Source organism: Sturnira hondurensis, unplaced genomic scaffold (genome assembly GCF_014824575.4).
Source record: "Sturnira hondurensis isolate 20B ecotype Veracruz unplaced genomic scaffold, ASM1482457v3 Scaffold0009125, whole genome shotgun sequence".
Classification (NCBI taxonomy): domain Eukaryota; kingdom Metazoa; phylum Chordata; class Mammalia; order Chiroptera; family Phyllostomidae; genus Sturnira; species Sturnira hondurensis.
Genome location: NW_028081756.1, coordinates 1,749,277 through 2,208,351, shown reverse-complemented (window position 1 = coordinate 2,208,351; position 459,075 = coordinate 1,749,277). Strand labels below are relative to the sequence as shown.

General features: G+C 41.5%; 2 protein-coding genes and 1 pseudogene across 5 annotated transcripts; 2 read left to right on the top strand and 1 right to left on the bottom strand.

Annotated features, from left to right (window-relative positions):
• Positions 1–24,171: 24,171 nt before the first annotated feature.
• WDFY4 (WDFY family member 4) lies at positions 24,172–394,387 on the bottom strand. 4 transcript variants are annotated; one of them, XM_037056671.1, is made up of 62 exons: positions 394,256–394,387; positions 373,419–373,669; positions 351,718–351,832; positions 350,787–350,893; positions 347,524–347,658; positions 344,597–344,786; positions 341,825–342,014; positions 339,816–339,973; positions 337,815–338,267; positions 335,404–335,508; positions 333,481–333,671; positions 302,556–303,136; positions 279,585–279,678; positions 261,208–261,422; positions 259,929–260,023; positions 258,786–259,023; positions 258,299–258,375; positions 257,343–257,564; positions 256,498–256,676; positions 248,293–248,527; positions 246,996–247,141; positions 245,852–245,963; positions 244,991–245,181; positions 238,722–238,874; positions 233,185–233,258; positions 230,984–231,145; positions 230,566–230,657; positions 228,707–228,806; positions 226,575–226,780; positions 225,579–225,748; positions 223,127–223,252; positions 215,053–215,217; positions 211,895–212,098; positions 211,094–211,208; positions 209,705–209,865; positions 206,904–207,142; positions 204,964–205,085; positions 203,326–203,511; positions 201,446–201,582; positions 151,514–151,591; positions 145,545–145,751; positions 144,135–144,186; positions 141,185–141,351; positions 128,178–128,326; positions 120,681–120,801; positions 118,390–118,475; positions 116,481–116,543; positions 78,958–79,000; positions 77,726–77,845; positions 75,715–75,832; positions 74,771–74,880; positions 56,754–56,907; positions 54,110–54,201; positions 41,922–42,134; positions 39,062–39,209; positions 37,840–38,024; positions 37,448–37,606; positions 33,621–33,800; positions 31,519–31,701; positions 29,057–29,141; positions 25,343–25,454; positions 24,172–24,605 (listed from the first exon to the last, which is right to left on the bottom strand). In XM_037056671.1, exons 2-62 carry the CDS (start codon positions 373,650–373,652, stop codon positions 24,539–24,541), a joined length of 9,567 nt encoding a protein of 3,188 aa, XP_036912566.1. In that variant the 5' UTR covers positions 373,653–373,669; positions 394,256–394,387; the 3' UTR covers positions 24,172–24,538. The 4 variants fall into 4 exon arrangements, with proteins under 4 accessions (XP_036912566.1, XP_036912569.1, XP_036912568.1 ...); XM_037056674.1 differs by having other exon boundaries at positions 37,840–38,003; XM_037056673.1 differs by having other exon boundaries at positions 248,293–248,524.
• On the top strand, positions 105,043–109,228 carry LRRC18 (leucine rich repeat containing 18). Its single transcript, XM_037056675.1, has 2 exons — positions 105,043–105,895; positions 109,143–109,228. Exons 1-2 carry the CDS (start codon positions 105,132–105,134, stop codon positions 109,162–109,164), a joined length of 786 nt encoding a protein of 261 aa, XP_036912570.1. The 5' UTR covers positions 105,043–105,131; the 3' UTR covers positions 109,165–109,228.
• Positions 394,388–422,628: 28,241 nt separating the features above from the next.
• LOC118994097 (lupus La protein homolog) lies at positions 422,629–424,147 on the top strand (annotated as a pseudogene).
• The last annotated feature ends 34,928 nt before the right edge of the window (positions 424,148–459,075 follow it).

Genomic DNA, 459,075 nt, shown 5'->3' with positions numbered 1-459,075 from the left:
TCTGAGGTGGGTCTCCTGTAGGCAGCATATGTGTGGGCCATGCTTTCTTATCCATTCAGCTATTCTATGTCTTTTGATTGGAGCATTTAATCCATTTACGTTTAAGGTTATTATTGAAAGGTACTTATTCATTTCCATTTGTGTACCTGTGTTCCTCTCTCTCTCTCTCTTTTCCTTCCTTTCCTTAAAGCAGCCCTTTTAGTATTTTTTGTAGAGCTGGTTTGGTGGAGGCATATTCTTTTAGACTTCTTTGGTCTTGGAAGCTCTTTATTTGGCCTTCTATCTTGATTGAGAGCCTTGCTGGATAAAGTAGCCTTGGTTGCAGGCCTCTGCTTCTCATTACTTGAAATATGTCTTGCCATTCTCTTCTTACTTGGAACATTTCCATTGAGAAGTCAGTAGCTAACCTTATTGGGGCTCCCTTATATGTTACTTCCTTTTTCTCCCTTGCTGCCCTTAAGATTCTCTCTTTGTCTTGGAATTTTGCCATTTTAATGATGATGTGTCTTGAAGTGGGCCTCTTTGGGTTCTTCTTGAATGGGACTCTCTGTGATTCCTGGATTCGTGTAACTTTTTCTCTCATCAAATTAGGAAAATTTTCCATCATTACTCTTTCAAATAGGTTTTCTATCCCTTGTTCTTCTTCTTCTCCTTCTGGTATTCCTATTATTCAGATATTATTACGTTGCATATTGTCTTGCATTTCTCTTAATCCCTCTTCATTCCTTCTGAGCCTCTTTTCCCTTTCTTGATCTTTCTGGGAGATTCTTTATACTGTGTCCTTCAAGTCACTGATCCGATCTTCTGCCTCATCGATCCTGCTTTTCATTCCTTCTACTGTGTTCTTCAGTTCCGAAATTGTATTCTTCATTTCCTCTTGGCCTTTGGTGATAGTTTCTATTTCCTTTTTCATGTTGGTATCTTTTGCGGAGAGCTCATTGTAGCTTCCCTCTAGTTTCTGGTAGTTCATTGTGATCTCTTTGAATTTCCTGATAACTAGTGCTTTGAATTTAATATCTGATAGCTGATTTGCCTCTCTTTCATGTAACATTATTTCTGAGACTTCCACCTTTTCTTTCATTTGGGCATTGTTTCTTTGTCTTCTCATTGTTTATGAGATTCTTCTTGTTAGTCTCAGCTTCTTAAATTGATCTGTTCTGACTCTGTGGGTTTATAGTGTGAACTTCTGTGGTAGAATACCTGTGAAATTCGGTGATGCAGTCTCCTGCAGGTATCTTGATGTTCTCCACTTCCACCTACTCCTTTCTTTGTGTGTATGTGATCAGCTGGAGGGGGAGGCAAAATCGTTTATGACAGCAGGAGAGTACTTTGTGATATTTACAGTTACAGATGGTAGAGAAGAGATAGAAGATCTTTAGGCTCTATATAGTGTTAACTGTAATCTTCAACCTAATTTGCCACTTTTAAGAAAGGATAGACCAAAGATAAGTCTCTTGTTGAGGAGGGAGGGCTTGTGAGTTGTATCTAGAAAGCAGTGAGGTTGCGGGTGGTCAGATTTTGAGGTAAGGTGAGAGTAAAGAATAGTAAATAGGCAGAGCGTGTGAGCAAATAGAGTTAATCACTACAGTAATAGATTTCAGGAACCTGTAAAGTGGGCTAAGACCTGAGAGATGTGTTGTGAAGTATTTACAGTGGTATAGAAAGCAACAAACAAACAAGCATATACACAAAAAAAGGCAGAAGTGAGGAAAAAGCAGTAAGTTTGGGATGAAAGGAAGAAGGACTAAAACAGGAAAAAAGAAAGGAGAGGAACAAAGTACTGAAAGAAACAGCAACAATAAAATTTAAAAAATATACAATTACTGAAAAAAAAGTTAACAAAATGTTTTTTTAAAAAAACCTCCCTTGTTGGTTTCAAACTGTCCAATCCGGTTTTTCTGGTTTCAGCAGGACACCTCTGTGGGTAGCAGGACCCCTCTGTGGGCTGGGTTGTAGGACCAGGTGCACACCCTTGCCCCAGCTCGGCTACCAGACTGGGGTGCGGGTGCCTGCCCACCCAACAGGCTGCCTGGGCCCCACGGGATCTGGTACTGGTCCTTCCCAGTCCTCTGGCTGGGTGAGAAGCAAGTCAAGCTACCTTCGCAGGAGAAGACCTCAGTCCACTTTCCAATAAAAACTTCTCCAGAAAGCCTGCCTCTCAGCCCAGCCAAATCCCCAGCCCAACCAGTTAGGACAATGCTCCTCTCAAATTCCCCGGGCTGGCGGGCTGGTGGGCTGGCAACCACAGAGATTGCAACTGAACATGGCCCCCTGTCCTTGCCACCCTCCCTGCAAACCTAGGCAGACAGGTCTCTGTCTCCCACCCTCCCCACCCAATCCCACCTAGATGGGGAGGGAGGGAGCCAGCTCTCTTCCCAGGAGCCAGCTCTCTTCCCAGCTCCCGATGAGTCCTCCATGGCAGACGCCCTTGATGCTGGCCACAGTGGGAAGCCTCTACACCCCTAATGCGGTGGCAGCATCTGCTCCAAGGCCGTTATGGGCTTGCCAAGGGCAGCCGGCCCTGTCACCGCTGCTTTTTTCTTTATTCACAGGTGCCGGGCTCCCATTGAGTCCTTTGTGGCAGACACCCCTGTCACTGGGCACAGAGGGAAGCCTCTGGGTCCCAACCGCTGTGGCAGCAGCAGCTCCAACATCTTTACGCACCGGCCAAGGGCTGCTGGCCCGGCCACCTCCATCCTTACTTGTGTCCCTGAGACCCCACCATCCTGTAGCTGTCTGGTCCATCACTATCTCTGATCTCTTATTTTAATAAATGCTGGGGAATGGTTGGTTGGGGAATTGTTGGTTAGGGAATTGATTGCGCTGTTCCTCGGTAGATCTGCCAGGATTTTCTCCCAGGGGTACGAGAACTGGAGTCGCTCCATCCTACTCTGCCGCCATTTTCCTCTATTACCCCACTTATGCAATAAAATAAAATCTTTAAGAAAACATCCAAACTGGTGAGTTTCTGTGTAGCCATTTTAATATATAAGGTGGAAGAATATAAGCAACATTTTTGTGTGTATTATGCTTTATTATTTCCAGAAAGGTAAAAATGCTGTGAAGCACACAAAACATGATTTGTGTAGTGTATGGAGAAGGTGCTGCAACTGACTGAATGTGTCGGAAGCGGTTTGGGAAGTTGTGTCCTGGAGATTTCTTGTTAGACAATGCCCCACAGTTAGGTAGATCAGTTGAAGTTGGTAGTGATCAAATCAAGACATTAATTGAGAATAAGCAACATTAGACAATGCATAAGATAGACAACATACTCAAAATATCCAAATCAATAAAGTTACTGGTGAAAATAAAAAACATGTCTCTTATTTTACTGAAAAAATACACGTGAGCTTTTTGGCCAACCCAATACTTCCAAGCTATTCTCTTGGGTGCCAGGGTCAGGATCAGAATCTAGCATTATTTCTCTTTACATACAGTTTGTTTCCTTTTGCTGTTGTTTCATTTTTTCTCAATCAGTAACATGAGTAGAAGGACTTAGGGCAGAGTTAGAATATCTGATCCAAATCCTGGGTCTGCCTTTTAATTGTTTCATGACTTTGAGAAGCTCATTAAACTCTCTGACCTGCAGTGTCTTCGTGTGAAAAATGGCCAGTGCCAACAGGATTTAGAGTTACTTTCCCATGTGGAGCCATGTTCACTTGTGGCATTGAGGATAATGATGTGCTCCTAATTCCCACCCCTGGGCATGAGCCTCAGAAGACATCAAGAGATGAACAGACATCTGTAGGGCTTCCAGTGTGTTGGGGGAGAAGGTAGTGGCTGCCCTGCCCCCACTACCTCCCCAGGAGCCACCCCACAAGCCTAGGACTGGAATGCTTATGCTAAGTAAGAGGTCTAGCCCTCAGGGCTGGCTCTCCTGCTAGCTTGTTCTCAGCCTACCTAGGGATAAAGAATCTGCTGGTATTTGTATGGCCTGTGTGAATGCCTAGAATGCTGGGCCTGGTGTAGAGAAAATTCTCTTGGACCTTCCATGAGCCTTACAACCAGTCTCCAGGTCTGATTCTTCTTCTCTAACACATGTCATTTCTCTCAGGCAGCTTTCTTGGGAAACAAGGCAATTAAATGGTGACTTTTTTTTTTCCATAGGGACAGTGAGTCCCATTGAGGGTAGGCCCCTTTCTGCTTTGTCACCATGCTGTTCCTACAGAGTGTCATTCAGCTGAGTACCCACCTGCTTCTCAATACTTAGGACAAAAGTGAAGGACTGGGAAGGTGCTTTGAAAACTAAAAAAGCCCACAGTCCACATAGAAGGGATTTTTTTCCTATAGATTTTGTTCCTCTCTGAACACCTCAAAATCTTCTGCTTCAAACCACATTATCCATAGCTTCCACAGTCAGCAAAAAGACACTGCTGTATTTATCCTGTTCTGTCAAAGACCAGCCTGAAATAATATGCCTGTCTGGGGTGACAAGGCCACAGTTGCTGGCAACACCCTCTGGCTGTGGTAAGGCCTGGTAGGGAGGCTTGATGAGAATCCTGGGATGTCTAGCACTTCATGCTCCTGCAGAGGTTCCTCTCTGGGGACAAGAAGGGGCTGGTGTGTTGTTCTGAGCAGCACTGTATGGTGGCACACCTGGATCCCGGCTCAGGGCTTGCCCCACAGGCTCGAACTCACAACTGCATCTGAGACCACCACATTCAGAAGACCATAGCTGAGGTCTGAGGTCTGAAAGACAAGTTGTCAACCTCCAAGGAAAGTACCTGGGCACAGTATCGAAGCAGTTCCAGACCAATCTGTAGAAACTGAGGCAATATTTTATTTCCCAACTCTGGAACAGCTAATGAGAGTGGCTTATGGTTGTAAGTTGCTCACACTTTGCAAAGGGTGTTTCTGGTGTGTTATTTTTCGTCTGCAAATTCAACACATCTTTTTGGTACCCTCTCTGAAAAATGGCCAGGGATTGTTTTAATTTCCTACCACTCCAGCACTCCCCTGCTGCTTAAGAAAATCAGGGTGTCTCCCATTGCCTCCCTGCACCCTCAGCCTCCTCATCTCTCTCATGTTCCTTGTCTGTGTCAAATTGCCTTTCATACCCCAGTGATGCCATGTCCCCACCTACTCTGCTGCTTCTTATGTTCAGCCAGTCTCAGTTCTCCCCTGAGAAGCTCAGTATGACTCTACAGCTCACAAAATTACATCTTGCAACAGAGAAAAACAGAATATTTAGCCACTGATGAGTCCAAATGGACAAACATAAAATGACTTAGTTTGTGTCTGTCATTTGAGCTGTCATGTGTCATCTGCAGTATGGCTCATCCCCACTAGAAGGCATGTTTCTTTGCTTTTTAAAATTGTGATAAAATATGCATAACATAAGATTTACCACCTTAACCATTTTCAAGTGTACCGTTCAGTAGCAGTAAGTGGATTCACAGTGTTGTGCAACCATCACCACCATCTTCAGGACTTTTTCACCTTCCCACACTGAAACTCTGTACTTGCTAAACACTAACTCCCCAATACCCCATTCTCCAGCCCCCTAGAAACCACCATTTTACTTTTTGCGTCTCTGAATTTGACTACTCCAGGTACATTACATAAGTGGAATTATACAGTATTTGTCTTTTTCTGAGTGGCTTACTACACTTAGCATAATGTCCTCAAGCTTCATTCATGTTGTAGCAAGTATCAAAATTTCCTTCCTTTTTGAGGCTGAATAATAATCCATTGTATGTAGAGACACAATTTTGCTTATCCATGTATATGTCAATGTACACTAGGTCGTCTCTACCTTTCTACTATTGTAAATAGTGCTGCTATGAATGTGGTGTGCAAATACCTGTTGAGAAAGCATTTGAAGCCCTGGCTGGCGTAGCTCAGTGGATTGAGCGCGGGCCTGCGAACCAGACGATTGGGGTTCGATTCCCAGTCAGGGCACATGCCTGGGTTGCAAACCGGTTCCTTGCAGGCTAACTACCAGCAGGGGATGCACAAAAGGCAACCATACATTGATGTTTCTCTCCCTCTTTCCTTCCCCTCTAAAAATAAATAAAAATAAATAAAATCTTTAAAAAAAGCATTTGATAAAATCAAGCACCCATTCATAATAAAAACTCTCAGCAAACTAAACATGATAAAGACCATATGTGACAAACCTAGTGCCAGCACCTTACTCAATAGGCAAAAACGGCAAGTGTTCCCCTTAAGATTAGGAATAAGACAGGGATGTCTGCTTTCACCTCTCTTCTTCAACACAGTACTGGGAGTCCTAACCATAGCAATCAAATAAAAGAATAAACAAAAGGCATCCAAACTGGAAAGGAAGGAGTAAAACTGTCTTTATTTGCAGATGACATGATACTGTACATAGAAAACCCTAAAATGTTTCACCAAGAAAAACTACAACTGATAAATGAATCCAATGAAGTAGCAGGAAACAAAATTAATATCAGAAATCAGTTGCATTTTTATATGGCAGTAATGAACTCTCAGAAAGGGAGATTAAGAAAACAATTCCATTCACAGTTGCTTCAAAAAGAATTAAATACCTTGGAATAAATCTGACCAAGGATATAAAAAACCTGTACTTGGAAAATTATAAGAAACTGAAGAAGGAAATTGAACAAGATACAAGTAAGTGAAAGCACATACCGTGTTCATGGAGAGGAAGAACTGACATCATTACAATGTCTATACTACCCAAAGCAATCTATATATTCAATGCAATTCCTATCAAGATACAAATGACATGTTCCACAGAACTAGAACAGATATTTCAAAAATTTCTATGGAACCACAAAAGGCCCCAAATAGCAACAGCAATCCTGAGAAAGAAGAACAAAGTGGGAGGAATTATGCTACCTGATATCAAAATATATTTATAAGGCCACAGTAATCAAAACAACATGATACTGGCATAAAAAAAAACACCTAGATCAATGAAACAGAATAAAGAACCCAGAAATAAACCCATACCTTTATAGTCAATTAATATTTCACAGAGGAAACAAGCACACACAATGAGCTAAAGATAGTTTATTCAATAAATCATGTTGGAAAAATTGGTCACATACATGCAGAAAAATGAAACTAGACCATCTTTTTATGCCACACATAAGAATAAATTAAAAATGGATTAAAGACCTGAATGTTAGATACAAAACCATAAAAATCCTAGAAGAAAACATAGGTAGTAAAATCTTGGGCATTGCTCATAGCAATATTTTTTCTGATATCTCCTCCGGCAAGGGGAACAAAAGAAAAATAGGACTACATCAAACTGAAAACTTTTTTGCACAGCAAAAGAAACCATCAACAAAATAAAGAGACATCCCACAGAATGAGAGAACATATTCACCAATATATCTGCTATGGGGTTAATATCCAAAATTTATAAAGAACTTATAAAACTCCACACCATAAAAACAAACAACCCAATTAAAAATGGGCAAAAGACCTGAATAGATACTTCTTCATAAAGGACATACAGATGGCCAATAGACATATGGAAACATGCTCAATGTCACTAATCATCAGAGAAATACAAATTAAAACCACAATGACATACTATCTCACACTTGTCAGAATGGCTATCATCAATAAATCAACAAACAAGAAGTGCTGGTGAAAATGTGGAGAGAGGTAACTCTAGTGCACTGTTGGGAGTGCAGATTGATTCAGCCACTGTGGAATGTGGTATGGAGAGACCTCAAAAAATTAAAAATAGAACTGCCTTATGACCCAGTGATTCCACTTTTGGGAATTTATCTGAAGAAACCCAAAACACTAATTCAAAAAGCATAAGCACCCCTATGTTCACTGCAGCATTATTTACAATCACCAAGATATGGAAGCAGCCCAAGTGTCCATCAGTAGATAGGTGGATAAAACAACTATGGAACATTTACAGAATGGAATGCTACTTGGCCATAAAAAAGAAAAATGTACTTTTTGTGTAATTTTTTCAGCATGGATGGACCTGGAAAACACCATGCTAGGTGAAATAAGCCAGTCAGAGAAAGACAAATACCATATGATTTCACTCATATGTGGAATCCAATGAACAAACTGAACTAACAAGTGAAATAGAGACAGACTCATAGATAGAGAGCAGGCTGACACCTCTGGCAGGGGAGGGGGCAGTTAAGAAGTAGAGGAGTTGAGCAAAAAAAGGAAAAAGGACTCATGGACATGGACAACAGTGTGGTGATTGCAGGTAATGGTGTATTAAGGGGACAAATGATAATGGGAAAATACAATAAAAAAGACCTTGCTTTCAAGGGATGCATTTTTTAGGGATTTTTAAAAATCATTGCCCAGCATAAGGCCTCACACGGATGGATTGCCCAGTACATGAGCACTAGTTGCCTTGTTGCCACTATATCCATCCTGGAGCAGGAGTCCCATACTGTTGAGATGAAGATGCCTTTGGAAGTCAAGGTTATCTTTGAGGGACATTTAGAAATTGTGATGTAGTCAATTAATAATAACCAAAGATATAATTTAGTACTAAATTAGGTATCTAATTTGTACTTAAGAGTATTCTCATTTAACTCAACAATGTGGGGAGTGGTGAAGTATCTTGAATGAGATTTGGGGCAACATTGGAGTCTTTGGTTTTTATAATGGAACATTCTAGAAGTCACGTTTGCCAAGCACCACCTGAGATCTGTATTGATTTGTATCCTCACAGGATGTCAGTGATTGATGAGAATGGGTAGGCTCACAGGTGTGAAAGTGGCCAGCTCTCTCACCGGGCAGCGTCTCCATTCAGGAACCACTGGTCTAAATTGAGCTACTCACACAGCTCAGCTGAAGCAACTTCTGTTTCTGTTCTTTAAGGGGAACCATAAGGGCATGAGGACCAGCAGGCTGGGGAACTTAGGGCATGGCAGAGAGAGGCCAGCACTGTCGGAGTCACTGGGGCAGAGCTGGGTGCCGGGTGACAACTCTTCATTTTCGTTTTGTCTCAAAGCATTACCCAGCCTCTTCTTGCTGTTTTCAGCTTCTGAACCTCTTCAATACTCAGCTTCTCATCTATAAAATGGAGATATTTCTCCTTGGGATGGTTGCAACCTTAAAGAAGCCAGTACAGTAACAGAACAGCAGATTCCTTAAGGTGCTCATTTCTTAATAAACAGGCACAATGCTGTTCAGCCTTCCAGGCCCACAAGCCACACCTCTGCTTCCTCACTTCAGCTGCCCTCAGGTCTGCATTTCCTAGGTTCTGCCATCACTGGTGTCCTGGAAGACCTTTTGCGAAAATGAGACAAAATTGCACAAAAAAATTGCTCTGCCAGGAAAGGTGAATGGTAGATGCTGAGTTTATGGTGATGGCTCTCTGGGGACTGGCAGTGATTCTGGGTGACACAGGCTTTTCTTTGGTTTCCTCACACTCCATGTGTCTTAATGGCTACCTTGGGCCTCTGGCGGGGGCCGCGGGTGGGAGTCCCCAGCAGGCCTCTGCTCAAGCGATACTAATTGTGCCAGGGAGAACGGCTCACTAGAGTGGAAAATAGTCTTCATATATCTAGCTGAAGATGATAATGACCTTTTAAATAACAGAAGCAATTTTATTTCAATACCTCGATTACTCTGAACTCTCAAATGTCAAAGTGCTCAGCACTTTCAAAATAGCTTAATGTAAACATTTATAGCACTTAGACACAGCTAGTTTCTTATCTAACCTAATTATGTGTTGTACAGGAAATGGCGAGGCTCACCATCTGTGTGATTTTTCAGTGAGCCCCACGTGTGGCCTGGAGCTTGGCTTGGAGTCTGGCAGTTGGAATTTCTCCCCAGCTGAGGATGTGCTGTTCTGGGAGAAAAAAGAGTGGGTCCGTGTCAGGACCTGGCTTCAGCCAAATGGGGAAAGGGGATTTGATGTGGACCTCCCAGTTTGGTTCATGTCCATAACACTGTGTCTGGACCTTAAGGACAACTTCTGCATGTGTGTGATGCCAGGGCCACTGACTGGAAGGAATGGCCAAGAAGTGGGTCGGTGGGATTGGTGGCAGGGGCAGCACTCTGCCTCGTAGGGCAAAGCCAGAATATGGGTGGTGTGAAGCCAGGATCACCTGGCTTGGCAGGACTGGCACATTCTGATGCTATTTTTTATTTTTATTAAAAAAAGATGGAGGCATAGGTGGAAACACTGTGCCTTCTCCCACAACCAAGTTTGAATACAACAAAGGTTTGGAGAACAAAGACACAGCCAAAGAACAGAAAATTGAATTATACGGAAGTCCGACAACAACGAACTGTTCAACAGGGACGGTAAGAGGGGCGGAGCCAGCAGCAGAGCAGGGCCAGGCAGGAAAGATCCCCCAACCTAGGCACGCAGGTAGCCTGGACCCAGTCAGGGTGTGGGGCAGACTGACCATGGTCGCACATTCCCGCACAGTGAGACGGACCACGCAGGCCCCCGGGGGCGAACCCAGTGGTGGAGGGCTGACGGCAGTGGCACACTCTCGTGCAGTGGGAAAAACGCGTGGGCCCCAGTGACGGTGGCAGCTGTGGCACCTGTGGCCTCAGCAGCGGGAGGCAGCAGATGGGACGCCATTGCTTCTCTTTGACCCCGCCCCCGCATACAGCCTCACAACCCAGCTCTGAGTTGCCCTGCTCTGGTGAACACCTAGGGCTCCGATCCTGCTACATAACAGGAATGAACAGCCCAAAAGATGGCACAAGGAGAACTCAAAGTCCCAGAGCCCATAACTCTAAGCGACCGAGAAATTGCCAGCCTCTCAGATGCACAGTTCAAGACACTGTTTATCAGGATGCTCACAGAACTGGTTGATTTTAGTCACAAATTAGAGGAACATATGAAGGCTAAACTAATTGAAATAAAGGGAGATGCACAGGAAACCAATAGTGATGGAAAGGAAACTGGGACTCAAATCAATGGAATGGACCAGAAGGAAGAACGAAACATCCAACCAGAAAGGAATGAAAAAATGAAAATTCAAAAAAATGAGGAGAGGCTTAGGAACCTCCAGGACATCTTTAAACGTTCCAACATCCGAATTATAGGGGTACCAGAAGGGGGAAAGAAACAGCCATGAGTGGAAAACGTATTTGAACAAATAATAAAGGAGAACTTCCCCAGTCTGGCAAAGGAAATAGACTTCCAGGAAATCCAGGAAGCTCAGAGAGTCCCAAAGAAGTTGGACCCAAGAAGGAACACACCAAGGCACATCATAATTACATTAGCCAAGATGAAAATGAAGGAGAGAATCCTAGAAGCAGCAGGAGATAGGGGGACAGTCACCTACAAAGGAGTTCCCATCAGACTGTCAGCGGATTTCTCAAAAGAGACCTTACAGGCAAGAAGGGGCTGGAAAGAAGTATTACAAGTCATGAAATCCAAAGACCTACAGCCAATATTGCTTTATCCAGCAAAGCTTTCATTTATAATGGAAGGGCAGATAAAGTGCTTCTCAGATAAGGGCAAGTTCAAGGAGTTCATCATCGCTGAGCCCTTATTATATGAAATGCTAAAGGGACTTCTCTAAGAAAAAGAAGGTAAAAATATTAACAGTGAAAGGACAGCAAACTCACAGTTATTAACAACCACATCTAAAACAAAAGCAAACCAAGAGGACAGCTAGATCAGGAGTGGAACCATAGAAATGAAGAACATATGGAGGGTTAGCAACAGGGGAGTGGGAGGAGGAGAAGGGGGGAGAAGGTACAGAAAATAGCATAGACAGTAGGTAGAAAATATATAGGGGGGAGGGCAAGAATAGTAGGGGAAATATAGAATCTAAAGAACTTGAACCACGTGGTTATAAACTAAGGGGGGGAGAATGGTGTGGGAGGGAGTGTGCGGGTGGAGGGGAATGAAGGGAGGAATAGAACAACTGTAATGGTATAATCAATAATATATATATATACCGGGTGGAAATGGGAGGGAGATGGGGAGGGCTGGGATGGGAGTAAAAGAAAGCTACTTGAACAATTAAAATAAAATAAAATATATATATATACTTACAAAAAAATTGTACCCTCAGCCAAGGGCATGCTTACTGATTTTAGAGAGAGGGAAAGGGAGAAACATTAATTAGTTACCTCCAGCATGTGCCTCGACTGGTGACCAAATCCACAATTTGCACATGTGTCCTGACCAGGAATTGAAACTGTGGGTTTTTGGTTTACAGGATGATGCTCCAACCAACTGAGCCATGCCAAGCAAGGCCTGTTGCTATTTTTTAGAAGTTGCCCTCCCTTCTCCATGTCTGCAGTTCCCAGACTCCAGGACTCCCTGTGATTCTCCTCCCATTTGTACTCTGATCCTGCCCCTGGTCTTTCCATCCCTCTGCCCCACTCAGTCACCCCTCAGCTGTTTCTCAGGGCAGCTTGCCTCTGCTTCAGGGACCTGCCCTTGCTTATCCCTGTGCTGGAATTTTCTGCCCTAACACCCACATGGCTCACTCCCCTTGTGTGCTTCAACTCTCGTATGTCACCTTACTTGAAAGGCTATCCTGGGTACCCTGTCACATGCTTCTCTTCCTCATACTTTCTTACCTCCTCCCAGTTTTTTTTTCTTTTCTTTCTCCTTAGAGCAATATGTTACTTGCTAGGCATTTTTCTTATGTATCTACTGTTCATCTTCCCACAGAGAATGAATGCTCCTTGAAGGCTGGGGTTTTCATTTATTAGTCACTACTCTGTGTCCACTGCCTTGACCAGAGCTGGACACACAGCAATCGCTTAATGAACAGTTTTCCACATACAATGAATGAGTGAGTGGGTGAAGAGACAGGAAGACAGGGCCAGCTCCAGGTGAGATATCCATGGAGGGGTCAGGCTAGGCTGGTTGACAATATGGTCTGATAGGCCAGCTTCGCCACTTACTATTGTGCCAGGAGCCTGGCAAAGGGAATGCATGCTTTGTACGTTATTCATTTGAACCCCCAATAGGATTTGTATGAGCATTGACATTCTACACATTTGGAAGTTGAGGCTTTGAAAGGTTATGCAAGGTTCCTGGCATTCCTCAGATGGGCATGGGCAGAACTGGGGTGTAAGCCACAACCTATTCTGCTCTAAAGACACATCTTGGCCAGTTCAGTGTCCCCATAGTCAGCAGCTGCAGTGAGACTGCCAATCTTGAGAAAATTCAACTGTGTTTGCTGATTACCAGGCATTCTGCTCCCTACATAGGCCCTGTCTCAAAGAGGGAGCCTGATGCATGAGGCAGCCCCTTGCACCCAGTATATCCTGTCTTTCTCTTTGTTTCTCTTTCTCCACTTCACTTCTTTTTGATTATACATATCTAGCTCCCGCTTTTTAAAAATATTTTATTTATTTATCTTTAGAGAGGAAGGGAAGGAGAGGAGAGAAATATCAATGTATGGTTGCCTCTCGTGAGTCCCCTGCTGGGAACTGGCCTGCAACCCAGGCATGTGCCCTGATTGGGAATTGAACCATGATCGTGTTGTTCGCAGGCTCGCGCTCAATCCACTGAGCTACACCAGCCAGGGCTAGCTCCCACTTTCTTAATCCCAAACCAAGCACCTGCTGGCCCTAGGAAAGGCAGCGCATGGGCAGGTAGGTGGTCCTCCTGTCCTTCCACCACAGCAGTGCTCTCTGCATTGTTTGTTATGCTCTTGGCATAACACATTCACAAAACACTTTGGCAGAACTTTTGAGGCCGCCTTTTAGTTCATCATTCCTTCATTTATCCACTTACCCATTCATCATGACTTTATGGAGTACCCATGTGGGACCAGCCCCTCTAGGCAGTACAGAAAGAGATAAACAGAAACTTGTCTTTGATCTTGAGATCCTCACAAGGGCTTAGAGGGATGACTGGAAATGGGAAATTTCAGTTCAGAATGTTGGGCTGGCATATGAGCAGCACAGGATTAGAGGAGTCAGGAAGGGGTCTAGCTAGTTGCTTGTTGGTACTTTGGCACAAGGTCTCCTCTCTTTGGAATCTTCTTATCTTGCAACCCAGATGGAATAAAGAGTCATCCTTAGGGTCTTCATGGGAAGAAGAGGGGCAGATTCATGTCCTCCACCCCTGCTGAGAAGGGGATACCTCTCCCACTGGCAAGGCACTCTGAGCAAGCCTGGGCTCTTTCAAAGTAGCTTCTGCCCTGCACAGGCCATGGGCTTGGCACTTGTGCTCTGACAGGAAGTAGTAAGGGCCTCCTGTCTTACTGATTGCATAGCACAGGGGCAGGCAAACTGCAAATAGAAAGGAACTCATCCTTGGCAGGGTTTCGTGCTGTTGGCAGGTTTCTAGACAAGAAGTCCTGCAGCTCTTCCTGTGGTGCAGTGTGGAGCATTGAGAGAGACTGAATGGAATCCAGGCCACTGCAGCTGGACTGTCCCTCAGCCTCTCCAAGCATTGCCTTGAATGAGGATTACATGAGATAACACATACCTGGATCCCTCTCAACATCGATTCTCTGGAGAGTTCCTCACTACCCTACCTTGAGCATCTTTTGATGTCCCATCTCACAGGACACAGCTCCTGTTCAGCTGAGATATTCTCATTTTTAAAAAGATTTTATTAATTTATCTTCAGAAGGGAAGGGAAGAAGAGAGGGAGAGAAATATCAATGTATAGTTGCTTCTCATTCATCCCCTGCTGGGAACTGGCCTGCAACCCAGGCATGTGCCCTGACTGGGAATTGAACTGCAACCCTTCGGTTCGCAGGTCTGAGATCTTCTCATTTTTTTGTTGCCTGTCAATGAGTAAACTGTAAATTTTCTGAGCTCAGAGATCTTATCTGCCTCTTTCACCATTGTATCCTGGCACCTAGAAGAGTTATAAGTGAATGTGGAATGAATTGGAAGGTGCTGGCAGAGTTAGTCACCCCAGAAAACTGTTTAGAAATCCTTGCAAACCACTAACTGACTTGAAGTGGCCTGGAGTCTGGGGGCAGTTGGCCATGCATAGCAGGCTGGAGGCACCTGCACATTCCCCAAGCCCTGGCTCTGTCCCAAGGTGCTGGCCCAGTAGCAAGAAATTGAAATGAGTCTGGGAACCATCTACAATGTGAATGCCTGAAGCAGCAGGCAAAACAAAGCATTAAGAAATGGTGGGGTCTGCTGCAAAATGAAAGGCTAAACCACCTCTCCAAGGCAGTCAAATGATTAGCACTGCATGACCTTAACAGAAGACACCTGCAGGCTCTGCCTGATCCCCAAACCACCAGTCTGTGACCCTACTTTGGCCAGTACGGAGACGGGGAGGCCAAGTGACCCTTCACCAGGACTGATGTAGGTACCTACTCATGATGTAGGTAATCACGAGTCACAAGGTACACCACTAGCCGGTCCTTTGGTCATTCCACATGAAACTGGAAAAGATACCAGAGCTCATGCTGCCTGTCACTACCAAACCAAATAAGCAGAGACAGAGATTGAATCTTTATGGGTGCTTTATTCAGATGGCTGGCAATCTGAGAGGATGGCTAGTTTGCACCCTAACAGACTGTTTTACATTTTCTTTCTAGTCCAGACTTTTATAACAGAGAACAGAGTGTGGTGAGGGGTTTTGAAATTCAGGGAAAATTATATTAAAAACTATAATATTCTTGCCCTGAGCAGTTAGCTGTTCCCAGGGGCGGGTGGTCATCTGTCTCTCCCTGGAACACAATGGCCCAGATGCCTTCACTTCTCCCCAGGTGGTGATCTTTAGTGGTGTCCCAGGAAGTTGGCTGTTTCTCCTAGGAGCCAGGATGGGCCACATCTGTAGTTTCTGAAACAAAAGCTTTAACATATGCATTACTTTCCAGACTTATAACTATTTACCTTAAACTAAAATTTTCCAACTCTTGAGTCCCCTATCACACGCTCCTGAAGAGCTGAGGCCCCTAACACTGGTGAGGCAGGCCTTGCTCACTGCATCTTGGGACCCAAATGTCTCCAGGTTTCTCCAGCCCGTGGTTCATGTGAGAAGTGGGAATGTCCCACCTTTGTGGTCTGTGTTCCCCACTGCACAATGGTAGGCCCTTTAGATGGGAACCTTCAGTTATTTTAGGCAGTCACCTGAGGGTACACTGTGCCCACAGGATTGGATCTCCCAGGATGCTTCTGCTCCAGCTTTCCCATGGGTCACCCCCAACACCTTGAGGGCTGCTTGTTTCCCTGTCAACCTTGCTTCCTGAACCCCCAGTGCTGTGCCTCTCAGCTTTGTTGAACTCCAATTGCACTGAATTTCATGTTCAATGGGGAGAGGATGTCCTCCCAATTAGGGTCTGCTTTGCTGCCTTGGTCTCCCATCAGGGCCCTTACACCTGAGGTCTCTCCTGCTCCTCACAAAACTAACTGCCCCAGGTACTTATGCAAGAGCAGCGCAGAAAACTGCAGACTTGTTTTGATGAAGCCAGCTAGTTAAGAATGAGTTGAATATTTTAAACTGAAATGAATCAAAAGAAGAATAATATTCTGTGATGTGAAAACTGTATGAAACTTACATTTCAATGTCCATAAATAAAGTCGTATTGGCACAAAGTCATACTCATTTTTGTATTTTTATATTGTATATGGCTGGTTTCACCCTGCAAGGGAGAGTTTGTCTGTCTAGAAACTGCCAAACTGTTTTTCAAAGTGGTGTGTCACTTTATATTTCTATTACTATGTGTAAGTTTCTATTTCTCCACATCCTTGTCAATGCTTGGTATGAATAGTCTTTTAGCCATTTTTATAGTATAGTGACCTATCATTTGGTTTTAATTTGTGTTTGCCTAATGACAATGAGAATATTTTCATGTGCCTAATTTACTGTCCAGATATCTTCTATAGTGAAGTATCTGTCAAACATTTTTCACATTTTTTACTGGGTTGTTTTCTGATTATTGAATATTGGAGGGTTTAACATATAATCTGGATACAAGTTCTTGGTCATATACATGATTTGCAAATATTTTTTCTCAATCTGTGATTTGTCTTTTATTTTGTTAACATTATATTTCAAAGAACAGAAGATGTTCAATTTAACCAGTCCAATTTATCCACATTTTCCTTAATGGATCATACTTTGGTATTGTATCATTGAATAATCCAAGGTTACAAAGAATTTTTCCTACCTTTTTTCTAGAAGCTTTGTGATTTTAGGCTTCATGTTCAGGTCTATGAGTCATTTGAAATTATTTTTACTTTATAGTGTCAAATGCATAGGATGGGCTTTTCAGGGGCATATGAATATCCAGTGTTTGAGCTCCATTTTATGAAAAAAACTATTGTTAATGCAAATCACATCCAACAATACATCAAAAAGATCACAAACAAAGCAATAAAAAACAAATGTTGGAGAGGGTGTGGGGAAAAGGGGATTCTGGTCCACTGTTGGTGGGATTGCAGACTGGTACAACCATTATGGAAAACAGTATGGAATTTTCTCAGAAAACTAAAATTGGACCTGTCTTTTGACCCAGCAATTCCACTGCTAGGATTGTATCCTAAGAACCCTAAAACACCAATCCCAAAGAACATATGCACTCCAATGTTCATAGCAGCACAATTTACAATAGCCAAGTGTTGGAAGCAACCTAGGTGCCCGTCAGTAAATGAATGGATCAAAAAACTATGGTACATTTACACAATGGAATTCTATGCTGCAGAAAGGAAGAAGGAGCTCCTACCCTTTGGAAGACCATGAATGGAACTGGAAAGTATTATGCTGAGTGAAATAAGCCAGGCGGTGAAAGACAAATACCATATGATATCACCGTTGACAGGAATCTAAACAACAAAACAAACAAGCAAGCAAAATATAACCAAAGACACTGAAATAGAGAACAGGCTGACCAGAGGGGAGAGGGGAGGGAATTTCAGGGGCAATAGGGGAGGGATTTAGAGGAACATGTATAAAGGATACATGAACAACAACTGAGAAGGGTGGAAATGGGAGGGAGGGGGGAGCACAGGAGGTGGGATGAGATGGGAGTAATAGACAGAAAACTGTACTTGAAAAAGAATTAAATAAATTTTTAAAAAAGAAAAAACTATTATTTACCCACTGAATTGCCTTCACAGCTTTGTTGAAAACCTTATGCAGGTTTCTGGACTCTCTTCTGTCCCATCAATTTGTCTATTGTGATGTTCATAGAACACTACCTAAATTACTGTAGCTTTCTAATAAATGTTGATATCAAGTAGTGTAAGCCCTTTGACTTTGTTTTTTGTTCAACATGTTTGAGTTATTCTAGGTCCTTTGCATTTTCATGGAATTTTAGAGTCAGCTTGTCAGTTTCTACCAAAAAAAAAAGTTCCTTCTATGACTCTGATAGGGATTGTGTTGAATCTGTAGATCAGTTTTGGGACAATTAACACCTTATCGGGGTTGAGTCTTTTGATCCCTGGCTACAGGGTCATCTCTCCATGTATTTAGGCCTTTAATTTCCCTCAGTAACGCTTTTGTTGTACTTTTCAGATCTTCCACATCTTTTATCATATCTATCCTAAGTATTTCATGTTTTTAATGAGACTCGAAGTGGTGCTGACATTTTAGTTTTAATTTCTGATTGTCTGTTAGAGCTGAGACAATTTCCTAAGAGACTAGGTATTGAGTGTGAGGGAGGAGTATACTCAAAGATGTCCCAGAGGGTTTTGACCCAAGCTACTAGTAGGATAGCATCCTGTCCATGATGCTGTCCAAGAAGAGACTGGATGTTAATAATAACACAACTTTTTTTATCACTATTATAATTGCTGAGAACATTCCATGTTCCTGATACTGAATTTCTTACCTCACATAAATACTTTTTAGAAATTCTTACAGGCATCCTGTATGGTAGGTTCTATAATAAGATTCTTGTTTTACAGAAGAAAACACCAAGATACAAGAGCATTAACCAGCTTCTCCAAAGTTATCCAGAATGTGAGATGAAGACAGGTCTTGAACTCAGAGGTCTGCCTGCAGATGGGAACCACAGCCCTGTGACTCCTCCTCTCAGGGCACAATAAAAGGCACTTCTTGGGAGGTGGGAATGAAGGTTAGGCCCTCCCCACTTTACTAATCCAGGGTGGGTAAACATGCCCAGGGCTTCTCTGGGCCAGCTGCTCCCTGAGCAAAACACAGTACCCGTCCCAAACCCTGGGTAAGAACAGTGTTTCCTAAAATGTGCCTCTGGGACCTCAAGACCATAAGGTGATTATAAGGGGTGCAAGGACGAGGGTTGTTTTTTCCATATTTTTTGTGTACCTGGAAAAAATGACTGTACATACAAACTGTGATTTCAAAGACATTACAACAAATGAGTGAAATTAAAGACAATATGAAGGTACTTATAATTGATACAAGTCAGGTAGAAAAACCATGAAGGTGGTAAGGGACTGAGAAAACTCATCTTAGGAGTTAAGTTTCAGGCATCTGTGTCCAGACTTAGCCTCTCTCCATCAGGCCTAGCCTGGCTTAGAACACTCAGTGAATCCTTGGGAAATGCTAGTGACTGAATGACTGGATGTATGAATGAATGAATGATTGCATGAATTGACAGTTAACAAAAGTCACCACACTGATGTCAGTGCCTGATGCCTGTGTGGCAACTGCAGGGCTGCCATGTGTGCTCTCCACAGCACTGGGGCATCGAGTACTCTGAATCTTTAGCTGAGTGATTTATTTATGACAAAGCATTTTTGGCAAATGGTAGTGAAGGGTCTTGGACAAAGGGTGTCCCTGTATCAATTAGTTTGGGGGCAGAAAGAGATCTCAGTGCAGGGCAACGGAGTGTTCTTAGAGCTTTCAGAGATATGGGGGAAGGAGACAATTTGGAGAACCCTGTTTACTAAAATGTCTATGAAGGTACTGAAGCAACAGCCTATAACAGTGAAATGGAAACCACATACTCTTATGTGAGCACACACACACCAGATCCTGGCCTGTCATGTGTACCTAGAACTTACTAAAGCAAAACTGGTTTGGGCTGAGAGAGATTTGATTTTATGCTAAACAAATCTCATCAAGATTTTCATATGAAGAGCTCTATTTCTCCTTAAATGTACTCTGCTTGGCTACATGTTAATGTACTCAAATCCAATCTCAAGTTCTCTGCCTCTTTGCAGGAGGCAGTTGTCCTGAGTGGAACAGGGGGCCTGGATTTCTCTCCCTGGAGCTCAGAGCACAGAGAGAGGCCAGGGTAAGCATTGTCATGATGGATGGGCGGGAAAGAAGCACTTGTTTGGATGAAGAAAGCTGAGACTTCCCAGGGTGGGAGCAAGGTCTACGGCATTGTTGGTGGAGGCAAGACGGGGGATGCTCAGCCATCCTAGTGGTGGGGTCAGAGTAGGAACTAGCCTCACGGTTATTAAGAAGATATGATAGGAAGAAGCTCAGCTGGGAGAGAGCTGGGCCTGGCTGCTGTTTCAGGCTGAGCTCATGGAAGTGAGTGGAATTGGGGTCCCTGATCCTTGAAGCCAGGAAAGCCCATCATGAGTCACCTGTCCTGAGACTGTAGGGTGGGCAGCAGTAGGCAAATAATTTCATCCTCATGCTGTCCTGTCACCATCCACTCCAAAGTACCTCTAAGTAAGGATCCTGGAGCTTGTATCAGCACCACCTAAAAAATGGTTCCACATGCAGGCTGTGGCTTCTGCTCTAGCCAGTGGGTCCAGAGTCTGGGGCATCAGGAGTCTAAGACTGGACTTGTATTCTAGATGTTCCAAAAGCAGTACCATCCCTATGTGAGCATTCCTGCTCTAGTCTGGTATAGTTCTAGGCACAAAAGCATGCCTCCTCTCATGTTTTGTCTGTGCCTCTCCCCAGCCCAGGTAGAGAACTTTTCCAAGCACAGCACATGTTTCTCTGTCCCCAGAGCCTGCCAAAGGGCCTGGATCTGCAAGATAAAACACTGGTGAGTGAATGAGTAAGTGATTTGTTGAAGGCTACATAGTGTCAGGGATAGTCAGTGTGTCGTTGGCTTCATCCTTCCATAAAATAAACAGATATGACTATAATTTCATGACAAACCATCAGGTAGACTCTGGAATTCAATTTTATACGTGTGGAAAGTGAGGCTAATATTGGCAGGAAGTGAGGACATAGGGAATGGGGCTCAGGTTGCCTGGCTATCAGACCTTGCTCTTATTCTTGACCCTCATTGCAGACACCAGTCCTGACATTCACTCTCTGGACCAAGCTGTGGTTGGACAGCTTTGCACGGACCCAGCTCTGGGGTCTTCTGGTCCCCGCTGGATTTGGGATTCTGGCATGCCTGGATCCACGTGGCCCTTGCAGCTTGGCCCAAGAAGCCAGAGCACCTGACCTTTGATCCAGTCTGTTCTTCTGCTGGGGGCCTTGGCGTAGAGCCTGCTCTCTCCCTCCCCTCCCTTACCCTCAGGCCTCTGCCCTGGACTGCTCTCAATCACTGACAACCATCAAAGACTCCTGTCCTGGCTGGCCAGCTTCTGAAATACTGAGACCAGCAGAAACCAACTATTCCCTTACTTGCCAAGAAACTTTAGTCTCAGCACTAAAAGACCTAGACCCTGGGCCTGGTCTCCATGCCCCCATCCCAGGCCTGCTCTGTTTGTCTCCCCAGCAGACTCTGTTTCTAACCCCACTGGAGCCTACAGTATGACCAGGTCTGCAGTGAAGGCCCTGGGTGTCCCCCGTTCCCTCTGGATTTGTGTGTGGAGCACCTTCCTCCTCCAGGTATCAGAAAACTGGTCCTGGAGGTTTGCGCCATAGGCCCTAGTGAAATGCCAGGATCTCGCTTTAGTGCCGCACAGAAAGAGGCTGCTCCCAGTCAGTCACCTGACTCATACCTGACAGATGCAGGAGGGCCCTGACAGTGAACCTGTCTTCTGCAATCCTCCTTTGCCTCCTTCTCTGAGCACATTCTGCCTAATGCCCTCTCCTCTCCCCATGGTTGCCTCTTATGCTCCGAGCTCCATGGATGGCACTAGTTTACTCTCCAGCTGCTGGCATCATCCCCTGCAACATCCTGGTCCCAGACTATGACACCCCACCAGTTTCCTTGAGTCTCTCCCCACTTTCTTCACTCCATTCTGCTTTACCCCACTATGAAAGGCTTGCTGCCTGGACCTGCCATCACTCAGAGATACTTTTTTACTCCCAGAATCACCAGCTTTGGAATGTCTGTGACCACGGCTCATTCATTCATCTGCATATTCATATACTAAAGCAACACTTGTGGAGCATCTTCTATGAGCTGGGCACTGGGAATATAGTTCTATGGGGTGGATGGTCTATCTTTTCCCATCACTCCCACTCACCTTGCCCCATCACCTGCCTCCACCCCCCAAAGCCTCAGAGCAATAGCCTCTCCTGATGCCAGCCTCCACCTGGCCCTCCATCTTTGCCCATTTGCTCATTCTACTTCTAGCCCCTTGTGCCCTGTGTGTTTGTCAATGCTGTCTCTTCTTCCTGTAATGCCTTACTCTTCATCCTAACAAGGCCAAGTTATATCTGTTCTCCCAGGTCTTGTTCTAGGGCTACCCCCTTCAGTCAGTGTTATAAAGTGAATTGTGTCTCTAGAATTTGTATGTTGATGTCCTAATCCCCAGTATTTCAGAATGTGACCGTATTTGGAGATAGCATCTTTAAGGAGGTAATTAAGTTAAAATGACATCATTAGGGTGGGACCCAATCCATTCTGACTGATGTCTTTATAAAAAGAAGAAATCTGGACACAGTTACAAAGGGAAGACCCTTTGTGAGGGCACAGGGAAAAGACAAAGATAGAGAAAAGGAAATAACCCTGCTGACACCTTAGGTGTCTAGCCTCCAGAATAGTGAGACAACTCCATTGTTTAAAGTGCCCAGCCTTTGGTCCATGACAGACAAGTGAAAGAAGACAGCTAGAATGCCACCTGTGTCTCCCCTAGGGCATGAGATATCTCTCCCTGTAGCTTCTCCACCTGAAGTCAAGTCTTGTTTGCACAGACTCCAGCAACAAGACCTAAGAGTGTCCCCCCCATCTTCCCATGGTATTGGGAAGCAAAAGGCAGGACTCAGGAAATGCTTGTTGAATGAATGTGCCCAAGAGAAGCTATGGACCAGCAGACCATTCAGCCTTGGACAAATGCTGCAAATTGTGTTTTGGAACAGGTGTGAAACATGACAGCGGGCCCATCCTTGATGTTTATGGCCCCTCCTGGCCTTCCTGGGGAGTTGTGCTCTCCACTCTTCAATTTATGATCTTCTGATGTAGCTCCAGATGGACGAGGAGATTGCAAATGGCTTGTCTGCTAATAGTGCAGGCAGATAGTGCAGGGGGTGGCTCTCCTTGGCCTGGGGTCAGCCCTTCTCACCCAGAGTCAGTGCCCTGAACTTGACAGGTGTCTCTTCCTCCACCTTCCCCTTTTCAAATACCTGAAAGTTTACAGATAGGCCCCTATTTTCTAATAGTCCCTTACTCTCTATTTTAGACATAGCTTCTTTCCCATTTTTCTTTAAATTAACCCCGGCCATAAGACACCAACTCCATTTTATTGCCATTCCCAGGCATATGCTAGATTGGGTGGTATCAGCCTGTGGGGCCTCTACATGGCTAGAAGGATATGGGGATGATTTGGATTCCCCAGAGGAAAAGTCTCAGGGAGGGTAGATGATGCTGAGGAGCCGAGCCACCCAAGTCCCTCTGCACCGGCCAGGGCTTGATATGGAGAGGCAGGTAAATTTCCTTCAAGGAGTTCTGAGGCCTGGGGTGGGAAGAAGACATCAGAGAGAGGGTGAGTCCTTCAATGCCCAGCAACTGAGTTGAGGGTGACCCAAACACTGGAGGGTACTAAATTCCTCAGAGGGACTAACTACCTATTTGCCATGAATTTTCACATGTAGAACAAAAATTACATAGCTGTCAGATTTTCCCAGGATGAGCTCCAGCTCAAAATCAACATGTGGGCTATGGCCCTTAACTTCCATGTAAGTATTTGTTCTGGGAAGAGCCTGCCAAGCAAGGGCCTGGCCAGGACTCACCACCTGCTATGGGTGCAGAGACAAGGCAGGCAGGCCTAGGTGTTGTGCCGCTCCAAGCTGACTTCCCTGTGCTTGCAGTGGGCAGTGTCATTAACCCCTGTGCCTTAGCCACAGAAGCATGTTGAGAGTGGCCGCTCACTCTCCGTGAGGCTCTGCATGATGGGCAAGACCACTCTGGAGAAGCCAAATTCCAAGGGTTGAGGAATGCTGAAGAAGGGTGGTGTTTCCCTGGGGCCTTCCTGCCTATCTCAGAATAAAGATGCAAATACCTAACTGGAAAAGGGTGGCAACTTTAAACTCAAGAGCTCTTTATATTGGAAAATAGTTGTTTTAATAACACCAAGACAATACAATATTTTCCCATAGTTTCCAGTAAGCAATACATTTTTTTTTTCAGTGCAATAAGCTCTTTGGAAAGGTGAGACCTATGTGCTTTCGTGTGCAGGTGGCATCCAAGAATCTGGGCTTCCAGTGTACTGCTCCCCGGAACCCCCAAACAAGCTCTCATTTGTTTGTAAATGCGCATCCTTGTACCATCCAAGGTCGTAGCCCCACTGGCCCTTCTTCAGTGGTCATACGGAGTGGAAACCCTGAGGTTTCCCCTGCGCCCAGGCACTGCGTCATCCTAGCAGCTGCCATGGCTGCCAGGCCAGGGCCACCACCATCTCCTTCTTCCTACCCTTCTGCAGACCAGCAAAATATTCTCCCCTTCTCGTCACCTACAAGGAGTTTGGTCTGGTTTCTGAGGAAGAAAAAGAATAGGCAGGAGTGTTAGAGTCAAGCCTGTGGTTCCGCTCATCCCAGTGGGCAATCAGGAAATTGCCAACATGGAAGTTTCAGTCAGGGACACCTGGAGCCTGCACCTGGCCTCCACCTGAAGCAGTGGAGAGAGCAGGAAGACTGGAGAATGTTTTGACTCTGTGGGGTAATGGGAGGTACTTTTGAACTAAGAGGGTTGTGGCTCCCAAAGCACAGGGGGATTATCCAAGAAGCTTGGGCCCCAGGGAGCAAGCCCTGGCTTTTTCTTTCCAATACTTCCAGCTGCCTCCTGTACTGTCCTGTGAGAGGCCCTGCTCCACCAGGACCCTGTGGTGCGTCTGATACTGGCTGTTCCACATTTGTTTAGAGCCCTGGAAAGGCATTTTCTGTAATATAGGATAATTATCACCTCAAATATTACAATTGGCAGTGGCCCTCAAGAAAAATTTCCTCTTTAGGAAAGCAATATACTTTAATCTTTGGATTTCTTTATGATTTCATGGATATTCAGTGAGAGAGGGCAGAAACATGCATGTGTTAAGAGACAATTCCTATAGCCATACATGGTCACCTGGCCTGAATCCTGTGCATGGCCCGCCCACCTGATCTGCTGTTCTGAGGCTACTTCTCAGGATAAGGCTCCTGAGCAGAAACACAGACTTTCCTAGGGTGGCCACAGCACCCTCTGCTGGAGGACTCAAGGAGGCAAGCTGTGGTTACCTGGACATGGCCAGAGCTGTCACAGCAGTGCTGGTCTTGCTGGGCTTTCCAGTCAAAGCAACACTGATGTCCAGCTCTCTGCACAGGGCAAGATTCTTCTCCCACCTGTGGCCTGTGGGGATCACATGAGAATGTAGTTAGAAAACCCAAGTGGCTTCACACACATACATGTGTACATCTGTGTACACAGAGGGCCACAAACACATACACACATATTTATATTTGTGGTCAGCAACTTGTTAAATTGAGGGGGAAAATATACTTAATCTTGGCCTGTGCTGTTGCAAAAAGGGCCGCCCCAATTTAATTTGCAGGCTGTGATAGTTACATGTGCTGACGTGCTGTGGTATCCATTGTGTACCAAATTGGATTTGTGTATTATTGCTTTCTAAATTGCATGCCTAGTTCAGCAAAATTGTTCATCAGTGTTTACTGGCTTTATGCTTAATAACATGCCCCACAATACCTTGCTGTCGGGAGGTAATGCAGCCCATAATTGCCTAGTGAAAATAAATTACATAAAGTTGACTTTATCAACTTATCTAAATCCTCTCACACCACCGCCGATAATTAAATGCCGAGAATGTTTTTTCAAAAGTATAACTCAATGATTGTTACTTTACTCATTTTAATGGCCACATTTGGGGGCAGACAGTAATTCCTTCAATGTGGAGAGTGAGATGGGAAGACATGAGCTGGATCTGTCCCTGCGCAGTCACTTGGCAGGAGTCAGGGAAGGATGATGCAGCTGCCCCAGCTGTCCCCAGTCAGGGGTGGAGGATGGCTCCTTGTGCATGCAGATAGGCCTGTGCACCAGGAAATGCACGTGCCCTGTTTGTGTTTGTGGAAAAGTCCAAACAACCAACTTTCCCTGAGCACTTTTTATATACCAGATTGAATAAAAATCTATGAGGTATTCCCTAAATAAATTGTGCTGAACTGGGTTCTTCCTGCTGCCAATGGCAAAGAAGTGAATTCCAGACAGAAGTTAGATTATATGTGCACACACACAGTTCCTTTAATATCTTCAAGGATCTCCTTTTTTTCCCCCTTTTGACATTTGAGGAATATAGTAATATACACAACAGGAGAACACATATGCAAATATTTATGTGTCATACCCAGTACTGGTCCTTTCCAGCAAAACAGTTTTGAACAATGTTATAAGAACAACAAGACCTCCATTGGCTTAGGTTAGTAGATTTGCACATGGGTTTGCTAACTCTAAATTGTAGCTCAGCCTGATTTTTATGACTATCTCTGTGCCCTCCTGTTATTTTATCCTAATCCTCCTGTGAACTGTAACCACATCTTGGCACTTAAATCTATGGGGAAGTGTTGACCACACATCAGGTTAAACAACAAGAAAAGTACATGGACCCACTGGCCTGAAGCCAGCTTGTAAGTTCCCTAATGTCATCAGCTGGTATATTATGGGAACAGTTTCTTAGAGGTCTGAGAAAATGACAGTAATTACCTACATTTTGTTGAGTAGGTTCTTGTTTATGTCTATAATTTTTTGTGTCTTCATCTCTATGCAAGTTAGGATATACAGAAAATACCTCCACTTGACAGAAAGGGAAATTGAGGGCCAGAGAAAGGTAGGTCTAGAAGCTACTTTCCTGCTTCTCATCTCAGTAGTCCTCATTACCAATAAACACAGCCTCACCCCAACTCTTGATCCTGAGTAGAAACCCATGAATCCACCGGCACTTTGAGAACCAATGTAGTGTCTCTGAGGTGCCCTTTGTTCATCTGCCCTTCCACCAACTCATCCAGCCAGCATTCTTGCCTGGACATCCATTTATCAACCATCAGCTGAGCTTAGCTTACTGGGCCTTGATAGCTTCAGAAGAGGACAGTAGAGCTGTAGACTAGAGTGGCATGCTCTCATCCAGGTACACCACAGAACTGCTTCTCAAGCAGTCTAGAGAAGAAGAACCTTGTGCTTTATCCCTTCCAAACAGGTGGAAATAGGGGAGAATGTTTGCTGGCTGCTCTCCAAAGAAGAGCTGAGAGTTCCTTGCCTAAGCCTCACCTGTCTTTTGTGAGATAGGCTGATTCCTTGTGGGCCTGAAGGGCCTTAGAGATACTAGGACTAGTGAACTGAATCTGATTGTGAATCCTTTTGAGGTCACTACTCTGGGTCAGCCCAGATTGTTGATGAGGGCTCCCAGATAGTATTATTTTGAAGCAAATTATTCCCATGCACAGCCTAGAACCTAGTAGGAGCTGAGTAATATCTGTGAGCTTGTGTGAAGAAAGAATACATAAATCTACAACTAAATTAATCAAGGAAGTACAGAGTACATTTTAGAAATAAACTAATTGAATATGGCTACTCTTTTCCAAAGGCAACCCTCAGCAATCTGGAAAATTCTCTCCAGCGGTTAGTTATGGGTCTGGGTGCAGAACAAATCAGCAGGCCTCATAACGACAGAATTCTCACTTCCTAGTAGAATGTCTCCTTCCATCAAAGGCACCAAGAAAGATGTCTCTGTTCTGGGCCAGAATCTTTGATGAGCACAGTTCTAGGAAAGGTAGGCTTCATAGGATTAGGTGGCAGTGGGGCCACTGGGAGGTGATAGCTGTGACAGTGAGGCCTGTGCTTGTACTCATTTTAGAGAGAAAGTCTGGTGGTGGTGGTTACATAGTAGTCACTACCTGTGCTGATATTAACTGGCAGAGGTCACATCTGCTCTGGTGGCAGCACAAGTGAGAATGATAGTACTCATATGCTTCTGAGTAACTTTGGACAAGTTACTGAACCCCTGTGTGCCTTAGTTTCTTTATCTCTCATATGGCTGCTATAGTAATATCTACCTCATAGGACTGCCATGAGAAGTGAGAGAATGCATGGCAAGTGTACACAGTGAAACTGCTTGTGGTCAGCTCTCACCCTCACAGCTCTGTAATGATGGTGACAACAGAGCCAGTGGTCATGACAGCAGAAGGTAGAGCAGATTTTCTTACTTCAGTCACCTCCACTGCAACTCAAAGAGGGCTCTCTTCCAGAAGAGTAGTTCTCTCACTTTGGTGCACTTTGGGGACTTGATAGACACAGAAGGTCTAACAAATCCAATCTTTCCCCAGGAGTTGGGTTAAGAACAGAACCTGGTCTATGTCTTAATAAACCTCCTGAGTGATGCAGGTGCAGACAACCCTCAGAGCCAAGTTGAGGAATTTGTCATGGGGAATGTGTTGGCTTGAACCAGAATTAAAAGGGCAGGCTGGGGCCTACGGAACTACTCCCTCTCCCTGTGGATAAGGCAAGGTCCCTCCCTGCTCTTGTCTGTAGCCTGGCTCTCCAGGCAAGTAGACAACTGGACCCAGGCCCTGGGCAAGGAGTTTGACATTGAAGAGTCCTCCAGGCAGATGGATATCATCAGATTAAGCTCTGTGAGTTGTGTCCTTCTCCTGATGCTCAGGAGGCCCTGACCATTGCCACCACCACTGTTCACATATCCAAGCAGCACCCCAGAGCTCAGTGGTTCCTGCAAGATGAGGTAGGAACTCAACAGAGCTTCTCCATGCAGCTTCACTTTCCACCAGCATGTCACAGTAAACTGTGTTTCTGTCTCCCCAGCCTTTGGCAATGGCTTCCCTTGGCTCTGAAAGCCTGGGTGGAGCCACAACCCTCAGGCTGAGGAGGGGAGAGATGGAGGCCTGAGCAAGGCAAAGGCACCTTGCATGCACCCCTAGCAGGTCAGTTACCTCTCAGGCTGGCAGGCTGAGCTGAGGGCTCCTGTGGGGCTACCAGCCCAGGAACAGACATCTTCACGTCCTCAGTCTTCCAAATCTGCCCAGAAAACAGATAACACCATGGGCTGGGGAAATGATCCTGTCTGCAGGCCCAGGGCCCTTCTCATCCTTTCATACCTGGGGATCCTTCAGGGAAGGGGAAAATGCATGGCTCCTTTTCACCTCTGATAGTAATGGATTCTTGGCAAAAAGGTTACTTGGGCTCCAGCTTCCATGTGCAAAGGGTTAGCCAAATATGGTTGCAGCTTGAACGAGTTTACTCTCCACCTCATGTGCATAGTATATTTCCCCCCAACCCTTTACCTGCTGGGACTCAGCAGCTAGTTTATTATCATTTTACATGGCTAATGCCATCTTGTCCCTCTGCCACCATCTCTGAAGGCCTCCTCCACCACTCAGCCACCGGGCCTCCCTGTCCTCTGTATCTAGCCCTCAGTCCCAAAGTGTGCTGCCTGGCCTTTATTCCCTCAGGCTGACCACATATGGCTTCTCATTTTGCTGAGTCTGGACTTTCTGCTGCTGAAGGATAAGGACCAGCTTCCATTTAAATGCTGCTGTGCCATATCAAGAGCTCAGTTACCAAGCAAAATGAGTGGTGGGCCCATGGAAAAAATGTACTTCATGCTCAGCCAGCCAGGCTTCTCTGATTGACCCATGGTGTGGACCATACCCCACTTCACATTCCAGCCAGCTCATGATACCCTGATCTCTGCACAGATTCTGTGCCCCTCACAGCCCACTGGGGTCCTGTAGAGGGTCTTCTCAGGGAACACTCCTCAGCCTTGTCTCCTGTTCATACACACTGGCCCCTCATCCAGCATGGCCTTCTCCATATTCTCTGAATTTTTCTTATCCTCAGAAATTGGTTGAAATGCCCCCTTCTCTGATGTCTCTGTTGGAGATAAGTCCATTCTCCTGTTGCTATGTCCACCATGTTATCCATTCTGCTTCTTGAAGCATCATCTCCATGATTACTCTGAGACTGAGGAGGGCCTCAGAGGGCAAGACCAGGTTGGCACACAGAGAGCTCTCAGAAATGCTTGTAGAATTCAATGGGCATTTTGTTGAATATCTTGTAGTATTTGATTAATATTTCCTTTCATAAACTGTTAAATTCAATTGAGAGTTTTTTGAGTAAGCCTCTTAGTTGTTTATCTTTACTCATTCCTTCATCTCTTCTTTCAGTCTCATAAAAATCACCTATATTTTGTTTTTTCCCCATCCATTTCTTTCCACCTCAGTGTTTCTCTTTCTTTCTCAGTTCCATGATGGTCTCCCTCTTCATGGCTCTCCTCAGAGGATCCATGGCACATTTTGATTATCTTAATTACAGGATAAGCCACATACATGTATTTTCTGTTTGTCTACACTTCTAGAATTTGAGCATCTTGAAGACAATGACATATTTATCATTACTCTCTGTGTGTCCTATGGCTTGTATAAAGTGATTGGCACAGAGCCAGAGTTCAATAACTGTTATGTAGATGAATAGATAAATGGATGGATAGATGAATGAGTAGTTGGACAAATAGTTGAGTGGGTGAATAGATTCATGGATGTATGGATGGAAGGATAGATGAAAGGACAGAAAGATGTATGAAAAGAAAAAGGTAGGGAGGCAGGAAGGAAAGAAGGAAGGATGGAAGGAAGCAGAGATAAAAGGGTAGGTGGGTGGATCTTTTATTCGATGAACAAATGGCTGGCTAGATGAATAGATGAGTAAGGAGAGAGATAAAAAGTTGGATGGGTAGATTAATTAGTGAATGGATGGGAAACTGAGTAAATGGATTAATAGATAGTCCAAATATCTCTTTTTGTCACTGGGCTTTGTTCTTGTGCATCTGAGCATTCAACTATCATACCTTGTATAAATATTTACTTCATTATATGAGTGTATATATGTATAAAATTATATATATGTATATATGTATATATATGTATGTATGTATGTATGTATTTACTCATCCCTTCATCTTTTCTGTTGGCCTCAGAAAAATCATCTATAATTTGTTTTCCCCATTCTGTTCTTTTCACCTCAGTATTTTTATTTCCCTCTCAGTTTCTTGATGGTCTCCCTCTCTTTCTCTCTCTATATTTTTTTCTTGGTGATCTCCATATATATACATATATATGATATGTATATTATATATTCTCCCCTCTCTCTCTCTCTATATATATATGTATTATATATAGTTTCTTGATTATCTCCCTCTATATATATTATATATATAATTTTTAAATTTATTTAACTGTTGGCCTGAAAAGAGCCTTGTCCTTGCCCTCACTTGCTACAGGAACCTGGTCCAGAACGGTCTTAAATGCAGCTGCAGATTCAGACCTTTGGAGGAAGTGAGCCAAATAAAGATGAACACATTTCTTTTATGATGCCCTCATTCTGCCCAGGCCACACCTACCCGGACTATGCCATCTCGACTTCCAGTGATGATGACATGGGTTGAGTCCCAGGCTGGCTCCTCCACTATGCAGCAGCAGGTTATAGCTCCTTCTGGGCCCCAGGCTGTGGTGATGTTGGCCAGGGGCTGTCCATTGACATTCCACAGGGACAAATGGGTTCCAGCACAGGAGACAATGGTGCCCTGTAGCAGTGAGATTTGGCATCATTCCATGCTGGATTGCTGCCTGCCCATCACACACTTGTCCAGCTTCTCAGCTTGTACATCAAGCACCCTCACCCTACTGTCCTTTGAAGACTAATCAAGGGACCTCCAGACCTGCTAAGACATTTACTTCTTCTCAGCTGACTCACAGGCATGTTCTGCTTCCCTATAACTGTAAATTCCTAGCTTTTCGTACCCTGTAACCATATGTTTGGGTACTGCTTTCCCTGCACGATTGACCGGCTCACTTTTTGGACTCCTCTCACAACTCTCTCCCTGGCAGTGTCTACCTCTGGCTCTGGACACCGGGCTTACACCTGGTTGGCCAACCCTATCCCCAAGAAGTTTTGGACATTACCTGAGATAGAGCAGAATACAAATGTTCAAATGACTGCATGTGGCTCATAAAATTTAGTATCTACCTGGAGAGAATTTCTGAGGAGCAATTTTCTCACTGCAGCTTCTAAAATGTTTCTATCCTGTGTGTTTGCTCTTCAGGTGCTTGTCTACTTTTGTGTCTAGTAGAGCAGTCACAGGGACTCAAAGAATCATGACTTTGAGCCTTGCATTATTACCCACAGAAGGGATACAGGCAGCTTTGTGCCCTCCATAGCCTCCCTGAGCTGGGCTTCATTGTGTCCCTGTCTCAATGGTTTGCTATGCTCTTCCTGAGGCCAGGGACCATGTCTGCCCAGCACTGAGCACTAGGACCAGCAGGTAATTAGTAAACTAAGTTGGATCCTGGACAAGTTGAGTTCAATAATTTGTCCTGGTAAGTCTTTTCTGATGTCTGGCACATCACTCATTATGGGTTTTGTCACTTATTACAGATCAAGGCTGGCTCCTTCCCAATACACCTACCCATTCAGCTATTTACCCAGTGTCCTTCCACCCTTCTATCCATCCATTCCATCCATCCATCCATCCATCCATCCATCCACCTATCCATTCATTTATCTATCCTCCATCTGTCCATGTGACATTCATTTTGGATTCAAGCCTACCTGGGGAATCATTTTTAGCCAAAGTTGGACCAGAAATCTCCTCTTTCATCTTTCCTCCCCTATGTCTCCCTTTCCTACTGTATCCATGTCCTAGGGCCCTGGGGTTTTCTATAGCAGATGTAGAGCCTCTGTATTTTCAGGGAACTCTATACCCTATGACAGGGGTGTCAAGCTCATTTTCACCAGGACCCATATCAGCCTCACAGTTGCTTTCAAAGGGCTGAATGTAATTTCAACTCCTTAACAGTTAAGGAGTAGTTATATTTATAGAATCCTAAAATTATTTCAGCCCTTTGAAGGCAACTGCAAGGCTGATGTGGCCCCTGGTGAAAAGGAATTTGACACCACTGCCCTATGATGTGGATTCAAGCTTGGGAGAAACTCCCCACCGAGATGTACATATGTATTTATCTACCTCTATCTCTCATACATACACATACACACAACTCTTGACAAGTCTGTCTTTGGTGGCCAGCATAGAGAGACAGGCATAAGCACTTCCTGCCATGGAAACCAGGGGCACCAGTTGAGTCAACACTGATTTGCAGTCAATGAGCTGAATTAGTTAAGTCCATTGGACCCCTCACCAAAGCCAACTTCTTGCCCCAACTTCCTGGTGCCCGTGCCAGAACAGAAACTTCCCACTACCCTTACTGTGCTGAGGGAGAAAAATATGAAAGCAAAAAGTAAACTCTAGACCAAGATGCTACACATGTTAATGACTCCATTTCTGCCTGTGTAGAGAATGGTCTACACATTTTGGGCCCTATCAGCATGTTGGGGTGGTCAGCATTTCTCTGCCCCTGGATTTTCTCTAGGGGAAGCATCTACCATGCAAGCATCCAGGCTCACAGAAATGTCAAGGACATAGACATTATGAAAGAGGGGCCATACCGAGATGTCACTGATGGCCATGGCAGATATGCCTTCCTGGTGGGCAGGCAGGCGAGCCACATGAGTGAGGTGGTCTAGGTCCCACAGGATGCAGGTGCAGTCTTGGGAGCCACTCACGAGGATGCTGAAGGTGACTGATGCTGCCAGGCATGTGACAGCCTGTGTGTGTCCGTACAATGCCTAGAGACACATGGCAGAAACACAGATTGTGAAAAGGACCAGCAATCCAGCTACTTGGTGAGATGCTCCACCCTCCCTTTTACTGTTGGGCCCTAGATGAAGAAAGAGATTTGGAATGATTCAGTGATTCCAAAGCCTGTAGGATGTGTGTGCATGTGTGTGTCTATGCATCTGTGGCAGCCCCCTCAGTTCCATCTGTCTCCAGCATTGAGGTCCAGCTGGGAGGATTGGTATCATAACCCAAGCAGACACTGAAAGGAGCCTTATGTTCCGTATTGCCCATGTTTGTCTCTCATCCTAAAGCAGCACGTGCTACTATTAATACACAAGGGTGCTGATTTATGATGTGTGCATTCCAACCAGCAGCATAAACATCACTTGGGAACTTGTTAGAAATGTAAATTCTTGGATCCTAACCCAGACCTACTGAATTAAAAACTCTGGGGGTGGAGCCCCAAAACTCAGGTTTTCACAAACCTTCTGGAGAATTTTCACACACATTCAAGTTTGCATGGAAAAAAAAGGGACCTCAAAAATGCATGCAACCCTGGAATCTAAACTTGAAAGAAAGCAGAGAACTCAGGTCATGGTTAAAATGATATGACTTTTCAAGTCCAATGGATCCAGGTTCATAGCCAGTCTGGCCATGTGGCAGTGGGTGACTCAGGGCCTCAGTCTTAGCTCCTCAGAATGGCCTGTGCAGGGTCTGGCCTGGCTCATGGAAGGTTTATGTCTATATCAGGCCAGAGGGTTTGTTCCCTAAGAGCTTGTTCCTGGGGGGTTGGGAACTGCTACTGGCAATGGTGTGTTTGCCACCAGAACTGTCCCAAAGGCTCCGGGTAAGCCTGATGTGAACTGCTTTTCACACACATGCTTTCTGCCCTCTGAAGTCAGACAGAGAAGTGTGGAGGTGGCTGCCTGAAATGTGGTAAACCCCCATCTTCTGCACAGACCACCTCTCATTCACTTGGGTCAAAACTGTCACTTTGCCTAGTCACAACAATGAAAGGTTCTGCCTCAGATTTCTGTTTGTCCTCGGTAGAATCTAACACGGCACAACCAGATGGTACTGGAAAGGTTCTGGCCAATACCCACAAAAGAACATTGGGTCATCTCGGGAAAATGGAAACTGTCTGGATGAATAGAAGAAAGCAGAGGATTTAACAGGAGCTTTCTCGTTGTCTTTTCAGAATGAGCTAAGTGTGGCGACTAAGTTCTAACCATAGGGGACAGTGACTCCAAAGAGTGAAGGCCAGGCAGCCCAGGAATAGGGCTGGGGGTTCAGAATGAGGAGCTCTGAGCCTGTTGTTTGTTAATAGAGCCACATCTGCTGCTCTCTGAAGGGAAGCTGCAGAGTGAAGAACCAGCCTGCATACATGGGCCCTGACCACCAACACAAGGCTTGTTGCCTAACTGAAGCACTAGGAGGCAGCCAGCGCCACCCCATGTAGAAAGGTCAGGGAAATCAGAGAAAGTGGACGGCAGTTTTAAATGTGTCCTCATTCAGTTCCTGTTGTTCCTCAGAATAATACTTCTCTACATGGTCAGTTACAATAACTTCATTGCATCGTAGGTAGAATTAAAGTAGCAAAAGTTAAATAAAATAAAAACCTCTTAAAATAATTCTTTTTGCTAGATATGGTGAGGTAAGATGGGGCTTCCTAATTAAGGGTTGGAGGAGGTACCATAAATCTCTAAAATTATTAAAGAAAGCATGATGTTACTGCTCCCTTAAAAATTTGTTTTAAGGAAGCAATCAGAAGCAAACAGCAATCTACATAGGATATTTGCTGTGGCACTGTTCAAAATAGTTAAAGCTTGGTAACAATTGTTTAGTTTTAAAAGAAATAGTTTATGGAACTGTGGTACATTGACATAAAACAATTGAAATGTAATTTTATGCAAATAAAATAATATGGAACAAATGAAATATAAATTATAGAGACTGTAGAAAAGTGGAAATGATTTGACAGGCTGGGTGAAAATGGAATAAACATATGTACACAATGGTATCTGCAGAATGGTATAAATGTGTACATCTGGAGTGGTAGTATGCAACAATGAAAACTTCTATAAGGATTATAGAAAATTGTTTTACTTGGAAGTAAATTTGAAATTTGTCTTTAATGGTGTAATATCTTTTAAAATAACACACTTTCAAAAACTATGAAACTATTTAATGAAGACTTCTCTGTTTATAACTTGGGGGCAGGCCCCCAATGCCCAGCAGCTGGTAGTGTAGGGGATCCCCAATTCCATGTCAGCCTCTGTAGGCACATAATAAAGGATTTTATTTTGCCTAGGAAATAGGAACGTGCAGGACTCCTATACTTCTTTTCTCTTGTTTTAGAACAAGGAGAGCATGATAAGTCACATTTTATGTTGTCAATGCTGGGCTTGTGCAGGGTATCTTCACCAGTGAACAAGACCTTGGAGCAGTGGTGCAAAGGTTGCTTCCCTGGCTCCTGAGGCTGGTGGCTGGGAAAGGAGAGCAATCTACAGAGTGATACATGCACAGTGTCTTCACTTAGGTCCGGAATAAAAACCCAGACCTCTGACATAGCAGTGGATAAAATGGAGAAACATGAAAATGTAAAAGGGCGGGAGCTCCAAGGTTGGCTTTGGGGGACTCCTCTGAGAGTCAAGGAAAGGCAGCCTGCACTTGACCTGCACAGCTGCTTCTCAGCAGGTGCTGCTACCTCTGCAGGACTGATGAACTCCCTCGTGGTTACTGTGTGCCCAGTGTGCACTACACATGTGCTGGGGTGACCTGGGAACACCCACAGAAACCCAGGATTAGTTCCAGTGAAACATGTTCAGTTTAGGAAATCTGGTAAATTGTCTGTTTTGTATGATTACTTTTGGTTTTTGTTACTTTAGAGCTATATGGTTACTTCAAAACAGATATAAAAAGGCATTCCATTTTAGAGTTGGAAATGCAACCTAGTGATATTCTCGGGCAGGGTCAAGCGTACACAGGGAAAAAGCATGGGCTTAGAGTTAGACAAACCTAGATTAAATGCAAACTTGACCTTTCTGAGTATCAGTTCTGAAAGTAGAATAATAATGCCTGCTTTTCAAATTGGATTAATGTGTGGAGCCTTCCACAAACAGTGAAGAGCATTCTGCTTATCACTAGGAGTAGAGCTGTTTATGAGATGAGACCACCCCGCTGCCCAGCTGCTTTTCTCTCCTGCCACCACCACTCTTGTCTTTCATTTCCTGGCTCTGTGATTTTGGATGAGTCATTTACCTTCCTTGCACCTGTTTTTTCCCCTATTAGTAATATAGGAATGACAATGGTACCTACTTTACAGAGCTGTTGAGGGGATGAAGTGAGGTTACCTACAAATGTAAGTGAAGGTTACCTATAAATGTGCCCATGGCAAATGCTCAAACATGTTCTCTAGTGCAAAGAAACGAGTCTCACTGGCACTGAGGTGTGGAGGCACCTGCCCTGTGCACCTGCATGGGCATGAAATGGTGCCCTGACAACACAGAGCTGTATACCACCCTCTGTGCCTCACTTCATTCTCTGCTTCTGAAGTCAGGAAGCTGGGGCCTGTGAGAACACTGTACCTGCCCAAGGTACACTTGTGCTACGTACTATACCTGCCGAAGCCACCATACCTGCCCAGGCACTGTACCTGCTTGAGGTGTAGGCCTCTTGGGCGGCCTTTGGCCACATCGAGCTCCCATACACACACCACAGTGCTGGCCCCTGAGGTGATGATTGTCGTGGGGGATGGGCACACTGCACACAAACAGCGGCCCCAGGCAGCCAGGTTCTCAAATGTCACCAGGATCTGTGGAAGACAAATAGGATAGACTTCCTTGGAATGGGTTTGGAGGCTCGGCCCACAAGTGCCCTTGGCACAGTCACATGAACCCTCTGACTCCCAGGCTGGGGGCAGAGCTACATGGAAGATATGGGCCATGGGTGACTGCTTACTTTAGGCTCACCCATCTCCTGACCACTTTTGCCCCATCCAGAAGGAGGCTGAGACCTGTGGTTGCCCTGGTTCACTGGCCTACTCACCTTGTCAGAGCCATAGTTCCCCAGGCAGCAGCTGAAGTCATCAAAGCCCCAGTTGAATGTCCTGTTCCAGAGAGGAGGCAGCAGCACCTTGTTCTTCTCTACCGCCAGGATTGTCTTCTCAGTGGGGACGATGTGGCCAATGGCACCTTTGGGGGACTCAGAGCCTAGAGAAAAAAGGTACATATCTGCCCCCCAGTTAGTATGGTGGGGCTCATAGTCAAAGGACAATATCCCCTTTAGCTGGGCCCAGAAAGGAGCCAGGTACAGGAAACCTGGACTCAGCAACGAAGGAACCGAGGCAGGAATGACTGGCAAGGCACCTCAACCCAAGGCCTTACTCAAGGGGATGCATTAGATCCTGGCCCCCAAGAAGCTCCATGGCCCTGAGGCTACCTTCTGGTCCCAGGTTCTATCCCTGACATAGTAAATACCTTCAGTATGTGGCCACATGGGTCTTCAGTGTCTCTTAAGGGATGATGGTAGAGAAGGAGGGGACAAGGTTGTAGAGGCAGATCGCACAAAACAATAGGAGCCATGGGGGGTTCTGTCCTTCCTGCCTTTCCCAAGCACCATGTCTAGCAGGACTGTATGTTCCAAGGACACTTGGCACATTTTTGGACTTCAGAGCAAAAAACAACAACAAACTTGACTTTATACTCCTCAGAACCAGAATGTTCCATGCAATGGGATTTCCCAAAATCAGTGCACATCCCAGGGTGGCATAGATATCAGAATTCACCCACCCACAGCTTCTCTAAGAAGTGACAGGGCTGGAACTCATACCCAGGCCATCTTCCCAAGGGCACATGCTCTTGTTAACTGGTTGTAGGCCCACCTGGTTACTCAGGAGAAGCAGAAACTTCAGGTACAAAGGACAGGAGGCTGCAGCCCTCCCTTGAGAAACCTGAGACTTGACTATTCAGCTTTGAAGGTAAGGAGGGGTGTATGTTTGCATGAAATGGAGAGAAAGAGAAAAATAAGAGAAAGAGAAATAGGGGGGGTGTATGTATGCGTCTCAGATAGACAGACACACAGGGTCTGACGAAATTCATCCTGGACACTGTCAGAGCAGAGGCCTTTCCAGATTCCTTCTAGACCTAGATACACAGTTGGACCCAAAGCCCCTGCCAAAGTCTGTGCCCCCGAAGCTCCAGAAGAATGCCAGTCACTGATGGGGCAACTCTGGAGCAGAGAGCCAAACTAAGCAGGGCCAGATACTCACCTTTGACTGTGACTTGGGAGGGCCGCAGTGACTGCAGGCTGTAGAAAAAGGGCTGTGGGTGGCTAGGCAGGCTCAAAGATGTGGAGACATCCTTTCCAGATGAAGGCTTCCCCATAGCTGTCCTGGCTGGGTGGGGTTTAGTAAAGAGCTGGAGAGACAAGATGACAGGCATACATGTTTTAGGGGAAGACAGGTAGACAGGGGCAGACAGTCAGAGGAGCTGTGTGCATGCAAGTTGCAGCTGCCTGGGCTGAGTTTGTTCCTGACCTGGGTGGACATAATTAGCATAAGCAGAACCATCTGGTTAAAACCTTGGATGTCAGAAATGAAAGCTTGGGGATCAGAGAGGAGAAACTACTTGCTCAGGGTCACAATGTAGGATTGGCAGGCATAACTTCCCTGGCTGCCAAATTTGTCTTCTTCACCAAGCTTCTTAGGAAAAGCATGACGTCACTGAGGAGCCTCTGGTCCCCAGAACAGTTGTCTTTCTCATTATGGGGTCAGAATGGCCCTCTCCCATCCCAGATCAGTGTCTCTCTTCATTCACTGATACTGTTTCTCATATTTTCCCTTTCCTTACACAGTCTCTGCAGGTGTGTCCATCTGGATGCAGAATTTTTTAATAGCTTCTATTTAAGTATTTCAGAGAGCACAGGCAAACCCCATTACCTTCTTATTTTGATTTTTCATAGATCTCTATTGTCAAATTGTCCCTAATGCCAAACTTTTTGCATAACCAGGCAAAGGAGGAAGTGAAGTCTGTGCTGCCTGGCAGAATCCTTGCTGCTAGGCCAGATAGAGTGGGAGAGGCCAGCTGTAGTCTTCCACATTCCCTCACTTCATAACTGAGTTCCTAATAGGAAGCTTTCCTTAGCCAGTGGGCACATTCCTGGGTACCATAATGGAGGTGCTGATGGGGGAGCTGGCCTCAGCTGGGCACAGACAGAGGCGGGGCTCTGTGAGCCAAGGCCTCAGAACAGCCTTGGCTCAGTGATAGCCCTCCATCATATGCTGACTACCTAGTAAAGCTAGGTGGGTAGCAATATAAACAGAAATCAGTGATGATCTTTATATGAGCATTAGGAAAAGAACATTCCCTTGCACAGCAGAATGAATAAAGCACTGAGTCACTGTCTCAGCTTTGGCAGGCACAGCCTCTTGATGGAACAGTTCACAGTCCTGAACCATTTTTTAAAGATTTTATTCATTTTACTTTTAGAGAAAGGGAAAGGGAGAGAGAAAAAGAGGGAGAGAAACATCAATGTATGGTTGCCTCTTGCACACCCCCAACTGGGGACCTGGCCCACAGCCCAGGCATGTGACCTGACTTGGAATTGAGCCAGCAACCCTTTGGTCCACAGGCTGACCCTCAATCCACTGAGCCACACCAGCCAAGGGCTGAACCACTTTAACTTTGTCTTCAGGCTGAGACCACTTGAAGAATTCTAATTCTGATAATTATTTATAAATATTTTTAAGAGCTCACATGATATATCATTAAGTAAAATCAGAATCTAAAATTGTGTGTACTACATGATCACATGATGTGAAAATATTTTTCCTTATGAAAAGGATTATGAGTATATACACAGTACACAGATGATAGTGACTAATATTTTAAATTATTTATTTGCTTTATCTATATTATTCTATTTTTAAAATGAGATAAATAAAACCATTAGGCTGCCCAAGCTTCTTTCCTAAAATTCTCTCCTTTCTACCAAGCCTTCCCTGAGAAAACCCACATTCAAATGTGCCATCTATTCTTCAAGTCACCCTCAGGACCTGGACCTTCCATTGTACCCTTATGAGAGCTAAGTAAACACAAGCATGTCACCTAAGACCAGGCAGAAAAGATGTTATCAGTTTTGCATTAACTGAGTTGATCCTGTCCACTTCTCATGCAAGGAAGGCTGTTGCCTAGGATGGTCCTGGAATTAGCTAGTCATATGCATTCATTTCTCAGTGTGACTCCTGATTGCCCACGCTAGGACCATAGCTGGGGGCCTATGCTTCTAAATCCAGATGGCTGTGCCATGGATAAAATTCCTCTACACTAAACTAGAGTTTGAGGATCAACAGAGCCAGAATCAATTAAGTGAATATTCCACTCTCCTGCACACCATTCATCGGCGTGTCAACATGAATGCACAGCTTCACATTGCTACATGACTATCCTGGCAGGGAATGGAGCCAGTAATAGGCTCATGTGAGATCCCTGTGATCTCACCAGGGGCCCAGGGGGGCAGAACTGAGGTGCTCTCCTATGGTGGCAATATGACATAGATTTGGGAGTCAGCCACATATGGCTGGAGCTCTACTTCTGTCCCCTGCTAATGATGCAATTATGGGCAAATTATTTATTGAGCCTCTTTGTGCCTCAATTTCCTAATCTATAAAAGAGTAAAAGGAAAAGGAAAAGGAAAAATTATTTTTACACAGAGCTTATGAGAGAATTCAATGAGGTAACCACACTAGTAGCTAACATTTGTTGAATGCTAATTGTATTTCAGGTACTTTTGAGTACTTCATATCTTAACTCATTGGATCTTCACAACTCTAGAGAGTGGATATATATAAAGAATTACATCCTGTGGATTTATCATTGCATCATCAAGTACATCAGAGATGAATGTAGTCTTCATCATTATCATGAATAATGTCATCACTTTCCTCAACACCTGATGATAACTGAAGGTTAGCTTTGATATTGAAGGCACAGGCAGATGATCAGAGACCATTTTGCCTGTTCAAACCTCCCTCTTGCTCCCATCCTAAGAGCAAGTTCTCTCTCTCTCTCCTGCCCCTCAAACCCAAGCTCATTAATTTGATAAAGGAAGACAAAGAATATGGCATGTACCTGTTTGGGAACCTGTCCAAAGTTGCTGACAAACCCCAAGATGGTGTTCCTGATCAGAGGGTCACCGATGCTGCTGAGGTCCATTTTGTCACCATAGAAGTAGGGGTGGAAGGTATTAACAGCCTCCACAGCAGCTGATCCCTGCTGCTTATACCCAAAAATGAGGTCTATCCAGTGGTGGAGGTTGGCACTGACGAAGTCACTTTCCAAAGCCTGGAACCAAAACCCAAAGAGCACGTAAAATGCAGGCCTCTCAGAGACTCATTGCACATATCAGGAAGGGCAAATGGTTCCGGGATCTGCACAGGAAATGAGTGATGACTCCCTGGACTTGACGAGTTCTGAGTTGGCAGATGTGCAGGACACCCAAGGACTACCCAGTTCCTGCCCCCAGCTAGTGGCAAAACAGATCTGACTGTTCCTACTACCCTAGCTCATCCACTCCATAAAATAACCATGAGGGCCAGAATATCTTGAGAATGACAGCCAAAGGGAAGAGTCCAGACTGAAAATAAAGTCTTGGGGTCCTGCTGAGATTTGACACAGAAGAAATGAGAGCTGATTCTGACCAGAGAATGTTGGGAGGCTGAGACTAAATGTTACAGTTAGGAGAACATGCTCTGGAGAGGATTGGACCCTAGCACTGCCACTTATGTTCCTTAACATCTCTGTTTCTTAGTTTCTTCATCTGCAAAATAGGGATAATAATTGTACCTTCTTTATGGGTTTATGGGCAGGTTAGTTTGTGTTCATGCCTGGTACATGGTTATCTCCATGTAGTATTAGCTACAATTATTACACTGAGCATCCACTGGGTACCAGATATGGCTTGGGGTTTTATGTGTGCTGTCTCTGCTCATTAGCACCATCTTTTGCTGGCATGAAAAATGCAACATTCTTAGTGATTTCAATCTCTCACCTTTGTGTTCCTTTATTTTCATTTCTACAATGACTTTTACCTCCATTCAACCTAGTCACCCACTCCCACAGACACACCTTCACCCATGCCAGTATCTGTAACTACCGTTCCTTCAAAATCACTCACTCAATCATTCCATTGGTGAAAGCCACATCTTCACCTTACTGGTTGTTTAACTACTTTCTAAAATTATTCTTTCACCTTATTACTACATACAGTCTCTTGCCCCCCTACTTATTTTAGTTATTAATCTATCAAGACTCTCGAGTCTTTAGCCACATCTTGATCCAGCTCAAATTTAGTGGGCAAATATTTCAATAACACTATGGCCTATATCTCATTTTATGAATCATATGTACTTCCATCTTTTCATAACATTCTGAGTAAATTCAAATATTTTCTGTCTTCATGCCTATACCAGAGTAGCTGAAGAACATCACACAAGTGGGAACATTGATCAATCTATAATTTTTGGTCATTAATTTCAAATGGACAATGAGCACTGCCAGATAACCCAGATATGTTTCTCTGGTCAACTCATGCTAAATTGTTTTACATGACTATTTCCCATTTTCTGTAATCTCCTCAGTTCTGACCCTTGCAGTCTGTCCACTTTCAGCAGTTAACCATACCTCCCACTTTACAGAGGAAAATAGAAGCCAATTAGGAACTCATACATCTTTCTGAAAACCCATAAATCTACCTCCATCTGCTACCTGCTGACTTCCTTCCCTCATATTTAAATCAAGAAGCTATCTAATCTCTTACACAAAGTTTAACCCTCTACCTTTGATTTGAATTCCAATTCCTCCTGCTTTCTCATGAAGTTATTAATTCTTCCCTCTTATATTCAACATCCCTTTCCCACTGTCTCTTAAACACGCTTTTAAAACATTTAGATACAAAGCCTTAACATTTCCTTAAACTGTCATCTCATCCAGGTACTAGTCTCTCTGTGTTACCCATCCTTACCCTCTCCATTTCCTCATCATCATTCACTTCCTTTATTTTTATGTGTATTTGACTTATTGTCGTGTGTCCTTTTCAGGATGAATAACTGCCTTTAATATTTCTCACACAGCAGGCCTGCTAGTGATAAATATCTGGGAATGTCTTAATAGATTTCTTCTTCAGTTTTGAAGAATATTTTTTGCTGGACATAGAATTCATGGTTGGCAGTCTTTTAGCACTTTGAATATGTCATGCCTTCTGGACTCCTGGTTTCTAAAAGAATATTAACGTTAATCTTATTGAAAATAAATTTTAGGTGATGACTTCACTCTTGTTGTTTTCATAATTCTTCTTTTGACGTATCTCTTTTTAAAATTTATTTTTCAACTACAGGTTACATTTAATATTATGTTGTATTACATTCATGCATACAGCATATTGGTTAGACAATGATATATTCTGCAAGGTATTCTCCCAATATTTCAAGTACCCACGTGGTATCATACATAGTTATTACAATACTATTGACCACATTCCCTCTGCTGTCTGTACTTTACATCCCCATGACATTTTGTGAGTATCAATTTGTAGTTCTTCATCCCTTTACGTTTTTACCCAGCTTCCCAACCCCTCTCCCTTCTGGAAATTGTCAAAATGTTCTCTGTATCTATGAGTCTATTTCTATTTTGTTTATTTTGCTCATTAGATTACACATGCAAGGTCTAGCACAAATGACATCCTTTTATATTACAAAATATTTTATTACAAAATCATGAGCATGTAATTCTGTGACATAACAGTATCACAATCTAGCATACCATATGACATTTTAGGTGAAATGTTCACATTAAAACTGTAAATTATTACACTCATATTGTTACCCTAACAACCATACTCACATAGGTGATACTTCTGCTGGATCCTGTGTAATCAAAATCATGAAGTATTTGTCTTTTTCTGTCTGACTTATTTTTTTTTATCCTGAAACACTCTAGGTCCATCAATACAGTTGCAAATGGTAAGATTTCATTTTTTTTTTATGGTGCAGTAACAGTCCATTGTATATGTATATACTATCGGTTTTTTATTTTTTATCCATTTGTCTATTGATGGGCACTTGGACTGCTTCCATATCTTGGCTATTGTAAATATCACTGCAATGAACATAATGGTGCATATATTCTTTCAAATTAGTGTTTGAAATTTCTTCAAACATATACCCAGAACTGAAATTGCTGGTTCATAAGGAAGTCCTATTTTTAATTTTTTGAGGGATGTCCATACTGTTTTCCATAGTGACTGCACCAGACTGCATTCTCACTAACAATGCACAAAGATTCCTTTTTCTCCACAGCATTGCCAACATTTGTTGCTGGTTGATTTATTGATGATAGCCATTCTGGCAGGTGTGAGTTTGTATTTCATTGTGGTCTTAATTTGTATTTCTATGATTATTAGTGACTTCGAGCTTCTTTCATATCTCTATTGGTTATCTGCATGTCCTCTCTGGAGAAGGGTCAGTTCAAACCTTTGCCCACTTTTAAATTAGATTGTTTGCTTTTTGGTGTTGAATTGTATGAGTTGTTTATAAAATTTGGATATTAACACCCTTACCAGATGTATCATTGGTGAATATTCAGTTCTTCCATTCAGTGAGTTGTCATTTCATTTTGTTGATGGTTTTCTTTGTCGTGCAAAAACTTTTTAGTATGAGTTCTGATTGATGTAGCCCAGTTGGTTGGGCATCATCCCAAAAAGTGAAAAATCACTGGTTTGATTCCCAGTCAGGGTATGTGTGAGAGGCAACAAATTGATGTTTCTCTCCCTTTCTCCCTCCTTTTCCCTCTCTCCAAGAATAAGTAAAAGTTAAAAAATCTCTAAAAAGTAAGGTATTCTTTTTAGTTTGATGTAGTCCCATTTGTTAGTTCTATTTTTTCGCATCCCCAGAAATATCCCTCATTTCTGGGGATATTTTAGAAAAATATTTCTAAGAAAAATGGCAGAGATTTTACTACTTAAGTTTTCTTATAGGAGTTTTAGAGTTTGAGTCTTTTACATTTAAGTCTTCAATTTATTTTGACTTTATTTTTGTATATGATACAAGAAAGTCATCTAGTTTTATTTTTGCATGTATTTGTCTATTTTTCCCAATACCATTTATTGACCAGAGTGTTTTTATCTCATTGTATGTTCTTGCCTCCTTTGTTACATATTAATTGACCAAATAGGTGTGGATTTATTTCTGGGCTCTCTATTTTGTTCCATTGATCTTTTTGTTGGTTTTTATGCCAGTACCGTGCTGTTTTGATTACTATAACCTTGTAGTATAGTTTGATATCTGGTAGCATGATATACATCCAAATTTGTACTTCTTTCTTAAGATTGCTATGACTATTCAGGGTCTTTTGTGATTCTATATAAACTTATGGATTATTAGTTCCAGTTCTGTAAATAAGGCCATTAGTATTTTAATTAGAATTTTGCTGAATCTATAGATTGTTTTGGGTAGTATGGACATTTTCATGATATTAATTCTTCCTATTCATGAACACAGTATATGTTCCACGTATTTGTATCTTCTATATATTTTTTCAGTGTTTTAATTTTCTGAATACAGGTCTTTTACCTTGGTGAAACTTATTCCTAGATGTTTTTTGGATGCAATTGTGAGTTTTCTTAGTTTCCCTTTCTGATAGTTTGGTTTTGGTGTATAAAAGCAAACAATTTCTGAATATTTATCCTTCTACTTTGAGTTCATTTACCAGTCCTAGTAATTTTTTGGTGGACTCTTTAGAGAGGGCTCGCTATGTATGTCATCTGCAAGTAATGACAGTTTTACTTTATTTCCAATTTAGATGCTTTTTATTTCTTCTTCGTATCTGATAGTTATGGCTAGTACTTCCTGTTGTATGTTAAGTAAGAATGGTGAAAGCAGACATCCCTGTAATTGTCTTTATCTCTAGCAAAACACTTTTAGCTTCTTCACACTGAGTATGATGTTGGCTGTAGGTTTGTCATATTGCCTTTATTATGTTAAGGTTTGTTCCCTTTATTCCTACATTGCTGAAAGTTTTTATCATAAACAGGTGCTGAATTTTGCCAAATGCTTTTTCTGAATCGATTGATATGATCATATAATTTTTAGCCTTAATTTTGTTTATGTGGTGTATCATGTTAAGTGATTTGCAGATATTGAAACAATGTTGCAGCTCATGAATAAAGTCCGCCTTTATAATCTTATTAATGTATTACTGAATTGGGTTTTCTAATATTTTGTTGAGAATTTTTGCATCTAGGCTCATCAGGGATACTGGGCTATAATTTTCTTCCTTTGTAGTCCTTTGTAGTGTCTTTTTCTGGTTTTGGTATCAGGATAATGCTGGAATAATGAAATGATGTTGAAAGTTTTCCTTCCCTTAACTTTTCTTTTAAGGCATATTTTTTTAAATATTTTATTTATTTATGTATCTTTAGAGGGGAAGGAGAGAGGGAGAGAAACATCAATGTATGGTTGCCTTTTGTGCATCCCCTGCTGGGAGTTGGCCTACAGGGAACCAGCCTGCAACCCAGGAATGTGCCCTGACTGGGAATTGAACCTTTATCCTCTGGTTCACAGGCCTGCGCTCAATCCACTGAGCTACACCAGCCAGGGCTTCCTTCCCTTAACTTTTTAAGAAAGTCTTGAGAAGAGTAGGTGTTCATTCTTCTTTGAATGTTTGGTAAAATGATCCATGTTAAACCATCTTATCCCAGATGTTTGTTCAATGGGAGTTTTTTGATTACTGAATTGATTTCATTGGTTGTAATTGATCTGTTAAGATTTTCTGTTTCTTCTTGATTCACCCTTGGAAGGGTTCATGCTTCTATAAATGTATCCATTTTTTTAAGCTTCTCCAATTTGTTGGTATATCCTTGTTCATAATATTTTCTTCTAATCCTGTTTATTTCTGTGGTGTCATTTGTTACTTCACATCTTCATTTCTGATTTTATTTATTTATGTCCTCTCTTTTTTTCTTGATGAGTCTGGTTAAAGTTTTATCAATCTTGTTCATCTCTTATAAAAACATGCTATTGGCTGAATTTTGTCTTGCCTTTAGACTTTATTTTATTTATTTCTAATTTTACTTTATATTTTCTTCTTTCCACTCACTTTGGGCTTTTTGTTGTTGTTTTTCTAGTTCCTTTAGGTGTAAGGAAAGATTGTTTATTTGAGAGTTCTCTCATTTCTTGAGGTAAGCCTGTATTGCATGAATCTGCCTTGTAGAACTGCTTTTACTGTGCACCATAGATTTTGGGGTTGTGTTTTTATTTTCATTTGTCCTGAGGTATCTCATGATTTCTTCCTTGATCTCATTGTTAACTCATTCATCATTTTAGTAACATGTTTTTAGACTCCATGTGTTTTGTTTTTTTAAGTTTTTTTCTTATAAATAATTTTTTGTTTCATATCATTATGGTCAGAGAAGATGTTTGATATGATTTCAGTCTTTTTAAGTTCATTGAGACGTGTCCTATATTGGAAAATGTTCCATGTGCACTTGAAAAAAATGTATATTCGGCTGCTTTGGAATGACATGCTCTAAAGTATTATTTAAATCTATCTGGTCTACTGTGTCATTAAGTCCACTGTTTCTTTGTTGATTTTCTGTCTGAAAGACCTATCCATTGATCTCAATGGAGCATTAAAGTCCTTTATTATTACTGGTTTGTTGTCATTCTCTCACTTTATGTCCATTAATTTCTGCTTTGTGTATTTAGGTGGTTCTATTTTGGGTGCATAAATGTTTATGAAGGTTATATCCTTTTGTCAAATTGATCTCTTTTTCATTATGTAATGTTTTTCTTCTTCTCTTATTGTGGTGTTTATTTTAAAGTTCATTTTCTCTGATTCAAGTATTGCTACCCCATATTTAAATTTTTTTCATTTCCATCCATTTTTTTCAGCCTGTATATTTCTTTTTATCTGAGTGATTTTGACCTTTTGTAGACAAAATTGTATATGGGATGTGTGTCTTGTTTTCTTATATATTCAGCTATCCTATGTCCTTTGATCAGAGCATTTAATTCTCTTAGATTTAAAATGACTGTACATATTTATTCCCACTGTACATTTTATGTTTCTCTTTTTCTTATTTTTTTTACTTTAGTATTTCTTATAATATTGGGTTGGTGTTAACAAACTTTAGCTTTTTTTTATCCAGAAAGTTCTTTATTTCTCCTTCAATTTTAAATGATAGCTTTCCTGGTTAGTTTGTCCATGTTTTTAATCAGTTTATTTATTTTGTACCAGTCTCTTCTGGCCTGAAATACTTCTACTGAAAATAAGCTGTCTTATGTGATCTTCCTGTCTTTAACTAAATGTCTTGTTCTTACTGCTTACAATTCTTTTGATTTGTTTTGTTTTGTTTTTAACCTTTGTCATTTTAATTTTTATGTATCATAGTGTGGGCCTCTTTGGGTTCATCTTGTTTGGGGCTGTTGGAACTTCCTGGACTTGTGTACCTTTTTTCTTCACCAGGTTAGGAAACTTTTCAGTCTGGGTAGGAATGATGGTGTCAGCTGGGTCACACAGAAAAAAATGGTCCCTGCCTAAAAGACACACAACTCAGTCTCTCCCTGTGTCTTCCACAGCTCCCAAGTCTGCCCAGACCTCTTTGAGAGCCTTCCAAGAAAGATTGCTTGGGACCAGTCTGGCTGCAGTTAGGAGAATCCTCTGAATGTTTCAAACTTGGCAGGGCAGAGCCACAGGTAATAGCAAGGGTGGGGCTGATGCATCTGCCCAGGCCAATGCTGTGGGGAGGGGGTATGGTGCCCGCTGGGCACTGGGGAAGAAGGAAGAACAGCCCTTCTCTAAAGCTGCTTCATTCAGTTTTCCTCTATGCATCTCTGACAACACCGAGTCTTCTTGGACCTCCTTGAGAACAAGCCCAACCTGGCTACAGCTAGCTGATTCCTCTGCTGGGCACGAGTATGGCAGGCAGGACAATTGGTAGTCAGGATGGTGGAGCTAGTGCATTTCCTCCCAGGCTGAATTAATATAGAGGGGAGTGGTCAACTCAGGATTGATGGTATCTGTGGGCAGTGTGGGAGAGGGTCTCAGCACAGAGACAATGGTGGCTGTCCCTTCAGCTCTATATCCAGAGCCACACTGTCCATTCTTTCCCTGCATGATTCCAGTCTACCCCGAGCTGTCTTTCCTGGGCTGGAGCCCAGGATGAGTGTCTGCAAATACAGTTTTTTTGTGTTAGGCTTTTAAAAGAGTGCCAGAGTGTCTATTGCTTTCTGCCTCACACTGGCAGACAGAATCTTCACTGATTTCTACAGCAAGATATTATATAGGCTTCTCTTCCTAGCACTGGTGTTCTGGTTTGGGGAGCTCTGCATGGAGTTGGGATACTTCGCTTCTTAGGAGCAATTTTTGCAGCTGAGATATTCCTACAGTTTCTCAACTGCTGTACATGGATGCAGGTCCAGACTTTTTTACATCTCTGCCTTTTCTATCAGTCTTTTGTATATCTTTGGTTATAAGACTTTTGTTCAGCTAGTCTCTAATTGGTTATTCAGGTTGATTGTTTTATAATTTAATTGTCATTTTGACTTGGTTCTGGGAGGAGGTGAGTATAACTTTCACCTAATTCATCACCAGCTTGAATCTCTTGACTTTATCTTTTAATAGTTTATGTTGTTCCTGAGTGCAGATCTCTGAGTTTCTCTTTCTTGGAGTTTCTTTAGTGTTATGGATGTATAAATTAATGTTTTGCAACAAATTTGGGATATTTTTGGACATTATTTTCTCAAATATTCTTTTTGTCCCTTTTTCTCTTCTGTTTTTGGTACTTCCTTATGTGTATGCTTGATGGTGTTACACAGGTCTCTAGGTCCTGTTTACTTTTCTTCATTAATTTCTCTTTTTTTCCTTAGACTTGATCATCTTAATTGATTTATCTTTCAAGTTTGCTGATTCTCTCTTCCACCTGCTCAAACCTATTAATTTCCTCTACTGAAATTTTCATTTTAGTTACTGTAATTTTTTAAATTTTATTTATTTATCTTTAGAGGGGAAGGGAAGGAGAGAGGGAGAGAAATATCAATGTATGGTTGCCTCTCATGTGTCCCCTGCTGGGAACTGGCCTGCAACCCAGGCATGTGCCTTGACTGGGAATCAAACCACAATTGTGTGGTTCACAGGCCCACGCTCAATCCACTGAGGTACACCAGCCAGGGCTAGTTACTGTAATTTTTAACGTCACAATTTCTATTTGGCTCCTTTCTACAATTTTTATCTTTTTATTGCTATTTTCTATTGATGAGATGTAATTATCACTGTGTCCCTTAATACTTGAGACATGGTTTTATTTAGTTTTGGAAACATTTACAATAGTTGTTGTAAAGATTTTGTCTAGTAAGTTTAGGCTTCCTCAGGTATGGTTTTATTGACTGTCTCCCCCACCACATCCCACTTTGTATGATCCATACTTTCTTTCTCTTTGCCTGCTGTATACCTTTTATGGAACATGGAACATTTTAAGGAATGTAATGTGGCAATTTTGGGAATCAATTTCTCCCCTGTCCCCAGAACTTGTTGTGGTTGTTTGTCTAGTAACTATTCTGAACTAGCTCTGTAATGTCTGTTTTTGTTGTTGTTGTTGTTGCTGTTGTTGTATGTGGCCACTGAAGTTTCTACTCTGCTAGTTTAATGATCAGCTGTGGGTGGGTAAAGATTTCTTTGTATGCTTGAAACCAGTAAGTTTCTCAGTCTTTGCCAAAGAGCTTTCTGTGCATGATAGGGCATGGTTTCCATATTCAGCCAGGCAACTAAAACTCTACCTTTGCCTTCAAATCCTACTTGCCCTGAGACTCAATGTCAACTAGAAGTGAGAGCATAAGGCCTTTTTGTGTCTTTCTGGAGTGTAAGCACAACCTTGTGCATAAAGCAGCCCTTCAGATATTTGTCCCTCTAGGTTGCGGGGGATATTTTTAAGTTTTTCAAGGCCTCCTATAAACACCTGATTTGCCAGTTTTTCCTTAAGCTTTATAGTTGGCCTAAAATATTGTCTGCCAATTATTATCTACTGCCTCTAACAGCCACTGTGTTATTTTTTCCTGATCGTTTTTAACAAATGCTGCTGAAGAAAAGGCTATTTGCACTAGGCAGACTCCAAGTGTGGTCTCTCAGGGAACACCAGACAGATCAAATAATGACAGTTCTCTGGGTCTGGGTCTTTGAAGAAGTTCCAACACCGTTCTTCCCCCGACCGGTGATTGCCAGGCTGTTGGTTTTTACTGTGATTGTAGGCTGTTGGTTTTCAAAACTACTATGGAGCTGGTGAGCAGAACTGGAAATAGTGCAAGTTAAAACACCACAAGTCTTTCTATTCTTACCAAGATTCAGCCATTTTCCTTGATGGAACATTCCACTGATTGTTACAAGCCTTTGGCAAATTCCCAGGGGTCAAAAGTTTGATATGACATTTTTTATTTTTATTGCTTTTATGGAGTAGAGTATTTTAAGAAGTATATATTCTGATGTTTTCACAGACATTGATCATTAACATCCTAATTCACTCCAATTCAATCTTCATTCCTCCAAAAGAGTTCCTGCCATTGTTATCATTACTATTCAGTTTTCCTAGATCATATCTCTAACCTATATTTCATGGCACTCTCTGTGTAACCTTTCTAGCATTTTCAGATACGGTTTCCCTACTATTCTGTGGTTGTTTGGTTATCTGGCTTCCCACTACACCATTGTCATCTCCAGTCATGCCTGTAGAGTGAGCTTTCTCACTCATCCCAGGCCAAGAACTTGTCTGAGAACATCTGAGTAGAGGACTGCTGCCACCTGAAGGTCAAGTTCATCTCTGGCCCAAGTGCTAAACACCAGTGGACTCTATGAGGGATGATGGCTGTTACTAAATTTTCAGAGGCAAGGCAGAGTTAAACCAGGGGAGAATTTTGTTTTTGGAAATCAGGACAGAGAAAAAGCACAGCTTTGTTGTTAGTAGTCAGGCCTTCCATAGCTTTTTTTTTTAGGTATAATTTACATATAATACAATTCACTTATATTAAATAGACACTTCAGTGTATCCTGAAAAATGTATGCAGTCATGTACCCAAGACCATAATCAAAATATAGTACATTTACATAAACTCAAAAGTTCTGTACTCCTTTGCTGTCACCCCTACGCTAGACCTTAGTAATCAGTGACCTGAGCTCTGTCCCTACAGTTTTACTTTTCACAGAATACTACATAAATATGATTTTATAGTACATACCTTTGGGTTTGGCCTTTTTTTCTGCTTAAAACAGTGCTTTTGAGAATCATCATGTTGCTCCATGTATTAGTAATCTGTTCCTTTTTATTGCTAAATACGATCCCATTGGTATATATGTATTATTTGGTTCTTTTACTGATTATAAACATTTGTGTTGTTTTCAATTTTTTGACTAAGATGAATAAAACTGATGAATTTTTATGTACAGACTTTCTATGGAGCCATTTTCATTTCTCCTGTGCAAATAGTTACAAGTAAAATTTCTGGGTGATATGACATGTTAAGTGCATTTTCAACTTCATAAGAAACTACCAACATTTTTTGTTTTTTGTTTTTTTCAAAGTGGCTATGCTATTTTGCTTTTCCTACCAGCAATGTCTGATAAATTCTGGTTGTTCCACACTCTTTCTTACCTACTCTTGGTTTTATTTACAATTTAAATTTTACCCAATCTTGTTGAGTGTGTAGGAGCATTTCATTGTAGTTTTAATGTATATTTCCCCAATGACTAATGATATTGAACATATTTTCATGTGTTCATGCTAACACAGGTACTTGATCCCAAAATGGGGTATATGTATCCCAAAATGGACTCTGCTTTCCATCTACATGAGCCTGTCTGGGTAATAAGACAAGTCTTTCCCAATCCTGGTAGATCCTTTGATCCCTGGGGATCTCTTAGAAGCTGGAGTCCAGGGTGTAGCCCAGGGTATGGTTCTGCCTTTAGAGCTGACTAAGGATACTGACTTGCCCTTCAGGGCATCCAACAAGAATCCGAATTTACTTCCTTAAGTGATTTACACAGAAAATTGGCATAAGGGCAAAGCCTAACGCAGCTCTTAAAAAGCCCAGAATATAAGCACTTTCTTGCCAACAGGGAGCATAGAGCCCAGCCTTTTCTCTGGGCTCTCTAGACAGAAGAAGCTCAGAAGTGTTTGTTGGTAGCCTCCAATTACACAGAAAGTCTTCCCGGAGATTGAGGGGATGCTGAGGTCTTTACTCAGGATTCCAGGCACTTTGTCATGACCTTGATCAACTCACCTGTCTGTGCAGGCTGATGAATTTTTGAGGATCCTCATCAGCCCAGGGAGGGAGTTGCACATCCCCCAGTGCTGTCCCGTCCTGCATGCAGCCTGAGTAGGGTGAGAAACAGCAGGGTGTTGTGTAAATGGGAGCCAAAATTGGGCTAGGAATTAGGGCATGTGACAATGTGCTGTCCAGGACTACTTATTCCATGCAGATCAAGCTGCAGTCTGTGTCCTATGTGGACTGCACTGTTTCTTGCTTCCTTTGTTTGGAATGTCCCATGCTCTAACCCTTTAAACCTCTGACCCCTCCCTAAAGCACCCCCTTGCTTCCCAGGCAGTATCTGTGCTTGATCTACAAGTTGTATAACATGACTGTAGTGTCATTATTACTTGTACTTTTCTTTCCCACCACTCTATGCTTTCTCATCGGGGTGCTTACCATACAGTGCTAAAACAAGGGGATAATGACAATAAAAATGAAAGCTGCTGTATTTTGAGCACCTAATTTGATGCCAGGTCACTATACTAGGTGCTTGGCACACATAGTCCTATTGAATCTTTATTCAGTTCTATAATTCATGCATTCTCTCTCCATTTTTAGAGTGAGGACAACTTGGTTTTCAGAGGAAGCCTCCCCAGATACAGGGGTGTCCAACCAATGGCTCACTGGCCCAGAATGGCTATGAATGTGGCCCAACACAAAATCACAAATTTACTTAAAGCATTATGAGGGGTTTTTTTGTGATTATGTGTCACAATGTATTGAATGTATGGCTCGAGAAAGCTCTTCTCTTTCCAGTATGGCCCAGAGACACCAAAAGGTTGGACACCCCTGCTTAATAAAAGCAGAGTAGATTCAAATCTGAGTTTCTCTCCTGCCTATTAGCTGCACAGCCTTGAGCAAGTTACTTAATGGCTTTGGGATTCACTTTCCTTACCTATTACCTCCCTTGGCTGGTATAGGATTAAAAGAGAAAATACACGTAACATCAGAATAATTTCCAGGCATATGAAAGTGGCTCAACAAACATTAGCTATAGTCATGCTTAAACCCTCCAGAGCCTTCATGGTACAACTGAAATAAAACCTTCCCCTCCTCTCTGTGGGCTACAGGGTTGTGCCTGGCCTGGCCTGGCTTTTCTTGTCATTCAGTCTCAGCTCACCTGTTACCTCCTTAAGCAGGTCCTTCCTGGGGGTCAGAATTAACACAGGGACCTCTGAGTCACTCTCAAACCATTTTCCTACTTTCTTAGCATCAAACAGTATTTCATTTATTTATTTTTGTTTATTTTCCATCCCTTTCCCCCATTTCTACACAGAATATAAACACCTTCAGGGCAAGCTATTCCAGGAGACCCAACTAAATCCCTAGTACCTAAAAAAGTTCCTTCATAAATTAGGTGCTCAATAACCCCCTTTTTTTTACCTTCTTGGGGACACCCAATCTTTGGCATGTGCACCATTTCTATAGCTAAGTCCACTTCTGCATAGAGCCTCACCTTCCTTTCCAAAGCAGAATGAGTACTGTTGCCCAGCACTCCCCTCACAAGGGTGGCTGGTCACCCCTCTCTTGGATTCCATTATCCCTGGTTCCCTTACTTCTTTCTTGGATCACCCCCACCACAATACCTCATAGGAACTGGCCTTTGCACTTTCCCATTCTCATCCCTAGTGTACATGAATATGTGAGAACCTGAACATGGCAAAGCCCACCAAGTTCCATGAGATCAGACTCACTGGGAACAAGCATGTTCTAAATATTTCACAGGTATTTTGGCTGCAAACAATAGGTTAGTGCCTGGAGCAGGGGCTGGATCATTTCACCTGTGTCCCCTAGGACTATATCTGGCTTCATTTGAGGTGTATGTTGGAATGTGCTATTTGGAGGAAGAAGGACATGGAGGAAGGGGAGTTCTGGGCCACTAGCTGTGTGCTGGTAACATTCATAAGTATCCTTCACAGGGCCTGTGATTCTATCTCTGTCTTGGGTGGAGTTGCCCATGCCCTGCTTTAGGCTCTGCCCTCATAACCACTATAAAAGTCACCCTGACATTTGCAGTGGAGGCTCCTGAAGTATACACACAGTCACAAGGGGACTTGCTCACTGGGCCTTCTAATATAAAATGAGCCTCAAGCAATCAGTGAAAAGGTATGGTTCATCCTGGGGTGAGGCCTGAGGAAAAAGGAGGAGTCACCAGGGTGCCTTTACAACTGCCCTTGGATGCCACCCAGCAATGTATCTTGACTGCATCTCTGTGTCTCACTCACAGAGTCCAAGTTAACACCTATGTGGGACACAGAGGGAAACAGCACCAGAGGTGGTCATGGTCTTGCCCCAGGTCACACAGTAGAGCAGTGCCAGACCTGGCTGTTAGCAGGTCTGTTGCACCCCAGCCACTCCTCGCTGCAGATGAAGGGCTGGAGGGGTCATGGGTGGGACTGTGGCTCAGAGCAGTTCTGGTAGCCTGGGCCCAGCGTGCTTCCTCAGCTCCCACCTCTTCATTGGGTGCTGCCACCCAGTGGAGGCCTCTCACAACTGCTAAGGTCTTATAAAGTACCTGTGTAGTTAGTTGCTCAGCCAAGATACTGACTGACGAAGTTAGTCCTGAACTGTGAGAAAGAGAACCTATGCTGGCCTCACCCAGGGCTCCACTCACCAAACTCCACTGCATTGCAGTTGGTTAGAAACTCAGGCAGGTAGAAGAACTCTGGTATCAGCTCCCTGACATCACTCATGTTCTCTCTGGAGGCTGACTCCCATGCATTCTTTACGCTGTGGAACATTCTATCTGCCACATCGAAGCTTCCACCCTGTGAGGAAAAGGGACCAACATAATCAGGTGCTTGTGGTGAGAACTCAGGCTGTGGGGCACCCAAGTTCAAGCTTGTGTGGGCCTCCATTTGTCCCTTCAGTCACTGAGAAAAGGGTCCTGCCATGCATTCTTTACACTGTGGAACATTCTATCTGCCACATCAAAGCTTCCACCCTGTGAGGAAAAGGAGCCAACATGATCAGCTGCTTAGTGAGAACTCAGGCTGTGTCGCACCCAAGTTCAAGCTTGCGTGGGCCTCCATTTGTCCCTTCAGTCACTGAGAAAAGAAACAGTCATTGGCCCTCATTCATCCCCCCACACATGTTTATTCATTGGCCCATGCATGCATGTGATAGTTTCTTCAGACATTTGTCCACTCAACCACTTTCTGGAAACTTACACTAAGAAATTCCACAGAGAATGCATAAATAATCACTGCAATAAAAGAGACAGATCAGAGAGGAAAACCTTGGTCATTTCTTTGACCAATCCCCACATTTACTAAGGGCCACCTCTACAGGACCAAAGGTGCTGGTCCTACAGAATCAGAAACAAAGATAGGGTCCAAAGAACCAACTGCAGGACCAAGAGTAGTTCAGACATTTTACATGAAGGTCAAGGGAAATTTCCTGGAGAAGTGGACTCCTGGTGAATCTGCAAGCCTGGTGACAGAGAAGAAGTTAGTGTTCTCAGCAAAGGTCAAGGATCAGAGGCGGAAGAAAGCAGATTAGCTCAGGGTCATCTAACCTAGCTTGGTGATATTTAACATAGCAGCCTTGAGAAGAGAGACCATGTCTGAGGATGGAGAGCCTGAGGAAGGCCAACCTTCCAGAGATGGGACCCTGCTGTATGAAGATGTCTGCAGCACTAGCCAAGGGCAGCCCAAATGGTCCTTAATTCCAAGGACCATTTCCACACGTCTCGATGCAGTCCTGAACTTGGCAACTTCAACTGGAACGGGTAAGACAAGGCAAATTTTTTGATTCCCTGCTCTACTCATTCATCTAGTGGTCATGGTGACCAGAGAGGGCAGAGAGGTTCCAGTGGAGTAGTGAAGACACTGGGGGCAGAGAGGCTCCAGGAAAGAGTTTCTGAAACTGGGCTTTGGGTCTACTCAAGCTTAGGAACACCCTAGGAAAACCTTGATGTACCATGAAAGCTGGGCCTTTGTTCAACCAGGACTTGTTTTTGTTCTATCAGCTTCTGCAGAGTGCACATATGGCTTTAAGAACAGAGGGGTAGAGCACAAAAAGTCAGTCCCTCCTTCACTCCCGTTAGATCCCTTCACTTTTTAGTGGTCTGGGTTTTCTTCTCAGCATATAGTGTAAGACAAAAGTAGGTTTATAGTTGTAAAAACATGAAACAGTTTATTCCTGTATTATTACTAATTATTATATTGTTTTCCATATGAACAACTGTAAACCTACTTTTTCCCTTTCCCTGTGTACCTAAGTTAAATGTGGGCAGTTGCACACGGACAAAGGGTAAAGAAGGCAGTACTCTTGTCTATGCTGGCACACTGTACACATAGAAATGCTTTCTCTCAGTCCTCACAGCAGGTACATTAGAAAAGAATTAATGCTGTCATTTGGCAGACCAGAAAACAGGCTCCTCAAAGTTTACTGACAGTAGTAAGTGGCAGAACTGGGGTTGAATCCATAGTTGCAACTTCAAAGGCCATACTTTGTCATGTTCCAGTTTACTGGGGGAACCCTTGAGACTGGGCAAACCTAATCTATTATACGTGGGACAAGGGGACTCAGTTGTTTCTGAAAAGGGAGACCTTGCCACACACCTGAGATGGGCCACTCCTGGGCATCATGGAGACTGGTCAATTTTTCAAGTCAGACTTGAGGATCCACTAAGATCCATGTGTCATTCTCTGCATAGGGACAGGGACACCAAGAGACTCAGTTACTTCTCCCTGGTGTCCCAATTAAACACAATACATGGGCAGCTTAAAGATGTGGCTTTTCTCTAAGGTCACTCTGCTTTGGTTGACATCAGAGGGACGGTAATGTAATCAAAATGGAGGTAGAGTGTTTTTAAATAAACTTGCACCTAACAAGTCACTCATTGAAACATATTAAGAGCTTTGCATGTTTAATCTGCAGCTCAAGCCTCACACTGGAGGAGATTGATGCCTCCTCGTCATCCCATTTTCCTTTTGCAGCTTTTGTGAGTACTGATGGTAATCTCCTGAGACACAATATGATTTGGTAATAAAAAGATTACCTGTATTAAATAAAAATAATATATACATAGGAAATATTGTTAGAGCTACAAACCTGGTTAAAGATATTACCACAAAGAAAAATGTTATTTTTTCACAGCTGTCTAATGCATTTTAGCAAAAGTAATATCTTTAAAACTTAAGCCTGTATTATTTATAAAGGAAGCAATAACTGATTTTCCTATTTCCTATATTAATAAATATATTTGCATACATCTGTTTCAAAATTAATGGGTTTTCTCACTTCTGCAATGCAAAAGAAACACCAATTCCCTGGAACAAAAGAGTGGAGCTGCTTTTTTACAGGCACCAAATGCCTGTGGGCAACACAAAGGCTGCTGGCTGCTGGCAGTGAGGCCCCACCAGGACTTGACTCTCAGGACAGGATGGGAAAAAGGGAGAGAAAGAGTGAGGCAGAGAGGCACAATTGAGGTCTATAAAATGCCTATATAAAGAAAAGCCAAAACAAACAAACAAACAAAAAAAAACAGCAAATGAAGTCTAGAGATTAGATGGAAGCAAAGTGATCAGAGAGAATTACTGAACCAAGATTTACTCCTAACTTTATTCTGCAGATAATCTTGATTATCAAGAAAACTGAAATCTATGTGTATCCAAACAGACCAAAGAATAGTAGCAGGATTATTATAATCAGTGAAGGAACAGCCTGTTCTTAGCAGCAGACTTTTCCCAAGTGACACTGAAACTAGGAGCCAAGAGAGCCAACTCTAGAGGTTCTAAAGCAAAGGGCACAGTATGGGTCGTGTGGCTGTCTGGCTAAGACCTTGATCATATGTAAAGACTCCAGAAACATATTTTGAATATTTAAGAGTTCATATCTAGACCACCTTATTATACCACACACAAGAATAAACTCAGAATTGATTAAAGACTTAAATGTTAGACTCAAAAAATAAAAATCATAGAAGAGAACATAGGCAGTAAAACCTCAGACATTTATTATAGTGATATTTTTTCTGATATTTACCTCCAGAGGAAGAGAAACAAAAGAAAAAATAAACAATGGGACTACATCAAACTAAAAAGTTTTGTACAGAAGAGGAAACCATCAACAAAATAAAAATTCAACCAACTGAATGGGGGAGCATATTAACCAATGATATATCTGATAAGGGGTTAACATCCAAAATTTATAAAGAACATATAAAACTCAAAAGTAAAAAACAATCAGTCCAATTAAAAAATGGTCAAAGGACCTGAACAGACACTTTTCCAAAGAGGACATGCAGAGGGCCCATAGGCTTTTGAAAAAAGGCTCAACATCACAGATGTGCCATTGGTAACTATGTTCTCTCTCTCATTCAGTGGAAGGTCTTCATTTTGTTGATGATTTCCTCTGCTGTGCAAGGTCATCAGAGAAGTACACTGTGATATCACCTCACACCTCTGAGAATGGTTATATCAGTAAATCAACAAACAACAAGTGTTGACAAGATTGTGGAGAAGAGGGAATCCTCATGCACTGTTAATAGGAATGCAGACTGGTGCAGCCACTGCAGAAAGCAGTATTGAGTTTCCTGAAAATTAAAAACAGAACTGCCTTAGCTCTGACTGGTGTAGCTCAGCGGATTGAGTGCAGGCCTGTGAACCACACGATCATGGTTCGATTCCCAGTCAGGGCGCATGCCTGGGTTGCAGGCCAGTTCCCGGTGGGGGACTCACGAGAAGCAACCATACATTGATATTTCTCTCCTTCTCTCCTTCCCTTCCCCTCTAAAGATAAATAAATAAAATATAAAAAAACAACAACAACAGAACTGTCTTGTTACCCAGCGATTCTACTTCTGGGAATACATCTGAAAAAACCTGAGACACTGTTTCAAAAGAATATAAGCATGCCTATGTTCATTGTAGTGTCATTTACAATAGTCAAGATTTGGAAACAGCCCAAGTACCCATCAGTAGATGAGTGGATAAAAAAGCTGTGGTGAATTTACATAATAGAATGCTACTTGGTCATAAATAAGAATGAAATCTTATCTTTTGTGACAGCATGGATAGACCTGGAAAGCATTATGCTAAATGATATAATCTAGTCAAAAAAAGACAAATACCATATGATTTCACTTGTATGTGGAATCTAATGAACAAAATTAACTAGCAAACAAAATACAAATACTCATATATAGAAAACAGACTGACAGCTATCATGGGGGAGAAGGGTTGTGGGGCTGAGTGAAAAAGATTAAGGGATTAAACAAAACAAAACAAACTCATAGACACAGAAAACAGCAAAGTGGTTATAAGAGAGGAAGCGGGGAAGGCAGAAGAGGGTAAAGGGGAATAAAAATTTATGGAAGGAGACTTGACTTGGAGTGATGAACATACAATACAATATAAAGATGATGTACTATAGAATTGTACATTTGACCCATAAATCTTATTAACATTTAATAAGATTTATGTACATTTAAACTCATATAATCTTATTAACAAATGTCACCCCAATAAATTAAGACAATGAAATACTACCATACTAGGTATCCCCCCTCAATTAAAATATTTTAAGAAGTGCTTGACTTTGCTAAGATGAAACAAAATTAAAAGCAAAATAATGATGGAAGATGTGACCAATAAAGTCTATTGTTGAACATTGACTTGAGTTAAAAACCAGAGGAGGACTAAGGAGAAGATGGCAGCAAGGTAGGAGGGAGTGTATTCCACTTCCCCCTACACATGGGAGAAAGACCTAACCAATCTATGGAGAAACAGAGCAAAGAGCCAATAGTACCCCAGCATATATGAGGATAGAAGACCAAAAATTGTACAGGATATTGAAAAACCAGACAGTAAAGAAAGTGCTTCAGGACAATAAGGTCCCTGGGACCAGTGCAGGGACCAGGGCAGCAGCAGCCCCAAACCTGGCACCAGCTGGAGACAGCCAGTTCAACAGCTCCCTCTTCTGCCAAACATGGTTTGAACAGCACTGGGAGAGACCTGATTGCTTGAAATTGCAGAGAGGGGAATAAGGACTAAGTGGCAAACACACAGGGGCTGTGAACACCCATGGAGCCTGTGGACACTGGCTGGGGAGAGTTGAGAGTTGGGCCTTGATGGGCCCTGACCCCGATAATCCCTGGTCTGGTTGGAGAATTGGGCTGTTTGAGAGACCAGGCCTCTCTGTACGAAGTAGCAGGCTTGAGTAGGAGGAATTTCTCAAAAAGAAAAAGTGAAAAAAGACATTGTTTGGGGCATTCTCCTGCAGCAGCTGCTCCAGCCTCTTCCCCACTGGGGGCATGGCATGGAAGGCCCTGCACACCCCCATAGCCCTGGGAAGAGTGAACACCTGAACCTGAAGGACTGGGGGTGGCCTGGTGGAGCACGCAACCCCACAACCCAGAGAGAGTGCGCTCTGTGGGAGGCCCAGAGCCCACATCCTTAACCCTGGGAAGAATGCTCTCTGAGGAAGGCCTGGCTACCACACTCAAAGCCTCTGAGAGAGGCACCCAGCTAGCCCTGGAGAGAGTGCACATCTGAGCTGTAGAACTTGAGGGGTCAGAGGCTGCTGGGGAGCAGAGCTGGAGGCTGACTGACTGCTGATTAGGAAGGGAGAAAAGTGAAACCAATCACCCCTCAGCCTGCTGCAGCCAGGAGGACCAGCAAAACCAGTTTGGCCAGATTGAAGCCAGCAAGAGGCTTTTTCTTTTTTTTTTTTTAAGTAATTCTTTATTTTTTTTATTTTTTTATATTTCAAGTCCTTTTTCCTCTCTTTCCTTCTTTTTTGTTTTATTCTTCCTTCCTTCCTTTCTCATTTTGTCTCTTCTTCCTTCTCTTATTCTCCTTCTCCTTTTTCCTCCTCTTTAATTCCCACAACTGAGACAAAAAATCCTGGAACTGTGTAAAGACCAGAGTTGGACTCAAACAGGGGTCATCCCAATAGCTGAGACAGTGAGACAAATTACACTTTACTACTACAAAGTAGGTGCAAGTTGTTGCATATTTGTATTGTTATTTTTCACTATTCTTACATCTTTTATTTTATTAGTATTTTTGTATTCCTCTTCTTTCCGTTTAGTCTTCTTTGCTTGGCTGGTTAAATTGTATTGTTTGGAAGGTTTTTCTTGGTCTCTTTCATAGTGTATTGTTAATTTACTGTCCTCCACGTCACTTGTGTCCCATTAGCACACTACTCAAGGTCCTATACATCCTATTCTTCTTATCCAAATCCCATAGATTCTGTAATATGATTGTTGCTCCATTATTATTGTGAATAATAGCTGTTCCATACAATTGTAAATACTACACAAGACCCTTCCCAGATCTTAGCCCACTTCACAGTTTCCTGAAAGCTACTACTGTAGTTTTTAAGTCTATTTTCTCACACACTACATCTATTTATGATCCTTTACTCTCACCTTACCTCAGAATCTGACCTCCCACAATGTCACTGTTTACTAGATCCAACTCACAATTCTTCCCTCCCCAACAAGAGTCTTATCTCCTCTTCATCCTTTCTAAAAAGTGGTCAGTTGGGTGGAATATCATGATTAACACTATGCACAGCCAAAGGATCTCCCCTCTCTTCTCTACTAGCTGCTACTGTAAATATCATAGAATACTATGTTGCTGTCTTAAACCATTTTGCCTTCTGCCTCCAACTGATGATGAAAAAAGAGTAGGTGGAAGCAGTGAACACCAGGGTACCCACTGGAAGAGGAAACCCAACAACAAAGGAACCACCAACAGTTAACAACAGAATAAGGTGAAAGAGGAAGTGGAAGCCACACTAACCTCAATTTAGGACCTATCTGGAAATACAACTCAGTAGTGGAGAAATTACCCAAAACAAACAACTGAACAAGAGCAAGAGACAATCCTCAAAACCTTGTACACATGAAGAAACAATTTCAACACAACCTGCCCACACCAAGACAACAAAATACAAAAGGTGGTGGATAGAGTGACCCTCAGTTAACAAGCTGGTAGGAAGGACCCACCAAGAAGAACCCAACAACAATCAAAACCCAAAGACAGAAACAGAGCCAACATAGATGACAGCGCTAGACCAGTGAGCTTGAAAGATTAAGCAGATGGAACCACTGAATCTCACAGGTATTCTACCATAGACATTCACAGCATAAAACCAGGGAGTCAGAATAGATAAATTTAAGAAGCTGAGGCTAACAAGAAGAGTCTCACAAACAATGGGAAGACAAAGAACAATCCCCAAATGAAAGAAAAGGAGGAAGCCTCAGAAAGAATGTTAAATGAAATAGAGAAAACTCAATTATCAAATAGTTCAGTTTCAAAGCATTGGTTATCAGGAAGCTCAATGAGCTCACAGAGAATTACCAGAAACTACAGGGAAACTACAATGAACTCAGTGCATACAATACCAACATGGAAAAAGAAACAGAAACTATCAACAATGCCCAAGAAGAAATGAGGAACACAATTTCTGAACTGAAGAACACAGTAGAAGAAATCAAAAGCAGGATCGATGAAGCAGAAAAATGGATCAGTGAGTTGGAGGACAAAGTAGAAAAAATACCCAGAAAAAGCAAAAAAAAAGGGGGGGGGAAGCTCAGGAAGAATGAACAGGGATTAGAAGAAATGCAAGATAATATAAAATATAATAATATCCATATAATAGAGATACAAGAAGGAGAAGGAGAAGGGCAAGGGATAGAAAACCTATTTGAAAAAGTAATGATGGAAAACTTGTCTAATTTGATGAGAGAAAAAGTCACACAAATCCAGGAAATGCAGAGTCCCAATCAACAGGAACACAAAGAGGCCCACTTCAAGACACATATTAATTAAAATGACTAAATTCCAAGACAAAGGAAGAAGAATCTTAAAGGCAACAAGGGAGAAAAAGGAAATAATATATAAGGGAGCCCTGATAAGGTTAGCAGCTGACTTCCCAATGAAAATTCTCCAAGCCAGAAGAAAACGGCAAGAAATATTCCAAGTAATGAGAACAGGAGGCATGCAACCAAGGCTACTTTACCCAGCAAGGCTCTCAATCAAGATAGAAGGCCAAATAAAGAGCTTCCAAGACAAAAGAAGTCTAAAAGAATATGCCTCCACCAAACCAGCTCCACAAGAATTACTAAAAGGGCTGCTTTAAGGAAAGGCAGGAAAAGAGAGAGAGAGAGAGGAACACAGGTATGAAAATGGCAATGAATAAGTACCTATCAATAATAACTTTAAATGTAAATGGATTAAATGCTCTAATCAAAAGACATAGAATAGCTGAATGGATAAGAAAGTATGACCCACACATATGCTGCCTACAAGAGACCCACCTCAGGACAAAAGACCTACACAGATTGAAAGTTAAGGGCTGGAAGCAAATTTTCCAAGCAAACAGAAATGGAAAACAGCCAGGGTAGCAATACTCATATCAGCCAACATAGACTTCAAAAAAGGGGCCATAAAGACAGATCCAGAGGGTCACTTCATAATACTCAAGTGAAGAATTCACCAAGAAGACATAAACATTGTAAATATATATGCACCCAACACAGAGGCACCCAAATACATAAAGAAAATCTTGGAGGACTTCAAGAAAGGTATTAACAGCAATACAATAATAGTAGGGGATTTTAACACCCCGCTGTCAAAAATGGACAGATCTTCCAAACAAAATATCAACAAACATATTGCGGCATTGAAAAATGCCCTAGATGAAATGGACTTAACTGATATATAGAGAGTCCTGTATCCCAAAGAAGCTAAATATACATTCTTTTCAAATGCACATGGAACATTTTCAAAAATCAACCACATGATAGGACACAAAACAAGCCTCAACAAACTCAAGAAAACTGAAATCATACCAAGCATTTTCTCCAACCACAGGGACTAAAACTAGAAACCAACCCCAAGGGAAAAAAACCCAAACATTCAAAATTATGGAGATTGAATAGCATGCTATTAAACAATGAATGGGTCAAGAATGAAATCAGAGAAAACATCAAAAAGTTTATGGAAACAAATGAAAATGAACTCATCACAACCCCAAACTTTTGGGACACAGAGAAGGCAGGCCTACCTAAAAAAGGATAGAAACATTTCAAACTAACAACCTAACCCCATGCCGACAAGAACTCTAGGAATAACAAGAAAGACAGCCCAGAGCAAGTAGAATGAGGGAAATAACCATGATCAGAGGAGAATTAATGATGTAGACATGAAAAGCACAATTCTAAGGATCAATGAATCCAGGAGCTGGTTTTCTGAAAAGATAAACAAAATTGACAAGCCTTTAAATAGGCTCATCAAGAAAAACAGAGAGGATCCAAATGAACACAATCAGAAATGAAAGAGGAGAGATCACAACTGCCACCACAGAAATAGAAAGGATTGTAAGAAATTATGAAGAACCGAACGCCAAAAAAATTTGAATACCTGGGTAAAATGGACAAATTTCTAGAAAAACATAATCTCCCAAAACTGAATGAAGAAGAAACAGAAAGCCTGAACAGACCAATAACAGCAGATGAAATTGAAGCAGTAATAAAAAATCTCCAACACACAAAAGCTCTGAAATGGATGGTTTCACAGGAGAATTCTACAAAGCATTTAAGGAAGAGCTAACCTCTATCATTCACAGATTATTCCAAAAAACCCCAAATGATAAAACAGTCTCAAACTCTTTTTATGAAGCCAGCATCATCCTAATCTTAAAACCAGATAAGAACACAATAAAGAAAGAAAACTTCAGGCCAATATTGCTGATGAACATAAACACTAAAATCCTCAAAAAAATATTGGCAAACCGCATCCAACAATACATCAAAAAGATCACACACTATGACCAAGTGGGTGGGATTCATCCCAGGGATGCAAGGATGGTACAATGTTTGCAAATCAGTGAATGTAATACATCACATAACCAAATGCAAAGGCAAAAATCACATGATCATATCAACAGATGTGGAAAAAGCATTTGATAAGGCACAGAACCTGTTCATGATAAAAACACTCAGCAAAGTGAGAATAGAGGGAGCATTCCTCAACAAAATAAAGGTCATATATGACAAACCAACAAACAACATCATACTCAGTGGGCATAAACTGAAAGCTTTTCCACTAAGATCAGGAACAAGACAAGGTTGTCAATTTCACTACTTCTATTCAACATAGTATTGGAAGTTTTAGCCACAGCAATTAGACAAGAAAAGGAAATAAAAGGCATCCAAAATCAGAAAGGAGAAAACAAAACTATCATTATTTGTAGATGACATGATAGTATATGTAGAAAATTCTATAGATTTAGCCAAAAAGGTGCTCAAACTGATAAATGAATTTGGCAAAACAGAGGGATACAAAGTCAAGATCCAGAAATCAAAGGCATTTTTGTATGCCAACAATGAAACAGCAGAAGCAGAAATCAAGAAAAAAAATCCCATTTGATATATCAAAAAATAATAAAATACCTAGGAATAAACCTAACCATGGAGGAAAAAGACCTGTACTCAGAAAACTACACAACACTCAAGAAAGAAATCAACGAAGACACAAACAAATGGAAAAATATACCGTGTTCATGGATTGGAAGAATTAACATCATCAAAATGTTCATACTACCCAAAGCAATTTATAGATTCAATGCAATAACTATTAAAGTACCAATGGCATATTTCACAGACATAGAACAAATACTTCAAAAACTTATATGGAACCATAAACGACCCCAAATAGCAGCTGCAACTTTGAGAAAGAAGAACAAAGTAGGAGGGCTCACAATACCTGATACCAAACTGTATTACAAGGCCACTGTAATCAGAACAGCCTGGTACTGGCACAAAAACAGGCACATAGACCAATGGAACAGAACAGAGAGCCCAGAAATGAACCCAAGTCTTTATGGGCAATTAATATTCGACAAAGGGGTCAGTAACATAAAATGGAGTAAAAATAGCCTCTTCAATCAATGGTCTTGGGAGAACTGGACAGCTACGTGCAATAAAATGAAACTTGGGCATCAACTTACACCATACACCAAATTAAATTCAAGGTGGATAAAAGACTTAAATATAAGCCATGACACCATTAAAGTCCTAGAGGAGAACATTGGCAGGAAAATATCAGATATTTCACACAGCAACATTTTTACTGATATGTCCCCTAGAGCAAGGAATATAAAGGAAAGCATAAAAAAATGGGATTTTATAAAAATAAAAAGCTTCTGCACAGCTAAAGAAAACAGCATTAAAATAAAAAGACAACCAACTGTATGGAAAAACATATTTGCCAATGATACCTCAGACAAAGGCTTAATCTCCAAAATATACAAAGAACTCAACATGACTTCACTCTAAGAAGACAAGCAACCCAATTAAACAATGGGCAAAGGACTTGAACAGACACTTCTCCAAGGAGGACATACAGAGGATCCAGAGACACATGAAAAGATGCTCAATATCACTAGCTATCAGAGAGATGCAAATTAAAACCACAATGAGATACCACTTTACACCAGTCAGAATGGTCATCATAAACAAAGCAACAAACAAATCTTGGAGAGGTTGTGGAGAAAAGGGGACCCTAGTCCACTGTTGGTAGGATTGCAGACTGGTACAACCATTATGGAAAACAGTATGGAATTTTCTAAGAAAACTAAAAATGAATATGCCTTTTGACCCAGCAATTCCACTGCTAGGATTATATCCTAAGAACCCTGAAACACCAATCCCAAAGAACCTATGCACCCCAATATTCATAGCAGCACAATTTACAGCAGCCAAGTGTTGGAAGCAACCTAGGTGCCCATCAGTAACTGAATGAATCAAAAAACTATGGTACATTTAGACAGTGGGATTCTATGCAGCAGGAAGAAAGAAGGAGCTCCTACCCTTTGCAACAGCATGGATGGAACTGGAAAGCATTGTGCTAAGCAAAATAAACCAGGTGGTGAAATACAAATACCACATGATCTCACCTTTAACAGGAATCTAATCAACAAAACAAACAAGCAAAATATAACCACACACACTGAAATTAAGAACAGGCTGACAGTGACCAGAGGGAATAGGGGAGGGAATTTCAGGGAAAGTGGGGAAGGGTTTACAGGAACTAGTATAAAGGACGCAAAGACAATAACAAGGAGGGGGTGGAGATAGGAGGAAGGAGGGGAGGGCTGGGATGGGGGTAAAGGGCAGAAAACTGTACTTGAACAATAATTAAAATAAAAAAACAAAGAAAATTTCATAATTATGGAATATTGATTAAAACAAGAAACATTCTTAAAAGGAACGTTCTATAATAAAGGTTCTACCTGTATGTGGATAAAGTCTATGTACACCTGGGTCCCTGGGTATCTATTTCAATTGTGACTTTCTGAAATCCTAATCCAGTATGGGTAGGAAAACTGTATTGAAAAAGAACATTCAAATTTTAATCCATACCCACAAGAACGTCAGCAACTGCATGTGCTTGAGGACATTCAGGCACACAAATATTTTTATAATGCGTGCTAGAAAGTCTATTTCCTCTTCCCAGTGGTACTGACCTAGATCAACCCACTGCCACATCTAAATAATGGGATTTTGTTTGTGTGAGATGGCTGACAGCCTGCTCTCTTAAGAGATATTTTTTCTAGTCATTTAAAAACATTCTGTGTGAATGGTTTCCTTACAGCACCCTGTAGGTACATCAGCTGATCTCAGCTGCTGTTCTTTGTCCACCAAAGAGACAGTGTGTGGTGAAAAGGATCTCAGCTTTGGAACCAAGCCAACGTGAATGGGAATTTCAGCACCCACTGCAGTGTGAACTTGAGGGAGTTCCTCAAACCCTTTCATTTTCCATGGTCTCCTCTGCAAGCCTGAATGATTGTTGTGGATGTGAAAACAATGTGTGTATTAGTGTGTGAGAGTGTGAGTGAGTGAAAATGTCAATGTGGGTGAGTGTGGGTGTGTGTCAGTGTGCAGGTGAGTGTGAAGTGTGTAAGGGTGAGTGTAAATGTGTGTGTATACCCATGTGTGTGACATACCTTGGGCAGTGCCAAGCCCACAGGGAAAGGTGTGGGATGAGCACAGCTTCTGTGTCCCTTTCTTGTCATAGACTAGAACTGGGGAGCAATTCTGGGTATGGGCCTTAATCTCAGTGTACACAGGAAAGGTAGCCAGAGGCTCAAAAAAGAAAAAGGACTTAGAAATTATTGGAAGTAGAAGGTGGAGTGTAGGGGGAAGTGAAGAGGATTAGGAATCTGGGATGGGTTGGGGGTAGGGAAGACTAAATGCCTATCGGATGGGAATGGGAGATGGTTTATGCATCATTGGGGCAGTTTTGTAGTGGAGAGTAGGACTTGGCTTTCTGTCAGCTTCCACAGAAAATGCAGGCTCCAATACCTGACTCAGAAAGCTAAGAGGTAGGGGTCCAACATTGGATCTGCAAAGCCCATGGACCAGTTCAGCTACTTTGTCAGTCTTGCTCTTCTTGACTGAGGACAGCTGACTCCAGAGTAGCTATCAGCTTTCCTTCCTGTAGGGTATGGCCTTTAACACAACAGATAAAACCCATAAAGGGATTTGGAAAAACTGCTTCCTACTTTTAAGGGGTGGAGAGCAGGCATATATGGAACACCAAAAAATAGCCAAGTAGTTCACACACTGTATTTCACTTAAGTCTTACCAGCAGCTGAGTCAAAAGAAACTGAAGATCAGTTGTTCAACACTATACCAATTAGAAAGTTCTACAGCCAGGACTTCGTCCCCAGTCTGTCTGACTCTATTACAGTGCATTTTTAACATGTCTCACTGAGTCAGTATAATAATAATTATACCTTTATTTCCGACATTACTCTGCCCAGACCTGTGACTGGCACGAGAGAAGCTCCCAGATGAATAGCCTGGGCTGGTCAAGAGCTACCTGTGGCTCTCAGCTTTCTCTGTGCTACCACATATGTCTTACACAAAAAACAGTCATCTCGCTTCAGGAGGTTCGAAACATCCCCACTGCTGGTAACAGCAGACTTCATACAGGCTGTGACTTAATTAACACAGCACTTTATTTCTGCTTCTTATTAAATGCAGCAGCACCACCACAACTGAGCCCTCACTGGGGCGCTGGCTGTCTCACTCTGTCCCACCCAGGCTGTGTCTGAGCTCAGGCCTGGAAGTATCTGGTGCTCTCACCGGGGCAGAAACAGGGACCTGGCTGTGTCCCCAGCAGCAGCGTGGCCTCCAAGTTGCTCACAGACACCAGCTCCTCCAGGCAAGCGAGGTCCCTGAGAGTTACAGCATCCTGCAGGCAACCCTCAGTCCAGCAGGCAGCTTTATCATACCTCCAAGGGAATGGGGCCAACAGAGCATAGATGGCTCCTGTTTGGGTCACCCTGCCTGTGTGTGTCACCTGTTCAGGTCATACTGCACATAGCCATATATTCTAGATTTAAGAGTCTATCATTGTAATAAATGGTTTGAGGCAGAAAAACACACACACATGGCATCAATTCTAGGACCTACTCAAACTTAACAAGGTATAAATGGGAGGGAGGTGGGGAGCACTGGGGGGGGCAGGGCTGAGAATACAAGACAGAAAACTGTACTTGAACAAGAATTAAACAAAAGAATTTAAAAATATGAAGGGAATAAAGCACAACTGACACCCAGGAGTTATAAAATGCCTCACTGCAATTCTTAGGCTGCATGTGACAGCCTTCATGCTGGCCACATCTCTGCGTGGTGCCCAGGGGCAGGCTACAGTGTCCAAAGAACTCTGTGCTTGGCTCTCAGTACATCAGCTCACACTGGGTGCACCACATAGGCACACAACTCTACATCAAAGGTACCTCCACGGCCAAGCCATCCTGCAAAAAAATAACTCTGGCTCACTCACAATAATAGCAAACAGGCAGAGCTTGCTTACTGCAGAATGGAAGTGTGCACTTTTTTATACTGATGCTTGCAGGTACATATGGCTCTAGAACCACCCAACATTCTCCCTTTGCCACTCCCCAGATAAATGAGGAAGACCTCAATGCCTGGATTCTGCTCCCTCTCTGCCATTTTTATTCTTTCCTGCTCTACTTTCCACATTGGGTTTGGGAGTCTCAGACTGTTGAGAATATAGAGGCTTTTTTCCTTATTACCACACAAGGGTGAGGCAAAGGTTTCTTGAAAAGAAATGGTCCTGCCCACTAGAAGGGCAGATCCTGAGCTCAGAAAGATGCCAGAACATTCCTAAGAAGTCCTGTGCAGTCCCCAGGACTTCAAAGGAGACCTGGGCATGTTCCCCCTAGATGTATTCTTTGTACCCATTCCCTCGAGAGCTAAAATTCATCCATTATTTAAGGGAAAAAAGCAGATGATTGGTTCTTCTGCTAGTTCCAAAGGCTTGAACCAGTTATGAACCATTAGAAAAGGCAGTTAAAAATTGTTGAAAGCAATTTAGAAGTAAATATGGAGAGCCCAATGTGGCTTAGATGGATCAATAAACCTGAAAAAAACAGAGTCATATAAGACTTCAACGTGGGAGAGAAAGGCTCAAACTAATGGTTCCAGATAGGCCATTATAAAAGTATATAATATTGGCTCTGACATTCTCATAGTGCTTTATACCATCTCAAATCAGTTTGGACTGGTCACCAATGGACCAAACTGACTAAAATAAGATCAAACTATTTGTGACTAGTTTCAAAGTGGCATTAACCCAGTATCCTTCTAGATTCTTAGCACACTCTTTCTTCTGGCTCAGGCCACATTGCAGTACTTTGATGCCATCGAGGCTGTTTTGAATTAGCTTAAAAGGGGATGAGGAGGAAGGGGCAGCCAGAATAAGTTTAGGCTTGCTCAGATTATGCCTACCCTGATTGCAGCAGGAAGAAGAAAACTAACAATGATAAAATAAAGTCTCTGGCTCAGGGCTATACACTACATAGAAGGACACTAAGTGTGTAGTGTACAGCCCTGAGCTAGGGACTTTACCCACAATGTGTCATTTAATCTCAATAGCCTGGTGAGGTGGGCATAATTAACTCATATTTTCTGAGGTATTACAATAAGGTGTGGAAGATTTTGTATCTATTGAATGGCAGAGCTGGAATGCAAATCTCATGGCTGATACTCTTTCTACTTCACTCTGCCCTCTCTCCATGTGAAAGATTCTGAGTAACAGGTAGAAATGGACTTTAATAGATTAGACCATAGGACAAGAGGAAAACTTAAGGCTCCAGAACTCCCTAAATGGAAAGTCTTAACAAAATGCATCACCCTCCTCATCAATGGTGATCACCATTTCTTGTGGATTAATGAGCAAAAGCTGGACAGGATACCTGGCATGGAGTATAGCTCCGGGACCAACTCTGTTCCAAACCAAATATACTTAAAATGCTGGATGCCTGAGAAAGGCTCAGGGGAAGCACATTTGTTATTTTTGAGTGAATTTCCAGGGAGAGAGGTTATACAATGTCTAGACAAGCTATTCTGTCAAGAAGAGAGAAGATTGTGCCAGGAAACAGAACACAGGAAGGTTTTTGCCCATTGGAGAAAGCAACTTGACCTTGCCTACCCATTCCTGCCTGGGACACAGGAGGTATCTTCAGTGCTGACCTTGACTTACTCAGAGGAGTCATCACAAAGAGTGACCTTGCTTGTGAGGCAGACCAAAAAACACAAATTTTGGGACACTCATACTTTCCTTTGGCAAGGCTTTATTGTCAGTGCAAGCCTGTGTATGTTCCATGGCCTGTTACCCACTGCAGTCATGCCTTGCTCTCCATAGGTCCTTGGCAAGGCCTGAATTAGGGCAGGTCCTAAATTTGAGCATGTGCTGTATTTGCTGTGGAGTTGGCCAAACCTGCGGGCTGCAGCTTGGCAATTTGGTGGTTGTCCCCAGTCAAAAGCTATGCCCCTGGACAACCAGAGAAACAGGATCCCAGTGATGAGGTCATAAGGGCATGAGAGAAAAAAATCTCTGCTGCTCCCAAGGGACTGTCCAGCAATCCCACGTGCATTGAACACCTCTGTCCATTCAGACTTGCTCACTTCCTGCTCATATAAGGTGGCCAGGGAAAAAACAGGAGGGCAAGCTACCCTTGAATTTCAGATAAACACAATTTTTTAGCATAAATCATTATCTATCTGAAATTCAAATTTACCTGAACAAGGTGTAGTTTTATTTGCAAAATCTGGCAACCCTAAGCTGGCATGTTTGTCTGTTCATTCATGAGTAAGCACGGTGATTATCTTCTTTATCTGGTTTAGCTGTTCATTTCAGTATTCAAATATTTTGCTTCTCCCTTGAAGCCCCTCGGCTTGTATTTAGAGTAGCTTTATGTAGTCTGATATCATGAGTGATATACTTTTTATTCTTCCTTCTTTATTTTTATAATTTTTAAATACCTACCTTTAAGAAAGTCTTTAAGCATCCTGCTTTTCCTTTTCTACTAAAACCTGTTTAAAAATTTTCTGCATATCTCTCATTCCTTATATTTCGGAGTCTTTCTGTGAGACTGTTGGGTGGACATACAGGTATGACTGGTAAAGAGCAGTGTGCCTACCAGACAGCCAGGAGACTGAAGCCAGTCAAGTGAGACTCACTGGCTAGAGACTGGATTTCTAGTAGGGTGGGCCCTTGCCCAATCTAAGCCCAGCTGTTAGTCTGTGAGATATGCCTGTGTGTGTTTGCATGTGTGGAAGGGAGTGAGGGAGCTCACCTGTAGAGAGCAGAAGGCCTGGGTAAAGGGTGGCATCCGGACCAGGTAGGAAGCAACGATGATGGCTGAGGAGTAGTGAGTACAGTAGTGACACTGGACAGTCATGTCTCCTGCAATGAAAGGAATTGCCTGGGTGGCTTTCCACATGTGCTGGGGCAGGCTTCAGACACATGGACTGTATGGTGCTCAAGGATGAGCGGCAAACCTGAGTCCTGCTTCAGAGAGAATCTACAGGTCAGTGGAGCCTCAGTGTTCTGCTCATAGATGTCATAATTTGGCCAATGGCCACCACTGGTAAAAAGCGCATTCAAGACTCTGAGCTGCAACATCCCCCATGTTAAACATATGATATAAAACATTCTTATTAAAACATATTTATTAAATTTTAAGTGACTAGACCTAAAAAAAAAACTGTGAAGGCAGTAAGAGCACAGTGGCACATGAATAGGCAAAATTTGTAAAGGTTGTGTGCAGATGACCAAAGTTTGAGCCCTGAGATTTAAAGGTTATTCTCTTGAATAAGTTGCTTGAACTCTCTGAGTTTCAATTTCCTTTTTGAAATGGTCTATTGTTTGCATGAATGCAGGTTGGCCTGTGCTTGGAATACAGAAAGCATTGCACAAACATTCATTTCCTCTGCCTTTCCTGTACCTAGGTATGGAGGTATGAACTGTTAGCACAATAGTTCTCAGTCCTGGCTGCACTTCACCACAGACTTATTCCAGTCAGAATTTCTAGAGATGGGGCCACATCATTAGTATATTTTAAAAGCTCTCCAAGTGATTCTTACATGCAGCCAGGGTGTAGACTATGGGATTAAAGAGCTCTCTGTTGAAGTGTAATTATTTGTAGGTTAAGTAATGGTCTAAATAGTTATCAATTATCATTTCAATGCATTCAGATGAAGAGCATTGCAGAAAAAAGTCAAGCAGGAATCTACCCACCTTCAGTCTTCTCAACTTCTTTAAACCTCTGGATAAATTTCAGCTTTCTTTCCTTGTTCTGGGCTCCCATGGGCTTTGAAAGGTCCCGAAAAGTCTTGGGATTTGTCAGGTTCAATGTCTAAAAGGCAGATGTGCAGCTGGAGTTAACTCCCCTAGGCCCTCATATGCCCCAGTGAGACTTCAGGAGCCATGCTCTTTAGTTTTATGGTTTTCTTTATTGGTTTAGTATCATTTGGTCTGACCCTTCTGGTGATTAGCAGGTGTGCTGAGGTTTTATGGCCCTGGAATCAGTGATCCACAAAGACTTAATAGGAGGGAGATGAAAAATGAGAGGAGGGGAAGATAGAGTTCACACTGAATCTGTTCCAAGTTGACCCAAATCAGAACATCACCACCAGTTACCGAAAAGTTGTGTTCAAAAGAATTCCTGTTGTCTGTGAAGTACTTGACACAGCCTTCCTGGAGCAGTTTGCTTCAATAGTTCAAGGTCCCAGTTTAAAATCAAACTGGTTTTCTAAGAAGTGAGAAATCATCTATTTGGGGAGGAAAGTAGAGGGGCAGCCTCACTTCCTGGTGGAACCACTCCCTTCTGCAAAATGGAGGCATGGAAGGTTGCTCCTTTCTCTGCCCTCAGGAACACACAACAATGGGGCCCTGGACAGTTTTCAGGGCCAGGTGTCCAGAGTATTTTAGTCTATTGAGATGTTCTCTGTGTTAGCAGAGGGGCCGCATGTTCCCCAGGTTTCAATGTGTGTATAGAAGGAGGGGTTTATACCCTGCTTCATTGTTACTAGCAATTTCCCAGGGGCCAGCGCCTGTCACCACCTCACACCTGCAGAAGTCAGGAGTGGGCAAGGGAGAAGCAGGCTCTCTACGACCCCCAGGTGCCACCATGTGTGGAGACACACACCCAGCCATGGCTGATTTTGCCAGGGCAGAACAGGGTTCCTAGCTGTAAGATCTCCTGATTCTTCAAAAGATAATGGAAATCTGTATTTGGGGGAGAAATCTCTGTTTTTAAATGCTGATAAGTGATCAGAATTTGAGGCTAGACCAAAGAGGCTGGTAAGCCAGCACTTTGTAAAATGTGAGCTAAAACTTCAATTTGCAAGTTCTATTTTTGAAATACCTCATATGGCTGGTAAGAAAAGTTGTTCTGTGTTAACTGCCTTAAGTGGGGATAGGAAGTTACAAGAAATGGAGGCCCCCTTTCCCTAAGGATCAGCCATCTAAGCAGCCCCAGGCAGGACTGGCTGGGGCTGGTCTAAACCAGTACCCAGACACTTCTTCCCCTTACACACACAAACACACCTCCTGACAGTCAGCCAAGTGATGGAGAAACTGCTGCATAACCTGGCCTTCCTTGTGTGACACCACCTTGGTCCAACTGTGTCAGTTCTCCTCCTTATCCCACCCCTGCTGAGGCCCAAGACTAGAAGCCAAGAAAGTAAATTATCTGGACTTGTAGTCATCCTCCCCTATTGCTACAAGTCCCACTCCAGACACTGGGCCAAGTGTACAGACCATCACTTTAGGCTAAAGTTGGGCTACAGTGGAGTAGTTCATTCTTTCTTTGTCTCTGTGTCTCTTACTCTTGTCCTTACTTTCCACAACACCCCACTCCAACACACACATACCATTGATTCTAAAAAAAATTCTATGGCTCACTTCATGTGAAGGACCATGTTGGTCCACAACACTGTCTCAGCCAATGAGTGTCATTTGCCCTCAGTGCAGTAAGCCAGGAAGCCCTCTGGGGCGCATGTTAGCTATTGTCCTAGCCATGTTGATAAGTTTACAGGTAGGGTCACCTTCCAACAGGTGGGGCTGGACAGGAACCCAGGCAGCTGGACTCAAAACCCTCCCCCAGGGTGAAGAGCTGACAGGGAGCAGCCATGTGCCCAGGTGGACTGAACCTTATAGCAGAGGCTGTGTGCTGATTTAGGACACTTTGGGAGTGAGAGTCAAAATGCCTCAGGAAGCCTGCATAGTGTCCATATGAATGTCATACCTGTGAGGTGTAGTCAGCCAGGACCCAGGGAAATACTGGATATTGCATGTAGTCATTGTAGGTCCTCCCAGCCATGGTGTTGAGGTGCATGAGATATTCAAAATTGCTGATGTCCCTTTTCTACCAGAAGAGACAAAGAAAGGATAAAGAAAACACAGTTGGCATCTTCCTGAGCACCATGGGGTCTAACTCCCAGCCTTCTGCAGGAGACCCTCACTGTGCAGGTGAGAGCAGGCAGCAGCCACTGCCACTGTTCACCATGCACCTGTGCATTAGCCATGTCAGCTCAGGGAGACAAGGCTCATTCCAACATGGACAGAAGCAAATATAGTCTGGAAGCAGAGCCTGCCTGAAAGGAAGTATAGCTCAGTAGCTTGAAGCCTAGGGCAAAGGGTTCCTTTGTGTTAACTGTTGAGTGTGATACTCAAAGTTGGTTAAAATAATAGCATCAATGTCATGTGGGTAAACTTACTGCTAACCTCATTATGATTTAAAAAATAAGTTTGGAGGACTTTGCAGTCACAGAGGAAGAGGCCATCACCAGTGGGCTAATTGATCTGTCCTCTTAGACTTTAGAAAATTTTTCCCTGTCTTTGAGATAAGACTCACTCTTAGAGCCCTAAAATGTACAGTTACAGATGGAGAAAGGGACTACACTTGGGAAAATTTCATCAAGGGAAACTGGTGAATGAGCAGTCCTTTAGAGTCCCACATCATCTCTCACATGGAACTTGCATGCTGTGGGCTCTTTCTTTACCCAGCTCCTGAGTGACGAAGAATTACTTTCTTGTTGCCATGTAACCTCTAGGATGGGTTCTCTTGGGGTCCCTTCTTTTCACTGAGAACCCTAGGCTCAAGCCAACTCATCACGGCTAGAAGTCAGGTATATCTCCCCAGGACAAGAAGTGAATGGCATGTGCTCCTGAGCTACCTCCATTGATACGTATGTGTACACCTTCATGGACAGAGCATGCATGGGCGTGCGCACGTGCACACACACACACACACACACACACACTCCATAGCTTCGACTCTGGGGCTCAAGAATCACCTTCAATCACTGAGATCTTTTCAGGAGATTATTTGGGACATTTTGGTAAATTAGAAAAACAAGATCCTTTCTGATTCATTCACATGCTTTCTCTTTCCATCACTGGGGCCTGAACTATTTTCTGACTTACAGTCCCAGTGGGCTTCCTCAAACCCAGAGTCCTCTAGGGGGGTCACTGTACCTGCCACCTCTGCAGCATGGTCCTGTCAGAGCCAGGATATTTCCTGTGGGACAGAAAAAACTGTCAGTGACCAAATATCCTAAGGCATAAGCATTAGAAGATGTGAGGCTTCCAGGATTTTGTAGGGATAGGACTTGCAGGAGAAGATAGACTTCTAGAGCACACAGCAGCTTTTCCACATTATTAGCAGCCAAGGCAACAGATTATTATCTTCATGACCCCACCCCATCATGTTGAAGATGAGGTTCTTGCAGTCACTGCCACACTTATGTGACACTTATGCTAGAATATGCCACTGCCTTAAGTGTGGTGCATGTAGAGTCTCAGAGTTATGCTGAAGCAAGCTCGGGGCACATCGATTTCCCACAAACACATATCAGCCTTCTTCACCATTGTGAATATAATATAGGTCACATATATTAAGTGAACATAATATATGTATGTGGTTAAGAATGCAAACAATATAAAACACAAATATAAAATACGAGTTTCTGGACTACCTTTCCCATTTAGGAATAGCCACAGTTAACAAGTTTCCAGATGAGTTTTTCCCACATGCCTGTCTATATGCTCATATAGTTTTTAACTGATGATGAATGGGCTTGTCTCATCTGTGCAGGCCTCTACCTGCTTCACATCTAATAGCACCTTGGGGCATATTCACTCCTCCAGCAGCAGACACCACCATACAAGCGGGTTCAAACTGGGTGAGCCTGCCTCTGTTGTGGGCTTTGTCTTAGCAAATCATATTTCCTGACCACCTTCAAACATGAATCTCTGAATACTCTGTGTCTCCATGAGATAAATTTCTGACTGGAGTACCACTGGCCTAAAAAGTCAATACTTTTGTTTTCTATATATATTACCAAATTGTCCTCTTAAAAGGCTATGTTCACTTGTTTCTACAAATGCAATGAAGAAATACAAATTGAACCAAAGAAATTCCACCTTTGACCAATCTGGCAGTGGAGGGTTAGAAGTGTTTCAAGATCCCATGTTGGGAGGATGTGGGGAGGAAACTTCTCCATGTGAAGTGTCCCTCCTGCTCAGCAGGGATTTGCCAAACAGTCCAGTTTCTGGGCCTCTGTTTTGTCCCTTGCTCCTTTTCCATTTTGCTTCTTTCCCCTCTGTGTCCTTGAGACTCTCTCTCTACTCCCAAGACCAGGTCTTTGCTCAGATGCTCCACCAAACCAAGCCAAATCACGTTGCTTTCCAGACATGTCCTCTGCCTCAGTGCTGTTCAGGCACCCACAGCACCCCCCTCCCCCCATGTGCATTCTATGTCCACCCACATGGACTAGGCGAGGGTCCCAGGCCTCTGCCTAGACAAGCCTGGCTGCCCAAGCTCCCCAGCAGGGGCAGAGTCTCATGCCCCCTCACAGCACAGCTGTCACATCACCTGTCCCAGGCTCCCAAGCCCTCCTTATTCAATTCTTTCCTAATGGTTTTCTAGAAGCAGAAAGCAACTCTCAGGCTGGCATTCACTTCCTCCCCACTATAGAGAAATCATTTATTTGGTCTATTTTATCCAGGTAAAGAACAGAAAAAAAACCTCTTTTATTTCAGTCTGCAAAGACTCAAGTGAAGATCTGGTTCTCCTGCTTTGCTTATGAGCTTGTCTCTTACCCCATCCCAAATGTCAGGGCAATTTGAAGGTTATCAACAAGAGCAGAGCCTGGAATGGAGACAGTAGGGTCAACTCCTTGAAAAGGATGTGTGCTGAGCCTTCCTGAGGATGTGGAGTTGATAAAGCAAACACCAACTGCTCATCTTGCTACTTTATTTTAGAAGTTTGAGAGTGGAGAGTGGGTAACAGAGCACAATGTTCCTGTTAGGGAGAATGGTTCTGTCATTTTCTCTTTCAGAAAGGGTTCTAGAATTTTACTTGTGGTCTTTTGTGACATTGCCACCAGGTAGAATGGTGTGCAGAAGATAAAGGCATTTTACCATCCCATTCCTCATTTCATCTGCTATGAGCTCCAAGGAAGATCCATCACTTTGTTACCATCAAAAAAAGGACGCTATTGCCAGCAGTGCCAAGACACCTAACTGAAGGTGAGCTCTTTTTCTTTTAAAGTCATATTAATCTGAAGGCAATCACAGAATTACTAGTATAGTTTATGCAAATTTTTCAAATTCCTAGTGATTAAAGTATTTCTTTGACAATAGATAAACTGCATTATTTCATCAATATAGTATAATTTTCATATTAAACAAGGTGCCAGAGATGGCTCTTGACTTTCCAACCCCCCCCCCCCCCACCTACTGTCCGGGGCAGGCAGTGTGGGAAAGTGTACTGGCTTTGGAGTCAGCAGAACCTGAGTCCAAGTCTTGCTCCCACTACTTGGCTGCTCTGAACTGCTTTTACCTCATCCTTTGAACATGCAGATCACATCTGTCAAACCTGTGTGCTGAGTATGGGGGACAAGTGTGATCATAGCAATGGAAAAGACTATCACAGGTCAAAGATGTGGGCACAGGGCTCCCTCAACTGGGCAGGGTTCCAGTGGCTGCTGATGCTACTTCAGAGCAGGGTTGATTCTCTCCTACTTTGAAAGGAAGAAATGTGTGGTATAAGAGTGAAGACTTACTTCTGGTCAGACCTGTCTGGTTCTGCCAACAGCTTTCTGTATGATCGTAGACTTATTGTGCCACTTGTAAATTAGATAATACTATTATGTGGCCTCAGGGCCCTCCCACTCCTGTGCCCCTGGTTTGCCTCATCATCTTGCACTGACTCCACTACCTTGGACTAGCTCCACCCAACTCATACCTCCACTCCACTTTCTACTCCACTGTGAGCCTGGCCCCCAGAGAGAGACAGAGTTATGGCCCAGAAACACCTCCTTCCTAGAAAAGCTGGCAGAGAACCCTGGAGGGGCCTTCAGAGCATGGGTTAGCCCAGCCAAAGAGTCTCTGCCGAGGGACTCATCTGGTTGGAGACTGCACACTCTCAGTCCAGGAAGAGATGGGATCTGGGGCCTCTGCCTATCCTCCTTATCTCTGGGACTAGGGGACAAGGGCTAATCCTTAGTCACTGAGGGAAAAAAAAACACAGATATTCAAGGCAGGCTCACCAGGAAACTGGGGCTCCTGAGCTAAAGTGGACAGATTTGAAACTCCTGCCTTCTCTCCAAATTCTTCTGTGTGTCTCCCATCTGTGAGATAGCTATGAGGACATGGTGAAATGGGTTAATGAGGAACTGAGAGGGATCAAGAAAACATAAGCCAGCCCTGACTAGTGTGGCTTAGCAGATTGAGCACTGGCCTGTGAACCAAAGGGTCCCTGGTTTGATTCCCAGAAGGGGCACGTGCCTGGGTTGCAGGCCAGGTCCTCTGCAGAAGGCGCTGAGGAGGCAAGCACACATTGATGTCTCTCCCTCTCTTTCTCCCACCCTTCTTTTTTATCTAAAAATAAATAAAAAATAAATAAATAAATAAATAAATCCTTTTTTAAAAAAGAAAAGAAAACATAGACCACATGAGAAGAAAAGCCACTTGTGTTGGCAAACTGGACATTTGCCTGATAAGGGGTTCGGTTTCTGTCCCAGAACAGGACAAGTGTCTCGAGTGTCCTGTCCATCCTCCCACCTGAGCAAGGCTCCAGAATGGGGAACATATTTGCTTTGCTGAATAATTCTTGGGAGACAGTCTGTGGCATAAGAAAGTTTTCCATGAGTAGTCCAGAGACTAGTCATACAGACACACTCCTTCTACTCTTTTTCTCCTGAGAAGCAAATTTGGGTTAGCCTAGTTTTCAGATCCAGGTTATAGGTCAATAGGAATCCATGAAAAGACAGACATATTTGCAAACCAGAGATTTTCCCCTGTATTCAAAGGATATCTACCCTTTTTGTTATAGTTTCCTGACTTTCTTCATTTCTCTAATGCATAGAAATCTTACATATGGTCCTAGACATAATAATAATAATGATAATAATAATAATAATAATTGCCTAAGGCATTACAGATTCCAGTCCCTGTCATCTAATTTTTACAAAGACTCATGCAGTAGCATTCTCTCCATTTACAGATGAGGAAATGGAACCAAGGTGAGGGAGAGAGTGGACTAGGGAAATCTAAATGGCTGGCTGGAGCCACCCCAAGGCCTAGTGCAGGGCAGGTACCCGTGCACTTTATCTCAGGCTGTGCAGGGCACCTGCAGGAACCAAACCTTGACCCTAGAACCTGAGTCCAAAGACAAGCTCTTTCCTCTGAAGAAGAAAAAAAATACATATATAGGAAGTCACAGAGAGGGGAGTAAGGACTGAGTGGCAAACACACAGGGGCTGTGAGCACCCACGCATAACCCTGGAAAGAGTGTGCGCCCGAGACTGTGTGACCAGAGGCGGCCTAGCCAGGCACAAGCGCCCACAACCCAGGAAAAGAGAGCTTTGTGGAACACCCAGGGACCACACTTGTGGACCTGGACAGAGTTTGCATGCCTCAGGAGACCCAGAGCCCACATCTGTAAACCTGCCTCTCCACCTGCTGCAGCCAGCAGAAACAGAAACCAGTTTGGACAGTTTGAAACCAGCAAGACGTTTATTTTTGTTTTGTTTGTGTGTGTGTGTGTGTTTGTTTGATTTTTTAAAGTAATTTTTCACTTTTTAAATTTTATTATTTTTTATCTCTTAATTCCTTTTACTTCTACTTCCTTCTATTTCCTTTCATTTTATTCCTTCTTTTCTTTCCAATTTTATCTCTTCTACCTTCCTTAGTCTGCTTTTTTAAAAAATATCCACAAATGAGACAAAAAAAACCCAAACTATGAAAAGACAGTTGGACCCAATGAGAGGGCATTCCAACAGCTGAGACGGAGAGACAAATTTCACTTTGCTATTACACAGAACCTGCAAGATATTGATGTTTGTATTATAATTTTCATTATTCTTACATCTTTTATTGGAATAATATTTTTGTATTCCTCTTCTTTCTGTATAATCTTCTTTGCTTGGCTGGTTATATTGTATCATTACACAGGTTTCCCCTGTTCTGTCATTCATAGTGTATTGCTAATTTACTGTCTTTCACTTGACCTGTGTTCCATTAGCACACTACTCGTGGTCTGATACTCTCTATTCTTCATATCTAGATCTCATAGATTCTGTTATATGATTGTTGCTCTAATATTATTGTAAAAAATAGCTGTTTCATACTATTGTAAATACTACACAACACCTCTCCCAGATCTTAGCCCACTTCACAGTCTCCTGAAATCTATTACTGAAGTGGTTAACTCTATTCTCTCACACACTGCACCTATTTACTATCCTCTACTCTCACCTCACCTCAGATTCTGACCTCCCACAACCTCACTGATTTCTAAATCCAACTCACAATCCTACCCTCCCCACAAGAGTCCTATCTTCTTTCCATCCTTATTAAAAAGTGGCTTCTTGAGTGAAATATCACAGTTAATACTATAAATAGCCAAAGGATCTCCTATCTCTTCTCTACTGGCTGCTACTGTAAATAGCATAGAATACTCCTTGTTGTCTTAAACTATTTTGCCTTCCCCCCCCCAACTGATCACAAAAAAAGAGTAGGTGGAAGCTGTAAACACCAGAATACCCAAAAAGGACTACACCATTGAATCTCACAGGTATTCTACAACAGAGGTTCACACCATAAATCCAGGGAGCTAAAACAGATCAATTTAAGAAGCTGAGGCTAACAAAAAGAGTCTCACAAACAAGGGAAAGAAAAACAAACAGTTCCCAAATAAAAGGAAAGCAGGAAACCTTAGAAAGAAAGCTCAATGAAATGGAGGCAACTAAACTATCAGATATTTAGTTCAAAGCAATGGTGATAAGGAAATTCAATGAGCTCACAGAGAATTACCAGAAACTACAGGGAAACTACAATGAATTCACTGCAAACTATATCAACATGAAAAAGACAATAGAAACTATCAACAAGGGCAAAGAGGAAATGAAGAATATAATTTCTGAACTGAAGAACACAGCAGAAGGAATCAAAAGCAGAAAATAAAGCAGAAAATTGGATCAGTGAGCTGGAGGACAAAGTAGAAAAAAACACCCAGAAAGAGCAAGAAAAGGAAAAGAGGCTCAGGAAAAAATGAAGAGAGATTAGCAGAAATACAATACAATATGAAACTTAGTAATATCAGAATAATATGGACACCAGAAGGAGAAGAAGAAGAGCAAGGGATGGAAAACCTATTTGAAAAAGTAATGACGGAAAACTTGTCTAATTTGCTGAGAGAAAGAGTCACACAAATCCAGGAGTCACAGAGAGTCCCAATAAGGAGGAAACCAAAGAGGCCCACTTCAAGATACATCATCATTAAAATGGCAAAATTCCAAGACAAAGAGAGAATCTTAAAGGCAGCAAGGAAGAAATGGAATATAACATACAAGGGAGCCCCAATAAGGCTAGAAGCTGACTTCTCAATGGAACTGCCCCAACCCAGAAGAGAATGGCAAGAAATATTCCAAGTAATGAGAACCAGAGGCCTGCAACCAAGGCTGCTTTACCCAGCAAGGCTCTCAATCAAGAGAGAAGGCCAAATAAGGAGCTTTCCAGCCAAAAGAAATCTCAAAGAATACGCCTCCACCAAACCAGATCTGCAAGACATGCTAAAGAAATTGCTTTAAGGAAAGGAAGGAAAAGAGAGAGAAAGACAGAGAGAAACACAGGTTTGAAAATGGCAATGAATAAGCCCCTATCAATAATAACTTTAAATGTAAATGGATTAAATGCTCAAATTAAAAGACATAGAATAGCTGAATGGATAAGAAAGCATGACCCACACATTTGATGCCTACAAGAAACCCTTGTTAGGACAAAAGATATAAGCAGATTGAAAGCAAAGGGCTGGAAACAAATTTTCCAAGCAAACAGAAATGGAAAACAAGCCAGGGTAGGAATACTCATATCAGCCAAAATAGACTTCAGAAAAAGGGCCATAAAGAGAGACCCGGGTGGTTACTTCATAATACTCAACTGAAGAATCCACCAAGAAGACATAAACATAGTAAATATATATGCACCCAACATAGGAGCACCCCAATATGTAAAGAAAATCTTAGAGGAATTCAAGAAAGATATTGACAGCAACACAATTATAGTTGGGGATTTTAACATCCCACTGTCAAAAATGGACAGATCTTCCAAACAAAATATCAACAAACACATTGTGGAATTGAACAACGTCCTAGATAAAATGAACTTAACTGATATATATAGAACGCTTCATCCCAAAGGAGCTAAATACACATTCTTTTCAAATATGCATGGAACATTTTCAAAGATAGACCACATGATAGATGCAAAACGAGCCTCAAAAAATTTAAGAATATTGAAACCATCCTGAGCATTTTCTCTGTTCACAAGGGACTGAAACTGTAAACCAACCACAAGAGAAAAGACCCAAAACATTCAAAATAATGAAGATTGAATAGCATGCTATTAAACAATGAATGGGTCAAGAATGAAATTAGGGAAGAAATCAATAAGTTTTTGGAAACAAATGAAAATGAACTAACCACAACCCAAAACTTATGGGGCACCGTGAAGGCAGTCCTGAGAGGGAAGTTCATAGCAATACAGGCCTAACTAAAAACCACATAAACATTGCAAACAAATAACCTAATGCTATGCCTACAAGAACTTGAGGAACAATAACAAAAACAGCCTGGAGCAAGTAGAAGGAAGGAAATAACCAAAATCATAACAAAATTAAATGGCAGAGAGACTAAAAGCACAATTCTAAGGATCAATGAATCCAGGAGCTGTTTTTTTGAAAATATAAAATAGACAAGCCTTTAAGCAGGCTCATCAAGAAAAAAAGAACAAGAACCCAAATAAACACAATCAGAAATGGAAGAAGAGAGATTACAACTGACTGCACAGAAATACAAAGGATTGTAAGAAATTACTATGAAGAACTGTATGCCAAGAAATTTGAAAACTTAGGAGAAATGGACATATTTTTAGAAAAATATAATCTTCCAAAACTCAATGAAGAAGCAGCAGAATGCCTGAACAGACTAATAACAGAAGATGAAATTGAAGCAATAATAAAATCTCCTGAAGCACAATAGCCCTGGCCCAGATGGTTTCACAGGAGAATTCCTCAAAGCATTTAAGGAAGAGCTAACCCCTATTCTTCACAGGCTATTCCAAAAATTTCAAAATGTTGGAAGAATCCCAAGCTCTTTTTATGAAGCCAGCATCATCCTAATCCCAAAACCAGATAAAGATACAAGAAAGAAAACTTCAGGCCAATTTCACTCATGAACATAGACACTAAAATCCTCAACAAAATATGGCAAACTGCATCCAACAATACATTAAAAAGATCATTCACCATGACCAGGTAGGATTCATCCCAGGGATGCAAGGATGGTTCAATATTCGCAAATCAGTAAATGTAATGCATCATATAAACAAAAGCAAAGACAAAAATCACATGATTATATCAATAGATGCTAAAAAAGCTTTTGATAAGGTACAACACACATTTATGATAAAGGTACTCAGCAAAGTGGGAATAGAGGGAGCATTCCTCAATATAATAAAGGCCATATATGAGAAACCCACAGCCAACATCATACTCAATGGGAAAAAACTAAAATCTTTTCTACTAAGATCAGGAACAAGACAAAGTTGTGCACTTTCACCACTTCTATTTAATATAGTATTGGAAGTTTTAGCCACAGTGATCAGACAAGAAAAGGAAATAAAAGGCATCCAAATTGGAAAGGAGGAAACAAAACTATCATTGTTTGCAGATGGCATAGTAGTGTACATGGAAAATTCTATAGACTACCAAAAAACTGCTCAAACTAATAAATGAATTTGGCAAAACTGCAGGATACAAAGTCAATATCCAGAAATCAAAGGCATTTTTGTATACTAACAATGAATCAGCAGAAGCAGAAATCAAGACAAAAATCCCATTTGATATACCAAAAAATAATAAAATACCTAGGAATAAACCTAACCATGGAGGAAAAAGACCTGTACTCAGAAAACTACACAACACTCAAGAAAGAAATCAACGAAGACACAAACAAATGGAAACATATACCATGTTCATGGATTGGAAGAATTAACATCATCAAAATGTCCATACTACCCAAAGCTATTTACAGAGTTAATGCAATACCTATTAAAGTACCAATGGCATATTTCACAGACATAGAACAAACACTTCAAAAATTTATATGGAACATAAACAACCCTGAATAGCAGCTGCAATTTTGAGAAATAAGAACAAAGTAGGAGGGGTCACCATACCTGATACCAAACTCTATTACAAGGCCACTGTAATCAAAACAGCCTGGTACTGGAATAAAAACAGGCACATAGACCAATGGAACAGAACAGAGAGCCAAGAAATGAACCCAAGTCTCTACAGGCAATTAATATTTGACAAAGGGGGCAGCAAAATAAAATGGAGTAAAAATAGCCTCTTCAACCAATGGTCTTGTGAGAACTGGACAGCTATGTGCAATAAAATGAAACTTGGGCATCGACTTTCACCATACACCAAATTAAATTCAAGGTGGATAAAAGACTTAAATATAAGCCACGACACCATTAAAGTCCTAGAGGAGAACATTGGCAGGAAAATCTCAGATATTTCACGTAGCAACATTTTTACCAACATGTTCCCTAGAGCAAGGAATATAAAGGAAAGAATAAACAAATGGGATCTCATCAAAATAAAAAGCTTCTGCACAGCTAAAGAAAACAGCATTAAAATAAAAAGACAACCAACTGTATGGAAAAACATATTTGCTAGTGATTCCTCAGACAAGGGTTTATCTCCAAAATATATAAAGAACTTACATGACTATGCTCCAAGAAGACAAGCAACATAATTAGGACTTCAATAGACACTTCCCTAAGGAGGACATACAGAGGATCCAGAGACACATGAAAAGATGCTCAACGTCACTAGCTATCAGAGAGATGCAAGTTAAAGCCACAATGAAATACCACTTTACAGCAGTCAAAATGATCATCATAAACAAAGCAACAAACAACAAGTGTTGGAGAGGTTGTTGAGAAAAGGGAACACTAATGTACTGTTGGTGGGATTGCAGACTGGTACAACCACTATGAGAAAAAGTATGGAATTTTCTCAGAAAACTAAAAATAGATTTGCTTTTTGATCTGGCAATTCCACTGAAACTTGACCTCCAAGTTCCACAGTTGGTTGAAATCTAGATGCCCATCGGTAAATGACTGGATCAAAAACCTATGGTACATATACACAATGGAATTCTATGCTGCAGAAAGGAAGAAGGAGCTCCTACCTTTTGCAACATCATGGATGGAACTTGAAAGCATTATGCTGAGTGAAATAAGCCAGGTGGTGAAATATGAATGCCACATGATCTCACCTTTAACAGGAACTTAAACAACAAAACAATCAAACAAGCAAAATATATCCAAAGACACTGAAATAGAGAACCGGTGACACTGTCCAGAGGGGAGAGGGGAGGGAACTTCAGGGGAAAAGGGAAAGGGTTGACAGGAACAAGTATAAAAGACACATAGACAGAAAAACAAGGTGGGCTGGAAATGGGAGGGAGTGGGGAGGGCTGGGTAGGTGGGCTGAGATGGGAGTAAAAGACATAAAACTGTACTTGAACAATTAAAATTTAAAAAAATGAAAAATAAAATAAAAGCAAATAAAAAGTGACACACAAAAATCTGAGTTTTATATTTACCTGAGAAACTACTAATTTGTGTATATTTGGAGTTAAATTAGCATTAAAAAATAACCAAATTATTACTGCATATCTCTGCCATAACATAAAATTGTGCATGTATTAAAAGTCTGGAAGGTTATACAACATGAAGTTACCTCTAGATGCTGAAACTGTGTTGCTTTAATTTTTATTAGATTTGCATATCTGTATTTTAAAATGTATTTATTGTCTCATGTATTTTCTTCCTTAAAATATTGACTTATTTTTTATTATGTGCATTTTATAATTTTATATTATGTATTTCTTGATTTAAAGTATGTACTTTTATGAATATTCTAATTAGAAATACACTATATCACAGTATTTCAGGTAATTAACAATTATCTATTTATCTTACTTTGTTAATTATTTTAAATTTATTTATTGCCTAAATTAAATGAAGTATTTTATTTTAGTTTTTATTAAATAATACAGTGGTGGGAACATATACATAAATTTTTCATGTATTTAAAATTAATACATTTAATTTTTTATTATTAACTGTATTTCTAATTTAATAATTTATTATATCTTATTTTGTGATTTAAACTAGTTCATTTTGCTTTTTGAACTTTCTAAAATTTTTATTTCTTAGATTAATTTTGCATTCCAAATTATTTACTTGATAATTATTTTTCTAATTCTATCTAGGTAGTACCATTTAGAGTATTTTTATTTTTATTTATATATATACATTTTCTAATTTTTCTACAATGTTATTTTATTATTTGTATACTAATTTTAATATTTTTATCCTTTTTCAACAACTTTCTCCATTTCTAGAAGTTGAGTTTTAAAAAAACCTGAACAAAGACTATAAGTGCACACAAATTTATTCACTGCAGACTTCTTCATAGTAGTGCCAAATTGGAAGCAACAGGAGAAGCAAAATCCACAGGATTCAGTATTACACATTCATTCAAAATGTAGATTTAATTATATATAAAGGGTACAGAGAGAAAAATGCAAGAAATAATTAGATTTAAATAAATAAACAGATAAAATGCAGCCTTTTTGAAAACCAAAGAGTAGAAAAATGCTACCTGGACAAATTACAAGGAAGTGTAATGATATTTCATGGGACTCGGTGCTATTAAAGTAAGCTACTTGTCCCTTGAAAGGGACAAAGGCGTCTTTTTCCCTGTTAGCCATGCCCACTTGGGTTGTCCTGTGGAAAGTTGTTCTGTCCTGGAGCTGTACCCCTCCCACTGCACTGCTAGGATGGGGCAAGAGTAACCCCACTGTAGGAGTCCTGTCAGCCCCAGCCCAGGAAGGAAAGTTTGGTTGTCCTGGATACCCTTTCTTTCAGTCATTGCATTCTTCCACTTTGCAGACTAGCGTCAAGACTATGCTAATTAACTCCAGAAGAGTCTCTCGTTGCCTGGTGATGAAGTTGCACAGTTGAGGAGGAAGAACTGGAACAACGAGGTAAGTTTTTCTGTGGTGGTGGTGCTGCATTTATAGATTTTTTTTTGACAAACTGCTTCAAACTCTGCTTTTTCTCTCTTCCTCTGAGTTAGTAGCTTTGGAAACGCTGGTTCTCCCAGTGCTTTATTTAACAGACCCCAGCTGTGAGCACATTCATTATTTAGGAGAGGGACAAGCTAGCCCTCGGCCCTGGGCAGGCAGAGCAACTAGCTGAGAACCCAACTGGGCTCTCAGGTGCCCAGCTGTGAGGCCAGCTTGAAAAGGATGGGGTGCGAGTCCATGGGGCTTTGGGGTCATGCCTGATTCTTTTTCCAAAGTCTGAGTCTCCTTGAGCATTTTGTGGTTACACAAGCAGGTAGAGACTAGTGTTTGAAGTCCTTCTTCTCCCAATCAGTTACCACTTTAAGGAAACTGCAGTGTGAATAATGGTTCACTCAGGAGGCTTGAGCTTGGTAAGGTAACTTAAAGCAGACTTCACTTTATTTCTGCTACCTGTGGTGAGCATTGGAGCACAACTCATCCTTTGAGAAATCTGGAGGCAAACCCCTCTCACAAACTCTGCCAAGCACTGGAACTTATTAACAAGTGGTTACTCTGAGGCTGAGCAGGGCCTTTCAAGGATAGATTCTTCATGGGAGACAGTAGAACACATATTTCATGATCCTATTTCCACAGCAGGTATAATGGGAAAATGCCAGAGCCCTTATTTCAAATCTGTGTGATTGTGGACAAGTTACTTGGCCTCTGCACCTATGTTGCCATATCTGTCCAGTGGAGATAAAAATTAATACATCAAGTGGTTATGAGAGTTATGTGTAATATCTAGACCTGAGCCTTAGCCTGGAAGGGTAGAAGGGAGGTGCTAAGACTGCCACTGTCCTCTCTGTAGAGTGCCTCACCTCCATAGTTGTCTAGAGACTGATTTTTAGGGCCAGGTACTTAATGGCTCCAGCTTCATCTTCCCAGTGCTCCATGGCTAGCAATGCTGAGGAGAGGGGACAGTGACCATGCTTTGATCTCCCCCCATCATCTGGGTGATGGGGAGGCCAAAGACAAATGTGTCCTGGTCCCTGGTACCCCCAGAACACAAGGTGTACAACTGAACCACACCTCCCCAAACAGGCATAATGGACTACCATCACAAGCTTTTAGTTCATTACCAATTCAATTAATTACCAATTTTTAATTTTCAAGCTCTTTACTCGTGTCACACAATAGAACTCATCTCAACTCCCAGAGCTGGCTCTGATAACACATGAATGCTTTCTTTCCTGTGAGGGATGAGCCTTAAAAATGGGGCTTAGCCTGTACCAGGATTAAAGTTCCCAAAAGATCCAGCTCACTTTAGGCTAGTGTTCAGAAAACATGATGAGTCAGCAGCTTCCTTGTTATCCCAGAGAGACAAATTTATCACAGGATGTCATAACATCAAACTTTTATAGAAAAGCTCAAATGGCAGTTAAACCCACAGGCAAGGTAACTAACCTGATGCAGGCTCTGCTTGTATAGTGTGTGACTTTGACAAGGGATATGCTCTGGAGGCTCGGTGCTCTATCTGTAAAGTAGGCTCAATACAAAATATATTCAAAACACCAGGTCCACTAGAAATTGCCTGCTCTGGCATCTGTATGGCATTTTTGACCCATATATGCAACCAGAAGACTGTTCAATCAGTTCTGCTTTAGTCACATATCTTGATTATGTACTGTTGTTCTCTGCCTCCCCTGCCCCTCAGTACATGCTCCCTTCTTTTTCTGCTTGCAACCAGCCTGTCTTCATCTACTCTACCCTCCCTATTTCTGTTGCCTTTCTGCAGCCAGGGTAACCCTCCTAAACTTCCCCCCAACTCTACCTATATCTTCTACCTTCTTTCTTGCAGCTCTGTGCTCTGACCACTCCACCCCCCAACACCACATTTTCTTTTTTTTAAACACCTCAAGCATCTCCCTACTGTGAGGGCTTTGCACCTGCTATGCCCCCTTCCTGAGGCATTCTTCTGCAGATCCTCCTGTGTGGCTCAAAGACCACTTCAGAGAGGACTTCCCTAACCATTTCATCCTAAATTAGCTCCCCCACCCCCAGCTAGTCTCTTCCTGACTCTTGGCATTCCTTTCCATACAACCAGATTTTATTTTCTGAATTCTTGAGTCTTTTTGTTTTGTTTTTATTGCTTGATTTGTTTTCTCCTAAAATAGGAGTTTCATGAGAAACATGACAATATTTGTCTCATTCACTGCCTATCTTCTGACTGGACCTGACCAACAGGTCAGAATGATACAAATACCAATTGTTGAATGAATGCATGCATGAATGAATGAATGAGAAAGTGAGTAGCTTGGGCTGTAGTGAGCTTTAGAGGTTAAAAGTGGATAAAGATGCCCTGGCTGGTGTAGCTCAGTGGATTGAGTGCAGGCTGAGAACCAAAGGGTCGCCGGTTTGATTCCCAGTCAGGGCACATGCCTCGGTTGTGGGCCAGGTCCCCAGTGGGGGCAATGTGAAAGGCAACCACACATTGATGTTTCTCTCCCTCTCTTTCTCCTTCCTTCCCCTCTCTCTAAAAATAAATACATAAAAGTGGATAAAGATATCACCATATCTATAAGTTACTATCATTATATTTATGTTTATTGTTATTAATACTATTATTAATAATCTGTGTTTTTTGGTGGCAAAGAATTTTGTGCTTGGGAATCAGCAAAGATTGTTCCACAAAGTCCTACATCTGGGGTTAATGACCAGAGGGGAGTGTCCTGGACTGCTGATTTGAGGGAGGCAATCATGACAGTGCTGTTTGATGAACCTACCAGCATTATGTATCATCCAAAGGCAATGACCACAGAAGCGAGATCACTGGATACCCACTATCTTAGTCACTTAAGATACAGTCATCACCTCAATACTCTTCATAACAACCTGCAATTTTCTAACCCATTTTGCATATCTGTAAATTGAGCTCATGATTAAAAGCAGGTTGGCAGTGAAGGTGGGGTTTGAAGCCTAGTTCCATTGTCCTCAAAACCCATTTGTTGCTTGCTGCCCATGTGCCTGCCTTCTACTGAGCACTTTTATATACATAGAAAATGAACAGACTTAACAGAATTATCTAATCAAAAAGGAAGTGGAACTGGGAGTATGTGAGTGCATGTTTGTAACTACGTGATATCACCAAGGAATCGAGTGTATATCAGCAAGGCAAGTATAGATAGAAGAGGAGCAGGTGAGTTGGCCAAGGCCTCAGGGAGTACATAGAAGAGGTAGCTTCCAATCCAGCCTGGTCTACTCCCTTCCGTGTCTGGGCTACTTCTATTACCCCAAGGTACACTCCCTCTGGGGGCTAGATTATGGAGTCAGCACATGGTAGCTCCCTGGTGGACTCCAGACCCTATTTGAGAGCACACAGCTCAGAGTAGGGCCAGCCAAGTTCAATTCAATGGCTATTGAATGCTAGCCTCATGGCTGGGTTTCCTCCTACCTCAGGTAGAACTCAGAAGAGAGAGGTCACAATCCTGTCTGTGACAACCTTGGGAGAAGTGCAAACATTGGCCTTTTCCCCTTGGTTTGACATGCCCTGGGGATTCTTCTGACAACAGTTAGAGGGCCATTTGAAAAATAGGCCGGATCATGTCTGCCCTCATTTTGTTTTTCTAAATTATGCCCTGACCTTCCTTTCTTCCTCCTGTTTGTCTTTCTTTCCCTCCATCCTTTTCTCCTTCCTTCCATCTTCTCACCTCTTCCTCTTCCTCCACTTGCCTTTCCATTTGATGTTTCCTCTGTCTGGAACACCCTCTCTTGCTCCCTGAATCCTCATTTCCCTCAGGATCTGCTCAGCTGTTCTTCCTGGTAAGCCTCCCCTAAGAGGTACATCTCCCCAGTGCCACTATTTCCTTTGTCCTCCTTCTTTCTCTAGCCTTATTGCCACCTGGCCTTATATGTCTGTTGCTTTTGTTCATTTTCCTCTAGAAGGTGAGCAGAGCCTTCATTTTCCTAAGAACCATTGAAAGTTAAGTTGTTCCCTTATAGCCAATCTTCAGGGCTTCCCTTCAAAGTATCTCTCAGCTTTACAGGTTGATGAATTTACAGAAAAGCCTTCCTTAGAGATGGGGGGGTTTACCTAACAGCAGAGGGGATACCACACCTGGGTACCTGCCAGTATACACCAGGGTCTGTGCCATGCCTATTTTCAATAAGTTCTCAGTGGGGCCACATGCAGTTGTGGGCAGAATACACACGCCGCAGGGTATGAAAATAACTGCCCACACTCTGATTCTGGAGGGCTTGCGCCTCAAATAAGGTATGACCCCTTGTCCTCCAGGATAAAGTAATCCAAAGTCTTCACAGAGGAGGCAGTTGTACCCCAGTAAACAAGGACTCGGGTATAGACTCTGAACCTGGTTTCTCCCTGGTAGAATCCCTAAGAGTGGTTCCACCATGAATCAGCTATGCCACATAGCTCCTCCCCCAACTCCCTTTACACAAAGTTCCAATGGAGGTGTTCAAGATCTCCACTCACACTCTCCTTGTTCTTCAGAAGCAGCTGCTTCTAGTATCCTATCTACAGAAGGAGACCTAAAGTTCAGTGAGGTCAGGAGGCTGTCCAGGGTCTCCTGGATGGTACATGGGGAGCAGAAAGCAGCCCATGTGGGTCAAAACCCTGTGTTTTCTCCCTGCCAAGTGACTTCTATGAACTCCAGTTTCCATATATGTAAGGGAGGCCATGGCTATGAGGAGAAAGCAGTGACAATGTGGTTTTAAGAAACAGCACTTAAACTCTGTTGTTGAAATTGAATTATTGCTCTCCTCATGGAGATTAAAGGTGCCAGGACTGACTGTGGTTTCTATACTTTCCTGTGTGTCGAGATTCATTTATGTGTTTTGAATGTGTTTGTTGATGAACAGGGCATTCCTAGTCTGTTAAATTAATAATCTTAATATTTTATTTTAATTGTAAGGCACCTATTCCCTTTTGTTCTGTTAACAGATGCAATTAAAACAGGACACATTCAGAATTACAGAATGGATGCTATTAAACCAATAAGAAATCATCGTCTCTTGTTATTGGGCCATGTGACCCCCTGGGAACGTTTGCTCCAAATGAAAGTTGACTTTTTTATTCTCAACTGGGGTAAAGGAGGTAGTTTAACAGATAACAGCTACCCCAGAAACCCATGTGCAGAGTTTCACTAGCGATGGAGAAGCAAATACTGTTAGGGTTAGACAAAGCTACACATGTATATTCTCCAAGAAGGTGCTCAAAAACCATCGACATGGCTTTTTGAGCACCTTCAAATTAGCCTGATAACTGCCAAAGGACATGAACCCAACAATTTCCATATAAACAGCCTGCTTGCTGAAGCTGAGATATCATGGAAAATGTTCTGTCCAGAAATTCTGGGACAAAGCAAGCTGTATGAGTGTATAAGTTGCTCTCCCAACCACAGCACCACCAGCATCCTTATTTCTGGGTGGGGAGACTATTCCTGCCTCAAAGGAGAGCTGTGGTGACAGAATGAAATGGTAAGTGGGAGGTTGCTCTGTGAAGAGAAGGCTTGAGGTGCCTCCAGGGGGTGGTGTGAAGAATGTGTGTTGGGGCAGGGGCAGGGGCCAGAGGCCAGGGAATAGCATCAAAGGATGGACACACAGACACATGGGGGGAGGCTGTTTGAGAATAGTGGAAGTGCATGGTACAGCAGTTAGACTTTAAAGGGAGTTTACATGGTGAATGTTTGACTTCTGGTGGCCTATATGCAGCCTTTCAGGGCCACCACACAGACCACAACTTCCAGGGCAGAGGAGGGTCCTGCTGCTCTGAGCACCTGGGAATGAGTGGGCTAATGTTTCAGGCCAGACTGCATGAAAAACCTGTATCTTTACACTCACCGAGAGGCCCATGGGGACTGGAAGGGCTGAGTAACAACAGATACCTGTCTCCATCATTGCCCACTTGAGGCACATGCTTAGTAAATGAACTGACTGGTGGCATGGTATGTACCTTTTAAACTGCTTCTCTCTCTCTCTCCCCCTTCACTCTCTTTCTACCACTCCCTTCTACCTTTCCTCCCTCTCACTGCTGATCTCCAAGCTCTTACAGTGAAATGACTCTATTAATGCTATTACAATTTCCTTAAACTTCACATTATGTAGATGTATTTAGATATATGCATGCATATATGTTTCTACAAAAATGAGCTCCCCACATATTAACCCTTAGGTAGTGGAGTGAACAGGTATTGGGTGCAGCTGAAATGGTTTCTTTGGGAACCCTGATTTGGATGTGGTCCCTTCAGAAAGTCAGTGGGGCATCTACATTAGTTATCCCTGCAGGGACTTTGGACAGAGATCACATTTCCTTCTCCTCACTGTCCATAAGGTCGACCAGCTACCTCAGCTGAGAGCACTCCAGTCCCCTTAGGTGGCCTGTGGTGAATGATTCCTCAGGTCCCTGGCTAGCCCATGCCAAACTAGAATGAACCCAAGCAAGCAACTGGTCACTCAGAGAACTCTGACTCTCCTTAGTTCCAATGTCAGAGAGCCCATGGGTGACCCAAAATAGCATACACCTAAAAAGGGACATGTGGGGCAGGCAGCCATAATATTTTGTCAGAGAGGTAGCATTTGCTGTGGGAGTGCTAGTGCTCTGGATTACCTGCTGCTTCTTGGAGTCCTTGGGGCCAGCACTGAGTCCCCCATGCCAAGGCATTTTCTACTGCTTGGGCAACAGCAACAGAAGGCAGAGAAGAGAGAGGCAGAAAAATGTACTGACAAGATCATTGCTTAGGTATCAGACACATCTGTGGCTGTGCTGTGTTGTCTGTGTGATCTTGAGGAAGTCACTTGACTTCTCTGAGCTTCAATTCTCTTATTAAAAAAAAAGATTGACACTCGGCATAGATGCTATGGAGATTAGAGATGCAGGAAGAGCCCAGCAGCATGCTTGCAGCAGTTACTCTGATACACGTCACCTAACTGAATGATGGTAAATGGCTTTTGACATTATGTAACACATTGCAAATTAATGTTGGGAGACCCTTATCAGGCAGGGCCTTTGTAAGACTCCACTCCTGCTGTCTGTATTTCTTTCCAACCTATTTTTGTCATCTCCATCAATTCTTCCAAGTGTGTCTGGTGCAGCTCTCCTGGGAGCACAACAGAAGTCTTTCTGCCTCTAGGTCATCCCTGTCCTAGCAATCTCTCCTGCCCACAGGCAAAGGGACTTATCATAATACTGTGGGGCAGGAGTACAAAAAAATAAAAGCACTTCATGTTTATATTCCCAGTGAAAAACCAGATAACACTGTAGAGCAAGTAGCAGAGCACACAGCTCCTAACCCAAGCAGTTATTCTTTCTCCCCATGAAGACTTTGCCCGAGTCAAACATTAATGCCTATTGTAGAGGCCTGGCCAGAGGTTCCAGACATACCCACTCCACAGAGGGCTCTGTGGTGATCACTCCACATCTCCACCTGCCATGTGGCTTCTTGTGTGAACATACAGCTCATTCTAGGAGGCATGGAGGACACAATGAATGATTTGGAGCCATGAAGGAAGTCACAGCAGATGTGAAGCTGGTCTGTCACACGTCTAGTGAATGGGTCTCAGGAGAATTGTGGGAAAGAATAAATGCAATGACTTTTGAATGAGTGACTTTATAGAGTGAGGTTTGCATCATTTTCCCTTAAGAGATGGCTCATAAGCAAATGGTAATTCTCATCCATATGGCTTGAACCTTGCATGAAATTAGTCCCAAGTATTGATGATGAGAAAGCAATTTTGAGGTTTCAGTTCTGCAGTGTGTCTATCCTGTGTCTCAATGCATCAGTCAAAAGAATGAAATTATTATGAGGTCACATTAGTAAGATGTTTAAAAATATCATATATGTCTAAAACTGTTTTACTTAAAAACATAATGATACATGAGCATAAAGCATCAGATAAATTCTATTATCATAGTGATGATAATGATCTTACAACTGGAATGCTTGCAAATATTTTGATGGCATTAAAACATAGATTTCCATTACATTTTTAATTTAGATATCCATGGGGTGTCCTACCATGCTGTTTGATTCACAATGACTAGATCAAAAAATTAATTAGAAATTAAAGTTAAACCAACTGGCTCAGTTTTTCCAAAGTATAAAAACAAATTGTACAAGACAAGAAGACATTGTACATCTAGAAACTTCTCATATTTGGCTTCCTGAGCTGTTCATGTGAAATGTAATCTATTATTTGCTTATCCATCCATTCAGCCATCCTTTGGTCTGCCCATCCATTCATCCAGCAATCTATTTACATCTCTTCTGTCTATAATCATCAGCTTCCCTTATGTAGGTTGGCTCCACACTTAAGGATTCTGTGAATTGATAATAGGCCATCTAACTAGTGTAAGTTGTTTTAAAAGATCATCTCTTTCATACTTCTTTTGCCAGCAGGCCTGGGCAGGATGCTGACCATTGGGAGTTGAATGAGAGAAGGGATGTCTTGTCAGTGGGCTGCTTCTAGTAGTGTTCAATAGCTTGGGGGTCCAGGATGGATACTGAACAACACAACACACCTTGCCCTCCATAACCAAATGCAAGGGGCCCAGTCAGGTAGGGTGGCCCTTAGGAGAAGCATGGAGGGATGGGGGATGATCATATTCCATCTTACCTAGGGCTTTCTGGAGACCAAAACACATTGGGGAGGAGGTGAAGGGCATTATTCCAGCCAGCCCTTACTTAGCTGTGGAGGTGAGTATTGAACAGATTCACAGCCAAAGCTCCTGTTGGAGAGAAGCTCCTTAATGGAGAAGTACTCTGCAGACAGCTCCATGCTACTTCCTCCCAATCATTCATCAGAACTGATAGGGCTTCATATCATGGTGCAGATGGGCTGTGAGGAGGAGGCTCAGCTAGACTGAATGGACTGAATATCCAGTCTCCTGGAAACAGTCTTCCTATACACAGCCCCTCTAACCCTTGCTTGACATGTTTGGCCTCCTAGATCTAAACTTTGTGTTAAATATAAAAGACACAAAGGACAGCCCAGGATTTTGGGTGCTCAGGAAATTGGTGGCCAGAATCAGTAACAATCTAGATTTTAGCTCTTTGAACTTGGGGACCAGCCATGTTTATTGCTCATCTGTGCAACACAGAGTCTTGATGTATAGTAGGCTCTCAATATATTTACTGAATGAGTGAACAAACAAAGGAATGCAGGAATAAGCACTGACTTGGCTCAAATTAGTTCCAAAGGACTAATTAGGGCCATGGACAAAGGAAACTTTATTAGTTGTTCAGGCTCATGGGATAGAATTGCCAATTATTATAAAATACAGAGCTATGCAATGTATGAGACATGCATACTAAAAACTGCCTATTGCTATCTCAAGCTCAAATGTAACTGGGAATTTTGTGATTTTATTTGCTAAATCTGGCAACCCACCATGAGGAGAAGTCATTGGTAAACATATGATCAGAACACAGGCTCCCCCAATCAGTCCATCCTTTTTTAAATTAAATTTTAACTTAAGTGCAGTAAGACAGTTTTTCTGACATATCACCTTGTGCAGCTATTTCCTGAAGTGTGCACATGTGCACACACATGGTAGACATGCATACACACCATGGCAGTGCCCACATGGTATACATTCGGATGACCTTTACAAGGCAAAACAGGGCTGAAGGGTGGGTGGTATGAAAAAGTCACAGACCTCCACATTGGGCTGAGCAAGCAACTGAGGTTAGAGAGACAGAAATAGACTATCGAGTCCCAGATATTTTTAAGTTTTTTAAAAAAAACTTAAATTTACCTACAATAAAACTGCCTTTTGCGTGTAGACAGTTCTTTGAGCTCTAATATATGTGTGGCTTCACCTAACCACCACCACAGTGAACACATAGGTAGTTTAGGTAGTTCTAGCACTCCAGATACTCAAACAGCTACTCCCTTCCCTTCAAACCTTCCCCACCCCCATCCCTGACAACCACTGATCTGTGATCTGTGATCTGTACCTACGGTTGTGGCTTCTTCAGTATGTCATATAAATACAGTTATCCATTATGTGCACTTTTGAGACTGGTTTGTTTGCCTCAGCAAAATGCTTTTGAGATGTATTCACATTGTTACACATATCAGTAGATTTTTCCTCTTCATGCTTAAAAACATGCCATTATGAGATGTGCCACAGTTTCTTTTTTAACTGCTTTTTAGAGATTTTATTTACTTATTTTTAGAGAGAAAGGAATGGAGAGAGAATGACAGGGAGAAACATCAATGTGTGGTTGCCTCTCATGTGCCCACTACTATGAGCATGGTCTGTAACCCAGGTCCTGTACCCTGACTGAGAATCAAAACAGGGACCCATTGGTTAGCAGTCCAGCACTCAATCCACTGAGCCACACCAGCCAGGGAGAGGTGTGCCACAATTTCTTTATCCAGCTACCCACTTAAAGATCTCTGGATTTTTTTCCTATTTTTACAATTATGAGTAGAGCAGCTATAAGCATACATGAATGAGTTTTTTGTATGAACCTAAGTTTTTGTTGTTTTAGGGTAAATACCTGGTTGGAGAAATGCTGGGTTTTGTGCACTGATTAATTTTATAAGAAATTGCCACAGTTTTTCAGAGTAAATACATTGTTTCAAATTCTCATAAACAATATGAGCACTCTTAGTTGTTCCACATCCTTGCCAAATCTTCTTCGTATTACTGGTTTTTCTGTTTTCTTTTTATTTTTGGAACTTCTAATAACTGTAGTATCTGATTGTGATTTTAATTAGCATTTTCCTCGTGATTAATAATACAGAGCAACTCTCTGTGGGCTCATCTGCCAACCATTTAACTTCTACAGTAAAATGTTTTATTAAGTCTTTTGGGCACTTTTTAATTGCATTGTTTGCTTTCTTACTATTGACCTTGAGTTCTTTATAGATTCTGGATACTAGTGCTTTGTTGGATATGAGATTTGCACATATTTTTTTATAGTTTATACTTTGTTTTTCATTCTCAACAGTTGTTTTCTTTTTACAGGGCAAAAATTTTAAGTTTTGCTTAAGTCCAAATTGCAAATATTTTCTTTACAGATTGTACTTTTGTCTAACTCAAAGTCATGAAGATTTTCTCCTATGTTTTCTTTGAAAAGTTTTATGGCTTCATATTTTATATTCATATCTATCATTAATTTTGAGTTAATCTGAGGCAACTTCACTAGGTTAAGATTCAATTTTGTTTGCATATCAGTAACCAACTGTTCCAGCACCATTTGTTGAAACTTTACTGTTTCTCCATTGAATTTTCTCTGAACTTTTTCAAAAACTAATTGACTATATTAGCCACAGTTATGTGAATCTGTTTCTGGATTCTACTTTCTGTTTCACTGATCTAGATATCTGTCCCTTTGCCAATATCACATATTGTAATAACACAATAAGTTTTAAAATTGGGAAGCATGAATCCTCCAATTTTATTTTTCTTTTTAAAAAATGCTTGGATTTATAGTTCCTTTCCTTTCAACATAAATTTTAGAATCTATTTATTCATATACATGCATAATCCTGTTGGGATTTTGATTGGAATTACATTGATCTTTAGACCAATTTGGGAAGAGCTGACATCAACCATACTGAGTCTTCCAACTCATGGTCATGGTATGTTTCTACATTTAATAGATTTTTACTTTCTTTCATCAATATTTTATAATTTTTACCCCAGTAATCCTGAATATTTTTGTTACTTATGTGAAATACACAAGTGTTTTAATTCCTAAAGCATTGTTATTTTTCGAATTTCAGCATTCAGTTATTTATTACTAGGATATAAAAATTCAGTGGGGTTTTGTGTGTTAATCTTGTATCCTGCAACCTTGCTAAACTCATTACATAGTTTCAAGAGTATTTCTTTAAATTCTGTAGGATTCTTTATGTGGACAAATCAGGTAATCTGTGAGTAGGGACATTTTTATTTCAATTTTTCCTATCTGTATGTCTTTTATTTTTCTTACATTATTGCCCTGGCTACAATTTCCATTGTAATATTGAAAAGGAAGAATAAGAGTTTACCTTCTTGCTCAGTTCCTAAACTTAGAGAGAAAAGCATTTATTCTGTCACCAAGCATGATTTGGTTGTGGTGTGTGTGTGTGTGTGTGTGTGTGTGTGTGTGTGTGTGCATGAAAGAGACAGGGGCAGAGGACAGGAAGAGAGAAAGTCCTTTATCAGATTAAGAAAACGCCTTTATATTACTGGTTTGCTGAGTTTTTGTCATGAATAAATATTACATTTTGTCATATTTTTTCAGCATTAGTTGATATGATCATGTACTTTTTTCTTTTGAACCTAATATGCCATATTACACTGATTACTGAATAATGAATCAATTTGCATTCCCACTTGGTTGTTGTGTATTTTATTTTTACATATTGCTGGATTCAATTTACCATTTTGTTGAAGTATGTTGTGTCTATATTCATCGGGAATATTGGCCTGTAATTTTCTTTATTTATATTGTCTATGTGTAATTTTAGTATCAGGGTAAGCTGGCCTTAGAAAATAAGTTAAGAATTGCTCCTTCTTCTATTTACTGGAAAAGATCATGTTAAAAGTGTTATTGTCATCTTTAAATGTTTGGTAAAATTTACCAATAAATCCATTTGGCCCTAGAGTTTTGAGGGGAAGCTTCTTAACTATAAATTCAGTCTCTTTAAAATATATAGGTCTTTATGGCCTATTTGTTCATGAGTGAGATTTTAGTTTGTGAGAACTTTATAGTTAAATAGTTTACACTCCCTGGAACCCTGTAAGAGGGGTGTTTCCACAACTGAGTAAACTGAAGCCCTGAAACCTAAAAAAAGTTGTTTGTGACAGAGCTGGACTTCTAAGCCAGGATCTGAGGCCAAATCCACCCCTTACTCTGTGCATTCTACTTCTTCATATGGTAACAGTCATAAACATCAGACTACCTTTCAGTGCACTGGTGTCTACAGTTGAATTTCACTATGAAGAATAGGAACAGATTTAATGTGGGGGGCAGGAGGTAAAAAAAAAAAAAGCATTCTCTTTTAAGTTCAGTCCTGGCCCCTCCATGCTAACAGGCATGGTGTAGGCCAATCTTCTTACTTGTGGGCTGAGCAAAAGACTTTTATGCATTGCTTCCAGTGCATGGCAGTTAGAGTAGCCACAGCTTGACTAGTTTCTCTGGGTCCTGAAGATGAAGAGAGATGTAAGTACAGAAACTGCAGGGTGCTTAAGTCACTCTCAACTCCCATCCTATTGCTTCATATCCACACTATGGTAGTTCTGAGAACTCAGCAGTGCCACACTAGGAACATTTACATAACTCTAAGGAAAGACTAGATTTATGTGAGAGTCTGTTAAATGGCTGATATCCAAGAAAACACACAAACATACATAACATGGACCCTGGGCACAGAGAGAGGTGATATTTGAAAGTTCAGAACAATGGAAAGATTCATAAGTCAGGAATGGCACAGCCAGATGGGCACTGAGCATCCTTCAGGCCAAACCTGCACCTCTCACTTTACATCTGGAAACACTGAGAAGAGAGGATTCAATTTGCTGAAGGTCTTTGTCTAGATTACTTCTGCTGATGCCCTATTCTCTCCACTCTCCTCTTTACTTTTTAAAAAGATTTTATTTATTTATTATTAGAGAGGGGGAAAGGTGGGGAGAAAGAAGAAGAAAAACATCAATGTGTGGCTGCCTCTTGTGTGTTCCCCAATGGGGATCTGGCCCACAACCCAGGCATGTGCCTTGACTGGGAATTGAACCAATGACCCTTCCGTTTCTAGGCTGGCATTTAATCCACTGAGTCACACCAGCTGGGGCTCTTATTTTAAATTATTAAAGAGAAAAACATTATGATTTCAGGGGAATCCAATGCCCTCAGGTAATCTCTTAACCTGATATTTTTTTCCTCTTATTAGAGTATATCTTCTAGTAGTTTCATGTGATCTTTTCCTCAAACTGATCACCAACCAACCAGAACAACATACTTCGTACATACTCCTTTACTAAAGAACATGGCCAAGGGTGGAAAAGGCCCCAAGGGCAAGAAGATCACCCTCAATGTGGCCAAGAATTGTATCAAAATCACATTTGATGGGAGAAAACGCCTTGACTTGAGCAAGATGGGAATTACCAACTTCCCCAAGTGTATTCTGAGACTGAACGATATAGATGAGCTTGATCTTAGCCGGAATATGATCAAGAAGATCCCTGATTCAATCTCTAAGTTCCAGAACCTACGGTGGTTGGACCTGCACAGCAACTACATTGACAAGCTTCCTGAGTCCATTGGCCAGATGAGTACTCTGCTGTACCTCAATGTCAGCAACAACAGGCTGACCACCAACGGGCTACCTGTGGAACTTAACCAGCTCAAGAACATTCGCACTGTGAATTTAGGTTTGAACCACCTGGAAAGTGTGCCCACCACGCTGGGTGCTCTAAAGGAGCTCCATGAGGTAGGACTCCATGACAACCTGCTCAACAACATCCCCAACAGCATCTCCAAGCTGCCCAAGCTAAAAAAGCTCAACACAAAGCGAAACCCCTTCCCCATGGCAGAGGAGTCTGACGCATTCATAGACTCCATCAAGAGGCTGGAAAACTTATATCTGGTCGAGGCCAAGGATCTATGTGGGCCTTGCCTGAGAAAATGTCAGCAGGCCCGAGACAAGCTGAACAAAATCAAGAGCATGGCTGTGACAACACCAAGAAAAGCCATCTTCAGTAATTTGGTCTCACCCAACTCCATGGCCAAGGAGTCTCAGGAAGATTGGAGGTGACCTTGGACCCTGACCCTGAGGCAGAAAGGAAAAACAGAGGGAGGGTAGATGACAATGGGCTGCATCCACAGAAAATTGAGAGATTGCCTTATTACTGCAATAGTTACTCCAGCCAAGCCCATAAAATACCTTTCCCTACCATGTTGGTTTGTGATTTTCTTGATTGAAAGGCTTTTAGTTCTTTGTCATTGTCTTCTCCACATGTGCACACCCACACATGAGTAAAGAAAGGGCTTTCTGTCTCACTTCTGTTTCGTAACTCCCCTGCCTGCAGCCCCATGGTCTGAGCAGTTAATGTTGTTAGCACACTCTTAGTCTCATTATCATACATTTCAGAACTGACCACCAGCTTTTGAAAATGGAGCTTGTCCTATGGATCTGTTTGGGGCAGAACTTCAAATTCCAGGGATCTCAGAGCATGGGTGCTAGGAGCAGGTGGGCATTTAGCCTTGGATGGGAACAAAACTAGGACACAGAGATGGGCAGGTATTACCATTAAGTATTGGCAGGTAACATATTGGGCTCAAAGTAGTGCCATCTTTTCTCTTATCTGTGTTTGCATAATATGCTCTAGGTGCTTTATGCAGACTAAACCTCAAGAACTTAACTATGAATGAGAGAGGTTTCAGTCCTATCTTCTTCTGTCCAGTTCTTTTCCAGACTTTTGTAGGAGTAGGGAAAGAAAGGCTACAGGTCTGAGTTGGCACAGTCAATAAATAAATAACCTTTCTAGGCACTGTGCTTGATGCAGAAACTGTGTCCAATGGGGAAAAGCTTGGCCTATCCTGTGCAGCCTGTAGGGAAGACCCCTTGAAAGCAGACAGACAGAATGCCATTATCTGAGGAAATTAGGAGATTAGGACCACATAGTGCCTAGGACTGGCTTGGCAGAGAGAAAGTCGAAGACTCAGCAGTTGGCCAGATGTAGGTTCAGGACAGCTGTTCTTCTTGCCATTTTCTTGAGCATCTCACTTAAATTTGGTTCCCTCATCTGTAAGGTAGGAATAATTCAGCCCCAAATCCAAGGTCATTATGTGTCTAAAGCAAACACCACACAGTGTAAGTACTCAATAGAAGTTAATTCTCTCTAAGAACTGGAGCTTTGTGAATTTCAAGACTGAGGTACTACTTTGGACACTGTCCCTCTTTATACCAGATATTCAGACAGAAAAGACAAGGGTAGAGTCAGTCCTCACAATAGCAGAGAACTTTTCACTGTACCGCTCACTCAAACTTCCATACTGCATAAAAGGATCAAGAAAAATATCTTTAGAAAAGCTTTAAAAATTAATGAAGAATTTTCTGTGTTGGCAGCCAGTTCTGTCAAATGAAAGCACTGAGAATTATGCTGGGTTCAGTGGGACTATTTCTTTTTTCACATTATAAACCACAGCAGACTGTGTGCTTCACTTCTTTACTTCTCATTGCTTATTTTCCTTTATAATTCTTAGCCATTGTCTTTCTAAAATATAGATTAAAAATTCCCTTCTCAGTGTTCCCTTTATTAAATGTTTTCCATTATAAAAGTGACAAAGACACACTATAATTTTAAACATAACAGCTTTTAAGTAGACACAATTCTACAGTGTAAGCCAGATATAATATTGACAGAGTTCCTTACTAGTTATTCTGCTGTGTGTATTTTTATGTAGTTAAAATTACAGCATTCACCTCATTTTCATCTTTCCTTGAAATCTGTGTTGTTACATGATCTTAATGACCATAATTTCAAACATCTGCAAGATAAACATAAATATACATAACTATACGTTACTATTGAGCATTTATGTGTTTCCAGTTTTTCACTAATAGAAACAGTTTTGTGATGAAAGCCTGAATGACTAAGATTTTTGAAATATGTTGCATTATTTCCTTGGTATAGCTCCAGTACTGCAAATATTGTGTTGAAGGGCATGTTTTTTAAATGTTTGATACATGCTATCAATTACCTTATAAAAAGTTTTTGCATATTCATATATCTACCAGTAATATTTTAGAGAATCCATTTTACTGTGTCCTTGCCAGCATTAAATAGCATCCTTTATACTTTTCCCTTTGTTTAATGTTGGATAAAATTAAAAGCCCTTTTGAAGATTAATGGAGCAGTTTTGTCTATGATGTACATAGTGAGATGTCATGCCAGGAGCCAGTACTAGTACGTCAGGCCTTGAACATGACCTTATGGTAGACTTTCTGTTACGTCAGCTACTTCATCTCTGAGCCAAGAAGTATAGAATCTCCTTAGAATCAGTGTTCCCTTCTTATTTATTTAAAAGTATCAGCAAAGAACCAGGAATTAGGTAAAAAGATGTCCCTTTGCCCCTAGGAAGGATCTTGGCCTGCACCACAGATTTCCCCCTCTATTTGCTCTCCGCCCTATTGCAGCACAGTCTTTCACTTTGCCTGTCTCAAAATTCTTCTCCAAAGTACCACTCTGGATTTGCTACCAACTGAATGGTTGGTGTGCAAGATGACATTTATTTGCCAGCTTTGATATAGGTGCTTTTTTAAGCTTTCTTTCTCACAGCCATATCTTAGGAAGAGTATTTTTTAAAATCTTCACCCAAGGGTATGTTTATAGCTTTTAAAGAGAGAGGAAGGGTGAGAGAGAGGGAAACATCAATGTAACAAACATCAATTGGTTTTCTCCCATACATGCCCCAACCATGGATTGAACCCACAAACCCGGGTATGTGCCCTGACTAGGAATGGAATCCACATTTGGTATATGAGATGATGCTCCTACCTATCCAAGCCACCCAGCCAGGGTGGGAAGAGGTTTTAAGTGTATTTAGTTTCACCAACATTGAGATATCAATGGATAGAGGGCTTTGGTTTTCCATTAGCCCTTAGATATCTTAGGTAACATTAGATACCTTGTTAGCCAGGAAACCCTGGCTGTAGGATGAAGCCCTCCATGTAAAGAATGGAGGTAGAAATCATTTTCTATATTTTGTTTCTTTTTCTGTCAAAGAAAATGTTTGTTGTTGATGTTTCTTCATGCTCTAAAATACCACATTAATCTTTAGCCCCTGGAAGTTGTAGTAAGCCTAAAAACACTTGATAGGAAAACCATGGGGTTTCTCTTTCCTCAAACAGAATGAAAGCTTATTCCACTAACCTACTCATCACCCTCTCTGAAAGCCAGGTGTAACCTAGGTGACCCATGCATGACCTCTGTCCTTGTGTTTTGCATCTGTGATCTGGAGTAATTGCTTCTGCCTCTTGTGTCTCTGTTCCCAGGATAGGCTCACCATTTCCCTAGAGTAGCTTATGGCAAAAACTTGAAGACTGATCAGCTAATATGAATAATCAACTCTGAAGAAGAAAAGCACTCAGAAGGAGAAAGTGAAAGGGTATATTCCAGAAGCCAAGCTCCCCGGTGCTCTCTAAGCCACGGACTTGCTTCTTAAATTCACTATGCTTCTCTTTGCTTCAGATCATCTATGTGTGAAAATGACTTTGGAAATATTTTTCAAATATTTCTCATGTATATAAAGAGAATATTAAAGAAAATAATAGATATAAATTATAGACAATTAAAAATTTTGAAGAAGACATTAAGACTTAAAAGACTTATGGTCTCTACACTTTACTCAACCTGGTAAAATTTTGACACCAGTTGCCTGTCATGATTTATGTATATATAATGTAATACCCCAAGCAACTAAAATGTATACAAAAAATTCATACAGAGAAATACACTAAAATGCTATAGGTAAATCAAAGTAGAATTTTAACAAATCTTTCAGTGATGCACAGGTAGGAAGGAAAAAGAAAACACATGTGAACAACGGGGAAAAGAATAAGAAACTAGAAATAAAATGGCAGACTTCTGTTCTAACATTTTAATAATTACATTAAATGTAAATAGTCATCTTTATTTGTTATGATAAAACTATAAAACTATAGTTTTATAGTTTTATCATTAAAAAAAGTTTTATCACTGTTTATCAAACTATAAACAACTAAATTTCCCTGAATAGACAAATGGGTAAACACTATGGTACATCCATAGCATAGAATACTCATCAGCAATAAAAAGGAACATAGTATTGAAACATTCAAGAACTCAGATAGATCTCAATGACATTATTCTGAGTAAAACTGGCCCGTCTCCAAAAGTCACACACTCTATGATTCCATATGGAGAACATTTCCTAAATGATAAAAAAGATAGAAATGAAAAACAAATCAGAGGTTGCCAGGCTTTTAGGTTGATGGGGTGTGGTAGAGGGTGGGCTTGACCACGAAGTGGTAGCACAAGACATAGCTTTGCAGAAATAAAAATAATTGCATGTGGTGGTGGTGGTGGTTACACAAAACTACATGATAAAATGACAAAAAATTGTGCACACATATTGTACCTTGTCAATTTACCACTTTTGAAATTGTACTATAGTTACATAAAGTTCAACTACTGGCAGAAATTAAATGAAGGCTGTGTGGAAACTCCACGTATTATTTTTGCAACTTCCTGTGAATCTGTAGTTAATTTAAAATAAAAAATTAAACACAATCTTACAACCCAGATGCAGCAATAAATGGATCTTTGTACATGTGTCATGTGTTAATTTCTGAGTAACCATGGGGAAGATTATCTGCTAAGAGCATCCCAAACAGTTAAGGCATTTCAGGACAAAGAGCGCCTTCACCTCAGTTCACCAAACTAATCTAAATTATCCATTGTACATCATGTCCTTGAAGGTCCCTGAGAAAGATGCTGAAACAAAAGAAAACACCTGGCTTCTTTACTTTTGTCCCAGGCTTTTTGGAAGAGGCTAGGCCCAAAAGCAAATGAGTGAGTGGGCTTTGAATCAGTGAATTTCTGCCCTTACAGTTCTGGGTTTCTGTACCCCTGTCCCTAACCCCATGGAAGCATCCCACCAGGTTGTTCAGTTCACTCTGGTTCCATCGATCCTACTCTGGACCCAGGTCTGAGCTGGGTAGTCTCTGCAATCACACTTCCAGGGCTGTGCTGTACCAGGAAGCCTATGAGCATGTTTCTGCACTTGGTGAAAAAGCTGCAGCTCTCTTCATCCAAGTAATTGTGTGCATCATAGACACATAGACACACAGTTGGTCAGCCATGTCAGTCTCTAGAGAGCAGGTTTGAGGATCAGATTGGGGAGGAAGAGGACTTCAATTATAACTTCCACACTGCCAGCAGTGGTGCCTCTGGTCTGTTACTGACTCTCTTGGAAGGTCATCTTCTTACAGGTATTTACAGCTTCTTAGGGTTTGATTTTTAAGTTCTTTGTCTTTCATTATTTTTCAAAGATAATCTATAAAAGGAAATTCTGACAACACTGAAATATAGAACTTTGTGCCAAAAATGCATTTCATTCCAAACATTATTAAGTAAGCTATGCAATTGAGAGAACACTTCAGAATTTATAGACACCCAGATATGATAGGGTCCCAAATATAAACACTGTCTCACACCCAACAGCTTCCTCTAAGCCCAGGACACTTCTGACTTGATGACACATCAAATGAGTATTTTACTTGGTCAGAGACCACAGCTACAGAAGAAGGCCTTTAGCATATTTGAAGATTTGTGCTGTGTGAGCGTGGAAGAGGCAGATAGACATCCTAATCTTGTATCTGAGTTTTTTCTAAATTGATTTTCTAAACTGTCCAGCCAATATGAACTGAGATCAGTGAGAAGCAATGCATCTGAGCTAGATTATGCTAGCTTCCCAAAGAAATGTCTGTATACAAAAAAATCCAAATGTTAGGGCCCTACTTTTTCAGAGAAACAAAATAGAGAATTATATTCTGCAGTGCTCTTTCTTCAAATTTTATAAAAACAAAATTAACTTCTTTGGTACCCACTACCCTTTAGGCAAGGGCACACTTGATATTCAGTGACAAAAGAAAATATATTTTGTGGAGAGAAATATAAAAATTCCCCTGATTCTTGTTGTTTGTCACTGGAAAATGATATAACCTAGCAGAACAGCTTTGTTCTTTTATAGTTTCAGGACAATTACAATAACTGGATGACTTCAGGTTCATGATCAGATTTACTTTTTTTCTCCTTTAAAGGAGTTCTGGGGTAATGTTTAAAAGATCATTGCACCTTATATTTAATTTTGAAGCTTTTTGCAGACCTTTTTGGAAGGGCACAGATAACTGTAATTGTAAGAGTATATGTTTATTCTCATTGATATTCCAAACTAAGCTGTCCTTTCCCTATAACTTCAGCTATTCCTGCTGTTTTCTGGCTGGTCCCCTCACCTCTCAGCAGAGCCTGCCTGGGTCTACCATGGAGGAGTTTTCTGGCTGTCAGACTTATCCAAGGGGTCTAGCTAGTTTTAGAGTAGAAACCCCTGTCAGCTTGCAGAGCCCAGCAGCCCACAGATGTTCGATTATGCTGCCATGCTGCTTTCAGAATGGTCTAGTCTTGTACCATGGGGAGATGCAGATGGATTACAGATCCTAAGTTCATCCAAACTTTGCAAGTATTTTCTCCTCAGGATCCAGGCTCACAAAGCTCCTTGGAATTCAATTAGGAAAGCTGCCATGACCACTGGAATTCTAGGCAAATCTCTGGTACTCAAAGACTCTGTTTTCCTGTGTGTGGGGGATGGCTTCTATTGGGGCTAAGTCAGTCACCAAGAGCTGGAGGCTGGAGGTATGAAAACCTATAGAACAAACCAAGCATCTTGGGCCAGTTGAAAACTCTCAGAACCTTATTAAATGCAGAGAAGCTCATGATCACTAGTGTCCAAAACACAGCTTGTCATTTTTAAAGACTAATAGTATGAACTGGGCATTGCCCTTAGAAGTCAAATTTAAACATGTCAGAAACAATGGCCAGCCTAAGGCTGGGAGCTACCACTGCCTCCCCATCCTGAAGTTCTGAAAGTACACGGAGGCTCTTGAGAGAGGGCAGGAAAGGAGGGAGGCCAAAGAGCAAACAGTATAGAAGCTGCCTGTTTTTAATCAATCACTCCATAAACATGCCCCCAAAATACAGTAGGTGATTCTTAAACTAAGCAAAGAAATTACAATCTATTGAGTACCTACTCTGAGTCCAAATTGACTTGATCCCAGAGGTCACGGCTGGCTGTTGCTGCACAGCCTCACCATGTGCCCAGGCTGCATGCATGGTCTCAAAGCCTAGCACCAACAATTTGGCTGGGGCTTCCTTATTTTGTCAAAGCTCCCCTCTGCTATTTCTTGGAATACTATGCATTGTTCCCAACTGACCTTAGCAGCTTACCCATTTTATATTTTCTGAGCACCTCCATGCTTGGAGGGAGCTACGCTGGTGTTCTGCCAGGGAAGCACAGAGTGGCCCTGGAACATCCTGCTCCAATAGGCTCAGATGGCCATGATGAAAAAAATTAACACAGTGAAAATAAAATCCACACACTGCCCAACTGTCCCACAGGTGCAAAGTGGTACACAGGTTGGTGTCTAGGGTTATCCCTATGGATGGGTGAGAAGTAATTTCTGCACATTTGACTCATTCCCCACAGCAAGAATGATCTGTTCCACTAGGCAGTCATTTCTGTATAGACAACCAATATAGTGGCCATAGCCATAGTTTAGCTCCTATGTTCCTCATCTATATCTATGCTCTCTCCCCCTGGGGTAGAAATTTGGACCATTATCTGTGTGGATGAAGGTACACATTGTTGGGGCAAAGCACCTCTAAGACCCTGAGGACAATAAAATAGAAATGAATAGGGTACTGATAACAGCTGTAGGGACAGCTTCATGATCACTGAGAGATATTACACACTTAATACTTTATAAGAGGGTAATCTGCAGGGACAAATGGGGTTCAGTGAAGTGACATGTTTCAAAGCTGATGCAAAAAAAGAGAACTTTAAGGAATGAGAAAATGGACATCTAACCCATGAGTGCTGTGGTCCCTGGGGGAGGAGCTCTCTGGTTGGAGCAGAGGATGGCCATCTGCTTTTGTTGACACTTCAGCATTCACCCATCTTATGGTAACAGCACCTGGATCTTCTTGGGAAACCTCCATCTCCTCAGTGTGGCCTCTATCATTGCATGGAACTGACTCCCCAAGCTGGGTGGACACAAGCTTCTGACCTGGCCTATGAAAGCACTTGATTGCTTCTGGAATGGGCAGCTAACCTGACTTGAGCAGATGAAAATCACCTTTAGGGACTTTTGCTGATATTACTGGGACAGAGCATTCCTTGTGTGGCAGAATTCCTATGTAATTGATTGTCAGCCTGATGCTTTTGGGGGGCAGTGATGCCCTTCTGCTAAGATAGCCTGCTGAAAAGGGAGCTAATCCAGAGGAAATTCTCACTGTGAGATGGAGAGCAACAGTTTCCTGAGGATTTATTGACCCCAGAAAATTCGCATGCCTGGACCAAGACCTATTTTGGCCTTTAGGTATGTGAGGTGATGAATCTTCTTTTCTGCTTCAGTTAGTTTGAAATGTCTTTTCACCACTTGCATTGAAACATTGCAGAGTAATCCAAGTATGGAAATTAAGGTTTATATGAAACAATATGAGATCACCAGGGCTAATATTCATTTTATATCTACAATTAGGTTTCTACTATTATCAAACTATTGAAATACATCCAGTACAGTTGGTAAACAGCTACTCCACCTCTGGTGGCTTCCTGCTACCCAGGTCTCCTAGACCATTGCCGAGTATGTCCTAGACTTCTCCATAATCTACCAAGTAAAGAGGTATTGCCTGAAACCACAGGGAGCTTCTTCTGGCAGTCACTCAAATGGATCTCCTGAAGGTCATTAGTGACCCCCATGTTGCAATCAATGGTCATTTCTCAGTTCTTATCTTACTTGGCCTACCAACAACACTTGATGAGTAGCACAGTTGACCACTCCTTCCTCTCTCTGCTCATTCCTCCCCAGGTCTTTAACTACTAAAGGCTGATGTGCCTCAGGGACAAACCTCTTGTCTGTGTGTACTCATTCTCTTGGCAATCTTACCCAGTCTCATGCTTTAAATACTATTTCAAACTTACCTCTCACCTGGACCTCTCCATGAACTCGAAGTTCATTTATCCTTTGACCAACATGATACATCTACCTCGATGCCTGGCAGGCATCTCAAAGTTAACGTGTCCCAAACAAGATTCCTATCATTATCACACCCCCAAAATAATTCTTCCGGTATTCTTCCCCATTTCATTTTCCAACTCAAACTTAAATCTTTGGGCTTATCCTTAAGTCCTTTCTCTCACAGGCACACGGTCCACACTTGATTTGTCAACAAATGACATCAGAGGTACCTTCAAATCATTTCAATAATACGAGCACTTTGCCTCATCTTTGTGATCACCCTCTGGTTCTAAGACATCGTCTCTCACCTGGATCACAGAAAAGCCTCCTAACTAGCCTCTCAGCTCTGCCTTTATCTCCCTGTGATCTTCTCTCCAACAGCAGACAGGTGAGTCTTTCAAAATATAAGTTGGTCATGCCATTCCTCCAATATGCCAACACAGTTACCATGAGCCCCAAGGCTTATGTGACCTAGCCCTATTATCTCTCTCACCTCTCTTACCACTGACTCCCAGCTATCAACCACTCTGGCCCCAGCCATGCCACCATGCTGTCCCTGCTTTGCTCTTCCCTTGACCTGAAATGCTCTTCCCCTAGTTATCTGCACAACTGGTCTCCCCATTTTGTTCAGGCCTTAAATTAAATAGTGCTTCTTGCTGAGGTCTCCCCTTACTATCCTGTCTAAGATTTCAGTCCCTATTTCTATCTACTGTATATTTTATACTTATTATCTAATATGCTTTGTATTTTATTTATTTAAATTGTTTTCTATCTTCCTCAAGAGAATATGAGGGCAGAGAAGAGCTTCAATATTTTGCTTGTTGCTCCGTCAAGTAGCAAACATCACATATAACCATCAATAAATAATTTTGAATGATTTGGTGGTCCCCATTCCATAGTCAGTACAGTTATATTGAATACCACTCCTGGGGAAATCCCTGCCTCCCGTATCCCCACACACTTCTGGAGAAAACTAGCAAGTGAAATCTATCTTCCTTTATTCTCATTCTTAAATGACCCACTGATTGCCAACTGGCTTTCTGGAAAACTGAGTACTTGTAAGGGGTGCCTTGGGAAGGGGCTGTAAGCATTCATTGCCTGGGAAATATGCTCCCTACCAAAAATTCATAAATTAAACTTGATTCACACACCAGCATACATGAATTTAGCTTCTGAGCTTTCCGAGAGCCTCATATAGGAAGGGCAGTCCTGGGACTGCTCAGAGCCCTGCCTGAGGGCCTGTTGCCAAGATTGCCCTGGGATGGCACTTCTTTGGCAACCTGCTCCCACCCACCACAGGCAGAGGGCTGCTCCCTGCCACTGTGGTCTGAAAAAGCCACAAAGTATATGGGACATCCTGTCTGGTTTAGAGGTTTAATTGGCAGAAGGAACTTCAGGAGCAGAATGAGAAAGTCTGGGGTGGGAGAGAGAAAGATAAGGAGAAGGTGGGTTGGCATGTTCTTTTACGTGACAACTTTACAGTGGGATCAGGCAAATGAAATTGGGGGCTAACACCATGCCCCCAGAGCAGGGCTGCACCTCTCCCCACACCATTACCTTAGATTGATGGGTTCCTCCATAGTGCTTTTCCCCTTCAAGCTGGGTTGAAAAGAGCAGAAGCTAAACAAGCAAACAAATTAAAAAGGATCATTTTATCAGCATAGATGAGACCCTTCCACCACCAGGGAGATATTTTCAGAGCTAGGCTAGAGCTTGGGTGCTTGACCCTCCAGCCCCATCCTATATCCAGGCTGTGAGCACTGAGCACCAGGCCTCGGTACAGGTCCGAAGCACACACAACACCTTCAAACCTTGCACACACATTCAAAGCTTTACACATTCAAGCCTTGATAATACCAATCATAACAATAAAACAACAGCTACAATTTTAAAAAAACATATGTTTTAGATACCTCCTCTGGGCCAGGCACTTTACATTTCCATTGCCAATTTCACAAAATACTGCTGTGTTCAGGAGGAAAATGCAATCTTAATTGAAATCTCCTTGAGTAGGGTGGGATGCAGGTGGGCAAGGTTCACTAAATGGGCTACGGATGCATGACTTCTAGGTTAACTGTAAAAAACTTTTAACACCCAGATATCACAAGGGAAAATGAGCATGATATTCAACATGGCATGTCTGCTCCTTGAGTGTAGTCTAAAATGGAGCTTGAAAAAAACCTTAGAGGCAGTGTAACAGTTGCTCTTGAAAGAACCTCAAAGGGAAGTTCATAGCTAATGGAGATGTGCCCAGACTGGTGCACACAGACTCTCTGTAGGAGTTTTCTCTACTCTGGCCCTGCCTTGTGCACATTGCAGCTAGTCCTGGTGCCAGTGACTAGCCAGGGCCAACAGGAAGGCAAGGCTAGAACCTCTGAGCACAAAATGACCTGGGACGTTCAGGTCAGGGATGTTAAATCTTGCTTCACAACTTCCTGCCCAAAGTGGAGCCAAACATCGCTGCCCCAACTTCTGTGTGGTCTGCTTATAGCTAGGAACTTACCTTTCTTCTGTCCCTTCTATATTCTCTCTATAAATTTCTAATTATTTATAAATTTAAGAATAATAAAAATAAATACATATTAGTATGAAATGTTTTGGCTTACACTTCTTAGATTGATTAATCTATTTGGAGAAGAAAAGCTAAACTAAAACGGCAGACTTCTGTCTTTAAGAAAAAAGACTCTTATGCAGAAGTGGAAAATCAGGGTTTGGAATTCTTTCCAATGAGATATAAAATTAGAACAACCTAAAATTGGCAACTGGATTCAAAAGAAACTTTAAGCCAAGAAAAATTACTTGGAAAGTTACAATATAAAGCCAGAAAATTCTGGAAAGCCCATTGAACAGCTAGTTTCTTAAGTCTGTTGTGTCTGCACATTTTTTCCCACTCTTTAGGAATTACTGTCCTAAATTACTATATTTTGCCATGTGTAATGTGCACCCATGTTTTTGGCATGTACTTCTAGGAAAAAATCTTCCATTTTAATTCAATTTTTATTTATTTATATTTAGAAACAAAACCAATTATTGTATTCCAAGGTATTATTTTGCATACAGATATCATTATTGTTTTCTACAGTTATACCTTTAAAGCATAAGCATAAATAAAAGAATAAATGACGTTTATATAAGTACAGAATTAGTACTACCCATGTATAATGCACATCCTTATTTTTCCCTGAAAAATTTGGGCAAAAATTGTGCATTGTATGCAGCAAAATATGGTACTTCAGTCCATGAAAAGGAGCTGTTTCCCAGGACTTAGAAAAGGTGATTCTCTAGTTTCCTGTATACTTTGTTCCACAATTCAACAGCTCTGTGGGTCAGTAATCTTTTCCTTGTGTCTAGCCTACATCCTCTTCACTGTGGGTTTGAATAGTTCTCCTGAGAATGAGCTGAGCAGGCTCTGTTCTTCTGCTCTCAGCTCTGGGTCAACTTCCTCCAAGGGTTTTCAGATGCTTACCTTTTAAAGACTTTACTCCGATCACTGTTGTGGAAGACAAAAAACTTGGAATATCCATTTTGGAAAAAGATCTCCAGGGCAATGTCCTACAAAGAGAAACCCGTGTACTTATCCTGAAGTTTCCTCAATGGCGATACCCTCAGTCAGCAGAGCTATTGGCAATAGATCATTGGGTCTCTGTATCAAGTGTGAAAGAATTTCAATCTAAAATGGAACCAGAGGATATGAAATGAAGACTCTCATGCATGCACCCTCAGAAGAATGGGACTTAAAAACTGAGAGACTGATTTCCCATAAGTGCCTGATTTATAGAAGATTGAGACTTATGTCCTGACCAGTGAACATCCACTGGGTAGGGTGGGTCAGGGTCAGATTCAGAGATGGTGCTGAATCCAACAACACAGTCTGGTCCTGCTTTTGCCTGGCTGCAATGGAGTTCTCAAAGTTCAGTTCACTGGGCTCCTGAGTAGAGGGAAAGTATTGGTAACGATTAGGCAAACCACTGTCCTCTACAGGTGCACACAAGAGCCTCCGATTTTTTTCTATAAACAGAAATATAAATAATGCGCAAATAGATGATGAATACAGAATCTATAGAGGCTGTGGCTTGCCCAGCAACCTTGAGCGCCCATGCTCAGACCTCCTCCTGGGAGAATGCAGGGCTGGACACGTGATGGCTTTGTGCAGACAGCTCCCTGTGCCCCTGGTTGTGCACACACCACTCCCAAATCTGGCTTCCACCACTCTCAAGCTAGCCAACCATCTGGAAACAGTCACCCGTTTGCTGGAGAAAAGAAGCTCACTTACTGATACCTATTTGCTACTATGTATTATCTGTGAGGTAGATATATAATCATTACTAATACTTTTGATTCTTAGTATATGCCCCCAAAATGTGTTAGGTCCTATATATGTAATGGTAGAAAAGACAAGATGTGGTCCCCTGCTTACTAGAGGGAAAGAGGAGCCCAGAGAGGTGCCCCATTGTGCCTAGGTGGTGGAGCTGTGGTCAGGACTAGGTCCATGCTGGCCACACTGCCCTGAACCTTTAGGGCAGGACCTTTGCAACTCATCCCCTTCTCATTCAGCTCTTGATGAAGAGGTGCAAGAAGATCAGGCAAAATGAGAACCAGCACTTTGTGGGCAAAAGCAGTGGAGTGGCGGGAAGAGAGAGAGAGAGCTGGTCAGATGCCAGCAGCTTGCTGGACCTTTGTCATTTCTGATGCTTTTTAAAGTAGGCCTCACAGAAAGACCTCCCTGAGTTGTAGTTCCAGAGAATAATAAGGACACCTCAAGAGGATCACAGGCTAAATCATACAACCAAAGAAATTTATGAATGAAGGTCATTCTTATTCTCTCCTTAGGGCAAAGCATTGCCCCCTTGTTGGACTTTGTAGAACAAACACCCACAGAGAGGGCAGGGGGTGAGGATCTGGCCTTTCTTTTTCTATAGGGTGGATCCTGATCTTCCCCTGCCTGCTGCCCAGGAGGCCCCTGGGTATGAGTGCAGCTCTGCTATTGCAAAGGTTGGGCTGGTGAAGGTCAGATATGTCTAAAGCCACTGGGAGCCCCACAGTTCTTCCTCCCTTTGCCACTGAGCTGATGCTTCTAAACCAAGTCATTTATACCTTAAGTGGGACCAGAACAATAGGCTGTGACTAGCTGACAGCAGAGCTTTGCCCCTAAAAGGAATCTGCTCTGTTTAGTTTGTGGGTGACTCCTTTGAAGACTCCCTGAGTGTGTCTCTGGGACACTTGCTGGAAGGAACAATCAGTACATGTCTAAACTGCTTGGGCCCGTAAATTACCAAGAGCTTGGAGATAGGTAAGACTGTGTGTGGGGAGGGTGGATGGAGGGTGGCAGCCAGCTGAGAGGTCCATAGGATCAAAACAGGGCAGGGCAGACCGGCATTCAACTCTCAGGCATCAGCTCTGCCATGGGGCAATGGAGCTGCCATGTTTGGTATTCCTGAACATCTAAGGAAGATCTGGGCATGTTAAGGAGAAAATAAAACAAATAGGCTGGATCCTAGATGACACAGAGCAACAAGCTCCTGATAGTCAAGTGTCAGGGGCTAGGGTGAGAGGGAAGAAATAAGAACCCTGAGCCAGGGAACCAGACCCAACATAAGCCAGGGGAATGCACAGGTATGTCCCATAGGTTCCTGGGCTATGCATAGGCAGGAAGGGGTCATGGGCATGTGTGCCTCACATTCAGATGGGGCATTGATGGCGCCTGGACCACCAGTCTAATGGCAAGATGGTCTTCCCCTTCCCCCTCCTGGGGCATACCTGCAGGAGAAAGCGTGCCTGCCGGAGCTCCCTGAGGTCACCATAGCAGTGGCGCTGGCATGAGTAATGGTCGGAGGACCTGTCTTTGCTGCACAGGTTGAAAATGAATGGATCGCTGATGCTGAAAAGAAAATAACACATGAAGTGAGAGGGTATCTAGTGGGCTTGTCCCCCTTCTGTCTTCCTGACATAAGCTTCCTGACACAGCCCTACCTGATTTTCTAGGACATACTTGGGGTGCTACAGTCACTGCTGACCAGGGTATCAGTACCCACTGACCTAATAAACCCTAAGCACCTGTCCTCATTCACCCTGCCCTGAGGTGTAGGATGGGGCATCAGCCTCACCAGGTGAGCGGGCATCAAGGGGACAAATTCCAGGACTGACAGTGGCACTGAATGAAGAGCAGAAGAGCATGCATGTACAAAATCTCTCTCAGTTCAGTGGTCCAAGTGGATTGAGGGGGTAGGAGAAGACTGAAGGAGATACCCTAGTCATATTTGGAGAAAGTTCAGGCTCTGGATAGGGCAGAAATATGACAAGCCTCAATAAAAAAGTTCAAGTTAGGCATGACCTCAGGTGGCATGGGGCCTGGTATGGTGACATCTAGTATAGCCTGGGAAAAGTCGCAGAGAACATTGAGCCTCCACAAGGGTGTGCAGCAGGTGTGAGATGCCAGTGGGCTGGGGAACAATGACCACAGCCTCAGAAATGGCCTCCAGAGCACATGCCCAGAGCCAGAGACCAGGCACGTGGCAGCAGAGGCCAGACCAGGGAAGTTCCCAGAACTGAATAACTCCCCTTGGGAAGAAAGGAAGAAGAAGGGTAGGGAGAATCATAAGTTTGATTAGTACTTACCCTAAAAAGAACAATTTCTGCACTGGAAGTAACTGAAATACCTTTAGGTAACCATATGAATCTTTTACCACCAATACAAAGGGGACTTGAGAAATAAAGTGATTTCAGTTATGGACAGTTACATTTCTGAATATCTGAGTTATGTGGTAGTTTTAGATTGTGTACATGACCACAGAAGATCTGAAAGAATGCCCTTTTAGGACCTGAGAAATGAAGGGCCTCAAAAGCCCCTCAGCCCCTAAGAAGCATGAGTACCAATTGTAGCTCCAAAGAATCAAAAGCTGAAAGAGTCCCACACACCAGTACACAATGGCATAATAGGTGAGAAGATTGTGTTTCACCCCTTCCCCATCCCAGCTCCAACTACAGCTCTTAATGGCTAGCCTACAGACCATGCTTCCAAGGGAAACCAAGAAAGAGATCAGGCCCTCAGGCCAGATCTGTAGGACTTCTTCAGCCAGTGGTCAGGGGTGGTGGCCCAGCACCTGTCATACTAACAGCTTGGACTTATTACTGTGCTTAATGGCCACTGCTGGGTAGAAGGGAAGGCTGCTCACAAGGGGCACAGCCTGATCCATTGTTTAGCCCCCTGCGTAGCCAGACCTCAAGGGGATGGATTCCAGCCCTCTGCATCTCCCCCTGCCCCTTCTTGGTACAATCCTCTCAGGCCTCCTGCTTTGAGCGATGTTGCTACAGGACTGATCAAATACAAGTGTGGCTCTTATTCTGGATGCTTCTGCCTAGAGGCTTTAATTCAAACCAACTGCCAGCTGAGGCCTTTGTTCATTATTAGTGCCTCCCTCTGGGGCTAAGATCAGTTTCCTGTAAACTTGTCTGACTCCCAGGGAGGCCATAGAGGTAATTATAGCTCCTACCCTTGGCTTAGGTCAAACAGCATCACAGGTCAAGGCATTGGCGAGAATGACAATGACACCTTCATTATCCAATTATTATTATCACCCAATGTTTAATTGTTGTCAGAATTTATACCTAAAATTCATACCTAGAATCATCCACTAGATCACAAACTCTTTACCAGAATCATCCCACATCTGACTCACTTTTTTGTATCTATGGAGTCTATCACAGTGCCTGGTACAAGACAGATTTTCAATGAGCATTTTATAAATTAAACTAAATGGATAAATGATGTCCTAAAATGCTGACTGATAGGGAGAAAATATCTGATTAAAAGCACCCTGTTTCAAAGAGCTGATTGGATGGTTTGGGTTTCTACCGAGTTAACTTTTGAACATGACTGACAATATTATGATTTAAATGATTTCCTCCCAAAGAGGTATTTTGAAGTCCTACCCCACAAATACCTCACTATGAGACTTTATTCAACAAAATGAATGAGCAAGCAAAGTATAGCTTAAGACATTGAAATTGAGAACAGGCTGACAGTGATGATAGGGGAGAGGGGAGCGGGTAATGGGGGCAAAGGGTGAAGGGTTTGCAGGAACAACTATAAAGTATATATGGACAACAACAATGGGGGTGGAAATGGAGGAAGGAGGCAGAAAGGGCTGGGTGGTGGGGAGGGGTGGGAGGAAAAGACAGAAAACTATACTTGAACAACAATAAAATTTTTTCTAAAAAAGATAAAATAAATTAAAATTGGTAAATACCAGAGGTAATAAAATCAAAATGAAGCTATTAAGATAGGCTCTCATCCAATATCATTAGTCTCCTTATGGGAAACTTGGACACAGAGATAGGCATGCACTAAGGAAAGATCATGTGAAGACACACAGAGAGAAGATGGCCAATGACTGGAGTGATGCATCTACAAGCAAATGAACACCAAGGGTGTCCAGGAAACATCAGAGGCCAAAAGAGGCAAGAAAGGATCCTCCTCTAGAGCTATAGAAGTGGAGTGGCCCTGCCCATACTGCTGTCTGACTTCTGGCCTCCAGGACTGTGAGACAATAAATATCTGTTTTTTAAAGTCACACAGCTTTTGATATTTTGTTACAGCAGTCCTAGTGACCTAGTGGAGTCATCCTATTCAGCTAAAAAGAGATACTATGAAAACAAACTAAAACCTTCTAGAAAGGTTCTTGGTTTCTAAGAAAAGTTCCAAAGTACAAACTCCAATCTCTGCTGGAGAATATGCAGCGTTCTTGAGTTTATTTCGATATTTTTATGGTACATCAGAGAGCCTCTTTCAAGGTCTAATGTTCAGCTGAACTCAATTTGATGGCAGTCTTTTGGAGAAACATTTCAGGGTTGACTTAGCTTTATTTTTAACTGGCTTGTTTATGTATCTTCCTTAGTCTCCATGGTCAAAACAAGACTTGATCCCCATTGATCTGACATGATCTATAGCCTGTCTGTCTCTGAAAACTGCCTCCACATGAGTGCTAGCAGTTTCTTAGGGCAGTAGATAAGATCTGAGAGAGAAAGCACTGTCTGGGTTAACAAATACTTCTTTGAGGTATGGTGAATGAAATTACCTATGAAATCCCCAAGTGACATTCCAGGGTTTAATTAGTTTTCCCTATACTCTTATGTGCATTCTAGAAAAGTACATTTCCAGATATGGTAATCCCCCTTTTCATTCCAAATCAAGTGAGTACATACAATCTGAAAACTGGGTTTTTATTAAAAACACAGATAGAGTCAATTTGATCATTATTCGATGCAGCTCATAAACACAATTTTTCTAATCAATAAGATCTTGTGTAACACTAATGAAATTTAACCCAGAGGTGAAGAGGGAAGCAATGGATTGTGCCAGTTATCACATGTGCCCACCATGAATTTAGGTACAGTAGAAAGCTTTCATCAGCTTTCAGAAAGGCAAGTTGGCAGATGCATTGTCCATACTGATCAGTATCAATAAAACATGAACAATAAGATGAGATGTGTGTGCCAAGTATTAATTATGCTCTCCTGCCTTGGAAAAGCACAGAGGACTCCCAGCAATCGGTAAACATTTGGTATGAATAAAAGATGAAACTCAGCAGAAAGAAAAATGCCAAGCATTTTAAAGCAAATCTAAATCAAAGGAGGGTGGGCTGACATCTACTTTTCCACACTCTTTTTTTATTTCTTTTTAATTTTTTTTTTATTTAATTTTTGTTCAAGTACAGTTTTCTGTCTTTTACTCCCATCCCAGCCCACCCCTCAACAGTGCTCCCCACCAACCTTTCCATATTCTTTAAAGTCCTGCTTCCTGACATAAGCTGGAAATAATATGGCAACTGAGAAAAAAATTCTTAGTTACTGGGGGTGGGGAGTGGGGGGTGGGCTGGAATGGGAGTAAATGACAGAAAACTATACTTGAACAACAAATAAAAATTTTTTAAAGCTCTTCAATCAATGTCAGGTGGCAAGGATCAAACAATAGATAACATTTCAAAGAAATGTGAGGGTTTAATCTGAATCAGTGTCTGTCAGGTAAGGGGGTTGCAAAAACTTTGGGAGACATATTCATTTCCTGCTCGTACACTTATCATATGAATGAAAGCATTCTTAGCAAAGCAGGCTTCACAGGATTTTGCCAATTTTTTCTTATCCCCGATCAGCAAGGAACCCACTCTAGCTGGCAGAGGGCTGCACCGCCTTCCCAGTCATAGGTTGTTCTTTTTAAAACATATTTTATTGATTAAGCCATTACAGTTGTCCCATTTCCCCTGCCTTCATTGGCCTCCACCCTGCACTCCCCCTCTCCCATCATTCCCCTCCTTTAGTTTATGTCCATGTGTCACAAGTTCTTTAGATTCTATATTTCCCATACTATTCTTGCCCTGCCCCTGTCTATTTTCTACCTACCTTCTATACTACTTATTCTCTGTACCTTCTCCCCCTTCTCCTCCTCGCACTCCCCTGTTGCTAACCCTCCATGTGATCTCCATTTCTGTGGTTCCACTCCTGATCTAGCTGTCCTCTTAGTTTGCTTTTGTTTTAGGTGTGCTTGTTAATAACTGTGAGTTTGCTGTCCTTCCACTGTTCATATTTTTATCTTCTTTTTCTTAGATAAGTCCCTTTAACATTTCATATAATAAGGACTGGGTGGTGATGAACTCCTTGAACTTGACCTTATCTGAGAAGCACTTTATCTGTCCTTCCATTCTAAATGAAAGCTGTGCTGGATAGAGCAATCTTGGATGTAGGTCCTTGCCTTTCATGACTTAGTAAACTTCTTTCCAGCTCCTTCTTGCCTGTAAGGTCTCTTTTGAGAAATCAGCTGACAGTCTGATGGGAACTCCTTTGTAGGTGACTGTCCCCCTATCTCCTGATGCTTCTAGGATTCTCTCCTTCATTTTAATCTTGGCTAATGTAATTATGATGTGCCTTGGTGTGTTCCTTCTAGGGTCCAACTTCTTTGGGACTCTCTGAGCTTCCTGGATTTCCTGGAAGTCTATTTCTTTTGGCAGATTGGGGAAGTTCTCCTTTATTATTTTTTCAAATAACTTTCCTCCACTTGTTGCTGTTCCTCTTCCCCTTCTGGTACCCCTATAAATTGGATGTTGGAATGTTTAAAGATGTCCTGGAGGTTCCTAAGCCTCTCCTCACTTTCTTGAATTCTTGTTTCTTCATTCTTTTCTCTTTGTTTGTTTGTTTCTGTCTTCCTTCTGGTCAACTCCCTTGATTTGAGTCCCAGTTTCCTTCCCATCACTACTGGATCCCTATGCATTTTCCTTCATTTAACTTATTTTAGCCTTCATTTGTTCTTCTAATCTGTGACTAAAATCAACCAGTTCTGCGAGTATCCTGATCACCAGTATTCAGAACTGTGCATCTGATAGGTTGGCTATCTCTTGGTCGCTTAGAAGTATTAGCTCTGGGGCCTTGAGCTGTTCTTCTTGAGCTATAATGTTTTGGTCTGTTCTCGACTGTTATGTATGAGGGGTGGAGCCTTAGGTGTTCACCAGGGTGGGGTGATCCAGTCACTGGGTTGTGACGCTGTGTGTGGGGGCGGGGTCAGAGAGGGGCAATGGCGTTTGATCCTTTCTCTCTGAGATTTTGGTCCCCTCTGCCACTTCCCACAAGCAGATTGGGTCCTTCTGGTGCTTGTTCCTGGGTGTGTGAGCTTGTGCATCCTCTAGGACCCTGTTGGTCTCTCCAACAAACTCTCTGTGAGCCTGGGAGCTTCTCCTGGCACCCCAACCCCAAAAGTTTTTCCAATTGATGCTTTTAGGCTTTAATTCCTGTCGCTGGAGCCCTAGCCTGTGCTGCCTGTCTCACTGCTCACTCCTTCGCCTGGTTTATCTGCCTGTGGATGTGTGACCGTGGTCAACCAGCCACCTTGCACCCCCACTGGGTCCATCCATTGCCACCCCACACCTGGGATCTGCCAACTGCCGCCTGTGCACCTGGGTCGGTCGGCCACTTTTTCCAGCATGGCCCTACTCCACCAGCTGCTGACTCTGCCCCTCTTACTGGTCTGGCTGAATGGTTCGTTGTTGTCAGACTTCCTTACAGTTCAATTTTCTGTGTTTTGATTGTGTTTTTGTTACTAAAACTTTGCTGTCTTTAAACTTGGTTGTGTGAGGAGGCACAGTGTTTCCACCTACGCCTCCATCTTGGCCAGAAGTCCCAATTAAATAAATTTTAAAAAATTCTTAGTTATTGGCAGGTAACACTCTGACTCCTCTGTCAATAGTTCTCAAAATAGTTCTCAAAGTGTAGCCTCCAGCCCAGTGGCATCAGCAGCAGCAAAGAACTTGTTAAAATCTCAGCCCTTACCCCAGGTCTGCCAAATTAGAAACTGGGATAAAAGTGAGCCCCCTAAAATCTGTTTCAACCAGGCTTCCAGGTGACTCAGTGTAAGTTAATTTGAGAAACTCTGGACTAACAGGTCATCATTTGAGCCTTAGAAAAGTCCAGGCTCATCTCTGGATGAAGAAATCCTCATCCAAATCCTTTCAAAAGCAATGACCAACTGAAAACATACAACCTAACAACTGAACTTCTAGCAAAAGTGCAAACATAGTCAACTTGATTTTAAATGGTCATAGTCTATAAGCACGAGAGAATTAATCAATAAGAGCTTGATTGAACCAAATGGATCAAATACATTTGATCATAAAAAGTAACCTTGGAATTTCCTGCCAGAGACCTCTGGTATTAGTTGGTATAAAGTAACTCTTCAAATTTCTACCCAAATCCTTTAAGATTCAGGTCTTAGCCCATTTTCTTTTGCCATCTCTTCAAGTGTGAACTCCAAAGGATCCTCCCATATTACGTATTTTGCCTCATGATGCTAGTGTGCCCCAAACTCTTTCCAAAGGAACCTCCCATGCTGCTATTTGCACTTGCTGGGCATGAAAGGACAGTGCCTGACGTCTCATATAAGAATGAGTAATCAACAAGCTGTTGAATGAGTAAACTCATGGGACTGCATTTTATTACCCAAATAACCTAAGGAATGACCCCTTTGTCCTGTGGTGGACTCCACATCAGGAGAAGCATGAGGAGCTGTCACAGTTATCCATTCCAAATTTTAGCTTTGGGGAACCAGAATCAAGAAAGCCTGTGCTTTACATTTCTTCAGTTTTATCTCATGGTTCATTTCAGGCTCAAACCTAAGTCCATAGTAAGAGCAAAGTGGGAGGGGTAGTAGTGAGAGTAGCTGAGAAGGAAAATTGGGGCTCAGAGGAGAATCTGCTGGAGGAAGTGGAGACTCACTTGGATAAGCAGTGGCGAGTGCAATAGACATCACCCACAGGAGAGAGTGTGAAGTTCTCGCAGATGTAGAAGTGCTGGTGGCCAAAGAGCAGCAGCCCTTCGCAGATTAGGTGGCCTTGTACAATCACCAGGGAGTACTTCTGTGTCACCTGGAGGGAAAAAGCACCACAGTCAGGCCATGGGCAAGTGAAGCATGTCTGTCATTTTTATGAAGGGCAGGAGGACAGTGACTTGTCACCCACTGGGCACTCAGAGGTAAAAGTAGCACCTGCAAGAATAGCAGCCATTGTTGCAGAGCTGCACTGCTCATCACAGTGTAAGCGGCTGTTCTATACCAACACCCTGTTTAGTTACTTGATGTACCTACTATCCATGGCCACCCCCACCCTCACTGGAGACTTCATCACAGCCCCACTTCTCCCTCTGCCCAGTCCTGTAACCCTCACTCCCAAGAAACTTCCTGGCTTACAGTGGCTTTCCAGGGATCCTGACCTGGGACCACGTCTTGGTGTGACCCAGACATGAAGCAAGGACTTAGTGGGTCCGTACATGGAATAAATTTCTGAAGAAATAAGTATAGGAATAAGTAAATTCTAGGTATAGCCCAAATGAACCAAGAATAATTCAAAGGACAACATTTTTTCAGGATAATACTGGCTTAATTCCTGTTACACAAAAAAAGAACTGACATTTTCTGACCATCTACCATATGATGATTGTAAATATTTTACACACACTAACCAATATAATTTTTACAATTGGGCAAGGGAGGTTTTACTACTCTAATTAGAAATAAAACATTAAAGAGGGGTTCCAGAGGTAAGACTCTCACCAAAGATTGAAACTAAGTTTCCTGTTCACCATTGGGAGCAAGGATGAGGGCACAGCAGTGAAATCTGGAGAGCAGGCCCTGAGTGAGTTGTCTATAACTTCCATTTCAAATGGAATTACTCAAAGTGAGATTCGGGGCCATCAAAGACTTGTTCCAAGATAAGTACTCACCACTACAATCCAGGATAAGTCATTACTGAACTATTTTTCCTAACTGAGGATACTTAGTTCCTATAACCCAGGCTGCTGCAGACAGCTGGCTCCTGGTCTCTTCTGCATCTACTGGAGTAGGCCCTAAAACCACCCTCAGAGCCACTTTCAACATGGACTCATTTACAACTTCATTCATTTGGTGACATCTTTCAATTCAACAGTTGTGGATTCCACAGTGACTCCATGCCAGGCCCTGAGCCAGGCTTTGAGCATAAAGGGAGGAACAAGATAAGCAAGAATATTATTCCCATGGCACTTAATGCCCAGTATAAGTAGATGAATAGTAGACAACCACATCAACCAATAAACTATTACAAATTATAATATGTGCTGAGAGCAAAAAATAAAACAGGGTGATGACAAGGCAGAGAGAAACTTGGGGGTATTATTTTAGAAAACCCTGAGAACTGAAGGGTGGAAATGGAGCAGCATGAAAAATCTGGGATAAAAGATTTCAGAGAAAAGAAAGGTTGGCTCAAAGCCTAGAGGCAGGGAGGAGAGTCAGTCATACAGATCAGTATGACTGACACAAAGTTGGAAAGTAGGAGTGCTCAGAACAACAGGGCCTTAGATGCCTTGGTAGGGCTATTGGGGTTTGTTCTGTTTACAATAGAAAGCAAGGAAAGGTCATTTCTCAAAGATGACACTGGCTGCTGGCTGGATAGTAGGTTGCAAAGGGCCAAGAGTGGCAGGAGAGTGATCATTCATGTGGCCACCTCAGTGGTCCTGTTGAGGGGTGATGACTTTGGATGGGTGGCAGAAGAAAGTGGGAGGCCAGGGAGATATAATTGAATCTAAACAAGAGGAGGTAGAATTGACAGGAACTACTACTAGACAAGCTGTGGAAAATAAAAATGAAAAAAAGTGAAACACTGAGAATAAAGGAATCATTAAACATTGAGACTGAGGCATCGCATGAAGTCCCCAGCCTTGCCCAGAGGCAGCCACCATAACCATGGGCTTGTATCAAGGAGTGCCGGATATGTGCCCCTAAACATGCCACCTTGGCATGGGAATTACTTTGAGTTAAAGACGCTTGAAAAATAAGGTACAAATAGGGTACTTGGGCTTCTCCTTTTCTTCCTGAAAGCAGGCAATAACACTCCCATATGAAAGATGGCCACCCTGTGTCAGGAGGAAAAGAGCATCCTTATCACCAGATATAAGGAGGCAAGGCTGAGAGAAATCTGTACGGACAAACCTTAGTAAACTACCCTTATCCTCCTTTAGCCACCCTATATATTTTAGTTGCTTTTCATAATTACTACTCTTTGTTCAGCCTAGTATATAAACACTTAAACCTAACCACTTTTAAGGTTTTCATTTTCCTGTGAAGGCTACCAAGTACATGTGAAAATAAAATCTGTTTGCTTTTCTCCTGTTAATCTGTATTCTGTCAACTCAATTCTCAGACCTAGCTGGACACTCTAATAAGAGGGTAGAGCGGAGATTTTGCTTTTCCTATAATACATCCTTCTGAAGAGATTCTATAAATAATGCATAAGCCTGCTTTATACATAGTCTCTTTGTTTACACAAACAACATATTCCTGTACTTACTGTTTTGCATCTAGTTTTTTTTTCCTTTAACAGTCCATCTTGGAGACCCTTCCAAGTAAGTCACTTCTTATAGAATTGTCCCACCCTTATCAATAGATTCAGCCTGTGCACTTGCACAGTTGTACTACGAGTTACTGGAGCAATCCCCTCTTAATTAGCGTTGTTTTCAAATGTTTTGACATGACAAATGATGCTACAGTGACCACCCTGGACATATGCCCCTTTGAATACACAAGTAAATCTATAGGTTAAAATCCTAGAAATAGAAGTTTCAGTCCAGGGTGTGAGCATTTTAAACTCTGGTAACTATTGCCCGATTGCCCCCTCACAGGTGGCACCAGTTCACACTGCCATCATCACTGATAGGAGGACTATGCCAGGCTGTTCAAACCTTTTTTCAAGTCCACCTGGTGAGATGTGGAATGGCAGCACCAGTTCTGCGTTATGTACATCCAAAACCCCTCCCACCACAGAGGGTCCCACCTTCACCCAAACCCTGTGGCCTCCACAGCGGGGGCTGGAGTACGTTCACATGGTGTTCTGGTGCTTTCCTTTGGGAAGAACTAAGTAACAATGAGAACAAACCAAACTACAAGAAAAATGTCTAATGAGAGCAGGGTTAATAGCTTAAGCATTGATTGTGCTAGAAAAGAATGGCATTATAAAAACTAGCAAATGAACCCAAGTGAACTATTACCCCCTCTTCCATTTAAATCAGTCCTGGGAGGGCCCCAGCCCCAGTTTACTCATGCTTAAGAAATCTCTTATGCCCGAGTCTATTGATCATTGTAGAAAGAGTGGAATTTCTGCTTCGTAAGTAGAATTTCTTTACGATCAGCTGGATGAGATGTTATCACCCCTGACTAGGTAAATAACTAAGATGCGCTGACACCTGGACCTGTGTGTGAGGAACAGTGTGTCTGGAAATCCAAAATGCTGGAGCGGAAGTTAGAGGAGCATTCTATGGCAGCCCATGACAGTAGGTCCTGCAGGAGTCAGGTCTCAGGGTGCACATCTGCAAAAGGAGATCAGCAACAGGTGCCCAAATTTTTTCCCATACTACTCACCTGCAACTGAGTGTAACACTCTGATATCATCAGTGGGAAAATAGAGGTGCAGAGCAGTCACATGGGGTATGCAGAATAGAGCTAATATGTCCATTCACTTATATTTGTGCAAAATCGACCAGGGAATGCTTTAGCCTGCTCACATGTAGCATGCATGCCTTTCTGTACATCTCCTGCTTGCCTACACCTTGCTATTGATACAGTCTACTATGCTGGCATATAGAATGAGTATGCTCATTTTTCAAAATTGCACAGATTGTTGAGGAAAAGTGGGGTATCAAAAAGGAAAGAAATTATATGAATTACATTTATATTGGCTACCTATGCAGTGTGGCATCTACTCTTGCTACCTTGAACATTATTATATAAAGCATTCTGTCACACTAGTAATCAATAAAAGTATATTAAAATGATAAGGACATACTGTGCTTTACATACCAATTTGGTAAATCTGAGAAGACAGTGTGAGGATCTCTTTGTATCAGCTCATCTCTTTAGGCAGATACAGAGCAGGAAAGCCCCCTGCCTGCCTGCATGTGCCACTGCCACAAGCAAGCCCACGGTCAGGCACGCCTCCAGCCCTGCCTCATCGAGGAAACTAGGTGGGAAAGGATGGAAACTACACCAGCACACAGCCAATGTTTTACAATTCTGAAGATTGTTCAAAGCGCAGTGTCTGGCCGAAGCTGCATTTACTAAGTATCTGCTTGATGGTGACTAATTGAAACAGAAACATGTTTCTCACTGGGGTGCCTCTGAATATTGTGAAACCTGGACTTTTGGATCTCAGGCACTTATTCAAAAAGTTGATGGATATAAGAATCACCTGGATGTTTGTTGAAATTCATATTCTCAGGCCACATACCCAGAGGTTTCCATTTAGGAGGTGCAGGACAAGCCCTTGAATCTGCATTTTAATGAACAGCCCAGATGACTTGGATGTAGGTTATCTGAAGACTGTACTTTGAGAAACTGACCTATGAACACCTGTGAGGCTATGAAAGCATATTTCTCATCACTCATTCATTTTTTCATGCATCCCTCTAAGAGATAATTATTGAATGTTTGGTGTGTACTCCACACACTGTTAAGCACAAAGGGACATAAGGCCTTCATGGTGCTCATGGTCTAACAGGAGAGATGGAAGAGTATAGACTGTCCCGGGCATAGCATGGCAGGGACACTGCAGGGATACAGCACAGGGAGCAGGCCAGACAAGGGTGAGAGAAGGGGCAGAAGGGAGACCAGATAAGCGGTTCTCACAGAGGTGACCCCAAGGGGTAAGGAGGTAAGAAGATAAACACAAGGAAGGGCAATCCAGGGCATGAAGTCTAGAGCCAGGAGGACATGTTTGGAGATTACAAATAATTCTGTATAATTAGAGCAGAAACTCTGGAGTGTGTGCATATGTGTGTGTGCATGTATGTGTGTGCATAAAGGTGAGGGAGGCCAGTCCAGAGAAGGGCAGGGCCAGCTCAAAAGTGGTCTTGTGTACAAAATATGCCAAAGAGGGTCTCAAAAGGTGTTAAGTAGGGATGACATATGCAACTCTATGTTTTCGAAAGTCAGTCATGACAACTCACATAGAGGGCAAGTTAAAACCTGGAAAGGTTAATATACTTCTTCATGTTCTACCCACAAAAAATACCTGGAAAGAGCTTGGTACTATACTTTGCTGTCCAGAGCAAAACTCTTTCCCTTTGAGCTGATTTTATTCCAAGGTCTAAATAATATTTTACAGTGAGTTTTCATAAAAAATAACTACTGTTTAGTTTTCAATGTAATTAATGAGACACTGGTAGCAAAACAACCCTTACTTGACTTCTGACTGGACTAGGTCTGAGCCTCACCTCTCAGAGCCTCTGCATGGAAGGCACAAGGGACTGTCCCCAACACCACAGTGGCTGACTCAGGCTTACTGTGAACACGCATTAAATAAACTACTCTCCACGTCAAGTGGAGCTGTCAGGAGAGAAATGTGTTTGCGGTTTAGGGAATCATTAATCAATGACACCAAGGTGACACAGAATAATTACTGTCCCAGAAACCTCGCTGGAGGCAATCAAAGCTCCCTTGTGCACACAGAGAAGTGAGTTAAACTGCTCCCATCCTGCAGCCCCAGGCCACCTGCCGCCCCAGAGGCCTTCTGTGGGTGGGCCATCCAGAAGCCTGAAAGGCTGTTACACTCTGGAGTCCCCTGCACCATGCATGGCAAAAGCCATGAAAGCTTATATTTCTGAGATGGCAGGAGACGAGGAGCCAGGGCTGCCTTCCCACCTTAGTGACAGCCACTGGAAGGTAGATGCTCCTAGGTGTTCTGAGCATGGGACACACCCGCCACCCACACCACCTTGTGGGTGTACTTTTCTTTAGAGAAAGCACAAGGCCCTCAGGCTTTATGAAATTATCTGAATTAGGGGAATTCCCAGTTTGTATCTAATACTTGCTACAAAATGTCTTAACACAAGCCGAAAGTATCAGCCCAGGAAATGCAGAAAACACCTCCCTACACATCCACACACATACACCCCTGCTGCATACGAACTTTCTGCACTTTTGTTTGAACACATTTATGGTTCAAAGGTCACTGCAATAATCCTTCCTTCTTCAACTTCCAGATCTGTCCAAACGGAAAGTCTAGTGGACAGGGATGACAGCCATGGCAAACCGGTGCTAAGGCATGTGCAGGCAAGCAGGTTGACATGTGCTTGATGTGCTATGTCTCAGGCAGAGATGCCATGGGTGCTGAGGGACCTGGAGGGCCACCTGCCTGCTAACTGGAAAGGTCATACAGGAAGCACTGTAGGACCTGGAGCCAACACTACCAAGCCCAACATGGGAAGGTTGTTGAAGGACAGGGTGGTGGAGAGTTTACATAACTTGCCCAGTACAGTAGGTTGGGAGATAGCAGAAAGAGTGAAAAATCATGTGAACTTAGAGTAAGACAGGCCTGAGATGAAATCCCAGCGATTCCAGTTAGTAGCCCACCCAGGCTGTTTTTGCCATCTTTGAAATGGAAATGGAGAGCCACCATTGCAGGACCACAGTGAGATCAGAGGACATGCCTTCAGAAGAGCACACAGAGCAGAGGCTCCAGGTGTCTGGGCACTGACATTTTTGCCAGTGATGGAAACAAACAGAACAGAATGAAGCTTTCAGTCTGTCTGAACACCTTCCCAGCAAGAAGCTGCCCCCTGGCGCTGACTGCTGGCAACTGCCTCCCTGGTAACAGTGGTGGAAGAGTTGCCATGGTGACAAGCCTTTGCCAAACTATGTCCCACCTGCTCCCAGAGAGACTCCCCTGTGAGACGGGTCCACCCAGGACCTGCCGCCCCTTGACCAGAGTCCCCAGGCACTCAAGGGCAGACCGAAGTTGAAGCTTTAAGCAGGTTGCCCACTCTTCAAGCCCCACCCTGCCCTTCTGCATACCTGCTGGCTCCCTGCACATGGCTTCCTGACCTAGCTATGCTTTCCAAATCTTCCCAGAGCACGAATGCTGTGTGTCATGAAAGAGAGAGACAAGGATGAACCCAAGCCTGTCTCTGCCTTTCAAGAAATTACAGTCAGACACAGAAACAATTACAGAGCCATGAAATGAGAGAGGTGCTGGCAGCAGAGTGAGTAGGGTGCTGTGGAAGGTGCAGGGTGCTGTGGGAAATCCAGGACTTTGAGTGCATTGTGGATGGAGACACCAGGACAGGTTCGCTCAGGCTGGAGGCCTCAGCTGCAGGGGGTTGGTAAGCAGGTGGGCATCAGGCTGTAAGGATCTGAGTGGTGAGATGTATAGGGGCTGGTTACAGAGGCCTCATTAGCCCACCAGTCAGTTGGGGCTGATCCACAAAGAGTTCCCTAGTCTAGATGTGACTCTTCTCTTCTGACCCAAGGATGTTCTTGAGCTCTGGGGCCTACCTCCCTGCACTTCTCCCTACCTCATGCTTTAAATTCAGGGGCCTCCTCAGTTTAACCACACATCAATCCACACCACAAACCCAGCAACTTTCCTCTTTTCCATAAAATTTTGCATTTTGTAAGGGGCACAGAACTCCTAGAGGGGCCCCATCCCAGCAGGTCAGGCCTCTCATGGGCTCTACTCTGACCCACTGTCTCATCATCCACCATCTCAGAAGGACAACAGGCCCATTTAGACTCCTGAGTCCCCCATTCTGCCCAAGCTCTCACCACAGCATTTCCCTAACTTCTGAAGTTCCTTGGCTCACAGGAGAACCCAGAGGCTGGCTGGGAACAGCTTTGAACTAGAGTACATTATTGTTTGCACTGACAGGACTTTTCCTACTTCCTCAGAGCCGTGGCCTAGAGACCAGGGTTGGTACTCCACTCCTCCTTCCTTCTTGGAATGAGAGAACATATCCTAAGGGACCGCTAAAAAAAAGAGCAATGGCCACAGTGACCAACAGCAGACACAACCCACTGAGTTCTCCCCCAGTGCTGGGCACAGAGATTTGGACAGAAATACACAGCACCTCTTTGATCTTTGACACAAAATGGTGAGTCAAAGAGTATAGTCCCATTTTTAAAAATAAATGAAATGAGGCTCAGGAGTGGTTCTGCTACCTACCCAAAGTCACTAGACGTATTAATGGTGGAGGTGTGATTAGGCAGGTGGGGTCTATATAACATTTGCCTATGGCATCTGCACACCCTACCCCAGGGAGTCTGTTCCCTGTGACCTTGGCCTTTCTCTTTCCATACTTGCTTCTTCAGGGAACAGGTGTGTCTGGTGGTTCGGTTCCTCTGACAGTGTAGAAACTCAGGCTGAACCAGGAAACAATTTCTCCCACAATTTACCAGGAAATAGAAGTAACACGTACAACCCAACGAAAGGAATGAGATCAACTCATGAAAAAAACACAGGTCCAGACAATAGCAAAAGTCACCTTGCCCTGGCCGCTGCTCAATCTCCTGTTCAGGGGGCTGACACTCATTTGAGCTCCCAACCCGGACTGGCCCCTTCTGGCAGGCAAGGGGGACACCAGTGCTAATTGGAAGCTCCTGCTCTCTGCCCCTGATGGCTTCTGCTCACTACTGTCTGCACAGCCTGGCATTCCTGCTACCACAACAAGCCACGTGTGGCACTTCTGACAGCTTCCTGCTGTGCTACATGGAGACTGAGTAAGACTGAAGTTTAAGTACAAGACAGGGGAGGATGGGAGAACAGCCTCTTCCTGGTTCCGCCTCTCAGGAGCTGAGAATGTAAGTCACCTGTGGGCTTCAGTCTCTTGCTCCCCAACAAAGCTCCTGAGGGAAATGTTACTGGGTGAGACAATCAGCAAAAACAAGACTCTCTGAGACCAACACAAGTACCATCTGCCAAACAGTTGGGGCTGAGACTAGTTCTTAGCTGTGACTATAAACTCCAGACTTTGCCCAGAAACCAATCCAGTCAGGGCTGGAATCAGCAGTCAGGCTTTGGGAAGCTCATGGGAACTGGGCCATCTGCAGAAGCTCTCCTTGGAAGAGCAAAGAGAAAGAACATAGATGAGGATCTGGGATATGGACCCTGAATGATAGCAAGTGTGGCAGGCAGTATTCCAAAGATGTCCTGCAAGAGCCTTCTTCCTGGTTATCCCATCAAACTCTCACCTAGGCAGTGCTTAAAGGGACTTGGTAGATGAAATTAAGGTTATGAATAAATGGGCCTTAACATAGGGAACTTATTCTGGATTATCTGGAGGATCCAATGTAATATCATGACCCCTTTGCATCAGAAGAGGAAGGCAGAAGTGTAGGTAGGAGAGATGCAATGGAAGGGTGAGGGGGGGGGATGTGGAGCAGAAAGGGGTCAGAGAGATTGGAAGGGTAAGAAGGACTCCACCTGCTGAAGCCTGCTCTGAACATGGAGGGAGGGATCCACAGGGCAAGGTTTTGGGTAGCCTTTAGAACCTAAGCATTAGCCTTGTTTGGCAGCAGGCAAAGAAACTGGGACATCAGTCCTACAGAAAATTGGACCTGAATTCTGCCAACACCTGAATGAGCTAGGAAACAAACTCATTCCCAGAGCCTCTAGAAAGAAATGCATCCCAGCCAATGCATTGGCGTCAGCCCTGTGAGACTCTAAACAAAGAAGCAGGTGAAACATGTTGTATCCAGACTTTTAAGATTATTAATGTATGTTGTTTTAAGTCTCTATATTTATAATAATTTGTTTAGGCAGCAATAGAAAATTAACACGCCAAACAAAACCAAAGCACTTCTATTGATGTCTTCTTATCAAAATGATTAAAAGATCCAATATGGAACAACAAATAACCCAACATTTCCTTAGTCGGGCAGGACTTGAGATCTGTTTAATATGTGTTCTTCATGTCAGGGTATCTCACCTTGGCACTATAAACATTTTGGGCTGAATAATTATTTTTTGGTAAAGGGTGGGGCTTTCTTGAGCTTTGTAGGATGCCTGGCAAATCCCTGGTCTCTGCCCAAAAGATGCCAGAAGCACCCATAACCCCAAGTTACAACAACTAAAGATGTTTCCAGATGTTGGCAAATATATTCCAGGGGTAAAATTGCCCCCTGTTGAGAATCACTGTTTTATTTAACCTTTAAGGTTAAGACAAAGAAAAGTTATTCTAGTAAGGAAGCATAGATCTCAGCTGTTTCTTTTCAGTTTACTAAACATCTACTAAATATCCATTTATCTATATGAACATATTAACATATGACACATCCAAACTGTTATCTGCTGTTAGCTCTCAGCAGCTATGGATACTATATATACATACACACATATATATTTATATGTGTATGTGTTTTATATGTTTTTAAATCTACTTTTAAAATTTTATAGCGGACATATATTTCTTCCATAATCAAAATAAAATGAGCCCTGCTGGTGTAGCTCAGTAGATTGAGCACAGGCCTGTGAAGCAAAGGGTCACTGGTTGGATTCCCAGTCGGAGCACCTGCCTGGGTTTCAGGCCAGGTCCCCAGTAGGGGACACATGAGAGGCAACCACACATTGATGTTTCTCTCCCACTTTCTCCTTCCCTTCCCCTCTCTCTAAAAATAAAATAAATAAAATATTAAAAAATAAAATGAATATAGATTTAATAAATCTTCATTTGTTAGCATTTAATGAATGACTTCTCCAGGCAGTGAGAGAGGCAGATAAGTGATGTGGTGATGGTTGGCCTGGGTGCCAAGACCATGGAAAGGAGGTGATGCAGAAGGCAGTGGAGACAGCAACAAAGGAGAGACTAGTTTCCCAGGTCTCAGAGCAGGCAGTGGTCAAGATCAGCAACCCAAGTACATCGATGAGTAGATAAAAAAGCTGTGGTACATATATGCAATGGAATATTACTTGGCCATAAAAAAGTACGAAATCTTACCATTTGCAACAGTACCAATAGACTTAGAAGGTATTATGCTGAGTGAAATAAGTCAGTCAGAGAAAGACAAATAACATATTATTTCACTTCCATGTGGAATCTAAAGAACAAAATAAATGAATAAACAAAATTGAAACAGGCTCATAGATACAGACAACATAGTGATGGTAGCTATAGGGAAAGGAATTTGGGTGAAAAAGATGAATGGATTAAAAAGTACAAATTGGTAATTACAAAATAGTCATGAGGATGTAAATAAAGTACAACATAGGGAATATAGTCAATACTATTTTTGTAATAACTCTGTATGGTGCCAGGTGGGTACTGGAAATATTGAGGGAAACACTTGTAAAGTGTATGATTGTCTGAACACTATGTTGTACACCTGAAACCAATACAAAATAATACCGAATGTAAACTGTAATTGAAAAATAAAATTAAAAAATATATAAGCTTCAGAGAGTCAGATGCTGAGATTCCAGTGGGAAGGGTACCACAGTTAGATGAACCAGTGTGAGCAAAGACAGTAAAAGGCAGGAGGAAGACCTGCCAATGTGCTCTAAGCCCGAAAGCTTTGGGTTAAGCAGGTATAAGAAGGACATGTTGTTACAGGACTGTGTTGCTTGAACTGTTATCCAAATCTGAAAGTAGCTAAGCAACTTGCTGAAAATTTTGCAGCTATCCATTTGGCCAATTCACTTTAAGCCAGCTCTTCTATCCAACCCCTTGAAGGAGCAAGTCCCAGCTTAACACCCTCCAGGAGTCTCTGCAAGAAAGCTGCTCCTAGAAAGGACATGCTTTAGTTTCTGTACCTTGCTCATGTTCATCACAGGCTCTCTAAGCTTATCTCCTACTCCTGGAAATCCAAGCTGCTTACTTTGTAGCCTTTAGTTCAGATCTACTTCCATGCACTCTGAGGCTCAACTGGCCCTCAGCTCTCACACACTTATCTCTGTATGGCACCTGCTTGGCTTGCTGAATTTCTGTTTTGCTGAAGCATCTCCTTCACCTGCATCTGGTACTGAGGAGTTGATGGATAAGAACCTGAAATCCACCTAGCCCTTAAAACCAACCACTCAGCCTTTGGAAAGGGAAGGAATAGTTTTCAATGAGCAACCTCATATGTGTCTAGCTCTGGGCCAGTCTCTGTATTCCATTTAAGCCTTACAAGAATCTTGTGATGTGGTTGGTATAAATTCCATACTGAAAATAAGAAAAATTAGGGCTCCCAAATGTTAGGTGACACGCCATGTAGTATGTGGCTACTCTGGGATTTGAGCTCAGGTCTGTTCTGCTCTAAGACATGTGCTTCACAATTTCCACACCTTTCTCAGACTTGGGTAAGAGGAGCCCTGTGATGGGCTCAGACTTCAGGGAGACCCCTCTGGCCCTCCTGCAGTCATATGAAAGGGACATGAACCAGCTCCAGGCATCCCAAATGTAGACTTCCCTATTAATTGCTCTAGCCTACCTCCTGGTCCTGCACATTTTATCTCCAAGTTCACACTTCTGAGGGTTGACAGTGGCAAAAGTGTACTTATATGCCAAGGCTTGAGAGGTGTAGAGTGTGGGAGCAACTTGGACATATGGGTCAGGGTGTCCAAACACATCCACCAAAGCCCCTCAATATGGGAGCACTTATGGAAGCACTATCTTCTCATTGTACTCTTCAGAGTGGTCAGTCTGCAGGCAGGGGCCAAGATGACAAACTACAAGGTCAAGAATTCTACATTTAAAACTGGTTTCCCAGGTATTATAAAGGCTAGAGCATATTTCATTTAACTGTTTGTTACCTTCATTTTTCACCTTTAAAATACTTTGAGGCAGGTGTGCAGTTCCATCTGCATGCCTACCCTGGGCACACAAATGCAGGAGCATGTGCATTGATTTTTTTATAGTGTGGGGAGCTATCTCCTTCCATGTGAGTGAAGAAAAGTTAGTTCTTTCATGTCTGATTACCTTGAAAGAACAGTCATGATGGGCTATATTACCTTTTCATGATCAAGAAGTTCTTGTAAAATAACTTGTCTTTCCTGACACAGTTCCAAGAAATCTTCAGAATGCTGACTTTCATGTAAGGCAGGGAAGAAGGTAAGCTGGGCGCAATCTGCTGCCACCTCACCTCTCTCACTCTCAGCTTCTTTTGGCATCAGCTCATCTGTAGTGGCATAAAGCAACACAGTTTTGGCATGAGTCACCTGACACCACAAGGCATGGTATGTAGTCTGGGCCTGCATTGTTGCGAAGAACTGCAAGGTTTCAGGAAAGACATGAATGGTGTGCATCTCATTGTGTCCCTCACTGTTTCTGAAAGTTGACACCATCCCTCCAACCCTGTGGTGTGCTCAACACACCCTTGGGTTGATTCCCTCCAGATGATGTGCCCAGGCATGGCTGCTCCATCAGGGTTCACTTTATCTGAATTTCACTTTGTTTACTCTTTGAAAACAATGTTTTTTAAAAAACAAGTTATGGAAGCACTGTCTTCTTATTGTACAGTTTTTTTAAACTTTAAAAAAAACATAAAATTATGAGAAATAAAACAAATATTCATGTACCCAGAGATAGTGTAAATAATAGCAGATCCCATCTGGTAAGCATGTTCTCTGTGCTGGGTACTTTTAATAACATTTTTCATCCAGTCCTACCAGTTGTGGATTCTGCCTATCCTCAGTTTACAAATGGGAAAATTGAAAGTGGCTAACTACTTTGCTCAAGGCATTTTGATTGCTGTAATAGAAGCAGACTCTTAGTCCCTCTGAGTCCAGAGTATAAGCTTTTCAACTCTAGGCTGTTTTTCTTCACTGTCCACAATTTGGTTTATTTACTTCTGATATCTTTACTTCTGTATAAGTGCACACATATATAATTTTTGACATGATAGGAATTATACTGCATTTATAGTTTTTTCCTAATTTTTTACTCAAGATTGTATTATGAGCATTTACCCATTTCATTAGAAGTTCTTTGAAAACAATATTCTATTGTGTGGCTTTTTCATAATCACCCTACCCACCTCCTATTTTTTTGAGATACAGGTGGTTTGTGTATCTGTATCTGTACTTCTGTGAATGTACTATGCTGCAGTCATTCATGTGCACATCTACACTTATTTTCTAAGGATGTGCTCCTGGGCATGGGTGTTTGAGTGCCAGCTAGGAACATACCTATGTGGATTTCTAGATTCTACTCCTCCATCCTGTCCTGGGTGCCCATCTGCCTGGAGCAGGCATATTGCACAAGGCTGTGAAGTCAAGCGGTTGCCAGACATTTTCTTTAAGCCAAGATGATCACCTCTGTGACCTCATTCCCACCTGGGTCTCTCACAAATGGATGAGCAAAAGTTCTCCCTGCAGGCTTTTTCCAGCAGGGAGAACACTATGTAGTTGTAGGCACCCAGGAAGTCATGTTGGAGACCCACAGGCCCTTTCTTCCCCACTGATTGAGCTCCCTAGGGACCAGAGGACTCAGTAGTCCGGGACTGTAGTTCAGCTCACACTTTCCATCACTGCACTCTCTGTAGCCACCCACCCCCTCTGAAAGAGAGAGTGGGCAGATTCTCATTTTGATCTTAAGCTGTGGGCCTTGGGGTGGAGAGAAGAGAAGTAAATGGATGTTACAATGTTATCATAAGTCCTATACCACCGTGGGACTCCCAGATCAAACTGGGATTCAGAGCCCAGGATTCCCAGTTTAGGGAAATACTACAGACTGGTAAGATATCCAGCTCAAAAGAAAATCCAGTACTAAGATCTTAAATGAGACAACATGATCAACACTAAGAAGTTGTAATGTGGTTAAAACGATGACACTATCTGCAGCCTAGGAAATAGTGAAAGTAATAGGTAGGGAGTGCCCAAAGCAAAAGGCAGTTTCTGGTAGAAACACACAAACCCTGAAATATAGTGTGTACATCTGTGTGTCTGTGTGTATCAATGTGTTCTTGGCAAAACTGACCTCTGAAAATGAAACCCAAATTTTCAGCAAATCAATTCAATCAAATTCCTCCATGAAAATGATACAAATAAAACATAAGTATACACATAAAATGGGATCCAAAGTATTTTTTATGTTTGGGAAGTACTAAACTTATCTGTGGTTTCACTTGCCCCAGTTTCAGTTCCCTGTAGTTAAACACAGTTCAAAAATATTAAATGGAAAATTCCAGAAATAAACAATTCATAAGTTTTAAATTGTGTGTTGTTCTGAGTAGCATAATGAAAACTCCAGCAATCTTGCTCCACCCCATTCAGAAAGTGCTTCTCCCTTCATCCAGCGTCTCCACGCTGTGTGTGTTGCCCATCTGTTAGTCACTCAGTAGTGCCTCAGTCCTCAGATTGATTGTCAAGGTATCACAGTGCTTATGCTTATTTTACTTAATAATGATCCCAGAGCATCATAGTGCTTTCTTTAAGTGAAAAGGTGTGAATGTACAGGAAAAACATAGTATGGTCTTGCAATATATCCCTCATGGATTGGGGGGACTACTGTAATAATGACTATTTTATCTGTAACTTTTACAATCAGAGTTAAGTGTAAGAACTATTAAATATCTATTCTATCCATTTTTACTCTAAAACAGTCTGTTATTTTCCTCCTACGTGTTTGGGATCACATACTATTGAACAGGTATTTATACTATGTGGGGCACTTTTCAGGCTTCCCTGATACAGCAAATTGGCAAGATAGTTTCCCTGAAAAAAAATTATTGTTTCAGTGTTACATAGAATTCTCCCCCTAAAGGAGCTCTGGGGCCTGCAGTAGGCTTCTTAATTTTGGGGAGCATAGTAAGGAAAAGAGTCTTAGCACTACGTACTCTAGACCTGCAGTATTTTCTTCCTCCAAAATATTAATTTTGTATCTTTAATGAGATATTAAATAAAACCAAGGATTGGTTGAATTTTTAAATTAAAAAAATGGGTAAATTGATAAACTGAGTACCTTTGTTTTCAGCACTTGTTTGAGAAATATCGCCATTTCTGTCTTGGCTTTCCTGAAATAAAACCAGAGAAATTAAGTCCTGGATACTACCTATATGCAGACACTCATTGTACAAATTCACATATGCATGAATGTGATCACGTCAAACAAATCACATACATCAGAGTCAGATGCCAGAAGAGAAAATGCTAAATCCTAAAGGGCCACAATAAAATGCAAGTATTAATGTTCTTGAGTCAAAGGGGAAAAACCCACAATCTTCCATTAAGTAGAATTACAGTAATCACCAAAAATGATGGTGAAATGAGATTAGATAGCATCTTGGATCTGTGGTGTAGACCACCCTGGAGGGGGGTCGGGGACAGACTTGGCTTTGCAGCCAGCCTCTTGCTTGTTCATCAGCACAATGTGTGGGCTACTTATTTCTCCTGCCCCATTTCCCAAGAAATATATTAAGGGAAATATACTATATACCACAAGATGTTCATTGACGATACATTCAAATTTCAAGTGTCTACTGCATAAATGAATTTCAATGTTCCCATTAGGCTTTACAAAGGATTTAATGTGGATAAAAGATTCTGAAGTTGCAGACTAGAAAATAGACATATTTTCTAGTGTTCCAGTATTTGGAAGGCTGGTTTTTAGACTTTCTTAAATCGGGAATTGTTCAATGAAGAAACAAAAATCTATTAACAGATTTTTCTAAATCCACTACCAATCCTACTGGCTCCTAGTCCTTTAAAAGGTAAAAATGTAAGTCTGATGACAGAGTTCAAGCTTTATTACAGCAAACCCCTGAGGTCTGCCCAGATTCCATTCCTTATGGATTCAGTACAGCTTCAATGTCATTCAAACTAAGTGGGTCACTGACTTGAACTTGCAGAAATAGGTGAATTCAAGATGCTACCGCTGTAAAACCTGCTATGAGATTTGCTTGTACAATTATGCCCAGAGCAGTGCTGGTCATGACTGCTCTGCAACAAGTAACTGATGCAAGCTGACAGTGATCATCATGTGGCTCTTTCCCAACAATGGCAATTAGATTATTCCACTGGACTTTTGTGGATGTCAGTGTGGTCTAGGTCAGTGGTATAGATATGAACCATTTCCCTATTCATTCACTCACTCGTTGGTTCATCCATTTAGGCTGTGGTTACAGCATCTCTCCTCTGTTACCTGGGAAGGTAAGTCATTCTTTTTTTCTGTTAAATTAGCATCAGGAGTAAATCAGGGCAATCCTTCCTTAACTACATACATTCTCTCTCTGACCTGCCCATATCAAAGCTCTTGCAAAATACACTGGGAAGAGTTCTGATGAAAAAACAAAATGAGATGGAAAAGCTGAGGACACTGCACCCTACTCTTCCTGCACTGAAGCATCATTGCCTTGCTGCGTGGAGCTCTTACCTTGAGGCTTTCTGCACTCAGGGCCTCCAGTGGAGATAAGCATCTAAGGCGCTTCCTCATGCGAGCAGGTCCTTCTCTCCTGTCCAGTTCCCACTGGGAACAGGATATGGCTTCTGCTGGATGGCACCACAAGCCCAGCTCCCCAAAGAGCTGCTCCTGGATCCGGGCCCAGGCTTTGGCTGCCTTGATGTTGCCACATCTCCGCCTCTGGAAAACAGAAGGGCAGTGTAACCCCTGGACATTTCACTCACAAGCCTGACTCTAAATTTCTTGGGATAAACAGACCAAGTCCCTCATAATTGTCTAAGAAAACTGGCCCCTAATAGGCATCCCCAACTACCCTCAGAATGTGCAGTGTATCCAAGACCTGGCCCAGAGAAGAAATTGGTTTCTCAGTTTTGAGAACAGTTAATCCTGGAGAAGGGAGAAAAAAACCGTCAGCCCTTTAGGATTCAGAGACATGTGACTGCTGGGTGTTGGGCAGAGAGTGACAGGTCCCAAAGATCCTGCTGCTAATCATCAGAGTGGATTGGGCATCTATGTTATAAAATAGAGAATTTCACCTAGCCCATACAATTAAAAATGGACAGGAAATTTTACCATACCCCTACCCTTCCAAAATGATGCTGAAAACACATCTTTTGGTCCTCTAGTGTGGCATTGTGGTAGGAATTAGCAGACTAGCCTACAATGGGTTGAGTTAAGCAAGTTATTTCTGTCCTTGGACATCTCCAACTGTGAAATGAGAGGTTTCGCCTGGATGATATCGAAGGGTCTTTTAAATCCTAATATATGTTTCTAGAATGTTCAAGGATTCTAGAATGTGTTCCGAAGCTAAAACCTTTGGTGTTAATGAAATCCTCATAGTTTGTGCCTATGGCACTTGACTATCACACGTTCTGCTAGAGTATACCTCAAACCTTTACAGTGACACCCTTAAACTGCTTTCGTACGCCACATTCAAGCTTCATACATCACCTGCCAAGGAAACATTTCAATTCAGTTTGGGCAGTTGAGTCAACTTTGCTTGCAGGAAAAATGTGCAATTATGCAAATATTTTATGACATTTGCCCTAAACTTTAATTTAAATTTTCAGAAACTGAAAGGTAAAACAAGAAGCACAGGTGGCATAAACTTAATGTAAAAAGAAAAGAAATGAATTATCATGTGTTAAGCTGATCCCCTCATCTATTGTGTCTCACTCCCTCTACTCAGTGGTTCTATGAGTGAAACTTACACATGTAAGACTTCTATTATTCTCATAGTAGAAATTTCCTTGGCTTAAGGAAACCAAGTCTAGGAGAGGAGAAGTGATTTCTCCAAGAACCACCAGGTGACCAAGCTGAAATTTAAACCCAGCTGTCTAATTCCAAAACCTTTGCTCAAGCCTGTGGGATAGATTCTTTTCCTGGGAGCCTAGTTTCATTTTATTAACTCATGGTTTCTGCCAGTATTACATCAAAGACCATTTTAAACAGGTCCATTATTCTCAGAACTTTAAAATTTGCATGAAAATATCAAAGGTAGTATAGTAGGTAGAACTTGGTCTTTGGCATCAGATGAACCTGGTTGTCACCCAGTTTTTACCATTCATGAGCTATTTAAACTGAAGGACGTTTAGCTTCCCATCAGTCAAATGTAATTAATATTATTACCATAATAATAAAACCATGGGATTATGTAAGCAATAAATCAAGAGTTTTATACGGTGCCTCACCCAGTTTAGTATTAATGTGCATTGACAAATTCCTATTTTGAAGCAAGATTACTTTGTTTCTCCACAGTTCTTACATTAATATCCAAAACAATTATAGCATTTTATACTATACTCTAACTGCTTAATAAGGAACTCCAGAAAAATAATGACTATCCAAAGCCTTTTACAGGGATTTGATTATATGAAACGAACACTTGTTTGGGGAAAATTATTCAGCTCCCTGGAAATCTCTGCTGTGTTTGCAGTAACGTACTGAGCTTCACAGATTATGAACAATCGTGAGCTACTGAGTTGTCCACCCTGGACTTCAAATTAGTCTTTTAGGAACATCTTCTTCATCCCAAGGCTCCACCAGTGTAATTGTGATCCATGGCTCCCTGAGTCTTCATCACAGGCAAAGCGAGTTGTCTGGAGTTCCTGCAGCCACACAGCTGCATGTCAGCAGTGAGGCCACTCAGAGATGAATGACTGCTCAACCACAATAAAAAGCATCATGTGGTAATTGGGCAGAGGACATGAGGTGACTAAATAGCAAAAGCCTTGAGTTCCCACGTCTGCAAAATCCTCTGTCATGTCCATGTTTCTGCACAATGCAAGGTCCTCTTTCAGTCTAAAACTCAAGTGGGTCCAGTGCCACCCCAGAGACTCAAAGGCAGGGGGTTCTGGCATGTTAGAGGCAGCTACAATTTTTGGCCAAAATGAAACTCTTGGATAGCATCATTGAGACTTTCCTCTAGGTGACCTTCCCTGCTTTCAGTCTCCGGTGCTTTGGTAGGGCTGACTCTAGCCCTGGCTTTGGGGTTTAACATGTCACCCAAGACTGGGAAAACTAAGTGGTACTGTATAGTTATTGATGGACTGTTGTGCATCATTCCCCAGGGTGGAAATGGTGCTCCAGCGCCCATACCGAAGAGACAGTGCAGAGAGGTAGATGTGTAGATATATATCCAGGCCACTCACCACAGTCCCAGGACACCTTTAAGTGCATCAGGAAAAGTGGCCCCTCAGACAGATACAGCATAGAGCCTTGCAACTTTGCAAGGAGACAGTGGCTTTATGCAAGTTAGAAAATGGTTCCCCATGAACACTGCCTCATTCTAGGATGTGCAACCCAGGGAGTAGAACATGAGTTCCCCTCACACTCACATTCTCTCTCGTTCATGTGCCCTGGTGTCTCAAAAGCCTTAGTAACTCATGAATTTGTGTGTATTTATGTAAATGTGTGTACATGTAAGAGAGAGAAGAGAAAGGGAGAGAAGACAGATTCCTTAGAGTGGGGCTTGAATGCCTAGACCCTGAGGCCTGTGCTTTCCCTGGACATTTTAATAGCACAGAACATTTCATTTGTTACCTGAGTCAGTTTGAGTTGACTTTCTAATACTTGTATCTGATGGACAAAACTTAATGTACATAAAGATACCGAGCAAGAAGTAGCAATAGCCTATTGGCCCCTAGAGAGCTCAGAATAGAGTGTAACAGCACAGTGCACCCCACTACTGAGAGAAAGGCCATTTCCAAGGTGGAAGGCATCTAGTGATGAGCTTCAACCAGTAAAGATTGCAGTGTTATAAAAACAGCATAGGCATGACGAGGCATTTCTATACATTACAATGAGGACTTGATATAAGAAAGGGTGGTCTGTGCACATAACATGGTAGAACCAGAATGCCTAGACCACAGAAAAAGGAACAAATAGAATTTGAAAAGCAAAGGCAACTCTGAGCAGGGCCAGAGGACAGGCAACTATTTTTGCCAGGACTTTGAGAGCGATGAAAAATTTGGGAGATTAAATATTAGAATTGCTCAACTTGCTGTTGATAGAATGAGGAGGAACAATGATGCTTGGGTTAACTTCCAGAGCAATGTGTATCAGTCATGTTATTTTGTCTTGCTGTGGGCTCCCACCATCTCCAGTGACTTCTTAGTTGTGGGTAAAATGCCATGTTAGAGAAATTTTGCCCAATCTATGACTGAGAGCCCTGTGAGCTGAGGCCCCTGAGTCTCATTATCACCATCCTCTTGGGAGGACCTCACTGAATGCATCTGCAAGAAGCAATACTTGAAGAACGTGGTAAGCTTGACAAGCCTGATTTCTTTCTAGATTTTGGGACTGACTTTGCTGAAAGTGAAATGGGCCCTGCATTAAGAAAATGTTGCCCCTCAAAAAATGTGGGCAAGTGCTCCAGACCTGGTTATCTCTGACAGACAATGATTATTTCTGTGTTCCTTTAAACATGGAAACAATCGTCTGAAATATTTAAACACTTGGAAAGCATTTAAAGTATGGATTATCCTCAGAATGCGGACTTTCTTGAGTATACCTCACTCAACAGTGAAACTGCATCTTTCTCGACTCTCCAAACCCCAGTCAGGCCTGCTGATAAAAATGAGCAAGGCCACCTGCTAGAAAGCTGGATCTTTTCTTTCTTGTCCTGGAGACTCTGCTGAGTTCTGCCCTTCCCACATTCACTTGACACCCCAAAACTGCTCTCCCACCCCTGACATGTCTGACAATCTGCAAACTCATAAGACAGCCTGGGGGCTGTGCTGCCAGACTGTGTTCCTGTAGTGTGCTGCACATCTCATAAGCCCCCATTACCAGGGCATGTGGTGGACCCCCGAAGGAGCTTATGTGGAGGGAATCAGAACATGTTACTTGGCTTAAATTGATCAGAGCCTATTTTGTTTCTCCTGCCCTTGGGCACCACTGTTTTACCACTCACTGATCCCTCACCCCACCCCAATACCCCTGATGTCTCCTCATACCCCACTGTTTCTCTCCTAAGGCAGAACATCCTAGTATTGGCCTCATCACCCTGTTTGTGGTTATTTGTTTACTTTGTCTACTTATTAAGTTTTAAGAACCCTCAATATAGAACAGCGCCATTATAATCTTTGTAATTCTTAAACCTAGCACAAGCTCTAGAACAGAGAAATTATAAAGTAAATAATATAATTAGTAATTCCATGTGCTATGTTCTATTATTAGCAATTTTTTTTTAAGTTTAACAACAATGCCCTAGCTGGTGTACCTCAGTGAATTGAGTGTGGGCCTGTGAAACAAAGGATTGCGGCTCGACTCCCAGTGTGGGGCACATGCCTGGGTCGCAGGCCAGTTCCCAGCAGGGGATGCACAAGAGGCAACCATACACTGGTATTTCTCTCCCTCTCTCCTTCCCTTCCCCTCTAAAGATAACTAAATAAAATCCTTTTAAAAAAGCCATTTTGCCACAAATAAGTAAATAAATAAATAAAGTTTAACAACAAAACCAAATAAAAATAACTTCTAAGCCATTCCATTACCACATATGGGTCATTTCCTGCCAGCCACCATCTAGGTGCTTTATAGTTGTTCTTTAACCTTTACAGGAAGTATCAGCCCGTCTTAAAGATCAGGGGCCTGAGGCTCAGACTGCAGGCTTAAGTAGAAGCAGACCGAAGATATAAACAGCAGTCTTACTGGCTTAACAGCCAGTGCTCTTTACCTAGATCACAGAAATATCATGCCTAGAGAGGTGTTTTGAATATCTAAACCTGCCCTCATCGGTGGCAACCCACTGCACTTTAAAAAAAAAAATCAGCATTCCTAATGCAGGGACAAGCACTGGCTGCTCCCACCGGGCCTCACCCTCACCCTGCCCAGCTCAGGGCAGTCAGTCACTTCTAGTCTTTCCAGGTAATTGATGACACCCAGCTTTTTCCTGACTCAGGACCTTCATACATGCCCTCCCCTTAGCCAAAATAACTTATTCAGAAACACTTCAGCCCATATTTCTCCTTCTTCAGATCTCAACTTACAGATAGCCTCCTCTGAGAGAGCTTCTGACCTGCCCAAATTAAATTCTTTCTCCTGTTGTAATCTCTTATTGTATCTGTACTTCCTGTACCTATTGTTCATCACAAGTTATAATGATCTATTTATTTCTGCAGTTATTTAATGTATATTTCTCCTTTTTAGTAAAGCTGTCTGAGAGTGAGGCCCATGTCTGCTGTGTTTACAGATGTGGCCCTAGCTCCTAGCAAAGGAGTCTGGACACCCTGAGTAGATGAGTGGATAGACTCATTGCCTGTCTCCTCAGTTGCTGACAGTATGGATTCAAACTCCTTCCACAGTTCATGCAAGTTGGATTGACTTGATGGTTGAGTTAAGCAGTCTAGGATTTAAACCAAAGGCTCTGCTGATTCTTTATTTCAGATTCAGGGAGGTTTCCACCCTATTATATAGAGAAAGGACCTGTTTTGTTTTTTTACCTGTATATGATCTTTGTATAAATATGCATAGAGCTCTTGTCCTCTTCTTCTGTAGTTTTCAATACATGACACAAAATCCTAGAAAACAGAGGCAAGTTACAGCTTAATGATAGTTTTAGATAAGAACTTCTCTACTCTGACCAATTACTAAAGAAAATAACACAGAATTTGTTAGTTAAACTAATCACAACCTCATGAATAAAGACTTCACCTATGCTGATACACTCACAAACATACATACATGTTTGTGTGTTACTTCCACTTCCAGCTTGTAGTGATAAATCTTTCTCCCAGCAAAAACTAGAAAACTGGATTTGAATCATCTACTTTAAGACAGTAGAGAGCTATCAAGAGAGCCAAGATTTAAGGAGCCAAGATATTGGAGAGAGAAATAAAACCTCTCTGAGATGTTCTCAATGTGTAATATCTGATTTTTTATTTTCCCTTGAGATATTTACATGTTTGAAAATACCACAAGAGGCTGAAAAGCTAAACAGCAAGTGGTGGCTAGGAAGCAGGGAAGATTAACAGAGTTTTGAAAGACTCAGGTGGCTAAGGAGACAAAAATTGAAGTTCAGACTGACTAAGGTACCCAGAACATAATGGAACAGGAGCCCAAAATAAGACAATAAAGAAAAATAAGCCCAGCTTTCTACACTGATATTTCCCTTTAAGGAGTTGCCAATTCATGAGCAGTGTGGGGCTGAGAGGCTAAGAAAATAAGTAAAGCTCCCAGCAGTTTCAGTTTGTAGACACCAGCAGAATTAGGCTTTAAGGTGGGATCTCTGAAGGGCAGCACCACAGGAATCAGGGCAGGCTGTAAACAGACCAGTCCTTACAATGATGAAACCCAATTTCTAAGACCTCAACCTCTGAGTACATTATGGTGATCACCCCACAGCAAATACATTCCAGAAGACAAAGGAAGTCCTCTTTGGATAAAGATCACATCACCTGAGCTTCTAATATAGAATTTTCATGCAAGAGGTTCAGCAGTCAAGTAGAAATTACTAGACAGGCCCATAGAAATGACCAATAGAAAAATAAACAGTAAAATTATGCCCACATGTAAACAGATATTAGAGTTATCAGATCTTAACCTTAAAGTAATGCAGAAAATATGGTGCAAAATGCGATATGAAGAATTTTTTAAGAAACATGCAATCTATGGAAAATAACCAAATGAAAATTATAAATTTGTAAAATGAATTAAATGAAATAAGAACTCTATAGGTGAGTTTAGCAGAATAGGAGATGAATAAACCTAAAGAAATATCCTTGCTAAAATATGATGAGATTAAAGTGTGGGAAATATAAAGAAGATAAAGATAGTTAGGTACATGTGTAATTTGAAGAAAGCATTTAGCTTATGTGGAATGAAGTCTCAAAAGAGGAGGAGAGAAAGACAGGATTAAAAACAATAAAAAACAATATGAAAAGTTAATGAGAATTTTCTGAAATAGGTGAAAGGCCATAGCTACAGATCTGACAAATCCTACAAACCTAAAAGAAAAATAATATTTTAAAAACCACATATAAGCCCATCATAGTAAAACTACAAAAGTGATTAAAATATTGAAAAACACAGAGGAAAAAAAGTCATATTATCTTTTTAAAATGAACAATGAGAATGGTACAATCCAGAAGACAATGAAACATGTTCATGTCCTGACAGAAAATATGTCAAACTTAAATTCTCTATTCATTAAAAACCTTTCAAAACTAAAACATTTCAATTGAATAATCACCAACAGTACTACACCAATTGAAACACCGAAGAACTTTGTAAGTAATACAAAAATGATTCCAAACTGAAGCATGAAATTTTGGAATGAATAAAAAGCTATGGAAATAATAAATATGTTAGCATATGTAAGTGAATATTGGCTGTTGGAAAATAATAATAACAACAATAAATTCTTATGGAATTTGAAAAAATGAGGAGTTATAATACTTGAAAAAATAAAAGATGAATGGAGTAAATAAAATAAAGTATTCTAACTTTCTTTCAATTTTTTTTAAAAGGGGGGGACTTAAAATTTACACTTTACACTAGATGCTAATAAAGCAAATGTGTATATTCTAATTTCTATAGTAACCACTAAAAACATAATAAAAGAATATGTAACATCCGGCTAATAATAATGGAAGTGAAGTGAAATAATTTAAAACACTTGATAATGTGTTGAAAGAGAAAAGGGGGAACAAACAACAGATATTACAAATGGAAAATAAACGTTTAGATTGATTTGAACTAAATATATCATTAATTACATTAAATGTAAATGCACTATGCTCTAAAAAAAAGATAAACATGTCACACTGGATCAAAAGCAAAAACCTTGTCCAGGAGCATGTATAAAGGACCCATGGACAAAGACATGGGGGGTGGAGAATTGAATGTGGGATGTGGAGGTGGGTAGGGTGGAGGAAAGTAATGGGGGTAAAATGGGGACAACTGTAATTAAATGATAAAAAAATCCATATTAAAACTATAAGTAAATTCTTTTGAAAAAATCAAAAACCTAAGTAAATACTGCATCTAAAAAACTCTTGATGAAAATAAGGCCATAGAAAGTTGAAAGTACAAGGCTGAAAAAAGATGAACCATATAAACACCAACCAAAAGAAATCTGGTAAAAATATTCAAATATTTTATAAAGTAGCCATAATGCAAGAATCGTTACTAGACAAGAAGGAGGATATTTCATAATGATAAAAGGGTCAGTACACCAACCAGGAAAGTATAAGTTCTAAGTGTGAAACATCTAAGAACTTAGCTTCAAAATATATACAATGTAAAATAACAAAACTAAATGGAAAAACAAATTTATAATAAGACAGGAAGATGGTAATTCATTTCTTTGTAACTAAATAGAATAATCTAACAAGAAAGATAGAGATGTAGAATATCTGAGGAACATAATAAGAAAACTTGACCTAATAAATTAAAACAAAATGCAGAAAATCAAAAATTGCAGAATATACAATGAAATCACTACTAAAACTTACCATATAATGAAAGATGAAGCAAGTTTAAGAAAATTGCAAATAACTGTTGGTGGGATTGCAGACTGGTACAACCATTATGGAAAACAGTATGGAATTTTCTCAGAAAACTAAAATTGGACTTGCCTTTTGACCCAGCAATTCCACTGCTGGGATTGTATCCTAAGAACCCCAAAACGCCAATCCCAAAGAACCTATGCACCCCAATGTTCATAGCAGCACAATTTACAATAGCCAAGACTTGGAAGCAACCTAGGTGCCCGTCAGTAAATGAATGGATCAAAAAACTATGGTACATATACACAATGGAATTTTATGCTGCAGAAAGAAAGAAGGAGCTCCTACCTTTTGCAACAACATGGATGGAACTGGAAAGCATTATGCTGAGTGAAATAAGCCAGGTGGTGAAGGACAAATACCATATGATCTCACCTCTAACAGGAAGCTAAACAACAAAGCAAACAAGCAAGCAAAATATAACCAAAGACACTGAAATAGAGAACAGGCTGACAGTGACCAGAGGGGAGAGGGGAGGGAATTTCAGGGGAAATAAGGGAGGGATTTAGAGGAACCTATATAAAGGATACATGGACAACAACTGAGAAGGGTGGAAATGGGAGGGAGGGGGGAGGATGGGGGGTGGGATGGGATGGGAGTAATAGACAGAAAACTGTACTTGAAAAATAATTAAATAAAAAAATTGAAAAAAAAAAGAAAATTGCAAATAACTAAAACTATATTTTTTTCTGAACATGGTGGCATGAAGCTATAAGTAAATATCAAAAAGAAAATTCCCGAATATTTAGAAATGAAGTAGTAATAGTCTAAGTAACTCATGGGTCGAAGAAGAAATCAAAGTGGAAATTAAAATATACTATAACATATACTTGAAATTTGCTAAGAAGGGAGATCTTAAGTGGTTCCCTTGCCAAAAAAAAAAGTAACTATGTGAGGTAATGGATATGTTCATTACCTTGGCTATGGTGATTATTTCACAAGGTATATGTGCATCAAAATATTGAGCTGTGTCTTATATAACTGGTACATCTGTGGTTTTTAATCTGTGCTAGACCTCAAAACTGTGATCCTGTTATTGCATGCAACCCTGAACTCCACCACTGCAGAGGTTCCTCTGTGATTAAATAGGTTATAATTATAAGCAAAATTCAGAGTAACTGAGTACTTATGTAAAAAGATTAACTTTGGCAGGAGGTAAGCTGCACTGAAACTTGACAACAAAATGTCTCTGGACAAGTAGAGTGAGAGAAGAGAAACAAAAAGACACTAATTCATCTATAATTTACTGTTGGTCAGCCTAGCAGTAAAAAGGACATTAGTCAATTTCTCTAACCCTAATGAATTTATAAACTTAGATTGTTGTTGTTTATGCTTGCAGATACTAACTGAAAAAGTTATATATGCATAAACCTTGGATTTGGCATATAAATATATATATATATATATATATATATATATATATAATTATATTAAAATGGTTCTAGCACAAAAAGATATTAAGCTGTGCATCTTATAGATAATTTTACCTTTTAAAAATAAAATTTTTGTAATTTTAAAAAATTTAAATGACGTAACTTAAAAATATTTGTGTCATAGAGACTCTAATGAAAAAGAAAAAGTCCTCAAATCAAGAATCTAAACTCCCATTCAAGAAATTGGGGGGGGGGAAGAAAATAAACCCAAGGCAAGAAAAGAAAGGAAATTACGAAGAGAAGAAATCAATGAAATTTAGAACTGATGAACATAGAGTAAATCATTGAAACAAGCTAGTTCTTTGAAAAGACTGATAAATTTTACAAACCCTGTAGGAACACTGACAAAGAAAAAGAGAGAAGACAAAAATTCCCAAATTCAAGAATGAAATAGAGGCTCTCACTACAGACCTTGCAGACATCAAAAAAAGATAACAAGGAAACTGTACAAACAACTGTACATGCATAAATGTGACAACTTATTTAGATAAAAATGGACAAATTGTTAACAAAACACAAATTACCTCAACTTACCCAATATAAAATAGATCATTGGAATAGCCTGATCACAGTTAAGGGCATTAAATTATTTATTTATTTATTTTTATTTCTTAATTACATGGGACTAAATGGTGATGAAAGAAATACAATTAAAAAAAAGAAAACACATTGTCTGAAAAAAAGTAAAAATAAAAATTCTGTTTTAGTGTCTAAATGGTAAGATCAACAGATACAGTCTACCTAGATAATAGCTCTTCTGGGTCCTCAATAATTTTTAAGAGGGTAACGGGATTCTGAGATCAAAAAAGTTTAACAATTCTATGAAAAATGTTGCTCTACCACTAGGACATAAATGAACTTTATCCAATTACATGGATAAATTTTGCATACTAGTTTGGAGTGAAATAAACCAGATAGAAAAGTATATACTATGTTATTTCATTTATATAAAAGTAAAAGTGTGGAAAATTAATGTATGAGATTAAATGTCAGGGGCATGGCTACTTTGGGGGAAGGAAGAGCCAGAGACTAGAATGGAGGCAGGGAATGGGGGCTGCTTCTGGGGTGCCATTAATGTTGTAATTTTTTATCTGGGTAGTGGTCACATACTTATGCAGTTAAAATTCTTAAGTCTGTATATTTGTTATTTGAACACTTTTCTATGTATGTTATACTTTAACAAAATAAAAAAGTATCAGCAAAAGTTCAAAAATGCTAATCTACTACTCTTTTGGAATGGTGGGAATAGGGTGATTTTGTTTTCTTTTTCTTTTCTATCCTTTTTGCTGTTGTTGTTTGAAAAAATTTCTTTAATATTTCTATCACATGTTTATATGCATTTATAAGTAAAGCAATCATGAGCATGGCAAGTGACATGAAATGCTGACAAATTTGGTTAATTTTACATCCAAGGAAAAAACCAAGACTTCTTTCTAATATGATGCTTTGGAGACAGGCAACAGGGGAATAGAACTCTTGGGGAGAACTGGGACCCAAAGCAGTTCCCATGAAATAGCAAATGTGCCATTTTGCCAGAGAGGGATTAAGTAAAACCAGGATAGGGAGTTTCAGGCAGGCAGGCAGACCTCAGCAGGATATAGGAAAAGATATTCAGACTTCCATGTTCTTCTGAGTGTTGTTGAATGACAGTGTGGTAGGTAGAAACAGTAGAACTCCAGGCACCTTGGTTCTTTGCCTTTAATGGCCACATTTCATAGCAAATAAATAATATTTCTGAAATTTGATTTATCATCTACAACATGAGGTTAACAGCAACCCCTGGATTTGCTGTTCATAACATACTCTGAAGAGATGTTATGAAGATAGGATGAGATAGCAGAATACTTCATAAGCTGAAAATTTCACCCACTTTCCAACCACTTTTGGTGCAAGTACTGAATAAGAACAGTTGAAAACAATTGGCCTTGATAGTTGCTTCAAAATTAATGGGGATAGAAAATACTATATGAGTTCAGTTATAAATCATCTTTACTTTTCAAATACTCTGTCTATAATAGCTACATCCCAGGGTTGTTGATACTCTTGCTCAGATACTCCATTTCTATCTTCATATTTACTCTCTGTTGTTATTTCAACAAACATTCACTGTCCACCTACTATTTTTTAGCCCTGGTGTACAAAGATGAACTCATGTCTGATTATACAGAGCTTGATGAAACATACAGATGGTTAAGAGCTGGCTTGACCAATGCTGAGACAGAGATATGCATAGAGTAACCACAGGACCCAGCACAGGGTGACACAGGATGCAACACATGGAATAGGGAACTTTGATGTGGATCATGTCCTGAGAAGTCTCCCTGAGCAAGATGTTGCTTTAGCTGATTCTTAAATGAGAGGTTTTAAATAGAAGCCTGACATGGTCCCATTAGCACTGTTGATAACTCATTCTGGTAGCAATTTGAAGGGTGGAATTAATAAAGCAATACTGGAAGTAGACACTATAAAAACAGTGAGATGAGAGTTCATCACGAACAAGAGAATTAGAAGAGCCAAATTCAAGAACTATATGAAAAGTATAGTTGGTAGGAAATGGTGATTGAATGAGACGATAAGAATTACTCCAAAATTTTTTGTTTACCTGATGGAGTAAATTAAATTAGATAAACTGAAAAAAGGACAGATCACAAAAACAAGAGAAAAAACAAGTTTAAGTGATATGAGGACCTATTGAATTTGAAGTGTCAATAAAACTAAGGTGGAAGGTCCAAGACCAATAAAAAGCAATAGGTGATAGGCATCATGAGCAATCAGGTGATAGGATAAACCCTGAGGAGTGCTAAGCTCTCTCATGAATAGTAAGTACCAAGAGGAGATTGAGACAAGGTCAGAAACCTAGAGAACACAGAGAAATTTAGGCCAGGAGAAGGAAGGTTAGAGAAGTTTAAGAAAAATCAGAAAAAGAAGTGTCATGGAAACCAAGGGCCATTTTAAACACAGCAAATGCATCAGAAAAATCCTGTAAGATGAGACCTTAACATGACCATTGAATTTGTCTGATGAAATTAGTCCTTGGAGATTTCTGCAAGACTTATTTCACAGGAATGATTAAACAGCATAGATGTCAACTGGAAATTTGGAGGTAAGGAAATGGAGACAGTGAATATAGACAACTTAACAAATGTGACTCTGAAGAAGAGAAAAAAGCAATGGGAGCAGGGCCATATAGTGTAAGAGGAAGGAGAAGAATTCGGTGTATGGGTAGGCTGAGGGCAGCATGGTAGTAGATGTAAGAGGTTTGAAAGCAAATTAAAAAAAAAACACTACTGCTGGGACAGGTTATATGGGGTAAGAGAAATAAGAATGGGATCAGTAGCCTATGAGCAATAGGGAAAGTAGAGGCTCCTCATTCTCTGAGTCTCAAGGAAGGGACTTGAGGATGGTGCAGAGGTGAAACAGTGGGAAGTGAGTTGGTTCACACCTGGTAGGGGTAGGTTGTTCTGCTTCCTCTGAGAGCAGAGCAGGGGTATGATCAGAATGGTGAAGACTTGAGTAGTGGATTAGGAAGATGGGAGAAGAAAGTGACCAAGGCCATATTGATGGATTATCTAAGGGTGTTGATCATCCAAAAAGTTGTTATCTGTTGTCACCAAGGGATATCTGTTATCTGTTTGGTCTGTTCCCTCAATATTACATCCAGGTAACTAATAATGAACAAAGCACTTTGGAGCCCACAAAAGAGTTTCCTTGCGTATAATCACATTTAATATTTAGCCTCCTGACAAATCTCTATTTATTATTCCCATTTTACAGAAAAGGAAACCAAGGACAAGGGAGGATAAGTGACTACAAGAATACAGAAAGTGGAACATCCGGCCAAGATGGAGGTGTAGGTAGATACACTGCGCACAACAAAAATAAGGACAAGAACAATTTACAAACAAAATAACAACCAGAACTGACAGAAAACTGACCTGTATGGAAGTTGGAAAACCAAGGAGTTAAAATAGACACATTCATCCAGACCAGTAGAAGGGATAGAGTCGGGCAGCCTGCAGAGAGGGGTCATGGCAAAAAAAAAAAAAAAAAAAAAAAAAAAAAGTGGTGGCACCAGGTGCACAAGGCAGCAGCTGACAAATCCTGCTGTAAGATGGCAGCAGATGGATCCTGGGCACGCAGGTGGTGGCCGGCAGACCCCAGGCTCAGGGTAGCAACAGGCAGACAGCGAGGTGGCAATTGTGAAGTGGGGCATCGTGTGCAAGGCAGCCGACCCAGTGGTCCCACAATTGTTTGCAGATAAACCAGGCGAAACTGGGCAGTGAGGCAGACTGTGCAACCCAGGGTCGCAGCATGGGGAAATAAAACTTCAAAACACCAATTGAAAACACCTGTGGGGGTTGAGGTGCCAGGAGAGGCTCCAAGCCTGACAGAAGAGTTTGTTGGGGAGACCTACAGGGTTCTAGAACCTACACAAGCCCACCGGCATGGAAATCAGCCCCAGAAAAGGCCCAGTTTGCTGGGGAGAAGCAGCAGAAGGGACTGATATCCAACAGAGAGTGGAGCAAGTGCCATTGTTCCCTCTCAGACCTCTTCCCCACATACAGCACACAACCCAGCTGCTGGGTTGCTGTGCCCAGGTGAATACCTAAGGCTCTGACCCTCACTACATAACAGGCACGTAGAGATTTTTTTTAAAAATGGCCCAAACAAGAACAGATCAAAGCTCCAGAAAAAATGCAACTAAGCGACACAGATAGCCAACCTATCAGATGCACAATTCAAAATACTGGTGATCAGGATGCTCACAGAATTGGTTGAATTTGGTCGCAAATTAGATGAAAAAAATAAAGGCTATGCTAAGTGAAATGAAGGAAAATTCACAGGGAAACAATAGTGATGGGAGGAAAACTGGAACTCAAATCAATGGAGTGGACCAGAAGGAAGAAACAAACAACCAAACAGAAAAGAAGGAAGAAACAAGAATTCAAAAAAAATGAGGAGAGACTTAGGAACCTCCAGGACATCTTTAAATGTTTCAACATCTGAATTATAGGGGTACCAGAAGGGGAAGAGGTAGAGCAACAGGTGGAAAGCGTATTTAAACAAATAATAAAGAAAAACTTCCCCAATCTGGCAAAGGAAATAGGTTTCCAGGAAGTCCAGGAAGCTCAGAGAGTCACAAAGAAGTTGGAACCAAGGAGGAACACACTAAGGAACATCAGAATTACATTACCCAAGATTCAAATGAAGGAGAGAATCCTCGAAGCCACAAGAGATAATGACACAGTTACCTACAAAGGAGTTCCCATCAGTCTCTCAGCTGATTTCTCAAAAGAGACCTTGCAGGCAAAAAGGGGCTGGAAAGAAGTATTCCAGGTCATAAAAGGCAAGGACCTACATCTAAGATTGCTCTATCCAGCAAAGCTTTCATTTAGAATGGAAGGGCAGATAAAGTGCTTCTCAGATAAGGTCAAGTTCAAGGAGTTCATCATCACCCAGCCCTTATTACATGAAATGTTGAAAGGACTCATCTAAGAAAAAGAAGGTGAAAAAACATGTATAATAGAATGACAGCAAACTAGCAATTATTAACAACCACACCTAAAACAAAAACAAAAACAAAAACAAACTAAGCAAACAACCACAACAGGAACAGAACCACAGAAACAAAACCACATGGAGGGTTAGCAACAGTGGAGTGGGAGGAGGAGAGAAGGTACAGAGAATAAGTAGCATTGATGGTAGGTAGAAAATAGGGGGAGGTCAAGAATAGTATGGGAAATGTAGAAGCTAAAGAACTTATGACACATGGACATGAACTAAAGGGGGGAAATGTGGGCAGGAGGGCATGTGCAGGGTGGAAGGGAATGAACAGGGAGAATGGGACAACTGCAATAGCATAATCAATAAAATATATTTTAAATAAATAAACAAAAGAGTACAGAAAGTGGTAGTGCCAGGAAGTGAGGTCTCAGACTCTGTTAGCACGTGCATCTCTTCTTTGTGCATTTCCACATTGTACATCTCAGTGCAAAGCAAATACTACTCTCTTATTGGGCTTTGAGACCTTTCATGCCCTGGAAACTTGTCATACTTAGAATGTGGAAACAGGAGGAGGGCACGTTGGGTCAGCTCAAGGGCAGAGGCCCATCTGCCTGGGCATCAGTGAATGTGCCATATTGATCAGGGACAAATTCAGAGCAGAGCTCTGCATGGCTTATGGGAGATAAATAGATTTTGTTTAGCAACTGCCTGTGCATGAAAGAGTTTGAGAACCTTTGAAGCAGAACAAAGGGCCTATGAAGGCTATTTGGAGATTTGAGAGGAAAAGCAGATCTGGATTAAAGGACCTGTGCTGTGCTCTGCTCTCTCCCAGTACCCCCTTAAAGGAAGGGTTTGCTTAGAGGGTACAGATCAGATCTGGGAATGGGGAATTAGGCAAATCCTACCCAGAGGGTCACCATTAAGTGAGCTGACCCCAACTTTGCCAGGGGCACCCCTAGGGCAGACCAGCTGCTGGGGACCCTCCTGCCCAAGCTGTCCCATAAGAAATGTCTGCTGTCTACTGATGACCGTCATTACACTTGTTTGTTTAAAGCATCATTAGTCTTGTATTTACAGTTGTGTGGCCTTGCAGAAATGAGAAAGGCCGACATCTGAAGGCAGCTTCTCAGATTCTGCTCAGACACTTGGTGCCAAGATTAGTTATAAACCTCTCTGGTCAAACACCACACATGCCAGGTCTGGGACTAAACTCAGTAGTGAGAAATGGCAAGTCTTTGTGTGCACTTTATCTACCATGTGCTGATACCTTTGCATCTCATTTCAATCTTTCAACTCACCATTTCACTGCTAGTAATTTATTCCAAGGAAACATTAAAATATATGCACAGAAATTTCCTGGGCAACATTGTTCACCATCCTATTTATAGTAGCACAAAATGAAACAACTTAAATATGAGCATATACTTATCTTAAAGTATTAGGCAGTCACCACAAGTCATCACAAGGGGCCACCACTAGCCCATAAAACATCTGTGCATTCCTTTGGGCAGACACAATCCTAGACCTGAATAAATGACTTGAATAATGGAGCAAAGGCTACATTTAAGTTTCCTTTTCTCATTCTGGCCAGATATCCTTGCGCACAGCCTACACAACTGTTTGCTGAAGCCTTGGTGCCAAAAAAAATTTAAGGATATGAGACCAAGTTTATGATGTATCAAAATATTTAAATGAAGTTAGAAAACAGTATACTAACAATAGCAATAGTTATATCTGTATAGATTTACATAGAAAAACTGAAAGAAAATACAGTGTTCTAGTATTAGTGCTGTTTGTCAAATATTTCTAGTTCTCTTCTTCTGTGTGGACATAGCATTGGTCACCTTCCTGCCACCACTGAGTGAGGTGAGGCCAGGGAGAAGCATGCAGAAGATTAAAGGGCACATGAGCAATCTGCTAAGCTCTTTTTCAACTGTCCCCACAATAGTCAATGTCCTAGATAAGGCTGCTTCCTGAGCCAATGTTGCTGAATGAGGAAAAGATACCAGGAGCTTCCCTGACAATGCACAATGCACTTGTAGCACAGTGAGAAATAAATCTTTGCTAATTTTAGGGTAATTAGATGTGGGAGTATCTGATACTGCAACATAACCTAACTTTTCCTGAATGATACACACATAAAAAATGTTGATAAGAGTTATAGTACACTGGCATTAAATCACATAACATTCATGTGGAATTTTATTTGTGATCAGTGCAAAAATGATCAAGAGCAGTACAGTGAAAACATTGCTCTAGTTAAATACTAGAGCAATATGGTGAAACAATTCGAGCAACAACAATGGTAAAATAACAGGCTTAATGGCCCTGGCTGGTATGGCTCAGTGGATTGAGTGCCAGCTTGAGAACCAAAGAGTTACCAGTTGGATTTCCAATTGGGGAACATGCCTGGGTTGTGGACCAGGTCCCTAGTAGGGGCAACAGGAGAGCAGCCGCACATTGATATTTCTCTCCCTTTTTCCTCCCTCCCTTCCTCTCTGTCTAAAAATAAATAAATAAAATCATTAAAAAATTACAGGCATAAACAGACCAATAACAGCTGACAAAATCAAAGCCATAATCAAAAAACACCCAGCACACAAAAGCTCTGGTCCAGACAGTTTCACAGACTATTCCAAAAAATTCAAGAAGATGGAAGATTCCCAAATTCTTTCTATAAAGCTAGCATCATCCTAATGCCAAAACCAGATAAAGACACAACAAAGAAAGAAAACTACAGGCTAATGGCTAATCTATGGCTAATATGGCTAATGAACATAGATGCTAAAATCCTTAACAAAATATTGGAAAACAGCATCCAGCAATACATTACAAAGATCGCACACCATGATCAAGTGGGATTCAGCCCAGGGATGCAAGAATGGTACAACATTTGCAAATCAGTAATTGTAATACATCACATAAACAAATGCAAAGACACAAATCACATGATCATATCAATAGATGAGGAAAAAGCATTTGATGAGGTACAGCACCCATTTATGATTAAAAAAAACCTCAGTAAAGTGGGAATAGAGGGCTAATTCCTCAACATAATAAAGTCCACATACAAGAGACCTACAGCCAACATCATACTCAAAGGGCAAAAACTAAAAGCTTTCCCACTAAGATCAGAAACAAAACAAGGTTGTCTGCTTTCAGCACAGTATTGCAAGTCCTAGCCACAGCAATCAGATGAGAAAAAGAAATAAAGGTATCCAAATTGGAAAGGAGGAGGCAAAACTGTCATTGTTTGCAGATCACATGATAGTATACAGAAAATCCTATAGACTCCACCAAAAAACTACTTGACCTAATAAGTGAATTTGGGAAAACATAGAAATACAAACTCAATATTCAGAAATCAAAGGTATTTTTGTACACTAACAATGAAATATCAGAAACAGAAATCAGGGGAAAAATCCCATTTGATATACCAAGAAGAGAAATAAAGTACCTAGGAATAAACCTAACCAAGGAGGTAAAAGACCTGTACTCAGAAAACTACACAACACTCAAGAAAGACATTAAGGAAGACACAAACAAATGGAAGCCTGTACCATGTTCACGGATTAGAAGAATTAACATAATCAAAATGTCTGTACTACCCAAAGCAATTTATAAATTCAATGCAATCCCTATTAAAGTACCAATGGCATATTTCACAGATATGGAACAAACACTTCAGAAATTTATATGGAACCATAAATGGCCCTGAATAGCTACTGCAATTTTGAGAAAGAAGAACAAAGTAGGAGAGATCACAATACCTGACACCAAACTGTGTTACAAGGCCACTATAATCAAAACAGCCTGGTGGTGGCATAAGAACAGACACATAGACCAATGGAACAGATCAGAGAGCTCAGAAATAAACCCAAGCCTCCCTGGTCAATTAATATTTGATAAAGGGGGCAGAAGCATAAAATGAAGTAAAACTAGCCTCTTCAACAAATGGTGTTGGGAGAGCTGGACAGCTACATGCAAAAAAATGAAACTCGATCGTCAACTTACACCATACACCAAAATAAATTCAAGGTGGATAAAAGACTTAAGTATAAGTCATGACACCATAAGAGTCCTAGAGGAAAACATATGCAGGAAAATATCAGAAATTTCATGCAGCAATATTTTCACTGATATGTCCTCTAGAACAAGGGACATAAAGGGAAGAGTAAACAAATGGGATCTCATCAAAGTAAAAATTTCTGCATGGCTAAAGAAAACAGCATTAAAATAAAAAGAGAACTAAGTGTATGGGAAAACATATTTGCCAATGAAACCTCAGACTAGGGTTTGATCTCCAAAATATATAAAGAACTCATATGACTCCACTCTAGGAAGACAAACCAGTTAAAAAATGGGCAAAGGACTTGAGCAGACACTTCTTTAAGGAGGACATACAGAGAGTCCAGAGACATATGAAAAGATGTTCTGCATCACTAGCCATCAGAGAGATACAAAGTGAAACCACGATGAGATACCACTTTACACTGGTAAGAATGGCCAAGTGTTGGAGAGGTTGTGGAGAAAAGGGAACCCTAGTGCACTGTTGGTGAGAATGCAGACTAGTGCAGCCACTGTGGAAAACAGTATGGAATTTCCTCAGAAAACTAAAAATGAAACTGCCTTTTGATATGGCAATTCCACTGCTGGGATGATACCCTAAGACCCCTAAAACACCAGTTCAAAAGATCCTGTGCATCCCAATGTTCATAGCAGCACAATTTACAGTAGCCAAGTGCTGGAAGCAACCTACATGCCCATCAGTAAATGAATGGATCTAAAAGCTATGGTACATTTTACATGACGGAATACTACACAGCAGAAAGAAGGAGCTCCTATCCTTTGAGACAGCATGGATGTAACTGGATAGCATTGTGCTAAGTGAAATAAGCCAGGAACTGAAAGACAAATACCATATGGTTTCACCTTTACGTGGAACCTAATCAACAAAACAAACAAGAAAGCAAAATATAACCAGAGACACTGAAATTAAGAACAAACTGACAGAGGGGAGGTGGGAGAGGATGAAGATGGGGAAAAGGGGGGAGGGTTTTCAAGAACATCTGTGAAGGACACTTGGACAAAACCAAAAGGGAATAGGATGAAGGGTGGGAGGCAGGGATGCCTGAGGGGATCATTAGGAGGAAATAGAGACAATTGTACTTGAATAACAATAACATAAAATTTTAAAAAATAACAGACTTAATGGAACACAATCCAAATTACACATACAGATTTGTTCCTACTGGTATAAATAACATTGAATAAATAAATTGGTAGGAAGAAAAGAGACAAACTTTCCTTACAGAAGTACTTAAAATAATATACATACATACATTTCCTACCAAGGGCCAGAACTTAATCACTTACCTTACTTAAGCATGGGCTGGACTTAATGATTTGCTTCCAAAGTCACGTATGGAAAGGGAAAAATAGTAACTATGTAGTGGAAAAATCAGCCAGACACCATGTGACCATATGATGAAGGTTGACAACACTAGTGATAGTGTCACATGGGTGCTGTGTATCCCTGAGCTTATATGATGTGACAAGAAGGGCACTTCTGCTCCCGGTCTTTGTTCCACAAATTCACAACCCCAGGCTAATTATGAGAAAATTATTAAACAAACCCAAATTGAGGCATATTCTATAAAATATTTGACCACTACTTCTCAAAATGGTAGGGGCATGAAAACAAGATAACTCTGTCTTGGCTGGGTAGCTCAGTTGGTTTGAGTATCATCCCATAAACCAAAACATTGTATTCTATCCCAGTTCAGGGCATACGCTTAGGTTGTGAGTTCAATTCCCAGTTAGGGCACATATGGGAAGCAACAGACTTACATTTCTCTCTCACATCAATGTTTCTCTCCCTCTCTCTCTAAAAATCAATAAACATATCCTTGGGTGAGGATTTTCAAAAGAATTTTTAAAGGTAAGTCTGAGAAATTGTCACAGAGTAGAAGAGACTAAGGAGATCTGATAACTAAAATGTAATATGGTGCCTTGGACTGGATCCTGGGTTAGTAAGAAAACTGGTGAAGAAAATAAAGTCTAGAGTTTAGTTCCTAGTAATATACCAGTCAATATCAGTTTTTCAGCTTTGACAAATGTACATGGTATTGTAAGATGTCAATCACATGGGAAATTGGGAGGCATATATGGCAGTAGTGAATATCCGAAATCTGTCCACAAAAAGTCCATCCATTATTAATATAATAAAAATGGCTTGCACAAGAATGATGTAACCTGGCAGCCAAGGAGGGTGGACTGGAATGTGCATGTGTGAACAGTGGTGACTTCACTGTACTAGTCAGTGGGAGCAGTAGATGCTGTTGAGTGAGGATGTGTACTGTGTGGCTGCTGCATTCAAAATGACTGATCAAGTAGAACAATGAATTTGCATCACATTTTGCGTTAAGCTTGAATGTTCCTCCATGGAAACTGTTCAGATGATTCAGAAGTCCGCAGCTATGGGCAACTGGTGATTGGCAGCTTCATCACAACAATGTGCCTGCTCATGTATCACATCTTATGCAGAGTTTTCTGACAAAACACCAGTCCCCCTGACTCAGTCAGACTCAGTCTGACTCAGTACCTCGGCAGCCCAGATTTGGTACCCTATGACTCCTGGCTTTTCCCAAAACTAACATCACCTTTGAAAGAAAAGAGATCTCAGACTTTTGATGAAATGCAAGAAAATATAGTGGGGCAGTTGATTGCAACTGGGAGAACTGTGTGAGGTCCCAAGGTGCCTACTTTGAAAGGGACTGATGTGTCATTGTCCTGTATACAATGTTTCTTATATCTTGTATCTTCTTCAATAAACATCTCTATTTTTCATATTACATGGCTTAATACTTTCTGGACAGGCCTTGTAAAAAATGAAAAGTATATAAAAGGTATTCTAAAATAAAAAGTATATTGAAAAATACAACAGAATTCTCACAATCTTCCTCCTAAGCTCCATCATGAGACTGAAATGGAAGATGAGTCATAGTTGGACATAGTCCCATATTTCTCTTGGGTGTATAAAATTTGCTGTATAGAGTAAAAGTCTCATATTTAAAGACCAATAATTTTTGGTAAATCTTGTTACAAATTGCACAAGCCAACCACTTCATCAGACACTTAACAAAGAAATAGTAACTGACCTCCAAATGATGGAAAATCTTCCTGGTGGGTGTTTAGAAGGCTGGTACAGAGTTCAAAAACCACAAATGTAATCATTATTAATGAATTATTTAAGGGAATTTTAAGAGCATTGTTGTCAACTTGATTTCCATTTCATGAATATATTTTGAAACATAACACCATATAATGTGACTTCACTATGGGCAGTATTTTTCATAGTTATTTCAGATTTCTAAATATTCATTAATAATTCTATAAAAAGCAATAACTATCTGTGTGATTTTAGTGACATATCTACATTTCTTTAACATCTGGCTTTCTTTGGCCAAAGAAATGAGTGACATGTTCAAGTTCAACTCAAGTGACCTCTCATTCATCAAGGCTGGAGTGAAACTTCAGATGTGAAGGAGATGTGTGCCCCATGTGTCCCACTTCTCATTGATCACTCTCATTGGTCACACTGGTCACTTGTTGGTCACCTCTCCTCCACTGGAGGGGGCTGAGAAAATGAGGCAGTTTAATAACTGTGCCATGTTGCTGGGTAGCAGTGAGTAGAGAGGGTATCATATCTGTGCCAGCAGTGTGGTTATTGTGTAACCAGTGATTATTATTACTGCCCTCCTCTTTCCAGCAACCCTCCTCAGGGTTCCTGCCATATAGCATAAATGTTCCATTACAGCAGCTGGGTTCCCCACCAGCCTCCTCCCACTATAATCTCCTTGAGAATACCACCCATTTCTGCCCCCAAAGGCCTGAAAAATGGAGGCAACTATAAAAGTTTGAGATACTGCCCTGGCTGGTGTAGCTCAGTGGATTGAGCATGGGCCTGCGAACCAGATGATCATGGTTCGATTCCCAGCCAGGGCACATGCCTGGGTTGCAGGCCAGTTCCCAGCAGGGGACACACCAGAGGCAACCATACATTGATATTTCTTTCTCTCTCTCTCCTTCCCTTCCCCTCTAAAAATAAATAAATAAAATCTTTTTAAAAACTTTGAGATACTAAAATGAAGCTCATAGACCCTCCTCACTCCTCTGAGCCAAAGTGTCTGCAGCTGGTCTTTCTCTTCCCAGAATGAAAGATTCATGTGCTCAGGATTAATGAGCCCCAAAGGGTCAGTTGACAACACTTCAGGTCTGCAAAGGATGAGGGTCAGGAGCTGGAGCAGTTCTGGCTGTCATTACCACTGCCACATTTAAACCTATCTGAAATTTAGTGTTTTCTTGTTGCAAAACAGTCAACAAATAGAGTATCTACACAGTTTTTCTATTATGCCTTCTGTAAAGCAGAAATATCTGCCTTTGAAGCTAAGTCCTTAGTGGCAACCTGGTTTGGGTTAGATGAGGAACAATGAGGAGACAATGAAATGCTTTCCCTGTTTGCTGAAAAAATATATACAGTATCTACAAGTGCACCCTCAAAATGAAGAAGATACAATGTGTGCCAAGTGACACAACAGCCTGGCTTTGAATCAAGTCATGGTCAGGTCATGGTCAAGGGGCCTTTGGGGATATCTATTTGGATGACTCAGGTCAGGAAATTGTTTTTTTCTAAGAGTTCAATAATTGCACTTTTGTCTTTGTGGAGACATAGCCCCTGGATTCTTAATAAATGTCAAGCAATATCAGAGTAATAATCATATTTCCAGCAATAATGACAAACAACTGGGGCTTGGAGTGGGTGAAGAGGGACCAGATCACCACAGTGCAATTCATCTCTTGTTAAATTCACTCACAGATTAATTTCTAAGATGAACGGTGTTTTCCAATTTGTCTTTTTTGAACTGTGATGTTTTTATTAAATTCAATTGTCATGAGTACATGGAGAAAAATTACTTAAGAAAAAAACACTTTGGTGTAGCCAAGGACAAAAACTTCAGAACTGCAAGTGTAGGGACTTCTCAAAGAGCCTCCCTCACTGGTTTCTGTCTCTGGGCCTCTGTCTTGGGCTTAAGGGCCTCCATTAGGCTCTGACAGATGGGAAGTGTTGCCATGCTACCCTTCCCTGAACTCAGCCCAGTCTCACTGGGTTTCTGTCAGTCTTGTCCTCACAGGTAAAGCGCATGGATGTACATACCTCATCAGGCAAGGACAGAAGTTTAGGAATTATGGAAGGGGTCTGTGTGGGAGATAAATGTAAGGATCTATCCCAAGGGTTTGAAATCCATGGAAATATCTTCCCCTAAACATGTGTTGATATTTGAGGTGCTTTTGTGAACTAAATTTTGTTCTCTGAACTGTACACATTGAAGCTTAACTTCTAATACCTCAGAACATGACTGAGGCACTTAGAGATAGGGCTTTTAAAGAGGTGATTAGATTAAATAAGACCCTCAGAGTAGGTCCTAATCTAGTCTGGTTGGTACCTTCACAAGAAGAGGAAGAGAAACCAGGGATGCTTGCAGAAAGAAGATTGCTGTCTATATAGGTCAAGGAGAGAGGCCTCCAGAGAAGCCAAACCTGCCAACACCTTGATCTCAGATTTCCAGCCTCTGGAACTGAAAGTAAATGTCTGTTGGTGAAGCCCCCTACCTACGGGACTTGTCATGGCAGCTTCAGCAAACTGATACAGCTCCTTTTACTCCAGATAATACCTGTACTGAGGCAGCTCTGCAGATGACATCTCAGAGAGACAGCAAATGGGCAATAGACTTTATGGGGAGAATTCCTCCTTTAGGCTGTATGGAGAGCTTCAAGGCCATTTTGTCTAAGACAGCCCTGTGACCACCCATCCCCAGAGCAGAAACCTTGGTCTGAGCTCTCAGGCCAGTGCAGACAGCAGTCTGGATCCACACAAGGAGTGCCCAGAGGGCCACCCTGACCACATCTTGCCCTCAAGGACACTGCACACACCTGCTTACCTTTACACTCTCAGGGGGTACACTGGGACTTGCCAGTAGGTTCCTACAGTCGGGCTTCATGTGGCTCACAGGCAACCTAATCAATACCAACCCCTCCCCTCTTCCTTGGGCTAAGCTTTCACAGATGTAGCCACTGTGTGAAAATAGGTCTGATTTCTTTCTTTAGTCTTTTCTCAGCTAACACTTCCTGACACCTGTTCTAGTCTAGGCCCTGTGCTAGCCCTATGGCTTTGAAGATGATTAGGGCATGCAGTTTGCCCTCCAAAAACTTAAAAGTCTACCCAGGGAGATAAATAAGATAATCATACTCCCATGGAATGGGCCAGGTGGCTGTGGCCACTCAGGGTCACAGCCAGGCTGGGGAGGGATTGGCAGGCATTCAGAGGGGCAGTGTTCCTGAAGTACATGAGAAAGCTCAGGGAGCATATAGATGCTTGACTAAGTCTTCAGAGACCACACATTTATGATCTTAATTCACCAGGAATTGACTTTCTCCTTTTATTATTATTGTTCCTGATCTAATTTCTTCATTTTATTTCATGCATCCTTATCTATAGTTACCATAAATGCCCTGGGGAATGAGCTAGATATAAATAAATAGATGACATTAGAAGAAACTGGATATGATTCTTCAGTAATACCAAACCAGCAGCTGACCTGCAGGTATATGGCCACAGCTATCTCTCTGAACCTGGAAGGGCTCCTCTCTCATCCCCAGTCTTTCCTCACACCCTCCTCTTCTGTGACTCAGCTGAAACTCTTCCAAGAAGCCCAACTTAGGCCTGCCCTCTTTCGGGCACCCTTTGAGCCTTACACTTCATGTTACATTGTAGTTGTCTCATCAGCCTAGAAGGTGGTCCCAGCAGGCCAGTGACTGTGACTTTTATTGTCTACAAGAAATGTGGAGCATACTGAAGACTGGTATTACCTGGTCTTCACCCAGGGGTCTTGGATATGATAGGAAATCAATAAATGACTGTGGAATGTTGAAGGAGGGACCATTCAGAGCAGAAAGTGTTTCATAGATGAAAGAGATATATAGATATAGATACAGATGGAGTCATGGACATAGAGGTATTTTCTGGACTGTTAGAGAACTTGGAATATGCTTGGCAACTGGTTCCGTTCCCCCTCCTCCTGGACCACACCTCTATTTAATCTGCACTCCACCAACATGAGCCTCTTTTTCAGTTCTCAGATATACAAACTCATGACCACCCTCGAGCCTTGACACAAACTGGGTCTTTTTTAGGTCACCCCCAGATGTTGGATGGCTACTTGTCCCTCTCAGCTTCATTGTCACTTCCTTGGAGAGGTATTCTGTGACCTGCCAACTCACAAGCAATCACAAGGCATGCTCCAGGCTATGGTCAATTTCCTTCTGATAATGTTACATTCTCTGAATTTTCTTTTCTATTCCCTTTGCTTACATTGTTTCCCCAGACAGCAGAGGCCTGTGCCCCAGTCCACGCATAGTTTCTAGCACAGAAGTCCAAGAGTCAGAGCTACTGCAACAACCACTTGAATGAACATATGCTCATTGAACTGCACTTTTGTTACCCAAGGACCTCAGCCACACCCTTTATCACTCCCAGTTACACCCATACATAAATTAGCACCCAAGGGTTCTGAGCCTTACCCTCAGGTCAGCCAGGATGGTGTCCCTACTCTCTCCTCTCCACAGTCAGTCTCCCTTCTTTGCTATGACAAAGAGCCAAGTTTTCACCAACCCCCATCAACAATAGCAAAGAGAAGGAAACTTCAGAACTTTCTGTTCTGAGACTTTGAAAGAATTTTTTAATTAACCAAAATTGTTTCTCATAATAGATGGGTCCCAGGGTGAGAGCGCACTGTAGCTTGTGCGGCAGGCGCCTGGTGGCCAAGTGGTGCAAGGGGGGCCTTGCGGGTTGTGAATGGCAGCAGCACCTCAGGAGGGCCCCAGCCTGATTCTCCACACTGTGACCATCTGCCGTTTCATTATTTATGTAGTTGGGAACACTTCTGTGTGTGAAGTCTAAAGCATTTTTTGCACTGATGAGTATGTTAAGTATTCAAGTTTAGAGGAATAAACAAATGTATGTTTCCCCTATCCATAAGTCATATTAAAATTTTTTTAAACATTTCCTGAGATGATGATACCTTCCCCTGACCACAATGTTAGTTTTTGGAATGCACGTATACTTCACATTAGGAAATCCAATATACAAAAATCTGAACCTCAAAAAAAACTTCCTGGGTATAATTAGCCTGTTAAGTAAGGGACTATACTCAGTTTTCAAAAAGGATTCAACCCAAGATTAATATGTTTTAGTTCACAAAATATTGGTCATTTTTCAAAACCCCATTTATAATGATTCTTTTTAGATTCTATAAACTAGGGAGATAAATAACCAGATTACAAGGACTATTTGCATATAAAGACTATATGTTATTCATTTCTATATTCTTACCAAGTAATGTTATGTCTCATCAAAATTCATGTGTTGTTTAATTGCATATGATACAGCATTTATGTACATTAAAATATTGTGGGTTGAGCTATATACTTGAATTTTAGGCTACTTTGAAAAATTCCCTAATGACAGTCATTATACATGGCATACAAATACAGTTTGCCTTATTTGTTAATAAAATAAAATATTATAGGATATAGAAGAAAGAAAATCAGTAAATAATTAGAAGAAAGTGAGAAGTTCTAGCTAACATTTTCAGACTAGACATTTCTATTGAGAGAAGTCTTTGGAGAAGGAAATAAGCATTATATCCCTAAGGAGTTTTCAAAACGTGACTTAGATTCAACATGTCTTTCAAAGGACAATGACTGTGACCTTATGTTGAGAATATTGCATTGATGCATAGAACTTACATAACTGGATGCCTAGTCTCTTGGAGGGGCTTCAAGCTATCATCTTGCTACCAAAAGAAAAACAACTTTAGTCTCATTTTTTATGAGGTCAAATGCTCAAAAGAGTGCTCAAGGAGGTAGCTTTGAGCTGCTCTCCAGTGGCAGAGCCCATGGCATCATGAGCTTTTGTGGAGCATGGTGGTAGATCCATGCCTTAGCGCCAAGCATAGGAGAGGAAGTGTGTGACTAGCAGGAGGCAAAACTACAAGCAACCCATGGGATGAAATGAGTTCTGTCAGTATAGATTATTCACTTCTTGTGTGAACTTTGCATTCTGGTAAGTTGTAATATAGTAGAGCATGTTTTAAGATAAGTTTTAAGAATAAACAGTTGAGAGGAAAATTCTGGTAAGGAAAATTCAATCAGCTAACTAAGGTAAGTACTTGCTGTATGTCAGAAAAAGGTTGCCCTTCTCTGATTTTGCCAGCAGGATCCCTTGGTCATTTAAGGCTATCTGCTAACCTAGCCACAGTCTTACACATGAATTAGAAGAAGGAGCCTCTCTGAAGGGACAAATGAGAATAAGGAACCCTTCTTCTGGTGGATACAGTGGTCTGGTGAACTACAGACCACTGCTTGCTAGGAGAGCTCAGACAGAAGTCAGGAGGGCCCAGACAATAAATTTTCCATCTCTGTGTGAGCCCTGTTCAGGTTCCTTTCCTCTACATGAGGCTACTGATCACTGCAGCCCAGCCAGGTCCACAACCACCACCAGTCACTATGCAAAGATGCCTGTCCCCTGTTTAAACTAGGATCCCAACCTCTCTCTGCTCAGACTATGGGGATATCTGCCTATACTCACAGTGATGAGCACTTAGTAGTTCAGTGGGCTCTATGCAGGGTGAAGCCTTGGCATTGATATTTAGAGGGCTTAAAGAACAGGCTCTGTTAGGCTATTGTATTCTCTCTGCATTTACCTGAAATCTTGTTCACATTAAATTGGCAGGCCTGGAACTGGAACCACCTAAATCCATCCCTGAAAAACCATTCAACAGGTTGAGGAGGTTCAATACCATGAGTGGAACCTCTCCTCCTTATGGGACAGGTAACAGCGCAATGCTCACACAACCCAGGGATCTTCATGACAGAAGAGGACAGAGGTGAGTATCATGTCTACTGAGCTCTCACAATAAACTGTGAGCTTCAGTGGAAGATTGGCATTACAGAACTCAGTTCGGATTGTTTAAGGAATAAAAATTGTGGGACTTTGAGCACTATGGCTTCTATCTTGGAAGCTCCTCCAGCAAATGTGATGTTCCAGGAAAGATTCTAATCTGATGAGGTTACTGTATTTAGCAGTACAACATGCTCGTGCCAGATATAGTATGTCATCAGAAACCAAGGGGTTTCTCACCAGAAAAAAAAAGTGAATCCCACTTGGTCATGGTGAATGATGTTTTTTTAATGTATTGTTGGATGCAGTTTGCCAATATTTTGTTGAGGATTTTCGGGATGCAAGGATGGTTCAATATTCGCAAATCAGTAAATGTAATACATTACATAAACAAAAGCAAAGACAAAAATCACATGATCATATCAATAAATGTGGAAAAAGATTTTGATAAGGTACAACACCCATTCATGATAAAAAACAGCAAAGTGGGAATAGAGGGAGCATTCCTCAATATCATAAAGGCCGTATATAAGAGACCTACAGCCAACCTCATATTCAATGGGCAAAAACTAAAAGCTTCTCCACCAAGATCAGGAACAAGAAAAGGTTGTCCACTTTCACCGCTTCTATTCAATATAGTATTGGAAGTTTTAGCCAAAGCGATCAGACAAGAAAAGGAGATAAAAGGCATCCAAATTGGAAAGGAGGAAACAAAATTGGCATTGTTTGCAGATGACATGATAGTGTACATGGGAAATCCTATAGACTCTATCCAAAAACTGCTCGATATAATAAATGAATTTGGAAAACATCAGGATACAAAGTCAATATCCAGAAATCAAGGGCATTTTTGTGCACTAACAATGAAAAAGCAGAAGCGGAAATCAATAAAAAAAATCCCATTCGATATAGCAAAAAGAAAAATAAAATATCTGGGAATAAACTTAACCAAGGAGGTAAAAGACCTGTATGCAGAAAACTACACAACACTCAAGAAAGAAATCAAGGAAGACACAAACAAATGCAAACATATACCACGTTCATGGACTGGAAGAATTAACATGATCAAAATGTCCATACTACCCAAAGCAATTTACAGATTCAATGCAATACCTATTAAAGTACCAATGGTATATTTCACAGACATGGAACAAGCACTTCAAAAAGTTATATGGAACCATAAATGACCCTGAATAGCAGCCACAATTTTGAGAAAGAAGGACAAAGTAGGAGGGATTACAATACCTGATACTAAAACTGAATTACAAGGCCACTGTAATCAAAACAGCCTGGTACTGGCATAAAAACAGGCACATAGACCATTGGAACAGAACAGAAAGCCCAGAAATAAACCCAAATCTCTATAGCCAATTAATATTTGACAAAGGGGGCAGCAACATAAAATGGAGTAATAATAGCCTCTTCAACAAATGGTGTTAGGAGAACTGGACAGCTACATGCAAAAAAATGAAACTCAAGCACCAACTTACACCATACACCAAAATAAATTCAAGGTGGATAAAAGACTTAAATACAAGCCGTGGCACCATTAAAATCCTAGAGGAGAACACTGGCAGGAAAATCTCAGATATTTCACTCAGCAACATTTTTACTGATATGTCCCCTAGAGCAAGGGACATAAAGTAAAGAATAAAAAAATGGGATCTCATCAAAATTAAAAGCTTCTGCATGGCCAAGGAAAACAGTATCAAGATAAAAAGAGAAGGAACAGCTTGGGAAAACATTTGCCAATGACACCTCAGACAAAGATTTAATCTCAAAAATATACAAAGAACTCACCGACTCCACTCAAAGAAGACAAGCAACCCAATTAAAAAATGGGCAAAGGACTTGAAAAGACATTTCTCCAAGGAGGACATACAGAGGATCCAGAGACATATGAAAAGATGCTCAATATTGCTAGCTATCAGAGAGATGCAAATCAAAACCACAATGAAATACCACTTCACACCAGTCAGAATGGCCATCATAAAGAAAGAAACAAACAACATGTGTTGGAGAGGTTGTGGGGAAAAGGGGACCCTAGTTCACTGTTGGTGGGATTGTAGACTGGTACAGCCACTATGGAAAGCAGTATGGAATTTTCTAAGAAAACTAAAAATGGACCTGCCTTTTGACCCAGCGATTCCACTGCTGGGATTATATCCTAAGAACCCTAAAACCTATGAGAAGTTTTAGAACCCTAAAACCAATCCAAAAGAACCTATGCACCCCAATGTTCATAGCAGCACAATGTACAATAGCCAAGAGCTGGAAGCAACCTAGGTGCCTGTCAGTAAATGAATGGATCAAAAAATTATGGTACATATACACAATGGAATTCTATGCAGCAGAAAGAAGGAGCTACTACCCTTTGCAACAGCATGGATGGGACTGGAAAGCATTATGCTGAGTGAAATAAGCCAGGTGGTGAAAGACAAATACCATATGATCTCACCTTTAATAGGAAGCTAGCAACAAAACAAACAAGTAAGCAAAATAAAAACAAATACACAAATAGAGAACAGGGGGACAGTGACCAGAGGGGAGAGGGGAGGGAATTTCAGGAGAAAAAGGGGAAGGATTTATGGGAACTAGTATAAAGGAAAGATGAACACCAACTAAGGGGGGTGGAAATTGGAGGGTGGTGGGGAGCACTGGGGAGGTGGGCTAGGATGGGAGTAAAAGACAGAAAACTGTACTTGAACAATAATTAAATTTAAAAATTTTTAAAGTGAAAAAATGTGAACTTGACACTGAGGACATTGGACCACAAGTTTGATCTTTGCAGCTTCTAGCTTTCCTGTATATGTCACCTGCTGTCAGCAAGTCATTGATTACATTCTTCAAACCTAATCTGACAGAAAGGACACATTAAAAGATTTTTCTTAAGGTGCTTTTAAAGGGTAAACACAACTAGAGAATTTAAGTTGCAAGAATTTTTCAGGAAAAATATCAGTTATAATATTTTTAACACAAAGGATATAAGCATAAATGAACATATTATATAAAATGACCAAATAAAAACAAAAGCACAAATTACAGTAGCAAATACACTAACTAAACACTCTGTGTCACGTTATGCCATAACCTTGCTGTGATGCAAAAACATCGAACCACAGAATGCCAACTTTAATATATACCCCTAATAGCAAAATGTCTGATTTTATTGAAGAAAAAAACAAAAACTATATTGCTCTAAGCAGTTTTGAAATGAATATCTGATTCAAAACTTCCCCTGTGCATATAATTGCATGCTAATTTACATTTTAATTACTTCCTAAGAAATCAAAAGCGTTTGTTGACAATAGAACATAATGTCAACTTCACAGTGCACTGTTGGTGAATACTTAATGAACTTAATTAAATAATTAGTGATGTTAATTATCCTTCTATTACATAGATAAAGATGTCTCACAAATGATGCACTTGGTAAAGAAACATCAGTAAAGGTATCTGTGTTTCCTTTGTTCACTTATTTCCATTTTTCAAATTCCCATAACAGGCACGTGTGATAGACTAGTAATATTTATACTTCCTTAAAATGGAAAAATAAAAGCCACTGGGTCCATCAGCCCATAATTGTGCTTGCCCATTATTCTGAATACTAACATTATGTTGGTGACGCTGCTTTGTCAAATCCTCTGCTGTCAGGACCTATTGACTGTGTTCAGTTATGGTATATAGTTCCTTGTTCGAAGGAATTACTTCCCACTCAATTCTCACTGATGTGATGGACAGGTTCTAACATCAATTGATTGCGGAATGGTGGTGGTAGGGGGGGGTGTATGATCAAGGGAAGAGAGTGCCCTAGTTTAGTGCCCAGACTACCAGAAGAAAGCCTTGAGGGCCAATGTACCCCTCTCTGCTTCCTGCCTGTCTACATGGCTCCAACTGCCCCAGGACACCTTGCTGCTGTGAGATCAGTTCTGGGTGCAGTGTTGGAGCACAGCTGCCTGCAAGACCAAGGGCTAAGACACATGCTGCAGTTAAAGTGAAAAAGGAAACTTCAGAGTTTTAAGAAATGATACTATTGGACTTAATAATAATTTTTCTCTTTCTTACTCCCAAATTCCACCACAACGAAAGCATAATGAAAGTTCTTTCTGGAAATGACTCTAATCCAGACATATCTCAAAAATGTCTAAGGCAAGGATGAGTAGAGTGGCATAAGTTTTAGGGTCAGTTATCTCAGGAAAAGCATTAAGAGAAAATAAGTCATTTGCAGTCTTGCCCAGTACAATTAAGGAAACCATAAGCACATCAGCAGGGTGGTTTACAGTTTTCAGTCTTTTGTTAAAACCACACTTTCATTTGTTTGTGAGTGGTTTTATTCACCAAACAGCTAATTACTTGCTGGTGTTTAATTACTCACTCACAAGACTTTTCCACATCAAATACAAATTGTGATTTTTCATAAAGTTTGTGATTTCAGGTTTTCCGAATCACTCCTCTTTCCTACAGTTTTCAATGGTGTTGTCTCTCCAGCCCACTTCCTACCTGATTTGCTGACACAGGTTGCTCTCATTGCTCTTCTTCCATGGCAGTAAGAATGGATCGTCAAGATTTCTTGGTCCACTTCAATTTGAGAAATCCTCCTGTGTCTTATTTTTCCCCAAACTTTAGCCACTTGTTTTTAAACATCTCTCTTACAGGCATATTCACCTCCTGCAAAAGTTCTCTCTTTTGCCCACAAACACCATTCTGAATTCACTACAAGTTTAAGTAAAAGTATTCTATATGACAACCTTCTGAATTTCAGATTTTTTAAATTTCCTACAACCTCTTAAGGAAGTTGGACTTTGCTTCTTTTTACAGAACTTCCCTGAGAATTCTAACTTTCATTTTCACAAATGTGTTTTCACTTCCTCAGCTCTTACCCTAGGCTCTTTGGCTTATTTCCCTCCCATTCATTTCAAAGCCCATTTCTTTCTATTTTCACAGTCTTTTCTCAGATTGGACTCTCCTGAGCTGTGAGCTCTTTTCCTAGCCAAGCGCACTCTGAGGCTTCCTCCTCCAGTGTTGTTCACCCACTGAACACTGAACTCACAAGCACATGTGTCCCCCATCAGACCTCACCCTCCTTCCTGAAACAGGGGTGTAAGTTTCCATGAGGCTCCCCATGCATTCAGCCTCAGCAAGACCATCATCATTCAGCAGCAAAAGACAAATACAAACACACTGAAAAGTAAGACCAGAAATTGCTGAATCACTCCCACAGTGACTGCTAAAGCCTTCCAATTCTACCCACTTGTTTTCTTTTCTGCAATTTTTATTTGGATTCCATGATTTCTTTAAAGAAAAAGTAAGGATACAGAAACATTTATACATGATGTCTGGGATGTAGTTTCAAAATTATTTTGTGCAGAGGGGAAAGAGGGTAGTGGTGGAGATGAAATAAGACTGGTAATGAGATGATATTGTGGAAATGATGGATAGATACATTGGAATTCATTTTATTATTTTTCTACTTCTGTATATGTTTGAATTTTAAACAATGATTTTTAAAAGAGATAATGGGTAAAGTGCTTAGAATGGATGGTCAAAATGTCCTGTCCCTGCCAGGGACCCAAGCCAGAAATGCTTTTCATATAGCCATCACCCAGCTAGTCTCAGGCAGCATCTCTGCCAGGGACACAGCAGCACACCAGCGGGGGGTGGGACACAGTGGGCCTGTGCACGCATTCGGGAAAGCAGACCATAGTAGGTCCATTGCCACCTCCCCACACAGGTGTCCAGTCTCAGAGATCTTCAAGGCCCCCATGTGTGGGAACTGCTGGCCTTACAGGTGTCTGGGTGGGAAGGGCGCTTGTCCACAGGCAGCCTATAGAGGACCCCAGGGGGCCTTGGAGCAAATGCCCAGTGCTTTTGTGTCCTTGCCAGGGCAGACAGATTTCAGTGTGCCACTCTCTGGCTTTTGGTACCTTTCCATCCACTTCTGTTACTTCTCATACAGCCCTTGCTTCCCTACGTGGGCAATTTACACTTTGAAAACAGCAACTGAAATCTTACTCAACTATCTCCAAAAGTCATGAAATGTGAAAAACACAGCCCACCCCTGCGCCATGGGGTTTGCTCCTCTATAAGCCCCTAATTTTTGCACCAGTGGGGCCTACCTGGCTCCTGTATGAGATAATGTTTAATTGATCCCAGGAGGAAAGTGAGATGAAATCCAAATGACACTTTGCCAAACCAGTCACAGGTCAGGCAGCTGCACTCACCCAGAGGGTCTCCCACTATAGTCTCAACCTTTCTCCTTTGGCTTTTTCCTCTCTGTTCTCTGCAGAGCCAGTAGAACTACCTCTCATGCCTGGACACCCCCATTTCTCATGGCCTGGTTCCTTTGTCTTTTGTGGGTCCCTTCTTTTCTCATCTCAGCCTTGGTTAAACAGAATTCTCTGGTGTGTTCTTCAATTCCTGCAGCTCTGACTACTGCTGCTGTGGCCCCCATCGCGTCCCACCTGAATGATGATGCCATAGTCTCCAGACTGGCTCTGACCTCCAGGTCCCTAATGTCCAGTCTAACCTGTACATACAGAAACATTCTGCTTCCCTGCTCAGCCCCCACCTATGGGCTACGACATCCCCCAACCTGACCCCATGCTCATCTGGCACCTGCCACAGCCCCAGCCGCCCCTCTGCTCTGTCCAGGCCCAGGAGCCTCTCATCTGCTCAGCCCTGTCCCTCCCAGTCCCCAGCTCCCACATCCAGTATATCCATTTCTACTTGCTAATACTTTAAAAAGAACATATGATGACAGTTAAACTTTATATTTTGGAATAATTTGGATTTACAGAAAAGTTCTAAAGATAATACAGAGTTCTTATCAAGCCCTTACCTGGTTTCTCATATGTTAACATAATTTTGACTGACACCATCACCATGCTGTGCCTGTCAAAACTAAGAAACTAAAGATCAAAAAATAAAAATAAATAAAATAAGAAACTGATAATGGGTATTGATGTTTATTCAACTTTTTTTAGAACAAAAAAATTCTTACACTGAACAGATAAGCAAATCATGACTACTGCTGTAAAGAGAAATGGCTGACCATATTGGGCTGGAATGATGAAGTGGCTTCCAGGACACCCTGAGTTGGCTTTTGGTGGCCCTAAGGGAGCTCAAGATCCCAGCCTCTGTCCAATAGGCTGATACCACAGGACTTTGCCCTGGTGGAGACAATCACTTTACAACTAGATCCCAGAATGGACTCTAAGGGCTTCAGAGGAATGAAAAGAAGAAAGAGCATCTCTTATATCAGTCTTGCCTCAAAGGCTCACCTGCCAAGGAGACAACATTTTCTACTAAAGATGAAGGTAGGTAAAAGGAATTAGGACTTGTACACTGTGTGTTTGGCTCCAAGGAACAATTTATCAGTGCTGCAGAGCTGTCAGAGGCTGACATGATAAGGAATAACACGAAATGAATAATGTTTCCCCCAAAACCAACTCCTTTAATTATAAGCCTCTCCTTTCCAGAAGAGAGACAGAAGATGCAGAAACACCAATTTCATGCACTTGTGCCTGAATAATGTCTCCATGCTGCTCTTTCCAGATGGCGACCTTCTCACTGGAGAGACTAATGATGTGGGCATATTTAGGGGAAAACCAATAACAGAGTCTTTAACCTTCAACAACAAAAAGTGTGTTATACAAAATGTTCCTTGGGATACATTAGAAAATATCAATTACATTGCTCACTGAGGTGTAATCAGCTGTAATAATCAAAATTAATTTTTAAAAATAATTAAACAGACCCCAGGGCAAATAGTTGATACTCTTATGCTATGACATCACAGTGTACATATGTACCTGAGAAGTTCTGCCTTCTGTTAGCAACAAAGGCATCTCGTGAGGATATGTGATGAATGCGGGGGCCGAGGCTGGTGAGTTCCACTCCAGCCAAAGGACAAGGAGCCCCACATAGTTCCCTACACATTCTTTAAGAAACTTCTATGTAACAGGCACTGTGCCCAGCCCAGACTGAGGTACTGGAATAGAATGCTTCTAAGCAAAGACAGTTAATTTTTTAAAGTTAAAACATATTCTACTTTGTTTCAAAAATAATTTGGCTTTAAAAAATGCACAAGCTATTAAGTTGTAGAAAGGACAAACAAATCACATTTAAGAATAAACAAGTGAGACTCAAGTAGAAAGGAAGAAGCCATGGGCAGGAGTATGTGCACATGCATGTGTGTGTATGTGTACATGTTTTACAGAAGTTTATCCCACTAGGTATGTACAGTTATAAGAATTGGGACATGCTTATCTCTTCAAGCACCTAAGTGCCCCGATCAAAGAGGAAAACAGCAGTGACAGAGTCCTGCTGGGTCACAAGGTACTGTGGGAAAGCACAGATCTTCTTGGGAGTAACAGTGAGGGTGCAGTCCCTGGCAGCTGTCCTCTCTCCACTTTAGTCCAGACACACTGGCTGTTCCTGCCATAGGACACCCGCACACATGCCTGCCTCAGTGCCTAGGCCTGGCAGTCCTCTGTGCCTGACCACTCTTTCCTGAAGAGTAAGAAGGCATGTGTCCTTCCTTGTTTCTCTACTCTAATGCCTCCTGCCGGAGAGGGCATCTGACCACTTCCACCTAAACAGTCTGGCACCTCTCTCGCCATCCTCTTCAGACACCCTGCTCTATTTTTCCTCATCGCAATTAGCAGTCCCTACATTTATTGTCAAGCTTCATCCCCTGGAAAGCAACCTTTATTAAAATAGAGAATAGATTAGTTTTTCTCTCTTCTGTAATCTCAGTGCTTAAAGCAATAGGTAGAGTCAGCACTTAATGAACATTTGTTGAGTAAATGAATAAATGAATGACACCTGAGTTGACGTAGTAACATCTGCAACAGCCTGCCTTCGCAAAATGACAGAGCCAATTTCAAATATTCTTATTTCCAGGTCTCTGAATGAGTCAAGAGTGAACATGAAAAGAGTGAACATGTATTTAGTGAACATGTATCACTCTCTGCCTGGTGTTGCCTGGCCTTGCTTAGATGGGGAGTGAACAATGACAAGCCATTTGTGAACCTACATAACTCAAACATTGCAGCCTATTCAAGCTTCATTTAGATGAGCTAGTTTCTCACCCATCTCTTTAGGACTCAAAGACAGCTGAGCTGAGACAATGGTGGTGTCCTGGAAGAAAGTGTTTCACTGGCAAGAGATAGCACCAATAGCCTGCATGTCCACATCCAGCATCCCAGTCATCCCTTCCCTAGCTCCAAAACAGACAGACCTGACTTCCCATGGACAGTACTGATTTGGTCAAGGAATATAAGGTAAAGGGTGAACCCAAGGGAAGAGGGGAAGGATCTCTCCTGCCACAAATGTCATTTGTCAAGGGCAAGTGCCTGGGAAAGTAGGAATGCTCCACCTCCCAGGGCATAGTGCAGCAACATCTTGTGTGGAATGACCATTCCCTTGGTAAAGAAAGCTATATAGAAAATGGCGACGGAGTAGGACGGAGTGGATTTCATTTCCTGTGCACATGGAAGAAAATCCTGGCAGATCTACTGAGGAACAGCGCAATCGACCAACAGTTCCCCAGCATTTATGAAAATAAGTGACCAGAGATTGTGATGGATGCTGAAGAACCAGACAGCTACAGGTCAGTGAGGTCACAGGGACCTGAGTAAAGACAAGAGCAGCGGCAGCAGAAGCCAGTGCCCTCAGCCAGTGCCTAATGGCCTCATTGCCACCACTATGTCAGGGTCCAGAGGCCCTGGTCTGCAACCAGCACCAGGGGCGTCTGCCACGGACTCTTCGGGAGCTGGTACCCAGTGGGTCTATGGCAGACTCTTTGGGAGCCTTGGGCCTGCTGAAGGGTCCTTGGGAGAGAGCTGGATCATCAGCTCCCTCCCTCCCCATCTAAGCAAGGCCAGGCAACACCAGGCAGAGACCTGTCTGCTTGAGTTTACAAAGAGGGTAATAAGGACAAAGGGCCGTGTTCAACTGCGGACTCTGTGGTTGCCAGCCCAGGAGAATTGAGAGGCGCATTGTTGTCACTGGTCTGGTTGGGGATTGGGCTGGGCTGAGAGGCAGGATTTCTGGGGAAGTTTTTATTGGAAACTGGACTGAGGTGTTCTCCTGCGACAGCAGCTTGGCTTGCTTCCCTTGCAGCCTGGCAGCGATCCAGAGGATGGGTGGAAGCACTTGAGTTCCGCCACAGAACTGGGAAGGACTGTGCCAGATCCCGCAGGACCTAGGCAGCCTGGTGAGCACACAGGTGCCCGCACCACGGTCCAGCAGCCTGGCTAGCACGCGCGCGCCTGCACCCTAGCCCACAGAGAGGACCCCCGGGGAAGGTGCTCTGAAAAGAACCTAGATCCCCTTCGTGGAGCACTGGAGAGAGGCTAGCTCTTGGGAGAGCACTCTCAGAAAGACCACAGCAATGGACCCGCAGCCTGCTGAAACCAGAAAAACCGACTTGGACAGTTTGGAACCAACAAAAGCTTTTTGGGTTTTTTCCCTTTAGTAAGCTTTTTTTTTTTTTAGTATTCTTATATCTTTATATTTTATTATTGTTTTATCTTTCAATACTTCTTTCCTCTCCTTTCTTCTTTCATATTTGAGTCCTTCTTCCTTTCTTTCCAAACTTATTTCTTTTTCCTCCCTCTCCTGTTTTTTTTGTTTGTTTGTTTGTTTGCTGCTTTGTTTTACCCACAAGGGATACAAGCAACTGGGAATCACAAAATGACCAGAGTGGGATCTAAAGAGGGGGGAACCCCAACAGTAGAGACAGAGAGACAAATTTCACTTTGTGATAGCAGAGAAGCCACAAGTTGCTGCATAGTGTATTATTTTTTCATTATTCTCACCTCTTTTCTATTTTAATAGCATCTTTGTATTCCTCCTCTTTCTACATAGGCTTCTTAGTCTTGGCTGGTTATATTGTATTATTTGACAGGTTTCCACTGTTCTTTCCACCACAGTGTATTGCTAACTTTCTATACTTCACGGTTCTATACCACCTATTCAGACAGATCACATAGATTCTGCTCTAATATTGTTGCTCTAATATTATTGTAAATAATAGTTGTTCTATACAACTGTAAATACTTCACAACACATCTCCCAGATCTTAGCCCACTTTACAGGTTTCTGAATTCTATTACTGTAGTGATTAACTCTATTTGCTCACACACTATACCTATTTACTATTCTTTACTCTCACTTTACCTCAAAATCTGACCACCTGCAACCTCACTGCTTTCTAGATCCAACTCACAAGGCTTCCCTCCCCAACAAGAGACTTATCTTTTGTCCACCCTTTCTTAAAAGTGGCAAGTTGGGTTGAAGATTATGGTTAACAATACATATAGCTTAAAGATCTTCTACCTATTCTCTACCGGTTGTGACTGTAAATATGATAAAATACTCTTCTGCTGTCATAAACAATTTTGCTTCCCCCTCCAACTGATCACACACACACAAAGAAAGGAGTAGGTGGAAGAGGAGAACATCAAGATACCTGAAAGAGATTGCACCACTGAATTTCACAGGTATTCTACCACAGAAGTTCATACCATAAACCCAGGGAGTCATAACAGATCAATTTAAGAAGCTGAGGATAACAAGAAGAGTCTCACAAACAATGGGAAGAGAAAGAAACACTCCCCAAATGAAAGGAAAGGAGGAAGCCTCAGAAAGAATGTTATATGAAATAGAGGCAAGTCAACTATCAGATATTGAATTCAAAGCACTGGTTATCAGGGAATTCAATGAGCTCACAGAGAATTGCAAGAAAACACAGGGAAATTATAATGAACTCGCTGCAAACTATATCAACATGAAAAAAAAGAAACTATAAACAAGGGCCAAGAGCAAATGAAAAATGTAGTTTCTGAACTGAAGAACATAGTAGAAGGAATCAAAAGCAGGATCAATGAACCAAAAAACTGGATCAGTGAGCTGGAGGACAAAGTAGAAAAAAACACCCAGAAAGAGCAAGAAAAGGGAAAGAGGCTCAGAAAGAATGAAGAGAGATTAAGAGAAAATGCAAGAAAATACAAAACGTAAAAATATCCAAATAATAGGAATACCAGAAGGAGAAGAAGAAGAACAAGGGATAGAAAACCTATTTGAAAAAGTAATAATGGAACACTTCCCTAATTTGATGAGAGAAAAAGTTACACAAATCCAGGAATCAAAGACAGTTCCAATCAAGAGGAACCTCAAGAGGCCCACTTCAAGACACATCATCATTAAAATGGCAAAAGTTCAAGACAAACAGAGAATCTTAAAAGCAACAAGGAAGAAAGAGGAAGTAACATACAAGGGAGCCCCAATAAGGTTAGCTACTGACTTCTCAATGGAAACACTTCAAGGAAGAAGACAATGGCAAGAAATATTTCAAGTAATGAGAACCAGAGGCCTACAAGTAAGGCTACTGTGCCCAGGAAGGCTCTCAATCAAGATAGAAGGCCAAATAAAGAGCTTCCAAGACAAAAGAAGTCTAAAAGAATACGCTTCCACAAAACCAGCTCTACAAGAATTAATAAAAGGGCTGTTTTAAGGAAAGGAAGGAAAAGAGAGAGACGGAGAGGAACACAGGTACATAAATGACAATGAATAAGTACCTTTCAATAATAACCTTAAATGTAAATGGATTAAATACACCAATTAAAAGACATAGAATAGCTGAATGGGTAAGAAAGCATGAACCACACATATGCTGCCTACAAGAGACCCACCTCAGGACAAAAGACCATCACAGACTAAAAGGGAAAGGATGGAAACAAATTTTCCAAGCAAATGAACAAGAAAAAGGGCAGGGTAGGAATTCTCATATCAGACCAAATAGACTTCAAAAAAAGGGCCATAAAGAGAGACCCAGAAGGTCACTTTATAATACTCAAGGGAAGAATATACCAAGAAGACATTAACACCTTAAATATATATGCACCCAACACAGGAGCACACAAATATATAAAGAAAATCTTAGAGGACTTCAATAAAGATATAGACAACAACACAATTATAATAGGGAATTTTAATACCCTACTGTCAAAAATGGAAAGATCTTCCAAACAAAATATCAACAAAGATATTGTGGCATTAAACAATGTCCTAAATGAAATGGACTTCATTAATATATAGAGAGTCCTTAATCCCAAAGAAGCTAAATACACATTCTTTTCAAAGGCACATGGAATATTTTCAACGATAGACCACATCATAGGACACAAAGCGAGCCTCAACAAATTCAAGAAAATTGACATTATTCCAAGAATTTTCTCTGACAACAAGGGACTGAAACTAGAAAACAACCCCAAGGGGTGGGGGGAAACACCCAAAAGCATGGAGACTGAATGGTATGCTATTAAACAATGAATCGATCAAGATTGAAATTAGGGAAGAAATCAAAAAGTTTCTGGAAACAAAACAAAATGAACTCACAACAACCCAAAACTTATGGGACACAGTGAAGGCAGTCCTGAGAGGGAAGTTCATGGCAATACAGGCCTATCTAAAACACATAGAAACATTTCAAACAAATAACTCAACCCTGTGCCTACAAGAACTCGAGGAACAACAACAAAGACAGCCCAGAGGAAGTAGAAGGAAGGAAATAACCAAGATCCCAGTAGAATTAGATGACATAGAGACTAAAAGCACAACTCTAAGGATCAATGAATCCAGGAGCTGTTTTTTTCAAAAGATAAACAAAATCGACAAGCCATTAAGTAGGCTAATCAAGAAAAGAAGAGAGAAGACACAAATAAACACAATAAAAAATGGAAGAAGAGAGATTACAACTGACACCACAGAAATAGAAGGAATTGTAAGACATTACTATGAAGAACTGTATGCCAAGAAATTTGAAAACCTAGGTGAAATGGACAGATTTGTAGAAAAATATGATCTTCCAAAACTCAATGAAGAAGAAGCAGAAAGCCTGAACAGACCAATAACAGCAAATGAAATTGAATCAGTAATCAAAAAACTCCCATCACACAAACCCTGGACCATATGGTTTCACAGGAGAATTCTACAAAGCATTTAAGGAAGAGCTAACCCCTATCCTTCACAGACTATTCCAAAAAATCCAAAATGATTAAAGACCCCCAAACTCTTTTAATGAAGCCAGCATCTTCCTAATTCCAAAACCAGATAATGTTACAACAAAGAAAGAGAACTTCAGGCCAATATCGCTGATGAACATAGACACTAAAATCCTCAATAAAATATTGGCAAGTCGCATCCAACAATATATCAAAAAGATCATACACCACGACCAAGTGGGTTTCATCCCAGGGATGCAAGGATGGTTCAATATTCATAAATCAGTAAATGTAATACACCACATAAACAAGAGCAAACACAAAAGCCACATGATCATATCAATAGAGGAGGAAAAAGCTTTTGATAAGGTACAACACCCATTTATGATAAAGGTACTCAGCAAGGTGGGAATAGAGGGAGCATTCCTCCAGATAATAAAGGCCATATATGAAAGACCTACAGCCAACATCATACTCAATGCACAAAAACTAAAAGCTTTTCCACTAAGATCAGGAACAAGACAAGGTTGTCTACTTTCACCACTTCTATTCAACATAGTATTGGAAGTTCTAGCCACAGCAATCAGACAAGAAAAGGAAATAAAAGGCATCCAAATCGGAAAGGAGGAAACAAAACTGTCATTGTTTGCAGATGACATGATAGTGTACATGGAAAATCCTATAGCCTCTACCAAAAAACTGCTGGAACTAATAAATGAATTTGGCAAAACAGCGGGATACAAAGTCAATATCCAGAAATCAAAGGCATTTTTGTATACCAACAATGAAACAGCAGAAGCAGAAATCAAAAAAAAAATCCCATTCCATATAGCAAAAACAAAAATAAAATATCTGGGAATAAACCTAACCAAGGAGGTTAAAGACCTGTATGCAGAAAACTACACAACACTGAAGAAAGAAATCAAGGAAGACACAAACAAATGGAAACATATACCGTGCTCATGGATTGGAAGAATTAACATGATCAAAATGTCCATACTACCCAAAGCAATTTACAGATTCAATGCAATACCTATTAAAGTACCAATGGTATATTTCATAGACATAGAACAAACACTTCAAAAATTTATATGGAACCACAAAAGACCCCGAATAACAGCTACACTTTTGAGAAAGAAGAACAAAGTAGGAGGGATTACAATACCTGATATTAAACTGTATTACAAGGCCAATGTACTCAAAACAGCCTGGTACTGGCATAAAAACAGGCACATAGACCAAAGGAATGGAACAGAGAGTCCAGAAATAAAGCCAAATGTCTACAGTCAATTAAAAATCGACAAAGGGGGCAGTAAATTAAAATCGAGTAAGGATAACCTCTTCAACAAATGGTGTTGGGAGAACTGGACAGCTATGTACAAAAAAATGAAACTCGAGCACCAACTTACATCATACACTAAAATAAATTCAAGGTGGATAAAAGACTTAAATACAAGCCGTGAAACCATTAAAGCCCTAGAGGAGAGCATTGGGAGGAAAGTCTCAGATATTCCATGCAGCAATATTTTTACTGATATATCCCCTAGAGCAAGGGACATAAAGGAAAGAATAAACAAATGGGATCTCATCAAAATTAAAAGCTTCTGCATGGCCAAGGAAAACAGTATCAAGATAAAAAGAGAAACAACAGTTTGGGAAAACATATTTGCCAATGATACCTCAGACAAAGATTTAATCTCAAAAATATACAAAGAACTCACCGACTCCACTCAAAGAAGATGAGCAACCCAATTAAAAAATGGACAAAGGACTTGAACAGACACTTCGCCAAGGAGGACATACAGAGGATCCAGAGACACATGAAAAGATGCTCGCTATCAGAGAGATGCAAATCAAAACCACAATGAGATACCACTTCACACCAGTCAGAATGGCTACCATAAACAAAGAAGCAAACAACAAGTGTTGGAGAGGTTGTGGGGTAAAGGGGACCCTAGTTCACTGTTGGTGAGATTGCAGACTGGTACAACCACTATGGAAAGCAGTATGGAATTTTCTAAGAAAACTGAAAATGGATGTGCCTTTTGACCCAGCAATTCCACTGTCAGGAGTATATCCCTAGAACGCTGAAACACCAATCCAAAAGAACCTATGCACCCCGATGTTCATAGCAGCACCATTTACGATAGCCAAGAGTTGGAAGCAACCTAGATGCCCATCGGTCAATGACTGGGTCAAAAAACTATGGTACATTTACACGATGGAATTCTATGCTGCAGAAAGGAAGAAGGAGCTCCTACCCTTTGCATCATCATGGATGGAACTGGAAAGCATTATGCTGAGCGAAACAAGCCAGGCAGTGAAAGACAAATACCATATGATATCATCTTTAACAGGAATCTAAACAACAAAACAAACAAGCAAGCAAAATGTAACCAAAGACACTGAAATACAGAATGTGCTGACAGGGTCCAGAGGGAAGAGAATCACAGGGGAAAAGGGGAAGGACTCACATGAACATGTATAAAGGACACATGGACAATAACTAAGGGTGGGGGTGGAAATGGGAGGGAGGTGGGGAGCACTGGTGGGGGGTGTAAGGTTACGACAAAATGGAAAATGCAACAAGGTGTAAAGCAGGATGTTATTGCTTAAGGCTGTACTCCCCGCCCCCAGAATGTTCCAGGAAGATGGGATGAGTGGTTAGCCAAGTAAATAGCCAAATAAGGTAAATATGTGGAGCAAGGCAGACCCCCAGAATCTGCCCGCCAACGAGTAACCCCGCCAATCAAAAGAAAAAGCTGTGTTCAATTGCACCAATTGCTAACAGCCACATCTGCTTCTGGATACTGCTTGCTTGCTGCGCTCTATAAAACCCCTGTAGTCTGTAAGCCAGGCGCGACTTCCATATTGCAGCTCTGAGGAGCTACGTGACTCCGGTCACAGTTGGGGAAGTTCGCCCCTGCGCAGGTAAAAGCTTTTGGCGAATAAATAACATCACGAGCTCTAAGTGCCTGGACATTTGGTTTCTCTCCATTCGACTACAACAGGGGGCAGGGCTGGGAGTACAAGACAGATAACTGTACTTGAACAAGAATTAAATAAATTTTTTTTAGAAAAGAAAGCTATACAGTACAAGAGATCCAAGATAGATGGAGAATATCTGGAAACTCTGTCCCATTGCTCCCAGACTTGGACTGCTCTCATAGCTAAACCACAAAGCAATCAACTCTAAAACCCAGTGGAGAGTGAGTGACAGCATATGTAAGTGAGTGCATACACAGACAAGAGTATGGAGCATGTGCATGTTTTGGCAAGAGTCTGCCTTCCTGCAGGGCATTCAGGATCAGGCAGTATGGGCTCTCCTAGTGGAGTAACTGCTGCCCAAACCAGCACTTCTGGCCACACAGACAAGGGGTGGCTGCAGAATGAATCATAAACCACAAGCTCTGGGGGCAGAGAGAGGTGCCTGGGGAGTTCTTGGCTGTAGAAACAGCATAGCAGGGAGTAGGCCTGGCCAAGGATGAGAACCTTTGGAGGAAGTGGGCACAGTACCCCACCATAGCCCTGTGATACAATATCACTCCTGGACTTTTCCCAGAGCCATCTAGGGGAGATACAGAGATAAACCTTATCTAAAACTGTCAGAGACTTGGCAGGTGGTACCCAGCCTTGATGGAGAGACACTGTGATTTATAGGGAAGGGGAGAACGTGGAGAACAGGCTGCCCCAAGTCTTGGTGCTGCAGCATGGGGGCCACACAGAAACTCTTAAAAGGGGAGCTGAGGCAAGACACAAGCCACAGCAGGGACCCAGTTTTCATGTGCATGAGCATGCATATGTAGCAACTCTGCTAACAAAGAATTCAGAGAGATACAGCCACCCTGAAGGGACTGTAGGACCCAACCCAGCATGGCTGGGAAGCAAGGGACTGAACAGGGTAGAGAGTTTGAGCTTGAGCCTCCAACAAGAGAACAGTAGTCTAGAGACTGGCCAGCCAGAGCCAGAACAACTGTGATTAGCTACAGCCCGGCAGGCCCCCACACAGACAGGTGAGCCCAATTCCAATCTGTGGTGTTACAGGCTCTGCAGATCAGTGAGGCCTGACTCAGGAGCCCCCTACTGGGCCCATTTCCACAGGGGAAGGAATTAAAATCAGGCTAGATGAAGCAGAGGATCAAATTAGTAAGCTGGAGGATGGGTACAAAAAACTTCCAGACAGAGCAACAAAATGAAAAAAGGCCCAAAAAGAATGAAGAGGGTTTGAGGGAGGTGTAAGACAACATGAAATGTAATAATATTCATATTATAGGGATACCAAAAAGAGAAGAAGAGGAGCAAGGGATACAAAACTTATTTGAAAAAGAACTAACAGAAAACTACTCTAACTTGATGAGGGGAAAAGTCACCCAAGTCCAGGAAGCACAGAGGGTCCCTTCCAATCAAGATGAACCCAAAGAGGCCTGCTCCAAGACCCAACATAATTAAAATGGCAAAATTCCAAGATGAAGAGAGGATCTTAAAGGCAGAAATGGAGAAATAGCTAGTACCATGCAAGGGATCTCTGATACAGATAGCAGCTCATTTCTCAAACAAAATACCACAAGTCAAAAGGGAATGGCAAGAAGTATTCTAAGTAATGCAAAGCAAAGGCCTGCAAACTACTCTAACCAGAAAGGTTTTCCATTAAAATGGAAGGTGAAATAAGGAGTTTCCCAGACAAAACATGAGTAAAAGAACACACATCCACCAAACCAGCACTGCAAGATATGCTAAAGGGACTTTTTAAGAAGAAGAAAAAAAAGAATGAGATGGGGAGTACACAGGTATGAAGGGAAAATATGGCAATGAATAAGTACCTATCAATAATAACATTAAATGTAAATGTATTACATGCTCCAATCAAAAGACATGAGGTTTAAAGTCCTAGAGGAAAACATTGGCAGGAAAATCTCAGATATTTCACGCAGCAACATTTTTACTGATATGTCCTCTAGAGCAAGGACTATAAAGGAAAGAATAAACAAATGGGATCTCATCAAAATAAAAAGCTTCTGCGCAGCTAAAGAAAACAGCATTAAAATAAAAAGACAACCAACTGTATGGGAAAACATATTTGCCAATGATACCTCAGACAAAGGTTTAATCTCCAAAATATACAAAGAACTCACACGACTCCACTCTAAGAAGACAACTAACCCAATTAAAAAATGGACAAAGGACTTGAACAGACACTTTTGCAAGGAGGGCATACAGAGGATCCAGAGACACATGAAAAGATGCTCGATATCACTAGCTATCAGAGAGATGCAAATTAAAACTACAATGAGATATCACTTTACACCGGTGAGAATGGCTATCATAAACAAAGCAATAAACAACAAATGTTGGAGAGGCTGTGGGGAAAAGGGGACTCTGGTCCACTGTTGGTGGGATTGCAGACTGGTACAACCATTATGGAAAACAGTATGGAATTTTCTCAGAAAACTAAAATTGGACTTGCCTTTTGACCCAGCAATTCCACTGCTGGGATTGTATCCTAAGAACCCTAAAACACCAATCCCAAAGAACATATGCACCCCAATGTTCATAGCAGCACAATTTACAATAGCCAAGACTTGGAAGCAACCTAGGTGCCCGTCAGTAAATGAATGGATCAAAAAACTATGGTACATATACACAATGGAATTTTATGCTGCAGAAAGAAAGAAGGAGCTCCTACCTTTTGCAACAACATGGATGGAACTGGAAAGCATTATGCTGAGTGAAATAAGCCAGGTGGTGAAGGACAAATACCATATGATCTCACCTCTAACAGGAAGCTAAACAACAAAACAAACAAGCAAGCAAAATGTAACCAAAGACACTGAAATAGAGAACAGGCTGACAGTGATCAGAGGGGAGAGGGGAGGGAATTTCAGGGGAAATAAGGGAGGGATTTAGAGGAACCTATATAAAGGATACATGGACAACAACTGAGAAGGGTGGAAATGGGAGGGAGGGGGGAGGATGGGGGGTGGGATGGGATGGGAGTAATAGACTGAAAACTGTACTTGAAAAATAATTAAATAAAAAAATTGAAAAATGAAAAAAAAAAAGACATGAGGTAACAGAATGGATAAGAAAACATGATGTGCACATATGCTACCTACAAATGACCCACCTCAGAACAAAAGATCTACACAGATTGAAAATGAATGATTAGAAAAAAATATTCCAAACAAATGGACAGCTAAAGAAAAGATGGGGTACTAATACTTGTATCAGACAACATAGACTTCAAAACAAAGGCCATAAAAAGAGACACAGAAAGACACTCCATAATTCTCAAGGGAAGAATTCATCAAGAAGACATAAATATTATGAACATATATGCATCCAACATAGGAGCGCCCAAATATATAATGAAAATCTTGGAGGACTTGAAGAAAGATATAGACAGCAACACACTTATGCTAGGGGATTTTAACAACTCACTATCAAAAATGGACAGATCTTCCAAACAAAATATCAACAAGGATATTGTGGCATTGAACAATGCCCTAGATAATATAGACTTAACTGATATATATAGTACCTTTCATCCCAGAGAAGCAAAATACACATTCTTTTCAAATACACAGGGAACATTTCAAAGATAGACATGATAAGACTAAAATTTAAGAAATATGAAATCATATCAAGCATTTCCTCAAACCACAAGGGCCTGAAACTAGAAATAAACCTCAAGGATAAAACTCAAAATTACTCAAATTTGTGTAGATTGAATAGCATGTTATTAAACAACAAATGGTTTAAGAATAAGATCAAGGAAGAAATCAAAAAGCTTCTGGAAACAAAGAAAAATGAACACGCAACTGCCCAAAACCTCATGGGACACAGCAAAGGCAGTCTTGAGAGGGAAGTTCATAGCAATACAGGTATACCTTAAAAAGATAGAAACATTTCAAAAAAACAACCTAAGGCTGCACCTTCAAGAACTGAAAGAACAACAACATACAAAGCCCAGACCAAGTAGAGGAAGGAAATAACCAAGATTAGAGCAGAAATAAATGACATAGAGACTAAAAGAACAATTCAAAGATCAATAAATCCAGAAACTGGTTCTTTAAAAACATAAACAAAATTGACAAGCCTTTAAGCAGATTCATCAAGGAAAAGAGAGAGAGGAGTCACATAAATAAAATGAGAAATGAAGAGGATAAATTACAACTTATACCTCAGAAATACAAAGGATTGTAAGAAATTACTATAAAGAACAGTATGTCATGATATTTGAAAACCTGGATGGTGTGGTAAAATTTTTAGAAAAATATAATCTTCCTAAACTGAATGAAGAAGAAGCAGAAAGTCTGAATAGAACAATAACAGCAGAAGAAATTGAAGCAGTAATCAAAAAACTCCCAGCACACAAAGCCCTGGACCAGAGGGTTTCACAGGAGAATTTTACAAAACATTTCAGGAAGAATTAACCCCCATCCTTCACAGACTATTAGAAAAAATTCAAGAAGATGGAAAACTCCCAAACTCTTTTTAAGAAGCCAGCATCATCCTATTCTCAAAACCAGATAAAGACCCAACAAAGAAAGAAAACTATAGGCAAATATCACTGATGAACATAGATGCTAAAGTCCTCAAAATATTGGCAAATCACATCCAGCAATACATTAAAAAGATTATACACCATGATCAAGTGGGATTCATCCCAGGGATGCAAGGATGGAACAATATTCACAAATCAATGAATATAATACATTGCATAAACAAAAGGAAAGACAAAAATCACATGATCATATCAATAGCTGTAGAAAAACCATTTGATAAGGTACAGTACCCATTTGTGATAAAAAAAAAACCCACTCATCAAAATGGGAATAGAGGGAGCATTCGTCAACAAAATATAGGCCATATGTAAGACACCTACAGCCAACATACTCAATGGGCAAAAACTAAAAGCTTTCCCACAAAAATCAGGAATAAGACAAGGATACACACTTTTACCCACCACTTCTCTTCAACATAGTATTGGAAGTCCTGGATACATACAGTTATCAGACAGGAAAGAAAAATAAAGCCATCTGAATTGCAAAAAAAGGAAGTGAAACCATCATGTTTTGCAGATGACATAATAGTGTATGTAGAAAATCTTATAGACTTCACCAAAAAAGCTACTTTACTTAATAAGTGAATTTGGGAAAATAGAGCGATACAAAGTCAATATTTAGAAATCAAAGGCATTTTTGTACACCAACAGTGAAATATCAGAAACAGAAATCAGGGAAAAAAATTCCATTTGATATACCAACAAGAGAAATAAAGTACCTATGAATAAACCTAACCAAGGAGGTAAAGACCTGTGCTCAGAAAACCAGACAACACTGAAGATAGAAATTAAGAAAAACACAAATAAATGGAAGCATATACCATATTCATGAACTGAAAGAATTAACATCATCAAAGTGTCCATACTATCTAAAGCAATTTATATTCAACACAATACCTATTAAAATACCAATGATGTATTTTACCGATATAGAACAAACACTTCAGAAACATATATGGAACCAAAAACACCCTGAATTGCCACAGCAATTTTGAGTAAGAAGAACAAGGTAGGAAGGATCACAGTACCTGATGTCAAACTATATTACAAGGCCACAGTAATCAAAAGAGTCTTGTACTGGCATAAGAACAGACATATAGATCAGTGGAACAGATTAGAGAGCCCAGAAATAAAGCCATGTCTCTGTGGTCAATTGCTATTTGACAAAGGAGCCATGAGCATACCATGGAGTAAAGATAGCCTCTTCAATAAAGTGTTGGGAGAAATAGACTGGTACATGCAAAAAAATGAAACTGGAGCACCAACTTACACCATACACCAGAATAAACTCAAAGTGAACAAGAGACTTAAATATAAATCATGACCCATAAAAGTCCTAGAAGAAAACATAGGCAATAAATTTTCAAATATCCCACATAGCAATATTTTTGCCAATATATCTCCCTAGGTCAAGGGAAATAAAGGGAAAAATAAACAAATAGGATGACATCAAACTAAAATCCTTCTGCATGGCTAAATAAACCGTCATGAAAATCAAAAGGGAACAGATTGTATGGGTGGATGTATTTGCTAATCATATATTGGACAAGGGTTAAAGAACTCACACAACTCCACACCAGGAAGACAAACAATCCAATTAAAAATGGGCAAAGGGTCTGAACAGACACTGCTCCAAGGAGGACATACAGATGGCCCATAAACATATGAAAAGATGCTCAACATCACTAGCCATCAGAGAGATACAAATAAAAACCATAATAAGATATTACCTCAAACCTGGCAGAATGGTCAACATTAATAAATCAACAAACAAGTGCTGGTGAGGATGTGGGGAAAAGGGAACCCTAGTGCACTGTCAGTGGGAATGCAGACTGGTGCAACCACTTTGGAAAACTGTATGGAATTTCCTTAAAAAACTGAAAATGGAACTGCCTTTTGACCCAGAAATTCCCCTGCTAGGAATGTACCTTAGGGATTCTAAATCACCTATTTAAAAGAACTTATACACCCCAATGCTCATAGCAGCACTGTTTACAATATCAAGTGCTAGAAATAATCTAAGAGCTCATCAGTAGATTAGCAGATCAAAAACCTGTGGTACATTTATACAATGGAATACTATGCAGCAGAAGGAAGGAAGGAACTCCTACCTTTTGTGATAGTATAAATGGAAGTGGAGAATATCATGCTAAGTGAAGTAAGCCAGTTAATGAAAGACAAATACCACATGATTTCATGTGCAAGATCAATCTAAAGAGCAAAATAAACTAATAAATAAAATAAACTACAGGCATGGAAACATGGAACCAATTGAAAGTGATTGGAGAGGAGACAGGAGTCAGATAATGCTAGAAAGAAAGAGAAGGGAGGGGACCTGACAAAGAACAAGTATGAATGACTTGTGGATATGGACACAGTGGAAAGGAATGAACTGCAGATGTGGGGATTGGGATAGGTGGAGGAGAGCAAAGGGGAAAAATGGGACAGCTGTAATAAATAACAAAAATGATTTTTAAAAAGCTATATGGTAAAATAGAATTTTGTAAACTGTCTTCTATTTCTAAAGCACTTGCAGTTTCCAAGTGTTTCCCTACATTCTAGTGTAAACAGAGCACATTCTCAGTTGTGTGTTCCGGAATCAAGGGTCTGAGAGGTTATGAAAGGGCCAGGTCATGCATGGCAGTACAGAGGTAGGAAATTATACCTTCACTCTGCTACCTCCTGGCTGCAAAGCCCTTGCCATTTTTTAGATCCAGTTTCCATATCTATAAAATGGAGCTTATAATTGCTGTGTGACACAGGTGATATGAAATCAGTTATGCATTCACTCACTGAGCCAATAAGTCTGTCCACACACTTACTGATCATTGTCTTCCACAATCCCAAGTGCTGAAGACACAGGCTATCCTGGTTCTGAACTAGGAGGCCAGCCAGTCCAGGCAAGCTCACTTCCTGTCTTTCCTTCTATGATTAGGCTTTCTCCATATATCCTAAGGCCTCTTGTTTTGGTAGCTTAGAATGAAGAAACTCCTAACCTTGGCAGCCTGGGTGGTTTCAAGAAGCTCTTCACTTCTCTCCAGCATGTGATGATACTGCATTAGTTACTAACCACAGTGGACACATGGGGACAGCAAGGCCCAGATTTTGAGCAAGTGGAATTCGAAGTCAATCTCACTTTCCAAAGTTAAATGGGCAAAGAGCTCAAATTGTGTGGTGTGTCTATTAACCACCCACTCTCCCTCCTTGGGGAGTCCTTTCTCAGTCTCTCACAGTTATTTGTTTCAGTGTGGAGGTAAGAAGATAAAGACTGGGGGAAGGTAAATAAACTGCCTAAGGCCTCCTCACCCTAAGGTTATATCCATTCAATGATCATAGTCTGCCTCTGTAGATAAATCAGTGACTCCAACATTAAAACACATGACAGATTGTGTTTTCCAAAAACAGCCTATATGCTCTTGCAGAATCTTGACACTCCCTCTCCAAAAATTAGGATATATTTTCTTGTCCTTGAACCTGGGCAGAACTTTGTGCCTATCTCAACCCAAAGAACACAACAGAGGTGATGCTGCATAGCTTCGAAGCAAGGTTATGGAAGGCAAGGCAATGTGGCTTCTGCCTGGTTCTGTCTGTCTATCTCTCTCATCCTTTTTCTCCCTAGGGACACTGGTCCATGAAGCCCTGTCACCAGGTTGTAAAGAAGCCCAGCTGTGTATAGGTGTTCCAACTAATGTCTCAGTAAGGTCTCAGACTAAAGTCAGCAGCAACCATCAGATGTGTGAGTAAAAGAGACTTCCACTGATTCTAGAAAAGGCCCAGACATCTTGGAGTAGAACCATACCCCCAAACCTGCTATTCTCCAAATTCCTTCCCACAGTATCTATGATCACAGAAAATCATTGTTGGTGCCATTGAGTTTTAGGATCATTTCTTATGCAGCTTTAGAGAAACAAATTAGAAAACCCCAACATCAAATTCCTACCTAGTCAAGAGGATCTAACAGTATTTCTTCCAGTAACAGCACCAGCATTTCTTCCCCCTTTGCTGAGCTCACACACCCAGCTCCTACTGAGGTGTGAGCTAGTGCTCACTGAGTACATCTGATCAAAAGGAGAATGGGTCAAGGATCCCATTCTTGGTTTTTAATGCCATAATTAACACCTGGTCTTGGCACTCAAGGGGAGCTGATAGTCACTTTAAGTTAAAACTAGCCTAAGACCTGACTCCTCTAGATGTAGCCTCAACTGCAAAGCCACATGAATACCCTTAAAAGTTCAGAATAACATGGAACTGGATTTGTCTAGTGACAACAGAAAGAAAAGATACAACTCACGGGGTTTGAAGAAAATTCCTGATGGAAAAGTGTCCTGGGCTCACCTCTGTCTTACACTCAGGGTCCTTGGCCTGCCGCCCAGGGATCAGTCTCATGGCTGAGGACAAACTTCCACTCCATGAAGTGACTTTGCTATGGTGTCCAACACTCAAGCGACTAGCCAGAGATTTTTTCTCAGATGCTGGGGACAAAAAAGCAAAGACTGTCAGAGGAGAAATGGAAAGAAAAACACACACTATTTCTGTAGCTGGCTTGGCTTTCAAATGGCCAGCTAGAGGCTTCAGCCCAGTGTGCCTGCCTCCAATAGGGGAAATAGCCCAGGCTACCAGCTCCTGGCTTAGACTCCTAGCTTCACAGATCACTGACTGTTGGACAAGTTAGCTAAAGTTCCTAAGCCTCAGTGTTTTCATCCAATAAAACTGGAATAACAGTATCTAACCTCACTATGGTATCATGGAGAGTAAATAAGACTATGTGATTAAAACACTGGATGTGAAATATAAATTTGCAAAATATGGTTTTTTGCAAAAAAATAGCCATTTTTAGCTTAAAGTCCATCTCAATGTTATACACACACACACACACACACACACACACAAGAGGGGATGCCCCCAAAAGGAAATTATCTTCTAGAGAGTGGGGCCCTTGTAGTATACACTTCCCTGCTAGATGAGTATTCTAGGAACCCATCTGTATCAGTGTACCATCATTATATCAGTTGCATTGTTGTGAGAAGCTGCGTTTAACTTCAGTGAATTTTTGTTGAAGACTCTCAACATGTTTGCTCATTTTATAATGGGTGATTTACAAGGGCACCTGCCCACACAGTGTTGAGTTTTTGAGCAAAAAATGCCATGAGCCCCTGTCCCCCATACTCCCTATTCACCTGGTCTTGTCCCAAGCAATTTTTTTCTGTTTTCCCAGAAGAAAAAAATTCCTCAAAGGGAAATATATTGCCTATGTGGAAGAGGTGAAACAAAAAATGGCAGAAATGCTAAAAGGTATCAAAATTGATGAGTCCAAAAACTGTTTTGAGCAGTGGAAAAAACCTCTTTATAGGTGTATTGCATCAAATGGAGAGTACATTGAAGGTAACTGAAGTTTAAACATGTAAGAATAAATAAACAACTTTTTATTAAAAATTCTGTCATTTGGGGAATCCCCCTTGAATATGGGTATATATGCCTTATTTTATTGAATTTTTCCCTGAAATGGAATGTGACATCTTGAGTTTAAATTCCTCATGCATGTAGATATATATTTGTGAGGGCTAATTTGGGAAACCAAGAAAATAAAAAGTGCTATACCACTAAGTAGTCTGGGACAACATAGATGGAAATAACTGCCTCTCAAATAACTGTGAATTTCATGATGCTGATACTTACAAGTACATGAGCCAGAATTTTAGAGCAATGACCCCTTTAAAAACAAATTTAATACATCATTCTCACAGCTGCAAAGATTAATATGCAGGTAAAAATGTTGAGTCATTGATAGAATGCAAGAGACATTAATATTTTGGGGATGAAGACTTTTGCTTGAAACATGAAGAAACTGAGGCTCCAGGTCACTACATAACTTGGTGCAAGGTTTCAAGACTGGTAGGTGAATATCAGGGCAGGACCTAGAACTTCAAACTCCAGAGCCCGGGATGGAGTTCTGATATGGTGGCCCTTCAAACTAAGAAGTTTCTAAAATCTGCTTGCTTGGTTGACACCTCTGGCCTTCCTTTCACCTAAGATGCAAAGCAGCATTTATTCTTTGGAGCAAAGATTTATGAGGTTTCATTGATATAAATCCCACCCCTAAGGAATGAGAAAGAAGCTCTGGGTGTGAAAGGCTCTGAGCCCTGTGTGGAACCCTGGGAAAGTCTGGCTCTATGAGACGCAGAAGTTCTATTCTTTGGAGCCACATGGACAGAGACCTAGGTAATGCTGCCAGGCCTTGAGCATTGTCTCCTCCCAGAGTGGAGTGACCTCTTCAATCTTCACTTCTCTTTCCCCAGGTTTTACAGAGAGATCAATCTTGAAGGTGTCCTCCAGCTCTTGCCGCCTCTGTGCCATGAGCTGCTGCCAGAGCATCTGCACCATCTTCTGGATGCTGTGCTGGACTGAGAGGAAGAGCACATCATATGATCAGGAGGGCCTCCATGCTCCTCCCAGAGAGAAAAAGAGATGGCATGTTGTGGCTGCTTTTATTGACATCTATTTTGAACATCATCCTAGATTTGCAATGCTAACAACATCAATGGGAGCTGGCTTTTACCCTGCTTCTAGCTTCCCACCACCAAATCCTGCCTGCCTCACACATTGAAAGCTAGGAATCATGATTAATGGGGTTAGGGAACTTCTTTCTCTCACCTCCCAATTCTGCTAGATGCCACACTGGGAGAAGCTTGTGAAGGTTCTAGGTAACCAAATAGCTTCCCCCTAAGAGCTCCTTCCAAGCTATCTTTTATGTTAGCCCTTCAGAAAAATAAAATAAAACTAAGATTGTGCCCATGAAACCAGGACCAAAGCCAGAACTCTTTCCTGGCACTGGATCAAGCTTCCCACCAGCCATCCAGCTCAGTATTCTTCATTTGCCCAGATGTGGACAAATCTACCAAGCCATTCTGCCTGCTATGCCCCACAACTATAATCCCATGACCAGGACCTAAATTCTCTCTAATCTTGGACCACTAAGTCCCTCTTTGATACCAGCCTCTATAGTCTGTTTTATCACCCTAGGAGTATGCATGTGGCAGTCCACACTACCATATTGCTCAGTCCACACTACCACCAAGTCCCCAAATGCTAATGTTCGTGTTGTAATCAGTATTGTCAGGGTAAAATTTAAATTCAAAGGATTTTTGAGCACTGGTTTTGAGTACTATCTGACCAGAAAGCAGGCTCTGACACTCACCATCTAGTATCACAAACTCTCATATGGTAACTGGCAGCAAACTGAAGTGGTCTGCTGAAGCCTTCTGGACCAAAGAGAGCAATCTCTCAGACACATAGATCCAAATTCTTTTTTTGTTTTTACAAATTGCCAATCCCTTTATCCTCACTTGATATTAGCAAATCCAAGAATAAACTCTATTAGGCTAAAAAAAGAAATTAGTTTATTAACTCCATTCCTGTTTCCTAGGGAAGAAAGCTAAAGGGACAGCTATATAATGGTTTCAACTGAGATGGTATCTAGTGGTCCAAAGGAAAAATTCAAGAGACTAACTGAGAAGTAAAATCAACTTACAGTGAGGTCCCCTGAAATTTTGGTAAGAACACCAAGTTCTTAGTCTAAACAAGTTTCACAGAGCTCTCTCTTCTTCCACCCATCCATCCATCATCCCACTCCATGTTTAATATGCAAAGATCACTGCAATTTTATTCTTATTTAGGTTACCTTGCTATACTGCTATGTTATTCTGGGATTTTCTAGAGCTTCTTCTGCCCTTTGAATATCTTTTTAGTAGTATTTGTTTCCTTATCTTGGTAAAGATAAACTGAAGAATGCAACCCTAGCGGTTATCACCGCACTATCCATCTACTCCCCCAAAATAACAATGGATAAAATGTACCATCACTCAGACTTGGGAAGTCATCCACTCTTTTTTCTCTCACTCCTTCATTTGGAGAAAGAAACACTTGATGATGAGGAGTCATTCTAGGCTTGGGCTCCAATCCAAATCCTTCTGGATAACTAGTAGACAAGAGATTTTTCACTATAAAATCTAATTTATTTGTGAGTATGCCATTGTTCTTTATTACAAATGATTATCCTCCAAACTCAATACACATCAATATGGAAAAACTGTTTAATCAAGTTCAAGCAAACAGCTTACGACAATGTCTATGACAAATATTATATAATAGCATCCTGAGAAATAAAAAAATACCTTTTTTGTTCCTATCTTATTAAATATAATCCATGCTCCTAGCAGACCACCCAAACCCTCTCTAATTACAATGGTTTCTCCACCATTGTAATGAGTCATTTCTTTTTGCAGACTTCCAAAGCACTGAACTCTGTCTATGTTTGGCTTGAATATCACTCTTCCTGGAATGGGGCTAGGGCCAGCTCCATGGGCCTCTGACCTGTGCAATATTACAGAGTCCATATTCAGAAAGGCACCAGGCTTGGGCTCTTCTGTTATCATCTTGAAATTCATAGTTATTTTTGAACAAGAGACCCTCATTTGTACTTTGCCAGGGCCCACACATCCCATAGTTAGTTCTAAGTGAGGTATTTGGTTCTAACATAGTAGGTTCCCCATGAACTGTGTGCTCTAGGACTTCTAGTCATGTGAATATATATGTGTCCCTTCTCTGGGCCCCCTCGGCCAACCAAGCAGAATATGCACTCAGTACATGTTTGTGATTGAACTAAAAAATGACAAACAAGAAAATGAAAAAAATATAGCAGCATATGAATACACCCATTCTTAAAATTTCTAGCATTGGAGTGCCTTTGGATTTTGGAGTCCACTTTCCCAAACAGAGGAATGTGATGAGAGTGGAACTTTGAGCACACAAACCAATCTGCATTTTGTTCTGTTTACCTTTACTCTCAGTATGGATAAGACCTAATTCTTGAAATACAGAAAATATAATTAAATTCACAAACTGAAAATGAATTCTTTTATTTCAAACAAATAAAAAGCAAGTGCTTCCTTTGGGTTAGGGGGCTAGGAGTATTTTTCTGGTGCTTCCCAGAGAGTTACTCTAGTGTTTGTAATGCTTAATAGTCAACTCAACAGGATTTGGGGGACTTTTTTTCCAGGAATGAAACATAATTTGTACTGGGATAAATAAAATTATCCCATAGTCCTCTCTTCCTCTCCACTCAGCATAGCTCCCTATTAATGAGATAATATTCACAGGCAGTATGACACCAAGGCCCTGGTGGCGCGTGATATATACACATTGCCATACCCAGACAAGGGAAGTACACACACACACACACACGCACACACACACACACACAGAAATGTAATATTTTCAAAATTATAACTCCAAGAAAAGAATTTAAAGTGGGTTAATTTTTTGTTATTAGTATTTCTATCCACAAGTATATTATGGGTATTATTTCATTTCATAAATTGTCTATATATTGTTTCTGTAAGCAAAATTATTTTTCACTTGCATAATATATTTTATGTTTTTTCATTCTATGGTTGTATTTATCAGAGGTTAATATTTCTGAAGTCTACCTACATCATAAAATCAATGCACATATTTAAAGTTGGAGTTTTCTACCCCTAAAATTAAATCAATGAGGAATTTTAACTGAGAATTGTGGAAATTGGGTAAATTTTTATTTTATGATGATTCTAGATGCTCAGTCATATGGGCAGGGTTGAGGAAGACCTACCATGTTATCAAACACTGTACATAATTTGGAAAACCAGATAAAAAAGAATTCTATCATTTATATTGATCTCAGTCAAGTATTCCTCTGAATGGTCTGTTCTGCATTGACTACTGGTGGGCAAGAAAACAAAAAATGGGCATCTCTTACCTTCTTGCACTAAGCAGAAACAGACAATGCATGATACACAGTAGGAAACTGGAGTTGGAGTTATAGGTGGCAAAGATAATATCCCAGTGTTCCTGCAGGAATTCCAGAATGCTGAGAAGGCTGAGGCATTCGGAGAGAGACTGCTGGGGCTTGGAGAGGCAATAAAGAATGACTTTATTTAAACTGCTATATAAAGCACTGATGACAGTGTCCCTTTGTGAAGATGCATTCTCCATGACCTGTGTAATAAAATAAACACACACATACACAAACATACTTGTGAACACTTTATGATTTTAGAACTGACCTACTTAACTGTAAAGATGATACAATCTCAGCCTTTTCCATATTTCAAAGAGTGGCATGATCTAAAATTCAAATAGGACTATTTTCTCTACTTTTGAGCTTCTATTTAAGTGAATGATCAATTTGAGGCAATTCAAACTGTTGGATTTACCAAAAATTAGTGGAAGGAAATTTAAATTTACCACAGCCATATTATAGAAAGTAGACAGGGGAACCAGAGACTTCTGAAATATAGGTAAAATGATTAACCTTCAGAATATAAGAACATGTTATTAATAATGTTTAATTAAAATATGTTCCTAACTGTACATATTAGTTATCAAGCACAGAATTTTTATAATATTACGGGTACATACTAAGCATTTTTACATGAAATTACATATATTATCTCACTTAAGCATCCTAACAACATGATGAAATGAACATTAAGGTTGTCTCACTTTAGAGATAAGAAGGATGAGGGTCAAAGAGGTTCACTGGGCAGCAAGGGTTGAACCCATACCAGACATCTGAACCATGCTCAGATAGCATCCAAGGAAGACAGGAGTCCAGTAAATTTTAGCACATTAGAAACTTAGATGGGGAAGTCAGAAGGTCCAGATTTATAGCCTTAACACTAATCAGTCCACCTATTTATTTGGCTTCATCAAAAAGAATCCACAGAACAAAAATTACATGCAAAAATTCTCAATCTAATAGAAAGGTCATTTATTAGTTATAGCTTGTTCTCTTAGAATCTATGGGTACTGCAAATATTTATACTAATGAAGTTAATTTAAGTATGCTGTAATTTGGGGTTTGTATTTTTATCACTGTCTTCTCCTGCTCCTCCGACTGGTCACATCTTTCAAACTGAGGTTGAGTTATGAGTCATAAACAGGAGAGAAGGATGACAAATGTGGATAGAGCTGAGAGTCCTTGGTCCTGGAACCCCTGAAGGTACATAAAGCCCAGCAGGCACCCACTTTTTAGTACTAGCTCTAGTTTTTGCTTTGACCATTAGAATTTGTGATGGCTTAATGTATGTGTTCTCTCCCAAATTTCATATGTTTAAACTCTAATACTCAATGCAATGGTATTTGGTCATAGGGTCTTTGGGAAGTGATTAGGTCATGAGGATATAGCCCTCATGATGGGATTTCTAAAAGGATAGGAAGAGACCAGAGAGAGACTTTTTTCCTTTTTCTTTATAATATGAAGATACAGTAAGAAGATAGCCATCTGAAAACCAGAAAGAGAGTCCTCACCAGACACTAGATCTGTCAGTACATTGATCTTGGACTTCCCAGCCTCCAGCACAATGAAAAGTAAATGTTTGTTGTTAAGCTCCCCAGTCCATGGCATTCTATGACAGCAGCCTGAATGAAATCAGGAGCTCCACAACTACTTTCATTATCAATACAACTTCCCAGGAATCTAAGTTTAATCTTCTCAGAGATGACAAGGGATATTTCTCTCCTCTGAAAGTTTTTCTTGAAAGCATCTGATTACATTATTTTGGGGCTTGCCTAGAACTGTGTTTCAGGAAGACTATCACTCTAGGAATTGTCCTGGGGTCTACAGTAACTCCAGAGACAGAAGGGTGCTTGTGGTGCCAATGTCACTCTCCCTATGAAGCATAAAGAGGAAGGACAGTGGTTCCTCTAGGTTCTGCTGAAGAAGACATGCCAAGAGCAGCTGGCAGGAGTTGCTGGAGGTAGAGTTCCACTGAGTAAGAGAAAGCACTCTCTAACAATCACAGTTGTCCCAATGGCTGGGACCACCTTGACCTACAGTGAACTTCTCATGTAGGGAAGTTTTGAGGAAAGAACAAATGGCCACTTGATAGAAAAGATTTCCAGAATAAAATGGGTGACAAGAAGCAGGAAAAAAAATAGTTCAACTCTAAAATTTTGAGATTGTATGATTGTGTGTGTATATACATGTACAATAAAGACCCTGTCTGTACACATGTATATACTCTTATACCTAAGGATGTATCTATAGGCACGGCCACCTGTGGGTATGTCTGTGGATCTGTCTGAAGAGAGAGAGCACATGCAAGAATAGAACTAGCTCAAACGTGGCAAATGGTGGTGAACACTAAAGAAGAAAATTAAATAGGTCTTTTGGGGATAAAGACCTTTTTGGCCCTTTCTCTGTTGATGAAGAATAACAACAATTAAGATAAAAACAACAATCATAATAAAAACCCAAAGGAAGTGTGCAGAGTCTAGGAGACAAAGCTCAAGTGCTGGCACAGGGGACCCCAGCTCTGAACCACTGAAGTGGATCTCAGGTGGTCTGAGGTGAGAGCTCTGCAGGGTACTCAACAACAACCAGGTATTGGCTACGCCATAAAGGTCTCCCTCCTTTTGCCCACCCACCCCAGATCCTGTTTCCATGAAGGACAGCTAGTTAATCTGGATGAACTGCATAGCCAGCAGCATGTCATATAGACACTTAGTCAGTCAGCAGAACTTTCCATACAACCATTGCCAGCCTGGGGTTCTTACCACCATGATGTGTTCTGTGATGAAGAGAAGGATGTGTCTTGGGTCTGCTGAGAACATCCCACTATACAGCTTCTCTACCAGCTTCTGGGTGAAATGGAATATGTTCAGGAGTGAAGCAGCAGCAGCAGCAGCTTCTGTGTTTGGCTGAGGCTCTTTATTGCCTAAGGTGAATTGAGGAGACAGACTGAGTTTGAGAAATCATCAGAGTCTGAATGGCCTTCTTTCCACAACAATCTCCAGTCACTCTTGGCAACCACCTCTTCCACCCACCTCTTTTTATCCCATTGTAGCTCACTGTGTTGTTCCCCATTGCTCTGAAGATGGAGTCTTAAAACACAGGTGCCCAATGAAGACCCATGCATTCAAAATAAATTGGCCTTGAACAATCTAGTCAGTGATATAAACCAAGTGGAGAGGAAGCCAGTGTGGGGTACTAATTCTTCCAGTGGCCATTTGAAATAAGGGTGGAGGAAAATTTAGGAATAAAATAAATAGGAAGACTGTCATGGTGACCCGAGGCCCTGCTGCTATGTCATACAGAGGATGAAGCTGTAATGTGGATTATCTGTCCCAGGCAAGGATGCTTGGATGTCAGCTAATCCTATTAACAATCTTCTGTGTTAGCCACTCTAGTTGTCTTCAATACCAGATTCAGTCTAGAGTCACACCACCACCCAGTGACAGAGCCAAGATCATATCGGGGACTCTCAAGATCACACTTTCACTGCTCTGCTCTACCACATTTCATATAGCTCAATAGCCAGAGTTTCTGCATTGTGGAGCAAGGAGGAGTCCATAAGATGAGTCATGTCACTAAGGATTTCATGGCTCAGAAACCACAGAAAGGATTTCGTTTAATCTTGTTGGGAAGGTACAGCTGCCCTGGAACTAAGTCTTCTGAATGAAGCATTAGTCTGAACTTCTTAGGGGCAATGGCAACATCTTCATCCAGATTCATTTGTTTAAGAAACATTTGTTGTGCCCAGGTATAGGTACAAAGAATAAGATGCTGAGCAGAAGAATGCTGAATTCTAGATGACATCTTGAATTCCTTCATGAGCAAGAGGACACAATTCTACTGAAGGTAGAGGAGAACTGGTTGTAGCTAAAAAGGCAGAAGAACTTTCTGTCTCCAAGTGGCCCAATGATAGCAGGGGTGTCATGGAAGAAGCAAGTATGCCTTCCCTGGGGCCTCTAGTTAGGGTCAGTGACCTCCTACTGCATATTTGTTGAGAGCATCTTCCCAAGGCCCCAAGAGCATCTTGCAGCACTAAGACCCAGACCTCCTTTAGGAAACTGGGGTCCGTGACTGGTGGGCATGTTGGTTTTCCTACTCAGCCGTCAGCAGCTCTGTGTCATAACAGTGAGAAGCAAGTCTTCTCCACTCACCTCTGAGCATTGACATGTCACTTCCACTCATCACATGAAATATTTCCATGGTGGAGAGCAGGATCTCAGACTGGAATTCTTGCTTCTGTTGATTAGTGGCATTATCTGGAGAAGCCTGGAAGCATACCCAGAATTCAAACAGTAGCCATGTGACCATCATGTCCACTCAGTGCCTACTGGGTCCCCTTACCTGGTCTCTATTCTGGTACAACAGCTGCTGTGATTGTGGGCTGCCAACATCTCATACCTACCCCTTCTCCAAAGCATTGCCTTCTGCTGACCAAGTTGCTTCATCTGAAATTGATGCCCACTTCCTGGGGCAAGAAGGCAAGTGGCATGTGGTGGCCCACAGACAATGACTGCCTGGCAGATGCCTTAGGTGGTGCCAACTCTGGGATACAGATAGCATACCTGTGCTCCCCTTGGGGCCAAGGCTGTGGCTGAGATCATTTTCTGACTAGCTTCTCCCTCATCTTCCTTGCACCCCTTCTCTGCCTCCCCTAAGAACACAGCCTGTAATAACTCACTTCTCTACAATCCCTGTATCAGGTTCTGCTTCTAGGAACCTGGCTAAGACCTGCCCCTCATTCATCTCTTTACTCACTGCTGGTATGCTCCCTGCTCTGCCAGGGCATGTGGTTCCTGGAGCACTCTCCCTCTATATCACTAAAGTCCCAGATGTTCTAGACTATGAGCTGGTTCTGACAATAGATCAGCCCTGAGGTCTCCCTGAACACACCACACCCTTGCAGAGCTCATGCCCTCTGGCAACAGATGGCCCAGCAGCCCCTATGCACTCACCTCCAGCAGCACCTCCAGAGGCAAACCCTGCTTGGTACTGGGAGCTGCGATCAAGAGCTCCCTCAACAGTAGCTTCAGAAACACCCTTAGCTGTTTCTGTGTGGGATGTGACTTGGCAGACATCTGCAGACCCTCCGCAATGCTGTCACCTTCACCCTCAGTCCCAGGGCTGCTGGCATTCTGGGCAGACTCAGTCGTGACCCCCTCAAAGTCAAGAGAACACTGAATGAGTGGTCTGCACTGCCTCAAAGTACACTCCTATTTACTGCTGAGATGTGCATGGGTGAGATTCTGATCAAAGCTATTAACATGTAAAGGAATGAGGGTCCACTGAAGTAGGTGACTTGCCCAGAGTCTCATGGCTCATAAGGGTACATGTTATGGTCCCTGAATCCAAGGTGGGTGGAAGTCATGGAAAGAAGCTGAGCATGGAGCAACAGGGGCCTGCGACACTCATCAGGGAAGCCCAGAACACAACCTGGGTAAGTTTTTTCCTCCTCAGAGCTATAGCTCTCATCAATCAAATGGAAATACAGAAAGGGACATCACAGAGAAGTGTGAGAACAAATGCAAGAACAGTGCATCCCACAGTGTCTGGCCCTGGTATACGGTCAGGAAAGCTGGTTCCTACCTTCTGGAGGAACCCTCACATTTACTGCCTCCCATGCTCTTTGCTGATTATGACAAGTAGGATCCTCAAGTGAAAAGAGGAGCTATGACTTCAGCAAGTCCTGGCATCCAAGTCCCTGAAGCACTTTGCCCTTCACATTCTCATTTTTATATATGTAGAAATATACAGAGATAAATGAGGCAGCATCATTAGCCCAGCAACATCCAGAAAATCACAGAGATTCTGTGAGGCTGAATGACATGCCCAAGGATATACAGCCAGGGACTCCTAACTCCCAGCCAGTGAAATGTCCATGGGCATTCATTGGTTGGCACATCCCTTTGCTCATTCATAAAATTCATGCAGCTGTTCTTAATTAAGCCATAAAATGAATTTAATGAACCCTAGGGAGGTGGTGACTGCATTAATTAGCTCTTTGTGGCCTTGACTGGAAAGTTGCCATATAAATTCACAGCAAACCAAAGCCTTCTGGCCCGCAGATTTCTGCATGAAGATGATCTGTCACATTTTCTGTACAATGAAGGTCTTTTGGAGCTGACTCGAAGTTGGGACAAGGAAAGGAGGTATGGTGATAAGTGCTGTGGAACTGGAAGCAGGGGCCCCAAGGCAAGGCCTGGCTCATATGAATTTGCCTTGGAGATGATGCTGGTCCTGCCCCTCCCCCAGGCAGAAAGTGTTGAGCATGGAGAGGAAGAGGCCTGGGTCAGTGTGCCCCCATTGCCTTTGGGAAGCCAGATGGAACCCCGACTCAGCAAATGGTGAGCCTAGCCCACTGTGCAGGGGCTTAGGTGGGGATCTAGGCTAAAAATGTCAGGACTTCAGGGTTTTGGCCACCTCCGGAGGCCCTGCTTAGAGGGATGGTAAAGGTCAGCCCGTAGGACTGCCCTTCCTCCCTACCTGGCCTCTGTGTGTATGTGGGGGTGCCATTCCCCCCTCTTGTGTATCCTTTTCCTTAGTCTCACTTTTCTAGCATGTTTCTTTAGTTAATATTAGCCCAATAGAACATTTGATCTTTTTACAAATCTTCTAGTCTTTATACTTAACTCTTTTCATTAAAACGAATTATGGTACTCTTAAATTTTATTTGGCCAGCCCTGGCTGGTGTAGCTCAGTGGATTAAGCGCAGGCCTACAAACCAAAGTATCATGGTTTGATTCCCAGTCAGGGCACATGCCTGGGCTGCAGGCCAGTTCCCAGCAGGGGACACATGAGAGGCAACCATACATTGATATTTCTCTCCCCCTCTCTTTCCCTTCCCCTCTAAAGATAAATAAATAAGATCTTTAAAAAAATTTTTTTAAATTTACTTGGCTACTTGATTTTATTTTAAACTGACAGTAATGGAAAGAATATGGATCTTAGAGTGAGTGTTAGGCATAGGGAGGGGCCTATGGGAAGAGATGGGTGAGGTTTAATTCTTGGCTCTGCCACTCATTAATAACATAAACCTGGGTCTATTTTACTCTCTCAACCATTTTGTAAGATAGGTGCTAGGTTGTGACTAAATCCAGAGGATACTGGTCAGTGCCATTCGCTGCTGTGAGTCTCCCTTTTCCCAACTAACACACGCTGCCTGTGCAGGGTGCCAATTAGGGTGACATGAAGCACTAGGCTCAAGTCTGCTGTAGGCATTCAGTAGATGGAGGCTGTCACCATGAATACACTTCTAGAGAAGATTAGCTGAAAGAGCACATCATTCATTCATTTGGTTATTTAGCAGATAATTATGGATCCTGCACTGTGCTTGGCCTGGTTTCTAACCTCTCTCCTTACCATTCTTTGTCTTGTAGCATGCTCCTTCAACTGTGGTTACAGACTTGCAAACAGGTGTCACTAGCTCATGTTTCCTGTCTTGGTCTCAGTTTCCTACACTACCAATGAGGGGTGATGCATAGGTTTACCAGACAGATTTTGCCCTTCACACTAACTGAGTCCCCTTGACCTATCGAGACTAGCTTTCAGTCCCAAACTCACTCATATCTTTTCCTGTAGCCCCAACTCTACTCCACACCCACACCTTACCCTCCAGACCCAGCTGGTCCCTCTGCTCTCCCAGTCACCCACTGACTTCAAAGAGTCCTGAGTCATGGCCTACAAACAAGACTAGGGTCCTGAGAATAAAAAGTAGAGCAAGTCATTTTTCCAGCTCCCTGCCCTCCACCCACCCACCCACCTTGGTCTGGGTCACAGCCACAGGCACCCTGTGATGAAATTTGTTGGGAATTTGTCTCATATTATCAATGGGAGGAGATTCCATATACAATTGAACTTGATCTGCCATCAAATTACCAAGATTACTAACAACTGAAAAAAATTACTGAAACTCAGTTGAAAATGACCTCAAGCTGCAGCTCAGCTAAGAAAGAAAAATTACTCAAGTTTTTACTTATTGCTTCAGTCAAGTTGCCTCAAAATGTATCATAATTGGAGGTAGGGGGGTGTGGCAGAGAGGAATTCTGTCCTTTGCTCTTGAAGGATAACACCACTTGCCCCTGTTTCACTGGGGCAAGATTGTGGCATGTCCTACCTTGTGGGTTTGCAGGGGGAAGGTGATGGTAGCCAAGATCTGGAGGAACTCTGGTGCCCGCCAGGCTGGATCCTGTGGGTAGGTGCTGTGCACAAGGCTGAGGAACTGCAGCACACTGGCTGGGAAGGTTTGCTCCCAGGGACCATCTCCATGCCCTGTCAAGGGCTGAAAACACATAATGAGAGGCATACATGGAAGGTAGAGGATTTGAAAACTAAGAAGACCTGCTTTCAGTGACTGTCCCCCAGGCATTTCATTGCAAGACCTCTAAGACTGTGGATTGGCTTGGGATACTGGTCTTCAGCTACAGAAAAGTTTCATGCACATAGGCATTACTCAACAGGCTTCACACATACTCCTCTTTCCACCTCATAACAACCCTCTGAGGTAGGTCCTATTTTTACCCTTATTTTACAGATGGGACAACAAAGCACAGAGAGGTTAAATAGCTTGCCAAAGGTCATGTAGTAGGGAAGGAGCAGATCCAGGAGTTGACTGAGTCCAAGCAATATGGCTATAAAGTCTGCCTATCTTTCCCATATTGTGATATTGCCTCTATATGACTTGACATGGCCTTTGTACTCAAGGAACTTGCAAATCAGGGTCAACGCCAGCCTTTCACAGCCCACTGCTTTTGCTCCCACCTCTAGACCCTGCCTTGGCTTATATATGTCCAGGCCTCTTAGAGCTTGAGGAACCCCATCCCTTCCAGCCAGGGATCTGGAGTGGATCATGTTGTACTTAGCTGATATCCAGTACCCTGAGGGGACTTGGGCACATGTCCATCCCCATACCAAAACCTAGCCTCAGTCACATGGTTGAGTCTCCATCCTGGCTGCACACTAGTGTCCCCCTGAAGCTCAGCTGTCTTAATTAGCTGTGCCATGTCACTCTCTCTGGAGATTGACTATAGCCCCAGTGTGTCCAGCTATTGCCTGAGGTCCTGCTCTATCTGATAGACAGCCTGGAACTTGAAAATTGGACCACCTTGGATAACCACATGAACAACCAGATGGAGTGATGCTTTGACTACTCCTATGAGTGAATATCAGGTCTTCCTTTGGCTAATTATTATGTTTTGCTGTGTATAATGAGTAGCCACATTTTGACCCAAACTTTCAGGGGAAAAAATTTGTTTAAATTTTTAATTAATTTTTATTCATATTTAGATACTTGTTTTTATATTATAAAGAAATCTTATGTTAAAAATAAATGCCTTTTATTTTTTAACATATTATTGTATAAGAAATTTATAAGAATTTTATGTCAAAAATAAATGCTTTTTATTTTTGAACATATTATCATATAAGAAATTTTATGTAACAAATAATTACAAAACACAAGAACACATGCAAGGTATTTCAGTTATTACCCATGTATTATGTGCACCCTTATTTTTCCTGAAAAATTTTGGGCAAAAAAAGTGTGCATTATACATGGCAAAATACAGTACTCAGCCGCAGCCTCTCCCATCCATGGCTTCCTCATTTCCCCACCAGTCTGCTTCAAGTCCCAGCCCCACATTTTGGATCCAGATGTGGGGGAACATCTGATACTGAGTTCCCAGAACTGAATCTCATACTAGAATACTCAAACCCATTACTGAAAGAAAGGCTCTGTGCATGGAACAGCTAGGAAGCAGATTTTAAAGTGTATCCTTCAAGGGTTTGGTATGGGCTGAGCAGACAGGCAGAGACTGATTCTGACTTCTCTACCAGGTGTTTACAGCACAAGATTAGATTTCAGGGGGAATACCAGAGGTTGGAGTTCAGAGAATGTTTTTTGGAGTTACTCTGCCTGGTTTGAATCCTGCATCTGCCTCTTGTTGACTATGCATCCCTCAGAAGGTTGGAACAATTTCTCAATCCCCCCACACCTCCAGTCCCAACTCTGTAAAACAAGGATTATAATACAACCTATTTCATTTGATTATTGTAAGGACTGAATGAGACATTTTAGCCCTTCAGGCTTATTTTCATAGTGGCTAACACAGGGTACATACAGAAAAAACTGGAAGACAAGATCAGATAGACAGGACCTGAACTTTTGGAAGAGAAACTTGAATTTCATACATTGAGCAACCAGAACCCCCCGAAGACTTTTAAGCATGGTGGTGATCAAAAATGTAATGCTGATGACTGGACACAGGTACATCCACCATGCTCTTGCTCCATGAACTTGCTTAAGGGAGTCAACCTTCATAGCTACAGCTTCTACATTTGCACAATAGAGATAATGAGGTCTGATTCAAAGAATTGTTGAACACAGTGAAATGACTAACATCTACAAGACCAACAATGCAATACATTGGAAAGAACTTGGAGAAATAAGAACCTTCCAACTAGAATAAGAGCTTGTGAGAGCATAAGTTGGCACTTCACTTTGGAGATCCATCTGGCTATTTCTACTAAAGCAAGTCATGTGTATAACTAATGACCCACAATTTCACTCCTGGGCATATTTCTTTCTAACAGAAAAAAATATGTATCCCCAGCCAAAATATGTACAAAGCAGTTTTATTCATAATATTTCCAGATGGAAACAACCAAGAATAGTTAAATAAATTATGATAGGTTATCATAGTAAGATACTACTCAATAAAACAAAAATGAATTACTGACATATACAACATCATAAATGAACTCCTTAAATATAAGGATGAGTGAAAGAAGCCACACGTGATAGATTATATACTGTATGATTCCATTTATATCAAATTCACAAACAAGCAAATTAATTTGTGGTAGGTTAGTTACCACTGGGCAAGGGAATAACATCAAACCAAGTAAGTTCTGAGCAAACAACAATATAAATAAGACACAATAAAAGAAAATAAATCATTTGAGAAAGGTATATTAGAGTTATTTGCTACAATTAACTTTCTGGTCTTTTTCTCTTATCCTTCCAGTTTTTATTTTTATATTTTGATACTGGTCTACTGCACATAGTAGATTATACTTTTATGACAGATATCTTCATTGGACCAACACAACCTTTGAGTGACTTTGCTTTTATTATGTTTGTTAGATATCAGAATGTTGGGCCTTGTTTATTGACCTATCTGAGTGTCTCACTCATAATATACCAGTTCACCATTTTGTGTTTGATATTATAATGTAAATGTTTCATTTTATTTTTATTTTTGTCAGCATACTATATAGTTTCTTTATTTTAAATACATTCATGTTACTCCTCAGTTTTAAAAAATAACATTAATTTGTTAGAAAGGTAACAGTCTTCTTATTCTGCAAATAGAAAAATATATAATTTCTCAGGTATCCCAAAATTAATTTCAACATTAGGTCTATGATGGTACTATGAATAAGTTTCTCAAAGATGTAAAGTGTACAGATAACATGCTCTGACTAGGACAGAGCAAAATTGAAAATGGTTAACAACAATAAAAGAAACAAAAAGTTCAACCACATGGACATGGTAAAATATAAATCAAAAAGTCTTTAAAACTGCAATCACACAAACTCTAGAAGACAAAAAAAAAAAGGTGCCAAACATCAAAATCTTAGAACTAGCCAGAAAAAATATCATGAGAATGATAAATGTGTCCTAAGGTGGTTCTTTAAATAAATCTGCAGGTCCTGAGCTTCTTAAATAATGGAAGTGGTGGGGCAAAGAGAGAGTATAAGCTTATAAATTAAGAATTATAAAGGGAAAATAATCACACAAAATTTAAATAATTTTAAAAAGTACTCAGAAAACTATATAACACTGAAGAAAGAAATCAAGGAAGACACAAACAAATGGAAACATATACCAGATTCATGGATTGGAAGAATTAACATCATCAAAATGTTCATACTACCCAAAATGATTTATAGATTCAATGCAATTCCTATTAAAGTACCAATGGCATATTTCACAGATATAGAACCAACATTTCAGAAATTTATATGGAACCATAAACAACACTGAATAGCTACAGCAATTTTGAGAAAGAAGAACCAAGTGTGAGGTATCAAAATACCTGATATCAAACTGTATTACAAAGCTACTGTAATCAAAACAGCCTGGTAGTGGCATAAAAACAGGCACATGGATCAATAGAACAGAACAGAGAGCCCAGAAATAAATCAAGTCTCTATGGTCAATTAATATTTGACAAAGGGGAAAGAAGAATAAAATAGAGTAAAAATAGTCTCTTCAACAAATGGTGTTGGGAGAACTGGACAGCTACATACAAAAAAATGAAACTCGATCACCAACTTACACCATACACAAAAATAAATTGAAGGTGGGTAAAATACTTAAATATAAGTTGTGACACCATAAAAGTCCAAGAGAAAAACATCAACAGGAAATTCTCAGACATCCCATGCAGCAACATTTTCACTGATATGTTCCCTAAAGCAAGGGACATAAAGGAAAGAGTAAACAAATGAAATCTCATCAAAATAAAAAGCTTCAGCATGGCTAAAGAAAACAGCATTAAAACAAAAATAGAACCAACTACATGGGAAAACATATCTCAGATATGTTGCCAATGATATCTCAGACAAGGGTTTGATCTCCAATACATATAAAGAACTCACATGACTCCACTTTAGGAAGACAAAAAAAACAATTGAAAAATGGACAAAAGACTTGAACAGACACTTCTCCAAGGAGGACATACAGAGGGCATAGACACCTATGAAAGGATGTTAAATATCACTAGCCATCAGAAGATACAAATTAAGGACTTCTGCCAAGATGGAGGCGTAGATAGAAACGCTGTGCCTTCCCCCACAACCAAGTTTAAAGACAACAAAGGTTTAGTAAACAAAAATGCAGCTAAAACACAGAAAATTGAACTATACAGAAGTCTGACAACAACAAACCGTTCAACTGGACCAGTAAGGGGGCAAAGCCAGCAGCGGAGCAGGGTTGGGTAGGAAAGATCCCCCAACCCAGGTGCCCAGGCAGCTATGGGCGGATCCCAGGTGTCAGGTAGCAACAGGTGGACCCAGTGAGGGCGCAAGGTGGCAGGCTGACCTCGGTCACACATTTGCATGCAGATAAACCAGGTGAAGGAGCAAGCAGTGAGACAGACTGTGCAGGCCTCAGCTACAGAAAGCAGCAGAGGGGACCGTCAGTGCTCTCCTTTGGCCCCACCCCCACACACAGCGTCACAACCCAGTGACTGAGTTGCCCAACCCTGGTGAACACCCAGGGCTCCACTCCTCATACGTAACAGGCACAGACAGTCCAAAATATGGTTCAAGAACTCAAAGCCCCAGAGCCAATAACTCTAAGTGACCAAGAAATAGCCAACCTCTCAGATGCACAGTTCAAAATACTGGTGATCAGGATGCTCACAAAACGGGTTAGTTTTAGTCATAAATTAGAGGAACATATGAAGGCTAAACTAATTGAAATGGAGGGAACTGCACAGGAAACCAATTGTGATGGAAAGGAAACTGGAACTCAAATCAAGGGAGTGGACCAGAAGGAAGAAAGAAACAACCAAACAGAAGGAAGAAACAAGAATTCAAAAAAATGAGGAGAGGCTTAGGAACCTCCAGGATATCTTTAAACGTTCCAACATCTGAATTATAGGGGTACCAGAAGGGGAAGAGGAACAGCAACAAGTGGAAAACTTACTTGGACAAATAACAAAGGAGAACTTCCCCAGTCTGGCAAAGGAAATAGACTTCCAGGAAATCCAGGAAGCTCAGAGAGTCCCAAAGAAGTTGGACCCAAGAAGGAACACACCAAGGCAAATCATAATTACATTAGCCAAGATTAAAATGATGGACAGAATCCTAGAAGTAGCAAGAAATAAGGGGACAGTCACCTACAAAGGAGTTCCCATCAGACTGTTAGTGGATTAAAGAGACCTTACAGGCAAGAAGGAGCTGAAAAGAAGTATTACAAGTCATGAAATCCGAAGACCTACATCCAAGATTGCTCTATCCAACAAAGCTTTCATTTAGACTGGAAGGACAGATGAAATGCTTCTCATTTTAGATAAGATCAAATACCAGGAGTTCATCATCACCAAGCCCTTATTATGTAAAAAGTTAGAGGGACTTATCTAAGAAAAAGAAGATAAAAAACATGAACAGTGAAAGGACAGCAAACTCACAGTTATTAACAACCTCACCTAAAACAAAAGCAAACCAAGAGGACAGCTAGATCAGGAGCAGAACCACAGAAATGAAGATCACATGGAAGCTTAGCAACAGGGGAGTGGGAGGAGAAGAAGGAGGGAGAAGGTACAGAAAATAAGTAGCATAGACGGTAGGTAGAAAATAGTTAGGGCAAGGGCAAGAATAGTAGGGGAAATATAGAATCTAAAGAACTTGAGACACATGGTCATAAACTAAAGGGGGGGAATAATGGGAGAGGGGGAGTGCAGGGTGGAGGGGAATGAAGAGGGGGAATAGAACAACTGTAATGGCATAATCAATAAAATATATTTTAAAATAGAAGATACAAATTAAAACCACAATGAGATACCATTCCATACCAGTCAGAATGGCCATCATTAACAAATCAACAAACAACAAGTCCTGGTGAGGATGTGGAGAAAAGGGAACCCTAATTCACTGTTGATGGGAATGTAGACTGGTGCAGTCACTGTGGAAAACAGTATGGAATTCCCAGAAAGAACTAAAGATGGTACTGCCTTTTGATCCAGCAATTCCACTGCTAGCATTATACCATAATAATCCTGAATCACCAATTCAAAAGAACCTATGTACCCAAATGTTCATAACAGCATTATTTGCAATAGCCACATTCTAGAAAGAGCATAAATGTCCACCAGTAAATGAGTGGATCAAAAACCTGTGGTACATTTACACAATGGAGTATTACGCAGCATAAAGAATGAAGGAACTCCTACTCTTCACAACAGCACAGACGGAAATGGAGAGCACTATGCTAAGTAAAATAAGCCAGGCAGTGGAAGTATAATACCATATGATCTCACCTATAAGTGGAACCTAATCAACAAAACAAACAAATGAGCAAAAAAGAACCAGAGCCATGGAAATAAAGAACACATTGACAGGGACCCAAGGGTAGGGTGACAGGGATAACAAGGGAAAAAGGGGGAACATATACAAAGGATCTATGGACGAGGACAATTGGGAGAGGATAGTCTTAGGGAACTGGGGTCAGATGAGGCAGGGGAGAGCAATGGGGGGAGAATGGGGACAACTGTATCTGAACAACAATTTTTAAAAAATCAGTAGCAACTGCAATAACAACAATAAACTACAGATAAGAGACTTGGAAATTAAATCAAAACATATCACCAAAACTTCAGCTTGAAACCCTGAACAGAAAAGTCCTAACATAACTTTTAAAAGCATTCTTTTTCCATTTTAAGTTATTTTAAATTTAAAGTATATTCACTTCTGACCATCTAAAATATTAAAAAGGACACAAGAATTGAAACTTACATTAGGGATCAAATATTTTGCCCCAGATTTAATGCTTTTCATCATTCAAAAGATAAAATTTTATTAATGTGTTGGAGTGATTTTTTTTTGTTTCAGCTTTTACACTATCTGGTATCATAGTTTTCTAGAGGCAGAGGGAATCTTTTATATAAGGGAAAGCCCCAACTGTGCATGTGGATTAAATATTATGCATATAAGTTGTAACCTAAGCTTTCAAAATATGGAATCATAGAAAACAAAATAGAACCAAAATAGAACCAAAGCATCAGCAACAAGGAAGGGAAGGGAAGGGAAGGGGAGGGGAGGGGAGGGGAGGGGAGGGGAGGGGAAAGGAAAGGAAAGAACCCTAGTGCACTGTTGGTGGGAATGCAAACTGGTGCAGCCATTGTGGAAAACAGTATGGAATTTCCACAAAAAACTAATGAGAGAACTGCCTTTTGATCCAGAAGTCTTTTGGCAAGAATGGATAAATGGCACTGGAGCCATTTAAGCTGGTTTTTCCTTTTGTGCACCTGAGTTATCACCAGGAACCGGCCTTGCCTCTTTTACCAAGTATTCTAAATAACACTTGCTAATTACTGGCATTACTTGGAAACTACTGGCAAAAGTCAAGGTGACCCTTCCAGACTTGTCTGACCCTCATTGTGGCATTGGGGAATGGGACTCACCTGGCTCATTGTGGCCTTCAGCATATGCAGGAGAAGCAGGGCACCCTCAGTGCACAGCCCAACCCGAAGGACTTCCTCTCTGTGGTGCTTCTGCAGGATCCACTGCAGTGCAGCATCCAGGCTGTCCTGAAAGAGAAGGCCGAGCCTGCAATGATGCCTGCACCTGGCAACACACCGGGATGGCTCCTTTTTCAGCCGGGATGTTGAATTCCCTAAAGGGCCCCATTAAGGAAGGCAGAACAGCATAGTAACACCCTGGCTGGCTGGCCCATATGGGGAATTCTAGCCCACTTAGTGCATAAGGGTAATATACACCTCCAAGAAGGCACTGGAGACCCCACTAACAACTTGGGTTGAATGTAGTCCTTTTAGTCCGACATCAAAAATAGTATCCCAATCAACTTTAATGAACCTTTGTGAATGACATTATAGAAAGATGACAAATTCACTTCAGGGAAAGTTTATACGGTAATGGATAGAGCACTGGTTGACAAGCAGGATGATCTGATTTTGCCTCTTTAAAAGTTGAATTTAAGCATGCTGTTCACTGGATCCATCCATGCTGTTGCAAAGGGTAGGAGCTCCTTCTTCCTTTCTGCAGCGTAGAATTCCATTGTGTAAGCATACCATTGTTTTTTAATCCATTCATTTACTGATGGGCACTTAGGTTGCTTCCAGCACTTGGCTATTGTAAATCGTGCTGCTATGAATATTGGGGTGCATAGGTTCTTTGGAATTGGTGTTTCAGCATTCTTAGGATATAATCCCAGCAGTGGAATTGCCTGGTCAGACAAATACTGTATGATCTTATCTGTAAGTGGAACCTAATCAACAAGACAAACAAGCAAGCAAAATATAACCAGAAACATTGAAATTAAGAACAAACTGACAGTAACCAAAGGGGAGGTGGGAGGGGATAATGGGGGTAAAGGGGGAAGGGTTTTCAGGAACATCTATAAAGGACACATGGACAAAACCAAAGAAGGGTAGGATCAAGGGTGAGAAATAGGGGTGGCTGGGGTTCGGAGGGAGTGGGGGGTCAGAAATGGAGACAACTATACTTAAACAACAATAAAAAATGTGAAAAAAATCCTGAAAAAAAAGGCATGTTGTTCAGCCTCTTAGCAGTTTAGTTTCTCTCTCTGTGAAATAAAAATTGTGTTATCTACTCCATGGAATTGTCATAAATATCAAGTAAAATAAAATATGTAAAATATTTATCATGGGTCCTGATATCCAGTACATATGTGTTTCCTAGATACATTCTGAGAGAAATAAAAATACAGGATTTTGATTAATTTAGCTCAGGACACAGAACACTTTATTTTGAAGTGAAATTTATACTCTTCAATTACATATCAAGATTTAAATCTGTCAAATATAGTAATGAGCAGCCCTGACCAGTGTGACTGAGTGGGTTGTGTGTTGCACTACAAACTAAAGGATCACCGGTTCAATTCCTGGTCAGGACACATGCCTGGGTTGCAGGCCAAGTTCCCAGTTAGGAATGTGAGAGAAGTGACCAATTGTGCATTGATGTTTCTCTCTCTCTCTTTCTTCCTCCCTTCCCCTTTCTCTAAGGATAAATAAATAAAATCTTTTTTAAAAATACATAATGATGTGCAAAGGAAGTGCACTTTTTAGCCTTCTATTTGCAAACTATGACCCCACCCCATTTCAATTCAGTGCAGTTTAATTCAATTCAATCAAGATAAAAAAAACAATGTTTGATTCTGCTGTCAGGAGCCCAACAAAGTGAGTAACAGGTGGTTCTATTCCTGAGGTGCTCGGCACCTAAAGAGAAAGGCAGATATGTAAGCATGTTCGTGCTACATAAGACAAAGGTATGCTAGGGCACAAAGGAAGGATGGCTCCCTCTGTCCAGAGGGTCTAAGCAGGAGGTGGCATCTGAGGCAGGTGATTGTGAGAGAAGAAGATCATCAAAGGCACAGAGTGGCCAAGCACACCCTGTGGAGGTGACTCAGGAAGACCACAGCATGAAGGGCTGGCAAGTATAGAAGGTGGGCAATTGTGGAGCACAAGACTCAACACATACAAGGTTTATATGAGAATATAGGGGAATAACAGTAGTATTACTAAAGTGAAGGCCTAAACTGAGGCTCTGCGCCTTTGGTGGCAGCTATGCGCCTCCCCACACCACCTGCCACCATCACAGAATTCTCTAGCTATGCCCAAAAGCAGAAAATCTAAAAGTGGGACTGATAAAAACGTAGAGCTGCTGGGGAAGGTGACGGGAGCCAGAGGTGGAGGAAGTCAGGGATATTTGAAGAGCCAGCCAAGGCATGTGGATTGATTGCTAGGGAAAGAAATAGGTCAGGACAAGAGACTCTGGAAGAAGTAGGTCAGGGTAAGGGTGGAGAGTCTTAGGGAGTCATATGGAGTCAGAAAACCAAGTGTGTCACTTTGTCCCTGGGGTGCCCCCAGAACCTACTTTTGGTCCACCTGTCAGTTCTGTAAGTGGTGTCTGCAGAAAGAAGGTGGACACGATGAGGTAGACATCTGGAATATGAACATGGTGGGCCAGAAATTCATTCAGAACACGGAATCCAGGAAGGAGGCAGGGGCTCTGGTCAGGCATGGGAACGTGGCTCTTCAGGTTATCTATTGAACAGGAATGGGCACAAAATCCAACTGAGAACAACTGCAATTGATTCTGGCTGAGGTGAGGATTGGTCACATGAGGGAATTCCCTGCCCCTCACTCATCCCATAGAAATTCTAGGTAGAAATATACACATGGGCACAAGAAAATTCTCAACAATAATTCCTTTCCCTATTCCTGAAATGCTCATTCATTCATTCAAACACAAATATTTAGTGCCTACAACCTTGAAGTCCACAAAGTAACTTTGTATTAGGCAACAAGGACATAATGTTCCCACAAAATGTACAGAACCCCAGGCCCTCACCAAGTATCTACAATAGTGGAAGGGCCAGGCACGAAGTGATTAAATATCAACTAAGTATATGCTTATATTTATAAATAAATAAGCATATTTATGTGCTTATAAATACACTATAAAGGACAATAATAGGGGCAGAGAGAATATAATAGAGGTGCCCTAATTCAAGTGGGACCCGCCTTTCCTAGAGAGAGTGCTATTTGAACTGAGACCTTGAGGGTGAATCCACATCAGCCAGGAGATGCCTGCTGGTGTTGTGGGTTGGGAGAACATCCTAGGAACAGGGAAAGAGCTAAGGAGCCTTTGAGAAGTAGAAAGAAGTCCCCAGTATCTGGAGAGCAGTGAGGCTCTTGGGGATCCTAAAAGGGAAATCAGAGAGGGCTAGGCTGATTGGGAACCAGGGGTCAAGGTGATACTACTGCACAGGAGTCCTGCAGGTCCCAAGCAGAGAGGAAGAAACAGGCAGACCCCACACCCCACTTGAGGAGTTGGTGTCCACCCTCGTGAAGATAGGCACACACTCACCCATCATGATATCCATGCCTTTGGAGCTGCATTGCACCCAGGATCCTGCAGACAGGCCATCTTTGAATCGCATGAGAAGGTTAGGGCTTGACAGAAAGTGCAGCAGCAGCTTCAATCCCAGCACAGTGGTGCTGGGGTGTAGGTGGCCTTGCAGGAGCAGCAGAAACCAGTCAGGCCCTAGGCTCAGGAACACCTCCTCTTTCATCCTAGGTGGCCAGTAAATGCAATGAATTATCTCATTGTATGTGCAAATGGAATATTCAGAAAATACGAATAATGGCCAGCCTCACCTGTCATCTTGGAAAGGCAAGCTAAGGTTAACATTCGGATATCACTCAGCAAAATACATATTGCATTTTAAAAGAATGGTAAACAAAATGCTAGCAAAATTGCTAAGAAAATAGATGAATTTATTTACTTTTCTTAAAGATTTTATTTCTTTTTAGAGAGAGGGGAAGGGAGGAAAAAAGAGTGAGAGAAACACCAATTTGTGCTTGCCTCTCACATGCCCCCAACTGGCCCACAACCCACGCATGTGCCCTGACTGTGATTCAAACCAGCAACCTTTTGGTTAGCAAGCTGGCACTCAGTCCACTGAGCCACAGAAGCCAGGGCTGAATTTGTTTATTAATGGCTGAAGTAGAAGTTCGTGGAAGGTTTTCAAAACAATTGGAAACTGTATATCAATTGCTATAAAACATGCAGGCCCCATGATAGCCCTACTCCACTGATATTCACACTCACACAGTGTCTGATAACCACCCATCTAATCTCAACAATATAGCTGTATAAGACACAAATGGTTATTTACTTCCTTTTTGACCATACACTGGTCGAAACTAATCTAAACAGAATAGTCCAAAGTTTCTGCATCTTTATCACTTTAGAAAAAAATTCATGATTTACTGTCACTTTCAAAAATGAATTTTAAAGTGATGGGACTGGAGAACACAGACTTGCTGGAGAGAAGTGGAAGACAGGGAGGTGGGTGGTGTCTTCTAGTCCTGTCTCTTGATCAAAGACAATGACCTTGTCAGAACTCTTGATGTACTCTGGTCATTTTCCCCAATGATGGTGGTGTGGTGGTGATGGTGATGATAATGACAGCAGTTAGCTTATAAAATATTTATATTATCTTAGGCACCACACTCCAGGCTATCACATATTAATTTTTGCTAAGGCAAGTACTCCTTTTAGTCTCACATAGATGAGTAGAGAGTTTAAGTTACCTCCCCTTGGAACATAGCTGGGATTTGAACCCAGAAGTTCTTACAACTGAGCCCAGTGTTTAAGCACTACACTACATTCGTTTCCAAAAATAATGCAAAGCAAAGGTTGAGACTAGCATATCTCCAAGTTTTCCAGTTCTACCATGTTTTGATTTTAACAGCGTGAAGACTTAAGGGCTGGCAAATTTTTAAGCACTGTTTGCAAAGCTGTTTTTCTAAGGGGTAATACATACTCCTTCTCCAAACACACATGAACCATAAAATGTCAATTTGGCAAGAGAAAGGATCTGAATTGACTTGCTCAGCACCGCATTCTTGCATCAAGGAACAGTGTCTGGCACATAGTAGGTGTTCAACAAATAGTTGTTAAATAAATGACTCTAGGGTTGGACGTCAAGCAGACAGTGGGAGAGTTAATGGAATTTTATGATTACACGTGGTGTTGAAAGTTGATTAAAGGCAGATATTTCTATTTTCCTAAAATTCGGGAAAATAACTAAATAACCAACAGTAAATAGCAGAGGAATTTGGCAAGCCTTTGCCTTGATAGATGTTATTTACGCTAATCATTTGTCTGCAAAGTAAAGGACATGAAATCAGCAATTGTCACAACTGCCAAAACAATAAAAAATATACTAGAGCAATGGTGACAAAAGAAGCTTATTGTAATTATACCAAATCTGTGTCTAGCTACTATGCCCATTAAACATTTTCACTAGACTATCTTAGGGCAAGGTCTACTTTTTGGGGTGAGGAGAATATAATTTTCTTTTTGACTAGAGCAGGAAACATATTGCAGAAAGCCAACTCTGAGATGCTAAACTTTTCATTAAGAAAATATTTTAACCCCACACCCTACATGAGGCAGCCTCATTCCAAATCACTCTTCCTTGAGCTACTTACTCAGAGGACAGATGAAGCTGGGAGGAAGACATTACACTGAGCAGCATCTCCAGCAACTGGTTCCTGAGCCAGATTGTCTTTCCAGATGTTTGGCTTCCAGCTACAAAAGAGAAAATTTAGATTTGAGAGTGAATGCTGTAAAGAGACATATTTTCTGCAGTAAGCAATCATGTTCACAAAATGCTCATTTCATTCAGGACTTAGGGCATGGGTGAAACTCCAAATTTTGCCATTCAATTCTAGACTTTAATACAATGCTTTAAAAAAATTCCAGAAGTATTCTTCAACTTCTCTTTAACTAGAGATGTTTTTAATCTCCCTATCTTCAGAAAAATACATCTTCCAATAGAAATTTTTTAAAAAAATTGTCGTAAACTGCAACATTTCTTGAGCATCCACTAGCTGCTGGGTATTATGCCAGGTATTGGGGGTAGAGTGTGAAGACTGTGGTAGTCAGTATTGGTTTCTGCTATCAACCAGCCTCTAACCTAGGCCTTTGGTATGTTGATACTGCAATAAAAATAGAGCTTGAGTTAAAGCAAGAGGTATATAGATCCAGTGGGAAAAGGAACCTTACTTCTGAATGTTATTATAGCCCTGAAAGACGTGTGAACACTGTGGCAATAAAAGACATCTTTACAAAAGTTTTAGAATGGAGTCCATGTAAGAAGGAGGGTTAGCTAAGCAAGCTCACTGTTAGCCCATTATCCATTCATTCATACCCTTGGTTAGCCAGTTGTTTTGCAATTAACTCAGGGTACAGACACCAAACTATAGAAATAGAACTAATGAAGCAGCTTAAGAAAGTGGAGTCAGGTTCCTCTCTATTTGGATTCTTGCTCAATTTCTTATTAAAGTCCTAATATCTATGAGCCTCAGTTTCCTCATCTGCAAAATGGGAATAGTGATTCCTACTTTTCAGTCCTGCTCTAAAGAGAAGAGAGAATTAATTTAGATTTAGTAAAGCTATCCAGGAGACTCTTTTGCAATGATAAAAATGTTCTATATCTGCCTGTCTATGTGGTAACCACTAGCCTCCTGTAGCTATCAAGCACTTGCAATGTGGCTAATGAGACTGAGGAATGAAATTTTTAATTGCATTTCAATTAATTACAATAAAATGGCTGCATGTATTTGGAGGCTCCCATCTTGGAAAGCATAGATCTGGAGGGCCCAGGACAAAATGGACAGTAATTGTTCCCTCACACCAGCCCTAGCAGAGGGAATGTGGAACACAACATAGCTGCTATTCTATTTGGTTAGAGAGAGACACACTCAAAAAACAAACCAATCACAAACCTGTGCAATAGAGTAAGTCCAAGGGCTTTAGAAGCCTAGAGGACGTGACTTAACATGACTTGGTGAGACTAGAAATGGCTAATCTAGAGGGATGAGGTAGAGGATGGGAATACGGGAGGACAGATAGTCCTACAGAGGGAATAGCATGTGCAAAGTATTAACAGAGGACAGATCCTCACACATTAGGACCTTCAAGGGCTTCAGAGTGCTGAAATTGGGGTTCACCAGAAGAGCAAGGGTGGGAAGATTCAACCAGGAAGGTAGGCATGGGCTGGGCATTGAAAGATCCCACCTGCTGGTTTACAGAAAATGGAGTTTTATCCTGGAAGTCATTTGAGGTTGTAAAGAAAGAATATACAGTTTAATTTGGTTTGTGACCCTAATCATAAAACTATGACCTCGCAAATCACTATTTGGGAACAACTTCTTAGCTGTGGATGCCATCACCTTCCTTTGTCTTAGCCCTTCCCTCTGCAAAATAGCCCACAATGTGTGGCTGTCAGGCACTCTGTGAGAGTCATCTGCAGCCTCAGGCTATCTTCTGGGAAAGGTCTTCTCACCAGGCCCAGAGGACCCCAGGTCTCCATCCATGCAGATCTGCCTCTCATCCACCGATGAAGGCTTGAGAGTGTACACGACAAATACTGCAACCCTTAATATAGAGAAAGAAGGATACATTCAACATGGGGCTCAGTCGCATCTGCTGAAGACATGTGAAGGTTTTCTATATAAACCCCCTGAAATGAAGCTTGAAATGTGAACACACAGCCCTGCTGGAGGGTCTCACACATTTACCCCTTTCTTCAACTCTTGGGCCTGATCAGAAATCTCCTTGAAAGTTCCAAGGAATAGAATCTGCCAGTGCATTGAAGGGTAGTGATGCTGGGCTGAGTGTGCTCAGGAGAGAGCTGGGGCCTATATTCCCTCATGAAATAGTCTGAGGCCCTGCCCTTTCCCCTGGGAAGTTTGGTGTCGTACCTCAGCAAGTCCTGTATACTGAAGTGGCCCCTCAGCTGGCAGTGCAGGATGGCTGTGATGGTGGATATCTTGGAGGGGGTGAGGCTTGGCTCATTGAAGAGGAAGATGAGCTTGGGTATAAGCTGGACCTGATGAGCAACTTCAGCATTCCGGGGTCCTTCCCTGGTGAGCCCAGGAGAGAAGCAGTAAAAGCTTTTACCGGAATGAACCAAATTTGCTGTGTTTCTGCTAAAAAGGTTTTCCAGGCTTGGCTTACTCTGTGGTCCTCTGATTCCAATGCTCACTTGGCAACTAATCAAACTGCTGTCAGACACCCATTGAATAAGTGTCTGCCAAGTGCCAGGGCCACTGGGGACAAGACTTCCACACCTTTCCACTGTTCCCCCCTCCAGAAACTGCCTTCAAAGACAACCCCCAATATTGACTTTTAAATTCCAATCTTCAGGGAAAACTAATGGTGGTCTCAGAAAACTCAGAGCAAAGACAGCAGACTTGAGTGTGACTGTGAGCACTTCCCAACAGCCAGGGGCATGGGGCCCTTGGCGAGCCTGTCTGGTGTGTGCTCTTCCTGCCACCCCAAAACCACAAAGTGGATGAACACACCACTGAAAGTCAAAGGGGAACCAGACAGAATTCAAGCATCTACATTCCCCTCCTTGGGCTAATCACAATGTAATTTCCAGTAAATTCTACTCCCTCCCAAGAAAACAGCTACCAGAGTAAATGCCTACCTCTTAGAAAACAACAGGTACAGAGAGAAAGTGGAAAATGGGAAAGACAAAGAGGTGAAAGAGGGATAATTTTGGTGAATTCTTCCTTCTTGAACTTCCATTTAGTTCTAACATGCTAAATTCTGCAGGGCTTCACATCCCTGATACATGAGAGGCAGAGCAGCCCAGTTCTGTGTGTGATGTGTCTGTTGCTTATAAGCCTCAGTGTCTTTCACAAGCTTTCTCATCACATCACTGAGCACACCATTTTTTCTGTATTTCTTTTCCCTGGGACTGTATTGCTCTTCTCTAAACTTGCAGCACCAAGGAGCCATATGAAATGGAATGCTCATATGTTGGCTTCCCTGCCTCTCTTCTCCCTTATTCTGATCACAACCTTTGGTTTTCTTTAGTAAACACTTCTTTTAACTCCCCTCCACCTACCCCAGAGGTGAAGTCATGCTCCCAGCTGGGCCAAGTGACCCCAGGTGGCCCTGTGAGACTTCATCCTATTGCTAGGGGTAAAAAGAAACCCTCTCTGGGACTGTGCTGAGCATAGGATGTGCTCTGAGGAGCCCAGCAGCCACCTTGCTGCCACAGAAGGCCTGCGGAAATGACACCAGGAAGAAAGAAAGCCAGGACAACATCAGTGACAGATCTCAGAAAAGGTGCTATGAATGCTTCAGCCATAGCTGAAGATCTGCCCCATTCAATTGTATAAGCAATGAATTCCTTCTTTCTCAACTCCCTTTCTCTCTCCCTTTCTTTATCCCCTAAGTTGCTTGAAGTGTAGTTTTGCCACTTGCAACCAAAAGAGCCCTGACTAGTTCAAAAAGTGACTTGGAGAGGTCACTTAGAGGGACAGTGGGTCGGGTGGCAGATGGGTTCTCTTTTACTGGCCCCACTTACTGAGCCCTGAGAAGGTGCTAATTGCCAGGGCTATAAAGCTGCCTTCTAAGGCCCCCAAACAGCAGGGGAGACAGATGTGCCCCAGATACACGAACCACTGGGAAGGGTGTTGCTACAAACTGAATGTTTGTGACCCCCCTAAGTTCTTGTGTTGAAGACTTACCCTCAGTGGTAGGGCCTTGGGAGGTTATTAGGTCATGAGGATGATGCCCCATGAATGGGATTAGTGCCATCATAAAGGAGGCACTAGAGAGCTCCCATGTCCCTTTTAACAGGTTGAAGTTATAGTGATAAGACAGACATCTATGAACCAGGAAGTGGGGTCCTTGCCAGACACCAAATCTGTCAACCTCCAGAACTGTGAGAAATAAATTTATGTTGTTCATAAGTCACCCAGTCCATGGTATTTTGTTATAGAAGCCTGGACAGTTTAAAACAGACATGATGCCATAAGGAGACTCAGTTCTCTGGAAATGGGCAGGGACCGTGGTTGCTCAGCCAATGGCCATCCTGCTCTCTCAGTCCCTTTTCTTGGCATGGAGCCTTTGGCTCTAAGGCCTAGGCTGCCAAAGCCGAACCTACCTTGGTGATTGAAGGATTTCCACAAGATGGGAAAAGAGGGAGAGCTCCAGGTTGTCCGCAGTATTCATCCAGAGCTAGAAGACAGCAAATCACACAGTGAAACCAAGGCATGTGTGGGAAAAAAAAAGGGTTTCCAGGAAGTTTGAACAGATAATGTGCTAGATATAGTCTTCTTTCACTTGGCATCACTAACACAATTTTTCACCTCTGGAATCAGACCAAATCTCTTGTTGACAGAATGTAAAAGGCTCCAACCCTGGGGGAAAGCTCAAACATCATTTCTTTTCTCCTCATCTCTGTTGCTGCCTGGCACTTCACTATGGGTTTAGATTCCAACCAAGGACACCTGTGCTAACCAATGCCTGCCCAGCCTTGGGCCCTGAAGCTCAGTGTGTCCATACACCAAACTCATCTCATCCTGCAAGGAAAATGCCAGTGTTCCCACTTTAGAGATGAAAAAATAGAGGCTGAGACAGACCAGCTGCTTGATGAGTCCCACTCACCACCACAAAGTGGTAGGACTGTAATTAGAAGTCGAGTCTCACTTTTCTGGTTTTATGATATAGCAAGTACACACCCAGTTTGTGCATGCAACACTTTCTTCATAAAACCTTAGCACAGCCCACTTTCCCTTCTGTACAACAGAACTTCGAGTGACACAGATGTGAAATGCACTAAGACTCCCAGAGTAAAGGTTATCACTCAGGTTGTTTTCATTCATAGTAAACAAAATGCAGCTGCTAACTATCCTCTAGGACCAAGTTGATGGTGAGCCTTCATGTTTCATTTCTAGACCCCTTTTAGAGAGCTCTATTATTTTGTATCTCTAAATACTGAAAATGTAGAAGATTCAGATGTGGGATTATACAGGGCATTCATCTAACACCAAAAAGAGCTCACACTTACAAATTATATCATTTGTGGGAGGCAAGAAGTGTCACACAAAGTCCTAAAATGATATCTGCATTTAGTAGATGAGAAAATTGAGGCTCAGAGACACTAAGTAACTTGCTTGGCAACCATTTATCAATTGGCACATTTATCAAATCCTGGTCTGTCTAACCATGGAGCCCATCCTCTTGCCCCCTCACTGTGTTCCCCAATGGGCTATCTGTAGAGTGTAACCCATAGAGTCAATAATCATCCTCACTTGAGTGAAGCAGGTGGCCATGGCTATGCTCTTAGGAGGAAAAACAGAAGAGTCTTAGTGGACCCAAGTTTATCAGGAGGCCCATGAAGGCTGAGACCACCCCCTGCAATCCCCAGGGCCTAGCATCACATCTACCTCAGGGTGAACACTTAGTAAGAACTCATTAATTTTTTTAAAGAGTGAATGCAAGGAAGATCAAGATGAAATAAGTTCATTGCTCTAAGCCAGAAACAAGCTGACAGATTTCCATCCCTTATTAGCACAGTCATTGCTCAGAGCACACAAAGGTAGGGCAGCTGCCATGGGAGAGCTTGTGTGGCTGATGTGGCTCAAGTGGGGGAGGGGTGACAGTCATGGCACCTCAAGGTACACATCAGTAGGATGCCAAGAGCCCTTCATACTTAGAATTCACAAAGGGAGTTACAGAGCACATGGCACACCAGGCTCCATGTTGAGAACTGAGAGACAGAAAAACATGAACCTACCAATCTAGTATGCTGCTGGGCTCCTTCCCCTTCCCACCACAGCACAGCCCTGATTTGCTTTCCAGAGCATTAGAACACTGACATTGCCACAGCGCATTTGATGCTGATAGCTCTTTTAGAAATTACTTCACATAATACCAAGTATCTAAATTTTGGGAAATGAAGGTAATTGAATCTTTTGCTTGTTTTCCTGTCACATAACCTGTTTACTAAGCACTTTATTGAGATGTCTGATTTACTTAAATATCAAATAAGTAATGTGTCTCAGCGTGCCTTCTCCCCACCTGAGATCACCTCACAGGCCACAATGCGCCAGCCTGCCCCTTCTTCAAAGAACCAAAAGCCTAAGGCTTGAATGCCCTCAACTTCATGTCTCTCCTCCCGCTCAGCTGTCTGTCCCAGTCATTGAGGACTCCACCCTTTCTCTTGTCACCCCTTTACTTGTCTCCAACCCCTCCCTCTTCTTTAAGGACTTGTGCCATCAATCATAGTTTCTCCCTCTTGGTATTTTAACCACCCCTTTCCCACTGCTTTCTACTCCTCAGCCTACAACCAGACTCAGCTTCTATCTTAGGTCCTGAAACTCCTTCCCTCTATTTTCTTTTCTTCTTAGAAAGACTGTCTCTGATTCCATACTCCTCCGCACTCTTCACCTGACTTCTGATCCTATTATTTACTTTTCATTAGGCTTGTCACTGACTTCCAAATGCAATGTACACATCTCTGCCCTTATTTTACTTGATGTAGAAATACATTTGGGAAACTCTTCCTTTTCAATATTTTCTCAAAATTTTATTTTACCTTATTTCATTTTGCTTTACTTGTTTTTTTATTCTTAACCTCAGCTTTAAAAGCACCAGCTCACCCAAAGAAATAGTTTACTCAGAGAGGGTGATGCCCATTGTCATTTCAGGAGCAGGCAGTGGGAGCCTGTATGAGGGTTCTTGTATGAGTCATTTTTGTGCCAGGCTGGTGGCAGGGGTACCATGATGCCTCAGCCTGAACAAAGCATTTTGGACCAGACATGCTGTCCACTTATTCTTGTAGCAGAGCCACTTATGCACATCTCTTTTCCTGTTGTGCACATACCAGGCCATGTTATTTTCCCTCACAATCCTAAGTTTATCTTCAGATCCAAGGCCAGTTGAACTTCTCTGCAGTCCTGGGCCTAGATTTTAATTATTTATTTTAAGAGAGAGGGGAAGGGAGGGAGAAAGAGAGGGAGAGAAACACCAATGTGTGATTGTCTCTCACATGTTCCTTACTGGGGACCTGGCCTGTAACCCAGGCATGTGCCTTGATTGGGAATTGAACCTGCAACCCTTTGGTTCGCAGGCCAGCACTTAATTCACTGAGCCATATCAGCCAGGGCTTCCTGTCTTCTTTCTATTAGAACCAGTCACTAGCTTCAATGATCTTTTCTTTGTTTGTTTCTTTCCTATTTAAATAAATAATGTTCTCATCTTTATTATTCCTTCTTTCTTTCTTAGAAATCTGTTTTGGTTCATTTTTTGTTTGGGGTTTTTGTAGTTTTTGTTTTGTTCTGTTTTTTTTTTTTTTCCGGTTGTTTTAACATCTCTATATGAAGCCCCTGTTCATTAATTTAAAGTGTTCTCTTTTTTAATATGGACATTGATGACTATAAATTTTCTTCTATCTCCAGTTTTCAGCAGTGCCCCCACAGTGTTTTGATATATAGTATTTTCCTTGTTATTCAGTTCTATAGAAACCAATTCTAATTTGAATTATGATCCTCAGTAATCCTTTTTATCTCACTGCTTTTGTGGCAATTCGTGTTTCAAAAGTACCCACCTGGGTTTCTGTAACAATCTCATGAACCATCTCCCTGCCTGGGGTTCTTGCCACCTGAATAATAGACCTAATTTTTTTTTGATTCTCTAAATAACATCCTTAGGTAGCTGAAGTTTAGCAAAACTTATCAACAATCTCTAATTTATTATATTTTTGAAACAAGCCAGGCATTGAAAGACAAATACCACCATATGATGTCACCTATAAGTGGCACCTAATCAACAAAGCAAGTGAGCAAAATATAACCAGAGACATGGAAATAAAGAACAAACTGACAGTGGCAGAGGGAAGTGGAGAGAGAGATAATGGGGGAAAGAATTGGAAGGGTCGTCAAGGAAAATGTATAAAGGACCCATGGACAAAGACAAGGGTGGGGGAAGGGTTAAATGAGGAGGGCTGCATGGACAAGACAGGAAAGAGTAATGGGGAAAAAATAGGGACAGCTGTAATTGAACAACAATAAAAAATTATAATAAAAGCCTTTATTCTAGTAATTCTAAGGAATTTTTACATAGGGGGAATATACACAAAAAATATTATGTATAACAGTATTCAATCATAAAAACAATATGTAGAAATAATTGAAGAATTTGACAGTAGGGGAATTATGAAGAAACCAGATACAACACAGATTATATTCTGACCTCAGAACAATGCTTATAAAAGTTTGTAATAATATTTTAAATGTTTATGTTATATGGCAAAAGGTGGGACTAATAATATCTACACTAAGATTATGACTATGATAAAAATATAGTTGTATGCATAGAGAGTTAAGAAATGATACATTCAAGGTTGACAACAATTGTCTGGATCTCAGAAATATGAGTTTTCCCCCCACTTTTCTCTTATTTAAAGTATTCTGTAATAAGACGACATTATCTTTAACTTAGAAAGCAGTTTTTAAAATACTTCCATGGACTCCAGCACATTCTCATATATTGATTATAATTCATGTCCTGCAGCTTAGCATCTTCAACCTGTCTTCTCACCCTCCCCCTCCAGCCTCAGGTCTATTTTCAACAACTCCCTGACAGGTACTCTTCAAGCCACTTGCTCTCAGTCCCCCTGGCTGCTTTTATCCCTGCATGTGTGCAAATAACATGCACTCTGCCTTGAATGTCCTCCACTGCATGAACTCTGCTAGGCTCAGCCCCAGGGTCCCCAATCTGCAAATCTGACTGAGTGTTCTCTCACTCCCACCCTCCAGAAGCCCTGTGCCTGTCCCCCTCACACTCAGCACATTGTATGTCACCTTTGTTGTGTCTCAAGCCCAGAAAGCTGTATGGAGAGGCTGCATCCCTGTTATCACCATGACTCCAGGATACCTCCATACCTGATCCCAGTGTGCACTCACTAAACGATGCCACCTGAATGGATCTATCTACCTAAAGTTTTGTGCAAAACTCCTCTCTGGGCCTGAGGCATGCCTTCAGCGTTTCTCAGTCATTCCTTCAAAAGAGCCCTTGTGAACAGCAAGACACCATTTAAACCATTTAAATATTACACAAACACACACACACACACATGTTTTAATTCTGACCTAAGGATATACTTTGTTTTTTTATTGATTTTAAAGAAAGGAAGGGAGAGAAAGAGAAAGAGAGAGAAAAATTGATGTAAGAGAGAAACATAGATTGATTGCCTCCTATATGCACCCAACTGGGGATCAAACCTGCAATCCTTTGGTGTAAGGGGTGACACTCCAACCAACTAAGCCACCTGGCCAGGGCAGAATATATATTTTTAAACATATAAATTATACTACAGTTTTAAAATTCTTTCTCAGATACTACCTAATTTGACATGCACACTAGCCTGTAAAGGGAGATGATGGTCTTTATTTCATGCTTGAGAAAACTGTTACTCAGAGAAGTCAAGAGACTTTTTCAAGGCCACACAATCCATTGGTGTTAGGATTTCATTATTTATAATGACCTCAGGACCTCTATGCTCCAAAGTCTTTGACATTTTCCCTCTTATAACCATCATAACTATTGAGGAAGCCAACATGCTAGGTTTAAAGGAAGCTCCAGACTTTTTTAACCACCTCACATTCCTTTACGATTCAAATCCTGTCTCCAGTTTACCTCAAAATCACAGAGAATGTGCTGAAAAACCCCAACATTGGTGATGGCAGATGACCCAAAGCCCAGTTCTGCAGTGCCAGCAATGGAGAGGATCAGCTGAAAAACTCGATGGTTTAGAAGAGAGGTGTTCTTCCTCAGGAGGAATGCCAGTATCTGGAAAGATTAAAACAAGAAGCAGTCTCCACATGAGTGTAGTGTCAGGACTCTGTTCCCCACCTGCTTGTCCCATCTTTGGTCAGCCTGGTCTGAACCCCTCTGCTCTTCAGGGCTGCCTCCTTGTTCCTGTGGGCTCAGAAGAAAAAAACATATGCCAACTCCTGTGGTTGCTTCCCCAACAGTGGCCACCATTCTGTACCTGTGTGACTTGCCCTCTCAGTAGGGGGCCATGCTTCTTTCTAAATCTCTTCCTCTGTGTTCCTGAATGTCTCAATGCCTCCCCCCCTCTCTCAGTCTCCTCCACCATTTCTGTGTTCCTTCTCATGTACCTAAATGGATCCTCTATTCATGACCATCCCATAAGTGCTGCTATATCACCAGGAAGTTACCAACAACCCATGAACTCAGTCACACCCAATATCACTCCAGTTGCAGCCACCAGATGTGTCATTCTGCTGTGCAGACCCTGGGAAACCAGCACCATGCAGGCACCCATACAGGAGAGAGGCTCTGGAATCCCCATGGCCCAGACCAGTCTCAGAAGCTAGTAAGGTGGATCACTCTGGGCCTCCTGTTTCTGTTGGCCTCAGTCACAAAAGTCAGGCTATACAACCATCCACTGGTAACTGGGTTCTCACCCATCCCATCTGGATTCTCAGCTCAGCTTTCCCACAGCTCAGTTCTCTATGCATGGGTATGACACAGAGCACCCTTCTCCCTATCCTCTCAGACACACTCTTTCAATGTGCCATTGGGAAGTCCTGTTAGTTATCATGGACTGAATGTTTGTGTCGCCCAAAACCTGTAGGTTGAAACTTTTACCCCACATAATGATGATATTTGGAGGTGGGTCCTTTGTGATGTAGTTAGGATTAGATGAGGCCAAGATGGTAGAGCCTTCACAAATGGGATTAGTGTCCTTACAAGAGACCTTGCTTCCTCTCTCTGCTCTCTGCTATGTGAGCACTCAGTGAGAAACTGGCCATCTGGAATCCAGAAGAGGCCCTTCACCCAAACCTGACCATGCTGGCACCTGATCGTGACTTTCCACCCTCTAGAACTATGAGAACATTAATGTCTGTTGTTCATAAGTTACCCAGTCTATGGTATTCTGTTATAGCAGTCCACACTTGCTAAGACAATTGTGATAATTAAATACTCAATATCTTATATTGTTCTTGTCAACTTTTTAACATATCTGAAATTTGACCACTCCCTCCTCCCCCATCAGAATATAATTAGGATGGCTGAAAATTGCTTCAGAAAAATCACATTCAAGCTGGCTGGTTTTATTTTACATTATTAGTGTCAAATATCAAATGGGTACTCAATTTGTCCTGGCAGTCTAAATCTATTTTTCTAGCAAGCTGGTTTTCCTTGCCCTAAAGTCAATGATTTCATCTCTTCTTCCCTCCTCAACCTTCCTTCCCTTCTACTACTTTACTTCATACTCTGCTGAGAAGATGAAACTGTCAGACATTGCCACTCTCACCTTACAAACTATATCAATAAAGGCCTGTATTGCATTGCTTCCTCTCACAAGCAAGGTCTGCTATCTGGCCTCTAGACCCCACTCCTCACTTTCTCAAGGACACTGTTTCTTGACCTAACTCTCCTCTTTTATCTTTACCCATCTCTCTCTCTCTCTCTCTCTCTCTCTCTCCATCACTTCCACCAACATATGTGCTCTAGTATTTCTCTTCTTAAAATATTTCTCCCTTGATCCCTAATCTCTCTAGCTCTCACCCCATTTTGCTACTCTTCTTCATTAGCAAATTTCTAGAAAACACTATGGCCACACTGATTCTATATCCTCACCTTACTTTCTCTCTTCAACCCCCTTCACCTGGTTGCTGCCTCCACCTGTCCATCTGCCTTAGAAAGGTCATCAGTGACTTCCAGGTGCCAAGTCCAATGGAGATATCTCTTTCCTTAGTTTGCTTTGTTCTGTTAACCACATTGGCTTTCTCAAAATACTTTCTTCTTTCAGATTCTTTGGCAAAATTTTCTTTAGTTTCTCTTAGCTCATTCTTCTCAATCTCCTTCATTTGGGTTTTAATCATTTCTAACCTCTACATGATTAGTTTTTTGTTTCTTTTTCTTTAGTTCTCTTCTTTATTCCCTCTACTCCTCTTGACTATTTCATCAATTTTCTAGAATTAAATAGCATCATGATGATATTAATAACTCACATTCATACCTCCAGCCTAGCTTGCCCCTCTGAGCTTGAGCCAGTAAAACATCCCACTTGATATTTTACTTCTGATGTCTCACACAGCCCCAGCTGCTTCCCTTTGCTGTCTTCCCAGACTCTATCAGGGTCCCAGTCTCTCCATGATGCAGTTTCCACAACATATAGTGTTCTGTCTTGGTCTCCTGCTCAAATCTCCCCCTCAGACCCATCCTCCACACTGAGGTCAAAAGTCATTCTAAAGCACTAATCATTCCATTTCCTTGTCCCAAATCTTCCTATAATTACTCATCATTTCCAAATTAAAACTCCTTGCTTCCTGGAGTGTCAGATTTCTGGTCCTTCTCTCCCTCTCTCCCCAAACATGAGGAAGAACTTCAAGTGTATTTTTTATGTGAATCTGGAATGCCAGACTTCTTATTTACCATGCTATGAAAATCTATCTTATAAAACTCAGGATGTCACCTACTCTGAGAAGAGGATAATAAATAAGTTTGATAGAAATAACAAATAGAAAAAATTATCCTCTCACTGTCCTCTCACATCCAGTCAACAAATCAGCAAATAAATACAAAGTACAAATCTAAAAAATTATTAAATCCACTCCTGAGCAAACTGTTTAATTGAAGACCTTTATTATAATTCTCTGATTAATTGCACAAATCTTTATTAAAACCTGCTGCCTACCATGTGCTCTTCAGGTGCAACAATGAGCAAGCAGACCAGTCCTACCCTCAGGGAGCCTGTGTCTATGGGGCAAAACAGACCACAAGCACATATAGATCATGCCAACTAGACATGAATGTTATGCAGAAAAAGAAAGTAAGAAAATGTGTCTAAAAAAGGATGAGGTAGGATGTGGGCGCTGCTTATAAAGAGGCAAGAGAAACAAAAGAAATAATGATAATCTTGTTTCTTTATGTAAACCTGGGATTCCCTCCACCACCACTGCCTAGCCTCTCCTTCTGCTTTTCCATGAAAACATAGATATTTTAAATGTTTCTTTTTAAGCCATAAGAATATTTTATAAATTTCCTTCTTCTGCACCATGTGTAAAGGTACAATAAATCCCTGGATCTGATGGGTTCTTTACTCAAATGAAGTATTTGGAAGTCTTTGTCTCATGATAATAATATTTTTCTGTCTGTCCCATTATACAGTGCTGTAAAATGAATGTTTATGCCCCTGCAAAATTCATATGTTGAAACCTAATTCACAATGTGATGGTATTAGGAGATGGGACCTTTGGGAGGTAATTAGGTCATGAGAGTGGAGCCTTTAGTGGGATTAGTGCCCTTATAAAGAACTCCCTTGCCTCTTTCACCTGGTGAGGCCATCTATGAACCAGGAAGTAGGTTCTCACTAGACACTGAATTTGCCAGCAACTTGATCTTGGACTTCCCAGCCTACAGGACAGTGAAAAACAAATTTTTGTTGTTTGTAAGCCACACAGTTTGTGGTGATTTTGTTATAACAGCCTGAATAGACTAAGACAGTAAGTTCCACAGAAGAAGAAAATAAACCCATGTTGTTCACTTGTCTCCCTGAGCCTAGCACAGTGCCAGGATCTTAGGTAATAGTCAGTCAACATGAGCTGAGCAGGTAAATCTGTGGACTGCTCCTTGCCTCTACTATCTCCTCCATGAACTCAGCTAACCCAGTGCCCTGGTCCTCCTCCAACTGCCTTTCTTTTTAATGAACATTCTTTGGCATCCCACCTTTATGTGACATCAGCCACCTTTGCAGCTCTGTGGTACATTCTTTCTCTCAAGGCACTGTGTTCATGTGACAAGCATTTGTGAAGAACATACAATATGTCAGGTTCTATACTTGGCAGTAAGGAGACAGCAGTGAGCACAAAGGGTCCCAGCTCTGTACAGTACTCAGACTTTCTGGAAAGATGGCTGTGTTACCACTGAGTCACAGAGTGTGATGGTCTTGAAGATACTCTGGTACACATTCAGTTTATACTAAAATTATCTTGGTATTTGTCCAGTTCCATCATTCTTGATATACCCATGACAACAGAAATTGCTTTGTAACTTTTTGGAAATGCTCATAATAATTATTAAAATCCCCAGCCACAGCCAATATCTAAGTGCTAAATTGGGACAAATCCTATTACCTTTAATAATAAAAAAAACTTGCATATACCAAAAATCCCAAATCTTCAGTTCTAATATAAACCCAAATATACCCATTCACTTACTAATGAAATATTTACAGAGTATCTGTTTGGTCTCAGCAATACTCTGACAACACATAAGAAATGCCCAGGAATTTATTTATTTTTATTTATTTATTTAACTGTTGTTCAAGCACAATTTTCTGTATTTTACTCCCATCCCAGCCCACCCACCTCCGTGCTCCCCACCTCCCTCCCATTTCCGCCCCCCTAGTTTTTGTCCAGGTGTCCCTCATACTAATTCCTGTAAATGCCCAGGACTTTAGATGATCACAGTCTAGTGGAGAAGAGCACTGTGTGAGCATGGTTAGCACTGGGTATCACACAGAGCCACAGGAGGCCACAGATGGCCACACAATCAGCTCAGGGGCTGGGAACACTAGCCTGGGAAGATATAAATGAATGTACCTGAGAAAGAGAAGGAGTGGCACTCCAAACCCAGGGTACAGTACACCAAGTCACACGGTACGTTTAACTAAATGTAACTGTGCAAGATTTTGGAGGTAGAAGTGCAGGGTGGGAAATGTTGGCAGGGTTGGGGGTGGGTTGATGGACAGGTTGGCAGGCAGTTTTGAAGGCCTTTAGAAACTAATCCTGAGCCTGGAATGTTGTTTTAGCTGTTGATGCCTATGAAGAATGCACAAAGGGGAGAAGTATCACCAGGTCTGCACTGCAGACTGTGCCTGGTGTCAGTGGCTTTGAAGAGCAGCAGGAAGAAGGAGCCTCTGTCCAGCTATGCAGAAGTCCAGGGGAGAAGAATGTACCTGAAGTGACATCACACTGCTTTCTTCTGCTCAGACCCTGGCCTAGGAGCCAAAAAGTAAGGATGCTCTTTTCCAACCCCCTGCGCCAGGAAGACACACTGTGGCCTTTGTGCCCCTGACCTTGTCTAGACTTGCACCCTAGGCCTGCCCCTGGTGATTTCTTGCATGGTTACCTCCCAGCCATGTACAAAGGTGCTCCAGGGCTGTGACCAGTGTCATCTGACTTTGTGAACAGTAAATAGCAATAATAGTCACAGTGAACACAAACAGCAGACACTCTGAGCAGACACTTTTCTAAGCACTCAGCACATATTAACTCAATTATCACAACACTACACAATAGGTGCTATTATGATCCCCATTTTACATATGGGAACCCTGAGAAACAGAGAGATTAAAGACTAAAGGTGTTGAACATTTACAGGGCACTTATTCTGGACCAGACATAATTCTAAGTCCTCCACTTGCATTAAATCATTTAGTCCTCCCTGCAGCCCCATGATACAGGAGGCATGAGAGTCTGTATCATAGAGGTGGGGAAACAGAGAGAGAGAGGCTGAGTAACTCATCCAGAATTAAATAGCAAGTTAAAGGGTAAGGCGGGTTCAAACCTCACACTTTGGCTCCATGGCCTAGCCTCTTTGGCCATCATGCTAGACACATTGGAGGACAATGAATGATTCTTGAATTCGTTAGTAAAACTTGCTGGTAGACAATGAATGATTCTTGAATTCGTTAGTAAAAGTTGCTGGTAGATACAGACATATATGCATCCCCATCTAGATCAAAGTGTCTTCCTGGCTGGCTATCACCTGACCCTCTTCTGTGGGCCAGAGTCTCCAGAGTCTCAGGACCCAAGAGCTTTAGGCTTCCCTTCTCCAGAAGTCACTGTGAAGGGAATATCCACTGAAGCAAGAGAAGCTCCTCCCTTTTCCTTGGGGAGTCAGAGACTGAGATGGAAATGCTGGATTACCTGGTACCCAAAGATGTGCTGCATCAGGTGGTCACACATGACGTTGCTGGTCAAGACTAAGTGCAGGACTTTCACAGCTGCATACATGGTGTGGTCATCTCTCGCTAAGGAAATGAGGCCCAGGAGGATGGAAGGCCCACCAATGAAGTCCAGGCTGCAGGCAGCAGGGCTAGAATGGAACACTCTTACCCCTGTGTGGGACAAAGGAGCATTCCATCAGTAGTCAGAGCTTCATTGCAATGAAAAGTTCCCAATAGCATGCTGGGTAAATGATCTTCCAGAGCTACTCACCACTCTTAGCAAAGGAGCCCATGCACATGGGACAGACTGGAAAGAAGGGGCGGGGGGCTACTCTGAGTCCTTCCTGTGTCACCAGAGGCTGAAATACCGCAGGGGATTTCAGACCACTCTCCTCCATCTCAGTCCAAAGTGTCGGAGGAGCGAGATGCTTTAGATGCCATCTGACCCTCAGTTCCTGCTGGCTCTTCTGACACCTGTTGCTCTATAGATCCTGTGGGGCTGGGTACTTGCACTAGCTCACTGCTTTGATAGTCACTGGCTATTGTTTTCACTCCAACAACCACTGCTTCTGTATAAGACCCTACTGTGCTCACTAGATGGGTTCCATTGTTCATAGATGCCAGTCTTGCTAGTAGCTGAGTTCACCACCAACTGTCACAAGCAGCAAAGTGAGCTGACATCATTCAGTGTGGGAAGCCAACTCTCCAGCAGGGTTATCTTACCAACTCTGCCCTCACTAACCTCTGATTTGACTGCCACTCAGAATTCCAGGCTGCACAAGTCATGACATCTTCAAGCCCTTCTACCCAAATAGCAGGAAAAGTTGATGGCCTGACATACCCAATTGGCCCACAGCCACGGCTCCAATGGTTCGAAGAGAACCCGAGAGATGGCTAGCACAGTTTCTTAGCAAGAACACGGGCATGGCATTGTCACGGGATGAAATGTTCATCTAGAGAAATTAGTAACAGTTAGTCCTGAAATTCTTTCCTGTAAAGGAAGAGGTCTTATTTATAATACCCTGGAGGTGAAGCACCCCAAGTCCTGGCCCAGTGCTAGTGCTCAGTAAATGAATAATAATAGATCCAATGTCAGGCAGACTGAAACCAGAATTCAGATTCTTGTGTTGTGTCTCTTAAGCTGTGGCTTAATTGTGGGAGCAGCTTTGGTTATAATTGTGCCATCAGTGTCCAACACACTCATAATGAGGAGCTAACAGGGACAAGAGGGATCCTAGGACACCTGGAGGTAGACAGTGCTACAAAGGCCAGTACTGCCTTATTCCCAGGGTAGGGTTGTCCAGTCTCTGCAAGCCCCAGCCTATCTGATTTCAGAGAGCCGGTGAAATGAGAATCCTGGTTTTCTCCACCAGTAGGAACTCTCCCAGGAAGGCACTTCTTTGGTGCTCAAAAGAACTTAACTTCTGACCCTTTGTCTTTAGTAAAGGGAGGTGGCCCTCTGTCTGGGAAGGTGGAGAGAATGGAAAGACATCAGCTCAAATTCATCAGCAGTAAGCAAAGGGTTCTTACACAGGAATTAGGGAATAGTACATCTAATGGCATCTTCACTTACAGACATGTCTGCTTGCTGTTTCACAAGTTCATTGTTTAAAATAAACAGAGCAATTCACAGGACAGTCTGCTGTATAAGTGTGCGGGGGTTGGTAGCAATCCAAAAAGGGAAGCTACCTAATGCTCTCCATGCCACAAAGGTTTTTAAATATTCTGTTTGTTCTAGCTCTACCATGAAGAGTGAAGAGCATCTATTTTCTTCTCTAAGCAATTACAAATAAAAGGTTAGTCTTGGGGGAAGTTAATGGGCGAGGAGTCATAGAATACTTTTAAAAAGTGAAGTAGGAAGCACTCCTGTATGTATTCACCTCCACATATGCGAACATGAATTACCATTTACTCAGTCATGAAAAACTGAACACCAAGCCATGGGACCATGATTCTGGGGGCAGCAAATGATGTTGAAGGCATACCTCTTTGGCAATCAGGCGGCTGTCCACCTCATTGTACGTGTTTCTGATGTCCACAGCACTGGTAGTACAGGAGCTGGCTACATGAAGGCCAAAGGAAACTCTTTCCTCTGCAACCAGGGGTGCTGCTTCTGTGCCAGTGCCCTCACCTAAATCAACACATCTTCAATTATTTCTACTCTCACTGTACAGAGAAGAAAATTAACCCTCAGAAAAGTAAATATCTACTGATATATGGCAAAGTAATCATCCAGAGAATATTGGTATCTTGTTGTATTGTATATTGCTATGTGGTTATAGGTTTTTACTTTGTATGCTTGTGTGTTGAATGTTCATATATCTCATGTTTTGCCCCTACTTATGCTTCCTTGACACTTATGAAAAAATCATGGGAAAACCTCACAATGCTGACCCTACCATAATTATAGAGGCATTCCAAGACTCTAGTATGAGGCTTATTAACAGACTCGAAACACCTATCAAGGAGGTAATCTCGCTCCCCAAACCAAAATGACAAGTGATAAGAAAGCTTACTTATAAAAATTGAGAAACAGGCTGGACTGAAACTCCTAAGATTTCAGTGAGCTGAATGTCCATGGGAAACATCCCACTTGGAATTAGCACTCTGGTCCCTGCATCAAGGAGAGCCACAGATGTGACTGGAGAAGCATGGTAAGACCAGAGAGTCAGTGAAACTTTGGTAATAGACTTCACCTGTCACACTGTTCTGACCAGTGCAACTTGCCAGAGGAAATGAAGCTCAAAAAAGACCTGGGACCTATAGAAACACTCAACAGCTCTTCATCACTCTTCACCACACACAAGACTTCTTACATAGATGCATTTATCATTTTTCCCACATGGGCGCTGACCCCCTTAACTTGATGGAGCACAAAGAGCAATGGTCCCTGCTTGAGCAGCCAACAATCAATAATGAAAATGTGGATGTTTTGTCTGCCTGTTTAATAATTGAAAACAACAGTATACTTTAGTTAAAAAGCTCCTTCATTAAAAGGAATATAACTTATTTATCTCATTCTTTTCTCTTTCTTTGCTGATGGCATTACCCACCCACTCTTCTCTATTATGTGCTCTGAAGCTGAAATATGAAGGATATTGTCAGTTCCCCTTTTTGTGACATTTTCTGTTGTGTTGTAAATGTATAATGATTCAATTACAGAGGTCTTCCCCAATAACTGACCTGTGTTGAGTTTATTCTTTATAAATGTGCTATGAATAAATGGGTGTCTAGTTTTAAAATAAAATCAGCAAGATAATTATAAATCAAAACACTCCACACCTTGGACATGCACAGCTTGGAAATTGCTACAGTATCTTGGGCCAAGTTTGTTAATCACTTCCAGAGTTTCCACTGAGATGGCTTCTTCAAAGAGGTATGTAGGGCCAAGTCGCCATATTAATGATGACTTCTGTTTCCAGACTTGAGGGGTAGCGATATATCCATAAACATCCACAAATGATGATGGATCCATTGAAAGGAAAGGTCCTGGTAAGGCCTGAATGTATAACATCTGTTAAAATAAAAAGGATGGAAGGTGGTTAAATTGGGAATTAATCAAAGAAATACATATGGACATAAAATGATGTACCTTATATTTCCTTCAAAGTAAAAACTTATTTCACCTAAAATAAAAAGATGACTCTCAAAGCTGAGAAAAAACTGTACCAAAAACAGTTATAAAATGGTGGGAGTAAAAGAGTGACACTATGCCTTTGGGAACAAATTTGAAAAGAACACGGAAAGCCCCTGAAACATTCATAGTTTTTTTTCCAGTCATCCAAGAAGAACCTGCATTCCAGCATTGACATTAATTTTATGTACTGGAAATAATTACAGATATATAGATAGAAAAGAAAGAAATAAAACTCTCCCTTTGTAAATGACACATCCATGTAGAAAGTGCCAGGAATATACCAAAAACAAAAACAAAAAGGAAACGAAAAACTAAAATCCCAGAACTAAGAAGTCAATTCAGCAAGGCCACAGGATACATGATCAACACACAAAAATCAGCTGCATTCTAAGTCTGACAATGAACATGCAGAAACTACAATTAAAAACAACACAATTTACAACTGCTTAAAATAAAATGAAATATTTAATAATATCTGTATCCTGAAAATTCCAAAAGAATGATAAAATAAATCAGAGAAGACCTACATAAGTGAAGAAACATGCCATATTCCTGGATAAGAAGACTTAACATAATAGAGGTGTCCTTTCCCCCCCAAAATGATCTACAGGGTTAATGAAATTCTATCAAAATCTCAGAAGACTTTTTGTAGACAGACAAGCTAATTCTAAAATTTACATGAAAATATACAGGCCCTAAAATGGCTTAAATAAATAATTTTTTAAAAAGAGAAACTAAGTGCTAAATACCAGCCTACCCAATATTAAGGCTTATTATGTAACTATAATATTTAAGAGAGTATGCTATTGGTAAGAGGATAGTCATGCAGATCAATGGACTAAAATAGAGAATCCAGAAATGAACCTACAGAAATATGCCTAATTCCCTGGCTGGTGTGGCTCAGTGGATTGAGCACTAGCCTGTGAACCAAAGGGTCACCAGTTCGAATCCTAGTGTGGCCTGGGTTGTGGGCCAGGTCTCCAGTAGGGGGCACTTTAGAGGCAACCACACATTGATGTTTCTCTCTATCTCTTTCTCCCTCTTTTCCCCTCTGCCTAAAAATAAATAAACAAACAAAAATCTAAAAAAGAAAAGAAATATGCCTAATTGATTTTTAACAAAGGTTCAAAAATAATCCAATGGTGGAGGAGTGGCATCTTTAGCAAACAGTGCTGGTAAAACTGGACATTCATAGGTAAAGAAATAAACACAAACCTAAAAGTCATGCTTTACACAAAAATTAATGCAAAATTTACCAGAAATGTAAATATAAAATTTAAAACTGAAAAATGCTTTTAAAAGCATAGTAGAAAATCTTCAGGCTCAGAGTTTTTAGACTTGACACCAAAAGAAGGAACTGTAAGAGAAAAACTGATAAATTATATTTGATTAAAATAAAATTTTGGCTTTGAGAAATTCAGTGTGAAAGAGGATTAAAACCAAGCTATATACATTAGCAAAAATTATTTGCAAATTACATAGTTAAAGAACTGGTATATCTAGGATATATATTTTTAAAGATTTTATTTATTTATTTTATTTATTAATTTTTTTACATATTTCTTTTATTTTTTATATTTTAACAGTATTTTTACTTATTTAATAAATATTTATTTACTTATAAAATAAAGATTTTATTTATTTATTTTATTCACAAGCCCACCCCTCCCCTACTGAGGACCTGGCCTGCAACCTAGGCATGTGCCCTGATGGGGAATCAAACCAGTGACCCTTTGGTTCACAAGCTGGCATTCAGTCCACTGAATCACACCAGCCTGGGCTAGAATATATATTTTAAAAACGCTTAAACCTCAACAGTAAAAAACAAACAATCCAATTAGAAAATGAGCAAAATAGAAAATGGGCAAACTGAAACAGGCATCACTGAAGAGTATATGCAGATGGCAAAAAAAAATGTGGAATCTTTGATCTCTTTAGCCACTAAGGAAATGCAAATCAAAAACACTCCAGGAAAATATAACATTGTTAAAATGTCCATTCTAGCCTAAGCAATCTATAGATTTCATACAATCCCTATCAAAATGCCAATGATGCATTTCACAGTACTAGAACAAATAATTCAAACATTTATATGGAACCACAAAAGACCCCAAATTGCCAGGAAGTTGAAAGAATCATGCTACCTGTTGAAATTGAAGAAATCATGGTATCAAACCATACTACAAGGCCATGGTAATCAAAACAGCATGATACTAGCATGAAAACAGACATATAGATCAATGGAATGGAATGGAGAACCCCAAAATAAATCCATGCTTCTATGGTCAATTAATATTTGACAAAGGAGGCAAGAACATACAGTGGGGTAAAGAGAGTCTATTCAACAAATGATATTGGGAAAATCAGACAGATATTTGCAAAAAAAAAATGAAACTAGACCACCTTCTTACACCATATACAAGAGTAAACTCAAAATAGGTTAAAGACTTAAATGTAAGACTTGATACCATTAAAACCCTAGAATAAAACATAGGCTGTAAAATCTCTGACATTTCCCTTCATATTTTTTTTCAGATATATCTCCTCAGGCAAGGGCAACAAAAGAGAAAATAAACAAATAAGACTACATCAAACTAAAAAGTTTTTACACAAAAAAGGAAACCATCATCAAAATGAAAAGACAACCCACTGAATGGGAGAACATATTCACCAATAGTACATATGACAAGTGGTTAATACCCAAAATTCATTAAGAATTTATCCAACTCAACATCAAAAAACAAACAATTTAATTTAAAAATGGCAAAGGGCCTGAACAGACACTTCCCAAAGGAAGACATACAGATGGTCAATGGACATATGAGAAGATGCTCAATATCACTAATCTTCAGAGAAGTGTAATTTAAACCACAATGAGATATCACCTCACATGTGTTAGAATGGCTATCATCAATAAACAAACAAACAAACAAAAATCCATTGGCAAGGATGTAGAGCAAAGGGAACCCTCATGCACTGTTGGTAGGAATGCAGATTGATGCAGCCACTGTAGAAAACAGTAGGAAACTGGCTCAAAAAATTAAAAATAAAACTGTTTTATGACCCAGCAATTTCACTTATGGGTACATATTTGAAGAAACCCAAAACATTAACTTGAAAGAATGTATGCTCTTGTATATTCATTACAGCATTATTTACAACAGCGATCTATGGAAGCAATCCAAGTGCCCATCAGCAGATGAGTGGATAAAAAAGCTGTGGCACATAGATACAATGGAATATTCCTTGGCCATAAAAAAGAATAAAATTCTACCATTTTCAACAGCATGGATGGACCTAGAGCGTATTATGCTAAGTGAAATAAGTCAGAGAAAGACAAATGACTTATGATTTCACTTATATGTGGAATCTGAAGAACAATATAAATAAACAAAACAGAAACATACTCATAGATAGAGGGAACAGACTGATGGTTATCAGAGTGGGGGATTAATGGGGAACTGGGTAAAAAGTTAAAGGATTGAGAAGTACAGACTCATAGTTAAAAAATAGTCATGGGAATGTAAAGTGCAGCACAGGAAATTATTATAATTATGGTACCAGTTGAGTACCGAAAATATCAGAGGGAATACTTTGAATAGTATATGCTTGTCTAACCACTATGCCCTACACCTGAACCTAATATAAAATAATATTTAATGTAAATTTTTATTGAAAAAAATTAAATCAAAGTAAAACACCACTACACACTTATCGGACTAGTTTAAAAAATAGTGACAACACCAAATGCAGAGAAACTGAATCACTCCTTTATTGCTGGTGGGAATGTAAAATGTTATAGTCACTCTGGAAAATAATTTGGCAGTTTCTTATAAAACTAAATGTGTAATTACCATGAAACCAAGCAATTGGACTCTCAGGTATTTATTTCAGAGAAATGAAGAATTAAGTTCACACAAAAAAACTATATATAAATGTTTTTTAAAGATTTTATTTATTTATTTATCTTTAGAGGGGAAGGAGAGAGGGAGAGAAACATCAATGTATGGTTGCCTTTCATGTGTCCCCTGCTGGGAGTTGGCCTGCAGGGAACCGACCTGCAACCCAGGCATGTGCCCTGACTGGGAATTGAACCGCCATCCTCTGGTTCACAGGCCCGCGCTCAATCCACTGAGCTACACCAGCCAGGGCTATATAAATGTTTATAGTAGCTTTATTTGTAATAGCCAAGAACTAGAAACAATGTAGATGTTCTTCAATGGTTATGTACCTGTATCACAGAACACTTAGTTCTCAGCAATAAAAAGAAATGAAATGTTGACACGTGCAACAACTTAGATGAATTTCCTGAGAGTTATGTTGAATGAAAAATCTAATCCTAAAAGATCCCATAGATATAACGTCTTGAAATGACATTTTTAGATATTGGTTGCCAAGGTTAGGAACAGGGATAGTGGAGGGGGTGTGGGTGGGATGTGACTGTGGTTATAATTTTTTTATTGTTGTTCAAATACAGTTGTCTCCATTTATACAGCTACTGTGGAAAACAGTTGGAATTTTCTCAGAAAACTCAAAATAGAACTGCCTTTTGACCCAGCAATTCCACTGCTGGGATTATACCCTGAGAACCCTGAAACACCAATCCAAAAGAACCTACACACCCCAATGTTCATAGCAGCACAATTTACAATAGCCAAGTGCTGGAAGCAACCTAAGTGTGGTTATAACTTTTATGAAAGGACAACATCAGGACCCTTGTGGTGACAGAAATGGCCTGTATTTTAGCAGTAGTAGTAGATGTAGGAACCTATGCATATGATAATATTATAGTACTAAATACACAGATACAAATACAAGTAGAACTGGTGAATTATGAATAAATTAGTACATTATAGCAATATCAATATTTTGGTTGTGATATTGTCCTCTAATTTTGCAAGGTATTATCATCAGATGAAACTGGATAAAAGGTACCAAGGTTTCTAGCTATTATTTGTTACATTTTAGCTTATAATTATCTCAATAAAAAGTTCAATAAAATAAAAGAAATGTAATTAACTTATCACAAATTTAAAAAATAATAACTCAAAGTCCATGTAGATAATTTTAAAATAATACTATAAGTTAACTAACTAGTATATAAAATTTTTTGTATAATGAAGTTACAACTATTTTTTAAAGGGAGAAAACTGAAAGAAACTACAAACTATGGTAAGATAGAAGGAATATAGGTAATCTTTCTTCTTTTCTTTATTTTTCAGTTATTTGAAAATATGTTGATATTATTTTTATGAGGACTATAAAATCACTACCTCTATTAATATGTGTATAAATAAATACTTTTATAAGTGAGAGGTCATATATTTTTCATAAATATTTTCCCTACCAATTCAATGAGATTTTCAAATAAAAACAAACCAGTGTCCAGCCAGCAGACCTTCCTAGAGTGGGTCCACAGGGCTCCCTCTTTCCTTCCCCATCCTGCCAGGCAGAGACTTCTCTGTCTCTCACACTGAAGCTCCGCTCCATCCCTCCAATCCAGCTTGCCCCTTTCTTCCTAAATTCCTACTGTGAATTCTTATTGCATCATTCAGAATACCTTATAAAATTAAGATGTTTTAAATTGCTCCCACATTATTTTGTTCAATTCAGGCTGTCACCTTTCTAAATTTAGCTTATCTTTCCTTAGAAATTAAATCAAAGGCTCTTATATTTGAGAATAATTGTTAAGCTGCATCAGTCCCAGCCCAAGCTCTCCCATATTATCCTTGCCCAGCAGATATTTGCATCTAAACACAGGCCTTTATATTTATCTCAGATATCACTACCAATTTCTTGAGATCACCTTGGAAAGTCAAGTCCATCAGCCTTGGGCCTTGGCCACTCTCCATAGAATATTTTGGCATATTTGGTGTATACCATGGTGTCAGATCACTCCCAACCATCCTGCTGACTGACTCTGGTTCAGCTTGTCCTGTGAGGTATGATGTTCATTCGTGTATCAATTCAGTCAAATACAGTATGAGCCTGTCCATGTTATACCTTATGGCTGTAAATTCAGTGAAATCCCCCAAGTGTTTATTGCACGTTTACTGTGTGCCAGACCCTGGCTAGATGCAAGGCAGGTCCAAATACCAACAGGACACACCTATTAGACTCAAGGTACATGAACTATTTTACAGAATAGCAACTTATCTGCTGGGGAAAAAGACAAAAGCAAGCCCACTCCATAATCATGCCTAAACAGGCAAAAAAAGACACCATGCTGGCTAAGGGGAGTATAGCTTCCTCTCCAATGATAGCTCCAGCCCTGCTCCATGTCCCTCATTCCCTAGGTAAAGTGCTGAACATACACAGACACCAAATTGCCTCTCTTTCTGATAGCACCCATTCAGAATCCTCCCAAAAAATCACCTAAAAGAAGCCAAAATCCTATGTAAATCTCTTTTAACTCCTTGTAATCTATCAGGTAAGGAATCTCTTGCTACAGCAACCTCAATAAATCTAACTTTTGTTTTGTACTATATGCACAGTTCTGGAAGTATTTGACTGGTTGGCATGGACAGTTCCTGGCACCTAGACCAATACTTAACACATAATCATAACTGCTCAATAGATAAGTAATGAGGGAGGAAAGGAAGATAGGAAGGACTAGCACAGTTAGTGATTGGAAATAAAAGCTAACTCTGTTTTGGAGAACCTGTTTTTCTTATTCTCTTGCCAAATCATTCCAATTACCAGTGACATTTGTTTTTATAACATAATTTTACCAAAAGATAGCATCAAATTTATCTTTAGGTATTCTATAGAATTTAGGTTGCTATAACTTAATAAGTCTCAACCTGGGTGATTTTGCCTCATCCCGCCCCTAAAGCAGACATCTGAAAACATCTGGAGATATTTTTCATAGTCACAGCTGGGAAGAGGGACATGCTATGGCATCTAAGGAAGCCCACAGATGTTGCTAAATGTTCTAATATATATAGAATGGGACCCCACAACAAAAAATTATCCGTCCTCATGTGTCAGTACTATTGATATAGAGATACCTTATTAATCTAAGCTTCTCCATTCTGGCTGCATATTAGAATCGTCCAGGAAACCTTGAAAACACCACAACATTACCCCACCCACAGAGGTTCTGCAGTAACTGATCTGGGATGTAGTCTGAGAGACTTTCCATGTGACTCAAAAATGCAGCCTAGGTTAAGACACTCTTTCTGGAACCTGCCCTCTGTGGTCTTCTGAACCCTTACCTCTCTGGTTTCTCTGCCAGTGGCTGTGGGAGCACAACTGTCAGGCCCCTCATCTCCTAGCTTCTTCTCCCTCATACCTCAGGACTTCAGGTGTCTAAACGCTAGTGATGAGAAGCTTCCTGCAAATATGTGTTCACACTCCATTTCCTTCTCTAAGCAGGGGATTTGTCCTTTCCTGATCATTCTTTCTCTAAATCTGGCAAGATGTGTTGGTGTCTTTATATCTCACTCTTACATGTAGTGCAAAATTCAGACCAGCTGCATTAGACTCACCAGGAAATCTTTTATAAAAGTCAACCTTTGGCCTTGCTCAGACCTCCCTGGGGAATTCATATCTTAAAATGTAAAAATTTGTGGGTGTGTGTCTGTGTGTGTGTTTTACTCTGGAGACATATTATCTTATGACTATTCTTGTTTCTGCATTTTAACTTCTGCCCCGGTTGTGTGACCTTTATTACATTTTTTAAAGATGTCCTTTTTGTTCCTGAGTTCAGTCATGTGTTCTGGACAACAAAGGGATTTCACTGGGTACAAACCCCACTGCCAGGAAAACACATAGCTGAAGTAAGGCCACCCAGCAGGTGTGGCCCAGAGGCACGGTGAGGAGCAAGCACAGCTGGGGAACCACCTCACCTTGGCTGAGCCAATGACCTGTCCATCCAGGTAGGTGGAAATGGTACAATTCCTTTTTATTTCCTTGGTGACAACCACAGCCAGGTGATGCCACTGACCACAAGCCAGGAGCTGGCCACACCTGACCCGAAGCTGGCGTCCCGCAGAGGGCTCAGAAACATCTTCAGGTTCCATGACATCTGAAAAAGAAAAGAAACTCCAGACTCATGTGTAACTTCATGCTGTGGCAACCAGGAGAATGGCGCCTCATGCCAGGGGAGCCATGGCTATGTCCCTACTTAAAAATGATGACAGTAGTTATCATTGCTGAGGTCATGCTTTGTCTAGGACAAAGCATGTAAGCTCTGACATTACTTTCAGGTTTGTTACAACTATTAGCTCATTTCATTTCCATGACAACACTGAGTTATAGAGAGGTTAGGTAACTTGCCCAAGGTCACACAGCCGGGGTTCAAACTCCAGGTCTACCCCACACCAGACTGCCTCCATAGTGATGCACATTTGCTGGCAAAGTCCTTGTGGTGAGGAAACGACAGGCGTGCTGTGTGCCAAAACGCCAAGCTATCCTCTGGACCTTCTCATGTTTCACTGTGAAACAGTGACACTTTCAGGGCCCACTAGAAGGACAGGTATGGCTGGGATACACTGAGCTAGGCCATCTCAGGCCACTTAAGGTCATCACAGGCCAGAGAGCTTAGAGAGCCAGGCTGTGACAGCAGCACTGGGACTTGCCTCTAACACTACTGGAGGAGAGTAAGGTTCCCAGGCTCTTGTGCCAAGAGCTGTGGACTTAGCCTCGTGTCCCCAAGTGTGAGAGATACTAACTATGGTTCCCACTGACTTACCTAGTGGCTGAAATTCTTTCTCTTCTGTGGACACAACCAAGGAGAGATCTTCTGGGCAGAGGCTGACAGAGAAGCAGACAAAGGGTTGTTCTGTCCTGGCCAGGTGGCGCACCAAGGTTAGGAAGCGCAGTGGGTGACCCTCAGTGACCCTGCCATGTCTGCTGATGAGGAACCAGCAGGAAAAGGTCAGGCCCCCTGGTGGAGGGAAGGACCTGGCAGCACCTATGGTCAGAACACAAGCACGTGCTTAGGGTTCGTCCTGTTGTGGAAGATTGTCTAGATAAGCTATGGCTCTGATTTCACCCAGGGTGGTCCTTCTGTGCCTCCCTGACTCATGCCCACTTTACATTGACTGTACCCAGTAGGATGCTCTTGTGTCATTACTTATACACTTGGGAAAAGTCCTTTTCTCACCAGGACATGAGCCTAGATCCTCAAACACTCTTCCCAACTGTGTCCTATCCATTACTCCATGCTGCCTTGCAAAGGGAGTGGAGAGGGAACACAACCCTGAGACCTGCCACCATTTGGCTCACTGGTCAGCTGATCTAAAACAAGACAGTATGTTACACTGGGCAGAGAGCTAAACCTTGCAGGAAGAATGCTCCACTCTAAGGAAATCCATGCCCTCCCACCTCAGAAAAAGGTTGGCAGTACAGGCAGGGCCTGCTGTCCTCAGTGAAGGAGCAAAATCAGATTTGGTGCCCCACAGTGATGTGCCCTGAATAGAATGGCTCCTCAGCACTCATGTTCCCATAGAAACCCTGGTTCTCCTAACAGAGAGTGCTTGGTTGTCAGCGAAGACAACATTGCAAAGCATACCGAGGCTTGTGCTGATCCTTACATGAGCCAAGGCCAAGCTTGTTTCTGAATGGCTATCAATGCAGAACTCATGTTTATTCCCCCTGGCAGAAGTGAGGAAGCTCAGCAGAGCTAAACCCCTGGGAAGCACCCACCTGTCCCAATCCCTCCAGAGATGGAGTACTCAGTGCTGGTTCCCATAACTGTAGACAGGGTTGGAATAAATAAACACCTGGAAACAGAAAAGTGTCTCAGATTATTGATGCTCAAGCCAACCTCTGTTTTCTGACAACTCCTCTCTCTTTTGGCAGAGGCCTCACTTGCTCTTGGACCATGAGACTCCAGCAACAGAAAGTGGCTGATATTTGTACCATGGCCCTAGAAAAGGAATCCAAACTGGAAGCTGGAAGAGAGAACATTCCAGAATGCAGACTTGCCTGGGGAAGGAGAGGGTCCTGATCCTACACAGCTGAGGACACTGTCCCTGAGAAGCCACTGAGTAGATGGGGTGTGCACAACCCAGACATAGTTCACTGCTGAGTATGAGAGCTGATGGGAACTACAATTTTATAATCAACACAACTCATCTGATGCATTGGGAAATTAGTATAGTATATTTCAAGTATACAAAGACTGTCATACCCATAGCCTTCCACAGACATATCAAATTCCACGAACGATGGAGCCAGGGCAGCCCTGTGAGGCTGCAGGTTGCGCGGAGAGGTCATGGAGATGAGACTCAGCGCTGTCTGAAGGGCAGTGGTGGAGCTCTGAAACAGCCCTGAGGGCCGGTGGGCCTGTGCAACTGCTAGACATGGGCTGGCATCCCGAGTGGCTCCTGCAGGACCTTCAGCAGTCGCTGGTGCCACTGGCCGTGACCCTAAGGCAGAAAGCCAGAGAAGAGACGTGTCTTTGTTCAAAGCATTTGCACCCCTCTTCTGACAACAGGCCTGACATTTCTGCCACTGGGAAGGAGGGCCCTGCAGAGTCACTATGCATTTATTTCCTAGTCCCAGGGAGGGGAGTTCTCCTGGGTCCTCCCAGCTGGGCTCTCTGCTGATTCTGATAACATTAAGCCAAGGTGAAAATGTGCTTCTCCTAGAAACTTCTCCCTTTAATTCCATATGTCCCCTCTTCCTGTTTCTGTGATTGGCTTGCTCCAATGGTAGTCACTCACTGAGGCTTTGTCCTGGCTCACCGACTTTCACATTCTTTTTCACAATAGCCTGTTTCCTTGAAAGCTCTTGTCTCCCACCTCGGGCTGCCAGCCCAAGCCTCACTCCATTTGCACTCTCTAGTTGGGACTCCTTGCCTTAATGTTCTATATGACCTTACAGTAGTGCACAGAGAGCTTTCTTTTCTCCACATTTCCCTTGACCAGCATCCTTCCAGGTGTCAGGACTGATTCTAGGGGATACACCCAGTGCTTTGGCCTCCTGACAACCACACCCTCTGAGCTGTGAGTTATGCAGAAATCCATTGCTGTTCACCTTTGCCCAGAAGCTGCACTGGGTACTCCATCTGTTCTGTGATCTGGGCCCAAAGGGCTCAAGTGCATGCTCACCCTCACCTACCTTATATGGTGGTGATAGGGTTGTCCTTCTCCTTAGAAATCTGGTCTCTTTTGGGGGACCTCTGCTTTTCCTCATTTGCTCCATTGAGCAGCAGGCAAAATCATTTTCAAAATTTGTCTGCTTCCCATTTGTTGTAAATGGGACCTTACAAGGAATGCATATGTTCTTTCAATGTACATTAACCTACCTCTGTTCTTTTCTCTGTCCTCACCTGAGCATCCAGAGTCCCCTCCATGTACAGAAGAAGAATTGGGTATTTTCATCACAGCTGATGGGGGTTGTGGGATTCCAAGACCTAGAAACTGTCTGAATACCATAACATATGAGAAAAACAAATGAAGAAGATATTTCATGGGCAGTCTTCTCCAGCTTCGTCTGAGTACTTTTGTGCATCCCAGTGCTTCTGATCCCCCAACCCAGCTTTCTTCTCCTTTGCTGGAAACCCTTCCCCAGCACCCAGCCTGGACAGCTGACGAGTTTTTAATTTTTAGATGTTTTGACACAACCAGTGACCAGCTAGGGCCCTCAAACTAGACCCTGAGAGGAAAATAAATTTGTTGAAAAATAACTTGGACAGGCATTCTTTATAAATTTCTAATTAAATTTACTAAACATCCAAATTAAGCATGGTAGCATTGTCTGGCAGTGGGCATATCAGAGGCAGGAAGAGGCTGGCCTGGCCCGAGTCCCATGTTTGCCAACTAGAAGAGTTATCTTCCTTCCCCTCTATACTTGGTCCTGTGTACCAGTGGAGGCCCGGGAGGCGTGTGACCCTTGAACACTGTCCTCCCTGCACTATGGTGCCTGGGTGGGGTGGCCCAGGCACAGATACTCAGGAGACTATTGACCTCCCTCCTGTAGCCTTTCTTTCCTTTGTTTTTTTGTCTTCTGTGTCTGCTCTGCCTCGTGCCTCTTCCCTCCCTACTGTGGCTCTCCAGAAAAGCTGTGGTTCATGGAGGGGCTGCCAGCAGGAAGGCTTCCATAGGCTACAATGGCACAGCCTTTCTCATCCTCCTTGTCAGGATCCCAGCCTCTGCGCTGTACACCAGCTGAACTCCCTGCAGTCTAGCCTCTCTCAGCCGTACCCACTCACAGAATGTTTTCCCATGCTGGGTCCCCTTCTCTCCTGGTCTCAGGGCTCACCAGTGGGCTTCCTTGAAGCCCCACCTCTTTACTCCTAATCTCCCAATAATAGTTCTCCCAGTTCCAAGCAGCTCCAGCATTTCCACCAAGCCTTCCTGCAGCACTACTCTATTGTCACAGGACCCTTTGACTATTGTCCCCTCTCCCCGAGACCAGAAGCTCATGGGAGGGCCTCTGTCTGCTTTGTAGGCCCTTATACATGGTCTCACTAAACAGTCCCACATGGTCCCAAGGCTTCTCCCTGGATGGTGGAGGGGAATGGGACACCTGTCCTGTACACTCCTCCTGCCAACTGTGTGTGAGCACAGCCGTCAGGCACTCAGCATTTTATGCACAGCACATGATACCTTAACACATCTGGTTCGATGGCCTGAGAAGCAAGCTTTTCAAAAATCCTGATGAGGCCTGAGTGCAGGGAGCTGCTGCTGGTGGTCAGGGCCTGGTGGCAAGAGGTCATGAGGGTCCTCAGCATCCCCGCCTCACACATGACCTGACGGTTCTTCTCTGACTTCACCAGGGACTGGATGTGACTGGCCATGGAGCACTGGATTTCCTTGGAAAGCTAAGAACCAAAGCCTGTGTTAAGTCCTTGAGGACAGAATGTTTGGTGGGCAACTTTGACAGGCTCCCAAATAGGCCTTGAATTGGTTGTGGGGCCCAGAGAATGCACCCACCACAGCTTGTTTTCACTGTACTCCCGTCTGTCTCTGATATCCTCAGATGTGCCCTCCTCACATGCAGCAGTAAGCCCTGGACCCTGGACACCACAGTTTATAGTAGGAGAGGAGCCACCGGGATCAGATACCACAGAGGCAGATGTCCTAAAACAGAGACTGCAAACAGGCAGGTGAAGTTGCACATCTGCTCCAGAGATGAGTGGTTGTCAACCCATATAATGTTGAAGTAATTTCTGAATTCATTGCTAAAATTTATAAGTCTGGAGATTTCACATAAAAATCTAGACATGTGGCCTCTTGCAAAAGTTAGAAAGCACCCGGTGGGGCAGGTTGGTAGTCTTGCATCTGTCAAGAAGCATGGGAGCTGGGCAGAGGCTGTATCCTCCAGTGGGCTTCACATCCCCACCCCCAGCTGGTTGGCCTCACTAAACAGTCCTGCATTTGAGTTTGCACCCCCTGTTCTTGAAAGTGGCATTGGCCTGGCAGTGCAGGCCTCAGGAAATATCACCCATGTCCTGCTGGCCATGGCAGACCAGCCCTTTGTCATCACATAAGAAACATGCACAGTGTGTGCAGGCCAGCTGGACTCATGGCTCCAGGGGAAGCCATTGGTGACACCCCCACATCCTCCCCAGGTGTCATCTCCCTCCCCACCAGCCTCCAACTGTCCTTTGTCCTGCTCTCCATTTTAAGCACTTCCTGATATACAGACAGACATGTTCTTATCTTCCCCTTACTAGATTTCAAGTCACTTTACTATCTTTACATCTTGGAAGCTCACAGAACAGAGTGCAAGAGTCGGCTCAGTAAACATTCGAGCCAAGTAGAATACTTTATTTGACAATGTTCATTCATAAAAAGATAAATATCTGGAATCCCCAGATATCCCTAGATATACAAATGGTGGTAGAAAGTGGGGGAATTTTCTTTACAAAACTTCTGAGGACATCCACATTCTTTTACTGTTGTCTAAAATATTAACTGAAGTGAGAGGGATACCAGTTAGATCTTAATGGAATTTTCCTGCAGTGGATATTGTGCGGGTCCCACCGAGACCCACTTTCTGGGTAAGCATCCCATTCAGAAGCTGTCCCTTCTCTGCAGGAATGCCCTTCCCTCAGTGAGTGGTGCTTTGCCCATGGTCTGTGTACTCACCCCATACATTTGTTCATACACACACACACACCTCAGACTATAGACAATGAGTTTGTGCCCTTTAGCCTCTGTGGTATAATTCTGAGCCTCCATGGGCTCAAGCTGAAGTTTTATTTCAGCTGACAGCACATCTCCACTCAGCTCTTTCTCCTGCACCATCCTGTTTTCCCCTACCCTTCCTCTGTATTCCTCCTTCCATGAATCTCATCACTTGTACCCTTGTCTTGGGCTCCACCCCCAGGGAACCCAAAGTGAGGCACTAGCATGGTTTTCATATGGCACACCTTTGCCCTAGATTGTGGTTTCAAGAAAAAAAATATCTAGGACAATGACTTCTAGGTTAATCCACCAACATAAAGCCAGGGATAACCATATAGGTGCTTATTGAATAATCTTTAAAAATTTTGTTCGAGTACAGTTGTCTCCATTTTCCCACCACCAGTTTCCCCCACTCCACCCTCTCCCACCCTCAGTCCTACCCTTCTTTGGTTTTGTCCACGGGTCCTTTATACATGGACCTTGATGACCCTTCCCTGAATAACCTTTATCTAATGAGGGTGGGCTTCTGGTCTCTTCGAGTTCCAGACCATCTTTCATCCACATGTGTCCCCCGTGAAAGCTTTCTTGAAGTTTTTCCCTGCTTCCTTTACTTCCTCTTCTTCCTCAAACAAGCATTAATTGCCTCTTCAATGCCAGATCTGGGCAAAGTTTTTGGCATTTCAAGATGAACATGTCCTTGCTTTCAAGGTAATCATGGACTCAAGGCAAGACAAGTGAAAGATAATCTCACACTGTGGGAGACATGTTCTAGCAGAGAATTTATGGAGCCTGGGAGGAAAGGGGTTCTCACACAGCCCTTTGCACAGGGAGTGTGCAAAGAAGTTCTTGGAGTTGTAAGGAAGTCTAGGCCTAGACCTATTTTGGGGACCAAATTTTACCCTGTGATGGAAATATTTAAGATATGCCAGGCCCTAGATGAAGCATGTTGTGATGTATACATTAGACAATCCCTGTGAGGAGCCCTATAAGGGAGATATTGTACTACTACTTTACCCATTTTACAGATGAGAACATTGAGCCCAGAGAAGTCAGTTGTCCAGGTCACATGGTAAGGCCAAAGCCTAGCTCAGGATCACCTCACCCTACCATCTCTGGGGGCATCCTGTCCAGAGACAGTCAAGAAAATGTACCACTAAGGAACAGAAATTAATAAGATGGCATTCTTCCACAGGCCATGAACACAGTTTTGTAGCACATATGTTTTAAGGATTAAATTGTGTGATAAAACATATTTACATTGTTAATCATCAGTTTCTAGATTTTTTGTCCTCTTTCTTTATTATTATTATTATTATTATTATTAAATTATTTTATTGTTGTTCAATTACATTTCTCTGCATTGACCCCTGACCACTAACCCCCAACCCCAGCCATCCCAACCTCCCACTTTCAATCATACTCTCCCTTGGTTTTGTCCATGTACCCTTTAATTTCTGAAAATACTTCCCCATCCCCATTATCCACTCTGGTTACTGTCACATTGTTCTTAATTTTAATGTTTCTATTTATATTTTGCTCGCTTGTTTCTTTTGTCTAGATTTTTTTAATGAGTGTCACCCAGCTCACCCTCCTGTCTTCCCACCTGCCTTCCAGAAGCACATCACCCACAGCTCCTGCCTCAGACTGATGGCGTTCAGTGAAATTCCATTTTTACCAAACTTTCAGTAAAATTTCAGATTTAAAACTTTAGACTCTTTAATTTTAGTTTAAAATTTAACTAAATCATAATGGCTTTTCAGGGGGACTGCTCCCAGGCAAGATTTTGGCATTCTGAAATGTCATTTTGCCAACAACACTGATGTCAAAAAGAAATCTAATCACTCCAAAACGATGGTCTTGTAATGAACTGAATGTGTGTTCCCCCAAATACATATGTTCAAACTTAAGCCCCAATGTGATAATATTAGGAGGTGGGGCATTTGGAGGTGATTACATCATGAAGTGGAACTCTCATAAATGGGATTTGTGTCCCTATAAAAAAGACTCCAGAAAGCCCCCTTCTCTCTTACACCATTTGAGGACAGTGTAAGAAGGGGGCCATCACCCTGCTTGGTGTGGCTCAGTGCACTGAGTGCCAGCCTACAAACCAAAGAGTCACTGGTTTCATTCCCAGTCTAGGGCACATGCCTAGGTTGCTGGCCAGGTCCCGAGTAGGGAGTGCATGAGAGGCTACCACACATTGATGTTTCTCTCCCTCTCTTTCTCCCTCCTTTGCCCTCTCTAAAAATAAATAAATAAAATCTTTAAAAAATGAAGAAGGAGGCCATCAATGTCTCACCAGATACCAAATCTGCCAGTATTGTGATCTTCAACTTCTCCATCTCTAAAACTGTGAAAAATAAATTTCTGTTGTTTATAAGCCACCTAGTCTGTGGTATTTTGTCATAGCAGCCTGAGTGAACTGAGATAACCCCTCCCCTGTGATTTGTACACAGCCAGCCTGAACTGGTAAAGGGACAATCTTTCTCCTGATGCTCAGAGTGTCCCTTCCTGCATCCAACAGAACCTGCTCTTCTGCCTTCATCTCCATTCTTCTCAAAATAGAAAAGGAGCTTCCACCCTGGCTGGTGTAGCTCAGTGAATTGAGCACAGGCCTGCGAACCAAAGGCTTGCAGTTCAATTCCCAGTCAGGGCACTTGCCTGGGTTGCAGGCCGGTTCCCAGCAGGGGATGCATGAGAGGCAACCCCACATGGATGTTTCTCTCTCTCTCTCCTTCCCTTCCCCTCTAAAGATAAATAAATAAACCCTTTAAAAAAAGAAAAGGAGCTTCCACCCTCTGGACTTGAACTTTCCAACACCAAGAACTTGGTATTTGGTTAACTGCTGTCGTTTAATTGCAGGGAGAGTCGGGAAGTCTTAGAGTAAGTGGAAGAATTGTATGAAGCAGATGGAAAAATAATATCACAATGTATTATTATTAAGAATTAAAAAGTATGTCTACAATCTCCTGTTTTTATTACTAACACTTCATTTATTACTTCAGGGACTTTCTGGTTTTTCTGTTTATTAGTTTATTAGTTTTTCTTCCTCCCCCTGCCCCACCACTCTACCACCCCACCCTCGACCCCTGCTGGCAGGAATACTTAAAATCTAAATACACCAAAAAAAGAAAGAAAAAATAAAAAGTTTTCAAAAAGAAGAAATGCTGATCTTGCCTAATGATGCCACACATTTACTCCAAAATTGCTCAATATCCCATAATGGAGGAGGGAAAATTGATCGTCCTCATTATCACTGCAGCTCTGTCAATACCAATATTGCCTTGTTTTGAATAAAATGTGCTGGTTTTTTTCAATGTTGGTTCCAGTAAAATGGGGTTTTAGTGAAAATATGAGCACTAGCAGGAAACCAGCCTCCTCCTACAAATGGATTGATTTTCTTAACACATATTACTTCCAGTGCAGAAAAGGGGATGATGGTTCCATTAGAACTCAGTGGTAAGCACACAGAGACTGGGTGATAGGCTGGGCTTTCTAGGCATATTATTATAGAACAGGGGTGTCAACTCATTTTTACCAGGAGCCACATCAGCCTCACGGTTGCCTTCAAAGGGCAGAATATAATTTCAGAACTATGTAAATGTAACTACTCCTTAACAGTTAAGTTAGAGCTTGGTGCTGCTGCTGAGTAGAAACAAGGTGCCAAGCCGGATAAAACAAGTCGTAGGGCCAGATTTGGCCTGCAAGCCTTGTTTTTGCCACCGGTGTCATAGAGCAATTTCTATGATGGCCTTCTAAGGAGTTTCTGCTTTCTCCACTTAATAGTTGAACTTTCAAGTCTGTCCTTGTCCAGAAATAGCTTTGGGTACTTCATCAGTTCACATTGTGTCTTCTAGACATGAACCATGTTGTCCTGACATAGATGTAAAAACCATCAAATGACCAGCACCTGTTTCCTCAAAACATTTAAAAAGCATTCTGCTAAGTGAAATAAGCCAGGCAGTGAAAGACAAATACCATATGATCTCACCTTTAACAGGAATCTAATCAACAAAACAAACACACAAGCAAAATATAACCAAAGACACCGAAACTGAGAACAGGCTGACAGTGACCAGCGGGGAGAGGGGAGGGGATAATGGAGGAAAAGTGTGAAGCATTTGCAGGAACAATTATAAAGAACACATGGACAATAACGGAGGTGGGGTGAAAAAAGATAAGGGAGGTGGGGAAGACTGGGGTGTTGGGGAAGGGTGGGGGGAAAAGACAGCAAACTATACTTGAGCAATAATTAAAAATGTTAAAACTAAAAAAACCTGGAAATTTCTATTGACCTCTGAAACTTGTAATAGTTGCTTATTCCGATTTGGTTGACATATGCTTTATCTGATGATTTCAGAAGAGAAAATGGTACAATTAAAGTGACCTCAGCTCAAAGATCAAATATTGTAAATAGGATGCATACAGATTTGTTTAATTGACAAGCTATTTTAGTTTTTATCTTTGCTTACTTAGTTCTCTCTTTGTAAGGGTATAAACTTTCCATTTTGCCACAGTCCCTAGGAGTCTGATACACTCGTTTGTGGTGCCTACACTGCCTTGTATGCGCAGAAGTTTGTGATCCTGGTTGAAGTGCAAGAGGGTCAAAACACCATGGCTTCCTTGACGCAGTTGTATAGATTTGCAACTAAGACCAAGATGCACGTGAGTGACTGCTCCAAATCTTTTTTTTTAAACGAATTACACATATATGATGGCCAGTGTTTCCTGGTAACTGCAGCTGAGGATTGTCTGTTTATAAAGTATTTGTCTTTTTCCAACTTTATTTTTCATCCTCCCCTTGGTCCACCCAGTACTCCAGCCCTAGTAACACTCTCACCCTTTACTGAATACATCATGCATTTGGGCATTTAATGCCCAAAGTTGGGAAAGAATTCTTCAATCCCATCCTTTGGTGAGCATCTACTTGTTAGTCAAGACATAAGTCACATGTTTTCTCATCTAAGAAAACTTTTTTGACTTTCCCAATCAACTTGCACTCTCTCTCTCTTGCTTTTACTCTCACTCTCTCCACACCCCACTCAATCCCCACCACACTGTGAGCTGCTGCCTAAGGTCAGAACTCTTTTCCCTTGTTTCCCTAGCACCTATCTCTGTGCCTCAGATGCAATAGCTGCCTAGTAAGTGCAAGGACAAGGTGCAGGATGTTCCAGGACACAGGAGGTGCATCTAACCCAGAGAGGGCTGAGAGGGCAGTCAGAAAAAAGTGATGTTCCAGTGAAGTGTTAAAAGATAATGAAGGGAGAACCAGGCCATCAGGGGAAATGGTCTTTCTGGGAGAGGGTATTACAGCATGCACACAAGCATCAGAGGGTAAGAGTGAGCATGACCTTTCAGGGAAAGACTAGGGGTCATTGGCAGTTGTCAACCTGGCTCTTTCACCCCAGCACCCATACCCCTATCCTGCAGTGAGCCTGTGGTCAACCCTGAGATACAGCATGAGAATATCACCAGGGGAACCAGCTTGAAACACCCAGACAGGAGGATGCCTATGCAGCCTGGAACCTGAAACACCTGTAGAGAGTTTCCATCACCTTGGACACACCCCTCAGTATGAGACAACTGGATCAGGTGAACAGTGTAGTCCAGTGGAGGTCCAGTGGAGGGCTCCCAGAGACCTATAACCATCTTCCAGCCTCCAGCCAGAACCCCTCTCTCTTGTGGCTGGGGCATTCTCCTGAAGGCGGGAAGAAAGGCATTCACTTACTCTTAGTTTCTCTGTTGATCTGGTACAGAGTAAACTGCTGACACAACTCTTTTGTTAAGAGGTATTTTAAAAACAGAGTTGTGTTAACAGAATTTCATTCATGGCTGTCTGGAGAAGGTTCTTTGAACAAGGCTGTAGAGAACACAACTTCTTGCATAAAAGAGGGATCTATTCATAAACAAATTGTGGCACAAGGGCTGATACACTGCTTCCAAGCTTCCAAATAGACATTCACCCTTCTTTCATCTTTAGGCACAGGCACACACATAAAAATACCTACTCAGAAGTAGGTTCTAATGCTGATTGGACACTAACTAATAGGCTAACTTCGACTAGTTACTTTCTCTAAGCCTGTTTCCTTAGCTTAAATATGTATATAATAAAAATATCTATTTCACAGTATATTGTATGTTTTTTTGTGGGAGTTAATAAAACCAGCATGTATAAGAGCATTTCTGCTTGTAGGATAAAAGTGTTTGGAGGATATTACCCCCTACCCTGATTTCAGTCTTTTCTCGCCTACTGTCAATATGATTTTTCCCAACTGAGTGGCTAGTGTGCACAACCACTGCATGGTGTGCCAGCTCAGAACAGGAAAAGTGCACACTGGCCTTGTCCTCGGGTCCCACCACTGGGATTGGCAGCTAAAGTCACTGTGCACTTACTCTTTGCAAGCATTCTTCTAAGTGCTTTTGTGTACTAGCTTGTTTGAACCTCAGGTAAGAAACATCTGCTAGGTGCTATTATTACCCATTTTATAGATAAGGGTACTGAGACCCAAAGACATCATGACTTGCTGAGGTTACCTGGTGAGTGAAGAGATAGTAATTCAAACTCGGAGGCCCAGTCCAGAGGTCACTTCATTGATGCAATCACTGCCTCTCAGTCTGCTGGAAACTGAAGCTCTCAGAGCATCAGATAATTAGCTCCAGTTTTTAGAGCTGCCTTTACCTTGCATGTTCTGTGAGCAGCAGTATCCCCAACCTCTTGTAGGTCATGGACGTTGTGGGAACTGTATCAGCCTGAGCTGAATCCATGCAAAGTTGAAACTGCTGATGCTGATGCTGTTTCAACGTTGGGCACTGGAAACCCTTCCCATCCTGTTTAAGGCCAACCCTTCAAACCTTATAGGAAAAACTAAGTGCTCATGGCTCTGCCCCATACAAAAGTTACCTGAATTTAGTAATGGGCACACAAAGTTGGCCATAAAGCACACCTAAACAAGTATGGCTGTTTTCACCACCTTGAGAGGCCAGGTGGGTATCTAAAATAAATGTATGCTCCTCAGCTACATTCTCAGTCCATGGGCTCTCAGAACCAGGCAGGATTATAGGGTCACCAAGGCCAACCTTCATTTTGGGTCTGGATTCTCTCCATCTCAAACTTAACACCTGCTTGGAATAACCAGTGCAGAGTTGCTTACTACCTCCACAGCTGTACATCAAATTTCTGCAAGTGTTTCCTTGTATTGAGCCTAAATCTTTCACTGTTTAACTAACTGGTCCTTGTCTGTCTTTTATTGTCTTACCACCAAACAAGCAGCAAGTATTTTCCCAGCTCTCATTCTCTCAGTCTTTTCTCTTGAGCTACACACCCTGCATTCTGTTCACTATTCCTCCCATGACCAGGAATATTTTTCAGGCGCCTCATCATCCTAGTTTCTTGCCTCTGGACAAATGCAGGGGTGGTGTGTTTCAGAGATCAGTGAGACCATTACCTTTTTTTGGCTGGCCACTATACTTCTGTATATATAGCTGACAATAAAATTCATGATAGTGATGTCCTTAACCCACTTGGGATTATTATTGAACTTGCACTAAACTCCCCCAGGACTCTTTCACACACGCTCATCTCTTCCTCCTTACCCAGTACGTACATGTCTGTGCGTAGTAAAGTATAAGCACCAGCATGATTATCTCTGCTGAATTTTGACTCAATAGGTTTTGGTCCATGGATTAAGCTGAGAGAGATCCTTTGCATCCCCCCTCTGCCATCTTCCATTTGAGCTTCACTCAGATCACTGATCAAATGCAGAAAAGGCAGAGGAGAGAACCCATCTTTTAGTTCATAAGTAGATATTTACACATAGTTCAATATCAATTGTCTGCTTCTAATTTATCAATAGTAAAATGCCTGTTGGAAATACATCTAAAATGTATTAACTTTCATTTAAAATTTCCAACACTTTATGTATCATGGCTGAACCCTAGTAACGCAGAGTGCCCAAGCTGGAAGAGAAGATGGGAGTATGAAGGAGCCAGCATCTGATGAGCAACACACTGTATGTCAGGTGACGAACTGAGTATTTTACAACTATATTCTCCACTACTCTTCTCAGTAGGAAAACAATGTGAGACACTGAGACTTGAAAAGATTACATTGTTTCCTAAGGTCACACAGCTATGGAGCGGCAGAACCAGTACCCCAACCCAGGCCTTACTCCAAAGCCCATAATTTGAACACTGCATTGTGCACTCATAAGGGAACTTGGTATTTCGTAAGGGTCATAAACTGATAGTCTATATAAATGTTTTATTTGGTGGACATAGTTTGGCTTTGTTTATGTTTTATTTCCTTCTAGTTAGATATGAATACTTTAAGCAGGGCAAGTACCCTTTTCTACAGCCACAGGCCTTACCACTCCCTATTGTTGACACCTGACTTAATTTACACTTTTCCTTTACCTCTCTGGCCCCAAAACATTGATTCTGAAACTCCTCTAACCTAGGCCAAATGTGAGTAGCTGAAATTGAGATGGTAAAAGAGAGTAGGAGGAAGGTTATCTGATAATTGGAGCAGAGCTCATCCTATCCAATTTTAATTTTCACTACATCATTCTATGCCCATTGTAACTTGCTTTTGATCCTTCTTGTCTCTATGTAAGGTTATTTCTATTTGCTCTATTTAGGAGACTATCCTAAGAAGTTGCCTGGGGTCTGACTAGGGTCTATTTTCTACTTATAAACAATAAAAATATTTTGGGGATAGGTATAAAGGACACATGGACAAAGCCAAAGCAGGGTGGGATTGAGGGTGGGAGTTTGGGATGGCTGTGGTTGGGGGAAGTGGTAGAGGGGAAATGGAGACAACTGTACTTGAACAACAATAAAAAAAGGGTATAAAGACAAAAACTCATATTTGAAATAAAATATGCTGTGGAATTATTTAAAAAATATTTTGTGGAAGCATTTAAAAATATTTTGGGGAATGAAAGAGCATGAGAAACTTAGAAACTCAACGTATTTGGAATTTCTAATGTGTTATAATTTAATGAATCAAGACTCCTACTTTACCAATTTCCTTGTTGGAGGAAGTAGCTCTTTTTAAAACAGCCTGCCCTTACACAGTGCTATCCAGGACTATTAATGCTGTTGATACTTTGGTTATTTGCAACTCATATGATTAGTTCAATATGTTTGAGATACAGGCTAATTCCCCAAAATGGCATCCATTTCTGAATTGAGGAGGAATAAATGAGTTTATGGACAAATGTAGCTCCCAGCCCTACTTCTTTCTGTCCCATCAGACCATGCAGGAGGTTGCAGTAGACTCTGAAATATACTGAACAATGATGTGAGGTCAGAATGATCATGTTGTTGCTTCCAATAAACTCTCATGGGTACCACTTCTTTACAGGAAAGGCAACTTGGCACAGAGGCAGGAGGTCTGGGAGCCTTCCATCAGGGATGTCCACTACCTGGCTATGATATTAGCTTTGTCATTTAATTGCTACAGGTTTCAAGTCCTCACCTGCCAAGTGAGTATATTGATATCCACCTTGTAGACTTATAAAGATTGCATGACAAAATAATAATATTTGTAGAGTTATGAACAACTGAAGCAGTAACTACACCACTTAGCAAGTGTATTTGATGCTGCAGTGTGTGTCTGCTCACCATGTGAAGCACTCATACATTACTTCATTTACTCTTTATGGTAATGCCCCAAGGGAGATGATATTATCCCCATATGACGACAAAAAAAGCTAAGGATCAAAGAGGTTATGAAATTTCCCATGGTTCTGTGACTGTTGAGTGGCAGAGCTTAGATGTGACCAAAATCTTCTGTCTTCAGAGTCTGAACTCTGCTTTCACATAGTAGATGCTCATTAAAAATCTGGTGGTGACAGTGATGATGATGATGATGATGACAATGACAAAGGATTATAACCCATTGAAGTTCCATTCTCTCAACACAGTATTCAAGGCCCTTCATAATGTGGCTTCAGCTAACCTGTTCAGCTCATTACTGCTTTCCTACCCAGATGGTCTATCCTAGTGGGCATCTCCTTTGTGCCTCTCTCTGTGTCTGAGCTTTCTTGCCTTCCTCCTCTACCTAATGTGGCATGGGCACATCTTTTCTTTAAAGCTTAGCTTCAGTGTCTCCACCTCTCTGGCTTTCCCTTCGTTCTGTCCCAGGGTCTATGGACAAACATTTGTTGCAGCCATTAGAACATTGTCCTACTGTTTTCTACATCATCCTCTGCCTACCTATTCTTAAACTCAGACTTTGAGTTCCTATAACATTCATTTCTGAATTCCCAATGGTACCTTATAGGGGGTTACCAATTATTCCTAAAAGCAGACCCATTTACAGCAAGACCCACATGGCTGCAGAGTATTCTGGAAAGGGAATATATCTTTATTCCCAATTAGTTATTTGTTTCTGGGGCCAACTCAGCTTCAAGAGAACTTGAGCTAAACACCATTTTTGCCTTGTGCTTAGGACAGCAACATTCACAGTAAAATTTCCACAGTCCACCTTTAATGCTGGTGATGACACAAGAAGAAAACAAAATCAGTTGGATTATCTGTTTCCAAGAGCAGCTTGCAGTGCTAGTATTTTGGAAAGGGGAAGAAAAACACCTCCTGGTTTTCAGCCGAGCAAATTTAATGTGGCCACAATAAGAAATAAATTGGATAACGCATAAATGCAGTTATTTAGGTTGTTCCTTCTGAAATGGACCTGGGAAAGCCATCAATTTCTCACACACAAGGTAGAAAGAGCAACTGGTGGTGTAAAGTGGGTAAGAGCTAAGGGAAGCTGGGAGCCGTCAGATCTAAAGAGAGATGAGTAGAAACTCACATCCCATTTTTTTAATAACACTGCCCTCTGCTGAAACTTGCTGCTCCTTTTTCTGCAACAAAATACACAGACTTGCAGTCAGTTTCCTTTCAGCACTTTCTTGTGTGGCCTTAGTTCTCTATTCTACTTGTTGTTTTGAGGTTTACACCTCCCCTTTCAGAAGTTAATTACTGCAACTGTCCAACTTTGAATAGCTGCTGATTTGGCATCTGCAGAAAAAAAAAAACTACACCACTACCTTTCATATTCATATTTGACAAAGGGGAGAAATTAGACTTTTCCTAAATTACTTATTGTAACCTAAATAGAGAAAAAGTATCCTTAAATGGAATTTCCATTTTCATACTTAATTTGTCTAATTACCATCACAGAATGAAAGGCAGTTCTCTTCCATGTGCTAATGTGACAGCACATGGAGTTTATCTCAAGCTCATCCACAGTTTCCCTGCACTGGGAGCAGGAAGGACAGGCCACTGTCTGTTCTGAGTCACTGCATCAACACGTGTCATGGTGGAGTTTGCACAATACATCCACAAAAAGCCATTTGAGTGATAAGAACATCCAAACCATTGGCTTCATTCTCATTCCAAGTCCATTGCACAATACAAAATAGAGTCAACAAAGCCAGACATCCTCAAAATGAGGCAGCTGCAGCTGGAAAATGTGCAATGTCCAAACTGCATGACTTGCATCCTTAAATAGCTGCAAAGATAAGAGACCTGTTTATAAAATACCTTTTGACCTTCCGCCTGGGAAAGTTTCATATCTCTCCTCAGCAGCCCCAAGACCTTAGGAAGTTGAACAATGTTCCTGAGTCTCACACATCGGCAAAATGGGAAGATTCTTATGTACTTTACAATGAGCAGTTGTGAATGTTGATAGAATAACATTCCTGGCATAGAAGAATGTATGCTCCAGGTAGGCCCTATCTTGAATGCCAAGGTAAAGAAATGAGACTTCTGGCCAAGATGGAGGCATAGGTAGACACACTGTGCCTCCTCACACAACCAAAATTAAGGACAACAAAAATTTAGAAACAAATAAACAAAAAAAACAACCAAAACTGACAGAAAATTGAACTGTACAGAAGTCCGACAACCATTCATCCAGAAAAGTAAGAGGGGCAGAGTCGCTGGCCAGTGAACAGGAATGCTGGTAGAAAAAAGCAGTGGCTGGTGGATCTGAATATGCAAGTGGCAGTTGGCAGACCCCAGGTATGGGGAAGCAACAAGCAGACCCAGTGAGGCACAGACCCAGTGAGGTGCACAAGGTGGATGGCTGACTGTGGTTGCATCCACTCACAAATAAACCAGATAAAAATGGGCAGTAAGATGGAGCGCCTAAGCCAGAGCTCTAGCACTGGGAAATAAAGCCTAAACACACTGATTGAAAAACACTTGTGGGAGTTTAGGTGCCAAAACAGACGCCCAGCCTCACAGGAGAGTTCGTTAGAGAGACCCACAGGGTGCTAGAATATACACAAGCCCACCCACCTGAGAACCAGCATCAGAAGGGCCCAACGTACTTATGGGAACTGGCAGAAGGGACTGAAATCTGAGACAGAGCAGAGCAAGTACGACTGTTCCCTCTCTGACCCTGCCACCACATATCACCCTGTCACAACCCAGCAACTGGGTTTCCCTGCCCTGGTGAACACCTAAGGCTCCTCCCCTCAATGTAACAGGTGAGACAAGACCAAAAAAAATTTAAAAATGGCCCAAACAAAAGAACATATCAAAGCTCCAGAAAAAATGCAACTGACAAAGAGATAGCCAACCTATCAGATGCACAGTTCTGAATACTGGTGATCAGGATGCTCGCAGAACTGGTTGATTTTGGCCCCAAATTAGATGAAAAAATAAAGACTACACTAAGTGAAATGAAGGAAAATGCAGAGGGACCCAATAGTGTTGGGAAGGAAACTGGGACTCAAATCAACAGAGTGGACTAGAAGGAAGAAAGAAACAAACAAACAGAAAAGAATGAAGAAACAAGAATTCAAAAAAATGAGGACAGGCTTAGGAACCTGCAGGACATCTTTAAATGTTCTAACATCTGAACTATAGGGGTACCAGAAGAAGAAGAGGAAAAGCAACAAGTGGGAAAGTTATTTGAACAAATAATAAAAGCGAACTTCCCCAATCTGCCAAAGGAAATAGACTTCCAGGAAATCCAGGAAGCTCAGAAAGTCCCAAACAAGTTGGACCCAAGGAGGAACACACCAAGGCACATCAGAATTACATTACCCAAGATTAAAATGAAAGAGAGAATTCTAGAAGCAGCAAGAGATAAGGAGATAGTCACGTACAAAGGAGTTCCCATCAGACTGTCAGCTGATTTCTCAAAAGAGACCTTACAGGCAAGAAGGGACTGGAAAGAAGTATTCCATGTCATGAAAGGCAAGGACCTACATCCAAGATTGCTTTATCCAGCAAAGCTTTCATTTAGCATGGAAGGGCAGATAAAGTGCTTCCCAGATCAGGTCAAGTTAAAAGAGTTCATCATCACCAAGCCCTTATTATATGAAATGTTAGAGGGATTTATCTAAGAAAAAGAAGATAAAAATATGAACAGCAAAATGACAGTAAACTCACAGTTATTAACAACCACACTAAAAAAAAGCAAACTAAGTAAACAACCAGAACAGGAACAAAACCACAGAAATAAAGATCACATGGAGGGTTAGCAACAGGGGAGTGGGAGGAGGGGAGAGAGGGAAAAGATACAGAGAGTAAGTAGCATAGATAGTAGGTAGAAAATAGACAGGGGGAGGGCAAGGATAGTATGGGAAATGTAGAAACCAAAGAACTTATTATGACACATTGAAATGAACTAAAGTGGGGGAATGTGGGTTGGAGCAGGTATGCAGGGTGAAGGGGAATGAAGGGGGGAAAATGGGACAACTGTAATAGCATAATCAATAAAATACATTAAAAAAGAAATGAGAATCCCCGGGTTTACATAATTATATAATTAAAAGACATTTGGTTTAGGAGTCAAATATTTTTGTCTATCAGATGGATGCTTAAGGTAAGTATGGCATCTGGCGTTTCATGGTGGCCCCAAACAGTTCCCTTTCTCCTGTACACAATGCTACCTCACATGTTAGTAGAGGAAAAACATATATTCCCTTCCCATTGAGTCTAAGCTGAACCTGTCACTTGCTTTGACCAACAGAAGACTGCCGAGGCAATGCTGACTTGTTCCTGGCCTAAGCCTTCAGAAGGCCTGGCAGTTTCTGCTTTTGTGCCTTTGAGGGCCCTGAATTGCTATGTGGCCTATTGGAGAATCCACATGGAGGGACACAGGTAGAACTCAGGCTCCTACCAAAAGCTCAAACCAATCCCCCAGACATCTGATCCAGTTGGCCAGCCCAGGAACCCTGGGCCATTTGAGCAGCATTGTTAGGTGCCAGCATTGTTAGGTGCCAGTTTTGTGAGTAAAAAAGCCAACTTGGGCCCTGGCTGGTGTAGATCAGTGGATTGAGTGAGGGCCTGCAATCCAAACCACAGTTCGATTCCCAGTCAGGGCACATGCCTGGGTTGCAGGCCAGTTCCCAGCAGGGGATGCATGAGAGGCAACCATACATTGGTATTTCTCTCCCTCTCTCCTCCCCTTCCCCTCTAAAGATAAATAATAAAATAAAAATCTTTTTTAAAAAAGAAGCCAACTTGGATGCTTCAGTCCAGCCAATACCACATGGGGCAGAGATGAGCTGTCTCTTCTGTGCCTGTCTAAACTCCTGACCCACAGAGCGATGAGAAAGGATGAAAGGCATTGTTACTAAGCAGCATTTGTTACATAGTGATGAATAACTCAATGAGCACTCTAAGTCATCTTATACCAGTCTACTGCTTTTCCACAAATGTTGAAAACTATAAAGTGCATTAATTTCACTATTAGACGTATCCCTGTTCATTGGTTTGAACATCATCTTATTGTCACTTGTAAGGAGAGGAACAGGAATAAGAAAAGGATTCCAGTTTCAAAGGGACAAGTAGAGATGACAGTGTTAGTCCTTTTTTTTAAACTCCTGTAGCAAATACTACAGAATTTCATGAGTGAAAACAATTCCCTTCTCTACACATCAAGGCATTTTCTTCTCTACTCCACTTCTCTAGCTGACTTTAGAGGGTTTGCAATATTTGTATTAAGTCATTGTTAGTTTCAGGCTGTGATTAATAATCCTACTAGTTGTCTTTCTTCTTAAGATGTATCACCTGCCTTTAAATGCCCAGAGTGCCTCCCACCCCCATTATTTCTCTAGAAGCCACTGCTGTGCAGGGGAAAGACCACAAGACTTGCCAGCAGGTAGGGCCACATTCAATACCAAGTCTACCAACTGGGAATCCTTAAAAATTATTTAAATTATATGAGCCCCTACCCCCCACTTGTTAAAATGAAGATAATAATATGTCCCCCAAAACTGCTATGAGGATGAATAAACAGCAGAAGGGCCAGCACCATGCCAAGCACACAGCTGTGCATTTCAATTTATTTCCTTTCTCTGCTATTGATAAATCTAAAGTGTGCATTTGCTGGGTCTTCTTCAACTCTTCTAGCTTCTCCCTCAGAACTTCTGAAGTACTGACTTTCTAAGTTGAGAGTGCTTTCTCATGATTTGCCTCATTCTCTCACTCAGCACTGTCACCCATTCAAGTGTTTCATCTTGCACTGGAGGTTTTCATTCTACCCTCTTCCTACTACCTGCACCTTGTTCACCTCAGGGCCTGTGATTCTATCTCTGATGAGTCCCTTGACTCCTTTCTCGTCATCTTTTCCGACAAACACCATAATCGAGCAACACCATGTGTTACTTGGACTGTAGATATGGCTTCCTAACCACTCCACTTGCCTCTTCCACATGGCCCCAGTCCCAGGCCATCCTTCACAAAGCACCCATAGACATGTTTTTAATACAAAAACCTGAGAGTGTCATGTCACATTCACTTGAGAGAGTTGCTTGTTTCCCAGGAACAACTCTACATTTTAGGCAAGGCTCCCACCTCCCTCTGCCTGCCCAACCTCATGCGTTTCCCACTCTCCCCCTGGCTGCCCTCACCCAAGCCACCTGCAGCAGGTGCCTGCCCAGCTGATTAATTTATACACATCTTTCAGGGTTCTGTTTAAATGTCACCATGTAAGAGATGGCTTCCCTGACCTTCTCTCCTTTGTCTAAGTTAGATTTAATTAAGTCTTCCTCCCACTTCCATTCCCATTATTCTCTCTCAGCACCCTGGATTTTTCCCTTGTATCATTTGTCATGATTTATAATTGGATATCCACTGTTGAACGTATTTATTTAGTCTGTCTGTACTATCACTACCTTCTGGTCCCCACTGTAGATGCAGGTTCCACGAACAGTGTCCATCTTGTAAGCCCAGCACATTCTGCACAGAGCACAAAGCCAGGATTTTGGCCACACCCGTGAGGGAGATGAATACACAGAGAGCGAGGGACTTTTGGTCCCATCAATTCCCAATGCTGTCCTTAGCATCCTGGACTTGCCTCACAAAGGTGAAATCATTTCAGTTGAGTTTTGTTTGGCTCTTGTGTTTTACAGGGTCACTACACCAACAGAAGTGGTCTGTTTTCAATGGTCTTGAGAGGTGGACAGAACTTACTCAAGGGTCTCAGATACATTGACACTCCCCTGCATAAGGCACTTGGCAAGAATGGCTCTGCTCATTCAGGGTACTGAGAATAAAGGCAAAAGGGCAAATCAAATCTCCAATCAGAAGGAGCTTAAAAGATCAATCATGTGAAGCCCTGGCTGGTGTAGCTGAGTGGATTGAGCACAGACTATGAACCAAAGGGTCACCAGTTTGATTTCCACTCAGGGCACATGGCTGAGTTGTGGACTAGGTCCCAGTGGGGGCCACATGAGAGGCAACCACACATTGATGTTTCTCTCCCTCTCTTTCTACCTTCCTTCCCTTCTCTCTAAAAATAAATAAATAAAATTTTTTAAAAAGAGACCTTAAAAAAAAAGATCAGGCATGTGGAAAAAAGACAAATAGGTGTTGTTACCAACAAATACCTGAGGGTGATCTTCATGGTACAACCGAGGCAGCAGCCTAACCATGATGCACAGGATCCCAGGATGCATGATCACAGCATCACTTTCATCCATCCTGCAGACAGAAGGGAAGCAGGATATCAGTCCTCTATTTTCCTTGGTTTTTCACAGACCTTTCTGAATCTTTCTAATAAAGACCATGATACACATTTTCAATCTGACATTTGTTATCTATATTACCTTGAATTTCTCCATTTGAGCCTACTTTCCCTGAACTATACAATGAAGCTAACAATACTATACTTTCCTCACAGAGGTATAGAATAACGGTTTTGTACACTAAGGCACAATGCCTGGCACATAGTTGATGCTCAATGGAAGTCAGTTCCCTGGTCCTCTCCCCTTCTCTCCAGATATGTGAGAGATGGTGAAGTCCTAATTTTATGTTAAACACTCCCACACACATGCACATGCACACACATGAACTTCCAGATCCCTTCAAAATGGTGTAAGCACACCCTACTCTTCTATCCACTGAATGCAACTAAAAACCCAGAGAGAATGCATGAGCATCTCTCTAAGAACTCTGAAAAGTAAATGATAGCAGAGAAAGAAACCAAATCCAAAGCACCATGCAACTGCCAGTGAGGTTCCTGGGCTTTCCCCTCCAGCATCCCCTGGTATGGACTCACAGGGAGCCTGAAACCCAGCACTGTGCACCAGGTATGGACTGGGCACAAAATCTAGAAGCAGTGCTCTGTTCCTGCTCTGAGGAGCAGGAAATGAAGTGCCTCCAGAGAATGAGGGAGAACTCCGGGAACATTTATTTTTATTTCTCCATTCTTTCTCACTCTAGTCATCAGGCAGTCTCTCAATAGAAACAGTGGCCAGACAGTCATCTGAAACTCATGGAGAGGAGAGTCATTTTCTTCTGACTAGAGGTCCCAAAAGTGTAGGCAAAATCCCCCTTGTTTTTGTCTCTCTTTTTCCTCTCCCAGCTTGGCCCCAAAGACAGGTGCAGTTATGGGAAATGTGTGGCAGAGCAGAGACACAAAAGCTGTAACTTTCTAGACAGAGGAAAAGCAAAGAGGCCCTGGAAGCTAGAAAGTATTGGGGAGATGGTAAAGAGAAAAAGGCTTAAAAAAATGACACCATTGAGTTCTGCATCAAATTCCGGGCTAAATTCTGAGCTGCAAATGTGCAGATCTGACCCTAAACCACATTCTAAAGGCTTTGAGAACTGACCTTGGTGGCAGACCGCCACCCAAGACTGGGTACCACATTGGGCAAGTACAGAATAGATCAAAACACCCTGTGAATTCTTTGAAAACTAAACTCATACAGAAACTGGGTAAAAACTTGTAGCCTGAACCCCAAATGGGTCAACTGCCTGGAAAAAGAAAATAATTAAAATTCTTCAGAAGATATTAACAAGAGCCAGAATTCATAACATTCACAATATCTGGGATTCAATCTGAAATTACTCAGCATAGAATTAAACAGGTAAGTCTCAGTATCTTGCCCAGGAAAATGGAATCAGCAGGTACTAAATCTGAAATGACACAGATGTTTAATTATTGAACAAAAACTTTCAAGCAGCTATTATTAACCAGTCTCCAAGAAGGGTTAGTATTATTGAAATGAATGAAATACTAGCATTATTGAAATGTTAGTATTATTGAAATGAATGAAAAAAGTCTCAGTAAAGAAACAGAATCAGAGAAAATAATCCAAAAATTTAAAAACTGAAAATTACAATAACAGAAACTTTAAAATCTCACTGAATGAGAACAATAGATGAGATAAGTAAAGAAAGGCTGCATGAATTTGAAGTTACATCAGTAGAAATTGCCCAATATGAATAAAAATGAAGAAAGCCTAAAGGTCATGTCATGATACCAAAGAATCTCTTATTGGATTTCCAGAAAGAGAGAAGGAAGTATGAGTTATACAAATAAAAAAAAATGTTCAGGGAGATTTTAGCTAGTATTTCTTCAAATCTGGTGAAATACATAACCGTAAAGGTTCAAGAATCTTAGCTAAACCCAAACAAAATCAATGGTAACAACAACAACAAAATCCATGCTCAGACATGTTATAATCAACTGTTGAATCTTCAAGACAATGAAAAAAATCTTGAAAGCAGCCAGAGAAAAAAACACACATACATAGGGAAACAACAATATGAGTGACTGTGGATTTTCTCATGAGAAATCAAAAGGGAGGGGAAAATGTTTTTGAATTACTAAAGAGAAACTCACAGATGTTCATATCCAGCAAAAATATCTTTCAGGAACAAAGACAAAAATAAATATATTTTCAGAGAAAGGGAAGCAAAGATAATTTCTTGTCATCAGATTTTAAAAAAATACTAAAAGAAGTTTTTCGGATCAGAAGAAATAATAACAGGAAGGACCTTGGATATTCAGAAATGGCAAAAGAACAACAGAAATGATAAATGTTTGGGTAAATATAATAGACTATTTTGTCTATTAGGTTCTTAAAACATGTCTAATGGTTGAAAGCAAATTGTAGATATAATTCATATGACAGCTATAACAGAAATAGGCAAAGATAAAGGGACCTGCATAAAGGTAAATTTTCTGTATTTCATTCAAAGTAGCAAAGCATGAATTCTAAGTAGACTGTTAAAAATTAAGGATGTATATTGTAATTCTTAGAGCAAGCATGAAAGAAACCTAACAAAAATTCAGTAGATAAATTCAAATAAAATAATAAAATACAGTAAATTCAAATAATCCATGAAAAAGTAGGAAAAGAGATATAAAAGAACAAAAAAAGAGGGAACAAAGAGTAAACAAATAAGATGGTAGACTTAAAGTCAACCACATCAAAAATTACACTGAATAAAAATGGTTTACATATACAAATTAATAGACACATATCATCAGAATAAAAAAAACAAAAAGAACAAACTATATGCTACCTACAAGAAACCCACTTTAAATATAATGATATAGGTAGGTGAAAAATAGAAAACAAAAGCCTTATACCATACTAACATTAGTCTGAAGAAAGCTAGCTGTGGCTCTATTAATTTAATTTAATTTTTTCCAGCAGGGGTCTGATTTCATTTATTTATTTATTTTCTTCTATAATTTTTGTTCAAGTACAGTTGTCTCCATCCCACCCCCAACTCCCCCTATTAATTTTAAAGAAAGAGAAATTCAGAACAAGAAATATTGCCAAGAAAAAACAGGTTTTATTGCATAATAATTAAAGGAGGCAGGGAGAGGAAGAAGATGGTGGCGGAGTAGGACAAAGGATTTCACTTCCCTTCATGCACCGGAGAAAAACCGGGCTGCTCTGCAAAGGAGCACAGCAAACACCCAACAGGGACCCAGCATATGGAATGGCAGGACCCCAGAAAGTATAGCAGACACTGAATGACCAGAGGTTGAGGAGAGGAGATGGACCTCAGATCAACAAGGTACGAGGGAACAGCGCAGAGGCTGCAGGCCCTCCTCTGGGCAGCACCAGGGTCCTGGCTGGGCCGCCTTGAACTCTGAGAGCCGAGGGCAGGCAACAACAACAACCCTGGGAGAGAACTAGTCACCAGCACCCTCTCTAACCAGCAGGGCACAGATTGGAAAACACCAGGAGAGATCAGTTTGCCTGTAGTGGCAGAGAGAGGAGTGGGCATTGGGAAGCAAACCAGAGAGCTCTGATAACCCCTGGAGTCAGACTGTAGTTGCCAGTTTGGGGAACTGAGCAGCTCCGGCATTCCCAGTAGCCTGAGCAGGCGCTCCCACAGTCTCGGGGAGCGTCGGGATACTGGCCGTGTCCCTGGAAGAGCGCCAGTCACCAGCTCCCTCCCTACCCAGCTGGGCAAAGACTGAGAAGCACCAGGAGTCTGGTTGTGGTTACCGGCTTGGAGCTCTAGGAGTCCCATGCATTCCCAGTAGCGTGCATTCCCAGTGGTGCGCATTCCCGATAGCGGGGCCATCCCTACCCAGCTGGGCTCACACTGAGAAGCACCTGGAGTCAGGCTGCGGCTGCCAGCTTGGAAGAATTGTGAGTTGCCCTGTGTGTGCAGCCACAGCACTGGGAGAGATCCAAGCCCAAGCCTGTGAGACCAGGAAAGCCTGGCTGGGAGTGCGTACCCTCACGCCAGGCCAGAGCTGGGAAGTCTGGGGCAAAACCTGCTCTCAGCGGGGCACAGGAGAGCGGCGCCATTCTGGATCTTGGGAGGGCACTGGCGAAACCAGCTAAGTTCACCGAGATGAGAGAAAGGCCACACTAATAGCCCCTCTGGCTGCTGCAGCTAGGGAGACCAGAAGAAAAGATTTGACCAGCTGAAAACCAACAAGAGGAGTAGGTGGAAGTGGAGAACACCAAGATACCTGCAGGAGACTGCACCACTGAATCTCACAGGCATCCTACCACAGAAGTTCACACCATAAACCCAGGAAACCAGAACAGACCACTTTAAGAAGCTGAGGCCAACAAGAAGAGCAACACAAACAATGGGAAGACAAAGAAACAATCCCCAAATGAAAGAAAAGGAGGAAGTCTCAGAAAGAATGTTAGATGAAATAGAGGCAAGCCAACTATCAGATATTGAATTCAAAGCACTGGTTATCAGGAAATTCAAAGAGCTTACAACGAGCTACCAGAAACTACAGGGGAGCTACAGTGAACTCTCTGCAAACTACACCAACATGAAAAATGAAATAGAAGTCATCAGTAAAGGCCAAGAGGAAATGAAGAATACAATTTCTGAACTGAAGAACACAGTAGAAGTTATGAAGAATAGAATTGATATGGCGGAAGATCGCATAAGTGAGATCAGAGACAGGATAGAAAGAATCTCCCAGACAGACCAAATAATGGAAAAGAGGATCAAAAAAAATGAGGAGAATTTAAGAGAAATGCAAGACAACGTGAAACGTAATAATATCCGAATAATAGGAATACCAGAAGGAGAAGAAGAAAAAGGGATAGAAAACCTACTTGAAAGAGTAATAATGGAAAACTTTCTCTTTCCTGAGGAGAGAGAAAGTCACATGGATTCAGGAATCACAGAGAGTCCCAATCAGATGGAACCCAAAGAGGCCTACTGCAAGACACATCATCATTAAAATGGCAAACCTATAAGACAAAGAGAAAATCCTAAAGGCAGCAAGGGAGAAAAAGGAAGTAACATACAAGGGGGTCCCAATAAGGTTGGCTACAGACGTCTCAATGGAAACATCCCAAGCAAGAAGAGAATGGCAAGAAATATTCCAACTAATGAGAAACAGAGGCCTACAACCAAGGCTACTGTACCCAGCAAGGCTCTCAATCAAGATAGAAGGCCAAATAAAGAGCTTCCAAGACAAAAGAAGTCTAAAAGAATATGCCTCTGACAAACCAGCTTTACAAGAATTACTAAAAGGACTGCTTTAGGAAAGGAAGGAAAAGAGAGAGATAGAGAGGAACTGTGGTACAAAAATGGCAATGAATAAATACCTTTCAATAATAACCTTAAACGTAAATGGATTAAATGCACCAATTAAAAGACATAGAATAGCTGAATGGATAAGAAAGCATGATCCACACATATGCTGCCAACAAGAGACCCACCTCAGGTTAAAAGACCATCACTGACTAAAAGTGAAAGGATGGAAACAAATTTTCCAAGCAAATGGTCAAGAAGAAAAAAAGCCGGGGTAGCAATTCTCATATCAGACAAAATAGACTTCAAAAAAAGGGCCATAAAGAGAGACCCAGATGGTCAAGTCATAATATTCAAGGGAAGAATCCACCAAGAAGACATTAACAGTGTAAATATATATGCACCCAACACAGGAGAACCCAAATATATAAAGAAAATCCTAAAGGACCTCAAGAAAGATATTGACAGCAACACAATTATAGTAGGGGATTTTAACACCCCACTGTCAAAAATGTTCAGATATTCCAAACAAAATATCAACAAAGATATAGCAACATTAAACGACATTCTAGAAGAAATAGACATATAGATATACATAGAGCCCTCCATCCCAAAGAAGCTAGATACACTTTCTTTTCATATGCAAATGGAACATTTTCAAAGATAGACCACATGATAGGACACAAAACAAGTCTCAGTAAATTCAGGAAAATAGAAATCATACCAAGCATTTTCTCTGAACACAAGGGACTGAAATAGGAAACCAACCCCACAGGAAAAAACCCAAAACACCCAAAAGCATGGAGACTGAATGGTATGCTATTAAACAACAAATGGGTCAAGATTGAAATTAGGGAAGAAATCAGAAAGCTTCTAGAAACAAATGAACTCACATCAACCCAAAACTTATGGGACACAGTGAAGGCAGTCCTGAGAGGGAAGTTCATAGCAATACAGGCTTACCTAAAGAAGATAGAAACATTTCAAACAAACAACCTAACCCGACACCTGCAAGAACTCGATGAACAACAACAAAGACAGCCCAGAGCAAGTGGAAGGAAGGAAATAACCAAGATCAGAGCAGAATTAAATTACATAGAGACTAAAAGCACAATTCTAAGGATCAATGAATCGAGGAGTTAGTTTTTTTTTTTTAAAGATAAACAAAATAGACAAACCTTTAAGTAGGCTCATCAAGAAAAGAAGAGAGAGGACCCAAATAAACACAATCAGAAATGGAAGAAGAGAAATTACAACTGACACCACAGAAATAGAAGGAATTGTAAGACATTACTACGAAGAACTAACTGTATGCCAAGAAATTTGAAAACCTAAGTGAAATGGACAAATTTCTAGAAAAATATAATCTTCCAAAACTCAGTGAAAAAGAAGCAGAAAACCAGAACAGGCCAATAAGAGCAGATGAAATTGAAGCAGTAATCAAAAAACTCCCATCACACAAAAGCCCTGCACCAGATGGTTTCACAGGAGAATTCTACAAAGCTTTTAAGGAAGAGCTGACCCCTATTCTTCACAGACTATTCCAAAAAATCCAAAAGGAGGGAAAACTCCCCAACTCTTTTTATGAAGCCAGCATCACCCTAATTCCAAAGCCAGATAGAGACACAACAGAGAAAGAAAATTACAGGCCAATATCGCTGATGAACATAGAGGCTAAAATCCTCAATAAAATATTGACAAATCGCATCCAACAATACATCAAAAAGATCATACACCACGACCAAGTGGGATTCATCCCAGGGATGCAAGAATGGTTCAATATATGCAAATCAATAAATGTAATACACCACATAAACAAAAGCAAAGACAAAAACCACATGGTCATATCAATAGATGCTGAAAAAGCTTTTGATAAGGTTCAACACCCATTCATGAAAAAGGTACCCGGAAAAATGGGAATAGAGGAAGCATTCCTCAATATAATAAAGGCCATACATGAAAGACCTACAGCCAACATCATACTCAATGGGCAAAAACTAAAAGCTTTTCCACTAAGATCAGGAGCAAGACAAGGTTGCCCACTTTCACCACTTCTATTCAAGATAGTATTGGAAGTCCCAGCCACACCAATCAGACAAGAAAAGGAAATAAAAGGCATCCAAATCAGAAAGGAGGAAACAAAACTGGCATTGTTTGCAGATGACATGATACTGTACCTGGAAAACCCTATAGCCTCTACCAAAAAACTGCTGGAACTAATAAATGAATTTGGCACAACAGTGGGGTACAAAGTCAATATTCAGAAATCAAAGGCATTTTTGTATACCAACAATGAAGCAGCAGAAGCAGAAATCAAAAAGAAAATCGCATTCGATATAGCAAAAGCAAAAATAAAACATCTGGGAATAAACCTAACCAAGGAGGTAAAAGACCTGTATGCAGAAAACTACACCACCCTGAAGAAAGAAATCAAGGAAGACACAAATAAATGGAAACATATACCGTGTTCATGGATTGGAAAAATTAACATCATCAAAATGTCCATACTACCCAAAGCAATTTACAGATTCAATGCAATACCTATTAAAGTACCAATGGCATATTTCACAGACATAGAACAAACACTTCAAAAATTTATATGGAACCAGAAAAGACCCTGAATAGCTGCTGCAATTTTGAGAAAGAAGAACAAAGTCGGAGGGATGACAATACCTGATATCAAACTGTATTACAAGGCCACTGTAATCAAAACAGCCTGGTACTGGCAAAAAAACAGGCACATAGACCAATAGAATAGAACAGAGAGCCCAGGAATAAACCCAACTCTCTACAGTCAATTAATATTCGACAAAGGGGGCAATAACATAAAATTGAGTAAAGACAGCCTTTTCAACAAATGGTGTTGGGAGAACTGGACAGCTACATGCAAAAAAAATGAAACTTGAGCACCAACTTACACCACACACCAAAATAAATTCAAAGTGGATAAAAGACTTAAATATAAGCTGTGAAACCATTAAAGTCCTAGAGGAGAGCATTGGTAAGAAAATCTCAGATAGTCCACGCAGCAATATTTTTACTGATACCTCCCCTAGAGCAAGGGATATAAAGAAAAGAATAAACAAATGGGATCTCATCAAAATTAAAAGCTTCTGCATGGCTAAGGAAAACAGTATCAAGATACAAAGAGAAGCAACATCTTGGGAAAACATATTTGCCAATGATACCTCAGACAAAGGTTTAATCTCCAAAATATACAAAGAACTCACTCGACTCCACTCAAGGAAGACAAGCAACCCAATTAAAAAATTGGCAGAGGACTTGAACAGACATTTCTCCTAGGAGGACATACAGAGGATCCAGAGACACATGAAAAGATGCTCAATATCGCTAGCTATCAGAGAGATGCAAATTAAAACCACAATGAGATACCACTTAACACCAGTCAGAATGGCTATCATAAACAAAGAAACAAACAAGTGCTGGAGAGGTTGTGGGGAAAAGGGGACCCTAGTTCACTGTTGGTGGGATTGCAGACTGGTACAACCACTATGGAAAATAGTATGGAATTTTCTAAGAAAACTAAAAATGAAAATGCCTTTTGACCCAGCAATTCCACTCTTAGGAGTATATCCTAAGAACCCTGAAACACCAATCCAAAAGAACCTATGCATCCTAATGTTCATAGCAGCACAATTCACGATAGCCAAGAGTTGGAAGCAACCTAGATGCCCATCAGTAAATGATTGGATCAAAAAACTATGGTACATTTACACAATTGAATTCTATGCTGCAGAAAGGAAGAAGGAACTACTACCCGTTGCAACATCATGGATGGAACTGGAAAGCATTATGCTGAGCGAAATAAGCCAGGCAGTGAAAGACAAATACCATATCATATCACCATTAACAGGGATCTAAACAAAACAAACAAGCAAGCAAAATATGACCAATGACACTCAAATACGGAGCAGGCTGACAGGGTCCAGAGGGGAGAGGGGAGAGAATCATAGGGAAAAAGGGGATGGACTCACATGAACAAGTATAAAGAACACATGGACAATAACTAAGGGTGGAGGGTGGAAATGGGAGGGAGGCAGGGAGCATAGGGCGGGGGGCAGGCAGGGTTGGGAATATAAGACAGAAAGCTGTACTTGAACAAGAATTAAATAAAAAAATTATTTAAAAAATAATCAAAGGAGGCATAAGATCCAAAATTTGTAGGCACTTCATGAAAGAGCATCAAAATTCATTAAGAAAAACTGATAAAAGTAAAAGGAGAAATAGACAAATCTTCACTTATACGTATAATTCAACACCACTTTCTCAGTAATTGATTTAAAAAATAGAGAGAAAATCATCAAAGATAGAACTGAACACCATAAGCCAACTGATGTAATTGACATTTATAGGACACACCACCAAACAACTGCAGAATACACATTATTTTCAAATTTTCATGGAACATTTGTCAAAAATCAGATGTATTTTGCTATGAATATTGGGGTACATAGGTTGGATGGATCTGGAGAGCATTATACTAAGTGAAATAATCCAGGTGGTGAAAGACAAATACCATATGATCTCACCTATAAGTGGAACCTAATCAACAAAACAAACAAGCAAAATATAACCAGAGACATTGAAATTAAGAACAAACTGACAGTAACACCAGAGGGGAGGTGGGAGAGGATAATGGGGAAGGGGAAAGGGTTGTCAAGGAACATGTATGAGGAACACATGGACAAAGCAAAAAGGAGGGTAGGATAGAGGGTGGGAGGTGGGGATGGCTGAGGTGGGGGTTAGTGGTGAGGGAAAATAGAGATAACTGTACTTGAATAACAATAAAAAGTATGAAAAAAGATGTGTTCTGGGTCATAAAACAAACCTTAACACATTTCAAATAGATGAATTCATGCAAGGCACATTCTCTAAACATAACAAAATTAAAGGTACATAATAAAAAGAAAACAGGGCTTCTGGCCCAGAAGAAGGCATAGGAAGATATGCTTCACTTCCTTGCACAACCAAAAGAATGATAATAACCAATTTATTTTTTATTTTTTTAAACATTTTATTTATTTATTTATCTTTAGAGGGGAAGGAGAGAGGGAGAGAAACATCAATGTATGGTTGCCTTTTGTGCATCCCCTGCTGGTAGTTGGCCTGCAAGGAACCGGCCTGCAACCCAGGCATGTGCCCTGACTGGGAATTGAACCGCGATCCTCTGGTTCGCAGGCCCGCGCTCAATCCACTGAGCTACACCAGCCAGGGCTATGATAATAACCAATTTAAAAACAAAACCAACCAACCAACCAACCAGAAAATTGAACTATATGGAAGTCCAACAACTGAGAAGTTGAAGAAACATTCATCCAGACTTCTGGGAGGGGCAGAGACAGAAAGCGAGGGCTGTGAGAATATGTGACAATGCGACTGCTGGAGGTCTGGGAGGTCCCACATTCGTGTGCAGATAAACCAGGAAGAACAACTAGGGAGCAAGACAGACTAAAATGCAGGTTCCAGCACAAGAAACTAAAGCCTCAAAAACTTCTGACTGTAAGAACTCTGGGAGTTGCAGTGGCAAGAGAAACTCCCAGTCTCACAAGAGAGACCATTGGAGAGACCCACAAGATCCTAGAACATACACAAAATCACCCACCTGAGAATCAGCACCAGAAATGGCACAGTCTGCTTTTGCAAAGCAAGGGACATGACTGAAAGTGGAGTAAAAGCCAAGCAAGCAGCAATGGTCCCTTTCTGACACCTCCCCCACATACAGCACCAGAACATAGCAAAGTACATGGACCCACCCTAGTGAACACCTAAGGTTCCACTCCTTAAAATGTAGCAGATTCGCAGAAACAAAGAAATATGGCCTAAGTTAAAGAACAGATCAAAATGCCATAAATAGAACTAAGCAATGAAGACACAGCCAACCTATCAGATGCAGAGTTCAAAACATTGGTAATAAGGAGGCTCACAGAAATGGTTGAGTATGGTTGCAAAATAGAGGAAGAAATGAAGGCTATGGAAAGTGAAATAAAGAAAAATACACAGGGATTGAGCGCAAGCCTGCAAACCAAAGGATCGAGGTTTGATTCCCAGTCAGGGCACATATCTGGGTTGCAGGCCAGTTCCCGGCAGGATACACATGAGAGGCAACCATGCATTGATATTTCCCTCCCTCTCTCCTTCCCTTTCCCTCTAAAGATAAATAAACAAAGTCTTAAAAAAGATTTAAAAAATATACAGGGAACCAATGGTGAAAGGAAGGAAACCAGGACTCAAATCAATGGTTTGGATCAGAAGGAAGAAAGAAACATTCAGCCAGAACAGAATCAAGAAACAAGAATTCAAAAAAATGAGGAGAGGCTTAGGAGGCTCTGGAACGACTTTAAATGTTCCAACATCTAAATCATAGGGGTGCCAGAAGTAGAAGAGGAAGAACAAGAAATTTAAAATGTATTTGAAAAAATAATGAAGGAGAACTTCCCCGATCTGGCAAAGAAAATAGACTTCCAGGTAGTCTAGGAAGCTCAAAGAGTCCCAAAGAAGTTGGACCCAAGGAAGCATACACCAAAGGACCTTACAATTGCATTACTCGATATTAAAAATAAAGAATCTTAAAAGCAGCAAGAGAAAAGGAGACAGTTACCTACAAAGGAGTCCCCATACGACTATTAGCTCATTTCTCAAAAGAGACCTTGCAGGCAAGAAGGGGCTGGAAAGAAGTTTCCAAGTCATGAAAGGCAAGGACCTACATTCAAGATTACTCTATTCAGAAAAGCTATCATTTATAATAGAAGGGCAGATAAAGTGCTTTCCGGATAAGGTCAAGTTAAAGGAGTTCATCATCACCAAGCCCTTATTATGTGAAATGTTAAAGGGACATATCTAAGAAAAAGAAGATCAAAAATAGGAGCAGTACAATGACGACAAACTCACAACTATAAACAACTGAACCTAAAAGAAACAGAAACAAACTAAGCAAACAACTAGAACAACTATTTACAGCAATGTAGATCACATGGAGGTGAGTGGGAGGAGGAGAGAGAGAGAGAAGGTACAGGGAGAAAGTACCATAAGTGGTAGGTAGAAAAAAGACAAGGGGAGATTAAGAATAGTATAAGAAATGTAGAAGCCAAAGAACTTATATGTATGACCCATGGACATGAACTAAGGAGAAGGGGTGAGGGTGTGAGGAGGAGTGCAGGGTGGAGGGGAATAAAGCAGAGAAAATAGACAAACTGTAACAGCATAAACAATAAAATATATTTTTAAAAGTTAAAAAAACAATTTATCAAAATTGGTGAATTTTTGTGTAGCCATTTTAATATTGAAGATAGAAGAAAATAGGCAATATTTTCAGCATGTTATGCTTTATTTTTTTAAGAAAAGTAAAAACACAAAAAAAGATTTGTGTTTTTGGAGTGTATGGAGAAGGAGCTGTGACTGATTTAAATTGTCAAAAGTGATTTGTGAAGTTTTGTGCTGGAGATATCTCACTGGATGCTCCATGGTTGAGAAGACCAGTTGGAGTTGATAGCAATCAAATTGTGATATTGATTGAAAACAATAAATATTATACCACATGGGAGATAGGTGGCATACTCAAGATATCCAAATCAATAAAGTTATTGGTGAAAATGAAAAATGTTTCTTTTATTTTATGGAAAAAAATAAATGAAATGTTTGGCCTACAAAATTATCTGTATCTGTAGGAGCCCATTGAGGGGATGGGGAAAGAGGAAAGCTTGGCCAAAATTTGGAAAGCAAGAATAATGTTATTTCACCCAAAGAACCCTACAGGCCTGTGGGGGCATCTGAACCAGTGAGACCTTATCACCTCACACAGTGCCTGTGCTTAGCCTTCACAGCCTGACCGTCTTCCTGTTCTCCTAGTAACCCAGCATCACTAGATGGTAGCTAAGATCCTGGCATATTTCCTGCTTAGGTGTGGAAATCAGGCTATGCCTTATCTGAACTCTATGCAAATTCAGGGGGCAGGATTAAGATTCTCTATATCCTCTTACAAAGGCTTGTGGATAACCAAGTGTCTAGTTTAAAAATTGAAAGTAATATGGATACATTTCGTCAATTCACATCACTTGTTCTAGACAGCCACTATCTTCTTTCAAACCACATCTTTCTCTAATGCCTCTCTTAGAGCCTGTGGCCAGGCACTCCCACTCCCACCCTCATCTAATTGGTTATCAAGGCCTGGAAATGCTATGTCCTAAACGTCTTTTTTAAAAAATGTATCTTATTGATTATGCCATTACAATCGTCCCATTCCCATCTTCATTCCCCTCCACCCTACACACCTTCTTCCACTGACCTTACCCCCCTTTAGTTCATGTCCATGTGTCATAAGTTTTTTAGATTCTACATTTCCCACACTACTCTTGCCCTCCCCCTGCCTATTTTCTTCTCACTGTCTACGCTACTTGTTCTCTGTACCTTCTCTCCTCCTCTCACTCCCCTGTTGCTAACTCAACGAGTGATCTCCATTTCTGTGCCTCCACTCCTGAGCTATCTGCTCAGTTTGCTTTTGTTTTAGGTGTGGTTGTTAATAACTGTGAGTTTGCTCTCCTTTCACTGTTCATATTTTTATCTTCTTTTTCTTAAATAAGTCCCTTTAACATTTCATATACTAAGGGCTTAGTGATGATGAACTCCTTTAACTTGACCTGATCTGGGAAGCACTTTATCTGCCCCTCTATTATAAATTGTAGCTTTGCTGGATAGAGCAATCTTGGATGTAGGTCCTTGCCTTTCATGACATGGAATACTTCTTTCCAGCTCCTTCTTGCCTGTAAGGTCTCTTTTTGAGAAATCAGCTGACAGTCTGATGGGAACTTCTTTGTAGGTGACTGTCCCCTTATCTCTGGCTGCTTCTAGGATTCTCTCCTTCATTTTAATCTTGGCTAATGTAATTATGATGTGCCTTGGTGTGTTCCTTCTTGGGTCCAACTTCTTTGGGATTCTCTGAGCGTCCTGGATTTCCTGGAAGTCTATTTCCTTTGGCAGATTGGGGAAGTTCGCTTTTATTATTTGTTCAAATAACTTTTGCACTTGTTGCTCTTCCTCTTCCCCTTCCGATACCCCTATAGTTCAGATGATGGAACATTTGAAGATGGCCTGGAAGTTCCTAAGCCTGTCCTCACTTTTTTGAATTCTTGTTTCTTCTTTTTTTTCTGTTTGTTTGTTTTTTCTTCCTTCCTTCTAGTCCACTCCATTTATTTGAGTCCCAGTTTCCTTCCCATCACTATTGGATCCCTGTACATTTTCCTTCATTTCACTTAGTATGCCTTCATTTTTTCACCTAATTTGCAACCAAAATCAACCAGTTCTGTGAGCATCCTGATCACCAGTGTTTTGAACTGAGCATCTGATAGGTTGGCTATCTCTTGGTTGCTTAAAAGTATTGGCTCTGGGGCTTTGATTTGTTCTTCTGATTGAGCCATTTTTGGTGAGGTCATGCTGTTATGTAGGGAGAGGCGGAGCCTTAGGTGTTCACCAGGGTGGAGCAACCCACATTGCTAGGTTGTGATGCTGTATGTGGGGGCTGGGTCACAGAGGGAGCAATGACACTTATTCTTTGCTCTCTCGGATTTCCATACCCTCTTCTGTTTCCCACAAGGAAATTGGGCCCTTCTGATGCTGGTTCTCAGGTGGGTGAGCTTGTGTACATTCTAGGACCCTGTGGGTCTCTCCAATGAACTCTTCTGTGAGGCTGGGAGTCTCTTTTGACACCTCAACCCCCACAAGTGTTTTCAATCAGTGCTTTTAGGTATTAATTCCCATCACTGAGGCCCTGGGTTGCACAGTCTGTCTCACTGACCTTTTTTTGCCTGGTTCATTGTGCATGAATCTGTGTTTGTGTTCATCCAACTGCCTTGCAAGTCTCACTGAGTTGTCTCAATGGCTCCCCACACCCAGTTCTGCTAACCACTGCCTCTTCCTACCAAGACCCCTCTCTGCCAGCTGCCAACTCTGCCCTTCTTACCAGTCTGGATGAATAGTTTGTTGTTGTAGGACTTCAGTACAGTTCAATTTTCTGTCTGTTCTGATTGTGTTTTGTTTCTAAATCTTTGTCGTCCTTAAATTTGGTTGTGCGGGGAGGCACAGTGTCTCCAACTACACCTCCATGTTGGCCAGAAGTCCTGCTAAATATGTCTTAAAACATTCTTTTACTAGCAGTGCCACTGTCTTATTCAAGCCATTGCCATCTCTAGGACAGACTAACATCTTCTGCACTCCTCTCCTCTCCATTCTTGTTTCTACCCATCCATCCTCCCAATACACACTCATACACTAGAGTGGATTCTGTAACATGCATGCCTGCTCCCCTGAACGTGCTCCTCAGGAAACAACAGTTGGCAAGGCCATTCATGCCTGAATACCCACTTCTGGACTCAGGACCCTGTGTTGAGCTCCAGTCTAAGGCTCTAAGTCTCAGCATTCCCCCCGAAGGCCAGAGCCTTCCTCACTCAGCATGATTTAATTTTTTTAGTTTCTCCTCGAGGCCTTAGAATGCCTTTCCCAACCCATCTTAACTCAGGTAGCTCTCTCCCTTTTATCACAGCTTAATTCTGTGATGCCCATATCCTTGAAGGCCTTCCTAATTCACCCTGAGACTGTATTGGACACACTACTCTGTCCCCCCTTAATTTCTGTAGCTTCCCTATCATGGAACCCATATGGGTGTAATGATTAAACCACATATTTGATTCACTCATGCGAGGGTGCAGGGCTGGGCAGGCATCATTTTTCCTCTCCTCCCAAGTGCTAACCAGTGCCTTGCTATGAGCTGGCTTTCCCTGAGTGCTTATTGAAAATCCCAGACCACCAGTAAATTAGTGGATCAAAAAAACTTTGGTACATTTACATGACAGAATACTATCAGAAGAAAAAAAGAAGGAGCTTCTACCCTTTGCAACAGCATGGTTGGAATTGGAGAGCACTATGCTAAGTGAAGTAGGCCAGGCAGTGAAAGACAAATACCATATGACCTAACCTATAAGTTGAACCTAATCAACAAAACAAACAGGCAAGCAAACTATAACCAGACATTGAAATAAAGAACAAACCCCCTCCCGGGGAGGGGGAGGGGGAAAAGAGGGGAAAGAAAGGGAAGGATTGTCAAGGAACACATATAAAGGACCCATAAACAAAGCCAAAGGGGGCTAGGATTGAGGGTGGGAGTTGGGTAGGGCAGGGGAGAGTGGTGGTGGGAAAATGGAGACAATTGTACTTGAAAAACAGTAAAAAAAAGAAAAAGAAAAAGAAAATCCCAGACCAAAGCTATCGGGACTCAGACGGCTGTACTGGGAAGAAATGGTGTACTTTAAGTACGGCTGTACTTTAAGAATGGTGCATGCAGGGGCACCTGCCTGAGGAGAAGCAGGACCAGCACATACTGGAAAGCTTAGGGACATCAGCTGGAGCAGTCGCTCTGCAACAGGGAAGAGACTGGCTCCATATCGGGCTATGTGGCAGTTGAAATAGTCTGAGCTCCACTAATCACAAAAGCTACCACAGGGTAACTGCCATCTAAGAGAAAGGACCCTGAGAGGCCAGGGCTCTACAGATGGAGAACAGAAGTGAGGCAGATGCCTCCTGCTAAGCAGGATCTTCATATCTGAGAAGCATGTTCAACTGCCAATGTACTAAAAACACTAGCACACACATGTACCCACACATGTGCACACACACATACACACATATCCTATACTCAATCCATGGCCATCCAGAGGAACATGGAAAATCCAGCCCAATTTGAAGGCAAAATGTGATAGAGCAAGACCCACACGGGAGGTGACTACTCAGGGAACTGTGGCCTATTCAGCAGGGAGGCAGCCAGAACATCCTCTAAGGACACCTAAGATCTAGATCCAGGGATGCTCAGCCATAGATTCTTAGAGAATGGGGTGCTGATGTCATGGAGGACCAAGGGGGGGACCAGCCTCAAAGGGACACCCTCCAATCTGCCTCCATCTTAGTGCCCACAGGCTTCAGAGGGAGCTGCAAAAAGTCAGACACAAATGCAGCCTGGTGTGTGAAGCTTCTAATTCCAGCAAATGCCAAGATTACCCTGCAGGCATGGGCAGGTGGCAATGTTTGCACCTTAGCTACCATGCAAAAGGCAAAAGGTTTGAGTGCTTCACCTGTACAGTTTACCAAGCACTTCCACTGGGTCCTTCCAATTGACAACATAGTATATGTGCATCCAGAAAGTCCAATCTTACTAGGTTATGAACCTGTGATATTTCTTGAGTGATTACTAAGTCCTATTCCAGATGTTTTATAATATTCAAGCCATAAAGTTCCTAAACAGCATAGATATTGATTATCCCATTTTACAGAAAACAGCTTCAGAGAGCTTAAGTAAAGTGCTTAATGTCATTTAAAGTTAAGGAAAGTCTCCAGCTCTGAGAGGCTCCGTTGTTTCTCTGACCCCGCTGTCTCTATTGAGGCTGCAGATCTGCACTTTAGGAAGCCACCTGTCAGCACAAATGCTGGCTTCTCAGCCAGCGTCAAGCTGGCTTACCCAAGTGTCAGTGGAGGGAAGAGCTGAGCCCCATGTCATCTACTCCCAGCCCACTGCCCTGCCCTTTACCTGCCTCTCAGGACTGGCCGAGTTTCACTTCTCTAACCCTTAGGGAATGTCAAGGGTGGCATATGTCCTTTAATGAGAAAAAATTCTCTATTTATGAAATTTTACTTTTATACATTTAAAAAATCCTCATTGTGAAACCAGGATGACATTTGACACATTTGACACAGAAATTATTAGTAAAGAATTAGGCTGAAGCTATCTATAGGTTAGAAACCAAACCTTAAATTACTATGCAAAATGTTTGGCAAATCATCATCATTACTGTAGGAGTATCTAGAGAAAGCAGGAAGAACACACAGACATGTGCATGCACACACACACAGGCTTTGGTAGGCAAACCTGAGTTCAAACACTGGCTCTATCAGTTACTAAATGTGTGACCTTTGGCCATGTTATTTTGCCTTTCTCCAGCTTGGTTTCTTCATCAGTAATATTCTAGGACTGGAGAGGAAAGTAAATGAAAATGAGTGTTTAGTGCTCAGACTCCAGAGACATTCATCACCCAGTACCACTTACTAAGTGCCCTTTGGTGCTGACAAATATTTCTTTGCCCTCTAGGAGCTTGTGGAATGAGTTGAACAAGGTTCAACAATGAGATCCTAAGTTAACCTTCACATGTCCAGGTGGTCAGGCACAGTCCTCCTCAGTCACCCACCCCACACAAACACGACTGACCAGCACAGACAGACCAGGGAAATGGAATTCTTTCCAAAGTCAAAGTAAGAAAAAAAAAGGCCTGAAATCTGGGCAAGGCTTAGCTCACACAGGTAGCTACAGACTCACTAAATTCATCCTCATGTTTGCAGAAAGAGAGGCTGGTCAGAGTAAGAAGGATGAGCTTCAGAGAACCTGGGATAAGAGAAGTTTTGGAGCAAAAATCAATGTCAACAATCATAAATCACACAAAGAAATAAGAATTAGACTCTTAAAAGACACGGAAAAAAAGAATTATGATTCTGATTCATATATTTGAAGAAATAAAAAAGAGAAAAATATGGGTGAGGAAAAAAGCTATAAAATCATCAAGTTCATTTGAAAAAGAACCAAACGGTATCTAGAAACATGAAATATGATAATTAAAAGTAAAAAATTCAAAACCTAAACACGTAGATTAAATAGCCTTAAACCCAACTAATAGAAGATCCAGTGAATTGGAAAAGAGATTAAAAAGATATTGTATAGAACACAGCACAAAGAGACAAAGACATGGGAAATGTGAAAGAGAAGTAGATAAAATGGAGGATAGAATAAAAAAGTAAAGTGTTCATATCATTGGTGTTCTAGAAAACTGTAATAGAGCAAAGATGGAGAAGAGGTAGCAAACTAAGGTGAGTATCTAAAATTGATGAAAGACACCTGATATCAAATTCAGGAATTCCAATAAATTTCAAGAAGAATAAATTTCAAAAATAATCTAATAAATACACATTTTAGTAAAACTCTAAACAAGAATGTGGAAATTTTTAAAAGCAGCCACAGAAAAATGACAGATTATCTTCAAAGGAAGGGCAATAAAAATGTAGGTTATTTCTTGATGGCATCAGTAGAAGCTTTTGACTCCCATTCTGTGCTGTCAGACAATAACTGTCAATCAAGAATGTATACCCAGAACAACTATCTCTCAGTAATTAGGAAAGAAATAAAGACATTTTTAGAAAAAAAAACAACAGTTTACCATAAACAGACCCTCAGTAAAAAAAAAGGCCTAACACAGGTGTTGCTTGCAGATGGAAAATGAGCCACATAGAAGGTATAGATTTGAGAATGCTGTGCACAGATATTGAAAAATATGTAGGTAAATTTAAATATATATTGTGTAAAACAATAATGATAAATATCTTATTTGATGGTTTAACTAAAATTAGAATGAAAATATTGGACAACAGTAATATATATGTTAAGAAACAGTAATGATATTCAATGTCTATGGTTTTTACATATTAACTGGAAGGAGGATAAACATAAACACTAAAGTACACAGTAAATAGTTAAACATTATGAGGATTCCCATTAAGTTATTTTAGAGTACCCACTTAAAGACTAATTAGAGCATAAGCTGTAAACTAGTACATAGAAAAAATTCAATTTAAAAACTCAATTCAAAAGAAAGAAGATAAAGGTCAAAAGAGACAGAGACAAATAGCAAACAAGAAGGAAAAGTAAAGTCATGCAAAATATACTAATATTTATGAAAAATATAAACAAAACCCATGTTTCAGTAAAATAATAAAGGCACTATTTTAAAAACATAAAACAACAAAAATAGGTTTTCAGGAGCAACTATAAAAGTCACATGGACAAGACTAAGGGGGGCTGGAATCAGGGAAGGGAGATAGGAATGGCTGGAGTGGTGGGGAAGAGGTGGAGAGAAAAGGCAGACAACTGTACTGAACAACAATGCAATTTTTAAAAGTGGAAAAAAATAGCTCTTTACTGTTTGTTTACAAGGACACAGAAAACACAAGGACACAGAAAACTTAAGACAAAGAATAAAACAGTTCCAGGCATTCACTAACCAAAAGAAACCTGGTATAGACCTATTATTATTAGACATTATTGTTATAGCAAAAAATAAAGGTCACTATATAATAAAATTTTGATTCTACCAGATGACATAAAATTATAAGTATGTGTGATTCTAATAAATTCTGATATATATGCCCAAAATAATAGTAATTGATAAATCTACCATTATAATAGAAGATATTTAATATACTTAGTAACTGATATGTCAAGCATATTAAGAAATAATAAAGTTGAACAGGACAATTGAAACAATTGATCTAAAAGACATAAATAGAACAATGAACTTAACTAGAAAATATTCATTTCTTTAAGGACACATAAAACATCTATGAAAATTTATCACATTCAGGCACTAAGTCAAACTCAATTTCAGAAGACTAGCATCATAAATCTACCATGTCTCATTAATATAATAAGAAGTCGATGACAAAAAGATGACCAAAAATACTCCATAACTTTGGAATTTGTAATTTAAATAAAGTTCAAGAATAAAGCTCACCTTTAACAGGAACCTAAACAACAAAACAAATAAACAAGCAAAATATAACCAAAGAAACTGAAATAGACAACAGGCTGACAGAGACCAGAGGGGAGAGGGGAGGGAATTTCAGGGGAAAAGGGGAAGGGTTTACATGAACAAGTATAAAAGACACATGGACAAAAACTGGGGGAGATGGAAATGGAGGGAAAGTCAGGAGGGCTGGGGGCATTGGCTGGGATGAGAGTAAAAGACAGAAAACTGTACTCAAACAACAATTAATTTTTTTTAAAAAGAGAAAATAAAAATAAATGATAAGTCATAAGGGAAATTAGGAAATATTTAGAACTGAGTTATATTGAAAATACAATATAAAATTTGTGTGATACAGCTAAATTAGCAATTACAGAGAAATTTATATTTTAAAAACAGGACTGAAAAGTAATCTAATCAATTAAATTAAGAAAAAGAATACTAGAATAAATAAACTCAAAGAAAGTAGAAGGAAATAATAAGGACTAAAAAAAGTCATAGAAATTTATTTATGAGTGACAGAAAATGCTGAAAGTTGGTTCATAGAACACACCAATTATAAACCTCTGCCAAGAATGTTGGAGTGCTGGGGGACAGACAGAACATACAAATCAAAATGTTAAGAATAAAATGTAAAAATTATATTGTAAACTGCCTATGTCAATCAATTAAAACTTAGATGAAATGGGAAAATAAGCTTGCAAATTAACTTATTAAGAATGATTTGAGAATAAATCTCACACACACAAAAAATCAGGTCATGAGGTTTTACTGGCAAAGGCCTATCTGGTACCTGATAGAAAGATGAGGGGACACAACCCAACTCATGCTACGAGGCTAGCATAAATTTGATAGTCAAGAAGGGGATGTAAAAAGCCAAATTTTCTCATAAGCAATAATTCTTTTAAAAATTAGCAAATCAAATCCAGCAATAATTATATAATGAGCAAATTGTACAGGAATAAAAAATTAGAGAACAACTAATTTACCAGATTAACCAACAGAACCAATCATTGTAGTTGGAAATTTGACATCTACCCTCTTCACAACCAACAGCCAACATTAAAATCTGGCCCACAAGAATTTTCTTTGGTTAAAATTATGTAATGTCTTCCAGAAGAGTGCCCTATAATGTTAAGGCAAGATGACAGAGATGTGGTAGGCAGGGTAGTTTATCACAATATTAATTTGTGTTTTGTCATTGCTGCTTTGGAGGAATGAAGAAAGGTACAAACTATTATTGTTTTGTCCTTTTGTTTTCCCCCTCTGGCTTCAAGGGTCATGGGGGTGGAGAATGGGGGTGAAGGATGGGGGTCTCTACCCTCCCTAGCTCTAGTGAGATTCTGTGTTACAGAAATGAAAGTAAAAAGTGGTTTAGGGAAGTCTGAACTCATTGAAGAGATTGGCCTACAGAAGTAAAGGAGTGATTGCTCTTCCTAGGAGAATTGGAAACAGCAGGTAAGAACAGGAAGAGGTCCATGATTGGGAAGGATAATGTAGTTTGTGTTCTACATGTCAAATGGCCTCACTGGCAGTGAAGGCCATTCTTGAACTCCTGGCAGTGCTCTGAGGGGCAGAGAATACAAGGCAAAGGCTGTCAGCACATAAAGGAGGCTGGGTACAGGCACCAAAGCTTCAAGGAGCAGCAAAGAGGCCAAAGGAGAAGGTGAGCTTATCTACAGAGTTTTGTACCCGGTTTCTAAGACTGGAAAGCTTCCCTGGTTCTTGTGGGACCCAACAGCATCCCCCCACCCTGAATTGACTCAGACTGGTTTCCCCTTAGCTTCCATAGTAGAGAAGCTTGGTGTCAGAGTTAACTTGATTTAAAGAAATGGAAGTTGTGTGACATTTCTGCACACCCAGCTTGCAGCCTAGGCTTTCTATCCACTTACACATGTGGGGTGTTTGGAGAGGAAACCAGAGACAGACACATTGATGACCCCACTGCAGAAGCAGATAGCAAAGTTCTACCTGTCCTCCAGGTCTGGCCACTGCTCAAAGTTGCCTTGGGAGTCACTGGTAGCTTCTCCCTTCTGGTCATCCACAGGTGCTTCCTGCCCCACTCCCAGGGGCTCCTTCAGGTCTCTACATAGGTGGAGGGTTCCACTGGCCATGCTGTCCAGGAAACTGAGGATCTGGAGGCAGCTCTGTATCTTGGGTGGGAATAGGCTGGCAGAGGAAAAGGCTAGACTCAGTAACTCAGCAAATGGCCTGGCCTTTGTGTTCTCCCAGGAGTGCAGAGGAGCTCCTTCTTCCTCCATGGCCCCAAAACAGCCCAACAAACAGAGGTCCTCAGTCAGCTTCTCAAAGAGTCCATTCCTCGTGAAAAAGTCACTGTTCACAGGGTCTAGGTGCAGTGCTGCAGACACAGCACAGAGGGTGTGCAGGACAAGATCCAGAGTCTGGCTGTGGGACACTGGCCCCCACATCTGCAGTGGAGGCTCCTGGAGAGAACCCTCCAGGTCAGCGAGCAGGGACAACAGTCCATTGAACCCACTGGAGACTCTGAAAGCAGCACGGCCTTTGGGGGTCTCCAAAATCCGGAGTAGAGACTGAAACATCAAGAAGATAAAAATAAGTAAAGTCTAGGAGGCAAAATTTTAACACCAAGCTCCTGCACATCCCTGCCAAAGTGTTGGCGGTGCTCTTACTTGCTCAAGCATAGGAACAGCTAGCTACCTGAAGGGCAATTGTGAAACATCAGGAGCTAAATACTGTCCCTCTTAATTTTAGTTTTAGGTTGGCCCCCAGAGCCTTCTTGCAAATGGCCTCTTATAAATAACATGACAACTTATAGGGTTGATTTACTGCTCTATGTCTTTACTTACATGGATCTTCCTCCAGAAAGCTTTTCCTGACCCCTAGTTCACACTTATCCCAGGCTGAGTGCTTGCACAGCCTCCTCTAACTCCTTGATCAAAGCTTTCATCACACTGGCTTACAGTTACCTGACAACTGTCTCAGCCCTCTACCAGAGCCATGAAATCAAGCTCTCTCACTGCTGTGGAACACAGCACACACTTAATAAGTATTCACTAAACAAATGATATGAACCATTTCTTCTATTGCAAAGGAAGCTCACAGTGAAATCTACATAAAGTAATTTATTATTAATATCTCTTCTGTGCTATCATGGGTACCACTATTAAATTAGGAATTATAGTAAAATAAATCTACTTAAAATCTGCTGTGAGAATATGAGGGAATCAAGGTACAGAAGAAAAAACTTTAATGCAAGGTAACCCATAGGTGTAGCATACAGAAGACACTATGTTGAAGTTTAGGCTACTATACACAGTAAAATCTGCCCTCTCCATATTACTGAGGTTTTACTGGTCACCCAAACTTTTAATTCCTTCTAAAGAAAAACATTTATTTATTTTTAAAATATATTTCATTGATTATGCTATTACACTTGTCCCATTTTCCCCTCTTTATTCCCCTCCACCCTGCACACTTCCTCCCACCTACATTCTCTCCCTTTAGTTCATGTCCATGGGTCATACATGTAAGTTCTTTGACTTCTACATTTCCTATACTATTCCTAATTTCCCCTTGTCTATTTTCTACTTATCATTTATGCTACTTATTCTCTGTACCTTTTCCTTCTCTCTCCCCTTCCCACTCCCCTGCTGATAACCCTCCATATGATCTCCATTTCTGTGATCTGTTCTTGTTCTAGTTGTTTGCTTAGTTTGTTTTTCTCTTCGTTTTAGTTTTTTAGGTTCAGTTGTTAATAGCTGTGAGTTTGTTGTCATTTTACTATTCAGACTTTATCTTCTTTTTCTTAGATAAGTTCCTTTAACATTTCATATGATAACGGCTTGGCGATAATGAACTCCTTTAACTTGATCTCATCTGGGAAGCACTTTATCTGCCCTTCCATTCTAGATGATAGCTTTTCTGGACAGAGTAATCTTGAATGTAGGTCCTTGCCTTTCATGACTTGGACTACTTCTTTCCAGCCCCTTCTTGCCTGTAAGGTCTCTTTTTGAGAAATCAGCTGATGGTCTTGTGGGAACTCCTTTGTAGGTGACTGTCCCCTTATCTCTTGCTGCTTCTAGGATTTTCTCCTTCATTTTAATCTTGGGCAATGGAATTCTGATGTGCCTTGGTGTGTTCCTCCTTGGGTCCAACTTGTTTGGGACTATCTGAGCTTCCTGGATTTCCTGGAAGCCTATTTCCTTTGCCAGATTGGGGCAGTTCTCCATTATTTTTTCAAATAAGTTTTGAATTTCTTGTTCTTCCTCTTCTTCTGGCACCCTTATGATTTGGATGTTGGAGCATTTAAAGATATCCGGGAGGTTCCTAAGCCTCTCCTCATTTTTTTGAATTCTTGTTTCTTGATTCTGTTCTGGTTGAATGTTTCTTTCTTCCTTGTGGTCCAAATTGTTGATTTGAGTCCCAGTTTTTCTTCTGTCACTGTTGGTTACCTGTACATTTTCCTTTATTTCACTTTTTTCTATATTTTGCAACCATATTCAACCAATTCAGTGAGCATCCTGATTACCAGTGTTTTGCATTGTTAATCTGATAAATTGGCTATCTCTTTGTCACTTACTTGTATTTTTTCTGGAGCTTTGATCTGTTCTTTCCTTTGAGCCATTTTTTTTATCTTGGCACACCTGTTATGTAGTAAGGGGTGGAGCCTTAGGGTGGGGCAACCCACATGGCTGGGTTGTGGTGCTATATGTGGGAGACAGGTCCAAGAGGCAACAGTGTCACTTGTTCCACCCTCTTCCAGTTTTTAGTCATTTCCTCTGCTACCCTCCATCAAATTGGGCCCTTCTGGTGCTGATTCCCAGGTGGTTGGGTCAGTGTATGCTCTAGGACCCTGTGTGTCTCTCCCACAAACTCTCCTGTGAGGCTGGAAGTTTCTCCTGCTGTCACCTCAACCCTCACAGGTGTTGTCAGTCAGAGGCTTAGAGGCTTTATTTTCCTGTACTGGAACCCTGGGTTGAGCAGTCTATCCTGATCCCTAGTTGTTCCTCCCAGTTTATGCACAAGCAAAAGTGGAACCACCCAGTCGGCCAGCTGCCACCTTGCCCTCTGCCACTGCCTGGCCCCGAGTCCTCTCCACCCTGGCTGCCTGTCTCCGCCCCTCCTACCAGTCTGGATGAATGTTTCTTCTTTAACTCCTTGATTGTTGGACTTCCATACAGTTTGATTTTTTGTCATTTCTGGTGTTTTTTTTTTTTTTTTTTGCTTTTAAAATTGTCATTGTCCTTCTTTTGGTTATGCAAGGAGGCACAGTTTGTCTACGTATGCCTCCATTGAGGCCAGCACAAAACAGTTCTTCAGCACTTACATTGTGTCATTCATTGAGCCCAGTGCATGGTATACACTTAATAAATGGTGTATATTTAATAAATGTTTTAGAAGGAAGGAGTGAATTGAAGAAGCTCTTATTATGTGCTGAAGCTTCATGCCTAAAAGTGAGAAATGTGTGGATGATATTTAGTTATTTGCTCATTACAAAAATTGCATGGGACTCCATCAAAGACCCAGGCATCTTATGCGTATTTCCAAGAAAATGGCCAGTCAATGAAATTTGGTTAGTAGGCTCTGAAGGGAGATTTAAATTATTTTTTTCTTTCAGATATTTACTGCTCTAGTGACACAGGGAAAATGATTGTCTGGGCAGGCCCAATTTAGAGTCAATTCCAGGATGCCTGAAACAAGGTTCAAAGAGAAAAAAATAAATTCCCAATTTGGGAGGTATGGAGTGATATTGTCTCTTAAATGCATAGTTTAGGATAACAATCAATAGTATAATGCTCAAAGTTAATAGACAAAGGGAAATTGTATGGCATATTTTTAAAAGGAGGGAAGAAACTAAATAAAAACATATAGAGAGTGTCAAATAGGTACTCAGTAAAATGACTGGTAATTAGGTAACTATGAATTATGGAGTCATGCACTTAAGAGGGATAAAAGTAATTTTTTAGCTTTATCCTTAAAATACTAGTAATCCTAAACTAACACTAGTGTTTACCTGAAACAATATGTATGCCCCTAACACACAAATGTTGTTATTTAATATTATATTCTCTACAAGAAAAACTGCTTAGTGGGCAGTAGATTTCCTACTTGGCTAGGAGAACACAGAATGAGCCAGGAATAAGTGAATGTGCACAGGTGAGGACTTTCCAAGTGACAAGCTATGATGACCAAGGAGCTGATGAAAGGGTTCCACTGCCCCATCAATGACATTTTGAAAAATTAGAGAACAAAACAAGACAAAGATTGTAGTAACTAGGAAAATCTATGAAAGGCTAAAGTTCACCATTATGTTCAAAATGGATATATGATGGACCTGGGGGACATTATGCTAAGTTAAATAAGCCAGTCAGAGAAAGAAAAATACCCTATGATTTTACTCATATGTAGAAGATAATGAGCAAACTGAACTAAGAAGCAAAACAAAGATAGACTTATAGACAGAGAGTAGGGTGACAGCTCTGGGGATACAGGGATGGAGAGAATGAGCAAAAAAGAAACAACTCAGGGACAGCAGTGTGGTGATTGTGGGTGGGAATGGAGGAGGGGAGGGGAAAAGGGGTATGGGGGGATAAATGATGACAGAACAAAATTAATTTAAATTGAAAAAATAAAAATAAAGCAGACATTTAAAAAATAATAAATTGCTTTACATACAAAAATGGGCAAATTATAAAGTGAAATAGAAATCTGATTATTTTCCTGGCTATAGAAAAAGAAAAATGCATGACTTCTGGTGGTTAAATCAATGCTTGTCCACCAGAACTCAGGGAGACAATTGTGGAGAAATTGAATCGTCATTTTGTTCCTTAACAGAAACTCAGTATCAGGACCATCATCTAATGAGAGATGAAATCAGTGTGGTGGAATAGACTTCAGAGAGAAGGACACAGAAAAGAAATATTAAGGACTAAGCAATAACTACTGCTTTCTCCTGCTGGGTAAAGATATGGCCTGTTTCTTTAGTAGCAATCAGTCCATTCAGATTTTCTGATTCTTCTTGATTTTATGTTTCCAAAAATTTATCCATATCTTCCAGATTTGTCCAGTTTGTTGGCATATAGTTGTTTATAGTATTTTCTAATAATCCTTTGTATTTTTGTAGTGTCAGTTGTTACTTCTCTTTCATTTCTGGTTTAATTTATTTAGATCCTCTTTTTTTTCTTGACAACTCTGGTTAATCAACTTTCCTTGATGACTCTGGTTTATCAATTTTGTTTGTCTTTTCAAAGAACCAGCTCTTGGTTTCACTTATTTTTGTATTTTTTTAGACTCTATTTCATTTATCTCTACCTGATTTGTATTATTTCCTTCCCTCTACTCACTTTGGGCTTTTAATTTGTCATTCTTGTTCTAGCTCCTTAAGGTGTAAGGTTAAGTTGTTTATTTGATATGAACAATTATGAGGTTTGTCCAGAAAGTATCCATCCATGCAATATGAAAAATAGAGACATTTATTGAAGAAGTTGTGAGATATAAAAAACATTGTACATAGGACAATGACACCTCAGTCCCCTTCAAATAAGCACCTTGGGAGTTCACACAGCTCTCCCAATCGCCATCAGCTGCCCTGTCAGATTTTCCTGAATCTCATTGATGGTCTGAAATCTCCCTTTCAAAGGTGATTTTAATTTGGGGGAAAGCCAGAAGTCACAGGGCCTTAAATCTGGGCTGTAGTGGGGCTGAGTCACCTGGGTGATCTGATGTTTTGCTAAAAAAGACTGCACAAAACATGATGCATGAGTAGACACATTGTCATGCTGAAGCTGCCAATCACCAGTTGACCATAGCTCTGGCCTTCTGAATCATCCAAATAGTTTCCACAGAAGAATGTTCAAACTTAATGCAAAATCTGATGCAGCTTCATTGCTATACTTGCTCAGTCTTTTTTAATGTGATGCTTACACAGTAGACATGCTCACTCAACTAGTCTGCCAACCCCACTGACTAGTGCAGTGACGTTCTCACTGTTCATGCATGCACACTCCAGTTCACTCTCTTTGGCACCAGGTTACACCAATGTCATGCAAACTGTTTTTTTTATAATAACAATGGCTGGACTTTTTCTGCACAGAACTCATATATGCCAACACATTGGTCAATCTGAGAGAAATTGATAAATCCCTAGGAACATACACTCTTCCAAGACTCAATCAAGAAGTGAGAGAAAACATAAATATACTGATTAAAACCAATGAAATAGAAGCAGTAATCAAAATACATTCAATAAGCAAAAGTCCTGGACTGGATAGATTCACAGGTAAATTTCACTAAACATTCAGGGAAGAATTAACACCCATCTTCTCAAATGATTCCAAAAAATTTAAGAGGAGGGAAAGCTCCTAAGCTCATTTTACAAGGCCAGTGTAATCCTAATTCAGAAACCAGATAAAGACACTTCAAAGAAATAAAATTATAGGCCAATATCCCTGATGAATGTAGTCACTAAAATCCTCAACAAAATATTAGCAATCTGAATTCAGCAATACTTTAAAAAGATCATACTCCATGACTAAATGATATTTATTCTTGGGATGCAAGGTTAATACAATACTCACAAACCAACTAATGTGATATACAACATAAACAAATGAGGGATGAAAATCATATGATGACATCAATAAATACAGAAAAAAGCATTTGATACAATCTAGCACCTATTTATGGTAAATTATCTCAGCAGAGTGGGAATAGAGAAAACATACCACAACATAATTAACACCATGAATGACAATCCCACAACCAACATCATACTCAATGGGAAAAAGCTAAAAGCATTTCTCTTAAGATCAGAAAAAAACAGGGATTTCAAACTTTACCACTTTTATTGAACATAGTACTGAAAGTCTAGCCATGGTAATCAGACAAATTAAAAAGAAAGAAGTATGGCCAAGATGGAAGCGTAGGTGGGAACACTGTGCCTCCTCGCACAACTAAGTTTAAAGACAACAAAGTTTTAGTAACAAAAGCGCGACCAAAATACAGAAAATGGAACTGTACAGAAGTCTGACAACAATGAACCATTCAGCCAGACCAGTAAGAGAGGCAGAGTCAGCAGCTGGCAGAGCAGGGTTGCTCAGGAAAAATCGGCCGCATGGAACAAAGATTGCAGGCAATGGTTGGTGGATCCCAGGCATGGGGTGACAAAGGGAAGACCCAGTGAGGGTGCAAGGCGGCTGGCTGACCATGGTCACACGGACAAACCAGGCAAAGGAGGCACACGGACAAACCAGGCAAAGGAGGGAGCAGTAAGACAGACCGCACAGGCTAGTGCCCCAGTGACAGGAATTAAAGCCTAAAAGCACCAATTGGAAAAACGTTCAGGGTCAAGGTGCCGGGAGAAGCTTCCAGGCTCACAGAGAGTTTGTTGGAGAGACCAACAGGGTCCTGGAGAGTGCACAGGTCTACATACCCAGGAACCAGCCCCACAAGGGCCCAATCTGCTTGCAGGGAAGCAGCAGAGAGGACCAAAATCCAAGAGAGCAGAACAAACACCATTGCCCCTCTCTGAGCCCGCCCCCACATACAGCGTCACAACCCAGTGACTGGGTTACCCTGCCCTGGTGAACACCTAAGGCTCTGCCCCTCATACATAACAGTCAAAAACAACAAACATTATGGCTCAAGAAGAACAGCTCACAGCCCCAGAGCCAATACTTCTAAGCGACCAAGAGATAGCCAACCTATCAGATGCACAGTTCAAAATACTGGTGATCAGGATGCTCACAGAACTGGTTGATTTTAGTCACAAATTAGAGAAACAAATGAAGGCTACACTAAGTTAAATGAAGGAAAATGCATAGGGATCCAATAGTGATGGGAAGTAAACTGGGACTCAAATCAATAGAGTTGACCAGAAGGAAGAAAGAAACAACCAAACAGAAAAGAAGGAAGAAAAAAGAATTCAAAAAAAATGAGGACAGGCTTAGGAACCTCCAGGATATCTTTAAACATACCAACATCCGAATTATAGGGGTACCAGAAGGGGAAGGGGAAGAGCGACAAGTGGAAAACTTATTTGAACAAATAATAAAGGAGACCTTCCCCAATCTGGCAAAGGAAATAGGCTTCCAGGAAATCCAGGAAGCTCAGAGAGTCCCAAAGAAGTTGGACCCAAGGAGGAACACACCAAGGCATGTCAGAATTACATTAGCCAAGATTAAAATGAAGGAGAGAATCCTAGATGCAGCGAGAGATAAGGGGACAGTCACATACAAAAGAGTTCCCATCAGACTGTCAGCTGATTTCTCAAAAGACACCTTACAGGCAAGAAGGGGCTGGAAAGAAGTATTTCAAGTCATGAAATCCAAAGACCTACATCCAAGATTGCTCTATCCAGTGAACCTTTCATTTAGAATGGAAGGGCAGATAAAGTGCTTCTCAGAAAAGTTCAAATTCAAGGAGTTCATCATCACCAAGCCCATATTATATGAAATGTTAAAGGGGCTTATCTATGAAAAAGAAGATAAAAAATATGAACAGTAGCCCTGGCTGGTGTAGCTCAATGGATTGAGCGCGGGCCTGCGAACCAGACGATCGCGGTTCGATTCCCAGTCAGGGCACATGCCTGGGTTGCTGGTAAGTTCCCAGCAGGGGATGCCCAAGAGGCAACCATACATTGATCTTTCTCTCCTGTCTTTCCCTTCCCCTCTAATAAATAAATAAAATTATTAAAAATATGAACAGTGAAACGACAGCAAACTCACAGTTGTTAACAACCACACCTAAAAAAACAAAAGCAAACTAAGAGGACAGCTAGATCTGGAGTGGAACCATAGAAATGGAGATCACATGGAGGGTTAACAACAGGGGAGTGGGAGGAGGAGAAGGGGGGAGAAGGTACAGAGAATAAGTAGCATACATGGTAGGTAGAAAATAGACAGGGAGGAGGGCAAGAATAGTATGGGAAATATAGAATCTAAAGAATTTGTGACACATGGATATAAACTAAAGGGGGGAATGGTGGGGGAGGAGGTGTGCAGGGTGGAGGGGAATGAAGGGGGAGAAATAGAACAACTGTAATGGCACAATCAATAATATATATATATATTTTTTTTTAAATGTAACAAAAAAAAGAAGCAAAACTGTCCTTTCTTGCAGATGACATGATACTATAGACAAAGGAGCCTATAGATTTCACACAGAAAAAGTTAGAACTGATAAATGAATTCAGTAAAGTAGCAGGTTGCAGAACAAATATTCATAAATCAGTTGCATTTCTATACACCAAAAATGAATTATCAGGACAAAAAACTAATAAAACTATCCCACTTACAATCACTTTAAAAAATAACTGGGAATGAATGTATCCAAGAAGGTAAAAGACCTATACTCAGAAAATTATAAGATACTGAATAAAGAAATTAAAAAAGATACAAATAAATGGAAGCTTTTACTGTGTTCATGAATAGGAACTAACTTCACTAAAATGCCCATACTCACCAAAGCAATCTATAGATTCAAGGCAATTCCTGTTGAAATACCAATAGCATTTTTGTAGAACTAAATTAAATAATCCCAAAATTTATATGGAACCACAAAAGACACCAAAAACACTCAGCAATCTTAAGAAAGAACAAAGTTGGAGGTATACTACCTATTATCAAACTATACTACAAGGCCATAGTAATCAAAAATAGTATAATACTGATATAAAAACAGACACACAGATCAATGAAACAGAATAGAGAGCCAGAAATAACCTAGAGTTATATGGTCAGTTATTGTAATACATGACAAAGGAGGCAAGAACATACAATGAGAAAAGACAGTCTATTCAGTAAATGGTGTTAGGAAAATTGGAAAGATGCATACATGCAAATAATGAAAACTGGAGTACTTCTTTACACTATATACAAGAATAAACTCAAAATAAATTAAAGACTTACTGTAAGACTTGTAAAACTCCTAGAAGAAAACTTAAGATGTAAAACCTTTGACATTGCCCTTAGCAATATTTTTTCTGATATCTCCTTGGGCAAGGGTAACAAAAAAATGAGTAAACAAGTGGAACTACATCAAACTAAAAAGTTTTTGCACAGCAAAGGAAATTATTGATAAAGTGAAAAGACAACCTACCCATTGAGAGAAGATATTCACCAATGATATATTCAATAAGGGGTTAATATTCAAAATGTATTAAGTACTCATACAAGCAATATCAAAAACACAAATAATCCAATTAAAAAATGGGCAGAGGACCTTCACAAACAGTTCTCCAAAGAGGACATGAAAATGGCCAATGGACATATGAAAAGATATTCAATGCCACTAATCATCAGAGAAATGCAAATTAAAACCACAATGAGATATTACTTCTCACATGTCAGAATGGCTACCATCATCAGTCAAGATGGAGTCATAGGTAAACACACTTCGCCTCCTTGCATGACCACAGAAAGAATTACAACTAGACCTCAAAACAAATAACACCTAGAACCATCAGAAAGTTAGCTGTATGGAAGTGTGACAACCAAGGATTTAGAGAAGCCACATTCATTCAGATGGATAGGAGGGGCAGAGATGAAGAGATGTATGGAGAGGTGCAGAGATGTGGAGTGGTGCAGAGAGGCAGCAGCAGCAAAATGGGCAGTCCCACGTTCATGTGTGGTGGATAAAAATTGGGAGGGATACCTTGGGAGTGAGTGATCCCAGCCGCAGACCAAACCATGCAGCCCAGGATTCCAGCACCAGGAAGATAAATACCCATAACTTCTGGCTGTAAAAACCAATGGGCACTGGGACAGTGAAAGAAACTTCCAGATTTTCAGAAGACACTGCTTAAAGGGCCCACATGGACTTAAAACCTCTAGGCTTCAGCACCAAGGTAACAGATGGAAGGGCACCAGTCACACAAGGTGAGTGCTGGGCAAACCTCCAGAAGCCAGACAGTGATACTGTCCCCTCTGAGAGCCTTACCCCCACAAGAGCCACAAAGTGGTAGTAAGGCTGGTTGCCCTGCCCTGGCAATTACCTAGGCCTCCACCCCACACAGTTCAAAGGTGCTTTTGCTAAAATAGGCCATGCTCCTAAGACAGGGACTCAAAGCAGCTCTACCTAATACACAGAAGCAAATACTTGGAGGCTGCCAAATTGAGAAGACAAAGAAATATGACCCAAATGAAATAACAGAACAAAACCCCAGGAAAAGAACTAAATGAAACAGAAATAATCAACCTATCAGATTCAGAGATTAAAACACTGATGATCAATATGCCTAAAGAAATAATTGCAACAAAATAAAAAAGACTCAGGAAGAAATGAAGGTTACACTAATTGAAATAAAGAAAAATCTACAGGGAACTAACAATGGAGGGAATGAAGCCAGGATTAAAATTCATGATATGGAGCATAAGGAAGAAATAAGCATTCAACCAGAACAGCAAGAAGAAAAAAGAATGAAGAAAGACGAGGATACTATAAAGTGCCTCTGGGACATATCCAAACACAGCAACATCCAAATTATAGGGATTCCAGAAGGAGAAGACTAAGAGCAAGGAATTGAACACTTATTGGAAACAAAATAATGAAAGAAAACTTCCCTAATTTGGTGAAGGAAGTAGACATACAAGTCCAGAAGACACAGAGAGTCCCAAACAGATAACTTGACCTTATCTGGGAAGCATTTTATCTGCCCTTCAGTCTAAATTATAGCTTTGCTGGATAGAGTAATCTAGGTTGTAGGTCCTTCCTTTTCCATCACTTTGAATACTTCTTGCCCTGGTTAGTGTGGCTCAGTGGATTGAGCACCAGCCCAGAAGCCAAAGGATCATGGGTTCGATTCCTAGTCAAGGCACAAGCCTGAGTTGTGGGCCAGGTCCCTAGTTGGGAGTGTGTGAGAGAGAATCATGCATTGACATTTCTACCTCTCTTTCTCCCTCCCTTCCCCTCTGTAAAATTAAATAAATAAAATCTTTTAAAAAAGAAACCATGAATACTTCTTGCCAGTCCCTTCTTGCCTACAAAGTATTTTTTGAGAAATCAGCTGACAATATTATGGGAATTCATTTGTAGGTAACTCTCTGTTTTTCTCTTCCTTCTTTTAAGATTCTCTCTTTGTCTTTAACCTTTGGCATCTTAATCCTAATGTGTCTTGGTATGGTCCGCTTTGGATTCAACTTCACCAAGCCATTACTACATGAAAAGTTAGAGGGACTTATTTTTTAAAAAGATCAAAACTATAAATATCAAAATAGCAACAAATTTACAATTACCAACAACTGAATCTTAAAACAAAACAAAACTACACAAACAACCAGAATAGGAACAGAATCACAGATATGGTGATCATTTTGGAAGATTACCAGCTGAGAGAGGGAAGGGGGAGGATGGAGGAAAATGTACAGGGAATAAGAACCATAATTGGTAGGTAAAAAATAGACATGGGGGTGTTAAGAAGAGTACAGAAAATAGAGAAGCCAACGAACTTACGCATGACCCATGGACATGAACTAAAGGGGCGTTGCTGGAGGTAATGAGAGTACTGGGCAAAAGGTGGCAAAGAGGGAAAATAGGGATGACTTTAATTGCATAGTCAATACAATAAATTTAAATAAAAAATAAGATTAGTGAACATCCTCAGGTGAGGATTTAAAAAATTAGAATGGCTATCACCAATAAACCAACAAAAACATGTGTTGTCAGGGTCCTAAACAAAAGGGAACCCTCTTGCACTGTTGCTGACAATGCAGATTAGAACAGCCACTGTGAAAAAACAGTATGGAGGTACCTCAAAAATTTAAAATGAAACTGCCTTATGACCCAGTGATTTCATTCTGGGTGTATATCTAAAGAAATCAAAACCCCTAATTTGAAAGGATATATGCACTCCTATGTTCATTACAGTGTTATTTATAATAGCCAACATATGGAAGCAGACCAAGTACTGATCAACAGACAAGTGGATAAAGCACTTGTGTTGTGGTACATATATACATGGGATATTAATTGACCATATAAAAATGAAATCCTAACATTTGTGACAACATGGATGAGCCTAGAAGTTAGAAGCTAAGTAAAATAAGTCAATCAAAGAAAAATACCATATTATTTTACTTATATGTGGAATCTAAAGAGCCAAATAAGTGAACAATCAAAATAGAAACACACTCATAGATTCAGAAAACAGACTGATGGTAGCTGGAGTGGAGAGGTGTTAGGGAACAGGCAAAATGTGAAGGGATTAAGAAGTACACATTCACTTTCTTCCTACTTCACCCTCTTTCCAGGAATGCCTTCTATGCCCTCCCTTTTCACATTAAACCTTCATTAAAGAGAATTTCTTGATTTCACTGCAAAATAAAGTACACATTAGTAGTTAAAAAATAGTCGAGATGTAAAGTAGGAAATTAGTCAACATTACTGTAACATATATGTATACTACCAGGTGCATCCTGGAAATATTGGGGGAATGCTTTGTAAAGTATATCATTGTATAATCACTATGCTGTACACATAAAACATACACAAAATAATATTGAATATAAACTGTAGGTGAAATATGAAATTTTTGTGTACAAAGAAAGAGAAAGAAAAATACCCCCAAATGCAAGGGCAACAATGAGTTTTAGATGGAAAAAGAAACCTAGAAAAAAAAGCAGTTACACATGGCCCATTGAAATACACAATATAAGGAAATGTAGAGAGCTAAATTACATCAATTTCATGAAACTGCAAGAGTGAAGGAGTCATCTTCTTTGATAAATCTAGGTATTACTAAACCAGGCAATGTACTCAACATGTATCTAGCTTAGCTCTCCAAATGATGGAGAAATAAGAGACTACAAGAAAATGTATTCTGTGAGATTGTTTGAGATTTTTTTTTGGTAGACCTGTATTACTATAAATTTCCCTCTTAGGACTGCCTTTGCTGGGTCCCATTGATTTGGAGTAGTCATGTTTTCATTTTCACTTATATCAAGATATGTTTTCATTTCCTACTTAATCTTACTGTTAGCCCATCAATTGTTTAGCAGCATGTTACATAAGACTCCATGTGCTTGTGTGTTTTTCAGTTTCTTTTCATGCGAATGATTTCTGGTTTCATGCTATTGTGGCTAGAGAAGATGCTTGATATTATTTCAATCTTCTTGATTTTTTAAAAATTTAATTCTTTTTCAAGTACAGTTTTCCATCCCCCACTCCCATCCCAGCCAACCCCTGTGCTCCTCACCTCCCTCCCATTGCCACCCCCAGTTAGTTGTTCTCCATGTGTCCTTTATGCTAGTTTCTGTGAATCCTTCCCCGTTTCCCATGAAGTTCCCTCTCCTCTCCCCTCTGGTCCCTGTCAGCCTGTTTTGAATTTCTGTGTCTTTGGTCATATTTTGCTAGCCTGTTTGTTTTGTTGTTTATGTTCCTGTTAAAGGTGAGATAATATGGTATTTGTCTTTCACCGCCTGGCTTATTTCACTCAGCATAATGCTTTTCAGTTCCATCCATGCTGTTGCAAACGGTAGTAGCTCCTTCTTTCTTTCTGCTGCATACAATTCCATTGTGTAAATGTACCATAGCTTTTTGATCCATTCATTTACCAATGGGCATCTAGGTTTCTTTCAACTCTTGGCTATTGTACATTGTGCTGCTATGAACATTGGGGTATATAGGTTGTTTTGGATTGGTGTTTTAGGGTTCTTAGGATATAATCCCAGCAGTGAGAATTGCTGGGTCAAAAGGCACATTCATTTTTAGTTTTCTTAGAAAACTCCATACTGTTTTCCACAGTGGTTGTACCAGTCTGCAATCCCACCAACAGTGAACTAGGGTCCCCTTTTCCCCACAACCTCTCCAACATTTGTTGTATTTTGCTTTGTTTATGATGGCCATTCTGACTGCTGTAAGGTGGTATCTTGTTGTGGTTTTAATTTGCAGCCCTCTGATAGCTAGTAATATTGTGCATCTTTTCGTGTGTCTCTGGATCCTCTGTATGTCCTCCTTGGAGAAGTGTCTGTTAAAGTCTTTGCCCATTTTTTAATTGGGTTGCTTGCCTTCTTAGAGTGGAGTCAAGTAAGTTCTTTGTATATTTTGGAGATTAAACCTTTGTCTGAGGTATCATTGGCAAATATGTTTTCCCAAACAGTTGGTTCTCTCTTTATCTTAATGCTATTTTCTTTAGCTGTGCAGAAGCTTTTTATTTTTGATGAGATTTCATTTGTTTATTCTTTCCTTTATATTCCTTGCTCTAGGGGAAATATCAGTAAAAATGTTGCTGCGTGGAATATCTGAGATTTTCCTGCCAATGTTCTCCTCTAGGAATTTAATGGTTTCACGGCTTATATTTAAGTCTTTAATCCACCTTGAATTAATTTTGGTGTATGGTGTAAGTTGATGCTTGAGTTTCATTTTTGTTTTTGCGTGTAGGTGTCCAATTCACCCAGCACCATTTGTTGAAGAGGCTATTTTTACTCCATTTTATGTCATTGCCCCCTTTGTTGAATATTAATTGACTGTAGAGAGTTGGGTTTAATTCTGGGCTCTTTATTCTGTTCCCTTGGTCTATGTGCCTATTTCTATGACAGTACCAGGCTGTTTTGATTAGAGTGGCCTTGTAATACAGTTTGATGTCAGGTATTTTAATCCCTCCTACTTTCTCTTTCTTTCTCAAAATTGTGCTGCTATTTGCAGTCATTTATGGTTCCATATAAATTTTTGAAGTGTTTGTTCTATGTCTGTGAAATATGCCATTGGTACTTTAATAGGTATTGTATTGAATCTGTAAATTGCTTTGGGTAGTATGGACATTTTCATGATATTAATTCTGCTAATCCATGAACGTGGTATATGTTTCCATTTGTTTGTGTCTTCCTTGATTTCTTTCTTCAGTGCTGTGTAGTTTTCTGCATACAGGTCTTTAACCTCCTTGGTTAGATTTATTCCCAGATATTTCATTTTTGTTTTTGCTATATCGAGTGTGATTTTTTTCTTGATTTCTGCTTCTGGTGTTTCATTGTTAGTATATAAAAATGCCTTTGACTTATGAATATTGACTTTGTATCTCACCATTTGCCAAATTCATTTATTAGTTCCAGCAGTTTTTGGGTAGAGTCTATAGGATTTTCCATGTGCACTATCCTGTCATCTGCAAACAATGACAGTTTTGTTTCCTCCTTTCTGATTTGGATGCCTTTTATTTCCTTTTCTTGTCTGATTGCTCTGGCTAAAACTTCCAATACTATATTGAATAGAAGTGGTGAAAGTGAACAATCTTGTCTTGTTCCTGATCTTAGTTGAAAAGCTTTTAGTTTTTGCCCATTGAGTATGATGTTGACTGTAGGTCTCTCATATATGGCCTTTATTATATTGAGGAATGCTCCCTCTATTCCCACTTTGTTGAGTGTTTTTATCATAAATGGTTGTTGTATCTTATCAAAACATTTTTCTGCATCTATTGATATGATCATATGATTTTTGTCTTTGCTTTTGTTTATGTGATGTATTACATTTACTGATTTGTGAATATTGAACCATCCTTGCATTTCTGGGATGAATCCCACTTGGTCATGGTGTATGATCTTTATAATGTGCTGTTGGATGCAATTTGCCATTATTTTGTTGAGGATTTTAGCATCTATGTTCATCAACAATATTGGCATGAAGTTTTCTTTCTTTGTTGTGTCTCTATCTGGCTTTGGAATTAGGATGATGCTGGCTTCATAAAAAGTGTGGGGGAGGTTTCCATCATTTTGGATTTTTTTGAATAGTCTGTGAAGAATAGGGGTTAGGTCTTCCTTAAAAGCTTTGTAGAATTCTCCTGTGAAACCATCTGGTGCAGGGCTTTTGTGTGACGGGAGTTTTTTGATTACTGCTTCAATTTTATTTGCTGTTATTGGTCTGTTCAGGCTTTCTGCTTCTTCTTCATTGAGTTTTGGAAGATCATATTTTTCTACAAATCTGTCCATTTCACCTAGGTTTTCAAATTTCTTGGCATACAGTTCTTCGTAGTAATGTCTTACAATTCCTTCTATTTCTGTGGTGTCAGTTGTAATCTCTCTTCTTCCATTTCTGATTGTGTTTATTTGGGTCCTCTCCCTTCTTTTCTTGATTAGCCTACTTAATGGCTTGTCGATTTTGTTTATCTTTAAAAAAAAAACAGCTCCTGGATTCATTGATCCTTAGAATTGTGCTTTTAGTTTCTATGTCATCTAATTCTGCTCTGATCTTGGTTATTTCCTTCCTTCCACTTGCTCTGGGCTGTCTTTGTTGTTGTTCCTCGAGTTCTTGTAGGCATAGGGTTAAGTTATTTTTTTGAAATGTTTCTATCTGTTTTAGATAGGCCTGTATTGCTATGAACTTCCCTCTCAGGACTGCCTTCACTGTGTCCCATAAGTTTTGGGTTGTTGTGAGTTCATTTTCTTTTGTTTCCAGAAACTTTTTGATTTCTTCCCTAATTTCATTCTTGATCCATTCATTGTTTAATAGCATACCATTCAGTCTCCATGCTTTTGGGTGTGCTTTCCCCCCCCCCTCGAGGTTGTTTTCTAGTTTCAGTCCCTTGTGGTCAGAGAAAATTCTTGGTATAATGTCAATTTTCTTGAATTTGTTGAGGCTAGTTTTGTGCTCTATCATGTGGTCTATATTTAAAAATGTTCCATGTGCATTTGAAAATAATTTGTATTTAGCTTCTTTGGGATAAAGGGCCCTATATATATCAGTTAAGTCCGTTTCATCTAGGGCATCGTTCAATGCCACAATATCTTTGTTGATATTTTGTTTGGAATATCTGTCCATTTTTGATAGTGGGGTATTAAAATCCCCTACTATTATTGTGTTACTGTCAATATCTTTCTTGAAATCCTCTAAGATTTTCTGTATATATTTGTTTGCTCCTATGTTGGATGCATATATATTTATGATGTTAATGTCTTCTTGGTGGATTCTTCCCTTGAGTATTATGAAGTGACCTTCTGGGTCTCTCTTTTGGCCCTTTTTTTGAAGTCTACTTAGTCTGATGTGAGTATTGGTACCCTGACTTTTTTTTTTCTTGTCTCTTTGCTTGGAAAATTTGTTTCCAGCCCTTCACTTTTGGCCTGTGCAGGTCTTTTGTCCTGAGGTGGGTTTCTTGTAGACAGCATATGTGTGGGTCATTCTTTCTTATCCATTCAGCTATTCTATATGTTTTGATTGGAACATTTAATCCATTTACATTTAATGTTATTATTGATAGATACTTATTCATTGCCATTTTTGTACCTGTGTTCCTCTCTGTCTCTTTTTCTTCCTTTCCTTACAGCAGTCCTTTTAGCATCTCTTGCAGAGCTGGTTTGGTGGAGGCATATTCTTTTAGACTTCTTTTGTCTTGGAAGCTCTTTTTTGGCCTTCTATCTTGATTGAAAGCCTTGCTGGGTAAAGTAGCCTTGGTTGTAGGCCTCTGTTTCTCATTACTTGGAATATTTCTTCCATTCTTTTCTTGCTTGGAGCTTTTCCATTGAGAAGTCAGTAGTTAGCCTTATTGGGGCTCCCTTGTATGTTAATTCGATTTTCTCCCTTGCTGCCTTTGTCTTGGAATTTTGCCATTTTAATGATGATGTGTCTTGAAGTGGGCCTCTTTGAGTTCCTCTTGATTGGGCCTCTCTGTGTTTCCTGGATTTGTGTGAATTTTTCTCTCACCAAATTAGGGAAATATTCCCTCATTATTTTTTTCAAACAGGTTTTCTATCCCTGTTCTTCCTCTTCTCCTGCTGGTATTCCTATTATTCGGATATCATTACGTTTCATATTTTCTTGCATTTCTCTTAATCCCTCCTCATTCTTTCTCAGCCTCTTTTGCTTTTCTTGCTCTGTCTGGGAGATTCTTTCTACTCTGTCCTGTAGCTCACTGTAGTGATCTTCTGCTTCATCGATCCTGCTTTTGATTTCTTCCACTGTGTTCTTCAGTTCAGAACTTGAGACACGTGGTTATAAACTAAGGGGGGCAGAATGGTGGGGGAGGGAGGGTGCGGGTGGAAGGGATTGAAGGGGGGAATAGAACAACTGTAATGGCATAATCAATAAAATATATTAAAAAAAGAGAGAAAAAAAAGAAATTGTGTTCTTAATTTCCTCTTGTCCTTTACCGATGGTTTCTATTTCCTTTTTCATGTTGATATAGTTTGCGGTGAGTTCATTGTAGCTCCACTGTAGTTTCTTTTAGCTCGTTGTAAGCTCTTTGAATTTCCTGATAACCAGTGCTTTGAATTCAATATCTGATAGTTGACTTGCCTCTATTTCATCTAACATTCTTTCTGTGGCTTCCTCCTTTCCTTTCATTTGGGGGTTGTTTTTTAGTCTTCCCATTGTTTGTGAGCCTCTTCTTGTTATCCTCAGCTTCTTAAATTGATCTGTTTTTACTCCTTGGGTTATGGTGTGAACTTGTGTGGTGGAATGCCTGTGAAATTCCATGGTGCAGACTCCTTCAGTTATCCTGGTGTGCTCTGCTTCCACCTACTTCTTTTTTTTGTTTTGGTTTGGTTTTTTTGTGATCAGTTGGAGGGGGAGGCAAGGTGGTTTATGACAGCAGGAGACTATTCTGTGATATTTACAGAAACAGCCAGTAGAGAAATGATACATGATCCCCTGGCTATGTGCAGAGATAACCATAATCTTCAACCCCACTAGTCCCTTTTTAGAAAAAATGGAAGGAAGACAAAGCTCTTGTTGGGGAGGGAAGGTTTGTGATTTGGATCTAGAAAGGAGTGAGGTCAGATTCTGAGGTAAGGTGAGAATAAAGGATAGTAAATATGTGTAGTGTGAGAGAGAATAGAGTTAATCACTACAGAATTATAGTTCAGGCAACAATGTAGTTGGCTAAGAACTGGTGGGGGGTGTTGTGTAGTATTTACAATAGTATGTAATAGCTATTATTTACAATAATATTAGAGGAACAATCATATGACAGAAGCTATGATATACCAAGATTAGGGAGTACTGGACCTTCGGGCAAGGGGAATTAAAGGACAGTAAATTAACAATACAATATGATTGAGGGGAGAGGGAAACCTGTCAAGTAACACAACATATCCAGACAAGGGAAAAAAGACTATACAGAAAGAGGGGGGAATACAGAGATACCATTAAAATATAAGATGTAAGAATAATGACAAAATAAGTAAAAAATACAAATATGCAGTAACTTGTAGTTTTTCTATTATAGCAAAGTAAATTTTGTCTCTGTTTCTACTGTTGTGATGCCCCCTCTTTGAGTCCAACTCTGGTCTTTTCGCCTTTCCAAGTCTTTTGTCTCACTTCAGGGGGAGAGGGGAAAAAGAAAGAAAAAGAGGAAAAAGAAAAAAAGGGGGCAACAGATGGGAGGAAAAAGCAGTAGGTTTGGAAAGAAAGGAAGAAGAAATAAAACAAGAAAGCAGAAGAGAGAGGGTAAAAGTAAAGAAAGATAAGAGAATAATAAAGTTAAAGAAATAAAAGATTATTTAAAAACAAAAAACCCAAAAAATAAAAATAAAAAATAAAAACAAAAAAAACAAACAAAAAAAACACCTCTTGTTGGTTTCCAGCTGATCAAACCTTTTCTTCTGGTTTCACTAGCTGCAGCAGCCTGAGGAGCTATTAGTGTGGCCTTCCTCGCTTCTCAGTGAACTCGACCAGTCTCACCAGTGCCCTCACATGATCCAGACTGGCGTCACTCTCCAGTGCCCCACTGAGAGCAGATTTTCCCCCAGGATTACCAGTCCTGGCCTGGAGTGAGGGCGCATGCTCCTAGCCAGGCTTTCCTGGTCTTGCAGGCTTGGGCATGGACCTTTCCCAGTGCTAGGGCAGAACGCACAGGGCAACTCTCAATTCTCCCAAGCTGGCAACCACAGCCTGACTCCCGGCGTTTTTCAGTCTGCGCCCGGCTAGGTAGGGAGGGAGCTGATGACTGGCTCTATTCCAGGGGCCTTGCTAGCAGCCCAAGGCTCCCCAAGACTGTGGCAGACTCGGGTCAGACCCCATGCTACAGGGAATGCATGGGCGACTCTCAGTTCTCCCAATCTAGCAACCACAGCCTGACCCCATGGGTTATCAGAGCTCTCTGGTTTGCTTCCTAGTGCCCACTCCTCTCTCTGCCAGTACAGGCACACCAATCTCTCCTGGTGTTTTCCAATCTGTGCCCGGCTGGGTAGGGAGGGTGCTGATGAGTGGCTCTCTCCCAGGGTCTTTGTTTCCCACCCTCGGCTCTCAGAGACCAAGGCTGCCTGGCCAGGGCCTTGGCGGGTCCCAGCAGAGGGCCTGCAGCCTCTGCGCTGTTCCCTCATACCTTGTTGACCTGTGGTTTCTCCTCTCCTCAACCTCTGGTCACTCAGTGTCCACTACACTTTCTGGAGTCCTTCCTTCCTATACGTTGGGTCCCTGTTGGCTATCCACTGTGCTCCTCCACAGATCAGCCCAGTTTTTCTCCGGTGGGTGGGGGGAAGTGAAATCCTTTGTCCTACTCCGCTGCCATCTTCGGCTCATAGCTCTTCTTAATTTTATAGAGACTCATTTTCTGTCCTAATATGTTATCTAGCCTAGAAAATGTTCCACATGCAACTTGAAAAACTGTATATTCTGCTCCCTTGGGATGAAATGCTTTAAAAATATAAATTTAATTTATCTAGTCAAGGGTGTCATTTAAGGCCATCGTTTCCTTGTTGATTTTCTGTCTGGAAAATCTATCTATTGATATTAATGAGCTGTTAAAGTCCTCTGCTATGACTTTATTACTGCCTGTCTCCTCAATGCCCATCAAAATTTGCTTTATATATGTAGGTGCTTCTATGCTGGGTGTATAACTGTTTACAAGGGTAAAATCCTCTTGTTGGACTGATCCCTCTATCATTATGCAGTGTCCTTTGTTTCCTATTATGGCCTTTGTTCTAAAGTCTATTGTGTCTGATATAAGTATTGTCACCCAGCTTCTTTTTTGTTTCCATTTACTAAAATATTTTTCCATCCCTTTATTTTCAGTTTGTGTCTTTCAATCTGAAGTGGGTTTCTTTCAGACAGCAGTTTTATTTATCTCATTTTCTTATCCACTCAGCTACTCTATGTCTTTAATTAGAACATTTATATCCATTTGCATTTAAGGTGCTTACTTAATAGGAATATAGTTATCACCATTTTATTATTCACATTTATGTTCTTTTTTTTTCATCTGCTACTTCTTAAAGAAGCCCCTTTAACATTTCTTGGGACACTGGTTTAGGAAAGACAAAGTCCTCTAGCTTTTTCTTCTCTTGGGAGCTCATTATTTCTCCTTCAATTTTAAATTATAGCAGTGCAGGTCAGGTAGTCTTGGTTGTAGGTCCTTGGTTTTCATATCTATGAGTATTTTGTGGCAATCACTTCTGGCCTCAAAAGTTCTTGTTGAGAAATCAGCTGACAGTATTATGACAGCTCCTGTGTAGGTAATTTTCTCTCACTGCTTTTAAGATGCTCTCTTTGGAAGATCATCTGGAGTTCCAATCAAGATGGAGGCATAGGTAGAAATGCTTCACTTCCTCAAACAACCAAAAGAAGGATAACAACCAATTTAAAAACAATAAACAACCATAACTGCCAGAATAGTAAACTGCATGGAACTCTGATAACCAAGCAGTTAAATACACATTCATCCAGACCAGTAGGAGGAGCCAGAGACAGGTAGCCAGACAGGAGGAAAGAACCCACGGAAAGGGCAGTGGTCCATGCAAGTAAGGAGGGGCTGACTCACCAGGAAACCAAAGACTCAAAATCTCTAGCAGTAAAATACTATTTGGGTTGTGAAGGCATGAGAAACTCCATTTCACAGGATAGTTGGAAAGTGGGGCTAGAGAAGAGTGAGCCAGAAGCATTGTTCCCTCTCTGACCCCTCCCTCACAGACAGCACCACAACACAGGAAAGAGGGTTGCCCTGCTCTGGCCAGTACCTAAGGCTCCACCCCCTTACAACTTAATAGGTATGCTGAAACAAAGAAACATGGTCCAAGTAAAATAACAGATCAAAACTCCAGAAAAAGAGCTAAGTGACAGGGAGATAGACAATATGTCTGACACACAGTTCGAAATACTGGTAATCAGGATGCTCACAGAATTGATTGAGCTCTGTTGCAAAATGGAGGAAGAAATGAAGGCTACACAAAGTGAGATAAAGCAAACTATACAAGGCACCAACAGTGAAAGGAAGAAAATCAGGACTCAAATCAACAATTTTGAACAAAAGGAAGAAATAAATACCCAACCAGAACAGAATGAAGAAATAAGAATTTTTTAAAATGAGGAGAGGTTTAGGAACCTCTGAGACAACTTTAAGCACTCCAACATCAAAATCATGGGGCTGCCAGAAAGAGAAAGGGAAGAACAAGAAATTGAAAACTTCTTTAAAACAATAATGAAGGAAAACTTTCTCATTTTGGCAAAGGAAATAGACTTCCAGGAAATACAGGAAGCTCAGAGAGCCCCAAAGAAACCGTACCCAAGGAGGAACACACCAAGGCACATCATAATTACATTACCCAAGATTAAAATGAAGGAGAGAATTCTAGAAGCAGCAAGAGATAAGGGGACAGTCACCTACAAAGGAGTGCCCATCAGACTTAACAGCTCATTTCTCAAAGGAAACCTTACAGGCAAGAAGGGGTTGGAAAGAAGTATTCAAAGTCATGAAAGGCAAGGGCCTATGTCTAAGATTACTCTACCCAGAAAAGCTATCATTTAGAATGGAAGGGCAGATAAAGTGCTTCCAAGATAAGATAAAGTTAGAGGAATTCATCATCACCAAATCCTTATTATATGAAATGTTAAAGGGACTTATCTAAGAAATGGAAGAAGATCAGAATCTATGAACAATAAAATGACAACTTAAAACTATCAATAACTTACCCTTAAAAATCAAAAACAAACTAAGCAAACAACTAGAATAGGAACAGATTCACAGAAATGAAGATTACATGGAGGGTTATCAATAGGGAGGGAGAGGGGGAGAAATGGGAAGAAATGTACAGGGACTAAGAAGCATAATTAATAGGCATAAAATAGACAGGGGAGGTTAAGAATAATATAGGAAATGGAGAATCCAAAGGACTTATATGTACAACCCATGGGTGAGGGGTATGCTGGAGGGTGAGGGGGTGCAAGGTAGAGTGAGGAGAAAGGGGAGAAAAAGTTGGAGCAACTATAATGACATAGTCAATAAAATATACTTTTAAAAAAAGATGTTCTCTTTGTCTCTAACCTCTATCCTTTAAATTATGATGTGTCTTGGGGTGGGCTTCTTTGGGTTCTGCACTTCATGGACTTGTATGTCTATTTCCTTCACCAGGTTAGGGAAGTTTTCAGTCATTATTTCTTCACACAGGTTTTTAATCCTTTGTTCTCTCTTCTCCCTCTGGTACCCCTATGATGCAATGTTGATGTTTTCCCAGATCAACTGGGAAACTACTCTCACTTTTTATTCTCTTTTTATTTTTGCTGTTCCAGTTAAGTATTGTCTGCTACCTGGTCTGTCAAGTTGTTGATTGGATCCTCTGCTTCATCTCATCTGCTATTGATTCGTTGCAGTGTATTCTACATTTCAGTTATTGTATTCTTCATTTCTGACTGGTTCTTTTTCATTGTTTTGATGTTCTATCTTTCATTTTTAGTATCTTTTTGCTGAAGTTCTCATTAAGTTTCTTGAGCATCCTTATAACTACTATTTTTTAACTCTGTATCTGGTAGATTGCTTGCCTACATTTTATTTCCTTTTCTTATATAGTTTTCTTGTGTTCTTTCATTTGAGACTTTTCTTTGCTCATTTTGGCTGCCTCCATGTGTTTGCTTCTCTGTGTATTAGGTAGGTCTGCTACATCTTCCAGTCTTCACCAGGTGGCCTTATGTAGCAGGTGACCTGTGGGCACAGTGGTACACTTTCCCTGATATTGGACCTGTGTGGTCCAGAAGTTTCCCTTCTATGGGTGGTGTGTGCCCTCCTGTTGTAGTTGAGCCTCAACTGCTATTGTCACATCAGTGGGTGGAATTGACTTTCAGGCTGAGTGGCTGTGAGTGTTCACCACAATAACAGTGTATAGGCTGCTGTACTGGGCTAACCACCATGGAGTGGGATTTGCCCCAGGGGGCTTTGGTATCTGCTAAGTCACTTGAAGATCTAATCTGGTGGTGCTTGTTTTGGTCTGAAGTGACCACTGGGTATGTTGGTTCTTGGTCCTTTTTGGAGGGGCTCTGATGCAGGTCAAGGTTAGCTGCTGCCTGTGACTGGCCCAAGGCTACTGGTAAAAGTAATCCATGGTTGGAAATGGCCTGTTCTGGGCCTAGATGACTGGGGAAGATTTCAAATTGTGAACTAAGGCTATTTTCTGCCAGTACCTGGCCTGAGAACACTCAGCAAAAGGCACAGAACACCCCAAGGCCTGCCATCACCTGCCAGCTGCCCATAAGCCTCAGCCCCTGAAAGAACCTCAAACTATATGCAAATTTTGGTGAGGCAGGGTCTCATGGAGTCACCAGAGTGGGGAAAATGTTCATTAGGTCAATGCAGGTTCAGACCTGCCCCCAGTGACAAGTCTGGGGCCACTTAGCAAAGGCACAGGATTCAGTGAGGCCAGCTGCTGCCTGTCTACAGACCTTTGAGAGTTTCTCAGATCATAGCTAAGAAAGATCATAGCTAAGCCTAGATCAGATTCCTGCTGCTAAAAGAACATCTGGCAGTATGGGAACTGGTTGAGGTGGGTCCTCAGGGGGTCATTGGGGTGGGGTGAGTGGTGTTCACAGGCTACTGCAGATTCAGATTTGGCAATGCAGTAGAAGGGCTCAACACAGGAAAGATGGTGCTTGTCTGTCAGATGGGTCAGAAAAAAGCTCAATACAAGAACAATGGCTACTGTCTCTGCAGCCCTCGCTCTGAAGCCGTGTATTTCAGTTTCTCCCTGTGTATCTCTGGCAACCTCTGAGCTGCTGTCCCTTCACCCAACCTAGGGTGAGTGATTTCGAAAGAATGAGTCTGTGTGTGAGCCCTTTAAGAGGATGCCTAGGTTTCCAGCAGCCTTTCATCTCACCCAGACTAATGGAATCCCCACTGATTTTTATAGGTGTTGTAGGGTCTTCTCTTCCCAGCACTGGAGAGCCTGATATGGATCTGGTATCTCTTACTCCTCAGGAGGACAGCTGGAGCTGAGATATTCCTCCTGATCCTCAATTGCCACACATGACTGTGGGGCCAGAACGTTTGTGGACTCCTCCCCTTCCACCAGTCATTACATGTCTTCTTCTGTATATCTATAGTTATAGAACTTCTGTACAGCCAGTCTTCAGATGAATCCCCAGGCTGATTGTTCTATCATTTATTTGTAATTTTTACAGTCATCAGAGGAATCAAGCACAGGATTTACCCCACCCCCCATCATTTTGACCTAACTACTTCTGAATTTGGCTCAAAACAAGGAAAGGTTGATATTTGTAGTCATGTCCTTAAGGAGAAGCACATAAATTATTAGAGCAGGTTCTCTAAACTAGTGATGTTCAGTGAATGTGAAAGCTTGGCATAGCAACACTGAGCTGTCTAGACTGGGAAAAGCCTGTCTCTCTGTAGCAGCATCACCAAAGCTGCCTACCCCTACCACTAACCCTGGGGACTCTACGGTCAGGAGACACCACAGACAAATATCCTGTGTCTGGGCCTGCCTTGTATGAGAAACTCACTCCTGATGATATTATTTCTTTATCTGAATTGGAAATACACTCCAGCCTTTAAATATGTGTGGTGGTGCCTTCTTCCTGCCCCTGAAAACCCACAGAAAAGACTAAAGTTTAGCCACTAATCACTGGTGTGTGTTACAGCATGCATTGCATGATCTAGACCTGACCTTCTCATTGCTGGTCACATGACTCCTGCCCTGAACAATAAATAAATCATAAAGACATTGGGAAATCTTACGCTCTAGGGTATTAAGTCATCCAAATTTATGTGAGAAATTTCGGTGGCTCCTAAACCTTAGAAAGTTATTGAAAATAAATGAAATGGATGGAACTCTTCTGTTTATCATACAACAAAACAAATAACAAAAAGAGGAAATGATTTAAAAACAAAATAATCAGACTATTGACAATCATCTTAACACAGATAACCACTAAAATTTCCTCTTCCCTCAAGAAACCACCTTCCACTTTTGTCTAATTTGACACCAGCTATTGCTCAAAAGGACTGGTCCATCATTCAAGATGGAAAGAGACATGAGTTGGCATAGTAAACACACAATACAATATAAAGGTAATGTATTATAAACTTGTATACCTGAAACCTATATTAACCAATGTAACCCCAATAAATTCAATTAAAATTTGTCATTCCTCACATAAAAAAATAGAGCAATTACAAATATTCTATAATAACAAAAAGGCAAAGAGTATTTAGAACAGATATTTTTTAAAGAGAAGCAACCCAATACCAGTTCTCCTTATGATCTCTGTCTCTCAGAATGTCTGTTCCCTGTCATTTCTAGATGGCTCTTTTTTCCTCCTGTTAGGAGTGGGGAGGAGAAAGGGATGGTTGTCCTTAATTATTGCTTTGTTTGATTTATTAAATTCAGAGTAATTATCTAAAATGGGGTAATCTCATTAGAACTTAGACTGCTCTATTATTTCTGGGGATGGGGTTAATTTCATATTTGCAGAGTCATAAACTAAAGAGTTCAAAATCCAATTACAAAGGCTTAATTTCATAGCAACTAAAAAGAAACATTTCTGTCATAAAGGAAAATAAATACTGTGCTACTTCAGGAAAATTTGTCAGGAACTGGGGGCCTAGGAGAAGGGTCTCCATTACTGTCATTCAACTCTGCGTGATAATGCATCACCAAGGCTGGTGAGTCTGCGGAAGGGAGTAAATTTAATCAGCTAAAGTCGAAGTAATCAGGCTAGGGTTGACACATTTCAAGAAAGGTCAGCATTAAGCCCATTTTCTTCTCCTTAACTCAGTTACCATGTCATCGTCTTTGAGTTAGTATTCCTCCAGCCTGAACCTATAAAATGAATGTCTGCTGCAAAGCGCTAACTATGTTAGAACTAACAGGATTTATTTCACATCCTATTATTCGTTATTTCTCATAATTTTCCATGTGTCATGCTGGAAGACTGGTGAGGTAATATGATTAAGCTCAGAGTTGAATAGCTAAATATATATTAGCAAATCAATCTGAATTTGTGCATAACCCAATCATGGCCCCACCTGCTATGGAGAGGAAATTCATTTGCTTACATTCCTCTTCAACTCAGTTATCATTTGCCAGAATTAGGTGGTGAAGTCACATGTGCTTCTGTGTTGGTATGAAAGCACCACTGGGATTTGGAAACAACTTCCCTAAATTGGGTGTTTCTGGCTGATTCTGCCTCAAGGAAGGGAGATGAGGATGATACCATGATGTGAATGCACTTCAGAGATGGCAAATCTTTATAGGTGGCAGGGAGAACTGACTTTTAGTTCCCCCTACTTCATAACTTCCCCCTCATTCTAAATCTGACCCATTTTGTAGGCATAGTGCCTCAGGTAGCATCCACTTACAACTTCTAAAAAGGGAGTCCGGCCAGAAAGATCTAATTTTACATCTTTGTTTCTAAAGTTCCAAGGGGTTCCCAAGGTGACTGAGAAAAAATAGAAATCCCACATCAAATTTCAACAAATGTTGGATAGGTGTTCACATGATTCAGTGGTGGCCGAATCTGGAAAAGACACTTGGGCCCCATCCCTCCCCATCACACACTAGAACAGCAATATTTTGACAGTGTTGGTCCTGGGAGAGCAATAGCACCTCTAGGTGCCCTCCTGACTGCCCAGGGAAAAGACAGCACATTGAGCCCAGGGTTTGACTTTGTTAAATAAGCTTACACAGTATTTACCCCTGACGTGCTTTCTTGATAGTGTGATTCTGAAATGATATTGAATCTGTAAAACACCATAATGGCTTTACATTGCTAATTTTAGAAATTCATACTATTACCCAAGGGCCAGCACTCCAATAAGGTGCCTCTAGGCTACAGAATAAATAAGATTAACTTTTCCATGAGCAAAAAAGAGCTCTTTTCTACAATGAACACAGAAACACTCACACTCTCCAAGCAAAGTAAAAATGTAACATTCTTCTCTGTAGGTCTGTTTGACTTTCCATATCAGAAACAAATGGAGATTCCAATTATTCACCCAGTAGAGAACCAAAGTCCTGACTACTTTGGCCCATGCCTTCTCTGGTCCTTAACACAATAAGGGGCATGCAAGTCAAGCAGAATATGGATATAATAGAAAAAATGCAGCAAATAGTATGATGAAGAGGAAAGACCACTAGATTTTAAGTCACTAGTCTTAGGTTCAAACTCAACTTCATCATTTAGTAATAGAAGCTCTTAGACATGTGTACTGGAATATTAAGACTGGCAGGGCTGGGAATATAAGACAGAAACCTGTACTTGAACAAGAATTAAATAAAAATTAAAATTAAAAAAAGACTGGACCAAAGGAAGCTAAGGTCCTTCCCAGCTGTAAATTGTCAGTAATTCTTGATATTTCTCTCCCTTACTCTCTTCATTATGTGCTCCCTTCAGTTCCTTCACTTCACATAATCATGAGACTCTACTGTCTTTCAAATTGTATTAACTTTCCTTTTTTGTCCATATAAATCGCCATCAATAATTTTTTGGCCCTGTAATTAAATTACTCTCTGGTTCTTGTCATCTGTGAAATCCATGATAGTTATGGGCATAATGTCACTTTCAGATGCACCTCTCAAGATGCTTTGGCCATGCCTACCACCCGCAGGCTTAGACTACATGATAACAGTAACACAGCTACTTCAATATCTGCTATGGGTACTATACAGAGAAAAAGTAGTTAAAATAAACCAAACACTATGCTCTAACTTTTTTTGTAAATGGTCATTGATAATTGAGGTTGATGGTTTAATTTTGGAAGTCAGAGCAACTTCATATTTTCTTTAGTTCTCCATTGTGGTGTGTTACTGACACAAGAGCATGTGTTTTACATGGGACTGTGTTGCACATATTTGTGAGGGGTCCTGAGCTCAGTTACCTGGGGGATATCTGAATTTACATCTGTTCTTCTTTTAAACAGCATATAACCAAAGGAAGAAGATATTCCTTAAGGCATGAACCCAGAAAAAACAAAAGAAACTAAAGAGCAGGAACAGCAACAAAATTGTGAATCCTAACCAGCAGAAAAGCTGATGACAGTGACACTAGCTATCTTTAACTGTTTTAAGATAATTTAATTAAAAAATTTACTCCTTTTTGCTGCCTAAAGTTGACACCCACTGCTCACTTTGGCCTTTTCCCCCTTTTTCTATCTCAGATATTCTCTGTGCACCTTCCCAAACCATGGCCAGCAGCTCCCAGATGGTGAGGGCTGTGTGTCACCCACTGGGTGTCAGAGGCACTATGCATCAGACCTGGTAATTGCTAGGTGCTCACTGAGTGTTGGCCCAGTGAATGAGGCAGCTGCTTGGGGACAAATGACTAAGGTTCCTCTTCTGTGATTTACAGGGTCACTGGGAAATAGCTGTCCAGCCAGGGACTACGTGTCCTGTCACTCATGTTCAACGTGAGTCCTGTTCAAAGTTGTACCTGAAGAAAATTGCACGAAGGCTACCATATGCCAGTTGTAGGTCTGAACAAAGATGCGTTATGTAACTCTCCATGTTTTCCATTCCTCTGCCTTCTGGCTGGATTAGATGCCCAAGTGACAGCTGTCCCTGGAGGACACCCTTCTCCAATCATTGATTGGACTGTACACAAGAAAGAAACTTCTGGGTCAGGCTCCTGAGGATGTGGGGTTTATTTGTTATTGCAACTACTACTAACTTATCTGTATAATACAGTGACCAAATGAATGAATGATCAACATTGGCCTGTGCCAATGTTGATCACCTGCTATGTATCCATGGACAAACCCATCACAAAGAGGACTTGACATCACCTTTAGGAGATCCAGTTTCAGATGCAGTTCCCCTCGAGTGGATGAACACAAAGCACCCACAATGATGCTCATGTATTCCTCAGTATTGATGACTGAGAGCTGTTCCAAGATGCTGAGTGAGGCTCCCCGGTACCATTCGTCATCCAGGAAGATCTTGATGAAGGGCACCATGCCATGGTCTTTCAGGACAACTGCAGACCAGACAGACAGTATGGGCTAGAGTGATGGAGGCTTCTGCATGTCAGTGCCAATTATAAGAAAGCTTTTCCTTACAATATCCAAATTTTGTTTTGCTACACTTTTATGTGCCTCTTTTGGCCATTATATATTTTTTCTAATTCTATACACACTGTTAAAATGAGAAGAGGAAAAGAGAAACTTTACAGTAGAGAATTAAAAGAAAAAATTTTTCTCCAGTGAGAATTCTGTTTTGGGAAAAAAACATTTTTTTAAATTTGGAAACCTAAGTAATACAAACATTAATTAGATATACCTATCCTGTTTATTTCTATATAATTCCCTAATCCAAGGCAGAGGCAATTCTCTCTTTCTCTCTCTCTCTCTCTCTGTCTCTCTCTCTCCCTCTCTCTCTCTCTCTCTTGCCAAAATTATCAGTGAAAGCAAACTAGAATTGAAGTTAAGAACATACTTAATTCTTTGGCATTTTCTTGAAAAAAGGGGAGATTAAAGAAACTTGGTGGGTAGTATGTTTTTGCTTCAAAGTAATTCTAAGAATTTCTTCCCCATGATTAATATTTGGAGTGATCATGTGGAATGAAAGCTAGGAAGTATCTGGATTATTCAAATGGCATGATTTGGATTTGACTGGTCAACTCCACAGGCAGGAGTGGCCAGGTGCTCCCTACATGGAAATTGCCTTTTTAAAAGTAGATTCCTGAGCTCTATGTTGGCCTGCTGCTAATTAAACCTCTGGGAGGGAGCCTAGAAATATGCACTTTAACCAGCACCACCAGGGACTTTTTAATAATTTAGCATTAGAGACCCTCTGTCATAGGAAATTGTCATTCATATTTGGTATAGGTGATCTATGAGGGCTTCAGATAAAGACACCCCAAATCACCAAATTCACTGCTGTCACTTTTTCAATGCACTGCTTCATAGTATAATATATATGTATGCATATTCTGTGCACATATTTTTTAAAGAAACAACATAGAAGGTTCATAATCTTAGGAAATTAAAAAAATTTTGGGTGGATGAAACTACTAAGTCCATCATAGGCTGGAAGCACATCAAATTAATTCTCTTAAAAAGTAAAATCTTTTTTGACTGTATTTTACAATTTGGCTTTTTTATTGTTGTTCAAGTATAGTTGTCTCCATTTTACCACCACCACTCCCTACCACCCCACCCATCCCCACCTCCTACCCTTGATCCTATCCCCCTTTGGCTTTGTCCATGTGTTCTGTATATATGTTCCTTGATGACCCTTCCCTTTTTTATTTCCTGGTAACCCACTCCCCTCTGGTTACTGTCATTTTGTTCTTTATTTCAGTGTCTCTGGTTCTATTTTGCTTGCTTGTTTGTTATCTTGCTGCACTGACTGTATCCCTTAAAAAAAATTCTAATAAACAAGTAGAATTCTTTTTAAAGCAAACAGTCAGCACAGCAAGATATTAACAGATTTTACATGAAAGCATGAGGTGGGGGATACTCTTTGATCTCTTAAATTTAGGATATATTTTTTATTCATAAACTTATTTATCAGCTTGAAAAGTAAGAGGTGTCAACCAAGGTGTCTACCAATTTACTCATAAACATTGAATATAAACCAGAAAATAGTTATTAACCACACATTCGTGCTGGTCATTCCTTGTATATAACCTTTGATCATTGACATAAATTACTTAAAACAGTTCATGTTTTCCCAAGCAATGATAAGCAAATTTGGTGCATCTTTACCTGCATTCCGAACTGAGCCTTTCAGAAGCGTGACTACAGTTTTCAGCATCACACAGGTCAATTCTCTTTCTGGATCCTGAATGCCAAGAGAGGACTCTTTGTTTCCTGCCACATTTAAAGAGCAATAAAAACATTTTAAATGCACATTGTATGATCTCAAATTTCTGATTCCCTTAGTTTTCTGTCCTCTTAAGGAAATGTGAATATAATGCTTCCATTATAAGAGAGTGTGCATTCAATTTATAAGATGTAACTCTACTACACCTTAGAGCAGTGGTTCTCCAACTGAACCACATTAAAACCTCCCAGAGGGCCCATTGTTAAAATCCAGAAGCTGGTTCCCTTCCCCAGTGTTTCTGACTTAGGAGGTCTTAGGTAGATTCCCTATAATTGCATTTCTAACAAGTTCCCATTTGATGCTGACAGGCAGGTCGGAGGCCCACACTTGGAGAATCACTCTTCTAAACAATCTCTGAGGCCCTGCCTTCTTGACTTTCCTTTGGACACAGCTAGTTTGGCATTCATGCTGGGAGAGGGACTGCCAACTCACACCATAGGCATGAGACGCTTGAGAGATTATGGAGTAGATAGGTGTCACCATTAGATCCATGAGGGAAAACCATGCCTACATGTTCACCATTGAATTCCTGGGGCCAGAAACTGCCTGACACAAGAGGGAAGTTCAGTAAATTTGGGGGGAATGAAAGAATGAGTGATTAAAGGTAGAGTCTGTCAATCAGAAGACAACATACCCAAGAAACAGCAAGAAACACATAAGACTAGAGGCACAAAGATCAGATGCATCAGTTCACACACCAAAAAAAGGCTCCAATTCTCTTGGGAATGGTAATAGGTCTTTGACTGGGTTTAAAAGTAAATTCAATGTCAGGCTGCTGAAAAGCAATACACAGTTAAGATAACACACAAACATTAAACAAAAAGGCTAAGCAAAGAACAATAGAAAGAAGCACATAAAAAGGACTCTAAGACCTGGCTTCAGGCCCAGCTATGCCAAGATGAGAGCAACTAATCCTAAACCCTGTCACTCCCAGGGAGGCAGGGGTCCTTCCTGGACTGCAACAGGGGTGTGAAAGCTTCTCCTCACGTGTTTATCTCAGTCTTCTGTGCTGTAGCTCAGGGTACATAGGAACAAGATGATTAACATTCTCAAGAACCTATTATATACCAAGCACAACAATGGATACTTTTTGGATATTTCCTCATTGAATTTTCACTATGTATGTATCTCCATTTTACAGAGGGAAAGGGCTCATAAAAGTGAAGCAATTTGCTTGGGATAACTCAGCTTGTGAGCAGCACAGCCAGGATTCAGCCCAGGGCTGGCTGGCCCCAGTGCTCATGCTAACCCTTTTGGCTTCTTCACATACAGAGACCCAGAATGCAGACAGACTGACAGCTTTAGCTTGAGACTGAGCAGAATATAAAAGGGGCCAATGGCCAGAGAGCCCAAGCTCCCTCCCAGTCAGTATAGTAGGAGAAGGAGAAAAGGCCAAAAGGTTAGTAACTGAGTCTTGTTCTGGTGTCCCTCCAGACTGAAGTCCCAGAGGGTCAGGTGTAGCCAGATTGATGAAAAGCCAGAGGAACTGAAAGGATTTTTTATGCTCTGATCCTATTTGAAAGTTGGTGGAGATGGAGTTTCAGACTACCATGTAGAGTGGCCCCACATTGAGTGGGTGTGGTCAGGCAGTGAGCAAACTCAGGCCAGCACTCCTGAGTGTACTCCCACTGGACAAAGGAACCCTGAAGTCCCATGGGGGAGTGCAGAGACTGTTGATGTTGAGAGTGCAGGGGCTGAGGCAGGAGTGAAGGGATAATGACGGGGAGCCATAAGTATATGGCCCAGCAGGCTACACAACAGTGTAGCCAAAATTCAGAGGTGACAAGCTGACAGCAATGATCCCTGCTCCAAATGGGAGACCACTGGACAACATCAAGTGAGCAAGACGGCCATATCCCAGATTACCCAGACAGATGCACCACCAGAGCCCCAGCTTCTTTGAGCCCCCATTACCCTTTGTATTACTGAAGACCTGCCCCCCCCACCCCCCGCTCCACTGATGTTGCCCCATTTACATACTCAGACAATACTTAAGGCAGGAACTGACTGAAAGCTGAGAATTCATTGGCCTGAGTTAGCTCCATGAGTCTTTAAAGTTATATCTATGCCCCTCATCTCTCCATGGGAAAGATCAGGCCAGTTATAGAAAATGGGGAGGCTGCTGCTCTGTGAAGTCATATGCCCTAGGGATAACTTCTCTGAGAACAGAGTGACATGGGTATGCTCACTTTCTCTGTTAGGTTGATTAGTGGCAGGGTGGGCTGGCAGAGCAGGTTCAGCTAAAAAAGGGTCCCACCCTGTTCCCCCTTCCACCTCTGAGGCTTACACACACCTGACTTCCTTAGGATCTTGGCCTGCTTCCGCAGCTGGGCTAGCAGCAGGCCCAGGAGTCCTGAGTCCCTGAAAATGTCTGTGAAGAGTGGGTCTGCACCAGCTATCCTGAGGACACTCTGCAGGGCTACAAGGGTGCAGAGTGGCTCAGGGCTCTCCTTGATCAAGCGCTGCACCTTCCCCAGGATCTCATGGGGCACATAATGCAGCTCAAACACCAGGGCCTCCAGCATCTGGAAGAAATGCACCTGCACTTGGGCTGGCTTCGAGGATATGATCTCTACAAACTGCGAGATGGGCTGTAGGGTCCACTCCAACAGAAAGAAGTTTCGAGCATTCCAGTCCCACATGGTCCTGATGGCCAACAGGACTCGCGTGCAGAGGATGGAGTCTTTAGCTTTGTGGAACACATTTTGCAGGACTTGGAAGGCCTGAAGATTCTTAATGGTTGCCCCTGAAAATGAAAGAAAAAATAACCCTACAAGTCATTTTTCCTGCCTATGCCTAGAAATAATGATTGCATTATCGTCAAGAAATATCATTTACAGTCTCCATTTTCTGGCTTCTATGGGTAGACGTCTATCAGAAATTCAGAAATCCAGCTGCCCAGAATGTAAGACCAGAACTGCATTGCCCAAGATGTGGTGGCTAATTGAGCCCTTGAAATGTCATTCTGAACTGAGATGTTTCATGAGTATAAAAATGCACGCTGGATTTCCAAAATGTAGCACAAAGAAAATAATGCCAAAAAAGTCATTAACAATTATTTGTAGTGATCACCTGTTGAGATAATGATAGTTTAGATATTCAATAGTATATTGGGTTAAACAGAACTATTATGAAAAATAATTTAAGGTACTTTTAAAAAATATGGTTTCTAGAACATTTAAAATTAGGTAATATGACCCATCATATTTCCATTGGGTAGCATTAGGCTGAAGGATTGGTTTCAATCAATTAAAATAAAATGATTTTAAAAATTACTAAGCCAGGTTCATACCCCTCTCTCCTTTCTCTCCAGCTTCAAGGTTATCTCATTCTCTCTTGCTCAAGAGACACTTCGTGTGAAAACTCCTTCCCTCCAACCCTCTCTGTTTCAGACACCTGAGATGTTTCTGGAAATTCTCTCTGATCCAGACACTTCCTTGTAAGACTGCTAGAGACCCATTCAATGGCTCTTCCTAGACTGACCCCCAAGCTCTGAAGCCTCTGCATTCTGATCTGCTCAGGTCTCTGTGCCCATTTCCCAAGACTCAACCAGATGTTTTCAGTCACCACTTATTTCCTCAGGCTGTACTTTCTGTCCTTAAATTTATTCTTCCTTTCTACCTGGACAACCCACACTTGGCCTTGAAACCTCACATTTTGTGCAGGGCTTCTTGACTGACACAGAGAGCTGGCCCACCTGCCTAGTGTAGCTACTGTGCCTGATACTTTTATCAGTGAGGTTTTGTACATTATTTTACAGAATATATTATGGTTCAGTGTATGTGAGATAGTCTCTTCAGAGAATATTCAGAGAGCAGACACCTGGTACCCAGCATGGGGCAAAGTGGCTGTTGCCCAGTGCACCAGTACATGTTGATTGAGTTCATCAATAATTCAATCAGTATCTCAAAGAATTGAGGAGGCACTGACTCAAAGACTTGGGGACTGTTTCAGGGCTATCTCCTCATTACATAAGCAAATGTCACAGAGTACATCATACCAGAGATGATGGTGGTAAACCGAGCCTCCCTCCATTCTTTGAGAGTCTTCACCTTTATTAAGCAAACTCTAATTACTCTAGTTCCCACCCAAAACACCTAGAAAAATGTATGAAGGAGAGATTTTAAATTCATAAGCAATCTCCCTAAAGGCATGACAGAATTGGACCCTACTGTGTCACTAATGGGTGACAAGCATTTATTTCTTTACAAATAATTGGGAAAAAACCTGTGTAGCCTTGTCAGGGAACAGCACTAACTACTGCTAGGCCCCCAGAAGACAAAGAATGACCCACCAGAAGCCTCATTATGGAACTTGAAGCCTTCCAGCTGAGGGTAAGTGACGCTGTCAAACACCTTCAGCTCTGACCTCCCACAGGTCGTCAGCCACACCACCAGCCTGAGGAGCTCATCCAGGTGGGGATCCACTTCGCTCTGGGTCAGTGCATCATACCTACAGAGACAGATGAGGCAAGTTCCCTGGATTCTTAGACAAAGCAGACACATTTGTCTTTGGTGCTCCTCAGTGGGGTGCAGAGGCAATGCAGACTGAGATGCTGGGAAAGACCCCAAAGGTCTCCACTGAGTTAGCACTAAAAGGCAAAGGAAGTGCCCTGGGGTAAAAGTCACTTTGTTTGCAAAGATCAGCCTTAGATCTAAACGTGCAATCGAAATACAGAGAAACCTGGGAAGAGCAATAGTGTCTGCTCATGAAAAGGCTGCTTTCCATAGCTGGGCCTCCCAAAAGGCATGTGCTTTTGGAAGGGGTACCTCCAAAATCAGAGATTTAACATTTCCAAAGAGCAACAGTAACAACAACAAAAAAACATCATGAGAAATAATCCCACCTTATTAGACTTTCTTATGTTTGTTTCAAAGTTGAGTATTATTTCTATTTTTTAGCTACTTATGTGTAGGTGGGCTACGCTGCTCTCCTTGTGGAAAAGGATCTCTCAAGTCTTATTCCAGCTGTCATGTCAAGAGTAAAAGTGTTTGCAGTATGACTTTAGTTAAGGTAAAAAGGAAAACCAATAAGCTGCAATGGATCCTTCCTGACATTCTCCTGAACAGGCTCATTTCCCTCTCCTGACTCCCACAAGAAGTCTGGGGAAAACCAACCACCCATTTAACAAAAAAAAAAAAAAAAAAGAAAAGAAAATCAAGAACTGCGATGCCATAGACCTTCACATTAGCAATAGCCAGTTAGTCATAGTTCAGACTAATGTAAAATGTGGTATCACCATAGGGACATTTATTGATATGTCTTTTTGGAGGAAGGCCATCAGGATTGTCATTTAGTCACATCTTTACTCCCTCACCTAAGCTCACCTAAGTCACCCCTCTAGACTAGAACCCTAGCTTGAAGTGAAGTCCATGAAGCACAGTATAGGCTGAATCTCACAGGGAAAGGGGCTTCTCCTATTCACAGCAGAGCCCAAGGAAATATACATGGCCTCTCCCTAAAGTAGCTTCCCTAAGATCAATGGAAGAGGTTGGAAAATTCAAAATTTCTTTGATTTCCATCTTTTGGCTTATCCAATCTCTGGACCCAACCTGAGGATGGCATGGCCAATCAGAATAGAACAAGTTGGAAGAATCAGTCCTGACCCAACTACAGAGTGTCTACATTTGGATTCTCATGGGTCACAAATTTGATGGAGAGAGGGTAGTTTTTGAGTATTTTTTAGCTGATCTGAAAACACAAGTAGGGAAGATGCTCTGTGAGACAGAGAAGGGAAAGGAGCCAGTTTAGAGCATTATCAAGTACATGCCTCATCAGGCAACTGGAGGTTAATCCTTGGGGACTCTGGGAGGCAGGTAGAGTTCACCCATCCCCCACCCACAAGGGGAAACTTTCTGGGTATTTCTCCATCAGCTTCTACCAATAATTGGTTGAGGGCTGCCCCTCCGGGTTGTTGATTTCTTTGCACTTCCGGCCCTCAAGCATACAGGTAGAGCCCATTACAGCAGTCCCAGAAACCCCTCCAACACAGCAATGTGGGTTCTGACAGGTATCTGCCAGGCTGCCAGGCATGAGAGTGGTGCCTACCACCAAAGGGATTTAGTAAAATTAGTACACAACCACCCACTTGTTCTCTAAAGGAGTGGCTCTGGCTCCCAAGCCCAATGCACGTTGAATTACCTTTGCAATAAAAGTCTCTCTGTCCATGGTCTATATACAGAGATTTGTATTTCAGAAGACACTCTGAGAAGCCTCCATATGTGTGTTTCTCTAAACACCCCAAATGATTCTGAGAAGGACCTAGGTTTGGAGGTTTCTCCCCTACCAAACACATCCACTTACCGGAGTAACACTTTGAGTAGCAGAGGGTAGCCCTCTGCATTCTCAAACTCCATGAGCAGAGCCGAGGAGACAGAGTAGGAGTCTTTCACAAAACCCAAGATGAGGCTCATAGCCTCTCCCAGCTCTGGAGCAAGGAGAGAGTCCGTAAGCCTGGAGAGGTTTTGGAGGGAGATCTTGACACAATCCATTGCTGAGAGGAAAAAGACACCACTGTTTGCTCAGAAGCAATAGCTTTTCTGCCACAATCATTCCCTCCCACCCCACCCCCTTTAAGCTTGGATCAAGAAGACTTCTCCCTTCCCTGGCTGTTGTGGCTCAGTGGGTTGAGCACTGGCCAGCAACCCCCCCCAAAAAGTCAACCCACCCCCCCTTGGAAAGTGCTATCCTGAAAGCCCTGCTCTGCAGGTTTAGGTGGGGAGCAGGTGAACCAGGAAGAAGAAAGCCTCTCAGACCTCTCTTCCTAATTCCCAGCAGGTGGAGCTTCTCAGTTCACTGAGTAACAAGATGCATGACCCAAGCAAGACCCAAGCACTGTGGAAGGCCTTAAGGAAACAGCACTGGAGGTGAGCATAAATTAGCTTGATGAAGAGTGTAGAGAATATATGCATGCATGAAGGTGAGGCAGTGAAAAGATAATATGTCTCAGTTACTAAAGAATCAGGAGTCTGGGGCCCTTCTGTGGAACACAGGAAGGTGGGGGAAAGATCCAACTCATGTGAGAAATGGCCATGGTGGTACTCCAGAGCTGAGAAGCCAGAGGAAATTTGAGTCAGAAGAGGAATGTCATTAGATTTGCTTTTTGATTTGTGGCCATTTTTAGGGCTCTTTCATTGGGAAGTCTCTTCTGAGTACTGAGGAAGTCAGGAAACATGCCTGCTTGGAACCTGAGATAACTATGCCCAGTCCCTCAATGGTGAGGCTGAGATGTGTGGAGTCTTCATGCCAGACAGGGCAGCCCTAGAGTTCAGAGCTTGGCAGGTGACTTCCAGTCCAGCCCTTACTTTCTAACCTTCTCCTCAACCCATATTCCCACAAAAACTACTCATTTCTCTAAGAGGACACAGTGCTCAGGTGGCAGGCTTCTCAGTGAGATGGAATTTTTCATTTCCAGTTGAGAATAATGGCACAATGAGGGCCTTTTACCACTAATGCACACAGCCTTTTCTTAGGGGTCTCCAACTCTAGCCTGTGAGCAGCGGTGGGGGGTGGAGGGGATCCGAGCTATAAAACGCCTCAGGCCCAGTCGACCCTAGACTATTAACACTGGGTCCTGGCTTCTCCAGGAATGTAAATCCTTCAGCTGGTTCTTCTACTTCATCTGGGCTCCATTGTAACAACAGGGTAGGCTGGTCACCCTGGCCAGTATGGCTCAGTTGGTTGGAGTATTGTCCCATAAACTGGAAGGTTGTGGGTTCAAACCCTGGTCAGGGCACATGCCTAGGCTGTGGGTTTGATCTCCAATCTGGGAATATTCAAGAGGCAACCAATCCATGTATCGCTCTCACATCAACATTTTTCTTCCTCTCTTCCCCTACTCCCTTCCTTTCTCTCTACGAAAGCAATGAAAAAATCTTCTCAGGTAAGGATTTAAAAAAAAAAAAGAAGAGGGAGGGCGCATTGAGAGTTCCCAGCTCTCACCAGCTGATTCCCTCTACTATAAGAATACCCAGAAAGAAGACAGATCACAGGGCCAGTGTTTGTGGACAAGCAGCTCACACTGGAAGGCTCTGACTTAATTCCAAAAAGACTTCATACCTCAAGGTCAGCCCAAGGGATGGACTGCTGTGCTCCCACGAGGTACTTTAGCTATGAGGCTAAGGAAATGCTGCAGAGTGGGTATGGCAGTCAGCTGTAGTGAACCTCTGTCAGCATGCACCCCTTGAGTCAGCTTTGCAGAGTCTCCCTTCTGGCCCCCTGATGGCCCAGTTGCTGAGAGGAGGCCAAAACAGTTTCCCAAAACAGTGTGAGCCATGACACCCAGTGTGATCTGTGTTCTTGGGAAGAGGCAAGAGAGGCTGAAGGAGCCCCTGGTCCTGCCAATGGAGTTGGCACCCTTAGCACCTTGCCTTGACCCCACCAGGTATTGATGCTGTGATGTTGACAGCTGTGGGGAATCCACCCTGTGCCAAGCACTGCCTAAGCACTTCAAATATGTCAATTCACCAAAGCCTCACAACAGTCCAATGAGATCAGCAGGATTCTTATCCCCATTTTATAGACAAAAAAACTGGGACACCCAGTCAGTTAAGTGCCCAAAGCCACTCAACTATAAGGGCAGAGCTGGTTCAGAACTGATGACCTTAACCCCTATATGTCCTGACCAGAGCAGAACCTAAGGCACTGGAATCAGGCACCTCCAATTTTAAATTTGATTCTCTTCTTGGAAAGCTGGGGAGACTTGGCAAATTCTTCATCAAACTAATCTGTTTCCCACTGCAAAATGGTAATAATCTTTAATATCTATCTCAAAAAAACAAATGAGATGACACACAAATGGGTCCAGCACAGTTTCTGTTTAACAGTATGCAGGTAGCAAATGAGTTCCCCTTTACCTCTCTCCTTCAATGGAGCATCAAAATGAACAATACAAGCACTTTCATGAATGGAATCAAGCAATATAGGGTCATCTACTGGGCATAACCAGGCCTCGATATAAACCTTGTTTGTCCACATCTTTTTTTGTCCCAGAAATCTATCCTGACTCTGCAAGAGCATAACAGGGTCTTGTGGAAAGTGGGCCCAGAACCCACCCTTGGTCCCCTGAGGACTTACCCTGCAGGTATTGGATGATGCTGAGGTTCTGGGCCTTGGAGATTGCCCTCAGCACACAGAAGGTGGGCTCCTTCCAAAAGCGGCAGCTGTGCTCCCGAAGACAGGTTGTGGCAATCACTAAAGACTGGAGCTCATTCCCTGAGAGAAGCCCCTCCAGCCCCTGAGACTCACTGCAAATGTTGAGCAACATCTGAAAGAGAGAGAGAAAGAGAGAGAGAGAGAGAGAGAGAGAGAGAGAGAGAGAAGGGAGGGAAGGGGAGGGAGGAGGCGAGGAAGGAAGGAAGGAAGGGCCAAGAAGACTCTAATTAGGAAGCCTCCTTCCTGCAATAGACTTTTTCCCTAACTTTCAAGAACACTGATGGGCATGTGTCAGCACAAAAGATGGAGTTGTATGTTGCCACTCTCTGCCCCACACCATCATGGTCAAAAGTGCCACCTAAAAAAGGTTAAAAGGCTTTGGCTGTCTGAACTCATAACCCCTGTAAAAACAGTAGTTATCCCTTCCAAGTCAGAATAAGAAAGAAATATTTAACTTGGATGTCTTTTTTATAGAAATGCCAGGATAATGCCATCAACTGTTAAGCATTGAATTAACAGGACTCAGTGCTATTTAAAAAGCAAGATGTATTCCTGAATCCCTGGTCAGCATTCAAACTCTGCTCCTCCATAAGATCATGCATGCTATCCTGTAACCTCCTGAGGTCCTCGTTTCTTCCAATTCAGTCTCCCTGTGAACTTCAGGCACAGTCTATCCACTTGGGCTGAATAACGGCACTCAGAGCTCGTCAGGGACTTGCCCTGCCTCCTTTCTCTTTGGCTCTTGATGGTTTAATTTTGCATATTTTCCAGTTTAGAAGTTATGGAAAGCTCCTTCCACCTGAACCTGAACTTCCAGCACCACAAGAGAGTCCCAACTGGACAGCCCTGGGATTGGCCACAGGTCCCTGCATGTGGATGTGAACCACACCCCTTGGTTCAGATGGCTGTTTCTGCTCCTGGCCCTCCTCTTCCCCATCACAGCTCTACCCCAACCTTCAGCTCTGGTTCAACGCCATCTCCTCAAAACAGCCTCTTTTATGCTCTACTGTAAAACAGGTCTCCTCTCCTCACTTCCTAGCACACCTTTGACTTCTCCTTCAGAGCACTTGAAAATTGGACATGCTGATTTATTTATGTGACTATTTCCCCCACTTGGCTTCCATATCTTCTTTCTTTTTAAAAAAATATGTTTTATTGATTATGCCATTACAGTTATCCCATTCCCCCCCCCCTTCATTCCCATCCACCCAGCACACCCTCTCCCCCAACATTCCCCTGCTTTAGTTCAGGTCCATGTGTCATAAGTTCTTTAGCTTCTACATTTCCCATACTATTCTTGCCCTCCCCCTGTCTATTTTCTCCCTACTGTCTATGCCACTTATTCTCTGTACCTCCTACCCCCTTCTCCTTCTCCCACTCCCCTGTTGCTAACCCTACAATTGATCTCCATTTCTATGGTTCTGGTCCTGATCTAGCTGTTCTCTTAGTTTGCTTTTGTTTTAGGTGTGGTTGTCAATAACATCCTCTTTCTGTCATGTATATGAGAAAGAGGACTGTGATCACTGAAGGAACCATCAGTCTGGCATACAGCCACACCCAGAAGGAGCTTCATATTTTTTGTGGAATGAATTAAGTAAAATCTTGGTGAACACAGGTGAGTTCTATCATTGTGGTTTGCACTCTGTCCATCCTTGGAGAAAACGGTAAAGATGGAGCCACACTCACTCCCTGAAGAACATGTAACAAATACAGGATAAATATTTGTTTACATGCCCAGCACTGTGTCCTGGCCACCATTTGGGATATGATTATATACAGGTAAATGAAGCCTAAATTTCCGACAAATGCAGTTTAGGGGATAACCCACCACAAGTGAAAATCCACCAGAACTTGTTTGATACTCTCTGGTAATGATGACTCTGGCTTAAGAATTAGTCTAAAATAGATGTTAATCTACATGTAGATGTCCAACAGACAGCTGCACTTGAAAATTCCCAAATGGTCCCAAGTACCTGCTTGTGTGAGACACTGCCCAGGCCCTGGACACATAAACATGAGTAAGACACACAGCCCTCTTTACCCTCCCTCACCCTCAAAGGTCAGAGAAGCAGAAGGGGTTTTCTGTAGACCTCAGCCTCCCAGAAGATGGGAAAGTGAAACATGTCAGTGAGGGGCAGGGGAAGGAGTAAGGAGTTACGTTAAAAATTGCTGCTGGCAGTCAGAGAGGATAGGAGAGATGGGAAATGACAAGAGGAAACCACATGTAGTACTCAGTAGTCTGAGATGGTTAAAAGCCTGACTGTGAGCGAGCTCGAAGCCAGACTCCTAGAGTTCTACCCAGCCCCTGAGCTCATGTTTATCCACTGTGCCTTAGTTTGCATAGAATCAGGAACACAGTACTATACATGCCCCAAGATGGAAGACAGGACTCTTGGAGGTGACAGAGGAGAGGTCATGGAGCAAGGTATATAGCAAGTATTTAGAAAATAGGGGCTACAATTACGCAAGTGGAGTTAGATGCTTGTTCTGAAAGGGAAAGTGGACATAGATGGAAGATTCCCAATGCTGCGGAGGGCCAGCAGGACCTGTCAACACAGACTGGAGAAGGAACTGGTGGGGCCAAGTGGAAAAAAAGAAGCTCATCTTTCTGGGAAAATAAAAACAAGCAGAGTATTGATAGAGAGATACAGTGAGATAGAAGAGAAGAAGAAAATCCATTTTCCCAATACACAGGCTTCCTGGTATTTGCAGAACACGGTGACAGAGGGGTGAGCTGGGATCTTTCGGAAAACAGAGAAGCTCCAGAACTAGGGCCAAAAAAAGATAAGAGCACCCCTGAGAAGCAGAGTGCAACTTTGGCCCAAAGTTCAACCCCTCCTCTCACTCACCTGCACAAACATCCTCTGAACTTGAAGATCGTTCTCAAAAAACTCATCCTTTTCCAGAGGAAAGACAAAAAAGAGGTAGAGACACTGCAGAAGCAGAGCGGGGAGCCCAGATTCAGCAACTCTGCCCAGCGTCTCCTGCAAGGGAAGAGAGAGGCAAAGTGACCGACAGGGCAGAACTGGCCACCCTAGTTCAGACCCATGCTGTTGGTATGTGCAGCCATTGTAGCTGGAACATGTGTAAGTCATTGCTCTCTCTGGGCAACACACTCTCCAGTAAGAATGGAGACAGTCATAGGACCTACCTAGGGTGACTGTGCAGTTTTAGCTTCGATAAAGTGTATGCTGCATGCTCAACAAATGTTATGTCTTTTGTAAGATAGAGAGTTGATAGGGAGGAAAGCAGGGAGGGAGGGAAAGAGGGAGAGAGTGATGCAAAGCAAAAAACAAGGGCTTCCTTAGAAAACCACACCACTGACTTGGTAGATTACCTCCTGATTAGGGGACTGGGAACTCAGTCAGAAAGGGATAGTTGATAACAAGGGCAAACAACTGAATTAAGGTTCTGATCAGCATCCTTCCCATCCCCTCATTCAGATCTAAAAACCCCACTGTGACCTATAGGCAAAGACCACTAACTAAAGCCACAAGACAGAGGAGAGAAGACAGGCTGCTGGAGGAGTGACTCACCTGAGTGCAGAGCTCCTGGGGGCCTCTCTTCCATGGACTCTGCCTACAGCTCCGCCAGGATTATTATGGCAACCCTCTTTGTGTGTGTGCATATGTGTATGTGCAAGTATGCAAGCACATATGGGGTTCATCTAAAGTATATTGTCCACACAATCTCCACCTGATTGACTAATCTGACAGACATGGTGGTTGAATTAGAAAAAACAAAAAGGAACAATGCACAGTCCAGGCTAGGCCAGGAATATCACGCAGTACACTGGGTGTACCTTGCCCCTAGAAGCTCCTAATGCCAGTGCTTTCCACCCCTTTCCTTGACACCTGGCTCTACAGTGACCCTGCTCAGGGTAGCTATCTTTGTCCCCCCTGCTCCACTGGCTCCACTGAAAGCCAGCTGCTTACCTTTCTCACTGCTTTTGGGTTTAGCCGCTCACAGTGGAGGACCAGTTTTTAGGTTAATGTTTTACTACTCAGACTGTAAACAATCCTGTGCTTCAGGCTGCTCACCTGACAGTGCTCCAGGCAGTTCACACAGAAGAATAGTCAGGTGGCCCTCCCTCTGGATGACATATGCAGCTCTGCTCCACTCACCCCCACTTACTATTTCCAAAGTCTCATCTGATGTCTGTGTTGCCATTAGACTGCTCTGTGCTAGATCCATCACAATGGGCACTCCCTACAGGTGAGGGACAAATGAGTCTCTGGGACCACCCTGCATGGAGTTTCTGGCCATTTCTACTGATGGCCACAGATGCCAGGACTGCTTCTGTCTGAGAGGACAACAGCCATTAGCAAACCACTCAGAAGAAAGCACCAGGTCCTCTTTTCACAGTGGGAGTGATACACGGTGCAGCCAAGGGGCGGGGGCGCAAAAAAAGATTTGGAATGGTGTCCAGAACTCAAAGTGTATAAGAATATTGGAGAAAATATTATTAAGATGTCCTTGGGCCCCTGCCCCCCCCCCCCACCACAGGTGTCAGTTGAGGAAAGGGACAAATGGAGCAGGGCCATTGAGAGTTGTTTTGCATAGCAACAGTTTTGCAGCTAACCTCTGGAATGGTCATTTAACATATCTATAACCTCTAACTGGTTTCATAGATATGTTAAATAGCTGTGGCCAAGTTTGGGGCCAGGGAGAAGTGAGTGGCTACTACCCAGGATGGAATTGGGGGCTGCTTCTCTGAGTGCCTGCGGGAGAGCCATGTGGCTTTAGCAGAGTGAGGACCCCCTCTTGGCCAGGTGAGGGGGAGAGCCACGCTGTTTTGGAAAGATGTAGACCCCTGTAGCCATTAGGAGGGAGAGCCATGCGATTTCAGCAGAGTGCAGACCCCCTCTTGGCCAGGTGAAAGGGAAGACCACGCAGCTTTGCCAGAATGGAGATCCCTTTGGCCAGGTGAAGAAAAAAGACGCGCCTTTTGTGAAGTGTGGCTTTGGTAGAAGAAGCCCACGCGGCTTTGGCGTGCTCCCTTTGGCTGAGTGGCCTGGAAAGCAGGAGAGACTTTGACTGGAAGTTGGTACAAAGAACTCTTGCCAGTGGAAGGTGCCTCATGACTTTGGATTAGTTGGAGATCCTGCCTGGACAGGCGACACAGCTCACAGTGCCAGCAACCTGAAAAAATGGACGTGTGCTCTTTTCCTGATTTACAGTACCTGGAGTTGGGACAGTGGGAGAAGGGAGTGCTGTGTGTTTGTGTGTGTGTGTGTGTGTGTGTGTGTGTGTGTAGGTGTATACCCTTAAAGACTTTAATATTTTAATGAAGGCATTAGGCCTGAATAGCATTAAATAAACATTTTGTTTCCTTTTCACAAATCTCTGGCATTGAGAGATGTCTTTCCAATTGGCGGAGGACAGAAGAGCCCAATAGGTATTAGTATACAGTCCCTGGGTGGGTCAGGTATTGCCCCCTCCCAACCCTTGTTCAGTAACAGGAAGATATGAGTACAGCCAGATGGGGTGCAGGAAGGAAGAAAAGGGGGAGAGGCCTCCTTTGTGCACTGTCTCTGGACTGGTATACATGAACGGGTGACTGCAGTTGTGGCTCCTACAGTCTGAGTTTGATAGGAGGCAAAAAAAGAGAAGCAACTCAGAGCATGGGCCCTAACTGAGTCAGACAGACTGCAGTTACACAACATGGGTAAACTTGATTGCTCACCACTAATGTGATATCACCATAATTCAACTCCTAGGGTTTGGAAGGATTAATGAGCACAGTGCATGGGACACACCCAGTCCTGCTCTGACACACAGGGACATCAGCCATTTTCAATCTTCACAGCTACCCTAGAATTGGGGCATTATCACCCTAAATTCTAAAATTAGCAACACAACAGGGTCATAGAGAGGTAACACAATTTGCTTGAGGTTACACAGTTTGTAAACTGAAAAACAATATTCAAACACAAATTTCAGAGTTGCAGAAGTCCATGTTCTATAACAAAGGGGAAATAAGGAAGGAGAAACAAGAAATCAGTTTCATGGAAAGAAAGACTCTTGAGACATGTCACTGCCCTGTGCTGAGACTTCCCTGTGCATGTGGGTGAGGAATGCCAGGGCTGGGCCAGTGGGTCCTGGCACTTACCGAGTCTGTCCCTGTGAGCACGAACACTGACTTGAGCAGCAGGTAGCCATCCTGATCCGTATCTCCCTTCCACCTCAGCAACTGCCCAGCTGCTGCCCGTGCTTGCTCTGATGACAACACAAGAAGGGGAAAAGGTGCCACCAGTAGAATGACACAGTGACTTGTTCACCCAGTTCCCTGTCCACTTGGGCTCCTTACACTGGGAGATGCACCTTAGCATCTTTAAGGCACTCCTGCCTTCCTCAGAAGGCCACCCTGAATCTACACCAAACTTGCATACACAGCCAGATTAATCTCCTGGAAGGACAGTTGTTAGCATGCAATCATCCCTGTTCAACAACCATCAATGACTCCTTATTGCCAAATGATGAGCAAGTTCTTCAGTGATAAACTTCCCACAATCCAGAGTCTTCCCCTCACTTTCTGAATCAGGCAGACCTTTATGTTACAGGGACACCTGCAATCTATACCGTGCTCACACTATTTCTTCCCCCTGGAATTTCCTCCATAGCCAAGCCACCAGAGTCCAGCTCTCTGAGTGGCAGGATGCAAGTCAGGGACCCCGCAACAAAAAATATGCTTTGACCTCTGTGTCCTTTCTGCATCAAACTCCTCATTAAATACTCAATTGCCTGTTTTATTCTAGCACTTCCTCGCAGAACCCCTGGTTGTGTGTGTGTGTCTGCCTCTCTGTCTGTCTGTCCCTCCCAGGAGCGACAGAGTTCCCTAAGTCCCCTTTCTCTGATGCTCTGCTAGCCTTTCCCTTTGTTCCCAAGGTACTCAGTGGCAGAACTGGGCCCACTGGTCTGTTTGGAAAGCACTATTCTAACTCCACTAGAAAGGAAAGAGGGACAGAGCAGGAGGCCTGGGAGGAGTCTTCAGAGCTGCTTTGTTCTCCCATAAGTTTTCTCCAGGACCTCTCTTCTCTTACCTGCAGGCTTTCCCACAAGCACTTTCTGTATTTCTTGGGCTAGTTGGTTGGAAACTTCTTCAGCCAGCTTTTGGAGACTGGGAAAGCAGATGATTCCCACGGAGTGTTCCCAGGCCTGATGCAAACAACAGGATTTGGTCAGACATGTCACAGCTACAAAGCAAAGCCAGAGAGTCACCTCCCCGTCTCCTTGTCAACCCTAACCAATGGTTCAACTCACTTTCTCCGGTGTCCAGAGGCCACTACATTACCTGCCCTCGGGCTTCTACTGTATCCCTAACCTCATGCCTGTTGAATTCTGACGAGCTCCAAACTCACAGCCACCTGGGCCCTGGACATCTCCCCTGAACTTGTGCTCTTGAAACATCAAACACACATCACTGAATTCGTTGCCTTCCTCCAAACCTGTTGCATCTTATCTCAGCAAATGGCCTTGTAGGAGGGTGCCTCCTGGGGACCCCCAAAAGAAGGATTTGTAATGGGGCCAGAACTCAGGGTGTCCAGGAAATATTAAAAATATGGGATGTCCTCACCACCACAAGTCTGAGCTGGGGGGTGGGATATATGGAGCAGGGCCCTTGAGTTGTTTTGCATAGCAACAGCTTTGCAGATAACTTCTAGAACGGTCATTTAACATCTATAACCTTTAACTGGTTTCATAGATATGCTAAATAGCTGTGGCAAAGCTTTGAGCCAGGGAGAAGGGAGTGACTTCCACCCCAGATGTAGCTGGGAGGCAACTCCCCCTGGTTACAGCACCTGCATGAGAGCTTGGAGATGATTGGCTCCACTCTGCAGTACCACACCTGCCCAGACTCACTATGGCAGCACAGTAAAGCTGGAAGGATATGGGAGTGCTGGCAAGTGTCGCCGATTGTGGGAGGAGTTGGAAATGGGACTGCAGAGGAAGATTGGTGGGGGGATTTAAACCCAGACACAGCAGGCATTGAAGAGAGAACTGCACACTTTTGGCAGACTGGGGACCTCCACAGCCTTGGTGAGGGAGAACCATGCAGCTTTGTCCAGAGTGGGAGACCCCTTCCCCCTCCCCCACCACAGCCATGAGAAGAATAATCATGCAGCTTTAACAGAGAACTGACACATGACTTTAGCAAAGAATCACCATGTGGCTTTCTATTTCTTTTCCTGAGATACAGTACCTCAGACTGGGCAAAGTGGGGAAGGAAGGACTGTGTGTTTTTGTGGATGTTTTAAAGGACTTTGGGATTTTGACAAAGACATTAAATCATTACTCTTAAGTCTGTATAACTTGAATAAATAATTCCTTTCCTTTCTACCAATCTCTGACATGGAGAGCTATAATTCTCTGGCGATGATAAAGGTGAACCTAGTACTAGGGGGACCCCCTTTTCTGGCAGCCAATCAGGGAAAATGATGGGAGACCATATGTGCAATAGCTTTAAAGTAATACAACTATTTGCATATGTGCAGTAAAATCATGCCAAAACTAGCCAGGAAGGATCTGCCCTATAAGAATAGAGTCCCTCCAGCCCATGATGTCAATCTCTGCTTGGAGTTGGCCTGCTCCCATGTTCTCTGCTATAAACTCTGGGTGTTTGGTTCAATTCTTTGTCCCAATCACCAACAACCTGGTTACCTGTGCCCACCTGTAACAACCTTGCCAAGCACCCAGTTGCCCTTGTGGGAAATTCCAAGAGTGATTCACTAGGTCTCCCTCTCCCTCACTTTCCTTACCCCATCAATTGCTATATCTTACCAATTCTCCTCTTTTCAGAATTTCCCCTGGCTTCTGTAGTAATACTGTTCCTAGTTTTGCTTTTCATCTGAGTCTTTTCCCTTGAAAAGGGATCTGAAAGATCTGACTAAAATTCTTCTTCTAGAAAAGGTGAAAAAGACATCAAATTCTGAAAAGAAATCATTTCAGTGTATTTCCTTGCTAGAGATACTATATTTGTTAAAAAGTAAAAAAAAAACCTTTAAAAATCTTTATACTAAAGATGCTGTATACAAAATGAAGAAGCAGGCCACAGATTGGTAGAAAATATTTGCAATGCATATAACTGACAAAGGAATTATATCAAGACTGCTACAAACTAATAAGATAAAGACAAACAACCTGATTTTTTAAAAACAGGCAAATGAAACAAGTAACTAATAACAGATGAAATAAATATAAAATTACTGATAATAAGGAAAATGAAAATTAAAACCACAATGAAATATTTTATACCTTTCAACTTGGTAATAATAAAAATCCTGACAACACATGAGTGAATGTGAGGTGTAGGAGATGGTTCTACGTGGCATGGGCCCAGCTCCCACTTGGAGAAGCACAGGACTCATGCCCATGGATAGGTTCTCCCATGGGGAATCAGGCCTGCAATGTGCCTAAGCCATTTTGCTATTTGCTTTTGCTAAAACTCCCTCACCCTGAGTTGAGACAGAAAGTGCTTACTGTAACTTCCTAAAATCCATGCTAAAACTCCCCAGTATGAAGTGTAACTGATTCAACCACTTTTCCCTTTTCATTTGCTAATATCCTTCTGTGATGTGATTAGCAGCATCAGCTCCTTTGTTTTCTGTAAGAGGTACCTCCTAAAGTGAACCTGTGTACAGAAAAGGAGGACCATCATGTAATGTGAGCAGAAACCCGATAAAGTCCTGTCATGGTGGAGGCCAGGGCTTTTACTCCTCTTGAGAGAAAAGCCATACCTGCCCTTTCCCTCCACAGGACTTGGTAGTCCATGTGAATGTCTCATGTCTCATCCAGAACATGGCAGACCCCACAAACCAGGGTCCGCATCAGTGAGGGGCCGCACAACCCCCGTGCAGTCTGATGCGTGTCCTCTACTGATGGAGTATCACTTGGAAGAACTTCTTTGAAGAGCATTTAACCAATCCAAGAATGCTAAAGGGGGGCATGTGCTACAGCCAAGAAATTCCACTACCAGGTTCTCTAAGGAAAGTCAACACATGCACATGGTGATGTGGACAAGAAATATGACTGCAGCATTATTCGTGATTGTGAAAAATGGGAAAAGCTTAATGTTCATCAGTAGGACCATGAGTAAACAATTTGTGGCATATTTATATAAGAATACCAATAGAACTGAAAAAGAAATAGAGCTTCAGATAAACCCCAGAAATAAAATGTTGAGTGAAAAAAGCAAGTTGCAGAAGTACATTACAATATGAGCCTATGAAAACCTGTAGAACTATGTATGTGTGTGCAGGTATACATATTTCTGATAATTCAGCAGATAAGAATTACTAATGTAGGAGGATGGAGGGTGGATGAGCTGTAGAATGCATGCATGGGTGACTTCAGTTTACCTGAAATGTATGATTTACTTTACATGGGTGGGGAGTACCTGGGTATTCATTTCGTTTTGAAAAAAAACCTTTTTTTTCTGAAACTTATTTTTATTTTCTCTCCTATAAATCAAGTTGTCCCTTTCCTTCATATGTAAGAAAGCAGTGCATCAGAACTTTGCTAAAACTACAAAAAAAGCTAGATAAATTTTAAACACTATTGTACATTGTAGACCTTCAACAAATATTTGATAGGTGAACACATGATCATGAAAGCCCCAATATGCAGAACAATAGCCAAGTGTATTTTGTGCTGGTATTGAGCTAAATACTGGGCCAAACACTTACATGCATTTTTCCCATTAATCCTCACAACATCTGGTATTAATATTATTCCTACTTTACAGAAACTGAAGCTGAGCCAAAGGATAAGCCCAGAGAATCAGCTAAGCCACAGAGTGGGAAGCTGAATTACTTCATGCGTATCTAAGTAGCATGTGCATGTCTAGAAAATTTATGGCAACCACAGGGAAATTAGCTATCACTCAGAAACTTTAATCTCTGGGAAGAAAAAGTCAATCCTTTGGCTGGGAACTTGTGTGGTAAGATTATTTCCTTCCCCAGGAATGAGAACTCTGCTATGAAGTCTTCCTAACAAATTCTATGCCCCCCCACCCCACTGCACTGGCAAACCCCTCAAAGACCAATTTGCAGGCAACTGACTCAGAAGCATCTAGATCATCTTTGAGCTGTGAGACTCCAGGAGGCACTCTACAATAAAGCAAATTGGGCCACTGTGAGTTGAACAGTAATTGTACACTCAGCCAGATCCTCCCATGGCTCACACTCCTTCCTGGGACCTCAGTGGGCACTTCTGGAAGCTGTGTTAACTCTTTCAGGCCACTGGGGTGCTGTTTGATGCACAGAGGCAATCATTTATGGAATGATACCATGGAGACCCCAAAGAGTTAAGGCAACTTCCAAAAGGACTTAATTTTTTTCCCAAACTGGGACTTGCATGCTGGAATATTGCTTAATATTTTTAAAAAATTTTATTTACTCACATTATCTAAGCTGTACCATTATGCATTGTGGCTCTCCCCTCACATGGAAGAGAGAAAAAGAAAATGATACTGTGCTCTCCAGTGGAAAATAAGGAATGACAAAAGCTCTTGAGGAGATGGGAGAAAACCCTAACTTTGAATGACAGAGAACGTAGTTGGTTTCCAAGCACGACAGCAAAATTACTACTTCTTCATTACTGCAGAGTTTGGTGGTTTGGTCTTAAGTGAACTCAAAACACTTTTGAGACTTTATATGAATTTCCCCTGCTAGCGTGACACTGTTGAATCTCTCCTTTGTAAATAAAATAGTGATGCATCAAAATTTTTGTTAGCACAACAAAAATGTCTTTTTCCCAAAATGGGAATAAATCATGTTGCAGCTCCACTTTGACAGGACAGAGTCAAGGATGGACAAGGAGGGGTGTTGACTATCACCACCCTCTCTGGACACCACACCTGGAAATGATCATTGGTTACTCTTGTTAGTATACTTAACATTACTTATTGCTCATCCCTCAGTTGGGTCTCTGCATGTTTTTTTAAATATTTTATTTATTTATTTTTTAGAGAGAGGGGAAAAGAGGGAGAAAGAGAAGGGGAGAAACATCAATGTGTGGTTGCCTCTCAAGCATCCCCTACTGGGGACCGGGCCTGCAACCCAGGCATGTGCACTGACTGGGAATCAAACTGGCGACCCTTTGCTTCTCAATATGGTGCTCAATACACTAAGCCACACCAGCCAGGGCCCCTGCATGGTTTTTACGACAACGATTAACCACACTTAATGGCATAAAGTCTGCACCACTGGCCAGTCACTTAGCCTAAATTGCATGCCTGTGTACACACACATGAGTGCACATACATGCACATATTTATACATGTGCACATGCACACTCACAAACACTCACTTCTAAGTACAACCGAGTGTTGATTGCAATCCTTCCATACTAAAAAATGAATAAATTTCTCCCCAGGTTATCCACTGCTCTGGTTATCTGTTACTATAAAACAAACTACCCCAAAACTGAGTGGCTTAAAATAATAGCAATCATTTTTTTTCATGGATATGCAATTTGGGCAGAGCTCATCAGGCAGAGATTTTTCTGCTTTCCTCAGCTGGGGCAGCTAATGGGGGCTAAGAGATCCACTTCCAAGATGGTGCACTCACATGGCTGGTAAGTCAGTGCTAGCCATCAGCAACACTGGCAGCTGCAAGATCAGGGGCTTTGGTTCCCATCCACATAGGCTTTTACATAGGGCTGCTGGGTCTCCCTCACAACATGGCAGCAGGGTGTTAAGAGTGAATGTTCCAACAGACATGAAGAAGCTTCAAATTTCTGGAGACCTGTGCATGGAAATGTCACTACTGCCTTATTCCATTAGCCACATCATCACAAACACACTCAGATTCAAAGGAAGGGAACATAGCCACTTCCTCTCAAAGGCAGCAGTGTAAACTCATTTATAGCCTCTCTAATCTACCATGTCTATAGCTCTCCTTTTTTCTCCCACATTGTCCTACCCTCTGTCCATCCCAGACAGTGAGGAATTTTACACTAATTGCTGGGGATTCCCTATCTCACTGCCTGCTTTATCTCAAAGCATATATTCTAAGAATAATCTTCAATAGCTCTAGCTTCCCCCATATCTACTATCATGAAGTATCTATGCAACATGAGTACCTGATGCAGTTTCCTTTGCCTCAAAGCAAACTCAACTAAAAGCTAGCAGGATCTGCCTATGCTTGCTAGAGGAACACCTTCTACTCTGGGTGTGAAATCCCATAACAGGAAAAGTTCTAGAAATAACAGGCATAAACAATAGTGTCATCTGATGGTGACAAGGTAGATGAGAGCAGACCCTTACTTCCCCTGTTGGACAGGTGGAACATCCAGCCAATCTTCTGAGGAACAGAGTGAACAGGCCGTGGTATCCCAGCCTATATGAAGGCTGGAAACCAAAAGTTGTAGAGGACATTGAAAAATAGATGGTAAAGAGATTGCTTTGGGATAGTAAGGTCCCTGGGACCAGAGGAGGAGCCAGGGCTTCTGCAGCCTCAGGAATCCTTCTGCATCTTGCTGCAGGATTCATGCACCAGAGCTAAATAAACAGTCCCCTCCCTTACCAAGCAGAGAGGATAGAACAGCACCAGGATGGGCCTGGAGGCTTGAAGTTGCTGGGGGGAATAAACATGAAGTGGAAGACGGACAAGGGTGGTGTTCACCCACTGAGACTGTGGACACTGGCTGGGTCATTACCAGAGAAATAGGGGAGCTGGGTGATGCCTGGAGAAGGGAGAAGAGTTGGGCAGTGTTGGACCCTGACCCGGATAGTCTCCAGTCTGGTTGGATGGTTGTGCTGTGTGAGAGGCTGAGCTCTTGTTAGGAGTGGCAGGCTTGAACAGGAGGATTTTGTTCAAAAAGGCTCTTGGTGGCTGTTTAGGGTACTCTCCCACAGTGGCCGCACCCCAACCCCCATAGCCCCGGCAGCCAGGGCCCCACCACCACCCCTGCCACCCCACAGCTGGCTGTGCCCATACCCCTGCACCTAAGCAGTGGAGGCCATGCCTCTGTCCCCACCACCACAGCCTCAGCTTCATGCCCAACCCCATGGGCAAGGCTATGGCCCTGGTGGCTGTGCCCCTGCTGCGGCACCCCTGGCTGGCTTGCTAAGAGGAAGGAGGAGGCTCACCCCTGGCAGAGGAGAGCAGCAGGGCTCAGGGAGATAGCAGTCCTCAGAAAGAATTAATTCAGTGGGGGAGCTGAACTATCCTGAAGAGACTTTGAGAGTGCCTAGCACCTAGGACAGCAAAAAGGGAGAAAGTTGTGAGTGAGTTTTCCCTAATTAGTGCACCTCAAGGAAAGCATGACTGGTAGATTGAAGGTACCAGACTGGCTCAAATGGGCAGTAGGGGCCTGGCAGCAAGTGGAGGAACTGGGCTGGAGGCTGTGCAGCTGTGAAGATTATGGCCCAGACTAGGCACCCATACTCCCAAAACCAAAGGAAGGGAGAAAGCAAAGCCCAACATGCCTCAGCATACTACAGCCAGGAAGATGAGCAGAACTTGCTTGGTGGGTTTAAAGTCAGCAGGAAGCTTTTTCCTTTTTTTGTTTTTTTTTCTCCCCCCCTGCCCCGCCCAAATGAGGCAATAAGAAATGGAGCTGTGAGAGGGAGGTCACAAGGCTAAATCTCAACAACTGAGAAACTGAGACAAATTTCACTTTGCTATTCCAGAGAACTTGCATGTTATTGTTTATTTGTATTGTTATTATAATTATTATTATTTTCATTATTTTTACTTCTTTTCTTTTATTAGTATTTTTTATTTCTCTTCTTTCTGTTTAATTTTCTTCATTTTATTTGTTTGTTTAATTGCATTGTTTGGCTGGTTTTCCTGTTTTTTCCCTTTCACAGTGTATTTTAATTTTTTTCTTTAACTTCACTTGTGTTCCAATAGCACACTAGTCTAGATCATTACTTACTATTCTTGTTATTCAGATCATATAGTTTCTGTCATATGATTGTAGTTCCAGTCTTATTGTAAATAATAGTTGTTCCATGTGATGGAAAGTACTACACAGCACGCCCACAGCCATATTTTAGCCCATTTCACTATCTTCCAGAACTTTATTATGGTTGTGGTTAACTCTATTCTCTCATACAGTACTCCTATTTTCTATCCTTTACTCTTGCTACATCTCATAATCTGACCTCCCACAAACTCTCTGTTTTCTGGACTCAATTCACAATCCTTCTCCCCTCTAACAAGAGTCTTATCTCTTTTCCACCCTTCCTAAAAAGTGGCTAGTTGGATGAAATATCACAGTTAACACTATACTTATCCAAAGGATCTCCTATCTCTTCTCTATGGGTTGGTACTTTAAATACCATAGAATACACTCCTGCTTTCTTAATCCATTTTGCCTTCACCCTCCAACTGATCACATAAAAGAGGAGGTTGGAGCTGTGAACACCAATACACATGCTGGAAGAGGAACTCACCAACAAAGGAACCACCAGAAGATGGTAAAGGAAGATGGTGGAGGAGACAGTGAAACCTGGAGTGTGGCTAACACTGGAGACAACCTGGAGACAGGTTAGCCACACTAACCTCCACCCAGAACCACTCTGAAACTGCAACTAAATGGAGAAATTATTTGGATCAAACAATTAAGTAAAAGAGAGAGAAGCCTCAAAACCTTGGACAGAGAGAAGAAGCAGCTTCAACAGAACCTGTCCACACCTGCACAACACCATACAAAACACAGTGGGTGGAGTGACCCTCAGTTAACCAGCTGGAGGGAAGGACCCACCAAAGAAAGACCCAACAACAACCAAAACCCAAACACATCCAGAGAACCAACATAAACAACAGCCCATGAGCAGTAGGTTCAGGATATCCTGAAGACTGCACCACTGAATCTCAAAGGTATCCTACTATAGAGGTTCACACCACAGAAAGAGGAAGTAAGAACAGATCAATTTAATAAGCAGAGGCTAACAAGAGTCTCACAAAAAGAGAAGACAAACAATCTCCAAATGAAAGGAAAGGAGGAAGCCTCAGAAAGAATGTTAGGTGAAATAGAGGCAACTCAACTATCAGATATTGAGAACAAAGCAATGGCTATAAGGAAGCTCAATGAGCTCACAGAGAATTACCAAAAAATATAGGGAAAATGCGATGAACTCACTGCAAATTATATCAACATGAAAAAGGAAATAGAAACTATCAACAAGGGCCAAGAGGAAATGAAGAATACTGTTGAGAACCACTCTGCCTGGTCTCAGGAGTTGTAACTGCTGTCCATGGCTAAGGCTCAGTGAGCAACCCCTGGATGTGAGCCACCAAGGAGACAAAGCTTATCTCTGGCAGCAGCACTGCTTCTGCTTCATCCCCTGCCCACAACACTTGGTCAGTTAGTCAGAGACAGGTAGGACCCCTCAGAGTGGGGGCAACCTAAGCCAGACATGATCACTTGGAAGGCCCTCAAGGAAGGACTTGGGGGGGCTGCAGCAAAGAAGGTGTGATGTACCCTCACCCTCTGACTATTCTAACATAGCCTGAGTCCCCATTTCCATCTGGGAGAAGTGCTTCCTGGCTCTGATCCACTTAAGGCTAAAAACCTATGACTGGGAAATCAGTGCAGCTCTTTGCTGGCTAGAGCAGGTTCTGGAAAGAGTGATCCGGCATAAGAGAGAGTTCACAAAGTTCTGTGAAGCCTGCTTTACTTATAGTGCTTTCATTCATATGATAAGGGTCCGAACAGGAAATGAGTATGTCTCCCAAAGTTTCTGCAACCCCCTTACTTGACAGACACTGACTCAGACTAAGCCCTCAGATTTCTTTGAAATGTTATCTACTATTTGATCCTTGCCTCCTGACATTGATTGATGACCTTTACCTGTATTCCTATGTATTACAACCTAATAAAATCCATGGAAGAAGAGGTTCCGAGTCTTTCTCCTCTGAAAGATTGACCACCTCTCCTCCCCAAGCAGATGATGTCTTGGTAGTTTTACTTTCATCTGCGGCAGATGGGGTGACTTGCTGGCAATGTTGCCCCCACAGAATACAATTTCTGAACTGAAGAACACAATGGAAGGCTTGGTGAAGCAGAGGATCAAATCAGCAAGCTGGAGGACAAGGTAGAAAAAAACACCCACATAGGGCAAGAAAGAGAAAGAGAGACTCAGAAAGAAGGAAGAGGTGTCAAGGGAACTACAGGACAACACGATATGGAATAATATCTGTATAATAGGAATACCAGAAGCAGAAGAAGAAGAAGACATAGAAAACCTCTTTGAAAAAGTAATGATGGAAAACATCCTTAATTTGATGAGAGAAAAAGCCACACAAATCCAAGAATCACAGACATTCCCAATTAAGAGGACCCCAAAGAGGCCCACTTCAAGATACATCAAAATTACAATGAAAAAATTCCGAGACAAAGACAAAGAAAGAATCTTAAAGGCAGCAAAGGAGAAACAGGAAGTAATATACAAGGGAGCCCCGATAAGACTGGCAGCTGACTACTCAATGGAAACATTTATTTTTTTTTAATATATTTTATTGATTATACCATTACAGTTGTTCTATTCCCCCCCTTCATTCCCCTCCACCCGCACCCTCCCTCCCCCACCATTCTCCCCCCCTTAGTTTATAACCACGTGTCTCAAGTTCTTTGGATTCTATATTTCCCCCACTATTCTCGCCCTCCCCTCTATCTATTTTCTACCTACCCTCTATGCTATTTTCTGTGCCTTCTCCCCCCTTCTCCCCCTCCCACCCCCCTATTTCTAACCCTCCATGTGTTCTTCATTTCTATGGTTCCACTCCTGATCTAGCTGTCCTCTTGGTTTGCTTTTGTTTTAGGTGTGGTTGTTAATAACTGTGTGTTTGCTGTCCTTTCACTGTTAATATTTTTCATCTTCTTTTTCTTATATAAGTCCCTTTAGCATTTCATATAATAAGGGCTTGGTGATGATGAACTCCTTGAACTTGACCTTATCTGAGAAGCACTTTATCTGTCCTTCCATTCTAAATGAAAGCTTTGCTGGATAAAGCAATCTTGGCTGTAGGTCTTTGGATTTCATGACTTGGAATACTTCTTTCCAGCCCCTTCTTGCCTGTAAGGTCTCTTTTGAGAAATCCGCTGACAGTCTGATGGGTACTCCTTTGTAGGTGACTGTCCCCTTATCCCTTGATGCTTCTAGGATTCTCTCCTTCATTTTGGTCTTGGCTAATGTAATTATGATGTGCCTTGGTGTGTTCCTTCTTGGGTCCAACTTCTTTGGCACTCTCTGAGCTTCCTGGATTTCCTGGAAGTCTATTTCCTTTGCCAGACTGGGGAAGTTCTCCTTTATTATTTGTTCAAATAAGTTTTCCACTCGTGGCTGTTTCTTTCCCCCTTCTGGTACCCCTATAATTCGAATGTTGGAACATTTCAAGATGTCCTGGAGGTTCCTAAGCCTCTCCTCATTTTTTTGAATTCTCATTTCTTCCTTCCTTTCTGGTGGGATGTTTTGTTCTTCCTTCTGGTCCATTCCATTGATTTGAGTCCCAGTTTCCTTTCCATCACTATTGGTTTCCTGTGCATCTCCCTTCATTTCAATTAGTTTAGCCTTCATAAGTTCCTCTAATTTGTGACTTTGTTCCTCTAATTTGTGACTATAATCTACCAGTTCTGTGAGCATCCTGATAAATAGTGTCCTGAATTGTGCTTCTGAGAGGCTGGCAATTTCTTGGTCGCTGAGAGTTATTGGCTCTGGGACTTTGAGTTCTTCTCGCGCCATCTTTTGGGTTGTTTGTGCCTGTTCCATAGCAGGATCAGAGCCCTAAAGTGTTCACTAGAACAGGGCAACTAAGTCGCTGGGTTGTGACATTGTATGTGGGGGCGGGGTCAAAGAGGGACTATGGCGTCCTGTCCGCCACCTGCCGCCACAGCCCTCACTGGTGCCGCAGTTGCTGCCGTCACCGGGCCCAGGCATTTCGTCCCACTGCACGCGAGTGTGCCACCGCCATCAGCCCTCACCCCCTGGGGCCTGCGTGGTCTGTCTCACTGTGTGCGAATATGCGCCCGCGGTCTGCCCCACACCCCAACTGGTTCCCGTCTGCCTGCGCGCCTGGGTCGGGGGTCCTGTCCTGCCGGACCCTGCTCGCTGCTGGCTCCGCCCCTCTTACCATCCCCGTTGAACGGTTAGATGTAGTCGGACTTCCGTATAATTCAATTTTCTGTCCTTTGGTTGTGTCTTTGTTTCTCCAAATCTTTGTTGTATTCAAACTTGGTTGTGGGAGAAGGCACAGTGTTTCCACCTATGCCTCCAACTTGGTGGAAGTTCAATGGAAACATTTAAATCCTGAAGAGAATGGCAAGAAACATTCCTAGTAATGAAATCCAGAAGACTGAAACCAAGATTACTCTACCCAGCAAGGCTCTCAATTAAAATGGAAGGTCAAATAATGAGTTTACCAGACAAAAGAAGTCTAAAAAAATACACCTCCACCAAACCAGCTCTGGAAGACAAGTTTTGGAGACTGCTTTAAGAAAGGGGGGGAAAGTGAGAAAGAGAGAAACACAGGTATGAAAAATGGCAATGAATAAGTACCTGTCAATAATTACCTTAAACATAAACAGATTGAGTGCTCCAATCAAAAGACATGGAGTAGCTGAATGGATAAGAAAGCATAACCCACACACATGCTGCTTACAAGAGACCCACCTCAGAACAAAAGACCTACACAGACTTAAAGTGAAGAGCTAGAAATAAATATTCCAAGCAAAGAGACAGGAAAAAAAGCCAGCATAGCAATACTCGTGTCAGACAAAACAGACTTCAAAAGTAGGGCCATAAAAAGAGATCCAGAGGTCACTTCACAATACTCAAAAGAAGAATACATCAAGAAGACATAAACATTGTAAATATGTATCCACCCAACACAGGTGGAGGACTTCAGAAAAGATATTGACAGCAATGCAATTATAGTAGTGGATTTAAACACCCCACTGTCAAAAATGGATAGATCTTCCAAACAAAATATCAACAAAGATACTGTGACATTGAACGATGTCCTGGGTCAAATGAGCTTAACTGATATATATAGAGCCTTTCCTCCCAAGGGAGGAAAATACACATTCTTTTCAAATGCACATGGAACATTTTCAAAGACCACATGATAGGCACCAAACAAGCCTCAACAAATTCAGGAAAATTGAAATTATATCAAGTATTTTCTCTGAAACAAAAGACGGAAACGAGAAACCAACCTCATGGAAAAACCTCAAAAACACTCAAACTCATCAAAATTGATTACCATGCTATTAAACAATGAATGGGTCAAGAATGAGATGAAGGAAGGAATCAAAAAGTTTCTGGAAACAAATGAAAATGAACTTACAAGAACCCAAAATTTATGAGCACTGCAAAAGCACTCCTGAGAGGAAAGTTCATAGTAATACAGGCCTACCTAAAAACATAGAAACATATTGAATGAACAACCTAACCCTACACCTACAAGAACTCAAAGAACAGCAAAGACAGCCCAGAGCAAGTAGAAGGAAGGAAATAACCAAGATCAGAGCAGAATTAAATGCCATAAAGACTAAAAGCACAATTCAAAGTATCAAAGAATACAGGAGCTGGTTCTTTGAAGATGACAAAATTGACATGCTGTTAAGCAGATTCATCAAGAAAAAGAGACAGCACCCAAATAAACATGATCAGAAATGAAATGAGAAATTACAACTGACACCACAGAAATGCAAAAGATTATAAGATTACTACAAAGAACTATATGATAAGAAACATGAAAACCTAAGAGAAATGGACAAATTTCTAGAAAAATATAATCTTCCAAATCTCAGTGAAGAAGCAGCAGCTGTTATTGGCCTGAATAGACCAATAACAGCTGATGTTATTGAGCCAGTAATCAAAAATCTCCCAACACACAAATGCCTTAGACCAGACAGTTTCACAGGAGAATTCTACAAAGCATTTAAGGGAAAGCTAACCCCTATCCTTCACAGACTATTAAAAAAATTTCAAGAAGATGAAAGACTCTCAAACTCTTTTTATGAAGCCAGCATTATCCTAATCCCTAAACCAGATAAAGGGGCAACAAACAAAGAAAACGTCAGGTCTACATCACTGATGAACATAGACGCTAATATCCTCAGCAAAATATTGGGAAACCACATCCAGCAATACATTAAAAAGATAATATACCATGACCAAGTGGGATTCATCCCAGGGATGCAAGAATAGTACAATATTCCCAAATCAATAAACATAATACATCACATAAACAAAAGCAAAGACAAAAATCACATGATCATATCAGTAGTTGTGGAAAAAGCATTTGATAAGGTACAGCACCCATGCATGATCAAAACATTCAGCAAAGTGGGAATAGAGGGACCATTCCTCAACATAATAAAGACCACATATGAGAGACCCAGTCATCATCATACACAATGGGCAAAAACTAAAAGCTTTTCCAATGAGATCAGGAGCAAGAAAAGGTTGTCCAGTTTCACCACTTCTATTCAACATAGTATTGGAAGTCCTAGCCACAGCAATTGACAACAACAACAACAAGAAACAACAGCCATTCAAATTGGAAAAGAGGAAACAAAACTGGCATTGTTTGCAGATGACATGACAGTGTACATAGAAAATTCTGTAGATTCCACCAAAAAAACTGCTCAACCTAATAAATGAATTTGACAAAACAGTGGGATACAAAGTCAATAACCAGAAATCAAAGGCATTTTTATATACCAACAATGAAACATCAGAAACAGAAATCAGGAAAAAAATACCATTTCATATAACAACAAGAAAAATAAAATACTTAGGAATAAACCTAACCAAGGAGGTAGAAGACCTGTACTGAGAAAACTACACAACACCAAAGACAGAAATTAAGGAAGATATAAACAAATGGAAACGTATACTATGTTCATGGATCAGGAGAATTAACATGATCAAAACATCCATATTACCAAAATTAATTTATAGATTCAATGCAATACCTATTAAAGTACCAATGGCATATTTCACAGACATAGAACAAATATTTCAGAAATTTATATGGAACCATAAATGACTCTGAATAGCTACAGCAATTTTGAGAAAGAAGAGCAAAGTAGGTGGGATCACAATACTTAAAATCAAACTGTATTACAAGGCCACCATCATCAAAACAACCTGTTACTGGCATAAGAACAGACACATGGACACATGGAAGAGAATGGAGAGCCCAGAAATAAACCCAAGTATCTATGTTCAATTAATTTTTGAAAAAGGGGGCAGCAACATTAAATGGAGCAAAAATAGCCTCTTCAATAAATGGTGTTGGGAGAGCTGGACAGCTACATGCAAAAAATGAAACTCGATCACCAACTTACACCATACACAGAAATAAATTCAAGGTGGATAAAAGATTTAAAAATAAGTTGTGACAGCCCTGGCTGGCATAGCTCAGTGGATTGAGCACGAGCCTGCGAACCAGAGGATCGCGATTCGATTCCCAGTCAGGGCACATGCTTGGGTTGCAGGTTGGTTCCCTGCAGGCCAACTCCCTGCACGGGACGCACGAAAGGCAACCATACATTGATATTTCTCTCCCTCTCTCCTTCCCCTCTAAAGATAAATAAATAAAAAATCTAAAAAATTTTTTAAAAACAACAATTAGTTTAAATATTTGGAAAAAAATAAGTTGTGACACCATTGAAGTCCTAGAGGAGAACATAGGCAGGAAAATCTCACATATTCCACGCAGCAATATTTTCACTGATATGTCCCAGAGCAAGGGCCATAAAGAAAAAAATAAACAAATGGGACCTTATTAAAATAAAAAGCTTCTGCACGGCTAAAGAAAAGAGCATTAAAATGAAAAGAGAACCAACTATGTGGGAAAACACATTTGCCAATGATACCTCAGACAAAGATTTGATCTCCAAAAATATGTAAAAAACTCACACAACTCCACTCTAAGACAAGCATCCCAATTAAAAAATGGGCAAAGGACTTGAACAGATACTTCTCTAAGGGGGACATACATAGGGTCCAGAGACTTATGAAAAGATGTTCAGTATGGCTGAACAGTATGTTCAGTATGGCTGAAAAGATGTTCAGTATGGCTGTCTCTGAACAGCCATACTGAACATCTTGCATCAGATGCAAGATGCTTCAGATTTGCATCAGAGAGATGCAAAATAAAACCACAATGAGATACCACTTCACACCAGTGAGAATGGCCATCTAAAGAAAGCAACAAACACTGTTGGAGCATCGTGGAGAAAATGGAACCCTAGTGTACTGTTGGTGGGATTGCAGACTGGTGCAACCACTGTAGAAAACAGTATGGAATTTTCTCAGAAAACTAAAAATGGAGCTGCCTTTTGACCCAGCAATTCCGCTGCTAGGATTATATCCTAAGAACCCTGAAACATCAATCCAAAAGAACCTATGCACCCCAATGTCATAGCAGCAGAATTTACAATAGCCAAGTGCTGGAAGCAACCTAAGTGCCCATCAGTAAATGAATGGATCAAAAAACTATGGTACACTTACTCAATGGAATACTACACAGCAGAAAGAAAGAAGGAGCTTCTATCCGTTGGGACTGCATGGATAAAACTGGAGAGCATTATGCTAAGTGAAATATGCCAGGCAGTGAGGGGCAAATACCATATGATCTCACCTTTAACTGGAACATAATCAACAAAGGAAAAAAGCAAGCAAAATATAACCAGAGACACTGAAAGTAAGAACAATATGCTGCAGAAAGGAAGAAGGAACTACTACCCTTTGCAACATCATGGATGGAACTGGAAAGCATTATGCTGAGTGAAATAAGCCAGGTAGTGAAAGACAAATACCACATGATATCATAGTTAACAGGAATCTAAACAACAAAACAAACAAGCAAGCAAAATATGACCAATGACACTCAAATACAGAACAGGCTGACAGGGTCCAGAGGGGAGAGGGGAGAGAATCATAGGGGAAAAGGGGATGGACTCACATGAACAAGTATAAAGGACACATGGACTATAACTAAGGGTGGGGGGCAGAAATGGGAGGGAGGTGGGGAGTGTCAGGTCTGGGAATATAAGACAGAAAACTGTACTTGAACAAGAATTAAATAAAAATAAAAATTAAAAAAAAGAAAGTAAGAACAATCTGACAGTAACCAGAGGGAAGATGGGAGGGGATAATGGGGGGAAAGGTTTTCAGGAACTACTATAAAGGACACATGGACAAAACAAAGGGGGTGTGGAATCAGGGGAGGGAGGTGGAGGTGGCTGGTGTGGCAGGAAAGAGTTAAGGGAAAATGTAGACAACTGTACTTGAACAACTTAAGATAATTTTTTTAAAGAATTAGAAGTTCCAGGAAGAGTATAGCCCAAGGTGCTTGGCAGGGAAATATAACAGTCAATTGAATCCTTCCTAAAAGCACTGCTCTGCACAGGGAGAAGTTATTGGCTCTCTGCTGCTTCCTATGTGATGCAATAAAACCTCCTCTATGTCTAAAACCTTTTGGAGTCAGATATCCAGAAGTAGTACCTATTTATGCACAAAGGGAATGTAGGTGCTAGTCAGTCAAAGCCATTGTCCAGTGAATCATGGAGTAGGAACCAAAATCAGATGTGCTGTGTTCTATGGACTCCAGCGCTGCCTGAGTGAGCCTAGTGGTTAATGACAGGGGGCCCAGGCAGACCGCCCGGGTTAAGTTCTGCTTTCCACTAACAACTTGGTAACTTTGGCCATGTTTTATAACATCTCTAAACCTCCCTTCATTTATAAAGCTGGGATAAAAAAAACCCTCACTTCACAGAGTAACTGTAAGGGTTTGTAAACACTAAACAAAATGCCTGTTTTAGTTAGAGCTTGGTGAGTAACACACTCTAACAGCAGTGAAAGTAACTACTTGTTCTGGCTAAGATTGCTCCTCTTCAACCTATGAAGGGGAGAAGAAGAGTGATGGAGCCTACTGGAGGAAGAGAACCTGCAGTTCTGAATGAGAACTTTGTTTCTGACTCATCCCCTAGGGGCAGCTCCCTGCTATGGCTCCAGTGCCCAGAGACTCCATTAGGCAATTCTTTATTGCGAAGACAGCAAACAAAATGCTGAGTAGGTTCACTCCTTAACACCCTACAGTTTACTTTAACTGTGGAGATGAGACAATGGAGCTAGAATTTCATATGGAACCAACCATGCTCTTCTTTGGACTTGCCTAGCAGTTAATGCAGATGTATGTATAAACAATGACAAGGGTCAGGAGGAAATGTGCCCTCTGCTGTGGTTTGCAGGAATCAGATATGAGAAAAAGCCAAAGAGGAAGTTCTTTGTGGAGAAGATGCCAAAGAAGCTCTTCCAAGGGAGTCTGCTATGCAAGACAACATCAATTATCAAATCTCAAGACTGACTGGGATGGGGCACACACTGTCATCAACCTTTGCTAAAGTTCTAAGCACACATGGGTCACCCTTTCCATGCTGGGTCTGACTGAGAGTCTGGCCCAGTTACACAAGACTCCACTACTCAGGGACATAACTCTTTCTAAGCAGGGGCCACAATTCAAAATCTCTTGTCTTAGAATAAAGAATGTTTCAGATCATCTTAATTTTCTTTGAGCCCCAAATGCAAAAAGCCAGGTATAGAGAATTTAGAGCTACCAAACAAAGCATTCCAGGACTCTTAAATGTGCTCAGAAGTCTCCTAGCCCAGCTGGGCCATGGTTTCCATGACAACCAGTACATGAATAAGGCTTTGATGTTAATGGCCACATTCCACAGGATACGGTAAAACTTTTTAGTCTTGGTATTTCCAAGGGACTTCTTTATATACGACCTTGAAGAACATTGTTTTGTGGTTATAAAATCCAGAACAGAGTGGTTACAAGCTTGATTTCTTCCACAAGGACCTATATTCCAATGGATATTTTCAGTCTTCATCTATTGCTCAGATTTTATCTTCACTACATGTGAAAAAAAAGAACCTTCTCCCTTCCCCATGTTTCTTTCCACTACCAACTTTTAATGAAGAAGCCCAAGGGCTCTGGCTGTGGCAGGGTTTTATTAGTCACAACAGAAACATAGAAATAATATGTTTATAGACATGTAAGACTTAATAAAATGTAGATTTTACCAAATGATTAAAAGCCTGTAATATTCTGCTTCTCCAGAGTTGATCAGAGGTGGACTCCAAGGATCCAAAACATAGGTTGTATCGGTAGTTTGGGGGATCATGGGGACAGGATCTTAAACCGCATGTTTCTGGTTAGTAACCTGGAAGCTAGTGAGAAGGTTATAGGGACACTGTCTGCTTTCCGTGTACCCTGGATTTCACAATCATCATCTTATCTCACCCTCACAGTCTCCTAGCAAAGTGTTATTGATTATACTTTACAGATGAGAAACTGAAGTTCAGTAATACTTAGTAACTTGCTCAAGGACACACAGCTAATAAACAATAGATTCAGGGCTTAGCCCCAGCTGACTTCAACCTGAAGGCCCATGCATGGACCGTTAATGCCTTCAATCACTGGGACAAGGCCTGGGACACAGGAATCAATATCAAGGTCCACTTGTAATATGAACTGCATGCTTACCCATGGGATCACAAGCTCAGATCCCTATAGGTCAAATAACATAAATGAGTAAGCTACATGGGGTAAAAGATATTAGGAGATACAGGACTGGGGTAAAATAAGAGACTAAGACCATTTTCTGTCTGAAAGGGGTGCCTCTAAACATCATACAACTGTTGGCATTACAGCTATCAAAATTTTCAAGAAACTGGACATTTGATTTTCATTTTGAAAAAATGGCCAGTAACCCCTGGCTTCATTTTTACCCCCTATAAGCCAAAGAAAATGTATTCTGGGTGCTATTCAATATCCTCTGCTTTTGGACTGAACAGCTATAAGGGTAAAACCTCTGTCTTCTTTACTCTTATAGATTCAGGCCCTAGAACAGTGTATAAATGCTTAATAAATTTTTATACAAGTGAAGAAATTCTCAGATAAACACTCTGGAAAGAGGTGAAGAAGTATAGAGCCCTGGCTCTCAGATGCAAAGTACTTTCATCACAGCCAGGCTACCCAGGTTAGTGGGAAAGATACAAAATAGCAGATGGATCCATAAATATTCCCTGTGAATTTCAGTCAGGGTGGGAGGCAGCTCACATCTTTCCTTTGGGAAGAACAAAGTTGATCTGAGAACTGGGTGAGGCTAAGCTAGCTCCCAAATACTGGGACTGTAAGGGAGGGAGGCTAGAAATAAAAAACCTGAACCATGTCTCCTAGCCTAGTTCTTCTTTTCCAGTATATTCCCTATGTTCCAGTTATCCAGTCTGTGAAATGGAATGAATGGGGTATACAAGTCCAAATCACGGAGGAAAATAATGACTCAATGAACCATAAGTTATTTGGCATTTTTTAACAACAAAAAAAAAAACATGCCTAAGTATTCAATGTCTCTTATAAATATGATCCCAAGAAGGTTCTGAGTCATCTTTGGTGCCCATCAGTAAATGAATGGATCAAAAAACTATGGTACATATACACAATGGAATTCTATGCCACAGAAAGAAAAAAGGAGCTCCTACCTTTTGCAACAACATGGATGGAACTGGAAAGCATTATGCTGAGTGAAATAAGCCAGGTGTTGAAGGACAAATACCATATGATCTCACCTTTAACAGGAAGCTAAACAACAAAACAAACAAGCAAGCAAAATATAACCAAAGACACTGAAATAAAGAACAGGCTGACAGTGACCAGAAGGGAGAGGGGAGGGAATTTCAGGGGAAATAGGGGAGGGATTTAAAGGAACATACATAAAGGATACATGGACAACAACTGAGAAGGGTGGAAATGGGAGGGAGGGGGGAGCACGGAGTGTGGGATAGGATGGGAGTAATAGACAGAAAACTGTACTTGAAAAATAATTAAATAAATTTTAAAAATTTTTAAAAAAGAAAAAAGAAAGTTCATAAATATCTCTGGTTAGTAAGTCAGATGAAACATTAACAAAGGGGTTTCCCAATAAAGATCTGCCTAAGCTTCCATCTGTCTTAGACTATTTTCAATGTGAAAAGTATCTCCTATTATCTGTTCTTTGATTGTAGGTATGTTTTTGGAATAATAAGTCAAAATTAATAGCCAAGCAAAAACTAAGTCCTCATAAAAAGATACATTTCCAACTGTATGACTAGCTTTCAATATATTCAGCTCTTAAGCAGACCTCACTGTCAGGAGTTTTGTTCCAGGACAACAAGGAAAATCACTTGTACCTATGCTTTCACCACCTGCCGCTAGCCATATTGTTGGCCCAGGAGACAGGCTAAACTTCTCTCACATGCCTGTAAGCAGGGAAGGGAACGCTGCTTTAACGCTCACCACAGATTATACCTCAGTTTGCACTACTGGCACAATTTGACGTTCTGGCTCTCCCAGGCCCCGGTGTTTGCATGAGCGAAGCTTAAGATTGCCAGTCATCCCAGTGCCTCGTGTCTCAAGACACATACTCCTTTTCTAGCTCCCAAAGAAGTTGATCTCTTCCCTGCCTTTTAAGCTAAGGCTATGGCCAAACAATATATCTTTTTAAAACTAAAGAGACAGTATTACCCCTCACTCAATAGTTCATTCATCCCCAGCCCTTCCTCATCCTGGAGAATAGTTTTGCTTGTCATCTTTATTAAATAATACAACATTCTGCTCTAAGCAACCACAGACCACTTGTAATATTAAAACCAACCAACTCCATCTTCCAATCATTCCAGAAGTATCCCCAGAACACTGTATGATACAACTTCAAGAATAAGAATGCCAACCTTTAAGAACAGTGGGAGAAGACTCAACAGGCTCCTCTGACGCTCAGCTGGGCTCCTGTGATCCAACTGCTGATATTCCAGAAACTTCTTTTCTACCTTCTCCCAGAGAGGTGTGAGACCCTGGAACTGCCCTCCATGTGGGAAGTCAGGCTGAACAACATCAGACTGGCCTTCATTCTTGGAACCTGGATCCTTAGCTCTGTCTTCAGACTTTGAAACATCTTCTGCCTCCATGCCTTAGCAAAGCAGCTCTAAATTCAGAACAAAAAAAAAAACAAAAATGAAAAGTCCTTTCACAGAACTTCCTGATGAATCTGGTTGTGGGGCAAGGTGCTGTATGCACTCAGTCCAGTTCCTATTAAAGATGGTTCCTCTAAGAATCTGAAACCAACTAAAATAGGAAGACTTTGTAAAATAAGAGATTCAGATTTACAGTTACTCACAGATATTGACAATCTAACATGTGATGGGCTTTTAACACAGACTCTCATGAGAGACACATGTATTCTGAATTTCTCTACATGGTTAGCAAACCAACTGGGCCAAAGCTATAGGAGCAGCTAGATGTCCAGTTGAAATGCAAATCTTTAACACCAAAGCCCATTTTCTTATTTCCTGGTGCTGTACCTCTTTTAAAAGACTGTTAATAGGAAAGACATGTGGAAATCATCTTACCAATATTTGTAGAAGCAAGTAATTCTGTGTATTCAATTATAACTTCCTTCTACTCCATGAGTCTAGAGGATATAGGTTTTTCATTCTCAGCATTATTTGATTCACATTCAGTATTTTCTAGAGGACTTTGTCCTCAAAATGACTTCCTAACCCTCCACGCTAACTTGGAAGCCCTTCTCTATTACTGCAATCAGTGCAGTTTGTGCAAGCTGGAGGCCTTGGGTCAGTAGTCATAAGGACAAAAACTTGTGCAATTAAAATAGCCGAAGACTGATTTGTCAGATAGGTAACCCTGAGAAGGTACCTTTATCTTTGCCCTTGACTTTTCGATTGCCATAATCTTTAGGTGGGTCATGACTGACTCGGCACAAGAAAGGTTTCTTTATTGTTTATTTGTCAAGAATGCAGGAAGCTCCAAGGAGGGACCAGACTGTCCAGGCTCTCTGAAAGAAGCCCTCCACCCCAACCACAGTGTCACGAGATAGCAATCCATCCTGGAATCTGGCCAGCAAACAACAATCACTAACCACAGGATAGCAACCAGGCAGATGGACACATGCAGTGGGTTTAACAGTGTTTTACTCTGGGTTGCAGCAATGGAGGGGGTGCACCCTGCTTTATTTTTAGCCCAAACACACATATACACACATCTTGCTGGCTGGAGTGGGTATTAACTAAGGATCACATGGCTGGACTAACCATCCCCTCCTTGAAACTTTCCCACTCTTTACATGCAAAATTCCATGTGTCCCTGGCTTTTCTTCTATCACATATACTTATTACTCAAAATGATTTCTCAAACTCCATTTTCAGAAATCATTTTATTTTTACAAAAGCCATGTAAGTGCAGTATTGAAAAGTGGGAAGATGTCAGGAAGAACATCAAGCTTGCCTATACTCAGAGAAATGACTGCTCATATTCCTGCTTCCATCTATGAATACACAGTTTAATAAAAACACACTAATGACATTGTTAGGGCAAACTTTTTATCTATATTTTTTCTTTTTTTGGTTGGTTTGCTGGAGATTTGTGGGAGCTTATTTGTTTCCTTTTGGGGACTGACCCTTAGGAGCAGGTGGTAGAGTGCCTCATGTTCCTCAGTCTCAGCATAGTCTCTTCTCTGACCTAGGCCAGTCTTTTTTCTGGCTTTGTTAGTTTATTCATGTATTCTTGGACCTCCATTGTCACTCCCATTCCCCTCTCCACACCCCTTCCCACTGCACCTACTTGATAGCATGGGTTTCTAATAAAATATGGCCCAAATGTGAGACTTATGAATGCCTGCATTGGAAGGTGCCTGACTGACCTTCTGCATCTTTTCTCCAGCTCACTTTTTCACTCAGCATTATGTCTTCAGACCTAACTGTGCAACTCTTTGTTGACTTCATTTCCTCTAACTGCTGTCTCCTAATACAAAGTGGGCAGGCATCAGGTGCTATTTGACTTGTTCACTCTGTAGTGACCATGGCTACTTCCCAACAACATCCTGTACTTCTCTTGATCCTGTCCTGACACACCAAGGCAGGTTTCCTCAGGTGCTGCATGTTTCTGGTTCTGGGTATGAACACAGGGGCAGAAATGCTGAACAAGGGAATATACCTGTTCGATTCAACTGTGTATCAGCAGCTAAGATGCTTCCAGAAACCTGGCAGCAGACCGACCATACTCCACCCATGGAGCACATGACAGCTCCTCTACCATCTCATCCATACCCTTGCTTCCCACCACCCAATTTCTAATGTTTGCTAATCTGAATGGAGTAAAGTGATTCCTTGTCATTTTCATTTGTATTTCTCTAAGCTAATAATGAGTCTGAGCATCTCTATATGACTATTAACCTTTCAGATTGCTTCTTTTGCAAACTGACTGTTCATAACCTCTACTTATTTTTCCTTGCCTATCTTGTTCTTGTCGCTTTGCAGGAGTTTATTCTAGAAACTATTCCTCTGTTGGTTTTAAAAATTGCAAATTCCTCTCTCAATCCATTTTTAATAAATTAGTTCATAAGTTTCTTTTTGTCACAAAAACATTATCATGAATATTTTCAATGTTGCTAAAGATCTTCATTTTTAATGGCTGTGTGGTGGCTGTAGAGCCATATTGATCATTAATTTAACTAACCTCCTATACCTACACGTTCAAGTGGTTTTCCAATTATTTGCAACTATCAGCAACACTGTAACATCAGCTTTGTGTTATGGCTGTCCACATATTCATGATTAAATAGCAGATCATAACACATTCCTAAATTTCTGAAAGAAAATAGCTGGACCTAAAGGCAAGTAAATTTTCCAGGCTCTTGACACGTTTCTAAACCGTTTCTCCAAACACCCTCTCAGTGTACAATCCTACCAAGAGTGTACTGTTGGGAAACGCCCTGCCTGCTTTCAGGAGCTGTAACCCTCCCATGGCTAAGGATGAGTGAGTGACCTTTGGACCATAAGACACTAAGGAGACAAAGCTTATCTCCCTGGCAGGAGCTCCACTTCTGCTCCTTTTTTCAAAACTGGCCTCCAATGCTTGGTCAGTTAGCCAATGAAGGATAAGATTCCCCGAGGGGGGAACAACCTAAGAGACGCATGATCACATGGAGGCCCCAAGGAAGGACTTGGGGGCTATGGAGAAAGGGGGTGGTGGACCCTTGTCCCTCAGTTTTGACAAAGCCTGAGTCCTCATTTCTCCTAATTCCTTGGCTATCTTGCCTCCTCTGCCTGGCTTAAGCTTGAAACAATGGTAGAGGGTGGTGCAACCCTGTGCTGGAAAGGGCAGGCTCCCTGGGTGATCAGGCCTGAGAAAGGATATGTAAAATCCTGTGAAGCCTGCTTTGCTAAGAATGCTCTTAGTTAAATGATAAAGGCTCAAGCAGGAAATGAGTTTGTTTTCCAAAGTTTTGTAGCCCTTTAGCTAATAGACCCTGCCTCAGAATAGGCCCTTGTAGTTCTTTGTATGTTATCTATTGTTTGATCCTTACTGACTAACAATGATTAATGAATGTTACCTGTATTCCTCTGCTAATTGAACTCAATGAAAGCTCTCCCCTTGAGAGAGTGGCCAAGCCGTTCTGAGGCACTCTCCCCTCGAGGGAGTAGCAGTGCTGTCCCTTTTCCTCCACAGGACTCGGTAGTCCATGTCAATTTGTCTCATATCTCATCCATGACCCCACGGACACTGCAGGTGGGTGCCCATGTCAGTGTACAAGAGTTTACATTTCCTTAGTTACTGTTTGTTTTTTTTTTTAAATCTAGCTGATTTGGTAGGTTAAAAAATAAATGCATCTCTGTTGTTTCTTACTCATGTTTTGTTATAATGTGAGGAGCTGAGCATACTTCTGTCTGTCCACAGCTCTGTCTCCTTCGGGAAGCCCAGCAGTGGCTCTTTGGGTCAGACCCTCCTCGACTGACCAATTCATTCAATGAACCATGTCCAGGGCCTCCCCAACACACTACATTTTTAGGATAAGTGGTAAGAGGACAAGTTCAGCATCAGGTCAGAATGTGAAAATACAGTCCTGGGGACCTGTAGGAGAGTTCAGCTCCTCCCCCATGCCTTTGGTTGCCCCTGGGAACCACATATCCACTAAATGTTAGCTCTGTGAAGGAAAACCATTTTGCCTATATCAGCAGTTGACACAGTGAAGATGCTCAATGAAATGTCATTAAATAAGTAAACAAATAAACCTGTATGCTGATGGCACCCAAATCTCTCTCTCTGCCCAAACCCCTCTTCCAAACAAGCCCTTTTTTTCTCATTCAAAGATTTGTACTTGAATTTCCTGCAGACTCTGAAAGTCACTATGTCCCAATCAAACCACCACCCCTGTCATCTGCAGAGACAACCCTGTCAGGCTGGGCATCCCCACTCACAGATGGCTGTTAGAGTGTCACTAAGTATCATCTCTTATCATACAAATGTCATTTTGTGACCACACCTGCAGGTACTCCTGAACAATTCATGCATTGAACCATGTCCCAGGCCTCACCAACACTCCACATTTTTAAGATAAGCAGGTCAGAGGACAAGTTCAACATCAGGTCAGAATGTGAAAATACAGTCCTGGGGACCACTGCTGGGTACCCAGGGGAAATAACAGAAACAGCCTCAGTTCTTCTGAAGTTAAGAAGCCTTGTTTACTAGAGTGAAAAGATTAAGTAGCCAGAGAGTTTTTGAGAAACAAGAATTTCTAACGAGTGGAGAATCTGTGAAATCCCATGGAGAAATGGTATGACTCCAATGTCAAGCTGTGTCCCCCTCCTGTGCTCTCCCATCGCCCTTGGCCTGCTTGGGTTTTATTTGTAAAAAGGAAGAAAACAAGGAGTAGTCTCTCAGAATTGTGTGAAGAACAGCATGAAGAAATCATTCTAACTCACTTCATTGTCAAACATTCCCTCTGTGAGTGCCAGCACCTTCTCATCCACAGTAAAAAGGGATGTGTTGGCAGAGGGTTACTTGGGAGACTAGGGCAGGGCTGGAATTAGGGTGAGGCAAGTGGGGCACTCATCTCAGGCCCAAGATTTAAGTGGGGGTCACTAAAAATCTCAGTAACCAGGTTAAATAACATTAGAATGCAATATTTTCAAAAATCTATTAATGCCAAAAATGCATAATGAACAAAATATCAAAAATTTAAAAGCCACATCCTGGCCTAGACTTCTGTGGATTCTACTTTAATACACAGTGTAGTGGCCATGAGCTGAAGTTTTGGGCCAAATCTAATGGACTGATCATAAGACCAAGAGATGAAACTCATCCCCGACTCAGTGTCCTCATCTGTGAACAGGACAATAATAGAACCCTCAGAGGGTGCCAAGCCAATTCAGTCAATTGCATGAGGCAGCAAGAGACAGCCACACAGGAACCTGCACACTCACGTAGCCTCGAAGCAGAGGGTTGACGTGGGCCGGGGTGGCAGTCAGAGGACAGGATTCATGCCCAGCTTGGCCATTTCAATACCTTAACCAAGTTACTTCCCCTCTCTGAAATTAGATTTCCCCTGATCAAAACAGCCCTGGTTAGCTCAGCTCCACCCTCTGGCCTCTATGCATTGACATTGGGAAAGATGCATGACAGTGAGTCAGGGCAGAATGGCTGGAAACGCCCGAGTGGGCTGAGAGTCTGTGGGTTCTGTGTGCTGAAGGGCATTGTGTACAAAGAACCAGATATGTCTGTCTGACCCACAAGGGTTTCCTATGACCTCAGTGGCACCAGAGCTAGGAGTGGCCATGTGGGCCCCAGCCCTCTGGTGTCACAGCCCATTTTTGCTCTGGCCTCCATCCCACACCCACACCCAACCCCAGTACAGATTTGTGTCACCTACATAGCTCTGCTTCAGAATGTTTCAAAGCACCCAAGGCATCCTGCTTGCAGCTGCCACACTGTAGGGTGATGTCTGGAGCCTGAGAAAACGTTGAGTTGCTGATGTTTGTACTGCGAAGCCAACATTCTGATTGACAGTTTCATCCCTGACTTTTTGTGGAGCTTAGAGCTGCTGAGGAATTGCTATGATAAAAATCAAGATGAAAGTCACCCCCCGCCCCACTTTCTTGTCAGTGTGAGTGGCTGTTCCCCTTTCTGGACTGAATGCCCTGGTGCAGAGGCAGACCTGTTTGCCATCTAAGTCATCGGCCATGGTTCCCAGACCCCAGGGCTGGGGAAGCCTCTAAACCAGATGATATAGAACAGAACAGCAACTTCCTCTGTTTCCCTTTCCATTCTAAAGCCAGTTCCTCACTGCACATCAGCAGATCCAAACACTCTTGCCCCTGTGTCAGCAAGGACCTGGCCTTGACCAGAAGCTATCAGAAAAAAACAACACAGCACTCTTGTTCCAAAAATTTGTGCAGGGTGGGGCTAGGCCTTCTTCCCTCTTCCCTACTGTTTCCTATTAATAGGAGAGTTTGCAAGTTGAAAGTAAATTGAAAAGGAGTCGGGTGAAAAAACAGAAGTTGTAGTAACAAGGAAGCTTTGTTTACATCTCTACTCCAAAGCTCTTTGTAGTTAATCAGAAATACCTAGGGGACAACAACATTCTCATTAGGGAATTGCTAGTTAAATCCACACCAAGACACCAGGGCGTACCTATTAGAATGTCTTTAAAAACAAACAAACAAAACCCAGGAAGTGCTGGCAAGGATACAGAGCAACTACAGCTCTCAACCTGGCTGGTGGAAATGCCAGTGGTACAGCCACCCATGAAGACATCTGGGCACTTTCTGAGAAAATTATACGTATATCCAGCAATTCTGCCCCTAATGTAATTTAACTTAGAAAAATAAAAACTTATGTTCCTACAAAACCTACAAATGAATGTTCATATTAGGTCTACTTATAGCAGTCCAAACCTGGAAATAACCCAAATGTCCCTCCGTGGTGAATGGAAAAGTTCTTCACAGAAAGGAGCCCACTGACCCACATAGCAACCTGGATGAATTTCAAAGTCCTTAGGGCAAGTGACAGGAGCCAGTTTCAATGGCCACTGTTCTCTCAATTTGTTTATTTCATGTTCTAAAAAAGGCAAAATTGCAGGGACAAAAAATAGATCAATGGTTGCCAGGGACTGGGGATAGAAAGGTGGCCATAAGAGGATGAAAGGGACTTTTTCTACATAAAAAAAAAAAAAAACAAGCATTCTGAGGTTGAAAGTGTGTCAATAGAAAAGCTAGAGACAGAAGTATTAGTCCTTACACCTGTTTTCAGTCAGTATCAAGGGGATACAACTACACAGTGAACTACGGAAATAACTCCGCCTGTGGAGCGCATACTTCATTGTGGTTCTGCATCCTTATGTCTGCATTATCTCACTTCATCTTCACAACAACACTCCACAAGGAAGCAAAGAGCAGCAGTATTTTACAGGTGCTGAAAGCAAGGTTCAGAGAGATTTAATCTTCCCCAAATGGCCACAATGTAAATCCTGTGTGTCCCACTCTAAAACTCACATGATCCTCCTTATCCTCACCTCCATCTTCCTAGGATGTCACAAGTTAGGGAGAGAATCAAAGCTCCTGTGAACTTAAGGCACCCTAGGGGTTCACTCAATGGCCTAGCCTTTGTGTTGGTAAAGTGTGGGGACTGCTCCCTAAGTTCAAGTTCACTTTTCCATCCAATTAAAAAAACAGTATTTATAAATAATGATGTTGCCAAATTGGCTGAACTAATGGACAAGGTGAGTCAATTACAAACAGTAAAATAATAACCAAAAGAATTAAAAGCAGAAGACCAACAGATTATTTACAATGACAAGAAGGTGGAAACAATTCAAATTTTCATCAACAGATATAAGGATAAACAAAATATGATCTGTCCATACAATGGAACATTATTTAGCTTTAAAAGGAATTAAATTCTGACACATGCTACAACTGGGATGGAACTTGAGGACTAAGTGAAATAAGCCAGTTACAAAAGGGCAGATAATGTATTTTCGCACTTATATGAGCTACCTAGAATAACCAAATTCATCCAGACAGAAAGCTGATTGGTGATTGCCAAGGGTTGGAGGTATGAAAGAATGAGGAGTTAACATTTAATGGGAACAGAGTTCTAGTTTTGCAAGATAAAAAGAGTTCTGGAAATGAATGGTGTCACAGCAATTTGAAAAAGCCACTAAATTGTGCACTTGAAATGAAAAATTTTATGTAATGTTTATTTTTCCACAACAAGTACATAGATAATGTATGTTTAAAGAGGAGGATGTAATTCCGCCAGTTTGATGACTATAGTGAAGTAATAAAAATAATACCATCTATTGAGTTCATACTCTGCCCTGAGCTCTGTACACAATGCTTCACATATGTAACTAATTTAAATCTCCCTGAGTCCTGTGGAACAGGGACTCTAGTGTCTGCTCTGATCTCCCTTACGGATGAGGAAACAGTCACCATTGAGTTTCAGCAGCATTCCCAGTGTAACACACCTGGTGTTTTCAAAGGTGGGACAGAAATACTGCTTTGGCCCAAGACATCAGTAAACATTTGCTACACACACAGCTGTTCTGAATGAAGGAAGAAGAACTAATTACAGAGGCTCTGTGTCCACATTTGAGTTAGATCTGAAACAAGAGGACTGACATAGCATAGAAGGGGAGATGAAAATGAGACAGCAACAAGGTTAGAGGAAATAGGAAACAGAAGTGGCTTGAACAAAATAGGCCCCCCAAATTTATAGAAAGCAGGCAAGTGCATTGAATTCCTATAGGATAGGGCCCAAGAGCACAGTCCATAGAACACTCAAAGGAAAGGAGTAGAGGGTAAACTTGCAGACTAACATGAGAGTCTTGAGATTTCCATGGGGGTTTGTGAGGAGTTCACAGAAGGTCAAAATAGTCTGAGAATTTACTTTGACAGGCCTTGCCTAGCATGGCAGCCAGCATTCATTTGGTGCTGGAAGGCCAACGGTCAAGACCTTCAGCCTACAACCTGCCCTCTAAGAGAAGAAATTTCTGAAGACAGTTGTCTTGATGCTATAACGTATATCAGCTTTGACTGAAAAGATTATTAAAACCCATGTTTCTGTACCCTACCCTCACAACTTCTGATTCAGTAGGTCTAGGGTAAGATCCAAGATTTTTAAAAAAATATATTTTATTGATTATGCTATTACATTTGTCCCATTTCCCCCCTTCATTCCCCTCCACCCTACACACCCACTCCCACCCACCTTCCCCCCCACCTTTAGTTCATGCCCATGGATCATAAGTTCTTTAGCTTCTATATTTCCCATATTATTCTTGCCTTCCCTCTGCCTATTTTCTACCTACCATCTATGCTACTTATTCTCTGTACCTTTTCCCCAGCCCTCCTCCTCCCACTCCCCTGTTGATAACCCTCCATGTGATCTCCATTTCTGTGGTTCTGTTCCTGTTCTAGTTGTTTGCTTAGTCTGCTTTTGTTCTTGTTTTAGGTGTGGTTGTTAATAGTTATGAGTTTTCTGTTATTTTACTATACATGTTTTCTATTTTCTTTTTCTTAGATAAATCCCTTTAACATTTCATATAATAAGGGCTTGGTGATGATGAACTCCTTGAACTTGACCTTATCTGAGAAGCACTTTATCTGTCCTTCCATTCTAAATGATAGCTTTGCTGGATAGAGCAATCTTGGATGGGGGTCTTTGGATTTCATGACTTGGAATACTTCTTTCCAGCCCCTTTTTGCCTGCAAGGTCTCTTTTGAGAAGTCAGGGGACAGTCTGATGGGAACTCCTTTGTAGGTGACTATCCCCTTATATCTTGCTGCTTCTGGGATTCTCTCCTTCATTTTAATCTTGGGTAATGTAATTACAATGCATCTTGGTGTGTTCCTTCTTGGGTCCAACGTCTTTGGGACTCTGAGCTTCCTGGATTTCCTGAAAGTCTATTTCCTTTGCCAAACTGGGGAAGTTCTCCTTTATTATTTGTTCGAGTAAGTTTTCCACTTGTTGCTCTTCCTCTTCCCCTCCCAGTACCCCTATGATTCGAATGTTGGAATATTTAAAGATGTCCTGTAGGTTCCTAAGCCTCTCCTCATTTTTTTGAATTCTTATTTCTTCCTTCTTTTCTGTTTCTTTCTTTCTTTCTTCCTTCTTGTCCACTCCATTGATTTGAGCCCCAATTTTCTTTTCATCACTATTGGATCCATGTGCATTTTTCTTTATCTCACTTAGTATAGCCTTCATTTTTTCATCTAATTTGAAACCAAAATCAACCAGTTCTGTGGACATCCTGATCACCAGTGCTTTGAACTATGCATCTGATAGGTTGGCTATCTCTTCATTGCTGAGTTGCATTTGATCTGTTCTTCCATTTGGGCCATTTTTTGTCTTGTCACACCTATTACATTAAGGGGCAGAGCCTTAGGTGTTCACCAGGGAGGGGCAACCCAGTCACTGGGTTGTGATGCTGTGATGTTTCCTGTGACCCAAAGGGTCTGAGAGGAAACAATGGCACTTGCTCCACTCTCTGTCAGATTTCAGTCCTTTCCACCACCGTGAGCAAACTGGGCCTTTCTTGTGCTGATTCCCATGTGGCTGGGCTTGTGTACATTCTAGGACCCTATGGGTCTCTCCAACAAACTCTTCTGTGAGGCTGGGAGTCTCTTTCAGCACCTCAACCCCCACAGGTATTTTCAATCAGAGTTTTGAGGCTTTACTTCCCCGTGCTGGGATCCTGGTTTGTGCAGCTTCTCTCACTCCCCAGTTTCACTGGGTTTATCTGTGCACAAATGTGGGACTGCCTGGTCAGCCAGCCACCCTGGATGCCATGCCCCACTTCCCAATGGCCACCTCGCTGAGTTTGCCTGTTGCCACCCTGAGCCCAGGGTCTTCCAGACACCACCTGCAGGCCCAGGGTTTGCCCACTGCCATCCTGTGTGCCCAGGGTTTGTCAGCTGCTGCCTTGCGTGCCCAGTGTCACCACTTTGTTTTTGCTAAGACCCGACTCTGGCCTTTATGCTCATCTAGATGAACGTGTCTGTTTTAACTCCTTGGTTGTCAGACTTCCATATAGTTCAAATTTCTGTCATTTCTGGTTGTTATTTTGTTTCTAAATTGTTTTTGTCCTTATTTTGGTTGTGCGAGGAGGCACAGTGTATCTACCTACACCTCCATCTTGGCTGGAAGTCAAGATCCAAGAATTTGTATCTAACAAGTTTCTATGTGGTTCCAAAGCAACTAGTACAAGGGCCATACCTTGAGGACCACCAAGGGCCACATCTTGGGAACCACAAGAAATCATGCCCTGAGAACAAACAGTGAACACACCTTGAGGACTTCCTGGGGACACACCTTGGGGAACTACCAGGGGCCACATCTGAGAGACCACCAACCCCTGAACTACCAGGGTCCATGCTTTGAGGACCACCACCCAGAGATGCCTTGGAGAGGGCATTGGGAATTAGAAATGTCTTGTCTACTTTTTGTCTAGCAGTACTACAAGCCCCAAGTAGGAATGCTGTTCTTAGGAGCTATGCTCCAGGACAAGAACAAGAGCATATGCAGAGGACAGTATGGCAGGGGCAATCAGGAAGACAGCAGCCCCGCAGATGGGGTCTGTGAAGAAAGAGGAATGCTCAGTGCCAAAGGTGCTCCAATGCATGGCTCTAGGACAAGAACCAGGGCTTGGCCAGAAATCACCTTGGTGTTACCCCAAACCCACCCCAGTTAGAAGTGTCCCAACCTCCTGCATCAGCCAAGGGCTGAGTGCTTGCAGGCAGACAACAGTAGAGCCCAGTGCCTCATATCCTGCCTGAAATGACTCAAGAGAGAAAGAGACAGCTCAGGGTTTTTTCCAGAAGTTCAGAAATTCCCCTGAAGACTAAGATGGGAACTGCAATTGTCAGGAACCAGGTAGATTGAGCGGCACCTCCCATGACCCTCAACACTTCCTTTTTCTGTTTCCCATCCACGTACTCCTGGCAGGCACACACCTCTGTGGTTTTTGCAACACTAACAGAATGCAGGAACTCACAGTGGCCTGCAGAACAGAGCCAGTTTTATATCTCAGAATGTGTAGCAACTTCCACATTGCCAAAAATGTTCAGGGAGCAGTTCCCCTGGGCAGATCCTTGAAGCTCAGCTACAACTGTGCTATCACCATCAACATTAGGACATGGGCTTGTGACAACACAGATAACAGGAAACCCAGCTCCAATAACTGCGACTCTCCAGTGTGGGAGCCAATGCATGACTCATTCTCCAGTAAGGAAATGCTGCTTGTGTGAGAATGGCCACAACCACGTTATAAAGTATGTGATCGTCTACTGTGCTATACACCTGAGATTAGTGCAAAATAATATTGTAATAATGCAAACTGTAATCAAACAATTTTAAAAAACAATGGCCATAACTAAATGACAATCTATTAGCAGAGCCATCAATGTTCTCTAATCTTACAAAACTTACAGCAGGCATCACTGTTCCCATTATACAGATGAAAAAGCAAGACTTGAAGAAACTGAGATTCAGAGAAAAGAGGTTAGTTATCTGAAATCAAACTGCTAATAAGCCTCAGAATCAAGGTCAAACCCAGACTTTTTTGACTCCACAGCTCCACACCCCCTTCACAACTCCTGCTTGGTTTGATACATGTGGTAAGAATAAACCCCAGGAAGCACTGTAGGGGGCCCTGGCTGGTCTTATAAAGTTATTACTAACCCCTGGCAGTAGGAGGTGAAGAGTCTGACCTGCTTTCTGGCCCTAGTTCACACCACAAACAAGCAGTAATAGAACAGGACCCTGTGGCCTTGTCTTTCCCCAGGGGAAGAGCTGATACCTGAGGGCTACCGAGCCAAGGGTTTGTTAATCTGGGCACAAAGTAGACACCAGCTGACCAGTCACCCCTGGGCTGACACCAGCAGCATACCCAGCGTTAGTCACTCATCCTCCAGGGCTCCTCATCCTCCAATCCCAGGAGAACTGAAACGACTGGGGACTTTGCAGCATCCTTTACACTTCGCAGGCCACTTATTAAGATGTGAGAAATAAAAAAAAAGATTTACAGCATTGGTTAGTTGACACAGTTGTCCTGTTTACCATATTAAATTTCAAGTATAATTTGGTCAGAATATATACACAAAAATCACTAAACTTTATATTGTATCTAGAAGAATATATTCCTGGCTTTTAAGGAATCAAGCATCTCCTAATTCCTGTGGAATTAATTACTAAATCAAAGAATTAACTCTTAATTCTCACAGACCACAGAAAACCTAACAAAGTGAGAACACAAGCCACCTGTATCACACTTAAAGAGAAACAGTCTTCTTGCATTCCTCTCCTATGCCAGGCAGAACTAGATCCAAAAGCTCTGCTTTGGGGTTAATTAGAAAAGAGACACTTTCAGAGGCAACTTTGTACATGGTGTTTTTCACAAAAGTGCAGAGCAAGGCAACAGTTGGAGGCAGGTCCACTAGCCCCTGAGCTGAGTCTCTGCCTCTCTGTGACTCAGTTCCCACCTGTAACATCAGGCTCCTTAAGGGTCTGTCCACAAGTGAAGGTCTACTTTCCAAATAGACTGAAGTTCAGAGCCTTCAAGCTTTTCCCCTGAGACCTAAATATTTGTTTAACCAGAATGAATCTTGGCAAAACTCTTGATGTGTCAGGAATATTTTTAACCCAGACCTAATTCCTCTACGTGACTGGGAGATGGGAAGTGGCACCCAAGGAAACTCAGAAGGAGGCAAGGAGCCTCAGCATACTACACAAGTGAGTGAAGCAGGTTCTCTAGGTGCCTGCCTTCTGTGGGGGTAGGACAAGTGCCACCCCCACTGCTTCTTCATCTTTCTCCCAGCCTTGCTATGAATGCCTCTCTGCCTCCAATCTACACTGCCTCCCACCCCACTCACATTTGTCACTCCCTTGCTGAAATGTCTTCAAAAGCTACCCATGTGCTCAAGGAACATTCCCACATTTTTGGCCCTGAATGATGTGTCCCCCTCTTCCTTGCCAAATCTCTCACTGCACCCCCAGTGGTGTCTGGCCGATTTAATTGTTCACTTATGCTCTGACCCTTTGCCCTTACTCAGGTGACTCTTCTTCCTGAGATGCTCTCCTTTGGCTTCACATGTCCACATACTGCTGCCTTCAAAATACAGCTCCAGGCTGCCTCCTGGGCACAGCTTCCTGATGTCCCAACCAATAAGGTGACACTCATCTCTCCAGCTCCCAAATTCCCACCACCACTGGCCCCATCTGTGATTAGAAAGCAGCCACTACCAGCATGTGACAGCATTTTGCAGTTTTCCAAGCTGCATGCAAACTTGATCTCAGTAATTACACCAGGGTGCACAGGGTTCTCATCATCCCCGTGCGCAGGTGAAGAGGGGAGCCTGGGAGTTAAAGTCACCTGTGCTCAGACACGGTCTGTGGAGTCAGGCAGAGTGAAAGTGTGTATTTTGTAATTCCCAAATTTACCATTTTTCTCCAATAACTGCCCTATAACTGTGGCAATCATCACTTTCTTCACATTATTATTATTCATGAACATGCTTTTTCTTTCTCATTCTTCTAGTTCCTCAGTTCCAAGTGTTGATCATTTATAAAATGCTACTACTGTTTAATAAGGTGTGTGTGGGGGGGGGTGGCGTATCATAACATTAAACACGTCAAAAATGAACTATTCTGACACATTAAATTATGTGAGGAAATAGTATTTCTTGCACCAAAGGTGATATTTTATGTGGGTGATGCAAGGGGGACCCCTTTTTGAAAAGGGTAGTAGGATGACGGTAGGGTAACTATCCCTCGGTTCTCCTGTCCCAAGACAAAACTATGGCCCCATTTCAGTTATCCCGACACATGTCATTTATATATGAAATGTTTCCTGAGACTAGTGCATGAGAGCAAAAACTAAGATAAACTAAGATTTGGTATTTTTTTTTCTGGTTAAAGAGTAGTGCCCTGGTGTGTGTGTGCGTGTGTGTGTGTGTGTGTGGGCGCGCGCGCGCGCGCGCGTCCTCTTTTGAATACCTAGACATTTCCTCATTCTGATGCTCCCAGCTCTTTCCTCACCCCAGCACTTCTCAGACAGCAGCTACAACCCCCACGCAACGGCTGCGCATGCGTTGGATGCCCTGCACCCTGGCGGGAGACTGGCGCCTGCGGAAGAGGGGAGCGCCAATAGTTTACTCCTCCCCCTTTAGGGCTGCTGCTCCCTCTTCGTAGCTGTGCTCCTCCCGTTCCTGCAGGATCCTCACTCTCAAGGCAGAGACGATGTTTTACGTCTCTCGTCCCACTGCCTTCTGCACACGAAGCCACTTTCTCCTTGATCAAGAGGCCCAGATTTACAGCCTAATGTAGGGGAAAGCCCTATATTAACTCCCAGTATGCTTTGACTAAGTATATAACTCACTTTTTCACATGTACGTATCTTTATTCATTTTTGTATGTATCTTATAATATGTGCATGTCCTTTGAAAATCTGATATTGGACCGTTACTTGGGAAAATTTATTATTACATTGAAAACACAAAAATCAAAAAAGTATCCCCCCTTTCTTGCATACTACTTTTACATCCAAGCATACTTTATTTATAATTGATATATAAACAATTTTATTGGATGAATCACCCATCATCATATGATAAACATATTCCATGTTGTCCTTTTCCTTAAATTATCAGATTTAATCATCATAAAGCATCTCTTGGTCTGACATAATTGACTTACTCCCTAATAAACTGGATGTTGAGGGTATCTCTCCATTGCTCTTATGGGTGATGCTGGGGAAAGGACACCCACTCAATCATTTAGTTTCCTGTGAATCATCTGTGAAGATGAATTCTCAAAAGAAAGATTAATAATTGGTCCAAAAGGGCAGTTTTTGCACTAGTGCCAAACATTGACTATTGATATTCAGAAGTAGTTCCTCAACTTGTTAGTAGAAGTGTTGCCAATTGCAAAGGGCATAGGCTTTAACATCAGGTGGAATCAGTTCAAACTTCAGCTTAGGCACTTACTGTCTGAGGGATTAAGGACCTTACCTCTCTGAGCCTCCATAGTATCACCTGTAAAATGCCAGTAGTGAAACTGATCTCATTGAGTAGATTAAATGAGTTTGTAAATAGCGGCACCCTACCCAGTGCCTGGTTTACTGTAGGAACTAAATCCACTCTTTTTGCCCTCCACGCTTTATTTCTCCTTGAAATTATCTGAGACATGAGACCTTTCACTTCTTTACCTTCCCATCTTTCTTGAACCATGTTTCCCACAAAAGCCTCTGGCCATAATACAAAACATCTTTCTCTGATGGGTGCTGCTCAACAGAAACATAAAGCCAGCCACAGATTCAAGCCACATGTGTAATTTTAAATTTTCTGGTAGCCACATAATAAATAGGCCACATTAATTAAACCTGTTTATTTAAATACATTTTAAAATATTTTATTTAACCCAATATATCTCAAATACTATATTTTTGATATGAAATCAATGTTCTCTAACTATTAATGAGATATTTCATATTTATTTTTATTGTTTGTAATATCTTTGAACTCACTTATATGTTTTACACCCACAGCACATCTCACTTCAGGCTGTTTACATTTCAGGTTGGGCTACAGGCTACTATCTGAGGAGCCCACATCTAGACTTTGAGATTTATGCTTTTAAAAGGTATGTGGATTCTTCAAATGGGACTATCAGCTAAGGATTTAGGAACGTTGTCTGGAGACATCATCTCAAAGGCAAAATGCAGGAACATTTTGATGGTTTGCAGCACTTGAGGGGAGATAAATGCAAGGGTCTAGTTGTACATAAAAGGGGTAGCAACTCTGTAGTGTGGCTCAAAGAACTCTGAGGAGCCCATCTTCCTCCTTTCCCTCCTGCACAAAACATCTCCCTCCCCAGTGGCCAAGCTGACTTTCCTTTCTACCATGAAGGTCCCTTGGGGGCATGAGGAGCCAAGATTTCACTTCTCCCTTAATGTCTAATACATATCACCACCTTTGTGTGTTCAAACCTATATTCTGTAATAACCACTACCTTGTGTATATGCTTCTTCACCTTGACCCAGCTCAGTAAATGACAACTCTATTCTCTCTGTTGCTCTAGAGTCATCTTCAACTTTTCTCTCCCACAACCTATATTTAAAACATCATCAACTCTGCCCTGACTAGTGTGACTCAGTAGATTGACTACCAGCCTATGAACCAAAGGGTCACCAGTTTGATTTCCAGTCAGGGCACATGCCTGGGTTGCAGGCCAGGTCCCCAGTAGGGGGCACTTGAGAGGCAACCACACATTGATGTTTCTCTCCCTTTCTCCTATCCTTACCCTCTCTGTAAAAATAAATTAATTCAATCTTTAAAATATCACCAAATCTGATTATCAGAAAGTATCTAGAATCTAACCACTCTGACCATGTATTGTTATCTCTATTACTATCACTTTTAGACAAGCCACCCTTTCCTCTAGCCTGGTTATTACAACAGCCTCTTGACTGATAGCCTTGCTTCTTTCTTTGCTACTCATTGAGAAACTAGAGTGATTCTTTTTTAAAATGTAAATATAAATCAGAAAGTAAAAAATGTATTTTAATGACAACTGAAAAAATATAAAAATATAAAATTCTTAGTGATAAGTCTAGGCAAAATATATACTATTTTATGAAGAAAAATTATTAAGTTTTATTTAAATACTTTGAAGAAAACCTAAATGAGTGTGGAGACAAACCTTTTCCATAAATTGGAGGAGTCATTTTCACAAAGATATCACCTCTTTCCAAATTATATTTCCAATCAAATCTGAACATATCTTTCTTGTTGAACCTGAAAAGCTGGTCCTAAAATTCATATGAAGGAAGAATATACCAAGAATGTGAAGGCAGAATGGAAGAAAGAAAAAAAAAGAGGAGACTTTTCCCAGATATCAAAATTTATTATAAGCCTATAGTTAATATTATGTAGCATAGTATTGGCAAAGGGTTTTTGTCAAACAAATTGACAGCTTAGAAAAACAGACTCAAATATACACAAAAACCTGATTTACAACAGAACCGTTGTAGATGAGTTGGGTAAAGGATGGCTCCTGATTACCCACACAGGAAAATCAGAATAAAACAAAATGTCTCCCATATCACACCACACAGAAAAATTATTTCCAGGTGAGAGTAAAGACTTAAATGTGGAAATCAAAATTATTTCTAAATTTTAAAAATAATGTAAGAGAATAATTTTGTTACTTTATAATGAAGTATTTCTTAGACAATGCCTAAGAATATGTCATAAAGGAATATGTGGATAAATAAACTCATTTAGAATTAAGATGCTTGCTCATTAATAGAAATCACAAAGAATGTAAGGATACAAGGCACAAACAAGAGAAAAATATTTACAACACACATAAATGATAAAGGATTAGTACTGAATATGTACTGGGTTACAGTAAATCAACAGAATAAAAGACAGATGACCTCATAAAGAAATGGGAAAAAATTAGAACCCCCCCTAAAAAGGAACACTGAATGACCAATAAACATATAAAAAATGTTCAAACTTAGTAATTGAGGAAATGCAAATTTAAACATAATTTGATAGTTTTTCATTTTCACTGGATTGGCAAAAATTAAAACTTTAATGTCAAATGTTGGTGAAGATGTGGAGCAACAGAAACTTTTACACATTGCTGATGGGTGGGGGGAAAAATATCATGCTGGTCCCTGGCTGGTTTAGCTCAGTGGATTGAGCACAGGCCTGCGGACTAAATAATCTCAGTTCGATTCCCAGTCAGAGCACATGCCTGGGTTGCAGGCCAGTTCCCAGCAGGGGACCTATGAGAAGCAACCATACATTGATATTTCTCTCTCTCTCTCTCTCCTTCCTTTTCCCCCTAAAAATAAATAAATAAAATCTTAAAATATATATATCATTCTGGTATTTTCCAGTCAGGTTGAAGATATATATATGACCCACCAATTGCACTTCTAGCGCATGTAGCCTAGAGAATTCTTGCACACGTGCCCTAGGATACATGTGCAAGGAGAGTCCTAGCAGCACATACAAGTGCTACAGCACCTAGCAGCTTATAATAGGAAAATAAAAACCTAGAAACATCTCAAGTTTCCATCAGCAGTAACTTGGAGAACTATACTGATATATATATCTATATAATAGAATACTATACAGCTATAAATATCAATGAATTAGAGGCTTATGCAACAACATGAAGAAATTCCAAAACGTAATTTTGAGCAAATTAAGTCTTAAAAGAATATGTAATTCCAATTAACAAAGTTCAAAAATATGCAAGATGAAGTAACATATATTAGCAATTTAAATGTATGAGGTAAGTCTACAAACAAAATCAAGGGAACGATAAGCCCTACATTTAGGACCACAGTTTTCTGTGACAAGAGAGGGAGAGGGTCAAGCATGGGACTGCGTCAAAGGTGCTGATAATCTCTAAAAACACACTAAGGTGGCAGCACACAGGGTCCGTGACATGTTTATTCCTTATACCCTATATAGTTTTCCTAACTTTTCTTTTCTATCTAGCCAACATTTAAAAGCTTCCAGGATCAGGAGGAATATAACCAAAATTCTCCCACTGAGGAAGGCCCTTCATGACCTGAGCCTGGCTGACCCCTCTCTAGCTGGTCACTGCATGCCGCACAACCCTCCACTATGCTGACCTCCACCAGGCCTCCACTTCTGTACCTGGGCCTTCTGCATTCACCTGCCAGAGATCTCTTTTCAGAAACCCACAGTGCTCAGCCCTTCCCTTCCTTCCAGTCTCCACTCATCAGGCACATACATTCCCAACCTCCTGACCCCCACTCCCCACCTCCAGCTCTCCATCCCACTGTAGCCCATGGCACCAAGCACCACCCGCTTATCCTTGACCCCATGGTCTTTAACAGTGCCTGGCAGGAGGTAGTTTTTAATAAATATTTGTTGAACAATGAAATGGATGATTACGTAGAAAATCATATTAAAATTAAAATGCTCCATGGAAAGGCTAATAACACAGGAAATTCTTAGTAACCAGATTAGCTACTCATCACTTCAGAGAGGTTGGGACAAAGGATTGGTTCAGTGTTCTCAAAGGTGGGGTTTCAGGGGAGGGGAAGAGAGCGAGTCCTGCTCATTTAGAAAATGTTGGCATTTCTAAGGTTTAATGCAGTTATTCAGATGAGGAAAGGGAAGCCCAAACAGGCACCTACTTACCAGACTCTCAGGAGTGACCACAGGGCCAGGACAGAGCCAGCTCTCTTGGTGATCAGTCAGAAGTGAGCCTTACGGCTCATCAACCTTCAGAGGCCTACTTAGGGGCTGGGCAAGGGAGTCTCACAGTCAGCCCACCTCCCCACCCCTGGACAGTTGGTACCACCTCCCTAAGTGTGGCAGGCCTTCTTCCTTAGCAGAATCATGAGGAAAGACCTGACCTGGAGTCAGAGGGTGAGCATTGGTGCTAGAGTCTGTCCTGTCCCGGCAGGCCCCAGAAGTGACAGACACCACAACAGACCCAGGCATCAGAGTGGCCCTAACCACAGGTGCTGCCCATCCTGCAAAAAATTCCTGCTCCTCAGCTCACCTCCTTTCCCATATCCACAAACCCAGACCAGGCACTGGCAGCCACATGTGTTCCCATGCTTAGCTTTCCAGGAGGCAGCCAGTAGGCCCCACCCTGACAGATAGGAACCCTATACCCACCTCTGCGTTAGCCTGGCATGGCCAAGAGCAAGGTAACCTACCCAGAGGTGTGTCAGTCAGGACCTGCACACATCAGATGGCATGGGTGCCCCCACATTCAGTCAGAACCCCCCAGGCTTGAGGGAAGAGGACCGGGCCCGGCATCATCAGCCTTCAACGGCGTTTCACTATGAGTCACTCAAGCTAGGCCTCTGCTCATTTCCTGGAGAAAGGAGAAGTGGGGAATCTGCAAATGACTGATTCTGCCCACTCCCCAGCCATCAACAAAACTGCAAGAGTTCTTGTGGGTGACTCGGGCCCTGCAGAGAGGGCCCTTAGGGTAGTATAGCTCAGTGGTCAGGCAGTGCTGATGAGGGCAAGGACAAAGAGGAAAAGCTTGTGAATGGTGGGCTCAATGTTATCAGGCTGGACTTCTCCTGTTCCTCAGCCCCACCTATCTTCTCTGAGCCTCCAGTAAAATGACAATGATGATGGTATTTATGTGAATTTAATTAGAGGTGTTTCTAAAGATCCTCCGTGGACACTGCATGGGCCTGCTTTCTGCCAGGCCAGAGAGAGCTTTACATTTACATCCCTTTCTCCATCCTCAGACCTAACTTGTACAACTGATCAAGATGGAAAAAAAGTTTAAATAATAGGATGAAGTTCTCTGGATCTCAGTATCAATATTCTTCTTCTTCTGAGTTTATTAGTTTGAATCATTCCTATCATCTATTCATAACACCATTTATGTAGGACCAGCCAGCATGTCTATTCAAACACAACACCTCCCTGTGCCACATGAGCATGAGAAATTGGAATGATTGCCTAACGCTTAAAGCTATCTCCTCAGCTGTTTCTACCTATAACCAACTGACCACTTTTGGTTAACTATTAATGAAAGGCAACATCACCTGTTATGGGATGCAAAAAGTTGAGATTTGTTTAAAGATGAAAACACCATTTGTAATCAAACTTCAACTCTTACCAATGCGAACTTGCCAGTAAACAGTGGCCAGAATCAGACCTGTCTGATTGAGGACCTGGGCCATATGCTCATACTGACTCCATGGGCAAAGGTTCCAATATTTCTGCTCAGGTTTCCATTTCTCATTCCACTCTCCTTGAGTCAAAAGGAAGTGAGAATGGAAGGTGGAAGTGTGCAAAGCACAATAGGGCACTGCAGAGCATCCTGAGACATGCAGTGAGTGTGTGCAGCAGCACAAGTATGACATTGTCAAGTCTCCAGTACACTTAAAGCAACAAATTAAAACTCATGGTTATACCAGTTCCAAGATCCACTGTGCTACAGTGTGTACCATTATAGAAAAAAATGTTAATTTTCTTGGCAGTTTTAGAACAATACTCTACATCAAAAGCCAGAAACTAGGAACCAGTTCCGAATTTCAATAGACTAGTCCTAACAAAGAATAAAAGCAAGCCTGACAGAACCAAAGGAATATTCCATAACTTTAACTGCCAATCGGAACAAAGATCGTCACTCTTTAAAGAAAGAAAACATAATGCAGGATCCATTCCATGTAACATCCACACTGTCCAGCTTGTAGCCAAAATTAGGAATACAAACAGAAAAATGTAATATTTAAGAAGAAAAATAACTATCAACTGGAACAGATCCCAAGAGGAACCAACTGTTAAAATTATCATACAAAGATTTTAAAACACCTATTAGAAATATTTTCAAAGATTTAAAAACTATTTTTTTTACTGACTTTATTTTTTTCATGTTTTAATTTAATTCTTGTTCAAGTACAGTTTTCTGTCTTTTATTCCCAGCCCTGCCCCCTCCAGTGCTCCCCACCTCCCTCCCGTTTCCACCCCCCACCTTACTTATTGTCCATGTGTCCTTTATACTTGTTCCTGTGAGTCCTTCCCCTTTTCCCCTGTGATTCTCTCCCCTCTCCCCTCTGGACCCTGTCAGCCTGTTCCATATTTGAGTGTCATTGGTCATATTTTGCTTGCTTGTTTGGTTTGATGTTTAGATTCCTATACGGCGATATCATATGGTATTTGTCTTTCACCACCTGGCTTATTTTGCTCAGCATAATGCTTTCCAGTTCCATCCATGATATTGCAAAAAGTAGGAGCTCCTTCTTCCTTTCTGCAGCATAGAAATCCATTGTGTAAATGTACCATAGCTTTTTGATCCAGTCATTTACCAATGGGCATCTAGGTTGCTTCCAACTCTTGGCTATTGTAAATTGTGCTGCTATGAACATCGGAATGCATAGGATTGGTGTTTAGGGTTCTTAGGATATACTCCTAACAGTGAAATTGCAGGGTCAAAAGGCATGTTCATTTTTAGTTTTCTTAGAAAGTTCCATACTGTTTTTCCATAGTGGTTGTACCAGTCTGCAATCCCACCAACAGTGAACTAGGGTCCCCTTTTCCCCACAACCTCTCCAGCACTTGTTTGTTTCTTTGTTTATGATAGCCATTCTGACAGGTGTTAAGTAGTATCTCATTGTGGTTTTGATTTGCATCTCTCTGATAGCTAGCGATATTGAGCATCTTTTCATGTGTCTCTGGATCCTCTGTATGTCCTACTTGGAGAAGTGTCTGTTCAAGTACTTTGCCCATTTTTTAATTGGGTTGCTCATCTTCTTTGAGTGGAGTCAAGTGAGTTCTTTGTATATTTTGGAGATTAAAACTTTGTCTGAGGTATCATTGGCAAATATGTTTTCCCAAACAGTTGCTTCTCTTTTTATCATGATACTGTTTTCCTTAGCCATGCAGAAGCTTTTGATTTTGATGAGATCGCATTTGTTTATTCTTTCTTTTATATTCCTTGCTCTATGGGATGTATCAGTAAAAATATTGCTGCATGGAATATCTGAGATTTTCCGGCCAATGCTCTCCTCTAGGACTTTAATGGTTTCACAGCTTATATTTAAGTCTTTTATCCACCTTGAATTTATTTTGGTGTATGGTGTAAGTTGGTGCTCAAGTTTCATTTTTTTGCATGTAGCTGTCCAGTTCTCCCAACACCATTTGTTGAAAAGGCTGTCTTTACTCCATTTTATGTTATTGCCCCCTTTGTCGAATATTAATTGACTGTAGAGAGTTGGGTTTATTTCTGGGCTCTCTGTTCTATTCCATTGGTCTATGTGCCTGTTTTTGTGCCAGTACCAGGCTGTTTTGATTACAGTGGCCTTGTAATACAGTTTGATATCAGGTATTGTGATCCCTCCTACTTTGTTCTTCTTTCTCAAAATTGCAGCAGCTATTCGGGGTCTTTTATGGTTCCATATAAATTTTTGAAGCGTTTGTTCTATGTCTGTGAAATATGCCATTGGTAATTTAATAGGTATTGCATTGAATCTGTAAATTGCTTTGGGTAGTTTGGACATTTTGAAGATGTTAATTCTTCCAATCCATGAACACGGTATATGTTTCCATTTATTTGTGTCTTCCTTGATTTTTTTCTTCAGTGTTGTGTAGTTTTCTGCATACAGGTCTTTTACCTCCTTGGTTAGGTTTATTCCCAGATATTTTATTTTTGTTTTTGCTATATTGAATGGAATTTTTTTCTTGATTTCTGCTTCTACTGTTTCATTGTTGGTATACAAAAATGTCTTTGATTTCTGGATATTGACTATGTACCCGCTGTTTTGCCAAATTCATTTATTAGTTCCAGCAGTTTTTTGGTAGAGGATATAGGATTTCCCATGTACTCTATCATGCCATCTGCAAACAATGCCAGTTTTGTTTCCTCCTTTCCGATTTGGATGCCTTTTATTTCCTTTTCTTGTATGATTGCTGTGGCTGGGACTTCCAATACTATGTTGAATAGAAGTGGTGAAAGTGGGCAACCTTGTCTTGTTCCTGATCTTAGTGGAAAAGCTTTTAGTTTTTGTCCATTGAGTATGAAGTTGGCTGTAGGTCATTCATATATGACCTTTATTATATTGAGGAATGCTCCCTCTATTCCCATTTTTCTGAGTACCTTTATCATAAATGGGTGTTGTACCTTATCAAAAGCTTTTTCCATGTCTATTGATATGATAATGTGCTTTTTGTATTTCCTTTTGTTTATGTGGTGTATTACATTTACTGATTTACAAATATTTTTTTTAATATTTTATTTATTTATCTTTAGAAAGGAAGGGAAGGAGAGAGGAAGAGAAACATCAATGTATGGTTGCTTCTCGTGCATCCCCTGCTGGGAGTTGGCCTGCAGGGAACTGGCCTGCAACCCAGGCATGTGCCCTGACTGGGAATCCAACTGTGATCGTCTGGTTCACAGGCCCGCAATCAATCCACTGAGCTACACCAGCCAGGGCTGATTTACGAATATTGAACCATCCTTGCATCCCTGGGATGAATCACACTCGATTGTGGTGTATGATCTTTTCGATGTATTGTTGGATGCGATTTGTCAATATTTTATTGAGGATTTTAGCGTCTATATTCATCAGTGATATGGGCCTGTAGTTTTCTTTCTTTCTTGTGTCTCTATCTGGCTTGGAACTAGGATGATGCTGGCTTCATAAAAAGAGTTGAGGAGTTTTCCCTCCTTTTGGATTTTTTGGAAAAGTCTGTGAAGAATGGGAGTTTGCTCTTCCTTAAAAGCTTTGTAGAATTTTTCTGTGAAACCATCTGATTCAGCGCTTTGGTGTGGTGGGTGATTTTTTATTACTGCTTCAATTTCATCTGCTGTTATTGACCTGTTCAGGTTTTCTGCTTCTTTTTCATTGAGTTTTGGGAGATTATATTTTTCTATAAATTTGTCCATTTCACTTAGGTTTTCAAATTTCTTGGCAGACAGTTCTGCATAGTAATTTCTTACAATCCCTCCTATTTCTGTGGTAATAGTTGTAATCTCTCCTCTTTCATTTCTGATTGTGTTTATTTGGGTCATCTCTCTTCTTTTCTTGATGAGCCTACTTAAAGACTTGTATGTTTTGTTTATCTTTTCAAAAAACCCGCTCCTGCATTCATTGATCCTTAGAATTGGGCTTTTAGTCTCTATGTCATTTAATTCTGCTCTGATCTTGGTTATTTCCTTCCTTCTACTTGCTCTTGGCTGTCTTTGTTGTTGTTCCTCAAGTTCTTGCAGGCATCGGGTTAGGTTGTTTGTTTGAAATGTTTCTATTTTCTTTAGCTAAGCCTGTATTGCTATGAACTTCCCTCTCAGGACTGCCTTCACTGTGTCCCATAAGTTTTGGGTTGTTGTGAGTTCATTTTCTTTTATTTCCAGAAACTTTTTTATTTCTTCCCTAATTTCAGTCTTGACCCATTTGTTGTTTAATAGCATACCATTCACTCTCCATGATTTTGGATGTTTTGGGTCTTTTCCTATGTGGTTAGTTTCCAATTTCAGTCCCTTGTCATCGGAGAAAATGCTTGGTATGATTTCTATTTTCCTGAATTTGTTGAAACTCGTTTTCTGTCCTATCATATGGTCTATCTTTGACAATGTTCCTTGTGTGTTTGAAAATAATGTGTATTTAGCTTCTTTGGGATGAAGGGCTCTATATATATCAGTCAAGTCCATTTCATCTAGGGTGTTGCTTAGTGCAGCTGTATATTTGTTGATATTTTGTTTGGAAGATCTGTCCATTTTCGACGGTGGGGTGTTAAAATCCCCTACTATAATTGTGTTGCTGTCAATATCTTTCTTGAGGTCCTCTAGGATTTTCTTTATATATTTGGGTGCTCCTCTGTGGGTGCATATATATTTACGATGTTAATATCTTCTTGGTGGATTCTTCCTTTGAGTATTATGAAGTGACCTTCTAGGTCTCTCTTTATGGCCCCTTTTTTGAAGCCTATTTTGTCTGATATGAGAATTATTACCCCAGCTTTTTTTCCTTGTCCATTTGCTTTGAAAATTTGTTTCTAGCCCTTTACTTTTAGTCTGTGTAGGTCTTTTGTCTTGAGGTGGGTCTCTTGTAGGCAGCATATGTGTGGGTCATGTTTTGTTATCTATTCACCTATTCTATGTCTTTTAATTGGTGCATTTAATCCATTTACATTTAAGGTTATTATTGAAAGGTACTTATTCATTGCCATTTGTGTACCTGTATTCCTCTCTATCTCTCTTTTCCTTCCTTTCTTAAAGCAGTCGTTTTAGTAATTCTTGTAGAGCTAGTTTGGTGGAAGGGTATTCTTTTAGACTTCTTTTGTCTTGGAAGCTCTTTATTTGGCCTTCTATCTTGATTGAGAGCCTTGCTGGGTACTGTAGCCTTGGTTGTAGGCCTCTGTTTCTCATTACTTGGAATATTTCTTGCCATTCTCTTCTTGCTTGGAATGTTTCCATTGAGAAGTCAGTAGCCAACCTTATTGGGACTCCCTTGTATGTTACTTCCTTTTTCTCTTTTGCTGTGTTTAGGATTCTCTCTTTGTTTTGGAGTTTTGCCATTTTAATGATGATGTGTCTTTTTGTAGGCCTCTTTGGGTTCCACCTGATAGGGACTCTCTGTAATTCTTGGATTTCTGTGACTTTTTGTGTCATCACATTAGAAAATTTTTCCGTTATTACTCTTTCAAGTAGATTTTCTATCCCTTGTTCTTCTTCTTCTCCTTCTGGCATTCCTATTATTCGGATGTTATTATGTTTCCTATTGTCTTGCATTTCTCTTAAACCCTCCTCATTCTTTCTTTTTCTCTTTTCCATTACTTGCTCTTTCTCAGATGTTCTTTCTATCCTGTCCTCTAGCTCACTGATGTGGTCTCCTGACTCATTGATCGTACTTTTCATACCTTCTACTGTGTTCTTCCGTTCAGAAATTGTATTTTTCATTTCTCCTTGGCCTTTGCTGATGGTTTCTATTTCCTTTTTCATGTTGATATAGTTTGTGGAGCATTCAGTTTTTCTCCTCTGTAATTTCTGGTAGCTCATTGTAAGCTCTTCCTGATAACCAGTGCTTTGAATTCAATATCTGATAGTTGGCTTGCCTCTATTTCATCTAGCATTCTTTTTGATAATTCCTCCTTTTTTTTTCATTTAGGGATTGTTTCTTTGTCTTCCCATTGTTTGTGATGCTCTTCTTGTTGGCCTCAGCTTCTTAAATTGATCTGTTTGGGTTCCCTGGGTTTATGGTGTGAACTTCTGTGGTAGGATACCTGTGAAATTCAGTGGTGCAGTCTGCAGGTATCTTGGTGTTCTCTGCTTCCACCTACTCCTCTTGTTGGTTTCCAGCTGGTCAAACCTTTTCTTCTGGTCTCACTAGCTGCAGCAGCCTGAGGAGTTATTAGTGTGGCCTTCCTCGCTTCTCAGTGAACTCAACCAGTCTCGCCAGTGCCCTCCCAAGATCCAGAATGGCGCCGCTCTCCAGTGCCCTACTGAGAGCAGATTTTTCCCCAGGATTCCCAGTCCTGGCCTGGAGTGAGGGCACGTGCTCCCAGCCAGGCTTTCCTGGTCTCGCAGGCTTGGGCATGGACCTTTCCCAGTGCTAGGGCAGAACGTACAGGGCAACTCTCAATTCTCCCAAGCTGGCAACCACAGCCTGACTCCCGGCGTTTTTCAGTCTGCGCCCGGCTAGGTAGGGAGGGAGCTGATGACTGGCTCTATTCCAGAGGCCTTGCTAGAAGCCCAAGGCTCCCCAAGACTGTGGCAGACTCGGGTCAGACCCCATGCTACAGGGAATGCATGGGCGACTCTCAGTTCTCCCAAGCCAGCAACCACAGCCTGACTCCACGGTTTATCAGAGCTCTCTGGTTTGCTTCCTAATGCCCACTCCTCTCTCTGCCACTACAGGCACACCAATCTCTCCTGGTGTTTTCCAATCTGTGCCTGGCTGGGTAGGGAGGGTGCTGATGAGTGGCTCTCTCCCAGGGTCTTTGTTTCCCACCCTCGGCTCTCAGAGACCAAGGCTGCCCGGCCAGGGTCTTGGCAGGTCCCGGCAGAGGGCCTGCAGCCTCTGCGCTGTTCCCTCATACCTTGTTGACCTGTGGTCGTCTCCTCTCCTCAACCTCTGGTCATTCAGTGTCAGCTACACTTTCTGGAATCCTTCCTTCCTATACGCTGGGTCCCTGTTGCCTATCCACTGTACTCCTCTGCAGATCAGCCCGTTTTTTCTCCAGTGCATAGAGGGAGGTGAAATCCTTTGTCCTACTCTGCAGCCATCTTCCCAGCTCCCCAACAAAGAGTTAAAAACTATTTATAGTAATTGAAAGGTGGTAAATTTCAGCAAATAAATGAAAAATATAAGAAGATATAAGTGTGGGAGGGGGTTGGGGAGATAATCCCTATTAAGTACAAATTGGTTGTTGGAGAATAGTCATGGGGATGTAGAGTACAGTACGGGAAATACAGTCAATAATATTGTGATATTGATAACTATGTATGGTGCCAGGTGGGTACTGGCAATGCCAAGGGGAACATTTTGTAAAGTATATGATTGTCTAAGCCCTATGCTATGCACCTGAAACCAATATAAAACAATATTATATGTAAATTTTAATTGAAAAAATTTAAGATTAGAATGTAAATTCTAGAACTGAAAAGTATATCTACAGCGAAAATTTTTCTGGTGAGCTGATAGCAGATTGTTGATCTAAAAAACAAAAACAGACATAAAAACCCCATCACCGAAGCTTGAAGACCAATCAATAGGAATTATTCAATCTGAAAGACAGAAAGAAAATTGAATGAAAATAAACATGCACTCAGTTGCATTTGGAACAATACCAAATAGTATGCTCTGTGTGTAACAGGTGTCACAGAGAGGTAAAAGAGAAAGAAGAGAGCAGGAAAAAGTATTTGAAGAAATAATATTAAATTCCTAAAGTTTGCTGAAAAACAGCAAATTGCAGATCCAATAAACTTAGTAAACTCCAAGAAGAACAAAAGGGAAAGAAAACCACATCTGGGTACATGATAGTTAAATTCATGAACATCAAAAATGAAAAGTTAATCTTAAAAGTAGTCAACAGAAACACAACCTTAGGCAAACGCTTTATCAGAAACAATGGAAGTCATAAGACACTGGAAAGATATCTCTAACATGCTAAAAGAAAAAACAAAAACTGTCAACTCATAACACTTTAACCAATGATATCCTTGAAAAAATGAAGATGTAATAAAGTGATTTCCAGATAATGACAGCTGAAAACATTCATCTCCAGATGACTTGTACTACAGGATATTCTAAAGAAAGTTTTTGTGGTTGAAGGGGAAAGACTTCAGATAGAAACTTGGATCTACAGAAGGGAAAGAAAACTACTATTAATGCCTAATGTATAACTAAATATGAACAAACTATGTACTTTTCCTTAGTTTAATTTCTTTAAAAAGCCTATGACTATTTAAATTAAAAAAATTTGGAGTTTATATCACATGTAGATAAAATACATATGACAATGATTGCACCAAAGATGAGGGAATAAATGGAAGCACACTGTTGCAAGCTTGCCTCATTTTACATTAAATGAAATAGCATTTTATTAACTATGAGTAATAATAAAGCTGTGATAAGTTAAGGACACATTTTATTTATAGCTTTGTGAAAAAGGTATCAGGGAAAGTCATTGTTCAGTTCTATTGAACAAACCCACACTGAGCATCTATTCCTTGCCAGATTCCAGGTAGACCCTAGAGAAACAGAAATGAACAAGGCAAATTGTCTGGGTCATTTTCTACAGCAGTTGTTCAAAGTGGGAAGGTAGTTCTCACTTATACAGTCATTTAGAAACACAAAGTTGGCCCTGGCTGGTGTAGCTCAGTGGATTGAGTGCAGGCCTGCAAAGCACACGATCGCGGTTCGATTCCCAGCCAGGGCATGTGCCTGGGTTGCAGGCCTGTTCCTGGTTCCCAGCAGGGGATGCAGGAGAGGCAACCATACATTGATATTTCTCTCCCTCTCTCCTTCCCTTCCCCTCTAAAGATAAATAAAAATAAATAAAATATTTTTAAAAAGAAAGAAACACAAAGTCCTTTGTCCCTATTTGTTATCCACATCCAATCAGCAAAAGGGTGAAGAAGGTGTATAAGACAGACTTCCACTCATAAAAGCCCAGCCGGTAAGTGGCATGCATCACTTTGCATCACTTTGATTCACATTTCATTGTAACTGCACAGACGTATCTAATGTCAAGGAAAGAAGGGAAGTACAGTCCAGCCATGTGCTGCCTTGATCTGCAATTAGGAGACGATGCATTGTGGTAGGCTGTCAGTCTCTTCCATATTCTTTTCAGAGAGCTTATGATCTATATAAAAGACAATATATTAAAAAGTTAATAATACTTCCCAGACATTTAAAATAAATCATTTTAATTTTGTATATGATGCAAAAAATATAAGTAATAAAATGGAAATCAGTCCTGGCTGGTGTGGCTCAGTGGATTGAGTGAGTGTTGGCCTGCAAACCTGAGTCATGGATTCAATTCCGAGTCAGGGCACATGCCTGGGTTACAGGACGAGTGCCCAGTAGGAGGCATGTGAAAGGCAACTACACATTGATGTTTCTCTTCCTCTTTTTCTCTCTCCCTTTCCCTCCCTTTAAAAATATGAATAAGTAAAATCTTTTAAAAAAGAAAAGAAAAGCTATAAAAGAAAATGAAAATCACTAATACCCTAACAGCTAAACAATAACTATGTGAAAATAGAATTTCATTCTTTTTTCTATGTTTACCAAAGTATATTTTGGATCTTATTTTTTTAACAATTTAGAATCATGCCATAAATTTTGCTTCATAATCTGTTGGGGTTTTTATTCACTGACTTCATCATAAAAATGTTCCCATTGCATTATTACAATGCATTCTAATATATTTTATTGATTATGCTATTACAGTTGTCCCATTTTTCCCCTTTTATTTCCCTCCACCCTGCACACGCCCACCCACCCACATCCCCCCCCCCTTTATTTCATGTCTATGGGTTGTACATATAATTTATTTGGCTTCTACTTTTCCTATACTATCCTTAACCTCCCCATGTCTCTTTTCTACCTACCATTTATGCTTCTTATTCCCTGTACCTTTTCCCCCATTCTCCTCCTCCCACTTCCCCATTGATAACCCTCCATGTGATCTCCATTTCTGTAATTCTGTTCCTGTTCTAGTTGTTTGCTTACTTCATTTTTTGTTTTCTTAGGTTGGTTGCTGATAGTTTGTTGTCATTTTACTGTTTGTATTTTTTTATCTTCTTTTACTTAGATAAGTGGCTTTAACAATTCATATAATAAGGGCTTGGTGATGATGAACTCCTTTAACTTGGCCTTATCTGGGAAGCACTTTATCTGCCCTTCCATTCTAAATGATAGCTTTGCTGGATAGAGCAATCTTGGATGTAGATCCTTGCCTTTCATGACTTGGAATACTTTTCAGCTCCTTCTTGCCTGCAAGGTTTTTTGTTTTTGTTTTTGTTTTTGTTTTTCCAGAAATGATCTGTTAGTCTTATGGGAACTCCTTCGTAGGTAATTGTCTCCTTTTCTTTTGCTGCTTTTAAGATTCTCTCCTTCATTTGAGTCTTGGCTAATGTAATTATAATGTGCTTTGGCATGTGCTTCCTTGGGTCCAACTTCTTTAGGACTCTCTGAGCTTTCTGGACTTCCTGGAAGTTTCCCTTGCCAGATTGGGGAATTTCTTCTTCATTATATTTTCAAATAAGTTTTCAATTTCTTGTTCTCCCTCTTCTCCTTCTGGCACCCTTATGATTCAGATGTAAAAATGTTTAAAGATGTTCTGGAGGTTCCTGAACCTCTCCTCAGTTTTTTGAATTTTTGTTTCTTAATTCTGTTCTGGTTGAATGTTTCTTTCTTCCTTCTGCTCCAAACCATTGACTTGAGTCCTGGTTTCCTTCCCATCACTGTTGGCTTGCTATACATTTTCTTTATTTCCCTTTTTGTAGCCATCACTTTTTCCTCTATTTTGTGACTATATTCAACCAACTGTCTGAGCATCCTAATTACCAGTGTTTTGAACTTTGCATCTGATAGTTTGGCTACCTCTTTGTCACGTTGTTATATTTTTTCTGGAACTTTGATCTGCTCTTTCATTTGGCCTTTTATTTATTTATTTGTTTTAATTTTCTGGTCTGGGCACTCCTGTTATCTAGGGAGGAGCCTCAGGTATTCACCAGGGTGGGGCAACCCACTTTGAGCGTTGTGGTGCTGTACATGCAGAAGGGGTCTGAGAAGGAACAGTCCTGTGTGTTCAGCTCTCTGCTAGCTTTCAGTCACTTCCTCCACTACCCACAATCAAATTGGGCCATTCTGGTGCTGATTCTCTGCTGGGTGGGTTTGTGTATGTTCTAGGACCCTGTGGGTCTCTCCAAAAAACTCTCCTATGAGGCTGGGAGTTTCTCCAGCTGCCGCCTCAACCCTCACAAGTGTTTTCAGTCAGAGGCTTAGAGGCTTTGTGTCCCTGTACTGTAACCCTGGGTTATGCAGTCTATCTCACTCCCGTTGTTCCTCCCAGTTTATCTGCATTTGAATGTGGGATCACCCAGTACACCAGCCACTGCTTTGCTGTAAGTCCTCTCCACCCAGCTGCCTGTTTCTGCCCTTCCTACCAGTCTGGATGAATATTTCTTCTTTAACTTTTTGGTTGTCGGACTTCCATACAGTTTGATTTTCCATCAGTTCTGGTTGTTTATTGTTGTTAAATTTGTTGTTCTTTTTTTTGGTTGTGCAAGGAGGGACAATGTGTCTACTTATGCCTCCATGTTGGCCAGAATTCTAAAATATATTTTTAATACCAATTGGGATCAAGAGGAAGGAAGGTTGTGTACACAGCAATATTTTTTAAACCTCAAGAGAAAGCTTTAGTTTAATTCTGAGTGCTTTTATGCCCTTACACCACTGCTGTGGCATTTCTGACAGTTGGCAGAAATTAGTTTCTCAACTTTGGGGAAGACCTCATGGAACCAAAGTGAGGATATCAATATGTAGCAGGCCTTGAAGAATGGGGTGCAGCCCCATTCTTCCCTGCAATAAGGCAGGTGAGGAATTGTTTTGAAAAAAATATTCATGGGAAGCATATGGCATTGGAACAACACAGACATCCATGATGAAAATAAATCAATACCAATCTCTACCTACCTCACACCATATACAAAAAAATCCACATGTTTTTCAGATCAAAATGAAAGAGCTAAAGCTATAATGACCCTAGAAGAAAAAATAGGAGAATATCTAGGCAATTTGAAAGTAAGAAAAGGTTTTTTGGACAGAACCCAGAAAGCAATAACCATTTTAAAAACTGACAAATTAAACTTTATCAAAGTTTAAAAACTTCTTATGATTTTCCTAAAAGACGCTATTAGAAATGAAAAAACAAGTCAAAAAATAGTCATGAAGTGTATATATAAACAAGAAAGTATTTAGAACATATAAAGATCACCAATAAATCACTAACTGAAAGATAAACAACCCAATAAGAAATGGACTTAGACACCAGAAAACAAAATATGCACACACACATTATTGACCCCCTTTTGACCATTTGTATATACATGTGTGTATATATACATATACATATATACACATATATACAAATGGCCAAAAAGTACATTAAAATATGCTTAATATTGTTAATTATCAGGTAAAGATAAATTAAAACCCTTTGAGACACCTCAGCACACCCACTAGAATAGCTGAAATTTAAAAGATCATTGATGCCCGACAGTGAGGATGTAAAGCCACTGGAATGCTCCTACATTGCGGTTAAGAATGTGTAGTGATAGAACTACTTTTGAAAACAGTTTAGCAGATTCTAATAAAGTTAAGCATACACATAGCATGTGCCCCAGCAATTCCACTCCCATGACCTTACCCAAGATAAATGAAAACACATGTTCACATAAAGATTATACATGAATATTCATAACAACTTTATTCATGACAGCTGAAAAACAGAAACAAACCAAATTTCATCAACTGAATAATAAATAAACAAATGATGGTATATATATATACACAGTGGAATTCTACTCAACAATAAAAATATCCAACTATTGATACATCTTTCAACATGAATAAATTGCATAGATGTTACTGAGAGAAGCTGCACACAAAAAATGCATTCTGTGATTCCATTTACACACAAAATCAATCTATGCTGGAAAAACATTAGAATGGTGGTTGCCTCTGGGAAGGAGGTAGTGTAGTGAGTGGGAAGGGGCACAAAGGAATTTTGTGGAGTGATGTATTTTATGTCTTGATAGAGGTGTGGGTTACACAAGTGAAACAATTTTTTAAAATCATGCAGTTAAGATTTGTACATTTAGATATATATAATAGTTTACATTAAAATCTATAAAAATAATTAAGTACGGGATGGGAGGAGGTATAAATAAAACAAAATGGCAAGATGCTGATTAGGTTGAAGGCTGGACCATGGGTACATGGGTTCATTGTATCATTATGTTTACTTTATACATGTTCAAGTTATGCCATAATAAAACAGTTAAAATAAGAATAAAAACAGAAAGCTACTTTTACCAGAAATTAAAATACATTCCATATTTTTCATCATAAAAACAATGTTCACATAGATAAACAAAACAATAGAACAATATAAAATATCAAGAAATAACCTCAATTACATATAAAAATTTAGTATACTCAAAGGTGACATCTCAAATTAGTAGGAAAAGAAAGATGGATTATTAATACATGGATATACATATATGAAAAATAAAATTAAATAATCTCTCACAACTCAATAAAATCCAAGTGAATGCACTGTTTACATGTCAAAAACAAAATTAAACAAATGCTAATGAAAAAATAAAAAAATTCACATAACATCTGACAGGGACTAGTAGGGACATTTTTCTGCAGAAGTGGCCGCCAAGTAGGTCAGCCCCAAGGAGATGCCAGGCTTTGAGCCAGGGCACCAGACTATGAGTGAGAGCCTGAGTGTAGGCCAGTGTGGAAAGCCAGGAGGAAGAGCTAAGTACTGGTGCATGTGGCCCCAGAGGCTGCTTACAGGCCCAGGGAAACCAAATCAAACCATGAGTTCATTTCACAAGTGCATGGGACTTTGCCATGAAAGGATTGGGCTGGTCACACCAAATCAACAATGTCTGTAGCAGCTGCTTTGTGAGGAGTAGGGGAAGGACAGGGAATGTAGACAGGAGAAGAACATACTGCATGTATAGTGCCAGGAACAACTATGGCAGGCCCCAACAGAGTCCTGGACAAAAATGGCAGCAGAAGGATGCCATCTATAGCAAGGCCACTGGGGAGAAGGGTTAAGACCTTCGGATGGTGAGCCTTCTAAAATTCTTCCTAATCCAGGAGAGGCTCCTCACTCACCATTTCCAAAGGCCATATTCAGAATGGAATAGGTATAGAGAACTCTCCCACAGGGACAACCTGAGAAGAATTTATCTCCAAATGGGAGAAAGGAAACACTAACAGCATCAAGCACCTTGAAGACAGTTGGCAATACCTTCCCCTACCACAGAAAATGGTAAGGGCTGAGATATGACTCCTGGAAGCACAGAAATCAGAGGGCCACAGAGACACCTGAGGAAGCCTGCTGGAGGCCAACTTGAAGCATGTAGGCAAGCTGACAGTGAATGGAAAGTGCTGCATGGTGATGCTCAGCTCTCCTAGGTTGAAACCAGAAAGACAAAATAGAAAAAGTGGCACCCAAAGGCCTGCTATGCATCCTCGAGAGTCCTGGCTGTGAAGTAAAATTGACTCCCTAGGCAAGCCTTGAATGAGCAACCCCGAAGATGCTGTTCCTCTTGTCCCTGAATCCCACTGTCTGCATCATCCTGTGTGTAGGTCTCTCCCAGCTCCACCCCGGTTCACAGCACTTAAGGCAGAACACAGCCAGCCTGACTCCTGAGAGTTCCCTGTCACATGAGGTCTAGCCTCCCACAGAAAGTTGTTTTCTACTCTCACACCCCTATCTGGATCAGTGAACACCTTAACCAACCAAATGTGGCCTGGACAGGACCTGGGAAGTGACTATAACTGAGTCACTATAGGTCAGTATGGGTTGGTCCCCCAATCAGAATAATCACTGGTGGCAGGATGTGGCTCACACTGAGCAAAACTGGCTCTTCTGACTGCAACCACATCAAGGGTTGGTGGTAGAAGAGGCACAAAGGGTGTCTCGTCCTATAGCCTGGCCAGGTGCTCATGCTCCAGAGAGGGCATCTTGCAGTGGTCAATGACTGACAGCTAGGCATGTCCTCTGCTTGAGCTGAAGGAGACAAAAGAAATGAGGACATGTTAGAGATGTCCTCAATCATTCTTAACTCTGGAGGAAGGTATATTCTATATCTTTCATCATGGAAACAGTGTTCACTGTTCATACAGATAAACAAAACAATGGAACAATATAAAATATCAAGAAATAACCTCAATTACATATACAAATTTCTAAGGGAGCCTGGGGTTGGTGGGTTTAAAGACCTAAGAGGTTTAGTAGACCTCCCATGGGAACAGCACAAACAGGCAAGGTGACAGAGTGGCCTAACTTTCGTTCTTGCATGCATGTATGAGCTTGGCCAAGGTTAACTGCCTCTCGGTGGAGGAGCCTCCCTCTCAACTCCTGCCAAGATGTACTGAGATGCTGTAAAGGAAGGAAAACACCTTTTTCCTTGTGCAAGGTCATTCACAGGTTCAGGCTCCTCCTCAGCCATCCTGGGGGCAACTTTGCTTTCGCACAACTCCCTCCAGATATCAGCGTTTGGTTACAAGGGAAGTAGGTGGGGCTCCACCCTTCACTACCCACCTTGGCATCTGACACATGGCCCCCATGGGCCTCCGCTCAGCCATGGTTCCTGGACATGCCCTGCCAAAAGAGACAGTGCCAGAGATCAATGTTAGCTCTGAACACCAACAGCAATAGGGCCACCTTGGTTCCCACAGAAGCACTGAGCCCATGTGGTCAGAGAAAAGGCTATGGGATTTTGCCATCTTGCCTCCTGAGAGCACTATTTCCAGCCACCATGAGGCCTGACAAAGGAAGAACAGTTAGAGGACCATCCACATCTTGCTGGAGGGTGGTGGGTGGGGAGCAGGTCTGGGAGAGTGGGGACAGCAGAGGGAAAAGGGTCATCTTGGGCACATTTCACAGGAATTTTGTTTTAATGAGAATTAAAGCTGGCAGGTCAGAGTGCCTTCCTCTTCTCATCACAGCCCTGCCTGGAAGCACACCAGTGACTTTCTGCAGTTTGAGGGACCTCGAGGAGCAGACAAGGTGATGCCTTCCCACCCTTTTCTGCCCCTGAGCTACTAGGAAGGAAAGTCCCCATCTGCAGGCTGCAGACTCCCCCTCTACTTTGAAGAGGGTATGAGACATGAGGATCTCTACAATGGGAGCCGTAGGCACTGACTTCTTACTTGGGGAAGCCATACACTTCCTGGGGAGGATAATGCTCTGGCCAGTACTGGTTTAGCTATCTTAAAGGTTCTCTGTACCTTTTGCTACAGAGAACAGGACCTGCCACTACACTGTAGGGCTCTTGAGGATGTCATCTAGCCACCCTGAACCTTCCTTTTCATATAGATAAATTTAGGATAACGAGGATTAAATAATAAGAATGTACTGTGGACTCTGAGAAAGAAGATACTTACAGAAAAGGGCTCCTGCTGGCTAACTGGTCTCAAATTTAAAAAACAGAACTTAGCAGCCATTTCCAAACAGGCCAGTTACACACGCCGTACTTCAGGGAGAAGCCTTAATAAGCCTCCCTCCTGCATTGCCTGCCTGCACTGTGTTTCTGTCAGCTGAACCAGACCTTACAAAGGGTTTCCAGATTAGTATTTCAACTGAGGATTGAGGCTTTCCCATCCAATTGGAGCTGCACAGGTATATCTCCATCTTCCCTGACCAATCAGGACAAGTAGTTTTCGGACAAATCAAACTTTGAGAATGTGGAGTCCTCATTCACATGAGCACAGACTAATCAGGGACCTGTGGTGGGGACATCTTTCTATATAAAGTAGCTCTCCAGGGACTCAAAGAGTGTACTTTCCCTTTCCACCAAAGACGGAAGACTCTGTTTCCCCAAATGGAGCTGAAACACAGAAGATGTCTGCCAGCCAACCAGCCAGAGGGGAGGCCTGGCCCCAGGGCTACCTCACCGCCATGCTGTCATGCTTCATAATTGAGCTGTGTGATACTGAGCTGCTCCACAGCAGTGCCACACTGTATCACACCTTAGCTATTTGCACTTAACAAAGTTTTCTTCTTCACTGCACTACAAACTGGGAATTCCTGTTGCCATTGAATTGACGCCAACAACCATCAGTTAACAGTACCATATAGCAGAGTGCAATGTTCAGAACATTGTTGGTGGTGTAAACAAGCATGAAATATGACCACTCTCACTGTAACTGCAAAATTCCCCTGGCTGAGAGAGGGAAGGGGGAGGGCCATGGGAGCTGGAAATAGAAATTAAATGTGACTTCACACCTTTCAGAATGTTTGCACATGTGCTCAAAAGCACATACTATAAAGGAATTACTGCAAAATATATGGGGTCTGGGCTGCAGAAAGCAGTTGCTTTTTAACAGTTTTTATTTTTTAACTTACAAAATTATACCTGCATATGGAAGCAAAATTCAGTGTATCAGAACATAAAAAGTAGCTTCCCTTTTGGCCATGGTCATTTACTTTTTGGCCAAATAATCACTAAGGGTGATTATTTTTAGATTTCCTGCTGGTTACAATTAAAGCTGTACTTTTATACTTCTATTTTAGGATTAATTTGAAATAGTACCCTTACACATTCAGAAATGAAAAATAAACATAATTATTGCTTATATTATTTTCCTCTGTCTCTCCCATACTCCCTGATTTGTAATTATATTTTATTTTTGTAAATGTTGCCTTTCCTACTTTGTTCAAGATATTTTTATACTTCCTTCCAGTAACTGCTTTATGCCTTTAAATAGTATATTCATTCAAATATGTACTAAAATAAGGTAATATTTGCTACTCTAAAAGATAAGGATACTAGTGTAGTTATTCTCCCTTCCTCTTTCTTCTCCCTGTTTTTGTTCTTTATATTATTGTTCTTATATCATTGTGGTTTAAAATGTTTTTGTTAGTAAACTAAAAGTCTCTTACTTGCTTTTCAATGGGTTAACTATAAAAACTAGAAAACTAATAAATGGCATTGACAATATGGTGGTCTCAAAGATAATAATCACTGTAGAACCAAGAAACATGATTGACCCAGAGAAAAGAACAGTACTTCTGCATCAATAAAACTTTAAAATTTAACTAAATAAGTTTATTATTGAGTAAACTATATTAAAACAAGGTAATAAGTGCTCAAAATAACTCATTATTTTGTTACATTTACCCTTGTGTTCTTGAGGTTACAAAGACCTACTGTGTCTGTGTGGGGAAAACACTAGGTAATGACATGCTACTGCACATCTTCCAGCTCTGCATCTGGTGACTGCACATTGGTGGGAGAATTTATCACACCACAGAAAATGGGAAAAGGTACAAAAAGGACTTAAGAAGTGGTGGAGAAACTGTTTATAATGTAGATTAAATTTTAGCTGTGCTGTGTTTGCAGCCATTACATTGTGACCAGCACAAAAAAATTGAAATATTTCTCCAATTTGAAAATGATAATCCAATTCAACAAAGTTACTCACACCACTAAAAACTGAGTGTAGTTCTGACATCCATGGTGTGAAAATTGAACATGGTTTCAGTTAAAAGAATGTCATCTGTATGAGGATAAGAAACACTTTAACAGTAGATTACATATTAAATTTAATGACTAGAAATTATTGGGTAAAGTATTGTGGGTCAGGATGCAACTCCATTTGTCAAACTTAAATTGAAACTATAGGTTGGCTCCGGATTCAAGAATATGGCTAAAGGTGAGAAAACATTCTGTAAGAATCAACTGGCTGCTTAGAATTTACAACAGAGAATTGTATTTTATTATTTGTAAATCACATGCTACACATAATTTATGTCAGTAAAATTTGTAATACACTTAGGTAGATGGAGGGTGGAAGGGAGCAAGGGAAGGGGAGAGGATACATGCAATTTTGAAAGCCAGTTGTTGTCACTTACCAGCACACCATTGTTTCAGAGGCAGATTGCATTTACCAGCACATCACGTAGTGAATTTGGAGAAAATGGAGAGAAATGGGGTTGTTAGACTCATCAGGTGGATAATTAGGACTCATCATCGAGGAAACAAAAGCAAAAGCTGGGAAACAGCATGGCCGATGGCACAGGTCACTCCTCTGAGCCTTCTCACGCATGTCTAAAAAGGGGGCTGCTGATTCCTCCCCACAGCCTCATGGTGGCAGTTGTGAGACTCAAGACCATATCATGGCTACATGCCCATAGCAACACTTGCTCCTTAAGAGAGATGCCCCTGTCCCCACCAACAATTACCAACAGAACTATTGCTCCATCAAAACATGGTCACCTACTCTCAGGCTTACCCTGGGAATTGTCAGCACAGGAGCCAATGCAGGGGCCAGCCTGACTCTGAAGTAAGAGGAAGGGGCAGGGAGATGAAACCACTTCTGCTTTCTGCTCATATCTGCTGAGGTACTAGCCCAGCACATATGAATAATCCTAAAGCCTCAGTCACAGGTTCACTTCAAGTTTTGAGGGAAAACGTCCTGGCAGTTTCACTATAACTCAGTATGGCTGGCTCCTTTACAGAAGTATCTCTCTGTGCATCCAGAGAACTATGAAATGTGAGAATAACTGCTGTAACTGTGGGTGGATGTGACTTTCACCCACAGAAGTTGATTGCCTTTTTGCTCCAGACATTTCTTGTAGTAAACCTAAATTTAAAGTGCTCATTTACCCTCTGTGAATCTATCCTAAGAAAATGAGCCAGAAGCTGGGTGAAAAGTGTTAAGAGATTAGAAAGCACAGAGTGGTAGCTTCAAAATAGTCACAGAGATGTAAAGTAGAGTATAGGAAATGTCAATAATATTGCAATAACTGTATATGGTACCAAGTGGGTACTAGACTTATCAGGGTGATCACTCCATATATTATATAAATGTCTAACCACTATGCTATATAGTACTAAATGCCAACTGTAATTCAAAAACACTTTTATATTTTATTGATTATGCTCTTGCAGTTGTCCCATTTTCCCCTTTATGCCCCTCCACTCATCACCCTGCTCCCACCCACCCTCTGCCACCACCTTAGTTCATGTCCATAGGTTGTATATAAATTATTCGATTTCTACATTTCTGACACTATTCTTAGCCTCCCCCAGTCTATTTTCTACCTACTATTTATGCTTCTTGTTCCCTGTCCCTTTTCCCCCATTCTCCCTCTCCCCATCCCCTTCCCTGCTGATAACCCTCTATGTGATCTCCATTTCTGTGATTCTGTTCCTGTTCTAGCTGTTTGCTTAGTTTGGTTTTGTTTATTTAGGTTCAGTTGTTGACAGTTCCAAGTTTAGTGTCATTTTACTGTTCATAGTTTTTATCTTCTTTTTCTTAGGTAAGTCCCTTTAACATTTCATATAATAACAGTTTGGTGATGATGAACTCTTTCAACTTGACCTTATCTGAGAAGCACTTTATCTACCCTTCCATTCTAAATGAAAGCTTTGCTGGATAGAGCAATCGTGGATGTAAATCCTTGCTTTTCATGACTTGGAATACTTCTTTCCAGCCCCTTCTTGCCTGCAAGGTTCCTTTTCAGAAATGAGCTGTTAGTCTTATGGGGACTCCTTTGTAGATAACTGTGTCCTTTTCTCTTGATGCTTTTAAGATTCTCTCCTTAATCTTTAATCTTGGGTAATATAATTATAATATACCTTGGTGTGCTCCTCCTTGGGTCCAACTTCTTTAGGACTCTCTGAGCTTTCTGGACTTCCTGGAAGTCTATTTCCTTTGCCAGATTGGGGAAGTTCTCCTTCATTATTTTTTCAAATAAGTTTTCAATTTTTTGTTCTTCTTCTCTTTTTGGCACCCCTATACTCAGATATTAGGACATTCAAAGTTTTCCCACAGGTTCCAAAGCCTCTCTTCATATTTTTGAACTCGTTTCTTCATTCTGTTCTGGTTGAATGTTTATTTCTTCTTTCTGGTCTGAACTGTTGATTTGAGTCCCAGTTTCCTTCTCATTACCATTAGTTGTCTGAGCATTTTCCTTTAATTCGCTTTTTCATAGCCTTTACTCTTTCCTCTATTTTGCGGCCATACTCAATCATTTTTGTGAGCATCCTGATTACCAGTGTTTTGAACTGTGCACCTGATAGGTTGCCTATCTCTTTGTCGCTTAGTTGTATTTTTTCTAGAGCTTTGGTCTGTTCTTTCATTTGGGCCATCTTTTTGTCTGGGTGTGCCTGTTATGTAGTAAGGGGCGGGGCCTTAGGTATTCACCAGGGCAGTGCACCCCACATGGCTGGGTTGTGGCCATATAGGTCGGGGAGGGGTCTGAGAGGTAACAATGCTGCTTGCTGCGCTCTCTGCCACTTTTCAGTCACTTCCTCTGCTACTCACAAGCAAATTGGGCCCTTCTGGTGCTGACTCTTGGGTGGGTGGTTTTGTGTATGTTCTAGGAGCCTGTGGGGGGGCGGCGTTTCTCTCCAACACACTCTCCAGTGAGGCTGGGGGTTTCTCCTGCCACCTCAACCCCCACAGGATTTTTCAGTCAGAGGTTTTGAGGCTTTATTTCCCAGCACTGGAACCCTGGGTTGCATGGTCTGTCTCATTCCCTATTTGTCCCTCCCAGTTTATCTGCACTCGAATGTGGGACCACCTGATCCACAGGCCGCCACCTCACCCAGTCCTCCAGCCACTGCTTTTTGATGAGTCCTCTCCACCCCAGCTGCCTGTCTCCACCCCTCCTACCAGTCTGGATGAATGTTTCTTCTTTAACTCCTTGGTTGTCAGAATTCCAAACAGTTCGATTTTCTGGCAGTTCTGGTTTTTTGTTTTTAAATTTGTTGTTGTCCTTTTTTGGTTGTGTGAGGAGGCACAGTGTATCTACCTACATTTCCATCTTGGCTGTAAGTCTCAGTATTTTAGCATCAAAAAATTTTTAAAGAAAGAAAAAAGAAAATAACCCAATATTCATGTCCATAGGAAGGGGGCTCCATGCTTTGGGGGCCCACAATAAACACAAAATACAAAAGGAGATATAGATATAGATTTAGATATAGATATAGATATGGGTATAGATATATAGATAGATATATAGATATGTAGGTCTGTATATAGATCTATATATATCTGCCCCAAATTCTTTTTTTAGATAACAGAATGGGGAAGTGTTAAAGTGTTAAATTTTAGGAAACTTTAAAATGAAACCGTATACAGTCATTACTATGCCATTTCAGAAGTCATTTTTAACATTGTTAAAATGTTAAAATGAGGAAGTGCTTGGTTTATAATGCTAACTTAAAAGCAGGTGAGCAGCATCATGGCTGCAAGCTCCTGCTCTGGGTTCAGACACCTCAGTCAGCGTCCTGCCCCTCTCCCTTATTAACTGCCTCACCTTAAGCAAGTTTCTTCAGGTCCTTAATCCTCAGATTTCTCATCAATGGGACCCACAATGGGACCATACAATATTCTTCTTTGTGGGTGGTTGTAAACAAAACAATAAGATGATTCTCAGCACCTGGCTCATGGTAAGTCTTTGTCATCATCTGTAACCAGCATCTTTATTGCATTTATGACAAAATCCATCCACATGAACTCCTGGAAAGAAATGTCACAAACTGGTGGTTTATGTGCAATGGAACCAGGGGACATATCTCACCATGTTCCTGCCTTTCTGGAACACAGTCTCTTTCTGCCCTGCTCCCTACATCACCTTCCACTTTCCTCGCTGCTCATCCACTAGGCAAACTACTGTTAGAGTTGCCTCCTTCCAACTGTGAGCTCTTGAGTCAAGGGCCTTTTCTTGTTTTATTTCTGTAGCCCCAGCCCAAGCAGGGAACCTGGCAAACAGTAGGTACTCAATCAAACATTCGACCATCGTATTTTTCCATGTTTTTTTTGGAGAGCGTTATGGATATCTACTGCTGTATAACAAAATAGAGTGGCTTAAAATAACAGCTTTTTATTGTTTCTCATGGTTCTGTAGTATAATAAGCAGGCAGAGCTAGTCTAGGCAGTGTCTCAGCTCCACGAAATGTGTGCTGGAGGCTTGCCACTGCTCCCTCCAGGCCCTACAAGGACTGGAAGATTCATGGGGCTTTACTCACATGACTGGTACCCAGGATCCTGGTGCCTCTTACCCTACTAGCCTCTCATCACTCAGACTAGCGTAATCCTTTAATAGTATGGCAGATGACTTCCAGATAGATAAAGTGAAGCTTCCAGCCTTCTTAGGGGATATTTGCAGAACTGTCACAGCATCATGTCCACCTCATGGGAGGAGGGGCGTATGCACATGGAGAAGGGAAGAATTTGTAGTGCCATCTTCATAGCATCTGATGTTGAAGAGAGAAAAAAAACTTTTTAAAAATGTAACACTAGTTTCAGCTGGTCTGGAGAAGCATTAGTTGAGAGTTTTGCTATTTCTTTCCAGAATGGTACTGAGTCCCCAGCATTACTATAGCTGTAGCTCCCTGGCCCAGGACCAGCAAGCCCAGAGTTGCCCAGCAGGGAGGCTGTGATCTACTCTACCACAAGTGACCACAGGGCTCAGCACCCAGTGAACCCTTAGAGAAACCTACCCATCTTGTTCCCCAAAGCCCCTGAGCCCCAGAACCTATGTGCTATGTCCTGTGGGGAAAGACTGAGGTAAGCAGGGCAGCCTTCAAGTCCTGAGACAGCCAGTCCCTTGGCAGAAGAAGGAATGACCCTGACAATACATTGCCATCGAAGCGAGCACCAAAGTACCCATGTGAACACCCACAGAAAGTGCTACATGTCCATAAGGAAGGGGGCTCCATGCTTTGGGGGCCCACAATAAACATAAAATACAAAACTATATCTATTAAAAATACATGGGACCCTGGTTGGTGTAGGTCAGTGGATTGGGGGTTGGCCTGCAAACCAAAGGGTCACCAGTTTGATTCCCAGTCTGGGCACATGCCTGGGTTGTGGGCCAGGTCCCCAGTAGAAGGCACTTGAGAGACAACCACACAGTGATGTTTCTCTCTCTCTCTTTCTCCCTCCTTTCTCCTCTCTCTAAAAATAAATGAATAAAATCTTTAAAAAAATACATGGGTACCTCTGTCCTTTGAGATTTTCACTTAGCAGCCAGGTAGCTAGCGGACCTGCTTCCTTAGCCCAATGTAGCCCAGTGTCACAGTCACAGCCAATTCTCTGCTCCCAGAGCCAGGATCCAGCAGTAACTTCCAGCTCCACTTCTGCCCCCTGCCATCATCTTTCACCATCTTTCTGCCACCTCCCCCAAACATCCATCACCTCATAGCTCCCTCTGTCACACATTAGTTTCCCTCCAAAAATTATGGTCATAAAGAAACCATCCAACCTGAAATGCTTATTACAAAGTGAAAGAAGCCAATCTGAAAAGCCTACATACTGTGTGTTTCCAAGTATGTGACATTCTGGAAAAGTCAAAACTATGGAGACAGCAAAAAGATAGGTGGTTGGCAGCAGTTGGGCGGGGAGGAGAGATGAGTGGGCAGAGCACAGAGGCTCTTAGGGCAGTGAAACTATTCTGTATGATATTACAGTGGTGGAGGCATGTCATTACATGTTTGTCAAGACCCACAGGATGGACATCACTGAGAGCGAACCCAAATGTAACAGTGGACTTTGGGTGATAATGGTGTGTCAGTGTAGGTTTACCATTTTAATAAATGACCCATTCTGGTGCAGGGTGTTGATGGTGGAGGAGGCTGTGCATGTGGAAATACAGTACATGAGAAATTGTTGTACTTACCACTCTATTTTTACTATGAACCTAAAAGTGCTCTAAAAATAAAAGAAAAAATATGTCCTTTCCTTACTCTGCCACTAATGGAGAATGTTAGCAGGGATACAGACCTTTCAGCAAACAAGCTAGGGGCCTTTTTCCAGATGGGCACTTCCATATCCTCAGCCAGTCATGGCCTGCCAGGGACTTTGGGGCCTTTGCAGAGAGAAGTCTGAAGGACAGTGGGCAGTCAGCAATCACTGGTTGCCGGGGTCCAGCCTTGGCAGGGTTCAGGGTCTCTGAAGGATGGACAGCACAGGCAACGAATGAAGAGTCAGATACCCGATTGGATGCCGGAGAACAGCCAGCCTCTGTGGGTCTGTCTGAACTCTCAGAGTTTGATTTAGGCTTTATTTTTATAGAGATTGTTACATAACATTAAAGGAACAGGTGCATGGCATGATCAGTTAAGCAGAAAAAACAATACAGAAGTAACCAGGAAAAGTACAAGAATTTCCATAGTTTCATTTATGTTAAACAAAAGTTGTTTTGACCAGGAGAGCCATTAATCAGACAATTTGAAATAGCTCTACGTACAGAGTTTGAATGTCTTATTGTTTATTAAAGTTCTTAGAATTTGACATGGGGCAAAAGGGTACGCTAGACCAAGCAGAGGTTAGGACATTCATTATAAGGCCTTTGTGATGTCTAACTTAGTTATCTATCTTTCTGGCTAAAATGTTTCTTTATGTAATATGGACTCTAACCCCTTGGTAATTGTTTCTATGTGCTTACTTTGTAGTAGCTAACCAGCTTCTCCTGTTTCTTTGCCTGTCTACTTCTAATTAATATATATTCCTGTCCAAGGTAGAGGAGGGGCTGTTACTCATCAACTTTTAGACATTCACGGGCTACTTCATTATGGGGGACTTTGTTCTCTGGCCAAGAAATTATTCTGTACAACTTCATTAGAATTATGTGGATCACTGGACCTGAAATGCAGGCGTCTAAAAATCCCACCACCTATTAATCGCAAAGACAAACATGCAAGGGAGAGATAGACAGGAAATCCAGCCACAGTTGCCTCTGCTGTGCAGATGCATCTCATCCGTCCCGACTGTGTCAAGGGATGGCTGTTGGTCGGCTCCCGACAACTGGTGAATGGCTCTCTGGACTCTCTCACTCAGTGCCAAGACACACTTGCCACACCCTTCCCACCCACACACTTCCATCTGGGGCTGAGATTGGGGTTCCCATAAATGGGCCTCCCATCACTGCCCTGCACAGGTGCCTCAGATACCCCTTGACAAGGGAGTTCTCCAGTGCCTAGTTCTGGAGCATTCATTTGGAGGCAACTTGGTCCTTCTGGCCAACACTCCCACACATAGTCACTGCTGCAGATCATGAGGCCATGAAGACAATCCCCCCACTGCCCCTGACTTGCAGAGAAAACAGCCTCTGTTTCACATTCCCAGGCCACATCCTGGAGACCAGCCAGCTTTCTCCAAGGTGTGCTGTCTACTGTATTTGGCACCTCCCCTGGCATCATGCCCCACTTCCACAGACCCACATGCCTCGTGCACAAGAAATGGGCACACACTCTCCAGCATACCTAGATTCTCTGGAAGGTTGCCCAGACTTTGGGGGTCTGAGCAACTGTAGGAAAGTAAGAAATGAAATTCCTTTATGGTTGCTTAAACCACTCACAGAATGAACCAGTGCAGGTATGGAACATAGCAGGTGCCCAATAAGTGCTGGTTATGGTTATTATTAGTAGCTATTATCATTATAGGGCTCACTGGCTTAGAAATTAAGAGGCACCATTTCATTTCTGATCACAGCACTAAACTGTACTGACCTGTGTATCCTGGCATCTTAAGGGTGGTTCTGAACCACTTAGAGGTACAAATGATAGCAGGGGATACCCTCTCCACACAGCAAGTACAAAGTGTATGCATAATTTCAAGGCTTTGTACACCCCTGGGTAGAAATCTCTGATCCAGAAGACACCCAGCACATAGTAAGTTCCTAGGTAGGATGTGGGATCACAGCCAGACACAGAGCACAAGAGTGGATACATCCACTGGCAGAGGCTGAGCTCCAAAGGCAGGCACCCTCACTCTTTTGAGGTAGACGTTTGTGCTTTGTCTGCCCCGTTTCCCCCTCGCTGTCTGGTCCTTTCATCCTGACTCTCTTCTGGGTCCCCTCCCTTGCTCTTAGAGCTGACTCCACACTTTGCCCCCTCCAGGCTAGAACAACTGGAGCACTCCAGCCCATAGTGATTGCCACAAAAGTCGCACATGACCCAGGTTGATCCAATAAGACCTAATCCTAAGACTTTTACTAGAACCATGGGAAGGGGAAGCTCTCTTTCTGTTGTGATGCCAAGCTGGTAGATTGTGCCCTGAGAGCTGCTGGGCAATATTCTACCTCCCCCAGAGAGGCAGAGCATAAAGCTAATTTTGAGAAAGACAGCGCAGACAGGAGGAGAGAGACTGGAGTCCTGCTGACATCTTTGAGATCCATGAAAATAGCTGTACCTGAAGCTGGACTCACTTCAAACTCCCCAAACCCTTGAACCAAAAAATGGTTATTATCCAACAAGTTATTATCCAGCAAGTTATTATCCAACTTGAAATGGATAGAGCTTGCTTAATGATTCTGTGGTCTGGGTCTGCTGGACTGGGACTGCAAGATAGCCACAATGGCCAAAAATGGTGATGAAAAAATGGCTGCTCTGGAGGCAAAAATCTGTCATCACATAGGCTATTATTTTGATGACTTCAATTTGCCATGGGAAAAACTTTTAAAGGAACAAATCAAACTGGAGGAAGGCTGGGTACCTTTGGAAATAATGATAAAATTCAATAGGTGAAACTGTCTAGCAACAGACTTTAACGTAATAGTAAAACCATTGAGCAAACCAAAGGCAGAACTCATGGAGATAAGTGCAAACAAAACCACAATCAGAAGATCTCCAAACAAACCCCTCCCAGAAGTGACTGATGAGTATAAAAATGATGTAAAAAACAGATGTTTACACCAAAGGCTCCCCTACTGATTCAACCCTTGATGACATTAAAGAATGGTTAAAAAACAAAGGTCAAGTACTAAATATTCATGAGAAGAACATTGCATGAAGCATTTCAGGGATCAATATTTGCTGTTTGATAGCATTGACTCTGCTAAAAAGTTTGCAGAGACTGCTGGATAAAAGTACAAAGACACAGATCTACTAATACCTTTCAAGGAAGATTACTTTGCAAAAAAAAAAATGAAGAAAGAAAGCAAAATAAAGTGGAAGCAAAATTATGAGCTACAAAAGAGCAAAAAGAAAAACAAAAGTTAGCAGAAAAGCCCTGGCTGGTGTAGCTCAGTGGATTGAGTGCGGGCCTGTGAACCACATGATCGAGGTTTGATTCCCAGTCAGGGCACATGCCTGGGTTGCAGGCCAGTTCCCAGCAGGGGACACACCAGAGACAACCATACATTGATATTTCTCTCCCTCTCTCCTTCCCTTCCCCTCTAAGGATAAATAAATAAAATCTTAAAAAAAAAAAAGGTAGCAGAAAATACTGAAATCACATCTCTAGAAGAAAAGATCAGCTGCTTGCTGAAATTTTTGGAGGACCTAGATGATCAGACCTGTAGAGAAGATTTGCACATCCTTTTCTCAAATCATGGTGAAATAAAATGGACAGACTTTATCAGAGGAGCAAAAGTAGGAATAATCCTATTTCAAGAAAAAGCTAAGGAAGCACTGGATAAAGCCAAAGATGCCAACAATGGTAATCTACAACTAAGGAACAAAGTAGTAACATGGGAAGTACTAGATGGAGATGTGGAAAAAGAACACTGGAGAAAATCATAGATCAACAAGAATCCTTTAACAAATGTAAGTCCAAAGGTTGCAGATTTAAAGGAAAAGAAAAGAGAAATAAAGCTGTCCAGACTGGATCTGCTAAAGGAAAAATACAGTTTCAGGGCAAGAAGACTAAATTTGATAGTGATGAGGAATGTGATACAAATGGTGCATCTGGACGAGGAAAAAGAGCAAGAGAAGAAACAGACAAAGAAAAACCTGCATTAAAACAGCAGAAAACAGAAAATGGTGCCAGAGACCAGTAGTTTAGTAAAAACTTTTCATTCATTTTACTTAGGGTTTCAGTTGCTTTTGTCTTTGGAGGCTTGTAAAAAGAAAACTGAATTAGGCCCACTTCAAAGTCTACCTGTAAAAAGAAAAAAATTTTGTTGTTTATCTTTTATCTTTTTTTGTTACTCAAATGAGGATATTTTGATGTACAGTCCTATGTTATTTCAGATAATTCAATATCAAAAGAAAGATTCTTGTACTAAATCGCCTTTGTAATATGAGAATGTATTAGTACAAACTAATAAAATATACTATATAAAAAAGCAAAAAAAGAGAGAGAAAGAAATGGATATAGCTTGCTAAAATATCCTGTCCTGCTGCTTCTTAGCTGTGTGACCTTGATCCAGTTTCTTCACCTCTTTGAGCTTCAATTTCTTCATCAGTAAAGAGGAGTTGCTGTTTGTACCTACATTATAGGAAGACTGCTTGATGGATTAAATGAGATAAAGTAGAGGCATAGATAGACACACCATGCCTCCTCGCACAACCAAAAGAAAGACAACAATAAATTTAAAAACAAAAAACAACCAGAACTGACAGAAAATCAAACTGTATGGAAGTCTGACAACTAAGAAGTTGAAGAAGAAACATTCATCCAGACTGGTAGGATGGGCGGAGGAGGGCAGCAGGGTGAAGAGGACTCATAGCAAGGCAGCAGCTGATGGACCAGGCAGTCCTACTTTTGCATGCGCATAAACTGGGAGGAACAACTAGGGAGTGAGACAGAAAGTGCAACCCTAGGTTCCAGTACAGGGACATAAGGCATCAAAACTTCTAACTGAAAAGAACCTGTGGGGGCTGAAGTGGTGGGAGAAACTCCCAGCCTCACTGGAAAGATTTGTTGGAGAGACCCACAAGGTTCTAGAACATACACAAAATCACCCACCTGGGAATCAGCACCAGAATGGCCCACTTTGCTTGTGGGTAGTGGGGGAAGTGACTGAAAGCTGGGAGAGAGCTGAACACACGGGACTGTTCCTTCTCAGACCCCTTCTGCATGTACAGCACTACAACGCTCAAAGTGGGTTGCCCCACCCTGGTGAATACCTGAGGCTCCTCCCTAGATAACAGGAGTGCCCAGACCAGAAAATAAAAATAAAAAAATAAAAATAAAAGGCCAAATGAAAGAACAGATCAAAGTTCCAGAAAAAATATAACTAAGCAACAAAGAGATAGCCAACCTATCAGGTACACAGTTCAAAACACGGGTAATCAGGATGTTCACAGAAATGGCTGTGTGTGGTTGCAAAATAGAGGAAGAAGTAAAGGGTATGAAAAGTGAAATAAAGAAAAATATACAGGGAGCCAACAGTGATGGGAAGGAAACCAGGACTCAAATCAACAGTTTGGACCAAAATGAAAAAAATTTCAACCAGAACAGAATTAAGAAACAAGAATTCAAAAATATGAAGAGAGGCTTAGGAACCTCCATGACAATTTTAAATGTTCTAACATCAGTGTTATAGAGGTGGCAGAAGGAGAAGAAAAAGAACAAGAAATTGAAAACTTGTTTAAAAAAAATGGAGAACTTCCCCAATCTGGCAAGGAAATAGACTTCCAGGAAATCCAGGAAGCTCAGTGAGTCCCAAAGAAGGTGGACCCAAGGAAGCACACACTGGGGCACATCATAAGTACATTACCCGAGAGGAAAGATTAAGGAGAAAATCTTAAAAGAGAAAAGGACACAGTTACCTACAAAGGAGTCCCCATAAGACTAACAGCTCATTTCTGAAAAGGAATCTTACAGGCAAGAAGGGGCTGGAAAGAAGTATTCCGAGTCATGAAAGACAATGATCTACATCCAAGATTACTCTATCCAGCAAAGCTTTCATTTAGAACGTAAGAGCAGATAAAGTGCTTCCCAGATAAGGCCAAGTTCAAGGAGTTCATCATCACCAAGCCCATATTATATGAAATGTTAAAGGGACTTACCTAAGAAAAAGAAGATAAAAACTATGAACAGTAAAATGACAACAAACTCACAGCTATTAACAACTGAACCTAAAACCAAAACAAAACAAAACTAAGCAAACAACTACAACAGGAACAGAATCATAGAAATGGAGATCACATGGAGAGTTATCAGTGGAGAGGGGAAGAGGTAAGAATGAGAGGAAGGATACAGGGAATAAGTAGCATAAATGGTAGGTAGAAAATAGACAGGGGTAGGTTAAGAATAGTATAGGAAATATAGAAGCCAAAGAACTTACATATACAACCCATAGACATGAACTAATAGGGGTGGTGGTGAGTGTGGGTGGGAGAGTGTGTGCAGGGCAGAAGGGAGTAAAGTGGGGGAATTGGGACAACTGTAATAGCATAATCAGTAAAATATATATTTTTTAAAAAGAAGACAGAAAATAATAAGTGTTGGTGATGATATGGAGGAATTGGAACCATTGTGCACTGTTGGTGGTGTGCAATTGCTATGGAAAATAGTATAATAGTTCCTCGAAAACTGAAAATACAATTTCCATATGATCCAGCAATAATAGAAAGATAAAATAAAGCACTTAGAGCAGTGTTTAATAAATCGCAGCTGCTATAATTCCAACTTACTAATTAACCATTATTTACTAAATAATAATAATTTTAAAAGAATTCCTTCATACCCAAGTATCACCAAGTCTCTTGAACTCTTCGGACTTCAGTTATCTGACTTTTAAATGGGGCCTTACTACAAAAGGACCTGTTGTTCTCCTTTATAAACAATAATGTGAGTTCTTTTAAGATTTTGCAAAGAAAGAGCACAAAAGTCTATTCATCTCCTATCTTGTACTACCAAAACAAAGAAAACTTCACTGCTTTCCACTGTAGCTCAGCCACTTTGAGCTGCTTTGTTCAGGGGCTCCTAGAAGTGAAGTGGCAGGGTCAGCACGGTTTCTGAAGTCCTTAGGCTGAGGGAGTACCCCAAAAGGCCAATGAGTAAATGGGTCCAGAGGAAAGATGCAGCTGTCCACCTATGGGTGGTTGTTGGGAACCGCCCTGCCTGGTTTTAGGAGCTGTAACACTCACCCCCCCTCCCCCATGGCTAAGGATGAGTGAGCGACCATAAGCCACTGAGGAGACAAAGCTTATCTCCCTGGTAGGGACACTGCCTCTGGACTTTTACTTCACCATGCCTAGCCCCCAGTGCTTCATTGGTTAGCCAATGATGGGTAATATTCCTCAAGGAAGGTATGACCTAAGACAGGCATGATCATGGGGGACCCCAGGGAAGGACTTGGGGGGCTACAGAAAAAGGGGGTGATGGACCTTCACCCCCTTGGCTTTGACATAGCCTGAGTCCTCATTCTGTCTGTAAAAAGTCTCCTAATCTCTTATCTGCCTTATTTCCGTCACCTGACTTAAGCCTGAGACAATGACAGAGGGCAGTACAGCCCTGTGCTGGAAAGGGCGGGTTCCCTGGGTGATCAGGCCTAAGAAAGAATGCATAAAATCGTATGAAACCTACTTTGCTAATACCCTCAATGATAAGGGTCCAAGCAAGCAGAGAGTTTGTTTCCCCCAAATTTTATAGCTATCTGACCCTGACTCAAAATAAGCCCTCAGAGTTCTTTGTATGTTATCTATTGTTTAATCATCTCTGCCTGAAAGTGATTGATGAGCTTTATTCCTGTGAAAATTGAACCCAATAAAAGCCTGTCAAGGCAAGGGTCAGGGTACTCTCCTGTTGAGAGAGTGGCTGTGCATCCCTTTTCCTCCACAGGACTCAGTAGTCCATGTGAATTTGTCTCATATCTCATTCATAATGCCATGGACACTGCAGGCTGGTGTCTGTGTCAGGTGGCCATGCAGACTGTCAAGACTCAGCTCTCCTTTGGAGCCCATATATACCCCTTCCCAGGTTACAGCACTGCTGCTGTGGCCAGGACATCCCCAGCCCAGGGTTTGCCCAGAGATAATGAGATCCCACACTAAGCAGCAGCAACTTCAGATGAGACCAGAAAGGGCAGCAAAATGTTCTTTTGGAAATGAGTCTATCTGGCTCCTAATTCAAGGAGCCAAGCACAAGTGCCTGGCTCACCCATAAACACTGTAGAATGCCTGGTGGCAGGGACGGTATGATAGCACTGCTGTGTGGTAGGTGATGCCCCCACGATTAGATACCCAAGGATACTGAAGCCAAAGAGATCCATGCAGCTACTAAATGGCAGGGCCACAACCAGAACTCAGGACTGTCCAGTTCCAAAGGCTGGCTCATTCCCAAACTCCATACTCTCAGCATAGCTCATAACCACATGTGGGGCACTGATTTGGGCTCTAGGGTAATATAAAGCAGGAGCCAGACCTCCAAGCTAAACCACTGGCAATTTCCATGCCCTTAGGAAATTTACTTGCCATCTCTGTGCCTAAATTTCCTTATCTATGAGGGAGAGTGTTTATCCACCTCAGGGGGCTTTGGAATAATTAAATGAGATCATCCATACAAAATGCTCAGTAAATGCTATTTAAAAACAAAAAAACAAAAAAAAAACCTTTATCCTATTAAAATGGCTTTAGTTGAGCCCTTGGTTTCCCGATGCAAAGACTTTGAAAAAGTCTTATCAGCCATTGAGTTTTAATAAGTCTTAAATAGAGACTTGGCAAATTCAGAGGACAGAAAATATCAGGAGACTTGGCTCTTGGAAAGTGATATGAGTCATATTGGATGATTCAAGGTTCCAGAATCCTGGAGCTTGTCAGGCCTCATCTGCTTAGAAAGCAAGAGAACAAGACAGGGAGAGGGGACCTACTAGGAAGCCACAGGTAGTTAGAAGCAGAGCTGGGACAAGGACTCAGGTGTCTTAGCTTCCCAGGTGATAAAAAAAAGTGCCCTTTCTACCTGCCAACTAGCAACAAATGCTACCACCCTCTCCCAAAGCCCCTTATGAGGTTATTGCAGTGGAGACCTAGCTAGACTGCACAAGAAACAGAACTAAGCAGGAAAGTCAGGGCCCTTGCTGCTACTCTCATAACATTGAGCCAGGGGCTAAAGTCCAAGCCATCACTATCAGAAGCTCCTGGAAGCTGCACTGCCACAGACCTAAAAATGCATCACAATGCACTGACAGATACGACTGCTGTCTTAAGCCCGAAAGCACGACACGCAGAAACTGTTTGAGTCAACTCAGTCAGCATCAGAGATCCCCAAAGTATCCCATCCAGAATGTCTGGATTCATTCTGAAAGCATTTCTGGAAACTCTACTTGTCCCAGGAGGGGAGTAAAGGGGGAGGAGCTGTGATTTCCAGACGAAGAATTAAAAGCTCAAAGAACAACATAGAAGTTTCTTCTCTTGCCTAATGATTTTCTACCACCCCCCATTTGTCACCTACATTTATTGCTTGCTTTGTAGCCTGAGCAGTCTACAACACAGGTGACTTCTTGCTCAAAACCTCTTCATGGCTCCCATGTCACTCAGAGTAAAAGCCAAAGCTTCCAAGGGATGATCAGCCTCCTGTTCCTTCTCTGACCTTATCTCCTCCTCCTCCATTCTTGTTTACTTCTCTCCAGTCTCACTGGCCTGCTTGCTATTGACTGTTCCCAACTCAAGGCCTTTGCATATGCTGTTCCCTCTGTCAGTAACACCCTTTGTGCAGTCATCTGCATAGCTCCCTCCTTTCCTTCAGTCTCTGCTCAAATGTCACCCCATCACAGAGACCATAACTGACTGTCCCCTGGAGAGCCCTTTCCACAACTCTCCAGTCCTTTCCAGCTTTTTTTTACTCATAGCACTTTTCACTGCTAATATATATTAGGTTGGGCAAAAGTAAGTTTATAATCACAAAACAAATAAATAAAATAATTAATAAATAATAATATAAGAATAAACTCTGTGTTTTTGTATACTCACAACTGTAAACCTACTTTTCCCCACCCTGTATTTATTGCTTATCTATCTGTCCCAACTAGACTGTATGCTTTATTAGAGGAGATGAGCAGTGATGTTGCTTGGCTCACTTCTCAACCCAAAGTTCCTAGAACAGTGCCAGTACATACTAGATGACCAATAAATATTTGTGGGAGAAAAGAAGGAAGAAATGGAGGGAAGGAGGGAAAAGGGGAGGGAAGAGAAAGACAGGATGGGTGGAAGGGAGAGAAGAAGAGGAAAAGGAAAGAAGAAAGGAAGAAAAGAAGGAGGAAAGTTTTCTTCTAAGAACTGACACAAAGGAGCTACCCTGGCCCTTACCATTGGCAGAAACTTCCTGAAGTAGGAATCCAAATAAGACCTTCCTTGCTCATAAATCCTCCATAGCTCCCACTATCTAATGAAGCAAGCACTGCAGCCTGTCATTCACAACTCTGCATAAGCTGCAACTAACAGAATTTTCCTGCCTCATCTCCTTCCCTTACACACAACTGACCCCATACCGTTTCTAGGGAGTCTGCAGTAGCCTGTAGCTTCCTGTCACTGTCCTCTATGTATCAGGCTCATGAAACTACCCTTCAGATCCTGACAAAGTAGATTTGTTCCTGGCTTCCACATGGACTGCCTGTGTGACCTTAAAGTGAGCTGCTTAATGTCTCTGAGCCTCTGGTTCCTCATTGATCAAGTGAAGAAGACAAGTATTCTCCCTCTTGGGCTGTCCTGAGAGTGAAGGAGGAGATGCTTGAGGAGAACTTGAGACAATGCCCAGCAAAAAGGCTTCTCAACCTCAACAGCATTGCCATTATGGGCTGGATACTTCTCTGTGGTGGGGCCATCCTGTGCATTGTAGGAAGCTGGGCGGTATCCCTGGCCTCTTCCTACTAGATCCTAGCAGCGATCACAGTTGTGACAACCCAAATGTCTCTAGACATTGCCAAATGTCCCCTAGGGAAGGGATGCCAGATTTAGCTATACATATTTTTACTAAATTATCTGAAATTCAAATTTAGTTGCGTAACTTATATGTTAATTGGCAACCCTACCTTGGGGGTGAGGGGGCAAAATTAAGAACCTTCATTAAAAACCACTGGGTTAAAGGAGAACCACCTTAGGGTCCCAGAAGTAACCTCAGTTGTTTCTCTCATCTTCCTCCAACCTTCTTAGCATGTCCTTCCCACTTCCCCATCCCACTGACTTCCACTCAGGAGATGGGAGAGTTAGCTCCCCAAACAAGCCTAGCTCAGCCCTTGTGATGAAAGCTCCGATGACAGCCATTCCACCAGCCCTGGTGGGCAGAGTTAAAGTAGCATCCTCTCTAGCACTCATTTTATCTCCCTGCCTTCTTCCTGAGGCCTGTCCTCCTTCCAGCAAGTCCCAACTTTCTCCTCTTCAATTAAGAGGTCTACCAGGCCCAGCTGGAGGCAGGAAAACAAGGCAGTCACTTTGGTTCCCTTTTCCACACAGAGTCATATGGCTGGCTTCTTTAGCAGCAGCCATCAAAGCAACAGAAAGCCAGTCCCTACTACTCTCCAGGGGAACCAAAACAAAATTAAGTGTGGAGAAGAGTGACATCGGAGGAATAGTGGCATCACTCCCCACTAAGCTTCAACAATTTGAACAGCTATAACTCAACAAAGAATTCCCTGCTCAACACACAAACACACCTCAGTGATCTGCACATTGAAACTTCTAAAGGTGAGCAAGTGAAAGCAAAAGGGTGAGGGAGAAGGGGGAAAGGCTGAGACAAGCCCAGAGACCTGGGAAGGACACAGCACTAGGGTGCAGCTTCAGTTGTCCAGCAGTCAGCTTTCCAGGAAGAGAAAAAATCACAGAGCCCTGCCACCCTGTAGCCTCCCAGAGCTTGTCTCCCTTTGCCCTTGGTGTTGAGTTGCAGAGCACATTATTTGCAAACCAAAGAACTGGTACCACAGAATCACTTTTTTCCCTGAGTAAAGTGTGCACACTGTGATCAGTCCTGGGGGCAGGGTGCAGGGGGCACCCCAATGATGTCCGAGGTTGCCATTACCAGGTAATCAAAACAATAAACAAGCTGCCAATTCCTTCCTTAGCCTAACCCACTTCCACACATCACAGCTACACTGATGACACTTCGGCTACCAAAGACACCACGAGAATTCCACAGAGCTAAAAAGCTTGATATTCGGTGCCACCTACTGGAAAATAAGAGGAAAGACCTCTTTGTATTAATCTGCTAGAGAAGTGCCACTCATACATAGGTGCCTAGACAGAGAAGCAAGCCATCAAATATCATAAGTAACCAACGTAGCGAGGCAGCTAAGAAAGAAAATTAAAAATATCCAGAAAACAAACTTAAAAACATGGAAAATATGTGATATAAATTACAGAGAATTCAAGATTACAGTTCTGAAAATACTCAACAAGCTGGGAGAAAATACACAGGCAATTTAACATGATCAAAAAGCAAATCGACAAATTAAATGAGTATTTTACCAGAGATTGAAACTTTAATAAAAAATCAAACAGAAATTCTGGATATCAATTATTCAATAGAGCTCTAAAATAGAGATTGAGAATAAACTAGCAGGCATAGGAAATCGAGCTGACCAAAAGGAGAAAAGAATTAGTGATACTAAAGCTAGAAACCTAGAAATGACCAAAGGGAAGGAGATGCTTGAGTATAAAAAGAAATGAAAAAACTCTACAAGAACTATCTGACTCCATCAGGAAGAGCAATATAAAATAACAGGCACACCAGAAGAAGAAGAGAGACAGAAAGGAAAAGAGAGCTTATTCAAACAAAGAGTGGATGAGAATTACCCTAACCTATGTAAATAATTGGATCCTCAAATCCAAGATGCAAACAGGGAACCTCATTACCTCAATGTGAAGAGTTCTTCTCCAAGGCACATTATATGGAAGTGTCAAACATTAATGACAAAGAAAGAATTCTTTTTTTATAATTTAATTGTTGTTCAAGTACACTTTTCTGTCTTTTACTCCCATCCCAGCCCACCACCCCAGTGCTCCCCACCTCCCTCCCATTTCCACCCCTCTTAGTTGTTGTTCATATATCCTTTATGCTACTTCCTGTAAATCCTTCCCCCTTTCCCCTGAAATTCCCTCCCCCCTTCTCCCCTCTGGTCACTGTCTACCTGTTCTCTATTTCAGTGTCTTTGGTTATATTTTTCTTCCTTCTTTGTTTTATTGTTTAGGTTCCACTTAGAGGGGAGATCATATCGTGTTTGTCTTTCACCACCTGACTTATTTCACTCAACACAATGTTTTCCATTTCCATTCATGCTGTTGCAAAGGGTAGGAGCTCCGTCTTTCTTTCTGCTGCATAAAATTCCATTGTGTAAATGTACCAGAGTTTTTGGATCCATTCATTTACTGCTGGGCACCTAGGTTGCTTCCAACTCTTGGCTATTGTAAATTGTGCTGCTATGAACATTGGGGTGCATAGGTTCTTTTGGATTGGTGTTTTAAGATTCTTAGGATATAATCCTAGCAGTGGAATTGCTGGGTCAAAAGGCAGGTCCATTTTTAGGTTTCTGAGAAATTCCATACTGTTTTCCATAGTGGTTGTACCACTCTGCAATCCCACCAACAATGGGTTAGGGTCCCCTTTTCTCCACAATCTCTCCAACACTTGTTGTTTGTTGCTTTGTTTCTGAAGGCCATTCTGACTGGTGTAAAGTGGTATCTCATTGTGGTTTTAATTTAATGCTATCAGCATCTCTCTGATAGCTAGTGATATTGAGCATCTTTTCATATGTCTCTGAATCTTCTGTATGTCCTCCTTGGAAAAGTGTCTGTTAAAGTCCTTTGCACACTTTTTAATTGGGCTGCTTGTCTTCTTAGAGTGAAGTCGTCTGAGTTCTTTGTGTATTTTGGAGATTAAACCCTTGTCTAAGGTATCATTGAAAAATTTGTTTCCCCATACAGTTGGTTCTCTTTTTATTTTGCTACCATTTTCTTTAGCTGTGCAGTAGCTTTTCATTTCACTGAGATCCCATTTGTTTATTCTTTCCTTTATGTCCCTTGCTCTAGGGGACATATCAGTAAAAAACATTGCTGTGTGAAATATCTGAGATTTCTTGCCAATGTTCTCCTCCAGGACCTTAATGGTTTCACAGCTTATATTTAAGTCTTTTATCCACCTTGAATTTATTTTGGTGTATGGTGTGAGTTGGTGCTCGAGTTTCATTTTTTTTGCATGTAGCCGTCCAGTTCTCCCAACACCACTTCTTGAAAAGGCTATTTTTAGTCCATTTTATGTTGCTGCCCCCTTTGTCAAATATTAATTGACTGTAGAGACGGGTTTATTTCTAGATTCTCCATTCTGTTCCACTGGTCCATGTGTCTTTTTATGCCAGTACCAGGCTGTTTTGATTACAGTGGCCTTGTAATACAATTTGGTAACAGGTATTGTGATTCCTCCTACTTTGTTCTTCTTTCTCAAAATTGCAGCTGTTATTCAGGGTCATTTATGGTTCCATATAAATTTTTGAAGTGTTTGTTCTATGTCTGTGAAGTATGTCATTGGCTTTAATAGGTATTGAATTGAATCTGTAAATTGCTTTGGGTAGTATGGACATTTTGATGATGTTAATTTTTCCAATCCATCAACACGATGTGTGTTTCCATTTGTTTGTGTCTGCCTTGATTTCTTTCCTCACTGTTGTGTAGTTTTCTGCATACAGGTCTTTTACCTCCTTGGTTAGGTTTATTCCTAGGTATTTCATTTTTCTTTTTGCTATATCAAATGGGATTTTTTCTTGATTTCTGCTTCTGCTGTTTCATTGTTGGTATACAAAAATGCCTTTGATTTCTGGGTATTGACTTTGTATCCTGCTGTTTTGTCAAACTCATTTATTAGGTTGAGCATTTTTGGGGTAGAGTCTATAAGATTTTCCATGTACACTATCATGTCACCTGCAAACAGTGACAGTCTTGTTTCCTCCTTTCCAATTTAGATGCCTTTTATTTCCTTTCCTTGTCTGATCACTCTGGCTAAAACAACCAATACTATATTGAATAGAAGTGGTGAAAGTGTAAAATGTTGTCTTGTTCCTGATCTTACTGGAAAAGATTTTAGTTTTGCCCATTGAGTTTGATGTTGGCTGTAGGTCTCTCATACATGGCCTTTATTATATTGAGGAATGGTCCCTCTATTCCCACTTTGCTGAGTGTTTTTATCATAAATGGGTATTGTACCTTATCAAAAGCTTTTTCTGCATCTATTGATGTGATCATGTGATTTTTGTCTTTCTTTTGTAAACAAGCAAAGACATTTTTATACGATGTATTACATTTACTGATTTGTGAATATTGAACCATGCTTGAATTCCTGGGATGAATCCCACTTGGTATTGGTGTATAATCTTTTTAATGTATTGTTGAATGCGGTTTGCCAAAATTTTGTTGAGGATTTTAGTATCTGTGTTCATCAGCGATACTGGCCTGAAGTGTCCTTTCTTTATTGTATCTTTATCTGGTTTTGGGATTAGGATGATGCTGGCTTCATAAAACGAGTTTGAGAATCTTCCATTATTTTGGATTTTTTTGAATAGTCTGTGAAGAATAGGGGTTAGCTCTTCCTTAAATGCTTTGTAGAATCTTCCTGTGAAACCATCTGGTCCAGGGCTTTTGTGTGTCGGGAGATTTTTGATTACTGCTTCAACTTCATTTGCTGTTATTGGTCTAATCCAGCTTTCTGCTTCTTCTTCATCAAGTTTTGGAAGATTATATTTTTCTAAAAATTTGTCCATTTCACGTAGGTTTTCAAATTTCTTGGCATACAGTTCTTCATAATACTTTCTTCCAATCTTTTGTATTTCTGTGGTGTCAATTTTATTCTCTCATCTTTCATTTCTGATAGTGTTTTGGGGGGTCCTCTCTCTTCTTTTCTTGATGAGCCGGCTTAAAGGCTTGTCAATTTTGTTTATCTTTTCAAAAAACCAGCTCCTAGATTCATTGATCCTTAGAATTGTGATTTCAGTCTCTATGTCATTTAATTCTGCTCTGATCTTGGTTATTTCCTTCCTTCTACTTGGTCTAGGCTGTCCTTGTTGTTGTTCCTCAAGTTCTTGTAGGCATAGGGTTAGGTTGTTTGTTTGAAATGATTTCATCTTTTTTAGGTATGCCTGTATCACTATGAACTTCCCTCTCAGGACTGCCTTCGCTGTGTCCCATAAGTTTTGGGTTGTCATGAGTTCATTTTCATTTGTTTCCAGAAAATTTTTTATTTCTTCCCAAATTTCAAGCTTGACCAACTCATTGTTTAATAGCATGCTATTCAATCTCCATGATTTTGAGTGTTTGGGGTCTTTTCTTTAGAGGTTGGTTTCCAGTTTCAGTCCCTTCTGGTCAGAGAAAATACTTAGGATGATTTCAATATTCCTAAATTTCTTGAGGCTTGTTTTGTGCCCTATCATGTGGTCTATCTTTGAAAATGTTCCATGTGCATTAGAAAAGAATGTGTATTTAGCTTCTTTGAAATGAAAGGCTCTATATATATCAGTTAAGTCCATTTCATCCAGGGCTTTGTTCAATGCCACAATATCTTTGTTATTTTGTTTGGAAGATCTACCCAGTTTTGACAGTGGGGTGATAAAATCCCCTACTATAATTGTGTTTCTGTTTATGTCTTTCTTGAAGTTCTCTAAGATTTTCTTTATATATCTGGGTGCTCCTATGTTGGGTGCATATATATTTACAATGTTTATGTCTTCTTGGTGGATTCTTCCCTTGAGTATTATGAAGTGACCTTTTGGGTCTCTTTTTATGGCCCTTTTTTTTAAGTCTATTTTGTCTGGTATGAGTATTGCTACCCTGGCTTTTTTTCTTGTCTATTTGCTGGGAAAATTTGGTTCCAGCCCTTAACTTTCCGTCTGTGTAGGTCTTTTGTCCTGAGGTGGGTCTCTTGTAGGCAGCATATGTGTGGGTCATCCTTTCTAATCCATTCAGCTATTCTATGTCTTTTGATTGGAGCATTTAATACATTTATATCTAAGGTTGTCATTGACAGGTACTTATTCGTTCCCATTTCTGTACCTGTGTTCCTCTCTGTCTCTCTCTTTTCCTTCCTTTCCTTAGAGCAGTCCTTTTAGCATCTCTTGGAGGGCTGGTATGGTGGAGGCATACTCTTTTAGATTTCTTTTGTCCTGGAAGCTCTTTATTTGGCCTTCTATCTTGACTGAAAGCCTTGCTGGGTAAAGTAGCCTCGGTTAAAGGCTCTGGTTCTCATTACTTGGAGTATTTCTTGCCATCCTCTTCTAGCTTGGAGTGTTTCCACTGAGAAGTCAGCAGCTAACCTTATTGGGGCTCCTTTGTATGTTACTTCCTTTTTCTCTTTTGCTGCCTTTAAGATTCTCTCTTTGTCTTGGAATTTTGGCATTTTAATAGTGATGTGTCTTGAAGTGGGCCTCTCTGGGTTCCTCTTGATTGGGACTCTGTGTTTCCTGGATTTGTGTGACTTTTTCTTTCATCAAATTAGGGAAGTTTTCCATCATTACTTTTTCAAATAGGTTTTCTATCCCTTGCTCTTCTTCTCCTTCTGGTATCCCTATTATTCAGATATTATTACATTTAATATTGTCTTGCATTTCTCTTAATCCCTCTTCATTCTTTCTGAACCTCTTTTCCTTTTCTTGCTCTGTCTGGGTGTTTTTTTCTACCTTGTCCTTCAGCTCTCTCATCTGATGCTCTGCTTCATCCATCCTGCTTTTGATTCTTTCCTCTGTGTTCTTCAGTTCAGAAATTGTATTCTTCATTTCTTCTTGGTCTTTTCTGATAGTTTCTATTTCCTTTTTCATGATGATGTAGTTTTCAGTAAGTTCATTGTAATTCCCCTGTAGTTTCTGGTAGCTTGTTGTGAGCTCTTTGAACTTCCTGAGAACCAGTGCTTTGAGTTCAATATCTGATAGTTGACTTGCCTCTATTTCATCTAGCATTCTTTCTGAGGCTTCCTCCTTTCCTTTCATTTGGGGATTGTTACAAAGAAAGAATTCTTAAGGCAGCCAGGAAAGAGAAAAAGGTAACCTATAAAGAAAAGTCCATTATGTTATCATTGGACTTCTCAGCAGAAATTGTACAATCCAGAAGAGAGTGAAACCAAATATTCATACTGGCAAAATAAAGAAATCACAAGCCAAGAATAATATATCCAGGAAAGTTATTCTTTAAATATAAAGGAGAAATAAAGACTTTTCCACACACACAGAAGCTGAGGGAATTTGTCACCAGAAAACCTTCACTACAGGAAATATTCTTCAGGGATCATTGTACCTGAAACAAGGAATGAAGGCCACAAAACTAGGAATGTGATCATTAATACACTTATAGGATAAACAGGGATAACTTGAGACAAAAAAAGAGAGTGGGGTAAAGGTCTGAATTTGTAAAGAAGAATGGATATCAGATTTAGATGCATTCAAAAGAAAAGGAGACTACTGTATATATAAAACTTACTTTTTCATAAACCTAATGATCACTACAGAAAATAAACCCCCCAAAACTGAAACATGTAACTTTGAAAAAGAGGAAACAGAAGAAAGAAGTATGGAATACCAACCAAACAAAAACAATGAACAGAAACACAAAGGGAAAAAACAATGGAGGCACAGGAATACAAGAAAACTAAAGGTAAAATGGCTATGGGAAATCCTGATACATCAATAATTACCCAAAATGTAAATGGACTGAAATCATCAATAAAGAGGTACAGAGTAGACGACTAGATTAAAACACAAAACTCAACCATATGCTGCCTTCAGAAGACACATCTAAGCTGCAAAGATGAAGTTAGATGCAAAATCAAAGGGTGGAAAATGATTCTCCAAGTAAATGGCACCCACAGAAAAAACAGGTGTAGTCATAGTTATATTTGACAAATTAGTTTTCATAATAACAAAGGTAACAAGAGGCAAGGAGGGACATTTTATAATAACATAGGGGACACTATATCAAGAAGATGTAATAATTGTTAACAGATACACACCCAATCAGGGAGCACCAGAATGTATAAAGCAACTATTAACAGAACTAAAGGGAAAAACAGACAAAAACACAAAGTCAGAATTGGGGACCTTAATATTCCACTGACAGTGCTAGAGAGATCATCCAAACAGACAATCAATAAACACTGGCCTTAAATAACACATTACACCAAATGAACTTAACTGGTATTTATAGAATACTTCATCCCAGAACATCATATTACATATTCTTCTCAAATGCACATGGAACACACTCAAGGACAGACCATATGTTGTGTCACAAAACTAGCCTCAACAATTTGAAGATAACTGAAATTATATGATGCGTATTCTCTGACCACAATGCTTAGAAATTAGAAATCAACTGCAAAAAGTGAAGAAACTCACAAACACATGGAGATTAAACAACACAGTACTAAAAAATGAGTCAAAGAAAAAATAAAAAGTGAGATCAAAAGATATATGGAAGCAAATGAGAATGACAACTTGGCAAATCAAAACTTCTGAAATGCAGCAAAGCAGTAATGAGGAAATGATATATTGTTACAGGCCTATCTCAAGGGACAGCAGAAATACCAAGTAAACAACCTAACATTACATTTTTAGTTCTCTTCAAGAACTACCAAAAGATCAAAAGCAACCCAAAGTTAGCAGAAAAATAGGAAACAATAAAAATTAGAGCAGAATTAAATGAAATAGGAAACAAAAATATACAAAAATGTAATACAGCAAAGAGCTGGTTCTTTAAAAAGATTGATAAAATTGGCAAACCCCTGGCTACTCTCACCGAGGAAAAGAGAGAAAGGATTCACACAAACAAAACAGAAATGAAAGAGGAGAAGTTACCACAGAGATATAAAGAATCATACTAGAATACTATGAAAGACTATATGCCACCAAATTCAATAACCTTGAAGAAATGGTAAGCTCCTAGAAATATATAACCCTCCTAGATCGAATCATAATCTAAATAGACCAATAAACAATGAGGCAATTGAAACAACCATCAAAAACCTCCCAAGAAATGAAAGTCTAGGACCATATGGCTTCACTAGTGAACTCTACCAAACATTCAAAATTTGATACTCATCCTTCTCAAACTCTTCAAAAAAAACTGAAGAAGAGGCAATACTTCCTAACACATTTTATGAGGCCCACATAACACAGATACAAAGCCCTGGCAAAGATAACACACAAAAAAGAAAACTACAACGCAATATCTTTGATGAATACAAATGCAAAAATCCTTAACAAAATACTAGCAAACTGAACACAACAATAAATTTTTAAAAAATACATCATGATCAAGTGGGGTTCCTTCCAGGGGCACAAGGATAGTTCAATATATGCAAATTGATCAATGTAATATACCACAGTAACAAAACAAAGGATAAAAATCATATGATCTTATCAATAGATGCAGAAAAAGCATTTGATAAAGTACAACATCCATTTATGATTAAAACACAAGATAACAGATATAGAAGGAATGTACCTCAATATAATAAAATCCATATATGGAAAACCCTTGACCTATATCAGACTCAATACTGAAAAACTGAAAGCTTTTCCTCTAAAATCAGGACTAAGACAAGGATGTCCACTCTCACCACTCTTATTCAACATAGTTTTGGAAGTCCTAGCCAGAGCAATCAGGCAAGAAAAAGAAATAAAAGGCATCCAAAGTTGGTAAGGAAGTAAAAGTGTCACTTCTTGTAGATGACATGATTCTGTATATAGAAAACCCTAAAAAATCCACCAAAAAAAAACTATTAGAAACAATAAAAAATAGCCCTGGCTGGTGTAGCTCAGTGGATTGAGCACAGGCCTGTGAACCAGAGGATCACGGTTCGATTCCCAGTCAGGGCACATGCCTGGGTTGCAGGCCAGTTCCCTGCAGGCCGACTCCCAGCAGGGGACACACGAAAGGCAACCATACATTGATGTTTCTCTCCCTCTCCCCTTCCCCTCTAAAGATAAATAAATAAATAAAATATTAAAAAAAAAGAAAAGAAACAATAAAAAATAAAGCAAATTTGCAGGATGCAAAATCAAAGTACAATCCACTGGTTTCCTAAATATTAACAATAAAACTTCAGAAAAAATTTAAACAAATTCTTTTTACAATTGCAACCAGAAATAAAATAAAACACCTAGGAATAAACTTAACAAAAGATGTTAAGAAACCTATATACTAAAAACTACAAAGCATTATTAAAACAGACTGAAAGAGACACAATGAAATGGAAAGATATTCTGTGTCCATGGATTGGAAGAATCATTATAGTTAAAATGGCCATATTACCCAAGGAACATGCAGATTTAATGCAATCCCTATCAAAATCCCAATGCCATTTCCTTTTTTATAAAACAGAACCCCCCCAAAATCATCAGATTTGTATGGAACCACAAAAGACCCCAAATAGTCAGAGCAATCCTGAGAAAAAAGAGCAAACCCAGAGGAATCACACTACCTACTTCAAATTATACCACAGAGCTCTGAGAATCAGAACAGCATGGTACTGGCAGAAAAACAAACACAGAGACCAATAAAACAGAACTGAGAGGCCAGAAAGCAAATAACATATATATGGGCAAATAATTTTTGACAAAGGACCCAAAACCATACAATGGAGAAAAGAAACACTCATCAATAAATGGTGCTGGGAAAACTGAAAAGTCACATACAAAAGAAGGAAACTAAATTACAATTTGTTCCCATGTACGAAAGTTAATTCAAAATGGATCAAAGTCCTAAATATAGGATTAAAAATAATAAATTATTTTTGGAAGATGGCGGCAAGTTAGGTGAAAGCAGAGTCCACTTCCCTGCGCACACCGGTGAAACACCTAACTGGTCTTCTGAGGAACAGGGTGAACAGCAAATTGTATCCCAGCATATATGAGGATTGGAAACCAAAAGCTGTAGAGGGCATTGTAAAATCAGACGGTAAGGAGGGTGCTTCAGGACAATAAGGTCTCTGGGACTGGCCTGGGGATCAGGGCAGCTGCATCCACAGGCCTGGCACCCACCAGGTGCTGCAGGATTCTTGGGAGAAAGTCAGCCAGGTGCTTGTTTGGACCAGTGGGCTTGAATAGAAGACATTTTTCAAAAAGAAAAAGAGAAAAATGAGGCAATCTGAGACTGTTTGGGAAATTCCCTTGTAGCAGCCTCGGGCCTCCTGTGCCCCTACCCCACAGCCCTGGGGTCAGTTCGCCCCCGATCCCTGGCTGGCGGAGGCCTGACTGCACCCACGCCCAAAGCACTGGGGTCAGAGAACACCCAGTCCAAGGCCCAGAGGTGGCCCACCTGTACCCGCTCCTGAGGCACCAGGGATAGAGCACCTCCCAACTGGCCCCTGCACCCAGAGCCCTGCAGGGCTGACTGACTCTCTAGGAGGAAGGCAGAAAAGCCCTGCACAGGGGAGCTGCAGTCTCCAGAAAGACTTGACTCAGTGAGGGGCTAAACTACCCTGAAGGGGAACTGAGAGTCCCAAGCATCTAGGGCAGCAAAGAGTGAGGAGTTGGTATGTGAGTTGCCCCTAATTGGTGCACTCAAAGACAGTTCCACTGGTGGACTAAAGGCCTAGGCTGGGTGTACAAGGGCACCGAGGAACTGGGCTAGAGGCTGGACAAAAGTGAAGAGTGCAGCTCAGGAAGGGCAAAAAGGGAAACAAATCCCTCCCCAGCCTGACAAAGAAACAAAGACCAGCAAAAATGGCCTGACTTTTAAAGTTAGCAGAGGGCTTTTTTTCTAAATTCCTTCTTCCTTTCTGTTGTTATTTTTTATTCCTTCTTCCTTCTTTTCCTTTTTTATTCCTTCTTCCTTCTTTCTTTTATTTATTTTTAATTCAATTTTAATTTTTTTAAAAATATCTTCTCCCTGTCTTTCCTTCTTCCCTTTTTTATTCTTTCTCCCTTCGTTCTTTCCCTTTTCTTTCTTTCTTCTTTTCCCACAGGTGAGACAATAAAACCTGGAGCTGTGTAAAGACTAGACTTAGACCCAATCACGGGTCATCCCAACAACAGAGACAGTGAGTCAAATTTCACTTTGCTACTCCAGAGAACTTGCAAGGTGGGAATGGTAAACAGCAGTACACCTGCTGGTAGACAAAACCCACCAACAAAGGAACCACCAACAGATAACAACGAAAAAAGATGAAGGAGGGAGTGAAAGCCACACTAACCTCAATCCAGGACTTATCTGGGAACACAACTAAATGGTGGAGAAATTACCCAGAGCAAACACCTGAACAAGAGGGAGAGAGAAGCCTCAAAACATTGAACATACAGAAAAACCAGCTTCAACACAACCTGCCCACACCTGCACAACAGAATACAAGATGTGGTAGATGAAGTGACCATCAGCTAACCAGTTGGAGGGAAGGACCCACCAAAGAAAGACTCAAGAACACCCCAAACCCAGAGACACACGAAGAGCCAACATAAATGACAGCACAAGAACAGAGAGCTCAGGAGATTAAGGAGACTGCATTACTGAACCTTAGGGATCTTCTACCATAAAAGTTCACACCATAAACCCAGGGAGCCAGAACAGATCAATTTCAGTAGCAGGGGCTAACAAGAACTCTCACAAACATTGGAAAGGCAAAGAAACAATCCCCAAATGAAAGGAAAGGAAAAGGCCTCAGAAAGAATGCTAAATCAAATAGAGGCAAGTCAACTATAAGATACTGAGTTCAAAGCAATGGTTATCAGGAAGCTCAATGAGTTCACAGAGAATTAACAGAAATTACAGGGAAAATACAATAAACTTACTGCAAACTATATCACAAGAAAAAGAAAATAGAAACTATCAACAAGGGCCAAGAGGAAATCAAGATTACAATTCCTGAACTGAAGAACACAGAAGAAAGAATCAAAAGCAGGATGGGTAAAGCAGAGCATCAGATCAGTGAGCTGAAGGACAAGGTAGAAAAAAACACCCAGACAGAGCAAGAAAAGGAAAAAAGGCTCAGAAAGAGTGAAGAGGGATTAAGGGAAATGTAGGAAAACATGAAACATAATAATATCCATATAATAGGGAAATCAGAAAGAGAAGAAGAACAAGGGATGGAAAACCTATTTGAAAAAGTAATGATGGAAAACTCCCCTAATGTGTTGGAAGAAAAAGTCACACAAATCCAGGAAACACAGAGTTCCAATCAAGAGGAACCCAAAGAGGCCCACTTCAAGACACATCATCATTAAAATGACAAAATACCAAGACAGAGAATCTTAAAGGTAGCAAGGGAGAAACAGGACATAACATACAAGGGAGCCCTGATAAGGTTAGCAGCTAACTTCTCAATGGAAATGCTCCAAGCCAGAAGAAAATGGCAAGAAATATTCCAAGTAATTAGAACCAGAGGCCTGCAACCAAGGCTACTTTACCCAGCAAGGTTCTCAAATCAAGATAGAAGGCCAAATAAAGAGCTTCCCAGACAAAAGAAGTCTAAAAGAATACACCACCACCAAACCAGTTCTGCAAGACATGCTAAAGAAACTACTTTAAGTAAAGAAAGGAAGAGAGAAAGAGAGGGAGGGAAGGAGGGAGGGAGGAACATAGGTACAAAAAATGGCAACGAAAAGTACCTATCAATGATAACCTTAAATGTAAATAGATTAAATGCTCCAATCAAAAGACATAGAATAGCTGAATGGATTAGAAAGCATGACCCACACATATGCTGCCTACAAGAGACCCACCTCAGGACAAAAGACCCACACAGACTGAAAGTGAAGGGCTGGAACCAAATTTTCCAAGCAAATAGACAAGAAAAAAAGCCAGGGTAGCAATACTCATATCAGACAAAATAGACTTCAAAAAAAGGACCATAAAGAGAGACCCAGAAGTTCACTTCACAATAATCAAGGGAAGTATCCATCAAGAAGGAATAAACATTGTAAATATGTATGCACCCACCATAGGAGCACCCAAATATATAGAGAAAATCTTGGAAGACTTTAAGAAAGAGATTGACAGTAACACAATTATAGTAGGAAATTTTAACATCCCACCATCAAAAAATGGGTAGATCTTCCAAACAAAATAACGAAGATATTGTGGTATTGAACAATGTCCTAGATGAAATACGCTTAATTGATATGCATAGAGCCTTTCATTCCAAAGAAGCTAAATACACATTCTTTTCTAATGCACATGGAACATTTTCAAAGATAGACCACATGATAGGACACAAAACAAAATTCAACAAATTCAAGAAAATTAAAATCATATCAAGCATTTTCTCTGACTATAAGGGACTGAAACTAGAAGCCAACCACAAGGAAAAAAAACCAACACTCAAAATCATGGAGACTGAATAGCATGCTATTAAACAATGAATGGGCAAAGAATGAGATTAAAGAAGAAATCAGAAAGTTTCTGGAAACAAATGATAATGAACTCATAACAAGCCAAAACTCATGGGACACAGCAAAGGCAGTCCTGAGACTGAAGTTCCTGGCTATACAGCCTACCTAAAAAAAAATAGGAACATTTTAAATAAACAAACTAACCCTACAACTACAAGAATTTGAGGAACAACAAAAAGGACAGCCTAGACCAAGTAGAAGGAAGGAAATAACCAAGATCAGAGCAGAATTAAATGACATAGAGACTAAATTCTAGTCACAATTCTAAGGATCAATGAATCTAGGAGCTGGTTTTTTGAAAAGATAAACAAAATTGACAAACCTTTAAGCAGGCTTATCAAGAAAAGCAGAGAGAGGACCCAAATAAATGCAATCAGAAATGAAAGAGGAGAGATTACAACTGATACCACAGAAATACAAAGTATTGTAAGAAATTACTATGAAGAACTGTATGCCAAGAAATTTGAAAACCTATGTGAAATGGACAAATTTCTAGAAAAATATAATCTACCAAAACTCAATGAAGAAGAAGCAGAAAGCCTGAACAGACCAATAACCGCACATGAAATTGAAGCAGTAATCAAAAAACTCCCATCACACAAAATCCCTGGACCAGATGGTTTCACAGGAGAATTCTACAAAGCATTTCAGGAAGAGCTAACCTCTATCCTTCCAGACTATTCCAAAAAATTCAACAAGATGGAAGACTCCCAAAGTCTTTTCATGAAGCCAGCATCATCCTAATTCCAAAGCCAGATAGAGACAAAGAAAGAAAATTACAGGCCAATATCGCTGATGAACATAGATGCTAATACCCTCAACAATATATTGGCAAACTGCACCCAACGATACATTACAAAAATCATACACAATGACCAAGTGGGATTCATCCCAAGAATGCAAGGATGGTACAATATTCATATATCAATAAACGTAAATGAAATCACATAACATAAACACACATCACATAAACAAAAGACGAAAATCACAATATCAATAGATGTGGAAAAAGCTTTTGATAAGGTACAGCATCCATTTATAATAAAAACACTCAGCAAAGTGGAAACAGAGGGAGCATTGCTCAACACAATAAAGGCCATATATGAGAGACCTACAGCCAACATTATACTCAATGGGCAGAAACTAAAGGCTTTCCCACTAAGATCAGGAACAAGACAAGGTGGTCCACTTTCACCACTTCTATTCAACATAGTATTGGAAGTCGCAGCCACAGCAATCTGACAAGAAAAGGAAATAAAAGATATCCAAATTTAAAAAGAGGAAACAAAACTGCCATTGCTTGCAGACGACATGATAGTGCACATAGAAAATCCACTTTGGACTCCACCAAAAAATAGCTCAACCTAATAAATGAATTTTGCATAATAGCAGGATACAAAGTCAATATTCAGAAATCAAAGGTATTTTTCTATACCCACAGTGAAATAACAAATACAGGAATCAGGGGAAAAAATCCCATTTGATATAGCAACAAGATAAATAAAATACCTAGGAATAAACCTAACCAAGGAGGTAAAAGACCTGCACTCAGAAAACTATACAACACCAAAGGAAGAAATCAAGGAAAACACAGACAAATGGAAACATGTACTGTGTTCATGGATTGGAAGAATTAACATCATCAAAATATACATACTATCCAAAGCAATTTATAGATTCAATGCAATATCTATAAAATGCCAATGTCATATTTCACAGATATAGAACAAACATTTTAAAAATTTATATGGAACCATAAATGACCCTGTATAGCTGCTGAAATTTTGAGAAAGAAGAGCAAAGTAGGAAGGACCACAATACCTGATACCAAACTGTATTACAAGGCCACTGTAATCAAAATGTCCTGATACTGGCATAAAAACAGACAGACCAGTGGAACATAACAGAGAGCCCAGAAATAAACCCAAGTCTCTACAGTCAATTATTTTTCTAAAGATTTTATTTATTTATCTTTAGAGGGGAAGGGAAGGAGAGAAGGAGAGAAATATCAATGTATGGTTGCCTCTCGTGAGTCCCCCACTGGGAACTGGCCTGCAACCCAGGCATGCGCCCTGACTGGGAATTGAACCACGATCGTGTGGTTCGCAGGCCTGCGCTCAATCCACTGAGCTACACCAGCCAGGGCTACAGTCAATTAATTTTTGACAAAGAGAGCAGCAGCATTAAATGGAATAAAAATAGCTTCTTGAACAAATAGTACTTGGAGAGCTGAACAGCTACATGCAAAAAAATGAAATTCGAGCATCAACTTATACCATACACAAAAATAAATTCAAAGTGGATAAAAGATTTAAATATTTTTCATGGCACCATTAAAGCCCTAGAGGAGAACACAGGCAAGAAAATCTCAGATAATTCATGCAGCAATATTTTCACTGATATGTCCTCTAGAGCAAGGGACATAAAGAAAAGAATAAACAAATGGGATCTCCTTAAAATAAAAAGCTACTGCAGAGCTAAAGAAAACAGCATCAAAATGAAAAGAGAATGAACTGTATGAGAAAACATATTTACCAATTTTACGTCACACAAGAGTTTGATCTCCAAAATATATAAAGAACTCACATGACTCTACTCTTAGAAGACAAATAACCCAGTTAAAAAATGGGCAAAGGACTTGCACACACACTTCTCCAAGGAGGACAAACAGAGAGACCAGAGACACATGAAAAAATGTTTAGTATGCCTTACTTTCAGAGAGATGCAAATTAAAACCACAATGAGATACCACCTCACACCAATCGGAATGGCCTTCAGAAACAAAGCAACATACAACAAGTGTTGGAGAGGTTGTGGAGAAAAGGGAACCCTGGTGCACTGTTGGTGGGATTGCAGGCTGGTACAACCACTATGAAAAACAGTATGGAATTTTTCTCAGAAAACTAAAAATGGATCTGCCTTTTGACCTAGCAATTCCACTGCCAGGATTATATCCTAAGAACCCTGAAACACCAATCCAAAAGAACCTATGCACCCCAATGTTCATAGCAGCACAATTTACAATAGCCAAGAGTTGGAAGCAACCTAGGTGCCCAATAGTAAATGAATAGATCAAAAAATGATGGTACATTTACACAATGGAATTCTATGCTGCAGAAAGAAAGAAGGAGCTCCTACCCTTTGCAACAGCATGGATGGGACTGGAAAGCATCATGCTAAGCAAAATAAGCCAGGTGGTAAAAGACAAATACCACATGATCTCACCTTTAACAGGAACCTAAATAACAAAACAATCAAACAAGCAAAATATAACCAAAGACACTGTAATCCAGAACAGGCTGACAGTGTCCAGAGGAGAGATGGGAGAGAATTTCAAGGGAAAAGAGGAAGGGTTTATAGGAACAAGTATAAAAGACACATGGACAAAAACTAGAGGTGGTGGAAATGGGAGTGAGAGGGGAGGCCTGGGTGGGTGGGCTGGGATGGGAGTAAAAGACAGAAAACTGTACTTGAACAACAATTAAAATAAAATAATAAATTTTAAAAATGGTACATTTACACAATGGAATTCTATGCAGCAGTAAAAAGAAGCTCCCATCTTTTGCAACAGCATAGATGGAACTGGAAAGCACTGTGCTAAGTGAAGTAAAGCAGGCAGTGAAAGGGAAATACCATAGGACCTCACTTATAAGTTGAACCTAATTGACAAAACAAACAAGCAAGCAAAATATAACCTAGGACATTGAAATTATGAACAAACTGACAGTAACCAGGGGGACGGGGGAAGAGGAGGGGATAATGGGGAGAAAGGGTGAAGGGTTCACAGGAACCCTTGGACACATGGATAAAAACATAAAGGACACAGGGACAAAAACAAGGCAGGGTGAAAACAGGGGAGGCAGGTGGGGATGGATGGGGTGGTTGGGAGGGGTGGGGGGAAAAGGCAGTAAAACTGTACTTGAACAACAATAAAATTCCAAAGTATTTAATTTAAAAAAGTGTCCGTCAAGAGAGAATTGGATAAAGAAGATGTGGTACATATATACAGTGGCATATTACTCAGCTATAAGAAGAAATATTGCCATTTATGACATGGTGGACCTTGAGAATATTACACTAAGTGAAATAAGTCAGTCAAAAAAGCTAAGAACCATATGATTTCACTCATATGTGGGATACAAAACTAAAACTCATAGACACAGACAATAGTATGGTGGTTGCCATAGGGAAGGGAGTGGAGGTAATAAAAGGAAAAGTGGGCCAAATATATGGTGATGGAAGATGATCTGACTTTGGGTGGTGGGTACACAAGGCAGTATACAGATCATGTATGTTATAGGCCTATGATAATATCGTATCATTTCTATGATTTTACAGATCATAGAAATGTACACTTGAAACTTATATGATTGTATTAACCAATGTCATCCAAATAAATGTAATTAAAAAGACAAAATTAAGTGGTGGCAGTGGGGAAGGAAAAGCAAGGGAGGGCGAAGCAAGCCAGGAACGAACCAGGATTGAGATGGCTGGATTTAACTAGAGGAAATCATGCTGAGGCCACCCTGCCTCCAGCTTTCTCTTGGTGGCACTGGAGAGACAGAAAAATAAGACACCTGCTCTGGAGAAGCTCAGGCTAACATGGTGCATGTTTTCACATTGTTTATACTGACAATTGAGTAATTTTCATCGCCATTATGAATAAACTGGAAACCAGATAGGGCTGTGAAATTTATAAGCAATCAATACCAGCTCCTCCATCTTCTCTCTATATTCTTTAAGTCCTTCCTACTCCTTCCCCCTTGCTTTAAAAATAGCACCAAGTGCTCCACCCCAACTGCATCCAACACTTTTCTCCTTCCTCTTGGAACCCCCGCAACCTCCTTCCAAGTGCTCCCATTCCTCAAGTTCATGATGTTTCCTCTGGCCATAAAGTGTTTACTTATGCGGTTCCCTCTGCCAGGAGTGGTTTTCCTCTTCTCTTCCTACCTCATAACTTTACCTAAAAGTCCTAGTCATCCTTCACATATCTTCTTAGACATGAGATATATTTAAGATATATGACTGCAGGTGGTTACTTTTCTGTTATGTGTTCTGTGACACAAAGTGTCTTTAGTGACATTGGTGCACAGCCTGTAATTATCGTTTTAGTTACACTCAGACTGTCTTTTGGGGTCTGGGGTCAGAGGACATGGCCCTTCCCCTCCCATGAGTGAGTGCTGGTCAGGCGGCCACTGGCCAGAAGGAATGTGTATTGTTTTGGGAATGGATTGTAACTCCTTCCTTATCTCCTTCTGGGAGTGGCTTCTTGTCCTGTGACTGCTTCTTGACCCTTTTACACACTGAGGTAACAGAGTTGAGAGTCATGTGTGGGACATGCACCTTCTTTGTCTGCGACCCCTTATGACAAGCCTCAGACTGGAGGACGTGTGGTCTCTTGCATGAGCTGCCACTGTCGGTGCACTGCCCTGTAATGTGAGTAATAAATGGCATGTCCACACCATGTTCACCAGGTGGTTTTTGTCAGAATATCATGAATATTTAAGAAGCTCCCCGGTTTGGGCTCCTGTGCTACAGGGTCTGTCTAATGTACTGAATGTCAGCTCCAAGAGGACAGGGCCTATTTTGTTCACAGCTACATCCTCAGAGCCCAACCTAGCCTCTGGCACACAGATGCCCCCTTAGTAAATAAATGTACCAGCATTTAAACCCAGCTCTGGCTGATCCCAGAGCTCCTTCTTGCTCTGCTTCATGGTGCTGGGTCACAATGGCTCAGCACTAGACAGAGCCTCCAGGCTTGCCTTTGCAACTTCAGTGGCTCAGGCAAACCTTGAAGACCTGTCTGGATTGTTAAGCCACCTCTTGCAGAAAAAAGAATGGAAGGTGCCCCTGGGAAAGGCAGTGACAGGCATGGATATAACTCCTCTGAACCCAGACATGAGGAGAGGGAACATCTGACTTGACTCCCAAATTTTTATGCATTTCATTAGAGACTGGCTCTTTGATATCAGGGAGAGATACTCCCAAAAAAGAAAGAAGAAAGAGGTCTAGTTTGGGAGAAAATTGCTGCTATGGCCTTACGGATACCCATGCTGAACCTGGGGGCTCACAGACACAAGATTAGAACCTGTTCCCTTGTCATCTGTACCATTGAAATATCACTTACTCTCTCTGGGCCAGTATTCTAATTTGTACAATGGAAATTTTACCACCCACACATGTCAAAATTATGGTGCTGTGCAGATGTGGATGGGCATGTTTGTGATATATGGGGAAAGAGTGTGCCTCTTTTGTCAGAGAGACCAGAGGGTTATATACCCAATCTTCCTCTCTGAGCCAAATTCCTTACCTACAAGATGGAGACAACCTCATAAAGTTACTGTGCACACAGGGTAGGGTACAGAGTAGCCCCCAGTAAATGGGAGCTTTGATTACTATAAAAATGTGCCCCAAGAAATGCAGAATTTAGAAATAGCCACAAACTTGTTACTGTTAAGTCCTGCCTTCTAATTGTAGATCTGGGGTCAATGGGAGCTTGAAGCCCTTGGTTTAAACTTACATGGTTCTGCCCCTGCCACCCTCAGGAACCAAAAGGATGCTCTCTGATCAAAAGATGATCTGGGCCTGGAACCAAGCAGAAAAACCCAACCCCCGAAGGGAGACAGGATGCAGGCCTGACCACTGGCTACCAGGAACACAGTGTTCCCCCTAGTCTGGCTAATAACCCAAACAAGACTGATATGATGGGACCTCCAAGGGCACTGGACAATGCTTCCTTCTCCAGATGTGCAAACTGAGTCCTTGAGAGGGAAAGGAACTTGTCCAAGTCACCAAAGTAGCTGATGGCAAAGCTGGGACCAAAGTCGCAACTGGAGCTCACCCAGAAGCAAGAGGCACTGCTCTCCCCAGATGCCTTGCTGACATGCTCTTCTTCCTGTGGCCCACTCCCAATGGAACCAGCCAACCATTTCCTTAACCACAGAGCCATTCCAGATGAAAACAACTGGGGAACATATATTACATCTAGGTTTGCTTAAATAGTGAACAAAAAGACTATAGGTTTTTACCCTGAACACTTTAGGGGAGGGTCTGAACATATCCTCCCCCGAAAGTCATCAGAATGTGTGTGTGTGTAGGTTTTGTTGGAAAAAGAGTTTCCTCTAGACAGTTTTCTTCAGGTCCCCACAGGGGTCTCTTTTAGGACTGAGCTGAAAAGTTCTGGGCCTTTCTGAGGGATCCCATGTATCTTGTATATTTCCTTATTCAGAAAGGCCAGAATGTGCAACCAGCTCTGGAACTGCTTCTTGAAACAACACGGGGCATGCCACACACATATATACACACAGACACACACCCATAGTTGCCAAGAAGGGTTATCTTTCATGGCTGTCTACCATCAAGTGGAGAGGGACTTCTTGGTGTTCAGTGCTGACACCTCGAACACACAGAGCCACGGGGATCAGGCCAGCCCCTAGGTCAGCAGGCTGAGGACTGAAGGTATGCCAGTGACGCCAGCTCTGCAGCCATGGGGTACCAGGCTGAGAGATGTGGGTGACATGAGGAGGGCAATACACACACACAGTCACAGCCTCACTGGTCATACAGATTCTTGGATCACTCAGATACACATCATACTCAAAACTACAGATAAACATATAGACATACAGACACATGTACACATGATACATGGAGGTAACACTGAGATGGCTCCAGACAGAAGCACAGGCATTCTCAGATACACAGTCACAGCCACATGTCCTCACCCACACAGTCATGTACATACATAACACCTACAATCCAGGCATCTAAATGCTTCCCCAGCACCCATTGCTATAGATTCTGTCTCTGCAGGAAGTCAAGGGCTATTAACTCTAAAGGATAGACGGGGCTCCATGCTCACCCCAGGGAGAAAAGGATAGAAGGGCAGCTAAACCCTGTCTGACTCTCATCCTGGAGCACATGCCCACAAATGGAGTGACACACTGTCCAGACTCTCAGGGAGGGAGGCCCCTGGCTCCTGAGAATGCCTCCAAGGACTAAGAATTGGGAAGTGGGGCATGAGAATGTAAAGGGGAGGCTTTATTTTCCCAAAGGCTTATCTTCCCCTTTCCTGAAGCATGGTCTTCCTGCTGCAGGCCCATCAAGCCCCCCACCCATGCTTGTTTCATCTTAGACCTACCCACCAGCTCCTCCATGAGAGGGGCCCTACTCAGACACATGCAAGAGTGCCCCACTGCTGAAGAGCCCTCAGGCTGCATATGCCCACACACATAGCAGAAAAAAATCCAGAGCTCCTCCCCCACACCTGAAGACCCTGCCCTGAAACACCAACCTCCAGTCCCACACAAAGTCACTCATCCAGGTAAGCACAACAACCAAGTTGGCTGCCCCCTTCTGCCAGTGGCGACCTCACCTTTGAGGAGCTTTCCTGAGGAGGGGGCGGCTACTACTGTCCCGCACAGAGGTTGCGCCCTTCCAACCTCACTACCCTCACTAAGCCCCCCTTCCTCACCTCACCACCTACATCCTAGGCTGTTCCGAGCAGCTTCTGCCGGATCTCCACCTCTCTGGCACAAGACAGGAAGTTGGCCGTGATGCGGGGTATGGGCCTGGGCGTGAGGCTGCCGTCCTGCTCTTAAGCCTCGGGGCCTCAATCCATGGCTGGGCACGCTAAGGAAGAAATCCCGCACTGCGGTTTTCCTGGTGGTGGGACTCCAGAGCAGGGGCCTGGGGGCGGGGCCGGGCGCTGAGTGACGTCGGTACCTATAACGCATGCGGGCCCCCTTCCCAAAGAAACTCGCTGACCTGGCGCCAGGTTTTCCGAGCGCAAGTCCTGCCGGCCAGATGCACACCCTCGCTCTTGCACCTGCAGCACCTGCACCCCCCAAAGAAACCCCTCACCTTCCTGCCCAACATCAGTGCCCCACCCATCCTTATGTAGGACAGGGAAGGACAGTATCATTTATTCAATGTCTGCTTTGTGCCAGGCTCGAGAAAGTGGCAGGAGATGGTGAGGAACATTCTCCGAAACTCGGTTTTCTCAGGGTATGATATGATTACTTCATGAGAATGGTGTGAGACTGAAGTGCTATATTGAATGTAAAAGTCTAAAAGCAGTCCCAGGGTTAAAAAGGCCAGCATTTACAAAAGGTTGCTACAGCTGCTGCTTTTACCATTTATTATTATTATTATTATTATTATTAATTTATTGCTGAGAGTCTTACAAGTCTTACAAGTCTTACTCTCCTTATAGGAGATGCCAGGCCTTAAGTGGCTCCCCTCTCCTCACCACATGCAGGTCATTGGGAGAGTGGGGTCCTCCCAGGAGCCTATCTCCAGTGGGGTGAAGCTGTTAGCCAAGATCTCCAGGGCTGTGCAGGCGACGGGCTCTGTGAGACCAAACCTTGTTTCATCAAGTTTCTGACTGAATGAACCCAGAATGCAATTCAGGTCAACATATATGTATTGAGAACCTATTATGTGCCAGGTTACTGTGCATGCTGGGGATACTGAAGTGAACAACACAGACAAAAAGCCCTGGCCTGTGGAGCTGAGGAGGTAGAAAACAAAATATATAAGTAAATGATGTATTATTTTGGAAGATTCTGGAGAAAAATAAACTAGGCAAGGGAGATAGGGTGGACCCTGATGGGTGGGGTTTATATTTTGATGTAGGGTAGTTGAGAGAGACCCCACTGAAAAGGTGGCATTTGAGCAAACAGGAATAAGAGTAGGCTGTGGAGGTCTTTGAAGGAAGAGCATTTTGGGCAAAAGGAACAGTAAGTGCCCTGGGGTGGGAGATGCCCACGGAGTGTGCCAAATTACAAGGAGTCCAGTGTGGCTGGAGTGTCATGAACAAGTAAGTCCACTTTAAGGATTTGCCATCCTGCCCCCAAAGCCACCCCTGCCACCACCTGCATTCAGTCCTCCTTTCAGAAGGATTGACAACAGCTCAGAGTGTACCCTTTCCCTGCATTAGTGAATCCATAGCCCCCTCTTTCCCACTTGTCAAGTGTGTGGTGTCTTTGCTCATAAGCCACAGAAGCCTGTTTTGGCTAATTTAGACAAAAGGGAATAAACTGGAAAGCTAATGGGTATCTAGTGAGTATTCTCAGAATCCATGGGAGCCTGAAAAACTGAAAAATGGTATGAAATCAAGGCAGCTCTGGAAGGCCAGAAAGGGAAACTCTCAGGAATAATTAGTTACCTGGTAAAGAACATGGTTAGGTATCCAGTTGGTTTGGCCTGGGACACACCCCTGCGGGAGGGGAGTCTCAATCACAACCTCATTACCCTATTATCTCCAGTGGGCGTGTGGTGAATCCCCCAGGAGCCCAGAGAATGCAAAATGGTTGCTTGGTAGAAAACAAACAAAAAATGTGTATTATTACCATATATCAAGGACCTACTATTTGCCAGGCACTGTGCCAAGGTCTTTGGGCTTTGCTTGCTTGATCTTACTGGCCTGCCTCACTACCCTAGGATTTTTTTTTTTTATCACAGCGAAGGCCAAGGCTAGAGAGGGTGTTGTCAAGTTCACAAAGCAAGTGAGAAACAACCAGAATAATGACCTCAGAGCCTAACAGATTGATCCACTGCTTCTCCCCCTAAGGTAACTGGAGTACTTTAAAGAAGTAGGGTGCCTAAGCCTAACCCTGGGGAGACATTTTTCAAAACTCACACCTTTTCCTTCCCAGCCAAAGACTAAGTCTGGAAAGTTCACCTGTGCTGGTCTTTCCTTGAAAATCTGCAGCTTTTCTGACAAGATAAAGGACTCGATGGTATTTGATTTAACAGCAACAGGATGTGGGCATTGATGGGACCAGGGCTTGCTTGGGTTTCTGAACCAGTTTAGCTCCCTCCGCTGCAGTTGGATCACTCACCACTAGGGGCACCATCACCTAAAATCAGCTTGGGAAGTATAGGACTCAATGAGGCCAGAGAAAACTTTCCTGGGTCCCAAAACTTCCCCCAGAGTCTGAGAATTCCATCACTTGACCCATGGTACCCAGGCTGCTCCTCATATCTGCTGTGCTGACCCTTGGTGAGGCAGCCAGAAGAGTGAAAAGTCTTCTCCTGTAGTGCCTTCAGCACCCTCTACTGAAAAAGCTCAGCATCATGCTCAGAATGAATGAGAAATGTTTACAAAGTCCTGTTTATTACGGAGGAGCAAGCGTTGAAGACTGTATTTGGAGCTGAGGGAAAATACACTTATAACTGGCACAATGCATGACCTCACAATGCATAATATAATAATAATGATAATAACAACTATAATTGAACACTTAAACGTGTCTGGGACTGTGCTATGAACTTCCCATGTATTATGCTACTTAATGCACCAAACAGCCCTATGATGTAGGGTCCTTCCATTATCTGCATTTTATAGTGAAGGATGAGAGAAGCTAAATAGTGTTACCAAAAACATTTCAGTAGAACACAAGAGAGGCTGGATGCAAACCAAGGTGCTCTTAACCAACTTACACACAGAAATCCTAATTAGTGTTGTGTTGTATGCCTTGTGCAGCAGGTGCCCTTCATTGCTGGGATGGTTCATTTTGTACGTTAACTTGAATGGGCCACAGGGTGCCCAGATATTTGGTGATGTATTGTTCTGGGTCTGTCTGTGAGGGTGTTCCTGGATGATATTAACATCTGACCAAAGCAGATTGTCCTCCTTAATGTGGTGGGCCTTGCCTAATTAGTTGATGACCTGGCTAGAACAAAGAAGGCTGAGTAAGAGCCTATGTGCATGAGCTCATGTCCAGCTTGATGGTCAATAGGCATTCACACCCCCTCTCTCAATGACCTCTTCCAACAAAGTCTTGCTGACCTGAACTGGGTTTCATGGTCATTTTTACTGCAAGGGGTACTGAACAACTGAATACCTGCCAAAGGGGAAGGGGATTATACTTGTTATATTTAATCATTTGCTCTTCAACCAGTGGGGGTGAGCCACCTCTGCATACATAAAATCCAGAAATAAAAATTTGAGAAGCATCCAGAGATCTCATGACAGGCCAGGCACCTAACTCATGGCTCTCCACAGTTGATTTATGGACACCAGGGGGAGCCAGAACAGAGAAGAGTCAACACAGCAGACAGTGAGTGGTGACTGTAGCCACAGGGAACTTTATGAGTGAGTATGTTCTTAGCAGACATCCAAGTATCAGAGCAAGAAGATTTTTACAGGAAAAGTAGAGATGCTGTGTGAGCAGATGAAAGGGATAGAAATGGTAGCTTAATGTGAATGTCACTTTGCAGGTTGTCAACACCTGGGCACATTTGGGTCATGGCAAGTAGTATCTGTGAGCCCTGAGGTTGTGATGCCACCTTGGAGTGGGGCATGAAGATGGGAGGCTTCAGTGAATTTTAAGAGGAAAACTAACAGTTCTCTTTGATGGATGGCCCTGGTGGGTATCAGGTTAATGGATGAGATTATCTCACCATAATAAATTTCCAAGTCTAAAATTGAGGCTATGTTTTATATGAGGCTATATATAGCCTCAATTTTAGACTTGGAAATTTATTATGGTGAGATAATATATATAATATATATATAATATAATATATCACTCCCCCCTATAGACAGATAATAACTGCTGCTATAAGTTTTGCTTTACTTGAATCACTGCTGCTATCAATTTTGCTTTACTTAAATGAGACTGGATTTTTTCCTGACTTTTCCAGGTGAATTTCATTCATTCATTTGTTCAACAAGTCTTTCCTGAGAGCATACCATATGCTCAACATCAGGGATGTGGTATGAATAAGTCAAGTTACTTTTCACATGAAGTAAACATCTGAGCTAAAGGGATAAAGACAATAAGCAAGTGATCAAATCAATAAAATATGAGAGTGTGATCAGTGCTCTGAAGCATGTGAACTGGCTGTCATGATAGTGAGTGTCCATAGGTTTGGGACCCCAAGGAGATGAGGGGGAGCCAATTAGTCTTATGGAAGAGTGTTTGAGGAGGTGTTGGCATGGCTGAGACATGAATGGAGAGGGTAGCACTCAGGCCAAGATTTGGAGAAAGCTTATTCCAGGCACACGGAAGAGCAGGCAAAAAGGCCCTGATGTGAGAATAAACATGTCTGGACAAAAAAACAAGAGAAAGGATGCAGTGGAGACTGAAACAGTGAGTGCTTAAGGCCCCTGCAGTCCATAACTTCCAAGAAAACCTCAGAAGATTCCCTCTCACACTCTCATCCCACATTCTGTACATCACCAAGCCTTTCTTATTTATTATGGTAACATTCATAGAATATTCACCATTTTAAAGTACACAATTCAGTGGCATTTGGTATGTTCACAATGTGAAACCTTCAGTACTCTCTAGAACATTTTCTCACTTCAAAAGGAAATCCTGCCCTGGCTGGTGTAGCTCAATGGATTGAGTGCGGGCCTGCGAACCACACAATCGAGGTTCGATTCCCAGTCAGGGCACATGCCTGGGTTGCAGGGCAGTTCCCGGCAGGGGACACACCAGAGGCAACCATACATTGATATTTCTCTCTCTCTCCTTCCTTTCCCCTCTAAAAATAAATAAATAAAATCTAAAAAAAAAAAAAAAGGAAATCCTGTCCCATTAAGCAGTCATTCCCCATTTTGCCCTCTCCCTAGACCCTAGCAACTACTAATTTTCTTTCTGCCTTTGTGAGTTTATCTATTCTGCATATGTAAATGGAATGATATACTATGTACAGCCTTTGTGTCTGGCTCCTTTCACATACCATAATATTTTGGAGATTCATCCATGTTGTACCATGTATCAATATTTTATTCCTAGTTATGGCTGAATAATATCTCATTATAAGGAAACATTTG

What these genes read in the sequence shown, in the direction of transcription:
- LRRC18 (XM_037056675.1), top strand. Translation starts at nt 105,132, where the DNA reads ATGGCCAAGGGTGGAAAAGGCCCCAAGGGCAAGAAGATCACCCTCAAT. An exon ending in GAGTCTCAGGAAGATTGGAG is followed by an intron (nt 105,896 to 109,142) that starts GTGACCTTGGAC and finishes CTCTGTTCCCAG; the next exon opens with GATAGGCTCACCATTTCCCT.
- WDFY4 (XM_037056671.1), bottom strand. Translation starts at nt 373,652, where the DNA reads ATGGAGGCAGAAGATGTTTCAAAGTCTGAAGACAGAGCTAAGGATCCA. An exon ending in AACTTCTTGATCATGAAAAG is followed by an intron (nt 128,327 to 141,184) that starts GTAATATAGCCC and finishes TTTTCCCTCCAG; the next exon opens with GTGACACAGAAGTACTCCCT. An exon ending in TGGCCATCAGTGACATCTCG is followed by an intron (nt 31,702 to 33,620) that starts GTATGGCCCCTC and finishes TCACTGCTACAG; the next exon opens with GGCACCATTGTCTCCTGTGC.